At 44.1% G+C, this 570,060-nt stretch overlaps 32 protein-coding genes, 3 long non-coding RNA genes and 1 other non-coding gene across 70 annotated transcripts in view; 11 read left to right on the top strand and 25 right to left on the bottom strand.

Annotated features, from left to right (window-relative positions):
* Positions 1 to 6,798, bottom strand: part of LOC131136690 (CUGBP Elav-like family member 3) — a 33,119-nt gene extending 26,321 nt beyond the window's left edge. The window contains exons 1-5 of one of the 4 annotated variants that reach the window (XM_078798204.1): positions 6,310 to 6,798; positions 6,035 to 6,099; positions 4,913 to 4,963; positions 4,359 to 4,581; positions 3,110 to 3,192 (exon numbers count right to left, since the gene is read on the bottom strand). In XM_078798204.1, coding sequence (XP_078654330.1) covers positions 3,110 to 3,192; positions 4,359 to 4,503 — 228 coding nt within the window. In that variant the 5' untranslated portion in view covers positions 4,504 to 4,581; positions 4,913 to 4,963; positions 6,035 to 6,099; positions 6,310 to 6,798. Of the gene's footprint in view, positions 1 to 3,109; positions 3,193 to 3,726; positions 3,831 to 4,358; positions 4,582 to 4,912; positions 4,964 to 6,034; positions 6,100 to 6,309 lie in introns of those variants that run through there. The other 3 variants (XM_058083841.2, XM_058083843.2, XM_058083842.2) reach the window with 3 other exon arrangements.
* Positions 6,799 to 9,432: 2,634 nt separating this feature from the next.
* On the bottom strand, positions 9,433 to 53,415 carry adamtsl4 (ADAMTS-like 4). Its single transcript, XM_078797978.1, has 20 exons — positions 53,295 to 53,415; positions 51,956 to 52,013; positions 44,301 to 44,407; positions 43,269 to 43,553; positions 40,633 to 40,696; positions 38,057 to 38,574; positions 36,848 to 37,385; positions 26,475 to 26,577; positions 20,046 to 20,185; positions 18,865 to 19,069; positions 18,591 to 18,775; positions 16,782 to 16,923; positions 16,015 to 16,266; positions 15,655 to 15,784; positions 14,722 to 14,926; positions 14,235 to 14,408; positions 13,974 to 14,156; positions 13,691 to 13,870; positions 13,396 to 13,543; positions 9,433 to 11,246 (listed from the first exon to the last, which is right to left on the bottom strand). Exons 4-20 carry the CDS (start codon positions 43,289 to 43,291, stop codon positions 11,116 to 11,118), a joined length of 3,321 nt encoding a protein of 1,106 aa, XP_078654104.1. The 5' UTR covers positions 43,292 to 43,553; positions 44,301 to 44,407; positions 51,956 to 52,013; positions 53,295 to 53,415; the 3' UTR covers positions 9,433 to 11,115.
* Positions 53,416 to 55,393: 1,978 nt separating this feature from the next.
* Positions 55,394 to 65,653, bottom strand: tars2 (threonyl-tRNA synthetase 2, mitochondrial). Of its 2 annotated transcripts, none has more exons than XM_058084686.2 (18): positions 65,505 to 65,653; positions 62,065 to 62,237; positions 61,870 to 61,984; positions 61,488 to 61,609; positions 61,226 to 61,337; positions 61,089 to 61,153; positions 60,478 to 60,556; positions 59,433 to 59,579; positions 59,028 to 59,126; positions 58,671 to 58,840; positions 58,437 to 58,599; positions 57,665 to 57,802; positions 57,354 to 57,431; positions 56,867 to 56,967; positions 56,005 to 56,106; positions 55,874 to 55,946; positions 55,651 to 55,765; positions 55,394 to 55,586 (listed from the first exon to the last, which is right to left on the bottom strand). In XM_058084686.2, exons 1-18 carry the CDS (start codon positions 65,505 to 65,507, stop codon positions 55,444 to 55,446), a joined length of 1,998 nt encoding a protein of 665 aa, XP_057940669.2. In that variant the 5' UTR covers positions 65,508 to 65,653; the 3' UTR covers positions 55,394 to 55,443. The 2 variants fall into 2 exon arrangements, with proteins under 2 accessions (XP_057940669.2, XP_057940668.2); XM_058084685.2 differs by lacking the exon at positions 65,505 to 65,653 and adding an exon at positions 62,956 to 63,155.
* Positions 65,585 to 76,594, bottom strand: rprd2b (regulation of nuclear pre-mRNA domain containing 2b). Of its 2 annotated transcripts, none has more exons than XM_078797674.1 (10): positions 76,374 to 76,594; positions 70,950 to 71,079; positions 70,673 to 70,854; positions 70,516 to 70,568; positions 70,314 to 70,440; positions 70,055 to 70,230; positions 69,409 to 69,688; positions 69,076 to 69,321; positions 67,526 to 67,696; positions 65,585 to 67,455 (listed from the first exon to the last, which is right to left on the bottom strand). In XM_078797674.1, exons 1-10 carry the CDS (start codon positions 76,567 to 76,569, stop codon positions 65,585 to 65,587), a joined length of 3,432 nt encoding a protein of 1,143 aa, XP_078653800.1. In that variant the 5' UTR covers positions 76,570 to 76,594. The 2 variants fall into 2 exon arrangements, with proteins under 2 accessions (XP_078653800.1, XP_078653801.1); XM_078797675.1 differs by having other exon boundaries at positions 67,526 to 67,693.
* Positions 76,595 to 76,775: 181 nt separating this feature from the next.
* On the bottom strand, positions 76,776 to 82,455 carry prpf3 (PRP3 pre-mRNA processing factor 3 homolog (yeast)). Its single transcript, XM_058084448.2, has 17 exons — positions 82,276 to 82,455; positions 81,837 to 81,983; positions 81,156 to 81,289; positions 80,542 to 80,703; positions 80,387 to 80,464; positions 80,060 to 80,310; positions 79,871 to 79,989; positions 79,309 to 79,496; positions 79,048 to 79,214; positions 78,888 to 78,970; positions 78,638 to 78,781; positions 78,473 to 78,572; positions 78,276 to 78,389; positions 77,698 to 77,816; positions 77,462 to 77,539; positions 77,227 to 77,282; positions 76,776 to 77,163 (listed from the first exon to the last, which is right to left on the bottom strand). The coding sequence occupies exons 2-17, from the start codon at positions 81,973 to 81,975 to the stop codon at positions 77,014 to 77,016; spliced, it is 2,082 nt and encodes a 693-aa protein (XP_057940431.2). The 5' UTR covers positions 81,976 to 81,983; positions 82,276 to 82,455; the 3' UTR covers positions 76,776 to 77,013.
* A 5,678-nt stretch (positions 82,456 to 88,133) lies between these two features.
* On the bottom strand, positions 88,134 to 154,965 carry ciarta (circadian associated repressor of transcription a). Of its 5 annotated transcripts, none has more exons than XM_078798112.1 (13): positions 154,872 to 154,965; positions 146,891 to 147,010; positions 145,428 to 145,527; positions 145,039 to 145,187; positions 139,862 to 139,965; positions 139,174 to 139,287; positions 138,072 to 138,214; positions 133,434 to 133,595; positions 91,824 to 92,155; positions 91,673 to 91,748; positions 91,468 to 91,546; positions 91,165 to 91,348; positions 88,134 to 90,303 (listed from the first exon to the last, which is right to left on the bottom strand). In XM_078798112.1, exons 8-13 carry the CDS (start codon positions 133,540 to 133,542, stop codon positions 89,725 to 89,727), a joined length of 1,359 nt encoding a protein of 452 aa, XP_078654238.1. In that variant the 5' UTR covers positions 133,543 to 133,595; positions 138,072 to 138,214; positions 139,174 to 139,287; positions 139,862 to 139,965; positions 145,039 to 145,187; positions 145,428 to 145,527; positions 146,891 to 147,010; positions 154,872 to 154,965; the 3' UTR covers positions 88,134 to 89,724. The 5 variants fall into 5 exon arrangements, with proteins under 5 accessions (XP_078654238.1, XP_078654237.1, XP_078654239.1 ...); XM_078798115.1 differs by lacking the exon at positions 146,891 to 147,010 and adding an exon at positions 93,493 to 93,883 and having other exon boundaries at positions 88,140 to 90,303; XM_078798111.1 differs by lacking the exon at positions 146,891 to 147,010.
* ca14 (carbonic anhydrase XIV) lies at positions 101,175 to 116,579 on the top strand. 5 transcript variants are annotated; one of them, XM_058083483.2, is made up of 13 exons: positions 101,175 to 101,424; positions 101,608 to 101,631; positions 105,515 to 105,694; positions 105,804 to 105,949; positions 106,798 to 106,893; positions 106,969 to 107,035; positions 107,107 to 107,264; positions 107,841 to 107,967; positions 109,256 to 109,279; positions 112,345 to 112,429; positions 112,517 to 112,558; positions 114,222 to 114,275; positions 115,325 to 116,579. In XM_058083483.2, exons 1-13 carry the CDS (start codon positions 101,358 to 101,360, stop codon positions 115,431 to 115,433), a joined length of 1,179 nt encoding a protein of 392 aa, XP_057939466.2. In that variant the 5' UTR covers positions 101,175 to 101,357; the 3' UTR covers positions 115,434 to 116,579. The 5 variants fall into 5 exon arrangements, with proteins under 5 accessions (XP_057939466.2, XP_057939465.2, XP_057939462.2 ...); XM_058083482.2 differs by lacking the exon at positions 115,325 to 116,579 and having other exon boundaries at positions 114,222 to 115,310; XM_058083479.2 differs by lacking the exon at positions 112,517 to 112,558 and having other exon boundaries at positions 101,289 to 101,424.
* On the top strand, positions 129,094 to 137,841 carry crabp2a (cellular retinoic acid binding protein 2, a). Its single transcript, XM_058083486.2, has 4 exons — positions 129,094 to 129,336; positions 135,127 to 135,305; positions 136,626 to 136,742; positions 136,839 to 137,841. Exons 1-4 carry the CDS (start codon positions 129,255 to 129,257, stop codon positions 136,887 to 136,889), a joined length of 429 nt encoding a protein of 142 aa, XP_057939469.2. The 5' UTR covers positions 129,094 to 129,254; the 3' UTR covers positions 136,890 to 137,841.
* Positions 149,680 to 175,846, top strand: itga10 (integrin, alpha 10). Its single transcript, XM_078798116.1, has 30 exons — positions 149,680 to 149,792; positions 155,764 to 155,875; positions 155,943 to 156,052; positions 156,126 to 156,214; positions 158,594 to 158,708; positions 158,804 to 158,931; positions 160,301 to 160,449; positions 165,753 to 165,903; positions 168,376 to 168,541; positions 169,019 to 169,092; positions 169,172 to 169,316; positions 170,274 to 170,422; positions 170,518 to 170,661; positions 170,727 to 170,933; positions 171,008 to 171,138; positions 171,414 to 171,580; positions 171,742 to 171,884; positions 171,953 to 172,063; positions 172,136 to 172,221; positions 172,299 to 172,440; positions 173,546 to 173,638; positions 173,712 to 173,788; positions 173,861 to 173,950; positions 174,015 to 174,099; positions 174,482 to 174,595; positions 174,677 to 174,784; positions 174,849 to 174,962; positions 175,210 to 175,305; positions 175,370 to 175,483; positions 175,558 to 175,846. Exons 1-30 carry the CDS (start codon positions 149,741 to 149,743, stop codon positions 175,606 to 175,608), a joined length of 3,513 nt encoding a protein of 1,170 aa, XP_078654242.1. The 5' UTR covers positions 149,680 to 149,740; the 3' UTR covers positions 175,609 to 175,846.
* On the bottom strand, positions 175,032 to 180,728 carry polr3c (polymerase (RNA) III (DNA directed) polypeptide C). Its single transcript, XM_058083469.2, has 13 exons — positions 180,562 to 180,728; positions 180,310 to 180,456; positions 179,456 to 179,720; positions 179,109 to 179,389; positions 178,774 to 178,878; positions 178,412 to 178,585; positions 178,288 to 178,339; positions 178,151 to 178,211; positions 177,933 to 178,083; positions 177,082 to 177,183; positions 176,966 to 177,015; positions 176,749 to 176,898; positions 175,032 to 176,679 (listed from the first exon to the last, which is right to left on the bottom strand). The coding sequence occupies exons 2-13, from the start codon at positions 180,454 to 180,456 to the stop codon at positions 176,595 to 176,597; spliced, it is 1,623 nt and encodes a 540-aa protein (XP_057939452.2). The 5' UTR covers positions 180,562 to 180,728; the 3' UTR covers positions 175,032 to 176,594.
* On the top strand, positions 180,715 to 186,097 carry rnf115a (ring finger protein 115a). Of its 2 annotated transcripts, none has more exons than XM_058083485.2 (9): positions 180,715 to 180,841; positions 183,302 to 183,360; positions 183,446 to 183,500; positions 183,569 to 183,855; positions 183,951 to 184,019; positions 184,089 to 184,161; positions 184,244 to 184,337; positions 185,212 to 185,327; positions 185,392 to 186,097. In XM_058083485.2, the coding sequence occupies exons 1-9, from the start codon at positions 180,764 to 180,766 to the stop codon at positions 185,509 to 185,511; spliced, it is 951 nt and encodes a 316-aa protein (XP_057939468.2). In that variant the 5' UTR covers positions 180,715 to 180,763; the 3' UTR covers positions 185,512 to 186,097. The 2 variants fall into 2 exon arrangements, with proteins under 2 accessions (XP_057939468.2, XP_057939467.2); XM_058083484.2 differs by having other exon boundaries at positions 183,443 to 183,500; positions 185,392 to 186,096.
* A 140-nt stretch (positions 186,098 to 186,237) lies between these two features.
* Positions 186,238 to 192,192, bottom strand: gba1 (glucosylceramidase beta 1). Of its 2 annotated transcripts, none has more exons than XM_058083470.2 (11): positions 191,613 to 192,192; positions 191,358 to 191,552; positions 191,145 to 191,291; positions 189,819 to 189,952; positions 189,566 to 189,738; positions 189,411 to 189,500; positions 189,158 to 189,305; positions 187,488 to 187,712; positions 187,243 to 187,406; positions 187,061 to 187,177; positions 186,238 to 186,969 (listed from the first exon to the last, which is right to left on the bottom strand). In XM_058083470.2, the coding sequence occupies exons 1-11, from the start codon at positions 191,719 to 191,721 to the stop codon at positions 186,861 to 186,863; spliced, it is 1,611 nt and encodes a 536-aa protein (XP_057939453.2). In that variant the 5' UTR covers positions 191,722 to 192,192; the 3' UTR covers positions 186,238 to 186,860. The 2 variants fall into 2 exon arrangements, with proteins under 2 accessions (XP_057939453.2, XP_078654307.1); XM_078798181.1 differs by having other exon boundaries at positions 189,578 to 189,738.
* Positions 192,193 to 192,281: 89 nt separating this feature from the next.
* On the bottom strand, positions 192,282 to 196,278 carry dap3 (death associated protein 3). Its single transcript, XM_058083476.2, has 13 exons — positions 196,106 to 196,278; positions 195,919 to 195,960; positions 195,702 to 195,815; positions 195,504 to 195,605; positions 194,456 to 194,564; positions 194,296 to 194,388; positions 194,014 to 194,144; positions 193,667 to 193,747; positions 193,101 to 193,265; positions 192,966 to 193,025; positions 192,810 to 192,899; positions 192,549 to 192,666; positions 192,282 to 192,477 (listed from the first exon to the last, which is right to left on the bottom strand). The coding sequence occupies exons 2-13, from the start codon at positions 195,955 to 195,957 to the stop codon at positions 192,392 to 192,394; spliced, it is 1,188 nt and encodes a 395-aa protein (XP_057939459.2). The 5' UTR covers positions 195,958 to 195,960; positions 196,106 to 196,278; the 3' UTR covers positions 192,282 to 192,391.
* Positions 196,279 to 196,938: 660 nt separating this feature from the next.
* LOC131136529 (uncharacterized) lies at positions 196,939 to 218,094 on the top strand. 4 transcript variants are annotated; one of them, XM_078798179.1, is made up of 14 exons: positions 196,939 to 197,481; positions 201,638 to 202,423; positions 204,319 to 208,006; positions 210,194 to 210,476; positions 210,663 to 210,881; positions 213,481 to 213,569; positions 213,657 to 213,730; positions 214,581 to 214,626; positions 214,913 to 214,953; positions 215,019 to 215,089; positions 215,184 to 215,359; positions 216,803 to 216,903; positions 216,991 to 217,172; positions 217,540 to 218,094. In XM_078798179.1, the coding sequence occupies exons 2-13, from the start codon at positions 201,827 to 201,829 to the stop codon at positions 217,150 to 217,152; spliced, it is 5,547 nt and encodes a 1,848-aa protein (XP_078654305.1). In that variant the 5' UTR covers positions 196,939 to 197,481; positions 201,638 to 201,826; the 3' UTR covers positions 217,153 to 217,172; positions 217,540 to 218,094. The 4 variants fall into 4 exon arrangements, 3 of the variants coding, with proteins under 3 accessions (XP_078654305.1, XP_078654306.1, XP_057939448.2); XR_013630202.1 differs by lacking the exon at positions 217,540 to 218,094 and having other exon boundaries at positions 196,940 to 197,481; positions 215,184 to 215,372; positions 216,991 to 217,023; XM_078798180.1 differs by lacking the exons at positions 216,991 to 217,172; positions 217,540 to 218,094 and having other exon boundaries at positions 196,940 to 197,481; positions 215,184 to 215,374; positions 216,803 to 216,894.
* Positions 206,068 to 223,995, bottom strand: LOC144901990 (uncharacterized). Its single transcript, XR_013630203.1, has 3 exons — positions 221,627 to 223,995; positions 220,941 to 220,979; positions 206,068 to 208,015 (listed from the first exon to the last, which is right to left on the bottom strand). It is a non-coding gene; the product is annotated as an uncharacterized LOC144901990 (long non-coding RNA).
* Positions 223,996 to 225,597: 1,602 nt separating this feature from the next.
* Positions 225,598 to 237,989, bottom strand: rusc1 (RUN and SH3 domain containing 1). 2 transcript variants are annotated; one of them, XM_058083467.2, is made up of 12 exons: positions 237,860 to 237,989; positions 233,170 to 236,274; positions 230,592 to 231,290; positions 229,530 to 229,652; positions 229,371 to 229,447; positions 228,248 to 228,422; positions 228,063 to 228,168; positions 227,951 to 227,997; positions 227,389 to 227,834; positions 227,082 to 227,314; positions 226,845 to 227,015; positions 225,598 to 226,178 (listed from the first exon to the last, which is right to left on the bottom strand). In XM_058083467.2, the coding sequence occupies exons 2-12, from the start codon at positions 236,156 to 236,158 to the stop codon at positions 226,013 to 226,015; spliced, it is 5,232 nt and encodes a 1,743-aa protein (XP_057939450.2). In that variant the 5' UTR covers positions 236,159 to 236,274; positions 237,860 to 237,989; the 3' UTR covers positions 225,598 to 226,012. The 2 variants fall into 2 exon arrangements, with proteins under 2 accessions (XP_057939450.2, XP_057939451.2); XM_058083468.2 differs by lacking the exon at positions 230,592 to 231,290.
* Positions 237,990 to 239,008: 1,019 nt separating this feature from the next.
* On the bottom strand, positions 239,009 to 242,324 carry fdps (farnesyl diphosphate synthase (farnesyl pyrophosphate synthetase, dimethylallyltranstransferase, geranyltranstransferase)). Of its 2 annotated transcripts, XM_058084580.2 has the most exons (10): positions 242,160 to 242,324; positions 241,627 to 241,779; positions 241,410 to 241,550; positions 240,948 to 241,028; positions 240,752 to 240,874; positions 240,593 to 240,681; positions 240,443 to 240,515; positions 240,209 to 240,286; positions 239,883 to 240,017; positions 239,009 to 239,410 (listed from the first exon to the last, which is right to left on the bottom strand). In XM_058084580.2, the coding sequence occupies exons 1-10, from the start codon at positions 242,160 to 242,162 to the stop codon at positions 239,210 to 239,212; spliced, it is 1,077 nt and encodes a 358-aa protein (XP_057940563.2). In that variant the 5' UTR covers positions 242,163 to 242,324; the 3' UTR covers positions 239,009 to 239,209. The 2 variants fall into 2 exon arrangements, with proteins under 2 accessions (XP_057940563.2, XP_057940562.2); XM_058084579.2 differs by lacking the exon at positions 242,160 to 242,324 and having other exon boundaries at positions 241,627 to 242,009.
* Positions 241,427 to 243,291, top strand: LOC144901953 (uncharacterized). The gene is made up of 3 exons (XR_013630150.1): positions 241,427 to 241,792; positions 242,423 to 242,517; positions 243,085 to 243,291. It is a non-coding gene; the product is annotated as an uncharacterized LOC144901953 (long non-coding RNA).
* fam189b (family with sequence similarity 189 member B) lies at positions 242,740 to 252,331 on the bottom strand. The gene is made up of 14 exons (XM_058084869.2): positions 250,879 to 252,331; positions 250,734 to 250,790; positions 249,143 to 249,250; positions 248,956 to 249,072; positions 248,772 to 248,879; positions 248,542 to 248,702; positions 247,145 to 247,244; positions 246,994 to 247,066; positions 246,595 to 246,895; positions 245,534 to 245,862; positions 245,418 to 245,459; positions 245,168 to 245,343; positions 244,041 to 244,184; positions 242,740 to 243,968 (listed from the first exon to the last, which is right to left on the bottom strand). Exons 1-14 carry the CDS (start codon positions 251,110 to 251,112, stop codon positions 243,726 to 243,728), a joined length of 2,193 nt encoding a protein of 730 aa, XP_057940852.2. The 5' UTR covers positions 251,113 to 252,331; the 3' UTR covers positions 242,740 to 243,725.
* Positions 252,332 to 253,114: 783 nt separating this feature from the next.
* Positions 253,115 to 256,670, bottom strand: rab13 (RAB13, member RAS oncogene family). Its single transcript, XM_078797798.1, has 8 exons — positions 256,259 to 256,670; positions 255,942 to 256,002; positions 255,616 to 255,676; positions 255,448 to 255,525; positions 254,718 to 254,807; positions 254,471 to 254,536; positions 254,341 to 254,391; positions 253,115 to 253,690 (listed from the first exon to the last, which is right to left on the bottom strand). The coding sequence occupies exons 1-8, from the start codon at positions 256,380 to 256,382 to the stop codon at positions 253,619 to 253,621; spliced, it is 603 nt and encodes a 200-aa protein (XP_078653924.1). The 5' UTR covers positions 256,383 to 256,670; the 3' UTR covers positions 253,115 to 253,618.
* A 293-nt stretch (positions 256,671 to 256,963) lies between these two features.
* On the top strand, positions 256,964 to 258,261 carry rps27.2 (ribosomal protein S27, isoform 2). The gene is made up of 4 exons (XM_058084872.2): positions 256,964 to 257,050; positions 257,482 to 257,590; positions 257,872 to 257,982; positions 258,197 to 258,261. Exons 1-4 carry the CDS (start codon positions 257,045 to 257,047, stop codon positions 258,223 to 258,225), a joined length of 255 nt encoding a protein of 84 aa, XP_057940855.2. The 5' UTR covers positions 256,964 to 257,044; the 3' UTR covers positions 258,226 to 258,261.
* Positions 257,662 to 257,794, top strand: LOC144902015 (small nucleolar RNA SNORA13). Its single transcript, XR_013630243.1, has one exon. It is a non-coding gene; the product is annotated as a small nucleolar RNA SNORA13 (small nucleolar RNA).
* A 5,514-nt stretch (positions 258,262 to 263,775) lies between the features above and the next one.
* kcnn3 (potassium intermediate/small conductance calcium-activated channel, subfamily N, member 3) lies at positions 263,776 to 322,163 on the bottom strand. 2 transcript variants are annotated; one of them, XM_058084838.2, is made up of 10 exons: positions 321,584 to 322,163; positions 320,310 to 321,413; positions 303,416 to 303,511; positions 293,211 to 293,507; positions 291,092 to 291,213; positions 289,335 to 289,476; positions 283,228 to 283,338; positions 271,838 to 271,965; positions 269,402 to 269,471; positions 263,776 to 268,047 (listed from the first exon to the last, which is right to left on the bottom strand). In XM_058084838.2, the coding sequence occupies exons 2-10, from the start codon at positions 321,381 to 321,383 to the stop codon at positions 267,673 to 267,675; spliced, it is 2,415 nt and encodes an 804-aa protein (XP_057940821.2). In that variant the 5' UTR covers positions 321,384 to 321,413; positions 321,584 to 322,163; the 3' UTR covers positions 263,776 to 267,672. The 2 variants fall into 2 exon arrangements, with proteins under 2 accessions (XP_057940821.2, XP_057940819.2); XM_058084836.2 differs by having other exon boundaries at positions 320,310 to 322,163.
* A 6,618-nt stretch (positions 322,164 to 328,781) lies between these two features.
* Positions 328,782 to 338,013, bottom strand: adar (adenosine deaminase RNA specific). The gene is made up of 15 exons (XM_078797949.1): positions 337,145 to 338,013; positions 336,744 to 337,075; positions 336,488 to 336,686; positions 336,005 to 336,207; positions 335,661 to 335,796; positions 335,353 to 335,585; positions 335,118 to 335,274; positions 334,194 to 334,362; positions 333,990 to 334,083; positions 333,804 to 333,920; positions 333,552 to 333,679; positions 333,263 to 333,445; positions 331,489 to 331,601; positions 331,092 to 331,219; positions 328,782 to 330,302 (listed from the first exon to the last, which is right to left on the bottom strand). Exons 1-15 carry the CDS (start codon positions 337,502 to 337,504, stop codon positions 329,987 to 329,989), a joined length of 2,868 nt encoding a protein of 955 aa, XP_078654075.1. The 5' UTR covers positions 337,505 to 338,013; the 3' UTR covers positions 328,782 to 329,986.
* Positions 338,014 to 341,819: 3,806 nt separating this feature from the next.
* Positions 341,820 to 348,736, top strand: LOC131137190 (neuronal acetylcholine receptor subunit alpha-7-like). 6 transcript variants are annotated; one of them, XM_078797684.1, is made up of 11 exons: positions 341,820 to 341,939; positions 342,108 to 342,164; positions 343,491 to 343,630; positions 344,337 to 344,381; positions 344,583 to 344,692; positions 344,774 to 344,853; positions 345,676 to 345,843; positions 345,984 to 346,178; positions 346,282 to 346,530; positions 346,952 to 347,061; positions 347,270 to 348,735. In XM_078797684.1, exons 2-11 carry the CDS (start codon positions 342,113 to 342,115, stop codon positions 348,044 to 348,046), a joined length of 1,926 nt encoding a protein of 641 aa, XP_078653810.1. In that variant the 5' UTR covers positions 341,820 to 341,939; positions 342,108 to 342,112; the 3' UTR covers positions 348,047 to 348,735. The 6 variants fall into 6 exon arrangements, with proteins under 6 accessions (XP_078653810.1, XP_078653813.1, XP_078653812.1 ...); XM_078797687.1 differs by lacking the exon at positions 342,108 to 342,164 and having other exon boundaries at positions 343,206 to 343,630; positions 347,270 to 348,736; XM_078797686.1 differs by lacking the exon at positions 342,108 to 342,164 and having other exon boundaries at positions 341,826 to 341,939; positions 347,270 to 348,736.
* A 649-nt stretch (positions 348,737 to 349,385) lies between these two features.
* Positions 349,386 to 357,935, bottom strand: snx27b (sorting nexin 27b). Of its 2 annotated transcripts, none has more exons than XR_013630095.1 (14): positions 357,342 to 357,935; positions 356,499 to 356,730; positions 356,069 to 356,261; positions 355,942 to 356,006; positions 355,754 to 355,858; positions 355,607 to 355,685; positions 354,430 to 354,593; positions 354,268 to 354,357; positions 353,813 to 353,962; positions 353,294 to 353,422; positions 353,168 to 353,227; positions 352,000 to 352,048; positions 351,626 to 351,757; positions 349,386 to 349,788 (listed from the first exon to the last, which is right to left on the bottom strand). XR_013630095.1 is itself a non-coding variant. In XM_078797689.1 (14 exons), exons 1-13 carry the CDS (start codon positions 357,659 to 357,661, stop codon positions 351,662 to 351,664), a joined length of 1,746 nt encoding a protein of 581 aa, XP_078653815.1. In that variant the 5' UTR covers positions 357,662 to 357,935; the 3' UTR covers positions 349,386 to 349,788; positions 351,626 to 351,661. The 2 variants fall into 2 exon arrangements, 1 of the variants encoding a protein (XP_078653815.1); XM_078797689.1 differs by having other exon boundaries at positions 351,986 to 352,048.
* Positions 357,936 to 361,731: 3,796 nt separating this feature from the next.
* Positions 361,732 to 362,718, bottom strand: LOC131137195 (uncharacterized). Its single transcript, XM_058084857.2, has 3 exons — positions 362,555 to 362,718; positions 362,192 to 362,353; positions 361,732 to 362,102 (listed from the first exon to the last, which is right to left on the bottom strand). Exons 2-3 carry the CDS (start codon positions 362,321 to 362,323, stop codon positions 361,881 to 361,883), a joined length of 354 nt encoding a protein of 117 aa, XP_057940840.2. The 5' UTR covers positions 362,324 to 362,353; positions 362,555 to 362,718; the 3' UTR covers positions 361,732 to 361,880.
* A 4,668-nt stretch (positions 362,719 to 367,386) lies between these two features.
* On the bottom strand, positions 367,387 to 370,490 carry LOC131137196 (protein S100-A1). Its single transcript, XM_058084858.2, has 3 exons — positions 370,332 to 370,490; positions 368,522 to 368,678; positions 367,387 to 367,600 (listed from the first exon to the last, which is right to left on the bottom strand). The coding sequence occupies exons 2-3, from the start codon at positions 368,657 to 368,659 to the stop codon at positions 367,442 to 367,444; spliced, it is 297 nt and encodes a 98-aa protein (XP_057940841.1). The 5' UTR covers positions 368,660 to 368,678; positions 370,332 to 370,490; the 3' UTR covers positions 367,387 to 367,441.
* A 1,418-nt stretch (positions 370,491 to 371,908) lies between these two features.
* Positions 371,909 to 373,505, bottom strand: krtcap2 (keratinocyte associated protein 2). Its single transcript, XM_058084855.2, has 5 exons — positions 373,382 to 373,505; positions 372,747 to 372,901; positions 372,587 to 372,650; positions 372,290 to 372,356; positions 371,909 to 372,201 (listed from the first exon to the last, which is right to left on the bottom strand). Exons 1-5 carry the CDS (start codon positions 373,383 to 373,385, stop codon positions 372,081 to 372,083), a joined length of 411 nt encoding a protein of 136 aa, XP_057940838.2. The 5' UTR covers positions 373,386 to 373,505; the 3' UTR covers positions 371,909 to 372,080.
* Positions 373,506 to 373,661: 156 nt separating this feature from the next.
* tmem107l (transmembrane protein 107 like) lies at positions 373,662 to 376,489 on the bottom strand. Of its 2 annotated transcripts, XM_078797830.1 has the most exons (6): positions 375,243 to 376,489; positions 374,946 to 375,044; positions 374,793 to 374,860; positions 374,619 to 374,719; positions 374,264 to 374,360; positions 373,662 to 373,894 (listed from the first exon to the last, which is right to left on the bottom strand). In XM_078797830.1, exons 2-6 carry the CDS (start codon positions 375,030 to 375,032, stop codon positions 373,825 to 373,827), a joined length of 423 nt encoding a protein of 140 aa, XP_078653956.1. In that variant the 5' UTR covers positions 375,033 to 375,044; positions 375,243 to 376,489; the 3' UTR covers positions 373,662 to 373,824. The 2 variants fall into 2 exon arrangements, with proteins under 2 accessions (XP_078653956.1, XP_057940835.1); XM_058084852.2 differs by lacking the exon at positions 374,264 to 374,360 and adding an exon at positions 374,097 to 374,193 and having other exon boundaries at positions 374,946 to 376,489.
* On the top strand, positions 375,602 to 380,515 carry trim46a (tripartite motif containing 46a). The gene is made up of 12 exons (XM_058084840.2): positions 375,602 to 375,777; positions 376,069 to 376,327; positions 376,661 to 376,811; positions 376,909 to 377,107; positions 377,173 to 377,319; positions 377,393 to 377,488; positions 377,595 to 377,848; positions 377,919 to 378,040; positions 378,107 to 378,436; positions 378,655 to 378,884; positions 379,147 to 379,214; positions 379,299 to 380,515. The coding sequence occupies exons 1-12, from the start codon at positions 375,622 to 375,624 to the stop codon at positions 379,732 to 379,734; spliced, it is 2,448 nt and encodes an 815-aa protein (XP_057940823.2). The 5' UTR covers positions 375,602 to 375,621; the 3' UTR covers positions 379,735 to 380,515.
* On the bottom strand, positions 376,514 to 391,046 carry slc50a1 (solute carrier family 50 member 1). 3 transcript variants are annotated; one of them, XR_013630117.1, is made up of 7 exons: positions 390,822 to 391,046; positions 390,491 to 390,568; positions 390,185 to 390,308; positions 389,946 to 390,107; positions 388,260 to 388,379; positions 378,540 to 378,875; positions 376,514 to 378,333 (listed from the first exon to the last, which is right to left on the bottom strand). XR_013630117.1 is itself a non-coding variant. In XM_058085625.2 (6 exons), the coding sequence occupies exons 1-6, from the start codon at positions 390,887 to 390,889 to the stop codon at positions 387,801 to 387,803; spliced, it is 657 nt and encodes a 218-aa protein (XP_057941608.2). In that variant the 5' UTR covers positions 390,890 to 391,046; the 3' UTR covers positions 387,584 to 387,800. The 3 variants fall into 3 exon arrangements, 1 of the variants encoding a protein (XP_057941608.2); XR_013630116.1 differs by having other exon boundaries at positions 376,515 to 378,433; XM_058085625.2 differs by lacking the exons at positions 376,514 to 378,333; positions 378,540 to 378,875 and adding an exon at positions 387,584 to 387,905.
* A 2,002-nt stretch (positions 391,047 to 393,048) lies between these two features.
* On the bottom strand, positions 393,049 to 405,458 carry efna1b (ephrin-A1b). The gene is made up of 4 exons (XM_078797747.1): positions 405,261 to 405,458; positions 395,915 to 396,210; positions 393,760 to 393,945; positions 393,049 to 393,656 (listed from the first exon to the last, which is right to left on the bottom strand). Exons 1-4 carry the CDS (start codon positions 405,350 to 405,352, stop codon positions 393,532 to 393,534), a joined length of 699 nt encoding a protein of 232 aa, XP_078653873.1. The 5' UTR covers positions 405,353 to 405,458; the 3' UTR covers positions 393,049 to 393,531.
* Positions 405,459 to 425,895: 20,437 nt separating this feature from the next.
* LOC144901927 (uncharacterized) lies at positions 425,896 to 427,376 on the bottom strand. Its single transcript, XR_013630103.1, has 3 exons — positions 426,346 to 427,376; positions 426,076 to 426,153; positions 425,896 to 425,975 (listed from the first exon to the last, which is right to left on the bottom strand). It is a non-coding gene; the product is annotated as an uncharacterized LOC144901927 (long non-coding RNA).
* A 14,453-nt stretch (positions 427,377 to 441,829) lies between these two features.
* Positions 441,830 to 505,432, bottom strand: efna3b (ephrin-A3b). 3 transcript variants are annotated; one of them, XM_058084031.2, is made up of 6 exons: positions 505,135 to 505,432; positions 504,715 to 504,924; positions 454,643 to 454,935; positions 453,776 to 453,841; positions 452,160 to 452,240; positions 441,830 to 442,140 (listed from the first exon to the last, which is right to left on the bottom strand). In XM_058084031.2, the coding sequence occupies exons 2-6, from the start codon at positions 504,822 to 504,824 to the stop codon at positions 442,022 to 442,024; spliced, it is 669 nt and encodes a 222-aa protein (XP_057940014.1). In that variant the 5' UTR covers positions 504,825 to 504,924; positions 505,135 to 505,432; the 3' UTR covers positions 441,830 to 442,021. The 3 variants fall into 3 exon arrangements, with proteins under 3 accessions (XP_057940014.1, XP_057940015.1, XP_057940017.1); XM_058084032.2 differs by having other exon boundaries at positions 452,160 to 452,237; XM_058084034.2 differs by lacking the exons at positions 504,715 to 504,924; positions 505,135 to 505,432 and adding an exon at positions 455,272 to 455,543.
* Positions 505,433 to 532,259: 26,827 nt separating this feature from the next.
* Positions 532,260 to 565,644, top strand: efna4 (ephrin A4). 3 transcript variants are annotated; one of them, XM_058084393.2, is made up of 5 exons: positions 532,260 to 532,650; positions 554,226 to 554,524; positions 557,148 to 557,216; positions 563,679 to 563,705; positions 565,110 to 565,644. In XM_058084393.2, exons 1-5 carry the CDS (start codon positions 532,526 to 532,528, stop codon positions 565,190 to 565,192), a joined length of 603 nt encoding a protein of 200 aa, XP_057940376.2. In that variant the 5' UTR covers positions 532,260 to 532,525; the 3' UTR covers positions 565,193 to 565,644. The 3 variants fall into 3 exon arrangements, with proteins under 3 accessions (XP_057940376.2, XP_057940377.2, XP_078653715.1); XM_058084394.2 differs by lacking the exon at positions 563,679 to 563,705; XM_078797589.1 differs by lacking the exons at positions 563,679 to 563,705; positions 565,110 to 565,644 and having other exon boundaries at positions 557,148 to 557,745.
* Positions 565,645 to 570,060: the final 4,416 nt, after the last annotated feature.

Below are 570,060 nucleotides of genomic sequence, written 5' to 3'. Positions count from 1 at the left end.
TCACGTCTTCAGCGAAGGTAAAAGTAACCTTAAATGTAATTTCTCCCGTTCAGTCATCATGTCTATGCATTTGGAATGGTTTTATATGTGGGTGGAATAAATCAAACACAGACCGGGATCCACCCAATCCAAAGAAATCTATCTGAATAGGCGCAGATTCTGGAAGGACTACAAAGCTTTGTATGCTGGTTATTGTGCGTAGCTGCTCTATAGGAGTCCACAAAAAAGAGCATCATGTGTCCCATTTAATGAAGCAGCATCTTGAAACCGATTGTGTTTGACTTTGGAGGTTCCGCTGCATGCGTGAGCGGACTGTAAGCGTTTGCGTATGTAAAATATAAATAAGAACTCTCTGGGGCTGCGGCACACCAGTTGTGCATGTCATGAGAGAGAAAGGTCAGAGGATGAGTCAAAGGACACATAGGGCAGCATGGGGGGGTGGGGGGGGCAGACAGTTAGGAAATGATTTTTACATAAAGGTCATCGCCCTCAGAGGGCTCTAATTGGATTAACGCCACAGTTAACTTGCTGTGCTAGCACACGGGGGTGATGGCGTGTAGTACTGTATATAGTATATACTGCATATAGAAATGCAGGGATTACATTCTGCTGTGTGTGTGTGTGTGTGTCGACACCCCCCCCCCCCCCACAGCGTTTTTATTCAGGCTCCAACCATTTTCACAGAGAGATCTTATCAGCATCCTTGCCTGCGGAGAAGTTGCGGGAACTGAAACTCTGATCAGCGGCGAGGCGACACGGCCGGAATGATATTGAGAGCGGGCTCGGGGTGTGTGTTGGGGGGGTTTGGGGGGGGGTTCTCTTCTAACGGTCACAAATAGGTGTGGATAAGGAAGGTAAATGTCATTCCCACATGGCTCCCACGGAGTCTCCCGGCAGGAAAAAACGGGGTTAAAATAATGCTAAGTATTTCAAAGAGTTAGTGTAAAATCCGTTTTTGACTGCGCTGGAAATCAGGTCAGCGGGAAGCGGGCGAGCGAGCGAGCGAGCGAGAAAACAGAGAGGGAGTGACAGGGAAGTACAGCGTATGAGACAGACACGGAGCCCATCCATAATGAAGAGTGTCCTAGCCCTGCACACAATCCCTCACCAGAGACCGAGGGAGACCGGGATGAGACAAAGGGGAATGGCCACATTAATTACACACAGTCTCCAGGCGGCAGCTATCACCGGAGGCTAACGTGGGGGGGGGGCACGGAGATGGACAGACTGAGAGGGATGGTGAAATGGAGATGATGATGATGCTCACCAAGTCCCCTTTGTGTCCCCTGGGAAAAGCCAGTGTTTGTCCTTAGCAGCGAGACGCCTGCTGGCTGCCCGGCGATGTCACGTTGTTATTAATGGCAGCGCAACTTCCAATAACACACACGCCATGTTGTTTTGGTGCATGTGGGTAGACATTTTACCATACTGCACATCCCCGCTATTCGGGGGGGGGTTGCCTTCACTAACCACCAATTAGCCAATGTCAAAATGTCAATTTGACACCATTAACACAAACAACAGGTCATCAAAACAAACCCCCTCCCTCACTCACTCACGGGGCAACACGTGGAACACATAAGGTCACTGCACCGCACCGGAAATAATAATACTATTTTAGCCAAATGCTTCACCCGCAATGCATGCTGGGTAACTTCCAGTTTTTATTTCCTATGCCGGAGCCTATCCCAAGGCGGGGTCCACCTCAGACTGGTGGCCAGCCAATCCCAGGGCACATATAGAATTTTATATACATATTTGAAGTGGCCAATTTACCTAACTAAAATTCTCCTCCCGTTTTGTGTGGAAGTGGTTTGGTTTCTTACTTTGTCCTTGTCCCCCACTCAGTTTTAAATCTATTCTTAAGTTGAGAATAAATAATAATTTGGAGCTAACTAGTTAGCGGGCTAGATTGCTACGTATGCTGCCTCTTGTGTCGCCTCAGAGATGCCGTAGCCTGCGCATAAGAGGTGTGCAATGGGGTGTAAACAAGCCAGCAGTGTCCATCTTTGTATCTGTGCTGTCAAGTGACATAGTGAGGAAGGATGATGGGATGATGGACCCACATTACGTTCGATATACTACAACAACATCAAGGAACTTTCCCAATGCTAACGCATTTTATTTTCATCTATCACGGCAATTAAATTTGGAACTATGCGTGTAAAAGTGACTATAGGGGTGTTATTTCATGCCTATAGGGCTCTAATCATGTTAAAATTCACCTATCACGTCCATTATATTCAGAACTACGCGTGTAAAAGTGACTATAGGGGTGTTATTTCATGCCTACAGGGCTCTAATCATGTTAAAATTCACCTATCACGTCCATTATATTCAGAACTACGCGTGTAAAAGTGACTATAGGGGTGTTATTTCATGCCTACAGGGCTCTAATCATGTTAAAATTCACCTATCACGTTGATTATATTCAGAACTACGCGTGTAAAAGCGACTATAAGGGTGTTATTTAATGCCTACAGGGCTCTAATCATGTTAAAATTCACCTATCACGTTGATTATATTCAGAACTACGCGTGTAAAAGCGACTATAGGGGTGTTATTTCATGTCTACAGGGCTCTAATCGTGTTAAACTTCACCTATCACGGCAATTATATTCGGAACTATGCGTGTAAAAGCGACTATAGGGGTGTTATTTCATGTCTACAGGGCTCTAATCATGTTAAAATTCACCTATCACTGCAATTATATTCGGAACTATGCGTGTAAAAGCGACTATAGGGGTGTTATTTCATGTCTACAGGGCTCTAATCATGTTAAAAACCTTTCTATGCTCATGAGTATCGAATCCTACTGTGAAAATTCCCTCATGGTTGGACTGGGTTGGGAACAATTATCCGTGACAGAGGCTCCACCGTATTCATTTTCTGCTGCTACTGATATGCAATATCAACATGGGACGGGGGACCCCCCCTTAAAACATTGCCAACAAGGTTTTATAGGGCACCACGGATCCCATTCAGGGGTGAGCCGGAGCCTATCCCAAATGATTCCAATGATGCTGTGTGTACGTGCGGCGCCTATATGCATGTGGGTTGCATGTCGTCATGAAGGGTGCCCCGTCTGGAGCGTGTGATGCGCACTTACCCCCGGTAGCGTTTTCTGCTCGTGTAGGGCGCTCTGGGCTTTGAGTGCAGACTCTCTGGCACAGTACGTCAGAAACGCACATCCTGTCACACAGAGAAAAAGCGAGGGGAGAGAAGGGATGGGAGTTAAGGTATAGCGGGCCAGGAGGGGCTCAAATATTCATCACTCTCCACTTAAGTCTCGGCACCCCACCACCTACAGTACAACTAGACACAGAGTATATAATACCACAGCATCTAAATCATTGAATGCAGGATTTGCCCTCCCTGATTACTTGTCAGCTGCCATGAATTATTGCAGGGCTCATAGCGCCAGGGGTTACAAATATAAATATTCATGCAACTGCAACTAGAGCCTAACAACACCATGATGATGCACTTTAAGAGCAGAGGACACTCCACGGCACACGTCACATCTCAGAAAACGGCACGGCACGAGTCAGCACACATGACAGCACCACAGACGTGTGCGCAGGGGCTAACAAGGCCTCACGGGCTCGGCACGCTTTTAAATATAGAAATATAGAAATATAGAAAGTAGCAACCACTAGGCATGCCTCACGATCACTCCAAATACACCCCCCCCAACCCCGCCCACTGCTCTCCTATGGGCTGTACCTGTGTCTGTGTGTGTGAGGGAGGGCCGCAGCCGTTTACTACACCTGTCACCAGCACTAAGACAACAAGATTAGCAGCAGGTTAGCATCCCGTTGACAGACAGGCTGATGGAGTTAAGAAGACAAGAGGCGACGATTAGGACGTTCACAAAGAGCGGGGAAGGGAAGGGAAGGGACGGGGGGGGGGGGGGGGGGGTACATGACAAATATGTTAATAAGAACAAGACACACACACAGAGACACACACACAAGCATCTTATGGTCCATCTCGTTGCTTTTAAGAGGAGCTTAATGTGGCCGAGAGGATTCGAGAAACAGCAGATTCTTTCTCTTGTATCACGCTGGCTTACAGGCCCATTAAACTGATTGGAGCATGCGGCCTAATCTGCTTCATGACACACACACACACACACACACACACTGTGTGTGCTTCTCTACAAGTCCAGCGTGTTGGGAAACGACACATCTTGTGTATCTGCAGACGCTCCTGCTGCAGGAGATGGAGACCAGAGGAGGTGTGACTGTTGCCATGGTGATATGTGACAATCAAGGCTGTGAAAATTCACCCCCCCCTCGTCTCTCTCGCTCTCTTTCTCGCTCTGTCGCTCTACTAGTCGTAGGGCCGAGACCCACCTTTGTGCATGCCGGTGTATTTGTCCTTAATCACAGTGAGCTCGTAGATCTTGCCAAACTGCTCAAAGATGGGCTTGAGGTCCTTCTCCTCCAGATTCCGGGGAATCTGCCCCACGAAAAGCTTGATGGCGTCGGCCTCCTTCATCGGGACGGAGCAGAGGGGCGGCGGGGGGGCCGGGAACAATTCAGAGGCAGGTACCCCCCTGAAGAGGAGCAGGTGGACCTGAAATGTCAACAGAAGATACTGGTTATCCTCGATGATCTTGGATCGGATGAGTCTGGTTCTTCCTCCGGGACTGAATCAGCCCGAGTCATCCACAAACGCCATCAAACATTCTCATTGGAAAAGGGGACAAAAGCACAGGAAGTGAACGGACTGACAGGTGGGGAAGGGGTGGGACTAAGATGTTGATGCCCTGTAATGGAGCCTTAGGAAGCATTAGCCGTGGAAACTGGTGACAACATAAATACTGTATTGGGGGGGGGGGCTGCTTTATGACAAAAATGTTCAATAATAGCTAGTCTCGTAAGATGCTAGCCGGCTTGAGACGTACTTATTTCCTCTTCCTTTGTTGTGTTTCATTCATCAGCATCCTTGATGTCTTCTGCCAGGGGTGTCCAAAGTGCGGCCCAGGGGTTATTTGCAGCCCACAAAAATATAAGTCAACAAAAAAATGAATAAAAGCCGCACAAAAAAAATAAAAAAATTATAATATGCTAAAAAGTAAGTTGGTTGTGAGGAGAATAGAGTCCAAATATTATGGGATGGAAAAACAATGTCCAGAAGACAGTCCATGTAAACTTGAAACACAACAGCAGAAAAGAAAAATGTAATAAGCTACTTTGTCACCCAGGAAGCAAATAAATAACTTTTTCTGTACATATTTATAATTTTTGGGAACTTTTTGGGATCATTTTTATATCATCATAATTTTATAATATTTTTTTCTGTTAGCATGTCAACATGGGTTGTCATTTTAATGAAAAAAAATTATCTTCCATCAAATTTTACCTTTATTCATTCTCCAAAAATGTGTATATTTTTGATAATAAGTCAAAAAAAAATTTTTTTTTTGAGAAAAAAAGCACCATTTCAAGTGAAAAAGTGTATAACCGGTGTCATCGACGCCAATGTACTTGTGGTACTTTGAGCTTACTCTGCGTACTCCAAATACTCACGAGCATGTTTGTGTTATTGTTTGTTTTTGTTTCGGATGAAACCATCATTTTTAAAAAGCAAAGTAGGTCTTTGGTATTTTGCGTGATTGAGAACCAAAAGCATCATCTCATCTTATGTGGCCCCCATTGCACCCCCATTGCACCCCCATAGCACCCCCATAGCACCCCCATAGCATAGCAACATAGCTGCTAGCCGCTTTCTCTTTAAAAGCTGTTAGCATATCTGCATGGGTTGGTGTTCAAAATGTCAAACGCATCCTTTGCTGTGATCGTCTGTGGGAAAGTTTGGACCCCCCCGTGTTCTTTACTTCATATCTCCAAAATGAGGATATCTTGCGGATGGAGAGCAAAGCATTGTGGTCTAGATGGCGTGTTTACAGACGTGCCTGCTGATGACAAAGAGCTTGTGCTCCAAGAGTGATGCAAATCGCAACCAGCCAATCAGAAGACAATGTTCCTGAACAAATTCCTATTCATGGCAAATAGTGTGAAATTACCTGTGAAGGTAAGGAGGAAGCAGCAGCAGCAGCGGCGGCGGCGGCGGCGGCGGCCCCGTGGATCCCTACAGAGGAACAGAGGGCATACACAACATGATGGGGGGGCTGAATCATGGCATCGGAGGGGCTTCTTTGTTTAGGCAGCTGTAGGTTACAACACGGATGTCATGTGGGGGGGTGGGTGGGAAGGAGGGGGCTCCCTTTGCTCTTTGTCCCAGACCCCCTCCTGCCTTTCCTACACACACACACACACACACACACATTTGTAGTCTTACCTCTTGTTGCAGGTGAATGGTGAAGATTGTCCCAAATGCAAAAGAAGGATGCGAGTACGAGTCCTCCTCTTCTTCCTCTGTGGATGCTCTCCTCTCTTTGTGCCTCCCTCTACTCCTCCTCCTCCTCTTTCTTCTTCTCCACCTCCTTCTAAGATACTACAGGTTGTCTTCGCAAAGCAAGGAAGGAATAAGTGGCTCTAGGAGTTGAGAGAGCTTTCTTCAGCTTTCTTTTTACCGGAAAACCAACAAGCAAAAATGCTAAAGTGTCTCGCGCAGCGCTAGCTTGATTTGACGGCTAATTGATGACAAACGACTGACGACGGGCGGAATTGGTGTAAATAGTGTGGCTCTCTCTGGCGGTCTCGTCGTTGTTGTTGGGACTTTTTAAACGAGCTTGATTTCTTCTGCCTTTTTGCTTTCGTCTCGGCCGTCCTACGTTCAATGTGTGTTTCCTTTCACGTCGCCAGCCCGCCGGTAGAATACACTCTCTCTCTCTCTCTCTCTCTCTCTCTCCCCCTCTCGCTCTCCCTCTCTCGCGCTCTCTCTCTCCGCCCCTCCCCCTACGTAAACCTGACAGCCGAGTGACGTCCTCCAGGGACCGTCATCAAATATGTCCCATTTACACGCAAACTAAACTTGTTATGGATTCCATTTTGAATGATCTAGCTGTAAAAAATCAAAACTGATGTCGGCATTTTATATGTTAAAAAAAGTTTCCATTTTAAACAAGTCAGTCTTTTAAAACCCCTTCTGCCTAAATATACATATCAAATCCAGATTAACAATATCTTTTCTTTCAAACCGATTCAACAACAATTTAAGTACCTGTGTAAAACTATTAAACGTATAGAATTTTGCTGCATGCTTTGAAAGGGAAAACGATTGTTAAAAAAATTATAAAATACTCTTGTTTGTTTTCAGAAGAAAAACTATTTTTCTTTGGGGGGGACAAAGTCTTCAAAAATACTCAGGAGTGTGACGCTGCACATGATCATAGATTGTCTACGTATGTAAGGGAGGGTCTTAGCTTTGTGTTATTAGTGCTAAAGCAAATTAGCGTCTTATCTGATAACATGCCTTATTAATATTATAAAATATAAATATTGTAAAACTATAATATAACATAAGGGGCAAAATAAGACAAAAATGACCCCCATGGCCCACTGTGGACATCCCTGCATTAAGCAATAAATAAGGTTAGTCAAAAATATAAGACAATGCTTTCCCTGCAAAGATTGACATGTCAATCGTAGATACTGTTTGACAAACAAAGTATTTATTGCTTATGCTAATTGTCACAATCATTGAACATGAAAACACGAGGAGCTCTATGTTATTTTGCGGGTGAAAATTGGCAGACGCTGCCTTAGGCGCGGAGGTTCGCCTATTGTTCCAGCCTGGAGCCCTGGCCTTGGTGCTGAAACTATACGCTTCCTGACTTCCAGCCCAGGCGCGCCCCCGACGACGACGACGCGCGTGTACGCGCTCACGACGACTCCAGCTGCTCACGCCAGAGAGAGGAAATCACGCTCACACCCACTCTGAGTAATACATGACGAAAAAGAAAAGAGGAGGGGGGGGGGGGGCGTGCTGGCCTACTTTTGCACTCAGTTGTGGTGTTTGACTCAATGGGGTGGGGGTGGGGGGGGGGTGGAGAAAAGGAGGACACCTAAATCCACAACAAACCTGACGTACACGCGTGTGCACGTATGCATGCGTGAGTCTTGGTGTGAAAAAAAAAGAGTGAGAGGGTTGATGGTAATTTACCCCCAAAAGGTCGCCATCTGCCCGCCTCGCCCGCCTCGCCTCCTGCCCTCGGCCAGCGTCAGCATCAGCATCAGCATCAGCATCAGCCCGGCATACATCCACGCTGGCCGCCTCGCATGTACATCACTACACCAGAGGCGTCCCTCGGCACCCGGCACAGGCACGCCAAGCTTGGCACGCCAAGCCCCGAGGAGGTGGCCTGCGCTCAGGCGGAGAGGGCCGCACGCCATCCGATAAGTTAAGCCACCAATCAACACTTCCAAGTTTGCATGCACGGGCCACTCGGGGCACACCCACTCTTGCCACGTTTGCTTTTTCTTCATTTTATTTCAGCCATCGTCCACAGATGGCCCCTGCGCCACACTATGGACACCACTGCTTTGTTTCCCCAGGAAGGCCAGGGGTTGCTGGGTGAAGGATTGTGTAGCTGCCTTAGGGTCGGCTTGGATTACAGCTTGCAGACCTGCGCTGCACAGAGGTTTTCTCGACTTTTTTGGGGGCACAAAAAAAATTCTTATTTTTCCAAGAAACAAAAAAAAATTTTTCGAAGTAAAAAGTGATATTTTTGGAGAAAAACAGCTCTGCATTTTCAAAGAAAAAAGTATATATTCAAGAAAATGTTGTATAATTGAGAAAGTTACAATTTTTTAAAGTCATAATCCCAGGAAGATTAAAAATGACATACCCTTTTGAGGAAAAAAAGTACAAAATCAACAATAAAAAAGATTTTTATGATTACAAAGAGAAGAAAAATAGGTATTTTTTGTCTTAATTTTAGTGAATTTACAAAATACATTTTGCCTAAAATAATATATATATATAATAATTATTAAATAAATAATAAATAATTATATAATAATAATATAATATTATATATATAATAATTATATAATAATTAAATATAATTTTTTATAGATATAATATTTATATATTTTTTTAGAAACAAAACCAATTTATGACTGACATTGTACATTTACGAGGAAACAAAGGTAGTATGCTGAAGAAATAGGTAAAATGGTATTATCATGAAAACAAAATAAAGTTATTTATCTTTAGTAAGATATTTATCTTTGTTTTATATGCAGGGGGTCGTACACCAAATATGATAAACACGAGTACAAGTAAAGAAGTAAATTGAAGTAAATTTCCTGAATCCAGTATTAGCCAGCAGTGCTTTTGAGATGACTACCCAAGTCCAATAAAACAGTAAAAACATGTCACCAAGACCATCTTAGGCAGTCATTAACTCCCAGAAGATGCTCGTCACGTGTCCAAGCACATTATGACTCGATGGCGCCGCCCAGTGGCCCCAATGGTAATAACACCCTCTTGTATCGGACACAATCAACTCATTCATGTGTTGTTTGACTTTTATTGAGTTAATTTTGTATTTCTGCTGCTACTAAGATGTGGAAAAAATGAGTGGATTTCTAAGAGTAATAAACTCCGGTGGTGAGAAGGACAAAAATAAATTACAGCTTATTTTGATACTGATAAATTACTTTTTTTTTTTTCAAATATAACGCCACCATGAGGGTTAGAGACAAAGAGCGACTGAGTCACAGATATAAAAGTCAATAGAGGATTCTCTTCTTAAAGTCATATAGGCGGGAACAAATTCAGTCTTTCAAAAATATAAGCGCCTGCTACGTTCACATCTTATTATACACATTCGGATAATATTTGACAAATATACAGATCCCTCACAGTGTGTGTGTGTGTGTGTGTGGGGGGGGGGTGCTGATTTTGTGTGAAAAGTACAAAAAGACAAAGATGCGCATACTCACACACACGTACAGTATACAGTATATATACACACAGGTTTTGTCATGCTGAGTATTTCATCCAAAGTACACATTCATCGTCTCCTCTCAGGCCGGGGGGGATCAGCGCTTTAGCATGCTAGCACAAAATGCTAGCATGCTACCGGGTGTTTGTAGACCATTGTTGTTTTAGGACAGTAGTTAGTCTTGCTGGAATAAGACGTTCCGAAAGGTACGTTTCCAAAAGTGATTTAAAGGTTACCTGACATGATTTCTTAATGGTACTTTAAAATGTTTGATATGGTTTCATTTTTGAAAGCAAACGGTGAATTTATGAAAATGAGCCAAATGCTTCTTGTAGAGGCGTTCCTTCAAAGCAGTCATCATCATTCTCTACATTTTCTTCGTCCATTCATACAAGAAAACAAACTTTCATTAATGCTGGGATACTATGAACATCCAGCAGCAACGCATCATTTTGGCACGGCTACTATTTTGATGGAAAATATACTGAACCGAGTCGACGATGCGTTTGTTGACTTTGTTTTAGTGAGCGGTGTGTGATGCCGATGACGTCACTAGGAAATGATGCTGAGCGGCGAGCTGGTTTGTCGTGGCTAACGCCATCAACTATAAATGCCATTTTGGGAATGTACCATTGGCTTTCAAAAGCGGAACAATGTAGAGTAGAATTCCAAAGAATACAATCAAAATGGTGAATCATGTCAGGATTTTAAGTGGGAATGATTTTGGAATATTCTTAAAATGAAAGCCCCTCACGCTTTCAGCTGTGTTTAGCAGCGGCTTCCTTATGCCCATATTTGGTCAGCCCATTCCTTTGGTTTATCGTTTTTGTTGTTTAAACTACAGTGGCACTTCAAGGGAGTATTTTTGGCGAGCAAACAAGACATGAACATTGAATCCTTGGAGTGTAATGGAGCGTATAGCGGCTATATTGGAGCCAATATGGCTGAAAGGGAGGTATAGAAATACATACGCTGCTGGAGGTCCTGTCCTACAGCGAGTGGCACGGCTCGCTGGGGCAGATCCTGGAAGTTAAGGGGGAATCTTTCGCAAGCGATGAGCACCATCCCTTAAACGGGTCCTGCCTGACACGCTAAAGTGGCTCTAAACGGGACTGCTTCCACAGTGTTGTTACCTGAAGGAGAAGGACTAAATGCTAGATAGGTGCTCTACTCCGCCCACGTCTAGGGGGCGGTGACTCCAGGCTACGTTCTTCACGGCAAACCGCCAGGGGCTGCCGGCGACCGGCCCGTCAGTGTCTCTTGGCACGCTGGGCGCTGTGCGTGCAGGAGGCGCAGCACGCCGTCTTATAGTAGGAGTAGACGCATAGTCGGGCCTGGACCACCATCACGCAGTTGTGTCGGCGGTCCTTGCAGTTCTCATCTGGCAGAAGAACAACAAGACAAGCGGCGTTTCTACCATGCGTACAGGAATGGTAGTAGGAAACGTAGTGCTAACCAGCCTGTGTGGTAGCATGCCGAGTGCTATGCTAACCAACCTGTGTGGTAGCATGCCGAGTGCTATGCTAACCAACCTGTGTGGTAGCATGCCGAGTGCTATGCTAACCAGCCTGTGTGGTAGCATGCCGAGTGCTATGCTAACCAACCTGTGTGGTATCATGCCGAGTGCTATGCTAACCAACCTGTGTGGTAGCATGCCGAGTGCTATGCTAACCAACCTGTGTGGTAGCATGCCGAGTGCTATGCTAACCAACCTGTGTGGTAGCATGCCGAGTGCTATGCTAACCTACATGTGTGGTATCATGCCAAGTGCTATGCTAACCAACCTGTGTGGTAGCATGCTGAGTGCTATGCTAACCAACTTGTGTGGTAGCATACTGAGTGCTATGCTAACCGACCCATTGTAGTAGGAAACTGAGTGCTAACCAACCTGTGTGGTAGCATGCCAAGTGCTATGCTAACCTACTGGTGTGGTAGCATAATGAGTGCTATGCTAACCAACCTGTGTGGTAGCATGCTGAGTGCTAACCAATCTGTTTGATAGCATGCTGAGTGCTATGCTAACCAACCTGTGTGGTAGCATACCGAGTGCTATGCTAACCAACCTGTGTGGTAACTAGCATACCGAGTGCTATGCTAACCAACCTGTGTGGTAACTAGCATACCGAGTGCTATGCTAACCAACCTGTGTGGTAACTAGCATACCGAGTGCTATGCTAACCGACCTGTGTGGTAACTAGCATACCGAGTGCTATGCTAACCAACCTGTGTGGTAACTAGCATACCGAGTGCTATGCTAACCGACCTGTGTGGTAACTAGCATACCGAGTGCTATGCTAACCAACCTGTGTGGTAACTAGCATACCGAGTGCTATGCTAACCGACCTGTGTGGTAACTAGCATACCGAGTGCTATGCTAACCGACCTGTGTGGTAACTAGCATACCGAGTGCTATGCTAACCGACCTGTGTGGTAACTAGCATACCGAGTGCTATGCTAACCAGCCTGTGTGGTAGCATGCCGAGTGCTATGCTAACCTACATGTGTGGTAGCATGCTGAGTGCTAACCAACTTGTATGGTAGCATATTGAATGCTAACCTACCTGTGTGATAGCATGCTGAGTGCCATGCTAACCTACGTGTGTGGTAGCATGCTGAGTGCCAACCAACTTGTATGGTAGCATATTGAATGCTAACCTACCTGTGTGGTAGCATGCTGAGTGCTAACCAATCTGTGTGGTAGCATACCGAGTGCTATGCTAACCAACCTGCGTGGCAGCATGCCGAGTGCTATGCTAACCAACCTGCGTGGCAGCATGCCGAGTGCTATGCTAACCAACCTGCGTGGTAGCATGCTGAGTGCTATGCTAACCAACCTGTGTGGTAGCATGCTGAGTGCTATGCTAACCAACTTGTGTGGTAGCATACTGAGTGCTATGCTAACCGACCCATTGTAGTAGGAAACTGAGTGCTAACCAACCTGTGTGGTAGCATACCAAGTGCTATTCTAACCTACTGGTGTGGTAGCATGCTGAGTGCTAACCAACTTGTATGGTAGCATATTGAATGCTAACCTAACTGTGTCTTAGCATGCTGAGTGCTAACCAATCTGTTTGATAGCATACCAAGTGCTATGCTAACCAACCTGTGTGGTAGCATACCGAGTGCTATGCTAACCAACCTGTGTGGTAACTAGCATACCGAGTGCTATGCTAACCAACCTGTGTGGTAACTAGCATACCGAGTGCTATGCTAACCGACCTGTGTGGTAACTAGCATACCGAGTGCTATGCTAACCAACCTGTGTGGTAACTAGCATACCGAGTGCTATGCTAACCGACCTGTGTGGTAACTAGCATACCGAGTGCTATGCTAACCGACCTGTGTGGTAACTAGCATACCGAGTGCTATGCTAACCGACCTGTGTGGTAACTAGCATACCGAGTGCTATGCTAACCAACCTGTGTGGTAACTAGCATACCGAGTGCTATGCTAACCAACCTGTGTGGTAACTAGCATACCGAGTGCTATGCTAACCGACCCGTATAGTAGGAAACGGAGTGCTAACCAACCTGTAACCTGTGGACTGCAGGGTATGGTGTTACACATTTGTTCTTGTTCAGGTTTGATGCTGGCGTCACACTTCTGGCTGTGCTTCCTGTCTGGGTTCAGACAGCGGACCTCCCTCATCTGTAGACCCTTTCCACACGAGCGTGAGCACTAAGAGCACAAAGGGATTGTTAATTAGAGCTGCACAAAAACATGGAATAAAACCAACTGAAGGACACGTCGAGGCAAGAAAAGCAGGATTTCCATCTTTTCCAGAATCATTCCATTGGAATATTGTGAGCATCCGTAAGGTCTTACCGCGCTCCACTCCGTAGTGAACCACTGGGCCTGGCACTCTCCCATCTCACACTCCTGCACGGCGGAGGGTTTGTCCATTTGCACACATTCATCTGATGGCACCACCGTAAAGTCGTTCCCGTTCTTTTGGACGCAAATGACGTCTCGTCGCTGGGTTCCGTTCCCACAGGCAACGTTGCACTGGAACAACAACATCAACGTGGGGGACATGTCCCTGGTCTTCTGGAGGAGGTCCACTCAGACGGCTTGTGGCCACAACGGAAGAAGGACGGCGGACTCTTACCTGTGTCCACGGGCTGCTGTACCACATGACGACGGACTCACAGGGACCCCCGTTGCAAGCTTTCATCTCAGCCGGTTTGTCCCCGATACAGTCGTCCCCGCCTCCCTCCCCCTCTCGGAGGCCTCCCCGCGTCAGACACACCACCTCCCGCTTCTGCACGCCTGGCCCGCATTGCGCCGAGCACTGTGGCAAAGTGGAGTACCGCGTCGAAAGCGAGCGTGACGTGCAATTTCCCTTGACTCACCGTGGGGGGCCACTCACCGCGCCGGACCAGGCAGACGAGTACCAGTTGGTCACGCAGGGACCCATGTTGCACTCCTCGCTCCCCATCGGCCGAATCCTGGAGTTGCATTCTTTATCGTTCACCACGTTGCCTTGATCGCTGACGCAACGCACGCTCCTCGTCCTCCTGCCCACCCCGCAGTCCACGGAGCACTGAAGAACAGGACAAATCCATCATTTGCACATGTAGATCCGGGGTCGTCCGCCCAGTCCCAGTCCCAGGGCAGGAACCAGCGGCTGATGCTTTTCCCTATTCTACATCCCATAATGCCTTATCTTATCTCAGGTGCCTAAGGTCCAATTTAAACAGCATCTCAACTTAGCAAATATGCTTTGGTTTCCTGATAAAACCCGTGTTCAAGTCCTGAAACAGCTTTCCTTTGAAAAGGCCTTCTTGAAAGCGAAACGGAGAGAACACAAACATTATTTTAAACCCGAGCAGCACGGAGCGCCGATGTTGACTCACCGTGCTCCAGTCGGAGCCGACCTCCCAGTGGGAGCACAGCTGGAGCTGGCAGGCTTGTGTGGACTCGGGCGGGGTGAGGTCGGCGCACCGCTGGGGGTGAACCATGGTGGAGCGGTTCCCGAAACTCTGCCTGCATTGGAGCTGACGCTGCTGCATGCCGGGCCCGCAGGAGACGCTGCACTCTGACCAAGCGCTGGCCTCCCAGCTAAACGTTAGCACACAACGAAAACAGACGAAAACAGATTGGCTTGGACGCACACGATACGGGCCAAGTGCAGGATAGCGTTCCTCATTTAGAAATGGAAGATTTCTGTAGTTAAGCTATTTACAACCTTCTAAATACACCTTTTAACATCATTAGAGCTCACTAGACATAAAATAACACCCCTATGGTCACCTTGACACTGCCACTATCCAATACAGTAAAGAGATTAAGACAAAATAAGACATTTAAGACATAAATAAGACTCATATGTGTTGCTGTAAATGTGTTCCGGTGCAGTGGGGGGGTTGGGGGGGGCAGCCTGGAAGTGATGTCAGGAATTAAGAATTGAGTTTCAGCAGTAGCTCGTATTCGTATCAGGGATTTTTATTGTGTCTTATGAGACAATTCAGCCATGTTGTTTTGGTGATCAGGTCTGGTGCTTGTGTGTCTCACCCAAATGACAGTAACATTACTGCCCCCTTGTAACTAGTGTGCGGTATTACATATTCACAGCATCTTGGAATGATATATTATAATATAATATAATAATATATAATATTATATATATAATATAATATTATATTTGTGTCAAAGTGAAAGTGAAAGTTCCATGATTAGATCAGTCCAAATGGTCTAAAATGGCCGCCACTAAAGAGGCTGTCTTTTGAAAAACAGCTGGAATTAATTTGAGTTGGACTAATAATAGGTACAATGAAGTATTTGCTCACAATGGTGGACAGGCGTGCGTGTTGCAAGGCTCCTCCTCTGGGAGGGGCTTGGCGGCGGAGTCACACTTCCTGTCTGGGACTTCCTCGTCCGTATGGCGGTTGATGCATAAAATGTCCCGATATTGATAACCTGTGAAGGAGAAAGATGCACAATATCAGACATGATGGGTGTACTTGCACAATGCAGCCACATGAGGGAGACATCCAACCATGAGTGCAACAGCCTCTGCCGGGCCAAAAGCCGCCATGTTTGCGTTGCGGTATTGTTCGCCGTAAATAATCAAAGCTTTAAAGTTGTTGCCATGGCGTCCAGAGACTTTTGCACGGTTTGTGTATGTCAACAAAACAGATCAACCTGACCTTTGCCGCAGGAAACCGAACACTCGGAGAGAGCGCCTCTCCTCCACACGAACGGCGGCTGAGTGTCCAGCGGCAGGTCCGTGCGAGGCGGGATCCGAGCGTTCCTGTTGGGTGCAGAGGCCCGGGGTCGCGACCTCTCAGGGGTCCATTGTTCAGCCAAGGGAGGTGAAAATACGGAGGAGGAGGGGAAAGAAGGGCTGGAAACCGGAGGAGGAGCAGGAGGAGGGTCTTCTATTGACACGGTGAGGGGACCTGGGGGGGGGGTAGAAGGCACATGAAGCATCTGCAGACGTACGTGGTGTGGAGGCCAATGACTGACTTCATGGTCTCATGACAACCGCCCTTCTTTCCCTGTAGGTCACACATGCGTGATAACCCCGCCCACTTGACCTAAAACCACACCCATCAGCATGACCAAAGATGTGGACTTGAGGAATGTTGTGAGTCATTTGAATTCAATATGTGTTCTGCTATGAATGATGGATGAATGATACCGTATGACAACATATACTTCAACAATCATCTGGAGTGCATGATAAATTGGAAAGGAAAATGTAGCAGGAGGGTCGCGGGTATGCTGGAACCTATCCAAGCTGTCTCCAGACGAGAGGCGGGGTACACCCTGGACTGGTTGTTCAGTTCAGTTCAGTTCAGCTAAGTGAACCACCATAATGGGTGGTGCCACTGCTTGATGACCAATCATTACCAATTATGAGATGTCTATTTTTTTGTGGACCAAAAATCATTGAAGGTGCAGGGATACTTACTGCGAAGGGGTGCCCTCGCCGGCGCCCTCTCCCATTGCATCTCCCTGGGTGTCTCCCGGTCCGGCGGCCTCTCTGGCTCCTTCCTCTCCACAGGGATGTAGAACTCATAGTCGATGCCGGGGTTCTGCTGGTGGAAAATGATCTGCGGGCCAAAACAGGACATAAAGGGTGGAGGAAGTGAATGATGATGGCGTTTCCACTGGATCTTTCCATCATCATGTGGGGGCCACACCCACACGCTGGACTCTGTGGAGGCTTCAATCAAAGCTTTATTTGGATGTTTTACTGTTTTCTGTTGTAGCACGTCCATCGTAAACAAGACAACTTTCGATACGGAGAAGTGTGGTTGACCATTGAGGACCTCCATGTGGGTTTAAGTGTCAAATGCTCATTCAATCATAGAGAGGCACAAAATTGAGATTCCAAATGTCTTTTGCAGGAGTGTCCTGGCCAAGGGAAGCACTCGTGCACACACACGTGACCTTCACTTTTCCACAGCATCAGGCTGCCGTGTACCAAGATCTAAATGGCCAAGGTCTTCTAAACATACCCAGGCAGCAAACCCTCTTTCGATGTGCTATTTCGGCTGTGACATTTGTGTGTGCAAAAATAAGAGACGGTGCAGGCAAACACGGGATTTGAAATTGGAAGGCGTGGAGGCCGTGACGTTCTCCAAGCGGCGACACCCACGGGCCCGACTTGGCCTGGGTTGACTTTCTTTTTCATGCTTCATACTTCTTTTTTAGCATGGTATCTCAGTGCAGCCTGATGGTGTCTCACCGTGAAAAAGGCCTCATATCCCAGATATATTAAATATGGGAAAGGAATAGTACATGGTTGACGGTTAATAAGAGGATGTAAGTCAATAATATAGTACATAGTGGTGATTAATCATGGTTAATTCATTTGAAATCTACTCCGGATGCCTCCCTGGTGGGGTGTTCTGGGCATGCCCGGCTGGGAGAAGGCCCCGGGGGCAGATCGAGGACAGGCTGGAGGGATTAGAGATTAGGCATTAGGTCTCACATCTGGCCTGGGAACGCCTTGTGTCCTCCCGGGGAAGTCTGAAACTGCTCCCCCGGCAACTTGGACCCCGTTAAGCGGAAGAATATGGAAATGAATTTTATAAATTTGGAGATGTTTCCATGAAGACTGCTTTTTTATTTCAATATTCTTTCAAATTTCTTTCAAGTATTCTGTTAAATATGTGACTTTTTGGTCATAATAAGGACACTATAATTGAGTTGAAATATATTTTAAATATATATTTTTAAAAAATAATAAAAAATATATATGTAAAATATATCCAAAATTTTTAATTGATAAATATTTTATAAATATATTTTATATATAAAAAATATAGAAAAATATTTATTTTTTAATATAATTTTTTTTTTTTTAAAGAAAATAGATTTTTCTCTGAAAAGTCCACCTTTTGAGTTTCCTTTCTGTGTTGCCCCAATATGTCTTTGGAATGGGGCGCTACTAAAGCAGCTGATTTAAGTGGAGATCCACGTCCTCAGGACTTTGGGGGTGTTTTTTTTTTTACTAATTTCACGGCCTCCCGCCCCGAAGTGACTGGATGGAAATGGGCGGATGACTCCTGTTTCTTGAATAAATTCTTGGCCTGAGGTTGGGGTTGTTATTAGCCGGTCTGTATCAGTAATGTGAAATAATCCCAGTAAAAGCTAACACAATGTTGTCTATGGCAGAGATCTTGACACACAGAAGGGAAGCCTAGCCCGGGGCCGTGCATGATGATGCCAAACAGCTTCTGTCTTCCCATGGAGTTCCACTGGGTGTACTCACGTAGAGCTGGAGCTGAGTGCTGGTGGGGCCGGGGGCCCTCAGGGACTCTCCTTTCTCTTCCTCCCCCTCTGTCTGCGCTCTGGGCCGGGCGTAGGTGAAGGTAGTCCCCCCGGCTTGGTATTCCCCCGGAGGGTCCACAGCCCAACGCCCGTTCACCACGGAAGCCCCGGTCCCGCTCCTCATGGCTGGGGGGGGGGGGGTAAGTGCGTGGAAAAGTCGTGTCAGCAAACACAGGAAGTGAAGAGAAAACAATCCGTCCGTCATGGCGGCTCACCCAGGTAGTTGGGGCTGGCTCGTCTCTCTGTGATGTTAATGAAGGTGGCCCCGGCCGGGATGTCCAGGATCTTGTGGTAACCAAGGGGAACCGTGACATTTTGGAAGCTGCCCGTCACCTTTTGACAGGAGGAGTCCCGCCCACCGCAAACTCCACATTTGTCAATCACCGAGCCGGAGCCCAGAGTGCCGTCGCAGCCCTCCGTCTGGCAAAGAGGAGGGAGGAGAATAGATGGGATGGGATGGGGGGGGCGGTTGTAAAAGAACAAAACATCCATTGTCAGTGTTTAGGTCACGGCTCTGCACGTAAATCTCAAAGTTACGAGCCAGCCCAATGCCAGAAACGCAAAGGTTGAACGAGGGCACTTTTTAGGACCTGAACATCCAGGATTTCAGAATCATTACATCATACTTTCTTTCAGCCCGCCTTCCTGCACAGTCATTGGCTTTTCGGCCATTGTTCAGACAGTCATTGGTCAGTCTAAATGTCCATTATACTGTAGCAGCACCAGTGATTGCTTGCGACCTCACCCATTGTTTTTCAAGTTGTAACTCTTCAGTTACTGTTGAAACAGTCATTGGTCAGTCAAAATGCCAATTACAATGTACTGTCCATGCCGTCATTGGACGGTCTACATGTCCATTATAATGTAGCAGCACCAATGATTGCTTGCAATCTCACCCAGTGTTTTTCAAGTTGAGGCTCTTCGGTTACTGTTGAAACAGTCATTGGTCGGTCTACATGTCAATTACACTGTAGCAGCACCAGTGATTGCTTGCAACCTCACCCATTGTTTTTCAAGTTGAGGCTCTTCGGTTACTGTTGAAACAGTCATTGGTCGGTCTACATGTAAATTACACTGTAGCAGCACCAGTGATTGCATGCGATCTCACCCATTGTTTTTCAAGTTGAGGCTCTTCGATTACTGTTGTAACAGTCATTGGTCAGTCCAAATGCCAATTACAATGTGCTGTCCATGCAGTCATTGGTCGGTCGACATGTCAATTATACTGTAGCAGCACCAGAGATTGGTCGTGAGTTTGTGTCACTCAATGTTTTCCAAATTGAGGCTTTTCAGTCACTGTCCATGCAGTCATTGGTCGGTCTGTATGACGATGATGCTAACATTACCACTGGATGACTCGGTGTACAGGCCAATCAGAATGCAGCAGCGTGCTCACCAGACATTGGCCTTCCACGCAGACGTCGTTGGAGGTGACGTTGAAGCAAGGCGTCCCGTCTCGCACCCTCTCGGCCTGGCGTACGTAGAAGCGATAGCCTGCTGGTCTGCAGGTCAGCTCGCACTGCTTGTCTGGACCCACTGAAAGACATCATGGAAACATCAGAAGAGGTCAATACATAGTCAGATATAAAAGCTCAGGGGCGTACGTCAATCAAAGGTCAACTCTGTAGGGACACCATATGGACAAAAGTATTGGGACACCTGGCCACTGCACCTTACAGATCCATGTTTCTGGATGTGACCAAGGTGGAAAACGTCGGTGCGTGGAGGTCCATCCTGACCCCCAATTGGCGATATCTTTTGTGACGCGGGGCTGTCCCAATACTTTTGTCCAAGCAGCATTCAACATCGCCTCTGTTAGATGTATTTTTCCTGGCACAGAGAGCAAGGATCCAGTTTAGAATGACGCTTGATCAAAGATGATCTGCACATGGTTCTCGTCAGCACTCGAGCAGCTGCTCCAAGCGGCATCATCTGCCTCGGCATCCTCGTGTCTTAACCCTTAGATGCATAAGTGGGGCAAAAATGACCCGGTCAGGTTGTTTACCGGAAATATCTTCAATACGAAAAACAATTATCATTTCATATTCCAGGTATTCCTCAAAAAACATGTTTTTGATATCATATCATTTTAACTTAACTTTTATACATTTTAAGAAATTTTTGTTTTTGTGTTACTACCCCAACCCAAAATTGTTATCATTTCATATTCCAGGTATAACTCAAAAAAATATTTTTGATATCATGCCGTTCACATTTTTAACATTTTTATGCCACACACAATGGATCCTCACATTTTCTATTATTGTACGGGGTCATTTTTTTTTCAAGGATGTAAAAAATGAAGATGTTTCTAACATGACATCATTCTTGTGTGGTCCTAAATATAATACTAAATATCATACAAGTGATTATTCCTAACCAAAATGGCAAAATTGGCATAAAAAGGCATTGATTGTAGTATGTAGGGTCCAGTCACTCGTGGTTAAGAGAGGTGAACACCTTGTTTCCATGTGGCCAGGAAATGATGCCCCTGACGGCACCAAAGCCACCATACAACACCCCCCCCCCCAATCCACCCAACACATGCCCGCCTGTGCAAGCGAGAGGAACAGTGAGATTTATGATGTGACGAGCTCATGCTTCATGGTGAAATATCCGTGCCATGACAGCACAGACGAGGAGGGAGGAACCATGCGGTTTGGACGGCGGCTAGAAAGCTAACGAAAGGTCTGTCTTTCAGCAGGCAAGCAGGGGAGAGAACACGGATATCTCACAGGGGGGAGTACTCGTGGTCCAGCTTGACAAATGTCTTTAAAAAATCCCATACCCGACATTGCAGGAGTAGATCACATTTAAACACTTGTGTCTGAAACTTTGCCGTAGTTTATTTAGCACGATAGCACAACATTCTAACAGCATTTGGAGGTCAGAAAAATGAAAAAAGCCCCTTTAAGAAACCCCAAAATTCACCGATTCAGCAATTTCACCTCCAATCATACCAACACAGCCAAATATAACAACATCATGATCACACCAAATATCTTCTAAGGGTGAAGAAGAAGGTATCAGGCATCAGATCCGATCTTAAGACTTTCAAAGGTGAACTTATTCTTGGAAAGAAAGCGTCCAGGAGATTGGAATTCTCTTGGCAGTAATAGACTGGAAGTGCGATGGGGGTTCAAGTCCACCAAAAAAGTGTGTATGAGATGATGCTACAGACATGAGGTCATGGTGGCAGAAGGGCTTGCAGATTGAGTTGCAGATGGGGGGGGGGGGGGGGGGGGGGGGCAAAACTTTGCACCTGAAATTGCCATTTTCAACGGTGTATCATATTCCCCGGTTAAATGAACGCAAAGCTACCCACAATTCCCTGCACATACCCAGCATGTTTACATTCTCTATACCATAAACAAAGCATGACAAAAAGGGGGGGGTCCTTTTTAATCTCCACGAGGATGGAAAAAGGTGGAGTGAGATATGTCGGAGAGCATGGAGAGCATGGAGCTGTCAGGGTCAAGAGGTTCACCCATGGCTGAGACGAAAGGGCAAAGTTCAAATACCAAAGTAGTAGTCAGCACACACACCTGCTCAGGTACGGTGGACGTGTGTGTGTGTGTGTGAGGTGAAATCTGTCAAGTGCTCCAGAATACACACACCCAATTCCAGTCAGGCATCTGGTCGACGGCCATCCCAAATACAGGAGGAACACGAGGCCGCGTGTGCGTGTTTGCTCAGGAAGTGGTATTTGGCGAGGGACTGGATAATGACAGCGTTTATGGTTTGTCAGGATATTAGCCTGCCCCGCGTTGCTATCCTTTGTCAGGTGTCGAGGGAGCAGCTGCTAGAACACGAAGATAATCAATAGAGACACCAAAGCGACATGGCCCTGCGTGATGAGGTGATGCCCCCCCTCCATTAAAACATAAATGGAGATGAACAGACATCTATCAGTGTGGAAAAGTGTATAAATCCAAGTTTTGGGACTCCAGCAAACCACAGTGAGAGCCATTATCCTCAAACAGTGTTGAACCGGCCAACCAAAATGACCCCCAGAGCGCAGCCACGACTCATCTGAGAGGTCACAAAAGACCCCACAACAACAGTTCAGGTCAGGGTTCATTACTCCATCATACGGAAGAAGACGGCCTGCATGGCAGAGTTCAAAGAACAAAGAACAGTAGGCCTGGTCTCAGTTTTTGCCAGAAACATCTTGATGATCCCCAAGACCAACCAACCATCCATCCATCCATCTTCTACCGCTTATCCGGTTTGGGTCGCGGGTCATCTGGCTCCTCTCGATGCGGAGGAGTAGCGGTTTGACCCCCAAGACCTTTGGGAAAACACTCAGTGGTCTGACGGGACAAAAGTTGATCTTTTGGGAAGGTCTGTGTCCTAAAAGTAACACCGCATTTCCGGAAAAAACACCAGGAAAATATTACTTGTCTTCGATAGCTGAGTTTCTCTGATTATATCTACTATATTGCATAACAGGAGTGTAAAGGTGACTATAGGGGTGTTATTTGACGTCTGCAAGGCTCTAGTGTATTTAAACAGGTTTCCAATGCTCTAACTACAAAATATTCCACTTTATATCCTACTTTGGTGAAATTCACTTATCACGGTGGGGTCCAGAACTAGTTAACTGTGATAAAAGAGGGATTACCGTATATGTGTATTTCTTATGTACAGTACAGTACATGTATGGTACGAGGACAGACCGAGAGGGAGAGGACCAGTTCCCACCCTGCCCGTCTTTGGGCGGGCTGTCATAGTTATCTTTGAGAGATTAGACCGCAGACAGTGACAGGAAAGGAGAGGGGGATCTAAAAGCGGACGCCATGAAGTCACGCGTCATGTCTCCTTATCGCCCTGATTGCTCTTCATCCTCACCTTCCTCTTGAGAGGGGACTATCTCCGCCACGTGTCTCTCTCGTCCCCTCGGTGTGTCTTTCCCAGCGTGTCTGTCCATCAGCGCCTAAGCTCAGTGTTCAGACAGTGGAATACATGTTGTCTAAATATACTTCCCCCCGCTATCGCTCCATCTAAACAAACGGCAACAGAGAAAGCCAACGCCACAGGCAGTGGGACAGGAAGTGGAGAGGGGAGGACATGAGGCCCGGGGGGGGGGGGGGGGCAGATTGACGTAAAACAACACCTGCACGTGTAGCGTGTGGAGGACCTCTTAGCTTAGCATGACACGTTGTTTACATCCAAACCTTCTTCCCGTTAGCTTAGCATGACACATCGTTTACATCCAAACCTTCTTCCCGTTAGCTTAGCATGACACATCGTTTACATCGAACTCTTCTTCCTGTTAGCTTAGCATGACACATCCTTCACATCCAAACCTTCTTCCTGTTAGCTTAGCATAACACATGGTCTACATCCAAACCTTCTTCCTGTTAGCTTAGCATGACATTGTTTACATCCAAATCCTGTTAGCTTAGCATGACACATCCTTTACATCCCAACCTTCTTCCTGTTAGCTTAGCATGACACATCCTTTACATCCAAACCTTCTTCCTGTTAGCTTAGCATGACACATCCTTCACATCCAAACCTTCTTCCTGTTAGCTTAGCTTGACACATCCTTTACATCCAAACCTTCTTCCTGTTAGCTTAGCACGACACATCCTTTACATCCAAACCTTCTTCCTGTTAGCTTAGCATGACACATCCTTTACATCAAACTCTTCTTCCTGTTAGCTTAGCATGACACATCCTTCACATCCAAACCTTCTTCCTGTTAGCTTAGCATGACACATTGTTTACATCCAAACCTTCTTCCTGTTAGCTTAGCATGACACATCCTTTACATCCAAACCTTCTTCCTGTTAGCTTAGCATGACACATCCTTTACATCCAAACCTTCTTCCTGTAGGCTTAGCATGACACATCGTTTACAGCCAAACCTTCTTAATGTTAGCTTAGCATGACACATCGTTTACATCGAACTCTTTTTCCTGTTAGCTTAGCATGACACATCCTTCACATCCAAACCTTCTTCCTGTTAGCTTAGCATCACACATCATTTACATCCAAACCTCCTTCCTGTTAGCTTAGCATGACACATCTAGGAAGACAATCCTGCCGGAGCACCAACCAAAGGTCACTTGCCCCATAAGAGGGGAGGTTTAGACTGTTAAAATGAGCTGTAGCGCTTCCATTGCAACATGAGAGTAAATAAGATGATGTCATCTGTGAAAGTAGTGGCCAGACAAGACTGAATAAACAACGTCTTCTAGCGCCACTAATCTAATACATATGATCCATACACCTTCCCACGAGACCTCTCTTTCCACCGACCTCCTCCGCCTCCCCGCCCCCCCACGCCCCAGTAAATCTGAAAGGACATTGTGAAATAAAGCAGAGTGGCTCCGAGCTCGAGGACGAGGGAAGAGGGAGGAAGAGGGAGGGAGAGGGAAGTGGTAAAGCAAAGTAAAGCCACTGTTTGGGTTTGTAGGATAGATACGTCATCTGGACCTGACTTGGACCAAAGTCCTCACAGAGAAGTCACAGCTAGGACTTAGCTCTTAGCTACCTTTTGAGCCTTAAGTTGCTGTGTGGTGAGTTTAGCGTTCTTTGTAAAATGACACTGTGATATTATACCTTAGAAATATACCATCATGTACCACTATGGCTTTAAAATGGGGGAAAAAAACAACAATTTAAATTTTTCTTATAAGGCATTGATCTGAGCAAGACATTCATAGCTGCAATGACGTCAGCCTCACTCTGGATTCGGGTCCTGTGGCTCCCTCTTGTGGACTGAGGAAGCACTGCAGTGCCATCCACTATTTTCTATGCTCCTCCAATGAAATGAACTTTTTTTTTAAAAACTCATATCGGTACATATTTGTAAATGTCTGATGTACAATGTTTGAGCGTTAGTTGCTGCGTGACGAATTTAATGTTGTTTGTGAGATGAAACCGTGAGTCCGACTGCTACATCGAGTAATGACCTCCTGTGATGAAGTTGATGAGGTTGATGAGGTCAACATGAGTTTTTTCATAGCTGATGATTGGCTACTTTCAGATAAGTTATGATGAGTTATTAGTTCCAAAATGGGCCGCGGCCAAATCTGTTGTCCCCTCTAAACTTAGTGGGTCCAGAAATGACAGTAACTAAATTTTGATGATTTTTTATGAGAAAACTTGATTTGGTTAACATCCGTTTTGGTTAGAGTCGGACCTCCTGGAAGGAATGAATGATGCTAACCGAGGTTCTGCTGTGTAGACTTGTGTATATACTATCTACCTGAGTGCAGGATTAGTTTTTCTTTTAGGGAGTTCTTGAGGGTTCCTCATGTTAACGGTGCTTCTTGATCCATTAAGCCTGTCGTTTATGGTCTGTGCTCGTTTATTATGGTCTGTGCACACTTGCCAGCAAAGCCCAAACACAAAAAAGCAGCGTGGTGATTTAGAGAAGGCGTGTGCCGATATCATGCATGCATGGAAGTTTCTCATACTCCAATCCATGTTTCTCCCCAATTCCCGACATGACTTCAGATCTGCATGCTAAGAAACCTTCCGGGAGGCGTCGCCTCCATGCGACGTCTCGTCTTGACCTCACTCTGCAGGAATCTGCAAGCTGAGTCGAATCAGGGAAGAGAGACTTGGCAGCAGGGGCAGGCATAAAGGGCGTCTTGGACAAATGAGGGGGAAGAATAGGAGGAGGAGAATGGGAAAGCGTCTGAGCCCCAGTGGCTCTCTTGTCATTCCGCCTCTGGACGCTTACCACCCGCGACGCCTCGAGGAGCTCCGGGAAACCTCCCGCATACCAATAAAGATCTACATTCTACTCGCTTCAACTCTCTTTACACGCCGTTAATGAATTCGCCTCACATTTTGACTTGCTACTCACCCTCAGTGAAAGGTTCCCAGTCGTAGAGGCGATCCATGAACTCCTTGGTGTTGAAGGCGGCGCACTGCTCCGCCCTGGAGTCCGTCGTAGCTCCGGGACACACCTGAAGGACGAGAAATCACTTCATCACCATCTTGTTGGACGTGCCCCCCTTTTCTCCATCCCCAGAGAGGCAATTTTGCAGCTAATAAAAGGCAGGAGAAGGCAGCTAATAACAACGAGGGGAATTACCTAGAGAGCACCCACACACTCCCAGGATCCTGGCTGCATTTGGCAGTCTAGGAATGCCCCGCCATATGGAACAAATAGCTCCGTTGGAAGCTGCGCTGCACATAAATCCATCTTGGCTTGCAGTGCAGCACCACATAATAAGCGCCACTGCGGGAACGTGTGTGTGTGTGTGTGTGTGCGCCACATGGCCGCTTTGCTTTCATTCAAGCGTTTCAACCTGCAGTTCAACAGCAGACAACACTTCAGCTTCTAACTCATTCATTCAAAGTGCAGTTCATAAATACCCAAGTCCATCTGTACATTTGACTCAGAAAATGCTAACGTCCCCCCAACCGGCTCCAGAAATGTTGGTAAAAGAGCTTTTATTTGGGGTACTTGGTGTGCATCCCAACGTGGGTTCTATTCGCCTTCTACAATGGTGATGCCATTTTCTGTCTTACCTAAACGGTAGTTACCTGGGACCACCAAGAAATGGCAACATTTTTAACACACGGCTCCTTCCATCCGCTCCAAACCCTCCTGCTAGCTTGATGGTGACGCTTCACCTCCGAGTTTGCATCAACATTTGCCATAAATATGCCTCACGTCCTTGGTGTAAAGTGTATAGCGACACCCCTAATCAATGATAATGTAAGGTGATGGATGGACAAATTAGCCTTTAGGCTAGTCGGCAGGCTAGTTCTGGAAAAGACGTGTCAAAACTCAATCAGGGCCCGTGCTGCAATTTCGTTTTTTCAATTTCAATTTTGAACTGCTGGGAGCTGTGACGCAAGAGGCAAAACGAGGTGACGACACGACTGGACACGAATGGATGTCAGTTTTAGTTGCTTAGTTGTTTATGTTGCTAAAGTTGGTTTTATTGTTGTTTTTGTTATATTATATTATTGTTTTTATTTCAGCTGTCACAAAAACTAAAAAAAAAAACTGTCAAAGTGAAGGTTATGCCTGGAATGTATCTTGTTTAGTTGGCAACTGACATTTTCCTGAAACTGACCTATGTTCTCGTGCTGATTACTGAAGAACAGAAAAAGCTAGAAACAAAAAAAAACATTTCTGATGAAAGACGGGAATCTAATCTTTGTTTACGTAGCTAAAAAAAACACAACACTTTTCATTCCAAATGGTGCAAAATGGCCGCTACTGAAGGGCGAGTAGGGATAGAATGAGTTAATGACGCTAATCAAGGTTCCACTTCAATAATCGGTCACAGTATAATTGTACTACCGAGGGAGGAAAACCCACATTTTCTGCAACTCATGTGTAACACATGGCCCCCTGGTCCCCCCCGCCGCCCCCGCACACACCCCCGAGTAAAGCTCTCAGATTTACAGTAATGACACATCTCCACAATCTTCCTGTCCTTCACCCTGGCTTTTGTTCATAATTGGCTCACGCCACAAACAGCTGGAACCACCAAGCTGTCTGGAGAACAGTTAGCATGTGGAGCTAGCGCCATGTTCGCCAGTCCGCACAGAGGGAGGTTTACGCAATCACGGCGAGTGGCGCCATTTCTCACGTTGAACGCTACAGAGCCTCATTGACGGCGCATCAAAGAGTGGACTAATGGACGCCGGTCTTGATGAATTTCACACCTTAAGCCTCTCACACATGTGAGAGTGTGTGTGTGTGTGTGTGTGTGTGTGTGGGGTGGTTTTAGACAAGGGTGGGTCCCGCATCCAGCAATGTGACAAAGACCAGGAGATGTGTCCACACGCACGGTATGTTGGTGCATGTTTGGTTTTCACATTGCATAACCCAACGACAGCACAGATGTACAGTATATGTGTGTGTCTTATTACGTATATATATATGTGTGTGTGTGTGTGTGTGTGTGTGTGTGTGCATAAGCGGTAGTCAAGTGGACCTTGCAATGTGTCAATGTGACATGAAGTTATGCAAGTGAAATTCCACCCATGGATGGTGTATGTGTATGTGTGTGTAAGTGCATGTGTGTGTGTGTGTGTAAGTGTGTGTATACACAGGTGGTCCTCGGCTTTACAACATTTCGGAGGCCGCAAACACGCCCATAAATTACTTTTTGAAAAAACATTGAACGTTTGTGGGGATGAGACTCCGCATGTTCCGAGTGGGAAATTGCGGTTGGGAGTGAGATCAAGGATCTCGGGGGCTCGTTCACGAGCGTGAGGTCGTCTGTAGTGATGCGTTTGCCGATACCGGACCGTCGTGGTGGAGAGTGAGCTCTCGATTTAGCGGTCGTTGCACGTTCCCACGCTCACGGAGCTCTGTCAAAGACGCCTGAAGGTCAGCATGCAAGAAACATGGCCAGATGATTTTAAGGCCGGCGTGGAAATGGGCCTGCATGCGGGCGTGTGTGAAACACGCTTGTAAATATTTCTGCCATGTAGTATAAACATGTTCAGCTCTGTTTGTGACGGGGGGGGGGGGGGGGGGTCCCTGTGGGGTGCCGCATGTGTGTACGATGACTGGAAGCATGCACCCATAGTAGGAGTACAATTACCAGGAGCAGGTGCTTCCCGGAGTACCACACAGTACTAGGCATATCTAGATGTACAAGTACATATATACTTCATGTAGCGGGTAAAAACACAGGAAGCTGATGGGCTGAATGGGGGGGGGGGGTTAAGTAGAGCCAAAACAGAGCTGGGGAGTAAAAGTATTTCAGGGATCTGGAGAGTATTTATGTGTTATTATTGGAAGGATGTTCACTGGTGGGTGGGCGTGGGAGGGGACGGGGGCGGGGGCGGGGGCCTCCCCCAAGCAGGTACGGTCTACGCAGAGAGAAAAGGGAGTTTGGTGACAGATGGAGAAACACCAGGATCAGTCCGGACCTGTCCACCGAGTCACAACACACACACTAATGTAACCAGCCAGTAGCATGTTAGCATGAAGGGGCAAGTAGACCCCCCCCCCCACCCACTCATGTTAAAATGGTGATAAACGGCAATCACCAAAGCATGAATGGAAGCTAGCAGGGTTAGCTTGTGATGGGAATATCTTCCATATGCAGTTGGAATGGCATGGGTGACTACATCTTCCTTCATGACAGCTGCTGGAAGATTTAGTAGCAATTAGCAAGGTTAGCCATAAATAATGTTATAATGTATGCTGATATATGCTAAGATCCGTATGGCCCAACTCTAGTACCTACTCTATGTTCTACTGATGATTACTAAAGAACTTTTGGTAGGTTCCATCCTCATATAGACATAGAAGCCTAAATCCTGGGTCACATGGTCTAAGGGGGGGGGGGCTGTCTGGGCTTGAATGGGTTAATGCAAAAGAAAGGATGAGTCTTGCATGCCGGTGACAGGATCGAGATGACGTCTGTTTAGGTTGTGGTGGTCTACTTTCAAGTCGGCGTCCACGAGCCAGCAAACCATGACAACGGCTTTTCTAAGCAGAGCGGATTCCGTGGGCGTTGCTGAAAACATTCCGATCTGTATTAGTGAGAAGATTTGGGATTGGAGCCGTTTTTCATTTTTGCTCATTTTGGTTACATAATCTTTCATGGCCCGGATTCAAAAGGTGGAAAAAAAGCGTCTCGCGGACAGATAACGTTGTCAGGGCGTCACTGGCCGCCATCAGGCTTCCTGGCGGTTTCAGGGCGCCCAGACCGTCGTCTCCTCCAGGGATCTAATCTTGTCCCTGCAGGTCAGAGGTAAAGCCCCCCCCCCCCGCACCCATGCAAAGTCCAACAGGTTAACATTCTTAAGTCTCCGGCCGGCACGCGCACGCTTAGCTGCTACAATGGCTCATTGTTAGCTCATGGAACCAATCCACCTAGCATGGACCCGAGCCAGCCTTTTAGGAGACCCTAGCCAGCCTTTTAGGAGACCCTAGCCAGCCTTTTAGGAGACCCTAGCCAGCCTTTTAGGAGACCCTAGCCAGCCTTTTAGGAGACCCTAGCCAGCCTTTTGGGAGACCCTAGCCAGCCTTTTAGGAGACTTGGCCCAGTGGAACAAACACTCCAGTATTGGGGAGACGTAAAAACATCAGTCATTTACATAAGCATTTTTACATCACGCCCCCCCCCCCCCCCACCACAGGGACTTTTGGTCTTCCCTGGAAGGATCCAAGAGGAAATAGACGGCATATTAACTAACACTCCGCAGATGATCTTCAGCAGATACAGGAAATTAAGGACGGCTGGCGCACATTTAGATCCCTTCTTACTAGGGTAGGTTCCAGCCGCTTCATATTTAAACCCAGATGCATCCTACATAAACCAAGGGAGTCCAGATCTTTACCATCTAAAATAAACCAGGAGAGTCCAGACCTTTACCATCTAAAATAAACCAGGAGAGTCCAGATCTTTACCATCTAAAATAAACCAGGAGAGTCCAGACCTTTGCCATCTAAAATAAACCAGGAGAGTCCAGATCTTTACCATCTAAAATAAACCAGGAGAGTCCAGACCTTTACCATCCTACATAAACCAAGGGAGTCCAGACCTTTACCATCCTACATAAACCAGGAGAGTCCAGACCTTTACCATCTAAAATAAACCAGGGGAGTCCAGACCTTTACCATCCTACATAAACCAGGAGAGTCCAGACCTTTACCATCCTACATAAACCAGGAGAGTCCAGACCTTTACCATCCTACATAAACCAGGAGAGTCCAGATCTTTACCATCTAAAATAAACCAGGAGAGTCCAGATCTTTACCATCTAAAATAAACCAGGAGAGTCCAGATCTTTACCATCTAAAATAAACCAGGAGAGTCCAGATCTTTACCATCTAAAATAAACCAGGAGAGTCCAGATCTTTACCATCTAAAATAAACCAGGAGAGTCCAGATCTTTACCATCTAAAATAAACCAGGAGAGTCCAGATCTTTACCATCTAAAATAAACCAGGAGAGTCCAGATCTTTACCATCTAAAATAAACCAGGAGAGTCCAGATCTTTACCATCTAAAATAAACCAGGAGAGTCCAGACCTTTACCATCTAAAATAAACCAGGAGAGTCCAGACCTTTACCATCCTACATAAACCAGGAGAGTCCAGACCTTTACCATCTAAAATAAACCAGGAGAGTCCAGATCTTTACCATCCTACATAAACCAGGAGAGTCCAGATCTTTACCATCTAAAATAAACCAGGAGAGTCCAGACCTTTACCATCCTACATAAACCAGGAGAGTCCAGACCTTTACCATCCTACATAAACCAGGAGAGTCCAGATCTTTACCATCTAAAATAAACCAGGAGAGTCCAGACCTTTACCATCTAATATAAACCAGGAGAGTCCAGACCTTTACCATCCTACATAAACCAGGAGAGTCCAGATCTTTACCATCTAAAATAAACCAGGAGAGTCCAGATCTTTACCATCTAAAATAAACTAGGAGAGTCCAGATCTTTACCATCTAAAATAAACCAGGAGAGTCCAGACCTTTACCATCCTACATAAACCAGGGGAGTCCAGACCTTTACCATATTTCAAGTCTATGTTGCAAAAATGAATATTATATAATATTCTATCTAATGTATATGTATTATTTCCTTGAATAAGTACAATTGGTGGTGGAAGAGGGCAAGGAAAGGGGCGTTGCAAGCCAAGGAGAGCGTCCGGTAAAGAAAGACGAGGTTGAAGCGCCAGAAGGAGAGAGAGAAGGAAGAGTAGAGCAGCTGAAAGGAAAGTGAAAGCAGCTGTCCAAAGTGTGCTTAGGATGGTGTGGTGTCAACGCTCTTATGCACACGCACACAAACACACACAATGACACAAACACACACGGTCCTCATCTCACTTTGGTGGGAAAAACTCATCCACAGCCAGGATGCCACTAATGACTTTTGTGCTAGGGTGTGTGTGTGTGTGTGTGTGTGTGTGTAGTTGTGTCAGTAGGGAAGGTCTCTGTGACGTCCATCCGCTTTGACGCCTGCACAGCTGGCCTTGGGACCTCAATGCACCAAGTCTGATCGCTCATTCCTCAAGTATTACTGCCATGTGACACGCACACACACACAGGCGCGCGCGCACACACACACACGCACACACGCACACACGCACGCACGCACACCAAGTGACCAGTGATTGCAACATAATTGACATATGTGAAATCCATCCACCATCTGTTAGTCCATCTGGTCATGTGTTCACCTTTGGATTTGGACCATGGGATCATTGGATCATACACCGATCATCTATAGTACTGTACATCCAATCAGTAGTACTGTACATCCAATCAGTAGTACTGCACATCCAATCAGTAGTACTGCTGCAGAGCCAATCTATAGTACTGCACGTCCAATCTATAGTACTGCACGTCCAATCTATAGTACTGCACGTCCAATCAATAGTACTGCACGTCCAATCAATAGTACTGCACGTCCAATCAATAGTACTGCACGTCCAATCAATAGTACTGCACGTCCAATCAATAGTACTGCACGTCCAATCAATAGTACTGCACGTCCAATCAATAGTACTGCACGTCCAATCAATAGTACTGCACATCCAATCAATAGTACTGCACGTCCAATCAATAGTACTGCACATCCAATCAATAGTACGGTATATTGACTAAAGGCATTTTTGTCTCGTACTTTCGTGCCAACTCTCCCTGTCCTTTCTCTGCTGTGTGGTGCAGAGGAGAAGACGTTGGCAACAAGTGGCCACACATACACACAAACACACACAAACACACACTCCCGTATACAAACACACACAGATACACAACATACCCCCCCCATCCACAGGTGAGCCAATGAGGAAACAGAGTGAAGATGTGAGCTTTGGTGATGAATGCCTTTCTGTTGGACGAGTCAATGTATTGTTTGTCCTCAGAGGGAAACAAGACAACCCGGCCGTGACCCCCCACCCCCCACCCCCCCCAAAGACCGGAACAGGAAGCCAGGAGCAGCAGTGAAGGATGCTGGCCTTTGCCTCTGGAAGCCAGACCCCGATAGCGGTCCCCACTCGGGGACCCCAGAAGGCCCACAACAAGCGGACGGCACAAGGACGTGTTTGCTAAAAACAAGATAAGCCTGAGAAGGGCTCCCGATGTTCCGGATTGTGGAGCATAACAAGCCACCATTGTTTCCTACACAGCAAAGTCATTCCATGCTCTTCATCCACGGAAGCACATAGACGCCTTTCATGGACGCTTCCTTCTGGCATCGCTCTCTAGTTTGTACTTGTGTTTTTCATTCTGGTCCCTGGTGTTGAGCCGCCCGGGGGGGGTCGGGGTTGGAGTCAGCTTGGTAGTCACGAGGTGGTCACGCCCTCCAGCATGTCCTGCGTTGCATTATTTACAAATAAAGAACTTCCTGTTGGGATACACGGGACCTTCTACCAGCAGCTCAGACCACAAACACATGGCTCGGGTTCCGCCTTCCGTGAGTTAGCTTTACTGACACGGGTCTTACTTCGGTGCGACCCGTTTAAGGGAACCCGATTCACGCCAGCAGCCGTCAACTAGCAAACTAGATGACTTCCTGTTGCCATTTTGTTAGCATTTAGTTAGAAGATCAGGACCTTTTGTGATTAAAAACATTTTCAACATGAATTGAAAAACAGGCTAACATGCTAACTTGAAGCTATAATGCTAGTTATGTTTCCAGGTCCAGTCTTTATCCGTCTTTCAGTTATATTTCCAACGTCAATGGCTGATTGATTGTAAATCAATATGGCAGCAAGGTGGACTACTTGCAGTACTTGGCTGTGACCAGCAGAGGCACTGTTGGGTCAGTACCAATCGTTTGCTGTCTAAACGAAACATGTTTTATTCTTTTCTGACATCTACTTGGGTGAAAAATATGACCAAAAACATCAATAAATCAACTTATTGAATGAAAATATTACCAAGATATATTAGCAAAATATTTACCCCCCCCCCAAGGGGTACCATTCAGGTGTGCTACATAAAAGGGTGGGCGTCCTTTAATAGAATAGCAGAGCCAACATGAGAGCTTGTCATGGGTGTTGCATGCGTGCTGCAACCCATCGGAGACGGTGTTGCCCCCCCCCCCACGTATTAATAAGCAGCTGGTAATAATATGTTCCCTGCCCCGATTATGACATCATGGTTGGACGGGAGGCAGGTGAGCGTGCCTGCTAGCGTCTGTAGCGTGTTATGTCTGCACCGGCGCGTGTTGACATGCATCTTCCACTTAGGTGGGCTTGGTGATGGCGTGTAAATATTTACTGTGAAGGGGGGGGGGGGGGCTACAGCAGGAACCGCATCCTTTATCCTTTTTTTTAACGGGTGTTGAAATGACACGTCTGCTTCTTCTGGCTGTTTCTTCTCACATTCCACCTTAGCTTTCTCGTCCTGCACACACTTTTCCACAAATCCCTTTCCTCTTCTGGCACGTACTTGCATACCGCTGCAACTGACCCGCTCTCCCGTTGTTTGATTCCCCACAAAGCAACACGTCTAGAGGCCATATATGTACTTAGACATACGAACTACGCAGTGTGACATGAAAATCATGTCTTTACAAATATAACATTTTCACATTTCAAACTGAACCTGTGCGCCAATGCGTTAAAATTAGCCTTCAATGCTAACCTCCTGCCTGCTACACTCCTCCACGCTTTTCCACTTCCCGCTCTTTTCCAAGTGCAACCCAATCTATATCCCATCCAAGGTAGTGACCTGCAGGACTGGGACAGGAGGACACCAACGTTAGCGACACTAGCACGGCTTACAGGAGAAATGTCAGACTTGGAGACCCCACCCCCGCCCCCGCATGGATGGACGATGAGATCGACACCCCTTCCTCTGTGTGAGGAAGCCAACTGCTCCCCAACCTGAACCCCCTTTCACTGCTACTTGACTGCGTCACCTACTTATGCTCACACACACTTCCTATTTCGTCCGTCCCCGTCTTCCTTCCAGCCCAAATGTACGCTACACCACCTGACTTGTGTTGAGGCCTCAGGCGACGTGCCGTGTTATGACACACGCACACCTAGGAGATAAGAACAAGTGCCACTCTCACTTTGGCTCAATCCTTTAATCACACAAACACACGCCCGGGAGAAATAATTGGCCGTGGCGCCCGAGTATGTCACCGCCATGGACGCCGTGGGAGACAACATTGGAGTAAAAACAACAAAAGGATAACCCATATGGCTCTTAGATGTGCTGCGTGCCATAGATTGGACACCCCTGCTGTGAAAGTGTGTTTGGCCTACGGAAGAGACAATGGAAGGGTCTCTTTTACTGCAAATGTTGATCCGAAATCGGAGAAGAAGGTCAACAACAAGCTAGCAGGAGAGTTTGGAGAGTTTTCCCCATTTGCTGTTGGTCCCAGAAGGTAACCTTCACTGGTTCCATTTCCACTCAGCTTCTCTCCTTGAGTCCACATTCTCAAAGCTCTGAGTGGACATCGTCCTCTCTGAATGTGACTTTTGATGGCGGGACATCAAGCGTGGCGTTCCCGTCTCGGGAGTTACGTGGAGGTCATCTCAGCGTTGTGACCTCCGTGTGGAGTCGGACCACCGAGCCTCTTTCAGGCCGCCAGCCCACAAAGTACATGATAATATGCACCACACACACACACACACACACACGAGTGGTGGAGGTTCCATTCCGATGCTCATGGACAACCGGCCAGTGTTGCAGCCAGGCTATGATCAACCTTCCAAAAATGCTCTGTGACCTTCATGTTCCCTTTATTGCCTTCAACTTTCAACACGCTGCCTTCATTAAAGGTTGACAGAGGGATACACACACACATGCGCACACACACACACACACAGTTGAAGATTTTTCTAATGTGGACCAGCAAAGTCCTCCCAGAGAGAAATGTCCTTACAAGGAAGGTGGCACCACATGAGCTGTGCTGCACAAAACCGCACACACACACACACACACACACACACACACACACACATTAATGAGCTCATTGTATTTGTCTTATATGTCCAAATGTCCACCAACACCCCCGTACACAGTCTAAAGACCTGATCTGGGTCCACTGTGGTATTGTTGGCTAGGAAGGTACCACACGCCTAGGAAGGTACCACACACCAAGGAATGTACCGCACCCCAAGGAGGGTACCACACGCCAAGGAGGGTACCACACGTCTCGGAAGGTACCACACGCCTAGGAAGGTACCGCACACCAAGGAGGGTACCACACGCCAAGGAAGGTACCACCCAAAGCCATAAGTACACACACACTATTCCCCCACCTTCCCCCTTACCTGTGAGAAGCACCTGCGATGTTCCTTGTCTGGCCCTCCGCATCTAAAGACGGTTGGTGGTGTCCTCGCTCCTCCTCCCGTGCCCCCCCCATGATGTCCTCCGTGGGGGTTCTGCAGTGGGTACACACTAGCGGGTTGCAGGGGCTGGGGACCAAAGCCAGGCTGTGAGAGCTGGTAGCGAGAGGAGGAGTAGGGCAAAGCACCGGCGGCGGCGGCGGCGGAGCGCCAATCAAACGGGCGGCGAACACTGGTTGAGGAGGAGAGAGGCGGCGAGTTCGGCGAAAACGGGAATCTGGGCCTCCTGTGCGAGTGTGGCGTTGCCGTGGCGGCGGCTGGGGTGGTCGGGGTTGCAGGCCCGTTTTCATCCTCCTCCGCCTTTAAGCTCCTGTCGTCGACGTCTTCTATTTCAGGCGCGGCCGAAGCCGAAATGGCGTCGGTGGCGTTGGCAGTGTGGCGAGCCTGTCGACTGGGCCGGTGCAGCGGCAGAGAGAAGGGCACCTTACCGTAGCCAAACTGGCCTGGGTGGATGGCAGATGACCTGCAAGAGAAGATAAACTGACCGTTAGCATGTGGTTAGCACAATCTCACCGGAGCTCAGTTGGGTAATTATTAACTTATTCAATACCAAAAACGGCTCTTTTTCAAACTGAATTCATGAATGAATGAATGATGGCTGTTTCATGGTTGACTCATTCCGTGTGGAAGTGGTACTTTTTTTTTTTTACCTATTTATTACATCCTTCCCCACTCACTTTCCAAGTCATTCTTAGCTTTAGGATAAATGAATTGGAGGCTGGCTAGTTAGCCGGGTACACTGCTGTGCCACTTCAAAGATCCTGTAAATAAAGCTAGCAGTATTATTGGCGTGTACGTCTATTTATGGCAGACTCATGTCAGACCGGCTGCCCCCGTACAAGCACTAGATAGGACAGCTCCAATCTATTTATCCTGGAGATTCTTCCTCTATATAAACAGATTGGCTCTTGCACCGAGCTCTCGGTCTACAGCTGTCCTATCTAGTCTTTAAGCATGACTGATGAAGCCTGCTTGGACTAGAGGTGAAACAGCTTCTATAAGAACCACGTGGTTGCTTTAAGAGGTTTTTTTTACCCACCACAGTGGTCGCCCCCGTCCCCCTTATGGGGTGTCGTCAGGGGTCCACACTTAAGCTAGTTATTGTTGTTGACATAAGACATTACGACAACTCACCTCCTCACAGGCAGGCCCTCCCGGCTGGCGGACCTTCTGCTGCCTCCGCCCCCTCCCCTCACGGGCGCTGCATTGCCGGGCCTCCTGACGGTGCGTGTCTGGGGGTTGTAGCCACGTGAGGGGGCGCGGTAGGGGGCTCGGTACACGGACACGCGGTTTTGATTGGATGCGGGGTGGAAAGGCGAGGGCGGATTGCTCTGTCCCGCAGCGTCTCCGGTTGTCGGGGTGTTCCGATACAGCGACACCCCCTGGTTGTGATGACTAGGCGAGGGGGGGTGAGGCATGTGTTGGTGGTGGGCAGGCTGGTAGCTGTGCAAGGAGGACCCCCCGCCGCCTCCGGGTACATACCCGGCCCAGCTGGGCTGCGGGAAAGTTTGTGGAGGTGGAAGACACTTCCTGGTTCTTTGGGAGACGCCCACGCCACATGTCTGGGTGCACGCTGACCACTCCCCCCAGACTGACCACACCCCCTCCACAGGATCTGCCTCAAACACCTGTCTTGCCCTCCGAGCCGCCACCTGAAAGAAAAACACAAACGGAACATTTTATCTGGACCCGTTTGTGGTCCACATGTGTTAGTTTTGGTTGCACCGTGAGCGAGGGAGGCATTTGGCTCGGCATTTGGGACTACTTCTACCCCCCCCAAAGGGTTTCCTGTGTAAAGCTTCCTGTTTGTTTGCTGCGTCACGCCGTTTACGCCGCCATCATCTCACCTACGCACGCTAGCTCCTGATTTAGCACCATGACCCCAACCCGGCTGAAGCGCCTCCTGGAAACCTGACTTTGTGAGTCATTAATCCCCCCCTCCACGGGGGGGCCGTGGCTGTCAAGGAGCTACAGTGACGCCTTTGTGATCATGTGTCCAGAAACGTTAAGGAGCCGTCGTTGTTAGCGGCCCGGCGGTACAGTCCTGAAGGGCCGCAAGCGGGCGTCGCTGCAAGGGGTCACGGCGGCTCCTTCGGGGTCAGTGCGTGCTGCTCATTAACGGTGCGCCGATGTGGCAGCTGCGTGTTTGATGCCACTCATTGCGACAGACTTCGCCTCCCCTCTGTGCACGCACACACACACACACACACACACACGGTCATTAGGCCCGTCCGCTTTGAACCATGGCCCCCCCTCCCGTCTTACTGCTTTGGCGTTCCTTGTTCTCCCGCCATTTTACCTCCAACTGGGAATGTTCTCCTGAGCAGGTCTTCCATGCCGTACACTTTTGCCTTATTTATATGAGAAACAAAAAGGGAAAAAAACAACTAAAGAAATGAAAGTGAAAATACCCTGGGAATAAAGTCAGAATTCTACATGAAAAAATGACAAGAAGGTTGATAAATAGAAAGTGAAATGGAAGCACTGCTGTGATTGTACAATTAGAAAGTCAAAATATAAAGAAAAAAATGTGATTTTTACAACAAACGGACAATAAATCCAGAATATTACGAGAAAAAAATGTCATTTTAGTCATATAAAGTTGAAATATTACAGAAGTTATGTTTTCCAAGTTGGAACATGAAAACCAAAAGAAAATAAAGTTAAATAAAGTGAAAATCTAATGGGAATAAAGTCATAATAAAGAACAACATATATATATTTAACAACAAAATGAAAACATTTGGAAAATGACGTGCCGAGAATGGCCCCCCAGCCAGACTTTGAAGACCCCTGCACCAACGCACGGAGGCGTCAAGGCCACGCCCGTGTGGTGGAATGTTTCCACCCACTTGGCGAGAGCGGGGTAGGGAAATGGAGCGGCCATGATTCCAGGTTTCTTTCTCAATGGAAACTTTTGTTGCGCTTTTTCATATTGGCCCCCGTGCCAGGGGGGGGAAGGGGGGGCGGCTTGTTATGAAATGACTTTTATCTCAGCCAAGGCCGGCCCGGTTCGAGCGCTCCCCACGTCATCGGACTACTGGCAGGTGACTCAATCCCCCCTAAAGCCCCCCGAGTATTACCCAGGCTTAGGATTGACACTCTGGCCTGGGGAGGAAGGAAACTTGTGAGACGGAGGATCCTCCGTGCTCGCTATTTTCTCCGGATCAAAACCTCCACATTGGGAAGACCAGTGAGACCAGCACAGGAGAGCTAAGCTTTCTTCAGGCTCAGAGTCAGCATCTCCCAAACCCAGACCATCACACTACCTCCACCATATTTTACTCAACCCTTTCAACACTAACGCTCGCATGGGTCGCAGGGGTGCTGGAGCCTATCCCAGCTGTCTTTGGGCTGGGCTGGTGGCCAGCCAATCACAGGGCACATATAGACAAACAACCATTCACACTCACATTCATACCTATGGACAATTAACCTAGCATGTTTTTGGAATGTGGGAGGAAACCGGAGTACCCGGGGGAAAAAACCCACGCATGCACAAGGAGAACATGCAAACTCCACACAGAGATGGCCGAGCTACGTATATTTCAAGACAGGAACTAGCCAGATTGTTTCCTCAAAGCCTCGGACTACTTAGAGGCGGTGACATCGGGAATGGACTGTGACGCTTCTCCTTTTGATGGCTTCCCCTTTTCACCCCAAAAAGAGTGGAGTCAGTGCATCCAGTGTGTGAGGAGCTAATGACTCACCTTCCTCTTGGCGGGCTTGGTCACAGAGGTCGCGACCCCCACAGAGGCCCACAGCACATAGAGCCTGGAGGGAGGGGGAGCAGAGGTGAGAAGAAGAGGAGGACGGAAGCACAGGAAGGCATAAAGGTTTGAAAACATGGACGTCGCATGACCTCCATGACACGCATTTATTTTTCATTCATTTGCAAAGGTTTTATTAGAAACTATGAGATGTTGGGTCGCCATTTTGGGACATAAAAAGTGCAAAAAGAGAAGCTTTTATGTTTGGATTCTTGATGTTTTCTGGTCTTACCTAACCGGGCGGCACTAATTTAGTTATCTATGTCTTGACTGCTACAACAAAACATGCTTTGTACATCTTACAGCTTACTTTGCACTGAACAGGAAGTCACCGTGTACATGTTTTAATGCCGTTTAGTAGACGGTCCTTATGTTGATGTTTAGCCATAAAGACCAGATAGCAATACTACAACACGTCCACATTAACGCAACGTTGACTAAAGCAACCCAAAGTCAACCTAAAGGGCTCATAAGAAGAGGCTGGACCAGGACTGAAGAAGAAGAGGCTGGACCAGGACTGAATGAGTCGGTGGACATGGACAGGTTGTCAACATAAACTAATAACGGCTTTAAAGAGTGAGCATGTTTTCCCTCTGCATGCCTCTCTCTGGGAGCGTACACACACACACACACACACACACACACACACACACACACACACACACGGTAGCAGCAATCAGTCAAATGGCTGGAATCCATCCTGTGCTGTAAAGCAGCTTTTATTTGAGGTTTGGTGTTGAAAGATTGTGGTCTGTGCTTCAGGATGTTCTCCTCTTTCTTATATTTGTGAAGCACCACGGATGGACGGATGGAAGGACAGATAGATGGATGGACGGATGAGTGGATGGCTCGCCACACTTTTATTCAATTGGAATTTCTTGCTTATTATTGCTCAAGCATTTCCACTTGACTGCAATGATGCTTCCAAGGGTTTTATTTTGCTTCCTCTTTTTGTTTTATTTAGTTTAGCTTGCTAGCTGTTGGAAGAAAGAGCTTTCCGGGTCTAAAAAGGTCTGAAAAATAGGAATTTCTGAAGCATTTTGACCTGACTTTAATGATTCTTGAGAGAATGAAACACCGTATTTCACCTCCTTAAGTATGCACTTTAGTTTTATTTAGTTTACTTTGCTAGCTGTTGCAAGAATGTGCTTTCAGGGTCTAAAAAGGTCTAAAAAATTGGAATTTCTGAAGCATTTTAACCTGATTTTAATGATGCTTGAGAGACTGAAACACCGTATTTCACCTCCTTAAGTACATACTTTAGTTTTATTTAGTTTAGTTTGCTAGCTGTTGCAAGAAAGAGCTTTCCGGGTTTAAAAAGGTCTGAAAAATACGAATTTCTGAAGCATTTTGACCTGACTTTGATGATGCTTGGGAGACTAAAACACCATATTTCACCTCCTTAAGTACGTACTTTAGTTTTATTTAGTTTAGCCTGCTAGCTGTGGCAAGAAGGTGCTTTCAAGGTCTAAAAGGTCTGTAAAAATATGAATTTCTGAAGCATTTTAACCTGACTTTGATGATGCTTGGGGGGCTGAAGCCTTGCACGTTGCCTCCTACGTGCTACTTGGATTAGAAATGTACTTGAAGTGACATGAATGGAGATTAAAATGTAGTTTCATGTTTAAAATGAGGTTAAAAAGTTGTGTCTAAGTTGTGTGCAACGGTTGTATTTTGGCCTCATGAACTTTCTTTTAGATGAGCTTTGCTGTGGGGACAACGGAGGTTAAGAAGTCAAAGATCTTTGTTTTGCTAACTTGCCAAGTGCACATCAGTCATGCAAATGTTGTCTTTTGGCCTCCTTAACTTACTTTATTTACTTTTAGTGGGGACAGGATGGGGTCTAGGGGGTGAAAATGAGTTATGTACTAGAAGTAGCATCCATGAGGATTTGGTATTGCATGAATGTGGTTTCATGTATAAAAAGTCAAAGTCCAATACACGGACAGACTTACTCTTTGTTTACTTTTAGCAAGGATTTGCGGTTGGAAGAGTGTTAGCGTCATTTCTCTCAGCTTTGCGTCATTTCTGCGGCAGGCTGACCTGATCTGGGTGCAAACCCAAAGTGTTTTCGTGTCATTTTGCCCGCTAAAGATGCCTTTAGGACATTCCCTTGCAGCTGAGCGGGGAGTCGGAGTCCGAGTCCATCGTCCGGCAGCCACTAAGCAACACAGACAAGTGTGGTGGAAACAAGTGCAACGCCGCGTTGGAGTGCTGACATGATCCTAAACGCCTCACTGGCAGACTTCAGGACTAGATGGACCTCTTTAGAACCCAAACCACCACCGCAGCGTGCAGCCCGCAAGCCACAGTCCGGGTAATTGCTCCCGTCTTGGCAGCGTGGTGCACCGCCATGCCGCGGTCTCTGGAAGCGGACCGCACACCGAAGGGGGACTTCAAACAGACCCACCGAGGCAGAAGTAAAGACCCCCCCGTGCGAGTCCGGACGCCTCGAAACAGGAAAAGGTGCACGATCGATCCCAAATGGAAGGAAAACGTGTCTCCGTTTTTCACACGCGTGCGTAAAAGGAGCCAAAGCTGCGGAAGAGTCGTGCACGAGCTGTGGGCGGGCTTACCTGAAGATAGACGCGCCAAGCATGCTCCGACTGGGCGATCGGTCCACTTTGATCGATCCCTGATCCCGAACTAATCAATGGAGTCCAACTTTGGGTGTCCTCCTGTCACTGCTCTCTCTCTCTCCCCTTCTCTCTCTCTCTCCCCGCCGTTTGTGGAAAAGTGGGAAGGGTTCCGTTTTTCTCTCTCTCTCTCTCACTCGACCAGTCCACCTCCTTCCTTTTTTTCCTCCTCCTTGCGTCTTTACTTTGAAAACAGCAACCGTGACGCATGTTTGTCATGCTTTCCTGTTTCAGATCATCAAACAAATGGAAATATTAGTCAATGACAACACAAAAAAGGATAGCATGTCATTTCTAAAGCATTGGGACTCCAGCAAACCACAGTGAGAGCCTTTATCCACAAATGGACAGCGGTGAAACTTCCCAGGAGTGGCCGCCCCCAAACAATACAACCCCTAGAGGTCACAAAAGACCCCACAACAATATACAAAGAAGTTCAGACACTGGGCAGAAACGGGTTCCAACACCAAAACCACTCCATTTGGCCAGAAAACATCTTGATGATCCCCAAGAAGAGTAAAGCGAGTCCCTTTCGGAGGCTCTAGATGCCACATTTGTGCAGAAGTGCGGATAAAAATGGCCTCCGTCTAAACAAACCTTGTTCAAGTCCCGGGAACCAGTTGGGAAATGACTACTAATGTTTTTACAAGTGCAGGGAAGATTGGGAGTTGAGCAATGCCATTGGGGTGAAAGGTCAAAGGTATTGGTGGCGGGGTGGTGATGCTGGGGAAACCGGTGCGTTTACGTCGACGTGTTCGAAGCCATCCCATTGAAATAAGAGTTAATTAGGGGCGGGAGAGCGAGAGAGCAGATACTTTAGTGACATCGATGTGCCGCCTGAGTCATAACGACGTCACCATGAGTCACATGGTCGCTCTGTTGGAAACAATTAGAAGGAATGAAAAAAAACAAAACATTTGCACACTTTTTGCTACCAGTCAGGTTCTACCACAGCCTCTTATTGGGACTTACCTGCTCATGATCTTCAACAGCAGTGCTTGGCGAGCTAAAGCTAAAGCTAAAGCTGTCTTCTGCTGCCACCTGTTGCTAGGCAGAATTTGATGATTGTGCCCCAAAGCCTGAAATAACATTAAAAAAACATTTTTATCATAACAATACAACTTGTTTTTCTTGTAATACTGTGACTTTTTCTACACAACATTGTGGCTTTTTCCTCATAAAATTGCAATTTTTTTCCTCCTTCCTTTACGAATCATTTCACATAACATTAGAACTTCTTAAATCATAACATTACAACCTTTTTCTCGTCACATTGCAACCGTTTCTCGAAACATTGCAGCTTTTTTGCTTAACATTGCAACGCTTTTCTTATAACATTCCAACTTTTTGTCGTAACTATGTTTTTTTCATTTCGCATAACTTTTTTTTCTCGTAACATTGTGACTTTTTCCATATAACGCTGCAACTTCTTTTGACATAACATTAAAACTTCTTTAATCATAACATTGCAACCTTTTTCTCGTCACATTGCGACCGTTTTCTCGAAACATTGCTGCGTTTTTTGCTTAACATTGCAACGCTTTTCTTATAACATTCCGACTTCTGGTCGTAACTACATTTTTTTTTTGAATTTTTATTTTCACATAACTTTTCTCGGAACATTGTGACTTTTTCCCACATAACGCTGCAACTTTTTTGACATAACATTAGGACTTCTCATAACGATGCAACATTTTATATAATATAATAAATATTATAAAATAATATTGCAAAGTTTTCCATATAACATTTTTCTTCATAACAGTACAATCTTTTCCTGTAACATTGCGACTTTTTTTGCGCATAATACTGCAACTTTTCTCTTGTAACATTGCAATTTTTTCCACATAACATTGTGACTTTTCTACATACGTAACATTTTTACAGCTTTTCTGTCTTAACATTATGACATTTTTCTCATAAGATGAAAACTTTTTTCTCTTAACATACCAACTTCTTTCACCTAACATACCAACTTCTTTCACCTAACATACCAACTTCTTTCACCTAACATACCAACTTCTTTCACGTAACATACCAACTTCTTTCACGTAACATACCAACTTCTTTCACCTAACATACCAACTTCTTTCACGTAACATACCAACTTCTTTCACCTAACATACCAACTTCTTTCACCTAACATACCAACTTCTTTCACCTAACATACCAACTTCTTTCACCTAACATACCAACTTCTTTCACCTAACATACCAACTTCTTTCACCTAACATACCAACTTCTTTCACGTAACATACCAACTTCTTTCACCTAACATACCAACTTCTTTCACCTAACATACCAACTTCTTTCACCTAACATACCAACTTCTTTCACCTAACATACCAACTTCTTTCACCTAACATACCAACTTCTTTCACCTAACATACCAACTTCTTTCACCTAACATACCAACTTCTTTCACCTAACATACCAACTTCTTTCACCTAACATACCAACTTCTTTCACGTAACATACCAACTTCTTTCACGTAACATACCAACTTCTTTCACGTAACATACCAACTTCTTTCACGTAACATACCAACTTCTTTCACGTAACATACCAACTTCTTTCACGTAACATACCAACTTCGTTCACGTAACATACCAACTTCGTTCACGTAACATACCAACTTCTTTCACGTAACATACCAACTTCTTTCACGTAACATACCAACTTCTTTCACGTAACATACCAACTTCGTTCACGTAACATACCAACTTCTTTCACGTAACATACCAACTTCTTTCACGTAACATACCAACTTCTTTCACGTAACATACCAACTTCTTTCACGTAACATACCAACTTCTTTCACGTAACATACCAACTTCTTTCACGTAACATACCCACTTCTTTCACGTAACATACCAACTTCTTTCACGTAACATACCAACTTCTTTCACGTAACATACCAACTTCTTTCACGTAACATACCAACTTCTTTCACGTAACATACCAACTTCTTTCACGTAACACACCAACTTCTTTCACGTAACATACCAACTTCTTTCACGTAACATACCAACTTCTTTCACGTAACGTTGCCTTTTCCACATAACCATGAACCACTTAGCCATGATGGTCCGCTATCTGCTTCACTCGCCTTTTGTATAAAGTCCTCAGTACAATTTTTGTGCAAACGAGGATCGAACGACACGAGCAGCATCGTTAGGAAGGGAGGACGTGTACAGAGGAGGTAGAAGGCGACACGGGCGGTAGAGGAAACGTTGGGGCGTCTTTCAGCATCCCGAGCACGGTGGCATCAAGGGGCCGGTAAGTGGACTAATAAGCCAGTCCTCTGGTCTCTTACGGGCCATAATCCCCACCCATCGGCGGTTGCTTTTCCTGGACAGGCATCCAGGAGCGTGGAGGACATGGCGATGGTGACGCGGATTAGCCGACATGAAAGCGTGCTGTCAGCCACCCGGTGAAGAGCGAGCACATTAAAGAGGCGGCTTAAGATTTGATCTGTGCAAATAGAAAAAGTCGCCAAGAGGAATGAGGGTGGATTCCAGAAGCATCCACACACACACACACACACACGTGATGTATCGAAGGGTGTGTGTTATGTTAGGAGTGAAAGCGGATCCCTTTGTACTTGAGAGCAGCGTGTCTATCAGTGACTGCAATTAGCCAGAGGCCACGGCCTTGGCTACCAGCGCTCCGTGACCACTTATAGCCCCCAGCGCCAGTAAGCTAGCATTCTGCACAGTCAGGGGACAAAAAAAAAACGAGTTACCACAGGACGCAGACGCGCGTGTTTACGTGTGTTAGGAGGCCCCGCGTGTAGCAACAGATCTCTTATTTGTCCCGGATGGCTGATCTGACTAATAGCGCCCCACAGCCCTCTGGGAGTCATAAATCACTCCCAAACTGACACTAGCACCTCCCCGAGGCCCCCGGGTCCGAGCGCCTGACGTTAACTGGGGCGATCTAAAAGGATCCGACCGAGGCAGACAAGCGAGGGGACCGGTGCGGCGGTGGAGCGAAGCCATTTTCATTCCGCAAAGCCCACGACCAGCTCGTCTTCACTTCATCACCAGGATGAAGGAAGCTGCTTCGTGCTATTAAAATAACGGCTAAGTCATATTTCAAATGTTCTCGGAGACTGATAGCTTGCCATCAGGGCGAAGTGGAAGTTGGGTTTCAACTGTTTTTTGCCTGGTCTGACACTTGAGAAGCAGGTTTCAAAATTTCATCATGTTTGACTAATCAATCAAAAATGCTGACTTGGCAAAAACTAAAAAGGCCTGAGTCGCCTTCTTCGGCATAAAGAGCCTTAATCCGATGTGATCCTTAGCTTTGATACACGGTAAGGCGGACACCTTGGTCCTAAATCAGGTCCTCCAAGTGAATGACCAACACGGACTACTACGTCTCGGTCAGTCCAAGCCCTGCAGTCCACCAGAGGCTGTGACCCGTCTCTCCAACTGGCAGCCTTACAGAAGCACTGGAGCGCCGACAAAACCAGAACTGAGAGAGAAAGTCCAAAGACTTGAAAATTTATGACCAAAGTCTGGTTTCGTAAACATGGCAGACGGCCGCAGAGCATATAAATATCACATGAAAGTATGTTGGCGCCTCGCCCCCCCACCCCCCCAAAGGAGATTCATACTCCGTCTGTACGCGCTGACGCTCATGCATGCATCAATGTAACACCTGGCTACTACAGTTAAGTAGTCACTGTACGCCATACTTTTACTGCAAACTCGACTGGATCAAGTTCAGTTTGGTTCCAAATGTGAAAATAGTAAATATTTGGTGGTGTTACATTTATAAATTATTTATTTATTTATTGTGATATGTCGGTATAGTTGTTTAGATAGTTCAGCTGTCACAAAAGCAAAATATATTTGTGTCAAAGTTAGGCTTGAAATGTTTTTTTTTTCACAAAAAAATGCCTTTCTCCTTGTTTTAGTGAGGAACTACTGTTTTCCTGAAACTTACCTGTTCTAATTCTGATTACTAAAGAACGGAAAAAGTTGGAGAAAAACTTTTTTTTCCTGCTGAAAGACGGGAGGCTTATTGTTCTTTTGTTGGGTTCCATGTTTATATAGCCATAGAAGACAATAATCTGTGGGCCTTGAAAGATCACTCCAAAAAGTCACAAGTTTACAAGAAAATTTACATACTATTATGAGGAAAGCTTCGGAGCATTAATTTAGAAATAATAAAAATAAAAAAATTTAAGTCATAATATTATGAGGAACAAAAAACAATTTATGTATGCTTTAAGTTGAAATATTAAAGAAAAAGGGATGATGCAATACTTGCAAAATGAGGTGAAGGAAAAAGCTCTAGTTTACGAGAATGGGATCCAAATATTATGGAAATAAAGTCAATTATGTGAAGAAAATGTACAAAAATAAAAAAAGCTGTAATTTGTGAGAAAATGTCACCTTTTTCTGGGAATAAATTGGTAATGAGGACAATATAGAGTTGAAATATTAAAGACAAAAGTGACTTTGTAATAAGAGAGCAATACAAGAAACTAAAGAAAATAAAGTTGTCGTTTTTAGTATGTATAATATGGGAATGAAGACAAAGCAAGATCACTTCAAAAGGAAGTTGGAATATTTGGGAAAAAGAGTGTAATCAGCGTTTCGACTCATGTCTCAGAGCTGAGATGCACGTTTTTCTTGAAACGTCTTGATCCTTTTAGCATCCAAAGTATCAAAGTGGCCCTTACATCCTTTGGATTTTCACAATGTGGCCCCCGGCTGGATAAGGTCCGGACAGCCCTGCCGTAGACGGACAGGGACACAAAGGCGGTGGTGGAGGAAAAGAGGATGAAAGAGAACGTTCCGAGAAAGCAGTAATGGCGGCTTAGTGAACAACGGGGCGGCTGAAAGAAGCCAGGAGAGAAAAAAACAAAAAAAAGAGGAAGGGTGGGGGCTGGAACGATTATTCCGACTCAAACGGAGTCAATATTTGCTGTGCCGGGGAGCATGCACGGAGAAGTCTGAGGAGAAAAGCAGCTAACGCTTAGCACACAGTGGCCGCTTTGAAGTGCAGTCCAACGCCAACGTCCACCTGGATGACTGGTATGAAAGTGGACGTACAGTGTGACTAATGAGGACGTATATAATGGACACTGGCGAGACCGAGAGGGGGCCCTAATTGGCTGACGACATAACTTTGGTCCAATTACCGCCACAAAGAGCCATTGTTGCTCCCTGAGAGGAGCGGCTGGGACACGGACGACAACAAACAAGGCCATGTAGCAGCGTGTGAACGCGTATGTCCGCCATGGCCTGGCATGAATGCAGCCGAGTGCTTCCATACGTCAGAACGTGATTAGACTGGATGAGAGATGCCAGCACATCTCCAGGCCGGGGGGGGGGGGGGGGGGGGGGGGGGGGGGGGGAACTCCTGTGCTTTACAATGTCAGAAAGTGGGTGCTAACTGTCACGCTGTCAAGACCTCCCAAAGTCAATAGTAGTAGTAATAGTAGTAGTAATAGTAATAATAGTCAAATTTCACAAGTTATACGTGAGGTTGGATGAAACACACAAAAGGGGGGTTGGGGGTGGGGTCTGGGGGCATGGCTTCAATCAATACTGTGTCCAAGCGACGCATATTCCCACATAAATTAGCATGTCATCACAATAGCATCACAATTCCACTTATACACGCCGATTCAAGTCAAAGCACGGCCCCTGCATGCTGGGGATCCCAGTGTGGGCCTGAATCCAAATCATAGTCCTGGAGAAAAGACCTAAAGACACAATCGGGACTGGGACTCTGGTCGACCTCGGATTACAAAACATGAATGGATAAATGGATAAGATAAACTTATCAATGTGTACAATTATAAAATCATATGAATATATATGAGTTATATTATTCAGCCCCAAGCGACCCCAAGCTGGTGTCCATAGGTAAGGGTCAGTAACATGCAAATCCTTGTCAACTCACGAGTCAGTGCCCCTCGAGTCGTCATTAACTCACGAGTCAGTGCCCCTCGAGTCGTCATTAACTCACAAGTCGGTGCACCTCGAGTCGTCATTAACTCACAAGTCGGTGCACCTCGAGTCGTCATCAACTCACGAGTCGGTGCACCTCGAGTCGTCATCAACTCACGAGTCGGTGCACCTCGAGTCGTCATCAACTCACGAGTCGGTGCACCTCGAGTCGTCATTAACTCACGAGTTAGAGAACCTCGAGTCGTCATTAACTCACAAGTCGGTGCACCTCGAGTCGTCATCAACTCACAAGTCAGTGCACCTGGAGTCGTCATCAACTCACGAGTCGGTGCACCTCGAGTCGTCATCAACTCACGAGTCAGTGCCCCTCGAGTCGTCATTAACTCACGAGTTAGAGAACCTCGAGTCGTCATCAACTCACGAGTCGGTGCACCTCGAGTCATCATTAACTCACGAGTCGGTGCACCTCGAGTCGTCATTAACTCACAAGTTAGAGAACCTCGAGTCGTCATTAACTCACGAGTCAGTGCACCTCGAGTCGTCATTAACTCACGAGTCAGGGAACCTCGAGTCGTCATTAACTCACGAGTCAGGGAACCTTGAGTCATCATTAACTCACGAGTCAGGGAACCTAGAGTCGTCATTAACTCACGAGTCAGGGAACCTCGAGTCATCATTAACTCACGAGTCAGTGCACCTCGAGTCGTCATTAACTCACAAGTTAGAGAACCTCGAGTTGTCATTAACTCACGAGTTAGAGAACCTCGAGTCGTCATCAACTCACAAGTCGGTGCACCTCGAGTCGTCATCAACTCACGAGTCAGTGCACCTCGAGTCGTCATTAACTCACGAGTCGGTGCACCTCGAGTAGTCATTAACTCACGAGTCGGTGCACCTCAAGTCGTCATCAACTAATGAGTCGGTAAATCTGGAGTCGTCACAAAGTCACAAGTCAGTGCACCTCGAGTCGTCATTAACTCACAAGTCAGTGCACCTCGAGTCGTCATTAACTCACAAGTCAGTGCACCTTGAGTCGTCATTAACTCACAAGTCAGTGCACCTCGAGTCGTCATTAAGTCACGAGTCAATGCACCCTGAGTCGTCATTAACTTACGAGTCAGTGCACCTTGAGTCGTCATTAACTCACAAGTCAGTGTACCTTGAGTCGTCATTAAGTCACAAGTCAGTGCACCTGGAGTCGTCATTAACTCACGAGTCAATGCACCCTGAGTCGTCATTAACTTACGAGTCAGTGCACCTTGAGTCGTCATTAACTCACGAGTCAATGCACCCTGAGTCGTCATTAACTTACGAGTCAGTGCACCTCGAGTCGTCATTAACTCACAAGTCAGTGCACCCTGAGTCATCATCAACTAATGAGTCAGTGCACCTCTCTATCATTCTGTGAGTAGGTGAAACTCCAGTCTTCATCAGGCACCCGTGACTCAGTGAAACTCAGGTCTTGGTTCAATGAAAATGGCGGACTGATGGAATGAACTGCTCGGGCAGGAAGGGGAGAGGGGAGTTGTTTTGAGGCAAGGAGCATATGTATGCCTTGCTACTACATCTTACAAATGCAGTTTTACTTTACTTGTGAAAAACTTGCAAAGTCACTCATGATGAGCAGCGACTACCTCATCCGTTCTTCCAAATGACTTTGGGATGAAACGTATGAATGTCACATAAAAGACTCACATGCGGTCTTGGCTGTCCCTCTTCAGTGGCATCAGGTTACCCTCCAAAGGCAGGAATCCTGGAAAGACACACGAGGTCAAAGCACGAGGTCGGCATCTCCTCCTTTTCTTCCCACAAAGCTCCTGTAGAACTACGTGATGTAGAGGAAGGGTAGGAAAGGTTAAATGAACATGGCATCGTACTGGTGCAGTACTGGTACTGCTTGGTGTGTTGTGATGGATCCCTGTGACACAACACCAGTTCCAGTGCAAACATTTACCAATTGGTTTATTGGTCTAAATCGGCTTGAGGGTCGACATGACCTCCGACCTTCCCCTGAACCCCTAACCCCAGAGAACGATTCAACAGGCTGGCTGCAACAATAAACTGAAAGGCTCTTTTCACACAGGAAGAAGAGCTGGCTTTGGTCTGCAGTGTGAGGTGTCGCCAGGGGAAAAGCGGGTCAGGCATAGCGAGCATATTTGACAGCAGATCCAGGCCAGGCTGATACTGTACTCTTTTGTGCGCCGTCTTATGAGTGCACTCGGCGAGCGGGGGCGGACCATCCAGGAGTCGGTCCACATCAAATAAGGAACAACATGTGCAGGAACTTGCTCTGGTTTCATCTATCTGAGCCCGGGCCTGATCTCCTTCGGAGTGAGGAGAACTTTTCAAAAGGGGAGGGAGAAAGTTACTGGGTGGGCCAAGAATCTGCAGAATCCAGTCCAAGTAGATTATAGCAACACGAGCACATGGACGCTATGAGCTGTGTATTTGCATGAAAAACATACGCGCTTAATTTATACATTCATTTCTACACCAGCTACAGAAGCCATTTGTATTACAGTACACCTTATAAAATGCAATACCGGAGAAATAAAACATGCATGTGTACAGTAGAACCTCATTTAGCGTGTTTTTCGGTTACATGGCCTGCATCATGGCATGTTATCAATACACTGTGAGAGTTAAAAGTCATATTTAATAAGTCATAAACAGGTTTTCTATGCTCTACGAAAATATTCTCTTGCTGGAAATTCACTCATCACTGTCTGGTCTGGAGTAAAGTACCTGTGATAAGCGAGGGATCAACATCTAAAGTGTCATCAGTTTGGTGGGCAAGGTGGGTCCCCCATCTACTGGGCCTTGGAACCTTAACCATTCTGATGGAACAGCAACCAAGGAGTGGATGTCCCAGCACAACTGAAACATCCTCAAGTTGGAAGAAGATGCAAAAGCGAAAAGACCAATCCAACCAACTGTGCTGCGATGGCACTTCATTGGTGGGAAAATGATTGCAACGCAAACATCAGCACTTGGCAACACGAGCCCCAAAGCTGTGCATGGGAGGGGGGGTCACCTGAGGGTCACACGAGGGTCTTTAGTGTTGGTCACTGTCACTGATCATCACAACCTTCTGTTCCTGTTTGCAGTCTCTCTGCTGCCAATCTGTGTCCTTCTTTGGCCCCCCGTTCTGAAAGACATGGGGGGGGTGTGTTTGTAAGAAGGGTATAAGAGGAAGAAGTCAGGCTGGTCTATTTTGGGAGGTCTCGCCTTCAATCAGTCAGACTGACAAGGCGGCAGTGATACCAGGAGAACAATAGCACACAGCCTGTTTACCTTCCTCCGGGCACGGCCTTTTGCAGGGTTCTGCCTCCTGGCCCGGGTCGCCGGCAGCGCCCTGCCTCCCTCGTGCAGGAAAAGAGTCAGACAGTTCTCCCACAGTCTCCCACTTGACAAAGCTGTGGATTTTTGCGGTGGCTTGTGTATTTTTCCCATGTCATGTCCCCCTGCTTCCACATGCATATCCAACAGTCAAGTCGTTAGCTAGATCTTTTCCCAGTGGTACATGAAACGTGTTAGTGGGAGAAGAGACGCCGATACGGTTATCCATCATTTCAGGGGTGTTTACTGGCGTTAATGGCGTATGTGCGTATCATCACTCTGCAAGAACTTTTAAGTTTATCTTCTCAGCGTACACTCCCACTGGAACATCCCCCAACACCCCCAGAACATGCAAGCATGGTGGATAAAAATAAAAAAAAAACAGCACACAGTACCAGTCAAACGTTTGCACGCACTTCCCTGTTTAGTAGCATGGTAAACGTATCAAATTATTATCAAGTTTTACAGTTGTAAAATCACAGGAATATTATAAATATTTAGAGTTTTGTCTTAGACATCAATGACAATACAGTAAATAACACAAATCTTCCATACTGTATTATCAAGTCAGGAACATCTGTTAGAACCCGGTCCTTGAGTTGCATAGAGCCCAGTCGTACAAAGTAATTACAGTACAATCCAGTGCGACTAAATAAGTCCTGAATTAAAGATAGAGTGTACTTACGTAATGACGGGTTGCAGTTGTTCCCGGATGCTTGACTTTGTCTTTACAGGTTAAAACTCGTAAAGCACGGCACAGGATTGGAGATGAACCCACTCCGGGTCACCTTTCACTGTTGGGGTGTCCAAACATTTTCTACGGAAAAGTCAAGGCTGTGGGGGAAATTTTGATATTGAATTTCTTTTAATGTCAAAGTGCAACAAAGAAGGCCCGGAAGTGCAAATGTGTACATTATAAAAAAGGATGAAGATAGAATGGCCATAAATGCTAGACGGGTCATGGATTCTGTGCGCTATTACAAGGAGATCTGGGAGAAGGCTTTTTTACGTCTTCATTCAGGTATTTTTTTACTGTACTTTGTGTCAGTGTTGTTTGTGCTCTAGAATTTAATTATTTTTATCGTTATTTTAGGGTTTTTTCATTTTATATATGTATTTTTATTGTATATTTATAATTAATATTAAATTTATATTTTATATTATATTTAAAAAATAATTAAAAAAATAAATTAGAAAATAAAAAAAACTCACTAAAAACCAGACCTACATGGCCATCTAGGAACGGAAGTGTCTCATAACCAGGTCTAAGTCATGTGTTTTTATTGTACGTAAAGTACGTGTCTTGGCCCCATTAAGGAAGGGGAACACTGCTCCAGTCAACACAGACAAAAGTAATCCCGGAAAGTCACAAATGGGTCTGAGTTTTGTCTGCTGGCGGCGTGACAAATGAAGGTGAACCAGTTCAGGTGGAGGAACGCAACATTCACCCACTCAGTGCTGATTTTTCCACAGAGGGCTTTGTCGAGAGTCGCAGTCTGCCACCTTTGTCACTGTTGTGACTCATGTCTTTTCCGTCCTGTTGCCCCCCCCCCCCCCCCCAATTAAACAACAGTCCAATGTTTTTGACCTTTACCTTGACTTGGCTGTTTCCACCACAACACAACCAAAATACACCGCCACCGCCGCCGCTGCTCCAACTCCTATTTTAGTCAAATCCTCCTCTGCATCCTCCCTTTCTTCCACTCTTTTAAAGGTAAGCCACTTCTTTATTCTGAGCAAAAGGAGGGGGGGGGGCAGTTAGTGATCTGACACATATGTATGGACAGAAATGAATCAAGTTGTCGTGTGGTTTTATTGGAAATGTGAGCAGCACAAGTGTCATCTTAAAAGTCATCTCGGTTGCTCCTGGAGTCGCGCAGCCGCTCGAGGCTCATCAGAACCTCTTCCACGGGCCTCCTGCCCAGTTGTTTGCCGCTTCGACTTCGCACACTCACTGTGCCGCTCCGGGACTCCTGATCGCCCACCACTGGAAGCAAAGCGTGGAAATGTAAAGGATGGTAAAGCGGACGCCGTGACGGCAGTGCTTTTACCTAACATGTAGTTGTACTGCGCCAGCTGAGCGCAGCGGACCTTCCTACTCAAGGAGGCGCCGGTGTCGTCATTCAGGTCGGCCATGAAGCCTGCTTCACGAAACTGGTGGAGGACCTTATTGATGACAAGACATTATGTTTGTGCTCAGGGATGCTCCATTCGATCGCCCACCGAAAAGTATGTGATGGGCCTTCACAAAGCACGCCTCTTCAGTGGACCCACCTGCTTGGCAGCCGACTCACAGCTGCCCCCTACAGGAATGACCATGATCTGCGCTGGGGACAACCACAGGGGCCTTGAAAGCGGAAGAACATAATGAGAACATAAAACAGGCAATTAAAAAAATGTCTCACCATTTTCCTCCAAAGTTTTCGGCCAATATGGCGATCATCCTCTCCAGCGATCCCAGCACCGCTCGGTGGATCATCACTGGTCGATGCACATGACCGTCCTGCCTGGGAGGGAGTAAAGCACAATAATAACCATCATCTTCATAACACACAGGAGCAGGAGTCTTAAATGGCTTATGTTCTCCAACTACCTTGGGTAATATGAGGGTAAAGGTGACTATAGGGGTGTTATTTCATGCCTTTAGGGCTCTAATAATATAAAAACAGTATGTAGAAAGTGGTAACAGGTCTTCTATGCTCCAACTATAAAAACATTTGCTTGACTGCAATGCAATGCTCTGTCGGGTCTGGAACCAATTACCCGAGATAAACAAGACATTACAGTACTCGGTTTTCGCTGATACTGAACCAACATCAATATGGGATCGGGGCACTCCTTGTTTAGAGGTAGAGTTTTCCGGAAGACTTTGGTGAAATTCCAGAATTGCACGTCTGTATGGGTGTTTGGCTTCTGAAGCTCTAGTGCAATTGCAACTTGAACTCCATCCATGTGGATGTTGGCCTACACCCATCTCCGTTCCCACTTCCAAAATCTTTAATTGACTTGTAATTCATTTGAATCTACAGTTAGCTTGTGGACTTGATTTATGGAGCATCCACAATGTGATTTTCCAAAGATGGGGTACAATCCGGGGAGATTGTCCTTTTTAATATAAAAAGCTAGCAAATGGTCAATACGATGAAACAAATGAATACAGATACATCACATCCTGTTTTTTTGCTTCTTGCGTGGACGTTGAATCCTGGATCTTCTGGTGTCTTCTGGTGATACATGATATGCGAATTGGACAAAATCAGTACTCACCCAACATACTGGAGGTCAAATCTGATAGGCAGCTGAAAGTCCAACTGGATGGTGGCACACTGGTGCTGTCGGCCAATCGCGTCCTTGATCTGGATGTCAATCTGCAATGTCAAATGAGCGCGTGAGAGCCGAGTTTGCAGCCTAGCCTTTGCATTTGTTTGCAGCCTAGCAGAATATATCTTTCAAATGGAATGCATTATGGGTAAACTTTAAAACGTTTCTATTTTAAACCCGTATTGGTACACGTTTATATTTCTGGGGTATATCTTTGGAGTGTTAAGTTGCTGTACGATGAATTTACTGTTGGTGAGGTTCAATTTCTAATGGGTTGACAAACCTGTGAGTGCACTGATGTGCTTTAAATAAATGTGCTTTACAATTAGATTTTTTTTTATAGTCATATATATGCTATAATGCTAAGGTGCATATCGCCAAAACAAAACCACATAAAAGCTGCAGTGAATCCAACCTTGACGGCCCCACTGACCTTTGGCCCATAGAAGGCTCCGTCCCCTGGGTTCAACTCCCAGCGCTCACCAAAGTGCTGCAGGCTCCGCTCCAGTTGCTACACACCAACAAAAACAGTGGAGACCGCAAGTGTGGTAAGTGTGTAATGGTTCTCAATCTTAATTGGCACTTTGAGATGATCATCTCCACAGCATTGCGATAAGGACCAAAATCCCCTTCCAAGCGACGGGGATTCCAAGTTTAAGTGGTGATCATGATTGCGTGCATGTTCTGACCCCAGTAAACACACTCAAACATGAAGCGACTGATTGATTTGGAGTGCGTGCATACCTGCTCGGCGTGGTCCCACTGCTCAGGCTCCCCGAGGCACGGAGTTGGACGTGTCGACAGGAGGCAGTGGAAGAAAAACCCAAACACTCGATAAACGCTCCTCACAAAGTCCAAACAAGCCACAATCTCTTCTTCCAGCTGCGAGGGCAACAAGAGGACACGTTCATGTCAATACGATCGGAGGGGTGCATTCCTAACGAGTGTGACGCCCACGGGCCGGAGACATTAAAATGGTATTTGAGAGGTTAACGCGGCGATGAGACCCGTCATGAGATCTCTGTGGCACGACAGGATACCACTGAGGGGTGAGGTTCTGGATTCGCAACACCATGGGAACCTTTGCAGGGACGAGAGGGGGGCGGGGGCGGGGGGATCAGGATTACACACATTGTGCAGCACATGAAGGTGTAAGGTTTGACCGGGACAAAGAGCCTCTTTCACGGAGACTGCAGCCATCCTGGAATGTCTGAGTGTGGTCCCATGTGGGGCCTATTTACAACCCCTGCCGGAAGAAGACAATGGCTAAAATAATATCTACAGTGCAGGACAGTCAATCCTCGAGTCCAAATATTACCAAGTAAGTCCAAATATTATGGGAATAAAGACAATTCCAAAAATAACAAACATGAATATGGAACATATGGATTTGGATGTGTGTATCTTATGTCATCTATAATCTTGTTAGAGAGCAGTTCATGGTGAGCCAAGGCATGCATGCTAGCTAGCTAGCTACTGTAGTTGCTGCCCCCATATGCCGTATGAAAATGTCTACCTGCTCGGGTGTGCAGAAGATGTGAGCGTCGTCTTGGCAGAACCTGCGGACGCGGGTGAGGCCTCCCAGAGCGCCTGAGAGCTCGTTACGATGCAGCGCCCCGAAGTCGGCCCAGCGCAGAGGAAGCTCCCGCCATGATCGCACGCGCTGCTCAAACATGAGGCTGAGGATGGACACGGGAGCGTTAGGCACGTGTGGATCTCCAAGTGTGTGTGTGTACCAGTGTGTGCGCACCAGTGTGCAGGGCAGTTCATGGGTTTGAGCGCGTACGTCTGAGTGCCTTCGGAGGTGACGGTGAACATGTTGTCGCTGTAGTGCTCCCAGTGGCCCGAGCGCTCCCACAATGCGGTGCTGAACAGCGTCGGGGTGATGACCTCGCTGAAGCCTCGCCGCCGGTACTCGCTCTGAGGGAGGAAGGATGTGTGGAAGCGACAACACGGCAATAACTGCAGACTAACGAGCGCAATATCCTGACAGCTGACGGATACAAGAAGGCCCCCGGGGGCTCGTGTCATGTTTCTTACAGACGTGCGTGGATCTTCTAGACTTTAGGAACCCTGGGCTGCAGCCATGTTGGAGCAGAGCGCTCACCTTGATGAAGTCTGTGAGGGTGTTGTACACGTGTGCTCCTTTGGGCAGGAAGAAGCAGCTTCCTGGACTGACGTCATTGAAGAAGAACAGCTCCTGGTCCTGAGGAACAGAGGGTTCTGTTTGAGATATGACCGAGATCAACATTTACTAGAATGGAACGAGTATAAGAACATAGCTAAGTTTCGGGAAAATAGCGGTTCCCAACTAAAAAAATTAACAGCATTATGTGAAATGTTTTTTGCTTTTAAACTACTACAATACATTTGCTTCTAAACACAAAAACATGGATGCGGAGTGTGGATGTTCCGCTGTTTCTTAGAATTGCTATGATATGTTGCAATGCATGGCCCAGCCTTTTAGACCATTTCACGTCACCGCCACCTCCACCGAAGTAAACTGAATTACCGTCCCGATGTGTCTGTGGTCCCTCCTGCGGGCCTCCTCCTGCTCCCTCTCCCATTCCACCTTATCCTTCTCTCGAGGAAAAGCCACGCCGGAGAGACGCATCAAACCCGCACGCTCATCCTGGTCGGCCAGGGTCAGAGTTGACAGCTGGTTTGGGACAAGAGCAGACGTGTGGTCTGGAGTCGTTACTCGGGTCAAAGTCGTGAGTGAATTAAGAGCTGGTGAAAAGAGAGCGGATGTGCACGGTTCAGCCAAGAGAGGAAGTGCGAAGCGATGCGAGTCAAGTGTGCCTGATGGATGGCACTGTGTGTGTGTGTGTGTGTGTGTGTGTGTGTGCTTGGAAGGGCCAAGAACAGGAAGCTGGCCTCTGACAAACACAACATCCTGCTGCACAGTGACAGGCCAGTATGGAAATCTCGCTCCCTCATGGATCAATAACCATGAAGAACATTCCATTCACACACACACACACACACACACATTAAGCCTGCTCCTCATATGCGGACCAAAGCTAGCATGTAAACTATTTTACATTTAGAGTTAGTCTGATGATGAAATGCGACATTTCTACCATTTATTGATGAAATACATCATTGGTCAACGTTGCCCAGTGTTTCAGAATGTATTTAGGCTAACCTTTCTTATGGGATGTCAGCCACATCGCTACACAACCCTCACCAAACTGATGCCGTGCTTAAGGATTAGACGAGATGTGGCGAAAAGCGCTCTTATTTTGAAGAACGAAGGTGTGTTGAGAATGGCTCTTGATGGTTAAGACGAGCTGGGTTCTGGTCTAACATCACGACCAGATGCGTTAGAATGTGCCTGAGTCGCCGTGTGCATAGGAGATCCAATGTTCTACTGGACCACAGACAGTCCCATTCTAACACCGATCCAGGGAGAACAGGTAGAGCCAAACCGGTCTGTGGCGGTCCAAATGTATTAGTAGCGGGCCGTCACTAATGTGTGGGAAATGCTTCCAAGTAGAACATTCTACTTAATGATATCAAATGGCATGAAATCGAAGAAGAGTAAACGCACCCACCTGGAGCATCTTGAACACCCTGAGGAGTCCAGTGTGCGGAAGCAGGGGGCCGTTGGAAACCGCCAGGATGTCCCCGCACCTGCGTCGCATAGAAATAGTGTTTATAGAGTTTATACAAAATGTTTACGGGACACTACTGTGTGTGCTCAGGATGCTCCCATCTCGCTCCGTTTCCGTGAAACCTGACGTGATGAGCATCTGCTGAGAAATGCCTTTCAACGCCATCACCTGCAGCCGTAACCGCGTGCAATGGGGCATCTCGGGCAGCGTCCTCCTGCCACGTTCCTTCGCAAAGTGCAGGTGCGCCAAAACAAAAACAAACACGTCTGTCGTGTGGAACGCACGAGACGGTACATGCCATGGAAAGTATCTTAGTATCTCCTTTCATACAGCACTTGAAGAACAAACAGGTGACTGACTATGGGGAGCGTCACGTGTGATCATCAGTCATACAGCAGCTAATGTGGCCAAAATGGTGCTCTCTTTGTCCCTCCATACGGGACCACTGTCCAGGAGGAAACATGGCTGATCTGACTCATGCATGATCAGCATCGGCATCATAAAACCCTGATGGGAGCATCCCTAGCACGTTCTCTACTGTGCGTACGTGCCTGTATACTGTAGCACGGGGGCCGGTCATCTGCTCCTGGACTAGCTGTAACCTGAGCACGTCATCCTGAAACAAAAACACATCACGGGTAAATCACCTCATTCTGACACCGTCGAGGGAACGCTTGCTTTGTCCGACCTGGAAGAGCTCCTGGATCTCGTGTGCGCTGAGCTCCAGCCTGCTCAGAGGCAGCGTGAGGGCAGCGGCCTCCTTGCATCTCTCCTCCACCTCACCCAGAGGCGGTGTGTCGCTGTGGGCGAGGGATGGATTCAGGTGGAACATCAAAAGACGTATCATATACAAGATAAACTCTTACACTCACTCTTTGGAGAGAAAAGATTACTAAAAGAAACACCCCTCAGAGAACAAATGTCGTACTCCACATGGAATACTACCTCACCTGTTCTCCATCACGTGATCGCAGTAAAGTCCCAGCGCAGACGCCCCTTCGCGACACACCCTGGCACCGAACGCCGTCTGCAGCACCCCACTGAGCACACAGGCTCCTGTCCGCCACGCGGCCTTTAGGAGACAGAACATAGAACATAGCTTTCAATGGCATAAAACCACCTTGGATGACACCTTTTAATTATCTAAATGCTGGTAAGATGTTACATTACAGTGTCATCTTAATGTTAGCCTGCATAGCAGCGACCTCTGGTGGCAGTACTGGTAATAACAGGATGCTTGACAACTTGTATGTACATCCATCCATCCATTTTCTAGACTCGAATTTTTGCAGATAAAGTGTCATAATAGCAAGGACCAAAATCAAGCTCTACCTCTCGTCCCTCAAGTGTGTCAAAGCCAAGAAGTTGCAGTTCACAGTCCGCCTCCAGGGGGCGCCCGAGGTCCCAAAGCTCCCCATTCACCTTACCCACCAAGACTCCTTTCTCCCTGCAAGAAAATGTCACAGCACGATTATGACCACCACAACAAAGCCGTACGGCACATTCTAGTCCAGCTTGTGGATTTACCGAATACTCTGAGCGACGGAGAGCGGCGTGGTGACCCCGGCTGTTCCCTTCACCACCTGGCTGTCGCCTACACGGATGCTGAGGGGCTTTTCCGAAACTTCGGTTCCCCTCTTGTTCTTTTTCTCCCTGAGAGACTCAAAGCGTTGGAGAAGCTCTGGTAAGGCCGGGCACACCTGTTGACAATAGAAGAGGACTGTTTGCATAGTCAGGGAAGAAACAATGTTTAATACAATTAACATTACACTCTACTTCTAGACATGCTACTTCAAATGCTCAGATCTGACCTATTGGTGACCTTTTATTTTTATGATGGAAACATGGAAGAGTAGGGAGTAGGAAGTAGTAGGGGGGTGCCCATAGAAAGAGGAAATTTTAACAATTTTTTTAACAATTTGGAAGAAAGTTGCTACACAACAGCACCAAACACCACATTTGGTTAAATACTGTATGCAGCATTAAGGACATTGCATCTGAATTACAGGGTTTAAAATATGAAGTATTCCTTCTAAGCTAAAGGGTAAAATGACCCAGTATAATCACCATATAGTGATTGTGTTCCATTGATACAAATACTGCTGAATTTCAATATGATAGTCTGGAAAGTACGTGTAAATAATACAACACTTAGAGCATAAAATAAACTACTGTATACATACTAGGGCTTGGTACTTGTGTTTTATCTCGTAGTAGTTCGTCGCAATGTTGGTTTTAGAGTATCTAGAAAGCGAATAAAGCAAGTGAAAACATAACCCAAGTTTAAAAAAAAAAAAAAAAAAAAGTCAACAAGGTAAACAAGCACCGAAGCGCAGCTTGCCCACATTGAATGACATCACAAGTTGACCCGTATGCTAACGTTACCCGGCCATGCTAGCAAAAACACCACTTCCGCACCTTGCTGTACCTCCTGAGTTCCGCCGACCCGCGGATAACCAACCGGAACAGCTGCGTCACCGCCATGTCAAACACACCAGTCCGGGCGTACATTTGCTCATTACGCCCCCCACTAACAGCTACCGCTATCCAAACATGTCACTGAGCCCGCCGCCTTCGTTTTTGTCAGCGCGCGGCCATATTGCCGGAAGCTGAAGAGGGGGCGCGAATGTGACGTCACGACGTGCGCACTCCCGAGGTGATACGCAAGCACGTGCACAGATCGCAACTGCGATCGGGCATCAAAACAGGCGGGTTCAATTACGACACTTCCATGCTAGGTATTTTAATAATTGAAAAATTGCAAAATTATTACACAAAATTTACATGTTGTTATAGACCGGATTTTGAAGAAACACTAACAACATGCCGTTATTTGTGTAATCTTGACTGCTTCCAGTGTTGCTAAACTAATCGCACATTATAGTCTAAATAGACAAAGGTTTTTAAGTAATATATTTTTTAAAAACATTCCTGATTTTAAAAAAAAAACAGTAAACTGTTGTGCATTAAAAACTAACAGTACCTAACTTTGACCACTGGAGGCCGCTACGGCCCACGGTCAGAGCGGACCGTGTAGCCAGCAGCATCGAGTGACATCACCAACCACACAAGTCTCCATTCTTTCACTACGGCAGAACGTATGACGCTGGATTTCACTCTGCGCTTAAACATTGTCCCATGATAAAACTCCAAAAGCCACAAATAGGGAATAGGGAAAGTTTAAGATGTTTAAGATGTTTGGCGTGTAGGTATAAACAAGGGAACTCTTATTAGGTTGTATATGCACTCAGTTCACGTTATAATGTAATACGCTGCTGCAAAATGCATCAATAAATAAGGTTTTTCGTGTCATGTATCCACTTTTGGCAATGCAAGGAATGTGGCTCAATACTATTTCCTTAGAAATTCTAACTTATGTAATATGATAACAGAGTGTTCCCCGATGTGCAGAGCCTATGTTAATAGTCAGGTTATATAGAATGTCTTGTAACGTTTAGGTGGTTTCTAAGAGCAAAATATTTGTGTCGCTCATGTCTGGCCTCTTCCGGAAAACGATGGACACATTTGTGCGCGTGTTGGTGTCACGTGAAAGGATTGGACACGCCCACACTGGTGATATATTAGCATCGTTGATGACAATTTTTCAAAACAAGCAAAAAAAACCCAAAAACGTAAAGCATCCTCCTTTGTCAAACCCAATAAGATGATGAGACGTGACTATTCCCCAATTTGGAAGTAGAAGACTTCCTGTATGCCAGGGTGACAACACAGACAAACATGTTTTAAACATTGAGTGACCTCCAGTGTGAACATAATGAAGACATATACTATTATATAGGATAAATGACCTATAGATCATCAGGTGCTGCAGGACTACCTGTCGTAATGCAGCACCTACAAACACAGGATGCAAGTGATGCGACTTTCACGGACCTCGTCTACGCTAGGAAATGTGGGCGCCACAATAGGGCGTGAATCCTGCAGAGGGAGGAAAACTGTGGGCGAGCGCACGGGCTCAAGAGTGAAGCATTGAAAAGGGAGAAACGTCAATCAATCCATATGACACTGGTGGTGGTGGTGCTGCTGCAGATGCAACTCTATCTGCTAGAACTCTATGCAAGAAAAGAAGCGCACATTAACCACACAGCGCTTATTTATTCAGGACCAAATAAAAAAATAGCCCCTCGCCCCTCCCCCCAGTTCAGTCGAATAGAATGTCTGGATTTTATTCATGTCAGTACATGCAGATGCAGGAGCTTCCCAAAGCGCTCTCCATCCGCTACGCTAACTGGAAGCGCGGCCATGACAAACTTAGTCAAATCAGGGATGGGCATGTGACGTTCCATTCATAGATTACGGGGAAATGCAACTTTAAATCTATTCTTAATAGGGTGTTAGAATCCCTCTCGGTGCGTTCTGCGCTCCTGTTTCCCCAGTCGAGACGGAACCAAGCGGTGCACTCCAATTCTAATGACCAATTGACCCATTTGATGCCCATCCCTAATTAAAACAGTGTTTTCCCCCATGTGCTGTGTTTGAATGAAACAACAAAAAGGGAAACTGTGGTGCCAATTGAGTGTTTGCAGGGTCTGGATCACATAACGACAGGAGCGGCAGTAGTGAGGAGCATCATTTACATAAAGTTTTGAAGAAGAAAATGGGGGTGGGGGGGGGGGCAGCACCAGTCACTCTCCTTTTATATTTACAAGCTAAGCATTACAAAGTGGGGAGGGACAGAGAGGAAGAGATGAATTCATATGCTAGGAATAGAAGAGGAGGATTATTTACATCAGGAAACACTTTTAGAAGACACTCAAACATTCAGGGAGGGTGGGTGGAGAGAACTTTGAAATGGTCAGAAATGGGTGATTCTCTCGGGAATTAAAATGCGTAGCTTCTATGCTGATGCGGCTTCTCTCCGCTAGCGACTCTCCTAATGTGCAATGAATATTGTTCTATGACTGCTAAGTACACACGACAAGTAAATAATATGTCTAAACTCATACCATCAAGGCAAACACACACTGCGTTGGGGGTTAGGCTAGCGGTGCGGCTCCCCTCTCTCAGCACATGACCGACGACCACGTCAGTAGCGTGGCGGCACGAAGGGTCTCTTCTGCCCGTGGAAAGGCCCGCCTGCGAACGGGGGGCCGGGTCGCTTGTTGCCGTGAAACCTCCTGCCACCACCGTGGTGATCTTGATTAAAGTGGCGAGAGTGCTGGCCTCGCTGGGGTCTGTTGGAGCCAGGCGCCATGGGGGGTCGTTGCGTAGGCAAGGCCAGGAGGGGGACGGGGCTAAGGGGTTGGTTGCGGCTTTGACCCGGAGGACTGGCGGGGGGGTTCGGCCCGGTGGGGGCGGGCACGCAATCGACGGCAGGGGGGTTGGGTGTGGAAGGAGACGTGGGAGACGGAAGGTGCAGATTTGAGGGCTCCTTCACTCGGCCCAGGAGAGGGGGCGGCACACCGGGGGCCCCCGGGCGGTGGATCGGGGGTGTATGGTGGGGGACGAATGGTTCCTTAACTGTGCCAGGACGGGGCAGCTTCGGAGGCTCACCTAGTAAAGACATGAGCGGACGAGGAGCCCCGTTGTTCCCCCTGGGGCCCCCTCGCTCTGCACCGTCATGTCTCATTGCGGGAGGAGCCGGTAAGGGGCGGTCAACGGGGACCAAAATACCCCCTACCATGACTGCTGAGGGCAAAGTCGGGAGGTGGGTGGGTGATACAGGAGGCGGGGGAGGCAGAGGGATGGAGGGCGGGGCGCTGAAGAAATGAGGTGAAGGAGGAATCTGGTGGAGGTGTGGGGGGGGAGGAGTCTGCAGACTGTCAGCAAGGAACGGCATTTGGAACTGAGTTTGGGGCGGCGGGGGAGGAGGGAGTGGGTGGGGGAGCGGGGGAGGAGGTGGGAGGTGAGTGAGGAGATGGTGCGGGGGCGGCATGGTGGGCAGCATGTCGGCGCCGCCTGCTTGGCCCATACCAAGAGGAGGGGGGGCAGCATGGGGCAAGGGGGACTGAGCTTCCATGTATTTCTCCTCTTCGTACCACATGGACGCCCCGGGCCGAGCGCCGGACCCGCCCCCTCGCCGAGAGCCCCGGCCAATCACGCGAATGCTCTCGACGGTCTTGATGCGCTCTCCTGCGAGCGGCTGGTTGGAGTAGCCCACAGTCTGGATGGGTGCGCCCTCGGTGCAGGGGGAAACAAGGGTCTCGATACGGTGGTACCCCCCGCTGTCCTTCCCGTCCCCACTCGGGGACTTTTGACCTTTGACTTTGTCTTCTCGTTTCCCGTCCTCTGAGCTCGTGCTTGCTTTTCGGGAGCTGGCGGAGAAGCGACGCTCCCCCTTGGGTGCCGTCTTACCCTGACTGTGCTGGCCGTCTTTCTTCCCCTTCGGGACATCGTTACTCGCGGAGGCCGAGACCGGCTTCCGTGCCTCCTCACTCCTTTTCCCACTTCCGTAGCAGTCGTCGTGATTATTACTTCCCGACGGAGTGATTACAGCATCCCAAGGATCGCTGCGGTACGCGGTGGGAGAAAGGTTGTTGTCGCCAGAAGACCCTAAAGACTCCGGCACGCTGCCCACCGCATCCATCATCTCATCTTGGGTGGGGGTGCCGGCCGCTTCGTCTCTCACGGGGGTCCCGCCCGCGCCGTCCGGACTGCTATCGCCGAGGGCCAGACTAAAACCGGGATTGCCCTGCAAGAAACTGTTGATTTTGGACTCAAGGCTGGGAAGGGCGACAGCAGCGGCGACGCGGGGAGGCAGAGGCGGCGGCGGCGGGGGAGGCGGCGAGAGCTGGAGGTCCTTCTCCCAGACTCTGCTCCTGCCGGGCGTCTCCTTTTTGAGGGTGTTCCCCGCGGTGGATTTAGCTTTCGGGGTGCCCGGGGTCTTTGCCTCTGGCGACGTTCGAGTTGACGTGGCGGAGGCGGAGTTTGTGACGCTGTGCAGGAGATTGGACAACGCTACAAGGAGACGAGGAACATAAAAAGAATGAGTATTTCAGACTTCCGAGAGTGGGCATGTCGGCTTTACCTGGTGTGGTGCTTTTAGACAGAGCGTTCAGTATGCCTTCGGGTGTGATGTCACCCACGCGTGACAAGATGCTGGCCAGGGCGGGGCTTGCAGGGGTCACTTTGGAGGCTGCGGACTGGCCGGACGGGGTGGTGGGTGTTCCTGGAGACGGCCGAGGCGAGGGGCTAGCTGCTTGGACAGGCAAAAGCAGGTCAAATTAGAGTCGGATCAATTGATGGTAGTTTTTGCTGAACTTTCAAACCTCATAGAACATTGAGTTTTAAGACTACGTAAACATTGAACGCATGTACAGAAGATTTAGTGGATTCTAGCCTTTTCGGGTCTTTATAAATGGGCTGTAGAACATGGGTGGTTTCAGCGAAACACCTGACTTTGAACCCAAGACCAGAGACTAGGAGTTTTTCTCTGCAGAGAAGCAAATTCAAGCAGGATGGTGACTGACGTCCACATTGACAGATCCACAGCCAGACAAACTCTGCGCCAGCGTAAGCTGCCTGTACTTAAGTCATCACCATTTCCATCTGTCAGCTTCCTTTTCGGCAACTTCTGCCTCCTTCATATCCAAGCTGTTGCTGCCCATCGGAGGGAAAGAGAACCGTTGCCCTCTGCTGGGAGAGAAATACATTGCCTACGAGTCTGAAATTCACACACAAGTAATAAGACTTGGATCTGTAGCTCCTGCGAACAAAGCAAAAGACATCCATGGTCTTTGGCAGTGAATGACTTCATTGCAATCAATGAACAATAGTCACATTTTTTTAAAACCCTGTTAATCTCATTTTTAAACTAGCATTACAGTTTCTGGATGCAGAAATGGAAATTGATTGGCTGTCATTGGGTCGAGTGGTTAGTGCCCAGACCTCAAATTGTCCATAGGTATGAATGTGAGTGTGAATGGTTGTTTGTCTATATGTGCGCTGCGATTGGCTGGCCACCAGTCCAGGGTGTACCCCTGCCTCTCGCCCGAAGACAGCTGGGATAGGCTCCAGCACCCCCCACGACCCTCGTGAGGAAAAAGCGGTAGAAAATGAATGAATGAATGAATGGGCCTATTTAGCATCAACTGCTAGGCTCCCATTATCGTTGGGTTCGGGCAAGGCGAGGAGCGGGGAGTAGCAGTAGTAGATATTAAAATGGAGGGGCATGTCAAGAGTTGTCGGTCCAATGATCGGAAAAGTAGAGTGATCTGCCTTCCTTGGAAAAACGACTTTGCTTACCAACAAGTTTAGCATTCCACGTCAACGCAACACAGCCAGTCCTGAGTGCAGCCTCAGCTAATGATAGCAGCCAAGACATTTTAGCAATTTAGCCAGCCATAGCAAAGCTCTTTGACAAACTAAACTCCAAGAGAACACCCATGTGAATAGCGATGGCCTGCAGGCCCATAAACATCATGGAAGGCGAGGGATTACCAGAGGCGATGCAAACTGCGCCCAATGACTCAACATACAAGCCACCGTACGGGACTGCAGTGACGACCAAAATCCCCAACATGTACGATGAAAGGAAAAATACAGTAGAGGATTCGCTAAACAAAAAAATAAACCTACTTGTGTTCTTCATGGCGGCCGTGAGGGAACTGAGAATGGAGCTGATCTTTCCCAGGTCCACCTTGGCCATGTTGACTCCCAGAGTCGTGGGCGTGGTCGGAGAGGTGGAGGTAGGCGTGGCTGGGGTTGCCATAGCAGCGGATGCAGCGTTAGATTTCGAGGTCTTGGTAGGTGTGGCAGGAGGCTTGGCGTCTGCGTCCAACTTGGTCTTGGTAGGAGCGGGAGACATCTCGCCCTTTTTGTCCCCTGCTCGTGGGCGTCATGGAGAGTGAGATGGTGCTTTTTTTTTTAAGAAGCGCCCAGAGGACGCCGTTGCAATGCGCACTAACTGACCTGCTGTCGATGAAGGCTGCTCGTCTTCATCCGACACGTCCATGTCCTCCCTGTCGTCACTTGCCACATCCCCGTCGTCCATGGCCTTTCCATCCAGCTCAGGATCAACCTGGGCTCTGACAGAACCCAGTGCAAGGAACGGGGACTCGGACCCGGTGGGGGAGGGGGCGTCTTCGGAGGGTGAAGGGATGGGGGAGTCCTCGGGTCCGGGTAGAGTGGACTTGAGGGAGTCCAGTTTCTTTTTAAGACTGGTCACACGGTTAGCAAAAGCACTGTAAGCCTGGAACGACAAATGGAAATATAAGCTGTTGTCATGGCTACGCAGAAAACAGGGGAAATGGCATGAATTAAACCGTTCTACTGTATTAGTTTCTCTGACTTTGTGGACTATTTTCAGTCTTACTGAGAGTTGCTTTCATTATACGTATATTTGACACAAGGTTGCCACTGTCATGGACAATACCGTAATTACATGACACCTTCCATTCTGCTGCATTCCTGCAATTTATGTGACTATGTAGATTATTGGCAGTTTTCTAATGATTTCCTGTGGTCGTTTAAAGAAAATGTCAAGTGTGCTTTGTCCTACAGTGTTTAAGACCTTGAACTGGTGGGTGCATCAGGGTGGGCCAGAGTAAACACTCACATTAGCCACAATCTTGACCTCCTTGTATTGCATCTCGTAGAAGATGTCCGCATTTTCCAACGCTTCCAGCAGGGGGGGCCCCGTCTTCAACTCCTTCTCCAGGAAGCCAACAAACTCCTGCAGCTTCAGGCTGCCGTCCTCGAAGTCCTTGGCAAACTTGTTCCCTCCCGCTTTGTCTGAGTGGAGCGTAAGAGTTGAAGCGCCATTATAGAGACCACGTCGGAGTGAACGCGACGTGCGTTGTTGGACGACCTCTGACCTTTGAGCCTCTTGTGGGCCTCTGTGCTGCAGATGTCCAGCCGGAGAGCTGCGAGCTGCTTCTCCCGGTGTTCCTCTTCCGCCACCGCTTGCTTGTATCCCGACAGCTGCTCGATCAGGGAGCTGGGCTGCAAGGCACAAAGACGACCGTTGTGAGGAGCCGTCAGCGCCATCAGAGGAAGGATCAGGACCGGGACACTTACTGTAAACTCGGCAACAATCTTGGACTTGATTGCAGCTTTCGTCTTGGCTGGAGCTACGCATTGACAATGAAATATGTTAACATTCATGGGAGCGTGTTTACGTTTATATCCTTTATAAGCAATTGTACGCCATGTTCTTATCATTGGAAGACTGTACCATTGGTAGGGGGGCTCTCTTTTCCTTTTTCCTTCACTTTCACTTTTTCCTTCTGCTTCTCCCGCTCCTTTTCCTTCTTGTTCAGGTTGCTTTTCAACTGAGTGATGAGCTCCTCGGGATACACGCTGCGTTCCTCCCAGATTGAAAAGATCCTTTCCACCGACTTACGGACCTTGGGGTCTCTGACAGCAAACAAATGAAAACCATTAGCAGCTCATCGGGATGCAGATGGAGCAGAACGACACAAGAATAACACTTTTATTTAAGTGTCACTCACTTGATAAGCAGAACGGCGTTTGGAAGGACCTCGGCGAAGGCAGAGCGGAACACGATGGCATTCTTCCTTTTGCAGTTCTGGATGACGTCGTTGGCAAGGTAGAAGAGATTCAAACGGTGACTGTTGTCGGCTAAAAGATATTGAGAGAGAGTCAAATACTGTAAATTACAGTGTGCTATAGGCCATTCCCTATAGCAGTATTACAATACAACAGTCGGACTCGCAGTGTCATCTTACTGACAACACTAAATTCATCACACACCAACTTAACACAATAAAAGTACACCTCACAAAAACATGTACCAATAGCAAGTTGAAAATAAGGCCATATGGAATTGTGTCTGGTTGTTGGTCTACATGTGCCCTGTGATTGGCTGGCCATCAGTCCAGGGTGTACTCAAAGACAGCTGGGATAGGCTCCAACATACCCATGACCCTCGTGGGGATAAGCGGTATACAAAATGGATGGATGGATGGACATTGCGTCTGAGCATTCATTGGGGTGCTGCAATGATATCAGCTTCCCTCTTGGCTCTGACCTCCAGCCTCCTCAATCAGACTTCCAATCCAATTTTTTTATAGTCTTGTCAATCCGAAACATCTTTTTTTATAAATAAGCTTTTCTTACAAACACGAATTTGTGGAATGGAGTCTGGTTATGAAAATAGCTCTTCAAAGCATTCAAATAATGCAAGCAGAATGTACTTTCTATTACACAGCATGACTAACAGTGTTGTTTGTTTAACAAGGCTCATCTCCATAATTCAATAAAAGTCCATATAATAAAAGATTACATTGGGAAAGAATGAGCGTACCAAAAAAACATTTTTTCTCTAAATATTATGACTTTTTATTTCAAAATTACAGCTGCTGTTTTCCCCCCAACTTTTTCAACTTCTGTCTTATATTATAACCAGTCTAATTTTAAAAAAATACTGTTCATTTTTTGTTTATCATAACATTATGAATTTTTAAATAATGAAGATAAAACTGATGTTTTACCAAAGTTTAATCACTGCAATCTTCTCTTCTGCAGTCAACACCATGATGACAACTATGATTATGTAATTATATTCATTTCACAGCACAAATAGAATGAAACCAAAATGACATGCCATGTGCCCCTTTTGACCATAAATGTAGTATTTGCAGCTATTACATTTGTCGTTATGTGTTTTTTTATGTGCTGCAGTCGCTTCTTGAATCACTTGCATCAATCTTAATCATGTGACGAGGACCTGCAAGTGTCCTACCCCATCTTGTGACACAGGACGGCTCGCAATACTACGTTTGAACAGCAGAGGGTGCTACTGAATAAGCTGTCAAACAAACATGGTCCCTGTCACAGATACAATCTATCCACTTGGCAAGAACATGTGTCAGTGAAGACATTACAAATTATATTAATGTGCCACTATAATTACTCACTTTTGATTCAACAACCCTAATTACAATTAGCCAAATGGAAAGAATAACATATGTGGATATTTGTAAGTGTTCTCTTCCTCATTTCTGCATGTTTGTAACGCTTGTCCAGAACTGTGTCAAAACTAATTTTAATATTACTCAACTGCACACAAAATGCAGTTTTTATATGAAACTTATTTTTTAGTGAGACAAAAATCCAAGCTGACATGGCCCTGTGTGAAACAACTCAACTGAGATGAATGGAGATGTGTCAGTGTGGAAGGGCGAGCCATGAACAACTGATGGCCAAAACACGGAAAGGTGGTGAACGTTCCCAGGAGTGGCCGGCAAAGCAAAATGACCCCGAGAGTGGAGCGACCAACTCATCCAAGAGGTCACAAAAGGCCCCACAACATGAGAAGGGCAGGCCTCACTTGCCTCAGTTAAGGTCAGTGTTAAGGTCGGAGTTCATGACCCCACCATAAGGCAGACACTGGGCAAAACCAGCAGAGATCCAAGACCAAAAGCACTGCCGGGCTATGTTCAAACTGCAGGTCAATCCCCATTTCTTAAGTGTCAGTGCGAACAGCACAATTCAGATTTTTTCCAAATGCGACTCCCACAAATTATTGCAGATAAACGATATTGTCAACATCGTTTCATCCTCAGTGAATGAAAGTATGAGCTAGTCAAGCTCATCCATATAGTTACATGCTATTAAAAAATACTTTGGTCTGAGAACACACATAAAATGATTACTGGTATTATGACAACAGATATTCATGCATACATTTTATATTGTTTAGCAATCACTACATACTAAATAAACACAGCTTACATTCCAACCACAATGACATCAGATCATCAATAAAACATCACACACATCAATCATCAGGCAAGAAGCAGAGTGTGTATACACACACACACACACACACACACACCGGGAGATGGAAGTGATACCTTCAAAGTACAGCTTTCGTTAGACCAGTATGCTGGTGATTTTATCCAGTATGAATGCAAAATAACCTGACTTGGGGCCAAAGACTGACAAGCAGATGATACATGACAGACGGTGAGCCAAGCCTGTGTGTAATGAGCCGTGTTGCCCCGTGAAATGAGCATCCAGCTCTATCAAAACAACAGCCAAAAAAATATTTTCAGCTATATCCTGTTTCCCCCGTGTTGGCAAAATAAGGGTTCCATTCATAAACAGCTGAGGCATTTCAAAAGTCAACATGTTTTCTGAACGGGTACCCCTGTATAATATTTATATTCAAGTTGAAAGCTTTGATATTTATAGTCAAGCTGCTAAAAAGTTCATATCCTGAAGTTGAGACACATCATCCAAAAATAGCTCCGGTGAGCGCCCTCATTTAAACCATGCTAGCCCCTGCGCCTAAAAAGCATCAGAATCGAGAAACGATGCCCAATGCCCAAATTCAAACGATGCCCAATCCTGGTCAGTAATACAGTATTAATGTGATGTTGGCTGAGATACACAAGCACCAGACTTGCAGTCATCCCTCGTTTATCAGAGTTCTGGCGAAGTAGGATTCAATTATTAATAAATGAAATATTTAGCAATTGGAGGACAGAAAACCTGTTTGACTTTCATGTTTGACTGCAGTTTGTAACATTACTAGAGATTTGCAAACATTAAATAACACCCCTATAGTCACCATGACACTCTTTGTTTACATTGCGCAACACTTATGCGCAGGGACGTAAGCAAGAGTCGTTGTTTCTTTTTGCAATATTATAATATGATACATCAATGCCAACTATGGCGTTGCACTGCAAAAAGCAGTGCTTTTAGGCATTCCATGTTGTCGTGTTCATTGTGTGCTTCAGGCACCAGCCATTCAAATTAACAGGGGATTGAGCAAACAGGGCTGCTAATACCTGAGGGAGTCGAACTGGGATGAATGAAGCAGGCAAACAAAGATCAAGTTGAAATGAAATGCTACATTGGAAATGTTTAAACAGCCAGTAAAAAAAAACAACAACAGTGATTTAACAAACCGAAACCACAGCTTTTACTTTAGTTGCCAGGTAGAAGGAAATAGAAAATACTTTGATATAGGTTGAGGGTTCCTTCATTAGTTAGGATTAGCAACCATTGAAGATACTATTATAATAACAACAACAATAACAGCTGAAATGAAGGTAACGCAACAAAAACGTAAGCCAACGACACCACTCGTCACTCTCGCAATCATCAACGAAACAAGCAAATGCGACAAATAGGCAATGGCGTTCATGGCACCGACGGCGCCATCAAACGCGCCACTTTGCACACAACCGACACAACACAGCGGCTTCAAACACGACAAGTGGCAATTGTGAAAGGTGTGTCTTATCCGTCGGCCGCACCAGCAGCCGCACAGCGGCGACGGCCGGCGAGGTGCGGCGTTACGCATGTAACAGTATGTCATCACTGCAGCCTAGTGACCACAACGCTACATATCACTTGTACTTCGATTTGTTTTGATTAATAATTGACCATAATCTACCACAAATTGCAGTTCACTTATTGCTCCCTCGGTAAAGCGCGGTTTTCCAGCTCGCTAGCTAGCCAACAGCCTTCTCCGGTCACTGAGGCGTAAGAGTTGCGTAACATGTTGTAAACCACGAATAGGAGTGTAAAAGTGACTGACTATAGGGCTGTTATTTCATGTCTGGAGGGCTCTAATGTTAAAAAATTATATTTAGAAAGTCATTCATATATTTTCAGTGCTCCAACTATGACAGTATTCCACATTGAATTTGAATTCTATGTACTGAAAATGAATGTAACAATGTCTGGAACAATTAACCCCGATAAACGAGGGACACGTGCATAACAAGGGAGCGATAATCAAACTAAGTACTCACTTAGTGCAAATGCATCAAATGTGCAGATTGCGTGATACAATTATGTCATTTCTCCCACACCTTCAAAGTCACAGAGGTGTTCAGTAAGGGTATGCAAGGCCTTCACTGCTGGCCTATTAACACCATCACAAGCACTTAAAACTCTCATTTGTTCCATGTAGCTAGCATCTTCATTATGTAGCATGTCTCCTGTCTGCACCGCTTCCAGTATGTGTAAGATCTATTTAACCAATGAGATTTCGGCATTTATGTGTTGCGGTGTTCATCGAATGGTCCCAGGGCCTTCAAAAACAGGAGTGCTGGCCCGTTTCATTTCAACACTATTACCGTTTCTTTAACCAATTACATTTCAGATTCACCTTACAAAAGGCTCGTCCTCTGATTGGTTGATATCTGTGAGCTGATTCCAAACACTCATTTACGTGCGCGCCTGAATGCATCATCACAACAGCACAGCGGATACTTGATGACAGGCAAAGTGTTGCTCATTATTCTATGTGCATTATAAGAGTTCTAATATAAATGTTATGAAATATAATAATATGAGGTGACGGTGGTGGTATCAAGAGGTGGATTGGGTCCCCACTCAAGGCCACCAACAGTTTGCAGTACTGTGGGGAAAATCTGCAAAATGTCGCCCGCTACTACATTTCCTAGTACTGAAGTAATGTAACATCAAGCGTGGATTTAATCCAGCAGGTGGACGGAGAATGACCCTAACCCTGACCAGGTGCAACAACAACAAGCATCCATGTTGACGATTGTCAAGCCAAAACTTGTTAACTAGCTAGCCATAGCGACGCAACACAACACAATTGCCGAACGCCGAATTAAACTTCAAGAATTAAAGCACGTTGTTGTATCGCTAAACAACTTCATGGGAAATGAGCGCAATGGCACCAGGAGGCCACACAACTTGCAGCGAACATTAGCATTAGCTGCCATTAGCGGCTACTTTAGTTAAACGGTTAAGCACGTTTATATTAAAAACAATATTCAATACTGAAATTGTAAACTTGGGATAATAAACGCGTGTCCAACTTAAAGACCAAAATAGTGTACCTAGCACCACACAGAAAGCCCTTTATGATTGTGGCTAACTGGACACATTGGGAATTAGCTTAGCTTTAGCGAGCTACTCACATTTCTTCAGCCACTTCATCCAGTAGCGAACGATGAGGCCGCTGTGCTTTTTGTTCTCTATGCACCAGCCGGAGAGGCTCTGGATGGAGTCCATGGTGTTGGATATTCCTTGAAAGCGGCGGTCCAAAGAGGCTTCCAAGGCAGCGTTAGAGCTGCGGGCTCCATGGCCGCTCGCAGCTTCAGAATCGGCCGCCATCTTGGCTGCTGGCTTGTTGACGAGGCGCGCTTGTGGCTAATGCTAAAAAGGTTTGACGTTCAATGGATGGCCACGCCTACCACCGGTTTGCACTTCTAGTAATGGCTTCATTACAAAATGTGTGCTCTTGAATGAAGATGTGTCACATCTGCTGTATATTTGTAATAATATTTGCTGTATTGCAGAATAGAAACCCAGTCACTGGCTGATGGCGGAGGTTTTATTGATAACTTGACAGAGTACATTTCAGTCATCCTATCATAAAGTAAACCTGTGAATAAGCGGAATCTGACTCAATCTAAAAATGCAGACATACACACGCGCATTCATACACATACATGATCTGTCACATGTTCCTGCGGGCTTTATTGATCCTGTTAGTTCACGTTCAAATGCGACGCCAATCAGTTCCAGGGTCCGTGATGTGGTGTTCAGGGTCCGGATTCAATCATCTGCGCTATCCAACACGCTCTTACTGAGGGCCAGATCCCAGTAGTGTTCCGTGCCGTGCTTCTTGAAGTGTTCTCTGGCCATGCTCTCCGTGGGACACTGCTTGAACTTCATGTCCCCGTAGCTGCGCTCTTTGGCCGTGCCCTGGAACCGTTACGTCATTCACGGTTAGCGTGTACTTCAGTGCGTCGCATTCAAATGACTCACCTCCCAGATTAAGTAGCACTTGTTGTTCCTCCTCGTGTCGTCGTCGCCGTCCGGATCTATATGGAAGTCACACGTGCCGGCATTAGATATCTCCACCGACACCGAGACATATGGAGGCTGCGTTCACGCGGGGGTGACCCGGGTCTGATTTTTTTCAGTGTCAATGTCAGTGTTGAAATGCGACTCAGGGCCTCACACTCCACAGTGTGAACGTAACCTAAGACGTAGCGCTTACCGTCTCTTTTGGTGTTGTGCTCCTCCCATTTGATTCTGTGCATCATGAGCCTCTTGAACTTTTTCTGAGATTTGGGGCCTGAAACAAAAAAAAAAGGGTCAGACATGCAAGAGTTGTGTGCAGGTGGTCCTCGGTTTACGGTGTTCCAGCTTCCGTTTCGTAGTACCAAGGTTGCTCCCGTAAACTAAAAACGTCAGGCGTTACAGGAATGCCTGACGTGTATCTCCTCTCCTCACCTCCTTCCACCACAACCAGGTTGACGTCTCGATGGAGAACTACAGTTCCAGTCAGGTAGAGCTGGTTGGCGTTGGCTTCCACTTTGAACTTCTTTGCGGGGTTTTGGAGGTTGCGGATTCTGTGTGGTCAAAGAAGCACGGCACATTTGTGTAAGGCTATGTCGCACAAACAGATATATTATATATATATATACACATTTATTGACAAGCATTTTTGTCTATTTTGGCCTTTCATACACATGCAAATATTGTTTTTGGCACTTTGTCCGGTGGGTTCCTGAATGCACCATAGTTGCTGTGCATGGGACCTGTTTATATAAAGCCTACACTTATATTCATGCCAAAACAATTTTAACTCACACCCAACAATTCACAAAAACTCTTGTTTGCAAAGTCAAGCTAGCAGGAGTGTTTGGAGGAGGACGACGAGAACATTGGTTGCAATGTGCAACCAAGTCCGCTGTGGCCACGTCTTCAGGCTTCTGCTTGGCCCCACCCAGTGAATGTCGTGTTTTATATGTTAAATAGGCAAGGGTAAAACGTGCGTTTCTGAAAATCTCCCCGTCTGCAACACAAACCTGTAGACAGCAATGTGAACGCCATTGCTGAGGTCTTCCTTCAACTTCTTCACCTTCTTTTCTTTCCTTTGCTCGGCCGTGAGCTTTCGCGCTGCGTTGGCTTCCTCGTGAGCCCTGCAAGAAGCAGCGTGGGAAACGTTGAGAGGGGCGTGTCGTGTGACAACATAGGAGTGGCGGGGGACGAGCGGCTGACTGACTTCTGCCTCTTGGCCATCTGTGCTCTGACATGGGCTTCCACCTTTGTGGGGTCCTGCACGGCCTCCGTCCCCAACACCCTCATCAGGTTGGAGATGCGAACTGAGAAGGCGACAGCTCGTTAGATCTTGCACAGCTCCTAACGAGTCACACGTGTGTGTGGCTACCCTTGGGCTCTGGTGGAGGCATCAGTCCCAGGCGGACCTTTTCTTGCACTTCCTTTTGGCCTTCCCTGCGCGTCTGCCTCCTCAGCTTCTTCTGTTCCTTCTTGGTCAGGTACAAGCCCAGCGTGACGGGCTTGTCCGTGTCAACTGAGGGGACAGAAACACAAACCCTGTAACCGGTTTAGTGTATTACGCTCAAGGCTGCGATGCAGTAATTGCAGTGTGGTGTAGGAGTTAGACGTCACACACTTACTTGGCGGGCTGATTTGTGCAGGGTGTTCCACTAGGTTGGTCACACCGAAAAGCACCACCTCATCCAATTTGGTTTCTGGGGTTCTTGGTGGGAAAAGAGCATATTAGAGAAGAATAACCAAGAAGCGATAAGAGCATTCGTATGTGTGGTACTCCCTTACATCTCCATGTTGGTGGGCAAGATGAAGGAGTCCCACCACTCGATGTTGGGTACTTCGCTGTCTCCAATGTCCTTCCTGGGGGCGATCAGAGCCAGCTTGGTGGACGCGTGGATCCCAGTCTTCTTTGCCGCCTGGGAGATCTCATTCTGTAGCCTCTCCAGCTGAGCCTGTCACAAGAAAACAAAACAAAATCTTTTTTTCCCCAAACACTTAGTCAGAAAGCACCAAAAGCAAAGTGGACCATGCGCCGTTAAATCCGACCTTAGTTCGGATTCGTTGAGCGATCTTCTCAAATCGCCCCTGCTCGTGGAATTTGAAGGTCTTGCGAGCCCGCTGTGGCGCGATGATGGTGACGCGGTTGTCAAAGTAGGACGTGGACTCCAGCTCTTCCCCGGGCTTTTCCTTCAGCTGCTGACGGAACTGCTCCCTCTTTACGGCTCGAATGTTGGCTGGACAGGGAGAGGAATGCGTGAGGGACAGAAATTAGGGGTCAAAATAAAGACATCTTTAGGTGGGGACGGGGGTGCTGACGTTATGTTGTTGGCTAAATATAATAAATATAATTGTTGGCTACATTTATGTCAAAGTGAAGCTTGTGCATGAAATGTATCGTTTTTTTTTTTTTTTGCTGAAACTTAGATGTTCTACTGCTGATTACTAAAGAACAGGAAAAGGCAGAAACAAACTTTTTGTGATGAAAAATGAGTCTTTCTTTTGGTAGGTACCATGTTTATATGTTGTATTATAACCCGGGTATGGTAATATGATCTATTGAAGATGTTTACATGCATGTTTCAGTGCAGCCTAGCTATACATACTGTACCTTTTAGCGTGGGCATGCGGTGTGTGAGCTCGATCTCTTTACCGGTGGCGTCCACGGTCCTACCCTTGTCATCCAGAATGAGCGGTGTCGGCTTATTCACTTCCTTTATTTCCACTTTTCTACAATAGTGCACGGGTGGAATATTAGCGTTTTTTGTTGCATGTTTAGGTACTTTGTGGTATTACTCACGGCGGAGCGATCCCCATGGCGTGAAGGTTAGCCAGCGCAACAAAGTTGTGAGGGATGGTGTTTCCCAGCCCTCCGAGGACGTTGGGTTGAATGGCTAACTGGGACTGGAGACGCGCCTTCTGCTCGGCGGCCTTGCGAGCCTTCTCGATGGCGTCGTTCATGAAGCTGGCCGCCTGCGAGGGCACGATGGAACCGCCGCCAGCACCAGCGTTCCCAAGAAGCCGGGACATTGCGGATGGCTCCATGTGCGCCTGTAAAAGGAAGTAGTTCCATTTTTTTCCCGGCGTTAGCAACCCTGTAGTGTGCAGGGATAAGAATGGTAATTACTGCTGTGGGAGATGGGATGTTGAGTTGTTTCCTTCGTTGTTCTATCTGTTTGGTGGCTTCCTCCATCATCTGTTTGATCTATCGGTACACACAAAGTACTTCAGAAAAATCAGGAAGAACTGCGTGCCCTGCAGATGTTTGCGGTGATACTATACCTGCATTTTGGTGAGCATTACAGGGCTTTCGGATGGCGCTCCCGGGGTCACCTCAGGTTCCTCCACCTCCTGAAAACGGGGCACCCGCTTACGTTTGGGAACGGTAGCATCTGCGGACTCCACTGCAGGTTGCTTGACTCCTGCGTCGCTCTCAAACACATCCTGGCGTCACAGGACAGACGGGTACCAGTAAGAATGGCAGCTCACGTGTCCATTAAAGGGGACCTATGGTGCTCATTTTGGGCCCTTTGTATCCAGTTGGGGTCTCCTACGGAGCAGCTACACACAAAGACGTCTAGATCTTCCAGGAACTGCACCTATTGCAGTTGTATTTCCTTGGGTTTCCAAAAGGGTGTGTCGATTTATTCCACCCATGGCCCTCCTCCAGGCACACACACTCCGCTGTGATTGGTCCCACTCAGCTTGTATCCAGGCACGCCCATATAAGGGCTCAATTCCAAATGCATAACCTCTTTATCTGAAATTCTGCCATCATTTAACTCGAGAATACAACATTCTAACAACATTTATAGGTCACAAAAGTGGGAAAAGCATAATAGGTCCACAAACGAACAGTAAGAGTCGATATCTGCATGAGGATGATACTGGTCTACCTTCAGCAATTCTCTCTTGCGGTTCTTCTCTCCGGTTCCTTTGCTGCTTCGGGTGCCGCGGCTCTCCTCCAACGCCTCAAAAAGACGCTCCACAAAGCTTCCGGCTGACTCGTTGAGGAAAGGATGAAGTTGGTCTGGAAGAAATGAGAGCGCGTGGATTGGCACCGACACGGCCAGCATCTCTTCTCGCAATCTACGCCGTGTAATGAACGGATTAGATTTGATGGAGCCGATATTTGCGTTTTTTTTACTTGAATCGGTATCAGCTGATACGCGCGTGGGTTCGCAGATATATTTTTCCACCCCTTGATTTAAAACTTGATATTTGTTATCATTGTCATTTTTTCATATAAATTGAGGGAGCAAAAGCAGTATCGGCCACAAAAATCGGCCATCGGTTGAGGGTAATGGAAAAAATCTGTATCGGCATTGGCCGGAAAAAAAACATATCGGTCGATCCCTAATTAAAACCAACATTTTCATGGATGAAAGGTAACCGAGACATGAAAAGCAAATGTGATGGTAACTTATTGTTTTCAGTTTACTGATTTAATACATGGGTCAAAACCGACCTGGTAACATAAGAGACGATACCAGAAAGCTAACACAAGAGGAGGTTAAGGTGAAGGCCAGTATTTGAGGTTCCACGGTGGCCACATGACCCAACGATGCTGATGTTACCTGTTGTTTTCCTTTTGTCCAGCCCCTTCCCCACACACTGCAGGGCCACGGTGACTACGGTGGGCTCCGAGAAACCAAGCACTTTCTTCACGGTCCGCTCCACCCATGGCCTCAACTCCTCCACGTCCCATTTAGACATTCTCTCGTCTAGAGAGAAAAACAAAACAGGCAGAGCATATTCGAGTATATTGTAGTAAAGTTCAACAGCCACCCAAGCGGGAATTAGCACTTAGCTACACTGAGCAAACAGTAATTAACACACAAACACAGCAAATAGCGGTAATGCTTTTAATCGACGCATGCGTGATTGCAATGAATACATAAACGTAATAACGTGACTCGTTCTAGAATGCTGTCAAAACGTGTAAAAGGTACATGGTAACATGCTAATGCTAGCACCAGTAGCACCCAGCGGTATGGCGGACATAAAATAACTTACAGTTTCTAGTTTTGGCCTCCAGTCGCTTTAAAAGCACCCGAGTCGTCCAAGCCGCACAAATTGGATCCGCTTAGAGAGGATTACCAGACTATACACACCAAGTTCTGACGGAAACTTAGACTTCAGTCGCGCGGGTTCGTTCACACGACGTTGTTATGCGATGACCCGGAAGTGGAAGTTATTTCCTCTTCTTCTTCCTCGTCTGGAGGTGACGTTTCTGTTGGTCGCCCCCTAGCGTTCGTTGGTCCATACTGTGCTGTGTATAGTACAGTATAGCTGCAATAATAATAATAGTCATAATGATAATATCAAATAATTATTACAACAATAATTACGATAATAATTACAATTACTATTATATTATATATCTTATTCAATATATAATAATTATAAGTATCATACTTTATTTTGTAATAATTTAATTTTAGACTCATAAGAGTGCAAACAAATAACATGTTAATTAATAATAATATTATAATATATTGATAATAAATAATGTAAATAAAGTAAGTACGTTTTGTGCATTGTGACATGTTTTGATTTGTTTTTTCAAATCATATAATGAATATTTCCTGCCATTTATTGATTGTTGTCTTTGTCAGTGTAGAAAACATAGTTTATCTGCTATCGACTTGCCCCCCACTGACCGGCCACCAGACCATGTGATGATCAAGTGACAGCCATTCCTTCCACCCACCCCCCCCCCCCATTTCACTATTTTTGCAGGATGTGGGTCAACTGAGTGGTGTTGCAGTCGCGTGAAACACCAAAGCAGTGGTGAGCCTGGGGGCGACAATTGGTCTGCCGGATCCCCCCCACCCCCATCCCTCCCACCCCCGCCCCTGACGCTTATCACCAACATTGCAACACCCAAATTTCTGCATCACTACCCGGTGTGGGACTCTGCCACTTTTGGCATAGCAACAACTACTCTTTATGTATGCAATGAGGCTAAGCGGAATAGAAAATGAATGAATGAGTCAAGCTCGGCTTTTTTGTCCATCACAGTTCTGTATGAAAGGCACCGACACATGATCTAATGATCTCATTTTCTTATCTAATTATGACTTATCTCAAAATGTTTTGTTTTTATCACATAATTCTACATTTTTATCTCATAGTTTAAACCTTTTATTCCATAATTGTAACTTTTTCATCTCATAATTTTGACTTTTTATCACCTAAATCTGACTTTTTATCTCATAATTGAAACTTTTTCTTATAATTTACATTTTTACTATCATCATTTTGACTTTTATTGCATAGTCTTGACTTTTGAGGTCGTAATTTTGACTTTTTATTGTCTAATTCTGATTTTTATCTCATGGTTTCAACATGTTATCTCATAATTTCAACTTTTTCCTCAAATGAAAAATTTCGTGTCATCATTTGGACTTTTTATGTCATAACTTTTGACTTCTTATCTAATTATGACTTGTTATCTCAAAATTTTGTTGTTTTTATCACATGATTCTAAATTTTGATCTCATAGTTTAAACCTTTTATCCCATAATTTCAACTTTTTCATCTCATAATTTTGACTTTTTATCACCTAATTCTGACTTTTTATCTCATAACTGAAACTTTTTCTTATAATTGACATTTTTACTATCACAATTTGGACTTTTTATTGCATAGTCTTGACTTTTGATGTAATAATTTTGACTTTTTATTGTTTAATTCTGTTTAATGTTATCTCATAATTTCAACTTTTTCCTCCAATGAAACATCATTTGGACTTTTTATGTCAGAATTTTTTTTCTTCTTTTGGTGGTGGAAACGGCCTTCGGTTATGAATTATCAGACGTTGGCCAGGAGAGGAAAGGCTGCATGTACTTCACATACAAATCAAAGGATTATTTTTAGGTTCATATAAAAACGAAATATAGATTATGTATCAGAAATATAGTATCTTTTTTCAGCACAGCTCCATCTGCTGGATGTGACCAGCATAGCTATGTCACTTCCTGTGAAACAAAACGAAGAAACGGGCCTGGGACGCCCCTCCCCCTTCCTCCTCTATCGCGTGGGCTGGCACCTCGCATGTGCCGTCTGTACCCCTGGCACCCACTTCCACTTCCACCCCCACCCCCACTCGGCTCCATTACGTAATAGCACACAATATAAGAATACGCCAGTGATTGGCATCCACGTACTGTCCGTACCCGGGCCGCACATGCACGCGCACATGCGCACATACCTCGCCGTTCTTCCCGATTGCGTGGGTTTCATTCTTTCATTATCCACGCACACTCAGGTGATGTAAGCGTTGTATCCCATTATTGTTACATAAGCGCGTGGCTTTTTGGCTCATTAAGAGCGTCTGATGGCGACTTTCATCACGCTGACCCACTTTCATATCAATGTATGTGACAGAGGCAATAAATCACCCCTCCACCCCCACCCCCACCCCCACGGGGGACCTCTCTGTCTTGAAATTCACCAGAGAACCGCAAACTCTGCGGATGCGGGCACGTGAGCGTGCCGTCTCCTTTACGGCCAACGCCGTTTTTACGACACCACGTGAATAATTGATCAGCTGTGGAAGGATGGCGTCATCCGCACCAGAAACGGATGAAGATGCTGTCGCCCCCCCCCCCCCCCACTTTGCCCCAGTTATCACTCTTTCTCAATGTCACCACGCGCACGTGTCGTCCTTGAACGTGGCGTCTTTACGCGGCAGGCCCGTGACCCCTGCCGGAGCCCCCCCACCACGCTGCTTTATTAATCAGCATGCAGCCACACCGCTTTTGGGACTGGTCGGGACATAAAACAGCCCCCCCCCCCAGGACTTGGTTGTGACTAAGACTTGTGTGCGCCCGTCATGTCGCTGTGCTATGCAAATGAGAGTACACCACACCTACAACAAAACCACACTACTTCATACACATGTATAACCCGCAAGGCATGCTGGGAAGCCAACTTATATTAGAGTGGCGCGGTTCCATTGTGCTGTTTTTCTTTTTAAGTGTTAAATTTAATGACCTTGAGCTGGTTTGTGTTAGGCCCCGCCCACACGGGAACGCTCCAAGGATTGTCCACACTGTTCCGGATCAGTAAATGGTCCAATAATCCAGACGGGGAGGGGTCCCGTTGACTCAGACGCCGTTAGCGTGGAGTCAGCCATGGCATGTCCCACATGATGGAGTGAAAATAAGTTCTCCTCCTGTTCCGTGTGGAAGTGGTACATGTTTGGCTCCCCCACTCCATCACAACCTCACTGGGGTTGTGTGGGTATGCTGGAGCCCATCCCAGCTGACATTGCTGGGGTAGGCCTAGTCACCAGCCAGTTGCACAAATAGACAACAACAATCATCCAAACCCGTGAAACTGATCTAACAGTTTTTGGACTGTGGAGGAAAGTTCCATGAGGATGCCCAAACAGAGATTCAAACCCTGATCTTCCCAATTTGATTCCCGATATGCTAACCACTAGGCCACTGGGCAGCCCATCTTCTGACTACAGTATCGTTGGAGGCTAACTTGTTAGCATGCTAATGTTGAAAGCCATGGCAGTGATCCCGTAGCCGCCGCAGTACAGTTCAACAATATCATGTCAACAAAGAATAATAGTGGCGTAAAGTTGACTATAGGGGTGTTATGTAATGTCTACAGGGCTCTAATAAACGTAAGGATTGTATTTAGGAAGTCATCAAAAGGTAAAGAAGTAGAGATCACTGACACTGAGCAAACAAAGACGCTTGAGGTTCGACTCTGTGGGGTTTTAGTATTGGTCGTCCATATTGTACTGAGCAGCCAGGACAGGGAGGTTGCTTTGGTTTTTTAAACCACTTTCCTCAATTTCCTCAATTTAGCCGTGGATCTGCGTTCCTACTCTCGCCTCATGAGCTTTGGGTCGTGACCCAAGGGGCAAGATGGCGGGTCCAAGCGACGGGAACGGGTGTCTGGCCTCCCCCCTTTAAAGAGAAGCTGAGAAACTCTGAGAAGAAGCGCTGCTCTTCTGCATTGACAGGAACCCGGTGAGGTGGCTCTGGTGAGGACGTCTCCCGGCCCCCTGGGGAGGCGTTCAGGGCACGTGGGACCGGGAGGACGCCTCGGGAAGACCCACCTCTCCACTGGCCTGGGAACGCCTCAGGGGGAGCGAGATGAGGTTTGTGGGTTGGGAGGTCCATATTTTGGACTTTTGATGTTTGTCTTTCCGATTTGGGGGGTTGTGGCACACCGGGGGAGGGGCTCTGGCCTGCGGGACGCCGTCCCTTGAATCATGAACTTGCTAATTCCAATAAAGGGATGCGGGATGACAATTCCAAGCTACACAGGCCGGGATGAGAGCGCCACTAAGTTGATTATCCTAAATCCCAAATCCAAGGTGTGCCTGTCGGCATGGCGGGATTTCAGCATGAAGGTGAAGGCCAGCCGCTCTGAAGCATCCGTGTTCTCCATCGTGCCCCCCCCCCCCCCAAAAAAAAGTCAAGTGCAACCTCCCCCTCCTCTACTTCAGCCTCCAGACAAGAAAGGGAGGGGGGCAGCATCATCCAGAGAGGGAGGGAGGGAGGGAGGTGGAGGGCAAGGGCTTCTCTGCTAAAAACTGCATGGATACAAGGGGGGGTCGAGGGGCGGGTCTCTCTGCGCTAGCAAAACACACACTCGGTGTGTCTGTCAGCGAGTGGCCCATCACGTCAGCCATTTAGGACTTTCTGTGTCTTTATATAAGTGTGTGGGGGCAAGGGGCGGGGGGCATCATGACCTCATCCAGTCTGAGCCAGGAGAAGGCAAACCACACCCTCCTAAAATCGTGCCCCCCCCCCTTGACGCCCATTGGCAACGTCAACATGCCATGCCAGAGGGGAGAGAAAATGGTGGCTGTTATTTCATCATCCTCAACACCCCCAACTGCCCCCATCTCTTCGCCCCCCGTCTTTTTTTTTGTCCTGTAAAATTACAATTTTCTCAAAATCTCAGATTATTTTACAATTTTAAATATTTTTCCAACTTTATTCTCATTTCAATTTATTTTTTCATAATCTGAGGCTGTGAGATTAGTCATAAATATTTTGTCGGAAAAGATGTTCCGAATTTATTGTCGACATTTCAGATTATTGTTTTAATAATCTGAGATTTCGGAATTAGTCGTAATTGTTGGCGAAAATGACTTTCCGACTTTATTCCTGATTTCTCAGATTATTTTCAAAATAATATGAGATTCCAAGATTATTGTCCAACAGCATCATAAATCTAGTCATAAAATCATAAAGTAAATTTATTCTCAATATCTAAAGTTATTGATAAAGTTGAAAATTTACAAGAATAAAATAGTAAATTTTCAACTTTTTTTTCCTGTAGTTGTAAAATTACGTTTTTCTTGAAATCTAAGATTATGATTGTACGATTAAAAATCTTATTCCAACTTTATTGGAATAAGGGGCTACTTGTGACTTTTGGCCTCGAGCAAAGTTAAAATGATGACCTGTCCAATTTATTTGAAATAAAGTCCAATAGGGAATTTGGGAATAACGGAAATGTCAAACTTTCTTCTGGTAAATTGACGACTTTATTCTGGAAATCTGGGATTGGGTGCTAAGAGAACGTCGTCGTGTTTGTCCTCCGTTTCAGCAGCTGGTAGGAGGATCAAACACCGCACCCCCCCACTTCAGATTAGCGAGGCTGAAGTCTCGCACCCTGTCAACCACACCCCCCCCCCACCTACACTCACGCACACTTCAAAATGTGCATCCTCTAAATCTGCACCCCCGTGGAGCCACACATCTGTTTCCTATGAGCTGCTGCTTTACAATCCGCACAAAAATAAAACAAAACATATTTTTTTAAATGCACAAAAAAATCCAATGAAACAATTCACATTTAAAAAATGTCATTTATTTTTTTTAAGAAAATCCTTTTTTTGGATGATTATTGAAAAAAGTCTCCAGAAGAGTTAACAAGTGAAGAGTGTAGTGTAAGAAAACAAAGATACTTAGTAAGACTGAAGGAGATGAAGGAGCGGGGAGGGGGGGGGGGGTCAAGCAAGGGCAAAGGCAAGGGTGGTTGGGGGAGGGGGTAGAGTTTTAACAGTAGTAGAAGAAGAAGAAGGCAGGCTACGACAAAAAGCCCAAATCCTTCCAAGAAGGTAGAAAGTAGAAAAGAAGGAATATGTGCAGTTGGTGAGACCATGGCTGTAGAAAAGAAGGGGGGGGGGCGGAGTGGGGGTGGACCCCCACCACACGCCCACCCTCACACACACACACACACACACACACACACACTCTGGTGCGCCCATTCACCTCAGTCCAGTACAATCAAAGAAAAGTCAAATGAAATGAAAGAAAGAGGAAAATTCAATAAAACTAAAAAGAAAACAATGACTTTTTAATCAACACTGTCGTTTCCAAGGACAACAAATATACGTTGCATAATAAACGAAAAACCTCATGGAAAATAAAATGTTGAAAAACGTGTAATAAAAGTGGTCGCATGGCTCTGTGGTGCTTTTCCTGCCCCCCGCCCCCCTCCCGAAAAGTACGTAGCGTATGACCCACCCCCACCCTTTGAAAAATAGTCTGGTATAAATATGTACAAGAGCTTTTGCATGAAGTTGTCATCATTATTCCGTGCCCCCCCCCCCATGTTGAACGGAGGCGGGCGTTACAAATGCAGAATAGCAGCAGCGAGAGGATGGCGGTGCAAACATCTCCTCCCCAATGTTTCCTTTCAAGTTTTTTTTTTGTCAGCGCACCAGCCTCGAGTGCAGCTCCGCACGGTCCCCGGATTGGGGGCGGGACCGAGTGGAGAAAGAGCGGGCTAGCGGATGTTGGGTGAGAGCTGGAAATGATGCTTATTAATATGAATGATTAATGACTACTGATGATTGGTCAATGCCAGCAAACAATCAAAACGCAGCAAAAATGCTCAGAAAGCACCAAACATAAAACATCCTATTTGGTAAAAGGCACAGTAGTCCAACATTTCCTTGACATTTTTACCCTCCAAATGATAAAAAACACAATGTCACTAATAATCCTAATCAGATTCATCATCATAATAATAATAATAATAATAATAATAATAATGTATCAAAAAGAAGGTTGATGGCCTCACTGGGTGTGTGACGATATTCAGCTGCCCAATAAATAAATACAAAGAATAAATAAATGCAGTGTCAGATCAACGTACGAATAAATTAACTGCGGGGGTCTTCACAAGCGGCGCGGCGTCGCCCCCCCCCCCTCCCCCGCCAGCCGAGCTCTTCTCGGCTTACATTCGTGAGTTGATGACATCGTTTTTCTTTTTTTTCTTTCTCTAAAACGCACCAGTCCTGTACTGTACACCCCGCCCCCCCATCATCATCATTATCATGGTCAGTCAGTTACTTCCTGTCATGACAGGAAGTGGTCCGTGATTGCTTCCACGTGACAAATGAGCTACAAGAGTTTCTTGTTTTCTCGCTCCTTTTTTGTTTTTTTAAAGATTTTTCTCGTCTTCTCGCCCGTCTTAACTCTCGCCGCACGAAGCAGCGGGGGCGGGGCGGCCCGCCCGGGTCAAAGGCTTCACGTCGGTGTGGCTGGACTGGCTTTGAGCTTGACAGGAAGTTGTCTCGCCCTGCTGCTCGGCGGCAGGCTGGCTTTGGCACCGGGTGGCTTTCTTGAGATTCTTGGTGTGCTTGGAGGGCGTGGTGGAGGAGACGGAGCTGTCCTGGGTGGCCGGGCTGCCTCGGCGGCAGGCCGGGCCCAGCTGGTCTTCGCTGCAAGCCGCCGGCGTTGTTGTCGTCGTCCCGTCACGTGACGGACAGGTCTTGCGAGGGGACAGGATGGGGGCGACGTGCATCCACGTGAGGCTGGGCTCGGACCCGTGACCCGCCTTCAAGTCGCCGTCGCCCTTTCCCTTTGCGTCTCCGCTCACGTCGGGCGAAGCCAGTGATGGAGGAGGAGGGCGGCTGCCTTCTTCCTCTTCCTCATCAGCACCCCCCCGCTGCTTTGTGGTCTTGTTCTCTTCTGGACTGAGGCGAGGACACTTGGGGAGCCCCGGAGACGGCGTTGGGGAGTCGGTCCCCGTCCAGCTGAGTCTGCGTTTCTGCAATGCCAATAGCTAGGAGTCAAGGGCTAGCAAAAGCATCTGATGGCTTTGCTTTGCTGAATCCAAACATCCACCTTCACGGCCCTTTTCTTGACATTTTTCACATCAACATTTGCAATAAAAGATGTCAAAACTGGATTGGACCCTGGCCTTCTCTTCGATATGCCTCACACGCTTACGAAGCACGGTTCAGCCACAGAACCCTCGATTAGAACCTGCGTGCATTCTCTCACCTTCCTTGTTAGCATCCATTAATTAGCCAGCTAAAGAACGTCGCCCGTCGATGATGTCATCAGTGGTTGACACAAAACACGTTTTTATAGTTTGCCATGCATGCTACAATTCATAGACATGATGAACGGAAGGAATACACCAACATTGAAGGCTACTTTTACCTTCACTAAAGACTCCATGTGGCAGCGAGATCAACCACTTCCTGCTTTCAGTCCCGTTAAAAGTCTTCAGTGAAGGTAAAAGTTAGCTTAAAAGTTCATGTATCCCTTTCATCGTTATGCCACTTGTTTTCTCAAAATAGAATAGTAAAACTATAGGAAGGAGTTTATTAATTAGCATTATTTCTTATGGGAAAAATGGATTTGGTTAGCAGCCGTATTGGTTAGAGTCGGACCGTCTGGAAGGAATGGATGACACTAACCAAGGTTTTTAGATTTTACCTGCATTATCACAAATTTAAAAATGCTTACCGACTTCTACGGTACTGCCAGCATTTATTCTCGTCTTTATGATTATTATTATTATGATTATTGTACGACAAGAAGTCTCCATCTGCGCCGCGACCCGAGGATGCTGATGCAAAGACAACGGAGCCGTGACGTCGATGAGCGAGCGCGTCCTCACCTTGACGGGAATGTGCAACTGATCCCGGTGCTTGTGCGGCGGCATTGTGCCCGGCGCGTCTTGGAGGGAGCGGGCGGGGGATGAGGCCACGCTGGAGGCGGCCGACACCGGCTGACCGGCGATGTGAGGAAACCAAAGCTTCAGCATCATCTCCACTTGGAGGAGAGTGTTGAGGTACTTCTCCCTGTGAGAAGACGGGAGGAAGAATTCCGTGAGGACGAGGAAACATCCGGCATCCTTCATGAGGCATCCTTCATTTAACAAGCGCTCTAAGCGGGTTGGGGGGCGGTGGGGACATCTTACCCGCAGTTTGGTCTCTGTAAAACACCCACGATCCTCTGGATCCGATCCATGGCGACGCTCTGCTGGAAACTACTCAGGCCTGCCAATCATAATCCTGCAGTTAGCGCTACGGCACACAAGACTTGAAGTTTCTCACACAGAAGAGCCGCTGCAGCCACCACCACCCACAGGGGGCGCCACATAGCAATGATGTAAGGAGGCTTACCACGGTCAAATCGGCCCTTCTTTAGTCCATTCAGCAGCTCCATGAGAGGTCTGACGAAACCCTGCAACTCAGCACACTGTGACAGGAAGTGAGAGGAAGACAGATTACGACAAGGTCTGGCTTGGAAGGAGGAAGTTCTCCGTTACCTCACCTTCTGAGCAAACAGGATATCGCCCTGCGATTTGGGAACCTGACCCGCGGGACGAGCATCGCGGGGCGCCTTGCTCCCCCGCATCCCGTACGGCGCCGCCTCGTCTTCTTCCTCCTTGTCGGTGAAACCGTCGCACGCCCACTGGGACCCGGGGCTCTCCGACGCCCGGCCGGCGTGTGCGGACGAGCCGCCCACTCCGTCCAGGATGGCTGAGGAGGAGCTGTCCGTCAGGAAGACGTCGGCGTCCTCGGAGTCGCTCAACAGGAGGCTGTCGCTGGAGCTCAGGGAGTCGAAGGAGGGTTGGGAGGAAGTGCTGCCCTGGGACTGCATCTCTGTTTGGGGAAGGAAGCGGCACACAGGCAGAATGGTGAAAACCACACAGCACAAAACGGCGGCTGCACGAGTGTCCTACTTTAACGTGGTAGCCAGTCGGCGCACAACGGTTAGCGCGTGTCTGGCTCCCATTGAGGAGAAGGAAGAGTGTAAAAACGAGGGGGATGGGAGCTCGTGGTGGAGTAGTAGTGTAGTGGAATCAGAATAGGCCGTCTCTTTCACTGCCTCCAGTGCTCTGCTAGAGCCCCGCCCCTCTCGGTCGCTGGCTGCCTGGCGCTCCATCCTACCCCCCCACCCAACACCACTACCACCGCCTGCCGACGACCCCCCCCCTCTCACAGACACAGCTCTCTTTCCTCTCTGTATGCCTCTCATCCCCCTTCAGCTCATCCTCGGAGCCTTCCTGTCCTCCCCCTTCGCATTTTAAATTCTAGTACTTTCTCCCCCCACCTCTCGGTTTAAACCCTACGCCCTGGGGGAGGTCACAGGAATACCGACTTGTACTCACTCCCCCTGATTAAGCTCGGAAGAAAGTCAAAGAGCAGGCAGGAAGAAACGGCAGTTAGTAACGGTTAGCGTGTCAGACTCGGACTCCATGGATATCGGGGTTGGGGTTTGCGTCCAAAACACGCAGTCCCAAAACATGCGTGACTGATCTGGACTTCCAAACCGCCCATAGGTTGGTGCCTTGTGATGAACTGGTGACCAGACCCCACCTCTCTTTCCGTATAGTCAGCTCCCCCATGACCCGAATCAGGACAAGCCCGATAGTGGATGGAGGGAGGGATGGATTGATAGATGGACGGACGGACTTCCCTAATTGCAGGGCTGTTCAAACTTTTTCCATCACACAGAAAAAAATAGTGGATGCAGGATTTGCATCTTGATATATTTAATATTGTGCATTTAATTTGTACATGACAAAAACATACAACCACACATCTAATGATGTGTGATTTAATTGTATATTTAGGACACACACAAGGGCCAAAAAACCCAGCTGTGTGCCGAAAATGCTCCCGGGGCCACACCTTGGACACCCTGCCTTATGTTTGTTAATGCATCATTAAAGCTTACTCGACAATTTGTCATCCGTGTACAAGGCAGGTGATGGAGTCAGTCAACACCGCACGTCACTATCATACCCCAAAATAATATACTTTGTACCATAATTTACCCCCACTGGGACGTCAAAGAAAGAAACCTATGAAAAAGTACAAGCGAGAGAATATACGGTATAAATACACAGTCAAGCTAACACAAAAAATGTTAGCATAAACAGGATGTGGCTAGCTTACCAACTTCCACAAGATACCATAAAAACAACGTGACTCACCCGCTATTTGTGATGAAAAACAGCACCGGCCAGAAAAGTGTGCTTCTATCTCCAAACTCAGTGAGGACCCCGCCTTGTAAGCTTCGACACGCACTTACTCCATGGAGTACGTACACCCAATTCGCCGTGGCCGTGGGTCGCCGTGTGTCTTTGCTAGCTCTTTCTCTCTCGCCACTATACGAGCGTCAACATGTGCCGGGATCCACGTGCCCACGTCATCCCCGCAGCCCGTTGGTCGGCAGTGGGCGGGCGGCGCGCGCCCATTGGTCGGGACGGGCAGCCAGTGATTGGCTTACTGGGCGCTGATTGGACGGCGGCGATAGAGCTTCAAGCCCCGCCTACTCATGTGTTGCCAGTGTGCTGTGCAGGCTTGTGGGCTGCTCGCTGGTTACTACAGAGAGAGAGAGAGAGAGAGAGAGGGAGAGAGAGAGAGAGGGCGGGTGTAAACACACGCATGCAGCGTGAGTGGATGCTGTGTGTGTGCGTGCGTGTGTACGTGTTGTGTGTGTGTGTGTGTGTGTGTATATGTGTGCAACCCCCCTCTCCAAAGACACCTCACCAATCTACATCACACACTAAGATGCAATAAGAGAGCCTTATGCAACATGACTGAATAGATTGAAAATAACCCAACATTATTAAGTATTTGTTTTTTCATACCCCATACATGCAACCCATATTTTTCAGGAACCGTTTTTCAAAAAATATTGGAAGACAAATATATATATATATATATATATATATAGACAGTTACTATGGTAACCATTATGTCATTGTATGGTCATATCACCTCGTACTTCGGTACGGTGTACATTATTTAAAAAACAAAACAAAAACAAACCTTAAACTGTATTATGGAAAGCAGGAAGTGAACAAATGTAACAGTTAGTGATTGTAAAAGTACCAGATGGAGGGGTAGGATTTAATAAGCTTTGCTTCTTCCTACTCCTTTTGGACATGAAGTGTTATATACGTTATATCTCTATATCGATGTTTACTATGGTACCCATTATGTCATTGTAAGGTCATACCACCTCGTACTTCGGCACGTGACAAAAAATGTAAAAAATATTTTTTAAATTAAATTTTTTTTAATGAAAAAAAATAATAAAATAAAATGTTTTTTTTAAATAAAAAAACAACTTAAAGGATATTAGGAAAGCAGGAAGTGAACAAATGTATCAGCTAGTGATTGTAAAAGTACCAGCTGCAGGGGTAGGATTATCAGAAAATAACGCCTTCTCTGATGGCGATTCGGTTTCCGATGCCCATTTTTGGTTGAATTTAGCCTGGCTTTATCTACGCCGTCCAGGCTACAATATTGCGTGGAACAAAGCTTCCTACACGTATACGTACAGCTGACTCGCTGTCTGTGCATTTTGTTACTGAGTGCGACTGCAATAAAACCCGCCATGGGGCCAAAGAAAGTTGCAATTTCTTAAAAGGTGAGACTTTGTGTCATGGGACAACTTGGTATGGCTAACGTAAGGACATGATTGGGCTGCTGACTCAAGTCAAAATGTTGTCCGGTCGATGAAAAGTCATTCAGATGAAAAATCCAACCATTTATGTCAGGACGCTTTGCAGGAGTGTTAAACAAAGGAAGAACTGTGGGAGGGGGCATCAGGAAAGGAACTGCTACTGACCTTCAGAGCTTTTGCATCGGACCAAAGGTCCTTTCTTCTTTCACCCCCCCCCCCCTTTCTGCAACTCACAAAATACACCCATATGGAGAAATGGAAGAAATTGGTGTCATTCTCCTTATGTTAACAACCGCTCATGTCGACGGGACTCAGCCTATTTGACGGATGTCGATTTAAATGCGTTTATTTACTCGGGTTTCCCAAAAAAAAGACAAAATATTCTTGCCAAGAGCTCTGTTGCCTGTTGCCGACCGGTCTTTTTCAGGTTTAAATTTGTATGAACAAGGTTCTTTTTTCACAAATTTGACCCTGACCCATATTTTTACTTGACATAAATTACAAATAAAATCTAAATACAGCAACATTAACTCCAAAAAACCCATTGCAACAATCCTTTTCAACCAGTTTTGCTCAAATTTCCCGGCCACGTGCTTGTCAGTCGCCTAAAGGTGTGTACCAAATTCCACAGTCACTTGGCTAAACACACTAAAGTTACAGTGGGGCTTTTGCAGATTTTTGGTTTAAAAAAAAACTGTCCTCAGGGACTAAAAATGGAAATTAGCTGGCTAAAATCCTGCATATTTACATTTTAAAAAATGCATTTATAAATGTTAAATATGTTAATAGAAATGTTTTAAAACTATGACTTGTATGTATATTTTTATAAATATAATACTTCATAATAAAATAATATTTCATCATTTTGTAAGGGCCGCTTCATGAGTATAGTATTGTATTAATAAGCCTAATTTCCATTGAAAATGAAAGTATTTACTGAAGATTAAGGCCAAGTCACTGCTGTATATGACTTCCAATGAGACTAACGCTAAGCCTAGCATAATTATTTCCTTCCTCACACCAACAATTGCGCATGTGCATAAATCACGGTGTAATTTCCCGGCCAGTCATGTTGACCAGTAACGTCGATAACCGTGAGTGACATTGATTGCGGTATAATGTATAATAAGTCATGATTCATGGTGGTGTTGCAGTCCTCCAGGATACTACGGTGTGAACTCAATGACCCCCTCCCCCTCCGCTTGCAACATGCATGTCAGACCACACACGCTCACTTCGCAACCTGTCACGCACTTGTCGTACGTATCGACACTTCCTCCCCTGGCAGGATGGGCTCTAATTGTACATCTGCCATTGTGGGGCTTAACGTGTAGCTTTTTCGAGAAGGCAGGGCTGGAGAATGTGGAGCGGTGAAACGGGGTTGCCCATCCCCCTACTCACAACATATATATATCTACACACACACACATGCACACATGCACACAACATACACATGAACTCACTGACCCTTCTTAAAGCACACATACATGTCCTTGTGTGATTGGCAATAGCCGCCTTTACGCACGGTGAGCGCGGTCACGCACAGATGACAACCAGGTGAGCAAACAACCTGTTCAATTATCAACACGCAATCCCTGGTCAACCTTTGGTAATAGTAAACCTTGTTTGTGTATGTTACACAGAGCAGGTCACGGGAAAGAAAGCTTCCCATCCCCCTATGGCATTCCTCTGCAGCACATGAACCCAATGAACCTGCGTAGAGTTCATGGATTCTGAAGACCACCCCCCAGCATTTCCATCTCTCCGGCTCCCTTCCCCCTCGCCATCCCATCCCCCACCTGGTTCCTGCACGCGTGGGTGTTTGTCCTCCATCGATATTGTGGTTTGTGCTCGCATGGGCTTGGCCTGTTAAGCCAAAGCCCGTGGTTCTGGCTTTTCTACATCACGTATCGTGACTTAACATGGGCTCCTTCATGATGAGCCGCTGTAGTCCACTTCAGGGTGTCGACACCCTGAAGTGGACCCGCTGACGTCCTCAGCCAAAACACTTTGGAGATGGGAGAATAGGATATTCATGATGGCACTAACAGTTACGCTAACTGGTGATCATGTTTATGCCAAAGATGACATGCTACTGACACATATGAACATGCGACCTTGGTTAGCGTCATTCATTTGTTCCGGAGGGGCTGACTCAAACCGCAACAGACCCAAACAGAATCAATTTTCCCATAAGAAATGATGTAAATCCAATCAATATGTTCCGGAAAGTCAAGAATGCTTTTTATACTTTATAATAATTTGACTGATGCATATAAATGATTAATGACAGGGATAAATAAACATTAAAGTTTTAATGTGGCACTCACCACCTTCCTGTTTTGCCATGAGTTATTCAAAAGTGAGAAACATGATTGAATTCAAGAAATAACTCATGACAAAACAGGAAGGTGGTGTCCGGGCCGTGTTTCACTGCCACGCCGTGTCTTTGACTCGAAATATTCCAAGTGAATTAACACATTTGAGGCTCTTGTTCTGCAATATTAATAATTACAATAATTACATGGTGGACGTTTGGGCACGTTCAGGGGGGCGTGACTATCAGGCCTGTAGATGGCGCCCATATGTCACGTAATGACTCCATGAGGATTTGGTGAGCGCCGAGCGTTAGTAAATACAGTGGATTATTTTTCTGTCCCGCTCGGTGGCGCCCCCTGGGAAGCCGCCCTGGGCAGTTGCACATACGTCCCATCGCTAGAAGCGCTACTGTCTTCAATGAAGGTGCAAATATAAGAGATGTCACATTTCGAGCCGTTTCAAGCCATTAAAAAAGGCGGCAAGTTGGCAGACGTGAGGTGTTAGCATTGCTAGCATGCTAACTTTAATATAGTAGAATTTTCTTTTGGTAGGTTCGCCATAAAATGTGTAAAATGGCCGCTGCTTTTGGATTTTGCGTTCATTAGTGGTGACTGACTATACATTTTATACTTACACTGCATTTCATAAGCGTGTGAGACATATTTACAGCTTCGACTTGGGTTGCGTCACGTGTGAACAATGACAATCGAAGAGAGAAAGAGTTGTGTCGTAAATAGGCATTTCTCCGAGTGTATCAGTTACACATTTTTTTGTGATTTGCCGGCAGTCGTGGAATGTCATCCATTGTGTTGTGTTCAACTTTGCGGCTTCCACAGCAGTTGACATGGCGCCAAAGCCAGCCGGCCATGAGGCATTCAGGTACAGTGAAAGCATGCAGAAACCCGATCGGGGCCAATTGGAAAGGACAGAAGGCCTGAAGACGGACTAAACTGTTTGAGCGACTCTGGTTGCACGGTATCGGATCACGTTGCACCTGCAAACCGCGACAGGACAGGGGAACAATAGCACTGCATCACACTTCCTGTTTGTCTTCAGAAACACCCAATCGGCTGATTGCTTACACACAAGTTATTAACATTGTAGTACAAATGAAGACACATGTATTTGCTTTCATTTTTTTAAACCACAAAACGTGAAGAATTCCCAAATGGGAAGCTGCAAATATTGATTTAAGTGACGGGTGTTTGGATATTCGGAAAGCAGCCGTTAGATAACAGACTGATTCGAAGCGCTGCGTGACTTTGATGGGTGTGTGAGCGCCGCTGCCGTAACCACCGTCAGCCAAACATTGCAATACGGCATCCTAAATATCATTATTATGCTTTTTATTATACTTCTGTATTGCCTTATTGTAATAAAAAAAATATTCGGGGTGGAAACGAGTGTTGAGCAATGTAAACACAAAGAGCTTCACATGTTGGTGGGACGCTGCCTGGCTGGATTTTATGAATGAAACCCAAGAACACGCCTCCAGAAAAGAGCTGGCCAATCGGGTGTCGATGTGCTCTGTCCACGCCCATTGACTGTGAGCCGAGCGACCAATGAGAGGCCTGCAGGAGTTATCGCTGTTGCATAATTTGGCTGAGGAGCAGCACGTTTCAGCGAGCAGACAGTCACCACACACACACACACACACACTCACACACACACACACAGCGCAGGAGGCGTGACGAAAAGACACGTGATCACAACCTTTTTATATCAACAGTATGAAATTGCCTGTTATATAAAAATACGTTAGCCAAGCAGTACTGCCACCGAGTCACAGCGCCGTAAAAAGGCCGGATTGATCAGTTTAAAACGTGCCTTCGGGGGTATGTTGTGTTTTTTTATTCCCGGTGCGGACCAGCTCGCAGGCCGGTGTCACGTGCAGAGGGCTCCCCCTTGTGGTGCACATCCGCAAGGCCAGTCGGTGGCCTTGCATGCGTGCTTGCATCACTTTATATAACTGTTTACAAAGTGTTCGACACACGGCACAACCATGCACAACGTCTTCAAAGGAGCACATGCACATATATAATATATTCGTATATTTATATAATTTAGCTTCTATAAGGCCCAGAGGTGTTTGGATAATCAAACAAGTGTGATTCAGCATGTGACTCAAGTGTGGACTTTCAGCTTTTTAATTGAAGAGATTTGACAAAAATATGGCATTTAGCATTTAGGAATTAGCATTGAGTGTCCATACTGTCTTGTAAATAAAACCATCATTTAAATACAGGAATAAAATATGTATATCATATATTCTTTAAAAATATAAAAAAAAATATTGCATGCTAACTTTATTTCTTCTATACTTCTTCGGGACATTTAGCTTTCCCAGCACATCTTGCTAGGTGTTAGCATGTTAATTTTTGCTATTTTCATGGGTAGACTCGTATATGAACACTTATTACTATCATGCTAACATGCTAATGTTTTTATCTTAGCAATGGTTACATTGTATGCCAACTTTAACATACTAGCATTTTAATGGGTAGACACATACTGTATATAAACACTTACCACTATGATGCTAGTTGCTAGCATGCTAACATTAACATCTTAGCAATGCTAGCATGCCAACTTTAACGTTCTAGCATTTTTTTTGCTATTTTAATGGGTAGACACATACTATATATAAACACTTACCACTATGATGCTAGTTGTTAGCATGCTAATGTTAACATCTTAGCAATGCTAGCATGCCAACTTTAACATTCTAGCATTTTTTGCTATTTTCATGGATAGACACATATATAAACACTTGCCACTATCATGCTAGGTGTTAGCATGCTAATGTTCACAGCGATGCTAGCATGCCAATTTTAACATACTATGGCCCATAGTTCCCACATTGATATCCTTTTACATCAAATTTGATATGATTATTGTTGGCGTTGCACATCCAATCCTTTACCACAAATAGATTTCCCCTACTTATTATAGATAAACATATTTCTATCTGTGATTAAATGTGATTAATTCCGACACATAAAATATATAACACTTACCACTATCATGCTGGGTGTCATGCTAACATTAGAATGTTAACATTGTTAGCATGCTAATATTAGCTTAGCAGCCTTTTTTGCTATTTTCATGGGTAAACAAGGAAACTTTAAAAAAAATTCTATCCTCACTAGGGTCACATGGGTATGCTAGAGCCTATCCCAGGTGACGAGAGGCGGGGTACACCCTGGACTGGAAGGTACGCAAAAATGAAATGTACTATTTTCTTTTCGTAAGTTGTCAACTTTATTCTTGTAAAGTTATAACCATGTTAGCTAAGCTAAGTGGGGTTATATTTTTCTTTATTTTTTAGAGCTGCTGCACTTTTGATGTCATATACGTTGTAATATAAAGTAATATCGGTATACCTGATATACCTGATTGACTTTGTAGAAGGCCGCACGGTGACCGAGTGGTTAACATGTTAGCATGGAGAAGACCTGGGTTCGATTCTCCACTTGCATGGAGTTTACATGTTGTCCGGTACTCCGCTTTCCTCTCACATTCCAAAAACATGTTAGCTCCATCGTCCACGCCAAATTTGTCTATATGTGCCCTGTGATTGGCTGGCCACCAGTCCAGGATGAACCCCGCCTCTCCCCAGAAGACAGCTGGGATAGGCTCCAGCATACCCGCAACATAGAAAATGGATGGATGGACTTTGTAGTAAGACCCACTTCTGGTAGGAACTAGAATCGGTTTGAAAAAAAGTTTTTCTTTATTTTTCTGAAGCTGCTGCTCCTCCTCTGAAGTCACCTGACCTGCCTCGCCGTTTGAAAAGATCACATGTGATGTCTCAACTGTCCTTCACTGCCGTGTCCTCCATCTGTCCTCCATCCATCCCATGCTTGGCACCTGCTCCAACTGCACGGTGCGGAGGAAAGTACCAGCGTCCGCCCCTTGGTCACTGGACCTGGCTGGCCCCCCGTCTCGCTCTCTCTCGCTCTCTCTCTCTCTGTGTCCCTTTCGGTCCCCCTCTCAGCTCTCCCTTCACTCCCCATCCCTCCGTCTGCTGTTATTCATCGGTGCGTGTGGGCAAGGAGGGCAAACATGGATTCAGTCGTGGTTCTTGTGATCCTTCTTTTGCGTCCGGGCCTGAAGTGGACAGCGGCTGCCGGTGAGAACTTCATCAGCATCATCATGGGCGTACGAGTAGAGTTTGGATGTGATATTTGTCAGGTGCTCCCCTACGCTAACGCTACGTCTGTATGTTTGGCTGCCATGTGGAAGTAGCGTCAACTGTTGGATGCAGGTTGAATTCCAGGTTTAAGGAGTTTTCCCCTCTTGTGTTGTCTTCCAGAGGACGTGAGCTGGACCTACACCGGTAAGTTTGTCTTGGGAAGTAAATAGTGAAGTAAGCTACTTGCTTGTGACTGATAATGTTACATTTTGTATTTGTTTCATTTTTTAAAGTGAATTTTTAATTGAAATGGAATTGAATATAAAAACAATAAAATGATATGATTACTTATATTATTTTTATTTTCATTTAAAAGTAGCTTTGCAATCTAATGTTTCCTTATTGCTCCACTCTGATGTCAGGAAAAAATAATTACATATAGCAATAATGATAAATATCAACAAATTATTAGTGTTTGACACTGAATAGAATAACAATAATTTCGGATTATTATTATTTTAGATGATTATTTTTACATTTAATTGATACAATAGCTTTTGTGCTACTTTGTACATTGTCATTACAATGATAATAAAAAATAAAAATGCTAAATAGTAAATTCTTCCATTTGAAATGTAATGGAATAAATACTCACTTATGATTAGTTTTCAATTTCAATGTAATCCAATTTTAAAAAGTAGCTTTTTGGGCCATTTTGATGTCACTAAAAATTATAATAATACATTGAATGTGAATTGAATAGAAAAATAATGATTTATTAATGGAACGTGGAAGCTTTCCAATCAGTGGTTCCCTTTTTGCAATATTTTGATGTCTTCGCCATAAAAAAACAAAACAGGTGGGATGTCTGAATCAAGCGGCTATAAAAAGATGAGGTTTGTTTTGTCCGAATGAAGGCGATCACCTTGACGGACGTGCACGTTAAGGAAGAACCAAGGAACAATGAATGAATGAAACATCCCCAGGCTAACCGCGAGCTAATGCGAGCTGTGATTTGTCCTACCTTTATGGCTGTCATTGAACGCAGCATCCACCTTCTCCGATGCAAAGAGGGCTGTATGGATGTATTTGGATATATTTTACCTTTTTTCCTTTCACCTCACGTTTGCTTCCAAATGCTAATACTATGTGGGAATGCATAAAGGTAAGATTTGATGACTTTGAGTGCTAAAGTGCATCATTGTGGTAGTTCGATGCTAAATGGCTAACGCTAGCAAAACACCGGACTTCAGCCACGATCATCACATTGACAGCAGGAACTACAATTTAGCTGATAATTGATGCCAAAATCATCAGAGAGATGTAAAAACGTGAAAAGTACTGCTTAGTTGGGCCACTTTTATGCCAAGGTAGCACCGTAGATGACAATAAAAACAATACCTGTACTGCTCCAGTCTCTGGCAGGCCGTGGAATCCGTGATAAGTCAAACACAATAGATACAAATAACTTTGGTCTTGCTACAAGAGCCATCTACCAGGGCTAACTTTAAGCTAACTTTACCAATCTAAATACTCTTTTCTCAATTTCCCATCAATATGTTTCAACTTGTGGCTACAGCGTTACCGTGCTTCAGCCAAACTACGGTGGGGGCCGAGGGTCAAAAGGGAGGAGAGCACGTTAATCGCGTGTCAAAAAATTACAGCCTTTGAAGTTAACGCGTTAACTTCGACAGCCCTAATATATACATATAAATATATATACATGTATATTGTAAGACTCTGCGCTCAGACAAACACCACACCAGATAGGCGGAACAACAGGCGTTTTTTTTTTTTTTACAAAGGTCCAACAAAACAACAATTCCCACAAGGCCACTGTCCCGACCGTAACCCACGCCACAACTACCTGCTCCGTAGAGACGTAGAGATACTTTTAAGCACAGAGCAGAAGGAAAAGCAGCATCCTTTACTGTACACGTGAGGACTATCAAAACAAGACTCTGCAAATTGAGTAGCTTTTTTTTCCCACCCCCAGTGTGTCATTATCCCGGCCTTTTCTCCCTCTGCTCCCCTCTCCGTGTGTATTAGTTACAGTCCAGCAAGCTGGCGTGAGCAGAGTGGTCACACAGAGATGATGGAGGGAAGGAAGGGAAGGAAGGGGAGGAAGAAGAGGAAGGGGAGGAAGCTAGCAAGCGGGGCAAAAAGGCGAGCGGGAGGACATGACAGTGACAGGCCCGAGAGAGAGAGAGAGAGAGAGAGAGAGAGAGGCTGCAGGAAAGGAGAAAGCGAGCGAGAGGGAGACGGGACGGGCTGAAGCATGCCAAATTGTGTCCTGTATTGTTTGTGCAGCACAATAACCTGTGTGTTTATTGTGCTGCGGACCCACACTGACCGTGTCTATGCTGCGGACAATGACGATGTGGGTGTGAACGGGGCGCAACACCCGGCGTGTACGCAGGGGGGGGGGAAGCACGGATGCACAGTGCATACAGTACCAGACGCTAACTGGTGTCTATTCTACTGCTTTAGGGCCTTATCATTGACTTGGGATGTCTTTGTGTGTGTCTGTGAGGCGTGATGTGGGATAGTACTGTGTAGCAGGCAATTCAACTCAACACTGGTCAAAGATCCTCTATTAACAGGGGAGCTCTGCTATTTTTAAGGACCTACTGCAAAAACACTACACAAAGATCCTCTATTTAGCATTAAGTACGCTGCTGTTTTAAAGTCCCACTGCAAAAATGCCAATCAAAGATCCTCTATATGACAGGAGCGCTCTGCTGTTTTGAGGACCTACTGCAAAAACGGCAATCAAAGATCCTCTAAATGACAGGAGCGCTCTGCTGTTTTGAGGACCTACTGCAAAAACGGCAATCAAAGATCCTCTATATGACAGGAGCGCTCTGCTGTTTTGAGCACCCACTGCAAAAACGCCAATCAAAGATCCTCTATATGACAGGAGCACTGCTGTTTTAAGGACCTACTGCAAAAATGCCAATCAAAGATCCTCTATATGGCAGGAGCGCTCTGCTGTTTTAAGGACCCACTGCAAAAACTCTAGTCAAAGATCCTCTATTTAACAGAAGCGCTGTGCTGTTTTAAGGACCCACTGCAAAAACGCCAATCAAAGATCCTCTATATTAAAGGAGCGCTCTGCTGTTTTAAGGACCTACTGTAAAAACACTAGTCAAAGATCCTCTATATAACAGGATCACTGTGCTGTTTTAAGGACCTACTGCAAAAACACTAGTCAAAGATCCTCTATATGACAGGAGAGCTCTGCTGTTTTAAGGACCTACTGCAAAAACGCCAATCAAAGATCCTCTATTCAGGATTGAGCGCTCTGCTGTACTACAAAAACATTATGTCATAGATCATCTATTTAACAGGGCCGATCTGCTGTTTTTAGGACCTACTGTAAAAACACTAGTCAAAGATCCTCTACTTAACAGGAGTGCTCTGTTGTTTTGGGGGACTTGGTGTAAAAACACAAGTCAGAGATCCTCTATATGACGGGACCTGCGTGCTGGTCTGTTGTTTGAAGTTGAGTAGCGCCGGGTGTGTTGGCCTGTTAGCTGAAGTGGAACGAGAAGAGGAGCAGAGTGACACCTCATAGAAAAGAGGTGGGAAATATGTCAGGTATTTGAGTGTGTCTTTGTTCCTGGCTGCTTTGAGGTGGACACAGGAGGGGGATCAGGGGTTGGGGGGGTCAGAATTTTCGTCCTGCGGTTGCCATAGAGACCTCCATGACAACCCCCAGTCATCATGCTGGGGGGGTGAGAGAAATAATAACGGCAGGCTGGTTAGAAGTCAAGGTGTGTTTGCATACTAAAATGGATGATGATGATTGGATGAGTGTTTTCTTTTAAAATATATAAAGCTCACATGCATGCTCCCCCAATAGGAAGTTACCCAGCATGCATTGCGGGTTATACGTATATTAGTACAAGATAGCATTATTTGCATGCACATTAGTTTGTGTTTATTCTGAAAATAGTCTGTGTACATGTGGTACTAGTTGTCGGTTGCACCGTGAGTGAGCGGGGCATTTGGTTTGACGAGCGGCGTGGTAGAATAATTCACCGCTTGACACATGACTGTGACATGCGTCTTTTCCCTTCGGAAGGTCTGGTGGGTCAGTCCCAGTGGTCGGAACACTTCCCGGAGTGCGGCGGCAGCTCCCAGTCTCCAGTGGACGTGGTGACCACTCAAACAAAATATGACCCCGGCTTGCCCCCCTTGACCCCGCTGGGCTACAGTCAGCACGGCAACAGACCCTTCACACTGTACAACAACGGACACACAGGTAACCATGGCAGCAAGGCCGATCCCCCTCTCGGGTATCTGGGCAGCACGGCGCTGGTCTTCATCCCGGCCTTGGTAACGGACCCTTAAAAACCAAGTCGTGCTTTCAGCTGTGATCGAGTTGCCGGACTGGATGAGCCTGGACGGGCTGCCCTGGCTCTTTTCCGCCGTACAAATGCACCTTCACTGGGGCAGCGGCGGCCCGAGTTACGGCGGCAGTGAACACACCGTCGACGGCCAGAGCGCTGAGGCGGAGGTAGGTGATGGACGATTGGATTCAAACCACCAACCACTCAAAACGTTTATATTTTATTCAAAATATAACATCTAGTCAGAAATCCCACAGTTTTGCACATATTTATTGCGAGTGGCGACCCGTGCCACTTTCTTCAACTGTCCTTGAACGCACCATTTAACACTATCCCAAGCTGTGCAGACTACTATAATGTATTTTTCCTCTTTTTCTTTCACTTCATACTTACATAAATACATAAAGGTAGGATTTGATGACCTTATTGAGCACTAATGTGAATATTTGTTTGTTGGATTTGAGCACAACGTCAAGTTAATTCATGCTAGCAAACAGCAACATATACTGTAACTGTACTATAGCCTAAACAACATAACATACTGTAATTACTGTAGTGTAATCTGCAGAATATGGTTCTTTAAATGGATGTTTACATTGTGTATAATCAGTATTGGTACGGGAGTGATAGCGGTACCAGATACTGGTACACAGTGTCAGTTTAAAAAGAAACGCATATATAAGTCACTCCGGAGTACAAGTAGCAGGACCAACCAAACCATGAAAAAAGGTAAAAATGGGAAATCTTTTCCCTGCAAGACAAATTTCAGGCTGGTACTGGTGGATGGTGGATGCTGGTTCTCATTGATGAAGACAGAATTCCCATCCATCTGTCACTGGCAACACAACAACAATTACCCCAGCGGTGCGCAGGTGCGCTGCCACAACCCAAATTGATGTCATGGAAATACTTCAAATCCAATAAAAGAACACAAATGGCGCCGTCGTGAAATCTATTTCCGAGCCTCGGCTATCAGGCGCAAACGTGCAAGCTACTAATGTCTACGTCTGTGCAGCTGCATGTGGTGCACTACAACTCCGAACTCTACCCCAACGTGTCCGCCGCCATGACGCAGAGAGACGGCCTCGCTGTCCTGGGAATCCTCATCGTGGTAAAATCCAAGCAAGACCCCCAGCGTCCACGCACAGATTGTGTTTTAGGCATTGATCAGGTTTTGCTTCTTCAGACAGGCGAGGAGACCAACCCGGCGTTTAACAACATCATCAACTACCTGAGCCGCATCAGACACGCCAGTACGTCCTTTCAGGGAATGAGGGAATGAGAGTTTTCCATGACTACATTCTTCTTGGTTTTCCGCCGACAGACCAGAGAGTTTTCATTCCGGCCTTCGACGTGCAGACGCTGCTCCCCAAGGACCTGGAGCGCTACTATCGCTATAACGGCTCCCTGACCACGCCACCCTGCTTCCAGAGCGTGATCTGGACACTCTTCCACGAGAGGGTTCACATTTCCAAAGCTCAGGTGAGACGCCAGCATGGGAAACACGAAAATGTGGAGTAGTTGAAAAATGGCAGGGATTTACATTTTCAGGAACAGGAAGTTCTCAATGCAAAACAGGAAATCAGTGAAATCAGCCAGTTCAAAGTGTAAGACCGTAGTTCAAAACGCCCCGTTTGACGCCCCTGCACAATCTGAAGCTGCACTGTCACGTTGGAAGCCAACAGGACCGTCAAGGGAGAATAAAACCTTCATCCACCTTTCAATGTCCCATGTTTTCCACTTGATATGCTTAGGATTGTTTCTTTTGGGAATAAGGTTTTGGTTAGAGTCTGACCTTCTGGCATGGATTAATGACACTAACCAAGGGTCAATGTAAGTTGGAACTCTAGGTCAATGCATCTGGCAATGTTTAGGCCAGCAGAGAAGGCCTTGCTGGCCCAATCTAGTTTGAGACCGTTTTAGGTACAAATATCAATAAAAAGCCACAAAAAACAATCCAAAACAAAAACATCACGCCTGCCCCCCCCGTGAGATGTCAGGATGCTACAGGACGTTCCAACCATCCATCTCTATGTCCTTCACCTGTCCTCCCCACAGCTGCTGAAGATGGAGACCATCCTTTACTCCAGCAAAGCTGACGAAGCAGACAGGATGCTGCTGCAGGACAACTACCGTGCCACCCAGCCGCTCAACCACAGGGCCGTCTTCACCTCCTTCGCCGCAGGTGAGGGAGACGCCATCAATGTCGCTTGTTCAACCATCAAAACACGTGAATGACAGGAAGACATTTTGTGGGCCCCAGCTGGTTTGTGATGTATTCGAGAGACGGCCTGCATTTGAACACGATGCAGAAAACAGAAAAATGTTGACATGAATATAATATAATAATACGACATAATGTCATCACTGAAATATGAAATAGACAATATTTTTATATTTAAGTCAAAACAAACAAAACCAATAATTATGAATATAATGATAAAATGACATAATAATATGAATATAATTTTTGGAATATCAGATTGCCAAAAAAGCTACCAGAATATCGTTGAAAAATTATGGCAGAAAATTCGTAACTAGGAGAAGAAATGTCAAATAGTATAAAAAACAAGAGAAACAGCTTTTATGTATTTTATGAGAATAAAGTCAAAATATTAAGATAAAAGGTGATTTCTAATGACAAAGAACCTTGCAATTTTATGAGAATAATATTGTAATATTTTGAAGAAAAATAACATCATTTAGTAGCTTACAATTGAAATATAAAAAAAATAAAAGTGGTAATATTATGATGAACAAAAAAATCTAATAATATGAGAATAAAATCATAATATTACAAAAGTTTACAAAAATACAGCAGCATGCATTTCCACCTACAGTGTATGACAAAGATAGAATAGAATAGAATAGAATAGAATAGAATAGAATAGAATAGAATAGAATGGGTGTTAATGATGTGATGATGTGGTGATGGCTTTTGGGAAGAAACTCTGAGATGCAGTTTTATCTGAAATGTTTCTAACGTCTTAGCCATATGCACCAAAGTGTGAAAGTTTCCCAATGTGTCCCTCGCCGGTAAGAGTTCGGACCCCCCCCGTTGCGGAGCAAAGCTCCCAATTAGCACGATCCAGCGGGGAGTGAAAAAGTGTAGTGTGGGAACACCCAGGATTTAGCCACGGCCTTCCGAGGAAAAAGGAGTCAGAAATAAAGAGGAGGGCTTGCAAAAGCCATCAAGAAGAGCAGTGTTTGTTTGCGAGCCGATTAGGGGAAAAAAAAAAAAACCCCAAAAGCCAAACAGTGACCTCATTGTTTTCTGGTCTGCCAAAACGGGCGAGGGAAAAGGGGCGAAGCGGACGAGGGAGCGGGAGACAAAAGGGGAAAGAATTTGTGTTGTGTGCTGATTGTAGCGAGCGATTGAAGTGGAAGCTCTGATACATCAGCAATGCTGTCACGCTGATTAGATGAAGCCGCGTGGCATCGTCTCACGTCTAATCATTCATACTTTGTTGCAGACTCAGGGAAGGAGCTCTCGTCTGGTGAGTCACATGACTGCTTTATTCATCACGCTTATTTTTATCTACTTCTTAAACTCAATTTGTTACACATTTCATAACCCCTTTAGCAATATTCCCAACATCTAAATGTTCATCTCATTCAGGACATGACATCTTTCTACCGCTACGATCCGAGAACCGCCCACAATTTTCCATGACAAAATTCCCATTAAAATGAATAAACAATCACAATCTTTACAAGGTCCACATTTCGCAACCAATTCAAACCAGTCCAACATCCAAACATTCAGATCATTCAGGACGCTTAACCTACCGGTAGTCCCCATCCCCAAAATGACCAGTTTTCCTAAAAATTCCACATTTCCGTGCAGATTTTCAGTTCAATTTCCACACAATTTTCCATCCCATCTTAAGATGGATTTATTTGTCAACCGATTCAAAGCATTCCAACATCAAAATGTTCAACTCATTCAGAAGATGAAAGCTACAGTCAAAGAAATTCCCACATTTGATGTAATTCCATGTTTTCCCTGACAGAATTCCCATTGAAAATTAATGGACAGTCTTTACACATTTCTCAACTAATTCAAATCATCATCATTCAGGACACTTGATCTACTGGGAGCCCCCATCCCCAAAATGACCAGTTTTCCTAAAAATTCCACATTTCTGTACAGATTTTCAGTTCAATTTCCGCACAATTTTCCATCCATCTTAAGATGGATTTACTGCGTCTGAATTTGTCAACCGATTCAACGCTTTCCAACATCAAAATGTTCAACTCATTCAGAAGGTGAAAGCTACAGTCAAAGAAATTCCCACATTTGATGTAATTCCATGTTTTCCCTGACAGAATTCCCATTGAAAATGAATGGACAATCTTTACACGTTTCAAATTTCTCAACTAATTCAAATCATCATCATTCAGGACACTTGATCTACCGGGAGCCCCCATCCCCAAAAGTTTTCCTGAAAATTCCACATTTCCGTACAGATTTTCAGATCAATTTCCTCACAATTTTCCATCCATCTTAAGATTTATTTACTGCGTCTGAATTTGTCAACCGATTCAACTCATTCAGAAGGTGAAAGCTACAGTCAAAGGAATTCCCACATTTGATGTAATTCCATGTTTTCCCTGACAAAATTCCCATTGAAAATGAACGGACAATCTTTACATGTTTCAAATTTCTCAACTAATTCAAATCATCATCATTCAGGACACTTGATCGATTGGGAGCCCCCATTGCCCAAAAGTTTTCCTAAAAATTCCACATTTTCCGTACCAACATTTTCAATTTCTGCATAAATTTCCATCTTAAAGTGGACATACAGTGAAGAAAATAAGTATTTGAACACCCTGCTATTTTGCTATTTCTCCCACTTAGAAATCATGGAGGGGTCTGAAATTTTCATCGTAGGTGCATGTCCACTGTGAGAGAGATAAACTAAAAAGAAAAATCCAGAAATCACAATGCATGATTTTTTAACAATTTATTTGTGTGATACAGCTGCAAATAAGTATTTGAACACCTGTGTATCATCTAGAATTCTGACCCTGAAAGACCTGTTAGTCTGCCCATTAGAAGTCCACCTGCACTCCATGTATCATCCTGAATCAGATGCACCTGTTTGAGGTCGTTAGCTGCATAAAGACACCTGTCCACCCCATACAATCAGTAAGACTTTAACTTGTAACATGGCGAAGACCAAAGAGCTGTCCAAAGACACCAGAGACAAAATTGTACACCTCCACAAGGCTGGAAAGGGCTACGGAGCAATTACCAAGCAGCTTGGTGAAAAAAGGTCCACTGTTGGAGCTATCATTAGAAAATGGAAGAAGCTAAACATGACGGTCAATCTCAATCGGAGTGGAGCCCCATGCAAGATATCACCTCGTGGGGTCTCAATGATTCTAAGAAAGGTGAGGAATCAGCCCAGAACTACACGACAGGACTTGGTCAATGACCTGAAAAGAGCTGGGACCACCGTTTCCAAGGTTACTGTAGGTAATACACTAAGACGTCATGATGTGAAATCATGCATGGCACGAAAGGTTCCCCTGCTTAAACCAGCACATGTCAAGGCCCGTCTTAAGTTTGCATATGACCATTTGGATGATACAGAGGAGTCATGGGAGAAAGTTTTATGGTCAGATGAGACCAAAATAGAACTTTTTGGTCATAATTCCAATAAGCGTGTTTGGAGGAAGAAGAATGAAGAGTACAATCCGAAGAACACCATCCCTACTGTGAAGCATGGGGGTGGTAGCATCATGCTTTGGGGGTGTTTTTCTGCACATGGGACAGGACGAGTGCACTGCATTAAAGAGAGGATGACTGGGGCCGTGTATTGTGAGATTTTGGGGAACAACCTCCTTCCCTCTGTCAGAGCATTGAAGATGGGTCGTGGCTGGGTCTTCCAACACGACAACGACCCGAAGCACACAGCCAGGAAAACCAAGGAGTGGCTCCGTAAGAAGCATATCAAGGTTCTAGCATGGCCCAGCCAGTCTCCAGACCTGAACCCAATCGAAAATCTTTGGAGGGAGCTCAAACTCCGTGTTTCTCAGCGACAGCCCAGAAACCTGACTGATCTAGAGAAGATCTGTGTGGAGGAGTGGGCCAAGATCCCTCCTGCAGTGTGTGCAAACCTGGTGAAAAACTACAGGAAACGTTTGACCTCTGTAATAGCAAACAAAGGCTACTGTACCAAATATTAACATTCATTTTCTCAGGTGTTCAAATACTTATTTGCAGCTGTATCACACAAATAAATTGTTAAAAAATCATGCATTGTGATTTCTGGATTTTTCTTTTTAGTTTATCTCTCTCACAGTGGACATGCACCTACGATGAAAATTTCAGACCCCTCCATGATTTCTAAGTGGGAGAAATAGCAAAATAGCAGGGTGTTCAAATACTTATTTTCTTCACTGTATTATTATTATCATTATGCTCATTTTTCAGCCATTTGTATTGAGTTGTGGACTCCTATAGAGCAGCTGTTTGGCAACCGCACTTCCCGCACTTCCACTCTCGCAGACAACATTCCCTCCCCAGATAGTGATGGGTTTTGTCCCACAGGCGAAGTGACCGCCATTGTGATAGGAGTGATGTGTGGCTGCGTGGGTCTGGCGGTCATTGTTCGCTTCATCGTCAAGACCATACGGTAAGAGACCCGGACCGACCTTCCTTGCTTCTGTTCTGAAAATGAAAATGGCCGCCACTGGCTTAACTCTCCTGTGTCTGTTGGCAGATTTTTTACTTTCCTTCGCCATGAAACCGCTGCAGTAAACAGGTGGCGCTATAAACCCCGCCCAGGCACTAATTGACTGATTTCTAATTGGATGGACGGATGTCTTTCAGCGCTGTTCTAGGATCAGTAACTTTTGGCGGCAACTTCCAAAGGCGGCCATTAAAACAGCTTAGCGGTCAACAGGAAGTGCAGGATCGATAGCGGTGGTGTTATTTGCTCATGCGGTGTATTCAATGGCGGTAGGACAGTGCTCGCCAAAACACACGTTTGAGCTGTCCAAGCTGGAGCACGAGGAATCTCACGCTCACGACGGCCGCATTCCATTTAGCTAAGCTACTTTGCGTGCACTTTACTCACGTGTTGTTTGCACCGTAGCACACAAGCCCACCAAGGTGATGATATCACCTCACCTTCATCTTAATGCTAATACGCAGTCGCTAGCTCAATCCTCAGTCGGTGAGGATCGAATAGAGTAAATAAAAGTCCTCCATGTTGGGAAGCAGCTTTGTGGGATTTAGCCATGAAAGTGAAAAAAGAAGAGAAAGTGACCCTAAGATTAGCGCTGGGGATAATCGGATCGGTTTTGCTCTGTTGCAATAACACCATTCTTGCCAACACTTACAACTTGCTCTGCTTACTTCATTACTACCACTTCCACACTTGGGAAAGTTCTCCACTCACCGACTTTCCTCTGTTGTGCCTCCCAAAGTTAGCTTGCTGTCATAAACGCTATTAAACACAAACCATGGAACGACTTTTCTGACAGCGACATGCTTGCTTTGGGAACAAGCGCCGTCGTGCCAGGGGTGGGCGATACCGCACCGTTCGGTATCGGTCCGTGTAAATATCAGTATAGCAAATATCTACACAGATACTGTATTGATCCTAATGATACAGTCATCCTTCACTAGTATTATTAATACATGTCAAAAATTCTGCAAATTTCAAGTATTTTGTTGCACAAATGAAGCATTTAAGCGTAAACATGGCTCAATGAGATCAAATACAAATAGAAGCCGTTAAGACCACCATTCAACTTGACAATGTAGTATTCACTAAAATAAAAAAATACATTTTTACATTTTCCCATAAGGCATTGCATCTGAGCAACGGATTAATTGGGATGCTGCAATGACGTCAGCTTCCCTCAGGGCTCTGGGTCCTTTGTCTCTCTCTGGTGGACAGACACAAACTGTTTTCTCAAACCAAATGCCTTATGGGATTTTCAGATTCACAGTACATGTTTGTATATTTCTGAGGTATTAGGTTTAAGTGTTAAGTTGCTGTGTGAGGATTTTTTTCATACCTCATGTTTGGGTCCCGTGCCACATTACGCCACTTTATGATGTGGACATCAGTACGACTTATGCAAGAACAAATCTGGTTTTTCCTCTGGTGGTCCCACTACGATAAAGATCATTCACATCCTTTGGACTTGAACATACTTAGTCTGAGAGTTTGCAAACTATATAACACTAGTTAAATGTAACAATACCAATAAAATAGATATTTGGGAAAAAATATCCATCTCATCCACGCTAGTATTGCTTTGGATCAATACTACTGATATTTGGACGGCTCCGCCCACCCCCCCACGATACCCGCTACCCTTCTAATCCAACAGTAATGATGTCTTGTTCTTTCATCAAATCCATGTTTTTGTTGACGGTGTTTGCTGTGATTGTGTCTTGTGATCTTGTGACAGCTCTACCTCTAGCTGGGACGTCCTTACCAATAACCGGGCAGCACCGATGCAAAGGTTACAGCAATCAGTCCGAATCATTGATCTTCTCCCAAACGCTCACACTTTCACTTTCCTAGAAGCGCCCATTAACATCGACTTCCCTAGAAGAAGAAAAACTAACAAATAATGATGATATGCATGGACCGCAAACTGTTATAGAGCAGGGGTGACCAAAGTGCGGCCCGCGGGCGCATTCTTAAAATATAATTTAACAAGACAACTAAAAATAAAAACACAAACAACAGCAAAAATAAGCAAAAGAAGTCACAACCAAAGGAGAAAAAGTCAATCAAGAGAAAAAGTAATTCCGTTTTAGTAGCTTAAAGTAAAAATATTAAAGCAAGAGTTTTTTTTTAAAGTTGTAATACCATTAGAAAGAAACAAAACAACAAATAAAGTTGTCATTTTTGGAAAATCTGTTATGTTTTGATGATAAAGTAAAAATATAGGGGATCAAATCATAATTAGAAGAAGAAAACGTATACAATATTTTAAAAATTAAAAACAAATGTAATAATATAATAATAATATTGTGAGAAACAACAAAAACAATGAAGAGACTTATCATTTTTGGAAAATGTGGTAGCACAAAAAGAGTAAAATATCATATATTACGTGAATAAATTGTTCTGCGACGACCCCTGTGGCGAGAAAAACCCAAAGTGACAAAGAACTAGATGGCTAGTGTCAGAATCCATTCTAACACATCTTTCCTCTCTGTCTAGTTGGCCTGATTGAACTAATCATCTCTGATTTTCTCCATCAAAGAATGCTGTAATATTAAGTGTAATATCCATGCTTCAAGTATGAATGCATTTATTGAGAAATAGGGACCTCTGCTGGTCAAATGTGTAAAGTACACTCACACAGCAGTAAAAATCTTGAGTCTTTTTTGTTCATTAAAAATACTTTTTATTTTAATTTAATGTAATTTAAAAAAATAAATAATATTTAACATGTTTGTATTTTTATTAATTTTATTATTTATTAATATTTAAATGCATGTTATTGTTATTTTTGTTGTGATTATGTTTGAAATGTGACTCTTCCTTTTGCTGCAATAGGATGAAGGAGCCCGAGAAGGCGAAAGAGAAGCAGCAGGAAATGGCTCTCAATTGCACTTCCCACGCAGAAAGGACGGAGGAGAGATCATCCCCGCCAAGCGAGCCCTAGCTTGGACACCATCGTCCCCGTGAAGATGATGTCTCTTGAAGATGAGGACCGAAAGGCAAACAAGTGACGAGTAAGAAAAGGCAGCCGTTTGGTCTGAAAGTGCAGACGAGGAAGGAAGTCATCTGGACCAAGTCCCTTGAAAGCGGCCTTTGCACGCCACGCACTTGAATTTGTCACTTAGCTGTACGACCGGTCCCGCCACGTCCGAGAGACGCGTGAATTGTTGGTGTAAATACTTTGTACGGCTTTCTTTTCCTTTCTAATTCAGACGTTTTTCATCGTATCCATCCTGCCTTCCGGCACAAAAGCACGCCGCACTGAATGAAACGTTAGAAATGCGTCATTGTTTGATTTCGCTCAGGGATTTGATCACTGGAGCAGACACAGGCCAGCTCAGTTCAGCCTCCATGAGCAATGGGGGGGTGGGCGAGCCGAGGAAATATCCCTTTTATGGACTTATATTAAACACACAGATACTATTTGTGAGAGTATCCATCCATGTATCCATCTGATACCGACACTGATACCACCCTTGGTATCGATACGATGCGGTATTTGGATCTATCCGCCCAGCCCTGTGAGCACCGGGAATGTACAGTAAAAAGTCCAATCAGCACATTATGGTAGAAATACAGTATCTGTACATTATTCAAGGTACAGTGGAACCTTGGTTAGCATCAACTGTTTCATGTTGCCTCGGTTTGAGTGCATTCTCTGGTTAGAGTACAATACGGCATTTTGTCGTACTGTTAGTCCATCTATATTATTAAAATATTGTTTTTTGTTAGCATCCTTTTAGCTAGCTATAAATGATGAATGAAAGGGAGAAATTAACATAAGTTAGGTTTGACCTCATCGTTTATCATTTTTATTTATATGGATAGTTTTCTGCATGTCAGACTATCAAAATGTGTTTTGTGTTCATATTTTCCCGTTCTCGGACAAATAATTGGATTTGGACATTATTTCTTATATTAAAAAAATGGATTGGGTTAGCGTCCGTTTCAGTTAAAGTCGGACGTTTTGGGGACAAATGAACTCTAAAACCAAAGTTCCACTGTACTTCTGATATGTTACAACTTCTGTCTGGTCTGAATGTTGATGTCTTTTCAATATGAGCAACACAATAAAACCCATAAAAACGATTTGGACCTCATTTGAAAGATAAAGTGTACACCAGCTTATTTGTTTGGTCTGCTTTTAGCTGTTAGCATTAGCTTCATTGCCTAGCATTAGCGCCTCACTGGCGAATATATCAAATATATATTATTATCTACTATGTTGACCAAGCAGTGCCCACCCATATCAAGTGTTGTTTACTTTTCTGCATTTTAATTGATTAAGTCTCCCAAACACAACCCTGATAACACTGAGGATCGCTATGGTGCTAGCTAGGCAAACACAGGAAAAGAGCTAATGCAGAACCGGCACTACAAATGTCTCATTTATTTGACTTTGCGTTTCCCCCCCAATAGGGCTGTTTAAACCACCTTTAACACCCCCACGCTGAAGGGCAGCAAGGTACCATGGCTACGGCAAATATGCTATTGCCATCAACGTGAATTTAAAGTCATTATTTTAAGCTGAAATGTAGATCTTATTGCTGGAGGTGAACGTGCACAATCTGATCCAATCCTGTAGAAGATCTGTATCAAAACGCTCAGCATCAACACCGATCGGACATTTCTGGGAAGGCTGTAGTGACCAAACTATGTCAATAAAAATTAATAGGCGAAAGGTAAGAACACAACACTACGCAAAAATAAGAAAATAGGAAAATAAGCAAACGAATAAGACATATGAAAGCGCAAGATTGAACTGTTGATGCCAGTGTTTGGAGCCCTCTAGTGGCGAGCTTCGTGTATTTGTTTGCTTAGGTTTGTTGGTGTTTTTGCTAGATTTTAAACTGACAAATTGTAATTAATCCCTCGTTTCATTCTTTGCTTCCAATTCACTCAGACTTGGGAATATCCACAAGTAGGATTTCATATTAATAATATAGATGTTAGAGCATAGAAAACCTGTTTATGACTTTCTAAATACAGGTTTTTAAATCATTAGAGCTCTATAGACAAAAAATAACACCCCTATAGTCACTTTTACACTCCTGTTATTCTTTGTTTACATCACATTGCTCAGGCTACAGGATCTCTGCAGGCACGTAACAGATGTCTGCTGCTAGCTTAGCAAGCTAGCGAGCTCACTAGTCTCCAATTTACTTTATTCTAGATTTAAGAAAGCGTTTCAGGAGTGTGAATGCAGGACAAAGAAAGCAACAATGTACCACTTCCACACCAAATGAGAGGAGGTACTTTTTCATCACTAAATCAGTCCTGCTTTTTGTACTTTTAACGGTGCGACTCATTTCTCATGCGAAGCTGGGAAGTTCAAATTGGGACCCAGAAACTGAAAGTGGATCAGGATCGGTTTTACACGTTTAAGTCGACGACACCGGGACTAGCTGACTGGTGTTGACATAAGCGGTTGTCGACATAATCGACAGTTCAGCTTTACTGTCATTGTGTTGAAGACCGGTAACAAAATTGGCTCAGCGGCTCTGTTAGATAAGAGCTTGGGTGTCCAAGGTGTGGCCTGGGGGCCATTTTTTGGCCCGCAGCATATTCTAAAAATAGAATTGAACAAAAGTAAAAAAACAACAGTAGCAGCAATTAAGAGAAAACCTGAAGTATTCTTGATTTTCCAAAAATGATGATGATGGATGATGTCGGATGATGATGGATGACCCTCGGGGTCGCCGAGAAGACGACGTGAGCCAAGGAGGTCAAACGTGCGAAGGAAAAGCTGAGAAGAAACCCGAGCCCCCGTTCCCATACTCAATTTATGTTTTCTGAAAGTTGAAGAAGTTAAAAAGTGCGTGTCTGCTCCGTGGCCCCTCCCTATGGCCCCACCCCCCCGCCAGCCTTCTCACTCTACACTCATTCTTTTATTCTCCAGTAGCGTTTCCTCCGCCATTGTTGCCCACTTTTACTCCTTCCTCAGCCATTGCTTATTAGTGCGTGTGACAATACATCGATGATGCATTTATGTGTCCAAGTGTCACATCGCCGTATCCCGATGATGTCAGGGGTTAGCTAAGGCTAAGCCAGAGGTCAAGGTCAGGTCGCTGTTACCTCCATGATGTCACAAGATGAAGGTACAAAGCCCGAGTCATGAAGTCCTCGTACGACGTGTTCTTATTATCAGTCCCAGTGATGGCTGTCAACGATAACGAGGTAACTAATTTATTTCATGAATTACGTTAACATTTTTAGAGTCATGAACGCACGTGCAACATGTCTGGCCACACCTCTAAGTTATGACGGCAGATGGAAGCATAGTGTAGCTCCCCACTCCAGCACAGTGCTATATTGCTACACCATATAGCTCTGTCTCCTACTCCATACAAACACCTCTAGTACATTCCTAATGGTCACTAGGCACCCTAAAAACACAACAATGGCGCAATTATACTGTCTGTGTGGTCTAAATAAACAGAAAGAGGCCACACGGCTTCGATTCCACCCTTATGAGAGTGAAAGTTTGCTGTGGTTTTATACAGGAGAGTTCCAACCATGACTTTCCTGCCATCTAGTGGCGGATGAAGGGAACGACGGCTTGCTGGTTTCACACTAACTGCGGGCATGCGCATTTGTACTTGTGTGCGCGTGCTGACGACGACAAGGGAAGTGTTGGTAGATTTTTTTTGTTGTTGTTTTCTTATTTTTTTAGTTGAGTTTGTTTAGTTTTTGTTGTGTTCATATTTTTTATACATTGTGTACAAGACCCAAAGTATTTGTTGCTTGAGTTTGCTGATGTTTTTGTTTAATTTCTTTTGTCACGTGTTTTATTGTGATGAACAAATTGATGATTAACCAGGGGCGTCACTAGGTTCTGAGGACGGGGGGGGGGGGGGGGGGGGGGGGGTTAGCCCAAATGCATAATGCATATGCAAATAAATATGCAAAGGCTAGGAATGAGTATAGTAGACATTAAAAAAAATCCAAATTAGGAACAGGAACTGGGATATAACTTTCCCACTTTTGGACAGATTTAGTAGAGATACTAATATTATATTGAGATATTGTTATAGGCCACCATTAAATGTACACAAGTACACACAATCTACACAAGCTCTTTGCAACCATTTTGTCCAGTGGACAGTGATCAATGATATAATAATCATTACTATATTATTCATTAGCCTATTATTATTATTATTCAGATTATTACTACTACTAGTAGGCTAGTATCGGCCTGCTTATTGGCTTGCTTATTAGCCTGCTTTTGCCCTATAAAATAAAATAAAATGTACTCCGCCTCACGCCTGTTAAAATGTGTATTGAACATACTACATATTTATTTCAATACAACAAGGGTGCCCAAAGTGTGGCCCTGGGCCATTCCCGGTCCAAAGCTCATTTATATTGGCCCTTGGCTTATTATTGTCCAAATAAAAACAAATTATATTATGAAATATTGCTCTAATTAGCATACATTGGATGCATACACTGGATTGCCGTTAGCATCAGAGTAGCCTAGCATGTAAAAAGCCGCCACACGCACGTGACACCAAGTCAGAGGGTCCGAGGTTTGACACAAAAGATCCTCTAATAAGCATAGATGGCGGCCATCATGCCTGCCGACAGGAAGCCCAGCCACGTGCTTTCCAAGCCGTGAGCGCCGGCGTCCAGCTCAGGGTCCGAGCACCCTTTGGCGTTGTTACCGGGCCGGGCGGCTTGGGGGTTTCCCTCAAAGTGGACCGGCAGGCACCGGTTGTCCAGCCTCTCGCAGGCCAGGATCAGATGTTTGTTCTCTTGGATGACGGTCCTGATCCCGCAGCTTCCCGGCTCGCTCCTCACCGTGACGAAGGAGAAGGGCTCGCGGCTGATGCACAGGTTCTCCTTGAAGGTCTTCCCGCCCAGGTTGGAGCACACATCCCTCACCTTGTCCAGGTCTCCGGGGAGCAGGAAGGACTGTGTGGGTCTATCGCAGCCCCCGTTGTTCTTGATGTAGTTCCTCCATTCGTCCTTATCCAGGGAGTCCGGGAGCCCCGAGCGGATGTGACGCTTGACAAAAGTGTCGTAGCCGTTGTTCCACTTGGACGGCTGGCAGGGGGCGGAGTTCTTCGCCCACGTGGGGCAACCTAATAGGACGCAGGCGGCCAGCACCAAGGAAACCCTGAGAGCGGCCATGACCCGGCAGGCGTGGAGCGGGACGACAACGGAGCAGTCAAAAGGGCAGCGCCTGTCTGGGCTTGCTCGCGTTGGGGTGTGAAAGCTGCAGCTGCTGAAAGCAGAAGAGGACGTTGCAAAACCGCAAAAAAGCTCCCTACCCGCTTTCAGTGTTGGAGGAACTTCTGTTTCGGCCGCAGATTTAGCAGAAAGGCACCCATGGGAGATGTCTCTTCAGATGTCTGGGTGAAAGCAGCACGTTTCCCGTGTGGCAGCCTGAGGGGGAGGAGCTTGCTGGCTGCGGGCTTATGTAACGTTGTAGGTCATGCCACCGTCATCCAGTTACAAATACCAGAGCCATGTTTGGGCGTTTCCTGCTCATGACTTTCCACTGGACGAGGTTAGGTCACTTCAGTCCAAAGAATAAGCCAGAAATTAAAGTATAAAGTCAAAAAAAAGTCATAAAAAGTGTGATTATTATTAATATTTTTTTTTAATTTAATAAATAAATAAATAAATAAATAAATTAATTAATAATAGTAATAGCTGTAGTCATAGCTGGCTTAAAACAAAAAATAAAGTCATAAACTTATGAGAAAAAAAATCATATTACAAGAATAAACTCAGGTTTTTATTTCTCCTATATTTACCACTTTAGTCTGATCATGTTACAACTTTTTTTTCGTGAATTTACGACTTTTTTCTCATCAATTTTACTGATTTTTTTCCTCCTAAATTGACAACTTTATTCTCAAAATTCTCATATTTCTTTAATACGCCGTCATAATAACCTCTTACATATGTTCCCAAATAATACAATATAATATAATATAATCTAGCAGTATCAATATCCGTATCAGTATCAGATCAATACAAAGTATTTTCAGTTCTCTCCCATCTTTACTTTCACAAATATCAGTTTTGTCGTGTTGTTGATCCTGTTCCCTATAAGGCTTGTTCATACTTAATCGCGATTAATCGCATTTTGTCTATCGTCTCATTGAGGGCTAATGTGCATATATGTGAAAAAGAGTGGTTGAGCTCATGGCAGAATTAATTGATAAAAATATGAAGTAAGAAAACGTTTCTTGAGGTTGTGACATGCAGTTCTCCACCAGAACGCTGGAGGGCAGTGTTTTGCTGAGCAACCACAACTCCGGTCTGACTGACTGGAATCAAAGGCAACTGAAGCCATATGAAAATTATCGATATAGATATCGGTGTATGATAATATCACACCATACTTCATGGTAACGTTGTATTATATATCAAATACCACCCATAACTGCAAAACAATAACAATTTAACAAAATAAACAACACAAAATCACAGATATGTATATCTGTAATGTATCAGATTTTGACAATATCCTTGTTATTGATACTGGCAGTACCCCCCCCCCCGCCCAGTGCCCCCCCGAGTAAATCACAAGAGAAAGATGGGGTCATTCTCTGGTGCTGGTGTTGTCCACCAGGAAATCCAGTCCCAGTGGTTCCTACCAGGCTAAAAGGTCGCCGATAATGACTTCCAGGAGGTGGCAGTGAAATGGGGGGTCGGGGGGGGGGGGGGGGGGCTTGGGTCAAGTCCACACCCGAGGTTATTGGGGTGAAGGGATTTTTATCAGTGAAGAATTCCACTCCAGCAGCAGCTCATTCATTCACTCCCACGGAGGAACCGACGGCTGAAGATGCTGAAGGGTCAAGTTGGGTGTCATTGGAACGAGGAGAGGAAACAGGAAATGATATGCTGTAGAACAGGAAGTATGGGGTGGTGGTGGTGGTGTGGGGGGGGGGGGGCATGGGACATTTCATCGCTGGAGGTGTTGATGTACGGCCCCCACAAGCTGACCTTCCCACTGTCACTCGGCAGCATGACTTCATGGGAACGTGCTAGGTCGTCGTAAAGGTCGACCGCCATGTTGTTTGAACTTCAGTACTTTCCAGTAAAAAAAGGAAAAAGTACCACTTTCTATATAAATATATATATATATATATAAAAGTCGGTCTTCCTAAAAGCACTTCCTGCATCACGACTGGTTTTTGGACCACAATGCACCATTGGGCCCTTTAATGATTATACCAAGGTAACTGGATGCACTAAGCTAGCTAGCAATGAACCGATATACATTTACATCTTCTAATACTCATTTCATCATGACCCACTTATTTTAGTCTATGAAAATGAGCCCATTGGAACATTGGAACTGACTCATGGTTTCAAACAAACATGCACCAATACGAGTACAAACATGTTAAGTTTTCCCTAAAGGCATTGCATTTGAGAAAACCATTTCATTGGATGAGCACAGAAAGCACGGAAAATGGTGGACGGCACGGCAATGTTGCCTCTGTCCACCTGAGAGGTAGCCAGCGAACCCAGAGCCCAAAGCCCAGAGGGAGGCTGACGTCATTGCAGCGCTGCAATGAATGAAAGAAAAAGCCAAAGTGTAATTTTACAATAAAAAAGTCGGAATGTTACGAGAAAACGTCATAATGCTACGAAGAAAAAGTTGCAATCTTACGGGAATAAAAGTTGTAATCATACTGGAACATAAAAAAGCCAGAGAACCCAGAGCCCAAAACCCAGAGGGAGGCTGACGTCATTGCAGCGCTGCAATGAATTTTTGACTCGATGTTTGCGACCCACCCGGAATGGATCTGCGACCCACCAGTTGAGAACCACTACTAGGACACTTACGCGTGCGACTGCTAATTGAAAAATACGCCCCCGTCCCCCCCCAAGGTTGTTTCTTGGTGTGTGTATTTACTCTTGTTGATAGGTGGAAATGTGGCAAACAGCCGCCGTTTTTCCGCCATCAAGTTCCTCCAATGGCGTTTCCATGCCAACAGGTTGCATCAAGTCCTGCTAATGCTTCTGTCATGGTCATGTGACCTTTCCCTTCCCATGCCGAGGTTACCTGACGCGGGACTTTGGGCTTCATGATTGATGAACCCGAGCTAACCATTAGCTAGGAGGGAAAGTGAAGGAAGTGAGGACTTTCTTTCTTCCCTTCAGCTTCTCCATCTCCGTCAGCGTCTGTTTGATCTGCTCTCACATCCTTTTACTCCACCACTTTGGATTCTTCTTCTGCTTTGGATGCTTCGCCCCCCCCCCCCCTTCTGAAACGTGCTTGAGGAATGTGTCAGAGAGGCACAAAAGAACAAAAGCTTGACAAGGTGGGGGTGGGGGGGCATGAGGTAAAGGAGAAGCATGGAGAGAAAGGTTGCGGGGTGCATCGTACGGTCCAATGCCCCTGAATGGCGAGCGGCCCTTTGTCATCACGTGCCGACGCGCAGCATCACACGCATTTCAGAGCTCTTCATCGAGATCATCCCCATCCGCTTCTTTTGCTAATCGTCAGCGGGCGGGGGCCCGCGGGAACATGAATCTTCCCCGCCGTGGACGTCGGCGTATTGTAACCTTTGTGATCAATCCCCAATCGGAGCGCGGGAGCCATGTGCGGCGGACCACCGTGGCGGCGGAGGCCAGACCGATGCTGGGCTGCTTTAAAAGGAAGCGTCCAAGCGTTAAATGCAAGCATACTTTCGCTCGGGCTCATCATTCCAATAAAGTCATCTGCAAGGTACAAGCAGGGAGCCATTTCAAGAGGGAAGACAAGGGGAAAGGGCTATGGCTAAATCCTGGACAACAAGTCGGAATAAAGACATTATGTTACGAGAACAACGGTGAAATGTTACAATGTTACAAGAAAAAGATGCTACACGACAAAAGGCACAATCTTACGAGAAAAAGTTGTCATGATGCTGGAACACAGTCGCAATGTTACAAGAAAGTGTCGTAATGTTACGATAAAAACGTCACAATCTTACGAGAAAACGCCATAATGCTACCGAGAAAAAGTTGCAAACTTACGGGAAAAAGTTGTAATGATCCTAGAACAGTCGTAACTTTACAAGAAAAGGTCAAAGTGTTACGAGAAAAATGTCGCAATCTTACAAAAAAAAATTCGTAATGTTACAAGAAAATGTCATAATGCTACGGAGAAAAAGTTGCAATCTTACGGGAAAATAGTTGTAATGATTCTAGAACAGTCGTAACTTTACAAGAAAAAGCCAAAGTGTCATGAGAAAAATGTCGCAATGTTACAAGAAAGTGTCGTAATGTTACGATAAAAACGTCACAATCTTACGAGAAAACGCCATAATGCTACCGAGAAAAAGTTGCAAACTTACGGGAAAATAGTTGTAATGATTCTAGAACAGTCGTAACTTTACAAGAAAAAGCCAAAGTGTCATGAGAAAAATGTCGCAATCTTACAAGAAAAAATTCGTAATGTTACAAGAAAATGTCATAATGCTACGGAGAAAAAGTTGCAATCTTACGGGAAAATAGTTGTAATGATTCTAGAACAGTCGTAACTTTACAAGAAAAAGCCAAAGTGTCATGAGAAAAATGTCGCAATGTTACAAGAAAGTGTCGTAATGTTACGATAAAAACGTCACAATCTTACGAGAAAACGCCATAATGCTACTGAGAAAAAGTTGCAAACTTACGGGAAAAAGTTGTAATGATCCTAGAACAGTCGTAACTTTACAAGAAAAAGCCAAAGTGTCATGAGAAAAATGTCGCAATCTTACAAGAAAAAATTCGTAATGTTACAAGAAAATGTCATAATGCTACGGAGAAAAAGTTGCAATCTTATGGGAAAATAGTTGTAATGATTCTAGAACAGTCGTAACTTTACAAGAAAAAGCCAAAGTGTCATGAGAAAAATGTCGCAATGTTACAAGAAAGTGTCGTAATGTTACGATAAAAACGTCACAATCTTACGAGAAAACGCCATAATGCTACTGAGAAAAAGTTGCAAACTTACGGGAAAAAGTTGTAATGATCCTAGAACAGTCGTAACTTTACAAGAAAAAGCCAAAGTGTCATGAGAAAAATGTCGCAATCTTACAAGAAAAAATTCGTAATGTTACAAGAAAATGTCATAATGCTACGGAGAAAAAGTTGCAATCTTACGGGAAAATAGTTGTAATGATTCTAGAACAGTCGTAACTTTACAAGAAAAAGCCAAAGTGTCATGAGAAAAATGTCGCAATGTTACAAGAAAGTGTCGTAATGTTACGATAAAAACGTCACAATCTTACGAGAAAACGCCATAATGCTACCGAGAAAAAGTTGCAAACTTACGGGAAAAAGTTGGAATGATCCTAGAACAGTCGTAACTTTACAAGAAAAGGTCAAAGTGTTACGAGAAAAATGTCGCAATCTTACAAGAAAAAATTCGTAATGTTACAAGGAAAAGTCATAATGCTACGGAGAAAAAGTTGCAATCTTACGGGAAAATAGTTGTAATGATTCTAGAACAGTCGTAACTTTACAAGAAAAAGCCAAAGTGTCATGAGAAAAATGTTGCAATGTTACAAGAAAGTGTCGTAATGTTACGATAAAAACGTCACAATCTTACGAGAAAACGCCATAATGCTACCGAGAAAAAGTTGCAAACTTACGGGAAAAAAAGTTGTAATGATCCTAGAACAGTCGTAACTTTACAAGAAAAGGTCAAAGTGTTGCGAGAAAAATGTTGCAATCTTACAAGAAAAAAAATCGTAATGTTACAAGGAAAAGTCATAATGCTACGGAGAAAAACTTGCAATCTTACGGGAATAAAAGTTGTAATCATACTAGAACTTAGAAAAAGTCAAAGTAGCACTGAGTTACGAGACATACATGTCGCAATATTATGAGAAAAAAAAAGTCGTAATGTTACGATAAAAATATCACAATTTTATGAGAAACGTCATCATGCTACAGAGAGAAAAGTTGCAAACTTATGGGAAAAAGTTGTAATGATACTGCAAGACAATCGTAACTTTACAAGAAAAAGCCAAAATGTTACGAGAAAAATGTCGCAATCTTACAAGAAAAAAGGCGTAATCTTATGAGAAAACGTCATAAAGCTACGGAAAAAAAGTTGCAAACTTACAGGAAAAAATTTAGTAATCATACTGGACCATAGAAAAAGTCAAAGTAGCATTGTGTTACGAGACAGAAAAAAAATTGCAACCTTTCACGAAAAAAGTTGTAATCACAACATCAAACATCACAATCTTACGAGAAAACGTCATCATGCCACAGACAAAAAGTTGCAAACTTACGGGAAAAAAAGTTGTAATGATCCTAGAACAGTCGTAACTTTACAAGAAAAAGCCAAAGTGTTTTGAGATAAATGTCGCAATCTTCCAAGAAAAAAAGTCGGAATGTTACGAGAAAAAGTCATAATGCTACAGAGAAAAAGTTGCAATCTTACGGGAAAAAGACTTGTAATCATACTGGAACACAGTCGCAATATTCCAAGAAAAAGTTGTAAAGTTATGAGAAAAACATCCCAATGTTACGAGAAAAAGTGAAAAAAAAAATTCCTCTTTTGGAAAAGAAAGTTACAGTAGGACCAGGTAATGTGAACATCCAGCAGCAACACGACTATTTGGCACGAGTACTATTATTATGAAAAATGTACTGAACAAAGTCGACAAACAAACAATTTGGAGACACACGTGTTGGCTTTTTGCTAACGTAATGCTAGCTATCAACAAAGCAATCAATGTAGAACATAATTACAAACCAGATGCTAATTTATCGAAGCAAAGTGGATCAATGGTATTAATAATCATAACATTAGGACTTTTTGCTCTTCTAGTTCAACTTTTAAAATGTAATGTGGCGTTCATCTTGTAAAATAATGACTGGCATATGCGTGCGCACGTGCACGTGCGCGTGCGCGTAGTCCTGATCCACTTGAACTCAAGCTGCAGGAAGTTGGAGCCAGTCTGTGCGTAAAAGCGCATGTCGCGTCTCCAATTATCCAATTATCGATCTGTAACTCTTCTTCCCTCCTCCTTGCGTGACTGTAGCGTGGATCCGCAGCAGAGACCATGGAGCCCCCCCCTCCCAAATCCCCCCCCCCCCCCACGCCGCCTCCCCTTCCTCTTTAAAGTCGCCAGGGTTACGCGGCGCTAATCCGCCGTGCAGCGCAGCGGATGGGATCATCCATCAAGAGTCAATAGTTAACGTCGGCTTTGTCCCCGCTGCCATCCATCATCGTGGGCGTGCGTGTGTGTGCGCATGCTCGGTGTATGCGTGCCTACCGATTGGGCTCTCCCTCCCATACCGCGGGGCCCTGCCCCACCCAGAGGTCCGTCTGAATCCCCCTGCCCCCCCCCTCTAACTCGACCCCCTCTCTTCCGCTCTATCAGCAGGGGGGTCATTGGGTAAAGCCATTGTCGACCTGTGCCAACACCCCCCCCCAGCCCCCCCAATGCAGTAAATTGTGACGCATGTTGTGTTGAATGGATATTCCAGCGTGCAGGCCAGAAGCTGTATCCCATTACCACTGCTTTTATTTTTATGACACAGCAGCACTGAGATGGGGGGGGGGGGGGGTGATGTGGGGGGGGGGGTGAACTTGGCCTCAATGCACCGCTGCCTGCTCCTTCTATCCAACACACATTTCCCACCCAGGGCACCGCACTGCAAAGTCACGGGATGTGAGGATGCTTCACAATTTTCTTTTTGGGAAAACCAAAAAAAAAAACATTCCATGAACTGACAGAAATATTCCGTTAGCGTTAGCGTTCCAGGTTGACGTATAGCTCTGGCATCGCTCTTCGGGAAGGAAGAGCCAGCTTTTATTGACAACGTGGCAGCAAAACAGAGCAGCTAGCATCTAGATTAGCATGTCTATGTAGCCCCTTTCCATATGGCCGAGGCCAGAGGTCACGTCAGTACCCCCCTTTTTCATAACCGTCAAGTTTTTTTAATTGTAAATGTAGGAATTTATTCTCGGAATATGAGTTTTTGTCATACATTTACGACTTTATCCTCAGAAATGTTTTTAAGGCTCCATCGTAACAGGCATTGCCTGGGACGGCTATGAAGAGAGGGGGGGGGGGTACTTGTGTGACCTCAGGAGTCGGGAAAAGGTAATATTACTTACTTTCTTGTAAATTTACAACTTTATTGTCAAAATCTCAGATTCTGTGGTCCCGATACTCTATCATGGAAAAAGAAAAGACCCCAAAGCCGCACTTTGGGCACCCCCCTGGTCCAGCAGGGTCCGCCTTGCTTGGCCCCCTGGCCTGCAGACCCAGGCTTGACACCATGCACCATTTTGTGTTATTAATATCCCAGACGTGTCAAAATGGGTTCAATATGATATTTATACTCAGCAAGAGGCGTCAACACTGAGGGAGGGGGGGGGGGGTTGAAGTTCTCTTGTGTTTTTTATTATATATAATATTGTTATATTATTTAATATATTAGTATATTTAATATATACTGTGTATTATTATCTGCAGTACCGCCCACCACTAGTCTCCACATGCTGCCTGCAGGGGGCGTGGTTAGATTAACGCACCACGGAGCCATGCGCCCAGTCGGGGCGTGGCCACATTAAGAAGGGGCGTGGCCACCCCTTCAACAAGAATCCGCCACTTTTGCAATTGTGCTTCATTCGCGGCTCGCCAGCCAACATCACTTAGTCCCGAAGGAAGGAGGTTCAATTCCAGGAGGAGGAGCCGAATCCGAGTCCGAATCCCAGCACAGCTTTGGTGCAGCAGAGGTCCACACAAGAAGAAGACCTGACAGTTCCCATCCGAGCCCCCTTACACCGAACCACAAGTCGAACATGGAGCGCAAAATCCCGGACTTCTCCGGCACCTGGGAGATGAAGAGCTCGGAGAACTTCGAGGAGCTTTTAAAAGTGTTGGGTGAGTTTTTTTTTTGGGTCACATCTTCCCGTGCGTTTGGATCAGCGTCTTTACGCACGGACGGCGCAGGGGGTCTCTTTGTCATTCTGCAGACGACCAAAACTCAAAGTGCATTAATAGCGTCCCCCCCCCCCCCCCATCCTTGCTCCCCTCCTTCCTATTGGCTGGCTAAAAGACAATAGGGACAAACGGCGGCCACATCTGTCTGCTGATTGTGTGCGTCAGGTCAGCGCCATGATGGCGTAGACAGGACTTGGTACAGTGCGGGGGAAAAAAAGGGGGGGGGGTAAGAAACACCTGCTGCTTGCAAGGTTTTGTGTGGTGCAGCGTGGGGGGGGGGGGGGGCTCTATGTGTGCAATGCGGACATAATTCATAGAGAGATGGTGCATGCCCAGTCCTTCATAGAAAGGGGGCCGGGGGGGGGCAGACTTCAGAGATCTGTCACAACACTAAATTCACCATGTCAATCAACAATAATCGCATATATGAGGGGTCGTAAAAGGAAAAACGTATATAAAGCCCTTATGCTATCCATGTAGCAGCGCACTGAATCCATGACCCCCCCTCCAGCCGTATTCTCATCCTTATTCAGGAGCTATTTTTTCACCCTAACTAGTTTTCTAGGTCGTCTCGTGTAAAAACATATATAAAAACATGGACCACAAGTGGCTACCGAGCCGCACGTTGGACACCCCTGATGTACGCCAACACAGCTGGATGGGAGCTGTCAGCGCTCCAACCGGCCGTCATCCTGCTTCTCTCCATCCCTCACTCACTCCCTCTCTCTCTCTCCTCCTCTGACCCCAATGCTTCCTCTGCCCTCTGCTCCCTGACCTTTGACCCTGGCCCCCTCAGATCTGTGTGCGTTCAAGCATTTCGGGGGGGCCGCGTCACAAAAAAAGTCAGCTCAAATACGAGATGCAAAAAATCTGCAGCCGTTACTTGAGAAGTCTCTGTTGGTAGCCTCGGTGGCTCCCGAATGGAACCAGCGAGTTGGGGTGGGGGGGTGTCGGGGGGGTCAGTCCATGTCTACAGCTCAGCTTGCTGCTGGAAATAAACACACATTTTCCGGAAAGGAACATCACGCTTGGGAGCAACAAATATATTTTTTACGGCTCTGGACGATTTCCGATTATCCTAAATCGTCTTTTCAATGTGACGCCATGAAGGGATAACCTCAAGACCGACATGACGCCGCTAACTTTGTGCACACCTGAAGATAAGAAGGTCCAAAATGTGACCAAAAGTAGCTGTTGATTTATTCTCATCCAATATCACACCATCACTCCCACCACATCACCACTGGCTGGAGAAACAGAGTGGCCCAGCAAGGTGCGCTGTATTCGGACACACGCCCCGAGCAGCCGGTGTGACGCCAAAGACATCTCAAACGCCGGATTGTTTCAGGCGGATTGTTGTGAGCTCTGTGGCTTTGTTTACGAGTGGGCTCAGGGGAAGGTACGACAAGCCGACCCTACTTAGCATCCTTCCTGTTATGTTGTTGTACATCATATCCTGCGGAGCTACAGCATACATGTCAAAAGGCGGAGACAAAAACGCAGCTCATTAGCATTAAAGCTACAGTCACACCCACACAACAGCGTGTTCCCAGTCGGTCTTCCTAAAAGCACTTCAAGGCTGGTTTTTGGACCACAATGCACCATTGGGCCCTTTATAACAAGGTACATTAATTATAACAAGGTGACTGGATGCACTAAGCTAGCTAGCAATGAACCGACATACATTTATGATGGTTCTCAACCTGGGACCCACATCTTCTAATACTCATTTCGTCGTGACCCACTTATTTTAGTCTATGAAAATGAGCCCATTGGAAACATTGAACAGTCTAACTCATGGTTTCAAACAAACATGTACCAATACGAGTACAAACATTAGAAGGATTGCGTTTGAGAAAACCATTTCATTGGATGAGCACAGAAAATGGTGGACGGCACAGCAATGTTGCCTCCTCTGTCCACCAGAGAGGTAGCCAGAGAACCCAGAGCCCAAATCCCAGAGGGAGGCTGACGTCATTTCAGCAATGCAATAAATTTTTTACTCGCTGTTTGCGACCCACCTGGGAATGGATCCGTGACCCACTTTTGGGTCCCGACCCACCAGTTGAGAACCACTACTACAAGGACACTTATGCAGGGATGTCTGCGTGGGACTGCTAATTGAAAGATACATCCAAAGTGAAGTGAGCCCCCCCCCAAGTTGTTTCTTGGTGTGTGTATATTTATTCCTGTTGACAGGTGGGAATGTGGGAAACCCGACTGGAACACACACAGGGCCACGTGCACACACTTGGAGGTTTTCAACCACGCAACCCCTCCATGCTGGCAGACGTCATCATTTCTCTCATTAGGTCCACGTTTAACTCCCTTTTATGTACTTGGAGATAAAGAAAAATACCTATGAAGGGAATAATACGGGTGGGACCGCACTAGTGTGTGTGTGTGTGTGTGTGTGTGTGTGTGTGTAAATATGATGAAGTCTCCGGAGCAGATGTGCTGGCCACACTTGGTCATATGACCTCATTGTTTCCTGTATTATCATTAATGGCCGTGGTCATGCCAGAAGGTTCCATGCATGGTTTTGTTTATCTCGCTCAACATGACTAAAATCCTTCTTGCCGATCCACGGAAGTCAGCGCTAGTTTAGAAGAACGGGAATATTCCTTCCCACGTGTACAAGCAAGTTGTGCTTACTTTGTGACTATCGGCCTTTGTTTGAACTGGAATTTCCACATCGAGATGACTCCAGGGAAGGACGGGAAAAAAAGAGATCATCACGCTGAACGTCCGCATACCCGCTGGCGATGGTACTGTAGTAATACTACAAAAGATTTGTTGGTTGTACGTCTCGGTCCAGGTTAATACTGCCATGCTTTTATTTTTAAGCTTACTTTGCACTGAACAGGAAGTCACTGCATACACATTTTAGTGTATGGAGTAACAATGTTAGTAACGGCGCCCGTCACTATCCAGTTTTCCGGTAAATAATCATAATTAACGTACAGTCCTTTCTAACAATATCATTCCCATTCATCACATTAAAAAATTAATTAATTAATTAATCAATTAACAAATGATCAAATATTGCAAGACAAAGGTATAGTGTATCGAGTATTCCGGCCACTAGATGTCAGTAATGTTCCACTCCTGAGACATGACACCAGCATGGAGTCAGCCATGGCGTGAAAATAACTTGTACTCCCATGCACTGTGGAAGTGGTAATCTTAAACCCTTCAAGTAGGCTAACTGGTTATCTCCTGTCTCTGTCAGTGATCCTGTAGCCTCACGCATTACAGTTGAGCCATAATAAGAGTGTAAAGGTGACTATAGGGGTGTTATTTCATGTCGACAGGACTCTAATAATGGTAAAGATTGTATTCAGAAAGTTATAACACAGGTTTCCTATGCTCCAACTATGAAAATATTACATTTATTAACATTGAATGCTAGTTTGCTAACAAATTAACAGTGATAAATGAGGGATGACTATGTGAGATTTCAGGAGGCACATGCTGGATAAACCTAATGGACCTGGTCTTGGTGATACTGGATCAGGGGTGGATGCTGGCTTCAAGATGTTCCAACAGAAACACAAAAAGGGCTTTTACATTTACATCAAAATAATTTCTTTACAAATATATTTTACATTTTCATATTTGGAACTGCATCTGCATGCTACACTCCTCCACGCTCTAACTTCCTCCTTCCTGTCATGGTTTTTTTTTCATCCACATGATCTCAGAGTTGGAATACCATGGAAAGATTCCAGTCAGGAATCATGTCATCATCTTTATTCTCCAGGCTATTTTAACAATAAGCGTTTGTCCAAACAATAGCAACACGTGCAATCAATCCCAAGCAATGCAAAGTAAAGCATGGTACAAATAAATACACACAGTACACAACGCCATCAACACGCTAGCCGCTGAGCCCAGTTAGCAAACAATTCCAAGCACATGGCTGAGAAGCGAACATCCAACACATCCGACAAACTAGCTTCCATTCCGCTCTCATCCCAGATTAAATCAGCAACAGCAAAAAGACAGTCGCTCCACGGAATAATCACCAATCCTACCTTGCCGAGTCACCGAGGCTGGACACTTCCTGGTCCACGTGGGAAGCAGGCCCCAAACTAGCAAAGAGTGCCAGCGGTGCTGAACTAGCTCTTTGTAGAAATGGTGCATTCAGGGACATCACGTATCTCCTCGGGCACAAGGTGCTGCTGCGTTCATGGACACTATGAAATCACAGGAAGTGATTGTGGTTAGTTGATCATAACAATAAAACAACGTCATGAACATTCTTATGACACAAAAATGCCCATATTGCCCATATGCCCATATTGTTATTCCTTGTGATGTTTAGCTATTATTATATCTTAATCTTCCCATTTTTGTGCGCGTAATGCGGCCAAAACCGCAAGAAGGACCCCCACACACGTTACTCCGCCGGAATCCTGACGCTCAGGACTACAGCGGTATTTATTTTTTTGGAACGTTTTGTGTAACCATGGCGACGCTATCACCAAAACGTTCAAAAATGGGCCACTAGATTAGATACACTTGTTCTATTTTTAGAACAGCCACATTCCAGGGAAAACGAGAATTTGCAGACTTTTCACAGCCTTGTAGCTCAGCCATACGGCCACGTAGAAACGTGATTAACGGCTCATTTTTGAGATAAACTTCTCAACTCTAAGCTAAATGCTAATTGCTAGCATGTTAGCATTTTAGCTCATTTACTCATTTCTAAAAGGCAAATAGACACATGGCATGATGTAGGAAGGTTAAGGACAACCTTGGCACTTTCTAAACTTGAGGCCCTCTTGCTAGGTGCTAGCATGATGACTGTTAGCATGTTAGCATTTTAGCTAATTTACTCATGTCTAAAGGCAAATACACACATGGCATGATGTAGGAAGGTTAAGGACAACCTTGGCACTTTCTAAACTTGAGGCCCTCTTGCTAGGTGCTAGCATGATGACTGTTAGCATGTTAGCTAATTTACTCATGTCTAAAGGCAAATAGACACGTGGCAAGATGTAGGAAGGTTATAGGACAACCTTGGCACTTTCTAAACTTGAGGCCCTCTTGCTAGGTGCTAGCATGATGACTGTTAGCATGTTAGCATTTTAGCTAATTTACTCATGTCTAAAGGCAAATACACACATGGCATGATGTAGGAAGGTTAAGGACAACCTTGGCACATTCTAAACTTGAGGCCCTCTTGCTAGGTGCTAGCATGATGACTGTTAGCATGTTAGCTAATTTACTCATGTCTAAAGGCAAATACACACGTGGCATGATGTAGGAAAGTTAAGGACAACCTTGGCACTTTCTAAACTTGAGGCCCTCTTGCTAGGTGCTAGCATGATGACTGTTAGCATGTTAGCATTTTAGCTAATTTACTCATGTCTAAAGGCAAATACACACATGGCATGATGTAGGAAGGTTAAGGACAACATTGGCACTTTCTAAACTTGAGGCCCTCTTGCTAGGTGCTAGCATGATGACTGTTAGCATGTTCGCATTTTAGCTAATTTACTTATTTCTAAAGGCAAATAGACACATGGCATGATGTGGGGACACTATGGGACTGCATCAACCTTTTCGGTACTTGAGGCTGTCTTGCTAGGTGCTAGCACGGTAGCCGTTGGCGCACCGGGCCCGAGGTTCACAGCACAGGTGGCAAGCCCATCAAAATTTCTGCGGGAATTTTCTAGTTATTATTATTATTATTATATGTTGTTGGTATGCTGTGTTTTTCAGGCGTCAACGTGATGCTACGTAAGATAGCAGTGAAGGCGGCCTCCAAACCGCTGGTGGAGATCACACAGGACGGAGAGACGCTGTCCATTAAGACGTCCACCACCGTCCGGACCACCCACATCACTTTCACCGTGGGACAGGAATTCAACGAATCCACAGTGGATGGACGTCCCTGCACGGTAAGACAACTCTCCGACATGAGAACATTGGACGACGGGCGTGTCGGACACGGAGCTGTCCGTTACGTCAACCTGTTTGACTTGGCCGTTGGTCCTATTTGGACTGATAGCACACCGCCGCCCCTCCCTCGGTCTCCGAAGGCCTAGCACGCCTTCATGGACTCTTTACGAACCCTTTCAACTTGCCAGTTCCCCCATTCTTTCCCTCCGTCCCGCAACAATTCCCCCCTTTGCGTTTCCAACTTTCCCATCGGCTGTTTGTTTGTCTCCAAGGAACAATGAGCGCATCCCGACTTATCAGCTAACAGCACCCTCCTTGTTCGGCCTCTCCGACTGACTCATACTCAAGACGGCTCCTTCATGTCCCCCACCTCGTCAGACCCTGGTCCACCATCTTGAAGGATGGAGTCCAGTGTCATCTCTATTTATTATGATTATATTTATTAATTATTATCACCCATTCTTCTTATTTCTTTGGCCAAAGTTGCACGTACACGATAAAGGAGCCACACTGAAAAAAAAAAATCAGATTTTCAGAATAAAGTTGAAAATGTAAAATAAAAGTTACAATATTAACTTTTGTCCAAAGTCAAAGGTTTTTCATAGCTGCCTGAGGCAATGCCTGTCAGGATGGAGTATTTATGAGGAAAAACTTGTATCATTTGCCTGAAACAGCTATGAAAAGGAGCTACTAGACAAGGCTAACATGCTAATTTAAATGCTAACTGCTCTGTTTGGCTGCCACGTTATCAATAAAAGCTTAAGTGAAGCGAGAGGAACGTTTCCTTCCTTCCTGAGGAGCTACGCTCTATTTTTGCTTGGATACAATATTTAATACTTTATAATACTTTCATAATAATTCACTTTATACTTTATGAATAGGAAAACTTTCATTTTCAGAGTTTTTTTACTTGTCATCTCAGATGTTATTCTTGTAAATTTACAACTTTAACTTTATTTGCAAGATCCGACCCCCCCCCCCCATGTGGCCCTCATACTCCATCGTAGAATTACATTTTAGTCATGCTTGGGTGTCCTAAGTTTTTCACATGTACCGATTCCTTGAAAGTACTAAGTTTCTGACTCCTGAACGCGGTGAAAACGTGGACTAAAATTGGACTAAAATCCCCCCCCCCAATAAAAAACACCTACTGAAACTTTAGGGCGTGGCACCAAATCTCCACAAAGACAAGTGTGTCATATTTCAAGAAAACATGGCCGCCACAAAGCAAAACGAGTCTTCCATAGGGGGCGCCACTAATGTGATTTCTGATCAACGAGTGGCCAAGCGCCTTATCAATACATTTTATGTTTTTCCAGAGTTTTCCACGTTGGGAGACAGACAGCAAAATCAGCTGCGAGCAGACCCTGCAGAAAGGGGAGGGGCCTAAAACCTCCTGGACCCGGGAGATAACCAATGACGGCAAGCTGATCCTGGTAGGAAGAAAAACGGAAAAAAAAACACTTTTTCTATTTCGTGTTTTTTTTGTTTCAGCGTCCACATCAAACTTTCCTTCTCGTTTCTTCTTTCAGACCATGGGAGCAGACGCCGTGGTCTGCACCAGAGTCTACGAGCGCCAATGAACTCCAGCACTTCTCACTTTGGCTTCCAGTTTGACGTCCAAGACAACACCAGGAGATATCCGCCTGTAGTCCGCTTTTATTCCCACGCTCCGTGTCATTATTATGATCGTATCCCAAGTGCTTTTTTTTATCTTAGCCTTTTATCCGTGCGCTCTTTCAATATTTTTCTGGATCAAATTTAAAGGAAAAACTGCACTTTTGGGGGGGATGTTGCCCATGAGCCACAACCTGTGTGCGTTCTAAAGATATTAAAACAGCTAAAAACAGGCAGCTAAGAATACACTCATGGGAATTCCACCTACTAAAACTTGATTGATACTAAAACTCCACAAAGTGCCAGCAATGCTACATTTAAATATCATGTAAATGTATGATGTGCATATTAAAGCCTTTAATATTAGCGTTTTATTATTATTATTATTATTATTATTATTATGATGATGACTCAATCAATCAGCTATTTGTCAGAAGACAACTCCTTCAATAGCGGCCATTCTAGACCATCTATGGAGCCTGGAGCCTATCCCAGCTGACTTTGGGGGAGAGGCGGGGCGCACCCTGGACATTCAAGTTGAACAATATGGACGATTGGGAGTGGTCAATGAAGCTTACATGTTTTTGGAATGGGGGTGGGGTGGGGGGGTGTGAGTACATGCAAACGCCACACAAGCGGAGAATCGAACAAATGATGGAATGGACGGTGAGCAACATTCCCCCAAAAAAGTGCAGTTTTCCTTGAACTATGTACCGGGCCTTGTATGACCTGATTGGCTGTGTGTGTGTGTATGTATGTGTGTGTATGTGTGTGTGACTTTTTTCATTTGATATTTATTACGACACTGGAGGACCGGCACGGTGTGGAAGTGGTGTCTCCTCATCTGACGTGATGATGCCAAGCAACCTTTTCTATGGAAAACAATAAACTAAAGCAACTTTGACTTTGAAGTCGGCTTCGTCATTAAAGACGTTTGGGTGTTGAGAGTAGAATAAGCGTCCGTATATTAGCCCACTCCATCTTTATTTTGGGCTGTGGTCAGCTGTCTGCAACTAGAATAACTTGGCCGTGCCCTCCTTTTGCACTCTGTCAATCATCTCTTTGCCACATTCCCTCAAAGTCATTCCAAGAAGGCAAATATTTCCACAACACCTTTTTCACTTTCTCCTCACACATTTCGTACCGACCTGCTCATCCGGCGCTTCTCTGTGGGAAACAGGAATGAAGGCTGTGCCAGGGAGTTACATCACACGCAACATTTGCTGGGATTCATTTGGAGCACCGCAAGGCTGGAAGAGGAAGAATACGTCCTGTTTTCCCAGGGCATCACCTGTTTTTTTAGAAAATGGAAAATATCCTGATTTTAATTGTTTCTATTGAATTGAGCAGCATTAGACTACACTGGTCCACGTGGCGTACAATCACGGTCAAAACATCCGCACCTATGCTGGTGTTTTTCATGACTGTACACTCGTCCCTCCCAATATAAATCATAATAAATTATCATATAAATTCATAAAAATAATACAAGATTTTTTCAGTTTTTTTCAACTTGCTGCTAATGCACTTTACTGGTAAAAAAAACACAGGAAACCTCACACACACATGCATTAGGGGCCTGAGAAGCACCCAAAAATGGCATAAAATGCCAAAATTTTAGGGCGTCAATTTTTGACAAAAAACGTAAGGGTTAGTATGTCGTTTTTTTTCTTTTTTTTTCAACTTGCTTCTAATGCACTTTCTGGTCAAAAAAACATGGGAAACCTCACACACACTCAACAGGGGCCCCACAAGCACCCAAAAATGGCATAAAATGCCAAAATTTTAGGGCGTCAATTTTTGACAAAAAATGTAAGGGTTAGTATGTCGTTTTTTTCTTTTTTTTCTTTTTTTTTCAACTTGCTTCTAATGCACTTTCTGGTCAAAAAAACATGGGAAACCTCACACACACACTCAACAGGGGCCCCACAAGCACCCCAAAAATGGCATAAAACGGCGTATTCAAAAGTGTTTGAATTTGGTGATTTTTGACAAAAAACGTATGTCGTTTTTTTCTGTTTTTTTTTCCCAACTTGCTGCTAATGCACTTTTCTGGTCAGAAAACACACAAAAAAACTCACACACACACATCAGGGGCCTGAGAAGCACCCAAAAATGTGTTTGAATTTGGTTTGTAACTGTTGGTCTATTATTAATAAAAACACATTGAAATAAAGAGTATAGACTATTCTGCTCACTAGGGAGCAGCAATGACACAAAACATTGAGACTTTAGCTTACATGGCATTACCTTAACACTGTGTGAAGTCAGCCATGCCAGGTCCGGCATGATAAGAGTGAAAACAATGTTCTCCTCCTATCTCGTGTGGAAGTGGTATGCTTTTTTTTCCCACCATGGCATCTCCTACGAGTGGAAACAGAAAATGTATGTAGATTCTCTGTAATCCAGGTCATGGTAATCATAATAATGGTAATCATGGAGGCAACCGGACTCACATCTCCCCCAAAGATTGTCTCATTCCAGGTGAAGAGGAGCCACTAATGAGCTATTTTGCTACCAGGAATGCAAACAAGCCTCCAGCATAACAAGAGGTAGTTACCCACTCCCACCCAAAACAACCACCCTTCTGGGCCCCCACCTACTGGAGACACATAAATAGGATTCTACATTCAACATCTTAAACTGAAGAAGCATTTTCAAGAAACAAAAATTGCCTTCATTGAAGGTCTGCAGAGTGGAAATAGCAGTTTAGTAGTCTAACAATGTGTGACACGTCCCTCCCCCCTTAAGTCCCCCACCAAGCATGCCCAGATGGTCTAGTCGTACTTAGCGGGAACTCCAAAGCCAATTAGCTAACAAGATCCTGCCCATTGACGAGGAGCCTGTAATAAAAACACAGCAAATGTGTGCCAACAAGCTAACAAGCACTTGGCAACTTCCTGGAGTCTTGATTGGCAGGTTGCTTAGCAACGCTTACTTTTCATCCCACTGGCGTACGACATCAGACGGGTATGCTGGAGTCTATCCCAGCTGACTTCGGCAAGAGGAGCGGTACACAATATTCCGTTGTGCAGCAAATTCCTAAAAACAGCAGGAAAGTCCCGTCATATAGATGATCTTTGGTTGGCATTGTTTCAGTCACAGAGAGGATCTTTGACAAGCCTTTTTGCAGCAGATTCGTTAAAGTGGAGGGGGGCGCCATCATGATCCTTTAATCCTACAATGGAGCTTCAGGTTGTGCAGGGGCGTCAAACGGCAGCCGGCGAAGTGGAGATGTTTTACTAAATGATAGTCAGAATGTGCAAATAGAAGCTTTGGGAGCCTTTAGTTGGTCAAGTGGTCAGTGAGTCAAGGTCGGCGAGGGGGGGTGGGTGAGTGGGGGGGTGTCTCCAAGGGCAGGAAATACCAGTTGGATTACAAAGTACAGCTGATTGACAGCAGATGTGCTTAACAAGGAGAAGGTCGTTAAGGGACCTGGAAGAGGGAAAACGGGCTGGGAAGAATAATGGATGCCTCTCAGATCTTTTGCCGGCCTTCATGTAGGTAGACGGGGGATGGAGGAGGTGTTTTGGGAATTTAGTGATGCTTCCTCCTCCAAGGCATCTCCCTGATTCCTCCTTGTTGCCTCCAGCTGTGTGTAGTTACAGTGTGACCCCAATAAAGCCCCCTCCTCTGCCTCCTGCCCTAATAAAAGGGATAAATAACTACCCCTCCCTCTCTGTTTATTACCCCCTGGGGCAGTAAAAGGCAGCTGTCCCCCACCCACCCCCTCTCCCCCCTAAAAAAAAACACCCGTCTGGACTGTGCTGGACCCCCGTAAAACCAAGCAAAACCAAGAAAACACACAATGGCAACCCTAGCATATGATGCATACAACATCACATACTGGCAACGTATATACACGCTAGGGACCCTATTGGCCTTATCCAAGACCAGGACATGGCCTCCTTGGGGACGTGTTCTGGGCATGCCCAGCTGGGGGGACTCAACTGGAGGGATGCTGGCCTGGGAACGCTTTGTTTGCTGCCCCCGCAACCCAGACCCCAATAACTGGATGGATGGATGGATGGATGATAGATGGATGTATGAATGGATGATGGATGTATGGATGGATGTATGGATGTATGGATGGATGATGGATGAATGATGGGTGGATGATGGATGGATGAATGGATGGATGATGATGAATGGATGGATGAAGGTTGGATGGATGAATGGATGAAAGGATGGATGAATGATGGATGTATGGATGGATGAATGACTGGTTGGATGGATGTATGGATGGATGAATGACTGGTTGGATGGATGTATGGATAGATGGATGAAAGGATGGATGGATAGATTGATGAATGTATGGATGAATGATGGATGGATGAAGATGAATGGATGAATGATGGATGTATGGATAGATGGATGAAAGGATGGATGGATGTATGGATAGATTGATGAATGGATGAATGATGGATGTATGGATAGATGGATGAATGGATGAATGATGGTTGGATGGATGAATGGATTATTGGATGATGGATGGATGAATGAAGGTTGGATGGATGAATGGATGAAAGGATGGATGAATGATGGATGTATGGATGGATGAATGACTGGTTGGATGGATGTATGGATAGATGGATGAAAGGATGGATGGATGGATGGATGGATGGATAGATTGATGAATGGATGAATGATGGATGGATGGATAGATGGATGAATGTATGGATGAATGATGGATGGATGAAGATGAATGGATGGATGAATGATGGATGTATGGATGGATGAATGAATGGTTGGATGGATGTATGGATAGATGGATGAAAGGATGGATGGATGTATGGATAGATTGATGAATGGATGAATGATGGATGTATGGATAGATGGATGAATGGATGAATGATGGTTGGATGGATGAATGGATTATTGGATGATGGATGGATGAATGGATTATGGATGATGGATGAAAGGATGGATGGATGAATGGGTGGGTGTATGGATGAATGGATAGATGGATGGATGAATGATGGATGTACGGATGGATAGATGGATGGATGAATGGATGAATGGATGAATGGACGGATGTCCATTGATGGTGATGGTGACCATCAACCCAGAAATAAAACCGCATGTACGTACATTTGTGTTACTATCAAGGGAGGCTGATACTGCAACTTTTGGTATCGACCCGATACGAAGAACATCGAGGGCCGGTGATGCCAGTGTTGGATTCATTGATTTGACGTGATTTGGTTAGAGTAGGTTTTGGTTAGAGCGGGTTCATGACACTAACCAAGGTTCCACCATAGAATCAAAGAATAAAGGAGGATATTGTCGGATAGCAACAATGCTAGTGTGTGACTAACTGAGGAGAAAGGTTAGTTGGGTGCCTGGGGGGGGGGGGCATAGCCAAGAGGGTGCAAATGGATGAATGACTTACGTTCAAGGGGGGGTGGAGTGCGTCTCCTTGTCTGCATACTTGAGCGCATGTGACGGAAGGCGAGGTGGGTGATTTGTGGTCTGGCTGAAGCAATAATTGGCGCACAGGTCAAGTGCATTCTGCGCTAGCTAGTAAAGAAGTGGGAGGGCTGGTGAAATAAGGCCCTCCGGGGGCCGATGTTATGGGAGAAGGGGGGACGTTTTCCTTCTCAATGCCTTCACAGACGGCAGTGGTGTGCACACTGGTGATGACAAGTCAATGTCATTTAGCACCTTCACTTGGGGAACAGCATCCATGTTTGGGACAAGCCTACATGGCAGCCATATGCATAGCTCATGTTTGCACGCTATGCAGCCAGCACCTGTGAAACCTGCATCAGCCGGGAGAACAAACCTGCATCAGTTAGGAGAACAAACCTGCATCGTCAGGAAAACACACCTGCATCGTCAGGAGAACAAACCTGCATCAGTCAGAAGAACAAACCTGAATGATTCAGGAGAACAAACCTGCATCAGTCAGCAGAACGGACCAGCATCAGTCGGGAGAACTGACCAGCATCAGTCAGGAGAACTGACCAGCATCAGTCAGGAGAACAAATCTGCATCAGTCAGGAGAACAAACCTGCATCAGTCAGGTGAAATGACCAGCATCAGTCAGGAGAACAAACCTGCATCAGTTAGGAGAACACACCTGCATCGTCAGGAGAACAAACCTGCATCAGCCAAGAGAACAAACCTGCATGATTCAGCAGAACAAACCTGCATCAGTCAGGAGAACTGACCAGCATCAGTCAGGAGAACAAACCCGCATCAGCCAGGAGAACAAACCTGCATCAGTCAGAAGAACAAACCTGCATCAGTCAGGAGAACAAACCTGCATCAGTCGGGAGAACTGACCAGCATCAGTCAGGAGAACAAATCTGCATCAGTCAGGAGAACAAATCTGCATCAGTCAGGAGAACAAACCTGCATCAGTCAGGAGAACAAACCTGCATCAGTCAGGAGAACAAACCTGCATCAGTCAGGAGAACAAACCTGCATCAGTCAGGAGAAATGACCAGCATCAGTCAGGAGAACAAACCTGCATCAGTTAGGAGAACACACCTGCATCGTCAGGAGAACAAACCTGCATCAGCCAAGAGAACAAACCTGCATCAGTCAGAAGAACAAACCTGCATCAGTCAGGAGAACAAACCTGCATCAGTCAGGAGAACAAACCTGCATCAGTCAGGAGAACAAACCTGCATCAATCAGCAGAACTGACCAGCATCAGTCAGGAGAACTGACCAGCATCAGTCAGGAGAACTGACCAGCATCAGTCAGGAGAACAAACCTGCATCAGTCAGGAGAACAAACCTGCATCAGTCAGGAGAACAAACCTGCATCAGCCAGGAGAACAAACCTGCATCAGTCAGGAGAACAAACCTGCATCAGCCAGGAGAACAAACCTGCATCAGTCAGGAGAACAAACCTGCATCAGTCAGGAGAACAAACCTGCATCAGCCAGGAGAACAAACCTGCATCAGTCAGGAGAACAAACCTGCATCAGTCAGGAGAACAAACCTGGATCTTTTGACTTTTTATCTATGAATTATGACTTTTTATCTCATAAGTTTGACTTTTTATGCCATAATTATGACTTTTATGTAATAACTTTGACTTTAATTTGGTGATTATGATTATTATCAGAATGAAAGACAGGCCAAAGATTTGAGACAACAAAAAAAGTTCATGTTGATCCCGGACGTCCGAAGCGACATGGTTGAAATATTCCATGTGTGGAAGGAAAAGCTTGAAAGAAGAAATGAGAGAGGAAGACATGGAGGATTTGAGTCAGCGACCGAAGGAGACATGAGATTTTTTTCGAGTTTTTTTCGACTTCCTTAGACGGTGAATCATCGACTCGCACACGTCATCAAATAAAAGTGCAACTGAAAGGACAGCAAGCGGTATCAGCACCCCGCTATCACCCTCCTGATCGTCCTGGTCCTGGTGGAAGACAATGGTCTAACAGTGTCCCCGTCTTCAAGTAGGTCTTTGTAGCCGGGGAAAGAATGTAAGGATGGTAAATCTAATTACAGACTCCGACACGGACTGTGGAGAGACAAGGGCCTCGGGGGCGGGAGATAGTATTACAGGCGCAGCTTGGGAGTTTACATATCGGGATTTTGGACGCTGACATCATGACAACATAACGACAACACAATGGAGAAGCCAGTAGACATTTAGCTTGTTAGCTAGTGCACAATAAAGCAGGAAAAACTCAGCAGGGAGAACAAGATACCCGAGGGCGGAATTGAACTTGGGTCTCCTTTCTGTGTGGTCTGCATGCTAACCACTCGGCCACCCAATTATTGCTGGGGTTTTTTTAACTTTTATTTTAGAACTTTATTCTTCAAGAAATCTTTGGAAATTTGGTTTTCGTAATATTATGAATTTATTCTAAGGATTATTATTGGCTCAAAATCAGCATAAAAAATGTTATATTTATATACATTTTTTTAGTTATATTTTTATTTTATTATTATATTATATATTTATAATATTATATTATTTTTATTATAGTTATATTTTTTATTTTTTTATATTTTATTGGTTGATATCGGTATTGGATATTTTCCCGATTATGAAAAGCAAAAACATGTGTTCACTACGCCACAGGAGATATGTCATGTGACACATATCGGTATCGGCTGATATCGGAAATCGAGAGTCGGACAATACCGGCATCATCGTGGGAAGTATAGCAGCAGCCTCTCCTTTGGAGCCTGTGTTTGATTCCCACATCTGACTCATTCCAGATGATGTCCGGGCCAAAGCACAGCTGAGGTGCGATGTGTGGTGTTGTTGGATTGGTTGCAGAGGACTTGGATCTGGGGGGGTAGGGGGGGGCACAGGTGGAGGAACACGCTCGTAAAATAAAAGCATGAACAGAAAAGCCGAGGATGGTAAATACGGGAAGAGAATGAAGGGCTTGTGCTGTCCACCGGCATGCTAGCGATGTGTGCTTTATTTTCCTTGGCGTCGGCACCAGCGGGAACGCCATCCCGCACGAAGGCAACACGGTGAAACCCGGCAGGAGCCACGTCTGCTAACACTCGTCTGTCACCCACCTGACGGCCGTGTTACGGGTCCACACGGCGAGTATCTGACACGCAGGTGTGATATGCTCGCCTGCTGCTTTAGCGAGGGCCAGGGGAAGCTTCCTGCTGGCTGCAAAACAGACAAGACACAAAATAAGTTGTTGAGAGCAAGGAGAGGTTCAATTCCATCAAAGCTTCTGGACAAAATGTCTGCTCTGTGGCACAGGAAATAGTCAGATGCAATCTGTAGCTCGGCCAACACGACACGTCAACACACCATGTAAGCAAACTACTCCAGCGTACAAATATACGTAGACACATAACACCCATATATTCCTACCGCAAGGCATGCTGGGTACCGTATGCTACAGTACGTTAGCTTTCTGTCGATGTGTTGTGTATGTTGCAAGTATGTCCATACAAAAAACACATACAATACATAAAACTGCTGCATACAACACATATTGTATTTGGTCATTCCCCCCACAGACATGTCATGTTGCACGTATCGGTATCGATATCGAGATATATTGATATCGGAAATTGAGAGTTAGTTTGATTAATTAGTAGTATATCATAAAGTATGATGTGTATGACATTAGCAATGCCAGCTAGCATGCCTGTTAGCATGCCAATAAGCAATGCCTGTTAGCATGCCTGTTAGCATGCCAAGTAGCATGCCTGTTAGCATGCCAATAAGCAATGCCTGTTAGCATGTCAGTTAGCATGCCAGTAAGCAATGCCTGTTAGCATGCCAGTAAGCAATGCCTGTTAGCATACCAGTACGCAATGCCTGTTAGCATGCCAGTAAGCAATGCCTGTTAGCGTACCTATCAGCATGCCAGTTAGCATGCCAGGTAGCTTGCCAGTTAGCATGCCTGTTAGCATGCCAGTAAGCCATGCCTGTTAGCATGCCAGTTAACATGCCAGGTAGCATGCCTGTTAGCATGCCAATAAGCAATGCCTGTTAGCATGTCAGTTAGCATGCCAGTAAGCAATGCCTGTTAGCATACCAGTACGCAATGCCTGTTAGCATGCCAAGTAGCATGCCTGTTAACATGCCAGTAAGCAATGCCTGTTAGCGTACCTATCAGCATGCCAGTTAGCATGCCAGGTAGCTTGCCAGTTAGCATGCCTGTTAGCATGCCAGTAAGCCATGCCTGTTAGCATGCCAGTTAACATGCCAGGTAGCTTGCCAGTTAGCATGCTTGTTAGCATGCCAGTAAGCCATGCCTGTTAGCATGCCAGTTAACATGCCAGGTAGCTTGCCAGTTAGCATGCCTGTTAGCATGCCAGTAAGCAATGCCTGTTAGCATGCCAGTAAGCAATGCCTGTTAGCATGCCAGGTAGCTTGCCAATTAGCATGCCAGTTAGCATGCCTGTGCAGTGACAGTCATCTGAAGGAAACTATAAAACAGAATAACGTAGGTGACTGGAAAGCGCGATGAAAAGCGGGAAAGCTCCAGCAGGCAGAAGATGGACGGCAATAATACCAAGGACAGTTAATGTCAATGAAGCAATAAAGGCTGGGGTCACGTGGGCAATAATCATCCTTCTCCTTCCATTATCGCCTTCCAAACCCATTTCACATGATGAAGCCTGCACTGGCAAACCTGGACGGGGAAAGGACCTTCAAAACACTTTGCTAAACCAAAAAAAAAAAAAAGAAAAAAAAACCTCAGCGGCAGCACTTGCAGCGTCACCCGGCTTCAATGACAATGGCGCCATCTTGTGGTCAAAATGACAACTGCACCAAAGTCCCCCACATGAACTCCGGATTGTGTGCAGTAGAAACCACAGCGATGTCAGTTTAGCAACCATGACTCACTATTTTATAAGAGTTTCATGACTTTCTTTTAAAATACGGTGGAAGAGTGGTTAGCGTCCTAAATGTCTTCCAGAAGGTTTCTAACCCAAGCGGACGTGAACCAAATGAAATGATGGAAGTCCAATCATCAAGCGTCATTCAGCCACATTGGAGGCTTTTTAAGGCCATGCCGCAGCGTCTCGATAGGAGTCAGGTCAGGACTTGGACCAGGCCGCTACAAAGTCTTCATGTGGTTTGGTGGACCTGCTGGTGTGTTTTGGATTATGGTCCTGCTGCAGAAGCCAAGTTTGCTTTCAGCCTGAGGTCACCAACTTTCTCCTTCAGCACAATTCATGCTATCATTCATCACAGCTAGGTGATTCCAGGTCCAGGCTCCAGACCATTACACTACCACCACCGTATTTTACTATTCTTTTACAAAAAGTCCAACCAGTTTCAAAGCTCTTTGGGTCATTTTGGTTGGCAACTCCTGAGATGGTTCGCCACTGTTACATGTTTTTGCTCTTTGTAGATAATGGCTCTTACTGTGTTTGGCTGGAGTCCCAAAGCTTTAGAAATGGCTATTTCAGTTGTGTTGTCATTGACTAATATTTACATTCATTGGATGATCTGAAACATTTGAGTGTAACAATCTGGCACACCACTATTTTTGTCACCACCCATTCAGATAATGTCATAGGTCATAGGTCAAACGAATGCCATATCAGTCCAAAGTGCACCAGGAAGTAAGAGCCAGTGTATCCCACCAGAAGAGTTACGTCATCCTGACACCTCCGCACCATCAATAAAGTTTTTTCCAGATGTGTTATAACTCTCATTGGCCTAAAGAGCAGATAGCGACGTATTGTGTTCCTCTTTGGGTTCCGTTCCCGCCCCCGTGTTGCCAGCAGAACTGGTGAGTTCAGCGGCAACCCTGGGCGGTTACCACAGCAAACAAGACCATTCCGTGGTCCAAGACCGTGATGAGTTATTGATTTGGAGGTCAAGCCACGTAATGACTAACTCTCATTGACTTAAACACGTCCATTTAGCATCAATCATTGTCATACATTTTAGCCTGCAAAACATCAAACATGGATTCTGGACAAAAGAACCTTGAGAACATCCATGGACTTTCTGGAGAAACTCTGATTGTGGAGAAGAGGTCAGATTAGACTCAGCTGAAGAACATGTGTCCATCATGGAAGCAGTATTATAAACACATAACACGTAAGCTAAACTCATATTTGCAAGTGACGCAAGGCATGCTGGGTAGTCCAACTTGAGCTATGAACAATAAAACAATAAAACATTAGCTTAGACGACTATGTCAACATCACTCTTGTTTACTTCCCTGATGACATCCTCAACATATTTTGCAATCAAGCACCAAAGAGAGTACCAAAAACTACCCAGCATGCCTTGCGGCAGGATACATGGGTGTCATTTTGGCATGGGTATTGTACATAGATATGTATTTGTACGCCCACATGGTGCAGTAAATATTACGTAACGCGTCACACGGGTTTAGATTGCCTTTTTGTACAAGCCACAAATTCCATCGGACTACTTCCTGTATGAGTCAAGCGTGCTACAATAGCACTAACAAGTCATAAAGCTGAATACAGCTTTGATGGTAAACAATTGTGGGCCAGATTAAGATGCTCGGCGGGCCTGAGATGGCCTGCGGGCCGCAGCTTGCCTAGCCCTGCTACACCGAATCTCCAGACATTCATTAAAAATATATTCGTGGCAGAAAGTCAACACTTGAATATCATTTCCATCCAATTGAATCAACTGTGCTGGTATACAGTATACACGACAATACCATTTATGTCCAGCAGAGGTCACTGTTGTCCCATTAAAAAATAATCCTAGATAGCCCGCTTGCTAGCTACTGTAGATCGATAGATATATAAATATAGATACCGTTAAATAAAATGAATACGTGTGTTTGACTAGTACTGGACTTTGTAGACGATTCAGGATTGACATTTAAAAAAAAATCCTTATTCTGTGCATTTCCAGTCATTCGCCATGGTACTTTTGCACACATATACTTAAGAAAGCCGCAAGTGACGAAAGCAATGCAAATAAGAGGAGGAGGAGAGAGAGAGATGTTGCACTGCCAGCATGGACCAGCCAGGACAAATGCTCTCATTCATCCCCAAGGTGAGGGTCTCCTAACGGCAGGGCGCACCTACAGGCTCCTGTGATGCATTTGAGAAGACAATGAGCTGGGGGGAGCACGGCCAGGAGAACCTTCTCAGAGGATCGCACTTGCGGCTTGATGGGACGCACACTGGGGGGGTGTTACTCCTCCGCAGACATGATCTGACCACCTTCACCTGCTGCCTCGTTCTCGGAGGTTAATATGGGCCACGGAGGTCCACTGAACTTTCTTCTCTCCTCATGATGCCACCACTGCGCATTTTCACTGGAATTTCCGCATTTTTGCACTGAAGAAAGTTTTTTTTTTCTTGTCGGAGGTACACGAACTTTTCAAAACATCAAAACAACTTTGGTTGTCCCCCAAATGGAGCTGAGAACATACCTGCTGTGCCTGGAGAGCATCCTCCTTCTTAAAGGTAATGTGTTCAACTGCTGAACTTTAACGCAACACTGACTGCTGGTGTCAGGGTGCTTCTCCAGGACTTCCAACCTGACCGTATTCCTTGCACTATATTCCAATATATGAGCTGACTGAGAACATCAAAGCACAGGAAGTGGAACCTGGACACCATTAATAAGGAGCTGAGCTTCAAAGGATACTTTAGAACTTGTTTTTTTTAGAGGGAATTGGACTCCATTCACTATAGTATGAACGTCTAAACCGTTTTAGACTTGACATGCTAACAGTTCTTTAGCAGGACCAGATGCCCGTGTCAAGGCTGCACTACTTGGCTGCCACCAGCAGAGGCGCTGTTGCTTCTGTACTTTTTTGTAAAGTACTTTTTTGACAACCATCCCCAATCCTTGTGTAAAACATGAACACGTTCTAAAGATATACAATCAGATAAAAATAGAGTGGGTGGTGAAACTAGCCGTTAGCTTTAGCGACCCATCTTTGGGTCCCCGGCCCACCAGTTGAGAAGGAGGAGGAGGAGCGTAACATCCACCAGCTCCACCGGTGATGTCATCATGCCATGCCATGCCCAAGAGCATTACGGCAGCAATGGTGCCAACACTATATTCACACCATAGTGGAGTGTACTCACTCGTGTTGCCAGTCCGTGTCATGACAAATGACTATACAAGCTGTACACGGACTACTCTAAAGTATATGCAAGTACTTTATACAGTACTGTCCAAGTGATTAAACACAATTTCTAATGGATAATGGCTCTCACTGTGGTTGGCTGGAGTCCTAAAGCTTTAGACAACATATATATGGCTATATATATTAATTTCCAGGATGATAGATTTCAATTCATCGTGGTTATGTTTTAACAAGGGGGTGGGGGGGGTGGTAGTGGGGGGGGGCAAACACCGATTTTTCTCTCCCTTACTAATAACAAATTTCATTTTGCATCAAGTGACTAAAAACACACAAAAATGACTGAAATGTAAGAGCTTGATTATGATTATGGCCATTCCTTAAATTGCATATGTCAACATCATGAAACGCAACCCCCCCCAAAGTGACCCACCCCAAGCAGCAAAGAAACAGACCATTGTTGTCTCTAACATGAACGATGCAGCCGATAAGGCATCGGGGCAGCAAACGTACATCAGAAGCCGGTAAAATTATGCTGTGCAAGGCGTGCTACCTGCCTGCACCCACCCACACGCACCCACCCACACGCACCCACCCATACAGTTCAAGTGGGACATTGACATGTAGAGCATGAACAAGGTAGAATATATAATTTAAAAAGGAAAAAAGTAGCTTCTGTTTCTACACTTAAGGCATCTAATTAACCCTTTAGGGTATTGTTTTCATAACCTGGCTTTTAATTTAAGTCTTCCTACGTGTGTGTGTATGTGCATGCGTGTGTGTGTGTGTGTGTGTGTGTCATACAGGAGCACGTCGGTGAGCAAGTATTCCTGTTATGTTAATGTTTTCAGCAGCAGAGCTCCTGATGTCCTAAGCAGACCAACTCTGTTTTCCTTTACGGAGATGTCCTACATGTGTGTGTGTCTCATTCATGAATTCCGCTTGTTTTAATCTACCCGACTTTCATTCCCATGCCCCCTCCCTCGCCGTCTTCCTTCTAATTCCACCCCCATTCCCCACGAGAGGGTGACAGATGAGAATAAAAGGATGGAGATAATGGAGAGAAAATGTGTGATGGAACGGGGAAAACTTTGGTGTATTTGAATAAAGAAATGGAATCCAGGTAAATGTGCCGCTGGGGTCGGAATTAAAAAGACATCAGGAGGGAAAGACGAGACTCTGACCTTTAGAAGACCCTCAATGTGATGACAACATGCGCTGGAACCTACAAAGTCCGTTGTTCACTCCGTCACTTCCAATTCATGGAGTTTTTTCCATAATAATATGGATCGAGTGGTTAGCGCGAAGACCTCATAGCTAGGAGACCAGGGTTCAATTCCACCCTCGGGCATCTCTGTGTGGAGTTTGCATGTTCTCCCTCCGGGTACTCCGGTTTTCTCCCACATTCCAAAAACATGCTAGGTTAATTGGCCACTCCAAATTGTCCATAGGTATGAATGTGAGTGTGAATGGTTGTTTGTCTATATGTGCCCTGTGATTGGCTGGCCACCAGTCCAGGGTGGACCCCGCCTCTCGCCCGAAGACAGCTGGGATAGGCTCCAACACCCCCCGCGACCCTTGTGAAGATAAGCGGTAGAAAATGAATGAATGAATGAGTTCTCCTCCTATTTTGTGTGGAAGTGGTAACTTCTTGGCTTCTTATTTTGTCTTTCCCCACCCTCGGCCATCTCTGTGTGGAGTTTGCATGTTCTCCCCGTGCATGCGTGGGTTTTCTCCGGGTACTCCGGAGATTCCACCTTCTGTGCTTATATTTGTCCAAACACAACAATGTCTCAATCACACACACACACACACACACACACACACACACAGAATTCCAACCATACACCCTCGGCAGCATCGCCCGGAGCCCAACGTGTGGTTAAAGAATCTTGACTTGATAAATGTTTGCAGCCAGTCGTCATGGTGACGGGCGGTGAGACAGGCTGTGGTACAGTGTCATATATACTCAATGAAAGCGGCGGGGGTGTAGGCGAGGGGGGGTCTGGTGGCGTAGGGGGGTAGTGGGGTGTGCGGCGTACAGAAAGAGGCCATTTATGGCTTGTGAGAGTTTGAACGTCTGAGGCGGACGAAGGAGGCAACACAAAGCTGGGTGTGGATGTGACCACAAGAAAAGGCGAGGGGGGGTGTGGATGTGACCACAAGAAAAGGGGGTGGGGGGGTAGCAGGGAAGAACCTGTTCTAAAACAGGCGCTCAAAGAGAAGCTTCAGTGCAGCGTTCCCCTCGGAGAAGAAGCCTTCGGAACATCTGTGTGGAATCACAAGGATGGCTCCGACCCATTCCGAGCCGCTTGAGGTTTGGACGCGTACACGGAGCGGAGCGGAGCGCTACTTGGAAGCCAACGCGGCTAACCGAAGAGAAGAGAAGAAGACGTGCGTTGGAGTGGAGATGTGTAGCGTGGAACTAGCAAACGTATCCGGTTTCACTCCTGATTGGAATGCGTGTTTGTGGCTGAGTGGATATGCGGCGTGACGTGCTGCGTAATCACCACGGCCCGGTTCCGCTCGCGTTCAAGGCCTACTTGGCTCCACTGGCATGGCCGTTACATACACCTCCCCTGACTGTACGCCATGCACGGACCCGCATGTTGAAAACCACAAGAGAAACACAATCAGCCCACATTCAATACAAGATGACTTCCACCTCATGTACTCCTTTCTTGTACTTCTAGAACAATGTATTACTTTGACTTCCGTGGAATCCACATTCTCAAAAGGAAAAGTACACTTTTGGGGAATTTTGCCCGTCACATATCAAAAAAAGGGGGATCATTGACGTACTTCATTAGAACAGCCCATTAAAAGACCTCCAGCTGAGCATGTAGTACAGCTGTAGTACAGCAAGTAGTAGCAGGTACATGCATGATGTACATGTACATGTCATACTGCAGTATTTAGCACACTGAAAAGATGAACATAATTGTATTATTGGAAATTATTGGAAGTGCTTGCACAAAATAATTTAATGTGAAAGTAGATATTTTGATTATGTTGACTTAACTAATCATTTTTAAGTAATTAACTCAACTATTTCGACATTTTTTTTTAGTAAAGCCAATTTTAAATCTACTTAATCCCAGTTGACTCCAGGCTGAAATCCAAAGTATTCCTGGATTTCTCGATAACATATATACATATGGAAATATTTCGAATGAAATATTATCATTATCAGCTATCGTACTAAGTACAAAATGTGTGTAGCCAATCCCCAAGCCTGTTTACACCACTGAAAAAAAAATTATCCCAATGGTAAATTATGAGATAGAAAGTCGAAATTACGAGACAAAAAGTCGAAATTTTGAGATAAGAAAGTCATAATAATGAGATAAAAAGTCGAAATTATGGGATAGAAAGTCGAAATTACGAGACAAAAAGTCAAAATTTTGAGATAAGTCGAAATTTTTAGATAAGAAAGTCATAATAATGAGATAAAAAGTCGAAATTATGAGATAAGTCGAAATTTTGAGATAAGAAAGTCAAAATTACGAGATAAAAAGTCAAAATTACGGGATAGAAAGTTGAAATTATGGGATAGAAAGTCGAAATTATGGCATAGAAAGTCAAAATTACGGGATAGAAAGTCGATAGGTCATCTATTTCGACTTTTCATCTCATTATGACTTTTTCGCAAAATTTCGACTTCTCATAATTTCGACTTTTTATCTCATTATTATGACTTTCTTATCTCAAAATTTCAACTTCTCATAATTTCGACTTTTTATCTCATTATTATGACTTTCTTATCTCAAAATTTCGACTTCTCATAATTTCGACTTTATCTCATTATTACGACTTTCTTATCTCAAAATTTCGACTTCTCATAATTTCGACTTTTTATCTCATTATTATGACTTTATCTGAAAATTTCGACTTTTGTTATAATTTTGACTTTTTATCTCATTATGACTATCTCAAAATTTCGACTTCTCATAATTTTGACTTTTTATCTCAAAATTTCGACTTCTCATAATTTTGACTTTTTATCTCAAAATTTCGACTTCTCATAATTTTGACGTTTTATCTCAAAATTTTGACTTTTTATCTCGTAATTTCGACTTTCTATCTCATAATTTCGACTTTCTATCTCATTATTTCGACTTTCTATCTCATTATTTTGACTTACCATTGGAATATAATTTTTTTCCCAGTGGCGGAAACGGGCTTCCAGAACCTTAGAATGAACACATGACATGTAGACAGCAGGTGTACCTAATGTAGTGGCCTTTCCCCATGCACGTTGAGCACATTCAAGCGGCTGAAATGTTGTCATGAGCCAATGGGTTTCCTTCACCCAGATGGTCGTCTGACAGCCATCTTGCCGCTCTTCACCGCCACTCCTGCCCAATGAAGGGACGTCTTGTGTGTCTCAACAGGGGGCCCACTATGCTCCCCCGACACGCCCTTGCCTCCTCTTTCCTTCCTTCCTTACCTTCAGACTGAACTCCCTTCTTCCCCTCAGAAATGCTCTGTTTATCCACGCTTTCACCCTCCTCCTCCTCCTCCTCCTCCTCCTCCTCCTCCTCCTCCTCCTCCTCTTTGCCAGCCTGCCCAACCAAAGCGTAGACAGAAAGTCATAAATCAACACGATGCTCTCGTTGTGCATTCACGGTTTGCACTGCCATATTTTGCCCAGGAACTTTCATTTGCTTACCATTTGTTTCCCGGTAAGCAGCTTACATAAGCGTATTGTACTGTATGAAGTATTTGGATGGTGATAGGAGAGGAAAAGTACTTTCTCTTACCGTCTCAGGTGTTCCTTTTCTCTGGTTTCCTTTCCAAATGGCAAAAATGTTGGCACCATTTTGGCACCAAAATGAATCTGTCATCATCTCTGGATGGCAAAGGCAAAAAGGCTTTCTCTCTTTGACCGCGGTGGCGTTGTTGCGCCGCATAAGCGAGGCCTCTCGTAGTGCAGTAAGTCGCTTGGACATAGGAAGTCGTTTTAAACCTCCCATGGAACAAAAGAGTCAAGCCCGGAGGATCTCATTGGCTGTCTGTCAAGGGACCATGGTCGGCCCAAAGGAAGGTTGGTCCTGGTACCGAGTGCAGTCCAACAACATTGGACTCCATCTGCAGGTTTTTAAGAAGAGAAAATCATAATAATCATAAATCATAATAATTACAATGGAATAAAAGGATAATATATGAACAAAACCATCCATTGAATGAATGAATGTTATGAACAACTTTGAGTGGTCACTTGTTGCTAGGCAGAATTCACTGTGGTAAAAAAAAGAGCTGAGTGGGCTATCTCTCAGCCAGCTTTGTACTTACTTACATATTGACAACCTGATGTCGGTCCGGTTTTCCCGGTTTTCCAGGCCTGTGCCAGTGCTTCAACATCGACGTGAAGCATCCTCGCATCTTCAGCGGCTCAGACCACGCCCTCTTCGGCTTCTCCGTGTTGCAGCATGACACAGAAGGACAGAAATCGTAAGTCAAAATCGAAACGTGTGGCTTTTTGTACATGACAAGAAATGCCCGCTAACCGCCGTTGCAGAATGCTGGTGGGTGCTCCTTGGGACGGCCCCCCCAATAACAGGAAGGGGGATGTGTACCGGTGCACCGTGGGCGTGGACAGCGACTCAAACTGCAGCAAAATGAATTTAGGTGAACGTCCGAACCAATGAGAAGAACATCTTGGCGTCTCCTCAGCTCACCTCAGCTTCCACGTCTCCCTCAGGTGACACCGCCTTCCAGAACATATCCAAGAACCTGAAGAACTCTCACCTGGGGATGACCCTGACTCCGGACTCACCCGATGGCCTCCTGGTACGTGTGGGCCTTCATCGTGTATTAGCTTGTCACTCAACGGCAAAACAATCAATATCCTGTTGCGCAATCTACAAATTTCCCTTCCCTTTCACTTTCTATCTTATTTCAACTTTATCTCAACATTTTGACTTTTTATCACATTAGTTCGACTTTCTATCTCGTTATTTTGACTTTATAGCTCATAATTTCGACTTTTTAATCTCAGAATTTCGATTTTTTATCCCGTAATCTCGTAATTTCACAACCAATTTCCCTTCCCTTCGACTTTCTATCTTATTTCAACTTTATCTCAAAATTTTGACTTTTTATCTCGTAATTTTGACTTTTTATCACATTAGTTCGACTTTCTATCTCGTTATTTTGACTTTCTCTTGTTATTTTAACTTTCTAGCTCATAATTTCTACTTTATTATCTCAAAATGTCGACTTAACCTCGTAATTTCGATTTTTTTTATCCTGTAATCTCACGACAAATTTCCCTTACCTTTGACCTTCTATCTTATTTCAACTTTCTCAAAATTTTTACTTTTTATCTCGTAATTTCGACTTTCTATCTCGTTATTTTCCCTTTCTAGCTCATAATTTTGACTTTATCTCAAAATGTCGACTTTTTAATCTCATAATTTCGATTTTTTATCCCGTAATCTCGTAATTTCAAAACATATTTCCCTGCCCTTGGACTTTCTATCTTGTTATTTCAACTATATCTCAAAATTTTGACTTTTTATCTCGTTATTTTGACTTTCTAGCTCATAATTTTGACTCTTATCTCAAAATTTCAAATTTTTAATCTCGTAATTTAGATTTTTTTATTCCGTAATCTCACGACAAATTTCCCTTCAGTGAGTTTCCACTTCCTGCTTGTTGTGGAGCGCTATTACATGTAACGATGCGGGCCGAGCTCTTAGAAAATACATTTTAATACAACTTTTCCGAACATGAGCACTTCTATTGTGTAGTTGTGTCAGCTCCTCTTTTTGATGAACGCGCAAAAAAATGTAAACAATGTATAAATATATCTTTGGTAGTGAATAAATTCAATACCCTACCGCCCCGAATATAAGACAACAGACCTTTTCTGTATTTTATCCAGTAAATACGCTATGGAACCGCTTTGTCTTTGCCCACGAATAACGTTCCCAATTCCCAATTCCTCCCGTTGTGAGACCACCTTCTCACAGCGAGACCGCTGCAAAGCGTGCGGGCGTGTAATGTTGCGTGTCAATGACCCTCGCCGGGTTTTGTATCACGGAGCAGGGGGCCTGTTTCTCCAGACGCTCGCCAACTTCTCTGTGCTGCCGCAGCTCGGCGGTTTATAGTCCATGAAAAGCCGGCCAGCTAACCAGCTAATGTCCATGTGGGTGTTTTTCTTGAGGCCGGTACTCGGGTCTATAACAGGCTCGGAATGTGTCTCCGGCCTTTTGTTAATGACAGACCTGCAAAAAGCCATCGCACCTCTGTTGATGTTCTTTCTTTTGCCCCCCCCCCCCTCCATCCCATCATCAACTTATCGACTTTCTCTAATGATAGGGCCAAAAAAGACAGGATGTTTCTCTTTCTCTTCTGCAAGTTATCCTTCTGTTCTTTGCTGGTCTTTCCTCGGCTCAATTAGATCCAAACTACCCGACCGGTCTGCCAATATGACAACAATAGTCCCCCACTTGCTTCAACTTCCCCCAAACCGCATTATTGTGTTTTTTCCATGACTTGCTCCCTTCTTGGGGCTGCTTTCACTCCTCGTCTGTCCTGATTTAGTCACTTTTTACTTTCAGTCACCAACCCTTTTCATTGGAACCATTACACCTTAGAAATCAAACCTTCAAAGTATCAATACACTTTTACACCGAGCAATTTCATTTTAGACATTTTCCCAACACCCCTACAGTCATCTTTTATACTTGCATTACTTCATTTAGTGGATATAAGAAGCAATAATAACTCACGTTAGCATTGGCAAAGTACCTTGTAGTATCTAAAAACATAATGTGGGTTGATCGCGTGTCATTCAAAAAGACGATAGACAGCCTGTCATCCAGCCTCACAGTGACGTTTGTGTAAAATCAGACGCACCGACAACGCAACAAGCTACCGAGCTAGCTAGTTAGCCTCCAATTTAGTTACTCTAAACTTAAGAATAGGTTTGAAACCGACTGAGTGAGGAAGAATGACAAAGTAACATGCAAAAAAATTACCACTTCCACACTGAATGGGAGGATAACTTTTTTCCACTAGAATTTGTTACATTTATTTCAAAATGAAGAAGTTTTAAAGAGTTTGTTGTTTCGAAAAAAATACGTTTTTTTTGGGATGCTGATGGGATACTTGAAGGATGTTTTAAGGGTCGCTACGTGTCCTGCTCATACATGTCTTTGGCAGGCCTGCGCACCACTCTGGTCTCAAGAGTGCGGCACGTCCATGTTCAGCACTGGCATCTGTGCGTCTGTCGGTGATGACCTCCAGCCAAGAGAGATCATAGCTCCTACAGCACAACGTAATCGCACACACACACACACACACACACACACACACACACACACACACACAGAGAACTACGTGGCCTCAACCACAGCAAATATGGCCCCGCAGGTTGCACAACATACATGGACATTGTGATCGTGCTGGATGGATCCAACAGCATCTACCCCTGGTTTGAGGTCCAGAACTTCCTCAGCAACATCCTAAGCAAGTTCCACATCAGCCCAGACCAGATGCAGGTAAAAGCCAAGGTTTTTTTTTTCAGGACAAAAAGACAAAGTCCTCTACAGTATGTGACAGAGGCACTGTTTAGGAAAGTCTGCCACCAAAACCCAAAACCACCAGTCACAGATCTTCAATGTGATATGCTGGTCCTCTTCTACATTGTCCTCATCAGGATGTACTACAAAAAACACTAGTCAAAGATCCTCTATATGACAGGAATGCTTTCGTGTTCTTTTAAGAACCTACTGCAAAAATGCTACTCAAAGATCCTCACCAAGGCACGGGCACTCTGATGTATTTTTAGGGCCTACTGCAACGTGAATCAAAGATCCTCTATATGGCAGGAGTGCCCAATGAACGTACTGCAAAAATGCTTACCAAAGATTGACTATATGACAACAGCACACTGCTGTTTTAAAGACCCTACTACATGCATTGATGTATGCATGTGGACATCATGCATGTGGACATTGGACATCATGCATGTGGACATCATGCATGTGGACAATGGACATCATGCATATGGACATCATGCATGTGGACAATGGACATCATGCATGTGGACATTGGACATCATGCATGTGGACATCATGCATGTGGACATCATGCATGTGGACATCATGCATGTGGACATCATGCATGTGAACATTGGACATCATGCATGTGGACATTGGACATCATGCATGTGGACATTGGACATCATGCATGTGGACATCATGCATGTGGACATTGGACATCATGCATGTGGACATTGGACATCATGCATGTGGACATTGGACATCATGCATGTGGACATTGGACATCATGCATGTGGACATCATGCATGTGGACATCATGCATGTGGACATCATGCATGTGGACATCATGCATGTGGACATCATGCATGTGGACATTGGACATTTTCCAGGCATATTCGCTGCCTTGAAGACCAAAATGTCCAACCTGAGGCTCCTTGTAGGTTCCAGCGTCTAAGACAAATTGGCCGAGCCAAAGCATACGCACGTACAAACAAGCGTAATTTGGCAAATTGGAGAACGCGGATCGCTGCCGTGACGTAAAAAGGGGCACGAGGAGGCCAACTTGAGGTGGGGAAGGAATGAAGGGGGGGTGGTGAAAGAGAAACAGGCAACGTGGGGTGAGGAGGAAATACCTCTGGTTTCCAAATGGAGTCCAAAATTCCACCAATTGACTCTTTGCCTTTAAGGGAGGCTGTTGTGGTTTCCTTTCTTACTGGCGTATATATATATATATATATACATACTATATACTATATACTATATACTATATACATATACATATATATATATTCTATGCATTCATCAACTCCACGTTTAAGACGGCCAAGCCAAGATAAGGAAAGCGACTATGTGTGTGTTCACCGAGGTGGGGATCCTGCAGTACGGCGAGGTGGCGGTCCACGAGTGGTCCCTGAAAGACTACCAGACCACACAGGAGGTGGTGGAGGCCGCCAAGAACATCAGCCGCCAGGAGGGGCGAGAGACGCGCACGGCGTACGCCATCAACATGGCCTGGTAAGGCGTCGTCAACGACCTGCAACTTTTGGCTTGGACTGACCTGTCCCGGTGTTTCCTCTTCCAACATGGCGGCGTCTTTCAGCCCTGCCGGGACGCCACGGCGCTCATACATCGTGCGCTTTGATCTGCAATACATATTTCATATGAAACAATGAATAATGACATAGTGACATGAGAAAACAATCTATTGCCGGGCTTTTCCGCCAAGATGAATGTGGTCAAAAACAGACTTTATTGTTATTAAGCAGGGAACCATATTTGGTACCCTGAACGCCTCGTTATTACAAACATTACATTACGAACATGCAAACTCCAGACGGAGATTTGAACCCTCTATCTCTTGACGACTGTTACATAACTACAGGAGAGTGAGCCAGGTTTCGGCCCAGGTCATCGTGCCCACGACCCGTCCATAAAATTCCTATTGTGACACCCTCACTCACGGTGCAACCAAAATGAACACGTGGGACAAACAATGCAACTGCCGCTATCAAAATAAACGCCTACACACTAAAGTACATAAAAAACAGTACTATTCTAAACGAGTGTGTAACCCGCAAGGTATGCTGGGCAATGTCAGGTCAGGAAAGGGTCCGTGTGAGCTTTCTGGGGATAAATGTCCTAACAATGGAAAGGCACAAATTGTCGGCTTTTTTTTCCTCACAAGTAAAAAAAAAATCTGTTTTGATGAAATTAAAATGAAATGCAACAAAAATAGTGAATTTTTAGCAAATATATACATCCAAGGACAGCTGGGATAGGCTCCAGCACCCCCACTACCCTCATGAGGAAGTGGTAGAAAATGAATGAATGAATGAATATATCATGATGATATTTTTTTAGGCTGCACGGTGTTTAAGTGGTTCACATGTTGGCCACGCAGTCAGCAGATAAGGAGGATCTGGGTTTGAATCTCCGCTGTGTGGAGTTTGCATGTTCTCCCCGTGCATGCGTGGCTTTTCTAAATGGACTCCGCCCCCCCCTCAGCTGATCCCATGAATGTGGGATCATCTGGGATAGGCTCCAGCGATCGTAATGAGGATAAGTGGTATAGAAAATAATATCTTTTAAAGGTTTAAATCCTCCAGGAGATCCTAAAAATAAGACATAGGGCACGGCGGCCATGAAATAAGATATATGCTGACGATGTATTTGCAGCATGCGCCTTTAATTTGCTCCAGATTTATCATCACGCTCATGAAGTACAGAAATATGTCGAAGGGGGCGGGGCTTGATGATCCAACTAAAGCCAAGTCTAAAGAAGCGTCTCCATATAGGCTGAAACCGCAGTCTTCTTTTTTTTTTTTCTCTTTTCAAAAATAAAATTCCTCCTTTATTAAAGTCATACCCCACTTCTAGGAGACCCCACTCTGGGACTGGTGTGGGGCCCCCACTCACACACACACACAGATAATTGGGGACTTCCTGTTTTGGGTTCACTTTAAAAGGTAAAAGTTGAAAAGGTTTAAAGGTAGTCAGTGGGAGGAAGTGGGGGATCGTTTGGGGGGGTTTGGCCCCTTATTTAAGCCATGCAAAGTATAGGCAAGTATAGGTATATAGGTCCGCCCCTTTCTGAAAAAAAGGCTTCACTACACATCTTAAAATATACCAATGTGTGCTACAAAGCTTCCTACTCACTTCTTGTGTTGGAATCAAACAAACGTGGTTGGCACAGGGCGAGCACGAGTCGTCTCTGGTTGCTGGCTCAGCACGGCTGCGGGTGTGGCAGCGCCTGGTCAGCGAAGCCGCCCCCGCCGCCCCCCCCCCAGCTGTAAAAACACACACATATGCAGCACTTCCACGAGTATTTCTACACTCTCGTTTTCACCGACTGCGTTCATTCACCTCACATCCCGTACGGCCAGACACTGTTGAACTTTAACCTTTGCCCCCATCCTTGTCCAGATGATGAACTCCACCAAGCGAAGCCCCCAAAAGAAGATTCAAATCCCCAGGATTCCATTGTGACACCTGTGGAAGATAGATATGCAGTCGTGTGAAAAAGTGTGATTATACATGACAGCGGTGGCGCCCCCTGTGGGATGTGTCTAGGCGTGCAATTGGTATTTGTGACATGTCTTTTCTCATAGACACAATTTGTACTGTCTGTCAAACATTTGCAGCATTTCAACTAGATTTCTTTTGTCATGACTTTCTGTGAACGCAGGTCGTTTTGCGCTATTCCTGTTTGCGTTTACTGTGCCGAAGCCGGCCACCAAGAGGTCTTACTCTGTTGGCCGTTGTTTTATGATGAATTTAGGGGCTGAACCAATGCACAGAGGGAACTTTCTTGTCTGTTTGGAGGCGAGAGAAAAGAAAAATAGACGCATGACACTAAAAGGGGGGCTAAATGATCAAGTCCAAGATAAATATACTTTTTATTAGCATGTAATTTAATTTAGCATATAATTTGTAATGCAATAATAATCATAATACATGTCATAAATTCATGCTTTTACCCAATGAGGGCCAATAAAAAATGAGCTGCCCTCCAAAAATGGCCCCCAGGCCGCAATTCAAGCAAAGATCCGAGGGATGTGAGGGACACACTTTCTGTCATCCCATTCCCGAGTGGATTTGTGCAGTAATCCATGTGACAAGTGATTCGGATATCAGACGCGAGCTAGCTTTAAAACCCTCCACAATAAAAGTCTCTTCTGACGCTCCCTTTTCCACACACAAATAAAAAAATAACAACACAAACGAGGAAAGTGAAGCATCAACATGAGACAGATGAGTCATTTCGCTTAGCTCCACCCGGCTGAGATGCGCCATGTGTCCTTACCACACAAGTGCAACTCCATAAAAGCCTCTTGTATATAACTTGGCGGCCTCCAAATTAGCCCAACTGTAGCCTCCTTTTCCCGCAGCCCGCTTTTTTTTTATATTTTGTCTTTTGTTTCACGTCATATTTTCCTTTCTCCTCGTCCCCCCCCCCCCCTCCTCCTCCTCCACCGTGTTTTATTTTACTTTCATTCAAAGCACGGCAGAGGACCGCTTGAACTTTTCACTCATAAAACGTGGCCACACTTGACTGTTATATTTCTCGACATGCTTTTATTAGACCCAACGTTTATTACAGTGTCACGAAAATATGCTTTATTACTGCACTCATAACACGTCTTGTGCCCGTTATTGCATTTGATGATACAAATATTAGCATACATTAAGTAGTATACAAATAAGTTACATAATACATATTAAGTTCCTTGTTGTTGTTGTAGTATCTAAAAACGTAATCGCATGGCTTTCACAAATAAGATACGACAGCCTGTCATCCATCCTCACTGTTACCCACAACGCACCCGTTTACACAACAATAACAAACTACCAAGCTAACTACTTAGCCTCCAATTTAGTTACTCTAAACTTAAGAATAGGTTTGAAACCGAATGAGTGAGGAAGAAGGACAAAGTAACACGCTAAAAATGTACCACTTCCACATGGAATGTGAGGAGAACTTTTTTTTTCCACTAGAATTACTATTTGCTAGCATTATTTCAGAATGAAGGAGTTTTAAAAGAGTTAGTTGTTTCACGTGGGGGAAAAAAAATGACTCATCGTTTTTTTTTTGGGACGCTGACACTTGATGTCGTGCGGATACTTGAAGGATGTTTTAAGGGTGTCACGAAAATATGCTTTATTACTGCACTCATAAAACGTCTTGTGCCTGTTATTACATTTGATGATACAAATATTAGTACACATTAATGGAACACTGAGATCAATATTCGGAATATTCCAGGCCTGATTCAAACAACCCTGGGTGTCTCGGCATGTGAGTCTGACCGTGACCCCTCTCTATAGTAACATTTTAGCAAGAATAGTCTGACGTTTTCCCGAGAAGACATTGGTTCGTGTCTCTTTTATGAAATCGTACCCCTCGTACGCTCCAAGTCCGCTAACTCATATCACGTATTTTTGAAAAATGTACCCAAACGAGGCAATTCGGAATCAGCCATGCGACCCAGATGGCTGCTGAAAAATGCGGTGGAGCCGTTGAAGACTCGGGTCAGATACATGAAGCTGGAAGGCACCCTGACAAAATCCAAAGGCTACTTCCTTAACCGAGTGGCGACAGGAAGTGGCCCTAAATGACACAATTTCTTTTCCAACTTGCGAGAACCCGCTCATCGCTTTTAGTTTTAGTTCTCCTCCTCCCCCCACTGCTTTTTGTCTCTACCGTTCCAGCCTCTCATCTCGCTTATTCTTCTCCGTCCCTGCGTCTCCTCATCATGTCCGCACCCTGTATAATTTGCAGACTGCGCGGCGGGAGGAGAGAAACGGTTGTTTTTAACTTGGAGTTTTGTGGGGGTGACCACAAGGTTAAATTTAGCCCAGGGTTGGAGCGAGGCCTGAAAATGACGGAGTTCACTTGCAGTCGCTACGTTTCCCGCTCTGCTTGATGCGAGTGTGTGTGTGTGTGTGTGTGTGTGTGTGTGCATGTGTGTGTGTTGTGGGCCCAATGCAGGTCTTACTGAGAGCAGGTTTCATGCAGACAAACAGGGTGGGGCTGTTGGTCAGTCACTGCGTGCTGGTGGTGTAGGCTTCCGCTCCTTCATGGCACCATTTGAAAGGAATGCACAGATGCGGCTGCTGTATGCCGTGACACACACACATAAATACACACACACACCATCATCATCATCATCATCATCCTCATCTCATCGGGTAAAAGGGAGGAGGTCATCTTAGAATTGTCGCACAAACATAGAAAGACTACACACAAACACACACTTTCTTATGTGGACAATTCCTCACAAAAGGCACAGACCAGCAAAAATGTCCCCACGAATACACATCACACACACACACACACACACTAACGGGGTCAAAGAAGCTCATTCCCAAACCTGTGTTCTTCCCCACGAATACACATCCCAACGACAAAGATGGGATGTGGGGATTTGTGTCACTTAAGAGTACAGACACACACTTTTGTGTGCATTCTAAAGATATAAAAACAGATAAAAAGAGACAACTCACTACTGCACGTAACGGGACCCACCTACGCCTCCTAAAACGCCTCCAAAAAAAATCCAACAAGGTTTTATGGTTTTGGTTTTTTATGCTGTGAGCGTGTAGTAATACTTCTAGTATTTTAGTCCTTTAAAGCATTATCGGTACTTCCTTCTTGGGCGTACTGATTTCACATCGCAACATAGAAAGGAACTTTTCCAAACACAGCAGCAAAAAATGTTCTCCAATTCCATGTGGAAGTGGTACAGTTTAGGCTTCCTACTCTGTCCTTCGTCCGCACTTGGTTTCAAACCTTTTCTTTTTCCTCTTTGTGTTTGCAGCACAGAGGCGTTCAGCGCTGAGCGAGGAGCGAGGGAGGGAGCCACCAAGGTGATGATCGTGGTGACGGACGGAGAGTCGCATGACGGCGAGGAGCTGCCCGACGCTTTGCTGGAGTGCGAGAGCAGAAACATCACCAGATACGCCATCGCTGTGAGTTCTCGTATTTGTTTATTTTGTATTGCGGGCATCCCGCGGTCTACTCGTCGACTGACGCAAAAACAGGTACTACGAGATAGTACTGGTTGTACCTGGTCAGCCGGGGTTCCAAACATGCTGAGTCAATACCTCACTACCGCTTCTCTCATTGGTCAAGCCACTGACCAATGACCCAAATATGAATATGACGGCAATTTGCATATAGTCCACAATGTTATTGATGAAAATGAACTCAATCCCAAAAACATTTCCACTGCATTTCAGCCCTGCCACAAAAGAAGCAGCTGACGTCAACATTAGCGATCGGGAATGGCAGGCAGGCAGGCAGGCAGGCAGGCGTGCACACGGCATCTCTGACATTCCTCACACACGACTACACACACCCTCGAGTAATCACACCGCGCCACCACCGCCGACCCCAAAATGAGCCCCTTTGCTTCTACCAAAATAACCAGCGAGGACATGAGCTCCTCCGGTCCAGCTCCGCCCAGACAGAAGCGCTCAGACGCTGGCTTGTCGCCGAGCGCGACACAAACTCCTCCCTTGACCACAGGAAGTCAGCGCAAACTTCAGACTCCGACCACGCCAACGACATGCAGGAGTCATGGCAGAACGCGTCGGTCCACGTGAAGAATTTACTGTCACACCAGCCACAGAGCGGGGCATTTTCTCCTGGTAATGACACGCTTGGTACGCCATCTTTTTCAGGAAGGAGGGGAATCTTTGCTACGCTAAAACTGTACGCTCATGCGGGTTATAGGCAATATGTAGTAGTTACCTTCAAAATAAAGTTGTACATTTACAAGAATAAAGTCATACATTCACGAGAGAAAAGGTCATACATTTATGAGAATAGATTCGTAAATTTACGAGAAAAAAGCCATAAATTTGCGAGAATAAAGTCATAAATTTATGACAAAAAGTCAGAAATTTTCAAGAATAAAGTCATACATTTACGAGAAAAAAGGTCATACATTTGTGAGAATAGAGTTGTAAATTTACGAGAAAAAAAAGCCATAAATTAGTGAGAATAAAGTCATAAATTTATGACAAAAAGTCAGAAATTTTCAAGAATAAAGTCATAAATTTACGAGAAAAAAGGTCATACATTTGTGAGAATAGAGTTGTAAATTTACGAGAAAAAAGCCATAAATTTACGAGAAAAAAGCCATAAATTTGCGAGAATAAAGTCATAAATTTATGACAAAAAGTCAGAAATTTTCAAGAATAAAGTCATACATTTACGAGAAAAAAGGTCATACATTTATGAGAATAGTCGTAAATTTACGAGAAAAAAAAGCCATAAATTAGCGGGAATAAAGTCATAAATTTATGACAAAGTCAGAAATTTTCAAGAATAAAGTTGTACATTTACGAGAAAAAAAGGTCATACATTTATGAGAATAGTCGTAAATTTACGAGAAAAAAAGCCATAAATTAGCGAGTATAAAGTCATAAATTTATGACAAAAGTCCGAAATTTTCAAGAATGAAGTCATACATTTATGAGAATAGAGTCATAAATTTACGAGTAAAAAAAGCCATAAATTAGTGAGAATAAAGTCATACATTTATGACAAAAAGTCCGAAATTTTCAAGAATAAAGTCATACATTTACAAGAAAAAAAGTCAGAAATTTTTTAGAATTAAGCAAGGCTGTCCAAAGTGCGGACAGGGGGCCATTTGCTGCCTGTGGTTGTTTTTTAGTGGCCAGCATCACTCTCAAAAATGTACAATCTATCTAATATTGCTTTTTAAAAAAACAGCAGTAATTGTACCAGAATATGGTCAAAATATCAAGATAAAAAAATAGCAAAAATAGAAAATGGGCTGTAATTTTACGAGAATAAGATCTAAATCCATATATACATGTATTGAATATGTCCATCATGTTTCATTATATTAAATGAGAATATACACAAAAGCAATACAAATGGCGCTTTGGCCCCACTTTGGATGCCCCCGCCCCTCAACACTACATCTTGTACCATCCTGGACTTCAGGTTGAAGCACTTAGGTTCAAGTCCCAAGAACAGGATGTCTTGAAGATGTCTCCATGATACACGACACCTTTTATCCTCCCTTTGAAAACACCAGATTCCTTGGATTTGTTTTGCTTGTGGTTTCTCCTATGGAACTTTCATCTTCAAGCCAATGCATATATAGCATATATGTACTGTGTACTGTGGTATTACTGTGGTATACTGTAGTACACGTCATCCTTGGTCTTCTGCTTGTGGCTCCACGTTTAGGCGCCTCTTTTCCGTCTTTTTTTGTGGATATGCTAAGAAGGCGTACATCCTTCAAGAAAAAACTGCATCTCAGCTTTGTGATGAAATATAAAACCTATTAATACTAACCAATACTAACATTTTTACTATTTCAACTTCTTCAATCATTTCCCTACCTTCTTATTTCATGACGATTTTCCCAAAATTCAGACTTTTTATTCTTTCCCCGTCTCCAGGTTCTGGGCCACTACATCCGCAGGCAGCAGGACCCCGAGACCTTCATCAGTGAGATCAAGTACATCGCCAGCGACCCTGATGACAAATACTTTTTTAACGTGACCGACGAGGCGGCGCTCAACGACATTGTGGACGCTCTGGGAGACCGCATCTTCTCTCTTGAAGGTAGCTAAGGATAACGTTTGTTACGCTATGTTTACGTCTACGCTCCTGACCGCATCTCAAGACCAGGATCACTTCCATCCTGAGAATCCAACTGGACTTAAGATAGAGATCAGGGGTGTACCTCTAATTCATGTTTGGTGTCCTTTAGTACGTCAAATATATTTGCAGATGTTTACATTTAACGTGAAGATGTTTGGATGCTACATGCCATGGAGAAATGTTGGGTGGGGGCTTGGTCACTATCACAGCAAGAACACTGAACACAGAGAGGAATGTAAAAGTGGAAGGATGCAGGATACTGTGGGCGTGTACAAAGTACACATAGAGTAAGCGTAATAGTTGAGGTACCAAGAGAGGAAAATGAGTGAAGAGGAAAGGAAACACCCGTGGTGTCTGGCATGGAGAGGAAGGGAGGAAGGACATGGAAGCCAGCATGAGGATGAGAAGAACTGACCTGTGGTCTTCTTGCACCGTCAGGCACCTTGGGGTACAACCAGAGTTCCTTCCACATGGAGATGGCCCAGATCGGCTTCTCCACACACATTCTGGATGTAAGTGGTCCATCGCTCCGTGCATCACATCACGCATTCCATTTGCTTTCTGAGTCTCATCCCGCCGTCTGTCGCTCAGGACGGAATTCTGTTCGGGATCGTGGGAGCTTACGACTGGGACGGCGGCGTGCTGAAGGAGGGGATCAACGGGAGAATCATGCCAGCCAGAGAAGCTTTCGAGAGCGAGTTCCCGCTGGAGCTCAAAAATCACGCCGCTTATCTCGGTAAACTTATAAGAAAAAAAAATGAGAATGAGAAAAAAGTCATACATTTATGAGAAAAAAAGCCATAAATTTGCGAGAATAAAGTCATACTTTTACGAGAAAAAAAGTCAGAAATTTTTGAGAATAAAGTCGTCACACAGAATGGTGCTCCCAAAGCAGTGCTATCCAAAGTGCGGCCAGGGGGCCATTTGCTGCCCATAAATTTATGACAAAAAGTCCGAAATTTTCAAGACTAAAGTCATACATTTATGAGAAAAAAAAGTCATAAACTTATGAGGAAAAAAAAGCCATAAATTAATTAGCCATTAATTTACAAGGAAAAAAAGCCATAAATTTGCGAGAATAAAGTCATACATTTACGAGAAAATTTTTGAGAATAAAGTCGTCACACAGAATGGTGCTCCTAAAGCAGGGCTGTCCAAAGTGCGGCCAGGGTGCCATTTGCTGCCCATAAATTTATGACAAAAAGGTCATAGACTTATGAGAAAAAAGCCATAAATTTATGAGAAAAAAGCCATCAATTAACAAGAAAAGTCAAACATCTGGGAGAAAAAAAGTCATACATTTATGAGAATAGAGTCGTAAATTTACGAGAAAAAAGCCGTCAATTTTCAAGAATAAAGTCATAAATTTACGAGAAAAAAAGCTGTCAATTTGCGAGAATAAAGTCATAAATTTATGACAAAAAGTCAGAAATTTTCAAGAATAAAGTCGTCACACAGAATGGTGCTCCTAAAGCAGGGCTCTCCAAAGTGCGGGCACGGGGCCATTTGCTGCCCGTGGTTGTTTAGTGGCCAACATCACACTCTGAAAATGTACAATCTGTCTAATATCGCTGTAAAAAAACAGCAATAATTGTACCAGAATATGGTCAAAAAAAAGAAATGGGAGAAAAAAAGAGCAAAAATAGAAAATGCACTGTAATTTTTATTTTTGTAATTGTGCGTGTGTGTGCAGGCTACACGGTGTCGTCGGTGCTAGTCGGTGATTGGCGGAGGCTGTACGTGGCCGGCGCACCGCGCTTCAAACACAAAGGCAAAGTCATCCTGTTTGAACTCAGCGATGACGGCGCCGTCAACATAGTCCAGGCCCTCAATGGAGAACAGGTGGACCACCGCATGTTTTTAGGGAATCTGAATATTCCACATTGGAGCTATGTCTCCCCCTGGTGGCATCCAGGTGAAATACCGTGTCCCTGCAGATCGGCTCCTACTACGGCAGTGAGCTGTGTGGCCTGGATATCGACCAGGATGGCATCACTGACGTCCTCCTGGTTGCGGCCCCCATGTACCTGGGCTCAGGGAACAAGGAGGCTGGTCGAGTCTACATTTACACTCTCAGCGGGGTACCAATCCACTTGAACAGAGTCACTTCCCGCATGCTCCATTTTTATTCTTCCGTCTTCCGCAGGAGGAGGTGTTTGTCTCCAACGGGACCCTCAAATCAGACCAAAGGTCCCAGGACGCCAGGTTTGGCTACGCAATGGCCGCCGCTCCGGACCTTAACCACGACGGATTCACCGACCTGCTGGTGGGCGCCCCTTTGGAGGACGAGCACCGGGGGGCGGTTTACGTGTACCACGGCCAAAGCATTTACATCATCCACAACTTCAAGCAGGTGTTGTAGGACAGGACGCTTGGAAGATCACAATCCGGTCCGAGTCTCTTTTAACCGCCTTTCCACCCCCGCAGCGTATCCCAGGGATGTCCGTCTCCCCGTCCCTGCAGTACTTTGGCCGCAGCGTGAGCGCCAGGTTGGACTTGGATGGAGATGGGCTGATTGACTTGGCGGTCGGAGCCCACGGTAGCGCCGTGCTGCTCAGGTGAGACTGTTTGGACCCTTCCATCCTGTTGGAGGGTCTTTCGTAGTCTTAAATAAAACCTGGAGATCTGTCATCCACAGAAGAAGTCCACAAGTGGACCATAATAATAATTTTATATGCTGTATCTACATACTGTCAAAAAGCTGACTTTTACCATTATTAGAGCCCTGTAGCCATGAAATAACACCCCTATAGTCACTTTTGCACTCCTATATTCTTTGTTTGCACCCTAATACTCAGGCCTTTTGTCCCGTGTTGATTCCCTTTGTTTGTAGATCCCGAAGCATCGTCCAGATCAACGTGACTCTGTCCTTCCAGCCACATTCCATCAACGTCATCCAAAAGACGTGCCAACGCGGAGGCCGAGAGTCGGCCTGCCTCAACGCCACTGCCTGTTTCACGGCGGTGTCACGTTCCCCGGGACCAAGCAGCAACGGTTTTGGTACGTAATTTTCCTTTTAGCCCCATGGATCCCATCTGGTCCGCCCCCGGTACCCTGGTACCCCGTCAGAGCGCTAAGCATCGAGCTAAAAGCCCGAGCTGTTAGGTCTACAAACATCCAGCTCCACACGGGACCTTTCTGAACCGCTGCTCTCTCCTTAGATCTCTGGGTGTCGGCCATGTTGGACGACAGGAAGTTGTCAGCTCGGGCGCTCTTTGACGACAGCTCCCACCGGCAGACGCAGCTGGCGGTGGGAGCTCACACGGGACAGACTCTTTGCTACAACCTGCCCTTCCACGTCTACGTGAGCACCCGGAAACGCGCCCGAACCGCCAACAAACGCTTCCTTCCTAACATCTCTGTCGTCGCCAGGACACGGCGGACTACATCCGCCCCATTAGCTTCTCCCTGCGCTTCAAGATCAACAACACCGAGAGCGGCCCCGTGTTGGACGAGGGCTGGCCGACCGCCATCAAGAAATACGTGGGTGAAAAGTGGTGTCGCTTTGCGTTTCCTGTTTTCCCCCTGATGACCTTTCCACGTGTCCTCCGTCAGATACCGTTCTTTAAGGACTGCGGGGAGGACGACGTGTGCACCACCGATTTGGTGCTGCAGGCGCAAATGGACATCTCCGGGACCAGGTAAGAGTCGGGATTGGGCCCCCGTGTACTCTGAACACACTGCTGTTAAGGTTCCCCATCCCCCCCCCCGTTTGCAGACAGAGGCCGTATGTGATCCGTAGTCCTCGTAGGCGTGTGTCAGTGGAGGTCCAACTGGAGAACCGACTGGAAAACGCCTACAACAGCAGCCTGACGCTGCACTACTCACGGAATCTGCACTTCTCCAGCCTCAGTATCCGGGTAACGCCCTTGGGCAAGGACATCCTTCCACACCGAGTCAATGAATGTCACTGCAAGTCATAGTAATGTTACAACGATGACGCAATAGCCACCACAGGAAGTACTGGACAGTACAGGAAGTAAAAATGATTTGATCATCAAACTAATTTAAATAATAGTCAATGCCAACACAACTGAACACAAAACTCACTTTTTAAATGAATATTAAAATATAGTTGAGATAAATTGAGATCTATCAGTGTGGAAAAGCGTATGAAGCCATTTCTAAAGCTTTGGGACTCCAGCCAAGCACAGTGAGAGCCATTATCCACAAATTACCAAAACACGGAACAGTGGTGAACCTTCCCAGGAGTGGCCAGCCAACCCAAAATGACCCCAGGACGCAGTGACGACTCATCCAAGAGGTCACAAAAGGGCCCCACAACCATATCCAAAGAAGCGTAGTAGGCCTCGTTTGCCTCAGTTAAGGTCAGTGTTCATGACTATTATGAGAAAGACACCGGCCCGCGTGGCAGAGTTCCAAAACCAAAACCATTGCTCAACAGCAGTAAAAAGCAGTAAAATATGGTGGAGGTAGTGTGATGGTCTGGGGCTGTTTTGCTGCTTAAGGCCCTGGAAGTCTTGCTGTGATCAATGGAAGCATGAATTAAGTTGTGTTTTAACGTGGGGGGGATCACTTTTCCCCACAGAGTAAATAAATGTAGGTTTGAATATTTTTCCTCCTGTAGTACTTTAAAAAAAAATATTTAAACACTGCATTCGGTGTTCAGTTGTATTGTCATTGACTAATATTTACATTTGTTTGATGAACTGAAAATTTTTTACTTCCTGTACTGTCCAGTACTTCCTGTGGTGGCTATTGCGTCATCAAGGTGACATTACTAGTGACCAGTGTGTAGTACTACATATCCCAAGGGGTCTTTGAATGCATCTTGTGAATTCATTTATGCTTAAAAATGCTTCATTTCGGCTGAAATCTAAGTAAAATTAGCTTAAAAATGAATATTTGCTGTAGTCGTCCACATTTTTGAAAAACCACGATAAAGTGAGTGAGCCAGTCCAGTGATCATCATCATCATTTCTTCTTCTTCTTCTTTAATCGTAGGAGGATGCCAACTTTAAGATCGAGTGTACGGCCGTGGGCTCCAACAGCCACTCCTGTAACGTCAGCTACCCGGTGTTCCGCTCCCAGTCCAAGGTAGGTCGCGCCGTTCAGGCCACCCCCCCCTCGCCGCCATTCCATCCGACTGTTTTATCCTTCTCATTCAAAGGTGAACTTCATGCTGGAGTTTGAGTTCAGCTGTGCCACCTTGCACAGCCGAGTCCAAATGAAGCTCCATGCCTCCAGGTTAGCTTGACCGGCCGGACTTGCTTGCACTTCCAAGATTCCACCAGAACTAAAACGTTTATTCTCCACCAGTGACAGCGTGGAGAGACAAGACACGTTAGCGGACAACAGTGTTCAGCTGCAGAGCTTTGTCCAGTACGAGCCGGATCTGTTCGTCAGCAGGTACGTCAGCGCCCTCTCTTGGTCATGTGATGAGCTCCTCACACGTTTTTTCTACTGCATGCAGCGACTCCAACCTAAACCGATACGAGGTGCATCCCACCCGGACCATGTCGGAAGCTATCGGACCCGAGTTCTACACGCACTTCAAGGTAAACGCTAGCTCGGACCTCCCAACGGTGGTTAGCATGTTGAAGACCCGGGTTCAAGTCTCTGCTTGGGCATCTCTGTGTGGAGTACTCCGGTTTCCTTCCACATTCCAAAAACATGCTAGCTTCATTGGCCGGAGGAGGTTTCACTCTGTGCATTGCTTTCAGCACTTTAGCACGTTTGCTCTATAGAACAAGGACATGAACGGAGTGAGCCCTTCTGATAGTCAAATAGTCCCTTTGACGCAGTGGTTGGAGTTAGCATACACAATGCCCAAGACTGTCACCAAGTGAAACACAATCCAAGATGACAGAGTTCGAGTTCGCCACAATCTGGTGTATCATCTCGTGACGCCTTCTGACTCAGCACTTGATCTTGTTGCAGATCCAGAACCTGGGCTGCTACCCCGTGAGTAACCTGGAGCTCAGGCTGCTTCTGCCATCCGTGGCGGCAGGAGACCGAGTCTTCATGACGGTCACCGACGTCTCCTCGCAAAACGTGAGTCCTTGTCCTCGTTCACGGGTTCGAAACCCCGTTTCCCCATCGCACGTGTAAAACAAGCAAAAACATGTCTCCTAGGCGACGGGCGTGAACTGCAGCGTGACGAGCGAGCTGGCTCAGCTGAAGGGCCGCCAAAGGGACGTGCGCCCCCTCCACCCTGAGGACATGATGCAGAACGACGTCCTGGTGAGCCTGTTTGAGTCCACCGCCCCCCCCCAGAAAGAAGTCTAAGGGTATTTCTGTCTTGTAGAATTGCAGCAGGTCATGGTGCATAGAGGTCGCCTGTCAGGTCCAGCAGCTCCCGAAAGGCCAGACTGCGGTTGTTCGACTTAGCCGGAGAGTCCATGATGACTTTTTCAGAAAGGTGAGATCCTCAATAATGAGACCTTCATGGGGAAGATTATTTATATATATATATATATATATATATATATATATATATATATAATATCGGGTAATGTAAAGGTGACTATAGGGGTGTTATTTCATGTCCAGAGGGCTCTAATAATGTTAACTAGTGGCCTGTCATGCAAATTACACTTTTTTTCTGTGTTTTTGTTTTTTGCAGGTACAAACTATTTTTGTGACCTCTTTTGTGTTTTTGTCTGCAGGCCAAGTATAAGTCGGCAAGGATAATCGGCATGTATCAGATTGCACCCCAAGAGACCAACCTCATCACTCTGGGAACAGAGACGGCCTGGAGAGAGGTAAGATCTACAGTAAATATCTAGTTTGTGTACATCTATGTCAAATATGTTCTTCCGTTTGAAGACCATCCTGGAGGTGCTGAAGGGAAGAGCAATTCCCATCTCACTGTGGATTCTGATCGGCAGCATCATCGGCGGTCTGCTGCTCCTGGCGCTCATTATCTTCATACTATGGAAGGTATTTGGACATCGGCGCTAACGGTTAGGGAAGGTCAAAGTTCAGAGCGTGACCCAGAGTCAATTTCTCCTCAGCTCGGCTTCTTCGCACGCAAGCACAGAGACGACGAGAACCACGAGGACTGAGGTGGGCGTTGAACCAAAGAGTCCAAATACAATCAGGGGTTCCCCCCGAAGGAGCATCTCAGCGGTCCGGCAGGAGGAATGCACTTCCCGCTACTTCCAGGGTTATGGAGCACTTATGTAAATAGTCTTGTTTTCCGTTTGGAATTGTACTCTACCACATTTGGTCTATTTAATAAAGCGACATGATCATGGTTTCACATTTCAAACAATCACCACTTGAACTGAAATAAAGGAAAACTGCGACCAAACGCAATTTGTTGCTTAAGTTACACGGAACCTACACCACCAATTTCCCTGATGTCATGAAATTAAATACCAACATAAGGCCAAATATTAGATATAAATATTTTATATTCAAACTATTGACTCATTTATTTGATTGCTACCACCCAATGTTAGGCCCACATTGAAAACTAAACTGAGACTTTTTTTTCTTGTAAATGTTATTCTTGTGAAGGTAATATCAGGTAATAAGGTAAGGTAATATCATAATGCTGCAACTTTTTTTCTCATAAATTATCAGGGCCACATTGAAAACTAATCTGAGACTTTTTTTTCTTGTAAATGTTATTCTTGTGAAGGTAATATTATCAGGTAATAAGGTAAGGTAATATAGTGCTGCAACTTTTTTTTCTCATAAATGAGTATCAGGGCCACATTAGAAAATAAATCGGAGATTTTGAGAAAAAAAAATCGTAAATTTACAAGAAAAAAGTTAATATAACTTTTTAATATAATTAATATAACTTTATTGTAGTTTTTTCTGAAAAAAAAGTAGTCATAATATGACCTTTTCCCAAGACCAATGGTCACATATGACCCCCCCCCATAATGAGTATTAAAACCAACCAGCAGCCATGGAGCGACATGATGATTTTTCAGTCTGATTAAATTTCATTTTAGGCCTAAAAGTGAAGAACTAAAGTGTAAAAGCGTCAAGTCTGCGGTGACGGATACAGGAAGTGTAAGTGCAGCGGAGCAAAGTCTTAGCTTGAGGATGAGGTGGTGGCGTGGATGTAAGATTCCAGCAGAAAGATGGTTTCATCCACTTGGTTCTCGGCTGAATCCAACCTGGAGGAGCACACAGGAAGCGGAGTCGAAGAGCGCTAGCAAAAACACCCGTTAGCAAACTCATCCTACTTGTTGACGTGAAGCCGCAGAGACTCCAGCTGTTGCTTTTCCGGAGCCGTGATCATCTCCTCCACCTCCGTCAGCTGCTCCGGCTCCGCCCCCCCGGCCTGCAGGGACGCCAGGATGGCCTCGATGCGCTGGGACTTCTCCAGCAGACGCCTGCCAATCAAACAAAACGCCATTAAGTCAATCATGGAAGAAGGACCGCCGCTGACGACACACTCACTTGTTGTTCGTGGACTCAAATAGGCGTCTCTGGATGAGGTTGGCCACCGTCTGGCCGACAAAGCCTCCATTAACAGAAGTCTTCATCCATCATGAAGTTTTTGGTTCGTTTTTTACCTTGTAGCAGTTCTGAAGCAGCATCCTGGCAGTAGACAGTTGGTTGACGGTGTAGAGATAGAAGGTACGAGAAGGTGCATAATCTGGAGTCTTTGGGATTTCCTGCAGACAAAAATGATACCCTCTTATGGTGAGACTTGGCCAAAAGTTTGGAGACGCTTTCTCATTCAATAGCATGAGTGACTGTCTCCAAACTTTTGACTGCAATAACGTAGGCCATGTATTCAACTTTTCACCATCTTTCATATCATCTGTTTCATATCCGCTCGCCTGTTTGGTGTTTAACAGTCAAGGTTCACTATAATGAGCTTTAAAATGTGTGTAGTTTCTGCAAATATAAGTGTATTATTACTATTAGAGACATCTAGACATGACATAACACCCCTATAGTTACCTTCACACTCCTATTACCCAATATAGTAGACATAATAGGAGGTAATAAGCCATTTAAGACATATTAAATGAGACTCTGCAGAAATGTGTGTAGAACAGGAAGTGATGTCGGGGTTTCTGAGGCCACCAGAGTAGCCTAGACATGACATAACACCCCTATAGTTACCCTTACACTCCTATTACCCGATATAGTAGACATAAGAGGCACTAAGCCATTTAAGACATATTAAATGAGACTCTGCAGAAATGTGTGTAGAACAGGAAGTGATGTCAGAGTTTCTGAGGCCACCAGAGTAGCCTATGTTATTGTTATCATGTTATAATCATTGGTCTTGTCGTGAGATGATTCAAGCCTGCAATAACGGCTTGTTGCTGCGGGGTTCAAGTCTCACCATCATCACAGTAAATTACCGAGACCTCGTTTATGGTGGTTTCTACGGCGGTCTTGACATGGCTACCTGCAGCTGGACCAGGTTCTGAGAGAGGAGCGTGTAGAGCATGTCTTTGGCTTCCTTGGCCGGAATCATGGCCAAGTCCTCCACCTGCTTCTGTTCCAGGTGTCGCTTCTTCAGCAACAGACGGAAGATGCGAGCCGATCGGGATCCGAATCTGACATAAAAAAAAAAAAGCGATGTGGTCGTTTCACTGTTGTGGCAGGATGACGGCGCACGCTCACCTCTCTTGCACGACAGATTCCACGGTGGCCCGCGCCAGGCTGGCCAGCGCTCGGTGCAAATCTGATACATCCGTCAGGAAAATAAGACATATTTTGTGTTTCATCGTTAAAGATGATTAAAAAACACAAAAAGATACTGACGACAAACATCCCTCCTCCACTTTCGCCAGCCTTGCCCACAAACTCCATCTAAAAAACATAGAATTAAATAATTCTATGCGGATTATTAAACCACGCAAGTGAAAAAATGAGAGGTCGTACCGGGTCATCCACCAGCAGAGTGAGGTACTGGTCTAGGATGGGTCTGGGGATGTTGTAGGCGGCCGGCAGGGACCGGAAGATCTCGTTAGCGGCGAGCGGCTTGGTGTAGGCGGCCGTGGGCGAGGTCGTCACCTCGCTCATCCTCAGCATGGTCCTCACTATCTCACTGCTGGTCTGAGGTGGAAGACACAGAAACAGACCCTTCAAATATTTACGGTACCGTTTGCAGGTTATCGGTTCCAATCCCGACCCTGATGAGTGAATTTATTCCTCATTTATGAATCAAATGTGGTGTTTGTGGTGTTAATGCATTCCAGAAGAACCGTAACATGGTGATAGATCATATCATTAAGATGGCCGACCTGGTCCAGTTTGTTGGCCACAGCACCGATGATGGCTTGGTCTCTGAAGTGGAGATGGAACCTCTCAAAGTTCACCTGCCAGTAAACGCCCTCATCGCCGTGAGTCTGAACACAAACGCACAAGTAGAACGATGATAAAGTCATTACTGGGATATTTGGGAATATATCGGAATAAATCGGCTTCACAGAATCATTCATGTAAAAAAAAAAAAAAGCTTTTTAGATGAGTGTGCAAAGGAAGAATTAATTTAGAAAAAAACTGTATAAAAGTTTACATAGTGTCTGTTATGAAAAGACTGAATATTATGTATATTTTAAGGTTATGCCACACCCACCACTGTCTCCATCCTGGCCTTCTTGGCAACGCTTTGCTCCTCTGCGTCCTCCAGTTGCCTCTTGCCTCGTCCGACGAGCATGACTTGCGGCACCTTGTAGCAGTCCGGGAAGCTCTCTGGGCCGGTGGCGACGGGGACGACAGGAACGTCGGCTGCTGCAGCGGACTTTGCGCTGCCGGTACTTTGTGCACTCGCCACTGGAGGGCAGCGTTGAAGAAAATGGGTCTCCACCAGTTTGGAGAAGGCAGATGTGACTTCACTGTAGTCCATGCTGTGGCCATCTAAAACAACGACAGATGTTTTTAAACACACAGTATTCCTCGCTCTTCCCATTTGGTGTAACTGACCCTCCATTGTCTGGGTGAGGCGATCAGCCACTATCTTGACAATGCCGCTCATGGTCATGTGACCTCTCTGCAGTAACTCCTCCACGATGAGCTCTCCGGTGTCGCCGTACAGGGTCTTGGCCGTGTAGATGTAGCGCGGGTAGCGGAGGATTTTCAGAATGAGACTGCAGCTGGTCTGGAACTCCGCGGGGCTCCCGGGTCCTTTGCGGCCTGGGCTGAAGGTGCAAGTCCCGTGTTGCATGAGCACACACAGTGACTTTTTCACCTGGGAAGTGAAGACACATTATATATAGAGTTGGGTCCATATTATACAATTAATATAACGTGACTTCTTCAGATATGACTGTTTTCTTGTAAATTATGATTTGTAAAATACAACTTTATTGTGGTAGTACTCCTTTTTCTTCAAAGTAAAATATAAAAACAAATTTGAGGGCCTTTTTCTTTTAAAAAAAAATGCTACTTTTCAACAACTTGTCTTTATTTGTATTGTTATTGGTTTTTCATGTTTTCAAGCTTTATTGTAAATTACAACTTTCTTCTTGCAAAAAAATATTTTTTCATAAATGGCATTTTTAGTAAATTATGAATGTACTTTGTTGTCTTGCAATATGCATTTTCCTTTTTTTTAAAACACACCTCTTGCTGATGCAAGATGTGTAATGTGATGTGTAATATGATTTTTTGTGTCACAAATTGCAACTTAATTCTGGCAATGTTATGTCTGGTTTACGCTTTCTTATTGTTATTATGCAAAGCCAGTGTTTCATTTGACAATTCCTAACTTTGGGATTAGGCAAAATGGCCCGAAGTTAGAGGAAAAAAACAAACAAATATAAAAGTAGTCGTGATACCAAGTCCAGAGAGATGCCGGTCTCATGAAGAATGGATCTTAAATTTTGGGCTCCATTTCTGAGCAGGTGTGTTCCTACTTTCTCCACCACTTCTCCAAAGTGCTCCTGCAGTAGAAGACCACACAAACGGACCTCCTGGGCAGTCATCTGATCAGGGATACATGAAAGGAAGGGAATAAAGATCAGCTAGCTACACGTCATGCACGTTTTAATACAATATACAGTCAACTGTAATAGTTTATCATCACAAACCTTTCCATTCGGCTACGGTCTAAAGCCACAATTTCCTTGTAATCACACGCGGCTGTTGCTTGTCAACACGCAAACCCTTCCACTTCCGGATTTGCCTCACTGTGATTGGCTGATATGTACAGCAGTGCATGTTGGGAAGGAGGCGGGGTCATGTAGTCACTTGGCAGGATCGACGTCACTGTTTGTGCTCGGTGAGGGGAAGATGGCGGAGGCTGCGGCTGTTCCCCCGCATCGCTTTTTCTGTCATTGTTGTAAGGGAGAAGTAAACCCTAAACTCCCGGTAAGCTACATGTTTTTATGCCGGTGTTTATGTCACAATGTGTGCTCGGCCGACAAGGAAGCGTCTTTCTTGTTCATCGTGTGTTCCGTTTGCCTTGCATAGCTAAACCTTAGCTAGTTAGCCTGCTAGCAGTCAGCGGCGTTTGTTGTTTGTTAACTCAATCATTTAACCACTGACACTTGGAAACTTATTCGCCAAATATAGCACACGCAACAGTATATTGTGTTTAGGTTAGCCATGGTTGACTGTTTTGCCAAAAAAGTCAGTTAAAAGCCACATTTCGGCTGCTCGTACTGTTGTCTGTTGTCCAAAACAGACAAAAAGCAAGGACATTTTAGTCCAAAAACCAACGCTCACTGTTGTGTTTTCAATTACGTTAAATCCCTGCTTTCAATTTCAGTTTGTCCCTTATCTGATTGAAACGCCGTGATTGTCCAAGCAGGGGGACTTCACCACCATAACATTGTGAGGCTTAGTTTCGATTTGTATTGCAACTGTGTGAGTAACATGTTGGACATTGGATGCTGATTGGAGACCATTTTGGTCACATTTAGAAGATAGTTATTTTTAAACGCTCACACTCTTGCCTTTTATTTACTATATCTTGCTAAGAAATTGAGTACAGTTTGCATTATTATTATTATTATTCTTGAAGTGTGTTCTCTTAAAAATGTTGAGCTACTCAACACTAGTTTAAATGGTAACAGTTGGAGATGCTCGATATTGCCGATATCCAATATAGTCCAGCAATTCATTACCGATACCAATAATACGAAGCATCTCCTCGCTCCAACTAAATCAGGTGATGCTTTACTGTGCAAAATAAGACAAATACTTCAATGTCCAATACAACTTAGAGGGGAAAAGTGGCAAAAACTTTTTACGTGTTTTTTTTTGTGCTCTTATTTTGGCTTGGCGTTTCCTGTTTGGCACCATGCGTAGCTGCTTTGCAGGTAGAGCCAATTATGCACATGTTAGCCAGGAGATCTGATCGGGCTTCCTCCCACATCCCAAAAACATGGATGTTAGTTTTATTGTGAAAGAGGTGCCCAGGAAGTTTGAGCCAAACCGAACACCATCAGGGTCTCGCAAGACATTGTGAAAATGACACCCATCCCGCAAACACAATGTCAACATGCACTTTCGCCCCCGAGCGTACAGTTGTGTTGTCGCTCTACCAGATACCCCCCCCCCCACACTAGACTTTGCATGACTTCATTTGAATATGAGAGTGCTACTACGGGACTCCACCTCTACCTGCTTAGCATAAAGTAGCTTAAAAGGCAGAGCCAATGTAACACGGATAACAACAGCCAATAACTGCAGCGTTCCCGTGCTCTTGGACCGCCACAGATGCTTATTTGGCGCTACCTGGCCCGCCCTCTCTGACACACACAAGCGCTCGCAGGAAATGCAACAAAAACAACGGAGATCAAACGCCTGCCACCGTGAAGTCGCAGCAAAGCCGAGGAAGCGACGTTGACAACAATGATATTATCACTGATATCGCGTTGTGACGACTATGACATAACACGTATGTATCGGCGTGCAGGCCAACGGAATCTGATCCATCCACCCGATATCCATATCTGATGGGGGCACCCCATCTTTCTCCCGTACTACAACACACCTCCGCGTAAACGGGCGGCCCCTTGAGCGCCACCTATTGATCTCGGCATGTCAACTTAAGCTGGTGGTTTGTTGACGTAAACGGGTGACTGTTTAAAAGGATGACTGTAAAAAATGTCTCCCTAGCAGAGTGGATGCTTTAACAGGACAATTCCAATCTGCCTGCTCACAAGCCGAAAGCAGACCTGTTGTCATCCACGCACCCTCCTGCGAACCACCGGCATTTCCTCCTCGCTAAGCTAACGCGACGTCACGGCCTCTCTGCCTCGTACCCACGAACGACAACGCGGCGGCCTCCTGCTCACACACGATCCTCCATTGTTGAAGACACGGGGTGTGGCTGGCGGGCCGGCTTCCATCCCCGAGGTTACATTCCATCGTTGTAGCAGACGCCTTATTTCCTCTAAACCGCCGTTTAAAACGCTCCAACCCAAATAGGAAGTATTCCCATTGTGGCCGTGTCCCCGTAACGCCAACGCTTGCGTTATTAAAAAAAATGGCTGGACTATTTCACGTGATGTGTTCAACATGCGGCAAGAAAGGCCGGGCACAGACGTCCTCGCCTGCCCCCGCTCGTGACAGGCAGAGGTCACATGATGCACCGCGGCAGCGCCGTCATCCTCATCGCTAACAGCAACAGCGCAGAATGCTTGTCAAGAGGGACTGCAGGCTAGCACCCCCCCCCCCCCCCCCATGCTAGCAAAATAACGTTTTCTTCCCGTCTTATTGGATTTCTAAAAATATATATTGTATAACTTTTTTTTATTATATTGTACTTATGTAAATACGTTTCTACTTTTGGATGTATTTGAAGCTGTGTACTTTGTGTAGGAGTACGTGTGTCCCCGCTGTGACTCAGGCTTCATCGAGGAAGTGACGGAAGATTCCAGGTAAGCGTCATGTGTCCACCCACGTTTTTATCGCCCTTTATCGCCACTCAACGTGGGCGAACGCCTGTTATTGCACCCCCAGCAGTCTCCTGGAGGGCGGCGCCAACGGGCTGGATGACACAACCACCGAGTTTGCAGAGGTACGAACCTCACCTGAGTGACGGCGCCCACGGATGTGGGGGCGGACCTGACCCTTTGTCCCTTGCAGCTTTGGCACCTGCTGTTGATGGAACGGCCGTTTTCCACCGACAACGACAACCCCGACTCGGAGCCCCGGCTCCCCGGCGGGCGCCTGAACGCCCTCGGCGACTTCGCCGGGTTCGGAGGCGGACCCATCAGGGGCTCGGCCCCCGCGGGCCTCGGGGGACCTTTGGCGGCCTCGCTGGGCGGCGGCGGCGACCACTGGGGCCCGGCCCGCCCCCCTCGCCTACACAGCCAGAGAAGATACAGATCCAGAGTCAGCACTCGGCCCGACCGCTCGCCTGCCGTGGAAGGGTCAGCGTTAGTCAAGCTGCGGCAGCGTTAGCAATCCGTTAGCAATCCGCTAGCAAACCGCTAGCAAACACTCATTGTCGTCTCAACTCACTCAGGATTGTGCAACAGTTCCTCGCCGGTCTCTTCGCCAACTCCGGTGTCTCCGGTTCGCCGCCCCTGTCATGGTGAGATCCCCGCCCCCGCATCCACCCTTTTCAATGTGACTCCCACGTTCTGACCGGCGTCTCCTCCAGGACAGGGATGCTGCATTCCAACCCCGGAGACTACGCCTGGGGACACGGGGGCTTGGACGCCGTCATAACGCAGGTACGCGTCACACTGGTGAAACTCGCCCTTTGACCTCGTCCCCGTCCACCTGACATACGTGTACATGTACGTGTGTGTCAAGTTACTAGGTCAGCTGGACAACACGGGACCTCCTCCAGCCGAGAAGGAGAAGATCTCCTCGCTACCCTTCGTCAATATTTCTCAGGAACAAGCAGGTCAGACCGTTTGTCTTCTTCCCGCACGCGCTCCGTTTGTACTTCCGACAGTCCTCATTCGGATCGGCACTGATTCCAAATTCATGTGCACACTTCCTGTACGGTAGAGTACTTCCTGTGGCGGCTACCACGTGACATCTTTAAATGGATCTTCTAAATGCTTCATATCATTTTGGATTTGACTTCTTTTAGACTTTTAAACACAACATTTGCTTAAATATGCTTTCTTAAAATAATTGGCCATATTCAGCCACAGAAATGAATGATTTATGAATATATTTTTGAAAAACCACGATGGAGGGAGCTTGTGAACCTTTTCTGGTAATATGTCATTTCTCCTTTTATTTTATGTTTATTTATTATTAAATATATAAGTCCTGTGCGCCTCATGAATAATATCCCCCCAAAAAATACATTTTAACATTGACATCTGTAAAAAAAAAATGTTTTCTTGTAATACGGTATTTCTTTTGCATTAGTATGTTATGTATATTTTTTTACCGATAGGGCAAAGCATTTTTTCCCGTTTTACTTTAACCTTTTATTGTAAAATTACTGGTAATATGCAATTTCTTGTTAATCAAAATTTTATTTTTCTTGTCATGTTTTTAATTATTTATTCATGTAAATTATAATAAATAAATAAAAATATTTTAACATTTAATGGTAAATTGATTTAAATATTTTTATTAATTTTTAAATATTAATTAATTAATCTTAATTTCAGTACATTGTTTAAAAAACATGTTCCATACTGAAATTTAGTTGAGACGGAATCAACAGCGCCTCTGCTGGCTGCAGCCAAGTAGTGCATCCTATTTTGCCTCCATACATTATTCCATGTGGACTTGACGCGTCCCGTCCGCCTTTGCAGACTGTTGCATGGAATGTCCCGTGTGCAAAGAGGACTTCGAGGTGGGCGAAGCCGTGCGACAGCTCCCCTGCAACCACGTCTTCCATTCGGACTGTATAGTTCCCTGGCTGGAGATGGTGAGTCCACGCCGCACAGGCCGCCATTGTCAACGCAGCGCACTGACACTGTTGTTGTTGTTAGCACGACACGTGTCCAGTGTGTCGGAAAAGTTTGAACGGAGAAGACAGCAGCAGCCAGCCCCCGTCACAGCCGCCCTCCCTCTCCATGGACCCCCGCACACAGGAGAGATGGTCCTTCTGAGACGCTTCTGGCCTACGTTGTTGTCATAATCACGTTTGATCCCGTTTGTCTTTATTTTCTGTCCTCCATAAACACACGCGCTCCCTTCTTAAATCCTCCCTTTTCAGGTCAGCTGCTGTCCTTTTTGACCAATAGAAACATAGCCGGTCCCTGCAGGCGCTTTTTGGGGGGCTGGGAAGGGGGGGTCATGCCATGCCACGTGACTGTTTTGCAGAGATTCCTATTAAATGGGAGTTTCTCACATTAAGTTGCTATTCTAATGTTTCCTAAACGGAAATATCACACGCTTGGAGCGCCTCCTAAAGCCCCGCCCCCACCCACACACCCCCCTGGTGTATATATTCTAATAATCCGAGGTCATCCCCGTGTCATTTAATCCCCGTGTTTGACTGTCTGACTTTCATATTTTTATCATCCTTTTGTTTTTTAAATGTAAATAATTGTAGTCAAAACAAAGAAAAAAAAAACACATTGAGAATGGAGACGCAAATGTGAAATATGTGCTTAATTAACGAGTTGTATATTATATAAATGAAAAAAATGTCTATGATGTATTAATAAAATGACCAAAAAAATGTTTTTGTTCTGGCTTTCAATTATTCAATGAGCGTGTCATGACCTATTTCAGCCACTAGATGGTGCGCCTGTGTGAGGAATACCATATTAGCTATGAACTGCTAGCAGTTAATGATTCTCAAAACTACATCTTTTTTCTTACAAAATTAGTTTTTATTACATTTTTCTTACAAAATCATTGCACCCTCTCTCTAGTAATACTACAGCATTATTCTTACTAGGTTACAGTTTCATTCTTACAACATTCAATTTCCTTAGAAAATAATTTCTTTTTCATACAATATAAAAATGCTATTGTCATAACATTCCATCATTTTTCTTGTCATAGTATCAATTTATCCTTATTTCATGACTTTCTTACTAGACAGAAATTCCATTCTCATAACATTCCATTTTTTCCTTAAAAAAACCTGCAATTTTATGCAGATTATTCTTACAAAATACCAACGTTATTCTCATAACATTCCACTTTTTTCCTAAAAAAAACCAACATTTTTTCATTTTCAGGACTTTTTTTTCATACGATAGAAATGCTATCGTCACAATATTCCATCCTTTTTTCTCTCAAACTTTTCTTCCTAAATCATTTTCCAGAACATTCCATCTTTTTAAAGTATTTTTATCCCGATTATTATCTGTGTCTTTTTTAATAAATTCCAACTTTATAAATTACCCCCCAATGAGAGAAAGAAGGATTTCCACGATTTTGGAAGGAATCCCGGCGAGTGATGCGTTCAGGCTTACCTTGTCTTTCAGTAACAACATGAACGCTTTCATCCCCGAGTGGACCAGACGAGCGTGAGTAGGGAGCGCGGTGGAGCAGTGGACGGGATGAAGCCCACAGTCTGGTCCCACACTTCAAACCGGATGGCGGACGAGGACCTGAGGAGCACAAAGACTTGATGATCCAGGAGCGGCGTCACATGGCGTGCTGTCAAACGTGCTCTACGGCGACACGTGTCGCTACGGCAACCTGTTGAGGATGACGAGCACGACCGAGCCGTCGGGTCGAAGGAAGGCAGAGAAGTTCAGCGGCGTCTCTCCGCTGGGGGACACGCCCACTCTCTGAGACCCCTCCCACAGGAACTTACTACGCGGAGAAGAACGGCAGGAAGTGAAAGTCGGCCTCGCCGCTGCCCGCCGTGCCTCGTGTACCTGAAGTGCGCCACGCTGTAAAAAGTGGGCTGCTTGTAGAAGACGTCCCGCCGGGCGTCCACAATGACGGGGCTGTCCACGAAGTTCTTCACCCAGTTGGGACCGCCCGTCTGGTCTAGCGCCAGGTTCCAGTCGGTCCAGCCGGTCATGTAATGGTTTAGGTCCTGTCACAGACGGGGGGTGTTGGGGGGGTCAACTTGGTACACACAGAAGGTACAGAAGGAAAGGAAAGTCATGCGTCCTACGTCTAAGATGTCGTGAGCGTAGTCTTCCGCCCGTTCCCAGCTCCCCAGCTTCACCCCTCGGTCCAGCGGGTGCCAGCCCGCACACGCCTCCGTGCCAAACAGGTAGTACTCGGGGTACAGGTCATGGGTGGCCGCCAGGGAGGGAGCGGCGGGGACCAGGCTGTCCATGTACCAGTGGACCGCCACGCCGTGGATGTAGCGTCCTGCCTGGATATCGCCCAAGACCTGGGGGGGGGGGGGGGGTCACATGACGGCCGACAGGTGCATTCGGTAAGATGATTCTCCATCACTCCATCTTTGTTTCCTACTGCCTTTGTCTTATTTACAAAAGCCTGAGGAACCTTCCTACTTCCTGTGGTTTATAAACATTTCCTCCTGCCTGTGCTTTTATTTCCTGCTGCCTTGTGGACCTTTTTCTTTCTTTTTTTTTATTTCCTACTGCCCTGTGGACCTTTTTCTTTCTTTTTTTTTTATTTCCTGCTGCCCTGTGGACCTTTTTCTTTCTTTTTTTTTTTTTATTTCCTACTGCCCTGTGGACCTTTTTCTTTCTTTTTTTTTATTTCCTGCTGCCCTGTGGACCTTTTTCTTTCTTTTTTTTTTTATTTCCTACTGCCCTGTGGACCTTTTTCTTTCTTTTTTTTTATTTCCTACTGCCCTGTGGACCTTTTTCTTTCTTTTTTTTTTATTTCCTGCTGCCCTGTGGACCTTTTTCTTTCTTTTTTTTTTATTTCCTGCTGCCCTGTGTACCGTTTTCTTTCTTTTTTTTTTATTTCCTACTGCCCTGTGGACCTTTTTCTTTCTTTTTTTTTATTTCCTACTGCCCTGTGTACCTTTTTCTTTCTTTTGTTTTTATTTCCTACTGCCCTGTGTACCTTTTTCTTGCTTTTTTTAAATTTCCTGTTGCCGTGTGTACCTTTTTCTTTCTTTTTTTTTATTTCCTGCTGCCCTTTGTACTTTTTCTTTTTTATTTCCTGCTGTCCTGTGTACCTTTTTCTTTCTTTTTTTAATTTCCTGCTGCCCTGTGTACCTTTTTCTTTTTTTTTCCTTTTTTTCTTTATTTCCTACTGCCCTGTGTACTTTTTTCTTTCATTTTTTTTTATTTCCTGCTGCCCTTTGTACTTTTTCTTTTTTTTTTCCTGCTGCCCTGTGTACCTTTTTCTTTCTTTTTTTCTTTATTTCCTACTGCCTTCTTTTTTTATTTCCTACTGCCCTGTGTACCTTTTCTTCTGACTGTTTTTTTTTTATTTTCATGTGGCTTTGTTTTTTATTTCCTACTGCCTATGTGTTTTTTTCTGGATTTTTTGGTAATTTCCTACTGCCTGATCCACCTTATTTATTTCCTACTTCCTGTGTGGCTTAATGACTTCTTACTGCCAAAGTAGCCTATTTAGTTTCATACTGCCTGGAACAGTTTAGGTGGCTTATGTTGTTGATTGCCGCCACGTGTGGCCAGTTTCTTCGTGTGACATGTGGATGAGCCAAGTCGATGGTGCGTGCTTCCTATGTTGATGTATACGATATATGTGATATATATATATATATATATATATATATATATATATGATATATATATATATATACACATATGAATCCATAGCCTTCATGCCTCTGCAGCCATCTTTAGCATCCATCAGGTGGGCTAAAAGTTAAAAAGGACCTTCCCGACTCACCACTTTGGCCCAGTAAGGCAGCAGCAGACGGTTGTCATCCAGCAAGAGGACGTGCGTGCGGGAGAACGACGACGCGTGGAGGGCGGGGCCCAGGTCCAAGGCCACCCAGTCCCTCTGCTCCTCGGCAGTGAAGCCCAGAGCCTGGAAACTGCAATGAGGAAGACGCTGCTGTACTGTACGAAGACGCTACTGTACTGTACTGTACTGTACATCTCCGTCCGCCTGAGCGAGCCTCGCGTGTGAGACAGGACACCTGTAGTTGGTCATGGATCCCGCTGTGGGTTCATTCCCGGTGGTCACGGCCCAGAAGGTCAAATTATACTTGGAATATTCCTCAAGGAACCTGACAGGAACAAGAAATAAGAATTCAATGCTTTCATTACAAATAGTTTTTTTTCATCTAATCACCTGATGTAGTACCGAGCCCAGGTTCTATGCTCCTTCCCACCGGGTTCTCCCTTCAAGGAACCCTTTCCTATCAGTGCATCATTTGTTTTTAACCAGGCGGGGGCGCTCCAGGCGCTGGCCAGCAGAGACAAGGGGTGGGGAGACATGGCCTGGGCACGATGCAGGAGGGGGATCTGATGCCAAACAAACCATATATATATAGATATATATATATATATATATATAAAATATATATAAGTGTGTGTGTGTGTACCTTGATGTTGACGTCCTCGGGGGCCAGTGTAAAGTTGTCCAGGTTGTAGTCCCCCCGTGTGTCAGCGTAGGTGTAGAGACGAGTGGAGAAGTCACAGCTGGCCATGGGAACGCGTACAACGCTGTAGCCGATACCTGACCATCACAGCCTCAATATATTACTACAATAATTCTTACTATTTTCCAAGTCATATTTACCTTTTTTATTTTTTGCTGACGTTTCTTTTTACATGGAAAATTATTTTTTTCCCTATGTTTCATTTTTTCTTGCAATATTAAATCATAATTGTCATAATTATAAAAACAAATAATAGATTTATATTTGTCATTTTTATCTCCTCACGTTAAAACCATTATTTTTTAATATTTACCTTTTTTATTGTTCTCTGATGCAAAATTATTTAAACTATTTTTTTTCTTGGAATATTACATAATTGTTTTTTTTCTCCTCGCAAAGTTACAACATTATTCTGAATAATTCTTACAATTTTCATACTAATATTGACATTTTTTTTACATCTTTCTGACATTTTTTTGCAAAAGCGTTTTTTCTTGGACTATTAAATCATTATTGTCATAATTATCAAAGCAAATAAATAGTACATTTATATGTCATTTTTATCTCCTCACATTGAAACCATTATTTTTTTCTCCCCCAAGTAATATTTACCTTTTTTATTTTTCTCTGATGCAAAATGATTTTTTCAACATTAATTTTTTTCTTGGAATATTACATAATTGTTTTTTTTCTCCTCACAAAGTTACAACATTATTCTAATAATTCTTACAATTTTCATACTATTATTGATCTTTTTTTTCTTCTCTTTCTCTGACATTTTTTTGCCAAAGTTTTTTTCAGTACTTTTATGGTACTTCTCACATTACAGCATTATATTAATAATTCTTCCAATTTTCCAAGTAATATTTACCTTTTTTTCTTCTCTTTCTGCAACTTTTTTTTACTTGTAAAATGTTTTTTTTCCCCAACTTTCATGATTTTATTTTTAAATATTACATGATTAGTCATGATAACAAAAATGGTACCTTTATAATATTTGTCAAGGTTACAATATTGTTCTAAGAATTCTTACAAATTTCCAAGTAATATTTCCTTTTTTTCTCCTCCACTTTTTTCTTTCAAAATGCTAACTTTACTGTCCTAATATTATACAGCGCTTTTAGAAATGAAAGGGAAAAAATGTAATTGTAAGGGTGGAGTTTTATGGTCCAGGTCTTCTATGGGACGTCATTAGATGTGTGCAGGTAAACATCACGCCCTGCCAGGTGAGTGCGGTAATAAACAGGATTTCAACCTTGCATCTCATACCTTCTGCAGAGAAGTACTGTCTCAGCAGTTGGTCTTGTGCTCCAGCAGAAAGTGAGAGGATGTTCATGGCTGCTGCATCTGTCAGAGCTCCACCAAATCCTTTTATCTTCTGGTACTTCTTATACGGAAGCAGGGTCAGTCTCAGTCCTGGGGAGACAATCAATATTGATTGGAGACTCTAAACTGGCCAAAGGTGCGATGGCGACGGCTCACCACCGGCTCCAGTGCTGTTGAGCCTGACGGGTCCTTGGCTTGCCTCTAGCCGGCTGCCGTCCCTGCTGCTCAGGTAGGAGATGTAGTGACCCGGCGGTGGCGGCGACACGGAGCCCAGGGTGTCACAGTACGTGGAATTACACTCACACACCACCGAGTCATGGCCGAAGCTTCTGGAAACACACTTTTTGCTTCCTGTTGAGAAAAGACGCATTAGTATCTTATAGTTAACGAGCTTTTAAAAGTTTGTGTTACCTGAGAAGGCGGTCGTTGTGCTGTGGAAAACAGCAGCTAGCAAAACAACACAATGGAATAACGGCAGCATTTTTGAACAGGCAAGCTTTGAACACCCCTTGGCCGTCATGTGAGTCCGGAAATGACTTTACACTGCAAATTCTGCTCAATATAACAATCCAGCTGACACACGTGCTTCCTATTGTGTCATTCTGTGACCTTTAGCCGCGTTTCCGTCCTTTTAAAACGTCTCAAATCTGTCCTACCTGCCATGACAGCAGTTTAGGACCACCGCTGGCTTTTTCGGCGTGTTTTTGGTCGGCCAGGTCACGTGAACAAGTGTGTAATAACGGAGCCAGCCGCTTGGTGGTGCTGTTTCACTCGGGACTTAAGAGATGCATTAAAATAGCATTAAAGTTGCCTCACGCAAAAATACTGCATTAAAGGTAAATTGCGTGTATTCAGAAAATATCTTTAGTTTACTTTAGTCAACTTTTCTTCAGGTAATTATTACTTTATTTCCATAAACCCTCAACCTAATTTTCCAAAAATTACATCTTAAAAAAAACTTTAATATTTTAATTACAATATTATTCTTGTTAAATTGGAACTTGTGTTCACATTTTTGCTGTTAAGTGATATTGTTAGAATGTGGCTGAGCTTGCGTTGAAGCAGCATACTTCAAAACAATAAAGTTACATACTTTATTAGTAAACGTGTTGAATGAATAATTTACAGAATAACGAATACAGACGGTTTATGCAATTCTATCGGGCGGATCTTTGAAGTTGCCTCAGACTTCATAGGAAGGCGCAGATCCTGTCCACAAGCGAAGGGTTCCTGTCGGTCAAAAAGACGACTTCTTTCTTGCCCTCCTCTGTTCGGCCTGAGAAGGAAGGACGATGAAAGAAGCCAGGATGGCGTGTGCGTAGCGGCGGTGTGAGCAGTGATTCTTACTCTTGGGATGTTGCAGCCAGTTGCGGTCTACGTAGTACAGATAGCAGCTCTCAAACTCTTTCTCGTCGTAATAGGGCACCGACACCGGGATGAACGGATCCATGTTGTCAAAGCCTCGCTGAAAAGGAGGAGAAACCAAAAATATTACCACAGAAAAATATATATAATAATAGTATATTATTTATATAACGTGTACTTTTGTAATATGACCTGCGTTTCAAGTTAGAAACAAATCAAGCAACTGTATAAATGACCTCTGACCTCTCCCAGCAGCTCTTGAGGCAGGTAGGCGTTTTTAGGAGGGTAGACGGCGCCCGTGTAGGACAGCGTGGTGATGATGGCGCCTCCCGTCTAAAAAGGAGAGGACAGGAAAGGAAAGGAAGCCCATCTAAAAATGCACACTTCATGTCTTCTCACCCAGTCGTTCCTCATCAGCTTCCTCAGGTTGCAAATCAAAGTCAGCTCCTCGGGATCCACCTGGCGGGAAAACGTAGCGGCACGTCAGGTTGTGAAGCTTCAGTGACGGAGTTCGCAAGCGGACTTTGAGCTCACCGCGCTTTTGTCCTCCTTCTTGATGGTGGATCGCCCCCACAGAGCGTTGACGCCGTCCACGGCGACGGCCAGGCGGAAGACGCTGCCCGGCCGGCCGCTCTGCAGCCTCAGCTCCTTCATCACCGCGCCCACCACGTCGCTGCTGCTCTTCACGCGAGAGATGCCCTGCAGACCCCCACCCCCAAAATAACACATTTGATGCATGCTTAGTACAGTTCTTTCTTAAAGGGGACCCTATTATGCTCATTTTGGGCCCCTAGTATTGAGTAGTCGACTCCTATAGAGCAGCTTTGCACACAAAGCTTTCTAGATCTTCCAGAATCTGCACCTACTCCAGCTGTATTTCCTTGGATTTCTGTTTTAATTTACTCCACTGTGATTGGTCGCACTGTATCCGGGCCCCCCCATATAAGGAAATATAAGGTATATTATAGTACAATTATAAAACATTACAACTTAATTCTAGCAAAATGATTGTCCCCCACTATCTAAAATGTCTCTAATAAATTAATATTGGTACAAATAAGTAATATGTCATTTTTATATGACTTTCTAAAAAGGCGAACCTGATCCACCAGCTCTCCAAGGGGTCTGCCCTCCTCCGTGAATTCTCTCTTGGTCCACACGTAGCGCTGTGTCGTGGTTATCTGAGGGGGGGGGGCGGAAGGATTTGCACATTTTACGTTAAACCAAGAAGATTTATGATGTGGATTTGGGTGATTACATTCCCGTTTACTCAAGTAGACTATAAACGCCGGGGAGGTAATGCCTCTCATTAAAAGGCCATTAAATAATGGAGCCCGCCTTGCCGCTGCAGCTGCCGTGGACGCCCCGCTGCTTTATGTGCATCATCAGCGTGATGATGTGCTACGGTCTCCCGACGCAAACGGCGTCAACAGCCGCACGTGCTCACCTTGGAGAGGAAGGGCTCGTTGGTGATTCTGAAGTTGGTCAACCACTGGGTGGCTTGCAAAGGCTGGTCGAAGCGAGAGGCGCTGAAGGACGACGGCAGCAGCTCCTTGCAGTTCTTCACCCAGCTGTGGGCTGCGGGGACAGAAAACATGCAGGAGAAGCTCAAGAAGATGGACCGAACCTAAAAAACTGCAATTATGCTAATGAGACAATGACATGCGGTCCTGTGAGAAACAGACTTCAAATGCAACCAGAGAACAAAGACGTCGTCGAATGATCTCACCATCGGGCACGTGCAGCACCAGCCATCCCTGCGTGTAGCAAAAGTGCAGGACGTGACAAAGGGACATGGTCTTCCCGCCGCCCTTTAATCCATCTGAACAAGTCGCTAAGCTTCATCCCAATATGACAACCATTCATGTGACGTTATACCATAAGGATACAGAACATATATCGCCGCACAGGTTTGCTGTCGTCCGTTTCCTTCAGGTAGGCGATGACCTCCAGAGCGGGCCGCCTCACCATCACACAAGCTTCGTTGAACGTCTTCACCTACAAAAAGCGGAACGAGCTCTCTGTTAGAAACCTCGGAGAAGATTATTGGATACAATTTCATGGTGAATGGTCTTCCTCTCGGATGGAGCTTTTCCACCACCAAGGCCCCCAAAGCCCAAGGATACTTCGACATGATCACAATGGATGGAGGATCGAACCCACGACCTTCAGGTTGGGAGACGATCACTCTTCCACCTGAGTCATGCTGCCCTGATAGCTCAGTTGTCCATAATGCCAGAAAATGTCAACTTCACAAAACCTGGTAGAAAAGTATCATATTTCCCCTCCTTTGAAACAAGATTGGTCTGTGATTGTTAGCATTAGCATGATTTTCATCACTTCTTTTTCAACAGAGTCAAGAAAAAAATTGAGCTCCTAAGCACAAAATGCCAGAAATCTTTTAATAAAGTCATCACTTTAAACAAGTTGGTCTTTTTGAAATATCATGCATATCAAATACAAATGATACATTGGGGTTTTAAACCATTTAAAGGCCAATGTGTTAACATAGCTCCAGTGTTTACGTAATGACACGTGCGTGCAGAAATAGGTCGATTTTGATCGGTGGTCGATCACGCAGAGCATCAGGAGTTTATAGTAGCAAAAATAGGCATTAATTGGACATTTATGGCTTTTTCAGCATCTGCTGGGGGTCTTGGAACATAACCCCATAACAGTCATCGGACATTAATAATTACACTTAAACTGTAAAAGGTCTGGCATGTACTGCATGCACTGAATGGGGAAATGTGGCGCCATCTGGTGGACAAATGAAAGCCAGTATAATGTTCATTTTCAGCAGGTTTTTTATTATAATCATATTAAATGTGTATGTTATTGTTGAGTGGTGACAAACTAAAAGGAACACAAATGAAAAAACAAACATTTGTTAAATATTTACTCACCGCAGCCACAAAGATGGCGTACCAAACTAACCTGTTGCTGAAAGCGGCAGGGGAGGCCGTGAGGGAAGACGCTCCGGGTGTGTGCAGGTGATATGGTGTAAAACTGTCCAATATGTTTCTCAGACTGGCAAGCCTAACCAAGACACAAGGAGTGAGAATAAAATCAAACATAACCAACACAATTATTGATGTTCCACTTCCCCTACACCCGAGGAGCATCTTTACATACTGGATCGTTCTCATTTGTCCTGAAGACCGAGAAGGGTTCAGATTCTGGTTCTGCCGCCAAAGCCTCCTGCTGCTGGCCTGATCCACTTGTATGAAGCCACCGGACTCTGGCACCCTGCAAGAGAATGACTTGAATAAACACACAGTGGACGAGACCAGTCTAAATGTCCCCGTTTTAGCATCAAGTCCTAGCTGCCAACTATCAAGTCCTAGCTTACCGTGGGTCGAAGCCTGGCGGACAGTCGGTGAAGAGCCATAGTCTGAAATGTTGAAACATTAGCAAACGCGCCCAAAAAGCATTTTCGCACAACCGTCACGTAACCTTCCGCTAACACTTAGCACTACAAGCTAGCCATGTACACAACTATGCCTGTAATACAAATAAAACCACACTCGTACACTTACCTGCTGGTTCGGTTGCCAATTGTTGTTTCTGGTACACGAACGCCCTCTAATTATTTACATTCTAGGACAAGACGTGGAGGAGAAACAAGCATACTCCCGATAGAAGTCAATGTGCTAAACCTGTCATGGGCGCCGCCATGACGCAGTCTGTCTGACCGGAAGTGACGTAACACGCCAGCCAATAAGCTCGCAGTAGGGACAAAATAGTAATACAATAAATACTAGACACGTTTATAATAGTTATTTCTTTACTTATTCATCTTTATGTCTGGTAAATGTTTACTAGGTCAAAAGGGGACAAAAAACCTTTAGCCTGCAGAATGTTGTTGCCCATTTACCACCATATTCTAAAAATAAAATGTAGTAATTTTAAATAAGATTCACGATTAGATATTACCCTCTGCATTCTTCATTTATTCTTTTTTGTTGTTGACATAAAAGACCTAAACATTTCCCATAAAGTCATGGGCAAGAGTAGCTGAGGCTAGACTAAGGGCTATATATATATAATATATAGCCATATATATATATATTGCAATGTAGATTGTAAAGGTAATCAACAATACAAGAATATGAAAAACACAATAAAAACTCTAATATTTGTGAAACACTGTAAATAATTATCGATCTAATCACGGTTGCATCGATCCAAAACCGATACTACCCCTGGTATTGCTATGGTTGACATTCGGATCGACCCGCCCACCCCCCGACCAGACGCACAACTTTTGTTTCCTCAGGACTTGAGCCAAATCGTCGCCATTTTATTAATCCAACGTATCCTCCAAATAACGCCCCTCCCTCCTTGTCGTTTCTTGCGCTGTTGCGTTCACTGTTTACCTCCTTGAGCGCACACCCACTCGCACACGCGCGTATACAGTGCATTACTGTATGCTGCTGCGGCGTTCAGGGCCCGTGGGACACCCGGACACGCAGCGCGAGTCTGTATTATTACTGGCGGGAAACGACGCAACTTTTCATGCCGGGAAGTGAGAGCGAGAGGGGGGGAAAGAGCCAGGACTGGATGGAAGAGCAGCCAGCGCGCCACCTGGCGGCGGACATGCAGCAACGCACCAGAGCTGCCCACTGTACGGTTATGAAAACACCAGCGCCAATGTTGTTGCTCCGCGGAGGAAGCTCCGAGGACGAGTCGCGTAACCTTTAACGCGTCTAATCCACGCCACGTCGTCGCTTTGCTCGGCGCCGTGGAGATTTTCGCGGGGGCCACACACACACACACACACGGGTGGCGGTGGAGCTGGTGGACGGAGGAGGAGAGTTCGGGGGGTGGGGGGGTGGGGGGGTCCGGACAGCAACATCTTCACCTTCTCCAGCGTCTTCTAACGCAGTTTGCTCCGGGACCGCTTTTAAAGGAGGTAAGTGGCTTGCGTGGCTTTTTTTTGCGGACATCTACGCGATGTTTGTGGGGGTGTGTGCGCAGGCCCGTTCGCGCCACGCAGGATCGCGATCATGCACTTTGCGCTAATTTTATCCCTTGTTGCCGAGTGTGTCCGCCGTGCACGTTGCAATGTTTTTTCCCGCCAGCAGCAGCAGCGAAAGGAGGGAAAAACAACAAGGTGGCGCGCCACAAGCCCTCACTTCCGTGTGTGTGTGTGCGTGTGTGCGTGTGTGTACGGTTGTTTGACGTGCATGAGATTAGGGATTTTTTTCAGGTGCGCAAAGTCGTAATGTGTGTGTGTGTGTGTGTGTGCGTGTTTGAGAGAGTGCGGCAACACCCCCTCTGCCCCGACTGTGAGTACCTCCAGTGGAAATATCAGTAAGCCTACGCAGCTGTCATCCGGGTACACAATGTACGCCCAATGTACGCCCAATGTACGCCCAATGTACGCCCAATGTACGCCCAACACGCTTTACAAGGAGCTCAACGTGCATGTGTCATTCAGTAAAAAAGTACAGGAGCTGGTCACGTGTGTGTTACCTTAAAAGGTGCTTACGTTGTTCCCTTGAAATTTGGTACCCACGCAGGGTGACTGACTGTGGACTGCGTATAGTAGTCCACTAAGAAATGGTCTGGGAATTGTCCAGTATTGTGATAGTACCGTGGTGGTCCCGTCCATGCTCTGATGGTCTTGGCTCTGGGAGGTTTCCAACTTGGGAACTTGTCTCTGGGGAGGTACCGTCAGTGCACAGTTTGTGGCAAACGTTAAGGTTCGATGTCGCAGTGGCAGAACCTAGGGTGGTCTTAGTTCCTCAGTAACTACTCTACTCAATAGGCCCTCGTTAGTTCTTCTTTCATTCCTCAGGAATTACTTTAAGTTTATGTATTAGTTCCTCAGTCACTACTCATTAGTTGTTCATTCGTATTTGTGTATCTTAGTCATTAGTTCCTCATTAGTTCTTCATTAGTTCCTCAGTAACTACTCTAAATGTGTGTATTTTAGTCATTAGTTCGTTATTAATACTGCATTAGTTAATCAGTAACTACTCTAAATGTATGTGCCTTAGTTTCTCAGTAACTACTCTTCTCATCAGTTCCCCATTAGTTCCTCGGTAACTACTCCAAACCTATGGGCCTGGCATTAGTTCCTCATTAACTACTCTAAACATATGTGTCTGTCATTAGTTCCCTCAGTAACTACTCTAAATGTATGTGTCTGTCATTAGTTCCCTCAGTAACTACTCTAAAGGTATGTGCCTTAGTTTCTCAGTAACTACTCTTCTCATCAGTTCCCCATTAGTTCCTCGGTAACTACTCCAAACCTATGGGCCTGGCATTAGTTCCTCAGTAACTACTCTAAACGTATGTGTCTGTCATTAGTTCCCTCAGTCAGTACTCTAAATGTATGTGTCTGTCATTAGTTCCCTCGGTAACTACTCTAAATGTATGTGCCTTAGTTTCGCAGTAACTACTCTCCTCATCAGTTCCCCATTAGTTCCTCGGTAACTACTCCAAACCTATGGGCCTGGCATTAGTTCCTCAGTAACTACTCTAAACGTATGTGTCTGTCATTAGTTCCCTCAGTAACTACTCTAAATGTATGTGCCTTAGTTTCTCAGTAACTACTCTACTCATCAGTCCCCCATTAGTTCTTAATTAGTTCCTCAGCAACTACTCAAAACCTACGGGCCTGACATTAGTTACCCAGTAACTACTCTAAATGTATGAGTCTGTCATTAGTTCCTCAGTAACTACTCTAAATGTATGTGCCTTAGTTTCTCAGTAACTACTCTACTCATCAGTTCATTAGTTCTTAATTAGTTCCTGAGTAACTACTCTAAACGTATGTGCCTGTCATTAGTTCTTCAGTAACTACTGTAAATGTATGTGCTTGTCATGAGTTCTTCAGTAACTACTCTAAATGTATGTGCCTTAGTCATTCTAGTTCTTCATGAGTTCCTCAGTACCGTAACGACCCCGGGCCGCACTATGGACACCCCTGTCTTTGAAGATGTTTGACCTCTCATCTGAGTTCCAATCTTCCAATCCAATCTCAGTAACTACTCTAAATGTATGTGTCTTAGTTCCTCAGTAACTACTTTACTCAAGAGTTCCTTGTCAGTTCTTCATTCGTATTTGTGCGTCTTAGTCATTAGTTCTTTATTAGTTCCTAGTAACTACTCTAAATGTATGTGCTTTAGTCGTTAGTACTTATTGTAAAGTGAGCCCATATCTATAAGTTACATTGCATATTGCAGTATTTGTGTGAAATCACAGTAAAAGAAGCATAATGTGTTCACTCGTTACTTAAGCTGTGACTGCCTACGTACGTACGTATATCGCTATGGGAAATGATATCGCTACATCGTTAAGGAAGCCAATATGGAGCATCTTTAGTAGAAACGGTCCCTATTTCTTTTGCTGACAGGATAAACTTTGCGTGTGTGTGTGTGTGTGTGTGTGTGTGTGTGTGCGTGCGAAGCGCTGGGGGCATCAACACAGCATCCTGACACCCAGCTGAGCTCCCGTGCTGGTGCTGTTGTCAGGCAGATGCCGGTTATTGATGATGATGATAACGCCTTCATTGAATGCTGATGGCGGCCGGAAAGATGGCGGGCCATTATCATGATTTAATCGTCGCCTCGGCACTGCCGAGTAGCCCGCGCTCACTCCGGTGTCAGGTCCACCCATCATCCTGTCACGGGAAATAGCTGCTGGTCCAATGTTAGAATAATTTAGAGTTATGTTTGAGCGCTACGGTCCGGAGAGTATAAAGTACTATTAAGTATGCACTTGGATTGACGCGGGATGGGCTCCCTTTAAGTTGGAGACTACAAAGCACGACGTTCCCTCCTGCTTAGGAGGCGTGCGAGAAGGTCGGCTATTAGGATGTTTAACCGCTCCTTTCATTTGATTTCATGGCAGGGCTTGGAGGTGGGAATACGCGCTTACGTAACGCTCTTACTGGAACAGATGTTGATTTGCGTTCCGTCTGATTCCAGGGGTGGTTTTTAGGGTGTGTGTGTGTGCGTGGGGGGGGGCGGGGGGGCTCCTAAATGAAAACATTATCTGGGATGCTCTTGTCTGTTTAAGGAGGCGCTTGAGTGGATGTCCCAAGAGGCTCCCGGGGGGGGCGTATATTATAAAATTCAGGTCTCCCATGATGTAAGAAGCAATGTCATGAAGGATGGGGAGAGGGTGAGCGGGGTGGCGTTTATTTTGGTGGGGTACAATATTATTTTAGGGCGTGTTGCTTCACTGTAATGTCACATTAAAAGTCCATTTACAATGGGGTCAATGAAAAGCTTACTTGACTCAGAGGAAGCAATGGGAGGAGAAGGAATTTGCGCTCCCTTCCAAAAATAAGTTTCCCCCCCTTTGCTACGTGGTGTTACCATGACTGAGTGGCGAGGGGGGGGGTTGTTGGGACTGTGGCTGGAGGGATTTGGAACGGAATGAAGTGCAGGAGGAAATATGGTTGTGATTAACGAGAATATAGTGTATGACTTTGACCGTTTAGCCGTGTGGTCTACTCAGACACACTCAGAATGAGAGCGAGAGAGCGGGGGGGGGGGGGGGGGGGGCTAATAGAGAATGCATGCGAAAGCTTTCTGCCAGAAATGAAAAGGGGAGTTTTTTCGGAGAGAAAAGAAAGTACAGCGGATTGGAGGGAAGGGTGAGCGGAGAAGTGCTGGTGGGAGTAGCTGAGAACAGAAGGCGCAAAGATGGCGGCGAGAGTAGGGAAGAGGGGGGTGCGGGGGCGGGGGCTGGAATCAGCGAGGTGCCGATTGAATGATAATCGACCCAGAGGTCAAAAGTTTTTTTTTTGCAGTCTTACTCGCACATTGTTTTGGAAGAACGTGACTCAGGCTCGCTTCCAGTAAGTGCAGGCATTCGGGGAATCGGCGGCGTTGATTAGCCCCCGGGGTCCTCTGCGTGATGAGATCATCTCTGTGGACACACACTCGTGCCTCCTTGCAGCTGCCCGACTGGAAGGGGACTTTCCTTCCAGTTTCTGTGCTGCTGCTACTCAGCATCTGTGCTCACTGAAGTGACTAATCACTGGATTCTATCTTTCTGTCCGCCCCCCTCCCTCTCTTTCCATCTCTCTCTCGCTCTCTCTATCTTAACAGGCGTTTTGTGAGCTCAAGCCCGACGGACAAGATTGTTCGTTGCCAGATGAAGAAGCTCAACTGTCCTTAGTCGGACTCTTTTTCTTCAATCTGTCACTCTACCTGCAAGCAACCCCCCCCCCCGCGGACTCGGGTCGGTGATATACTGGGAAGTGCACAGCCCTCAGCTCCTCCCCCCTGACTTCTCTGATGGACCAGAGAATGAAGGGGGGTACCCCTCCGATGACGGACTCCACTCTGGATGCCTCCCCTGCACCTGAGGACTTGGAGCAGGACCAGGACAAACGAAAGCGGATGGTCGAGGGGGAGGATTCGGACTGTAGTAGGAAAGAGGAGCGACGAGGGAAAAAGAGAGAAGGGGACAAGGGGGCAGTACTGGAGTTGCTCATCGAGGGGCGCTGCGGAGGCGCAGGGCAGCAGCAGCTTCAGATATGTGGCAAAGACAGCGGCTGCCCCGACGGGAATGTGCGACTCCGCATCGGAGTCCAGGCCAAGCGCACCAAGAAGCCGCCCAAGATCTTGGAGAGCTACGTCTGCAAGCCCACCATCAGAACCTACCAGAGGCAGGTCCGAGGAGGGGTGCTCCCCAGCAGGGGCGGCTCTAATCCGGACCACGGCAACAGGGAGACCCTCTCAGGCTCGGACGGTGTGCAGACCGCATCCAAACAAACCGCATCTGCTGCCCTGCCTCCGCAGTTATCATCGTCTTCATCGCTGGCGTCATGTCCTACTGCTTCCGCCTCAGCGTCAGCCATTGCCAGCTCAGGGACCAAGTCTGCCAAACAGGTGGGTTGAACCTTCAATGGCGGCTTAGCACGGTGTAAACAAGCTGTGAACAAAACAATCGTTACCGTTGACAATATGTTGACCTTTGTTGTAAACTGTTGCTTACATTCAGCATTTGTGGAACACATTCACTCAAGTCCTCCGGTTCTCCGGTCCTCCGGTCCCGCCGGGACTGGGCTGTAAACACAGACACGAGAGCAGGGAGACGAGTCCAAAACAATAAAGCTGTTGTCGACGGAGCAAAAACAATGAGCTGTAGCTCGCTATTAAAGCCCGGCAAGGCTGATGGGAGCCACAGAGACGGCCAATCATTTTCCTTTGGTTCGGCGTTTCTGGGGCTGCTGATATTACAGCTATTTAATAGCTAGCTAAGTAACGTTGCTGTGCACCCTAAACCATCTTCTGATTCATTTCTCAACAAATTACAAATCAAAAGCATGCAAAGAATAAAATGTGCAGCTGCTTTGGACGAGTTAAACACTTACCTGAGTCAAAATGTTGCAGATTTTACCCAATACCATCCGTCGACCATAGTTGATTGTGTGGAATTGATTGTTTCTTACTCGTATCTTACAACCAGCAGAGGCTCAGTTGATATTCCGTTGCAACGAGTTTGCTGTCTAAAGAAGTACAATATGTGTCAGATGTCAGCTGGAGAAATTGAACTATATCTCGCCTCGTGGTTAGCATGTTGGCCCCACAGCCAGGAGATGGGGGAAATATGAGTCCAAATGGCGCTTGTATGTTCTCCATGTGTGTGGTTTTCTCCGTGTACTCGGGTTTGCTTCCGCATTCCAAAAATATTAATATATCAATATGTCGATCGATACAGAACCTTTAGTCAATAACTCCAATACCACCCGCTAGGTGTATACGGTACGGAACATTCAGTGGAGTACAAAGGTGCGCCACGCATTAAAAATGAGTGTTTCTCGCGTCACGCATCCAAACAAACACGCTTCGGCTGGTGGGAGTCATGACTAGCGATGGTGCCAAGGAGAAGCCGGAGCCTGGAGACCCTTTTCCAGTTCCAGGCCTGCTACTGCTACCCACACATACAGCATGTCTAATACAGCACGCTATCCAGATTGCAAGGATATGCTGTGATGTATTCCTGATGTATTATTGTCGGGTTGAGGTAGTAAAAAGTATTCAGACAGTATTAACGGAACATATGTGCTGTCGCCGTGCTTTGGTTTTGGTTCCGAACCACATGGAGTAAAATCGCTCAGCCTTGTGGTGCGCCGTCCCGTCCTAAGGTCATACGAGCAATTGTCTCGATCTTTAAAAGCAAGCAGCACATTTAAATAAAGCGGCCTATAAATAGGACGGGCGGCACAGCAACCGCTCGGCCATTACAGGCATTGGTCCATCAGTCCTTCTGACAATCGCCCAAGGGGAAGCTTATTGCTCGAGCTGCACAAACGCCACTCAAGCCGCCGCGTACCAAAATTACAGGACAAGTACAAAATGTCAGGCCTTCTCATCTATATTAGCGGCAATTTATAGTAACCAATAGCACGAGCGTTTTCTCTTCGCCTGACACTCTATATCTGTCCCTCTCGTCTATTTTTACATCCTCTCCTTTCTCTACCTGCTCTCATTTATCTTTCACTCCCCTTCTGTCCCCGTCCCGCTCTCTTCCTCTGCTCTGTGCCTTTCCTTTCTGTGTCACCCCCTCCGTTTCCCGTTTCCGTCACCTCGCTCTGTCTCCTCCTCGATGTGCCCTCCTTTCTCTGCCTGATTGAGTCACTTTGTCCTCAGTCTCGACTTTAATGGCTGGACAAAAACAAAAGCATTTCTGTTATTGTCGTCCTCCCACCGTTGTCAATAGCAGCCGTCGCAATGATGTCACAATAATCAGAGATCGCTTTTTTCCCCCCCGCACTTCCCAGGTTCCACCGAAACTGGCAACGAACGCAGAAGCAACTTCAACTGGTCCGCCTGAGAGCGTAAAGAAAGAGAAGACTCCAAGCATCCGTGACCAGCCGGTTCCTGCAGGACCTAAACTTTCCTCGCCTTCAACTTCCACGCCATGCGTAGACACGCCTCCTGAAGCGGGAATCAACAAGAACCACAATGGTGTGGTGCAGACCCAGAAGCAGAAAGGGCTTTCAAATGGGAAATGCTCTGAAGATAACATCGGAGATAGCCCAAAAATCAAATCTGGGAAACACAGCGGTTCTCCAGTTCCTTGTGCGGAACCATCCACAACACCTCCAAGCTCCTCTCAAACACAGCTCTGTTTGCCCGAAAGGGATATGTCTTCTCAGTCACCGGATGCGGATCCTTCACGATATCTCTCCAAAGACAAAAAGAAAGAGCGGAAGATAAGGAAAGAGAAACGGAAGGAGAAAAAATCGAAGGGAGATGGACTGGACCTAGCAAGAGTGAAGGCTGACAGTCGAAAGGAAGGAATAAAAAAGAAGAAAAAAGACAAAGGAAAAGATGGCAAATGGAGACATGGGAAGGAGCGACCGGTGTCTGACCATAAAGGTGGTGAGGAACCAAAGACTGGAGAAAAAGCTGAGAAAAACAAGGACAAGATCAGGAAAGATGATACCAAATGGAGCGGCAACGGTAAAGGAGATCAAACATCTAAAGGCAGACCAGACGATGGGGATGTCAGAGATAATATTTGCACGCCGGTCAAAGAAGCTGAGCACCAAGCCCCAGCAGGCGATGACAATAAGTCAAAAGAAAAGGAGGTCTTCAACCGGTCAACGGTGCCACCAAAACACCCTGTGTCTTCGTCTGCTCCGCCTCCTCTTTCTCCCCATTCCTTGCAAGAGCAAGACAGCAGACCGCTGAAGAAACGTAAAGCTCGACGGCCCAGCTGGACAAAGTTGGTGCATCGGGCTCAGAGGGCGGAAAATCAGAAAGATGATTCTCAAGCTAGTTTGTCCCAGGCACCTAATCGGCAGACCGATGAGCTGACTCATTCGTCTCCTTCTCCGTCCCCGACCAACAGCGTTCCGGTGTCTGTGTCTTCTCCGGTCAAACCATCATCCCCGAAACGGAATCATTCCACATTAGACCCCAGCCCGCCTTCCGCCCCCAAAAGCCCTGCGACCCCAACCAGAAGAAGAGGCCGCCCCAAATCCCACTGCATGTTCTACGATGAACCTCTTAGGCTTTCACCCGAGGAAATCGCCTTTTTGGGGTGTGACAATGTTCAACCGTTCCCGGTCTTGGAGTCCAGCCCCAAAAAACGCGGTCGTCCTCGCAAACAAGCTATGAATCCCACAGAAGTCACAGATCCTCACCCTTCTCCCGAAAAGGGAAACAGGCAGCTAAAGATCAGGAAGCTCATCAACGAGAGGAAGAAAAGGAAGAAGAGGCGGCTTCACAAGGTAATAAATCCCGGCTATCCCGGGAATGACGGCAGGAGAACTAAAGCTACACAGAACAATCCAAGCGCATGCAAGTCGACCGAGTCTCCGATAGTGCCCACGCTCTCCGCCCTGTCCTCCTCCTTCGGGGCCAAGCTGGGGCCTCTGATCAACGTGAGCAAGAGAGGAACCATCTACATGGGGAAGAGACGAGGACGCAAGCCCAAATCCCAAACGGCTCATCTGAAACCCAACAGCTTCACTCAGTCGTCTTTGTTCAGCCATCCCACAGAAACATCTTTCTTCATGTCTCAGCCCGCCCACCCCTTCCCCTCCCCGTCCCTTACCCACTCCAGTGGGGCCCAGAGTCCGTATAGCGAAGGAAGTGTCACCGAGCCAACATCCGCTCTGGTTTTTCCTCCCCCGTTCTCGCTCCCGTCGCCATCTTCCTCCTGCACGTCACCCCGCCCCCTGTCCTGCTCCTCCGTCTCCCCCTTTGTGAAGAAGAGTTGCCCATGCCAGGGCAGGCACCACTTCCCTTTTCACCAGTCGTCATGTAAGCTCTCTTCGCCCCCGCCTCCGCTGCATCCGACTCCCGGGTCCCCGGGCCACCTAAAAGACCCGACCCCCTCCCCCAGGAGTGAATCTCACAGCGAGGAGACATTGCCCAGCGATAGTGGGATCGGAACCGATAACAACAGTGTCTGCGAGCGAGCAGACATGAGGGGGGCAAGAGGTGTCCTCAGGTTGGGGCAAAGGTCCGGGGGAATTCTAGGCGGTCTGAAAAATCCTTCTCTTATCGAGAGCGCCTCTCATTTTCTGATGTCCAGACACAAGAGTCCGGTCAGCAACTCAACAGCCATGGAGCGACACCGGCATCGGCACAAGCGGAGGGATTACAGCTGCCCCTCTTCCTGCGCCTGCTTGTGCCCCTGTCCCGGGCACAACAGCAAGTGCCCCCATTCCGATTTCCTCCCTTGCCTTGGTCACAACACACTGAAGAAACAGAAAAATAAACACAAAAAGAAACACCAGCAGCTACTCATGCAGGACCCGGAGTTTCTGTCGGAACTGGAAGAGCTCATCGGTCAATTCAGCGAAGTCCACATCGGTCGGAGAGCCTGGGCTCGAGCGGAGCTGGCGCAGGGTTTGGAGGGGAGCGGGAACGCGCTCGGGGGCAGGCGGCATCACTCCTCGCATTCTCACCGCTCCAACGTTTTCAGGATCAATCTGAACGGCTTCTATTCGCCTCACCCTCCCACCTTTGCCGCCAATCCCGCCTTCCCCCCCCAGCCGTTCTACCCCTGCCAGCCCGTGCATTGTAACAGGAAGCCGGAGCGCCGGCAGTGCGGCTGCCCGTCAAAGTTCCAGGACGGCATCGACAACATGGGCTTCTACAGCAGCTACCCGCCAGCCACGACGCTGTACCACCACCTTCCCGGCTCGTACCCAATTCCCTCTCCTCACCAGTACGCCCCGCAACAGCCGCACCACGCCCACTTCCTCCTCAACCCTGCCAGGTTCCACAGGCGGAGGAGCAGGCTGCTGAGGGAGGGAGCTTTCGGGGGGGAGGTGGAAGGAAGCGGAGGGTACACGTCGAGCCTCCCGTGTGACTGCGGGCGGAGCGAACACAAGCATAAACACAGGGAGAGGCCTACTGAGCCAAACGTGGACGACGAGGTGGCGTTACGTGATCGTGAGGGCGGCGAAGCGGTGGCGAGAGAGAGTTTCTCCAGTGCAAAGTCTCGGTTGATGCTGGGACAAGGAGGCGTGAAGAAGGGGACAAGAGGAATGGGCGGCGTTCTGTCCAAAGAGTCACCTTGGCTACGTGAGAACGGAAACAATTCCTTCTCCGCCGCATCATCGGCATCATCTTTGTCAGAGAGATCCAGACCCGCGTCTCTTTTCTCCGTGGGACTGGGCTCATCTCACTTGTCTTCATTCGGGGGAGGGTGGGGCGGCCTGAGCCACGGTTGGACAAAGCCTGGGGGTGCAGAGTTCCCAAACTCCAACTGGGGGTCCTTCAGTGGACACGCAGGCCGAACGGTCCCCTCGGACCACGAGGACTATGACGAGGAAGATATTCACCTGAACAGGAAGTCCCCATCCCCAACGCACACCAACCTGTTCACATCTTCGGCCGCGGCGAAAGGAGGGCGTGGCTTGAGGAGCGGGGTAGCCACCAGGAACCTGGGGGGAGGTAGGTTATGGAGGACGGACCAGCCGGCTTGGACCGAGAGGAGAGAATCAGGTGAGAAACCTGGAAGGACAAGGTGATGGAGCATGTTATGAACTTATGTTTCTTTGCATATTAGCATGGCAGTCGGGTGTTTTTGTTCGGTTTGACTCCCATTTCACTGCTCGGTGATACGATGATTTATTTACACAATGTCAAGATGAAATTTACCTGGGGGGAAAAGTGACATTGTTTTTACTTTAGATGTTTTTTGGGCGCACATCAAAGCCCGGAGATCAAACCGGTGTCTTTTTATAGCCTTGTTCAAACTCCTTCTGCTGAGCAGCGGATGTGTTTAACACACTCATAACCACTCAGCAACCGCGCAGTTGGAATTCGAAAGAAAAAAAAAAGTCTTCTAGCTATAGGAGCAATTCCTTGATGGGAACCAGCCAAAAACTCTCACCCCGAGCCGGAGCCCACCGCACAATGTTTGGTAGCTCAAGGCTACCCGGAGAGCGCAATCATTAGTTAACCGCCGCATCGGCTATTTAAAGCCGCCCCGCTTCCCCCTCGCCGCTGGCCGACGGGGGCTATTTGACTTGGAGAGATTCAATAAGCAAAGAGTGGTCGGCCTTGTCGGAGACGGTGGAAAAATGGAAAGAAAAAAAAAACAAGATGAGCTCAGTAGTGATTGATGAAGGATTAGCGGGTCAGTGGGGGGTTTAGAAAGAGCGTAGGGTGGGGGGGGGGGGGGTGTTTGGGGAAAAAACATGATGCCGTCTAAAACCAAACACACGACCGCATGGGAATACGTTCCACATGGCAACACAAAAAACTACATGGCACGTCTGTAAAAACTACAGTAGAACTACTGTACTCTTTCTTCTTTTGTAATACCAACACATACTAAAGTACAGAGACAGCAAATACAAACAAAGGGACTGTTTGCAACACCATCGGTTAGCATAGTGGTTTCAGGGCCGATTATAGGAAAAATGTTTTCATAATTATCGTCTTTTATTGCCAGGAAAATGGGGTTTGTTATTGCACTTATAAAATGTTTCGTGTCTGTTTTTCCACTTGAGTTTACTAATAGTTATAATTATGGACTAACAACATTAGTATGTATTTCTGCTATGTATGTAGCGTTGCTTTTGGGAGTGACCTGAGAGACTGTGAACGCAGCGCTGATGCACTTGGAGAAAGTGTGTGGTGAGGCTAGTGGCTAGCCGGCTAGTAGGTGTGGCAAGGTGTCACTACAAATAAATTAGTTCTTTGGCGTAACAATGGTAATAATAATAATAATAATAAAAAGAAGAATGTCACTGTAGTTTGGTTTTTGGAGGTTTTTTCAGAAGCTGGAATAGGTGCGTCCCATTATGTGCATTCTTAGCTGCCTCTTTTTATCTGTTTGATCAGTTTTTTTTATCATTTTTCACATAAGGACTGTGGATGATGGGCAAAATTCCAAAAATAGAGTACAGGACGGGCGGCACGGCGGTCGAGTGGTTAGCGCGCAGACCTCACAGCAAGGAGACCAGGGTTGAATTCCACCCTCGGCCATCTCTGTGTGGAGTTTACATGTTCTCTTCGTGCATGCATGGGTTTTCTCCGGGTACTCCGGTTTCCTCCCACATTCCAAAAAACATGCTAGGTTAATTAGCGACTCCAAATTGTCCATAGGTATGAATGTGAGTGTGAATGGTTGTTTGTCAGGGTGTACAACGCCTCTTGCCCGAAGACAGCTGGGATAGGCTTCAGCATCCCCGCGACCCTTGTGAGGAAAAGCGGTAGAAAATGAATTAATGAACGAATAATAAAAAGAAGAATGTTGCTGTAGCTTGGTTTTTGGAGGTTTTTTCAGAATCTGGAATAGGTGCGTCCCATTATGTGCATTCTTAGCTGCCTCTTTTTATCTGTTTTATCTGTTTTTTTATCTTGAGAACGTGCAGAAAAGAGGAAGACGTGCGTTCATGTTTCACATAAGGACTGTGGATGATTGGCAAAATTCCAAAAATAGAGTACAGGACTAGTGGTGCTTTTTCCACAACAGTGCCATCTGCAGGCCGCGGCGCCGACCGTGTGCATCAATCACTTGGCTTTCCCAGAAGTAATCCGGTTGTGACTCATCTAATCGGTGGCCCATCTGCATGACTCAGCCGAGAGCGGCCTCACCTCACACCTCCTGCGGGCCTCATCGCTGAGCCACATCTGTCTCATTTCCTCACTGCCCTCTCTTCTCCGTTCCACCCACTGCAGGCTTACAAGGTGACTCGAGAAGCCGCGGGCAGCCCGAAGCCGTGCCAGCAGCACACAGAGCGGATGGCAAAAACAAAAGGCGACCGGGACGACCCAGGAAACGCCCTCTGACCTCCGCTTTGTCCCCGCCTGTGCCGCCACCCGACCTCTCGCCTAATAATAATAATAATAAAAGCGATGGAGTGGACGTCAGCTCGGTGCAGCAGGTGACGGATGCCGAGCTTCAGGCCAAGAGGAAACGAGGACGGAAGAGAAAACATGACGCGTCTCCCTGTCACCAGAGGTAAACACCCCCCCCCCCCCCCCGCGCCCCCGACGCTCGCGCTCACAAAGCAGCCTTTGATGGCCTGTTGGACGTCCCCGTATTAACCAGCCACATTTCAGCACTGTGTGCTAAACCAGTGCCTCTTCTTTCTCTTTTTGTTTCCTGCCTGTCGCTCTATCTCTCGCTTCATGCTTTCCTTTTTAGCGGCGCAGACCAGGAGTGTTGCGACACTCTCGCCGAAACTTTCAACTATTCGGCCGCATCGCAGCCCGCATCGCAGACCGCATCGCAGCCCGCATCGCAGCCCGCATCGCAGCCCGCATCGCAGCCGGTCAGCATCCAAAGAGACGAGCGGGACGACGCCCCTCCAAGGAAGACCTTTTTGAGGGCGGGGCTTTACTCGGACGATTACAAAACTACAGAGTGAGCATTTTACTCATGCCTGTCGCCATATTTATACAGTGGAACCTCTAAGGTCAAACAGAATCTGTTCCAGGATGCTAGTTGACCCCCAAAAGGAATACGGTGGAAGTCGCTTAACCCGTCATCAAGTCCGCCACTGCTAATAAGGATGGTCCACATAAAAGTGGAGACCCAAAGGGGTCCTTACTAGGAAAATTCACCATGTTTATGTCGCCATGTGTTGGTGACCGGAACTCAGCAAAAACTACAAAAATACTACAGTGGAAGTATTGTTAACTTCCTTATTGTCTCTAAACAGCGAGATACATGTTTAGAAGAAACACGGGAAGAGCATGCATGAAAACTGTACCGTCTTATATGCAGTAATCCCTCGTTTATCACTGTTAATTGGTTCCAGACGTCCGTGAAGTGGAATAATTTTGCAGTTTGACCATCAAATTCGTATTACCTAATTTAGTAGACATAATAAGAGAACATAAGACATATGTACATAAGACATAAACACTCCTTTTGGACTGTTGCATCTAAAGGAGATGCTTAGTAGAGCTTCAAAATGCAAAAAGAAGAAATGTGAGTAAGCCACTGAGTGTAAACAAGCGTTAAAGTGAAATTGTCTGTTAGTCAGTTTATCCAAAGGTTAAGAAAACTAAAACAGAAATAAAATCTTCAAAAGAGTCAGTAAAAAGTAGCTCTGCCGTTCTTATTACTCACCTGAAAAATGGCTTGGCGGCGTGCTTGATGCCAGTCTTTCCAGGAGGCTCCAGGTGGTGAAGATGGCTTCCCGGAAGGCACCCATGGTCTGGAACTGACGTCCAAATCTTGACCCAATTGGATTTAGAAGAGGGGAAGCAGGAAGCAGGACGGTCCAAAAGCATCAAAAAGTGTTGGAAAAGCCAGTCAAGCCTGCGACATCTCGTTTGACGCCCCTGCGCAACATGAAGCGCCACTGTTCCATTGAAGGATCATGATGTGCCGTGTGGAAAACATCTCAGGGATCTCCTTGTCATGCCAGTCACCGCCAAGACCGTGAGGGAGAATAAAACTTTCCTCCACCTTTCAATGTCCCATGTTTTGGCGTCTGATGGTTATTGGACTGCACTCGGCATCAGTACAACCTTCATTTGGGCCGAGGATGGGCGGCCAATGGGATCCTCCGGCTCATGTCGACCACCTTTTGGGTCGACACTTGACTTTTTTGTTTTTTGTAACCCTCAGGATATTTTCCAGAAGTTTTCCAGAAAGACTCTTATCCAACCTCAGCATCTGAGGTTGCTGCGACGTTCAAAGAGAGAAAGCTTTTTTTGCCTTTGCCATCAAGAGATCCTGACAAAATGAATACCTGACTGAAAATGACACCAATCCACATTTTTGCCAGGATTTTGTCTTTGAAAGGCTGCGCTCTGTGATGAGCAGCCTATTTCACTTTCATGCTTTGCAATAAATTATTTACTCAAAAACATTTTTTGTCTTTTTTTTTTTTGCATTTTGAAGCTCTACTTAGAACCTCCTCAAAATCCAACAGTACAAAATGACGGTACATTTTTGCAATTTTTCAACTGCTCTTCTGATCAGGAGTGTATTAACTGACCCGTTCTTGTTCTTTATTTACTTCCTGTGCTCGCTATTATTGCCAATACTGACCACTAGTGGTCAGTAGAGAACAGTACACATCATCAAAATGTCTGAATGCATCTTCTCGTTGCCATATATTTGTATTTTACTTCATTTAGCCCTTTTTATACTTGAACAAATATTTAAAATGTGCATATTTTTGGACAAATATTAGGCCATTATCAACCATGAAACAGCAATGAGTTATTAAGTAACATATTTTTGAAAAACTGCAGAATTCAAAGCCAACTGGCGAGGTATTACTATATGAAGATGAAAGAATTTAAATATAAATATCCACAACCATAGATAAACAATATAGGGCCAATTTGCTCCAAAGCTGAGGGTATGCTGGAGCCTATCCCAACTGACTTCGGGCGAGAGGCGGGGTACACCCTGGACTGTTTGGCAGCCAATCGCAGGCCATAATACATAATGTGATTAATTAATCATAGAGTATATAAATCTGGCCCCGTCCACCCGACCCAGTTTTCCCATCTGGGAGAAAAAACTCCACATCGAGAAGCAGAGCCTTAGCCCCGAGAGTCATTAGTCACCGAGACGTTTGCTCTTGGTCGGCAAAGTAAATACAAATGGAATGTTGCAAAATTGTTTGCGTTCACAATAAACATAATGAATACTGTTGAAAAGGAAATGCTGCCAATGTTAGACAGCATGAATTGTCTGTGAGAAACTCCGTTTTTAAATTTGGAAATTGTTAGCCAATTTACAGAATTTGTACAGAATTTGTACAGAATTTTACAATTTACAGAATCATGCAGCGTGGCAATTCCCTTATCACAGTCGGGTTTGGAATCACTTAACCGCCATAAACGAGGGATTACTGTATTAGACCTAAAGACAATAAAAACAAACCCCCAAGGTGTCACTTTAGCAGGATAATCTCTTGAAGTTTTGGATTCGATTCAGACATGTACGACCTTAGGGGAATTCCACTCTATCTTCACTGACTTCACTTCCTCTTTAGCCCCCCCTCCCAGTTGTTTTCCAGACGGAGTACGGAATACAAACCGGGGGAGCGCGACTACAGCCTTTTACCTGCGCCCATCCATGTTGGTGAGCGGACGCCTGACGAAAAAGAAACCGTGTCACGGTCGGACGTTAGCATGACCATTCATCCAAACTCCTGTTGTGTCCTTGCAGGGAAGTACTTGAGGCTGAAGAGGATCCATTTCCAGTTACCCTATGATGTCATGTGGCTTTGGCAGCACAGCCAGGTAAACGCAGCTGCAAGCGACGTCACATTAGGACATTGAAGTCGTGAGCTGAGGAACGTGGAGGAAGAAGCCGGCTACTCGTGGGCGTTCCTGGTCTGCATGCTGAGAATCAATCACTCTAATGCTGCTGAAAGCCCGGCCTAATTTATTTATCGTTTGTTCTTCCCTGGGTTATTTGCTGACACGGCATTTCAGCGCACCGACGGCATCTCTCAGCAGTCACGCACTTCCTGAGAAGATGTTGTTTGCCGTTTTATGTTATTTTAATGCAGCGTCTTAGCATCGGCCTTTCTCAATGGATTGAAGGGAGTGTGTTATTACTTTTCTTATTCTTGGCATTGATCCTGAACAAAATATTGGGATTTTTCTAGGATTTTCTAGATCTCAGCATTCACAACCGATTGGCGAGATCGGGGTTTCTCATCATTTAACTCTGTTTGTGTTCACAATAGCTTGAAAAGCTCTGAATGGATTCGGATGAAATCTTCAGGAATTGTCAAAAATGGGATATGGAAGAACCGATTAAGTTTTGGGGATGATTCGGAAATTTTGAGGCATTGAAGGGAGCATAGGATAGGAGCATTTTAACCATATGTGCATACGATAACGCCACAATAAATGGTCAGAGCACATACAGGAAGTTTCCAAAATGGTCTACAAAATATCAAAGACTGATCCAGATCATCATTCCGGATACTCTGAGCCAGAATATGAAAGAAATTGTCATCATAGTAAGACAGGAAATGAAGCTATAAACATACAAACGCCATTCTACGTCGCCGACTGGACTGGACGACGAGAGGACGAAGGAATTGCAGGTTTTCATCATGTTCCTGTCATTTCTCCGCAGCTCCAAAGGCAACCGGCCTTCCCGCTGAAGAGGAAGCGGCGATACTGTAAGTCATTCAGTTCTGCTGCGGAACCCGCTTTTGTTGACGATATCGACCAACTCATCACGTCCTGGTCCTTCTTACTAAAAAACAAACTTCCATAATTTGAATTTAATGTTTACCCGATCTCCTCATGTCTCCGGCCAAAGTCACAAGCACAAGCGACGGCTAGTTTCGCTTTCAGTGATGTCGACAAGCGCTTAGGTCGCATCGACTTAAACGGGTTCCGCTGTACAGTTTTCCAAATGGATGTCCTGGTGTCGGATATAACGGCTTGTCTCTTTGTTGACAGGTCGCATGAAGGAAAGGCCGTTAGCGTCTCAGCACGCAGCGGTAAGACTGACTAGCATTTATGCTTTTAGTGGAAAAGGTGAAGCTAATGGCTCCTCCGTCCACAGGAGGAGACCTCCAGCGACCTGGCCAGCCTCTTTCCTCACCTCGACATGGAGCCTCTGAGCGGCACTGAGCGGTACGGGACTCAAACAGCGGCACTAATCCAAGCCTGATCTGCTACTCGTACTCAATGGCTGCTATCTTTGCTTTCCCATCCCGATGTGGGTCAGGAGCTTTGTGGTGACACATCGCGTGTTCCTGGTGAGGAACTGGGAGCTGGTGAGAGAGCGACAGATCCGGCTGAGGATGGAGCGGAGGCCGGAGGGGAGCGGCGAGGCGGAGGAGAGCGACTGGCGACTTGGTTGCGGGGACGGAGTCGGCGGAGACGATAGCCACATCAAGTCAGGTCCATGAAGCAAGTGTGTGTGTTAGTTTTTGTTTCTGTAGGTGTCACACGCTCCATACGTGCTCCTGTCTAAATACGGAATGGAACCTCCAACGTCGAACACGGTCTGTTCCCTTAGGAAGTACTGATAAAAGAAATCAACCGTTCCTCCACATCCAACATTTTTATAGGCGGGTTGGCAATGCAAAACAATCTAGGAGAAGGCTAGGCTAGCTACTAGCCAGCTAGCGGCTAGCATCAACACACATTTTCTCACAATGCATCCAGCTAGCGCCGAAAGCTAATGCTACATATCAGAGCCGCTGCTGTGTTTTGGTTTTTCGGTCTGGAAAACAACGTTGTCATGAACGTAGCTGTTACTTTGTGGCTCCAACGTGGATAGAAAACCATGTTGGAGGTATTTTAAAATATGGAATAGGTGTGTCCTATTATGTGCATTAAAGAGCCATCTCTTTTTATCTGTTTTTATATCTTTAGAATGCACAGAAAGTGGAATTTTGACTCGGTTCAGGTTCTTGACATGCTTAGTTTGGTTAATTTTCAGTCCAAAAAAGGCAGAAAAAATGACTTCAAATGCTTTAATTTAAAAAAAACAAAACTATTTACCTTTTTAAATATGAATAAAAGCGAGCCATTTGGGTACTATTTGAAATAAATTAGTTTTTTAAATAGAAAAATAGCACTAAAAATGAAAGAATTCCAACCATTTGTCCGAAGTGAAATAGCGGGCATATGTGACAGCGCTGCGATGGTATTTCATCGTCAGGTTCAAGAACAATAAACATTCCGTTAATGCAGAAATCATATGCTCCATCTTTGGGTTTTCCTCATCAACCTCCTATGTTGACATGGAAACGCAAAAGGCTCAAAAAAGAAGCACAAAAGTATTGGCCAGGTTCCAAATATATGGTATTTCGGGTGTTCGAGTTTGGAGGTTCCGCTGTACTTATATATATTTACTTTACTTATACTATATATAAACCCGCCAAAGTAAAGTTTGTAGGCAGCTAGTGATTGGGTAGGCCGTAGGATCGTAGTGACCATCCCAGTAGACGTGGGTGTCCTGTGTCTTCCCCTTGAGGAGCATGCCTGTGCATGTTCCCTCGCTCGCGGGCCACCATCCATGGCTGCCTCTCTGCGCCGCCCTCGGCTCAGCACAAACTTAAGTGCTTTTCCAACCACATCATCTCCGCTTGCACAAACGGTTCCCCGTCTCCGTCATCCCACTCGTTGCTGTCTGAACGCCAAGCAAGCATCAGCTTTCTCCATTTCCCTGACTGATTGCAATCAGGGGGGATAAGGACTCTATGGACACAACATTAGGTACAGGCGGCATTCAAGGTGTACCTATTATTGTGACCAGTGAGCCTTCTGTCATGATTTCCTTCCCTTGTGGACGGCCCCCACTAAAGTACCGTACCTTAACTTCTCCGCTCCTATCAGACGTAGCGGTGGGGGTGGTGGAGGTGACCGTTTCCACCAGCGGTGACCCCCGGCACCACGAGAGCCCCGACACCCCCAGCTCGCTCGCTGCCTGCCCCCGTGTGAGTACACAGACGCATGCAAAGTAGATGATTCATTTCATTTCCTTTTTCACACTTCTTTAACTTGGTCACCTTGCTCATGGGCAGGCCACCGGGAGCCAGAACGCAAAAGACGACGACGGAGAAGAAGAAGAAGAAGAGGAGGAGGAGGAGGAGGATGGCGGCGTGGAAGATAAACTGGGAGATGGCAGCAGAGAGCAGAGGAGAAAACGGCTCAACGATTTACTTTTGACCCTTCCGCATTCATAAGCTAACACACACACACACAGGCAAGTACACACAAGAGCACACAACTGCATGTAAAGTACCCCCCCCCCAAAAAAAAGCACTGTCTGCATTTGTTTACATTGATAGTGAAACACATATGACATGTAATATGACAGACTCTTTGTTACTCCCATGTTCGATGCCCGTTCTAAATGTTTCAGATTGCACCCCCCCTTCCGGAATGGTCTCACAACAGGCATTATAATCCCGAAAAAAAATCACAGGCTACTGTTGCGTAACTGCAACTTCCTGTCTGCCCCTCATGGGTTTGACATTTACAATAATAAGCTAGCATGAGCGCTATTCATGTCCCCAATGTTGACCAGTTCAAAGTGAGCGTGTTGCCAGTACGTCCCCTTTCTGCTTCAGGTGTTCAGGTGTGAGCACCGACAAGGGAAAAAAAAGAGGACCAGGCCCGCCGCCGGGACACACGGGACAGGTGCTGTTTGGACACCGGGGGTACAAGACGACGACAAGACGACGACAAGAAGGCAGAAAAATGCAAGAAAGACATCATGGCGGCACGCTGTGACCGATGTTGAACCGCGCTTTGAAGGGCATCACACCAAGGATGCAACCATGGCAACACCTCTTTTGTCCAGGCGGCCGGGCATGAAAGAGAGAGCGGATCAAGGAAAAAACAGACCAGCTGAAAATGAATTTGCACTAGTGCCGGAGCACGCTAAAGACACTAAAGAGGACACTATGGAGGACACTAAAGAGGACACTATAGAGGACACTATGGAGGACACTAAAGAGGACACTAAAGACTCGTGTGTGCTCAGAAGAAAAGACTGACCTGAAAGTGGAACATGGCTAACTGGGTCAGAAAGGAAGCTTCCAAAGTCACATTGCACCTTGAGGAAAAAGGGAGGAAGGGCGCCAGCTGAAAAGCTCTCATTTGGGTTTTCTTCACTTTAAGACGGGGGGGTGGGTCGGGGTGGGGGGGGGGGGGGTTAGGCATCGCTGCAAAAGAATTTCTAATGAGGTTTTAAAGAAAGACGTTATTTTTCTGTGCTGCCTGCTAAAGAACTCTATGAAGACGAGGAATGTTTATTGTTAACGCTTCGGTCTTGCTTCCTGAGGGTGAATTGCCGTCACGTGCGCTGAGGTTCCCGGCTGGTGAGGCACAGAGAACCGAGACAAGGGGAGAAGAATCCACTTTGGTTTTTCCGATACTACCGAGACCCCATGTTTTATTTTTATAAGCTGAAAAATATTTGTGTTACACAGTGATGTGTAACAGCCTGACGCTTTGTTGTAAAAGTTTAGCGCCTCCTGGTGAGCACAACCCCCCCCGTACGACATGTCTACGTACTAAAATAGCTATATAAATAACTCTTAGTACTTTTAGTAGGGTTACCGAATGCCTACAAATGTAATCAAATTAATCACAGTTTTCAATTAATTAATCATGACTAATCACTGGTGGTGAAAAATATATTTTTAATGTATTTTATGAACAAAAAGATAAATGACGGGACATATTTACAATATATTTATATGTTGACAGCTCACATGAACTGAAATTTAACACGAGTGTTTTTAATAGTAGCACCGTGAAGAGTTGCGTTCAAAGACGCAAGTTGAACTGAGTGCAGTTGCACGTCCGAGCACAGTGTACTTCTGTAGTAAGAGTAGCGTAAGTAAGTACTAACAAATGGCCCGGACATCCCTTCAGTAGCGGCCATTTTACATCATTTCGACTGATCTTTCAAGGCACACACATTATTGTGTTCTATGGCTATATAAACATGGAACCTACCAAAAGAAAAATTTGACTCCCGTCTTTCATAGGAACAAAAAAATTTAGTAATCAGAAGTAGACCATTGGTAAGTACAGGGAAATATCAGCTCCCAACTAAAAACAGGTGAAAAGCAGCTTTTTGTGGAAAGAAACATTTCGATCATAATGTTCACTTTGACATAATAGTTTTTGCTTTTGTGACAGCTCAAATATGTAAACAACTATACCAACATAAACAACACAATAATAAATAATTTACAATTTGGAACTGAACTATATGAGCGTTAAAATTTCCCAACAACGTTTAACCTGCACACTGTGTCACTTCCTCCTTCCTGTCAGAGGGCATTTTTCCATTCACATGAATGCACTTCTGCCACCTGGTGGCCGTTTTTATAGCTTCAAATTGCTCTGAGGTGAAATCCATAAGCGGAGGGTTGTCAACAATTATTTTTGCCGTGGTTGGGTCAGAGCGTTTGGGCTTTGTAAAAACCCGTCTCGGGTATTGAATGAGCTAATATTTTTTGTTCTAGTTTTTTGTGCCTCACCTGCCCCCCTCCCCAGTGGTGAAATGTGTCTTCAGTTCCATCAGATTGCCTTTGAGAATGTTTTATTGACAATCAGAATGTCCCGGGGGCGGTCCAGCAAAGACAGGAAGCAGTTTTGACGTAGAAGTGCCATGCTGTCTTGTGTCGATCGAAGCAAAGCAATACGTCCTGCGATAAGGACTGTTCTATTATGATACATATAGTATATCTTTGTCATGTTCCATCAAGGTTGTGTACAGCTGCATAGATCGCGGAGGCATTTAGGTCATACGCTATTTAGTTTCATGTGAATGTACATAGAAGATAAAGCTCTATACGTAAGATTTCATCTTCCTCTTGTTGTTTTTTACAACTGACCAATACATTAGATGTCATTAGACTATGATTGTATACTTTCTGCTTTGTAGACAAGCATGTTTTTTATTGGTCAGACAATCAGTGATTATTATTTTTGGTCTTTTTTTCTTTGTTTTTAAAGTAGCGTGGCTTTTTTAATTTTATGAACAACAAGCCAAGAAAGTGCAATTTCTTTCACTGTTTACATATCCTGCATATATTTTTCTTCCCCTTTACTTTTTTTAATGCAAGTGATGATTAACTTTCTAGCAAAGGTACAACTAAAAGAAAGAAGAGTTATTTATCTAGATCGCATGACGTGTAACCTTTGCCTGCTGCCTCTCAGTGCGTCTGGAAAAAGTCAATTGCCATAGAAAAGTGAGCTTTTTTTTTTGCTTCTATATCCGATAATGATAATAAAAACCTTTTATGTCTGAGAACTAAACCACGCTTGGCTGAAGGGTGCTGTCTGGTGGTGTCCGCTTGCATATTGCGCAACGTGTTGTCCTCCATAACGACCCACAATGGAGGACGTGCTATCATAGCTATCAGCTGGGGGGGGGGGGCTGAGGGTGACTCGGGGGAATTTTTATCCTTTGGTTGTCCTAAAGAAAGCACACGGCGGCTATTAATGGAGCTTCTTGAACAGGGGCGATCAAAGTGCGGCCCATGGGCCATTTGTGGGCCATGGCTGTTTATTATTCATATTTATTCTAACAATATAATTTTACAGCAAAACATGAAATTATGGTCTAGTTGTAATTTGATACATAAAGTCAGTAATAATAAAGGCAAAATATGAAGAGCTTTTTCCAGAAACATATTTAGCTTCTTAGCATACCTACTAGCATAGCTACATGAGTTGCTTTACTAAATATCAAGACAAGCGAATTTCCGCAAAAGTAGGATTCCTTATTTATAAACGTAATATTTTTATGTTGTGTTTACCACCTTACAAATGCACTTTTTAACACGATTAGAGCCCTAGTACACATGAAATAGCATCCCTATATTCACCTTTACACTTCTATTACCCAATATAGTGGACATAACAAGATAAAATAAGACATGACATTAGCACACACGTTAGCAGTGGGAAAAATCTATAAATTTGCAAATGATGTGATGATGTCACCTACCATGCAACCGCAACCCGACGCCACAGATAGATCGCAGCCCTGTGGGAAAGACTAGTCATTAAATTGCTTCAATGTTAAAAAGACCAATGCATGAAATGTTTCAATATCCTTGAATAAATTTACCTTTTATTTGTTGTTTATGATAATCAGCAAAGCAAAAAGGTATATATTTTTATCAGTAAACTTATTTGTGGACAATTTGACAGCTTGTAAATACATCAGTATAAGTTCATGTGACATTATCAACCAATAAAATGATCTTACTCCCTTTTTGATATACAATTATTTGATCACAAAGTAAATGTTAAACGATTCAACTACAGCAAAAACTACCATTGGCTCTGATGCAAAACACGTGACTTTTAGCCTACCCACAATGCACCCATGTGTCCAAGAACAACATTTATAACTTTAACATCAATAATATATAAATATGAACATAAAAGACAACTTAAAAATATATCTACCCGTCCCTTAAGGATCAATCCGACATTGATATTACCCTTGGTCTCGATATTTGAATCGGCCGGTCAACACCCCCCCACCTCCAATGCGCGAGGACGTCACAGTGCCAACAAACATGGCGGAGAACGGCGCCCTAACAACGTTTGTGCTTTACAGAGCTTCTTCAGCAACCTGAACTTTTATTAAATCTCTCGTGTATTAAATGGAGTAATAGTACTTACCAAAATCGTCGTTCAAATGTCACGAAAACGCCGCTGAAAGGGATTTCGAATTCGCTACCGGAAGACGAACCAGCAGCTGCGCATGCGCCTCGGAGAGTTTTACGACAAGAAAGCAGACATCGCCACCTACTGGCCTGGAATGCATATTACATTATTTTATGTCAGGGTGGTAAACTTCCGTTTTACTCACGCATCTGAAGCTAGGCTTTTCAAAATAAAATATTTTTTGTTGCACTTTATATACAACTTTTTTTCTTCGTAAGTCTCGTAATATTACAACATTTTTTGTGTTAATTTATGATTTTATTCTTGTAAAATTATGCCTTTTGTAAATGTACAGGTTTTTTCTCCCAGAAAAAGTCCCCGCTTTTCACAGCTGTCTCAGACGATGCCTGTAACACACAATTCTGTCCACTTTATCCTGTAAATCTCAGATTAATATTTATTTAATGTTAATGCCATCTATCATAATAATTGAAGGCAGTCATAAAAGATGAGAGGACTAACAGCTTTGGTTCATACTGATGCTTTTATTTGGTGTATTTACAAACAAGCACATGCAGGAAGTGGACGGTGGCTCAATGCTATTATGCAACTATCCTAACAGGACACGGGGCATGTCTACGGGCTACATGACACCAGAGAGAGGAGGAGGAGGGAAGGAGGAAGCTATACTGACTACTACACTCCCACTGTCACACACACACACACACACACACACACACACACACAGTGAAAGTCCAGGATGTGCTTCCCCTGACACATGAACACACCCCCAGAGTAAAAGCAAATAAATAGTACATCCAATCAATGAAGAAGCGTGCATGGATTGTTTCCTCGATGGCAACCACGTGAGTCGTCAGTGGCGAGCACCGGTCTTAAGTCGTGTATGCTACTGTTGCCATAGTGACAGTAATGCTACACCACACACAAACATCCCTGATAGCTGATTTGATCAGTAAAAAAAAAAAAGAAGAAGAAGAAGAAACATTCATCTCCAGCTCGGCAGCCGTGGTGTCGGACGGACGCGGAGGGAAAAGCCAGCAAGAGGACGGCGTATGGACGTAGGGTAGCACTGCCACAACCATCGGCGTTAAGTACAGCCATGAAGAGGGCGGGGTTAAGAGGTCAAAGGGTGGATGCAAACGGTGCAAGTGTATTATTATTCTTTTCATGATTTTTATTATGATGATGATCGTCATGGCGTACTTTGCTGCATTCAAAGACCGGCTGTGTCAGCCCGGGTGTTTTACCAGTCGGAAGCCGGCAGTTATCCTTCAAATAGTGTGGCGGAGTTTGTTGATTAGCGGGAACGAGTCTGAACACGCGACTGCCTCAAATTAAATTTACCAGAAAAAAACTTGTAGTATTAAGAAAATAAAGCCGTACATTTACGAGAACAAAGTCGGAAATTTACGAGAAAAATCCCATAACGATGTTGCAGGCTTTACCTGAGACAGCTATGTGAAAGAAAAGCTGCACATTTCCAAGAATAAAGTCGTAAATTTATGACTTTACTCTTGTCATTTTCCGAAAAAAAAACAAAAGTCATAATATTATGAGAATGATAGAACATGGCTGACTAAGTTTTTATTTATAACGTGGCAGCAAAACAGAGAAGTCGAGATTAGCATGTCTCGCCCTACTGACTTGGGCCTGTGTAGGAGGGAGGAGACGACGCTACGCGCTCAAGATACTCGAGATCAGGGGTGGGTAAACTTTGCCAGCTTGTATGTTAAAAGAATAATACTGGCGGGCCGGATTCAAACGCTTGGTGGCGGGCCGCATGTGGCCCCCGGGCCGCAGTTTGCCCACCCCTGCGCTATTTGAGGATAAACGCCAACGTGTTCGGACGCTATTTCAAGACAATGGCAACACGGCACAAGAAGCACGCGGGGAGGAAGATATCGGATATCGCAAACACGTACACCTTTACTCGTACGACCGCCACTCAAAACGTCGACCATCGAATATCGCCGCCGTGGTGTTCCGCGACCAGCCTCTTAATGTAATATCAATCTCATTTTTTTATATATATTATATATATATATTTCTATGTATGTATATATATGTATGTATAGTATTTATACAGTCAAATACATGAGTCAAATGTCAAAGGGCGAAGGCGATGAGAGAGGTGAGAGGTCAATATCGCACACGGATGCACACACGGCTACAGTCCACTAAATGATCACGTATGTAACAGGAGCTCAGGGGACAGTACTCGCAATGCGCTCCCTGCTTGGACACCCTGGAGACCGGGTGGGGGAGGGGGGCATCCATCCAAATATCCATACGGTATCACTCGGTATCGGATCGATACGAGTGAAGATTTTTCAGTTTTTCACAAATATCTGCAAATATTATTCCACGTACAGTGAAGAAAATAAGTATTTGAACACCCTGCTATTTTGCTATTTCTCCCACTTAGAAATCATGGAGGGGTCTGAAATTTTCATCGTAGGTGCATGTCCACTGTGAGAGAGATAAACTAAAAAGAAAAATCCAGAAATCACAATGCATGATTTTTTAACAATTTATTTGTGTGATACAGCTGCAAATAAGTATTTGAACACCTGAGAAAATGAATGTTAATATTTGGTACAGTAGCCTTTGTTTGCTATTACAGAGGTCAAACGTTTCCTGTAGTTTTTCACCAGGTTTGCACACACTGCAGGAGGGATCTTGGCCCACTCCTCCACACAGATCTTCTCTAGATCAGTCAGGTTTCTGGGCTGTCGCTGAGAAACACGGAGTTTGAGCTCCCTCCAAAGATTTTCGATTGGGTTCAGGTCTGGAGACTGGCTGGGCCATGCTAGAACCTTGATATGCTTCTTACGGAGCCACTCCTTGGTTTTCCTGGCTGTGTGCTTCGGGTCGTTGTCGTGTTGGAAGACCCAGCCACGACCCATCTTCAATGCTCTGACAGAGGGAAGGAGGTTGTTCCCCAAAATCTCACAATACACGGCCCCAGTCATCCTCTCTTTAATGCAGTGCACTCGTCCTGTCCCATGTGCAGAAAAACACCCCCAAAGCATGATGCTACCACCCCCATGCTTCACAGTAGGGATGGTGTTCTTCGGATTGTACTCTTCATTCTTCTTCCTCCAAACACGCTTATTGGAATTATGACCAAAAAGTTCTATTTTGGTCTCATCTGACCATAAAACTTTCTCCCATGACTCCTCTGTATCATCCAAATGGTCATATGCAAACTTAAGACGGGCCTTGACATGTGCTGGTTTAAGCAGGGGAACCTTTCGTGCCATGCATGATTTCACATCATGACGTCTTAGTGTATTACCTACAGTAACCTTGGAAACGGTGGTCCCAGCTCTTTTCAGGTCATTGACCAAGTCCTGTCGTGTAGTTCTGGGCTGATTCCTCACCTTTCTTAGAATCATTGAGACCCCACGAGGTGATATCTTGCATGGGGCTCCACTCCGATTGAGATTGACCGTCATGTTTAGCTTCTTCCATTTTCTAATGATAGCTCCAACAGTGGACCTTTTTTCACCAAGCTGCTTGGTAATTGCTCCGTAGCCCTTTCCAGCCTTGTGGAGGTGTACAATTTTGTCTCTGGTGTCTTTGGACAGCTCTTTGGTCTTCGCCATGTTACAAGTTAAAGTCTTACTGATTGTATGGGGTGGACAGGTGTCTTTATGCAGCTAACGACCTCAAACAGGTGCATCTGATTCAGGATGATACATGGAGTGCAGGTGGACTTCTAATGGGCAGACTAACAGGTCTTTCAGGGTCAGAATTCTAGATGATACACAGGTGTTCAAATACTTATTTGCAGCTGTATCACACAAATAAATTGTTAAAAAATCATGCATTGTGATTTCTGGATTTTTCTTTTTAGTTTATCTCTCTCACAGTGGACATGCACCTACGATGAAAATTTCAGACCCCTCCATGATTTCTAAGTGGGAGAAATAGCAAAATAGCAGGGTGTTCAAATACTTATTTTCTTCACTGTATGTATCGATGTCGTGTTGTCAAGTTTGGATTAGCCGATTTGTTGACTCATTTTGTTGCTACAAATATGATTTAGCCTGTGTTTTATTCGAATCCCAGTCATGGCCGACCAATGAAAAGGCATAAAAGACAAATAAAGTCTCTGTACGGATTAGCTTGATATGGGATGGATACCAAATGTGCCGCATCGCCCACCCCCCCCCTGCTGCTGAGGAAGGCGAACAACGCAGGAAGTGCACTTAAAGGGAAATTTCACCAGGTTATTTGACCCCAACAGAGGTGAAATGTCCCTTTCGGAGTACTGGAACCTCATCGGAACCTGTCAGTATTTTCCCAGGAGTATTTTCTCCCGCTTGTGTATTTCTGTTTTCATCTTTAATTCATGGCGTTCAGCAGTTTTCGGTGTCACATGATGAGCGACGTGTAGCCAATGGGCACCAGGCCCTCTCTGTCGCCCTGACGACAGCGGATCCAGTCTTGGTCGACGCCCCCCAAGACTACCAGCTCCTCCCCCTTGCAGAAGCTGAGCTCCGAGCCCGTCCCGGCGTGGTCGCACAGCGTTCGCACCGACCTGGGGGCCGACAGCCAAGGAGGAGGCGTGTGCAGTGTGAGCCGAGGAAAGGCGGGCGATGACATGGTTACACATTTTATGGCAGGAAGTGAGGAAGGATATCGAGGAAGGCTTCCGATTTGTTATTTTCAATGTTGTAGAAATAAAATCAGCTAGCATGTGGGCGCTAACGATGCACGTAACGGGCCACACCTATTTCGACTACAACGCCAGCTAAGTCCTCCTAGCATAAGTGACCTGTGTACAAACCAAGCTGCAGCCTCTTGTTATTGTAGCAGCTAACAAGAAGCACTATTTTCCTGGCGTAGTGACACAGCGCCTCCGCCAAGAGGTAACGGGCCTGCTCCAAAACAATGCCGCAGGTCGCCAATCATGTGCTCCACCTGTCACAATCATATCATGGCGACTTGCTCCACGGCCCAGCTGGTCTGGGGCGTCTGGATAAAAAAGTTGGTACCGATGCAGGATTCGTTAGCGCTAGCGATGCTACGTCGGTTGTGATGCAACCTCTCGGAGCAATGTCCGCCTTGGCGAGCTCCACATGGAAATAGGTGTGTCCCATGATGTGCATCGTTAGCTCCCGCATGCTAACTGTTTTCACGTCAGGATTGTGGATTATTCCAAAAATAATCAAAATTCCAAAGAGTGTAGTTTTTGTAAAAGTACCTGTGAGATTTGGGTCTGTCCGCCATCTCCAGCGTGTCAGGCGCTCCTCCGTCTGACGAGGTCTGGCACGCTTCCCGCGACTCCAGCGTCTTCCTCGACATCGGGGCCGGAGTGCTGCTCACCATTCGGGTCAGCGCCGTGACACCGGGGGCCAGCCACTGAGATGGCCGCCTGGATGCAGACACGTGAGGGCCGTCACTTCGGCCCCTGGAATGAGGTCTACGGTGTGGAGCTCACCTGCTCGATGACGCGTGACCCACGGGACTGTTGGGGCTTTTGGGGGCGGCGCCGAAGAGGCGACCCAGACCCCAGGGAACCTGAGTGACAAAGCTGACGGGGGCAAAGTCGCCGCCCGCCTGGTCTCGGTGATCCGGCGGAACGGTCCTCCCGGCCGACGGGTTCAGCTCGGCCAGGTTCTGGCTCAGTCGACCCCCCCAGCGCATCACAGCCCCCCAACCCTGCTGGATCGCCTGTCAATCATATATGAAGGCAATGTGTGTCAGCAAGTACTGGGGGGCGGGGTCCAACAACAGGAAGTCAGTACCTGTCCGGCCTGCTGAGCAAGACTCTCCTCTTCAAGATTCGGAGGCGGGAGTTCACCGATCCTTTTCTCCTGGACCCACATCAGCTGCGGACTGGTGTGGCTCAGAGTGGGGGGAGTTTTGCCATCGCTGGACTCCACGGACCCTCCACTGCTTGGAGTAGCCGCTGAAGCTACCTGATGGTCTACAAAGTCCACCTCCGACAGGCTCTCCGTATACGGGCCGCCTCTTGTCCCAGGCCGCGACGCCTTCGGCCCTGCGTCCTGACCGGTCCGCTTCGGAGCGGGGCCGTGGGGGTCCAGGTGGTGGTGCTGGAAAAGCAGGTCCAGGTTGAAGGTCAGCAGGCTGAGAGGCTGCAGCACGAGGAGCAGTTCGTCGAACAGAGGCTGGCAGGCGGTCAGCGACAGACGCATGAAGGAGGTCGGGCGGTAGGAGGTGTCCAGGACGTCTGGGCGTCAACACGGCACAGTCATGGTACTCACAAGACGGTACTTTGTGAAGCGGTACTGCAGTTCTTCTTTGTCAAAACAACTACTGCGAGTGTTAACGTGAACGTGAACTTACCACGGCAAGACTGAACGTGAGACACCCAGAAGTCGAGCTGCTTTGAACTGCAAAAACACAAAAGTGGATTTATAGATAAACAATTCCGTAAACATGGCTGCCGACGACTTACTTGAGTAATCCGAGCAGGAAAGCATTGAAGCGGTGTTTGTTCTGCTTCAGCTGAGGCAGCTCTCCGACTCGAGCTTGAAGGTTGAACAAGGCTTGGGTTTTAGGTCCTGGATGATGAGTGGTGAAAAAAAACGGGTGAGAAAACATCCGCACAAAGGAAAGAGGAGACACTAGAACTCTCCCTACCAGGCCGGGTCGAAGCCTGCACCAGGCTCCAGGCTGAAGTTGGCCTTCTGCCTGCGATCAGGTCGCTCTGGTGGGGCTTGAGGCCGTCCGTCAGCAGGCTGTGCAGGGCGGGGCAGAGGCACTGCAGCACCAGACGACCCAGCGATGGATTTACGGTGCTGTCTCCCGATAAGGCCTGAAAGACCGAGGAAGACCAGGGTGGATGACGGGGGTCTTATTCGGTTGGTATTTGTAGTCCAGTATTCTATATGTTTGTCACCGGTCCTCCTAGCGCCTCGTGACACCACAAATTCTCTTTTGTTCCCATTTTTTTCCGTTGCCATAGTTACCTATAGTGCCTCTTTATCTTTTCTTACCCTGTTCCGTGTCTGGAATTCTTACCCGGAAAAGTCGTAAGTCTCCTAAAATAAGCTTTTCCGCATCCTAATTTCGCCATCAGTTGATTTCTCATACTATGACTTTTAAAAAAATGTCTTTAATATCAACTTTATGCAATTAAAATTTTATTTTTAGGCATAATATGTTACTTTTGTAAAATTATGACTTTCTCAGTTTTTTTTCTTACATATTGTAAAATTACTGATTTTTTCAACATAACTTTTTCCACATTTTACAAAAATGACAACTTTTGTTTTTCATAGTAGTACTTTAAATTATTTTTCCACAAATTACACTTGTAAAATTATGACTTTTTTTCCTTAGAGTCCCACTTTTTGTCTCAATATTTTGACTTTATTGTAAAAAAAAGTAATCTTATTTTTGCTGCTTTTTTAACATAACTTTTCCTGCAAAATAATTTTCCAAAATTGCTGGCGATTTTTGTTGTTTTCCTGCTAAATCAACTTTTTAGAATGCGCTGCGGGCCGCACTTTGAACACCCCTGATGTAGGAGCATTGATACAGTGGACCCCTGTTATGTAGACGCCCCTCAATGGCTGACTTAAACGGACATTTTCTAATACGTACAAATGAAATAACAAGTCATAAACATAAAAAGTCATAAGAAGTCTTGGTAAGATGCTCGATGTCAATGACTTGTACTCTCAAATATACAATCAAAATACTATCAAAAGATAGATTATACTATCAAAAGATGGAGAGCAAAGCCAAAGCAGGTACTGACCTTCTGAACCACCGTCCGAGAAGAACTAAACTGAGCCAAGATGGCCTCCACTGCCACGCTGACCGCACTGACGAGAGCTGGAGGAGGAACAGCAGTGGGCGGTCAATAAAAAGCCGTACGGGACTACACGCTAACACAGAACCCCCCCCTTCCCCGTACCTCTCTTTTCCAGCAGGTGCAGCGAGGACAGGCCGAGACCTCTCATCGGATGCGGCACATCTTCACCCATCCAGGATGCCTCGCCTCGCTGCGCGGCTCCGCCGAACGACACGCTGCGGACAGCTGGAAGTGGCAGCAGGACAAATTAAAAAAAAAAAAAAAAAATAGGAATGACTTAGAGGAATCCAAACATAAATTCAACAAGCGCAAAAGAAACATTCTAACTAAAAGTGTTAGTACTGGAGAGCCATAAGCGATGACGTGGAGGAAAGGCAGGAGGAAGCAGATGGTACGACGGATGACTAACTGGGACTGAGCACATCCTGTGATTATTAGCTTTATATACCGTCTTCTTCTATTCTTTGGGTCCACATGAAAAGTGTCCACTAGATTCATACTCCATATCAGCGCTGAGCCTGTTTACTTACACAAAGACTGACTGGCTTAGTACACAAGTCATGTCTTTTATTATTCTTTTATTTAACCCTATGCTAAATCGTATAAAATGTTTTGTGTAGCCAAAAAAAAACGGGTCGTAAATGGCCCCCGGGCTGCACTTTGGACACCTCTGCCTTTAAGTAAGCTACACCACAGTAACACTAAGGGTGAGTAGTTTTACTTGACTTTAGTTTTATTTACTTTTACCATTTCTCATCCATTGGTGAACCTATTGTCAATTAAATCTTTTATGAGGCCGACAGTTTGACCCTGGAACGGACCAATTTCATTTCCAGTCCTGTCACGCTCAAAGGAGGAAGACGCTGGGGGGGTTTTAATGGCCCAGATTCTACTTGGCTTGTCTTTTTGTGTGTTTGTTTCAATACACAAGCGTGCGGCAGAGGATGCAGCAACCATGTCTCCTGTCCAACAGTTAGACAAAGACAGACGGACGGAGAAGGGACATAAGGGACTCTATAGGGACACTATTTTGCAGCTTCAAAAAGGACATTAGAGATGAGATGCGTTCGGATTATTCACACAAAGTATGAAATAAATATGAAAACAATCCAGGAACAGAGAAAGACAAAGACAAAGCGAGACGAGAAGAGAAAGAGATCTTACTGGCCACGCGAGGCTGCCGTGACGCCTGGTAGAGTTTTGGGGGCAAAGGGGGGGCATGGGCGGGTATAGGAGGGTAAAGGTTAGGGCAGTAAGGGGGAGCGGCCAGGGCGGGCAGTGTGTACGAGCGGGGGAAAAGCGGCGAGCTGAGGTCGGAGCCCGCCCCTGAACGCTGAGGAGGAGAGAGGGCTCCTACTGGGGAGAGGCGAGGAGGGGAGCCCCCATGCAGCGGGCAGTTCTTGGAGCGGTGCAGGTAGTAGGTGGGCAGGGGGGGAAGCTCTTTGAAGGTCCTGGTCTGGTTCGTGTCGTGGTCTGTTGCTTTCTTTGGATTGCGTGGATAAGTCATCATGACATCTATGTTCTTATACGGCGTGGTGCAGCCTGGTGCAGCAATCGTGACGGCGATGCTGGGCTGATCACCGCGGTGGAGGGAGTCCAGATTAGACTGGGAGTCCCAACCGTCATTTATTCTGTAATCACTGAAAATTTGTTTTGTGGCGTTCCCACCGTTGTCAGGGTCTAAACCATAACGGAACACAGAATCGGCCTCAGCTTGAGCCCACTCAAGGTCTAAAGACTCTCTGCCTAAATGGGCGTGCGGCTGGGAATTTATAAGGACGTGACCAGGGTGACAGGAAACAGGAGCGTTATGCAGGAAGTAGGGCTGGGGGGGCTGGGTAAGGGACAGTGGCGGGGAGGAAACTGCTTATAGGAGGCGGCAGGAGTGCACAAACAATGGAGAATGGGATTGGATACGTGACAAGTAAGAAATGCGGTAAATAAATGGGAAGGAGAGAGAAATGCAGAGAATGTTAGTGTCTGTTGAGGAAAAAAAAATTGAGTTCAGCACAGCAAAGAAACACACACATTAAAACAATACACCGTATACTAGTAAACAGCTACAGCACATTGATATTGTATGGAAGTAAATGATTTATGAAAAGCATTTCATAGACACAGTCCAACTGTCAATCAACAGTGACGTTGCAGATTTTTCTGTCAAGCACAAACAATCTACCTTTGAATCTACCTTTGTACTTTTACGCAGTCACCGTGAATCATCTCATTACCGTCTCCTCCATTTGTTTACATGTATTTTGACTCCTCCTCGACACTAGCACGACACACGCCGAGTCATCTGTCATATGGAGAAGTTTTCTTACGTATTTCGGCAAAATAAAAGTACGCGTTACTACAGGACATAGGCGAACGCCGCCACAATTCTTAACACAATTATTTGTGATGTGAAAAGCAAGAAAATACGCTTCACGTTCAACGATAAATCGTTTCGACTGAGGTGACCAGTTAAAAACAGAAAACTCTTCCTGTTTTTCTGACTTGTTGCTTGTGATTGGAAGCTTTTAAGCCCCGCCCCTACGACTCTTAAAGACGTACACACAAAGCAAGCTTAGCTTGGGGCTTTGATTTATATTCCTTTGAGTCTGACGTTTATTAGACTTTTAGCACGAATTCCGCAGTATTTATGGACGCAAAAGCAATAATTGTTAAGACAAAATTGTTTAACATTGTGGAAAGACATGAAATAGCTGGAAGCTCAACAATACAGTAAAACCTGCGCCTGTTAGACACGTGTTGCTGGTGATTGGACGTCTGTTTTAAGTCCCGCCCCTATTGTTCTTAAAGGTGCACACACACATCAACTCATTGCTTTGTTAAACGTTTGATAAATGCTACTGCAATTAGTAAGCTTGTAATTGTTAAGAATGTATTGTTTAATATGGTAGGAAGACATGTGGATTGAAGCATTGTTTTCTTTTCAGTTGCAACAGCGCCGCATGAGATAAGTAACCTGATCTGAGCTATATGTGAGCCCCCCTGGGGAGAGGAGAGGCTGGGTAGACAGGAGGAGGAAAAATACACAGTCCAGACCTCCCCAAAGTGATGGGTTTTAAAATGGCTAAAGCAATTCAGCTATGACAGATTATACTTTGTGAGTTGGCATAAGGAGACAAGGAGCTCAGAGGACTTTAACGAGCGAGCCAATGAATAATTAAATAAGGCAGTGATGACATCACACTCTGAGACCTGGAAAACTGGCTGATAAAATGTCCAATCTTCTCCTCACATGACTTTTAGTCATCCAGTTATCACTTTAAATTCTGAATATTATCATTTGACAAACACAGCATACCTCTTTGTGACTCATGCTCATCCTCCATCTTGTCACTCTTGTTTTTCTACTGCATTGTGTCCATAAATGACTTTACACCTACATATATGTTGTTTTTTTCCACTTTGAATTGCAAATATACTGCATTTTAGTATTATTAGTGCATCCTAAATTATGATTATTAACGTACAAAAAGAAGTGTTGTTGACTCTTGCAGACAACCTTATGACCACTAATTTTGCTTAGAACTTGTTTTTTAGGTCTAGTCTTGTAAGTTAGTTCATTATAATTATAATGTCATTTGGCTTATTATCATTAAATTAACAAAACACTGACTATGACCGTATTTTCCTTGGAATTTTTAAATTTCCAAACCCCTCAAGCAAGCTTATTGTTGTATATTCCGAGTGCAGGCGGTCCACATAACCTTGAAAAAAAATGTCTTCTCACCAGCCGTTCTCGAGTCAAGGGTCCTCCCTCCGTCGGCTTGTCCTCGCACCTCCGCCTCATCGTCTTCCCGCCGTTCCTTCTCCCGCTTCGCGTCCTCACGCTCCCACTCTCTGCTCATCGTCCAGAGGCTGCTGTCGCTGATGGAGAACCCCATCTTGTCGCTTCTTTTCCCGCTCTCCTGGTCTGCCCGCTGGAGCATCTCCTTCAGCGCCGCCATGGAGGTGAGGGCCGGGGGCGGCTGCATGAACAGGGCCTGAGCTTGGGAGGTGTACTCCCACTGGCTGCCCCCGCTGCCCTCCTTCTCCCGTCTCCACTTCAGGTTGTACAGTATGTCCGGGTCGGGCGTGATGACCGTGGGATCCGGGTCCGGTTCCATGATGACCCTGGTCGCGGGGGCGCCACTCTTGCCGCGGTGGCGGAGCTCTTTGAAGCTGGTGACCTTTGGTGGCGGGGGGGTCTTCTTTGCCGTTTCTTTATGAGGTTTTCTCATTTCGGGGGTCTGAGGCGGGGCGTCCCCGTCGGGGGTGAATGCTATGAGCCAATCAAAGCGTTCGGGCTGGGCAGAGTTAGCCTTTAGGGTGCTGACTTTGAGGGGTGGCACACTCGGGGGTATTGGGGGCAGGGGGCGAGGAGGAGGGGGAGGGGCAGGCGAATGGAGCGCCTTGCCCGCATAGCGGCAGGACTCGACGTTACTGAGCTTGGCGTCATACGTGGTGCTGAAGCTGGTGCTGTAGTACGCGTCTGACGTCAGATTGGCGTTCTTCCTCCTTCTTCTCGCCATCTCAGAGAACGAGGTGGTTCTCTGGGCTTCTGTCTTCACTTCCTCTGGAAAAACCGCCTCTGGGTCCCTCACCGGTTTGCTTTTGCCGCTCCATCCATCCTCCTCTGTTAGTCTGAACTCCACCGGTTCTCCGTCAACGTCCTCCAAAGTCCCGACGCAGTCGCCGAGCTCCGGGCTCAGCTTGAGGAGCTCCGCCTGAGTCAACCCCGCAAGCATTAAAAGCTTCCGGATCTCCACATCCAGAGCATGGAAGGAAGGCGGAGGAGGCAGGGCAGGCGGAGGGACACTCGGTGGAGGCAGAGAAGAAGACATGACCGGCGGAGGCGGCAAAGGAGGGGGCCGTGTAGTCGGAGGCGGTAAGGACAGCGGGGTCTTTTCCTGTTCCACTTGGAGGGCGGCGAGGCGCTGTGCCTCCTTCCTGGCCAGGTGTCGCCTTCGAGGCGGTGGGATGGGCGGAGTCGGGGTGGGGACGGAGGGAGAGGAAGCGGTGTAAAGTGTGAGGTACGGGACGGGTTTCGACATGGGGAGGGGCGGGATGGACGGTGGTGACAGAGGCAAAGGTTTCTCGGCGCGGAAGGTGGAGAACGTGGGCGAGGAGGAGTTGGGAGAGAAGGTGGACAGGGTGGGGGGCGTGGTCAGGGCCATGGAGGTGGTCTCCCGGCTGATATTGATGTAGGTGTGGAGGTCGGAGTTGACGCTGGCGTGGCGTGCCGGGGGTTTGGGCGGTCGAGGCGGTGGCTCAGCAGGGGACGGCGTAAGGGAGTCCGGAGCGAGCGGGTCATCGCAGTCCGACGGAGCGTTGAGGTCGACCCCTGCGTCGGAGAACTCCTGAGAGTCTCCCATGAACCCCCCTCTGGTTTTATACAACTTCCATCCGATGTCGATGTTTCCCATTTCATCCATGACGTCCGAGAGATCCCGTTCTTCCAGATCTCCCAGATCAAAGCCCTTCTCGTGGAGTCTGGCGATGTAGAAGAGTTTTACTTCCCTGTTGACCTTCTCCAAGCGATCCAGGTGATCCAAGCGATCCCTTAAGACATCCCAATTCTGCTCACCCTCCAAATCCCAGCGGGCCACTTGGATCACCTGGCTGAAGCGTTCCATTTTCCCAAACTCGCCGACCGACTCCAGGAAGTCGAGCAAACCCAGCTTTGTTGCTTCAGCATCGCCTCTGACGCCCAAATAGTCTGGAGACGGGGTGTCCAGGGCGGAGGGGTAGCCCTCATCTGGGGATGAAATGGGGGTATGGGACTTGGCGGAGAAGTGGCCCCGGCCGAGCGGCAAGGCGGGGAGCGACCGTGCAGGCGGCTGACTTTCAGGAGAAGAATCCTTGATGGACGGCTTTTGGGATGCGTACGGATCAGCGCAGTCTGATTCCAGATCAGAGCAGGAGCTGATGGAAGTGGAGGAGGACGAGGTAGAAGAGGAGAGCGAGAACTCCAGGAGGGACGGCGGGCAGTCGCAGCACGAGGGAACGAGAGTGTCATCGTCGTCGTCGTCATCGCGATCGCCATCGTCCTCGTCGTCGATATCGATGTCACCACTGCTGCTCTCGTCGTCGTCTTCCTCTGATTTGGCGTCTTTCTTATCATCATCTACTTTGGCGTCATCGCCGGCGGCGAGCTGCGGCACAGGCTCCGGGACGGGGGCCTCCACTTGAGTGGGCGGCTCCTTGGCACCCGTCCCGTCTGGTCTCAGCGGCACGACGGCCGGAGGCGGCGGAGGAAGCTGCAGTTGATGCCTGAGAGAAACGGTGTTGTTGTTGTTGTGGTTATGGTTGAACATGCTGTTGTTGTCCTGCGGCGAGCGCCCGTCGCAGCACAGACACGGGAGGCTGGGCTCGTTGCAGTTGGGGTCCAGAGGGAGAGCGGCGGGAGGCGGCGGGAGAAGAGATGCCATTTGGGTTGCCGCGGAGGCACGGACGCTCTTGGGTTTGGGTTTAGTCGATTTGGAGGCGGCGGCGCTCGCTTTTTGAGGACCAAAGCGACTTTGGCTTAGCGGCGCCCGAGGCTGCACCGCCGGCCTGGTCCTGGGGGGGGCGACGGGACCTCTCGTCACGCGTCGAGGCGAGGCCGAAGTGATGGTGTTCATGTTTTTATCCTCCTTCTGAACACCGCGAGACCTCGGCCCGGCCAAGGTGGCGGGCCGCCTGCTGACATCGAAGCGGCGTGGCTTGGCGGGCTGAGCGGAGCAGCTGGACGACTGCATTGTGGCGATGGGGGGCTTTTTGGAAAAGATCAAACGCTGATATTTTGGTTGCTATAGAAACTGATTCCAATGACGATGCGGTGTGATGATCACATGTTGATGTGGCTGCCGAGAATCTGAAACAACAAAAGAGAAACGTGGTGACTCCTGACGCAAAAATCTGCCTTCACGGTGACAATAACGATATCGACGATATTATCATTTATGATAATGAATTAAATGTTTATTATTGTGCTTCTAATTTGCAAAGGCGCACAACTTCACAGCATCTTACCAATTTTGTCATATACTGTATATATGATTAAACAAGAACATTTAAAAAATGAGAAAAAAGAGCAATAACTTTACAAGCAAAATAGTAAGAGAGTAATATTAACATAATATTCAGAGGAAAATTGCATAAACTTCAAATATTAATGGCAAAAAAGTAGCAAAATGAAAAAAAAGTATACATTTTAGGAACATTTGGCAGGGTATACGTTATAATGATATGAATATTATAAGAATAAAGTCACATTAGTATGAGGAAAAAAAAGTCAAATATTTCAAAAAATATTTCCAAAAAAAAAAAACTGGAAAAAAATATTTTTTTTGCTGTTTTTTGCAGATTTTTTTGTACCGTTTTTTTGGCTATTTCCACTTTTCCCAGTTCTAATTCAGGATGTGTTTACTTCAATTGGACACGCCTTCACCTAAATAATTACAACAGTCTCTTTTATTGCAAATATTGATCCAAAATCTGGGAAGAACGTCTAGCAACTTTTTTTTTTTAATGTTTTTTTTTTTGCCATTTACTCACAATACCATACACCCCTCCCTCCCAACAACAGCAATCTCATTACCAAATTTTTTTGTACCGTTTTTTGGCTATTTCCACTTTTCCCAGTTCTAATTCAGGATGTGTTTACTTCAATTGCCGGAATATGCCGTGGGAATATTCAGTACAAAACGCAAATGGGCCCGTATGTGTCCACACTTTGGACATCCCTGTCTTCAGGAACTCAAGATGGTGTCTTATGAATAAAATCGCATCCGAGTAAGAATGTCAATCATTATCATCTTCATCATCATCTGTTCATGCTTCCCAGTTCCAGCCTGTCTCCCATCCGTGAGCGTCCGTCCTCCTCCCTCCACGGTGTTTGTAACGAAGCACGCCTTGAGGCTCCGAGCTTGAAGTGGAGCATAAAATAATGAGTCAATCGAGGCTGCATGAGAAAACGCTATTGCTCATCCCTGCACCGCCTGCCTGCCCTTCACGTCACCGGAATATCAATCACACGGCGGGGCCTCCTTCTCGGCTCTTGTCCTTTCCTTTCCTTTCCTTTCACCCCGACGACACCGGCAGGCTCCTCGGATTCATGGTGACACGTCATTTGGAGCCGTGTACCGGATTTAGTCTGCACGTATCGATCCAAAATGATGGAGACTGGGAGGAGAAGATGGGAGGAGGACGAGGAGGGCTGCTATCCGCATCGCCCTGGTCTGAAGGCCCAACCGTTTTTATTGCCGTTTTACTCCCAAATGAGGTGAGAATGAAGCATATTGGCAGTAAAAGGTGGGCAGCCATGAGAACGGGAAGACATTTAACGTCATAAGAAAGTCGGTGGGACTGAGACACACGGAATCGATCACCAAGGTATGTGTGAACACAAACACATTAAAAATGATATATTATATGATATAATATGGTAGCAAACTCACGTTTAGGCGCAGGAAGGTTCCGTCCATCTCGTCGTCCCAGTGAGCCTCACGGTGCTTCTCTCCCGGACGGGAACACAATCGTTACCAGCATCTCGCGAGCATCTCCGAACGACGGCCGAGATTTAACGAACCGAAAAAGGAGGAGCCGAACAGGAGGTCACGTGGCCGGCGCTGGGTCTGGCGAGCGTCCGTCACGTGACTCCCGCACGGGCCGTACCACCGCCACACTTTGCCTCGTCATGGCGCCTCAATAACCCCTTTCACATATTTGGGAAAATTATTGGAAAATTATGTGAGGGAACAAGTTATATATGGGAATACATTTCAAAGTACAGGACATGAATTAATGTAGTTATGAAATAAAAACATAACGAACATATATATATATATATATATGAATGATGATAGTAACAATAGGCTAATACATACTATAATAATGATTATATAATATATTATTTTATATATATACATTTTATATAATAATCTGTATGATGATAGTAATAATAGGCTAATTAATAATATGATTATTATATTAATAATATATATATATTATTAATAATATATAGTATATATTAGTCATTCTTCTTCTGATTAATACTACTACTAGTAGATTATAAATTAATGACAGGCAATGTGAATATTTATTTTAACTCCTATTCTTGCCCTATTATATTAAATTTGTCAGAGATTTTTTTGTAAAAAATATATTAAATTATTTAGGGGGGCTTAGGACCTGAACCCCCCTAAAATAGGTTCTTGGTATAATTTGGATGCTTATGTAATAAAGGACTATTCTTTGTGGCGTCAAGAGGTACCAACTCCAGAGGTGTAATACGGGGTGCATGCAGCAGGGGGCAGTAATACTCGTTGAGAGCCAATAATGCGAGTGAAGAAGAGGAGACTCAGGAAGTGTTTCCATGGATTCCACATAGCTTAAATCCCGACATGAATACGGATTAAATGATCATTTTGCTTTGGTTGATGTGCAATTAGGAATAGTGAACATTTACCTTTGATGTTCCTTTGATGTTCTTTGATGTTTGACGGCTCCACACAAGACTGTTCTCCAGAAATTGCCCACATTTAGTCGAGAATAATAATGTTTCTCCACTCAGTCCCTGCTACCATAGAATATGAAGTGGCAGATCGTACTTGTCATGTATTATTTATTAAAACATTCAATCCAAGGCAGGCCAGGATAATAGCAGCAATATAAAAAATAGAGAATTAATAAAGAAGGTCTGCCTGGACGTGTAACTCCATAACTCCCAGGGAATCCAAACGGATCATATGTGAATGAATACCAGGTCATGTGACATTGTCCCCGAAATTTGTGACACCCCCTCCATCTCACTTGTTCCTCTTGTAGATCTTCTTGGCAAAGTTGAGGAACACGGCGTGGGGGAGGTTCTGAGCGTGACGGGCGATGAGCTTCTGTAGCCGGCGGTAGCTCTCGTCTTCGTATTTGCGGTACAGGCTCGGCATCTGCAAGGCGTCGTAGAGCGCTTTGACCTTTTGCACGCTGGCGTCGTCGTGACGACCGTAGCAGGCCTGAGGAGAACGGACGTGCGGATTTTAGATGAAGGGGAGGCGGCCTCTGAAGGGGTTGTCTTTGAAAAAATGGCTGGGATTGAGAGAGTCGATTATCGCTGATTTTCATTTTTGTCCGTTTGGTTGCGTTTCCGGCGGTCGAGTGGTAAGCGCGCAGACCTCAAAGCTAGGAGACCCGAGTTCAATTCCACCCTCGGCCATCTCCGTGTGGAAATGCATGTTTTCTCCGGGTACTCCGGTTTCCTCCCCAATTCCAAAAACATGCTAGGTTAATTAGCGACTCCAAATTGTCCATAGGTATGAATGTGAGTGTGAATGGTTGTTTGTCTATATGTGCCCTGTGATTGGCCAGCCACCAGTCCAGGGTGTACCCCGCCTCTCGCCCCAAGACAGCTGGGATAGGCTCCAGCACCCCCCCAGCGACCCTCGTGAGGCTAAGCGGTAGAAAATGAATGGTTGCATTTGAACTCACCTCCAACTCTGCTCTCTGCTCAGCGGTCAGGACCTCCATCGCCATGACGACCAGCCAACTGCACTTGTTATCCTGGATGTCGGTGCCAATCTTTCCGGTCACCACCGGGTCTCCATAACAGTCCAGGTAATCATCCTGGAACAGGAACAGGGTTGTGAATGATAAACCAATATAATATAATATAATAATAATAAACGTAAATAGTAGCAGACGGGAAAGATTTCCCACAGAAAATCTAAACTTTGAAACGTCTTTGGATTTGACAACGGGACAAACGTATGTCACAAGGAGACGTTTTATCCTGCTTATGGAGTATTGGTGATCACCTGGATTTGGAAGAACTCTCCCATCTCAAGTAAAATGTGTTTGGCATTTTTGTGCTCTTCTTCGTCCTCGATTCCAGCCTGTGAAAACACGGTGAAAGGAATTGAACACACGTGAGGAAAATTGGTAGTAAAACATGGCCGCCATCATTGAAGTTGTCTATGATCTGTTTGTGGACAACTGTATCTCATGTATGTTAGCGTGTGTTCCAAAGCACCAAGCCCCCCAACACTTACCATATACATGGCTGCTGCCACTGGGAGGTAAAAGGAGTAGAAGGCCGTCTTATATTTCACGATAGCTTTGTACCTGGAAGACAGAGCCTCCGAAGTAAAACTACAAACCCACTTTGAGGATCGCGCTTGACTTCGTGTGGCATTTCTTGCCTCTCCATGGTGAATCTGTTCAGGTCAATCTGACCAGGAGGCGCCGTCATGAGGTCCAGGGTTTGACCGAGTTCAGTCTGGAAGGACGTCTGCAAGAAGAAGACGCGCTGCTGCAGTGTGCGCCTTGTCTAGGCGACCTCGTATGAAAGCAAAAGGTACCTCAGTGAAAAGCTCCAGCAGGTGGACATAGTAGGGCTGGGTCCTGCAGTGTCTGCGTAGCAGCCTGTAAATGGAGCCCTCCAGGAGGAAGGCGTCGTTGATGGCATCCAAGCCGATACCGTCCTTTAAGATAACAAACACAACGTTGAGTGACACCTTTGTGAAAGCACCTATTGCCAAATAAATGCCACTTTACCTTCTTGTACCAGCATGGTTGTCCTCGGCGGGTCACCGATGCATCCATGATGTCGTCGGCGACGAGGAAGAAGGCCTGCAGCTACTCGCACGCAGCCGCGGGGTGGAAAAAAGAGGTTAGCAACACTTGAGCAAGGTGTTAAGCGATGTCATCAATCTGTGGTTTGTGACTCGAGACACATTTCACTCTTATCACAGCAAACTTGGACGAAAAGGATCAAATCTATAAGTTAAACACAAACAACCCAAAGTGCCCAAAAGTGCTTTCTGCAATCAGCAGTGTTTGCTCTGAAAAGAATGAAGCAGTAGATGACAACAAAGTCAATAACACAAAATGGCAGGACTCTACTATTTTGTGTTTTTCAAGAATTTTAATTTAAAAAAAAGTACTGATGCTGGTAGTTATCTTAGAGACTGTATAGTGTTTATACATTATAATGTATATAATAGTGATCCAACTTACCAATTCAATACACCAGCCGACCACCAGAGCGCGCTGCACGGTGTCCTGTGTGAGCCGAGTCGGTGGGACGAGCTCCCGCAAGGAGCCAATCACTGACAGGCCCCGGTTCCTCTTGCCTCCAGGAGCATTGTAGAGCAAAACCTACCAAAAGACTTGCAATTTAATTTAATTTAAAATTTAATTTCATTTAAAAGCAGTTCAACTGCCGCAGCCTTGCCTCTTTCAGCCTGTTTAGGGCATCCGCCAGTACGGGATCAGTGACGTCCTGCTCGGTCAGCTCCTGCACCAACTCCTCGAACTGGGATTCAAAGAGTCCTGGATCTGACAGCAGGGGCTTCTTGTTGTGGGATCCGTTCCAAGTGCTGTCTCCCTGGGAAGACGAGGTAAACAGTGGAGAGGCTTGATGTTGGGACTTAAACGGGGACACTGTTGGCCACATAAGGCGGATCATTTTAGGAACTGGCAAGCGGAGGAGGTGTCTCATCCCCGAATAGACGTCCACTTAAGTGACAATCTTTAATGTCAAACTAAAACCTTCGACATTTGATCGCCTGGACGCGAATCTCGAGTTAGTTAGCTTTAATGCTAAAGCGGACAAACGTAATCTAGCTAGCAAGTACCCTCCTTGTCCTGAAGCAGCGTTGAATGACGTTAGCCTACATTGTTTCCCTTTAAACTGCCTGTCAGCAAAGCGAGACAGAAATGATCATATTCACTTGTTTTTAAACTCAGTCAGACACCTTTACGTACCATAATCCCTTTGTCCTCGTCCTCAAATTGTGAAGTGAACCACAGCGAAGTTGCTTCTTCTCGGATTTTTTCAATTTGTAATCAAACCGAGGACCGCGAACGTCTCTCAAAACCAGGATGTGAGGATTGTAGTTCGCAAAGAGGATGGCAGACGTTTTATTAGGAAAGAGCAGGACTGCGCTTCCCGTGAATCCTTGCGTGCAATGAATAATGGGCGAGGATTAAGAAGGCTCGATTTGACACTCTGTCTTCTCATTGGTCAGTTGTATCGAACCAGGATGGGTTTCCAAGCAGTTTGACCAATAGGATTCCGAAATGGGAGGGACTCTAGTGGCCCGGCGAGACTGTGAACCAATGGGTGAGCCTTTATTATTTTTACTGATATAACAGGAAAACTTGAGATAAAAAAGTAGTAAAACTACAACTACAAAAATGACATTTTAAAAATAAATAAATAAATAAATGTAACTCTTTTTAAATAAAAAAATAAATAAAATGGATGAAATAAAAATCTTACTGTTAATTTTGAATGGTGAAATAGTCACTGCAATTTCCAAACACTGGACCCCATTAATAGGTGTCATATTTACATACAATTTATTCAGGTTTTAAGGCCGTATCCTGCAAAGCCTGCCATACAGATAAACATTTCTTAAATAAATAAATATCGCAAGACATAATGCAATAATTGCAAGACATGAAGAGGTAGAAAGACAACCTGCTGTGTAAGAGTGTCTGTACCTGGACGTACATGAATCAACATCAGTTTCATATGTGTATGCGTGTCCCTAATGCTCCACATTTTCCAGAAGAAAAAAAAAACAGTCTGAAGGGACTCTGGTGTGACGTTACAACTATGTACATTTATTGCAAGAGACTCATGTCATCTGAGCCGCAGTGCAATTTCCACATCTTTATCTTACAGGATCAGACGGCAGATACGCTTTGTGCGCAGGGACATGTCGCAAACCAAACCGGCGTGCCGCAATACGCACCTTTTCTTTTCATATCTGATTTCCACTGCCTGCTCGCGGATGTTTTTGTGTGCACAAGAAAAAGTTAAGAAGCATTTTGTCAAAACCATGCAAATAAAGACATTTCAAGGACATGATACTTGCAACGTTGGGCCAACGGTGGGGGTTGGGGTGGGGGCAAGATCAGGTCTGATGAACAAGCTTTTTTTGCCGTGTTTGTGGGGTCGTAAAACATGCACGCACACACCAAACCAAGTGTCCGGGGACCACCTATAAATAAAGAATACAAGAAGACGTGCAGTCATATTATGTGTGCTGTGCGCCTCTCTTTAAAGGGCTAACGTGGAGCTGAAAAAGGAAAGGAACGTGTACCCAATTTGCTTATATTACATTATAGATATCGAACTATGCAGTCTTTTTTCTTTTTAAATGGAAGACAAAATAATATTTTTTGTGGTTATCATTCAACCCAATATACAAAAGGGCCGGTAGCACATTGCGATGCATTATTATGTGGCTTGGATACCAGAAGTCCACCCGGTCTCCAAGATCAGCCCGTGCTGACGGTCCTCCAGTGTCCGACCGACCTTCCTCACAGCGCAGACTCCGAGTACAGCGCTCCCGACGAGCCGCGCAGGAGGCGAGGTGACACCAGCCGACGCAAGGATAGCGAGGAGGAGGAGCTTAAATCCCCACAGCTACGCAGGTGGATCCCTTCAGGAGCCCGGCCGCCATGTCGGTTGTGTCGGCTGTCGCTGTGGGAGTGATGGTGACCACGGTGGTGAAGGTGGCTGTTGGGTTGTCCTCGGCTGACACTCCAAGGGGTCCGCCAGACCTTAACAACGTAATAATTCTTGTCATAATTCTTATGACAATGTGGACGGCCGCGTGAATGGCGTGCACTCACCTCCATGGGCAGATGGGTAGTGGCAGCGCCCTCGGACGCCCCCCTCCTTTTAGGCACCTGCCCTGCGGTCCCAGTGTGCTCAGAAGAGGGCGCCAGGTTGCGTTTGGAGCGCTGCAGGAAGCGAGCCACCAGAACTCGAGTCACCTTGAAGACAGAGGAACAACATCAGTGTGGAAATATGAAGAAAACATCTCAAACCAGGAGGGAGTCCAGTAATCCTTGGACTGGTGGCCAGCCAATCACAGGGCACATATAGGCAAACAACCATTCACACTCACATTCATACCTATGGACAATTTGGAGTGGCCAATGAAGCTAGCATGTTTTTGGAATGGGGGAGAATATGCAAACTCCACACAGAGATGCCCGAGGGTGGAATCGAACTCGGGTCTCCTAGCTGCGAGTCCTTCACTCGTGCAAACTTTGTGTAACATATCACAGTAATTAATAATCCATAGTGGTTGAATATGACCTATTATTAGTCAAAACTACACATTTGAGCAAATTTTGCTTATGTACCTAAATGTAGCATTTCAAGCACAAACATGGCTAAATAATCTAAAATACAAATATTGACAAAACGCATTCAAAGATGTTGCGTTGGAATATTGTTCAGTGAGACACACAAGCACCAGACCTGCCTGAATAACCCCCAAATAAAATTCCCTAATAAAAACACAAGTTACTGCTGCGGCCGTAACGCACGCCAAGCTAAAACTCAACTCTGAACCCCCAACGTCACTTCCTGTCAGCCCCTACGGAACACATTTACAGCGTCACACACAAGCACAAGACTTATTTATGTCTGAAATTGCTTATTTACTCTGATTACGTCTACTATTTTGGTGATAGGAGTGTAAAGGTGACTATAGGGGTGTTAGTTCATGTCCAGAGGACTCTAATAATGTTAAAAAAAATATTTCGAGGGTTGCTATCAGGTATTATTCGTGAGTGGTTCAATTGATGGTGCCATAGCATATTTATCTGTCCAAAATGGCCTCCGTCCACGTACCGTATCTATCTCAGCATGCGCTTTAAAGGGTTAACAACCCTGCCACCTTTGCGGTTTGGGTGACTAAATCGAAGCCTAATTTAGGGCAGATATTAGAGAATATGACGAAACAGACCTTGAGGTCTCCAAGAGAACGGTGGTATTCTTTGGGTAAACGCCGCGGGGACACGGGTGGCACTTTAGCAGGAACGTGCACCCCCGTCGCCGTCGCTTTCATGTTCTCTTTCCGTGGCAAAGCGGCAGCAGGAGGCAAAGAAGCGCGAGGCAGCAGAGACGCCTCTGAGGATGGACCTTTGGGGGGGGGGGGGCAAATAAAAGATGACTTTGGAATGGTTGTAACGTGTGGCAAGGCATCATGGTCTTACCCGTATCTGGGGAGGCCTTAGTGCAGCCCAAGACCACGTCAGCTGCAGGACGGAAGGGAAACAAGACCTTCTTTACCCTTGTATGAAAACTAGGACAACATCGGAGAAATAATGACCTGTATCAAAAGAGGAGCTGAGGCCCGGCTCGCTGTGGGACCTCACGAGGCGGAGGTGCCCTTCGCCGTCGCTTCTGCCATAATTCCTCACAGCTCGTCGCCGCAGGTACAGAGGCAAACGTTGCGACGACAGCCCGCTATTCTGAGCTGCACAGTTCTCGCTGGTGAAGGGAGCTGAGGAGTCACGGGCAGCAACTTGGCATAAAGGAGTGGAGGGTCGAACCCGAATGTCTGGTATGGAGCATCGCTGCTGAGGGGCGGCCCCCCCGATTGCTTCCAGCTGGGAACAACTCCGAGCCAGCACCGCCTGGCGCCGTAACACCGGAGACCTGGAAGAGCCAACGTGGAAATATATATATTTATATAATAGCGCTACCTTTAAAACAGGGGTGCCCAAAGTGTGGTTTGGGGGCCATTTACTGGCCTGCAGCACGTTCTACAAATATAATTTAACAAACAAAACTACAAAAAAATGCTAAAATGGAAATATCACCTTTTCAAAGCGCATTAGTACCAGGGGAGTCACTAGGTTCTGAGGACAGGGGGCGGCTTAGCCCCCTTGGAGATGCACCGGATATGAATGAATGTAGTAGACATTCAAAAAAATACCCCAAAAATCAAAAAAAAGCCCCCCCCCCCAAAAAAAAAATCCCAAAAAACAAATAACGAACAAGAACCGGGATATAACTTTCCCACTTTAATTAGCCTATTATTGTCATCATTATTGTTCTGATTATTACTACTACTTGTAGGCTAGTATTAGCCTGCTTATTAGCCTACTTTTGCCCTATTATAGGAATTTTTTGTAAAAAAAAAAAAAAATATATATATATTTTAATAATTAATTTTTTTTAATAATATTTTTTTTAAATAATAATAATATTTTTTTATTAATAAAAAATATCAAATTGTTAAGGAGGGCTTAAGAAGTACTTGTAGTACCACCTACAAGACAGGAGTACCAATCATGTCTTCAAATCAAACCATCCAGACTGACAATGGACTGCCTCTGGTGCCTCTCACTAGATGGTGTACCTAATGAAATGACCCCGCCCACCCACCTGTACGTGGTGGTTGCAGTGCTGGGTGAAGAGCAAGAGTTGGACCTCTCGCCTCGAACGAAGCGCCGGGCTCTGGGTCCCCCGGCCAAGGGACTCTCCGGCGTCTGAGAGCGGGGTCCGCGGAGACTGCGGCGGTCCCCTCCTCCATCTCCCCCGTCGCTCACGTCGCTGGCCGCCCTGCTGGCCCTGCCCCTGTGGCTTCTCAGCCCCGCCTCCAACAGACAGGAGTCCTCGGATGGCGACGAATCGTCGGGGATGTCCACGATCTCGGACATTAGCAAAGATCCGCTATCCATGGAGACTGAATAGAAAAACGCTTACATTGAACGGTGTCAAAGTCTTATTAAATATTATTGAACAGTGGACAGTATGCTTCCATATTAATCGATGACTTCTCACCTTCTCCACTGAATGCTGTAGACGTCCCCCTTTCTCCAGACAGCTCGGCACCGTGCTGGTCAAACATGGTGGCCTTGATGGAAACAAAATGAGGAAGAAAAGTCACGGGAAGCGTTCAAGGTGGAACGATGCTGCTAAAACAAAGACGGACCTGGCTGGCAGCTCTTTGCCCCATCACAGCCTCGTAGGGGGGGGGGCAGTCAGTCGGGTACAGAGGAATGGGGCTCTCCATGGAGCCGTTGTAGGTGATGCTACACATGACACAGAGATATCAAACCGTCATCTCCTCATCCAGGATGACGACTTGACTTGCGAGTCAACAGCTGGATGAACGATGGCATGAATTATACGACGTCCTGGTGGCGGTTATCACTAATAAGTGGCAGGCCATCACTTTCAGGTTGCAGGTTGCAATGCTTGTGTGTGACTTTGTGCATTATTTCTACTTTTTCTGATTCACTCTATTGCACAAGGTGGTACTTATTCATAACTGGTGGGAGGAGCGATTGCATCATGACACGTCTAAGTTGCACGTGCATGCGTTCGTATGCGAGTGACTCTGCCATCAACTTTAACTTTACGCTTTCTTCAGTTATGTATACATATGATGCAAGTTGGCGGCTGTCATCGATAACTGGTGGGAGGAGCGATCGCACTCTTTATAGGACACGACTTGGTTGCACGTGCACTTGTGTGTGACTTTGTGCATGAATTCTATTTTTATTCTAATTTATTTTATTGTGGTAGTATTATTGATAACCGGTGAGAGGAGCAATGACATTAATCATACGGTGTGACATGTTCATGTTGCACATGCGTGCGATTGTGTGTGAGTGCACCATCAACTTTATTTCATGTCTGTTTATTTGTACGGGGCAAGTTGGTGGCTATCATAAATAACTGGTGGGAGGAGGAATTGCATTAAATATAGGACATGTGTAGGTTGCATGTGCCTGTGTTTGAGGGTGCCATAGGCTTTGATTTGTATTATTTAGTTTTTTAAGTTTAATTTCTGTTATGCAAGGTAGTGGTTATCATCAATAACCGGTGGGAGAAGCAATCGCATTAATCATACAGTGTGACATGTTCACGTTGCACATGCGTGCGATTGTGTGTGAGTGCAACATCAACTTTATTTCATGTCTGTTTGTATGAGGCAAGTTGGTGGCTATCATAAATAACTGGTGGGAGGAGGAATTGCATTAAATATAGGACACATTGTTGGTTGCATGTGCCTGTGTTTGAGGGTGCCGTAGGCTTTGATTTGCATTATTTTGTTTTTTTTAATCTTATTTCTGTTATGCGAGGTAGTGGTTATCATCAATAACCGGTGGGAGAAGCAACCACATTATTTTGTAGGACCTGTCGAGGTTGCATGTGCTTGAGGATGTCATAGACTCATGATTAAATCTTATTTCTACGATACAAGATGGTGGCTATTTTTAATAACTGGCGGGTGGAGCAGCGCAGTTCTACCACCACAATAAACACAATAAAGCAAATATTGATAAATAAGTACCTCTCCATCCAAAGTGAGCATAGCGTTACCTCTGAGCGTCGGTCTCTGAGCTGCAGGTGTACTCGGGGGGATAGTAAGGAGGCGGAGGAATGGGCGGGACAAACTCCTCAAAGTCCATGATGTTGGTCAGGAAGGCGTCCTGAGGCGTGGTGCATTCCGGGTTGACGGAGCGAGAGCGATGTGGCGCCAACTGCAGTGTGATACAATACAGGCGGGTAGGATTGTCTTTAAGGTGCTAAATAAGAACGCGTGTGCTCACCAGGTGCACAAGGTCCAAGGAGAATATGTGGATGCTGCAGGTGACCGTGGACAGAGTACAGATGATGGTGGAAAGGATGCTGAGACCGCACGCGCTGAACAACAAGTCCTACACGCAAAACAATGGAGGACATCAGGACATCAGGACGCGAAGAACCAAACTCCACCGGCGTGGAGATCCCTACCTTCAGCTGATGTCTAACCGAGTGGCAGTCGGAATTCAGGTTGAGTACCAGGGTTCCATCTTCTTTGCTGGAGCAGGACTCGGTCGGCGCGCAGCAAACGCAGCGGCCATTCTCCACCTGCACACACCGAGACAATCAAAGCGGATATATTCCTGTCCAAGAGCGTTCCAGCATCAGGTGTGGGTACCTGGCAGGTGAGCATGGACTTGACCATCTGGGCATTCTGACAGGAGAGCATGGAGCCCGCCAGACTGAGGATCACGCACACGGCGGACAGCAGCATGAACAGAGACACCTGCGGGGGGGGGGGGACACAACTTTTATGTTCCAGTCATCTCGGAATATGTTGATGTGGGATTATGATTATGTAACTCCACACATGATATTTTTAGCCAAACTAAAAGAGGTTTTATTTATAAAAACGCATTGTGTATGCATTTTTCCCAGCCGCTGTGCCTTCACATATAAGCCATATTTTACATGGAATATTGCACAGGAGTGTATCAATAATTCACAGCTACACAAGGATCCATCTGCAAGGGGGATGGGAGGGGGGGCACTTGCGAGATCGATTAATAATACAAGACCCCTTCGTGTGGTCTGTCACGTTCAATCGCTGTTTACAATGTCGGGGGAAAAAAAAATAAAGAGCGGTTGTAGAACAAAAACCTTTGCAAAATCACCACGTAAAAAGTACTGCTGTGTGAGTGCCGGGAAGAAAAGCTCTGGTTCGACACCCCCAGTCGGTTTGCATGCATACATCTCTAGACTCTTTTTAGTCCTAGAGTATTGACCCTCTTTATGAGCTGCTTGGACGTCTAAGCTTGCTGCTTGTATACTGCAAAAAAAAAAAAAAACGACAACATAACAGCATCATGGGATTTATATATAACTATACTACATAAAATATATATTATACTTCTTTAATATGTCATATTTTTGGTGTTTGTGGCATATATTTTCCCGCAGGCAATTCCTACTGTCTGTGAAATGTTTGCAGCATTTCTTGAAATGCTGGTATTTCAATAGGGGTGCCAGCATTTAAAGATATATCTTTGTGTTTTTATTAGTTATTAGCGTAAACATTTGATTTTAATTCTGTAATGAGCCCCATTCCACAGATGGGCCCCCGGGCGGAGGTGCTGCCACAGCCGATGGAGCGTCCCAAACTCTGGATTCTTGGCTCTGTGGCTGGTCAGGGGTTGGCTTGCATTGTGGGGGGGTTTATGCAGCTTCCAGAATCTGGCTTACTGACTCACTGGAATGAATCGGGTACTCGAGTCATTCGTCACAAAGTCAGTGAAACTCCAGTTTTTGACCCGGATGAGAGTGAGGTTTATGGGCTGAATGTAACGGATGCCAGCTGGTGCTGCCGTGCGAAGGTCTGTATTACACCGGGGGCTCGAACCCACGGTCCACTGAATGAGAGTCAGGAGCCATCGAGCCAAAAGCCTGAGCTGCTGACTCAATGTTTACCCTGAAGGCATCAGGGAGGTTTACCAGTGTACTTTCCCATAGCTGGTAATTTGTTACCCCTAGTGCTCTCCACTCTAATTCTGTGGACCCTGGTCGGACCCCCCCCCCCATGTGCAGGAGCAGACCAGTTGGGTTCCATAAGTAAACAGCCATGATAAAGGTTTCAAACATCTTATTGAGCGTTCATCTTGTTGTTGCAACATTGTTAGCCATTAGCATGGTTATCACTAGATTAGCATCTCATGTGGCCATGATGGGTGGGATCATCCGTCTGGTGACGCATACGTAGGAAATACACATACCACCAATGTCAAAGGTCTCCTCCATGAGATGATTCCCACAATCCCTGATGCCACCACCTACAGAGACAAGAAAAACATTAGCTATGATGTCATACACGCGTACAGTAAGTACAGTATTATCGTACAGTATTATCAGTTGACTTACAAAAAAGCCGGCCCAGAACGGACAGGACTGCCTGACTCGAGCAGACGAGGTGAAGGCCATGCTGGTGAAGGAGAAGGCCAGGACCATGGCCCCGAGGCCCAGGTGGCACAGACCCAGGTAGAGAAGCAACCGGGCGCCACCGGGGCCTCGACCCGAGATGCCCCGCCGGCTGTCTGACCAGCCGCGGGACCCCGAGGCGGACGCCACGCTGCTGGAGTCGGACGGCGACGGCATGTTGGCGATGACGTTCCCGCTTTTCAGTTAAAGTTCAGGTGGGCGTCCACTTTTGTTGGAGCGGAAGGTTGACAACGGAGCACGGAAACAGTCCACCTCATTTGGCGGCCATGACACTCAGATCTCAACCCGAGGGTCCCCAAAGTCTTCAGCACCTCGTCAGAAGGACTCCTCGGCGATGATGCACATGTCTCCTCATTTTGCTACCTTAATGCAGCCATGCCTCCTCGCCCCCCCCCCCTCACCCTCCTCTCACCACTGGCATTGCGGCAAGACAAGCAGCAGGCCGCACATTCTCAAGCGTCCCGAAGCAGGACAGAAGAAGGAAGACGCGCCCACTCCCGCGTCCTCGTCATCTGCCACGACGAACACGCTCGTTAGCCGTCCATCGATTGTTCGACTGCAGCAAAGGCGGCGATGGACGCTCCACGCGGCGACCCAGTCCACCTTCGCCTTTCGCCTCGCTTCCTTCGCCCGCAGTCACGCGGGCATCACGTCCACTTCCGCTAACGCGACAATCAAATCACGGCCTGAATTAGTCCTTATCGTAAAAGCCTCTGCGTGTTTTTCCTCCCACGGCTGCTAAGCAAGCCCAAACCTGCCCCGTGCGTAATGACAAGGCACGTAAAGTGTGCGTGAGATGCGGCAGAGGATGCTGATGCTGAGGAGGAAGGATGGATGGGGGGAAGAGAGGAAGGCAGGAGGGAGGGCCCAGCTAATGGCATTCGGCTCAATGTTTGCATTTGGATATTTTTAATCATTCTGGATTAAAATATAGCTTTAAAATTGAAAAACATAAAATCGCCCCCTCCCCAAGGGTGGGAAGACCCGACTACTGTGCTGCAATCACGTGGTTTTACTGGCGTGCTTTTAATTTGAAGACCTGACAGGATGTGTTAGAACCTTTTTCAGTGAAAAATGAAAGGAAAATTTCATCGCTCTTTTTTTTTTACATCCACACATTTTTCTATGCCGCCTATCCTCACTAGGGTGGGGGTATGCTGGAGCCTATCCCAGCTGTCTTGGGGCAGACTGGTGGCCAGCCAATCCCAGGGCACATACAGACAACCATTCACACTCACATTCATACCTATGGACAATTTGGAGTCAACATTTTTTTTTGTACTTTTTTTTGTTTAATATTCCAAATATTTCAACTTTATTGTGACATATTTTTTTTGTAATATTATGAATTTATTACCATAATATTAGAAATTTAAGGAATTTATTGACTTTATTGTAGTTTTACAATAATTTTCCATAAATTAAAACATTAAAAAAAAGAACTTGTCACTAAAAGTATTATTTTTCCTCATAATATTTCCAGGTTATTGTCATAAAATTACGAATTTTTCTCTTAATATTGTAACTTTATTCTTGTAATATGATTGCTGCTTCTTTACTTTTTTTAAGTTTTCTTGTTAAATTCTATTTTTAGAATGTTCCGGATCTGTGGGCCAATTTAAAAAAAAACAGGCTATAAATGGCCCCCAGGCTACATGTTGGACGCCCCCCCCCCATGTTACACCATAAAGGTCAAACTGGTGATGCACAAACAAATGGACATCAGGTTGTGTTTTACACACAACAGATACAAAGAAAGTATTACAAGTATACTACAAGTACTATGTGAAAGTAAGTGTGTTTGCAGTATAATCTGGTATGGTTGCAGCCACAGATCACTGTAGTCTGTACGACTCTGGACGTGACACCACCCACTCTGGTAGCACTTTTAGGAAAACGACCCATAGACGCCATCCATAACCTAAGAGAGGAGGTGTTCCATGGAAGGTTTGATGTTCCTGTGGTCCCATTAGAAGCAGGAATGATGTCCGCCAGGGAATCGAGCAATGCCAGGCGCAGGGTGATCCTAACCCTTGACCATCTTCTTCTGTTGTGTTGCGCTGGATGCAGTTGTCAGACAGGTGGATTAAATTCAGGATCTTCTGGCCCTCGTTGTGCAGTCGTAGTTTTGGATTAGTACCGTCAAACCTCAACACAGTCAAGTGTTTCTTTTTTATTTAGCAAGTGTGGTCACAAACCAATTGGAAATATTATTCAGGGGTGGGGTGGGGGGGCGAACACAGACGCCACCTAGATGCAGAAAATGATGAGGTGCAACCATCTTAGTATTTCTATTTCACTTGCTTCATCCATCTGTCCTCGTCTCTCCGCACTTCTTCCATCCCACCAACGTCCCCAATCTCAGCCTTTGATGCACCAACGTCTCGTCTCGTAACTCCATTCCTCCCTCCGTTTGCTACTTCCGCTCGGTTCTCAACATGTATCAGGATGAATGAAATGCTCCAGGTCCATCTCGGCAGTAGCGGATGTTGAAGATCACGGTGATAAAGAAACAATTTACCACACAGGCCACAAGTAGAAATGTATGGAATGTTGGCTTGGAAAGCTGGTGTGTTTACCATGCCGGCCACCAGATGGAGACATAGTGTGTGTTGTCAGGGATTCAAGGGACGGCAGGAGAGGGCGTGTGGGGGTGTCTGGGCTAAAGGAGAGCACATTTGGAAGTCTTTTTCTCCGTGCTGCTGGTGATCTTCACTTCTCGACCAGTTGGACCCTTTGGGGACGGAAAGGACAAGAATGAAGAGCATTCATCATAGCAAGTCTTCCGGTTCTAGGCTCCAGACCGTCACACTACCACCACCATATTTGACTCTTCTTTTTTGCCAGAAATGCCAGATGGAATGGGACATGCACCTTCCGAGAGTTCAACTTTTGTCTGCTCGGACCACAGAGTATTTACCCAAAGGTCTTGGGGATCATGAAGATGTTTTGTGGAAAAATTGAGACTAGTGAGGCCTAGCGAGGACTTCTTTGGATTTTGTTATGGGGCCTTTTGTGACCTCTCGGATGAGTCGTCCTTGAGCTCTCGGTGTCATTTCGGTTGGCCTGGGAATGTTCACTTCACCATTCGTGGATAATGGCTCTCACTGTGGTTTGCTGGAGTCCCAAAGCTTTAAAAATGGCTTTATAACATTTACGTAGGTTTTTTTCTCCCTTAATAATAAAAGGTTTCATTTGAAAAGTGCATTTTGTGTTACATTGTGGTGTTATTGACTAATCAGCACCAAATTTAGTACACACCTTAGGAATGCCAAGCAAATGTGTGTAGAAAAACATGGCCGCCATCGAGCGAAATGTCTTTGGAACTTTGCAACAAATCGCCCAGTAGTCGTTAGTCCAAGCATTCAGCTTTCCATCACTTACCGTTTTTTTGCTGGATCTCTGAAGTATGTCCCGTGCCAACGCCAAAAAGGACTACAAAATATGGTACGAGGGTGAAAGTTGGTTAAAAAGAAGCCAGTCATGGATCAAATGTCGTAGCATGGCGCACTACCTCCTCAACGTTGATACTGGATTTGGCACTGGTTTCAAAGAACCTGATGCCGTGATCCTTTGCCAGCTGTAACACACACAGGGCACCAGGATATAGATGATAATCACTTCCTGTTGCTTATCTCCAGTAAACAGAAAGCCGAGCCAGCAGGCTTCCTTATATAAATAACCCCTCCCTGTCATTTCCATGCCGTGTAAAAAATGCTCATTTTTTCTCAGAATGCCAATTTCTGCCGGGGTGGCCTCACCTTTTCCCCCGTCTCCTTGGTAACTTTCCGCTTTGCCTCGATGTCGCACTTATTGCCAAGCAACATTCGACTCACTCCGGCGGATGCGTTCTGCGGAAAAGAAGGGGGGGGGGGGGCGAAAGTGATTGATTAGGTGTGATCGAGCTGCATTCAGGTGTCTGCCAGCAAACGAGATGATGGATGTCTCGGACGCAAATCGAAGCTGCTCTTCTAAAGCAGGAGCGGACAAACTTTTCCTCGCCAGGACCACAGACTGAAAAATGAAAGGATGCAACTTTCATATTGATATGTCAGTTTTGTCATCTCGGTGAAAAATTATTAGAGTTATTATTATATATTATTAGCATCAATGTCGCTATTCTTTTCCATTTTAGCTGTTCAAAATAAAAATGTATTATATTTATACATTTATTATAGTCAAAATTATTATAGTTATTATTAAATATTATTAGCATCAATGTCGCTCTTCTTTTCCATTTTAGCTGTTCAAAATTCAAATTTATTATAGTTATAGTCAAAATTATTATAGTTATTATTATATATTATTAGCATCAATGTCGCTTTTTTCCATTTTCGCTGTTCAAAATTCAAATTTTCTTCAGTCTTTTGAAGAAAATTTAACCCCCCCCCAAAATAGGCCTAATGACGCCACTGAGTGTACGTATGTTCCCATAGCGGTTCCCCCAAATAACAAAAGAAGAGTGTTGATGATGTCAAAAAAAAGCCTCACTTCCTTAATGCTCTTCATCCAGTTCTGGATGTTTTCAAAAGACTTGTCGTCAGTGATGTCGTACACCAGGATGATGCCCTGGTACGGGGAGAGAGAGCGAGAGAGGGAGAGAGAGATGGGTCTATGAGAGGTCGCCAGTACCAAGACGTCACAGCCGGCCGGGCTCACCATGGCTCCTCTGTAGTAGGCTGTGGTGATGGTCTTGAACCTCTCCTGGCCCGCCGTGTCCCTATGCAAGACAACATGGTTGACAACAACATCCGAGGAGCATTATTCAACTGTCCGACACACACCAGGAGTCGGAAAATAATGTTGTTTATATTCTCATGTGTTGGATTCTCTGCTTGAGCGTCATGAATGGTTTCACTCCTAGTAAACATCACGACTGAATGACCCCGTAGGCTACCGTACATTCCGTTGTGCATGAGATCATAACGTCATATCTACTGTACACGTTATGGATGCATGTGTGCAAAGCAACAATCATCACTTACCATACTTGCAGTTTCACTTTTTTGCCATCCACGTCAATTGTTTTTACTTTAAAGTCGATGCCTGGTGGAAACAAACAATGACTTAAATGCCTCACACACACACACACACACACACACACACACACATAGTGCAGAGGAGCATATATAGGTCACAGCTGGGTGGAGACTGGTTGAAAATCACAGAGATGGTCAGAAAGATAGGAATGAATGTGGGTGGAAGAATGGGATGTGTGTGTGTGCGCAATCAGTGAAAGAGCCGAACAAAACAATATGCCAGTTAAACGTGTTGTTGACGTGATGCTAAAAACAAACGTTACCAATAGTCGAGATGTAGGTCGAGTTGAAATTGTCCTCAGCAAAGCGAATAATCAGACATGTTTTTCCTACGCCACTGTCCCCGATCAGCAACAACTTGAAGAGAAAATCATACTTCTTCGCCATGTTTCACAGCTGGTCCTTCCAAATACGGATTCCTTTTGATTTTTTTTGTCCTTCTTCTTCCTTGTCAAACTTGACACCGGTCCACTCGGAACCCCCTCAGAGCTTCTCACTTTTCTGTCCTGTTCGGGTCCAATCGAGAAAGTTGACCAGAACGTCACAGTCGCGTTCATCACCAGATAAAAGCGACCTTAGTTCCAAAAATAAAGATCTTTTTGAATCCACGGGCAGACATGCCAAAGTGGCTACGTGTTTTTTTTCTCAGCCCCCACCCCCCCTTTAAAAAAAACTTGTGTCGCAGTCTGCCCCGGCTCTTACGGACTGGGTGGAACTCCGAGGCCTGCAATGCTCAGATTAACCTCTAGATGTCAATATTTGACTATCATCTTCAGTGATGCCGTTTATCGTCGTAATGTTGATACAGTGCAGACCGACAAAAACACAATTGTAAACATGAAATATTATTAAAAATAAAGTTATGACAGAACATTGTGGAAGAAAAGTGTATTATGAGTATTAAACGCTCAAAACAGAAATTATTAAGCAACTCGTGTTTAAAAAGAGGCATTTCCGGGTCACGTGAGAGAAGGCGTGGTCATCAGTACGTAACTTCCGCTACATCATCGACGCGTCTTTTTCCGGTGAGAAGCCAAACAAGCCCAGACATGCCCGTAAGTACCGTTACGTCCGCATAAGTGCGAATCCGTCGTTTAAAAGTATCCAAACTGGGAAAAAAATGATTTTGGAGTAAAGATGTTTTGTTTTTTCGTGTTGTCATCGAGTTGCTCTGCGCGGCACGTGGGAGTAAATCGCCAAGGAAGGAGGCAATATGGCGTAACACGTGGACAACAAAAGCAGCCCACGTTGCATGAGATCTTTGGAACGGATGGATAACAGAGGCGCAGAGTCTTTTCGCTACAAACGGCAATTGTGGATTGAAACATAGGATATATGAAAACCTCGTTTATGCATATATTTAAGATTTACGGTTGTAAAAACAACAACACTGACAGTCGCCATGTTGACATCGTTGATGTGTATAATTTTCCAGATATTTAGTCAATTTTGCATACATTCAACGGATATGTGCTTTGCTTTTCAGCTTGCAAAGGATCTGTTGCATCCCAGCCCGGAGGAGGAGAAGAGGAGACACAAGAAGAAACGTCTCGTCCAGTGTCCAAATTCATATTTTATGGATGTCAAATGCCCTGGTGATTAACTTTTTATATTAGTAATTCTTAGTGTAGTAGTTTTGATTGTATGTATACTGTCATTTTCACGTTGCCTTTATGTGTTGCCCCCTCATTTATCCCCGTCGTGATGGGGGTGTCAAATAAGGCATACATTAACCTTGTGGCTGCCACCAAAAACGAGTTTATTGTAGCTCCTTTACGAGCGCCGCCGCCAGCACATGAACATTTATTATGACTGCGTACGTATCCAAAAGTAGTGTGTTTAGTTGTTTCACGCCATGTTTGATTTTGTGTCGCAGGTTGCTACAAGATCACCACCGTGTTCAGTCACGCCCAGACTGTGGTGTTGTGTGTGGGCTGCTCCACAGTCCTGTGCCAGCCTACGGGGGGGAAAGCTCGCCTTACAGAAGGTACGGGATGTTGGTCTTTCAGATTTTTCCTGGTTGTTTTTAAAGACAAACTAAAAATTTCCCATCACGGTACTTATGTAGGACATAAAGACACATCTTTGGCTATTATGGGTTTTAAAAATATTAAAAAGACGGGTAATTAATGCACCTGAGGGAGGTGCTTATGCTGTGTGCATCATACAGCGCTCTGACGCCTTTGTCCTTGTCTTCCCAGGATGTTCATTCCGGAGGAAACAGCACTAACTTGGATAAGAGCTACGGAGTTGAAGATGACGCTAACAGGGAAGTGGCGAGCAGGAGAGCACGTGATGCTAGTCCATCCAAGCTTTATGCCGATAAAGGGACCTTTCTGCCACACAAATCAATACACGCTCATGATAAACCCAGTAGGCTTGTTTCCTGCACCAGGTGACTTGAATCAAGGTGCGCTGATCCATCAGGGAAAGATGACGTCATCGCTACACTGCTCCTAATAAGTGTAAAGCATTTCCAGGAAGGGAGACACAGTGTGGCTCAATCTGGTCATTACAGCTCCCGACCACGCCTACAAACAGCACACCTTCACTTGCTCACTAATCTGATACTTTACGCTTTTCAATGTCAAATGTTTTTACTATAAAGTTGCACAAAATCATGAAACGTGAGAGATGTATTTAAAACAGTTTCCGTTAATTGTTGCTATAATGACTTTTTGTGTATGTGTGGACCGTGTTTATTGAGCAAAGTTTACAAATAAAACCTGGATCAAATCTGAGCATTCTTTTTAAATGATGCTTCATGACCTTCGGCGACTACCCTACAATACAAAGAAGGTTCCCTCAACTGGTGGGTCGGGACCCAAATGGGGTAGTTGCAGACGGCAAGTAAAAAATTGCATTAAAATATATGTACAGTACAAGTGAGCAATATCATTTTCCATTTATTCACATTAGGTATTTTTTAATTTTACTTCATTATTTGTCTGCATTCATCTATCCTGTTCTTCCTCGTTGCCATGACAAATTGCCTTCATAAATTCCTCTAATATGCACTTTTGGTATGTAATTCAGGCATATGTATGCATGTTTCAAAAGGTTAGATGATTTTAAAAATGCATTAGTACATTTGCTTGGGTTGAATTAAAAGTATACAAAATATGAATACATTTTCAGTTAGTTTTATCTGTAAAAAATGACAAAGTGTAAAATAAATAAATGCAAAAGTTGATACAAGTCAAGCAGGTTTATCTGGCACACCTCAGGGCATAAAGTTTTTTTTGTTGTTGAATAGTCTGATTTTCCCGTTGAAAATGTTCCATTGGTATTCTATTTTATGTTTATTTGTCCACCAGATGGGGCTAGTTTTTCCCATTCAAAGCATGCAGCAAGACTCTCACCTTGGACTGTTTTCTTCATAATAGCCCAAGATTGCATCACTTTTATCTTTTATTCGCTAAAAGAACATCAAAGCAGGCAATTAACGCTCTGCTGTTCCTAGACTTGTTGATCTAATGGAAGCAACCGTCCAATCAGCTTCTAAGTGACTAACGAGGCGAAGACTGGACTGGAACAAAGCATCTGGGGGGCGTGTACAAGACGGGTAGCTTCAAATTAGCGCCGCACTGGAGATGATGCACTTAGCCTGTGGTTGCTATGACTAGCGGGACATACAGTACTTTGGCTACCGCATCTTCTCCATGGCAACGCTAGCCACACACTAGCCAGCCCCCCCCCCATACATACACTAGAGGTATGCGAGGGAGCAGAGGTTTTTAATTGACCTATTTTTCAGAGGACTTGAAATGACTTGAAGGGAAAAGACGCTGGGTTATTTTTAATGATGCCGCTGGGGAGTTGTGTGCCACTTCCTCCCCTGACAGGGCTTCTGTGGATGCTACTGACAGTACCTGGAAGTCCTCTGCCTCGTTCACACAGGCACATTCCCACTCTCTGCGTCTGATGTTTTTGTCTCATTCCACATCTAAAGCCCTTTGTCATGTCTTATTATGTATGAAACGCCCCCCCCCCCCCCCCCCCCCCCGAGCGTGTGCCCCCCCCGGCCTTCTGTGGGAGGCTGCGGGGGCGAGGAGGAGACAGATGAGCCGAGCACAGCCAGAAGTATGCCAGCACTTACACTTGTAGGGGTTTTCCGTTTCAAGGACTGTCCTGATGCTACGGTAGTCGTGTTTATACAGTGGAACCTTGGTTAGCGGTTTTTGGTTAACACAAAAAATGTACACAATTTTGCCTCGTTAGCGTACAATATGGCGCACATATGTCGTATTGTTGATACACTGAGTCCATCTGGATTTGAATATGTTAAAGTATTAAACAGTATATATTAAAAAATATATAAATAAAAAAAAGCGTCTCCTATTCGCATCTTATTAGTTAATAGCTTAGTTAAATGGCTTCATTAAAAGTCTAGAAAATTAAAGTAAAACTAAATGACAAATTGTACAGATAGTGTACAAAAGTGTACAAAATAATAAAAACTCGAGAAGTACCAAAATAATAATTTGTTGGATCCATCTATTTTGTACAAACTGTTGGAATTTTTACCAATTTTTGTATGTGTTTACCTATGAATACGGCTAGAACTAATGTTAGCTAATGTTAGCATGCTAGCAATGCTAACATGCTAACACCTAACACAATAGTGCTAAGCGTTTGTATGTGTTTACCTATGAAAACGGCTAGAACTGCTGCTATGCTAATGTTAGCATGCTAGCAATGCTAACATGCTAACACCTAACACAATAGTGCTAAGCGTTTGTATGTGTTTACCTATGAAAACGGCTAGAACTGCTGCTATGCTAATGTTAGCATGCTAGCAATGCTAACATGCTAACACCTAACACAATAGTGCTAAGTCCTGACTGTTTTGAAAGAGCTGATGTAGAAATGAGATGAATTGGTTGGGAATGGCAGCTAATACGTTTTAGGGAAAAGGGTACATTTTGGATAATCACAGAATTTATTGACGACTTCCAGTGATCAATTTCTACACGTTGGCAGGTCCGCACTAACCTTTAAAAGCACCCCCTGCCTCTCACGCCCCCCCTGACAATCCACCACTTCCCCCCAGGGGGGCCCGCCCCACTATTTGAGCAGCACCGGGCTAGTGGCCTGCCTTTTTCAGAGCCGACATTAAACATTTATGGATTTTGTGCACTGCAGTGCGGATATGATGTGTGAGATTTTAATGCTCAGTAAGTGGTGCGGCGGAAGTGTTTAGAAAAAGATCAGCCAGTTATTTGATGAGGGACTACACTACCATCATAGCATTCCCTGGAATTCCTAATGGGATGTCTGGATGGCTCCAGTGATTATACAATGACATCTCCTTCTTGTGTATCCCAAACGGGCTGTAATGAAGGGAATCAGCCTGTTCTCTTCAAAGCCTTTTAAATGAGGGCTTCTGGTCCCCTGCGCTCAGGAAATAAAGTGTCCCGAGTCTTCCTCTACTCTACTCCGTACTTCCTTGTTAAGAAGCGGCTACAGAAGACTTAAAGACCCCCCACGGTACTGTGGAACCCGTTTAGGTGGACGTCCTGCAGCACATTCTAAAAGTATTTTTAAAAAGGAAAAAATAAGCAGTTTTTCAAAATTGATAAATAAATATTAAATATTCAATAAATTAAATAAAATATAAAAGTGAAATATTTAGAAAAAACAAGCTGTTTTTTTAATGTTATGGAAGGCAAACAAAAAAATGAATAATGTTGGTCATTCTGGGAAAATTAGAAAGCATAAAAAGTAAAAATGTTAAGAAAATAAATATATAATATATAAAATAAAAATGTTACAAGAATAAAGTCCAAATATTATGATAATAAAGTCATAACAAGACAAAAGTTTCCATAGTTAGAAAATAAGAAAAACAATGAATGCAAAAAAATGTAAAAATAAGAAATGCTCAAATACTATGAGGAAAAAGTCATATTACAACAAGTATTATTTTAACTTGCAAAATTATCGGGAAAATTAATACCATTTTAGAGTTGAAATATTAAATAAACAATATATTATAATGATATGTGAAACAAACGATCACATTGACAGCCTTGCCATCTTAAAACAGCAACAACATTTCAAAAACAACTTTCCTGTTTCAGTGGTGGAGTATTAGTATTAGTATTAGTAATTATTACTAAAAATACAGTACATCGACAGCAAAGTTAAAGTGACATGATTTTCAACAGTGGAATCAATGTTTGTTTATATTCCTGCTAATATGAATGAGCTAGCAGCTAGGCTAATACAGTTAGTGAGGAGCAGAAAGTGTAAAACAACTTGTACCCTTTTAAAATTGGTTCCAAATTCAGAAAGAAGCCAACTGCTTTGGTGTTCTAATGTCACCTGCTGTGCTGGACTATTTGGAAAGCATCGGAAGATCCACTGACCTGATTTGGTTTGTTCTTCCCCGGTGTCCGACCAGGAAGTAGACGGGGGTCGGCGGTAGACTTGTCCGTGTTGGGGTGTCCACTTTTTCTTTCTTTGACGAATAACAGACGTTTTGTCGAGCTTTCCACCGTTCTTTGAGAATCCGTAGTGTTTCCAAACATACCATTAAAACATTTCGGGGGGGTTAAATATAGAAACTTCCTCGTTGCTACTTGCTACGACCGTCCATGCTGTTTTACTGGTAGTTGTTTGTTCCTCACGGCTTCCGTCCGTATTCAATACAAACCGCCAAATCATGATGGTGCATTCATGGCACCTGGGGAACGGCACACACGTGCACATCCACTTACGGATCAGCTTGTTGCTGACTGTGGTTGCCAAGGAAACAGGAAGCACAGCACAGGTCACAGCTGCTCTGCAAAATGACGTTAATGTTTACTGTTTACTTTGTTAGCCCTCACTATGGACTAATAAACAAAATGTCTTCATTATAAATGAGATATGACACTCATTGTGTGGATGCTTTATTCAGATAGCTAATTACCTATCTTCTGCCATCTAGTGGAAGAGCATGGCATTGTCAAAGATATATTATTTGTTGTCAATAAATAATCACTTTTGGACCAATTAGTTCAACCATATTGGTACCCCCGCCACCTGAGTGAGGATAAGCGGCATAGAAAATAGACAACTCGGTCACTATGTGGCAGTGATTAATCATGATTAATTACATTGAAAAGTGATCAATTAGATTTAAATCCAAATCATTTTCCAGCCCGGCTGGCATTTTTTAACTACAAGCTGGAACAATTAATGCTGATAGGCCTATTTGAAAAGGCAACATTTCAAGAAATGCTGCAAATGTTAGACAGACAGAAATACATAGCCAATTCCAGAACTTCACAGATTGAAAGATGCCATATTTAGGGCTGCAACTAACATTTTTTTAATAACCGGTATATTGGTCGATTAATTTTTCGATTAATCAATGCAACATTTTCAATTTCCACCTCTTTTTTCCAGAAATAAAAGATTTGACCAGTGCACAAACACAACAGATTGGCACTTAAATCTGATATAATAATGTTGCATCATAGGAAAATGTATATGTTTGTCAAATAGCTTCAGTAAAACAGTAAACGCACACAAAAACACAATCGTGATTAATTCGTCGATTAATCTGAAGCTTGTTTCAATGAATGACAGACTGACCAAATGAACATGAAGCAACCACCTGCAGTTAATGGTTGGGTGTAATGATGACAAAATATTATTGTCTGGAGATGAGTAGAATATGAAGTATAACACCCTTTTGTGAAGTAAAATCTTGTGTATCCCTCATGTATCAAAAACAATGAATGAAATGTTTCCAAGCACACAAAAACTGCGGTCGGGTGGGCAAAGACTCTAATGTTATAGATATATACTTTATTAATTCTCTCTGATAAAATAAAATTACAAAATAATTTCAAGCCCAAACTTTCCTTCATGGCATGGTTAACATAGATAGAATTATAATTGTCATGACGAATGAGAAGAATACTATCGTAGTATTAGATATCAGCTAATGGTAGAAAAGACTAAGCAATACAAAGCTAACAGCATCACTGTACAGTTCTAGTCAGAGCCTGTGTAATTACGGACTGCGGCCGCAGCGTGTCGCTGTTACACACTCCCTTCCATGTTGTCTCCGTCACGCCGACGACAGGCTGTCTCCTCTTCCTTGGAAAGATTCTCAAATATCTTTTTGTTATGAATTGTTTCCAGAGAACTTCCTTCATGGCCATGTATCCTTTATAAGGTTTATTTGTGTTCGTCAGAGTCCACCTTGAGCTGTGTTTTTTTTTTTTACTTTACAGTGGCAAAGAAGCAGTCCTCACATTCAGCACTTTTCACAAGTCCACATTTTCACAGTTATTCCCTCGGAAATATTGTCAAACTATCCGCACTGCTGGCCTCTTTATTGGAGTCCTTTTAAGAGAGAGCACTTTGGTTGTTGAGGTGTGTGTCTGTCAGTGTGTCGGTGTGTCAGTGTGTTGTTTCTTTTCACGTTTTAACCAAGCCGAGTGTTTACAGGGAATACATTCGTGATAACGGTGACAGATGACAAAAAATGGAGGCTCCCAAGATGGTTAGAGGGGATCAAATAGCAGCTTTTACCATTCAGATAAAACCCAAAAGCATCACCACATTATTATGGCTATTGGGGCCACATTGGAGGAAAGACGAGGGGTATGAGACTTCCACAGTGAAGCCGGGAATGGATGAGAGTTAAGGAAGAATAAAGTTATGAGACAAAAAAGTTGTACATTTAAGAGAACATTTGGGGGAATTTACAAGAAAAAAATGGGGCATTTATTACACAAAAATGGGAAATTGTTTTAGAAAAAAAGGAAATTTCTGAATTTTTTTTTGAAATTTACAATAAAAAGTTGGAAATTTATGAGAAACAGTTTTAAAGCTTATGAGAAAAATAATTGGAAATTTCGGAGAAAAAATGAAAACTTTGAGGAAAAGAAAATCAGAAATTTCTGAGAAAAAAAGTTGGAAATTTATGAGAAAAAGTCAGAAATTTACAACATAAAAAGGCAGAAATTTCTTCAAAAAGGTTGGAAATTTATGAGAAACATTTTTAAAGCCTACAAGAAAAATAATCTGAACTTTCTGAGAAAAAAAGAAAATCTTTGAGGAAAAAAAAGGCAGAAATTTATGAAAAAAAAGTTGGAAATCTTTGAGAAAAAAGTCAGAAATATAAAAAGTTGGAAATTTCTTGAAAAAGTTGGAAATTTATGAGAAACTTTTTCATTTTCTAAGAAAAATACTCAGATATTTATGAGTAAAAAAAGTTGGAAATTTAGGAGAAAAGGTCAGAAATTTACAACGAACAAAGTCGGGGATTTATGATAAAAAAGGTGGAAACTTCTGAGAAACTTTTTTTTAACTTTACAAAAATTATAATCTAAAAATTATGAGGAAAAAAAAGTCGGAAATGAAAATGTCAGAAATTTACCACGGATAAAGTCGGACATTTGCGAGAAACAATTTTGGAAATGTATGCAAAAAGTTGTAATATTTGATAGTTGTAATATCACCCACCACCACCTTCCTGTTTTCAGTCAGGTCTTCAATGAAGGTAAAAGACTTGCCAATATTCGCCATTCGCTGATACAAAAGCATCACTACCAAATTTGGTTTAAAAAACGAATAATTTAGTCCAAATGAGCAAACAAATGGCTTCAGAGCCCAGACCTAAATCCAAGTTAAGACCAACCTAACAGACTAATTCATTTTGAATAAAATTTTACAGGTTTTATTTCATGAAAAAAAAATTGTCTGAGTTTTTTAGTCCTAAAAATCAATTTGAGCAGGGCTGCGTTGACTTCGGTAGCCGCTGTTAAACAAGAGAACATGAATCACTTTGACAGTTCAATCAGCGTTAAGCCCAAAAATGTCAATAAAATTACTGATGAAAACCCAAAAGAACACAGGATGGCAGAATGAAAAGCAAACCAAGTATTCGTTATTCATTATTCATCACGTCAGGCCGAGCGCTCCGAGCGCTCCGAGCGCTCCGAGCGCTCCGACTGCCGACACTTCCGATTGGACCATTCATAATTCATGACTGACACCTTTATGTCTCCTGTGCTTTTCAAAATGGATTGACTTTTATGTTGGCAGATTATTTTGCTTATTGAAGTCGCATTAAGACAAGCAAACCATCGCTTATCCGAGGTGGGGCGGCGGGGGCGGCAGCCGAAGCAGGGAAGCCCAGACTACTTTGACTACTCCGTCCGGTTCCCATGATACTTAGAGTGCCGAAACAGGAAGTAGCAAATATCGGAAATAGACACCAGAAGTAGAAGTAATTTGCTGTTTTGATCTGACAAATCTTAAGTAACTTTGATCAAACGTAGACTTGCTACAGCTTCTGCTTGGGAATGAACACACATAATTGCAAAGTTTATAGCGTGCGTAAAGCACTTAATGCCTGTTGCTCTGGTCATCTAGTCTGGTGCTTGTGTGTCTCACCCGACATTACTGACACCCAGTGACCAGTGTAGGATACCACACATCTGAATGAATGCCTTATGTTTGTATTTTTATTTATGTAGTCATTTTATGGTTAAAAAAATGCGTACGATTTGCTTCAATATGAATATTTTCCGACTTATTCAAGCACAAAATAGCATGATTTATTAATTAGCCGTGGAACTTAAACCACGATGTTAATGGGTGTTTGGATTTATTTCTTCATAGGTTTTTGGATCAAGAAACAAGTAGTTTTGGGCCTTATTCCGGACATTTAACCTTGCTGTCGTCCATCTTTGTAGCGTACGTTGCAGAAGATCATGCAACCATGCTCCTTAACGCGACAGACGATAGCTTGTTTGATATTCTAGTGTTGTTATTATGGTGGGCGGACATGCAAAAATAAATATGGAAATATCCGAAATTGCGCTGCAGTTGCTGAGAAGCGACGTTGGGAGATTTCTTTGACGCGTGAAATGATGTCTGTCATTTGGGCAGAAGATTAAGACAAGTTCTCTTTGGCTTTTCTCCAGTTGTAATCCCCCTCCTAGGTCTTTCATAGGACAACAAATATGGACCGCGATGACATTGGGATCGGGTGTTTCCTGTCATGGTGCGTTTCAGTGCATCATCACATCGGGAATCTGATGTTTTGACATTGATTGGCAGTGCATCGACTATCGGCAGTATAGGCTCTAGTGTTATCTTAAGGGCATTTGTGTGTGTGTGTGTGTGTGTGTGTGTGTGTGCAGTGCATGCCACTATTTTTTTTGTTCAATAAATCCCGGTCATATTGATTTAACCTCCTGTTAAAGGGATGCTCGTTATCATACAATTAGCATTGGGATAGAAAATACATCATAAGGATAAAAAGTCATGGTCGTTAATTCCTGATGAAAGAGGAGAGCAGGAGAGAGAGACGCCGAGAGAGATAAAGGCTTTTCTTTTTTTCACTCAGTCTTCATATAATTAGTCGTCCTCTTCCTCCCGTCATACTCGGAACCGTTATTTCTCACCCTCTTGACGTCCTTCCCTGCCCCCGTACCTTTTAGAGTCGCCGTTTTTCCCAATTTTTCTTGCCGCGATCACTCCTGGAGGGAACGCGCTCCTCCCAAACGTGTCATCACTCATGCCAGCCTTCCCTTTTGCTCCCATTTTTCCCTCCACGTTGTCCCACCTTCATCAATTGGAGTGGATCATCTCTCTCGTTGAGTTTCCAGTGAGAGGAACCCCCCCTCGTGTCCGTTTCTCCCCATTTGTGTCCTCCTGCCGCTCCTCAGCAGGTAGAGGAGGCGGTTCCGTTAGAGCCTGCCTCCGTGTTCCCGTCCGGGCCGGACAAGGGGGCCTCCAGAGGGGCCGGTGGGGGCACCTGGGCGGGACTTGGTACCGGCGTCGCCGCAGCCGGAGTCGAAGCCTGTGACGCCGCCGGGGAAAGCGGCACCACCGCTCCCGCGCCTCCTCCGTCCCGCTCCCGGAGGAGGTGCACCAGGGCGGCGTGCTGGGCGCTGAGGGTGGCCGAGAGGTGCGCGGGCAGGGCGTTGAAGCCGGCGGTGAGCTGCTCCACTCGCTGCTCCAGCGACAACATCTGGCGCTCCAGGTCCTCGCTGCGGTCGTTGAGCTCCGACATGAGCTCGTACATGACGCTCTGCATCTATTGGACGACACGTGACGTCAAACCATCAACACTAAATACACAGGAACGCATTCAGAGATTTTACACTGGACGCTAGGTGTCAGTAAAGTTACTATATAACGTTTGGGAGACACACAAGCACCAGACTTCATCGGCCAAAACAAGGGGCTTGCATTACAAGTTTGATAATCCCGAATAAAAATAAAAAGCCATGGCAAATTAAAACTGAAGTCTGAAACCCTAACATCAATTCCTGTCCTGTCACCACTCGGGTCCCCAAACCCGGTGGTCGAGGGGGGGCACATTTAGACCAACAGACATGATCATGAGTCTTACTTATGTCTTATTTTCTCTTATTATGTCAACAATATTGGGTAACATGAGTGGAAAGGTGAATATAGGGGTGTTATTTCATGTCTGGAGGGCTCTAATAAAGTTGAAAACAGGTTTTATATGCTTTAACTACAAAAATATTCCATTCATGGTCGGGTTATTATGTATCAATAATAATCAATAGATTTGGGCTGCACGGCGGTTGAGTGGTTAGCGCCCGGTTAGACACGAGTTCAATCCCACCCTGGGCCATCTCTGTGTGGAGTTTGCATGTTCTTCCCGTGCATGCGTGGGTTTTCTTCGGGGACTCCGGCTTCCTCCCACATTCCAAAAATTGGCCACTCCAAATTGTCCATAGGTATGAATGTGGGAATGGTTATTTGTCTATATGTGCCCTGTGATTGGCTGGCCAACAGTCTTGCCCAAAGACAGCTGGGGTAGGCTCCAGCACCCCTGCGACCCTCGTAAGGATAAGCGGTCGAGAATGAATGAATATATTTTAGTTTCAGTTATGTAGAAAAACGCTTATGTTGAGGAACGGTGACAGAAAGGGAAATAGCACCATCTGCTGGATCTGGTGGGTCACTGCATCGATTCCACCAGTCTGTGCTTCAGTGTCCTTGAAGGACAAGGAAGGGGTTAAGGAGGAGCAGCAGAAGTAAAAATAGGGCCCAGATTGCCGCCTGAGAGGAGTGAGTAAGACTGAGCAGTCTGGGGGGTGGGGGGAGTGGATGGAGGACTACAGAGGAGGCTGGGGGGGGGGGTCTCTGGAACATCGGGAGGAAGAAGCGAATGAAAGGAAGGAGTACACACACGCACACACACACTTGTGTAAGATCACACTCGGACACCCACACGGCAACAGACACAAAATACACATTCCCACGCCTTTGCTTTGGAACACTTGTCCCGGTTGCTAGGAGAGACAAACAGACCGGTCGCCATGGAAACGGTGCAATTGTGCAACAAGAAATATTTCAGCGGCTAATTAAGCCGACGCTTTAAGCGCGTGTGCATGTGCGTGCGTCTTGGGCCTCACCTTTGACAGGTCCACCAGCGTGTTGGCTTGATCGCTGAGTTTCCTCTGTTCCATCTTCACGCTGCGTAATCTGCACACACACACACGCGCACGCACACACACACACACACACACACACACACACACACACACACACACACATTGAGATGCAGGAAAAGCCAAGTCGCAGCCCAGCGAGTACACAGCGGTCAGCAGCGCAGCATTAATCCCCGCGGGCCGCGTGACAACACCGTGGCACGGTCACCTTGCCCCGGTTCCACTTCCTGTCCTACCTGCGCGTTTGTGTGACCGGACGCCGTTGTGCAAACACGCACGGACAAAATATTTCATGCTCCGGCAGAGGCTGAGCTGCGGCGTCATAAATAAGAGTTTCATTTAAAGAAACCTCAGGGATAATATAATGAGGCCATGGGGGAAATAAGCCAAGGGGAATACAATTAGTTATTCTAAATAATCTGGCCAGGCAATTATAAGTAGGAGCATCAGAACACACACACAATAATGACTCAACTCTGTTCTAATCTCCAGATTAGACACTTTTATCACCTTACACTACATCGGGAAAAACTTCTGTTGATATTCTGGAAGATCTAGAAAACCTTGTGTACGGGTTATTGTGTGTATCTGCTCTATAGGATCATAGCTCGACACAAAGGCCCTAAAAAAGAGGCTAGGACCCACAAAATGGCAGCTGTTTCTCGCCTGATGATTCTGGAAGATCTAGAAAGCTGTGTGTATGGTTATTGTGTGTAGCTGCTCTATAGGATCACAGCTCGACACAAAGGGCCTAAAAAAGAGGAGGCTAGGACCCACAGAATGGCGGCTGTTTCTCGCCTGATGATTCTGGAAGATCTAGAAAGCTGTGTGTATGGTTATTGTGTGTAGCTGCTCTATAGGATCACAGCTTGACACAAAGGGCCTAAAAAGGAGGAGGATAGGACCCACAGAATGGCGGCTGTTTCTCGCCTGATGATTCTGGAAGATCTAGAAAGTTTTGTGTATGGTTATTGTGTGTAGCTGCTCTATAGGATCCCAGCTCAGTACAAAGGGCCTAAAAAGGAGGAGAATAGGACCCACAGAATGGCGGCTGTTTCTCGCCTGATGATTCTGGAAGATCTAGAAAGTTTTGTGTATGGTTATTGTGTGTAGCTGCTCTATAGGATCCCAGCTCAGTACAAAGGGCCTAAAAAGGAGGAGAATAGGACCCACAGAATGGCGGCTGTTTCTCGCCTGATGATTCTGGAAGATCTAGAAAGCTGTGTGTATGGTTATTGCGTGTAGCTGCTCTATAGGATCACAGCTCGACACAAAGGGCCTAAAAAGGAGGAGAATAGGACCCACAGAATGGCAGCTGTTTCTCGCGTGATGATTCTGGAAGATCTAGAAAGCTGTGTGTATGGTTATTGTGTGTAGCTGCTCTATAGGATCACAGCTTGACACAAAGGCCCTAAAAAGGAGGCTAGGACCCACAAAATGGCGGCTGTTTCTCGCCTGATGATTCTGGAAGATCTAGAAAGCTGTGTGTATGGTTATTGTGTGTAGCTGCTCTATAGGATCACAGCTTGACACAAAGGGCCTAAAAAGGAGGAGGATAGGACCCACAGAATGGCGGCTGTTTCTCGCCTGATGATTCTGGAAGATCTAGAAAGCTGTGTGTACAGGTTATTGCGTGTAGCTGCTCTATAGGATCACAGCTCGACACAAAGGGCCTAAAAAGGAGGAGAATAGGACCCACAGAATGGCGGCTGTTTCTCGCCTGATGATTCTGGAAGATTTAGAAAGCTGTGTGTATGGTTATTGTGTGTATCTGCTCTATAGGATCATAGCTCGACACAAAGGGCCTAAAAAAGAGGAGGATAGGACCCACAGAATGGCAGCTGTTTCTCGCGTGATGATTCTGGAAGATCTAGAAAGCTGTGTGTATGGTTATTGCGTGTAGCTGCTCTATAGGATCACAGCTCGACACAAAGGGCCTAAAAAGGAGGAGAATAGGACCCACAGAATGGCATCTGTTTCTCGCGTGATGATTCTGGAAGATCTAGAAAGCTGTGTGTATAAGTTATTGCGTGTAGCTGCTCTAAAGGATCACAGCTCGACACAAAGGCCCTAAAAAGGAGGCTAGGACCCACAAAATGGCGGCTGTTTCTCGCCTGATGTCAGACATGAACGGCTGCATGATTAATTCCTGAAGCGATACGCATGGGACTTCAACATGTGGCCTCGCTGTGCATGTGGTCCAGCTATGGACCATCTTTCCATAACGGAACGATGCCTGATCATTACACACAACTGTATTGACTGATCTTCTCGCTGATGATGATTCACTCAACTGGTGGGTGGATGGAAGTGATTTCAAAGGTAGCATCAGTGTGTGTGTGTGTGTGTGTGTGTGTGTGTGCGTGTGTGTGGGTGTGTGTTAGTAGCGAGTGCTCTCACTGGTGTATAGCCTGCAGGAACTTCCGCTGGTGTTTGCGGACTCTGGAGTGGTCGATCTTCTTCATCAGCTTGGTATGCTTGTAGATGAGCCAGGTCTCCCTCAGCACGTTGGCCGCCGCGTTCTTTATCTGCTCCCAGACGACACAAACACACACACACACACACACACACACACACACATGCATGTAATCATTACAACAGGTCGCCCTTGGCAACAGGTTTGTCCGGCATTGATGCAGAGAGAAAACAACACTTAAGCATGGCGTCTTTTTCTTAAAGGCTGCCCTCGTTCTCAGTGTGTCATCACCACACACACACACACACACACACACACACACTAAACACACACACACACTACACACACCACGTTCCTTGCCAATGCTTTTCAAGTGCACATAAACAGCTCTCTCCTTCGGGACTTTTGGCAATGAAAGTCAAAGCGAGTATCTCCCTCGCTGATACAAAGCAGTACATCTAGCTATAATACCATAAAGTGTACATATGTATCTATCTGTAATGCAGTATATACTAGTCGTGTCACATGACACCCAACTCACAAGACGGGATCACATTTTAGCTTTTTAGTTTTCACATATTTATTGACCCACAAATTGACACTAAATGATATTATTGTTAACATTTGTTGATCCCAAATGAACCACTGTTACCATAATATATAATAATAATATTAATAAATATGATAATAATGCAATATTTCCTTTAATGCTCATATTTCACTCTGTAAAGCTGTGGAATTGCCGTTTGCCAGATGCATTTTTTCCTGGACAATTTATATTTTCTGTCAAACATTTGCAGCATTTCATGAAATTTTTTACCATTTTACGCTATTCGCTTTGTATTTGCTGTGCCGACCAAAGGTCACAGAAACGGGCGGCGGCCGTATGACTTACAAGAGGTCTCGCTCTGTTTGCCATTGTTCTATGAAGTGATTATTTTTCATTTCATTTGACACAGCTAGTAGACGCATATCTGCGATACAATACTGTGTACTCCACCGGATGGCAAGTAGAAGTACACGCTGGTGTTGCCGCTCCAGTCCAACGCGATGCTGAAATCAAGCTAAGTGACAGGATGGTTATTTCTCCTTATTTACTGCTCGGAAATGGGCTTCCGTGGCAATTATGTTTTATATAATTAGGACAGGAGATTGCTGAGATTTAAAAACAAAGCAGAGTCTTCCCTTTTGGAAAAGTAAGACTCAGCAATTAGCAGACTACAGACTACAGTCTTTGTGAAGGGACTTCGTATTCGTAGCAATAAAGGCTATTTAGTTCAGTGCCTGGTCAAAATATTAGGACCAGCTGAAACGTTTCTAGGATGGACCAGTGTTCCCAGTAGCCTCCTGGAAACGCTCCCGTCAAGAACGCTGGAGCTACTCATTACTGGGTAGGTGTTTTTTTACAGGGCTTTGTAGTCGAAATATGTCTATCCAATACAATGACAGCATTGTAGGCTAGCTGCTATTAACGGGCTTTCTCGTGGTATAATGCACAGAAAAAGGAAAGAAATATATGTTCATGTTTCACATAAAGATCGGGAATGATGGGCAGAATTCCCCAAAAAGTGCAGTTCCCCTTTAAAACCTCATTAAGTTGTAATTTCACGAGTAACCCACCCCGTAATTTACAATATATAACAAATTTAAAAGAAAAAAAATATTTGACAAAATCACGCTGTGAGGAAAAAAAGTACTAATTTTAAAAGCATAAAATCGCAATATTTCAAGTTGTAACATTACAAGAAAAAATTAGATATATAATTAAAAAAAGTCCTAATAATTCATCAGTGAAGTCACAGTAGTATCGATTTTTGAAGAGGAAAAGGGTTAAATAACAATAAAGCTGACTAAAAAACAAAAAAATGAAACTGTATTATGGAAAGCAGGAAGTGAACAAATGTAACAGTTACTGATTGTAAAAGTACCATATGGAGGGGTAGGATTTAATAAGCTTTGCTTCTTCCTACTCCTTTTGGACATGTGGAACTGGGAACTGATTATGTGATGCATTCAATTGTAATCATGTTCAAATGAAATAAAACCATTACCATTACCATTACAATGAGAACTGTTGTTGTTGAGTGAGACCAATTTGAAGCAACCGTATCCGACGTGCTCCCTGCTCAACTTCACCTAAAACGAAATCCCGTCGAACACATAAAACGGTGGTTTCTGTGACTCGGGACGACCGTTTTCTCAGCGCTTCCATAAAGGTATGGCTGAGGAACACCAAGCCTAGTAATTAATCAAAGGTTGCCACGCAATTACAAGAACGGCGACCGGCGCGGAGGTTATGTCGGCTATACCGCCGACAATCTGAGAGGATGTAAATTGAATGAGAGACTTCAAAGAGATGGCGAGCACTGAACAAAGAACCGTTACGCCCCGAGTCTGAGGAGCACAAAAGGAGCCCGGCAGCGTGGCTAATCAGCACCCGGCCGCTGCAGTCCAATATGCTGACAATACTGACCCTGGGTCTGCCATGATGGCCCTATAAATGTCCCCTAAACAACACAAGCATAGCCCGTCGTCATTGACAACCGCATCTTGCGTTCCACTTTGAATGATTCCTACCTGTCCATCTGTACACTTCATGTATTTTTAGCCCGTCCTTGTTAGCATCCTACTAGCTTGCTAATACAATGCTGTGAAAAAAGTCTTAAATGATCATCAAACAAACACAACTCAACACAATATGCAGTTTTTAGATGACATTTTAGCAGCAACAACTGCAATCAAGCCTTTGCGGTAACTTGCAATGAGTCTGTTGTCATTCAATTCAATTCAATTGTTGTCATTCAGTCCCTCAGCATCTCAATTGGATCCAGGTCAGGACTTGGACTAAGTCGCTCCCAAGTCTTGGGGAGCTTCAGCATAATTCAGGCTTACATTGATCACAGCTAGTTTTCAAGGTCCAGGTTCCAGACCACCACACTACCACCACCATATTTGACTTTTGGTGGTGAATTTCGTGCTGTATACAATTTGGACTGCATTGGGTCCACGGACCGGATAAAATTGCAGCACGGGCCAGATTTAGCCCCCAGGCCCGAGTTTGACACGCATAATTAGGATATATTAACCGAACTGGTCGTCTTAGAGGTTCAAGTGTTGTTTATTCCCTTTCTTCTGTGACCTGTTTGAATCCAAAGCCTCCACCTGAAGCCTCCACCTGAAGCCTCCACCACGTTTCTGTCCTGGCACATTAACATGCTCACTGGTCATCAATCTGCACGTCGTGTTTGTCACTTCGGTCATTAGAGCGAGATAAACGAGGGGTCGACGAGCTTGGTTTTTCTCACAACACCATCACTTTTCATCAAGACGGCCAGCAAGCGGAGACAAGTGGTGGAGGCCACTGCTAGGTTGTCCTCAACCGCTGGGAGTGGTTGAGGACCGGAGGTACTTGGGCACTCGGGGGTACCTACAACAGGCAGGTTTAAGCCGAAAAAACCACCACAAGTAATTACTAAAATTTATTTTAAAATGTGTTAAAATAAAGTTACATTTTGTCAATTTTTTGTGTCAAACTATTTCAACTTTCAGCGTGTAAAATCTTTATTTGAATTATTTCAATTAATTTAAATAAAATGGTAAAGATTTTACAATTAAATTTACAATTATTTAAAAATGTATTAAAGTAAAAACATTTTCTAATTGATTAATATCATTCTCCTAAAATGACAATTTTTTTCCATTTTTTGTTTCCAACTATTTCAACTTTGTATTTTAATGAGTAAAATTAATAAAAAATAAGTGTGAATTTTAATGTAATTACTAAAATTAATTTTAAAATGTGTTAAAACAAAGTTACATTTCTTCTTCAAATGTATTAATTAATTAAAAAACCACCACAAGGTGGCAGAAGTACACTTTATAAGAACTCGGCCTGTGTCTCTTCCGTTGAAATACCTTCTGTACTCTGACCTGCCCTGTGCCGGATATTGCACAACCCATATTTAATGTATTATTTAAAATTGTATAACTTTGTATTTGTTTTATTGTTCAACAATACATTTTATTTTCTATGCCGTTTCTCCTCATGAGGGTCCCGGGTATGCTGGAGCCTACCCCAGCTGACTACCCCAACCAGTCCAGAGTCTAATGTTCCATTTTCACTTGTTCTGTTTTTCCGTGTTGCTGCTCGTTGTGCCGCTTAAATCGCCCCTGAGGGATGAATCGAGTGTTTGAAATTGAAATTAGTCGCAATTTGAACCGCGACGCTAACACATCACCTGACGGAGGCGGAGTTCAAAGGTCTGACCCCATTGATGGCCGTCACATTATCACGCTATTTTCATCGTTTGTTTGGATCGGCGTCCAAAAGTCATGTTAGAAAGCTTGTAACCACGGAAACCAGACAACATTTGCATACGTACCCATGTGACACCGGTATTGGATGATGGCGAGAATGAGAGTGCATGTTCAAGAACGCCATTGTTTTGGCAGCCCTACTTGGAACTTCTAGCGAGCCCTAATCTGTGACACACACACACACACACACACGCGCGCTGTTGCCTGCAACTGTTTTTTTATTCAATTCCCGAAAGGGACTAAAGCAGCTTAGCGCCATTGATAAAGTTAAACGACTCGAAGATTGTGGCTAAATGAACTCCACAAGAAAGGAAAGAGGAATTGTCACAGCATATGGTTTGTTCCCGGGGAGCCATGTTGCCGCCATATGGTCAGTTTGGGGCAAATACCGGCCCCGCCCGCGTGGCACACGTTGTGGCGGGAACACGAGAGACCTGCTGCGTTGACGCGGCGTTGGGACGCACGTATGTGACGTGTGGATCCCTTCCCGCCTCCGTGACCTCTGCGTGTGTGTAATGAGGCGGTTCTCCGAAGAGAGCGGTCACCTTGCCTGGCTCGGCCGTGACCTTCCCAGGCACCGTGACCCCGGCGGCGTGTGATCATGTGATCATGCTTTTTCAGTCGTGTTTTTTTGTATGCAAATGAGCACATTTAAACGTGCACTTTAGCATATAATACAACATTTTTGACATGTATCACAATACCTTATGTGCAAGCCTAGAACCGGACCTGCTTGGAGAGTTTCGGAGACGTTATAATAATAGACGGCGCTACAACGGAATTCCATCACATCGAATTCTTGGCAGCCTCATGCTAGCAGTTTTTCAATATTTTAAAACAAAGTAAAACAAAGTGTGTTCATGTTTTACTTAAGCATTGTGGATCCATCCATCCATTTTCTACACCGCTTACCCTCACTGGGGTCGCCGTGGTACGCTGGAGCCTATCCCAGCTGTCTTGGGGCGAGAAGCGGGGTACCTCGCCCCGCTTTTACTCATGTTTTAACTGTGTATAAATGAATAAAAGTTGTATTTTAGCATATCTTTTACTCTGTTTACTTGTTTTTATTCAACTCCATTTTTCTGTAAAGTGTCTTTGAAGTGTATTTTGAAAAGCGCTATACAAATAAAATGTAGTATTATTATTATTATTATTATTATTACGCAGCGTTGTGGATGATGGGCAAAATTCCCCAGGAAGTGCAGTATTCCTTTAAGAATACGAGAACACGTCAACATAAACTTTGGCTATCATTTTGCATGGAGACTAAAAGTACTTCTAAAAAAAAAAAAAAGTACTTTATATATTGACATATTTCCAGGAAATGCTTCTAAGTGAGCGTATGAATATTGGACTTTAGAGTCAATCTTTCTATTTGGTTTGTTTATGCTACGGCGTGGACGCTAGCTATTACATCTCCAGGGATTAGACTGCTCCCGTTTGAGTAATGGCGCCAGCAGTGAAAGATGTCGCAGCATGTCGTCGCTTGGCGCTAACCCTCCCTACCGAAGCCGATGAATTAGCCGACGCTGCTGATTGGCGAGAGACATGAAAAAGCATAACGACTCGAGAAAACGGTGCCGTTTTTTTTTTTTTTTACACGGACAGTAGCGTCTTGCTTGAATGATCACGGTGGTTTTAATTGACATTGTGGAGGAGACGCGGCACTAATTTAGCAAGCCTCGATGAAAGGCGCCCTGAGTCCTCCACTGCCAGGAGGACCATGAAAGTGTTCAGGGAGGACTGGCGGCGAAGCCCCGAACGAGGCGCCGGGAGCCATTTAGACAAAGCTTTCATACACTGCGTGGAGACCAGGCCTAACATCACACAAGAGCGATTAAAAGCTGGCAGCATCCACTCAGGGGTTACGCTAACTGTTATCAATTAAGATCTTCAATCCCATTAAAGGAAGATGAACACTTGGCTGAGCTGAAATTAACCCTGTGCACTGAGCGTCATCCTCGCTGATACAACTCTGCATCCTAATGGACGTGAACGTGTTGCTGCTGGATGTTCATATTTCCGAGTAACACTGTAACACTGAATAAATTTGCAAAAATTACTTTTATAGTTCATGGCGCGACTCAAGACAAGCTAGCTGTCGCTGTCGCTAACATTTCCGGCAGTGACGTCATCGAGATGACAGCTCTCAGCTAAAGCAGCGTAAACAAACACTCCTCCAGGTAGATCGTCGACTTGCTTCAGTAAATTTGTCATCAAATTAGTAGTCATGCCAGAACGTGTTGCTGCTGGATGTTCATATTTCCGAGTAACACTGAACAATAAATTAGCAAAATTTACTTCTATAGTTCATGGCGCCACTCAAGACAAGCTAGCTGTCGCTGTCGCTAACATTTCCGGCAGTGATGTCATCGAGATGACAGCTCTCAGCTAAAGCAGCGTAAACAAACACTCCTCCAGGTAGATCGTCGACTTGCTTCAGTAAATTTGTCATCAAATTAGTAGTCATGCCAGAACGTGTTGCTGCTGGATGTTCATATTTCCGAGTAACACTGAACAATAAATTAACAAAATTTACTTCTATAGTTCATGGCGCCACTCATGACAAGCTAGCTGTCCGGCAGTGACGTCATCGAGACGACGGCTCTCAACCAAAGCAGCGTAAACAAACTCCAAGTAGATTGTGGAATTGCTTCAGTCTATTTGTCATCACATTAGTAGTCATGCCAGAACGTGTTGCTGCCGGATGTTCACGTTTCCGAGTAACACTGCAAGTTTGTTTTCTTTTCCAAACAGGAAGGTTTCATTGATGACTGCTTTGAAGGAATTCGCTAGCAGTGATGTAGCTATACATTTCTTTGTTTTGTGCAAGAGGTGATGACGCAACTGCGCACTGGAAGAGATCATGTTTGGTGCCGTTTTAAGCTCTCAAAAATGTCCACAAGGTGACAGAAACGTATTTTATAAGAGCATCTTTCCCATTTAATAAGCGCTCCACAGCAAGCAGGAAGCCAAGCGGAAATGATGCGGGTCGCAAAAGGCCCCCGAGCCACACTTTGGACACCCCAGCTCCAAAGCCACAACCTCGTTTGAGTACAACTAACAACTTTTTGGAGATTTTTTTGTGTTGCTATAAAAGTGTGGAAAACTTGCAATGCACGAAAAAGGAGGCTGTTTGATTGATTGTTATTATTGATTGGAAGTCTTTCCAGTCGAGATAATGAAGTCATGTGACCGGTCCAGTATGTCTGTTCCGGTGACCACCATCTACGGGACCCTGTATCAGACCCCAACAAGGAGACCAAGACTGCCTAAGTCTATTTTCTATTTTTAACAAACGGGGCGGTGTTGCTCACTGCAGTTGGATGACGCCATGGCGTCTCCCTCCAGCGTATTTCCATGTGTGTGTATAAAACGGAGGAACTCCGGGAATCCCCCCCCCCCCGCTCCACTAGGATCTCAATAATGCATAAGGAACCGGGTTGTGTATGTGTGTATTTCCACTAACGGAGACTCGCCACTAAAGGATACTTTCCCTTAAATCTTACACCGCTGCGATCCCTGACGGAGACGTTAGCCTGTAAAACCTGGCCTCCTTATCTGCCCCAGACCTTAGACCTCCTGATAATGGTCCCGTATTGACGGCAAACACAGACCGTATCAGCAGCATGCTCCAATAGCCACGGGCCGCACTAATTGGCAATCTATTCTTGTTAATTCATTAAAAGAGGACACCATTTCACTGACAGCATGTGTGTGTTATTCTGTGTATTCCCGCATGTATGTACAGTGTGTGTGTGTGTGTGTGTGTGTGTGTGCGTGCAGCAGGATGGACAGGATGCCGGGGGAGTCTATTGTTGCATTATTCATCATTAAAGCCTTGAGTGATTGTGTTCTCCCGTTGAGCCGGGATGACGGCGAAAGGCCCCGTCACATGTAAATCAATGTGCATACAACGGCGGCCATCATTAGCCGCTTTGTAATGGAGGGCAGCAGACAATTACCGCCGCATAAGCCCGAGACCCTTTGAAGAAGAAATGTCACCGTGCACGTCGAACACGGGAATACGCCTCCGCGGTCGCAAATTGAGATTACGTTACGAGACCCGTTTAAGTCCGAGCACTTCGGATTGGCTGACTCAACATAAGCGAGGGGTGTCCAAACCTTCTCCACCACGGCCACTTTGATATTAGGATGGATTTTTTTTACACTTTTATTTCAACATTTATAGATATTTAAAGTATGTTATTATTAGTTACTAGTATCAACATTTCTACATCTTTACATTTTTGCTAAATTTTTCCCATTTTGCTGAATTTTTTTGGATTAATTTTCTTTCTACAATGTGCCATGGGCCAAAAAAAAAAACAAAAAAACGCAGGCCGCACGTTGGACACCCTTGGAATAATCAGTCGTGGAAGCCAAAACTAAAAATAGGTACTTTTTGTTGGGTGTTGCGGGCCCCACCTGGGGGTGCACAAGAAGCAGCCAACGTGTACACATTTATAGTACTCAACATGCAGTTTGACTCTTGAATATTCATTTTCATACATATTATCATATTTAGATCCCTTAGGCATTAAAACATACCATGGAACTGTTTGAATGACTTAAAGAATGCTAACATGCTAATGTTAGCATGCTGACATCAAGTGTTTGTATAAATGCCAACCTCTGAAAATGCTAAAAAAATTAGCATGCTAACATAATTATGCTAATTAGCAACACCTAGCATGATGGTGCTAAGTGAAAACAAATAAAAATGTTACTATGCAAATGTTAGCATGCTAGTAATGCTAATATGAGAACATTAGCATGCTAATAGTGTTTCCTGAAATGATGTAACATTCCTGCTCGGCAAAAGAATGAATTTGAGTATTCCAGCCAACATAAATGAGCACCAAACCTGCAGGGATGGATTAGCAGGGGGAGGATGTGGAAGAGGTTCAGCTCATTTGAAACGACAATAATGAGAATAAAAAAAAAAACCGTGTGCCGTACGCCCTCCAAATGGCTGGAAGGTTAACTTTGGTTTATTTAGCCGTGAATCAGCAGCACGGGATGCTGCTGCTGGGAGCTCATTCATGTAAGCAAGCCAAGAACAAGACAAGTTAGTTGATGATAAAACACGCGGCATGGAACACGGATGGCCAAAGGACCCCTCAGGACCCCTCAGGACCCCTCAGGACCCCTCAGGACCCCTCAGGACCCCCCGGTGAGAGTCTCTCTCTTCCTGGCTGGAATGTGTGAAGTCATTGATCATCCCTCCTCGCTCCGCCTGTCACATAGCCCATATATCCATAATGTACGCTACATATTTGATACGCCGGCTATTTTTAAAACCTGGGTCTTTCAATTGGATGAAAAATTGAAAAGGGCCAGAAGAGGGAGTGAGAGGGGGCAGGGGGACGGAAAGAAGTGGCAGAGATGAGGAAGGGAAGGGAAGGGAAGGGAAGGGATGGAAAGGAAAGGAAAGGAAGGGAAAGGAAGGGATGGAAAGGAAAGGAAAGGAAGGGAAAGGAACGGAATGGAAAGGAAGGGAACGGAAAGGAAATGAACGGAACGGAAATGAAAGAAAATGAACGGAAAGGGAAGGAAAAGAACGGAAAGGAAAGGAAATGAACGGAAAGGAAAGGAAATGAACGGAAAGGAACGGAACAGAAAGGAAAAGAATGGAACGGAAAGGAACGGAAAGGAAATGAACAAAAAGGAAAGGAATGGAATGGAACGGAAAGGAAATGAAAGGAAAGGAAATGAACGGAAAGGAAAGGAAAGGAGCGGAAAGGAAAGGAAATGAACGGAAAGGAACGGAACAGAAAGGAATGGAACGGAAAGGAACGGAAAGGAACGGAACGGAAAGGAACGGAAAGGAAATGAACAGAAAGGAAAGGAATGGAATGGAACGGAAAGGAATGGAAAGGAAATGAAAGGAAAGGAAAGGAAATGAAAGGAAAGGAAAGGAAATGAACGGAAAGGAATGGAAAGGAAAGGAAAGGAAAGGAACGGAAAGGAAATAAACAGAAAGGAAAGGAATGGGATGGAATGGAACGGAAAGGAATGGAAAGGAAATGAACAGAAAGGAAAGGAATGGAAAGGAAATGAAAGGAAAGAAAATGAACGAAAAGGAAAGGAAAGGAAAGGAAAGGAACGGAAAGGAAAGGAAATGAACAGAAAGGAAAGGAATGGAATGGAATGGAACGGAAAGGAATGGAAAGGAAATGAAATGAAAGGAAAGGAAAGGAAATGAACGGAAAGGAAAGGAAAGGAACGGAAAGGAAAGGAAATGAACAGAAAGGAAAGGAAAGGAAAGGAAAGGAAAGGAAAGGAAAGGAAAGGAAAGGAATGGAAAGGAAAGGAAATGAACAGAAAGGAAAGGAAAGGAAAGGAAAGGAAATGAACAGAAAGGAAAGGAAAGGAAAGGAAAGGAATGGAAAGGAAATGAATGGGAAGGAATGTAAAAAGAAAGAAAAGAAAAGAGAGAAGGGAAGGGAAGGGAAGGGAAGGGAAGGGAAGGGAAGGGAAAGGAAAGGAAGGGAAAGGCGGTGACAGATTGAATGGAGAGTCATAAAGGGAATTACAGTAAGGGATACTAATGTCACACTTATGGAAAAAAAGGGGAGGGGGGCGGGGGGGGGCAGCGGATAGAAAAAGATCCGTGACGGAAAGCAATAGAGACGTTGGTCCAGTGCAAGATTCCCGGAGATGACCTTTTATTGCCGCCACTCTCTAAAATAACACGGCACTCCGTCACAGGGACGCTGACTGGGATGTTGCCGTGGCGCCCAAAAGGACAAGCTGTCAATCCCCCGTTATCGTGCAAAACACCCCAAGGGATCGAGTGTTCATACGTGAGCTTCCCTCCATCCAAACCCTGTGACGCGTCTAAACGCGTCTAAACACACTCGACGTAAAATGATGCCTTCAGGTGCACGGCTGCTGCAAACACATCTTGTAATATGCTAGATTTGAGACCCCAATATGGCGGAACCTTGGTTAGCATCATTATTCATTCCAGAACATCTGATGGTGACCCAAACAGAACGTAAAAGTCCCCCTCATGCACCCCCGTGGTGACAGCACACCAGGTCTTACGCACCCTCTTGGTGAGCTGCGTGTCCATCATGAAGTTGTGTACGTGCTTCTCGGCCTTGGTCAGCTCCAGCTTCCTGGCTACCACGGCAACCACCAGAGCGGTGCAGCCGGCACCCTGGAAGCGGGGAGGAGGAAACTGAGTCAGCGGCTACGGAGGAGGAATTGGGTAATTTCACTTTGCAAATTCAACAAAATGAGTGAAGGGAAACATGAGGAAGAAGTGGTAGCGGGGGGGATTTGGATTAGGACGGAGAATTGTGTTTGTCGTGTCGCCGAAGCAAGCCAAGTCTATTTTCTCTTCCCATCCATCTGGCGTGAGATCCGTCCTCCTATATCGCTCCAGCGTGCGGCTGACAAACATGGCCGGTCCGGCTGCAAAGAGCATCACGGATTGACACCCCATAATGTCACGCAATGACATTCCGCCAATCCAAACGACTCGGTGCCGGTCTTCCGACGGCCCGCTGGCGCAGACGAAGACGAAGACAGACTTGGTTAACTTTCAGATGAGATGTTTTCCAACAGGGAACGCCGTGAAGGGGAGAGGAACGAGGGAGGGAAAGATAAAGGCAGCGCGGCGCCATGAGCGCATACAAATGGGAAAGTGGGGATGAATCCGGGAGCAACACGGCCAATGTTAATGAGGTCACATGACTCCTGATAAGTCCTGAATGAAGATAACGTGCTAATGAAAACGTATGGAAGTCCATGTGTATCCACTCTATTTGTGTTTATTCCGAAGCGATGAATAAAATATGACATCCATGTTGCCGCTTCGGCGGAACGAGCCCTTGATGAAATGCAGTACAATATGTACGAGTACAGCGTGCGTCTCTATGCTCTCGAACAGCATGGCGCTGATTGTTTGATGCCGTCATGGTGCGTGTGTGTGTGTGAGGGGGCGACGCCCACGTCTGTCGGATTCCGCCGGGGTTCCCTGAGCTATCGCCGTAGACGGACTGCCGCAAGCCGCTGTGATTTGTTTTCCCTGGCTGGCTGCGTTATGCTGATTCTCGGTCAGGAAAGTGGGAGATACCATTTGGGCCAGTGGGTGACATTTACTCACCATAACTCATATCGGTTGTTTTAGCTTCAAGTGGGAACAACAAGTAAAAAACAGAAGTAGTAGGTTCCTTCTGGATCCACCACTGAAGGCTACTGCTTATCCTCACTATAACAGGGGTATGCTGGAGCCTATCCCAGACAAAACTAAGGCTTATCTCATCAACAAAGTTATTTTTCCTGCAAATATCTGGCACTAAAAAGCTAAAAAAATAAAAAGATGTGACCAAAGTGTGAATTTGGAGAAAAATCCGGGAATGTGTTTGGGTACGGACGCAAAAAAACGGAGTTCTAGGATTCCAAACGCCACTGCCTCGGACAAAGTATGACCTGTGTTTACATCAGAAACAACATGGATGCCCTCAGGGCCGTGTTGGTTGTCGCCATTTTTTCTTGCTTGAGGTCGCCCACTTTTTCACTCAAACAACCAAAGCCTCACTATTAGTTTTATTTACATTTTTTTTTACAATATTTTCCCCAAATTATGACCTTATTTTGTTTGTTTTTAATAATATTTACGTGTTTTTGTTTGTTGTTTTGGTCTTGTGTCAGGAAGCAGCTGATTGGCCCCGCCCCTTCCTGGAGCATCCGGTCTAAATGTTCTCGCCGGCTCTCGCCTTCCGCCCTCCACTCTCGGCACTCTGCCTTGGTTTGTGGCAGACTGGGTTCCACGTCGCCACGCCGCAGGGCCCTCAGCTGCTTGGTGGTGCTGACTGCTGGCGTCACGCTGAGCAGCAGGCTGCTTTTTCTCTTCTTCTGCTACTTTAGCGTTCGCGTCGGTCCCGGTGTCACCGGCTGTCTTGTTTTCGCTTCGTTTAGGGAATTGGTTGTGTTTTCTTAGCGTGGCGGTGAGGTGGCAGGACGGCAGGGTTGACGCAGGGTTCGCACCTCAACGTCCTTTTGTTTGTTTTCAACCTACGGATCTTCTAATAGGCTTCTGCTATCGCTAGGTTGTCTGCTGCTATTCAGAACCAAACGCCTTCTACCTACCTACCAACCAATGTCAACTGGCTCCTGGTAACGCCGGCAAAAATTTAGTTTGGCGGCAAGAAAATTTCAGAAATGTTTAAAATTTTTGTTGTACCACTGGCATCAAGCAATTGGCGCGAAGGGACCACCAAGTGGAACCAAATGTCACAAACAATCCGCCTATTGGAATCCATTGGAATGTAATGGCGCGAGCCAAGTTGCCCCAATGATGCCAGGAGTTCACTGGGCCGGCGCCAGTTGGTGCCAGTTGGAGCCAATCACATCATCTTTGGCGCCAACTGGCACCAACTGGCGCCGGGCTAGGAGTCCACTGGTCCGGCACCGGTTGGCGCCAATCACATCATCTTTGGCGCCAACTGGCACCAACTGGCGCCGGCTAGGAGTCCACTGGGCCGGCACCAGTCGGTGCCACTCGGCGCCAATCACATCATCTTTGGCGCCAACTGGCACCAACTGGCGCCGGCTAGGAGTCCACTGGTCCGGCACCGGTTGGTGCCAATCACATCATCTTTGGCGCCAACTGCCACCAACTGGCGCCGGCTAGGAGTCCACTGGGCCGGCACCAGTCGATGCCACTCGGCGCCAATCACATCATCTTTGGCGCCAACTGGCACCAACAGGCGCCGGGCTAGGAGTCCACTGGTCCGGCACCGGTTGGCGCCAATCACATCATCTTTGGCGCCAACTGGCACCAATCACATCATCTTTGGCGCCAACTGGCACCAACTGGCGCCGGCTAGGAGTCCACTGGGCCGGCACCAGTCGATGCCACTCGGCGCCAATCACATCATCTTTGGCGCCAACTGGCACCAACAGGCGCCGGGCTAGGAGTCCACTGGTCCGGCACCAGTTGGCGCCAATCACATCATCTTTGGCGCCAACTGGCACCAATCACATCATCTTTGGCGCCAACTGGCACCAACTGGCGCCGGCTAGGAGTCCACTGGGCCGGCACCAGTCGATGCCACTCGGCGCCAATCACATCATCTTTGGCGCCAACTGGCACCAACAGGCGCCGGGCTAGGAGTCCACTGGGCTGGCGCCAGTCGGTGCCGGTTGGCGCCAATCACATCATCTTTGGCGCCAACTGGCACCAACTGGTACTGGTACATAAAGCATCCATTTTTGCTGCTATTAATGTTTTATGATACGCGATGGTCAGACTCGTACAGTAGAACCGGTTTAAGTTGACAACCCTCGGATTGGCAGACTTGTGTCGCCGTAAGCGGTTGTCGAGGAAAAAGTCGAGAAGAAACCATCTTTGGTACGATGCCAAATGCTTTGTCCGTTTTATTGGTTTTCACGTCATCCCAAATCTGATTTAGCGAAAGCGACGATGACGTAAACGTTAACACTTCAACACATGTTGACATAAACGGACCAATCCGTCATCGAAACGACGCCCGCGAGTCTCCAATTTCATGTCGACGTCAACTCAAGGCGACACATCAGTCAGACTCAGGTCACATTTTTTTTCACTTTGGACTGGGCAGTATCCTTAACGCCTCGCAACTGGACTTGGACTTGGGCATCAGTTACACGGGACTTGACTCGGACTTCAGCGAACGCATCAGCACGACAATACTTGTTATTGTTAATACTTGAATAATGTACTGCACTTTGTCCAAGTTAGCAGTAGCGTGGAAACGGCCTGCACTTGCAGAATGCTTCATCATCCTGCTGCCCGTGCAAACACCTGCACCACCCTCAGGTAGCCTTGGGGCACAGACGGAATCCTTGCGTTGCCATGGTAATGACTGCAGCAATCTTCACTGTATAAACTCATTACAAGAACGCCAAGGAGGCTTTTTATTTTGCCCCCCCCTCAACCTGTCACCCGACGCACGACCTTTTATTTCCTTTGCCTCGTAGACTCAAGCATCACCTTGGTCTCTGGTAGCCACGCCCTCATCACTCCGCTGATGAGCGGTAAAAAAATAAACCACTTTGGAAACGCTGATGAATGTTGGAAGTATCAACGGCGTCCTTGTTTTGGGACCACGTGTTTAGTTTGACGTACCGCTTTATCATCTGGCGACTCGATTACATCGGATTTACCACCGCGATGCAAATATGCTTAGATTCGAAATACATTTTATGGACGAATTGCTTAGCGTTGATTAAAAATGAATAAAGCAAAGCCGTTTTTACACGAGGGCCTTATACATAAATAATAAAGCAATTTGACATTGATTATTAAAGGGGATCTATTATGCTTTTCCCCTTTTCTGACCTAGGAATGTTGTTGTTACAATGTTGGATTCTTGTGTTAAACGATGCCAAAGCGTCCGATAATGAGGCTTGCACATTTCGAAGCTCCGCACGCTTTGACTGACAGCAATCGTATGTATGGCTAAAATATTCATAAAATATAGCTAAAATATTACGCCCCTCTCAAAATGTTGCAGTATGCACCTTACAATCTTGTTTTAAGACAGTGGGCACGATTGTGCATCGGTCACGGACGGTGTTGACCTTACAATCTTGTTTTAAGACAGCGGGCACAATCATGCATCGGTCACAGACGGTGTTCACCTGACAATCTTGTTTTAAGACAGCAGGCACGATCTTGCATCGGTCACAGACGGCGTTCACCTGACAATCTTGTTTTAAGACAGTGGGCACGATCTTACAATCTTGCTTTAAGACAGCGGGCACGATCGTGCATCGGTCGCAGACGGTCTTCACCTTATAATCCTGTTTTAAGACAGCGGGCACGATCGTGCATCGGTCACAGACGGTGTTCACCTTACAATCCTGTTTTAAGACAGCGGGCACGATCGTGCATCCGTCACAGACGCTGTTCACCTTACAATCCTGTTTTAAGACAGCGGGCACGATCGTGCATCAGTCACAGACGGCGTTCACCTTACAATCTTGTTTTAAGACAGCGGGTACGATTGTGCATCGGTCACAAACGGCGTTCACCTGACAATCTTGTTTTAAGACAGCGGGCACGATCGTGCATCGGTCGCAGACGGTGTTCACCTTATAAGCCTGTTTTAAGACAGCGGGCACGATCGTGCATCGGTCACAGACGGTATTCACCTTACAATCCTATTTTAAGACAGCGGGCACGATTGTGCATCAGTCACAGATGTTTTTTTTTTTGTCTGCTCGCTCCCCGCCGACATGATGCCTGTCGCAACCGTGGGCTGCCTCACTTACTTGTTTAACATCCTTTTTTAAAAGATGTCGACACGCTTTCCTCGACAAATGGACTGTTGCCGGGAGCCTGGCGAGGCTCCTACGTGAATAATTGCTCATGCTCAATTATTCCCGTTCAGTACACTCATTAAAAGTACATGTACTTGTAAGAAAATAACACTTTAAAAGCTTCTCCGCTAGGAATTTGCATCCTTTTGTTGTACCCGGGAGAAAGACGGCGCTCGCTTCACTTTGACGCCAAATCGTCGTGTCGTTCGGGAGGCTAATACGATTATGTAACACATTAAAAAAAATGCACGGTTCCCAATCGAGGCGTGCCCCCACTGCGCGGCGTCGCTTTAGCGGCGCACAGCCGCTCATTAGTCGCCGTGTGTTACACGTCCTCCGAGAGCAGCCATGTTTCATTTCAATCCCATTTCCTCCGCGCGACCTCGTTGGAACCGTCGACCGCCACCATTTCTGGCACTTGAAAGGACTTGTTGAAGAAAAAGGAACGGAGAGCAGCAGGATGGGTTGGAGGTGAACGGAAGCAAAGTGATGGGCAGGAGACGAGAAGATTTGGAGGAGGAGGATGGACAGAGAGGAACATGTGATGAAAGACGGAACGGCGGAGTGAAGAGGAGCGAGACCGCCAAGCTGAGAGTGGGAGGATGCGACACCCTGAATCGGTGGCACCTTCATTATGTAACGAGTACATGCACACGCACGCACATTAATGAACGACTCTTGTTGGTGGCACCGAGAAACCGACACGAGGGCAGTCCGATTCCGCACCGGGGTGCCCGTGTGACACAAACCGCACGCAATATAATCTGTCGACCTTTGAAGACGGCGAGGACAAGAGAGAGAGAGAGAGAGGGCGAGAGAGCCGCGGGCGGCGAATGTACTGACCATGATTCCGGTGAGCAGACACACTCCTTTGCCACAGTAGGTATGAGGGACCATGTCTCCGTAGCCGATGGACAGGAAAGTGATGGAGATCAGCCACATGGCTCCCAGGAAGTTGCTGGTCACGTCCTGAGCATCGTGATACCTGCAGGACGTTATGACGTACAGGATTAGATTAGCCGTCGCTTCGGTTCTCAAGCATCGTCTGGGAATGAATCAGTGACCGTTCGGAATGGCCGCCCGGCGGCGCTGGAGCCGCCTCGTTCGGTTGATGGAGAATCGGGAGCCCGAGGCGGAACCAGTCACCGGGGCCCTCTACATCCTTGAAGCAACGTCATCGGTTTTCCTGCATTTTTTGAATACGTAATAAAAATAATAGGGCGGCACGGCGGTCTCACAGCTAGGAGACCAGGGTTCAATTCCACCCTCGGCCATCTCTGTGTGGAGTTTGCATGTTCTCCATGTTCTCATGTTCGTGCATGCGTGGGTTTTCTCCGGGTACTCCGGTTTCCTCCCACATTCCAAAAACATGCTAGGTTAATTGGCCACTCCAAATTGTCCATAGGTATGAATGTGAGTGTGAATGGTTGTTTGTCTATACGTATGTGCCCTGTGATATGTGCCCCGCCTCTCGCCCGAAGACAGCTGGGATGGGCTCCAGCACCCCCCGCGAAACTCGTGAGGAAAAAGTATATAGTTAATAAAAATAATAAGAATTATTTCCTGTATTCTCCATCCGGGAGTGGCTTCCACAACGCTCACTTTGGGGCCCGAATCCGCTTCTCCGACGATAAAAGTAATAGCATATTTGTCCTTGAATTCGTCAATGATAGAAATGATGGAATCATGCCGACGGGAATACTAAAAAGGAATACTATTTTTATGTTTCTCTTAATTCATAAAATAGGATTTTTAACGCAGAGCATCGTCCATCTATCGTTTTTCAGCCGGGAGTATAACACAAAGCTGCAGCTCCATGACTTCCAATGTGTGTGCGCGACACGCAACACTGTTACCATAGCAACCAACCTGCTGCAGATCACACACAATGTTGTCATGTCAAAAAAAATAATAATAATATTCGTACACGTACGCTATACGGCCTTGAATTTCAGTTTGCTGGTTCTGTTCCATGAGAATGTGGCCTTGCTAGTGGGTCCCCCCCCCGTCCCCCGAGTTTGGCTCGGAGAGGCCGGAAGGGGATGTTGAATGCCCCCCCAAACCAAAACAAAGGCTTCCCACCAGCAGGGCACTTATGGAGTTTCATTCATTCATTTTCTACCACTTTTTCCCTTTCCCACGAGGGTCGCCGGGGGGGGGGGGGGTGCTGGAGCCTGTCCCAGCTGTCTTCGGGTGAGAGGGTTTCCACATTTGTAGCCGACTGGCACATACTCTATTTTAGCTTTTATTTTAAGATGTGTAGCGAAGCCTACTTTTATAGGAGCAGTGGAAGGTGACTGATTATTGAGATCTTGTCTAAACGACAGACGGTTGGTGGGAACCAACGACAGCGACACTCGTCTCGGTCAGTCTCATTCTGTTGAAACCATGGCCCATGTTCACTGGAGACGTGTGTGTATTGGGAATTCATTTTCATTTGTTTTTTTCCGTCATGGATCATGGAAATCATGGAAACCCGCGTCCTAAAAAGCGAGGCCCATGAGAGCGTTCCGTCATGTCTGCTGCTCGTACCCAGGTTCTAGCGACGCTTGTTCCCCGGAGAACGTCATTAAAAAGTCACTTGACTGGCGTTCACTGACCTCTCACACACTCGCACGGTCCAGGCGGCGATGATCCACAAAGAGATGCTGAAGACCAGCAGCACCGTCCCAGGGCAGATCGTCATGAGGGTTTTCATTACAAAGCGCGTGTTAAAATGCACCTGCAACACATGTTGTCATTGGTTAGCCATTGGTTAGCCATTGGTTAGCCATTGGTTACCCATTGGTGAGTCATTGGTTAGCTATTGGCTAGTCATTGGTTAGCCATTGGTGAGTCATTGGTTAGCCATTGGCTAGTCATTGGTTAGCCATTGGTTAGCCATTGGTGAGTCATTGGTGAGTCATTGGTTGGCCATTGGTTGGTCATTGATTGGTCATTGGTTGGTTATTGGTTAGCCATTGGTTGGTCATTGGTTGGTTATTGGTTAGCCATTGGTTAGCCATTGGTTAGCCATTGGTTAGCCATTGGTTAGCCATTGGTTGGTTATTGGTTAGCCATTGGTTAGCCAATGGTTGGCCATTGGTTGGCCATTGGTTGGCAATTGGTTGGCCATTGGTTGGCCATTGGTTAGTCATTGGTTAGCCATTGGTTGGCCATTGGTTAGCCATTGGTTAGCCATTGGTTGGTCATTGGTTAGTCATTGGTTGGTCATTGGTTAGTCATTGGTTAGCCATTGGTTGGCCATTGGTTGGTCATTGGTTAGCCATTGATTAGTCATTGGTTGGCCATTGGTTGGCCATTGGTTGGCCATTGGTTAGCCATTGGTTAGCCATTGGTTGGCCATTGGTTGGTCATTGGTTGGTCATTGGTTGGTCATTGGTTGGTCATTGGTTAGTCATTGGTTGGCCATTGGTTAGCCATTGGTTAGTCATTGGTTAGTCATTGGTTGGCCATTGGTTGAGCATTGATTAGCCATTGGTTAGCCATTGTTTGGCCATTGGTTGGCCATTGGTTGGCCATTGGTTGGTCATTGGTTGGTCATTGGTTAGTCATTGGTTGGCCATTGGTTAGCCATTGGTTAGTCATTGGTTAGCCATTGGTTGACCATTGATTAGCCATTGGTTAGCCATTGTTTGGCCATTGGTTGGCCATTGGTTGGCAGTTCTTATGTTCAAATATATGAAGGAATTGAAATTCAGAGAGTCAAACACTTCCTGTCTCGTTGAAGTATGTTTGGACTTAACTCGACAGGCTGCTCCGACTCGCCTTTTAAAACGAGATCCATGAGGTTCAATTCCGTCGCTTTGTATCGTGTTGTGGACTGTAGATCTTCCGGAATCCGCGCCTATTCCTGCTGTTTTTCCTCAAATTTTTCCAAAGCGGTCTGTTTTAAATTATTATATTGACCCAGGCACGCCCATATAAGGACGTCACTGTGACGTCACCTCATCCTGAGTGTGACGTTGAGCCGGAAGGTGCTTGTCACTGCCGTCCTTCCATAGAGGGGAAAAGGCAGCAGTGTTTTTTGTGCTGAAAATGGCCGCCAAAATGGAGGATTATAAGTCCGATAGCTCACCAGGAGGTGAGCAGACTTTTACACCAAAGTACCAGAATGTGGCCTGGAGTATGATAGGGTTCATGTACTTCATGTACAGCGTACCGATACAGGCAAGTACATGTTTTTCAGTTAAGATATCATAAATATATGACGTTTTATACGCAAAGTAAGTTATTCTGGTCTTGTCCCCCCCCCCCCAGGAACATAACATGAGAAAGTCCACCTCAGCGTGCATCACTGCTTGTTTTTAACGCAGCTGCTTCCAAAAGCGCTGACCTTTGGAAGTGACTGACTGACTGGCTAGTTGTCGGATTTGTCTTATTGGATCCGATTCCCCCCCTCGGCCGAGTCCCGGATGACAAGTCGTCAAAACTCCCAGTGTCTTCCCTCCAAAACACACCACGATGACATCGTTAAAAAGCCGTCAATGAGCGCGAGGCTGCAGCCGGGCGACTCGCATGGCTCACTCTTTCCTCTCCACGGCCCATTTGAGCCGTATGGAATACTCCGGCTCCCATTTCAAGTCTCATCTCATTTTGCGGCGCGAAGGATTCGTAGTGGCTTAAGTGGAAATGTGAAGCAAGAACAAAGATCTCATTTGGAGCGGAGAGCTCTTGACCTCATGGTTTCTGGGCAGCAGGAAGCCATCAGCATCTGACCTTATTGAGTGCTCCTATACTCCTGGATGAGGCGTCGGTGAAGAGCTTGCTGTGCAGGAGCATGACTCTGGCGATGAGGTAGAGGCGCAGGAACATGGGCACGCTCAGCACCATGTCCAAGTCCGCCTCGGCCTGCGACGGCGCGTACGAGAAGGCCAACCGCGCCCGCCACTGGAACTTAAAGTCGCCGGGCACCGGGTGCACGGCGGACACCAGCAGCTCCAGAGCGATGAGCAGGACCCTCTCCATCGTCATGGCGATGCGCCAGTCGTCGGCGCCGTTGTCGATGACAAACAGCTGCGGGAAGAAGACGAGTGAGAAGAGACGAGTGAGACGAGGAGTCCACTTATGAGTACACATGATGGATGGGACCGCTTTTGGGGGGGGGGTGATGCTCCTTAATCATCGTCTATTCAGACTGGATGCGGGCTCATTAGCGCCTCTCTCGTGTCGTAGGGTCTCAAAGTCATGGCGGATGTTCGGCGAGCGATCCTAATCTCAGTACTCCCTGAAAGCCCGCGTCATGAGCGCGGAGGCTAATTGTTGTCCTCCTCCCTGGATGTTTTGTGTTGCTAATTGCCGTGTTAATCTTGATGTTGTTATGAGAGCTACAAGGAGAGGTTTCATTACGGGGAGCGCTGATGAGACGGAGGGAGGCGGAGGGAAGTGATGGATGATGGAATGGAACTACAGGAAATTCCGAACTCGACTCTATTCATTCCGGTGCTAGGCCAAGACCCCCCCCAGAATGCCCAAAATGATGGATACGCATGAAAAGTATATTTTTGACACATGATCCACTCCCCACTTTCAACACGATTTAATTAAAAAAATAACTCACGGCAAAACAGGAAGGTGGTATCTGGAATATTTGGGAACAGTAACACCAGGAATCATGAAACGTTCCTTTCCCCCTTTCACTCATCCATTATATATATTTCTATGCATTTGAAATAGTTTTAAACAAAAATGTGTCATTATTTCTTGTGGGGAAAAGTTGATTCGGTTAGTGTCCGTTTTGGTTAGAGTCAGACCTTCTGGAAGGAATTGGCAACGCTAACTGAGGTTACGCTGTAAAAGAAGAAGACGTTTTTGATACAGTGTTGGCTCGGAATAGGACATGTAGCAGAAATGGACTTCAGAAGGCAGATCATTATAAGCAGCTGGTGGCAAACCTCCTGAAGTCCTACAAATATACACTTTTTGCATTCCCATTGAACAGCGACAAGCACGAAAAATGATTCCACCAGGACTTTGGAGAAAAGATATCAAGGAAAGTGGAATCCATCCATACCGGAATGTGGTCAGGGATGACCCCCCCCCCCACTCTATTCATTCCAGTGCTAGGTCAAGACCCCCCCCAGAATGCCCAAAATGGATATGCACATGAAAATGTCTATTTTTGACACACAATCCACTTCCCACTTTCCTTGTGAGAAACATGATTGAATTTAAAATAACTCACGGCAAAACAGGAAGGTGGTATGTGGAAGATTTGGGAACAGTCACATCAGGAATCATGAAACGTTCCTTTCCCCCTTTCACTCATCCATTCTTTTTATATTCCTATGCATTTGAAATTGTTTTTAAAATAAAATGTGTTATTATTTCTTGTGGGGAAAAGTTGATTCGGTTAGTGTCCGTTTTGGTTACAGTCAGACCTTCTGGAAGGAATTAGCGACGCTAACTGAGGTTCCGCTGTAAAAGTCGAAGACGTCTTTGGACTGTGCCAGACAGTAGCCCACGTTAGAAGTCCAATAAAAGCCAACGCCGGCCGACGGTACATTCAGGGCCCGGATATCCCCGTGGAGTAAATAAACGCTTCATAAATCATCAAAAGCGGAAGAAGGCTAAAAAGGAACACCTCAGTATCGGGAATAAAAGCTGTAAATGAGCCAAGAGGCTGTGCCGCTTTGGGAAACAAGCCGCCATTCTCCATCACATGACGCATCTCCAGGGGGTTTGAGCCCACACAAACATCTCTTTAGGAAAACAAATGAACGCGCACGTCGGGAGAAGACGCCGGCGCTCGGCTCTGATGATGAGGGCCAAATCCCGCCACGACCACCCGCGGATGCACACGGTATATCCCGTCATCAATCCATGGCGGGCTCAGCAGGATGCATGTGTTCTCCTACGCCGACACACACGTGCACGTGGCGCTAACATGCGTGCACGTGACGCTAACACACGTACGCGCGCGTTTGGAGCCCTTGGAGGAAGCCATCAAGTGAGCCAGGGGTCAAACGCTGGTCCTTGCTTTCCACGAGCAAACTGTACGTGTGTGTGTGCGTGTGTGCAGACCCGGCCTCGTCATGGTGACTGTTGCCACGGCGACAACATCAAAGAGCAGCCAAGCTTAATTAGGATCCCCAGAGCGAGAGAGCAGCAGGAAGACGGCAGAAGAGAGCGAATCAAGAGAACCACGTTTAGAGAGCAGGCAAGAAGAAAGGGGGACGAGGATGCTGGAAAAGCCGTGGAGGTGGCGCTCATTGTTTACCTGCATGTGCCCCTTTCCGGGGGGGGGCCCGGATCGCGGAAAACGACGCATTGAGAAGTGGGAAATTTGGACATGTTGACATTTCTGTCAGCAGCGGGCACCACTCCAACAAATACGCAATGATTTGTGGGAGAGGACGCAACTCACCGTGGGGGACAAATATGACAATTTAATGGTCATCAGCATAGGTGTCCAACTCAAGGCCTAGGGGCCTAATGTCTACCTATAACGCGGCGTTGACAATCACTACTCTAGATTACACAGCTATTTCCAAAACACAGTATTGGCTTAGAATAGGACATGTAGCAGAAATGGACTTCAGAAGGCAGATCATTATAAGCAGCTGGTGGCAAACCTCCTGAAGTCCTACAAATATACACTTTTTACATTCCCATTGAACAGCGACGAGAACGGAAAACGATTCCAACCAGGACATTGGAGAAAAGATAAAGGAAAGTGGAATCCATCCATACCGGAATGTGGTCAGGGATGACCCCCCCCCCATTCATTCCAATGCTAGACCAAACCCCCCCCAGAAAGCCCAAAATGATGGATACGCACATGAAAATGTATATTTTTGACATACGATCCACTCACCACTTTCCTTGTGAGAAACACGATTGAATTCAAGAAATAACTCACGGCAAAACAGGAAGGTGGTATCTGGAAGATTTGGGAACAGTCACATCAGGAATCATGAAACGTTCCTTTCCCCTTTCACTCATCCATTATATGGATTTCTATGCATTTGAAATTGTTTTAAAAATAAAATTATTTCTTGTGGGGAAAAGTTGATTTGGTTAATGTCCGTTTTGGTTAGAGTCAGACCTTCTGGAAGGAATTAGCGACGCTAACTGAGGTTCCACTGTAAAAGACGAAGACGTTTTTTGATACAGTATTGGCTCGGACTAGGACATGTAGCAGAAATGGACTTCAGAAGGCAGATCATTATAAGCAGTTGGTGGCAAACCTCCTGAAGTCCTACAAATATACACTTTTTGCATTCCCATTGAACAGCGACGAGAACGGAAAACGATTCCAACCAGGACATTGGAGAAAAGATAAAGGAAAGTGGAATCCATCCATACCGGAATGTGGTCAGGGATGACCCCCCCGCCCCCTCCCCCCTTGCTGAGTATAAGCGACAAGCCAGAAAAACATCATTCAGATACTGAATAAAAGGAACGGATTGGATTGAGGTTTTGGAATTTTAAGGGACCCTTAAAATACGACACGTCCCTTCCAGCGAGATAATGCCAAACACGGAGCGTTGGGGGTCTGTTGAAGCCCCCAAATGGGAAGACGGGGATATATTGGTCCTGATCCCAACGTTAAGAATAACGCATGAGCCATGATGATGATGTATGTGGAACCTTAATTGAACGGCTTTTATCCATTTATCTCCCCCCCCCCCACTTGACACCGCCTCGCAGGGAAAAAAAACGAGGTGATCCAGATTTTGCCACAAGGAAATGAGCACCCCCCCCACACCCCCAATCACCTCCCCACCTCCAACCTTCCGGTCCTGTCCTTCCTCCCCTCCCGCTACTGCTGCTGTCGGTCTTTTCCTGGCTAAACCGCCACGAGGAAGGGATAAATAATTAAATTCCATTAGGAAAGTAATCTGTCAATGGCGAGTGACTGAGTGCCACTGTTGGCCTTCCATGACTGAAACGGGAAGGGAGGGTGCTTTTGGACGTACGCATGTCCGAATGCACATACGCCGCATCAGGCAGGACGTCTCGGGCGTCAGCCTCAAAGGGGAAAATGAGCAAAATCTGCATCTTTTGTTGCTGTTTTTACTTTAACACAATGTGGCAGAGCGGCGCAGGGGGCAGGGCGCAGGGGGCAGGGCGCAGGGGGCGGGCCCTACGAGGAAATGAAATGAAGAGCAACCCGGACAGAAGGAGGGCAGCGCAAAAACAAAGCTAAAAAAAAACGTGTAAAAGCGTCACATGGATGATAAGGTCTCTGTTTGCAACGACCGTCCACCTTTTCCGCCAACCTTCATCCGTCTCCGCCTGAACGCCATCCAGGCGGTGTAGCCAGTGGCGCTGGCTAATCAGGTTAAATCCCCCCGTGCACATGTGTCTCATCACGGAACCAGATGCAAAGCTGGACCGTATCTGTCAGGCTGCACGCACGGGGATGCGAACTTTACACAAACACCCAGATGGTCTCGACAAGTCGACAAGAAGATGCACGCAAATTAGCCGCAGGATGGTGTTTCCCAAAGGAGGGGGGGAAAAAACACGATGGAGTAACACTAACACGACGAGCCAACAACTCGTTGATGCACACACAGGGGAATGTCTGCGTCCTGCAGCATGGAATCATGGAATTCCCAATCAGGAGCAAAGAATACCGCTGGAGCGGGACCCACAAAGTACTATAGAAGGACAACATAAGTCGGTTCAGCTTTCCCTGCAACTATTCCAGCCAAATTTCCTTGAATTTCCAAAATGGTCCGTATTCATTGATTCCACCCACACGCCCACTCCGCTGTGATTGGTTCCACTCAACTTGTACGGCTAACAGCTCAATGACTTCCTTATATGGGCGTCTCGCTGTGACATCACAGTGAGCAGGTGTTGGATAAAACTCTGTGAAACTGAGCGTTCCGAGCCGTCCCAAACTTCTTCCAGGGCTAACTTTCTAGCGCGCTAACCTCACGATCTGAAACTTGGTTTAACCCGATAATACGGAATTCTAACATCAGTCACGGGTCATAATATAAAAAATGTATTAACCGTAAACTAATGTGTTAATTGGAATTGTAGAGTGGAACGCATTTAGGTCAACATTCCTTGGATCGGCTGACTTATGTCGACAAAACCGGAACCCCTTATGTTGACTGTCAGTGGTTTTCCTTCATTTGTGCACCATTTTAATTGAAATGGCAGAGAGGGTAACCAGAGAGGCTAGACCCCGGAAGACCTAGGACTGAAACCAAGGGCTATGTGCTAACCAAGGGCTAGTAGGTAGCGTGGTGGCCAGTCTGGACCTGAAGGATTATTTTGTTGGTTTTGAAGTAGTGACTTTTTCAGGCCGTGGTACGCCTTGAAACGGGCCTACGCCAAGATAAGGGTCTAGAATATTTGTTGAAAACAATAGAACGTAGACGTGTTAACTCCGCCTGCTTGACGCCGCCCACATCGGGGTTCAAAAACAGGACCTTGGGAATGGGAGAAGAGAGCACTGACCGTTAGGCCACAAGCATGGACTGTCAACCCAACGTTCAGCGCGACCCTTAAGGCCTGGCATCCGTTACACGATGTCGGTGCAAGCGTTCCCTTTTACGGTAGACAGGGACCGCATGAGATGGTCGACACAAACCGAATGTATCGAAACAGGAATGCAGATCGGGGCCTTCTGAGGAACTGAGGAACACCGCCATTGACCGATGAATGGATTCCGTGTTTTCTCAGGACTTGTGCACAGCTCCCAGAAACACCTCACGGTTGGCGGTTCACAGCCGAGAGAGGTGACAAAAGACTGTTCACAGTTTTGCTACGTGCCGCCACAAAGAAAGGTCTAAAAACAGCAAGCAGGTGTAAAGATGATACCAACAATGGCGTCTTCACACGGGAAATTCCCTTCATTCAATGCAAATACGCGGCGTTCCTTCGCATAATACATACATGCTTCCTCTAAGAAATGCTCATCCAGATATGGAATACCACCAGGATGACCCTGGCTGAAAGACGGATGTATTCTGTCTTTGCCGTCTGCTTTGTCTTTGAGTGCCAGGCTGGTGTCTGCTTGATCAATGGAGCGCTTGTGAAATCCGGCAAAAGTAACTGAATCAACGCAGTTCGCTAATGCTGGAAGCGCACTAATGGACTCGGGAGAGTTTGGACTCTCGCCTCCAAAAGACACGCAGCGGCCAACCTCCTGTTTCGATTTCATTCCAACACAAGTTCTATTTGTTAAGTCCGCATTTCCTGACTTGCCCTTCAAGTGCATCCATCCATTATCTGGACCTTTTGACGCCGACATGCTGAAACTCAGTAGAAATTGTGTGCGAAGTCTGAAATGCTGAATAAATGTTGAAATATCCTAGAAATGTGTTGAAATATGTTCACCAACGGGGGGAGGGGGGGGCAATCAGCAACCATCAGGTTGGACAAGAAAGGAAATGGCAAAAATGGAGAGAAAAAGTAGGAATTTTACAGCAATAATATTGAAATATTATGAGCTCATTTTATGAGGTCAAGGTAATAATATTATGAGGAAAAAGCTAATTTTATTAGTTTGAATATTATGACAAACAAAACAGCAAATAAAGTTCTACATTTTGGAATATTTGGCCATGGAAAAAGTTATAATATTACGAGAATAAAGAAAACTATTATGGGAATAAAGTCAATTATGAGAAGAAAATTTACAAGAAAGAAGCTGAAGAATTTGGGGAAAAAAACTAAAAATAAATAAAAATAAATTCTAAATATTAAAACAAAAACCTTTTATGCTAACCAAAAAAAAAGTTTACATTTTACAAAAATAAACTTGTAATATTATGAGGAAAAATAGTAAAATTTTAGGAGCATAGTGTTAAAATATTAAAGAATAAATATATTTAAAAAATTGCACTATTACAAAAAATAACATGTTTTAAAGATGACTTTAAGAATGGGGGGGGTGATACTCATACAATAAATTCCGAGTATAAATTCTAGCGTATAGAGAAAAAAAAACAGATTTGTCACATCGTATTCAGGTATGTCTTTTGAATGTTAAGTTGCTGTATGATGAGTTAAGTGTTCTTTGTAAAATGACAGTGGAGAGTGGGCATAGTCAGACTGTTGTATTGTTATACATATAGATTAGCATCTAATCCTTCTTTTGGTACATTCCGTGTTTATTTACCGCAAGAATGCGACATTCCGTTTGTCTTAAAAAATGAGTCAAAACGCTCCAAAAGGTCCAGCGATGAAAGGGATGTCATTAGAAAAATGGCTAAGATTGAACGAGTTAAAGTCGAAAAAATGTGGCCCACCTTAAAGTGGCCGAAATAAACAGAACAACTCGGAATAATCCCAATTCGGGAAGGTTGTACTACCGCAGGGTGGCATTATAAAGCGATGACAGAGTCTGCCATTTTCCCCTAATGAATACACTTTTATGCAAATGCAAATGCGCTTTCAGCATTTGTGTTGATGCACCAAACCCAATCTTTCCATCTTCTGCGCTCGCCTGAGTGCCTTTCAAGCCTCCCAAGTGTTTTTTTGTTCCCGGTTTGGATACTTTGACTGGAACTTTGCTGCATTACAAAAGACGAAAACAAACAAACGTGTCACTGAGGCTCGCTAAGCTGCAAAATTCTCCCTCCAAAATGAAACATTTCTCACGTCAGCTCGCCGCCTTCCTTCTCGTCTCTCCACTTTTCACTGTAATGTCAAGCAAGACGCGCACACACTCGTCCGTCCGCCCGCCGCCGCCGCTAGTTCCCGTGTGATTTATTCAAAGAAAAATCCTCCACAGCAAAGCAATCTGTGAAAACTTCAATTCTCTCCCTCGACGAGACTGAGTAGAGATTTGCAGTCTTGGCTGATTACTGATGAATGCCACTGTAGTGAGGAGCGATTGCTTCTGCCTTGTTTCATGCCGAGCACGCCCGGGTCCACAGATTAGGAGAGACGGAGTCCAAAAGACGAGAAGAGACAGATGAGTTTTGGCAGGGAGGGCGTGTGAGCCTGCCTGAAGATGAAAGGCTAAAAGTTGCACCAGGGCTTTTAGGAGGGGGTGTTGGAGGGTGAAGGGTGAATAGGTGAGATGTTCAATGCCGGGATGGAAAGCACCGGAGAGAGCCCAGATTGAATTGTAGGGCCGGAGGAGGAGAAGAGAGACAGATGTAATCTGATAAAGACAGATGGAGGGTGAAAAGAAGGGGAAAAAAGAGGAATGAAGGTGCGAGTGGAATCCTATAACATCATTGGAGTGACGCTGTGTGTGTGTGTGTGCGTGTGTGTGTGTGTGTGTGTGGGAATGCAATATCCTGTTACACCCCGGCTTGAAGTCTTCAGCAGAGTGTGTCATAATGTGAGATGGCCGTCATTATTCAGCATTGCTTTTCATTTTGCACTCTTTTGTATGCCACTGGGAGTGCAAATAATAATAATAATAATAATAAAAGTACTCGCAATGTTGATCAAGTATGCATGCAAACACATTTGATGCCAGCCAACTCGTTACCACATACGGTACATACGTATGCTGAAACACCCATTGTCGGGAAGTACTCAGTGAAATAAATATAGATACTCATTTTAAGTACTGAAAAATATGACAACTTTTTGATTTAAATAATGATTTAAAATTTTAAATAAATATTTAAAATAATATTTTTAAATTTAAAATAATAATTTTAAATTTAAAATAAAAAAAATTAAAATAATATTTTGGGATGTTTTTTGACGCAACAAAATATTATTGTCAACATTTTTTTTTACAATAATATCATTATTTTATAGTTAGCATAAAAAATTTGTACTGTGTTTTTAACATTATTAGAGCTCTCCAGACTATAGCACCCCTATAGTCACCTTGACACTGATATTTCTCCATACAGTGGACATTTAAGACATAAATAAGACGTGTGGGCTGCACGGCGGTCGAGCGGTTAGCGCACAGACCTCACAGCGAGGGGACCCGAGTTCAATTCCCCCCTTGGCTATCTCTATGTAGAGTTTGCATGTTCTCCACGTGCATGCGTGGGTTTTCTCCGGGTACTCCGGCACATTCCAAAAACATGCTAGGTTAATTGCTGATTGGTATGAATGTGAGTGTGAATGGTTGTTTGTCTATACGTGCCCTGTGATTGGCTGGCCACCAAAGACAGCTGGGATAGGCTCCAGCACATCCTTCATATGATATTTTTACACCCTCATGTGTCGCTTAACAATGAAGCTTTCATACCGGTCATGTGACCAGGTCCAACTGCTCCCAATGGCGGCGGCGCGTGGAGCAGCCGCCATGTTAGCATCAAAGGCAAAGACTCGACAGGAGAAAACGCAACGTTATCTCTCAACCTCGCCGCAGCTTCTTCAACGTCTCCTCACACGAGCGTGGGCGGATGCCACGTCTAAGTTCTTTTATTTCATCAATGAATCCTCCACCTGGCACGGAGACTTCTCACCAGGCAGCCAGCCACGCCGCTGCCGGACCGGTGATGATGGACATTGACAGGCGATGATGCAACCGAAGCCAAGTCACAGCATTAAACCGGTATGGTGCGGTTTAGCTGATGGGAGTCAAAAGGCTCCCTTAAATAGTCAACGGTTGCAACGAACTTGGGCCAAATGAGCAAGCCACCATTGTATGTGTCCATCACGACATCAGATATGATGAAGCACGAAGGCACATGCCTTCATGCTTCGATTGATTTGTCTCTGCCGGAGGTGCTGGCGAGTGTGTGACACGTTGTTTTGGGACCACGGCGTACTCGACATGCGATGCGTATGGACTCCGCTAAGACTCCCATTAAGGACATTAATCGATGTAGCCGACTCACACCTGGGTCCCCTTCCAACGGGAGCCGGAGGGATGGAAGTATAATGCGGGGACAGACCTTTAAAGCCCGGAACAGCTGGACCGCCATTACTCTGGAACTACCCCCACGACAGCTAAAAGATGCTAACACGTGTTCACGTTCAGGGCAACTAAATGAAGCAGAAAAGACCAAAACGATAGCTTGACACGTTACCTGCACCTCCCGTGCGTGGTAGGCGATGATGAGGCCCAGCAGGATGACCGTGGACAGGCTGATCAGACACTTCAGGGCCAGAGAGTACATGGAGCTCTGCGGGGGGGGGGGAGAAACACAATTCAAAAGGGAAAAGACACACATATAATACCAGCAGGAAATACAGTCATTCTGCTGTGCTCGAAGGCACAAAGGTGGCCGGCATTTACCAAAGCCACTTTCAAAGTATTCCACCATCAATGTGTGGCTCTGCCGTGGATCTTTACATCCTCCGGCGTTCGCTTTCACAAGGCTTGTGATCAATACGGCGGGGATCTTTCAATCAATACGACTCATAGCACTTTAGGGGCTTCCTTCACCCCACCCGCACACACACACACACACACACACACACACACACACACACACTGGACACAGCTTAGTTCAAGAGGAAAAATGTGATGACAACCATAGAACCAGAAATGGATGCAGCTGTACCTGACTTACCTGGTCCAGCGACTAAAAAGTGGTCGATTAATGTCGCTGAATTAACTTTCTAATTAAATTCAACTATTGTAATTTTAATTTTGTTCGTAATTTTTCATATTATTCCCATATTATTCCCCATAATATTCCCATTCATATTATTCCCATTCCCATTTTCCCAATTACATAATTATTCATATAATTACGTAATTGACATGAAGTACATTATTCATATAATGATGACTTATGAATTGTATTAACATTCATTTATGCACGGTGGTCAAGTGGTTAGCGCAAAGACCTCACAGCTCGGAGACTGGAGTTCAATCCCACCCTCGGCCATCTCTATGTGGAGTTTACATATTAACCCTGTTTTTTTTCCAGGTACTCCGGTTTCCTCCAAAACATTCCAAAAACATGCTAGGCTAATTGGAGACTCCAAATTGTCCATAGGTATGAATGTGAGTGTGAATGGTTGTTTGTCTATATGTGCCCTGTGATTGGCTGGCCACCAGTCCAGTCCGGGATGTTTTTTGACGCGACACAATATTATTGTCAACATTTTAAATAACATTATTATTTTATAGTTTGAGCCTAAAAAAAATCTGTTATGTGTTTTTAACATTATTAGAGCTCTCCAGACTATAGCACCCCTATATTCACCTTGACACTGATATTACTCCATACAGCAGACATTTAAGACATAAATAAGACGCGTGGGCTGCACGGCGGTCGAGTGGTTAGCGCGCAGACCCGAGTTCAATTCCACGCTCGGCTATATCTGTGTGGAGTTTTCATGTTCTCTGCTTTCCTCCCACATTCCAAAAAACATGCTAGGTGGGGGCAAGGAAGGCGTCTCGGCGGCGGCGGCGGAATATCGTAACTCAAACACAACGTGACGTGATGTAATAAAACAGCGTCCGTGTGTTGTAATAGAATTTCCACGCCGTGCAAAGCTAAATCACATAGCATTTAGGTGAGGTTGTCATAGCAACAACATGAACGCCTCACTCTTGTCAGGTAGGAGTAGAGTAGCACTCGATGAAGCGTAAGGAAATAAGTGGACATGAATGATTCAAGGGCAAGCTCTTTTCCCATGTAAAGACCAAAGAGCACCAACACATATTCCTATTCCATACGCACGTATCCGCGTATTCCGCGTATTCCGTGTTGTGTTTTTAATATCTCATGGTGTTCCACATAAAAGTACGTTTTGAGAGCCCACAGCAGATAGATTGGGAACACTCAGGGGTCACATTGGAGCAGGACTGTTATTTCTCTTCATTAGTGTAACTACTGCACGCTACACAACCACTCCGAGGCTCGCATCCGTGTGTGTCTCCAGACAATCTTTACTGCCAGATTGCTCCGACTGCTCGTGGCGAGCGGCCGTGCCGCCCGTGCAATCCGACCGCTAATAACAGAGGAACATCACGGAGGGAAGAAGGCCGGAATTGATAAAAGTCCATCTCCAGACGCACAAAGCATCAAATCGACTGTTTGTGTTGTGTCAGGGAATGGAAGCTGGGAATGGAAGCTGGGAATGGAAGGTGTCGTTCCCAACCCAAAATGTGCACATCAACTTAGCCATGCTAGCCCCCCCGTTTGGTACACTTTCTTAAGTTTAGAAAAAGTCAATTGGAGAGGCTAACTGCTTAACTCTGTAGCTTGTCCCTGCACTGATCCCGTAGCCTGAGCAATGTGATGTCAACAAAGCACAACTATAGGGGTGTTATTTTGCATGTAGAGGGCTCTAATAATGTTAATTTACCTGTATGTAAATGAGGGGCAACTGTAACTTGTGAGTCTATAGCATGTCTCATTTTCTCTTATTAGTAGTGTGAGTGTAAAGTTGACTGTAGGGGTGTTACTTCATGTCTACGGTGCTCTAATAACGTTTCAGAGGTTGTAAACAACAAAAATATTCTATTTATGAAGACGGACTCTGGTAACACTTTATATTAAGGGACACAAAATGACAGTAGTTGATGAGGAATGAACCTACCCAACCTTAACCACTACTTAACTTTTAGTTAATCAGTAACTACTCTAAATGTATGTGCTTTAGTCAATAGTTCCTCATCAGTTCCTCATTAGTTGCTCAGTAACCACTCTAAATGCATGTGCCTTAGACATCAGTACCTCATTAGTCCCTCAGTAACTACTCTAAATGTATGTGCCTTAGTCATCACTTCATCAGTTTCTCAGTAACTACTCTAAATGCACATGCCTTAGTCATCAGTACCTCATTAGTTCCTCAGTAACTACTCTAAATGTATGTGCTTTCGTCAATAGTTCCTCATCAGTTCCTAAGTAACCACTCTAAATGCATGTGCCTTAGTCATCAGTACCTCATCAGTACCTCAGTAACTACTCTAAATGTATGTGCTTTCGTCAATAGTTCCTCATCAGTTCCTCATTAGTTGCTCAGTAACTACTCTAAATGTATGTGCTTTAGTCATTAGTTCCTCATCAGGTCCTCAGTAACTACTCTAAATGTATGTGCCTTAGTCATTAGTTCCTCATCAGTTCCTCATTAACTACTCTAAATGTATGTGCCTTAGTCATTAGTTCCTCATTAGTTCCTCAATAACTACTCTAAATGTATGTGCCTTAGTCATCAGTTCCTCATCAGTTCCTCAATAACTACTCTAAATGTATGTGCCTTAGTCATCAGTTCCTCATCAGTTCCTCAATAACTACTCTAAATGTATGTGCCTTAGTCATCAGTTCCTCAATAACTACTCTAAATGTATGTGCCTTAGTCATTAGTTCCTCATTAGTTCCTCAATAACTACTCTAAATGTATGTGCCTTAGTCATCAGTTCCTCATCAGTTCCTCAATAACTACTCTAAATGTATGTGCCTTAGTCATTAGTTCCTCAATAACTACTCTAAATGTATGTGCCTTAGTCATTAGCTCCTCATCAGTTCCTCAATAACTACTCTAAATGTATGTGCCTTAGTCATTAGTTCCTCATTAGTTCCTCAATAACTACTCTAAATGTATGTGCCTTAGTCATTAGTTCCTCATCAGTTCCTCAATAACTACTCTAAATGTATGTGCCTTAGTCATTAGTTCCTCAATAACTACTCTAAATGTATGTGCCTTAGTCATTAGCTCCTCATCAGTTCCTCAATAACTACTCTAAATGTATGTGCCTTAGTCATTAGCTCCTCATCAGTTCCTCAATAACTACTCTAAATGTATGTGCCTTAGTCATTAGTTCCTCATCAGTAACTACTGTACTTTTGTGTACCCTGTTGTAAAGTGAGAGCAATTAACGGTGCTTAATGAGGGATTACTGTATTACTGTAAAATGAGAGCTATTATGGTTTCCACGACCATAACTTGGTCCTATGCTGCACTTCCTGATTATGTTGTGCCGTCATGATAAAGATTTTATGACGCACTCGGTCTGCTTAACGATGGCGGCACGCTCTAATAAAAGCTAATAAGTTTTTCATGTGCTTAACGACAAGGGCTCTAAGTGATGTCGCTGGATGTGTCGTACAGCATACGGCTTAATTTCATACACGCATTGGACTCAGCTCCTGTTGATTATTTCATAAAACTAATTAAAGTCTGACGTGCGCTCATTTTCTTTTTATTAGCTGCAACAACCATTAGCGTTACCCAACTCTTCCATCCGCGCTGCTTCCGGAGAACCCCGCTGACTGCCTCACGTCGGGTTCATGGTCCGAGTCCCATCTCATGTTGAACGGCTCTTCATTTAGATGCCAAACCCCCGTTTCCCTCATGAGATGATTAAGCACAATCTGCATTGCTTCATGAATATATATTGCCAGGCGGTGTCCCGGAAAATGGAGTGTGTCAGTGTCTTATGGTGTCTGTTTAGACCCCCCTGATCCCATCCCAAAATGTGTGCCGGTGTAAATGGAACCGCATATAAACACACACTCGTCTGTGCTAACGGCCGAGGATAAGCGCAGTAATCAATTAGTTAAGAAATGGAACTGAATTGAATCGCACTACTTGGCTGCAACCAGCGGAGGCGCTGTTGAGTAACCTTACAGGACGCGCTTCGCTGGTTGGGACCGGAAGCCACGCCCTCTGCATTTCCTGTATTTCCTCCTGCTGCCTCTGTGAGTACGTAAGCTACGCTGAATTAACGCATGTGCTGTCAGCTAATGGTAGCAGTTGGGCAAAGTTTAGCTACTAATGTTAGCTATCACTGAATGTAGAATAAATTATGAGAGTAACGTCGAAATATGATGGAAATAAAGTCCAAATATTACAAGAAAAATAAACTATTTTAAAATATCCTTCCGATTTATCAATGGAAAAAGTCAACATGAGCGGTTGTCAACATAACCAAAACTAGCCGTTACTTGCTCGTCGACTGTGTACGTCAACGCTGACTTAAAAGGCCACTTTCAGCAATAAAATCAACGCGTCGGAATCGGTCGACTTAAACGAGCCGTCAACATAAACGGGACGGACGTGGAGCAAATTGATTCCCATGATCGTCCCCAAGATGCCTCGTGCAAGCGCGGAATACAAAACGCACATGGAGCCCGTTCGTGGTCACGGACTCAAAGCTAAGCTAAAGCTAAAGCCGTCGCCTGCCTGGCTTTTATTTCCTCACAAACATCTCATTTGTGCTCAGTGAAGCAAAGTGGCTGCAAAGGAAGCTTCCCTTGTCTTGTTAATGAGAAAACTAGCGAGCTCAGCGGCCTGACTGTAAACACGCAGTCATCAGCAGTCAGCCGCAACCCCGTTTCGCTTTCATTTGCCTCTTTTTCCGGGGAAAACAACTCCAGCTTTTCCTGGAGGTGTCACCAAAACGTCTTCCTTTACAAATGGAGTTGATGCAATGCACATAAAATGGGAACTATTAGCATACGGTGCTGTTGCTGTCAAGTCTCAGCCAGGGAGTGGGATATCTCAGCTTTGTGCAAAGCGTATTATTACTATCGACTTTTTATCCTTACAGTATACTTTTCCTAAAATGACATCTTTGTTTTGTTTGTTCTCATTATATGAGACAGCCCTGCTCTACACCAAACTCCTCGGAGCATGCCAGCACGATGCCGATATTTCTCCCACCAAACCAAGACGAAGCCAAGTCATTCATGAATGGGTAAAGAGATGGAACCACAAAAAAAAATTATATTTTTTTAGCACTTAGCCAAGTGTGTAGAAATGTGTGATTAGGATGCATTGATCGATGCCTCAGTGGATGGCGTCGTGTGGAGATAAGACTTTCTTCTGAGAGCAGGCCCAACACACACACACACACACACACACACACACACACACACACACACACACACACGGACATAAACAAGTATTTGGCTGGTGACACCATTTTTGCTACCTCCGCTTTCAAGTGTAAAAAACTGTTCGACAAAGTGTAAACGACAGCAACATCCAAGAACAGGAAAGGCAGACTTTGCCAGGAATGGGATGGAACCCTCGGACCGGTTGGCAACATAAGGGAACGTGAGACTGAAGCAGTCATTGCCATTGGGATAGTTGATGCTAAGTATGCCGTGTCAGCACTTCATGAAGACGAGCGGCAGGCGGAGACGTGGCAAAGCCTCTCCAGGGAGGAAACTCCCAGCCATCACTAATGGCCTCCAGACTTTCACAATAAAGTACCACATTGTTATGGTTACTACCAAGTCATTATTCCACAATCTGTGGAAATGGATGGCACATAAAACGGCAGTAACTCTCCCAAGATGAACGCCATATTTGGGGAAGGAAAGCTGGAATGTTTTATTTCAACTCCAGTGTGGTGCCACATAACTACTCTAAATGTACGTGTCACAGTCATTAGTTCCTCGTTAACTACTCTAAATGTATGTGCCTCAGTCATTAGTTCCTCATTAACAACTCTAAATGTATGTGCCTCAGTCATTAGTTCCTCATTAGATCATCATTAGTTCCTCATTAACTACTCTAAATGTATGTGCCTCAGTCATTAGTTCCTCATTAGATCATCATTAGTTCCTCATTAACTACTCTAAATGTGTCTTGGTCATCAGTTCCTCAGTAACTACTCTAAATATATGTGCCTCAGTCATAATTTCCTCATTAGTTCCTCATTAACTACTCTAAATATATGTGCCTCAGTCATCAGTTCCTCAGTAACTACTCTAAATGTTCGTGCCTCAGTCATTAGTTCCTCATTAACTACTCTAAATGTGTCTTAGTCATCAGTTCCTCAGTAACTACTCTAAATATATGTGCCTCAGTCATCAGTTCCTCAGTAACTACTCTAAATGTTTGTGCCTCAGTCATTAGTTCCTCATTAACTACTCTAAATGTGTCTTAGTCATCAGTTCCTCAGTAACTACTCTAAATATATGTGCCTCAGTCATAATTTCCTCATTAGTTCCTCATTAACTACTCTAAATATATGTGCCTCAGTCATCAGTTCCTCAGTAACTACTCTAAATGTTTGTGCCTCAGTCATTAGTTCCTCATTAACTACTCTAAATGTGTCTTAGTCATCAGTTCCTCAGTAACTACTCTAAATATACGGGCCTCAGTCATTAGTTCTTCATTAACTACTCTAAATGTGTCTTAGTCATCAGTTCCTCAGTAACTACTCTAAATATATGTGCCTCAGTCATAATTTCCTCATTAGTTCCTCATTAACTACTCTAAATATATGTGCCTCAGTCATCAGTTCCTCAGTAACTACTCTAAATGTTTGTGCCTCAGTCATTAGTTCCTCATTAACTACTCTAAATGTGTCTTAGTCATCAGTTCCTCAGTAACTACTCCAAATATACGGGCCTCAGTCATTAGTTCTTCATTAACTACTCTAAATGTATGTGCCTTATCCAACTATTCTAAATGTGTCTTAGTCATCAGTTCCTCATTACTTCCTCAGAAACTACTCTAAATGTACAGTATGTGCCTTCGTCATTAATTCGTCAGGAACTACTCTAAATATATGTCCCTTTGTCGTTAGTTCCTCAGTAACTACTCAGAATGTATGCGCCTTAGCCATTAGTTCATTGGCAACTACTCTACAGTGGTGTCCCTTAGTAATTATTTCCTCATTAACTACTCTAAATGTAAAAGCCTTAATAATTAGTTCCTCTGTAACTACTAAATGTATGTGCCTTAGTCATTAGCTGATCAGTAACTACTCTAAATGTGCCTTATCCATTAGTTCATCAGCAACTACTGTATATTGACGTGCCTTAGTCATTAGTTCCTCAATAACTACTCCGTGTGTGTATCTCAGCCATTAGTTCTTCAGTAACTACTCTAAATGTATGTGGCTTAGACATTTGTTCCCCAGTAACTACTCTAAATGTAAAAGCTTTAGTCATTAGTTCCTCACTCCTGTATTTTTGTGTGCCTTATAGTAAAGTGATGCATGTTGTAATTACAGCAGCACTCGTGCAGCCACAGGCCACGGCGCTGTCACTCGTATGTAATGGTGTTACTCGCTGTCGCTGTGTGCTGACTGATAGTAAAAGTGTAGGGCCTGCATTGTAAGGGATCCCAGGTTGATTCCTAATGGTCCCATGAGACGGCGTGTAATAAAATGGGCAACAAACCAATTTTGCTTGGCTGGTAAATATGAATGTGTGTGCGTGTGATTGTGTTGGAATGAGTTAGCCTTGGGGGTCTCTTCCTGTCACTGCCATGCTTTCTTCCCATCAGTCTCCAGGGAAACAGGCGGGAAGAGGCACAGGAGACCATTGTCACCTGAGCGGGATAAACACACACGGCCATATTTACCCTACAGAAGTTGAACCTAAACCCGAGAGGAACCACGCCAACACGAGTATGTCCTAGCGACACACACACACACGCACACACGCACACACACACACGCCATTATGAACACTCAATTGAATCCAGACAAAGAGAGTGTGCACACACGGGTGCCCTGATGGGTGCTAGCTAAGGCCATAAAGTAGAAGTACACACACAGGAGATGGGAATGTTTACCATGCAGGCGGGTGATGGGGACTCAAACACGTAAAGATGGAGATGATGAGCAGGTATGGAGACCCGAGGGTTGCTTCCAACTCCCCCAGAAAATAATACAGTGGCAGCTGCCGACTTGAACTCCCCCGTGATTTGGGTGGCGCGCCCAGCGAGATGCTGGAAGAAAGATCCGGAAAGGTCGCCCAGGAAATGCGAGAAATGTCATGGAAGCAGTGTGACGGAAAAATGGAGCAGGGACGTGACTCGGAAGGAGAGGGGGGGGGGCGTGGGGTCGGTGGGAGGCAATTAAAGGAACCTGCTGGGCACGGAGGTTGAGACGTATTTAAGACTCAGGGCAGGAACATAAGCACACTCTTTCTAGGAAAACTGAACTTTTTGGGAATGCTGCCCATCATCCACAGTTTCTCTTTTCTGGGCACTCCGAAATATAAAAACAGATGAAAATGAATGGAATAGGAAACACATACTTGCTTCCTAGTTCCTCAGTAACTACTCTACTCATTAGTTCCTCATTCATTTATCATAACTACTCTAAATTAATGTGCTTTAGTTCCCAGTAACTACTCTCCTCATTAGTGCCTCAGTAACTACTCAAAGTGTATGTGCATTAGTTCCTCAGTAACCACTCTACTCATTAGTTCTTCAGTAACTACTCAAAATTGATGTGCCTTAGTTCCTCAGTAACTACTCTACTCATTAGTATGTCATTAACTACTCTAAATGTATGTGCCTTAGTTCCTTAGTAACTACTCTACCCATTAGTTCCTCAGTAACTACTCTACCCATTAGTTCCTCAGTAACTACTCTACCCATTAGTTCCTCAGTAATTACTCTTCCCATTAGTTCCTCAGTAACTACTCTTCCCATTAGTTCCTCTGTAACTACTCTACCCATTAGTTCCTCAGTAACTACTCTACTCATTAGTTCCTCAGTAACTACTCTAAATGTATGTGCCTTATTTCCCCAGTAACTGCTCTACTCGTTACTTCATCAGCAACTACTCTAAATTTACATGCCTTTGTTAATCAGTAACTACTCTACTCATTAGTTCCTCAATAACTACTCTAAATAGATGTGCATTAGTTCCTCAGTAACTACTCTACTCATTAGTTAGTCACTAACTACTCTAAATATATGTGCCTTAGTTCCTCAGTAACTACTCTACTCATTAGTCCCTCAGCAACTACTCTAAACGTATGTGCCTTAGTTCCGCAGTAACCATTGCATTTTCGTGTACCTTAATGTAAAGTGAGAGTTAATAGAGTGAATATTGAAAGAGTTAATAGCGGCCTCTGTAGGCGGCACAGGCGTGTCCCATTACGTGCAGTAATGAGCTGTCTCTTTTTATCTCTTTGGATATCTTTAGAACGCACAGAAAAGGCAAAGATGTCTCACATAAAAGATGGGCAAAATTCCCCCAAAAGCTTTCCTTGAAGGTGGTGTCGGCACTGGTACAGCTGCTGGCTGGGCATCCTCCTCTTCAAAAATCCCAAGCTTACCCAAACGAGTCCGCAGCAAGTCATGTGACACAGCTCCTTTCCGGGAGTTGTCAGCGGTGGGTGCAATAATGTGAGAAGGAACACAACACGCAGAAAAATAATAGCAGCGTGTTGATGATGTAAACAAGCATGCGGACCATCTAGCCGGGCGCAGCACGCCAGCAAATATTGCGTGTTGACAGGACGTGGAGGGCAATTTGTCCACCTTCACACATTGGAAAGTTTTTGGCCAGGAATTATGTCACGCTCACCCAGGGGTGCCCAAACTTTTTCCACACGGGGACTTAAACTGAAAGGATGCGGTTTGGAGAGTTCAGAGTTCCAGGAATAAGTGACTTTATGTAAAGAAGGATTCCATAATAATAACCAGAACATCTTCATAGTCGGAGCATAGAAAACCTGTTTATGACTTTATGACCATTATTAGAGACCTGTAGACATGAAATAACACCCCTATAATCACCTGTACACTATTATTCTTTGTTTACACCACAATGCACGGGCCATTTCGAAATAAGGAGTAACTAATCACAAAGGGGTTACTGTAAAGACAGCTGTGGGTTATTATTACTTATTAGCATTTTTGCTCTATTTTAATTTTATTTAATTTTGTTTTTTATTTCCATGTACACAGACACAAACATCGATGACCAATCTGTCTAAATCTGTATTCACTTCCCTTTTGCATTTCATTATTGCACATGTGTGCCTTAGACTGGCCACAATAAAAGGCCCCTCACTCCATCTTCACCTCTTTGCATAACCAGGGGGTGCAAAAAAAAGTCAAACATACATGGAAAAATCGGCGGTAATTTTACAAGAATAAAATCAAAATATGACTAGAAAAAAGTTATCAAATTCCTCATTAAAGTACATATTTCTACTTCAAAGAAGACAATACTATTGCAATTACCTTTGCCTTAAAAAATACAAATTGTATTCTTTTTTCAAAATGCCATTTTTTTTCCCCATGATTTTTTCTACCAAAACAAACGGACGTAGCCGAGCGATCGTAACGGGATTCCATGAAAGCGAAAGTGAAAGTGTGAACACAGCCTTAAAGTGACAGGCAGGAAGGAAGGAAGGCAGGAAGGAAGCTGCTGCTAATCACGGATGTTGCTGATGAGAAACCTGCGTTGGTCAGGTGACATCAGCTGTGAGTTCCCCCAGATTAGCAGACCCGGCGTGGTGGCCCGGCGGGCGTGGGGGACGTGGGGGGGGCGTATTGACCTGACAGTCATCAAAGGTGAGGGGATGGGCTCCTGTTTTTGGTAGGCTCCATGTTTATGTCTTGAAAGATCAGCCCAAATGGTCTAAAATGGCCGCTACGACTAAAAAATGGCTGAGGTTGAGTCCATTGTCCATAATCATGGACCCCGCCTTGGCCACATCATTAGGTACTGAACAAATAAAACCTCTGTAAAGTGAGTATAATTATCTTTGCATAAGCCAAATGTATTTGTATCGGATGTCATGATCCAGTGGCTGAGTGGGTGCCCTTTGTGTCCTCAACACACCCTCTTTAATTCCATTCTTATTCTTCATCTCTATTTTTGGACGCCACATGGAGCAGCTGGACCTACTCGACAACAATAAGACATTAATGAATAAAAAAAAAAACACAAGAGCGCGGTGCGGTGTGCCGTGCATTGGCAGTAAACACTAATATTTAGTGTAAAGGGACGCACACGTATCCGATGGCTCCAATCCCACGCCCTCGCTAGCTGTCAATACACAACATAGAATATAGCACCTCCATTTAGTGTGGAGATGCTTTAGAGCGCTGGTGGGGGGGTGGGGGGTGGTGGACAGCGGCGCATATGGGTGAGTGATTATCAATATTCAATAGCTGGAATTATTGCAGTCAACACACCCTCCTCCTCCCAGCCGCCGCCGCCACCGCCGCCACCCGGGTTGCTTGAAGCGCCTCGCATGCTATCTAGTATCCCATTTTACGCTCTCCCACACCGCTGATCTCCGTCCATCTGTCACAACAACCTGCGGCCTTCTTTCCACATCATTTATCCAGGTGAACGCCTGCGGGAGACAAACAAGTCTCCCAAGTATGAGCGGTTTTACATGCCCTCGTTTAAAGCGGGTGCGGGATCAGCTCTTCCTGGAAAATTACCATCAAATTACCAGCTCTGTTAGCTAAGAAATGCAAAACTGGAAATAAAAACATTCACAAATGGATGGAAATCATGTCAGGTCAATACAAAGGGCCGGAAATTAGCATAGTAGCTTGAAGTTAAAATATGAAATGTTACCATGAACGCACCTGCTGTTGCTACGCGGTTACAGTATGGACGTCAACGTTTTAGCGGGTGTTTTAATCGTGTGCTTTCTAAGCAGAATAGGTGAACTGACTCTTTTTAGCTGTTTTTATATCTTTAGAATTCACTTGGTTCACGTTGGATGACGGGATCAATTAAAAAAAATGCGCTGTTCCTTTAAGAAAGGTGCAAAACTCCCAGTGCGAACCACATAATAAAAATCACACCTTTCATTCATTTTCTACCGGGTGCTGGAGCCTATCCCAGCTGTCTTTGGGCGAGAGGCGGGTTACACCCCGGACTGGTGGCCAGCCAATCACAGGGCACATATAGACAAACAACCATTCACACTCACATTCATACCTATGGACAATTTGGAGTCGCTAATTAACCTAGCATGTTTTTGGAATGTGGGAGGAAACCGGAGTACCCGGAGAAAACCCACGCATGCACGGGGAGAACATGCAAACTCCACACAGAGATGGCCGAGAGTGGAATTGAACCCTGGTCTCCAAAAAAAAAAAATCACACCTCAGAACAGGTAATTTCCCACCACAACAACAATAAACTACCATTTTTATGAAACTAACTGTAATTTATAGAGTGCCCGCAAGCCATGCTGGGTAGTCCAGCGTAAATGTTACCGTTCAAATTAGCGCCCAGGAAACATCGAGATGTTTGTTGAATCACCTGTGCAGGTTCTAAGACGCTACCGCTGAACGAAAGATGAACCAACACCGATGATTAACTCCACAACTAATTAACTCCATCAGGCGAAGCAACTGGAGATCGTAACGTAAGCGAGATAAGTCGGATGAAATAAAACCTGCTGCCTGATACAACGTGGAGGAAACGGCTCAGATGTGACAGTTTTGGCGAGCTGCCCGCAGATCGAGGCTAACGTTTGAACATCCATTTGAACATCCTCTAATTCATGCCTGTCAATCACATCGTATTGATAGGCCCGGGCTTCCCGATTTCCGATGTGCACGGCATCGCTCGTAGCTTAAGAGCCTCAATCAGGCTTTTTGATTATCGCCTCCCTGTGCCTTTCATTTCTCTCCTTCCATAGCACCCCCCACTTCTTTGACGCCCACTGGAGGAGCGGAGAGAGAGAGCGAGAAAGCGAGAGAGAGAGAGAGAGAGGGCAGAAGAAAGCAGGCCAAATAAAGAAGACAGTTGGAATAGAAAAGAGACAGAGATGACACAAAGGGCGACCGGGAGAAGGACCGGAGATGTATTGAGACTATTAATGAAAGGGACAGTGGGAGAAAGCGGACAGAAATGTGGAACGCTTGGGGAAATGTTCTTTGGAATAACCAAAATGGATCAAAATGTCCACTCCTCAAAACGCCAGATGGAAGACGACAGACACGCCCCCTCGGCACAATGGACCCGTGCACATCACCAACCGGCCTTAGCAGCGATGCGTACGGCGGCCATGCTTCCCCTTTATTATCTGAGCCTCATCCGACCTTTTGTGCTAAGTGACGCTAAAACAAAGAGCAGGACAAGGACGGAGCGAGAGGAGCCAAAATAAACAGCCAATAGCTGCTAGGGGCCCATTCATCTTATTACACCCACCATCACACACACCCACCATCACACACACCCACCATCACCCACACCCACCATCACACACACCCACCATCACACACACCCACCATCACACACACCCACCATCACACACACCCACCATCACACACACCCACCATCACACACACCCACCATCACACCCACCCACCATCACACCCACCCACCATCACACCCACCCACCATCACACACACCCACCATCACACACACCCACCATCACACACACCCACCATCACACACACCCACCATCACACACACAAACCATCACACACACCCACCATCACACACACCCACCATCACACACACCCACCATCACACACACCCACCATCACACACACCCACCATCACACACACCCACCATCCCCACCATCACACACACCCACCATCACACACACCCACCATCACACACACCCATCATCACACACACCCACCATCACACACACCCACCATCACACACACCCACCATCACACACACCCACCAGACGCTGGCCTCCTGCTGATCATCTACAACGGCCACCCCTCGTCCTCTTTATCACTACGTTACATCACAGTCCACAGACCTCCTGCGGCCTGAACGCCGGAGTCTAGCAAAGCTGTGTAGACCACAGGTGGAACGGAATCCATCGCTTGCACCTTTACTTGTTACTTTGGCCAGGGACTAAGGACCATGGCCCATAAAGGACTGGGATTTTTCTTTGTTGACGTGCTTTTACACCATTGGTGCATATTTGATTTTGGAGGACCTCATGACTAAGGCATACCAATTTAGAGTAGTTACTGAGGAACTGATGAAGAACTCATCAGTAGAGTAGTTACTGAGGAACTAATGAGGAGAGTAGTTACTGAGGAACTAATGACTAGACTAGTTACTGAGGAACTAATGAGTAGAGTAGTTACTGAGGAACTAATGAGTAGAGTAGTTACTGAGGAACTAATGAGTAGAGTAGTTACTGAGGAACTAATGAGTAGAGCAGCTACTGAGGAACTGATGAAGAACTAATGAGGAACTAATGACTAGACTAGTTACTGAGGAACTAATGAGTAGAGTAGTTACTGAGGACCTAATGAAGAACTAATGAGGAACTAATGACTAGACTAGTTACTGAGGAACTAATGAGTAGAGTAGTTACTGAAGCACTAATGAACAACTAATGAGGAACTAATGAGTAGAGTAGTTACTGAGGACCTAATGAAGAACTAATGAGGAACTAATGTGTAGAGTAGTTACTGAGGAACTAATGAGTAGAGTAGTTACTGAGGAACTAATGTGTGGACTAGTGACTGAGGAACTAATGAAGAACTAAGGAGGAACTAATATGTAGAGTAGTGACTGAGGAACTAATGAAGAACTAATGAGTATTGGACCAGCTGGCTGTATGGGCAGCATGCATCTACCATGCATCTACCCAGCATCTACCATGCATCTACCCAGCATCTACCATGCATCTACCCAGCATCTACCATGCATCTACCATGCATCTACCCAGCATCTACCATGCATCTACCAAGCATCTACCATGCATCTACCCAGCATCTACCCAGCATCTACCCAGCATCTACCCAGCATCTACCATGCATCTACCATGCATCAACCCAGCATCTACCCAGCATCTACCATGCATCTACCATGCATCTACCATGCATCTACCCAGCATCTACCCAGCATCTACCCAGCATCTACCCAGCATCTACCCAGCATCTACCATGCATCTACCCAGCATCTACCCAGCATCTACCATGCATCTACCCAGCATCTACCATGCATCTACCATGCATCTACCCAGCATCTACCCAGCATCTACCCAGCATCTACCCAGCATCTACCATGCATCTACCCAGCATCTACCCAGCATCTACCCAGTATCTACCATGCATCTACCCAGCATCTACCCAGCATCTACCCAGCATCTACCCAGCATCTACCCAGGATCTACCCAGCATCTACCCAGCATCTACCCAGCATCTACCCAGCATCTACCCAGCATCTACCCAGCATCTACCATGCATCTACCCAGCATCTACCCAGCATCTACCATGCATCTACCCAGCATCTACCCAGCATCTACCCAGCATCTACCCAGCATCTACCCAGCATCTACCCAGAACGCTGCTACAGAAAGACAATAAAACTCTTTACACAAATCTTCCTTCCAGTGAGTAACAATCGAAAATAAAAAGTGTGCACTTTGACAGTAAATACTGGCTAATACTGCCATGCTTTTATATTGAAGCTCACTTTGCACTGAACAGGAAGTCCGCGTGTTGGGGGGGGGGGGCATTTTAATATTGCATCACTTGACAGAAGTTATGTTGCTGTTGTCCCAGCAACCTCCTTGGATTTGCTCCAATCACATACAGACCTAGCTTTCCCCGTCAATCACATCAGTGCCCTCCCCCTCTCCAAGCGACCAACAGACACGCACTCTGGAAACGGACCGCAGGCACCCTGCCCTGAGCTGAATCCCCAAAGCCAGTCCGGGGGTGCCAAATAGAGCAAAAGGTACAATGAGTAAAACCCAACACCATGACACCAACAACCAAAAATATATTTTGTATCATCGTACTAATTTAGGGGTGGATCCTGTCCAGGTTCACAGCCAAGACTAGGGATCTTGGACTCCAAAGGAATGATGACCACTGATGTACAGTATGTCGCCTTCGACTTCAGGAATTCTGGGCCCCATACCACACCTCTATTTCGGGGGAGTCCCTCTCAGTCACGGGCCCCTGGAATTGTCCAAAGGCCGCCCCTCCAAGCCCCACACAGTCTTTGTGGGACATCTCTGCCACTTCACCTCTCCCTTGCATCCCAAACCCCAAGCCAGGTGACCCAGCTAGCTAGCGTCAATCTAACAATGGAGCCTACGTTTCCCATGATGCAACCCAACTGGGGTATTTCATAGAACATGGTACCCCGAGTAGCTATGAGAGGGACCTAAAATTCCTGAAATGGAAATGGAAAATTCCAAAGTAGGAAGCAGCAGAAGACTTCACAGGAGGTGCAGCAGCTTCAGAAAAATAAAGACAAACACGCCCCCCCAAATTTTCTAAGCTAGCATCAGTTATGTCAAAGACAGGACAAATGGACTAGTTCCATAAACGTGTTAGAACGTCTTACCTTGGTGTACACGCCCCATGACAGCTCCGTCTCGATCACCATGACGACGATGCCAAACATCCCGAATATGAGGGCGTAGTCGCTCAACCGCTTCCTCTTCTCAAACAGCGCCCTCCGATGGCCCAGTTTGTAGCCAATGTTTTGGTTCTTCCGTTTGGGAGCCTTGGAAGTGCTCGCCCGAGCCCCGGTGCCCACCGTCCCGGCCCCCGCCTGGCCGCCGCCGGCGCCCCTCCCCGGCTGCGCCCGTCTGCTCTCCACCAGCGCGTGGTTCTGGTGGTAGATGGACATCTGGTTGGACGCGGTGTCGCTGATGTCATATCCTGCTCTGGGGTACGGCGAGTCTTCTTTGGATGAAATGACGATCTCTGGGGGGCTCTGGAGAGGCGCTTGGTTCGTGGAGGACTGGGTCACCAAGGAGGTAGGAGGGGCTTCTCGCTGCCGGTCGTGACCCCCGCTCGCCGTCGCTCCGGCAACAGCGGAAACGCCGCCCTCTTTGGTCTCGCTGCTGCTGTCCGATTCGATTAGGTTCCTTCGGGAAGCGCTGAGGCGACTCAGCGGTTTCATGACCCCTCCCGTGTACTTACAGGAACTCATGGCGATCTCCGTGAACGGGTTGCTGTCCCGGCGGTGCACAAGGGGGCTGGCCTGTCGGTGCTTGCACGCCCGCTCTCTGTCCCGCTCCCGGTCCCGCTCCATGGAGGGCGAGTGGGAGGAGTAAAAGAGGGCGTTGTAGATGGGCGAGTTGTCCCCGCTGAGGCTGTGCTGCGAGCCCAAGCAGGACGACAACGGGGTGCTGGTCGGGTGCAGGGCGTTGGGAATGGGCGGCGGACCCGCCGAGGCCAGCTTGGGGATGGAAGCCGGAGGCAAGGTGGGCGTGGCGGCGGGAGACGGCGACGGATTGCTGCCGTTGAGGCGGCTCAGGCCGGACGCCGTCATGTGGTTGGAGTGATTGGACCCCGGCTGGGCGCCCGGGGCCACGGGGACGGGAATGCCAGCCAGCGGGAGGAGGAAACGCTGGTCTTCGTCCTCGCTCCCTCCGAGGAGAGCCAGGCTCAGAGAGGGGGGCGGCTCCATGGTCACGGATGTGGCCACGGACGTACCTGTCTGGAGACCAAAGAATTCATTAAAGAGATCACATGACCGTCGTGGTCCAGGAAGACATTTGTCATGAAATGTCATTCCCGTTTAGGCAGCCGGGAGCCGGGATGAAAGCAGGAAGCTACTTTTGGATGACATAACCAGACACCTCTCGTGTATGGATGTTGCCCACCTACCTCTCGTCTCCCGGTCCCCCCAGATCTAACGCGTTGGATCACTTGGCACCAGGATGAAGACTTTTTTTTTTTTCATGTTGTCACAGCCATGCCGTCCTCTTCCTCTCTCTCTCTCTCTTTCTCTCCCCCCTCTCGCCCCCGTTCATGAGGCTTCCTCCACAGGTCCTCCTCGCCAAGCCGCCTCTCGAGCTTTGCGCACGGCGTCCGACGCTCCCAACACCGCCTCCTCTTCCTCCTCCTCCTCGCTCGACGCGCTCACTCTGCGTCCTTCCCCATCCCGGGCGAGCGGTCCACGGGGCCCACTGTGACGCCGCCGCCGCCGGACACGCTCGGTGGCGGATGAGGAGCCATGGCGAGGTGCGGGGCGGGGCGGGATCCGTCAACCTGTGGCTGGCCGCGCGTTCTCCCCCCCCCTCCTCACTCCGCCCGGGATTAAAAAAAAAAGGCAAGGCGCCCCGATAATGTGCGCCGCTGCACGTCAATGTGCGCACAGAGATTGAATATGTGCGCTTGCACTCGATCGCAGCTCCGCTCGGACGTGGATGCGCGTCTCCCGTCTCTCACTCTCTCCTCCAACTTCTCTCCCTCCTCACCCCGCCCCCGCGGTGCCGTCCGCTCCCATTGGATGGAGGCAGAGACGCGCTCCAAACAGGTGGCCTATATCCATCTGTGGATGTGGATGTGGATGTGACGGGGAAATACGTGCTCCAAAAACACCACATCGCCTTTTACTTGACCACAATTCATTTGTGCGCAAATATAAAGCCGTTACCTATTTGCATATGCAGAAATATTGCATTAAAACATCGGAATATTGTAGTTACATTAAATGGCATAAAAAATGTTCATTATGCCGGTATGCTGGAGCCTATCCCAGCTGTCTTTTAACGAGAGGCAGGGTGGATGTTAGTGTTTTGTGTACTCCTATACGACGATGTTTTAGGGCCACATTAAAAAAATTCATCAAACATTTTGAGTTTTAGGTCCGGAATTTACAAAAAAAACGTCATAATATTAGCTTTGCCCAAGGTCAAAGGTCACCTAAGTCGCCCGTTTTCCCAGCTGTCTCAGGCAATGCCTGTTAAAACTTAAATTAAGTCCTACATTAACGACAAAAAAAATCGTAACTTTATGTTATGCACACAGAATGAAATCTCGCGATACTTGCACATTTTTTTTTTTGGGCGGGGCAGATTTTCCAAATTAAATGGCAAGCTAACTGTTAATTGGTTCTAGAACGTTTCCTGGCTAGAAAATGTGTTAACATTTTGGGATGTCTGGAACGGATTAACTGGATTTACATTATTTTCTATGGGAAAAGTTGTTTTGGTTAAAGTCCATTTTGGTTTGAGTCGGATTTACTATGACTTTAACCAAGGCAGCGCTGTATGTGGCATCTACAGTGTTTAAGGAAATGAATAGCGTCCAAAATGGATCCAATTCCACATCTGCCGAGTGTATATGACATAATCCTACCTAATTAGATCGTTCCGCCCTGGCTGTAATGGGCTGAATATGGCGGTGTTCCGTGTGCCTAATGCGCCCTAATCGTCTGAACTCGGACTCAAATGGGTGTGGGAGCGGATGAGCGAACAGATCCCGGGTCAGCCTCTCCTCCGCCATTACGCGAGCTGACAGGCATCAATACGGCAAATCATACCCGCGCTTTTACGGGTGTTAGTCACAATTAAGAAATGAGTCAGTCCAAAATGTCAGGCGTGCATCAATTTGACGCTTGTTTAGGTGGGAGGATTTTCCACGCTGCGCGGGCGGCTTCGTAATGAGCCACTGATGGCGCTCAAAGGTCAAAGGTGAAGGTCGGACCGTGTGAATAAAAGCTCGCATTTGGCTGCGATGCGGACAATGGGGCAGAGGGAGAGAAAAGGGGCATTCAGGTTCCAAAATGAAGTTATGTCCTTTACAGTTTTTCACCAAACAGGAGGAATATGACATTTTACTACTACTGTATGTCAATGTCACGTTTATTTGCATATTCCTGGATTTTTGATGAATGAATACGATTAACATTCCAATGACAATGTTAAGTACTATTGAGAAATTAAAGTGATTGCTTTTGATATGATGTTACTCGCATAATTATGCCGTACAATTGATGAATAAAATGGTCTCAACAATATCCATAATCCGCAATTTGTCAGACAATGTTTCTCCATTAAAATTATTTATGGTGACAGGCCTACTTGCTGTTTTGGTTTTTGTACGTGTGGAATTTCATTCTTTGTTTTCCATGCGGCCCTGCAGCCCCTACCCATCTACGACGGTGTGTTAGGGCCACAATGAAGGGGAAATCAAACTGAGACATTTTTTTTCATATTAATTAATTTTATATTAATAATTTTGCTAGCTGTGGAACAAAAAAGTTTGCTTTTTTTTGCGTCAATTTACAACTTTCAATTAGAAACATTTTTCTTGTAACCGGACAATTTTATTCTCCTAAATTTACAATTTAAATTAAATGTAAAAAATAAAAAAAAAAACAATGTAAATTTACCACTTTTTCCCTAAATTTGAAACTTTTTTCCTGTAAATTTTACTTTTTTTTCTTGTACATGTACAATTTTATTCTCCTAAATTTACAATATAAATTAAATGTAAAAAATAAAAAAAAACAATGTAAATTTACCACTTTTTTCCCTAAATTTGAAACTTTTTTCCTGTAAATTTTACTTTTTTTTTCTTGTACATGTACAATTTTATTCTCCCAAATTTACAACCATATTGTCGTAAATTTACGACTTTATTCTCATAAATTCACAACTTTTTTGTCATACATTTACAACTTAATTCTTGTAATATTACACTTTTTTTTCTCATAAGTTTACGATTTTACTCGTCATTGTACGACTTTATTCACGTAATATTACAATTTTTTTCCATTAAATTTGGCCACAAGAGACTTGCTTGGATCGGGGGTGATTTTTTTTTTTTTTTTACTGGCCCACAGCGCAATGTAGAAATAAAATCAAACAAAAATAGAGCAAAACGGCAGAACCTGAAGTAATAGTAACACAACACAGCATCTGACATTTGTCTTAGCCTTTTTAAATAAAAAAAAAAATCAATTAAAATAAATCAAAGTGGCCCACTGCAACCTTTCAGTTTTCAGTATGCGGCCCCCTGCAGTAAAAGTTTGGCAACCCCGGCTCGGACATAAAATAATGAAATAATGAAATAATGAAAAACAGATGACGCTACTCATGAACAGGGGAAGGCCAGCGTCCCCGTGGGCACCCACCCCCTCCAGCAGGCATCCACTATGTGTGGGAGAAATACGTGAAGAAGAAAAGTGAATAATGGAACACAACGAGCAGACAATCAAGTGGGAACAGCCAGTTGCCATGGCGACTCTGCAGTACACAAATGAGCCTCCACCTGATCTCTTATCGCTCTTCCTTTCGCTCCCTGATATTTCCATCGAAAGTGCGAGCAGACGGAGGAGGAGGATTCGAACAGAGTCAACATCTTAATGGAATCCCAGGACGAAAAGCGCGGCTCATTATGGCCAGGTCAGCCATTTCTTTTCTTATTAGCGTAAATGTTCCATTTAGCGCCTCTATTCACTTACCCATAAAAGCTAAAGATTGCCAGGGTCTCTGATTGCCGCCAGGTTAAAAAAAAACATTACTATTCAATCCTGCGGCTGTAGGCGACCTCCTAAAGTATTGTTTTTTTTTTTGAATGAACGCCACAAGAAGGCAGTAGCTGCATTTGAAAAACGATGAGTCTACCTCTGCGTGCGCTTTAAAATGTTAGCAAGGCGACTCAGCTGTTGGTATCAAACTCACGTGTGCGGACGGTTCTGTTGCTGCCGTGTTGTGCAATATGCTTGTTCATAAAGAGGTATGACTTCTTTTCCACTTTCTCATGCACTTCACATCATTATTAAAGTAAACAATTTTTTTTTGCTTATTAAATAAAATGAAAAATTCATGAAAAATAAAAAAATGCATTAGATGATTAGATCAACATTTCATCTTTTTCTCCATACAGTATCCCCCTTTTGATGGTTTTTGGTTTTATTTTATTCCTCCAATTCCTCCAATAGCTCCAAAAGCTATATTTGAGCAACTACACCCAATCGTTAACATTATTAGAGCCCTCTAGACATGATATAACACCCCTATAGCCACCTTTATGATTTATATTACCAAAAAATCACATAAAATAAGCAATTTAAGACATAAATTAACCTCCTGCTGGTGTGTGCTGCTGGATTTTTATATTTTTAGGCATCTTTCTTTTGCTAGGTTGCATGTTTATTAGCCATAGAACACAATAGTCTGTGTGCCTTGAACGATAGGTTGGTCTAAAATGGCCGCTAAGGACATGAAAAGGAGAGCACCTGCTGCCCACACATGTGAAGCGTACGCCATCATATCGTTTCTGGGTGGCATATTGATGGCATATATACATATGCAATATGTATATATATGAAGAGGTCTAACGTTTTCATCATCAACTGAGAGTTCCGACCTGCTGTCTTTGGGCACGGGACCGCTGCAACCGCATCACGCGTGATTGAAGAGCCATGCGAGTGCAAGCAGGCCAATATTTACAAGCGGCGCACGAGCTAGCTGCACTTCTTCGTAATGTCAACGCGACTGCAAAAAAAAAAAAAAAATGTACGCGGGGCTGGAGATGACGCTCTCTGGCAGTGAATCAGCGGCACCGCCACAAACCCTCGGCCAAGTGACGCTGTCATGAAGCCTCGCTAAAAATAAAATGGTTGGAGATGTTGTGGGTGCTATCGTTGCTAGGTAATCGGTGATGAACGGATCATTGAAAACATGTGACTTTGTTAGCGGTTAGTGTTCGGTAGGTTCACCTTCCTGTTTTGCCGTGAGTTATTTCTTTAATTCAATCGTGTATTTCACCTTCTCTATCAATACGCCGCCACTTGAAACTTTCTTTGGCTCGGTTTTGGGTTACTGAGGTGAGAAACATGACAGAATTCAAGACACAACTCATGTCAAAAATCATTGAAAACATGTGACTTTGTTAGCGGTTGGTGTTCGGTAGGTTCACCTTCCTGTTTTGCCGTGAGTTATTTCTTGAATTCAATCGTGTATTTCACCTTCTCTATCAATACGCTGCCACCTGAATCTTTCTTTGATTCGGTTTTGGGTTACTGAGGTGAGAAATATGACGGAATTCAAGACACAACTCATGTCAAAACAAGAAGGTGGCGTCTCGCTGCCACATCGTGTCTTTGGCGACTGTCTTCAGCTTTTACCCTTCAATACATTATTTATATGTGTTTATATGTATTTCCTATTGTTTAATAAATAAAAACTAGCTTAAAAAATGGTTGGAGATGCCATTGCGAGGTAAAAGGAAATGAACGACTCACTGAAAACTGGTTAACTTGTTGACTTAGTGACCCCCCCCCCCCCCCCGCTACGGTAAGCTAAACTCGGTTCAATTGACTAAACCTGCTCCTGGCGTCCAGTCGACCACCCCCGACTCACGAGGGCAACTCGCTGCACTTGTTGCGCTCTGTGGCGGTTGACTCGTGTGAATCGAGTAGTTGACTCATTTCAGCGAGTGACTGGAGTCAATAAGAGGAATTGAGTTTCCCATCATTGGTAGGCAAGCAACAGTAAAAATGTCAGAGTATATCAATCAAAAGCAGCCGTCCACTTCAAAATACTACGACAGGAAACTATGAATACCATGCCGCATTGAACGCATCGTTATTTTGTGCACTTTATTGTAAAGAACGACTTAGCGGCTGTGAAACACAATCTTCCTATTTTGTCACGAGTTATTTCTTGAATTCGATATCGTTTCTCACCTTCTTTATCGAAACGCCGCCACTTCAAACTTTCTTTGTCTCCATTTTGGGTTACTGATGTGAGAAACACAATGGAATTCAAGACATAACTCATGTCAAAACAGGAAGGTGGTGTTTCGCTGCCACATGGTGTCTTTGGGGACAGTCACAATCAGAATCATGGCTTCAGTCGAGGTTAAAGTTAGCTTAGCGTATATTTATTTCCAGTTGTTGTCTGTATGTAAAACTATAAAAACATGTTTTGTGTTAACATTTAGGCTCGACTTGAATTTATTTTTTTGTCATGGGAAAAATGGATTTGGTTAGCATCCGTTCCAGTTAAGAGTCGGAGCTTCTGGAACCAAGTAATGACCGAATACCCACTGTATTTATGTATACGGTATAGTACTGTATACTCCCTCTTTCCCTCGTCTCATTTATTTCCTTAGGAGAGCATCGATCCTTTTCTCGGTGCTTGATGTCTCACTCTTCATCATTAGTCCCCCCACCCTGAAAAAGACTCTTGGAGGGAGGGGCGAATGGAAATAAGCTATGGTGATTACTTCAGCGTGCATCACGGCAAATGAGTTTGGAGCGATGAGACAAATGTTAACTCCAACTTAGTTAAAGATTAGTGTAGATTAGTTATAGTTATACTACACGGTTTTAGAGCTCTCTATGCCCCCCCCCCCAAACTTTACCTGGTCTTTTGGCTCCCAAAAAATGATGCGGTTCTTTGAACCAATTGAAAAAGAACCGATTCTTTCGGCTCTGCAATTGCTGTTTCGCGACCAAATAGCTCTTGAGATATTTTTTTTGGTTGCTTAAATCATTGAAGTTATTGCAATGAATTAATCATGTCCATAGCACAGATTAGATCAAATGAACTGATAAAGTCGTCCCTCGTTTATCGAGGTTAATTGGTTCAATGGCGCCGCTAATCGCTTCTGTGCCGCTTAATCCTCAATAAATGGAATATTTTCATAAAGCATAAAAAACGTGTTTATGACCTTCTTTGAGTATTTTTTTTTTGCATTAGAGCTCTGTAGACATGAAATAACACCCCTATAGTCACTGAAATAAGACAAAGGCTGCATATATATGACTTATCTGTCAATATTTTCAATAATAGGCCATAGCATCGATAGATCCATAACATGATCTACTTGGACTTTCATACAATCCAAGTTTTCCGACCCCATTTTAAGCTCGCCGTGTTCCGGCAAGGAAGCGATGACACCTGAGCAGAGGGTGGCTGCGACACAAGAAATAAGTGCAAAGCCAATCTACCCTCTATTATTCAGCCAAGCACCCCCCCCCCCCCCCCAGCTCCCCCCCACAAGCTCCCTCCAGGGTTCGGAAGCAGATGATGCATGAATTCTGAATGACCGATGAGAGTAAACATTCCAGTGGAACATGGTTCATTTATTCTTTTTGAACTTCCAATCTTTACTTGTAAAAAAAAAACCTAAACAAAACATTTTTACAACAGTTCTACACACGGACACACGCACACGCACACACACACGACATACATTGTCTAACATATTGCTAACAGGGGCGTTCAAAGATCCTCTGAAATAAAACCGAAGCCCTCGTCAAGAGAAAATGTTAATTAGAAGAAGAAGAAAAAAAAGCATTTGACTGGCGTGAATCAGCAGGTTGCAACCTTTTAAAAAAAAGGATGCAAGCACGCAATAAAAACAAGTTGTGATTCACTGGAACTTAAAATCAATTTGGAATAAATGAAATAAATGTAGGCTGGATTTTTAAGAGCTTTCTGGAGGCCTGAAGTGGCCGCGTGGGAGCTAAAAGCCAGAATAAGCAAAAAAAAAAAAAAAAAAAAAAAGTATTTATTTTATTTATTTCCTGGATGGAATCATGGAATATTTGGGCTGCTTTTCATTCACTTGACTGTTTTTTGGGGATCCCACTTGAACTTGCATATGGCATCATTAAAACAACAAAACGCCGCAAACTGATGACTCGAACCCAAACGCCACATCGGTGGAACGAGCGGAACGATGAGGGAAGCAACGGCGACTTTCCATCCTCCAGCAAAAGAAGTATTGTGCAGGCCGGCGGCCGTGACATCATGGTTCTTGCATGTGTATATAAAACGCATAGGACTGATCAAAGAGGGTGCACGGACCTATGGTGTGCTAATGGTAACCATGGCAACCACACGTGGATGGATGGATGGATGCGGTATGTTTGCCCAGCAGCTGGTTTGGATCAGATAGGAGGTGCACGGCGGACATCGATGCGGGTTTCCTGACGACGTACAAAGTAAAGCGGGGCGGCTGGCGGGTCATGTGATGTTTAGGAAGGGATCCTGCCAGCTCTGCGAAATGAGAAGGGGGGCGGCGGGGACGGGCGTCTGTACAAGCTAACTAACTCTTCTGTGGCTTTGTTGTTGTTATTTCCGAGCCCTCTCGTCCTTCAGGCTTCCCGTCATGCCATCTTCCTGCTCCGTTCGTTCCCATCACTCTCTTCTTAGCCTTTAGCCAATCAGATGGCAGCCATTGGCTAAGGTGTTGTTTGATCGCTCCCCCTCCCCTTCTCAAGCGGCACCCCGTCCCCGTTTCATCGCCGCAACGCGCTACGCGCTACGCCTCCGCCTGGTTGTATTCCATCGCTCCTCCGTTCCGATTGCCGCCAAACGGGACGGCGCCGGCTCCGCCCGTCCACTCCCCCACCTCGAAGCTCTTCTCCTCCAGCGGTTTCCCGATCCACGCTCCGTAGCCGTGGTCGCCGAGCGCTTGGAAGAACTGCTGCTTTGCTAGCTGGAATGACGTGGCCGCCATTTTGGCCTGGGAGTAGGAGGGCATGGAGAGGAGGTCCGTGCGGCCGCACCGCTGGCACAGCGAGCGGAACAGACAGAAGAGGTTGGACTTGGACACGCGGGACACGGCCAGCTTGTTCCTGCAGGGAGGACATTTGGAGCTCTGTTGAAGCCTGTTGAAAAATAACCGGTGCCGGGCGGGGTGGGGGTGGGGGGTGTCATGCCCCCCCCCGATTTGAAATACCGTTGACAAACTGGTATTTATTATCTGTACTGGAACCAAAACGGAGAGCAGTTTTGCATGCAAGCGTATTCCGGTGTCCAATCCCAGGCCGAGTACAACAAATCCATACATGTTGGCAGGTCTGCACTGATATTCAAAGTCTTCACCGACTGTTCAACCCCCCCGTGGGGCCTGCCCCACTATTTGAGAGGCACTCTTCTTTTCTCCTGGAAATCTATTGACTCAAATCTTCACTGTAATCACCGGGTCTGCCTTGTTACCCGGATATTTGACCCTGATGATGTCACAACGAGCTGAACTACGGATGTCATTTGCCATCCCTATCAATGTTTGCTTTCAAAAATCAAACAATGAAGACGACAATTGCAAACAATACAGTATATAACACATAGCAGCGGACATCAATAATATTGTACTGAGCAGCCAGGATAGACCATGAAACTGGTCCATGGTTATCATCACTTTTCCTCTTTTATATATATAAAATATATGTATTAATTATATATATTAATTCTAAAAAATATATATAATTTAATATAAAATATATTAAAATATTATATATATATATTAAAATATAATATATATATAATTGGTAGTCTTAAAAAATTCAAAGAAAAGGTTCCTTAGACGGACTTCTGCCTTTAGAGGTTCCACATTCCGATAAACGTTTTGTTTTGAGACATACCCATCGAGTTTGCCTTTGGTCCCGTCCAGAACCTCCACACACGTCTGGTCCGGAAGGCTCCAGTTCACACTGGACTCCTTAGTTTTTCCCGTGTGGCGCGTGGAGTCGTACACGCTGACTCGGCCCACCTACGGCGCAACCAGGCGAGGTAAAGAATGAAGGGAAGGTGAGTCAGCATGCTAGCATACTAATTCACATGTTTAGTACACGTGTCTGTAGAAATGAGTGCAACTGTGCTGAGATTTCTCCTCATAGTAAAAAAGGGAGTGGCCTGCTTGCTCGGGGGTCACCGATCAATAAGCTTGTTTCAGTGAAGACAACGACGAAGAAGAAAAAAGAACGGCCGGAGGGATTCAAACAGCGAGTAGAACCACAAAGTGATTTACGGTGCTCTTACCTCAGGGTGGTTGAGCTGGAAGGGAGGAGGGAGACTTTGGTTGAACGCTTGGCCGTCTCTCGCCAGCCTGCAGCACACGGCTCGGGTCAGGTGACCGTGGCTGTACAGATACCCTGGGTGGATCACAGACCAAAAGGTTGATGCCGATTACATGTGCATCAATACACAATACTGCAATTTAGAGTTACAATTGTGCAACTTATTCTCAGACAGGAAGTGCACCGCGGTCGAGTACCAGAGCACTCATACTGTACCGCATGGACATGTACATTATGAACTGTGGAACCTGCATTAGTCGGGCCGGCCCGGAACCGTCTATGTTGACCAAGTCATCAGGTCCTGGTCCACCATGTTTTCCTTTTAATTAAAATGTTTTTAAAAAGCTTAAGTTGACTGTGTTGGCATAAAATCTGGAAGCCAAAGAGGTAGTTTCTATGAAAAATGGCGACGTGTGTCGTAGTATTATTCATTTCATCGGAGGAGTGTAGCGTGCAGAAGGCTGCGCATTAATGTATGTACACACATAACACAGTTCATGGTGTTGTATTTGTAAATAAATATTTATGTGTATGTAAAATAACCCATTTTTGGTTGTTGGTTGGTATAGGTCAGATATTTAAGGTGTGGAAAAAGCCTAAAAAAATGAGTCCACATGGTCTAAAATGACCGGTGCTGAAGATGCTTATTCAATTGAATGAGTTAATTTTTAGTTGCACAGCAATAAAATGTGCCCGGATTCTATCTACCACATCAACTGCCTTTTTTTTTTTTTTAAACATGTGAGTGTCGAGGGAACATTTTCTTCTGGCTTGTTTGAGAACAATGACAGGTACAATTGAACAAAAGTTGCATGCAAGGAGACAAATCGATACAATGTGAAAACGTCTGGCTTCTACAGGCCTTTACTTAGCCTTTTTTAAAATATATATATATATATACCTTTTGTTGTGTTGTTTTATTGCTTCATTGTAGGTTTTATGCTTTCTTTGTAGCACTTTGAGATTTCTGTAATGTAAAGTGCAATATAAATAAAATGTATTATTATTAAAATATTGCCAGGGAAGGGGTAATCTAACATGAGAGGCTAAAGCTAGCTTAAAATGCCCAGAACCCCCGAGGCTGTTGAGTCGGAGCATGTGATGAACTTGTTCTGGAGACAAGAGGCCTCTTGCCTCGAGCAGATAGATAATCATAGCCAGTCTGTGTGACATGAATATGCATCATAAGAGATATAGTACATAAGTACAGTAATATTTGTCAAATCTAATGGAATAATGGCCATACAACATTTTATGAATATCATATTTTCCTGCTTATTGTGCTTTATTTGTTAAAATTAGCACTGAGGTATAACGTAGAAACATAAAAAAACAGAAGAATAAAAATAAAAACTGCCCATCATCATCACCCGTCCAGCTTATGTGTCTGTGGTCAAGCCGACATAAGCGGCTTCTACTGTATTATACAAGAGCTGCATCCAAAATTCAAATGCTCAACTGCAAATGAAACTGCCAGCCGGACTGATTGAACAATATGCAGAGTTGGTCTGCATCATGCTTAATATGCATACCAATTTCCAGTTTGATTACCTCGTTAGCCAACCACATGAGGAGCGGCATTTTGCTCTCGGTCTAATCCCGTGTATTTAACACTCCCTGCAAGCTACAACCGCGCAAATAAACATATCCACTAATATGACTGCCATCTAATTATATTTATGCTGCTCTCATATTGTATCTTATTAGATGCGTGTAGATGAAGCAAAATGGTTTACCTAGTGTGATGGACTTCAGGTAGATGGGATGCAGAAAGTGAGTGAGCAGCGCCCCCTGCAGGCCCAACACGTTCCAGCGCAATATCTTATCACTGCAGCTCATGGTGCGGAGCCTCTCCCCGTGCTGGATGCCGTCCCAGGTGGGCACAATGGCGCTGGATTCTACTGGGATGGTGCCCTCGCCTGGTAACCACAACACAGAGTGTGTGAGAGAGAGAGAGATGGTCTCAAGAGTATCGAAGGAAGGCGGATGCATTGACATCTCATATTCATGTGTTTTGCGTCCTACCATTCTCCACCTTGGTGCGCAGCTTGCCCTGCTTGGCATTCTCAAACAGAGGCTGGTGACCCGACGCCTCGTCCCCGGTCTCGCTGCACGACTTGTCAAATAGAGCGCCGTCCCCGCAGGGCGCCGTGCTTCAGACAAGACAAAAAAAATAAAAAGGCCGGTGAGGTTTTGACAGGCGATGGAGGGATCGATCAAGCGAGCATTGGTGCATCCAACAGGATGGAAGCAGTCGAGGGGAAATGTCATTCCCACCTAATGTAGAGGTGAAAGGTGATGTCAGATTTGACCCGCAGTTTGTTGTCTTCCGCCGCCTCGAATATACTGTTGTCGATACCTTCGCGGTGCTTCATCAACTCGCTGTACAGAAACCTAAGAAGAACAGAATAGTGAGAGATGTGTTGCACATGTGGGACTTCAACCAAAATGATCAATTTCTACCTGATAAATCCCCTTCTGGAGATGATTTCAGCATGGCCGTCATTTACAGTCTCCCCTTTAAGGCTCAGCTCCTCCCCTTTCACACAGCGATTGCCTGAAATTGAAGAAATAAACGGGAAAAGGCACACGTTACACGATGGAGCACGCTGTAAAATGTTCATGAAAAACGGAGCGCGCTGTAAAAATGTCCATTAAAAGACACACCGGTTCCCAGGCTAACCACGGTCCCCAGGCCTTCCCCCCTCCTCATGACGATGGTGGCCAGGATCTTGCGTCCCAGGAGGCTGTGCTGGATGCGCGTGGTCAAGGCGTTGAAGCGCTGGTGGCTGAGCATGGCGATCTGGTCGTGCAACGTGCTGCCGCTCACAGGAAGCTGCGGACAGACGCATTTTTTTTTTCCATAAAAATTGTCTCATTCACAGTATTTGGCGATACTTTATAGACATATCATAATAGAGTTCCCTGCAACCTGTGTTGTCATTGTAGTTTTCTTAAAGGGAATGTCATCTCGTTCTTGTGACCCCAATATCATCCAATCTCATGAGTGTATTGTGACTATCCTACTAATACATAATATTACCATGAAGTACACAAGGCCGGAAGCCTTCCGCTTCCAAAACAAACGTCCCCAGTGTGCATTCCCGTGTCTACGGCCTCCGAAAGCACCCGCACATCCCTGCAGCTGTGTTTTTGTCCTGATGAAGCTCGTGTACTACAGCTGTGTATCTGTCTCGTACTCCTGCGGGACACTTGTATCAGACTGCTCTGTGATCTGCCAACTGTCTCCTTCAGAACAGTGAACGGTCTTTATTTCGGTTTGCCGCCGGTCCTGAGAGAAATCCTCCACAACAGGGTCAATTTCAAAGCGTTCGGCGGCTTTGATGAGGCACTTTCAGTTTTTAATTGTACCGCAAAGACCAGCTTTACAGATGCCGCATGTTGCAGTAGTGGTGTCAGTATCATAAAGGTAATTATAGTAACCTAGCCAAAACATCACAGGACTTATTTAGAGCCGAGGCCGGTATTTGATGAAAGTTTTATGTTGTATATACTGCATTATGCATATACTGCATTGTAAATACTGCATTAGCCCCAAATGATAATAGAAGAAGACTAACAGTTTCTTACCTCGGCAGGGATCAGCTCCCCAGTCCGGGCTGCCCTCTCCGCCTCTCCAATCAAAACACGTAGGGCAGCGTCTGCAGCTTCCTGTTTGCCCTGCTTCTTATTGGACGCGCACACCGCAGGGAACCAGCGTCCACCCAGCTTGGCCTGGTAGGTGAACCTGCGCGGGAAATTAGCACTTCCAGTTCCGTATTTGTAGCAATGCCGTTCAGAAAGTGAAACGACCGCTGAGACATACTTAGGCTCATGTGCAGACCCGGACTGGCCCACCAGACGGATCTCTGCAGCAAATCCTCGGGCCCGGGCGTACTCCAGAAGGCCCGACACCGCATTGTTGTTCAGGTGGTTGATAAGATCCCCGACCCCGGCCTCGTGGGCTGCTCGCAGCTCATCGGCAGTCAGGGGTGGCAAAGAGGGGCAAGTGGTCCCGCAGTTATCGCTATCGCTGTTGGAGCCGAGAGGCAACTGAGGCTAGAAGACAGAGAAAGATGGCAAAGGATAAAGGAAGGAAATAAATGTCTCCGAGCCCGACGGAGAACTCGTCACCTTGTTGAGCTGCAGCCTTCCATCAGCCATTAATTCTTTGACGGCCTCCTCTGCCGCCAGCTGGCGCGCTGCCTTTTTGCTCGGGGCCGATGCCTCTGCAAACAACGTCTCTCCTACTTTCACTCTGTACATGAACCTGGCAACGACACAAGCCGACTGTTTTATGCCTGACATACGGATTACGGTCTTGCTAGCACTCGAGCCAAACGGTCCCTTGAAGTACACAACCAGGACCACTAAGACCAAACAGGAGGATCACTGTTGGATCGAATGAGGCAAACATTTGTGTGTGTTCCAGTCAGCTGACTGTGAGGAGGCGCCGTCTCAGACAGGGTGGTCCGTACCTCGGGTCATGCGGCGGGCCCACTTGGCCGGTGATGATGAATTCAATGGGGTTCCCGCTACGTTGGCTGTATTCCATCAGGACCGACACCGGATTCTTCCCGCCAGGCAGAGAGCGGGACAGAGGTTGGCGGGACCCATCGGACATGCCCATCACTTCCACGCTACCGGCCCCAAAAATGCCCCCCGAGCCTTCAATGGGACCCTGGTGTAGACAAATGAATTTGATCCAGTTTATTTATGTTTGTGCAGCTTTAACCAGGACACCATGTTGGTTTTCACCAAGTTTGCAGTTTTTAGATCTTTTTGTCAGATGCTACTATGTTCCCAAGCCAATTAGTGAGGAGGATCTTTGCAATAAATTGCCATTCATCTTATCGCTCTTCATAACCTTCTGGCGTACATGCAAATTGCCATCATAAAAACTAAAAACTGAAGCCATGACTGTAGAATAAAAAAAAAAGACCGCAATTCTGCACACTTACACCAGAGTCCGAAAGCATGTCCATTTTGGTTTGGTCCATCCCGGCAGTACTTCCCTCACCCCCTGTACTTGTACCTCCCTGCATCTCCCCGAAGAGAATCAGCAAGGTGGCGGCAGCTGCGTCTTTCTTCGCTACCTTCTTTGTGGACGCTTCCGCTACAGGAAACAGTCTCCCGTTGAGCATTACCTGCATTCGGAATCTGCAAGAGAAGAAGCACTTTGATTCCAGACTTCCGGATTCAGCTTGGGGGACTCACCTTGGATCGTGGGAGGGTCCGGACTGGTCGAGGAGCAAGAATTCACAAGTGTGGCCCAGATATTGGGCGTACTCCATGAGGCCGCTCACGGGGTTCTTCAGTCGGACCTCTTGTAATTTGGCCCAAAGGTTCTGAGCCGGCGGGGCGGCCAGGGACACGGCGACGGTTCCTATCGGGTTGGCCGCCGCTCTCTCGGCGTCGGTTGACTTGCGAATGGCATTTAAGAATTCTGGGATCTCGTCGGAAGCCCACTGACCTTCGGCGGTCTCCATACCCTGATTTGCGTTTAAGGGGGGTGGCTGAACGGTGGCGGGACCCCCCGCAGATTCATCCTGTGAATATTCAAACAGAAGGTAAGCAGACGACTCTAATTGGTGAAGACGACTCTAATTGGTACCTACCACTTCAATGTGCTTTGGTATCCAACTTTCGTCAAATGGCAGTGGCTCCAGGTCGGCGATGATCGGTTCAGGCAGTAAGAGAGACCCCTCCATCTTCACCTCACCAGCTACCTCCTCCGACTGGCCGCTTTTGGCGGCTTTGAGGCTCCTCGTCATCCTCTCTCTGCGGTGGGCCGAGAGCTCCCAGGTGGGAGGATTGACTGTGCTGTTCTTCACGACGTCGCCTTTTTTCTCCAGGTCGTACAAGGTGGGATTGACCTGCTTGGAGGTCTTCAGGCCCATGTTTTTAGCAAGCACGAGGGAAGTCACCACCCCTAAATCCAGGAGGTGCTGCAGAACCTGCTCCTTCTGATCTGCCATGATGGATGGTTTAAACGGATCAGGGGGCGTGGCGGAGCTCGGGTGTTGTTTCTCCTGCGGCGGGCTTTCTTCCAAGACAGAAGACTCGGAGGAAGAGAAGAGAGAGCTGGTTTCAATGTCAGTGTCTTCTTCTTCTACCTGCTCTTCCTCATCTAAAGTTTTTAACTTCACTTCAGGGCTTCGGGTGTTTTGCTGTTTCTTAGCACTGACAGCTTCTTTGTATGAAGTCCACTTTGGAGGGGAGGTTCCGTGCTTGGAGGCTTTCTGTGAACTTTCCAAAGAGTACAGAGCCTGGTTGATGATCTTTTTGGGAAGATGGAGTTTTCTGCACAGGAACTTTGCAGAGATACTCTCACTTGGTTTCAGAGCAGCCAGAGCCTGGTGCACGTGGTCTTGGATCTCTGCCGTGAGTGTGATGACGCCTCTAGTGAAGTCGCAGCCTGCGCTGTTGGTCCTATTGGGGTTGATTGACAAGCTCTGAAAACGGGCGCGAAGACCGCTATCTGGTACGCTGCGCCATCGACTTTGCACCGGGTTCTGACTCAAGCGGCCAGTCGGCGTGTAGGCATGACTCTGGACCCGGCTGTGACAGCCTCTGCCCCGGTACGGCGTTGGGTGTGCGTTGTAACCCCACGGCAGCCGGCAGTGGGAGGGGTCGGCTGTGAACTGCGGTGCCTCGGGTCTCTGTCCTCTCAGAAACTGGACCTGCACGTTGGGAAAGGAATCTGGTACAGGGTGGGGGTCGTAGCTTGAGGTGAAGTTGTCAGGTTTAGGAAGCCTCTTGGTGGGGCTCGAGAAGTAACTTGGAAATGGCTCCTGGGGCCGGGGGCTGCGATGGAGTGGCGGGTGCCAGTGGGGTTGTTCTTTGTAAGGCCCTCCTCTACCTCTGCTCATAGCGCAGGGGTGGAGAGAGCAGGGGTCTACACAGCTGGCGAGACGGCTTGGATGTGAACACGCGTCCAGCCAAAGCAAAGCCTGATGCCACGTCAGACGAGGATCGAGCACCTGGAATACAAAGAACGACAATCGGAGGGGAACGTTGGAAACAAACAATGCACACATTCCCAGTCATCTATAAACCTTTCCCAGGACAACGGGGAGGAAAAAAAGACGCTGAAAATCAACACCGGGGATGCTTTCTTTAGAATGATAACCTTGTCTGCCCGACAAGGATATTGCAAGGTGACATCCTGTCTCCCGGTCCTAGGCGCACTGAAACCGAATCCCAGGGTAAAAGTATGGCGATGAATAATTTAAGGTCTTCTTGTCACTATTCCGTTTTATTTCCAGCCTTACATTTTTTTTTCCTTTGATGGATGCGACTGTGGCGCTGTAATGTGAGACAGAGTTGCGGGCAAAAAGGGACCCAGCCTATGAAAGGGCTTTTAGAAAACATTTAAAACATGCACACAGTGACTTCCTGTTGGCCGCAAAATGAGCTTCAAATAAAAACACGACATTTTTCACCTTGGTTCTATCACAGCAACGAACAAAATGATTTGCACGTGCACAAAAGCAAATTGTGGACTCCACGGTACTTTATCGCTGTGTGGTAGAAGACCGATTCCACTTCAAGTGTCAATAATGTCTGACAACAACAAAACATCAAATACCGAGTCAGGTTTCCTGCAGTCAGCGTCTCTGGCCTGTCACAAAGATGTCAGCGTGTCTGAATGCTGCCACATTAATGGAGGATACCGTAACGCTAACTGGGGCTGATGGAGCCAGACGCCCCGGGGCCGAACCAGGTTGAGGCTGACTCGTCTTTGACCCCTGATAGCGGAAAAAACGCTGACAGCCACGGGAGAAATGTTCAAGGATTTTGGCAACGGGGGCAGATGTCTGAGTCTGAGTTGAATGATGTACGACATCAGCATAATAGTGACTGATAATCGCTACGACGGTAGCGTGGTTTGACGTGTGTGCGGATGACAGACAAAGTGTGTTTTTACTGGATTGGATGTCTTCAATGCCACGCTGAGCTCAAGCGACGTGATTGGGTGCGCCCAACTTTGACTCCACTTAATCCTTTCCTTTGTTTACTGTTTGTCAAATAAAAGAAATGCCCTTATTTGGGAAATTTATATGCATTTTAAATAACTTATTTAGTTATTACAGTCATTTAGAAAACTAAATTAACTTACCAAGGCATGAATGAGTAAATGTTATAAATTACTTAAATAAAAGTAATAATAAATAATAATAATACATTTTATTTGTATAGCGCTTTTCATAATACTCAAAGACACTTTGAGTTGAATAAAAGCAAGTAAACAGAGTAAAATACAACATTCATTTGTTAATACACAGTTAAAACATGAGTAAAAGTAGAATATATTTAAAATTAATACAAATAAAAAGGTAAACAATTACATAAATGGTGAAAGGTGAATAAGAATGACTTAAAATTGTATAAAATATTACACAAAAATGTAAAAAAATATGTACTGTAAAATGTGTAACGTAATGTAAAAAAAATAAAGACTCAAACAACAGAAAAAATAACAATAAGTGTAAAAAGTCATGAAAAATAAATGCAGTGTATTTGTTTATTAATCATTTTGATTGAAATTAAAACATTGACACCAGTCCTTTGAAGACCTTTTGTACTTTCAAATGTTCAAAATCCACAGCTGCATTTTGTGTTTACTTACAATCAAACCCCCAAAATGTTTCACTTTGCTTCTTTTTTTAGAGCCCAGGAAGTGTCTGTTGTTCGTGGGAACCTCACCTTTTGATGCAAAACGATGCCACGATGAATAAAGATGAGTGTCGGTGAGAGGAAAGATTCAAGATTAAAGATTAAATCCGGGCCTGGACCGATGCTGCCGAGCACTTTGCAGGTCGAATAGAAGCACGGTTTGCACCAGAAAAACAAGCGAGCAACAGAAAAAGTCCAAGAGACAAAGTTTCGATTTTAGTTCTGAGCCGGTTAGGTTTCGAATCTGTGTCACGTGACCGAAAAGCAGGCACTGCCCGTCGGGATGCAAAGGATTTCTGCAAAAACTAAAACCGCGGAAATAAGCATTTTGTTATATGACTAACACTCTTAAAAAGTATTGTTAATAGTATAATTGTCTAATAAAAATATAGTATAGGGCATAGGTTTTACTTTTGCTTTGGAGCTCAATAACCCGTACCCTTTGTGCCTAATGTGGGTATTGAGGTCACATTTCGTTTAAGGTCAGCAAAATGACAACAAAAGCACGCCGTGTCAACTTTAATCACACAATAAAAAAATGCACACACTTGAGTCTTTAAAATGCCAACTATGCAACTCAAGACGGCAGCCAAGCCAGCAAAATGCATGCAATGCGAGCCACATAGACTTTGAATGAGGCAAAGATGCACGGCGTTTCTCCGTCTTAATTCACCAAAAGCTGGTTTCACGTTACTATTCGAAAAACGCACAAACAAACACCGAGTAATGGAACGCAATGTAATTTTAAAGCGAACCAAACGCGCCAAAACGGGCAAAGTTCATTTCGTAGCTAACGTTAGCTAGCATCGCTAGCGCCCTTCTGTGGTGGTCGCATTCTGCATCGACACTGCACCATTTCCAACTCGCGACCACGCCGTTTACTTACTTACTACATAATCGGAACGCATTTCACACAGCCGTTGAAACGATTAAAATCCACCGCAAGTGGTTTAGTCACTCACCTTGGCTCAACGGCGTTTATTCCTTCTCCGTGGACCCTCGGAAAACCGTATTGCGGAGATGGAAACAATCTCCGAATGGTTGTGAATTGTGACACAATCACTTTGCGACCAACACAGTGCATGTCGCATCTTGATGACGTCACACTACAAGGAAGTAAAAACTATGACTCTACGAGGCATAAAAAGCGATTTGACTTTCAAAATCATCAGGTAAAAAATGTATGGTAAGATTTTATAAATATATTCGTAATATGTTTTTGATTATTAATAATGTATTTTTTAATATAATATCGGCTGTATTTTCATTTGTATACATAGGTGGATTACGCCATCTTCAATTTCATATCGGACTCTAACTTTAAGCCTTTTAAACTCACAGAGCTGTAGATATTTGAGATATTAATTGACACATTTTGTAACATTGTGATATCCAGTACAATGTTTCTGTCAGTTTTTACTTTGTATTTCTTTCTTCCAACTGTCCGGTGAGGGGCTTGTTGTAACACTTCACACCGCATCCAGTAGGTGTCAGTATTTCCCTGCCAATGCACCAGAGGAGCCTGCAGAGGCTGATCAGTAATAATAAAATGGACTAGATGGTGCAATTTGACTTGGGTGACATACAGTATTGTGGTAACACACCAAAAAATTCTTTTAGCAAATGGATCAACTTGAACAGATGCCTTTGGAAGGTTAAACCACAAGTCAGTAAGAACAATAACATGCAGTTGTGAAGTCAAAAAGCATGGATGGATGAAGAGTTAAGATGAAGGTAGGGCATCTTTCCACTTGTGTTTATTTCACTGCATCTCACACGCACACACTCTCTCTCTCATCCCTCCTCCTCCTTTTCCTCCCATCTCCCGCTTTCCCTGACTGCTGCTTTTCACTTCACGCTCACCCTCTCCATCATCTCCCGGTACTTCCTTTCTCCGTAAAGACAGCATGTTGCGCTCTGTGGCTCTTTGTCTCGCGACGCTTGCGTCTCTGCTGCCCGGTGAGTGACTTTTGTGATTGATGTTTGAGAGTCAGGCCGGGACCACCAGCGAATGGCAAAAAACTACCAGTAACTGATACCGTCATCAAAATCTATATTTTTAACACCCGGCTCGCTTCCCCTTCCTCCAAACTTCCCTGCTAGCTCGAGGTTGACATTGTCCTCTATTAATAAGGATCGTGTATGATATAATATTAGCTGTATTAGCATCTGCCTATCTGATTATTTCTATCTAGGAAGGTGATGGTAAATCTCTCCCTTTCCAGTAAGTTTGGATTTCCTGTTCTATGGTTATCATCATACCTTTCCTATATACTGTACATGAATTGTGAGGAGGGGTGTCACTGTTGTACGTCATAAATCAGGGGATCTCAAATTCATCTTCATACTTATTAAGTTGCAGTCCACTTTTATTGAAGTTATTTGGAATTTGTATTCATTTTTACTTTTATGCTTTATTTATTATTTATTTTTAATAAATAATTTTTTAAATTAAGTCATTTTATTTGTATTTATTATTTATTATTTTATACCTTTATATTTAAATTTATTCTTTATTTTTTCACTTATGTGTCATTTTTATTTTTAAGTATTTTAAAAAACTATTTTACTTAAATCATTTTTTTATTTTTATTTAATTAATTTGCTTTTGTCATTGTTTTTACATTAAGTCATTATTTTAATTTCATTTGTACTATTATTTTTTACTTGTATTTAATTAATTACTATTTGTTTTCATTTGTATTATTTATGTACACTTTTTTTGAAAAATGTTTATGTATTTATGCCTTCATTTGTATATTAATATTCTGTAACTTTCATTTAAGTCATGCCAGACAAAAATATATATTAGTTGGGTTTTTTTGCAACATTAACATTACAAAAAAATATGATGAAAAAAGTATTATTCCATTAGAAATTCAATGAGTTTTTTGGTAAAGTAACTAGTAACTATCACCCCCCCCCCCATCCATGTCATTGCTCTGTTGGGTTGACATTGTGGTGAATCCTGTGTATGTGTGTGTGTGTGTGTGTGTCCAGGTCGTGCCAATGTTTAATGGCCTCACTTTGACTGCGCGGAACGAAGCAAGTCTTTTTTTTGTTTTACGACAGCAGAAAGTGAGCGTCTGCCCGCCGTGATCTATCAGAGAGGCAGTAATTGATTCCAAGTAGCGAGCTTCTATTACTCTTTGGCCATCATCGGGTCGGCCCTGACACAGCGTTCTCTTGTTCGCAGCTCTTCCCTTTGCACGTCTTTTTCAACCCCCCCCACCCAAAAAACAATCAATACTTTCCCAATTCTCCTTTCCCATCGGCCCCCCGCAGGGACGTTGCAGGGTCCGCACCAACGCTTTCTGCTCCGGGAGCTTCTGAGAGACTACAACCCCATGGAGAGGCCCGTGGCCAACGATTCCCACGCACTCATCGTCCACTTCTCTTTGACGCTGATGCAGGTCATGGATGTGGTAGGGAAATACACAGTGGCGACACCCCCGAGGCAAACATGGATACCCGACATATTTATTCCTGGTCACCAGTCATATATCGTATGATTCACTTTACATAATAATCAATGACTAATTATATTTTGGGGAGTTTAACCCCCGAATAGCCAGTGTGATTAAATAGTTCCATTGCTTGTGTTTAATAAAAAAAAATTCTTTAATTTATTTCCATTAAAAAAAATATATATTTATTTATAATTTTTTTTTATTTATAATTTTTTTTAAATAATTTATTCCCATAGAATACATTTAAAAAAAAAATCCTGAATTTTAATATCACATTTATTTTCATGCACTATTTTTTCTACAGTGTCTTGAGGGAACCCCCCCAAATAAAAATTTGTTAATAAAAGTTTGTAAAAATATGACATATTATCGTTTAAGTTCAGATTTTCCACATGAACATATGTACATATATCCCAAAAATTAGACATGTATGGCTTCAATGTGTTCTGAAATGTTAATGCATTAGTGGAGAGTTGCATCATCACCTCTTTTCACCTAGCTTTGAGGATTATAAATATGTGTAAATAATATATCCCTGGTATTGAAAGAGTGCTTCAGAAATGGTGTGAAAATGTATTTATCTATTTTATTTTTGCTAGCGTACACCACTCTTAGCATCTCAAGTATTTTCAAAGTCCATCTTTCCTTTGTGTTGTCCAAGGATGAGAAGAACCAGATCCTCACCACCAACGCCTGGCTCCAGATGGTGAGATATCACCGTCTTATTGTGTCCGCCTTTGCATACAGTACAGTACAGTACAGTACAGTACGCCTCCCACACGCCGGCAGCACACTTATGCTGGCTGCGATTTACATATTTTATGCTTCTCATGCCGCGCTGAGCACAATCAATAAAATATATGTCCTGCATCTGAACACCCCAATCCCCCCCCCCCCCCTTCCCCAGCAGTGGTACGATCACTACCTCCAGTGGAATCAGTCGGAGTATCCTGGCGTGAAAAACCTTCGCTTCACCGCGGATCAAGTCTGGACACCTGACATATTGCTATATAATAGGTACAGTACACACACACACACACACACACACACACACACACACACACACGATGTCAGCTGACTGCTGTCACTCCACCCCAGTGCTCACAATAAGTTTGATGCCACGTTCAAGACCAATGTGCTGGTGAACTCCAGTGGCTTCTGTGAGTATCTCCCTCCAGGTGAGTTACTTTTGGCTTTTTTTACTATTAGGGCCATATTGGAAAAATAAATCAAGATATTTCGAGAATTAAGCCGTAAGTTTACAAGAAAAAAGTCATATTTTTAAGAATAATGTTGTAAATTTCAGAGAATTTTTTTAACACTTTACTCTCATACATTTACGACTTTTTTCCCATACATTTACGACTTTATTCTCTTCAATTTAGAAAAAAAATTACTTTTAATATTTTGAGAATAAAGAAAAAAATGTTTTTTACTTTATTCTCGTAAATTTACGACTTTATTCTCAAATTTTCAGATCATTTTTGTAATGTGACCCTAATACTTCCTCATAACCTTTGCATTGGTTTCTTTTTGACATTAAGCGATAATTATTCTCATTATTCTTACTTTTTATGTCTTCATTCTCATAAATTTACAAAATTTTTTTGCCAAAATGTAGGATTTTTTTCTTGCAATATTACTTTTTTCTCCTAAGTGTACGACCTTTTCTAAGAGATTTTTCTTTATTTTTTATTCTCGTAAATTTAAAACATTTTTCCACATAAATTTGCAACTTTATTATCATAAAATTACTTTTTTTCTTAAATTTCTGATTTTTTTATTTTCACAAATTTGGGACTTTATTCTTGTGCATTCACAACTTTATTCTCATAATATTACGACTTTTTTGTCTTGTAAATTTACCACTTTATCCTCACAAATCTTTTCCATAAATGACTTTTATCTCTTAAATTGCCAATTTTATTACTTCCAGTGTGACCCTAACGCTCCCCGGTACCAGAGAAATAATCCCGTACCTTCCGTTTTGGTCTTCCAAGGAATATTTATCAGCACCTGTAACGTGGACGTGCGTTGGTTTCCCTTCGACATTCAGCGATGCGAGTTAAAGTTTGGCTCGTGGACGTTTGATGGCTGGCTGCTGGACATCCAGATGAAGGAGGCAGACGTGTCAGGGTACATGCCCAACGGAGAGTGGGACCTGCTGGGTGAGAGCGGCTGTCCTGGGGGGGGGGGTCTGCATTGCACATGGATATATATACAACATTGCATTATTATATTTGTAATACACACAACAGATTATTGTAGTCCATACTAATGAAGGCTCAACCTTTGACCCCCCCTTCAGAGGTCCCCGGAAGTCGCCACGAGATGTTCTACGAGTGTTGCGCGGAGCCTTACCCCGACGTCACCTTCGTGGTGACCCTGCGTCGGCGAACGTTGTACTACGCCCTCAACCTCCTCATCCCCTGCGTGCTCCTCTCGTCCATGACGCTGCTGGTCTTCCTGCTCCCGGCCAACTCTGGCGAGAAGATCAGCTTGGGTGAGGAGACGGGAAGAGAAAGAAGAGAAAGTGAAAGTCAGTCTGCATATTTCTACATTTAACACTCTTGTGGGTTTCACGGTGTCTGGCTCTTGTCATAAAGACTTGGGAACTTTTGTGAGGCGCTGCAGGGACCGACGTGGAGACAAAGGAAAGGCAGGACGGGAGACGAGAGGGAGAAAACGAAGGAGCCTTGTCAGACAGTCAGGAAAGGAGGAGCGAGTACGCCGACTTTTATCTCACAGGCGACTATCCTCTCTTGCAGGCATCACCGTGCTGCTTTCGTTGACGGTCTTCATGCTGATGGTTGCCGAGATTATGCCTGCGACCTCAGACTCCATACCGCTGATAGGTCAGTTCCTTCGACGTTCCGTATGGATAGCATTCATCCGTAGGGTCATTGGGAGAGGAGCCGGATGAGTTGTCTCCCTGGTGAGGCGTTCAGGGCACCTTCTGACCGGTAGGAGGCCTCGGGGAAGACCCAGACTGCGTTGGAGAGACTTTGTCTCTCAACTGGTCTGGGAACGCCTCGGAATCTGGACAAATACGAAGAAGATGAACGGATGGATGGATGATTTAAAGAGAGAAAACAAGTTAGCATGAGGAGGCTAACAATGCACATCATGGGCCTCACATCAAAACAAATCAAATTCCCGCCACCTAATGGCCGTTTTTATCGCCTAAAAGTGGCATCAAATACGTGTTTGGGACGGGGCGTCTCGGGTAGGAATTGAACACGGTTTTCTGACAGTGGGTCAATGTCTGCCCCTCAGGCCAGTACTTCGCCAGCACCATGGTGATTGTAGGCATGTCCGTAGTGGCGACGGTCATCGTCCTTCAGTTCCATCACCACAACCCCAACAACGGGCAAATACCACATTGGGTGAGTACTTTACACTTCCTGTTGCGTACTAATACAAAGGAAGTAGATGGTTTGAGTCCGAGTAGCCACATTCCTGTAGATTTGACTATCCTGTTGGTCCAATCCGGTCGGTCAATCGATTCATAGAAAGTGTAGCGGTTCACTGGTGTACAACAGGTGGAATACGTTGTGGTGGTCTGCAGCCATGCATCCCGTCCTTGTTTGACAGGTCAACCTGGTTCTGCTGCAGTGGGTTCCTTGGTTCCTGCGAATGAAACGTCCCGGCGAGGGAGGGGATGAGCCCCTTCACCACAGCCAGGCGGACACTCAGAGCAAGACCCTGTCCTCGCCCGCCTCCGCCGCTTCCGCCGCCTCCGCCATCCCGACCCCGACCCCGCTCAGCCTGGCCTCGCTCAGAGCCAGCCTGGCCCAGCTCCACCCCTCGCCGCCTCAAGGGTGCGTCTTTCTCCCGCATCCCAATCTGCATCCCCAGTCCAACGGTCACCTGCCCTACATGGGACTCCGGGCCTTTCCCTGCGCCGCGGAAATGGATGCTGCGGGTACCAGTGAGAGGAGGGGGGCGGCGGGGGAGGAAGGAGATGGAGATCCACCAAATCATCAGCACTTTTCACCTGGGAGTCCTTTACAGAAAACAAGTGCATCTTTAAACCAAGAATCCTCCACCGTGTCTCCGGGGCCGGGTGGAGCAGATGCGGGGACGGCGGCGGGGACGGGGGCCACCCCCGCCCCCTCGCACGCTCACGTCATTCGAGGCAAGGCGGCGGACGGCCAGCTCCAGGCTCTTCTCTTGGAGGTGCAGTTTTTGGTGGAACGGGTTCGCGAGCAGGACCGGCAGCTGGGTGTGGCCGAGCAGTGGCAGTTTGCCGCCGCCGTCATCGACCGCCTGTGCCTGGTCGGATTCAGCATCTTCAACATCATCTGCACCATCGCCATCCTCATGGCCGCACCCAACTTTGGGGAGGCTCTGGCCAAAGACTTCCTGTGAGAGACGAGGTCGCGGAAGCCACTTTTGGAAGCTGGAGAAGACGCATGCAGATCCATCGCAGACGCCCTTTCAGTTCATGCACTCCACTAGATAGGACATGCTCACCGCTTGTCCTATCTAGTCCGATGAAGCCTCCTCAGATGAGAGGTCAAACAGCTTCAAAGACAGGGGGTGTCCATAGTGCGGCCCCGGGTCGTTACTGAGGAACTCATGAAGAACCAGTGAGGAACTATAATGACTAAAGCACATACATTTAGAGTAGTTACTGAGGAACTCATGAAGAACCAGTGAGGAACTTTAGTGTCATTTTAGTGTTAGTGGGGCCTCCACTCTGAACCCGACTTCCTGTCTGCCACCCACCCATGTCTTAATAATTATTTTCTCTGACTATATCTTCTAAATAGAGTGTAATGTTGACCATAGGGGTGTTATTTTCTGTCTAGAGGGCTCTAATAATGTAAAAAAAACAAATGTAACATGTCTATGATCTCACTATGAAAATACTAAATAAGGTACCAAAACGACTCACCACGTAATGACACAGGCAGGCAGGAGATCACCGCGTGTTCCTGTCTCTTACCGCCACCAAACCCGCCCACTCGCTTGCCTTTCATGATTTTGGATGGAACATTTGCAATAAATAAGACTGATGAGTGATTATGTTGCCTTTTGTAGTGAGAGCATCGGCTTATCATGGCATTTGAACTTGTCTTCATCCAAGCCAGTTCTTCTGGACACAAACTACTGTGGTGCGTTCAAGTGCGAAATCTCAACATTTGACACAAACATGTTTGTTTTTTTTAAACCGTGGTTATGCTGTACAGTTCGCCCGTGTTCAGACAGCGTTACCCACCTAAAGGCAGAAGGAGGGGATGATTGAAGACAGACGAGGACCAGGAGGACGAGGAGGAGGATGCAAGTCGAGGAAGCACAGGGCCAAAGGAGAGGAAAGATGCTGAGGAAGCAAACACTTTGAAATGATTGGCTATTAAAGTGGGCGGCGGCTTGCTTGGAGTGATAAACATGGCAGCGTGACTCCTAACGGAGCATGCGGCAGCTAAAGACGGGAGATGAAATCGTAAAGCCGAATAACCTCCTACGCTCGTTGGGAGACGTTAAGGTGCGTCATATTTTGGGAAACGAAGAGAGAGGAAGGCGAGCGCCGCCGTGGTCACCCCCGTTAAGTCACGTTACCTGACCCGAATGTAAGACGGTCCCCATTTTGACGCAGACGCATCTCTCCGGGTCACTGCAATGAGAGGTAAAGGCTTTAGATATTATTACTTTTTGATATATTATATTCATGTTGATACTAGGATAATATGAATACAATAGAAACTTATATATTTCCACAATCATCAAAGATCATTTATTAAAGGAAAAGGGCGTTTTCTTCAATAAGGTGACACAATGGCCACCAATCCATCATCACATCGATCCAGAGGCGTCGTCTGGAGGCTTCCACGCCCTCCAGCAGGAAGTCTGTAAGACTGATGGTCTCCCGTTGGGTGACGTGTTCCAAAAGCGGCGTGTCCCGAGATCATCCCGGATGCTTTGCCAGCAATCCAATGTCCTTCGTTACGCAGCTACGGGGAGATGACGCCGGTCGATACGCGATACGGCTGCTCATGAAAGGACGCCGATGGGAAAGGAAAATTGGACAGAGAGTGGGAGAACTGGTGGAAGATCATCCGAACTGGATCGATCCCGTTGGAGGAGCCGGCTAAGCGTTCCCAATCCACCTTTTTACCAAACAAAACACAACAAGAGAACGTAACCGTCGCTTTATTTCAAAGAATACTTTACAATTTGTCCTTCAACAATTCATACGAGCCTTCATGTTGGTCTGAATACTAACTAGCGTTGGCAAAAGAGATCCCTCCTGCTACGTCTTCTTATTCCCATGGCAGACCAGGTACCGTAAGAACGAGGTGGGCTAAGAAAGCACCACGCTACATTCACAGACAGTCCCATTAGCATGTGTTCATGAGCGGCCAGACCAAACAGGTGGCGACCGATCTATTTGTAGCGGTCCAAATGTGTCCATGGCGGGCTGCCACAAATACATTTTCTCTTTGCGTCTCTGGCAAAAGCTAGAGATGTCTACCAAGGGCACTCGTGCCACAGTTTGAGAACCCACGCTTCACAGCATGTGCGGTGAGATCCAAGTCTGGACCTCCAAGAAAAGATGATGACAAGAAGTTCACTTTCCCACGCTAACGTTTCAATCCGTATGACAACAAATCAATAAATATACATTCATACTTCATGAGCCAAATGCTGTTGTTGTGCGTCAGGTTTGAATAATAAGATTAGTTTCATCTTATTACATTTGTCATCCCGAAAGGGACCAGACCAGCAGCAGGCTATCAATGATGACCAATTAGACGCTGTGTTCAGCCCTTATTCGATACGCAACGTAGAAAGCATCACATTTAGCAGGAATTGATGCAGCGCTTAGTAAAAGCTTTGTCCCACGACGCCTGACATCAGAGGGCACGGAAGGTTTTACCCGCAGAGCGAGGAACCGTCCGCAGCCATAAATAAGTGCTACCTTTGAATTAAGGCCGATTATAAATCCTGTGGGAGCTCATGGGAGCCAAAAGTAATCACTGGCAGGAAGGAGGAAGGAGGAGGAGGAGGACCCCTGCTGTACGGTCAGGGTACTGCGTCTGGGTCAGCCTTGACTAAGCAGACTAAGGAAGTAGAGGATTGGCCACGCTAAGTCAAGTGTCAGTCAAACCCATCTTAGAACACTCTAGCAGGTTTGCCCTGCTTAAAAATCAAACTAAAGAATCAGTCAAATCAAGTTCTGGAATGAACCAACTGAAATCATGCGGGGTGACTCCACAATCCAACACATTTGGAGCACTTTTGCAAGTGAGAATAAAGGTCGGAATAGAGGTTAAAGGGCCCCTATTTTGCAAAAGTGGTGATGTAACGGTAACATGTGTCGAGATTTTAACACTAATATGGTAAGAAAATGTTTAAAAAATTAATTGTCCCAAAATAAGTGATGCTAAAAAATATTATTTTTTGTTTTTATATTTTTTGAAACCAAATAAACCGCTGATGTTATGATAATAATATCTCATAATAATGCAATATTTATTTTATAGGTTTACTCCTTTCACTCTGTAAAGTTGTATTTCCTCTCAGTCTGTCAAACATTTGCAGCATTTCTTGAAATGCTGTATATTCCATTTTATTAAAGAACAGCATTTTAGGTTTTGGCCGTTCGGTTTTAATTTATTTTGCCGACCAATCGTTGAGTCTCGGGATGAAGGCTCTGCATCTCCAAGTGTAACCCCCCCCCCCCCAGTGGGCAACCCACTGTCAAATAAATATTATACTCGCTCGTATTGCACCTTTAGAACCGCGTGGTGATCCCTGTGGTCATCCTCCATCGTCTTCGTCCGTGAGGCCGTCTTACCTCGGTTTGTTTACATTCCAGCGAGAGCCGTCCGCTACGTCCTTCCTGATGCACGTTTTATGTTCTCTACGCGTTTTGTTCTTTCGCAGATGCCTGCTGGGTCACATGACGTTCGGGCGTGGAGAGGAGCGAGAATGCTGACTTACTGTGGAGAGTCCCTTCCATTTACACGAGTGGCGGGCTTAGCTGGGCGGGGACGCCGGCGGGTGGTCAGCAGGTAAGGACCCCTCTGGGTGGGTGACTCCATCCCTTCGGTGCCTCAGCAGCTGGAAAATATTCTGCGACAAACGAGGGGAAGAAAGATTCAGGAAGGCGTTAATGCCGTCGCGGAATTGACTTTGGGTAGGTTTTGGCTTCAGGAGGAACAAGGACGCTGTAAAAAACAACAAACACTGTAAATAGCAGCCAGGATGTGCTATTTAATAAGCTAGTTCGCCAACACACTTTAACTAAACAAGAAGATAAAATGGAGCATGTAAAGGTGACGGAGGCAGGCAGAGCTTTACCTTGCCACACATACCGTCGTTGGTGCAATTCTTGTTGTCTTTGTCCGTCGCCTCCTGCTCCACCTGTGGATATATGGGACGCATGGAGATGACTTCATTAGAGTAACTACTCAGTAACTACTCTAAATGTATGTGCCTTAGTCATTAGTTCCTCAGTAACTACTCTAAATGCATGTGCCTTAGTCATTAGTCCCTCATTAGTTCTTCGGTAACTACTCTAAATGTATGTGCCTTAGTCATTAGTTCCTCAGTAACTACTCAAAATGTATGTGCCTTAGTCATTAGTACCTCAGTAACTACTCTATATGTATGTGCCTTAGTCATTAGTTCCGCAGTAACTACTCTAAATGTATGTGCCTTAGTCATTAGTCCCTCATTAGTTCTTCGGTAACTACTCTAAATGTATGTGCCTTAGTCATTAGTTCTTCAGTAACTACTCAAAATGTATGTGCCTTAGTCATTAGTACCTCAGTAACTACTCTATATGTATGTGCCTTAGTCATTAGTTCCGCAGTAACTACTCTAAATGTATGTGCCTTCGTCATTAGTCCCTCATTAGTTATTCGGTAACTACTCTAAATGTATGTGCCTTAGTCATTAGTTCCGCAGTAACTACTCTAAATGTATGTGCCTTAGTCATTAGTTCCGCAGTAACTACTCTAAATGTATGTGCCTTAGTCATTAGTCCCTCATTAGTTCTTCAGTAACTACTCTAAATGTTCCATAGTCATTAGTTCCTCAGTAACTACTCAAAATGTATGTGCCTTAGTCATTAGTTCCTCAGTAACTACTCTATATGTATGTGCCTTAGTCATTAGCTCCGCAGTAACTACTCTAAATGTATGTGCCTTAGTCATTAGTCCCTCATTAGTTCTTCAGTAACTACTCTAAATGTATGTGCCTTAGTCATTACTTCCCCAGTAACTACTTTAAATACATGTGCCTTAGTCATTAGTCCCTCATTAGTTCCTCAGTAACTACTCTAAATACATGTGCCTTAGTCATTAGTCCCTCATTAGTTCTTCAGTAACTACTCTAAATGTATGTGCCTTAGTCATTAGTTCCGCAGTAACTACTCTAAATGTATGTGCCTTAGTCATTAGTTCTATGGTTCCTTAGTAACTACTCTATATTTATGTGCCAAGCTCATTAAAAGCGCATGGCCAAGCGGACTGGTCTTACCTCCTTCCTCCACTTGAGTTCACAGAAAACCCTCTCGAAGCATTCATGCATGTAGTTGAACTGGAAGAGCAGACCAGAGGTTGGTTCCTGATGGGACACGACTCGAAAAAATGGCCGCTGACTCACGTAAGGTGTAAAGATCTTCACCCAGCGGGGTTTCTTCTCCCCTCGTGCGTACTCAAAGCAAAAGGCTAGGCTCTCCTCGTCCGTGTCCCACCGCTGCATGTCCCCCCACTCAAAGGCTATCACCTGGTTCTGAACACACAATGGACTGGCTAAGGGACATTTGGCACTGTTGGATCTTAAGGAGGTTCTGAGTACAGCTTAAAAATACAAATAGAAGAAATGGCAGTGAGACTAAAAATAAGCTACTTATTCCATTAAGCTGAGGACCACTGCCTCCCGTCAAGAGAAATAAAATGGAGTCAGCTGCACCTTTCATGTTAATCGGGGGGGGGGGTAGTAGAGGGGTATGGCATCTATCAATTAGAGAGGAGGAGGGGAGGGCCACTACAGGAGGAGAGCTCTATTTAAGGCTTTGGCCCAACCATCTCATTCCAATGTGCAGCTGCGCCTAATGAAGGGTTAGCGTGTGTGTGTTTATACCTCCAGACCTCCATAAACTCCAGACGAAGCTGGTCTTACCTCAACGGTCCCCTCCTCGGTGCAGGCGTGCAGCTTAAAGTGTTGAATGCTGATGGCCGCCATGACGTGGCCTTTACGTCTGGAGTTGCAGGAGCAGTGAGGGAACAGGATTTCATTGTAGCCTTGGCAGCCCCTCAACAAATTCAGATACTAGGAGACGCGAGAAGAAGTGTTGGATGGTGTCAAACTCACTTCCTTAAACACACCATGTCAAGGTTATGGTGCCTTGTATCATTACTATGTAGTATTACTATGTAGTATATGTATCCCATACTGCTGTTGAACAATTCTGTCTATATCAGGGGGGGTCCTAATTCCACCCTAAAATATCCCAAACCTTTAGTGAGTAGTGTACAGTATATACTATGTGTATGCACCTCTTGCCAAATAGTGAGCTCAGTCCTAAACAGTGAGAGATTTAAGAATGTAAATATGTAGGTATTAATATTTCCTACCCCAGACATCTTCTTCTGCTCTGCCAGCTTCTGCAGCTGGTAGGACTTCTCCTCTACTTTGATGTAACCTTTAATCACATCCTCCACGGCCTGAAAAACATAGAGGATCCATTTAGAGAGCGAGCGAGAAAGAAAGAGAAATAATTACAGACTTGAACACACCTGGTGGAAGAAGAAGCAGACGGCAAGCTGGTTGTCATTGAGCAAGATCTCCTCCTCAGTCGTGAAGAGCCACTTACGCAGGGTGAGGCAGGTTCCCGGGATGGCGGAGGTGTAGTTCTGCACGTAGAGCTTGTGGGGGAACTCGTTGGGGGCAAGCTTGCGTACTGAACAACGAGAGCGACACGTGAAGGTGAGGGTAGAACTTCCAAAGTGCTACAACGAGTCATTTCACAAGAATAATGTCAAATCAATATTATGAGGAATGGCTGTAATTTTATCGATGATATCATTTTAGTGAGAAACAAACAAATAAAGTTGTGATTTTTGGAAACGTTACAATTTTTTTTTTTTGAAGAAAAACACGGGAAACCTCACACACACGCATTAGGGGCCTGAGAAGCACCCAAAAATGGCATAAAATGTTTTTTTCAGTTTTTTCAACTTGCGGCTAATGCACTTTTCTGGTAAAAAAAAACACAAAAAATTTTACAAGTTTGATTCTGATGAAGTTGCAATTTTACAAGAATAAAATATAATGTAATATGTATGAGGAAAATGTCATTTTAGTATCATAGTGTATTAATCAGCTATTTTTTTATTGTCCTTTATACAGTGGTATCTTGGAATACAAGTATTCCAACTAAGTGTTTCTTACGTAGATGAATGAGTTTTTTGCTTTCAACCGCGTTAAAATTTGGGTTACGAGCCACTAGTTACCAGCAGGCATAGCCAAGGACAGCTATTTGGTCAAACGGGGGAGGGGGGGGGGATTTTTCAGGAAGGAGTTTGATGTTGGTCTAAAGCCCCGTCTCTCAAGCCTCTGCAGTGCAGTCACACAAAGTTTGTAATGGGGTTTGTAGAGAGTATCCTAATATATCCAAAGTCTAAATATTACAAGAAGAAAAATTATTTAGGAACAAAGTTGAAATATTTTGAAAAATTAAAAAAAAAACTGCAAAAAAGATCAAAAAGTAGATGCTAATAAAAGTCCTTGACCAATACCATAAAGATGAGATGTAGCGTTTCCTGAAATATATATAACATCTTAACATATCTTTCATTTTTCACTATGTGGCTCTATGTGGAAAAGTTTGGACCCCCCTGGTTGGCGTAAGGCAAGACATACTTCCTGTTGTGTGGGGAAAACCATCGGATTCGGAAAAGGTGTCCAACTCACAGAAAGTGTGGTTGATGACCTCGAACAGGGCAAAGTAGCTGGCCGTGCTGCTGTCCATCCCGAGTTTCATGACCACAGCCTGGAATACGAAGACTGGGGTTGGTAAAGCATGTCGGATGACGGGGTCCTTGAAGGGGGCTTTGGTACCTGGTAGACGTGGTCCGTGGTGGAATTTTTGTGAACACGCACAGTGAGTGTGGTCTTATCGGGCATGGCTATCCTCAACTCCACATCCCACACGCCGTTGTAGTTCTGGGGAAAAGACGTCGTGAGGAAACATCTAAAGACACAAACAGCGTCATCGTTCCTATTTTTTTTTTTTTTTTTTTTTTTACCTCATCCGGCTCGGACAGGAACTCCTGCATGATGTCGCTTTCCCCAATCACCCTCACGGAGCACACTACAGATCCAAGCGTAGTCAGTCAGTATCAGCTCATAGATGGACCCAGGGAACCTTCTCACCTCGTTCTAGATATTCCTCCAAGCCTCGGCGCCGTGCATCCAGCTGCTGCTCCGACAGGGAAAAAGGCCACTTCCCGGGGAGCTTGGGGAACGTGAAGTTGACAAAATCTCTTTTCAGGTTTTGGTGAAGAATGACAAACTCTCTGTAGCGTTTGGCGCACAGCTGCCTTCCCGCCATGTGGACGTTATATACCTGCAGGGATGAAAATGTTTGTATTTGAGTTTATCATTTTTTTAAATCGTACCACTTCCACATGGAATGAGAGGAGACCTTTTCCCCCCTGCATATATATAACTTGTCTTTCAATATTTTTGACTGATAATAAGCCATAGTCAACCACAAACAAACACAAGTTATTTTTTGAAACAAAGGACGACCGCACATATGTATGGCGTTGTCCTCGCGTGGTGAAAAGATGCACACGCCTACCACAAACTTCTCCTGGTGGAGCTCCGTGTGTTTGTAGCTGGGCACTGAGATGGGCACGGCCTGCTTGTCCAAGTAGTCGTAGCAGGACTGGGATGTGCCGTCGTCTCCTGGATCCAGGCAGTCCGCCTCCTGAGGCGGGACTGAGAGCACGGCGAGAACCAGCTCCTTCTGCCCGGCCCGGATCAGGTCCACCACCTGCTTGTGCGTCGCGCCTTCCACATTCACTCCGTTCCTGTTTGAAATTGGACACAGAAGCAGTTGATGGGAGAAAATCTGAATGTGTTTTTCATTTTTTTCCAAGAATTTTGACTTTCTTCTTATAATAATGACTTAATTCCAATAATAGTTTGACTTTACTATATAGGTTTCTACTTGTACAGCTGCACACGCAGAAATAATGGGGTCACCAAACTGCCAGGTTACTGTGGGCCATCCATTGACAAACCGGCCAATGAGACGGCAGCATACCCAGAACCGAGCCAATCAGGAATGGAAGTAAACAGACTTCTTTTTTTCCTGCATACCTTAAATCCACCTTCTCACACACTAAGCACCACCACTTGTGATGCAGATGCTGCACGCCCGTCTCCATGGCAACAGAAGCAAACATAAGCACCGGTATCCATGCATACATATGGGCTTTGTGGCAAATCTAACATGGCGATGCTGATGCAGTGAAGTATGTTATGGTGTGACATGAATGCCGAATGATGCGTTCAGGGCACAAACAAGCCAGCCCTTATCAAGCTCGCACAACCGTTGCCTTTCATCCCGCCATTACAGCTTCATCACGTGACTTTAAAACCACCAACACCCCAAACAAACCAAAGCAAATCCACTTACACTTCTAGGATCCTGTCCCCCTTCGATATACCGGCTCGGTCGGCGGCACCCCCCGGTAGAACGGCGCTGACATGCTGCAGCGGAGCGTACAGTTCCCCGTTAATGCTCCGGAGTTGACCCCCTTCACAGACTTGGCCCCGCACGTTGAAGCCGTAGCCCGAGTCTGACTTCACTATTCGGATTAGCCGCGGGCCCGAAGTCACGGTGGTGCCCGGGAAGCCGCCACCGGCGTCCGGTGTAACGTCGCCGCTCCCGGTGCCGTTACTGGCTGAATGTTGAGGGTGCGACGCGGAAAAGTCTTGCCCCTCGACATCCGCCATTTGTCACACCGTGCGTGCCATCCGCCCGGGTAGCGAAGACATTGAATGAGCGGCGGACTGACGTTAGCTGGACAGGAGCAGCAAGCTAATCGGCTGTGCTGGCTGGTCGGAGACCGGAAAATGCCGACAGAAGCCGATAATTCACGAGGCTAGCTGGGAAGCTAGCTGTCCCTTTGCAAATCCTCTTCGGTTGTGTGACGCTAGAGCGCCTCCACAAAACTGCCTGCATGCTTGAATAATACACAAGTCTGTCGCTAGGTGGCAGCAGTGCCCAACTAATAAACAGACTGTTCAACCCAATAGAAGAAGACATCCAGGAAGAGTTGGCATGTCGTCTTTTTAGCCGTTTTCTTACATACTAGCATGCTGGGTGTTAGCATGATAACAGAGCGACTTTCTCATCTTTGTCATAGTGTTTTATCTTAGGTGTTAACATGCTAACAATTAGCACGTTATTATTGTTAACCATTGTCATAGGTATGAAGTCACATAAACACTTAATGTTTTATGTTAGGTGTTAACATGCTAACAATTATTTTCAAACACTGTCATAAGTATATACTTACATATATACTTCATGTTATCATGCTAGCTGTTAGCATACAAGTGCTGTTAACATGCTAACATCAGCATGTTAACATTTTAGCCATTTTCTCAACTTATATAGATACTTAGTGCTATCATGCTAGGTGTTAGCATGCTAACAGTTACAGTATGCTAGTTACAGCATTTCATAGAGTATGCTAGCTGACACCAGACTCGTCAAGTGGTCAGGGTGACTTGTCCCTAAGGGGTCAGAAATGTTTTCCCGCCCCCCGTTTTGGAATAGTATTAGGAAAGTATTATCTGTACAGTACTGACTGAACTTGAAACTGAAACCAGGAAAATGCAACAAAATAGAGAGTCGTGAAGTGCATGTACTATGAATTTGTAAATTCCGGCAGGTCTGCACTAACACCGAAAATACTCCCTGCCTCTCACGGCCCACCAGACAGTCAACCACTCCCCCCCCCCCGGGGGGGGCCCGCCCCACTATTTGAGATGCACTGAGTTTATGCAAGGCGGTGGCATTTCCTCGTTCACCTCAGCAAATAGTTCATATATATTTCCTCTGTCTAACCTGTTGAAAAAAGTACACAACCAACACCTGTCTACACCTAAAACCAAATGAAAAGAAGCAAAACAAAAGTACAGAAAAAACACCAAACATAAAAGTTATTTTAAAATATGCCATGGGAGCACGGGGACAGAGCAGAGGGGTCACGCCTGATTTTTTTTTTTTTTCACACTGCATTACAAGAGCGCTGTGCTGTTGAAACAAAGTCAAAGATCTTCCATATGCTGCTTTTCCTCTTGCGTTGTGCTTTATTTGTCTGGCCCCATTAGCATCATAAAGGTTGCCATTTGAACACAAAACTCCTGGAAGTCGATGAAGCCGTCCCCGTCGAAGTCTAGCTTCTTGAAGAAGTCCTCCTTCTGCTGACTGTCCTGGAGCTACGCAAAGGAAAATAACAGATCAAATGCCCAAACTTGATTCACCACGGGATTGTTTTTTTTTTCCCTACCTCAACGCAGCATTCTTTGCGGAGCATCTCAGCAAATTCTGCATTGGTCAAGACGGTCCGGTCTCCCCTTTTTTTTGCATGTTCGTAGAAGGCTTGCTGGAGCATCAGCATTCCACATATCACCTTGGGAGGCTCTGCGCTCATGTTGACTGTAAGTAGAAAATATCCCTCACTGCTCTGTTTTCCTTCCGTGTTAAAATAGAACATTAATGATTTCCCCCCCCCAGGAGGAAGCAAACAAACATACCACAAAGCTAGTACTAGCGTGCCAGAAAAAGCTGTACTTATAAATCTCCACTCACCAAAGTAGCGTGACTTTCCGTAGAGTCCAAAATATGACTGAGGCGAACAGAGCAAATCTTCAAAGATGCCAAACTTTTATATGCCGAATGTAGAATAGACACACCCTCGAAATAAGACACCACCCGAGACATGTGGCCTGTGGTTAAGATATCACAAGTTGGAACTTATGCTTGGGTGTTGTCTACCGTGGGTGCAGCCCCACTCGGATCATTTCTTCCCAAACATCAAGCATCAAGCATATTTGTGAAATCTGTATACATTCAATGATCATAACAATGCTACGCACTGGAGGCTATGTTGCATTGATCACAACAATGCTTCCTGGAGGTGTGGCCCCGTAGTGGAGGTCTGCATGAATGGGACCCCGAGCTGACGTCAACAGCCATCGTCATTTGCTTCAAAACACGATGAATCAACAATCAAACCAAACACGAGACGAAATTATACGCAAGACGACAATACGATAAAAAAATAGGACAACATATTGCAATCATTTCTACTGTTACCTTGCATTGCTTCTCGCTAAGTGTGTATGCTACAGCAGCAAAGACACTGACTGACAAAAGGGCTCACTCCCTTCATGCCGTTGTTCTATGGAAGAACCCAATACACATGGCAATATCCTGATACTATCATCATTCCATGTTTCAATCTCGGAAGACCTTGTGGCACGCCTACTACACACGACGAACCGCATTCTTAACCATCAATTCCCATTTTTCACCCCGACACTCCCTGAAGTTCAACACTTTTTTAGCCATGCGGGCAAAGACTTAACCTGCCGCCCCGCCCTTGGTTGGTAAATATGCAGAAAAAAAAAGAAGTTACTCAAGCGTAGAGCCATTAGCACCGCGTACGGGCATGAGCTGGTGTTTGTCATATTTAGTCTCAGACACACCTCGTCTGTTCCTGTCTGTAGCAGGTTATCACATGCAGGACCGGGCCGGGACTTTGGTCCTTTGCTACAATTACAACGAGATTTGCACGCACACCCAGTAATACAACACCACTAGGAAGAGTTGCAATACTGGTCAAATTCGGAATTTGCTCTCATTTGGGTCTTCAGGAGGTTCTAAGTAGAGAAATGGGAGTCAGACATAAAGGCAATTTATTGCAAACAAGCCTTGTAGACATGAAATCTACACAAATATTTACCTTTACTCCAATGAGTCATCGTTTACATCACATTGCACAACACTTGCAAGCTAACCAGTTAGCCTCAAATTTATTCTGAACTTAAGAAGCCAAAAAATGTACCACTTCCACACCAACAGGAGATTTTTTTTCATGCAGTGTTAAGGTAGTAACATGTCAGGTAATGCCTCAATGTTTTTGCTCATCACTGCCACCTAGTGACCGGAATCCTTGCGGAGGAAACCAGAGTACCCGGAGAAAAGCCACCCATGCACGGGGAGAACATGCAAACTCCACACAGAGATTGGAACCCAGGTCTTCACAACCTCCTGACTGTGTAGCCTACATGCTAACCACCATCATGTCATATATCATATCCAAAAAGGATGTTTGTTTGAAAATGAAGGTTTGATTCCTTTACTGCCCTCACTCCTGGTTGCACTTTCATTGCCGGAGGCACAAAAACATGAAAACCAGTCTGGCTGGAGTGTGATGCTTTTTTAGATACCCATGTGTCAATAATTGGATAGACCATCCAGGTGACTTTGGAACAGGAGCTTCTCCTTGCGCTCATCTCAACTCTCACCTCATTTCATTCAAATCATCCCGCTTCATCCCAACAGACGTTTTCAAGTTTCAGTTTTTTACCTCCGCAAGAAGAGCAACCGGGAGAAGTGAGGAGCTCAGAAGGAACCTACCTAACCCTAACCACCACTCATTAGTTCCTCATAAGTTCTTCAATAACTACTCTAGATGTGTACCTTCTTGTACAATGAGACTTTTTTTTTAAATTTGGTGAATATTACGTTCAGGTTTATTTGACTAAAATGATGTTATTTTTCCTCGTAATATTACAATATTATTCTTATAGAGGTACTTTAGTCTTGGAAAATTTACTGCACATTTTTTCTGTTGTCTTGGGCCGCACTTTGGACCCCCCTGGTCCATACCCCGTACCCCACTGTGGTATGAGACGGTACGATAACGACATGAAATGAGGTGACAAGGTGATTGCATGTAATTGTAATTGTAATTGAATGGAGACGAAATAAAAAGACAAGATGACAATAGGATCAATTTTCATGTTCTTTAAACATACAGAACCAATGTTGCATACAGAAGAAACATGGATGCTGGTCATAAATCCCACATAGACGAAGCCAGAGGATTATGTTGATGATATATGATTCAATGTTTCACTCTAATGGATGACATATTCATTCATCATCTTCTTCATCTTCGCTCCCGTTATCCTTTTTCCCCCGGCCACCCTTGCCGCCCCTGCCCCGCTTCCCTCGGCCCAGCCGACCTCGCCTTTTGCGGCGAGCCGCACATATGAGGCTGATGCATCTGAGGAACTCAGCCAAGGTGAGCTGGCCGTCTGAGTTCTTGTCCAGAGAGGCAAAAACCTCGTCCACGTCGCTTATGTCGAGTTTCTCCTGCCAGACACCAACACGTTCAGACGCCATTCCACGGAACAACCTGCCACTGGGATGTGCTTGTGTTGTTTTTTTTTTTTCTCACTTACTTCAAGGTTGTGGTCCTTGAGTCCCTCCTCCACCAGGACCTTGAACTCATCCTTGCTCATTGTGTCGTCATCGCCGCAGTGCTGCTCGAAGAGTTCCTCCAATGTGTCAAAGACTTTCAAAACATTCTTCATGGCTTCTCGAGGAGGGTCGACCGTCTGTTGCTGCAGCAGCGGAAACGCAGACTTTTAAAGACAAAAGTACTTCAAAGCAAAAATGCAGTGTATTGTAAATATGCACAGCCGTTAATCGACCAGGTAGGGTTAGATTCAGGTTTTAGGATTACAATTAGCTTGGTAGGTAGGTAGGTAGGTAGATAGGTAGATAGGTAGATAGGTAGAGGGAGTGATAGCGGAGATACTCACCCTTAAATGCACAAAAGATTTTATCTGGTTCTCCAAGAATGAGACGTCGGACGGAACAACCAGCCTCCTCTTATACGGTCAGTACAGCCGTACTTTACCCGTCCTGAAAAATGAGTTGTCACACTCCACCCAGACAGGTTCCACCGGTCCTGTTGTGTCTCTGTGTGGTTTGGATTTAGCTGATCCACATGGGTGAGAACACTGCTGCATTGTCTGGTTTAGTTCGGTGCGTCTATACGGTGATGCTATACATTGAAGGAGCATGTACACAATAAATAATACACTAGGATCTTTGGAATAAGATCCAAAAGTATATTGTATATATTTCCAATCCTAAATATGATGATGACAGTCATCATATGGGAACAAATTGGTAAAAATTGAATATTTTGAATATCCAAAAAAATAAAAGAATGTCCATGTGTGGACCCCCTTAACGCCTTGAGGGTTTTGTTGTCACAGCAACAAAGAACCCCAGTAAAACCTGTAGTACAGTGGAACAGCTTGTTGGTACGCCTCATAAATACCAGTACCATGTGTCAACTACTGCAAACACGACATACAAAGCTATCACATACGAAGCTGTCACATCGATCTGTCTATATGTCATCAGGTATTGAGCTTCGGGGTCTTTAAGTTCACCTGGTTTTGAAGCATTGTGTAAGAGAAATGATCCGATCTGACTTCATTGGTCCAAAATGCCCAGTTCAACTCTCTCGGCAGGGTCCTTGTGGGTACATGGGAGTCTGCCCATCCAGTCCACATGCAGATCTGTGAATTTGGAGAAGGCATTGGACAGTCCGGTTGGGAGTATGGGGTGCTGGACCATGGTCATGACCAGGGGTCTCAAACGCCACTGGAGCTAGGGTCTGGGCGATAGCCGCTGCCTCACGGATGATCACATGGCGAGCCTCAAACGCACCACACCCTGCCATGTACTCGGCACCAAATGCTGCACCAATCAATTTTTTGAGGCACGTTTTGCAGGGTGCAAAACTTCTATCACTCTCATAAAGACAGGAAGTCCCACACCCACCAGTCATGCAAATGGATCATTCCTGCAGGCATTCCGGGACATATTCAAAAGCTGCAGTCCCGGCATGGAAGTGTGGAATGCAATAAAACGCCACTGTGGACGTCTTACAAGACAATCTGAGAGAGAACATCAACAACAGGCAGAGAGCGAGGCCAAAACAGGGACGTTGTAAGCTGTTATTTATTAGCTGTTGCAATAAATATCACAGTTATTGGGGTGAGGTATGCAATATGACATTGACATAACCTAGAAATGTACGCACCTTACTTTATGATAGTAAATATGTCATCCGCCTATGCAGTGAAGGGTGATGATGTAATAATAATCAAGTGTTATCCTATTTCTTATGGTGAATTCTTCCCTTTGTCCCTAGGTTTTAAGGGGTAGAAGAAGAGGTAACACGAAGGTAAGGGCCTGAATTGGGATTCAGCCAATGACTTCCTAGGAAGTAGCCAAGGAGAGGGAAATCTGGACTTCCCTGCTCACATATCCCTGATATGTGAGCAGAAAATGATAGCTGGATGTTCCGAAAGTATTATTTACTATAAATAATACATGTTATTGGTGGCAGAGAGACTCACCAAGAATGGCGTTATTGATGACCACGGGTTTGGAGGTCTTGTGGGAGCTTTTTAAATACCACAAATAGCAAAGCAGAGCGAGAGAGGAAAAAAAATGGCGCTACAGTAGCAACTTTGTTTGACTCATAATCTCATTTTAGGTGAAATGCTGCCACCTAGTGTTTGGTTTTCTTCTCTGCGACCTGCTAAAGTACAAATAATACTTCCTGTGTGTGTTCATGGGGTTTTTGCTGGAGCTCTTGCAGTGGATTCTTCCACAAGCGTTACAGATGCAGTGTTTGTACAAGGTTGCCACGGCAACCCAGCACATGCTTGGAATTCTTTAAGAGACAAGTACACAGTGCTCCGAGGGCGTGCATCAGATGATAAGAGACATATGTTCTCGTTGACTGCACCGCTGGCTAACATGCTATGTTTGTTCAAGGGACTGATCACAATCAGGAAATGAACTTTGTGAAAATTGGCACAGTTTTTCAAAAATATACTTATTATAATCAGTCAAGAATCTGCATATTTAAGCACATTTTACAGATTTTTTGCATTTTTTAAGCATCTTTAAATAGAAATGGAAATACAAACTAAAATACAAATATAAGGCATTACATCGATCAGACAATAGAAACTTTTGGTTAAAAAGGAGCACAAAAAAAATAACTCTCCCAAAGCCAGGCTATGTGAGTCTACATTATCTTATTTATGTCTAATGTGTCTTATTTACTCTTATTATATCTACTTTATTGGGTAGTATGAGTGTAAATGTGACTATAGGGGTGTTATTTCATGTCTACAGGGCTTTAATCGTATTCCCAAGGTCGTAAACAGGTTTCTATGCTCAAAGTATAAAAAATATATTTAATAATATATTTAATAATAATATTTTTTAAATATTATATTATTTATTTTTTATATATATTTTTAAATATTGTTAAAAAATATATTTAACTTGACCTGAAGGGCGGTAGGATTTCTGTACATCCTGATGGGAGCAGAAGGAAGTCTCTAATGTGCCTGAATAAATTGGGATCTGCCCTTGGTGTACTTCCTCGTGTTTGTGTTCCTGCCAAGCAACCAGTGGCAGGAAAAAAGCGAGTCGTATTCTAGCGCATACTTAGTCAGTGAAATGTACACACAGCAGTACATATATTTAGGGGGAGCTGAGCTTCCTTTGCAGTCTTAGATTAACTGTTGCCAACTCTCCCCGCCCTTTCTCTGCTGCATGAGGCAGGGTGCGTCCAGTCTAGCCAATGTTTTTGCACATATTTGGGACTCATACAAACCCCGCCTGGCAACATGCGGCCACGCGTGTGACGTGAGTAGAAACACGAGATGAGCAAGCGGCTGCCTCCGTGTATATGCCTTTGTTGTGAGGTTTTAAAGTTGCTCTTATGAATTATGTTTATTATCGATGCCTTTGCTCTGCTAGTACAGTTCACATACTCTAGTGTTTGATACTGGATTTTTCCATCTTAATTTGTTCTAAAGGTTCGGTTTTTGCTTCCTACCCTACTAGTCCTGAGTGTGTAATTAAAAATCAGTTGCATTTGAAAATAAGGGGAAAATGAAGGACAATATGGATAATTCTGGTCTTTACACCACCCAATCACCAAGTATTCCAGTCATCGTAGTATGAATTTATCATCCTATCTGAGATCGCTTCAAAGATGGAAGTGAACTATGGTACAGTCCGATTAATTATACATTTCTTAATTAATTTCTGATATGTGATTGGGCAGGGGTGCCATATAGATGGGAAAAGTCAAAGGGCAGTAGGACAAAAAATAGGTAATTACTCATCAAATTAGTCATTAATTAATAAAGTGTGGCAATTATTACCTCTTCATTAAGAAAATTAAGTACAACTTTAGCAATGTTATGTTTTTCATGGGACCCAGAATTCCTGGCTGCACCCCTGTCACTGGTGACATAAATCAATAAAGGGACCATAAACTCACCTTCATTTAGACAAAAACACATTTGACTTACTTTTAGGACTTCCACGGGATGAGACGCCTCCTTGAAGGAGAACCAGGTGTCTTTTACGGCTGAGAAAGGCGATGAATTCAATGAATGTTTTATCAGGTTGTTAGCTTAGTTAGCTTAGCCTTCCGACTGTCTGGGTGAGTGTTAGCCAAATGGCGGTGCGTTAGCTAGCTCCAAAACTGACAATATACTCATCAGATGTTGTTCTTCAAATGCCGTATTACAACTTTTTAACGTGCTACCCACGCTAGCCACTTAGTATTTGTCCTGGCGGTGATTCGGTTCCACGCGGCAGACATGATTGTTTTTGTTTTGAATGAAGTGGGAGGGAGAAACTGCCAAAGATGTTATGTGGGTCAAGACACTACACGCACCGCACGAGAGGGTAGCTGCTGGCTGCAAAGTGTTTTCGCCATTTTTATACGGAAATCGTCCAATACTGTCCTAGAATTGGTGTATATAATGATACTGGATGTTTTTCACTTCTCTTCTATGTTTATTGTTATATTTATATATATTTGTCATTGGACATAAGAGGGCTCTAGGGACAATGAGACAATATTCTAGTATAAGTATAAGTACGTATATTCTTATTTTCCTTCTATTTTATTCTGATTAAAATCATTCAATTGTCAATATTGGACTGTATTTGCTTAATATCGGATCAATACTAAATCGAAGCTGGTAAATATTGAAGAATATAAAAATAACCTCCATATCCAAACCAATATTAGTGTTATATCATGTAGTATGTCACAAAAAATGTGACCTTTTTCTTTCTTTTGGTATTTTTTTTCATAATTATTCCAGAATATTTTGACCTGTCATGTAAACTTTCTTTTGAATATTCCAACTTCACAAAAAGACATTTTCCTCTAATATTGCAAGTTTATGCTACTAAAATGTCATTAGTAGCATATTCTTTTGACTTTATTCTTTAAAAAAACTGCTGTAATTCTTTAATTTTTATAGTTTCTTGTTAAAGGATATTTTTAGACTATGTCACGGACCAATAAAAAACAAATCACAGGCTGCAAATGGCTCGGGCCACACTTTGGACACCGCTGAGATTGAAAGAAGAGATATGAGTAAAAGTTATCTTCTAAGCATTCGAGGATGACTTGTGTTGTGATTTCTCATTCACGCTGAACTACGATGATGTCATGGTGTGTTCAAGAAACATTCCACCTCCAGGAACAAAAACATCTCGTAAATAAAGAGACAGACAGAAGCTGTCACGTTCAATCAAAGCTTTCTTTATGGTGGTGGAGCAGACCGAGAGGTCTTCTTCTACTGTTTGCCCTTCTTCTGGTGCAACACGTAGCACTTCTCGCAGGCCAAAGAGAGACCTGCAACCAGGGGGAGAAACTCCTCAAAGTCCAACTTCTCGTCTTTGTTGTGGTCCAGGTCCTCCAAGATGCAGTCCACCGTTTTGGGGTTCTTCTGAGTCTGCAAAACGAGACATGTCCAGTGATGATTTGCTTGAGCCACAAGATGCAAAAGACATTTTTTTTTAAACAATTCTAAATCATTCTCATAGAAATCATCCGTTCCGGGGTCAAACTCACACCTCAACATTTCCACGATAAAACAACCTGGATTCGACCACAACAACATTCGGTAATCCCTCGTTTATTGCAGTTCATCACTTCCCGTTCATACTTTTTTTTAGTTAGAGCCCTGAAAACTTGTTTACAAACTTCTAAATACATTTTCTAACATTAGAGCCCCGTAGACATGATATAACACCCCTATAGTCACTTTTACACTCCTATTATCCAATATAGTTGACATAGTAAGATAAATATATAAGACTATCAAACACAAGAATGGTGCCTTTTTTTTTTTAGTTATTTCCTTCATGTGTGTCTTCCAACCAATCCTTCCTGTCCTTTCTCTGCCGTGTGTGGCGGTGTGTCTCTAAGATGAGTCAAGTCTTTGTCTCGCCATGAGTTTGTTTTCCTTAAAAAACAGGCTCGTTCAGTTAGCTCTTTTGTTCGGAGAAAATGCTGCAAAAAAAAAAAGCAAAACACGTGCAGTGTTCATAATCAGAAGTATTTTACCTAAATACAGGGGTGTCCAAAGTGTGGTTGGGGGACCATTTGTGGAACATGGCTGTTTTTAAATAGAATTTAACAACTACAAAAAACAGCAAAATTTAAAAAATATTTTTTTTTGTTAAGAAAACTTATAATATGTGATTTTTGGAATATTACAGTGCAGGAAACATTATAATATTATGAGAATAAAGTCAAAATATTATCAAAATAAAGTCACAATTACAAGACAAAATAAGCAAAAAAGAAGTTGAAATTTTGGAAATAATGGGGGGGGGGGTCTGGAGACACGGTGTCGAGAGATGGCGCTGACCTTGAGGAAGGTGGGTAACTCGGTCTCCATCAGCTTTTTCAGTTCTTTTTTGCTGAGCGTCTTGCCTTCGCCGTCGTCTTTGGCGTAGCGGTGGAAGATGGCGATGAGGGATTCCATGCATTTCTCCAAGTCAGTCATGGCTGCAGGTTAGGATGTGCTGAATACAAGAACATCGTTGCATGTTTAGCATTGTTAGCATTGTACGGCTTGCAGTATGCATGTACTGGAACTCAATCAACACACAGCCGTTACTGTGTAAACATCTGGCAACGCAAGAGAGTACTCCTCGCAGTGGCGGTTGATGCTGGAATCCATCACGGGTGGACGTTACACAACTTCCTCCCTTCCTTGGGAAGCCCCACAGGTGCACATTTAGGTTCAGGGGTGGAGGAAACATACTTGATCCCTTCCATGTAGCCTAGTTTCTGCTTCACAATGTCACAGTACATGTTGGATTTCATTTTTCCACTTGATAAACCACAGCTCCCCAGTGCTGGCAGCACTCGTGCAGCCCCATACCGTGACACAACCACCACCAACGTAACATTGTTTTGCTACTCACTCATGTTGTCGGCTATATAGACAACACTAGCCGTGTGTTGACTCATTTATATCCAGTACATGGCTGTTCAAGCTATACAGTGACTACTCTAAAGTATATCCAAAATTACTTGCTACAGAGTTCCCATGATGAGCTATACTGCGAAAAAAAAACCGCTTTGCAATGTCAGAGTACATGTTAGAATTCATGTTACCACTCAGTGAACCGCAGCTCCCCATTGCCGGCAGCACTCGTGCGCCCCGAACTGCGGTGCAACAACCACTGCTTCGCTAGTCACTTGTGCTTCCAGCTATGTTGACAATACTGGCTGTATGTTGACTCTTTGTCAGTAGGTAGTAAATATACGCGACGAGTCAAACTCAAGAATTCATGTTTCCACTCTGTGAACCGCAGCTCACCCATTGCCGGCAGCACTCGTGCGCCCCAAACTATGGTGAAACCACCACTGCTTCGCTAGTCACTCGTGCTTCCATCTATGTTGACTCTTTGTCAGTGGATAGTAAATATACACGACTAGTCAAAGTCAAGAATTCATGTTGCCGCTCAGTGAACCGCAGCTCCCCCATTGCCGGCAGCACTCGTGCGCCCGAGGCTGTGACACTGCTACCACCGAGACAAACTGAGAAGATGCTTTGTAGTAAAAATATTGGGTTGTACCGCATTTGATGGAATATACTACATGAATAATACTACTAATGGGGGTAATGTTTACTATGAAACGTTTACATTGTTTGAGTCCTCTGGAGATTTGCAGCAGGTTATAACATCTGCAGCTAAAACAAACAGACACTCCCGTTGGGAGGATATGGTTTTTGCTTTCACTGGCACTGGAGCAAATTCTTTGAGTGTTAGACAAAGAAGTGTTCTGGCCCAAAGGACATCCTTATCACATGGCCGCTGCCCTTTTGCTCCACATCCGCCTTTTCGCAGCATGTGGGGGGATGTCTTAAAAAAATAATGCAATAACTTGAACAAAAGGATAGGAAGGCAAGCTGGGGCCAGCCGCTACTTGTCGCACCAAAGGGGTGGCATGCGCCAAAGCCGCAGAAGACCACCCGATGACGCACAGTAGCACACGCCCATTGGATCAAACGGCCAAATAAATCCGAATACGCGTACAGTTACCCTAAGAAAATAACGTTTCTGCGGTTCTTCTGTACTTTGAACTACTTGAAACGTGGCAGTAACGCTAATCAGGATTCATAACTCGATGAAAAAACATCGCTAAGTAAAGAAGAAGGAACTCACCAGGATGCGAAGTAGGAAGGATACTTGGCGTGAAGGACGGAGTTGAGTGAAGGAGTCACTGGCAGTTTATTCTACTTTTTATAGTCGGCAGGGCGACGCCCAGAAAGAACAAGAAGATGGAAGGGGGATGAGGAAAGAGGCTTGGTGGGAGGGAGTTTAAGCTAAATAAAAAAAAGCTTAAACATGATCCCTCCCCGTTTAGTGTTCGAGTCCACCCTGCAGACATTTCAACGTACACAACTATGCTCTCATTCCGACATGACGGACTTTTTCCATCCAAGTTTTGGCACACTTTAGTCTCTTTTAGATATTTTACTGCATCATTAGCCACTTCCAGACTTATTATACTAGTACTTCAACGTAATACTCCAAACCAGGGGTGTACAAAATGCGGCACATGGGCCATTTGTTTGCTGAATGTTACATTTAACCTAATTTGGATTACTTAATAAACAAAAAGAGGCTTATTAAGCAAAAGGGGGCTTTAATTATTAGCATCAACTTTTTAAAAAATGGCATCTTTCTTTAATATTTTAACTTTATGCAACTAAAATGACTTTATTTTCCCCATTTCTCATATTACAAGATACTCAATAAATTGCTGTTTTTAAATTTTGTTATGCCCGTAATATTTTGACTTTATTTCCATCATTTAATAACTTTCCCCAACCCAATTTCCCAAAAATTACAACTTTATAGTTTGTATATTTTGTTTGTAATGTTTCTTAAAGGTATACTTTTTAATATTTCATCAATATTTTTCCTCACACTGAGTTTATTCTAGTAATTCACTTTTATTTTCCCAACTGTTGCAATTTTCTGCTCATAATTCTGACATTATTGCCATATTTTTACTCTTTTCTTGGAACATTTTGCGCAACCTAATTTCCCCCAAATTACGCCCCTACTTTATTGTTCATATTTTCGATTTTTTTTTAAAATGACATCTTTCTTTAATATTTTAACTTTATGCAACTAAAATAACATTATTTTCCCTCAGTTTTTACATTACATCATCTCATGAAATTACAACTTTTTGTCTTAATATTTTGACAATTATTATACCTCTTACAGGAAGTCTTTTGACATGAAAATAAAATGTAAAATGTTCCACATTACACTAAAAAATATTTTAGGGTAAATGTAACAAAATATTTTGTGTATGAATTTTTGACCATCAAATTTGTCATAGTTGAAAGAAATCTGAAACTCTTACCAGATGATTGGACAGCAATGATTTCTTAGGTCGGAGGTCACCGATGTTGGACCTGCTTATCACGGTCTCTGCTTCATCCCAATGTTATCTGACGGGGTCCTTCCAAACCAAAACCCTCCAAGCACGCCCACGAGGCCTTCCAAGTGGTCATGTAGTGGTTCGCATAGCTGACAGAGTGCTCAAGATGCGACTGACAGGCCACCTTTCACCCTAAATCAGCCTGGAACCGAACGGCAGAATCAGGAAGAGGAGGATGGGATGAAGATGTGTGTGTCAGTGCTTCCGTCCATGTCAATAGTTTGTTTCCCTGCCAATCAAAGTAAGGCATGTTTTTTTTTTATGATGGCACTTTCACATTCAGTGGTTTTCATGGAGTTTAATTACAAAAGTGTGGATACAAATACCAGGATGGGGTGCAGTAATCTGGACAATGGAATGTGGATTTCTCTTTTGTTTGTTTTATGGCCTGACATAATCCAATGAAAGTCCAAATGTGCATGTGAGAGTAATGTTTTTTCCCCCTCCCCCATCCGTTAGTTCTTCCTCTTGCCCTTGGTGGCCACCTTGGCCGGCGCTACAGCGGGCGCGGCCGCTTGATAGAGGGCGGCCGATAACTTGTTGATGTAGTAGAGGGCGAAGAGGGAGAAGATGAGGCTGCGTGGGGAGAATGAGTAAGCGAGATAATTTTAAAAAGAGAAAGTCAAGAACGTGGGAGTGAAGTGTCCGGCGGAGGTTTACCGACCATGTGGTGACACACACCCGATGAACCAGGCCGGATGCAAACAGGGACAGACACAGGCACAGCAGAACTGAAAGCGAGCCAAATTAGTAACATTATTAAAGCACATTTGAGAATGACTTATACGATTCCTGAGCACCTTTGCTGGAATGTTAGACAGTTTAAAAGTGCTTTTAATACCCCCTGCTGGAAAAGCAGTGCTATTGTGCCCTTTATCCGTGTTTACATACATATGTAACTACAGTGCTCAAACACAATGCAAACCTGGTACTGACAAAGAAAGTCAACAAAGTCACTTACTTTCTGGGAAAATCTTGGCTTGGAATCCCTTCCCAAAAACCACATTTTCCAGATTATTAAACGCCTGAGGAAAAGATGCAAAGTGAGTTGATTAACGTTCAATAACTGCACAGTAAAAGGGTCCAGTGATGGGTGACTGGGGCTGCTGTGACCAGGATACCGTGAGGGAGCAGATGAACAGGACCGAGCCCAGGAAGCCCCCCAGGATGGTGAACCACTCAGCGGAGGCCAGCTGTTTACTGAACATCTGCATGCCGGCAAACACCAACACTGACAGCAGGCTGGAGAGCACCAGGGACGTGCCTGTGTTTACTGCTGCAAAACGCACAACATCCAGCATTAAAACTTCATTTTAAAGTTCCATGACAAACAGTTATCCAGTTCATTGTAAAATCACTTTTGGCGGGGTGTTTAAAGTGAACGCATAAGCTAACACGGTAACGTAATGACACGTCAGTGCTCTGGAGGAAAGCTAAGCTAATGCTAGCTTCAAGCCAATGCCTTTGAGTTGACAGTCCGATGCTAAGCTAGTGCTAGCTTCAAACCGATGCCTGTGAGTTGACAGTCGAGATTTTAATGTGCTGAATCTTACCTCAAAAATAACTTAACTGACCAACAATTCGGTAATAACAATGTAAAAATCAAACACACGTATAAATACATAGCTAGCTAGCTAGCGTTCTCTCCAAGCTAGCTCCTGAGCAATAGGGGTTTGCAGCCATTCTACTGTACTTTGACTTACTAATTAAACCCTTGACATTTGTACACAGTTGTTATAAAGACTGGAATACATACCCATGGTTCCGGTTTCAATTGTTGTTAATTTATATTTTAAAAAGTTCAATTTAGCTTCGCCGAACGAGCCCAATGGGGAACTGTTGGGGCTAGGAACGGAAGGGAAATTCAACCCGGACAAATTAGAAGTGGGACCAGTGGGCGTGGTCACGAATGAACCACGTATCATGCGGAAAATAAAATACAAAAAAAAAAATTACTAAATAATGAATAAAAATAATTACGTATAATTGTAATGAAGAAAAATATTTACATGTATAAAAATGTCAGCAACAAACAACAAAAACAATAAGACAAATGTAAGAAACATTTATTTAGCATTTTACATTATTCACAGTGACACAATGGCATTTTCTTGCCCCTCTATAGTCCACTTGAACGCCATTATCCATACCATAAATGCCTTTTCTCCATTAAAGTCCCGACCCATGCAGTGCAGTCTCTCACAACGGCTTCTTCTTCAGTCCGAAAACGGCGATAAACAGTACTACCTCCACCAAGGCAGGTAGCAGACTAGAAGACACAAGAGATGGAAGATGGAAGTTGCAGGAACATTTTGCTATAACAGAGATAAAATCTTATTTGGTTCAGGAAACTTATTATCTTTAATGTAAAAAATGTATCAAAAGTGGCCACTGTGTCTTTGTATGCAGCCCTTACTGAAAAGGATTAGAAATCCCATATTAATATTTGATTTCAACACACATGCACAAACCTGCACGGGGCAAAAATAACCCAGTAAGTCCAGCATTCCCACTTCTCAAAGACAAAATGAGCCAAGGAGACGGATGCGCTGCAGTGGACAGCCAGTGCTGGGTGACGCGTGTGTCAGGGAAAAAAAAAATGACACCCAAACAACAAAACAACTTTTCAAAAACTAACCTGCAGAAGGCAAGAATCCACCAGTAGATGGCGCACTCCCAACGCTCAAATAGAAAGAATAGCAGAGCCACTGCACCGCTAGCATGGGCTCCTGTTGCTATTGTGGGAGTCATGGAATTATAGCCTCTATTCAGTTCAACAAAGAGTCTATTATAGTTGCCTGGTCTGTGGCTGTAGGCAACTTTCTGATGTTATCTGTATTAACTCCACAAGATGGCAGTATCTGCGTTTGAAGTAGCTCAAGTTATCTGCCTTTGCATGAGGTTTAAAATGTTGTCCGTACTACTCAGTTATTAAACGTGTCATACATTACAACATGGACAGATCTTTGCTGAAAGACCAACATAAAGGATACACAGGAGGCCTTGGCTGCCATTGAACATGGACACTCCTGAGAAGAACCCCGCTAACTCAATGACAAACAGTCCGAGTGTGATCGATAGTGCCACCACCAACCTGAAAGACACAAAAAATACACATATTTACTGCGTGAAGTGACACTTGTGCTAGCATTGCATTTGTCCTTTACTTGAAATCTTCGCTCTCGTATTGCTCTTGTGTGAACTCCAAAGGCAGGCAGGCCTTTACGTTATGCTCCTATGAAACAAACAGGGACACACATGATGGATTGGATCTGGTGTGGTCTCTTGAGTTCATAAGAAGTGACGCATAGTTTACTCACCCTCGTCCAGAAGATAGTGATGACAATAACAAGATGAGCAATGATGGTCAGGAATCGTGCAGGCACCAGGCTGCTAATCGCCGACATGCTAATTTACAGCTATTCGAAAATTAAAATAGAACTAAAAATACCGTTTGCCCCACTGGTGGTGATCAGTAGCGCCGGAACAACTGAAAACACGCGACTGCAAATCATTTATTGAACGTAAGTCGACATTTTCGATTAAATTAACTTTTATAAACAACACACATCACAATTACATACTAAATCGACTCATAAAGAGACAATGAAACTCACTTATCGCCACCGGAAACTGCTACTTCTGCTACAAAGTGTTTGGTTGCTACAACAACAGTGGAGCCGGTGCGCTCTTAATTGACATCCGGGCGAAACTCCTCAAAGTTTAAAAGTTCCAACCGAACAACAATCAAGGGGGGACTAGCTATTATGCGTTTTACTATGCTGCCATCTAGTGGCAAATTGAAAAACTAGGCCAAGGGATATTTGTATTTATTTATATGAATTGTGAAAAAACGAACAAAAAACAACAAAAAATAACACCACGAAGAAGAACATTTTTTTTTCATTTTGATAATAACGATTTTAAAAATCATTACCGCCGCCTTATTTATTTCCCATGTTCCCTTTCTCTCCAGCATACATCCTGTGTGTGTGTATGCTAACAGTAGCACGTCAGTGGGCTTGTGTGCAGGCCTGCATTGATATAAATCGGAGGAAAAGGGCTCGGGTGCCGGTTTTGCTTCATTTAGGCATGGCAGACACGGAATTAAAAACCTTCACATCAATCATGGACGCTTTGCTTCGTATTAGCGTGAGTATAACACTCATATATGCAATTTTTGTGCCAGAAATGCACGTTTATCGTTACATTGTAGCATTCCATAGTATTGTTGTTAGCTAACTAGGTGGTTTTATTGGGTGAAATGTCACTCAAGGCTGTTTAAATGTCAACCAGGCTGGGTGGAAGCGGCTTTTCCGTGCTTTTACCGGCATGCAGAGATGATGGACGTTGTCATAGAAACGGGAAGCTGCGTTAAGACGAAAGAACATCCTTAGATGTCTACAGAAACAATTGGTCATTATAGTGACGTTGTGCTTCCAGGCCAACATGAAGAGCATGGAGCAGGAACTGCGGTGCCCCGTGTGTGACGACACGGTCAAGCAGCCCATCCTGCTGCCGTGCCAGCACAGCGTGTGTCTGCTGTGTGCGGCCGACGTCCTGGTACAAAGAGGCTACCCTCCTCCCGACCTGCCCCCGGAGCCGCAATCGCCCGCCTCCACGCCCAACAGCCGCTCCCCGCGACAGCCGCGGAGACCCGCGCCCAGGACGCCGGACCACTTGGACCGACTGCTTCGAACCGGTAGGAGGGAATAGCATGCGGGCATAGTTTGTGTCTGTATGCCAAGTAAATACATTATAACATATCATACCATGCTAAACCATGCCCCCTAGCGGCTGTGAGCAGCATAGGGAAGATCGCCTACATTGCCCAGTTTGGTAACTACAACATGGAACAGTACAATTTGAAGATGCGATGAAAGTATGTAGTATTCTACATCGGCCACTAGGTGTCAGTAATGCTACGGTGGTGTTCGGTGAGACATACGTACAAGCAAGAAGAATAATCCCAAATAAAAAGCCAGGCTACGACTTGATTTCCTACGTTATTTCCTTTCATCCCGTCCCTCCCCAGCTTGCAGCACTTACCCAGGGCGACGACGTAAAGACGCAGCCCCTCCCCCCATGCTGTTCCCGTGTCCTTCCTGTCAGGAGGACGTGGAGCTGGGCGAGAGGGGCCTGACAGACTGCCCCCGCAACCTCACCCTGGAGCGTATCGTAGAAAGGTAAACATCACGGCGTCCTCCATCCATCCTTGGAAGTCGGTTTGCGTCCGACCTTAACCTCGCCCCCCCCCCCCCCCCCTGCTTCCCCGTCACGCAGGTTCAGGCACACGCTGAGTCTGGGCAGCGTCGCCATCATGTGTGCTTTCTGTAAGCCTCCGCAGTGTCTGGAGGCCACCAAGGGCTGCGCTGACTGCAAGGCCAACTTCTGCAACGAATGTTTCAAACTCTACCACCCCTGGGGGACCCCCCGGGCCCAGCACGAGCACATTCTCCCCACAAACAACTTTCGCCCAAAGGTTGGTCTGTTTCTTTCTCTCTCATCTCTTCTCATTCATTCGTCTTCTGTGCCCCCCCCCCCAAGGTGCTAACGTGCACGGAGCACGAGCAGGAGAGACTGCAGTGGTACTGCTGCAGTTGCCAGAGGTCGCTGTGCTCGCTGTGTAAGCCGCGCCGCGTCCACCAGGGCCACAAAGTGCTGCCAATAACACAAGCCTACCAGGCCCTGAAGGTGCCTCGAACGCCCCACGGTGCAGCCGCACGACGCCATAAACAGAACACCTTCTCTTGTCCTTCTCCTTCAGGATCAGCTGACCAAGGAAGTCAACTACATCCTGGCCAATCAGGAGAACATCCAGAGTCAGATCACGCAGCTGGAGGCTGCTATTAAACAGACGGAGGTTAGGGACCCTAATGAATTGAACGCATCACTTCGGCCACATAACGTCCATATTTCATGTACCTCATATACAATATTTATGTACTTTTGTTTTGTTGTGTGTGCAGGCTAACGGCGCTGTAGCTCTCCACCAGCTGACTCGCTGCATGCAGGAATTGGGCGCGTCCATTGCCGAGCGTCAGGGGTCCCTGACCGTGGCCCTGGAGGCGTCCCGCAACAGGAGGGAGGAGGCCCTGTCTGCTCAGGTGTCGGCCAGGCGGGACATGCTGGAGCAGGCCGGTCTCATGTCCTACACCCACGAGCTCCTCAAGGAGAGCGACCAGCCGTGTTTCGTGCAGGCCGCTCGGGTGACGCACAACAGGTGGCTTCAATGTTCGTACGGGTCGTTTCTGGAATTGCGTTGTCTCTGAATGGGCGTTTCCCCGGAGCAGGTTGGTGAAGGCCGTGGCGAGCCTGCAGGGTTTCTCCTTGTCGGCCGACCCTTCATTCCGACACTTCCACTTGGACGCCACGAAGGAGACGAGGCTCATCAGCGGCTTGGAATTCATCCCCGGTAGGTGACTTGAGGGACACCCGATCGGGTGAGATGATCGTCATGTCCGTCCGTCGTGTCTCGTAGCTCCACTGGCCCCGGTCATCGACACCCAGAAGACGCTGGCCTACGACCAGCTCTTCCTGTGCTGGCGACTCCCTCAGGACTCGGCGCCGGCTTGGCACTTCTCCGTGGAGTTCCAAAGGCGCACGGGAGCGGCCGGAGCCACGTGGGGCGGCGCTCGATCCCCCGATGCTTCCACGGCGTGGAGACGTCTGGACGAAGTGCGGGGGACCAGCGCCGTGGTGGACCAGCTGCAGATAGACAGCGTTTACGTGCTGAGGGTCAGGGGCTGCAATAAGGCCGGATTTGGGGACTACAGCGAGGAGGTCTATCTCCACACACCTCCAGCTCCTGGTGAGATTCCACATATCATCTGTTCTAATCCCACCAGCAGTAAATACAGATAGAATATTTGTTATTAATGGGGTAGAAGTAGTAGTATTTGTTTGAAACTCACATGTACTTTCTCCACATTCCTCCTCCTTGGCCCAGCGTCACAATCTAACCCTGCGTCCTCCGCTCCTTCCCTCTCCCCGTCTTCTTGCCTCCTTGTGTCCTCCTTCCTCCGCCAGTCTTGTCCTTCTCGCTGGACTCTCGCTGGGGTTTGCACTCCGACAGGCTGGCGCTGGGCAAAGGTCAAACGTACGCCCGCAGCGTGCCGGGGCTCTCCCTGCTGAAGGTGGCCGACCGCACACTCACGTCTTGTCACCTGACCTCCGACCTCCTGGTGGCCGACCTGGCCGTCTCGCAGGGCAGACACTACTGGGCGTGCTCGGTGGAGCCCGGCTCATACCTGGTCAAGGTGATGCAAAAACACGAATCAAAGATCCTCTATGTGACAGGAGGCATGGACTTACGTCAAAGATCATCTATATGACAGGAGTTGTTGCTGTTGCAAAAATCCCCCGGAGAACAACAGCTCTGTGTTGTTTCATTATCTACTGCAAAAAGTGTCAAAGATCCTCTATATGACAGGAGCTCTTTGCCTGTTTTGCGGTCTTGCTATAAAAACACGAGTCAAAGATGCTGAAAATGACAGGATGTGTTTTGCTTGGTTCCTGAAGGTCGGAGTAGGCCAGGAGGTGAAGCTCCAAGAGTGGTTCCATCAGCCTCAGGACATGACCAGCCCACGGTACCATCTCAGACCGGTCCAGGTCTACACCGCCTCCTGGGATAGGCTCCAGCGTCAGGCCTGACCAAATGTCGTCTTGTTTAGGTACGACCCCGACAGCGGCCATGACAGCGAGGCGGAGGACGGCCAGGACTCGCCCGCCTTCTGCTTCCTCACCATCGGCATGGGGAAGATCCTCCTCCCCCGAGGACACCCGCACAGTCTGGGGGACAGCAAGAGCGTGGGAAGCCTACGTTCCAACAGCGGCGCCCACACGAAGCCCGCGCACCCGTACACCGCGCCTCTGCCGCCCAGGCTGGGCGTGTGTCTGGACTGCGAGGAGGGCCGCGTGGCCTTCTACGACGCCCACTCCTTACGCGTGCTGTGGGAGGGCCACGTGGACTGCTCGGCTCCCGTGTGTCCCGCTTTCTGCTTCATCGGCGGCGGGGCCCTCCAGCTGCAGGATCTGGTGGCCAGTCGGAGCGTGGAGGAGGAGGAGCCGCCGCGGAGGGTCAAAGCCAGAGCAAAAATAAGTCAGTAAACTACCATGTAGAACACATCTCATCTAGTATTTTGATGCTTGTTTCCATTGCAACGTTAAGAAGGTTGCCTACAGCCGTAGCTGATATTTTTGTGACCCGGCACTAATCACAGACACTGGTGGTTATTTGTATTTGTAGACCAGGCACCCGGCGACTACAAGAGGCGCTAATTGGAGCATTTACGGTCATCTCCATTGGCTTTTAATCGCCTCTGTTAACATTGTGTCTGAATAAAATGTTACTATGCAGCGGCAATGCAAACATCGCATGTAATACGACTGTTGGCATATAAAAGCAGCACACGTGTACCGTTGCTGTGAGTTTACAGCTCATTTTATTCCTAATTTAAACCAGGAAGAGAAGTGACCACATGTAAGAAAAGTGATTGTTTATGTTATGTTTCTCTTTGGAGTCACTGTTTGATTGTAAAACTAAAAAAAAAGGGTTATTGTTATTATTGCACATCCACTTGAATGTTTTTGTGTGCGTGTATGAAATAATGTGTCAGAGGCATTACCATGACAACTACAATAATCATCATTTTATGACTTTTATCCATCGTGCTTGGGTGCCAAATGGGGAGTCTGACAGGAGATTGTCTATATTGTAATACTGAAATGATTGTATTCAAGTATTTTCTAGTGAATGTGTGCAAAGTAGACGTTTTTATTTACATAACAGCAGCGGTGGAATGACGACAACTGTAGCAAATATTGTAGACTTTGCTTTTTTTTAATTTAAGTCACCTCTTGAAAAAAAATAAAACTATTAATGATAATTTGTGACATGTTGTAAGATATGTTTGGCGTGGGTGTGCTTTTCATTGTTACCTGATATGTTTGTGCCCTCAAGCGACGATGAAATGAATGTTTTGCCGAGAAGCAGCCGACGCTTAAATGATCCGAGTTGTCAAATTAACTCAACTTAAACGATACCAAACAGAGAATGTTACATAACACAAAGTTTAGACGCACTTTGTCGTGTTATTGAATGACAAGGTGTCTCTAAACTTTTGACTGGCACGTGCACACAGGCAGCCATATTCGTGAACTCTGAACTCCGGTCCGTCACCTTTTCAAATGTCCGTGTCAAACCCAAACAACAACAACAATTCCTAGTCTTACAATAACGAAGTAGTAATTACATAAAATATATGACTATATGCTTGTAAAATTGAGCAAATTATTGTAAAATTATAATTTTACACTTAGTTTTTATTGATCATTTATCGTAACGTTTATTTATAGATTTTATTCGCAGCATCTTGCTGCGTCACAATATAATGTGTTACTTTTATCCGCACAGGTAAAATATATTTTGAGCCTTATGTGTTGTTGTGCTACAAACACACCACTAGAGGGCGACATTGTGTCACTGTAAAAAAAAAAACCACAAGCACACTTAATAGAATTTATTGTTTTATTGAGTCGAATACATCCAATCAGGTTTTGTGGCATTTGATGTAACTAAAAAAGCAATTAAAAAAATATTAGAATAATTTGCACACCGTGGTATGTGCACTCTGCAAGCACAGACACGTCTGTACTGCTTTTTTTCTGGGCTTTTGCATAACATGGTGGTCGTTGACACCCCCCCCCCCCCCCCCCGCACACACACCCATACACACTTAACTTCACTTGCTTTGTTTGTAAAATACAAATACAAGGCTGTAAAGGGAAAGGTAGACTCCCAATATGTCTACTATATTGTGTAATATGAAACATTATGAGATATCATTATATTGAGACAATAGCAGGAAGTAGACTCTTGGGAAATCACAACAAGGAACTGCTAACGTATGAGTCTGCTGTCTTATTTGTCTTTTTTTTTTCTCGGATTATATCTTGTATATTGACCAATACGAACGTAAAAGTGACTATAGGGGTGTTATTTCATGTCTTTAGGGCTCTATTGATGTTAAAAACCATATTTAGAAGACAGTAAACAGGTTTTCTATGCCGTAACTACCAAAGTATTTCATATATTCATATTGAAAACGACTAGAAATTCACTCATCACATTTGAGTTTGCAACCAACTAACCGTGATAAACGAGGGAGGAAGACCCCTGCTATTTACCGGGGTCACACTCTCAAACCACCTGGCAACTAAGCCAAATGTTCATAAAAAATGTCAAACCCAACAACTCGCTTGCTCACGGTGCAACCAAAAATAACAACAAGTAACACGTGGACCATGCGGGTATCAAAATGCATGCTTGCACACTAAACACCGCCATTTAAACTCATTGATAACCCACAAGGTATGCTGGGTAGCTGAATATATACAGTATACAAAGTCTATTAGACAAAGTCAGACAAACAAAATGCACACACACACACACACACACACACAGCGTGAGAGAGCGTGGCCAAAGGGCTGCAGCGTGTCGAGGCAGGCAGGAGTAGCTAAGCTGTGGAAAAACATGAACTCTCCAGAAAGCACACAAGCATAGGCTGCACTGCAACTGCTTAAAGTGACAGCTACTTTATTGAGTTGTTGTCAAGCGCTGGCGCGGCCTGCCCTCTAACGCCGAGCGGTGCGTGACACCATGATTTCAATTTACAGCAGCCCGTGAGGCCCGTCCTGCTCTGACAGCTTAATGAACGCCTGTCCACCCCGCCACTCCGCCGCCTGCGCTGTGGAAGGCCGGGGTGGGAGTAGTCGGAGGAGAAGAAGAGGAGGTAAAACCTCGTGGAAGCTCTAAAACCCAGAGGAGACGCCAGGAAGGAGGGAGTGAAGCCTGTTTATCTCTTTGCTGGAAGAAGCTGAAGGGTCACATTTTTCTGTAAGGTGAGGTGTGTGTGCTGGTGTGAGTTGGTGTGTGTGTGTGTGTGTGTGTGTTGTGCTCAGCTGTGCAGGGACTTCTGCATGCAGGAAGTAAATAACACCTGCAAAAAAAAAAAAAAACAAGTGCGGGTGCATCTTTAAAAATCACAACGCTGTAAACGTTTTTTTTCTGCCTCATTTTGCCTGAGGGGGGAAAAAAGCTGGCGGATATTTTAGCCCACCTGGATAAACCCACTTAGGCCCCGCCCTCCACCATCACAGCAGATACTGTATGTTTAAATCCACTCAGTACAGTAAACCCTCCTTGTTTTTACAACTGCCTAGATATGCTCTAACATTACTAGAGCCCTCTAGACATGAAATAACACCCCTATATTCACTTTTACACTCCTATTTCCAAACATGAAGTGACATCAAATCACCAATAGAAGCCTGTTGATGAAGTCTGGTGCTTGTGTGTCTCACCGAATGCTACAGCAACATTAGTGACACCTAGTGACCAGTGTAGGTAACTACACATCATCACGACGCCTTTCAATGAGTCTTCTGAATGCCTTAATTCAGTTCATTTAGCCGTTTTGATGCCTGTAAATGATTATTTATTTTATTTCTGCATTTCATTGGAAGAAGGTTGTTACTTCCAAAATATGAAAACTAACCCATAATCGGGAGAGCATGAGAAAGTTTAACCACAACACAGCATCAATAGCAGTATGGAGCGTTAATGGCGCTGATTACAGTACAGCAGGTGTAACGACGACACTTTAAAGCGCGTGCAGAGGTGGATAGAGCTGGTGTTTTAAAGCATTACACGAGTAGGTTGCCTACAGCCACAGCTGCTAATGCTCGTGTTCTGGCTGCTCAGTGCAATATGATCAATGCAATTAACCGAGTAGGTGTTAGCATATGTGACCAGTCAAAGGTCCAAGTCGCAAAATGTTTTACATTTTTTATGCTAATTTAAACGGGAAAGGGTTGACGGCACCAACGAGGCGGCCGCATTTTCCTGCAGGAAGATGCTTTAACAAGTCGTGATGTTGTGGAAGTTGAATAATGTTCAGTGTACTGTCTGGCGTTGATTGGTTCTGTGTACTCCAGCCTGCAGAGGACACGTACGACACCTCCCTGCGGAGACGCTAGCATGGAAAAACCTGCACCAGGACTTGAAAAGTACAAGAGTCAGCTCGTGTGTGTACTTTGAGGAGGCAGGAAACTCAAGGGGATCCTGTTTGGAAGTTCAACTTATTGTTCAGCTGATTGACCCCCCCACACCCCCCCACCAGCACCACCTTTCACCCTGACTCCACGAGCACACGCGCCACCGACTAGCCTTGTGTTTCCTGCGTTATAAAAGCATGGACATCATTGGCTTATTAATGGGGTGAGAACATAAATAATACTACACTTGTACAAATACTACCTGAGCTCATATTTTATGTATTGCTACTAACTATTAGATTTATTTGAACAATCTTACATGGTTTATATATTGCTCCATTTATACATTTATAGTATTATTATAGTATTTATTATTATTATAGTATTATAGTATAGTATATTTAGTTCCATTTAATAATAATAATAATAATAATACCTTTTATTTGTATAGAGCTTTTCAAAATACTTCACAGAAGAATGGAGTTGAATAAAAGCAAGTAAAGAGAGTAAAAGATACATTAAAATACAACAGGGCGGCACGGCGGTCTAGTGGTTAGCGCGCAGACGGTTCAACCACGGTTCAATTCCCACCCTCGGCCATCTCTGTGTGGAGTTTGCATGTTCTCCCCGTGCATGCGTGGGTTTTCTCCGGGTACTCCGGTTTCCTCCCACATTCCAAAAACATGCTAGGTTAATTAGCGACTCCAAATTGTCCATAGGTATGAATGTGAGTGTGAATGGTTGTTTGTCTATATGTGCCCTGTGATTGGCTGGCCACCAGTCCAGGGTGTACCCCGCCTCTTGCCCGAAGACAGCTGGGATAGGCTCCAATACCCCCGCGACCCTCGTGAGGAAAAAGCGGTAGAAAATGAATGAATGAATGAATAAAATACAACATTCATTCACAGTTAAAATATGAGAAAAAGCAATAATACGAAAGAAAAAAAAATACAATATATCCATATATTAAGAGAGAAAATGATGCCATATTCCAAGAATAAAGCTGGAATGTTATTTCACAAGAATAAGGTGATATCAATAAATTATTATGACAAAATAATTATGTAATTTTATGCAAAGTGTCCTAATATTCAGAAAAAATGTGAAAAAAATTTCAGATAAAATACCAAATTTTACAATAATAAAGTGGCAATTTCACAGAAAAGTTATGATTTCGTTCATCCAAATGATGGTATGATATTAACTTCATGTAAACGTGTGATTGGCGTTCAATCTGTGGCTTGTTTTGTTTCATTCATCATGAAATGAAACAAAAACAATAACACCATTTAAATGTCTGCCCATGATTCATTGACCCCCCCCACAAGCGTCCCTCCTCCCCCGTCTTCCGCTCACATGTCGAGTCGACCCTTTTAACCACGTTTGTTTCCCACCTCCACTCGTCGCCTGCTCTACAACACTCACTTAGCAGCACAATGCTGTGTTGTGTCTCCGTGTGTGTGTGTGTGTGTGTGTGTGTGTGTTGTGTCAGGGCTGGTTGGCTGTTTGAGCTCAGGAAAGGACTTGTGTAACACACACACACACACACACACATGGACGGGATGAGAACCTCTGGCGTGGCCTTTCCCACCACTGGCCTCTCTGAATCAACACACTCACGCACACAAACAAGCTCATTCGCACTGCTGCACCGTCAAACAAGCTTTTGTCCGCTGCAGACACACACACACACACACACACACACACACACACACTGTCCCAAAGAAAAGTTACATACAGTCACAATATTAGGTACATCTGCACATCCTTATGAAACAGTCAAGTGCATGATATGCAATACGTAGCATACCAAGACGGCTACAAAGACAGCAAATAGATGGAAGAGTTGCGATAATGCATGATATGCTGCTTGACTTTGTAAAATCAGGATACAGTCCAGAGATGAGTAGCGCAATGCTAACGTCACATGCTCAAAGACATACTGGACAAAAGAGGAAAGAAAGCGTATATATGTCGACATAGCAACGATAGTGCATGGCATGCTGCTTGAAATACAAAAATTAGGATAAATTATCAGGATTAATTTTGATGCAAATTTCCTGTTAATCTGTAGACAAATAAAAGGCACTATTATGGCATTACATGGCTGAGTGAAAGCAGGAGAAAAAAAGTGCATAAAAGTGCATGATATGCTGTTTGAAATAATAAAATCCGGTCAGATTATCCAGATCACAGAAGTGATATGATAGCATAAAAAAATATAAAACCAGTATTTACGCTGGAATAGTCATGATAGTGTATGAAATGCCGTGTAATCCTAAGAGCTCTTTATAATATTTTGGTTGCACATAAGTGCTAATTTAGGTACAGAAAAAAAAACATTGCACTTTTTCATCCGTTTATTGACAAACCATTCATTCCTAGGTCCATTTGCAAAAATAGCATTTAGCGAATGTAAACAGTCTGCATAATAAAAACATGACGTATATCAAAAAGCCCGGATCTTTCCCAAAACAGAGCTAACTCCGCCGATATGCACCGAGGTCCAAGAAGGACAGGCACAAGAGGTATGATATGGTACAAAATTGCCATAGAAAAAAAAAAAGCCATATGGAATATTTCTGTACTGTACACTCCACACTCACACCGGTACCGCTTCAATACCCGAATATTAAAAATAGCAGCCTCGTAACGCCACCTAATCTTTGGATTACAATACAATAACTGGGTCCAATTGAATGGATTAGGATGAGATTAGATCGTGTTGGCGGATCGCAAAATGCCACTTGATGTGCCACATGGTAAAAAAACAACACAAACAAGGAATATTAGTGCCACAGTGAAAATATGTATATACTGTATACATAAGAATATTTTGTTAAGTTGGAATCTTGTCAATAATGTAACAATATTACCATCATGAATGTACAATATTTCATGTCATAACTCAGCATCACAATGTTTCTATTACTATATAATATTACAACTTTTTTCTTGAAAAAAAGACACTATGCTCGTAAAATTCCGACTAATGTTTCACAAACTCCTACAGTAATATTATGACTTTTATCAATTTTTATTCTTATTATATTAATTCTTTTATAGTGCCTAGCCCTCTTCTGTTCTCTTCCCGGTTCATCTAAGATGCCACTTTAAGGTTCTGTTACTGGCCTACAAAATACTACCTGGGTTGACCTAGTTGTACACTAGTTGTATGCAAACCTTAATTCAATTCATTTGGGAGTAACACCAAAACAAAGGAATTGTTCAGTAACATAGATTTGCGTTCAAGGTAACAAAATGACCGGAATGAATAAGGAACTTTGATCCCGATTAGAGCTCTCATCTATTCGTGTTTTCCCATTCAAACATTATGCTGTCTTTATGCTGTACAGTACGTATGTGCTCATTGTCGTCACACAGCATCGAGGCTTAAAGTCCCATCCGGTGATCGGTGATCAAACACGCTGGCATGAATTGGCGTAGCCCGAGTCAAGCTGTCAAAGAGAAACCACTCAGGTTTTACAGACTATTGTCGATTCACGCGGCGACACGGAACCAAGTGCGTCGCTTCTCGGCTCAGTGTGGGTGTTGGCAACCCTACATGACAAAGTACACGTGTAGGGTGTGCCGCCGCACGCCGGTTGCTTTTGTCATGGGCTTTTAAAGGCATATGCAGATCACATGTTTTTTACTAGTTTAATCAAGAAAATACGTGTATACTTACATAGTATCACAATTGTATTCACTGCTACTACAATGCTGTTGTACTGTTGGTACCACGGTGTGTTCCCGACACTGTTCTTATGGCGACAGGAGGTAGAAAGTAACTTGGAACACCAACTTAATCAACCTCCATTGCTGCAGAACAGCTTTACATTGTTTTTGTATCATTCTGACATATACATTATTTTTCGGTTTTGGGTACCCTTACCTTCAACACTTACCTTTTTATCATTTCAAACTATTCAAAACTAATTGAATTTACACAAATAACAGGAAAAATGTTATTTCACTGTGGCCCCAATACTCTTTGTACGCAATATAAGATAAGGCACTTTAAGGCATGTTTTATGAGGTCCCACATAAGAAAAAGTAATTTCATGTACCCTTATGGAACGTAGACACTATTGCCCATTTTTATCACACAGTGGCGATCATATCTGCATGGACTTATAGGAAGCTGACCCAGTGACGGGTGCAAATCTCCAAAACAAATAAAACCTGATGGTGCTGGTGAAGATCCCAGGCAGGTTTGGCACCTGAAATGCACGCCCACACGTTAATAAGAAAAGAAATGCGGATGGATAGCTGTGCTTATGGATACGGATACAGTGGAACCCGTTCATGTTGACGCTGTTTGGACTGACGACGTGTGTGTCATAAGCGACACAACGTTGTGTAGGTTTTTATACTACGCAACTGGATAGCCGTTATGCCGCTGTCGTCCTTTCACACTTTGAGGTGATAACGACGATGCCAACAATTTTGCATAGAAATGTGTCAAAAAAAAGCGGTCGAACACGTGTGTCAATGTTGACTTGGCACGGACGGCTTGTTGACTTTAGCGGGTTCCACCGTACGACTACGTTACAAGGGTAAAAAGTGTGTCATACCAAAATGTAGTAGTCCTCCAACTGCAGGCCGTACAAGAACCAGGAAGTGGAAGTCAAGAACGTGGCCACTGTCAAAGGGAAGGACAGGCACTGGATGTTCCCACTACGCACGATGGCCACCTGAAAAGGACACAAAAACAAACACCAGCGCTTTGAGGGGTGCCAACACATCATTAAGTAACAAGTACAGGCAGCCGTCTCCAAGAGAGGGAGAGAATAACAGGAAGACGCAGAGGAGGAGGAGAAGAATGGCAGGAAAGGCACAGGCTTGCTTCTGAGCTGCAAGACAGATGGAGAGAAGGAGGCAAACAGGATGGCAAAGACAACCGGAAAGACGATATGTCTTTAATGTGGGCCGCGCTGTGACACCTGACTGCTCTCTGCTAAATAAACACACACGTTGGAACACCTACTGCACTTGACAATACCTTTATTGTTGTGCTTTGAGGTGGCGTAGGATCAGCCTGTGTCATACTAAAACTAATATAAAAACATTCACGAGGCGTCCTGTAAGTCCACTGTAAGTATGCACTGGTATAAAAGACATAAAGTCCTTTTACATCAAATCCCTCATTTGTCATGATTAGTGAGTGTTAAGTCAATATTTTCATATTTAGAGCAACAAAAACCTTTATGCGACAATGAAAATTTGTTTAAACACTATTAGAGCCCTCTAGACATGCAGTAACACCCCTATAGTGACCTTTAAACATCATTCCGTCATTCATTTTCTACCGCTTATCCTCACGAGGGTCGCGGGGAGGTGCTGGAGCCTATCCCAGCTGTCTTCAGGCGAGAGGCGGGGTACACCCTGGACTGGTGGCCAGCCAATCACAGGGCACATATAGACAAACAACCATTCACACTCACATTCATACCTATGGACAATTTGGAGAGCTATTTTGTTTTTGGAATGTGGGAGGAAACCGGAAAACCCACGCGCACACGGGGAGAACATGTGGAATCGAACTCTGGTCTCCTCGCAGTGTGGCCTGCGCGCTAACCACTCTTCCGCCGTGCAGCCTTTATCGGAGACATAACAGAAAATAATACATAAATAAGAAACCCACAATAGTATCCATCCTTCCATTTCATTTGCAGTTAAGCCTCACTAAGGTCGCAGGGGCATGCTGGAGCCTATCCCAGCTGACGTCGGGCGAGAGGCGAGGTACACCCTGGACAGCTCGAACATGGAAACTCCACACAGAGATGCCCAAACAGAGATTGGAACCCAGATCTCTGTGTTATTATTATGATTATGTTATTATGATTGTGACTGATGTGAGATTATTCAAACCTGCAATAAAGGTCTGTTGTTCTGGCGATTAACAGACGCTTGGGCGCATCACAGGGTTAGAGTGAAGCCGCATAATTTGAGCAGAGATACGGCGAGGGACGACTGGATATTTTACACTGGAATACCCAGCATGCCCTGTGGGCACTTTCCAAATATTATATATATTTATAAAGTAGTCAAGCTAGTTGTCGGCTATCACTTGTAGCTTAAAAAGCAGCTTCACTCAGCAAGCTGAAGTGCCTCTGGGCACGCAGGCTTTCGATGACATTTACTGTACTGAGTTATAACAAAGCCACACTGACAGTCCTATTATACGTATGTCTGGAGAGCACTAAATGTAAAAATAAATAAATACATAAATACATGAGTCAACATTCAATATTTCTCACCAGGTCAGTTAGCGGCGACAGGTACACGCCGATGGTGGCCACGCTGCAGATCAGGCCGAGCTGGTTGAGCTGTATGTCTCCCGGCGGAAGAATCTTGGAGAAGTAGAACCAAGCGCTGGTGGCCACCGCCGCCCCGCCGACAATTTGGTATGCCACCTGTCTCTAAACCCCGCCCCATTTAATAGTAACCAGACATGTAAACACACCACGTAGCATGTGATAGCATCAGTATTGCTGACCTTCTGTTTTGTGTACATGAAGTACGACAGGATGTAGAGGAGCTGCAGTAACTCTCCGATGAGGTTGACCACAATTAGCGTGCCGTCACTCCTCAGTATCCCGTAGTATAGCCATCCCAGGTTGCTATGGAAACAAAAAGCAGTCAGACCAATGAACAAACATGTCAACTCACATCACCAGCTTCAAGGCGGTTGTTGTTGTTCCTCTTCATTGCGCCCTCATTTAGGACAAAATAAGGTCTGCAATGTATCTGTGGCAGTGGGTTGGGATGCTGCTGGATGTTTGTAAAGTTAAAAAAAACTCACTTTATACATGTGGTGAGGAAAGGCAGAAACTGGACATTGTCAGTGCTCTTGGAGTATTGCATCTTCTTCAGGTCGACCCTTGACAAACACAGAAACAACGTGTGACAACACTTCCGGTGATGACGTCATTACGTCCACTGTCATTAGCCATTGATTCTCTAATATCACTCCAACTGACGAGTACTCAAACTAGCGCAGCGAGTTTACAACATGTTGAATGTGTCAAATAAATTAACTCGCACACTTAAAACATTTCCTTAAAGTTATAAGACAAAACATTGACTTAATGTTTACCACGCCACGAGGCACTTTTAGAGACGATTGCACTTACAATCCAGTCGAGAACATGCCGATTGTAAACACGATGCAGGCCCATGATAGTAGCTGCAGTAGCTCCATAAACGGGATAAAAATATATAAATGTGCTATTTAGCGTCTCAACGTATGCTTATAATGACAACCGAGACTTGTAGTAAAGCTTCTTCTTGGGGTAAAACGTTGACGTGGGTATCCGCCCCACGACAGGCTTCGTCTGCAGCCATACTTCCGTGTTTGCTGGCGGTTGCTCGGAGATCTAAACTCTGATTGGCTGATGGTTAAAACACGTGGTAAGAACTCGGGCCAATGCGGTGCTGAATCGGACGCACGTGACCTTACAATCAGGGAAGCGTTCCTTTGATTTGATGGAGGGAAAACACAGGACACAAATAAGTCAATAGCCTCAAATTTGAACTCTTAATTAACATATTAGAATAAAAACGTTACCTTAAACGCCATTTATGCATTAGGTACACCTTCTTAATAGGATCCAATTGGATTTCAATTGTTGCAAATAATTCAGCATTGTCATTTAACAATTTGTGCTCTTGCAAGTGTGGTTTGAAGTTAATTTTATTCATAAAGGTACTGTTTTCATATAATAAAATAAATATCTCGTGTCTTGAGTGTGCACCAGCTGTCAGGATGGAATATTACATGGTTCAGATGAAACAACCTCGTCTCCTTGACAACACTTTAGGGAAAAGAAGAAATACACCTCTCAAATCTGACATTTAGCAACAGTCTCACCCGTAATTTCCTCGCTTCGGGTTTTAGATTCCTTTTGACATTTTATTTGACATTTAAATCTTGTTTCTTTGTCTTATTTTCCTGCCGGAAAGTTCGCATCCTCTTTGTATGTTCTTTGATTGCTACCTAGTCATGTTTTTCATATGTTGTCATATATATAACACCATCCTATGTTTAAAAAATTAAATGTTATTTTAAATAATTGTATCACAAAAAAAGCTTTTGTCACAAATGATGGCTTTTCATTAGACAGCAATGATATACAGTATTTTCATTTTTTAATTTACACTGATTTGCTGTCATTATAGTAATTATCTATGATGCAAAGCTTTTGTCTTCATTTTCATAAATTGTTTATGAATATAAATATACTTTGGAATCGATCCGATGACTTTCTACATGAATCATTTGTACTGGACGTGTAAACTTACTATGCAAATAATTTGAAGTCAGGTACAGCATTGGACATAACCTTGTAAATCCGGGTTTTAACTCTATTAGAGCCCTCTAGACATAAAATAACACCCCTATAGTCACATTACGCTCACATGACCTAAATAAAACATGGGCTCATGTACATTTTTGTAAATGTGTTCCCTCGGGAAGCTGACAGGAAGTGAGGTCGAGGGTTCAGAGTGGAGGTTTTCCCGTTGTGAGACAATTCAAACCTATGCTTGTGTGTCCAGTGCAAAGCGGCGAGGGATGACGGTACGTTTATATTCCTGTGTTGTGTTTAAGATGATTTTGATGACATCATGGCAGCTTGGGCACCCACGACACGGACATGGGTGCCACATTGCATGAGATCCCAGAGATCGAGCGAGCTGAATGTATGACGTGATCGTGGAAAACCAAACAAGTGGTCCTTATGTTCTGGTTTGGAACGTATACGTCGGTTGGTTTTACAGAGGATAGCCACTTTTGACAGTTTTCAGTCATTTCTGAGGTCTGTGACGGCGTGTTTGCCGTGTCTCCTTTCATTCCAACATGTGGGCAGATTCCCATCTCGGCCTCGGAAAGAGGATGTATAGAGTTAAAAAAAAAAAGAGGAGAAACTCAGGGAGGCAAGAGTGGCACCTTCACACCCGTACGCTAGGGTGCTATTACACTCCTTCATCACCCCCCTATCCTCCAATCCAGATCCTGGTGTTTGCTTTCCAGTGTGTGAAATGCAAGCAAACCGCAAGGGATGAAAGTGGTGGAAAGTTGAGGGCAGAGAAGTCGGGAAAGACCCGTGGGTGGAGAGGAACAGCCCCGGCAAAATCAGTTTTTCAGACCAGAAAATATATAACAACACTTTTCTTTTATTCCACTAAGTTTTTCACATCGTAAAACAATTTCTCATATATTTACCTCTGTACAACATGTACATATGAACAAGTAAAAAAACAACAACAAAAAAAAATACTGTACAGTGTATGGATTTCAAAAAAAGCCCCTTCAAGTAGGCGAGGTCGGACAAGTTGGGGGTCTGCAGACGTGTACCAAAAAAACAAATAAAAAAATTAACGGGTGAGCATGAAGCTGTCAGACGTGTGCAGAGATACAAGAAGGGCTGAGTGCTACATAAACAATAACAATGAAAAAAAAAAGTCCTCCATATTGAATGCTACCATTAAAGTAGCTGAGTATTTTTCCCGTGTCAACGCCATTCATCCTCGCTGTACACACGGAGGAGGAATTGTACCTATGGAGTGGTATGAGAACAGTAAATGTCCAAATGTGAGTGCATTGAAAATCCTTATTTTTGTCAGATATATATATAAAAAAAAAAAAAAAAAAAATTGAGGTCCTCTTCTTTGGAGCGCTCCGCACCCCACATTCACTCCACAACACAATCACACACACACACACACACACACACACACACACTCACAGTTGGTGGTTGTATAAAAAGTCTGTCTCTGTGACTCCAGCGACCAGCACTGTTGTCCTTTTTTAAAAGTTCGTTAGCAACGTCTTTGTCATCCCAATCAGTGAAGCATCACCGCTAACAAAACCGGAAGCAGCGTGATGAAGAATAACGATAAGGACATCGTCCGCGTTCCGGTATTTCCGATACTCCTCTGAACATTGGGTTCCATGGCCGTGGGGTCGTCTAGGAGGAGAAAAAGATAAGTCCTTGTGATTTCATGATTTCATGATTTCATGATTTCATGCGTTGGAAATGTTAAACAAGTCCAGCTGTTTGCGGCCCTCACCTGCTGGGAGACGATTGGAGAGGTTGTGGACCCCCCCCGCAGACACAAACTTGGCTTTGGATGCGTCCGTGCCTTTCTCCACCGCGGTCCTGGGTTTGTCCACGTTGGATTTAGCCGAGCCTTTCTGGCCGGCGACGTCCACTCTGAGACGCAGACAGTCCTGGCCGTGGTGATGCATGGGCTTGGCTGGGAGGAGGAACACGGGAGGAACATATTATTATTAATTATTATTAATTATTTTTATTATTACTGTTTCCAACAATGCAATCATGATGAAAGACATCTCAAGTCAAATGCTGAGGTCACGTGATTTCATCACAGTTTCCGAGAAAAATTAAAAAAAAGACCTCAGCTGGGATTGAGCAACTGGTTTCTTCCAAGCAAAGAAGAATATATTTTACGTTTTACAGCGGTTCATTTCTTTTTACACTTGACACCACAGATGGATTAAAAAAATAAGATGGATAATGAATAATGTATCTCTATGAAAGCTTTTATTTACAACGTGATTAGCATGTTTAGCCCTATTACACTCTTTTTTTTCTTGCAAATTTACAACTTTTTTTCTCGTAATATTACAATTTTTTTCTTGCAAATGTACTTTATTGTCTTTATTGTCTTAATTTTTTTTTTTATATATTTATTTTTTTTATTGTCATAATTTTACAATTTTTTTTCACAAATGTAAAACTTTTTGCTTGGAATTTTATGTCTTTATTCTTGTAATATTACCATATTTCTCTCGGAATTTACAGCTTTATTGTCATAATATTAAAAACATTTTTTGCTTGTAATTTTATGTCTTTATTCTTGTAATATTACCAGATTTTTCTCGGAATTTACAACTTTATTGTCATAATATTATACATTTTTTCTCGTAAATGTACAACTTTTTGCTTGAAATTTTATGTCTTTATTCTTGTAATATTACCAGATTTTTCTCGGAATTTACAACTTTATTGTCATAATATTACAATTTTTTTCTTGCAAATGTACTTTATTGTCTTTATTGTCTTAATTTTTATTTATTTATTTTTTTTTTTATTGTCAGAATTTTACAAAAATTTTTTCACAAATGTAAAACTTTTTGCTTGGAATTTTATGTCTTTATTCTTGTAATATTACCATATTTCTCTCGGAATTTACAGCTTTATTGTCATAATATTAAAAAATTTTTTTGCTTGTAATTTTATGTCTTTATTCTTGTAATATTAGCAGATTTTTCTCGGAATTTACAACTTTATTGTCATAATATTACAAATTTTTTCTTGCAAATGTACAACTTTTTGCGTGAAATTTTATGTCTTTATTCTTGCAATATTACCAGATTTTTCTCGGAATTTACAACTTCATTGTCATAATATTATACATTTTTTCTCGCAAATGTACAACTTTTTGCTTGTAATTTTATGTCTTTATTCTTGTAATATTAGCAGATTTTTCTTGGAATTTACAACTTTATTGTCATAATATTACAATTTTTTTCTTGCAAATGTACAACTTTTTGCTTGGAATTTTACGTCTTTATTCTTGTAATATTACCAGATTTTTCTCGGAATTTACAACTTTATTGTCATAATATTGAAAAAAAAAATTCTTGCAAATGTACAACTTTTTGCTTGAAATTTTATGTCTTTATGCTTGTATTATTACCAGATTTTTCTCGGAATTTACAACTTTATTGTCATAATATTAACATTTTTTTTCCTTGTAAATGTCCAACTTTATTCTCGTAGATTTCCGAGTTTTTTCCTCATAATTTTACGACTTTATTCTCTAAATATTTGTTGTCATAAATGCCTGTTTTTTAATTCAATGACTTTATTCTCTATTTTTTGTCGTGGTTAGCTTACTTTTTACACTCGCCAATAAAGGATAAAGAATGTTAAAGACTGAAAAATACGTTTTTACATTTGAATATTCACAGTGGTTAACTTCTTTTAACACTTTAAACACAATAATTTGTTTTCCCACTTGCACAATAAAGAATTAAATTGCATTAAATTGCTAAATTGCATGAAAGACTAGTTTTAATATTACCTTGTGTTTTCATTCTAACAAGGGTTAACTTCCTTTTGAATGTTCAAACTCAACGTTGAGCAGAATAGATGGTGCAGGTTTGACCCTGGAACTGACCATGTGCTGGGATACTTACAGATGTAATAATAGCTCTCCCCCTGCCTGAACTCCTTGCCCAGGGTGAAGGGGGTGAAGCGCTGGAACTTCTCGGAGAACTTCTCAGGAGCGTGAGGAGCGAAAGGCCGCGAGCATTCCCAGCGGAGCTGGTCGAAGGAGTGCGGCTTGCACACCTCGTAGTCCTCTCTCTCCACCATGTAGAGCACGTAGCGCTCGGCGCTGTGGGGCGGGACCTCGCCGTGGGCGTAGTGGGGGCAGACGATGTCCAGGTAGTCGTTGATGCTGACTTCCACCGTGTAGTCGTCCCACAGGAAGCTGCGGGAGCAAAGACGGGAAAGATGAGTTGACGGTCAAATACCCATCGAATGAAGCAACGCGACTATCCGGGCTTTAATTGGACGTGTTGCAACACGACGCTAATTAGCGCCACCCGTCAGGCCGGACTTGTTGACGCCCACAGAGTCTTGGCGCCATTCCGCTCACACACACCACTTCCTGGTTCGCATCCACCTTCTCCACCTCACCTCACCACTCCGCTGTTTTTTTTTTTTTTACAGTTTCACTACGCTTCCATCAAAGACGTAGACCAAGGGGGCGGAGTCAGGCAGACTGACGCCCTCATGCTCTCTTTTCATCTTTTACGGCTCCTTTTCAAAGCCTCCGTGTCGCCACTTGGCTCACTTCCTGTTGTCCTCACTTGGGTCCCATATGATGTGGCATGGCTTGGACACCCTAAACCCGTGTGGGAAATTGACCTGCGTTTTTGCGTCACGTGTTGCACATGCTAAAGAAAGTGCAATCTTTGTGTTTTGCAGAGTGAAAGTGACAACAGTGTGCTGTTTGTGTCAGCATCAAAGCGCAGGACGTCGTGCCCCTGACCCCCCCTCCACGCTCCACCGCCCCTCAATACCTCCTCCTGTTGTTGTGGCTCCTGCAAGGACCCCCCCCCCCGGCCAAAGCACAGACACAGTGGCTCCAATCATGGGCCTTTAACCCCTCCTTCCTGCCTCCGTATGTGGCGGCTAGCACGACCCCAGCAGTCAAAACACGGCTTTGTTAGCGCAGCCCTGGCGCTAAACTTGTTAGGTGGGGGCTAATTAGCTGATCAGCCCCCCCCCCCCCGTAAATCACATCACGTCTCTATGACGATTAGACGTTTGAATTAACTGTGGTTAACTTCTCTGTACACTTGGCAACCTTCCTCACACTTCAGGACAGTTTTTATGTAGAAAGTGATTAGCATGTTTAGCACTACTTTTTCCTTCAAATTTACAACTTTTTTTCTCATAATATTACTATTTTTTTTACATATTTTTTCTTGCAATTTTTTGTCATTTTATGTGTTTATTCTTGTAATATTACCAGATTTTTCATGGAATTTACAACTTTATAGTGATAATATTAACATTTTTTTTCTTGTAAATGTCCAACTTTACTCTGGTAGATTTCCGAGTTTTCCGAGTTCTCATAAATGCCGGACTTTTTATTTTTTTTTACGACTTTATTCTCTATTTTTACTCTTTTTCTTGCTAATGTACGACTTTGTTGTCGTAGTGTTACATAGTTTTTCTTGCATTTTTTCTCGTCATTTTATGTTTCTATTCTTGTAATATTACCAGATTTTTCTCGGAATAGTCATAATATTAACATTTTTTCCAAATTTACTCTGGTAGATTTCCGATTTTTCCGAGTTCTCATAAATGCCGGACTTTTTTTATGACTTTATTCTCTATTTTTACTATTTACATTTTTTTTTTTTTACTATTTTTTTTGTAACCTAATAGGCTCCAAAATTCACATTTAAGCGTCAGAGAACATAATACCCTAAAATAGATTTTCTTATAGAACTTTTCTTTATTTTGGTCAAGCTGCTGCACCACCCTACACAGTGGAGTTCTAACAAAATCAGATCAAATGGTTACTGTGAAGAAAAAAAAAAAGTCTTGTGCGCCGCCATCGACCAGGCTAATTAAAAGCTGTTAGGGGATGGGGGGGGGGGGGCACTGTTCCCTGGAAGAGAAATGAATCGGGTGTAATTATACCCTTCCCCTCCCCACAGACACGACGCCTGAAGGCTGCAGCGCCCCCTCCAACCTCTGTACCTTACCCCCCCCCCGTGGAGCCTTCACTTTAGCCTGATTGGAGCGGATGTGTGGAACTTATGAGCTCATTGGGTCCATTGGCGTTTCTTTCTCGGAATCGAACCTGACCGCTTTCCATTGGGTGTTGCGTTCGGGTGGTTTTGTTGTTGTGTAGATTCCATCTTTACATCTGGCCCATCAAAGCTCATGCGTCTCTGGCGGCCGCTGACTGACATTTCTCGCCGGGGTGAGAGTCGCGGTCACGTGATACCGAAGCGGCGTCCTCTGTGAGGCCAGGTGTGTGTGTGTGTGTGTGTGTGTGTGTGTGTGTGTGTGTGGTCACGGTTTCTCATGGTTTGTAGTGAACAGTACAACGGTACACTACTAATCCATACACACGTTTGCTACTAGCATGGAAAATGCTATTTTTCAGCAATTCCCTTTCAAGATGACATTTATGCTAATGCTAATGCTAAAGTAACCATACCAAAAAAACTGCGCCCCCTTTGGCTGCTATACTACGGAATAATTACACATGGCACATCAGGTATGGGAACTGGTTTCTTGGTTTCTACACTTCCTCATCATGCACTCGTGCACGTTGGAGTAACGAGCAAATACAGTCCACCGATGGAAATGAACCTAGCATGGCCAAAACGCCAAAAACAACACGACTTTTGATGGAAGTCATCAAGTCATGACGCAAAAGTGACTGGAATTTTGGCGGTTGGATCCTCGCTCGCTGGGCAGGACTTGGTTGATTTTCGCCTTGAGCATTATTTTAGCTGTTTGAAGATGAACTATATCAGCAAGTTGAAGTATTTGTGATTTTAGAAATAAGGAGTTAGTATGTTCTCTGTAGGCGGCATTATGAATTATCCTTACTGACCTTTTTTTTAGTATTTGACCTTATTAGCCCATATTTCCACACAAGATATGGTAGAACCAGTACCAGTACAGTAGTATTTAGTCAACTGTACGGCATTGTAGTAGATCGGAAGACTAGAATCGTCATTTCTGCACAAGGTGGGGGGGGGTAAATTGAGTGGCCTGGTTGAAACCAGGAACTATTGAGGACGACTGCTGCCGTCGGCTCCACAGCACATCTGTTTATTAAGACCGACTGTGTAAATTCTTACTAATGAGCACCACCGTCAGGCATTGTTTGGGTGTCTTGGTGGGAATACTACAACAAATATGGAGGACGTGACCCCGCTGGGTGCGGCAGCCCCCTTCCCCAAAGCCATAGCTCGCCCTTTCCCCTCCTTCAACTTTCACCCCGACCGTCCTGCAGCGCCTCCATTTGTCTCCGGAGTGCTGGCTGGTTGGGGTGGAACAACTGACGCGCTCTTTTTCGCTGGGGAACGTCTCGGGGTCAAGAGGTGAGAGTTCAGGCTTGCTATGCTTCACAACCACGGCTGCCACTACCCCCCCCCCCCCCCCCCCCGAGTCAGCGCCGCACATATCTGTTTCAGTCAGCAGCACCGAAACACTAAACAGATGAACCTACGATGACACCCTCCCGCCAACATTTGCTCCCCAGGTGATCGGGGCCGAGTGTGGACGCGCCGGAATGTTACGACGAGGAGGTTTGCGGTTTGGACAGTTTAGTGCAGAAGACGCGTCAAATTTCCAGTCTTGCGTTCCTTTACTCGGAGGCGCACATTTAATACCCCATTAATGCGCTGCGGCGTGTCGGATTCACGCCTCCTTCAGCAGCGGCCAAGGAGCTGTCAGTGGTTCTAATGGCTCCAACTCTATTAACTCCGACCTTATTGGCTTCCTACGGATGTAGTCGGAACACACGGAATGGCGGATCAGTCTTCTGGCAACTGTGAAGTTCGTTTGGGAGTAATTGATTTATTTGATTTATTCCTTTTGGTGTTCCTACTTTTGTTTGGAGAGGGACAGCATCAGACCTTGATGCAACACTGGAGGAGAAACAGGAGCTCAGAACACTCCCGTCCTTTTGCAAATAATATCTAAAAATAACAGGCCCTTAAAATCAGGTTACACTTTTGACCCTTTGGTCCCTCTCGTACGGTTTTATGATTTTCTAAATATTTTTATGGCCTTTCAACATTTCTCAGGGGATCGAATTTCATCTCTAAAACTAGATAGGACAGCCTCGACCTGTCCAGTTTGTGCTCAAAGACTAGATAGGACCGTCTTAAGCCGTCCAGTTCGTGCTCAAAGACTAGATAGGACAGCCAGATCTGTCCAGTTCATGCTCAAAGACTAGATAGGACAGCCTAGAGCTGTCCAGTTCATGCTCAAAGACTAGATAGGACAGTCATAAGCTGTCCAGTTCATGCTCAAAGACTAGATAGGACAGTCTTAAGCTGTCCACTTCATCCTCAAAGACGAGATAGGACAGTCTTAAGCTGTCCAGTTCATGCTCAAAGACTAGATAGGACAGCCTGGAGCTGTCCATTTCATGCTCAAATACTAGGTAGGACAGTTTTAAGCTTTCCAGTTCATGCTCAAACACTAGATAGGACAGCCTGGAGCTGTCCATTTCATGCTCAAATACTAGGTAGGACAGTTTTAAGCTGTCCAGTTCATGCTCAAAGACTAGATAGGACAGCCTAGATCTGTCCAGTTCACGCTCAAATACTAGATAGGACAGTCTTAAGCTGTCCAGTTCATGCTCAAAGACTAGATAGGACAGTCTTAAGCTGTCCATTTCATCCTCAAAGACTAGATAAGACAGCCTAAATCTGTCCAGTTCATGCTCAAACACTAAGTAGGACAATCTTAAGCTGTTCAGTTCATGCTCAAAGACTAGATAGGACAGTCTTAAGCTGTCCAGTTCATGCGCCAAGACTAGATAGGACAGCTTAAATCTGTTCAGTTCATGCTCCAAGACTAGATAGGACAGTCTTAAGCTGACCAATATACCGTATAATGCGTACAATACAAGGAGGCTGTCCTATCTAGTATAATGCAACTCCTCCAAGGTGTATGGGGCCATTGATAACAAATAGTTAATTTCATCTCCACACTGTTCCGCCCCCCCCAGAGTATTTCCAATTGTATCCACAATTTGCGCTTGAGAGTGCGCCTACGTGCGTGCATGGCAACGTTAACAGTGAATCTCTCGGCCACTTTCATAATGAGAGGCTTTAAAATTGTCGCCACTGCCATTTTTACATTCATTCAACTCCCACAACGTCTCCACTCCCTTCCATCCATCACCGTCCACTCTCTCCTCCCTCCCTCCTCCCTCCCTCCCTCCGTCTGTCTGCCTGCTTTATTCCTCACAAAGTCAACCTCAGCCCCCCCCACCCCGCTCTCAACTCCGGCTTGTCCCGTCTCTTAATGCTGACTTAATAAACCAGGCTGATGTCTCAACACACGGTTCACCCTTCTTTCAACCCTCTGCTCCTCCTGCTCCTCATGCTCCTCCTGCTCCTCCCCTAAATATTATCAGCCACACCCTTTCTATTCATCCTCCCCTTCTGCCAGTGACGAATAGCGAAAGGCCAACCGGTATCATGGCGGATGAATATTTGCTGGACTTTTGTATTAAAGATCATCAACTTGGGACTGAATGAAGGCAGAACAAAACCAAAAGTGTTGCTAAAAGTGTCCTTTAGGGGGCGATGATGGGCTTCGGGGGGGGGGGGGGGGCTGCTATCATTGCACAAGTATGTCTGAAATGCAATGAATGAGCAGCATACACATACGCACATACGCATGCTTGCCCACTCATACTACAATGTCAGGCCTCCACAACACTACCAGAGCCGAGGGGGGGTCATGGCGGGGGGGTTATGAGAGGTGCCCTGTCCACCTCCAGTGGAAAACTACCAGGGCCAAAACAGAGGAGGGTTTGTGAGAAAAGGTGGAGAGGAGAGAAAGTGGGTAGAAGGGGGGATGGAGGAAGTCTGGAACACAGATAAGGAAGCGAGAGGAAGAGCACCAGGGAGGGGGGCGGGGGGCAATCAGGGACCTGAAGCCCATCGACAGACAAGTGTGTTATAGGTGAGGAGTGACGACACACCGAGCGGAGATGCATTGTTATTGATTTTTTTTTAATGTGTACTCTCAGAAGCAAGAGTGACATACGAGTCCATTTCCATCCTTAGCAGCACGCTAATGTACCCCATCGGGCTAATTATTGGACTCTGAGCTAACCGACTGTAGCTTTTATCCCAGGCCAAAAAGGTCATGGATGATGGACATGAAAAATAAAGCCATTCTTCAATGGGGGGGGGGGTATAAAATACGATGGTTGTATCGGTGTAAGCACGCTCGCACATGCTGCTTTAATTATGTTCCATTATGCACCGAGATCCTGATCTAAAACCTAAAAGCAGGGAGAATCATGTGTTTATTTTATCTTATTTGTTGTTATTTTTACAACAAAACTAGGTAAAAGTAATAATAAATAAATTGTGTTAACATTTTGGAGTAAATTAGATTTACATATTTATTATGATTTGGTTAGAGTCCGCTTTGGTTTGAGTCGGACCTTCTGGAAAGGATTAACGTCACTAACCAAGGCACCGCTTCTATTGTGAGGCTGCACCATATATAGTAGATTATTATTGCATAACCGTGATCTATACGCTCATAGATGCTGGAGGACATAACGCAACGGAGCATGTTACATCAGCGGACGGCATAGCAGGATAAAAATAATACTCAGCCAAGCCGGAGAGATGATCGTTTTGCGTATGGGTCATATGGTCAGATTACAAACCGCCTGTAATCTATGTTAGTGTGTGTTCTCATTCTGGTGGGATTATAGGCCTGGCGAGCAGACGGGGCATTTGTTATTGGGGGGGGGTGATGGTTGTTTTCTGACTTGAGCATGCCGAGACAGGCCCTGACGGAGTCCTGGATTGCGCAAATAAGACGGGAAAACGGTAAAAGATGTAGGTTGTGTGAGTGTGGTGGGGGTGGGGGGGTAGGGTGGGGGGTGAGGGGGCATACAATATGCTCATAAACACACAGCTGACGGTGTGGAGCGCAGTAACACAGAGCTGGAATGCCGGCATGGTGCTAATATTAACCTCCCGCTTACCTACCGACCCACCACCGCATGTGTGTGTGTGTGCGTGTGTGTAAGCGTAAGTGTGTGTGTGTGTGTGTGTGTGTGTAAGTGTGAGTCATACATTTATCATGTGTACGTGAGAACCGAAGTGATGGCCGCTCCCCGCTTTACTCTGACGTGCACAATCACATCAGCGCAGGAGAAAGGTTCCTGTTATAGCGTAGCTTGGGAACCAGTGGCGTCATTAGGACTATTTTAGCGGGGCTTCTGCCCCCTAAAATGTTCTTAAGTACCCCTAAATAATTTGATATTTTTTAAAGATTTTTAAAAATTTTTATCGATTTTTTTAACCAAAAAAATCTTTTTTTTTTTTTTTACAAAAAAAACTTTTTTTTCCCCCAAAAAATCTTTTTTTTCCCAAAAAATTCAGATTTTTTTTTACTCTGACAAATTTCATATAATAGGTCAAAAGCAAGCTAATAAGGAAGCCAATAAGCAGGCTAATACTATCCTACTAGTACTAGTAGTAGTAATAATCATTCATTCATTTTCTACCGCTTTTCCTCACGAGGGTCGCGGAGGTTGCTGGAGCCTATCCCAGCTGTCTTCGGGCGAGAACGGCGGGGTACACCCTGGAGTTGTCCCCAGCCAATCACATGGCACATATAGACAAACAACCATTCACACTCACATTCATACCTATGGACAATTTGGAGTGGCTAATTAACCTAGCCCCTACCCCTTTTTGGAATGTGGGAGGAAACCGGAGTACCCGGAGAAAACCCACGCATGCACGGGGAGAACATGCAAACTCCACACAGGGATGGCCGAGGGCGGGAGTGTACCCTAGTCTCCTAGCTGTGAGGTCTGTGTGCTAACCACTCGACCGCCGTGCCGCCTAGTAATAATCAGAAGAAGAATGATGATAGTAATAATAATAGGCTAATGAATAATATGGTTGCAGAGTTTGTGTAGATTTTGTGTACTTGTGTACATTTGAGTATTTCTGCTAAATCTGTCCAAAAGTGGGAAAGCTATATCCCGGTTCTTGTTCCTTATTTGTGTTTTGGATTTTTTTGAACATCCACTACATTCATTCATATCCTTTGCATCTCCAGGGGGCTAAGCCGCCCCAGTTGGGAACCACAACAAATGTTCTATGAAGTCATAAGACATCTTTCACTCCGACTTCATGCAGCACTCGCTCAAGCAGAGGCACGTCGTGTGAAAACAAGACTAGACTAGACTGTGAAAAACATGCCTGGCCACCTGTCACCAAGCACACACACACACACTAAATCATTACGGACACTTCTGGAGATCCATGGAAGACACACTCGCTTCCTCACGCACGCCGCGTCCGTCCGCCATGAATGGGCAGACCGCTGCCATCTGCTCACTGTCCTCATCCTCAAAACAAATGGCTGCCAATCGGACCGGGAATCAATTAGTAGCATCCATTATCCACGGTCACGGTGCCGCTGATGATTTACTCAATTCCTCCAACAGGTGACCCGTTCATGATTCAGCGGTCCAGACGCTGCTGGGTTCTGATCAGGAGGATTAGAACCATAAAAAAGTGTGCTCTATTTTTAGACGGGATTATTATGTGTTATGATTTGGTGGTAAAACTTGCTGTGATTACGCAACTCCAGTTTGATCAACACAAATTACTTCACTTTTTCTCCCAAACTCTGCCTCACCTGAGATGTAGTGACTCAGGTGGGTCAGGTCTATTGACTCACCCCTGACAGGACCACCAGCCCCCCCCCCCAATCAATTATTGTCTCTCTTTGTTATGTTAAAGGTCAATGACAGCCACTAATGTAATCAAGAGGGCCTTAATGGCTTTGGCCTTGTGTTTTTTGGTTTTTTTTTTTAGTCTCCATTAATCGAACAAGGGCAGGGGAGAAGACAGAGCGTTTTACAGTACCCTGGTACTTAAAGCAAATAAAAACAATCTTTCTTGTGGACCGCTTGCAGTGAAAGCTCAATAAATCAGTCAAGCTGCATCGATCCCGCGGATAGAGTTACCGGTGCATTTCTCTTCCACACAGCAGAAGAGTGCAATCAGCATTCCCAAGAAGATGCAACACTTCGCAGGTGCAAAACTAAGTCTATTTATTGCTATTACAGCACGTCTGTGGAGGCGCATTACGGTTAAATATAGATCTCAACCGGGGTCTGCTTCCATTTAAAAGTCCCATGCATAAATAGTTGTTTTAGATGTGTATATATGCTGCTAAAGGACACAAACAAACACATAGTGGACGCGCACTTACTTGGGATTGGAGCTGTTCCAAAACACGCTGTGTCTCTCCGCGGACGCGAACCAGATGCTCAGCACCAAACACAGCACGCACGCCAAATCCATTGCTGGTAGTCTCGCAAAGTACTTTTAAATCACACTAAAAGTCCTGCTACTCTAGAACTCGACTGGCTTCGAACGGGTCTAAGTCTTTCTCCGATTGTAGCCGAAACTCCACTGACTCGCCTGAGCTCCACTTCGCTGTGTTTTGTTCAAGCTTGACTCCGCCTCTTCTGGGAGGCTGACCAATGACGAGGAAGCTGACTGGAACGTCCCGCCCAGAGGAAGCAGCAAGTGTAGACACGCCCTCCAGCTGCTCACACATCGAGAAAAAAACACAAAACACAAAAACAACCATGAGTTGTAGAATGAAAGCCGGGTTAAAAGAGTCAACAAGACGTAAGGTTTAAAAATAGTTAAGGGCATGGCTACACTTTATCGTCTTTAAAGCCCCAATGAAAAGTCAATATAAAGGAACAACAGGAAGCTAAAGCTAACACTCACCTCAACTTCTTTGGATTGTACCATTGAAGCAGGTGATTTTATTCAGGGTGGTAGGTGTTTTTTTGTTGAATTTTATTTCTACAATGTAAATAAAAAACAAACAGGGGGTCGGCAGGACTTTCTACGAGGACTATGTTGTAAAAAAGGGTTTTGGAATTGTAAATATAGCCAAGTCATGACTGTAAATACAGCAAGTACTGTAAATACTCTGTGAATCATCTGCCAGGCTTCAAAGTCAAGAGTGTAAGTGTGGTAGTTTTACACCGCATCAAATATTGCTAAGTTTCTGGTTCCCCTAAAAAAAAAAAAAAAAAATTGGAGAGATTTTTGTTCCGTGTTGCTTTGGATTCAACCACCGATGGCCTGAAACCAAGACCTGAATGTAAATCTGTTAATTTCCACAAATGATTACTGATGGGATTTTTGCTCGGTCATGTGATGTCGCCACATTCGATGGCGTGTACGTTTCTACCATTGTGTCACTGTACAAACTACTCTGTAATCTATAAACAAGACTCAGGCAGTGTGGGAAGTGTTTCTCCCTCCAGACTGCAGCCGTGGAGGCACGCTGGTGGACTGATTCCATTTTGTCAGGTAGTAAAGAATTATTACGCTCTTATCAGCCGGTCCCATCTTGTGGTCTCCGCTCGGCCGCGTCCCCAGACGACTGACTGTGGCAAACGTGGTCACAGATGGAGTGGATAAAGTCCAGACCGCGGCGTGTGGAGTGGGATTGTGGGCCCCAGCAGGAGAAGCCTTCCCTCGGGCAGGGCAGGGATGGCGCCCCGGCCTGGGTCAGCTGGCTGAGAGTTGTAAAGCTGCAGGGGGAAACAGGAGGGGGCATTGTCTGTGCGTGTATTTACATGGAGCGCTGCGTCGGTGTGCATGCTGTATGTGAGAAGGCTGGTCTGACTGTCCTCAGGCTGGGCTGGGCAAGCACGCACACGCTCCGACGCTCGACTATTCTCACACAGGACACGCACACACACTGAGGGAGACGTAGCCGAGGGACATATTTCATTCTAGAGATGGGAAAATGACACAATATGAGAGCAGTGGGAGTTTATCAATATGTTTATCGTTGTGCCGTCATCTCCTTTGCACCACGCTGGGAGGTGTTTACAACACTCCAACATACCGTGGATTTTCAAGAACACAACTGGAACTAGATGGATGCAATTTCTGTAGAAATTCCATGTGAATGTTGGAAATGCTGTAGCTAACATGCTATAAAACCGGATTGAAAAACCGGATTAAAATTAGCATGCTAACAGTTAGCATGTTATGACACTGCATGATAGTGCTAGGTCGGTGTAGTACCTGAAAAAATGGATAAAATACAGACATGCTAATGTTAGCATAGTAGCAATGCTAACTTGAAACCTGGTAGCATGCTAAGCTCTAATATGAACCCAATGTCGATGTAATTGTTACTTACAGGTTGCTCTTCTGACTCGTCAACACAGCAAAGCAACGTCGGAAAGGCGTCGGACTTCAGTTCAGATTTGTATTGGTCCATGTTCATAAAACAGTCCTGGTTGAAGTGCCGATGAGCATATTTTTTTCTTGCTGGCTGGGAATCAGGAACTCCAACCACTTCTGCCTGATGCTTGCATCTTTAGGAAAGAACAAAATTAGCTGTAGCTAGTGAGCAGAGTGGGGGTAGGGCAGGCCTACCGCGTGTACCCGGGTATGCCCATATAAGGAAATCTAGGTTGCGTTGACATCAGTGGAACCAGGCGTTAAAATACTCAGCGTAAAAAAAAAATAAAATAAAAATTTTAAAAAATACTCAGCGTCCAGAGCCATCCAAAACTGCTTTCAGGGCTCATTTTTTTTCTAAAAATACCAAAAAGGGGAAAGAAAAGGAAAGTCTGGTCATTCTACAGATATTCTACAAGTACCCCCCATACTTGCCCATAGAAAATGGTGAAAAACCAGAATTACCTTTATTTTCCCTAATTTTCAAATTCAAATGGTTACAGGTACGCTCAAAAGTGACAAATGTACTCACCATAGCTGGGATGGCGCCCGAAGGACATACGGTGTCGAATGTACGCAGGAAGATTTACTGCGTGCGCCTGGGAGGTAAGCCTCTTCATATTCACACTAAAACGCAGCTGACTTTTCACTTCTATGGTCGTCGTCATCCGACATACCACTCAGTCATTGCCAATCAAAGGTGGGTATTATTAATAATAATTTTAATACAAGTCTCGTGATGAAAATGAGGCGAATCATCTCAGCTAACCGCAAACCAACAAGGCACTGCATATTGATTTCCTCCACAATGTTCTGCATGATATGCAAATGGAGTTCCAACAGCTCCACAACCCAGCCAGTGACTCACAGGGTTCAGACTACTAGCAACAAGATCACCCAGTCCGATACACACACACACACACAACTACAGTGACTGGAAAACCTCCTCCTGATAAATACACATTTCCAACCCACCAATATGCCTCGTCTCCGCTCAGGCCGCCAAGTATCTTACAGTGGGGACTCCCTTCATGCACGCATCAAGATGAGCAATTTGTCTGCGGGTTCAATGCCAAAAGGTTGCTGAGTAACTTCAATGCTAAAAAAAACATGCAACAAAAAGTCTTTAAGATGACAAAAAGTCTGCCAGAGGGAAGAAGACTTTCCGGACAACTGACTTGTTTACTGACTCGGGGATTTGTCGCCAGGCGGCGGAGTCTGTGGCAGGTGTTGTCGAACATGCTATGGGAATTCCGTAATTACATAACACGCAGTTACATAAAATGAAAACAGAGTGTGTGCGCCGTTTTTCCATGTAGCTTCCTGCCTGTGGGTAATTCACGCTACGAGCAGGAATAAGTGTTTTTTTTTATCACAAGGGTAAGTCCCAGCATGGTAATGGTAATGGTAATGGTTTTATTACAATTGAATGCATCCCATAATCAGTTCCCAGTTCCACATGTCCAAAAGGAGTAGGAAGAAGCAAAGCTTATTAAATCCTACCCCTCCATCTGGTACTTTTACAATCAGTAACTGTTACATTTGTTCACTTCCTGCTTTCCATAATACAGTTTAAGGTTGTTTTTTTTTTAATAAGTGTTTCAAATGTAGTTCTTCCCTGAGATCATATTTCTCCTCTCTTGTAGAGAAGTACTGGATGACATTTTTAGCTAATTGGTTATTTTTAGCCTTATGCATTATTTTAGCTGTTTGAAGATGAACTATATCAGCAAGTTGAAGTATTTGTGATTTTAGAAATAAGGAGTTAGTATGTTCTCTGTAGGCGGCATTATGAATTATCCTAACTGACCTTTTTTGCAGTACATTTAGCGAGTGAAGATTTTGTAGTTATTACCCCATATTTCCACACAATAAGTAAGATATGGTAGAACCATCACTCGGCCGTTCTCAAACGTTAGTCATATCGCTGTCATCCTCCAGTAGACTACAAGTCAAATTCCGAGTTAAATGGAATTATGATTTTGCCGTCGAGCCATCTAGGCTGTGACGTCAGACCGCGGACAGTCAACCAAACACCGCCATAAATGGACAACAAGTCACGAAAGGGACGTATTCCCAATAGTAGCAGTCACCGATAATGTGTTGTGATGAGTATGTTTGTCAACAAGAATGATAAAAAATTGTCCACAAGAATGTTGATTGACTGGCATTGATTGGCACTGACAGGTCTATGCTAGCCCTGGTATGAAACATCATACGTTATGACTGCTTACTGGTATTGTATTTTGCAGTGTGCTATTATTGGTAGAATACATTTAGATCATGTTTGGCTAGCAATTCATATTGAGAACCAGTTTATGGTAACCACGCTCAAATATATTCAAGATATTCAATAGAGAATATTCGTAGAAAAAAATGTGGATTGACTAACTGACACTTTGACGTGCTTTTCTGCAGTCGAACACTTTCTGACTTTTAGATTTTTTTTACTTCCATGTACGTCAGTCAGGGAAAGATAATTGGCTGTCCTGTGAGCACTTTAACCCTTTTGTCTACAACGTCAATATTTCTCATTTTTCTCCACACGACCCGTCAAACCTGCACCTCCGGGTTGTGCTGAGCGATGAAGCTGATAGCTGCTGACCCGCACGCCGAATACCTGGTTGTCGATCATGCATGAAGTCTGACGGTGAGTCACATGATTGTGTTGTGTCAGTTCGGCAAAGGCCCCTTTCTCAGCACAGAAGCGTGGCTTCCTGGAACTGGACTTGACCTTATTTGGGACCAGTTGTCCAGATGTAAGATGTACTTACATTCCGTTCCAGCATGATTTTACAGACGATTCGATGTTATCATCACAATCAGTATCAATATCAGATGGTTGATGATTGAACCGAGTCAACAAAAGAACTGATTTCAGTGTGTGTTGCATCTACTTTGTCAGGAACTGTAGTTTATTTTCATAAAATACTCCATAAATCTTAACTCCTCTTGGCTGAGATTCTTGGACTCCGAAGCCTCCTGGTCAACCACGACTACTCTAGTGCTCTTATTTTCTGTCATGCCCCCCCTCAATGGACAACCTATCTCAGCTGACTTGGGACAAGAGGCAGGGTACACCATGGACTGGTTGCCATTTTTATTCTTGTAATGTAAAATCCCATAAAATGATTTTTTCCATCTTGAAGTTCTGTATTCTCCTGTTAAACCATGCCAAAGTTTGGTTTGGGATGGCTCAAAACACTCGATTTCAGAAGGCGTGGTAAAACCGCCCCTTTGTGATGTCACAGAGGGATGGACTTCCTTATATGGTTCATAGTTGGGAAGCACTTTGTGTGTGTGACCAATGCCCGGAGGCGGGCCGTATGTGGGCCGTTTGTGGAATATATTAGAACAGACTGTTTTGGCAGGAAGCACAAATCGAAAGAAATCCAGCTGGAATAGGTGCAGATTCTGGAAAATCTAGAAAGCTTTCTGTGCGGGTTATTGTGTGTAGCTGCTCTATAGGACACCACAACTCAATACAAAGGGTCAAAAAATGAGCATAGTAGGTTCCCTTTAAGTGTATAGAGTGTATGAGCACTTTTTCTTATTTTTTATGGTAATGGTTTTATTTCATTTGAACATGCATCAGATTACAATTGAATGCATCCCATAATCAGTTCCCAGTTCCACATGTCCAAAAGGAGTAGGAAGAAGCAAAGCTTATTAAATCCTACCCCTCCATCTGGTACTTTTACAATCGGTAACTGTTACATGTGTTCACTTCCTGCTTTCCATAATACAGTTTAAGTTTTTTCACAATATAATAGTATCACAATCGTGATATATGTAGCACAACATGACTCTTTATCCTTGTATTTAGCAAACATCAACATTTTTTAGAACTAAACAAGGGTGACTCTCATTATTGTTCTTATGTTGTCTTGATGATACTCCTGGTCTAAAAAGTCCTCACAGGTAAGATGACATTGCCACTTGTTGCTTGGGCAGACAAAATGTATTAAGACTGAGATTTTGTCCAAAACACCAAGAAAAACACCTCACGGGGACGCCGCCCTACCAAGACTTGTTGGCGTGTAAGAGGAAGGAGGTAGCACAGCGATGAGTTATAAAAAGAAAAAAAACCAAGTATGACGCAGGAGGGCATGGCGTCAAAAGAAAGTGAGGTGCCGTGAAAGGTTAAAAACACCAACAGTGGCCGAAGGGTGTCGGTGCTAAAAATACTCGTGGAAACGCTGACTGTCAGCTACGCTGAAGCTTTGGAGACAAAGCAAGCCGAGTAGAGAAACATGTTTTGTAGTCTTTTGGGCGCACGCAAGCTAGTGCTTGCAAGGTTGAGTAAAGGTCACGTGGGAGTGTTCTCCGCTTTTAGAGGAGATGACATGCTAACCTGTTGATGACGTGTCTGCCATTTTGGTGCCTTCCAGCTGCTCATGTCCCCAATAACAACACCTGAGTGGTCAGAGGTGAAAGGTCGTACAGTCGATGAACATGACGACACAAGGGACGCTTCTACTGGCGATCACAGATCGCATGTACGGCGACCTTTTGTCCAGCTAAGCTCCACCATTACGGCGGCTCGGCTTGTAAACACACGCCATTGTTTCATGCGCGCATGGGACAGCTTGTCACCCCGCCGCCCTCTGCCCCCTGCGGGTCCGAGCCCCTCTGGCCTCATAGCGGCACACTCTGACAATCTGCTGCCTTTCTTGCACCACAAAGGCGCAATCCCCCCCCCCCCCCCCAATTCATCTGCATACAGGTGGTCCTCCATTCACGCGCAGGGCGGCACACTTCTGCAATAATAACAGTGTCCCCATTTAGCCTTAGAGGGCGGGGTGGCGGGGGCGGGGGGCAAGATGTTTCTAAATGTTGGAGAATGTTGCGTGCATGTGCCGCCGGGTGGATGAAACAGCCGAGACCCCCCCCACTCCCCCCCTTTCCACACGGGCCAACACTGTCTTACTATTCCAACCAAGGAATCATTAACTTGGATCGTCAACAGACACACTCGGCTCGTTTGCCCCTTCCTGTCCTTTATGTCTCCTGGGGACTCACACACACACACACACACCACACACACACACACACTTCAAGCAGCGCACAAAAGCACAAACACAGTCCCGGTGAAATATTTAACCGCGCCGCTCAGCCCCATCATTTGTTGGACTGTATTTCCTCGTCTGCCCTCCCGCCTCTTCTCTCGGCTCATCTGTTGTCTCTGCTGTCGTTCCTTCCTTCGCTATTCATCTGTTCGCTCGGCGGCGGACCGAACATACCGAGTACATCTCTCACTGGTCACTTTTCTCTTTCTTCTTTGCTACGCCATTGTTTCTTTTCCCTATATTCATTATCTTCGTGCTAATGATACCAGATGGACTGACATGAACTGGACGGGGGCGGAGTGTGCGTGGGTTGTTCATGCGTGTGGATATGGCTGCTGTATGTGTGCATATGTTGCCGGGGACATACCGTCTGTCGGCGAAGCCCCAACGCTGGCATGAACTGCTGTGGATTTGTCAGTCACGTGTTTCGCATTTTATAACAACGTGTGTCAAAATGGCTCCGATAATTAAACGATAATCTCTAATCGATACATTACCTTACATGACATTACCTTAACGCTGCGTGAAGTCAGACATGGCATGTCCCATTTGATAGCGTGGAAAGAGTGCTACTCCCATTCCGTGTGGAAGTGGTAGTGCTTTGGCGTCTTAAAACTTTAGAGTTGTTTGCAGTTTTGACGTTAGGCTGCATGGTTAGACATAAAGGCGAAACGGTAAATTACAGAAATTATAAATATGACCCAAAATCTATTATATCATCATTCATCCATGCTATTGTAGTCTCAGGTGTAATCTATCAATTAGCAGGGCGTTTTTTGGTTGACGAATGTCATAAATACTGGCGGCTATACCGAGATCCTTGCGGTGTTCTTACATTCCCGCTAGCCCCCTCAACATTAGCGGTGTTTTGACAACCCGCCCCATCCCCTCTTGTAACCCTGAACATGCCTAAAAAAAACCCGAACATTTGACGTCGGACTCGCTTATTAATTGCTAATCGCAATTTTGTGCTTAAAGGTCGATATTTACAAGATATATATTTGAGGCTAGCTGGTCAGCTTGCTAGCTTGTTAGCTTCCTAGCTTGGTAACTACTGTCCGTCAATGAATACTCGGCGTGTAATGTTAAAATCCATATTTAGAAAGTCATAAACCGATCTAAGTATATCGCAGAAATTCATTGATTGCGGTCGGACAGTTAACTGCTGTAAACGAGGGCCGACTGTAATTGTAAAACGATAAATATGTGTTTCGTGTTAGCATTACTGACTTTCGGAGTCGGGTATGACGCTAAACATGACGTGTCTAAACATGATAAGGGACAAAAATGTTGCCTCCCAGTTTGGCATGGAAGTATTTGCCCGACCTGTGAGGATCCCTGACCTCCACCTTGCCAGGGATCCTTTGGAATGAGGTGGAACGCAAACTGGAGTCCAAACGTGGTCCTCCAGACCGCCTTCACGGCTAAACCCAATCCCATCAGCGCAAGGTGTGCGTATGCTAGCGTTCCATGTCGTATTGCAAAAATGATTTCTTCAGGGTAACAACCCACAAACATGGAAGCTATGCTAACAGTTTCTATGGATAGACCCAAAGGATCAACACATGGAACGGGCGAGACGTTAAAACCTGGCTGCTATAAAGGCGTTAATAGTGCACGCGGCCACACACACACACACACACACAAACACTTGTAGGGTTACAGGTGCAGGGGGCAAAGTGCATGAATGCGTGTCATGGATACTTTAGCATTCTGGAAATGCATACACACATTGCTTGACCCTTTCTAAGTTTAGTCCAGACCATCCTCACTTGCAGATTGGATCCCAGAGTTCCCAACTAACTTCCCGGCCGTGAAATAATGTCTTTATGTAATCCTTTTCTCTTGTGTGCCATCAGTCTTATTGTCCATCTTTGTTCTCGCTGCCTCCTGTTCCCTCCATCGTTGGCATGGGCACCGCCGCTTGCATAATTGTGCAGTGGCTTCATTCTCAATTTCAGTCTGGCACTTTCCATCTCGGGGGCAGCGCTTGTTCCACTCCACTCTCACGCACCATATGGACGCAAAACAGATCACAGTGCCTTCTCAGATAATTATGATTACCTGATGACTCTCCTCCGCCAGGATGTGCAGACACCAAAGGTGCTACTAGAACAAAACCCGCGTGTGCATTCGCAGACAACGACTAATAGAACAGCCAATTCCAACCCCCTCAACATCTGAAATGCTGATCACCGTCGTACAAGATGCGGCTCAAATAAAATAATCCCCTCTTTTGGACATTTCAGAAGGCGAAAATGGTTATACAAAAGATCTCAACCAACCTTTTAACACTTCTAGAAACCAAAAGTCCATCTTGGGAGCGTGTGTATTGTTAAGGATGGCTCCTACGCCGATTTGAGCGTCTCCTTAATGACACCAGTGGGCGGAAGCAATGTTCACTCAAAGGACAGCGCACTTAATGGATTTTTTTAAGACTTCTACTGACATTTTGTCTTCATCTAATCTTCACACCCTCGCTTCCTGGTAGGCTTTGTTTCCAACTTTATGTTCCTAGACTCACTAAAAAACCAAATATTGGTCAACTGGAGGATCACTGTTGGTCTGTACGATGGTTATTCGTGTTGAGAACCAAATGGATGAATGGCGTTCATGGCTTATATGCACGTACGTACCCGGAGTGCAACCCACAATTTGCAGCCATTGTGTGGTTATGATAGGCCGGGGGAGGGGGGGTTGGAGAAACAATGATAAAATTATAGAAATAAAGTCCAAACAGGGAACAATGTGCCGCATGGTGGGCTAACGGTTAGCATGTCGACCACACAACCAGGAGATCTGGACACGGATCCTTATGTACTTTAGCAATATATGGTCTAGTGGTTAGCGCGCAGACCTCACAGCTAGGAGACCAGGGTTCAATTCCACCCTCGGCCATCTCTGTGTGGAGTGTGCATGCGTGGGGTTTCTCCGGGTACTCCGGTTTCCTCCCACATTCCAAAAACATGCTAGGGTAATTCGCGACTCCAAATTGTCCATAGGTGTGAGTGTGAATGGTTGTTTGTCTATATGTGCCCTGTGATTGGCTGGCCACCAGTCCAGGGTGTACCCCGCCTCTCGCCCAAACACTGTGTCAAGGGTCTTTGAACGGTTTCGGGGGTATTCCAGTTATTTTCCAGATCAGCCGAGGGTCATCCGCTAAGACGCATACTTAGCTGGAGTGATTTACTGCCGTGCGGTCCATGTTTTTCCTAAGTAGGGAGAATCCGAGCATCCACTCGGCTGATGACAGCAGGTGACGGCCTGAGGGAAGGTTGCAGGGAGAGTTCAGATGGTCTCTCATCTCACACTCGGAACTGCTAGCAGATGGACACTTGTGGGATTTGATCTCTGGGATCAAATATATTGATTCGGTGCTTCAAAGGTTCTCCACGTCTTCTGGTTGCAATAATAAGGGGGAGAAACAGAATGTTCTCATGCGGCGTGGGACCTGGTCACTCTGTCAGGACAGAGAACAAGCTCACAAGCACCAGGTCTTGGCATGAATCCACGCGCTACACCCTTAAAATGATCGGGAGGCGTTGTGGAATGAAGAATGGGAGGATGGAAATGACAAATGAAACAAAAATTGGGTGTGTTTGAGATGTTTGGCTTTGATTGCAACCATATGCTGGAGCTTCCTTTTTGTGAAGACTTTCAGACAAACCGGTCGCATCTGCAGCCTTGGACCACTTTTGCTTTCATGTGTTCCGCTGAGAGTAAATTATAGGTATTTATAGGGCACAAGACAACAACATCCATAAAGTGGAGGCATGTACACAACCTCCTGGGAGGTCAGGTTAAGAGTAGATACCCTTGAAGGCCAGGTCAGGGGTTAAACAAAGACCACCACACAGGGGTACTCGGCTTCTCAAAGAAACTCTCGTCCAATTACGGCCAATCACATGACATCTTGGGGGGTTGGGGGCGCCACACGTTTGGTTATAATAAGCCTCTGAGCAGCCGAGCAAGACGGGTCATTTGAATAGCCGATATTCCGTCATCTCGCCTCACCTCGGAAATATGCAAGTGGTTTGAGGAGAAGGAGGAAGAAGTACGGCATAAAACCGTCGGACATTGTTGATGTCATGGCGCTCGTTGAAGAAATCCATCATTGGATATTATAATTAAGTGGGCTGACGTCACATTGTGGCACGCGTGGATGACATGTTGGCTTATAAATGGCGACTGCAAATAACACGCTACGTTGCAGGATCATGTGACACATTGTTTCACGTTCCTTTTATAATGTCTGAATGTATTTCAATAGAAAATAAATATGAATATTTGTCCACATATAGACAAACAGCCATTCCCACCCACATTCATACCCATGGAGTCGCCAATTATTGCTTATTTTTGGAGATGACCCAATCAACCCAATCAATGATTAGCAATGCCCCCCCCCTCCCCAAACACCCCCCCACAAATGTACAACAATATTTCAATGGTGTTTACTGTAATGTCTCCCATCAACTTGTATTGATGTGTTTATTCTGTACTGTACATATATACTGTATACTGTGTCCGTTCCAGCAAGCATCCCCTTCCGTCATCATAGCAAGCTATTAATGTTTATAGCTATTTTTCTGGATGAAAGAGGGATTAAAAAAAAAAAAAAGAAATGACTATGAGCCACAGGTGAGTCTGGCGCCGGCATAATCCGCCACGCAGCGCTGATATGGCTTTTTAGTGTCAACTTTCTGAAATGAATTTCTCCGCTCCGCCACGCTGCAAGCCGGGTGTGGGGAAGAAATGAATAAATAAATAAATAAATAAAATGTAGGAATATTGAAATTTCATGAAAGTAACCTTGGAGGATGGCATGAATGTGAAATGAATCCACAAAGCCTCCGAGTCTGAGAGCGGCGGAGTCAAGGTTGTAATATGGTGTGAGGTGCTTGTGTTTGCCTAAAGGCGAGCCAAAAAGTAAGAGAAGTCGGAGCGACGCACAGTCGACGGTCAGTATGGAAGTCAACTGTTTTCCCCGCTGCTGTATTTTTAATATTCCCGGAAAAGCAAATTGCAGTTTTCCATTGTGGGCGGCCGGCTCGCAGCGGTGTGGACGCCGCACTCTTATTCTTGGGACTTACTCTCCTTTTCTATCACCTCTTTGTAAATAAATGGGCTCGCGGACAAAGTCGCTGGTTGAATTCCCGGTGCAGCTTCCCCCGGAGGAAGACGGAAGAGAAATGACCAAAGAGGAGCGGTGGGTCAGCTCCGACATTTCTAATTACAGAGCAGAAAGAAGCCCGTTAATGCACCGCGGTTCGGACCGCTTGCTATAATTACAACCAGCCTGGCATAGACGGGCCTGTCTGTAGGTGTTAAAGCTCCTGAGGCTCTCATTAGAGGGCATGGCTAATGAATGCGCCCCCCCCCCAACACACACACACACACACAGAGTCCAGGCCCGGCTGTGCTGTTACTGGGTTCTGGCTGCATTCATTTCCCACCAGTGCCTCCAGTGACACAGCGAGATGCATACATTCCCAGAGAGGTGTGACGTTAAACATTATGAATGGGATCCGGGAATGGGCCAATTAAGAGTGTGGGATTCTAATGACCCCATACATTTTACTGCATCCACCGCGCCGACCAGAAAGTCCAGGAAATTTGCTTAAAAGAAAGACATAAAACAGCGGGAATAGGCATGAGGAGGAATGGCGAGGAAAAAAATGGTTGGGGATGATGATGGTCGGGGTAAACTGATCTCTGTCCTGAAATGCTAAATTTATTTCGGAGGGTCCCAGAAACAGCTCCGTGTTACCGAGCAGACTATCCTGATAGAAAGAGAGAGGAAAAACGACACTGTAGGATTAGTGCTGTGTTTGTGGATTAATTACGAGATTAATTAGCAGAGGGGGTCTGAAAGTCTGCTTCCACGTCATATTGGGTAGATTCTGAATAACACACACACGCTGGTGTGGAAGTAGTCGGTCTCTGAGGGTTGGGCGGTGTGCGTGTTTGGGTGGGGTGCATGAGTAAACACTTTGGGGTTGAGCCACGAGCCGTTCTGCCTCTTGCTTATTTAGGCTAGTTGGAACAGATAGCGCTTGACGCGCGGTCCTTTCAGGACAACTGTCTGACCCGCACATCACACCGGATAAATACATAAACGTGTCAAAGTTGCCGCTGTGACCTACATGCCGGCGGTGACCGTCGTGTGGGACTCAGACGAGCAACAGTAGGCTAAGCCGTGCTTACGTAGCGCAGCACAAACAGCTACCGCGGCTTAATGAAGCATCAACGCTTTGGTGCAATTAAAACTGCGCTAATGGAGACGTTTGCTGGTGTGGATTGGGCAGAAACTCCAGAAACTCATCCACTGGATTGGACGTTCCGGTTGACTTCTGGGTCGGCGGTAGGGTCATTTGAATTGGAACAAATCTGGTTCCGATTCCTCGTTTCCAGCCCGGCTCCTAATGATTCTCGATTCTGGTGCTTTTAAGAGGCGGGGTTTTTCTAAAACTGAGTTCTGCTGATGTCAATGCAACTCAGACTTCCTTATATGGGCATGCCCAGATACGCAGTTCACGCGGTTCACAGTGTTAGCAATGGCATGCAGGAAACATTTGTTCCGATTATTTTGTTTAGCTTTCCCTAAAGAGTCAGAAGAGAAAGCTAAGTAAGAATTTAGCAGTGCCCTAATATGTTTATTTTGTGTATCGGACAAAATGAGCTCGGCAGCTGCTCAGAAGTCCTCGGGAGCGCAACCAATCAAAGTGGAGTGGGAGTACCTGGAGGAAATTAAACAGACCGTTTGAGTGGGAAGCAGTGGAGTTCAGAATCTGGAAGATGTAGAAAGTTTCCTGTTTGCGTTATTGTGTGTAGCTGCTCTATAGAACAACAGGTCCCCTTTAATGATATGAACGTTTGCCAAATGAACTCTACTAGCAGCGGAAATCAAACATGTGATTTAGTTGCTTCCTACAAGCCCGAGTAGACGAGGGATGTGAAAGTGAGTCCGAGTTTCCATGGCAACCTCAGACGCAGCCACTGTACCGCTATCACAAGAGGCACAACTGCTGCTTATTCCACCCGCAGAGGCTGCATACATAAAAATGTGCGAATGCATCACCGCGGGGCTTACTGATGGTATTATGTGAAGTACTGTATTACTGCAGTTCATTAGTACAGTTACACGTGAAAGCCAGACCTCTCGGGGAGTAATTACTGTAAGTATGTGTACACAGGTTACTAGAAATCAAAGCGATACAGCGAGAGGGAGTGTATGCATCATTGTACTCGTTATCATAACTCAATAAACATTTCATTATCTGACAAGTGCACGGGGGCAAAGTTCACTCGACTTACTCAAGAGCGGACTTTGGCGGCGATATCGTTCTGGCCTAACAAACAAAAGGACCCTAAAGTACATGTGGATGTTACAAATACAGGCAGCATTCATGCATTTGTGCACGAATACATGCGAGCGCACTTCCTGGTGTGCAGAACAAAAGGTGGAATATTTTCTGAATAACAATCAGAAAGTGAAAAAAATCAAATGGAAAACTACCAGTATACTGTACTGGTAATACACAGCAGAAGTAAGTAAGTGAAAGTGTTTATTGAGCAGTATGACCCCGTGCAACTCTGAATATGTATAGAATGCAATGCAATTTCAACTGTAATGGAAAAAAAAAAAAGTCTACGCCGCCTTAGGGTGCACAAATGCTAAACAGGGTTGTCTGCTACAACCGTCTTTATATTTTCACTGGCATCGCAATCCTGTACTGGAAGGCAAACAAACAAACACAACACAACCTGTAATGCTAATACACCTCCAGTTGGATTTCCACCAACATTGGAATGAACTACATATACTGGGTGATCTGCTGTGCATACAGTATAACTACACTCCAAACTATAAAAAATAACTGCGGTTTAAAGTCCACCGTATTTTTTAATGGCTATCACGATGGAGGACGTTGTTGTTTTGCTCAACACACTTCATTACCAGCAACGGAAAACCACTTTTTGGGGGGAATTTTTCCCATCATGCATGATCTTTATGCACGACATAAAAATCGTTCTCTTTTTTTTCGAGCATTCTAAAGATATCAAAAGAGACAAAAAAAAGGCAGCTTATGAATGCACATAAGGGGACACACCCATGCCGCTTTATGGTTTATGGTTTTATATCCATAACAGGTACATTCATGATAACATGTACTTGCAGTATTTTGGTCATTTTAAGAAATACTCGGTTTTTAAGTCATCAGTTATATGAAGTCACTTTTATTGCAAATGTTGATCCGCAATCAACATAAAGGAGGGATTTGAGTTATATATTGACAGTAACTACGGTACACATAATGTCATTGTATGGTTATATCACTTTGTACTTCGTTACGAGGTATATTATTTTTATTTTTATTTTTATTTTTATTTTTATTTTTATTTTTATTTTTATTTTTATTTTTATTTTTATTTTTATTTTTATTTTTATTTTTATTTTTATTTTTATTTTTATATTAAAAACACACAAAAAAACCTTAAACTGTATTATGGAAAGCAGGAAGTGAACAAATGTAACAGTTACTGATTGTAAAAGTACTAGATGGAGGGGTAGGATTTAATAAGCTTTGCTTCTTCCTACTCCTTTTGGACATGTGGAACTGGGAACTGATTATGGGATGCACTCAATTACCATTACCATTACCATTACCATTACCATTACCATTACCATTACCATTACCATTACCATTACCATTTAGTGTGGTGTCTAAAATGTACATTTTCTTTGCTGATACTGTATTTCTAATAAGACTGTGTACATGTACCTCGTGTATATGGACAGTAACTGTTATTTGTGTTTGAAACACATACGTATTGACAATGCCCCCCCCCCCGACTTATCACTCTTCAAATAAGGTGACATCATGCATGCGGGTAATCCTGATACTACACTTTACTGTACATGCACCCAGAAACACTACCCTTGTTTACCTCACTCGGTGCTCTTTGTACCATCGTCTGACTCATGAGTAAGCATGCTTGGCCCGTATGTGACGGCACGCCGCAGTCAGCGTTATTCCGGGCGCTGAAACGTGAAACCTTTGTGCTGCGGCTCGTGACTCGGGTGCGGTATCGCCGCTCGGATTGACGCTCCTCAATGCCTGCTAATTGCCTGTTGGCTTTTATTGGGGGTTTCTTTTGGTTTTGGTTTCAGGAGACGTGACGTCGAGGCAGTCGGGTTGGAGGCCGAGGAAGCAACGCTCTTACTTCCTGAACTTCCTGAACTAGACATCTTTTATAATGATAAGCTTGCTTTTAATATGCGGTTACTCCAGACAAGACAAGCGTCAGGAGGTTTTTGGGAGATTGTATAATTGCACCGTATGTATCTCAGTCAGTTGCACCCCCCCACCCCCCAACTGTCATCCACCATCTTTTTGTGCTCAATCACCCGATCTCAGTTGGACCTGTTGCCGTATATTCGTACCGGCACAGCGTCTCTGCGTCTGTCACGACAGAAAGGTTTCTGGTTTCTGCTTGTTTGTGGAGCCAAACACAATTGTGTTTGTTTCCAAAGGGAAACAATTAGACCAGTGTGTGTTTGTGAGCGTGGGTTAGGTGTGTGTGTGTGTGTGTGTGTGTGTGTGTATCAGTGTGAGAAGAGCAGCCAGGCTTTCAAGGCTGAAGCTGAACAAACTCATTAACTAGCCATTTGTTCTGATCGAGGCCAGCCAAAGCAAGATTTCACAGAAAAATGTGAGATTTTGGAGAAACAGGATGTTCTGTTTGGGACAAGGTTTGGGACGACTAAGTTTACATAAGCCAAAAAAAAATATAACACACATGCCGCCTTTTAGTTTTATCCAAACGGACCAATGTCCACCTGCAAGCGTACAAAAACCTGTTGCATGACTACTATATGTAGTATTCCCAAGTACACCACTGCCAAAAACTGCTCGCCTCTATAAGCTTACCAACCAACCACAGGTCACAAATCAGGTTTTGCTGCTAGCTAAGCCTGTTTTATGTTCTTGTCAACAACTTGGACCATTGTGCTGACATAAGCGTGACTAAGCTGCACTGCAAGTGAATATGAGTACCGGTAGTCCCACATACGTCTGGTCAAGAAAAAGCCCAAGACCGGGCACCGTCGCTGATTTTGGTTTTCATTTGGTTGGATTTCATCGAAAAATTGTTAGAAAATGTCGTTTGTGTTTCAGAATTAATTATTTTCCTACCATTTTCCAGTGCCTTAACACGCAAGTTTGGCAAAAAATGTGATTTCAGGCGTCCTAATGCACCCCCTTAAAATGTTGAGGAAATTATTACCTGCTACGAATGTCATGAATTGTTACCAAATTTGGTGGAGACACAGGAGAAATGTCCAAAAACAAACAGGAGGTCTTCAATTTTGGTTTCCGGCAACAATTTTGGACAAAACCCAAGGCTGGACTTTGATGAAGTCCTCAGGACTTTGACTAAATGAGCCTGAATAAAAATCGTGAACATGAGCGATGGGTGAACATTTGGGCGATGATCTATTGGGACCCAATTCAGGCTACGCCATAGGATGTGAACGCGGCATGGTGATGAATTTTGATGATTTGTCACCAAACTGATGTAAAAAAAACAAAAAAAATGCAAAAACATACAAAAGACTTTGGGTTGAAAAATATAAGTAGCGAATGAGTTAATAATAATAATAATAATAATAACAGGAGGACCATTTCTTCTCTGCCTCAGCCAATAAATCAAATTGTGCATGAAATGCCTCCTAGCCCTGTCATACTCTACCTGGCAGTCTTCATTGTGGGTGGAATTCCCCCATGCAACACAACGTAAGCTACAGTAGTGTGCTGTTCTCAAACTAAATAGCTTATATTTGCAGTTGTGTCGAACTCGAAGTCCGCACCCCATGGCCTTCCCCTGCTACTGGAGCTTGACGGACATCGGCTCTGCGACCCACCAGTTGACAATCCTTGTCCGACTATTTTGATTTGGATTATGTCAGGAATTGCTGATGTGGCGTAAATCAGTCTGATGGTTTTCAACGTAAGCGTATCCCATCAGGTATCCTCAAGTGTTTACGATATGGCGTAGGGACAGTATTCCAAACATACAAGTTCCGGCCTGTTATTATCCACCATAACCAAGAGCTTCCGACAATAAGACCAACAAGAAGAAAGCATAAATTCTACTAACATTAACCAAGACAGACTGAGTCACCTGCCCAACAGGAGATACGTCATCCATCACATCCTGTCGACCATGACGCACAACAAGCACAGAGGCTAAGAAAGTGTCGCTTATGCCTCTAACAACGTGACTAGCGGTATATTTTTAAATACAACATGTCCACTCATGTTGAGTGAGGGAAGGTTCTTAGGGATTCTGGGAAATGTCCGCCCAGAGTCTGGTGGAACAACTCATTGGAAGCTGCTTCTTCCTGACTGGACAATTTACGTTCCGGGAGTTAGCAAAGCGAGAACCGAAAAGCATAGACAAATCTCCGTTTGGGTCTTGCATACACAAGCAGGACCAGTTTGTGTTTGTGTGGGATTCTACGCGTGTGTCACCGCGGCCCAGATGTTCCCAGATTACCACTTCCCTCAAGTCCATCCCTCCATCCATCATGCTTGACCTGCTGTCCTGCCCCACTGACTTAGTGCTGCTGATGTAATCCCGCCTTTTAACTCCCCTCTTTGTCTTTATTATGTATTATTTGTCCGCTCATCAATCTTCTCGTTTAATCTCGTCGCTGATACTTAACGGTTATTTCTGGACTGGTCACGTATGGAGGACATTGGTGTATTTATAGCCGGTAAAGTGGAATGAATATGGTCTCCATATACTCGCGTGTTACTATGCGGTCGATGCCAAACTGAATCAAGGGCAGCAACGAGGATGCCAGTTAATGAGGGGTTTGGACTCGTTTTCATCAACTCTACTTCTCTATAAACCACCTTTAATTGAAGACTCGTTAAAAGGAGTGAAACTTGGACCCTAGTATGGGAACACGGTGAGATTGACAGGTGATTCTGATTCGGTCTGTTGTTCGATCTACCGTCACCTTTGGGTCGTGACCGAAAGGACAAGATGGCGGGTACAAGCGGTCCGCATTAGTTTTGGCCGCAGGGTGGCTTGGGCTCTCAGGATCTGGTCAAGACGTATCCGACTGGTCGGAGCCTCGAGGAAGACCCAGGACCCGTTGAGGATGACTATGGGAATACCTCGGTATCCGTCGAGTTCAAAGTCATAGACTTTTGGAGTACATGCGAGTCATAAGTCATAAATCCTACTGACACTACTCAACATCTTCTATTTTCAAGTCATCAGAGTCAAGTCCAAGTCAGGTCCCGAATCATCAACTTCCAAATTGAGTATCAAGTCTTTCAAGCCCAAAATCAAGCCCAAATTCAGCAATATTCTGGTTGAAGGACACTTCCAGTCAATGAAGTTAAGAACATGTTTAGTTGTGGGAAAATATACGCATTACAGTTTTGTGACGGTTTGACCCTGGAACAGACGATTTCAATCTGTGTTATTTCCAATGGTAAAAATGTGAGGAAAATGAGCATGTTTTGAGTAAAATGTTAGATATATGGCCGCTGTCAACATACAGGCCACGGGGAGTCAATCTTGGAGCATGATTGCATGTTGTGACAAAATAACACGTTTATCTTGTTTACATAAGCTAAGTACTTATTTTCTTTTTCTGGGACAAAAAAAGGAAAACACAATTTAAGCGTGAACAAAGATCTTGAACAAAGATCTGCAGACGATTGTTTTAGGTATGTGAAAGGAATGGTGTACCTGAACGGGTCGTAACGCGTTGGCGAGATGTCATACCAGAAGACTGAAGACTGACATGATCCAAAACCAAAAACACACACCAACAAACGCAACGGAAAACATGCTACAAATGAAAAGTGCTGCAGTCACATAAACGTTGCAGAATCGAACGCATTCTTTATCTTTATGCTAAACACTTGGCTGTATACATAAATACAGGCCAACTAGTTGCCTCGGTAGCAGCCGTCTCTTGTGACTATAGGGGTGTTATCTCAGGTCTATAGGGCTCTAATCATGGTAAAAGTCAAACAGGTTTCCAATGCTCCAAGTAATTATTACCAATATTGAATCCTGGGCTGCACGGTGGATGTGTGGGTAGCGCGCAGGCCACACAGCTAGGACACCCGAGTTCGATTCCACCCGCAGACATCTCTGTGTGGAGTTTCCATGTTCTCCCCGCCCCAAAAAAATGCTAGGTTAATGCTAGGTTTGTCTATATGTGCCCTGTGATTGGCTGAATATGAATATAACCTCATGATATTACTACAAATGTACCAATGCATTTGCATGCATGATATTATTGTTATCAAATTGGTGGCTAATTAGCTCTAGCTAGGTTTATTTTTGATGGCTATCTTGGAGAATAAATCCATTCAGACGGATACATGTGAAGCACACAATTAGAAACAATAATGTAGCGGACCACATCTGGCCCCCGGGCCTTGAGTTTGACACCGTTAGCAGCACACATAATTGGGAATTGGATTTACAATAAACAGGAAGTGTGTATAATTTCCACTAACCTGAATTTGAGTGAGCCGACCTAGCATCGTAACAGAAGGGAAGCGTTAGCAACTGTAGCATTAGCCGTCCAACAGCAACTATAATTCCAAAACACAAAACATAACAACGGCTAAAGATATTGCTAGTCACAACACTGATATTTACAATAGACAGGAAGTGTGTATAATTTCCACTTACCTGAATTTGAGTGAGCGGACCTAGCATCGTAACAGAAGGGAAGCGTTAGCAACTGTAGCATTAGCCGTCCAACAGCAACTATAATTCAAAAACATAACAACGGCTAAAGATATTGCTAGTCACAACACTAATATTTACAATAGACAGGAAGTGTGTATAATTTCCACTTACTGTAATTACAAAACACAAAACATAACAACGGCTAAAGATATTGCTAGTCACAACACTGATATTTACAATAGACAGGAAGTGTGTATAATTTCCACTTACCTGAATTTGAGTGAGCGGACCTAGCATCGCAACAGAAGGGAAGCGTTAGCAACTGTAGCATTAGCCGTACAACAGCAAGTATAATTCAAAAACACAAAACATAACAACGGCTAAAGATATTGCTAGTCACAACACTGATAGATTTACAATAGACAGGAAGTGTGTATAATTTCCACTTACCTGAATTTGAGTGAGCGGACCTAGCATCGCAACAGAAGGGAAGCGTTAGCAACTGTAGCATTAGCCGTCCAACAGCAACTATAATTCAAAAACATAACAACGGCTAAAGATATTGCTAGTCACAACACCGATAGAGGCAGCCATCTTTTAAAATGGCAGCCTTGTAGGTACTTACATGCTTGAGTGTAATACTGAAAGTCCTGCCATTGTGTTTGTAAGGACCCCGAGCTGTCTAACAAGGTGCCTGATTAAATTACCAATAAAACATAACAAAGAAATGGGAATTTACAACCACAATAATAAACATATTGCTGAATCAATACAATACAATACAATACTGTACTTTTAAAATGTCTTTGACTAAAGCAAGTTGCTTCCATTAAATGATTTATGTGGACTGTGTGTTTGGATGCACAGCTTGCTGTTCCTCACAGGAAACAAATTGCAAATTAGAGGCTGCGTTTGCGTGAGACAAGTAAAAGATCGTTGACAAAGTTCCTTTTTGCAACGAGGGCACCCCAGTTAGCATACAGCGCTGCATATAAACAGATGGCATGCTGGGTATGTGCATTAGCTAACGCATAAGTATGTTATGCAGTTCTTTGCATTTCTATTTTTTGCATCACGTAACGCCTCACATACGTATAGGAGCGGCGCGTGGCTTTAATGAGACGACAAGATGAGCGGTGGCCTGATCTTTATTATGAAATATTTTGACCTGAATGCATGCAGAGGTTATTTCTGCTCTACCGACATGATGAATTGCTACCATGAAAATGTTTGGCTGACACAATGGCTGCCGCGATGCCACACATCTTCTTGGGAATATTGCCGGCATGTCAAAGGTCAGAGGTCAGAGGTCAGAGGTCAGGCCAAAAAAACAACAAGAGCAAAAATGGAAATATCAGCATTAATTGTACAAAATGTAATTTATTTTGAATGAAATCAGAATATTAAAAAAAATGTCATCTAATAAGAAAAAGTAGAAATTTTATGAGAATGTAATTTTAGTAGCATAAAATTTAAATATTAAAGAATTGTAACATAAGAAACAAACTACTAAACATAAGATAACTTAATAGCCTACTTCTATACTTATGTAGCATTATTTGTGTACTATAATTGTAAACTGTAAAAAAAAAACAACAAGAATAAAAATGGAAATGTCAGCATTAATTGTACAAAATATAATTCTTTTTGAATGAAATTAGAATATTTAAAAAAAAATGTCATCTAATAAGAATCAGTCATTTTAGTAGCATAAAATTAATGGTCCATAGCTGTTTTTTATTTTATTTTATTAAAACAGACTAGTTTGGAAAGCCAAGGAAATACAGCTGGAATAGGTGCTGATTCTGGAAGATCTGGAAAACTGTTGTTGCGAGTTATTGTGTGTAGTCCACAATTCAATAGAAAGGGCCCAAAATGAGCATAACGCTTTAACAATTACACAACAAATGCTTTTTGTTGAATGACAAGTAGGCCTATGGAGATCTATTTTTAATGTTCCTTTGGCAAAGTTGTGATGAAAAAAAGCGTTAAAGATGGCTGTCCATTATCTAAGTTTGAAAACGAGCTTTGTGCTTGAATGTGAAACATTATGTAAAGATGATTAGAAAATGTGGCTTTGTAACTCCTGCAGAAGTTGCGAGCTAAAATCCCATTTTGGGAGCGTACAAAGGGCCCAGATGTGACAGACAAGAGTGATACAGATCAGCATAATCCACGTATTCATTTGAATGGGGAGTTTAAGATGATTTTGGGTACGTTTTGAGGCATTCTGGGAGGCGCCAGCTTGGGGATGCATGGAGCCACGGCGGCGCTAAGCCAATGTTGATTTGTAATTACATGAGATAAGAAGATGACTGGAGGTTTAGAGCATGTCTTGTCTAAATGAGAGAGGTTATTTGTGTGCTGGGAGGTGGAGGGGGCACGGACCAGACACTCATTTTACAAGCTTAGGCCACCACGGCTAGATCGGGGTCACGGGCGGATCCTTGCCTTCCACGCGTGTGCTTGCATGTGCCAAAGAGCACACGTGCAGTGGAGCGCTTAAACGCAGACAACGTGCACGCACATAACGCCGAGGTGTTTTGTTCATCAGGTCTTCCTTATTTCAAGCCCGATGAAGGTGCGGGCGTGTGTGTAGACGTGTGTATGGACGTGTGTGTAGACGTGTGTGTGCATGCTCCAGATGGCTCCACTTTGGATTTGATTAGCAATTATCATTACAGTTGAGGCAACCGATGAGGTGTCAAAGCAGATTAAACTTCAAGAAGACGCAGCAGACAGAGCGATTTTTTATCTGAATTAAAAAGAAATAAATGGGCTCTGACTCAGCCACCCCCCCCAAAAGAGTCACGTGGGGTAGTATGAACAATAATAAACAAACAAGTCAAACAACAAACACGCAACAAACTAACCTGTAAACTGAAAAACCAACCAAGCAACCAACCATCTGACAAAGCCAACAACAAACAACCCAACCAACCAACTAACCAAAACAACAAAAGGCAACCAACCAAAAGATCAACCAACCAACCAACCAAAACAACAAATGGCAACCAACCAAAAGGTCAACCAACCAACCAACCAACCAACCAACCAAAAGATCAACCATCCAACCAACCAACCAAAAGATCAACCAACCAACCAACCAAAACAACAAATGGCAACCAACCAAAAGGTCAACCAACCAACCAACCGAAACCACAAGTGGCAACAAACCAAAAGATCATCAAACCAACCAACCAAAACAACAAGTGCCAACAAACCAAAAGATCAACCAACCAACCAAAATACCAACCAACCAACCAACCAAAAGATCAACTAACCAACCAACCAAAACAACAACTGGAAACCTACCAAAAGATCAACCAACCAAACAAAACAACAAATGGCAACCAACCAACCAAAAGAGCAACCAACCAACCAAAAGATCAATCAATCAACCAAAAGATCAATCAATCAACCAACCAACCAAAAGATCAACCAACCAACCAAACAATCAGTCATCGAACAATAACAGCACTCAACTAACCAACCAAGGAATAATCCCCAGGCCACTGGACTGTTCAGGGTTCGATACCAATGACCTGGATAAATAAGAATATTCACTAGCATACGGGTTTATTCCCATGGAATTGGGCACCTTGGAAACCCCCGGACTAAACAAAGTAAAGGACCAAGCAACTCAACCAATGAACGACCAACTAAAGAATAAAACCAGAACAAAACAGACTAGTCAACAAAACGACCAGCCAAGCGACTGATTGTAGCAACCAACCGATGTTTGTCATTCATAATACTTTCTATAGTTTTATTGACTGTTCAATTGAGACAATTCAACGGTAAAGTCATTGTGGGTCAGGTGAGGAGAAAAAGCAAAGTTCATCCCTTAACCCAACACCCGTCTGACTACCAATGTCTTAACCAATGCCTGCTGTGTTATTATTAAACCACTCCGCCCACATCCACATCCACATCCACTCCACGCGACAGGCTGTCATTTCTTTCCTCATTAATTCCTTGATTTGGTTCAAGCAGTACCCGGCGACTTGCGACACGCTCACAGCTTGTGTGTGGCGGCCAGACGGCTCAGCTGTTTGTGTCGGAGTAACCCGGCGCTTTAAGGACTCCAGTGGATGCGAGTGGAAACCACTTTACACAGAAGAAATCTAAAATGCAGACCATCTAAGCGGGACCTAAAAGTAGCGCAAATGAGGCGCTGGAGAGATTAAGAGGAAATCTAGGGACAGTCCGACATGTAGACATAACACCATATGCCATGCAGGCCCATTATCCACCACTTCAGACCAGGTGGCACTTGTGTGCACCCGTGGATTATCAGTGGGCTGCAACTGTTAAGCCTTTTATTTTGCTCCTCGGCCACCAATGAGATGACGGGGCATTTCACTACGCCTCGTATGCCAAGTACATGGGTGCCGAGATGTGGCCTGCTTGGGTCTCTGTGAATATGGCAGTATCCAAAATATGGCAGTATCCAAAATATGTATCCAAACAACCTAACCAACCAACTAACCAAAACAACAAATGGCAACCAACCAAAAGATCAACCAACTAACCAAAAGATCATATGGCAGTATCCAAAATATGGCAGTATCCAAAATATGTATCCAAACAACCTAACCAACCAACTAACCAACCAACCAAAACAACAAATGGCAACCAACCAAAAGATCAACCAACCAACCAACCAAAAGATCATATGGCAGTATCCAAAATATGGCAGTATCCAAAATATGTATCCAAACAACCTAACCAACCAACTAACCAACCAACCAAAACAACAAATGGCAACCAACCAAAAGATCAACCAACCAATCAACCAAAAGATCATATGGCAGTATCCAAATTATGGCAGTATCCAAAATATGTATCCAAACAACCTAACCAACCAACTAACCAACCAACCAAAAGATCAACCAACCAACCAAAAGATCATATGGCAGTATCCAAAATATGGCGGTATCCAAAATATGTATCCAAACAACCTAACCAACCAACTAACCAACCAACCAAAAGATCAACCAACCAACCAAAAGATCATATGGCAGTATCCAAAATATGGCGGTATCCAAAATATGTATCCAAACAACCTAACCAACCAACCAAAACAACAAATGGCAACCAACCAAAAGATCAACCAACCAACCAACCAAAAGATCATATGGCAGTATCCAAATTATGGCAGTATCCAAAATATGTATCCAAACAACCTAACCAACCAACTAACCAACCAACCAAAAGATCAACCAACCAACCAAAAGATCATATGGCAGTATCCAAAATATGGCGGTATCCAAAATATGTATCCAAACAACCTAACCAACCAACTAACCAACCAACCAAAAGATCAACCAACCAACCAAAAGATCATATGGCAGTATCCAAAATATGGCGGTATCCAAAATATGTATCCAAACAACCTAACCAACTACCCAACCAACCAACCAACCAACCAAAACAATGAGATGACGGGGCATTTCACTATGCCTCGTATGCCAAGTACATGGGTGGCAGTATCCAAAATATGGCAGTATCCAAATGTTCTCAGAAGCCCACCAAACAGCTCCCACGCTTGGATTCGTGATTGTGTCAAATAATGGTCCTATAAAAGGATAGCAGGCACATCCGTGGAGGTCAGGGCGTGGATCATCCGCACGTGCGGAAGGCGCCATCACAGTGGGAGGGTGACGCATGACAAAAACAACACCCCAAACCTGTTTGCGGTCGCGTGTGCACTTGGCTTTTTGTTTTTCCTCCAGCGCAGTCGTACGTAACGACAAAACGTGTAGCGCGGCTTGTGACAAAGATGGAGGCCACGGGAAGTTGAGGCTGCGTGGGTTCGATATGCTAAATGGGCACGCATTCACGCCGTCTGCGCTGACTCACGCAAGACTGACGGATTTACACCATGTCACTCATCAGGCCTGTCACATCACTTATACTGGGAATTCTGGGAAGGTTTGCATAACTCATACCACCTCACCTATGTATGAAGTATGAACTTTTCTTCCTTATGTTGATTTTTTTTGCTTGTTTTTTAATTTTTGTCATTTTTAGAAATATTTCTGCTGTTATTCTGTAATGTTATTATTTTTATTTTAATTTTAAATGTTATTATTCTCCTAATATTTTGTGAAATGACCGCTCTTTTGCTCATTTTTGCTGTTGTTTGTTTAGTTTTCTTGTATTTTGACAATGTCAATAAATGTCAATAAAAAACAGTGGCAGGCCGTATACCCCCCCCCCTCGTCGCTAATATACACCACTCCAAAAAGTGCCCCCCTCCCGTGCATTTAACATTCACAGCCCCACAAATTTACAGATTATTAATAAAAAGAAATATTATTTTATTTTTAGAAAGCATGCTAGTTTGTAATAACGGATAAAAATGTGATAACACAGCTAATATGCTAATATGCTAAAATGCTAATATGCTAATATGCTAATATGCTAAAATGCTGCCCCAAACTGCCATACAGAAAATAGGAACAAGTAAAAAAACTAAAATTGTTGTGTTGCCTGATTGTTGCCACCGCCTTTCAACAAATCCAGCATACCGGCTCATCCAGGTTGATGGTTTGAAGCCCAGATATTCCCACACATGGGCTTTTTCCCTCCTAATTTTACCCACGTTACCTTGCAACGCACCTCGTGAGTCGACGCTAGTCTGCTGTGTTTATGCTAGCGGCCGCATCCCCTCACAAGGACAAAGAGACAATACGACTGACAGGAGGGGTCACTCTGTTTAAAAACGAGCGTGAATCTTCTTTGCGTGTGTTTGGATTCGAGAGAAAAGGAAAACAGAATGATTGACTTGAGTGATCAATGAGTTTATTTTTTAGTTTTATTTATTTTGACAAAACTTTTTTCTGGACGTCATGTTTTAATGTCGTAACACGCCCACTTTTTTTTCCGCCATTACTTTAAAAAACTTGTTACCAGCCGATTCACACTATGTAAGTGAGTGACAGGATGAAAAGCTCTGACTCATGTGCACCCGGACTCACCATTTGTTGAGATTTTTCCTGAGAAAAAAAAATCTTATATTTGGGTCAAATCCGCGTTCAGGTTAAAGCCAATCCCGTGTGCTTTAGTCTAAAGTCCTGATTGATTTGTTTCTTGTTCTTTATCTGACACCCAGCGTGCTCTTAAAGGGCCGTAAACGTCAGGGAGAAAAGATAATGGACTCCCCGCGCCACTGATAGAGATCTGTACACCGCCTCTTGCTGTACAGTTGAAACCTCTGAAGAATGTAAGACACAGGAAGCGATGCTGCGTGAATCTAAGATGGCGATTCGGGACTAATATCGGAGGCGAGGGGGTTCGTTTAAAAAAACGGAGCAGATCGGCCACCGGGATTAATCAATTAGATCTAAAAGGTATTATGTTGATCTGATAAGATCTCCTCAAGACCTCCACCGGTTCTCCACAAACCTGTTTCTAGAAGACGGAGCGTGTTTAAACGTGTAGAGCATCGCTTTTCATCCAAAACGAGGATCAGGGTTGACTTTTCATTGGGTTCCAGTTTCTTGGTAAAGTTTGAACGACTACTATATTCATGTTTGAGTTCCATTTCCTGGCTTTCTAAGTGAATCGTTGATCAGCACGCTGTATTAAAATACGACGGCAATGTCAAAGTACACTCTGTCCGAGCGCGTTATGCGGAATAAATATAACCCTCCCATCTGTTGGTACAGTCCAGATGCTGTCTCAGAAATAGGAGGATTAGAGCTAAACTTAGAGCAAGCGGGATGTGTGACGAAGTTGGGGGTTGGGGGGGTTGGGGGCGGTCAGTTACTAGCATAAATCTGAGGGCAACTGACAGCGTCAAAGCAGCCAATGTCAAAAAAAAACAACAACAACTGGAGAGCAACTCAGAGCAACGGCGTGAAGATGAATCCATCCATAAGAGGAACGAGCTGTCACAGGGAAGGGAAAAGGAAAATGTCCAAAGACTGGAAGACGGAGAGCGGACTGGAGGGAAATTTGTCACGGTCGGCACCGCGACTCTATCAGTGGAGATAAAGTAGAAAGGAAACACATCCACTCTCTTGTGGAGTCCACCATAACTCTTCTAGTCCCGACCTCCAAACCCTACAATGATGGATGAAACCGTAGTTCTTTGATTAGCGGGCAAATGTTGGCATTGCATGAGTTAGGATTTGGACCGGCACGGTGTGATACGCCAAGTGGAGCTGTTTCAGTGCACGTAAACCCTGGGTGATTTCCTAATAATACCCAAGGACTCGACAAAGGGCATTCATTCATCTTGTCCGAGGTGATTATGGAGAAATAACAGAACCGCTGCCAAAGCGGAACAATCTGATTGCGGAACGGCGCCAAACTGTTTGCCTTTATAGATTTCGACACTTCCTGCCGGTGTCTGAATTTTGTAAACAGGATTATAGTATTACTCACATGGAGGAAAAACATAAAAAACTCATTACGACTTGTACAAAGTGGAGTATGTCTTTTATAACTGGTGGGAGGAGATATTGTATTTGTTGATACAAAAGAAATTTGCGCTGGTACACGAGTGAATGTACCTTGGACTTTGTGTTTGTGGCTTCTTTTGTATTTCCTTGTACATATGTCTATTGTGTAAGGTGGTGGCTATCGTCAATAACTGGCGGGAGGAGTCCTTGCACCGATTGTATGACACGTCTGCATCGGACGTGCATATTCACATGTACAAGCTAACATATTGGGGACTTTGTGCATTATCTTTCATTATTCTATTACGAAAGGTGGCGGTTATCATCCATAACTGGCGGGAGGAGTCCTTGCACCGATTGTATGACACGTCTGCATCGGACGTGCATGTTCCCATGCGCAGGCAAGCATATTGTGGACTTTGTGCATTATCTTTCATTATTCTATTATGAAAGGTGGTGGTTATCGTCAATAACTGGTGGGAGGAGTCCTTGCACCGATTCTATGACACGTCGGACGTGCATGTTCCCATGCGCAGGCAAGCATATTGTGGACTTTGTGCATTATCTTTCATTATTCTATTATGAAAGGTGTCGGTTATCATGCATAACTGGCAGGGGGATTGCATTGCACCAATTCTATGACACGCCTGCATCGGACGTGCATGTTCCCATGCGCAAGCAAGCATATTGTGGACTTTGCATTATCTTTCATTATTCTATTATGAAAGGTGGTGGTTATTGTCCATAACTGGCAGGAGGATTGCATTGCACCAATTCTATGACACATCTGCATCGGACGTGCATGTTCCCATGCGCAAGCAAGCTTATTGTGGACTTTGTGCATTATCATTCATTTTTCTATTATGAAAGGTGGCGGTTATTGTCAATAACTGGTGGGAGGCTTGCATTGAACCAATTCTATGACATGTCTGCATCGGACGTGCATGTTCCCATGTGCAAGCAAGCCTTTTGGGGACTTTGTGCATTATCTTTCATTATTCTATTATGAAAGGTGGTGGTTATGGTCAATAACTGGTGGGAGGTGTGATTGCAATAATCGAGTAACACAGAATGTATCGTAGACTTTGATTTATGTATTATTTCTTGTTCGGATAACAAAGGGCGGCATCCTTTGCTTTACTTTTATAGTGCAAAGTGGGAGTTATCATTGCTAACCGGTGGGATTATTCCGTGCACCGTGACCGTGTGGATTATTTCCATTCATTTCTATTATTATCCCCTTCCAACCTGATGACAGCCTTTTTTCTGACATTGTTCCATGGTTGCAACGTGATCCGGGGGGCTTCACCTTCTGTTTGGCCATCCTCTTTTTCGCGGGAACAGCAACAACACAAACATACGTGTGTGTGTGTGCCCATGATGACAACATACATGTGCATACACGGTGACGCAGCCCACCTTATGCTGTCGTCGGGTGGGAGGCCTTCTCATAAATCATAAAAACAGATTCGCTCACGTGGGCAGCATCGTTATTCAAGACGGGGCCATGAGGCCGGGCAGGAGGGCTTCCCCGACCCAAAAGTCATGGCTGTCATCACGGCGCTGACAAAGTGTCATATAGATGCTCGGGTGTGTTAGTGTAGATTATTCACACCATATGTGCAAGGATAAAATACATAGCGGACTCCACTGAGTGGAAAGCAGATTAAAATTGAAATGAACCTTTTCTATGCAAGACATTGACTTATATTCACTCAGACTGAATAGCTGTTACATCATGTTTTCGCCGTTCTTTGTGGCAGCATTCTCTGTCCGTGCGGTGAGAAAAAAAACCCTAAAACGGTTATATCATAACCCGATGAAGTCAATATGTCCGTCTAATCCCACTGACTGTAGTTACACAATGCCCATTGTGACTTGAGGTTTGTGTAGTGTTCGGATTACAACACAGAGCTGGACCTCTGCTCGCAGAACAGCGCTACTGGGTGGTCATTTGTGGGTACTGCAGTTCCACATAAAAAACAAAAAAGGTTTTTCTTCTTTTCTTTAAATACTTACAAATTAAAAAAAACACTTTAAAGTAAAGTAATTATTTCTTAAAATTATATTGAGTAAACATAAATATAATTATTATATAAATTAAACAGACATTAAAAAAATAATACCAAAATAATATTACAATGCATTTACTTTAATAAATTAATCAATAAAAATATATTATTTTAAATTATGTATAATAAATAATTATCACATAGTGTAATAAATGTTAAAAAAATAAATTAATTAAAAAGGTACCTTTTGATAATTCAACAATAAAAAGAATGTAATAGGAAATGACAATAAATATATAATTTCACAAGTAATATAATTAGTACATAACATTTAAAGAAATACATTAAGAATCATATAAAATAATAATATATAAATAATATAAAATCATATAAAAATAATATTTCATTATATTCTTCCTGACTGATACTTCAACTAATGAACTCAATACACATAGAAATAGGCCTTATGATATTAATGATTATTGATAAATATTACATTGCATCCCCCACTAAATGACACTTTAACAATGAGAGTCACCTTAAAGTCCTTCTGGCTGAAAATGAATATATAGTTAATTTTTCTAATACATTTTTAAGACTAAAGCTATAATATAAATAATGACATCATGAATATGAAATGACCTTCCCCTAACAATTAATAACTGAGGACATGTTTTCAACGCCTGCTTTCTGGATTCTGCTCACCATAATGGCGGCCACACCCGCTTGCAGTTCATTCTTTTATTGACAGCTCCCCCACAAAATAGGCACCTCTGCACTCCCACGGAAAGTTGTGTGCGGCAGCGAAACGCATCCATGGAGCAACATTTAAACTAAACTAATGAAAAGTCAACATTTGAAGGTGACATTGGTGAGACCAAACCATCTTCATCTTCATCTTCAATAAAAGAGGCGGAGACATGTGTTGTTAAAAGTAGGCTTGGTATTATTTAGCTATCATGGTTAGAACCTCTGTTACCGTTTGTTTTGTTTTTTTTACATTTGAAGTCATTCCAGTCCAAAGGTAAACATGGTTGGAATTGTTGCTTCCAACCCAAGTAAATGCTTTTGTTTTCGCCACACTCCTTGTCACATGCACACGCACACACACACACACACACACACACACACACGGTCTTTCGTGTTCGATTTCTTAAGTGCAACTTCTTAAAGATTTACCCCCCCCCACACCTGTAGCCATACATACACCTGGGCTGGATGACAAACTGCATTGTGCTGTGAGACTATACAATCCATATACTTTACTACTCCATAGAGTTGTGCTTCTGTATATACTGTATGTAGTACTTTTATACAAAGGTGATTGCAAAGGCCACATTCTTTTTTTTTTTTTTTTTTTAACAGCTAAAAGCAGACTATCATGTAAAAAAAAATGCTTAGTCTTCAATCCGGAATCCTTATTTAGAATACCAACAAATGGGAAATACAGTGGAACCTCAGTTTGCAGTACAAAATATGAAAAGTACTCCAAATATAACGATAACGATACATCACAACAACCGCAAGGTCATACAGTCAATGCAATGTGATGATAACCATAGAACCAGATGCTCAGTCACATTATAAAGGCTTATGAAGTTACATGTGTCATATGATGATAACCATAGAACCGGATGCACGGAACATGAGTCTCTGTCCTGGTTGCTAAGCACGACTGGCGGCTAAATCATGACGTCACCGTCGACTTCACCTCAGTGAGCGTCTACAGCATCAACTTCACATTTTGCTTTTTATTTGGCTTTTCTGTGCCACCACAGAATACAAACCAGGGATGACATATAACACATTCCACTTCTCGTGGTTTGCTTTTTATTTGGCTTTTTTAAATGGAGGGTCTTGAAAAAAAGCAACAGTACCCAAAGACCAACATGTTACTGAAAACTGTAGAGTGAATAACGACTTTGTGATGGTCGCAGTTTGACACTGGAACTGATAAAGCTTGTTTGACATTCATTTCCTAAGGGGAAAAATTGTTTCCCATATTTTTACTACTTCCGTGGAAAAAACGACTTATCTGGCAACATTTGGAGGGATACCAGACATTTTCCAGGAAATAAAAGGTAAATGCGAGGAAATTAGGGAGATTTGCTCTTTCCACCAGGATTTCAACTACAGTATATTTCTCGTAGAAGGCCATAATTTTCCGTATTTTCAGAAAAATTGGGAAAAATTCCCCTTATTTTTCCATGAAATCACAATTTGCCGTATTTCTCTCATTTCCGAAAAATGTCCCTTAATTCCTCATTAAGGGTCATTTTTCGGAAAATATGGGAAATTGTGGTTAATTTCAACCATAATTCCTGCTGGAAGAATAATTGTCCTTATTTTCTGTTGAACAGCAATTTCCCATATTTTCCCTCATGTTTCTTAATTTTCCTTATTTTGACCATTAAGGGAAAATAATACCAGAATTATGGTAAAAAAAATTATGGTGGACAATTAAATTATTAAGGGAAAATAATGAGTGGAAAATGGGGAAATTATTTTCCGAAAAATTTCCCATATTTTCTCTGATTTTCTGCAAAATAAAGTCTTATGTTCCAGAGACCAAGACCAGAATTTCCCAGGATAATGATCAGAATTCTGTTGCCAACATCGCCATCATTTTGACCATAATTATGGCGATAGCTGGACATTTTTCAGAATTTAATGGAAAATTTTTTGCACTCATTATTTTCCTTTCATAATTTCATTTCCCATTTTCCATTCAGAAGCATCATTCTGGTAGGTTGGAATTTCCCGTATTTTCAAACGTAATTGTTGCCAGATCAAGTTTTGTCCTGAAACGGATTGCGTTCGGCCTTAGAGGTCCCACTGTAATCCCGCCTACGGAACCCAGTGACTGTACAGGAAGTTGGGAGTCGGATGCAAAAGAAAAGCTCCAAAAGGAAGATGAAATCCGGGTTTGCTAAGCAGTCAGCCCAAGTGGACACATGGCTCCGTGTTTTTCATCACCACTAACAAAGTCACGTCACGGCAAAGGAATAGGAAAAAAACCAAAGCTACACTGAAGGACACTGAGATTCAAGTTTGTATAAAACAAACAAACACTTTCATGACATCGGGAAACACCCAAATGTTCATTCGCCGTCCGGTCTGACAGTCTCTCTGATTTACAGCGGCGCTCGAACGCCTCACGTGCCGCAATCAGAGCATCCCAACTTTTGAGTCCGTGGCGGGCTGGCAGGGGTTGTCGGCCGTTGGGGAAACCACGGTGAAAGAAGGTGCTAGTTGCCATGGAAACGCTACAGGAGTGGCGGCGTGTCCTTTGGCTTGACATGACCTCCAGTTGGGGGTGGTGGTGGTGGGTGGATGCTGGGTGCTGGGTGCTGTTTTATCATTTGAAAGATGTGAAGCAGGGGTGGGGAACCTTTTGGCTACAATACTTTCGCCATGTCAAGTCCTTCCAGACGACCATTAAAAAGTGAAATATTAAATTGGGCGTCCTCGTGTTTGACATGATGGGATGTTTTTCTTTCTTTGGGGGAACTTTGGTACATTTTTCACATGAAAGATGCTAAAAGCGGCAATACGAGTTGTACGTCAATACGTACGTATATCCTGCTCAATCCAATACTAACTTTCCCCATGTGATATTGGCGCAGTACTACTAAGATGACGTTATTTATCCTTATAATATTCTGAGTTTATTTTTGTAAAATTGTGACCTTTTTTTCTCTTCACATTTTGAATTTCTTCTCGTAAAAATACAATTTTTAAAATTTTTGCTATAGTTTTTTTGTTTTAATTTCCAACTATTTCACCTTATTCTTGCATTTATGACTTTATAGCCATAATATGTTGATGTTATTATTGTAAACATTTTATTCTTTTTATATGTAATATAAGGTCCTGTAATATTCTCACTTGATTCTCACACATTTCCTCTTTTTCTTAATATTTTGACTTTATTTTTGTAAAAAAAAAAAAAAAATTCTCATTAGAATACAACTTTTTTCTCTGTATATTTTTACTTTATTCTTGGAAGATAATTCTCGTAAAATTGCAACTTTTTTTCTTGTTAGCATATGATTTTTTGTGTATTTTGTTTCGTATATTTTGACTTTATTCCCAAACAGTATTCAAGTATTTTCCAACTATTTCCACTTCTGTCTTGCAAATTGTCTTCTTGCAATTAATTATGACTTTATTCCCATAATATTTGGACTTAGTTCTCGTTAATTTTTTCATGTAAAATACAAAATATTTCTCGTAATATTTTGACTATATTCTCATAAAATTGCAACATTTTTTTCTTGTTAGAATACGACTTTTATCTCTGTATATTTTGACTTTATTCTGGTAAAAAAATTCTGCTGCTTTTCTTAAATGTTCCCAAGTATTTCTGCTTTAAATTTTCTTCTCATAAATATAACTTTATTCCAATAATATTTTAATTATATTATATATATTTTAATCCCATACCTAAATTTAATCAGATTTATTTTAAAAGCATGCCTTTTTATTTTAATATTTCAACTTTATGCTCCCACTATTCCAACACTATTTTTAATTTGATTCCAATAATATTTTGACTTTATTTTCATAAAAGCCCAACTTTTTCCCCGTTAGAATACAACGTTATTCTCATGAACTGTATGCTAGGATGTCTTTCAAAGATTTTCCACGTAGGGGGCGCTAGAGATAAAATTGACATATTTGTAAGCCGCATATAGGACGACATGATTAAACGTGGTGTGCATGTGAAGCACCGGGCCCCAGGTTGCCCACCCCTGCTATGTTTCCAGGCTGTCGGTACCTTTCTTAACACACACCTAAACACGCTCACGCACACACACACACACACTCACACAAGCGGACACAAGAGAAAAACGGACGATGAGATTGGCGGAGCGCGGCGCCGCCGCCGCCGCGGGCCTCCTTCATCGCCTCCTCGTCCTCCCGCTGGAGTGCGCTCCACGAGGAGGGCGGTATTGCTGAGTGTGCACATGCAAAGGGAAGCCACGGTGCGCGTCGTTAACCTCGCTCGCCGACGGCCGTTTTGCTCATTTAAATGCTTGAAAGGCTTCAAACTTCATCAAGGACGTGCTGCAGACGGACGCTTGAAGTTGAAAGCAGGGTTGTCGTGTCGTATCGTGTCGCATGGCGTCGCGTCAATCAACTTTCTCATCTCCTCGCAAATAAACTCCCAAAGGGAAAAAAAAAATCACTTCTGCAGAAATCCATTCCATTCAGCTGACTTGAGTTCCCGCCGTTTGCTATGGCAACGAGCCCGCAGGAAGTGGAACAGCCAATCAGATTCAGAAGAAAGTCCTCAAAATGCGTGGGGGGGGATCGAATGTGGGGTTTTTCTACAACGTCAGTCTAATGTTGCCACTTTTATAAATGCTTCATGTGGCTTGCATGATTCAATCAGCTCACACACACACACACACACACACACACACACACACACACCGTCCTCACTGTCCCGTCCGCTGATACCATACACGCTCCAAAAGGCTAGTCGGCATGGTGATGCTGATGTGATGGCCGTTGCTAGGAGACGAAGAGCGCGGCCAGCAGCAGCATGGTGACGGTGAGCAGCAGGCGATCCCGACTCGGGCTGCTTCCGCTCACGCTCTTCTCCAGCTTGGGGACAGAAGGGTTAAATTCATCTGGAGGGGGGGCAGAGGAAAGAACAAGGATTACTTCCATGATGAAATATATATTGGCATATTTGGCATGATCCATATGCATCACTGCAAGGAAGTGGCGCTATGTGATTTTTGCTAATCAATAAAAAAAATGTAATTTAATTTAATTTAATTAAAAAAAAATTAATTAAAAATAATTTAATTTAATTTAAATAATTTAATTTAATTATGCATATTAATTTGATTACTGGAATTTAATTCTTATTTAATTCTTATTTTAAGTCTTAATTATTTTAAGTCTTATTTTTTTTTGCATGCTTACGTTGCAGCTTAGGTTTCAGATCATCCAACAAATGTAAATATTAGTCAGCACAATTCATGCTTCCATTCATCACAGCAAGTCGTTCAGGTCCAGGCTCCAGACCACCACACTACCACCACCATATTTTACTGTTGCTAGGATGTTGTTTAAGTTGCTTTCAGCTTAGGGTCACCAACAGATGGTCTCCTCCAGCACAATTCACGCTTTCCACGTCTTCCAGGTCCCGAAGCAGCAAAAAAGCCGCAGACCATCACACTACCACCACCATATTTTACTGTTGTTATGATGTTGTTTAAGTTGCTTTCAGCTGGAGGTCAACAACAGATGGTCGGACTTTCTCCTTCAGCACAATTCATGCTTCCATTCATCACAGCAAGTCGTTCAGGTCCAGGCTCCAGACCATCACACTACCACCACCATATTTTACTGTTGCTAGGATGTTGTTTAAGTTGCTTTCAGCTTGAGGTCACCAACAGATGGTCGGACATCCTCCTTCAGCACAATTCATGCTTCCATTCATCACAGCAAGTCATTCAGGTCCAGGCTCCAGACCATCACACTACCACCACCATATTTTACTGTTGCTAGGATGTTGTTTAAGTTGCTTTCAGCTTGAGGTCACCAACAGATGGTCGGACATCCTCCTTCAGCACAATTCATGCTTCCATTCATCACAGCAAGTCGTTCAGGTCCAGGCTCCAGACCATCACACTACCACCACCATATTTTACTGTTGCTAGGATGTTGTTTAAGTTGCTTTCAGCTTAGGGTCACCAACAGATGGTCTCCTCCAGCACAATTCATGCTTTCATTCATCGCAGCAAAAAAGCTGCAGACCATCACACTACCACCACCATATTTTACTGTTCCTAGGATGTTGTTTAAGTTGCTTTCAGCTTGAGGTCACCAACAGATGGTCGGACATCCACCTTCAGCACAATTCATGCTTCCATTCATGACAGCAAGTCGTTCAGGTCCAGGCTCCAGACCATCACACTACCACCACCATATTTCACTGATGTTATGATATTTTTTCTGAAATGCGTCGTTACTTTGAAGCCAGATGTAAAGGGACACACACCTTCCAAAAAGTTCAGGCCCATAAACTGCGTCCGATGATCCACCGTGCACGCCACCGTACAGGACTACATGACTACCAATGTATATGGAATGGAAGATGTATAACGACAAAAAGACTTTAGGACCGGACACTTTCTGAGTAATAATATTTTTGAGGCTCGAACTCACAGGACTATGATTGTCTCCTGGATTCGTTCTTTCCTTCAAAGTTCAGGGTTCAATACTCGCATTGCTCAGCTACTTTTCTGATGTGGACCTGACCCTAATATGGAGCAGCGGAATGTAAATATCAATAACAATGCATCGGTTCAAGTCCGTTTCAAACCCTAAAGGACTACACACTTTATGTACCAACACCGTGATCTGCCGTGATAATGAATTTTAATAAAAATATCTCATAGTGGGGGCTTTAAGAAGACTAATTGACAGCACTGGTTATTATCTGAAGTCATTAGGAAACTAATCTGACATTTTGGCTGTCATTCCATATCTGCAGGGTATTGGGTATCATTTTTCAAAGGTTTTCACTGCAAAGTTGTGTCAACACTTTCCCTGCACGTCCACCTTGTTGGCATTCTGAAAGAAAGCGAGCGCAATTTGAGGTAAATATGAAGAGTTTGTTGGTAGGAAGGAGATCCAGCGAGCCAATGACGACTTGTTTGCTGTCTAGACAAGATGTTATTAACCTCAACATCTGCTCCATTTTCTCTTTGTCTGCCATGACGCTTGCGTCTAGACGCTTAAGCACCATTAGAAAGCGGTAACATGTCAGGGGCTGCGAGAACGGCAACATTTCTGTCTTTCATTTATCATCTCCGTCGATAAATTCAATACATCAGTTTGGTGGCAAGAAGCAAAAGCTGTAATATAATAAAAATAAGTACTAATATTCCTAGGACTACTCCATATAATAATAATAATAACAAACATAACAATGAATGAAAAATGTTTAGGTGACCTCATTGACCTTTTAAAAGCCCAGGACTCCATGAGTGGAAAACCAAAATCTTGGCATCATTGTCCTTCAATGGAGCTTCACGTTGTGCAGGGGTGTCAAATGGCAAATGTTGCAAAAGGCCCTCAGAAGGTCATCAGGCTTTTTCAACACTTCCCAAAGGACTCCATCCTGCGTCTTATCATCTAAGTCCTCCGTGAAGCCATCTTCATCACCTGAAGCGACATTCCCGCTAGCCTCCCGGGAATGCGAGACGTTCTATACAGGTGTGCCTAATGAAGTGGCCAGTTTAATGAAGGCAGACTGCAAGGGAGTGACACACATCGTCGTCATAAAGCCCCCATTGTTCCCGTACGGTGATGTGTTTCCTGTCAGACACACACACCTGGTGAGGTCCATGAGGTCCTGGTCTAGGCCGCGTCTCCTGTTATCATGACACACACGTGTGGTCGGACACGCCTTCTGACCCCGTAATGAGAGGAGATCAGACGTAAGACGCATAAACATTATTCTTATTATTATTCTCATGGCTGAAAACGAAGGGATGCTGTTGGGATGCTAACCAGGCTAGCGGGATGCTAACCAGACTAGCGCAGTTTAAACGCTTTGACCGCTCCACACGTGGCCAGAGCGCCACCGAGACTGACGTAGGAATGCGGTCTGAAAGACAGCAAACAGCATCGTCTCGCACAACTGGTTGTGGAGCGCACACACACACACACACACACACACACACAGAGAGAGACACACACAGAGACACACACCTCATGCTCTCTAAACACATAATTACTGTCAGACACCAGGTGACATCCTCTGCTGTTCTCCGAGCTAAAATAACAAACAAAAAAAAACCAGGTCGTTTGTGTCAAAGGTTCTCTGACAGCTGAAGGCACTGCTGTCATCTTGAGATCTTCAATGTCTGCAAGAAGATGCTGTCCATGTGGACTTCAGGGCTCCTTGCTTTACCATAGGGTACACAAAAATACTGTCGGGACTGAGGAACTCATGACAGAAACACCAACGTTTAGAGTAGTTACTGAAGAACTCAGGAAAAACTAATGAGGACATGATGAGTAGTTACTGAGGAACTAATGAAGAACTAATGACTAAGGCACAGACATTTAGAGTAGTTACTGAGAAACTAGTGACGGAAGCACATATGTTTAGAGTAGTTACTGAGGACCTAATGACAGAAGCACATATGTTTAGAGTAGTTACTGAGGAACTAGTGACGGAAGCACATATGTTTAGAGTAGTTACTGAGGACCTAATGACAGAAGCACATATGTTTAGAGTAGTTACTGAGAAATTAATAAAGAAGTAATGACTAAGGCACCGACATTTAGAGTAGTTATTGAAGAAATCAGGAAAAACGAATGAGGACCTGATGAGAAGTTACTGAGGAAATAATGAAGAACTACTCTAAATGTCTGTGCCTTAGTCGTTAGTTCTCCGTTAGTTCCGCAGTAACTACTCACCAGGTCCTCATTAGTTTTTCCTGAGTTCTTCAGTAACTACTCTAAACGTATGTGCTTTTGTCATTAGTTCCTCAGTAACTACTCTGAGGAATTAATGAAGAACTAATGACTAGGCACAGACATTTAGAGTAGTTATTGAGGAATTAATGAAGAACTAATGATTAATGCACAGCCATTTAGAGTAGTTACTGAGGAACCAATGAATAATGACTAAGGCACATACAGTTAGAGTAGTTACTGAGGAACTAATGACGGAAGCACATACGTTTAGAGTAGTTACTGAAGAAGTCAGCAAAAACTAATGAGGACCTGATGAGTAGTTACTGAGCAACTAATAAAGAACTAATGACTAAGGCACAGACATTTAGAGTAGTTATTGAGGAATTAATGAAGAACTAATGATTAATGCACAGCCATTTAGAGTAGTTACTGAGGAACCAATGAATAATGACTAAGGCACATACAGTTAGAGTAGTTACTGAGGAACTAATGACGGAAGCACATACGTTTAGAGTAGTTACTGAAGAAGTCAGCAAAAACTAATGAGGACCTGATGAGTAGTTACTGAGCAACTAATGAAGAACTAATGACTAAGGCACAGGCATTTAGAGTAGTTACTGAGGAACCAATGAAGAACTAATGTCTAAGGCACAGGCATTTAGAGTAGTTACTGAGGAACCAATGATGGAAGCACATACGTTTAGAGTAGTTACTGAAGAACTTGTGAAAAACTAATGAGGAACTAATGAAGAACTAATGACTAAGGCACAGACATTTAGAGTAGTTACTGAGGAACTCATGACGGAAGCACATATGTACGTTTAGAGTAGTTACTGAAGAACTAGTGAGGACCTGATGAGTAGTTACTGACAAACATAAGCACCTATGTTTAGAGTAGTTACTGAGGAACTAATGACTAAGGCACATACATTTAGAGTAGTTACTGAGGAACTAGTGACGGAGGCACGTACATTGAGAGAAGTATATTCCAAAACGCGGCGTTGTCACCTGAGGTGAAAAAGCACGACATGATTACATAATGGTGGTTCCGTCCCTGACTGACATGGAACCGTCTGAAGTCGACATGCGTCCATAATGATAACCATGAAGCTGTTGGCGTTGATGACAGGCTGCTGCTTTGTGGTCTGCAGTCAGCACCCAAGGAGTCATGAACCACAGCAGTCATAACACCACCTGTGATGGCTGTTGACATCACATCATGGGGTTTCATTGGAAGACACCAAACGGGCCGTCCCGAGCTGGAAGCTAGACGAGGGAATAGGCAGATTGTTGTGACAAGGACAGTGATAACGAGGTAGTGTAGTGGGCTCGTTGGTTCAGGGAAACCGGAACGCCGTTTCATTATGTGGGTGAAATGTTGGAAAGATAAAATACTTCAAAATGTTCCAGTGTGGACAAACTCCACTTACATCACAGTCTAGGAACACAACTTGAGGATTTACGGTATTTACAGTGGAACCTTGGTTAGTGTACGCCTCGGTTAGAGGCCATCATTTTGCCTCGGATTGCATTATTATTATTGTTATTATTATATTTTTTATTTTTATTTTTTTTTATTTAATTTTAATTTTAATTTTAATTTTAATTTTAATTTTAATTTTAATTTTAATTTTAATTTTAATTTTAATTTTAATTTTAATTTTAATTTTAATTTTAATTTTAATTTTTGTGGCACGTGTCTTGCGGCTATTATTACGGTTCAACCGTGTTCTTCACCAAATACAATTTCATCACTAAATGCTGTTATTTCAACACGACTGAATTCCCAAAATTGATGACCTTTCGTTTGGGAAAACCTGCTTTGGATTATGGTCGGAAGTTGGCAACATGCCTTAGGATGGGGCAAAGGATTGTGCTTCCTACAAAATACCCGGAATATGCAGTACATGCATAAAAATGTCACTATATTGAAAGTCAAGTGTGGTACGTATGTACCCATGCGTTGCGTATGCCAAGTACTGTATGGAGTCCCATTATAATGTGTTTTTGGGTCAAATTGAATAAAAAAAGGCATCTGTTGCGGTCCAAATTTTTTCGAAATGACTGCAATACAAGAGCTACGGAAGTAAAATGGAACATTTGTCATTTTTTGATAGTTTTTCAAATAAAATGTTGACGTTTTCCGGAGTATTTAGTCAAATGTTATCATGACTGGTAATTAAATTGCGCCTGTTAAATGTTATGTAAGGTGAAATAAGTAATAACAAGCATTGGAGTAAATGCTGTTGTGACTGCGCTAATCACCTCGGAGGGGATTCTGAGGGAAAAGTGTCCTCGGGCGTTCTAGCACTTTAGTACGACGCATACCACAGAAGAACCTTAAAGAGAGACTTTGAATTTAGACGGAAGAAAAACAGCCTTGTTGTTACTCAACATCGGAAAACTCGACTTTTCCCGCCACTCCAAATGTCTAACGGTGACTAAGATGTTCCAAGAGCCAACATAGCGCCAGAAGTAGCGTAGCATGGTTTTATACCAGTTCAAGTCCAGACTTGAGACATGTTAGTTCAGGAACATCAGCACATTTCCAGGGGTTACATGGTCTACATATTTGGGTCTTTTAGCTAGTCATGCTCCGAGCAGGGTTTTATGCTGCCGATACCGATACAGTTGATCCATGAGTGAAATCGGACGATACCGAACCATAAAAGTACGTATAAAACATATTACTTTTTCATAATCACTGCTGAAACTTAGAAGATCAGTCGCTTACTTTAAGGAAATTTAAAGTAAGCGAAATCGAACCGCTTTTCGGGATTTCCGTCTTACCTTTCCTCATTTTCGGCCTTCTTTGAACTACTTTGGTATCCCCAAATTCCCTCCCTGTGGGAGACTCATTTCGGTCTGGATGTGGGTGCATCGCCGGTCGTGATTGTTTGTCGTCTGTCGGGTGTGTGGCGCCCATTAGACGTCAGGGTGCCAGGCACAGGAACGTGGGCGCGAGACGGTGGCTATAGGCTGGATACTGGAACGGGGGCAGAGCTGATGGGTGGATGTGATCGCTATTTTAAGCAGTTTTTAAAGTACATATCTGGGGGTTCAGCAGCTTTGCCCAAGGGTACTTTTGGGTACTTTGGCATGATCACGGGAGGACAGACTTATGTATGCTGTACTCCTTGTTGTCGTTGGCCACAAATGGCCCTTGGGCCCCACTTTGGACACACCAAGGCTAGCATATTTCAACTTTCCGTTATACGTACAGGTAAGACAGCTAACATCGTTCAAATGTTTCATGAAAATTCCCTGCACAGATAACATACTTGTGTTTGAAGACGCCATCTTGAAATGGTTTCTCATTGGAAACAATGGGAAGAAGAAGATGTTGCAAGTGTGACAGATGTGATGACCACCCGGCTGTGCTAAAAGCGTCCGAGTGACGAATGCAAAGTTCTCATCACTGACATCCAGCCCGATGTTCCTGGCAAAGGTCGACCCAACACGTCGTCAACGGTAATTGCTACGATAATAAACCCCATTAAAGAAAAAGCTTCTGATTTCTCCCCTAATGGCCGGACCTGCTGGTCAGATGCTGAAACCCGAGACCGCATGACGGGGCCGACCAGCTGCTCACACCACCTCACGTGAGACGGGGGGGGGAATTTAATAGGAGAGCTGTTACATTTAGGGGATGGGCGGATCGATACGCGGATCCATCATGTCGATACCGAGGCTTGTATCGCTACAGTGGAACCTTGGTTAACAACATTCATTCCTTCCACAAGGTGCGACTCAAACCAAAACGAACACTAACCAAATTTTAAACAAATTTTCCTATTTGGAGCAATCTCAATCCAACGTTTACGTTTATAATTATAGTTTTACTAGCAAAAAACAAAAGTCAAAAATATCAATAATGGCAATACTGGCCCTGTATCTGCTTGGTATAGGCTCCATATAAACATTTGCAGTACCCCCCCCTATTATGTAATACAGAGTTGCGCTGAGGATGGCTAATTGTGAACGGGTTGTCCCGAGTGTGAAAAGTGAATAACAGTTATTAAAATAAAACGATGTCGCCACAAGTGTAATTGGCAGTCTAAGAGCGAGGGAGGAAACGAGGACACGCGTCTTTGTTTTTTTTTGTATTCCACACCTCCTTCAGCGCCTTTCAAAGTACGCCCTACCGGGGGGGGGGTCAATGTTCTTCCACCGAGGGCCACATAGTGGAAAATGAAATGCAACGTAGACACTTTGATATTTTATTGATATACTTTTGCATCGCAGATCTGTGATATACAGTAAGTGAAAAGTCTAAAATTATTAGTATCAACTTTTTTTTTTTTACATTTTTGTAAAAAAGAAATATTTTATTTATATTTTATTAAACATAATATTTACTATTTTTACTGCATATTATTCAATTATTAAATTTTCACCCAACCTAATTTTCCAAATATGGAAAAGCACGAAAAACTAAGAAATCCAGCTGAATAGGTGCAGAGTCTGGAAGATCTAGAAAGCTTCCTGTGCCGGGTAACAACTCAATACAAAGGGCCGAAAAATGAATATAATAGGTTTATTAATATTCTTAATTCTTTATTAATAATCTTTAATAGTTCAAACCTATGTGCTTAAATTATTTTATTTTGTTTTATTTTATTTTATTTTATTCTCAGAAAATTGCAACTTTTTTCCCCTGCAGAATAACATTTTTTTTGTAATATTTTGTATTTATATTTCTATTTATTTTTGTGATGTCTGATATTGGCTTTTTTGCCAATAACTGATATTGGTATTGTTACTCTCAATTTCCGATACGATATCAGCCGATGTCCAACATCTGGGAAATACTTGCCATTAGGCTAGGGCCGTCACATTTGTTTTAAAAGTAAAAAAAATAGTTAAAAATGTCCACAGTTGGACATTTTCAACTTTATTTTTGTGAATTTTCTTCCTGTAATTATGACATGATCACATTATCACTACCACGTAGCATGAAGGGGTTAGCAACACTAGCCTAGCTGTGGGAGCTACAGTGCTAACACGACACGAGAAGGGAACGAGAGGGAAAAAGAAGCTGACAGAAGATGAGTTGATTTGACCTGCAGCCATTTGCCACATCAGTGATGACTTTTCTTCTGACAGTTATGAGAAGAAACCGGCTTATTATCGCGCTGGCGGAGATTAACAACGCCATATTTTACAAGCTAGCGTGGAAGAGCGTGAACACTTGACAGGATGAGGATTGATGCCCGCCGGTCCGGTTGCGCAACCGGCCGAGCCGCGCGGCGCGGCGCGCACGTGGCTGCCATGTTGTTGTTGCTGTAAACCCACCTACCGCATGCCGTGCGGAGACATTTAATTGCCGCTCATCCGTTCACGACGCGGCCGCTCCCTTCTAATGGGTGCCAACGTGGAAGCGGCGCTGACAGACTCGGCATCGGCCCCGTGACATCACCATCGTCCTGATGAGCCGCGTCGGGCTGAACGCTCGCCAATATGTTGGAAATCCAACACTCACGGGTCAATACGCCGTCGTGGAAACTGACTCATCGTGTTTGTGATTCTCGTAAAGAGCACTCGGAACCAGACTTCCACATTCCAAAGCTTATGTAATAATTAATACTTCGATATTTTCCTCCTTAGCTTAAGATAAATAAACTACATATTAGTAGTACAGAATACCACAATAGTAGTATAGAACACTACATTCACAATTCTGCCTTGTTTTTGGATTTCTTTGCTCATTTAGACCAAGAATATGTTTAATTTGCTGCAATGATGTCAGCCTCCCTTTGCCCTCTGGGCTCCTCTGGCTCCCTCTAGTGGACATAGGCAGCATTGTGCAGCCATAACCAATGAAATGCTTTGCTGGGAAGATGTTAAAATAGTTTTATTTTAATATATTCAACTCATATCGGTACTTGCTCTGTATATTTCTTACCTACCTTTTAAGTGTGAAGTTGCTGTGTGATGATTTTAGCATTTTCCGGTAATTATGGTAATAATGTATCAAAATCTAAATTAATGTAAAGGTTTGAAAGTGACAAAATATAAAAATGTGACTCAATTCAAAGTTCAAGAGGAAGAAATGACTCAGGAAGTGATCCTGGCGTTTTTATGACATCTGACATGAACATGGATACTCCAGCCGTACGAGCGAGTCTGGCCGCGACCAGATGGGCCTGAGGGATATTTTCCACGCTTCCGCAGGCTCAGGTGTGTAAAAGAAGACGTGACTCACCGTCGTCGTCAATGTTGAGGCCTGGTGTCAGCGTGTAGTCTGCCTCCGTTGGCTCCGCCCCATCGTCCACATCCGACGCTGCTGAGAGAGAGAAGAAACTGAAAATTCTTTTTTTTTTTTACAAGAATAACATAATGAGGAAAAATAACATTTTGGTTGTATAAAGCTGAAATATTAACAACAAATAAAGTTGTATTATTTTGGAAAATTATGTTCTGTAAAAAAGTACAACGACACAAGAATAAAGTCATAATATTAATAGCAAAAAAGTTGGATTTTCATGAGAATAAACTTTCAATTTTACCATAACAGACTTGGTAATAATAGCAATAATGACATTTTTGTAGCATAATGCTGAAATATTAAAGAAAAAAAATATGCATTCATATTTTAAACTGTAATATTACGAGAAACAAACAATTAAATAAAGTTGTCCTTTTTGAAAATGTAGGTTGGCGATAAAGTTATTATAATCCAACAAGAAAGCCAAAAAACCCCAGCAAAAACTGTAAAATCAGCAGTAATAGTATAACAATCAAATTAAGTCCAAATATTGAGAAAAAAAGTTACAATTTAACAAGAAAATTTGATTATTTTACGAGAATAACTTTGTAATATTATAAGAAAAAAAATTGTTGCACAAAGTTGAAATATTCAAGAAAAAAGTCGTAATAAAATGAGAATCAAACAAAACACAAAGATGTCATATTTGGAAAAAATTAGGTTAAAAAAAAAATTATATTATGGGAATAATGTCAAAATATTACGGCAACAAAATCATAAAATTACAAGAAAATAATTTATTAAAAATACTTAAGAAGAAAGTTGAAATATTTGGAAAATTTCCAAAAACAAACCAGCAAAACCCGGAAATAAAGCGCAAAGAAGGAAGTGGGTTCTAATACTAGATACTAATACTAATACTAATACTAACATACTAATACGAGGCTCTTTCCACATATTTATTTGACAAGCTACAACTCCTTAGCATATCCTCATGTGTCGCTTTCCGAAATATCCAAGTTATCCTTCCATTTTTCCCTCAGCGGACCAAGCTTGGACATTCCTGACAGGAGACCGCGTGCGATAAGAGATGAAGGGCGATGCAGAGGTTGGTATTCCAGGGATGGCAGAGACAGGCCAGGGATCAAAGTGGGATAACCGTAGCCCGTGTCGGACCATAGCAACGGATTCTGACAAGGATGGCGGGAATGGGGGGGGGGAGTGGGGGGGTGAGGGAGGACCATCAAAGACAGAAGTGAGGAGGTGAGTGAAGACAGAAGGAGATGCAGGGGAAAAAAACGTGCAGCGTGGAAATTCAGTAGTAGAGTGGAACCCACTGAAGTCGACAACCGCCACTGTACTACAAATACTAAACTGTACTACAAATACTAAACTGTACTCCAAATAAGAGTTTTACCGCTACTTTTAGCCTTTGTGTGTGTACGCCCATAACCAACGCGTACCCTGGTGTCACGCCCGGGGCGAACGCAGCAGGTGTTGCCAACCGAGCGTGGTCGCCTGGTGCCCCGTCAGGACCCGAGCAGCTGTGTGGCTGCCGGTTGCCAGATGGGGCCTGGTTCCGGGTGGAGAACAGGTCCAAGTGAGGGACTCACCTGTGGAGCAGCAGACGTACACGCGTAGTCTCAGGCAGCTGCGGCCGTGGTGATGGGTGGGCGTGGCTGTGGAAAAATATGTTCACGTAAGTACGACGCGTACTGCAGTTTTACAAACATATGGGAATAATTCATGCTGTTTTGTGGTTGAATATGGACTCAAAAATATGCATATTTAATTTTTAGCAATTATTTAATATAATATTAATATTATAATATGTAAATATATATAATATATATAATATTAAATATAAATAATATACTAATAATATATTAACATTATTACATAATATTAATACATATATTAATTATTATATTACAGTATATTATATTATATTTATTATATTATATATTATATTAATATATATATTTTATATCATAATTATTATTATTTTACGTCCTAAGTGTGTGATGTCAAAGTCCAAGTCTTTGACGATACTGTAGGTTTGCATGACCTCACAACAGATCACAACAATCCCTGTACAGGCTACGCTAAGCTAAACCTCACTTCCTGTCGGATCCAAACTCGGCACCCGAACGCAGCAACACACAAGCACGAGTCCTATTTATGTCTTAAATGGCTTATTTTCTTTTATTGTGTCTACTACATTGGCTAAAGGTGACCATAGGGGTGCTATTTTATGTATAGAGGGCTCTAATCTAATGTTGTAATGTTGTAATGGCGGCCATGACACTCAATCATACTTCAAATGCAGCGACATCTAATGGAGTTATTAAAAACAACATCAGGGGGTTGCCTACAGCCACGCCATAGCATTGGTTCTGTAGCTCCAAATTATTCCGGACAAGATATTCCATAAGATATTCCATAAGAGTGGTCAGGCCGCATCCTGGGACGCCACTTACAGATGTAGTAGTACTCCTGTCCAACGTGGAACTCGTAGCCTAGCGAGAAGGCGCTGTAGCGTTGGAACTTCTCTGAGAACTTGATGGGCGCGTGGGGGGCGTGGGGTCGGTTGCACTCCCACCTCTTGAAGCCCATCTGGGGGTCGCAGCTCCTGTAGCCGCGGTAACTGACCATGTAGAGGACGTACTGCTCGCTGGTGCCCACCATGCGCTGGCTGTCGTTGTAGTGCGGGCAGTAGATGTCCAGGTAGTCGTTGACGTTCACCTGCATGGTGTAGCCCTCGCGCCGGAGACTGGACACAACAGAGAAAACAAAATGGCCGAACTGTCAACACAACGGACGGTTGACGACACAGGACGCTATTTTTCATGCGCGAGTGGACTTCCTGTCTCACATTTTAGTCCCAAATGCGACAATTTAGACGCACTTTGGTGTCCTGCATTAGACCTGAGCTATTTTTATAGAGTTATTAATATCATAAAGTAGGTGTGTGTGTGTGTATTAGGTAAAGAAAGTGTCGCTAGCTCCTCAGAACGGACTCAGGACCCAGGAGCCACAGCTTCCTCTTCTTCTGGCATCCCCAAATCCCAAAGCTCGTACATCAACTTGAACGCACCACTCTACTCACGTCAGCCATCAACGTCACAGCACAAAGCTCATATATCGGCATCAAACCTTAAAAAAAAAGACTACTTCTGACAGGAGAATAAGATGGGATTGTGTGTCCGTGTGTCATTTGGGTGACAAAATGAAAAATAAGCTGTTTCCCTTTGGCTCGATACCCGGAAATGAAGTTTCATCACGTGCCATTAAGAAGGCGCTGCACTGTTGAGCCACAAGAGGGCAGCAGAGCGACGTCATCCACTAGTCTCTCCTCGCTGCTTCTAGGTCAGCTCTCCGGGGAGATTATTATTCAGTTATTAAATGAAGATCGAAACACTACTCTCTTGCTCTTGCCTCCATGTCGCTTTTTTTATTTTTTATTTTTTTACAAGAACATGAGGGGATAATGAAATGATGAGCATCCATCCTTGTCCTGCTTCTCTGCTCGCCTCATTCTCCCAAGATAATGTCTGGATTTTTGGTCCTGGCTTTATAATAATGCGCAATGCAGACATACAGTGGCTGTTTAATCAAGCAGCTGCAAAGGGAAGGAAGGAATGAACAAGCAACTCTTCTACCTTTAACCTTCCCCCTGTTTTACATGTTAATGCATAAAAAGAATCACATAATATTTGTTTATTGCATTAAGGCTTTTTGACTTTGTCAGGAAACTATTTCAACAAAATAAAAACAAAAAAATAATTAAAAAATGGTCTGGTTGAAATTATGACCACTGTAATGTTAGGGTGGGTTTGGACCCGGTTCTAATAATATGACTATAAAGCAATATTTTGAGTGTACAATTAGCCAACACAATGACAACCGGCTCATTTTCTCATCATGGAAGCTTCAGGGGATTCTCATTTTGACCGCTTTTCCAGTATACATGTGACGTGAATTCACTCATTTGATTGGCTGATTTCACTTTTACAATTTGGATCATGGAAAGAATGGCAAGTTTAAATTATGACATACATAAGAAAGTCGAAATTATGAGACAAAAAGTTATAATATTTTTCACTCATTTGACTGATGGCTGATTTCACATTTACAATTTGGATCATGGAAAGAATGGCGAGAAGTACAGCGAACCAAGATCTGGACCTGTTCTGCTTTTTGATTGCAGTTGATACTAAAGTTCTGTTGCTGAAAACAATCACTTTTTCTACCTTTTCTTGACATGAATATATATGGGTCAAAATTCACCCCAACACCATAGATGTTTCTGTAGTGATGAATACTAAAATGAGAAAATAATTAAACTAATTGATTTAAGAGCTATGTTCTATAGCTCTCAGTAATAGCCAGGAAACAATAATTATTATTAATATGATTCTTTTTAGGTTCAGTTTGCCATTTTTGGAAATTGAAATGGAGGGGTATAGTGACAAAAAATACACACCAAAAGTATTAAAAGCAACATTTTCATGTATGAGGAAGCCTAAGAAGGTAACCAAGACATGAGAAATTTGATGGTTATTGTTTTTAGTTTTATTTTATAGCTGATTTAATACACGGGTCAAAACCCACCCGGTAACATAAGAGATGATACCAGAAAGCTAACACAAGACGAAGGTTAAGACCATTTTGCTGTTTTTTTTACCTCTTTCCACTTCTTCCTTCTTTTGTTTACAACTGACTTTTACAGTCAGCAAAACAGAGCCAATATGGTCGGGGTTAAAGGTCAAGGTGCTCTCGTCTCCTCTCGCTTACTGCAGAGGCGCTTTCTCACCAAAACGTAAACAAAACAGCGTAAAACGCTTGAAGGGAGTGACATTTATAGAGATTGCAGAAGATGGCGTGTGGATGAGTTGGGTTCCACCGGGGAGGCCCGGAATGCAGATCAACCAAGGGAGCAGTGGGAGCCAAAATACGCCAAATGGAGAGTTTTAGCGCTTTCAAAGAATAGCAGGGGGGAAAACAAAGGCAGGGAAATGAGCTCGGAGCATCTCCAGTAATCTGGAAGCAAATCCCTGCCTTAAGATAAAAGCAGGTTTTACAATCCCTACTGTGTGTGTGTGTGTGTGTGTGTGTGTGTGTACCTGATTTGCCTTTGAACAAGCATTTGTGTATGTAAGCGTGTGTATGTAAGTGTGTGCGTGTGTGTATGTAAGTGCGTGTGTGACAACCAAGCGATGAACTTTAATCTTCTAAACTGGATTGAAGAGCTGTAAAGCAAATATAAAAGGGACGGTCATGCAAAGATGTGATTTAAATTTGACAATCTGGAGCCAATCTGGCACAGCGACTATCATAAACACTGAACAAGAAGATAGAAAATTATACTTTTTTTTCCTTTTTTTCCTTCTTAGTAGACCTTGGCTATCTCATTTTCACAAGTTGAAACCTTTTAACTCAGGGGTGTCCAAAATGCGGCCCAGAGGTCATTTGTTTTTTGTTGGCCCGTAGCATATTCTAAAATATATAATTTACCCCAAAAAATATGAAAATTGGAAAAAAAATGCAGGAATTTTACAAGAATAAAGTCAAAATATTAAGAGAAAAATGTTATCATCTTACAAGAACAAGTCTTGATTTCACAAAAACGATAAAAAAAATAGCATAATTTTAGTAGCGCAACTTTGAAACGTTAAAGAAAAAAATGATATATTTTTAAAGTCGTAGTACTATGTAATCCATACTACCATACCATTCCCAAACAATTACAACCAATCAGATGATTTTCAAAGAAGGATGTACATTTTTCTAAACTAAAATCTCTTACCATGCTGTTAACTACTCCCTTCAGAGCGCAGCAGAAACTGGGTCTAACAAGGACAGAAAAACGCCTCACCTGGCAGCTGCACTAAATAGTAGCCGTCAAACACCAGTGTCAGTATCAACAGTGAAGCGGCGACTTCAGGAATTAAGACCACATGGCAGGACTAGGACGGTCGCGTATACGTACACCCCGCTAGCATGTGTAGTACGTAAACAAGTATACGTTATTTTGTTTACCTTCGCTATTGAGAATAGAGCGATGCCGCTGGATGTCGGTGGAGAGCCCGTTTCCCTACGCAATCTTAATCCTCGGGATCACATTTCTTTAGTGAGCATTTGCATTTCAAAAATAACACATTTTCCATAAACGTGTGTGTTTGCATGTGTGTGTGTGTGTGTGTGTGCATAAGCATCCATTTAGAAATTGATTTTTGCGTTCTTTTCAAAATGCCCTAATGGATTTTTTATTTGCCTCAGTGGAGTTTATCAAATAATAGCACTCCTGGGAAATAAGAGGGAGGAAAAAAGGAAGGAAACAAAGTGGAGTTTGTGTCGGATCACTTCTCATTTCCTCTCCGGCAAAAGTGATGCTTGTGTGTTGATGCTGAGCAAGAACGAGGGGGGTGGGGGGGCGTGGGGGGTCTGTATCAGTGTCTCCACTAAAATGTCATTTCCACTACTCCCTCATTTATCATGGTTAATTGGTTCCAGACACAACCATGATCAGGATTCCATATTTATAAATGGAATATTTTTGTAGTTAGAGCATAGAAAACCTGTTTAGGACCTAAATGCACTTTATCATTAGAGCCCTCTTGACATGAAATAACACCCCTATAGTCACCTTGACGCTCTCATTACCCAATAAAGTGGAAATAATAAGACATAAATATAATATAAATAAATAAATAATATAAATATGAGAAATAAATAAATAAATATAATATATTAATATTTAAATAAATATAAAAATAAATAATATATTAATATTTAAATAAATATAAAATAAATAATAAATATAATAATATAATAAAACTATAATAAATATAAATAAGACTTCTACCCATGTGTGTTGCTGTACATGTGCTCGGGGAGCTGAGTTGGGGGCGGACAGGAAGTGACGTTGGGGGTTCAAAGTTGAGTTTTAGCATAGCGTGGGTTAGCCTAGGCTAGGGATAATTGTGCCCGTTATGTGATAATTCAAAATATGCAATAAAAGCCTGTTGTTCCAGCGATCGGATCTGGTGCTTGTGTGTCTCAGCTAACATTACAGTAGCATTACCGACACCCTACGTCTTTGAATGGGTCCTATATTTCTATTTCAGTTGATGTAGCCGCTTTGATGCTGGACAATGCTTCATTTAGCCCAACAATTGGCGCCCGTTGGCGCCCAGCGGATTTACTCCGTCTCCATTATTTCCTGGCTTAACGAGTCTTTGCTACTTGCTGCATAAAAGCTCACCGGTGCCCTTTTTACAACACTCTCAGGTGAGACGCCATATTACAAGGTACATTTTGTGCAGTGGCTTATTAAAAGCTTCGCGTCAATGAAAGGCAGAGTTCCTTAATTGGAAATATTCAAATAATCTTATCAGCGGCCTTGAAAAATTGGCATGGAGACCATTAGCGAGACAAGAACGAGATAACGAGCTCGACCGTGCATGATTGAATTACACATGTAACCGGCTAATAAAAGCATCATTTGGGAATTTAAGTATTGTATAGGGAGATAATGTCTATCTGCACTAATTGTTTAAGCTCCTACTGTATCATATGTAGCACTTAGCCCCGAGCTAATGCAGGCGGCTAATGAAGTTCCCTTGACAGGAACCGATCATGGCTTATAACCCAGGCCAACTGAAATCGCAGGTCATTAATCAACGTAACAGTCTGGCTTATGTCATACAAGAAAAGGCTAAGATCATCACGCAGCGACTTAACATGAAACAGGTAAATACAAAACAAGCAGTGGAGAATAATAACAACTATGTATTAATTGACTGTGCTAAACGACGGACTACCATATGGGAATTTTTTTCCTGGAAAATAAGAGAAAACAAGGGTCTTCCAACAGAATTTATGTCAAAATATGAAATAAAATATGAAGAAAAAATGTACAGAAAAATAGGGGACTAGCGCAGATTTTAACCCTCAGTTGTGTATTTTTTGCACTACTCGTTTGGCACAGAAATTGCCCAATTAAAGCTTATTTATTCTAATAATACACAATGCCATCCCTGCATGACTAACGGGTGTGATCACACACACACACACACACACACACACACAACAAATGAGACGCCCCGTCAGTTGAGCTGAGCCATTAAGACATACATTGATGTGTTACTAATGAATCCATCTAATTATGTCCACGCTCAATTATACCTTAGCAGTTACAATGGAGGAGACAAGCGGGCATAACGAGCCGACGACCTCCTATAACTAAAACTAACGGGGGAAATTGGATGCGCTAATTGTTCCATTAGCGCGGGGCAATCTCGCTTTGCATTGGTTCTGAACTCCTGTATCCATAATGTGAGCAAATAAGCAAATAGTTAACGGTCAGTTCATTGATTATTATGCCCATCCCAGGGTACATATTAATTATTTGCATAATGAGATGTACGTATTTGTGTAAGCTAAATTTTCCAAAACATGCACACCTGCTGTGTTGCATGTCTTATTATTTTTCCGACAATTATGCCACATGGTGGCGCTGTTATCAAACTCCAAATTTCACACAAAATTATGTGAAATTTCTCAAATAATTTTGTATTGGGGCGGCACGGCGGTCGAGTGGTTAGCGTGCAGACCTCCCAGCTAGGAGACCAGGGTTCTTTTTTATTTGAACTTTTTCATGTTTGGCTGAATCAAACTCCGGAGTTGGTACACACCTTAAGGGGACCGGCGAACACATGCGTGTCAAATTTGAGCAAAATATGTTGAAAGACGGGTGGTACGGCGGTCGAGTGGTTAGCGCGCAGACCTCACAGCTAGGAGACCAGGGTTCTTTTTTATTTGAACTTTTTCATGTTTGGCTGAATCAACTCCGGAGTTGGTACACACCTTAAGGGAACCGGCGAACACATGCGTGTCAAATTTGAGCAAAATATGTTGAAAGACGGGCGGTACGGCAGTCGAGTGGTTAGCGTGCAGACCTCACAGCTAGGAGACCAGGGTTCTTTTTTATTTGAACTTTTTCATGTTTGGCTGAATCAACTCCGGAGTTGGTACACACCTTAAGTGGACCGGCGAACACATGCGTGTCAAATTTGAGCAAAATATGTTGAAAGACGGGCGGTACGGCGGTCGAGTGGTTAGCGTGCAGACCTCACAGCTAGGAGACCAGGGTTCTTTTTTATTTGAACTTTTTCATGTTTGGCTGAATCAACTCCGGAGTTGGTACACACCTTAAGGGGACCGGCGAACACATGCGTGTCAAATTTGAGCAAAATATGTTGAAAGACGGGCGGTACGGCGGTCGAGTGGTTAGCGCGCAGACCTCACAGCTAGGAGACCAGGGTTCTTTTTTATTTGAACTTTTTCATGTTTGGCTGAATCAACTCCGGAGTTGGTACACACCTTAAGGGAACCGGCGAACACATGCGTGTCAAATTTGAGCAAAATATGTTGAAAGACGGGCGGTACGGCAGTCGAGTGGTTAGCGCGCAGACCTCACAGGTAGGAGACCAGGGTTCTTTTTTATTTGAACTTTTTAATGTTTGGCTGAATCAACTCCGGAGTTGGTACACACATTAAGGGGACCGGCGAACACATGCGTGTCAAATTTGAGCAAAATATGTTGAAAGACGGGCAGCACGGCGGTCGAGTGGTTAGCACACAGACCTCACAGCTAGGAGACCAGGGTTCAATTCCACCCTCGGCCATCTCTGTGTGGAGTTTGCATGTTCTCCTCGTGGGTTTTCTCCAGGTACTTCGGTTTCCTCCCACATTCCAAAAACATGCTAGGTTAATTAGCAACTCCAAATTGTCCATAGGTATGAATGTGAGTGTGAATGGTTGTTTGTCTATATGTGCCCTGTGATTGGCTGGCCACCAGTCCAGAGTGTACACCGCCTCTTACCTGAAGACAGCTGGGATAGGCTCCAGCACCCCCCGTGAACCTCGTGAGGAAAAAGCGGTAGAAAATGAATGAATGAATGTTTGGCTGAATCAACTCCGGAGTTGGTACACACCTTAAGGGGACCGGCGAACACATGCGTGTCAAATTTGAGCAAAATATGTTGAAAGACGGGCAGCACGGCGGTCGAGTGGTTAGCACACAGACCTCACAGCTAGGAGACCAGGGTTCAATTCCACCCTCGGCCATCTCTGTGTGGAGTTTGCATGATCTCCTCGTGGGTTTTCTCCGGGTACTTCGGTTTCCTCCCACATTCCAAAAACATGCTAGGTTAATTAGCCACTCCAAATTGTCCATAGGTATGAATGTGAGTGTGAATGGTTGTTTGTCTATATGTGCCCTGTGATTGGCTGGCCACCAGTCCAGAGTGTACACCGCCTCTTACCTGAAGACAGCTGGGATAGGCTCCAGCACCCCCCGTGACCCTCGTGAGGAAAAAGCGGTAGAAAATGAATGAATGAATGTTTGGCTGAATCAACTCCGGAGTTGGTACACACCTTAAGGGGACCGGCGAGCATATGCGTATCAAATTTGAGCAAAATATGTTGAAAGACGGGTGACACGGCGGTCGAGTGGTTAGTGCGCAGACTTCACAGCTAGGAGACCAGGGTTCAATTCCACCCTGTGAGGAGTTTGCATGTTCTCCTCGTAAAAGCGGAAAGAACGCACAATTATTTTCGCACAATTCGTCCACTGACGATAACTTTTTAATGTTTGGCTGAATCAACTCCGGAGTTGGTACACACCTTAAGGGGGCCGGCGAGCACATGAGTGTCAAATTTGAGCAAAATATGTTGTTATAGTTGTTCACAAAACCTGTCCGATGCTACATATATACTAGCATAGCCCACAAGGGGGCGCCACAAACGTCATTCACGGTGGTGTGAAAAGATGAGGGCGCACCACCATACAGTCAAAGTAGTCCAGCCATGTTTCAATTGATGCTATTCAGAATTGAAAAGCCATTAAACCTCCTGAGGCCGGAATTCTCATCTCAGTCTGCAGCACAGATATACCAACATTGTGTGTGTGTGTGTGTGTGTGTGTGTGTGTGTGTGTGTGTGCGGTTCCAATCAGGCAGCAGAATGGAGGATAGAAGTGAACATCTCCCCCGCTGAATGGAGACTCCCAGACATGTGTAGCATGACTGAAGCTAGCATCAAACACAAGAGGAGAATCTTCCTACTCCAAGTCCCTCGGCTCGCAATCCTCTTTTCTCCGCACTTTTGTCTCCTCGCCTCCGTGTTCTCTTTCTACGTGAGCGCACATGAAAGTTAAAAACACATTTAAGTGTTGTTTGATGCGGATGCTATCTTGGGCGCCGTATTGGCCGGCGTGCGTGTTTCAAACCGGGGTTGCACTTTTATGGCTACTTTTTCTCCTACCTTTTGAGACCCGGTTATGCGTCGACATAAGTGGTTGTCGGCGTAACCGAAATCAAAGCTAGTCATTTTCTTGTGAGTTTCACCACAGACACCAGAAAAATGGCCGATTTGTTGAACATGGTGGACTGGATTTGGTTCATTTAGACCCGGGGTGTCGAAACAATGCCGGAAACAAAGCTCATGGTAGAAATAAATTGAAATAAAAGTGGAAATTCACTTATCAAGGTTGGGTCCGGAAGCAATTAACAGTGATAAATGAGGGACACATACAAATACATAGAAATATTGCAGTGATTTGATATTGCTTTGATGGTCATTAAAATGTTTATAAATACATATTTGTCCAAATACCAGCTAATTACAATTTCGTTTGGACGAATTCAGCAAAATGTAAGCTAGCTGAAGTGAGCAACGCACATCCGGTTATTTTCACAAAATAAAACACCCAGTGATAAATCACTGCTTTTACTTTGAAAACAGGAAGTGAACCAACTTGCAATATATCCTGCTTGACATGCTCAGTGGTCAGCCAACGTTTTTTTTTTTTTCACCGTGACGCCACGTCGCATTGCATCCTGGGTAATTTGAGTGCGAGTACTACGCTGATGATACGTACTCAACATTTCTGGCGAATGCAGTATACATCTGGGTACTTCTCGCATACTGCCAGTGTAGACACACTGCATACTAGTATTAGTATTAGTATAAGTATGAGTAGTACGTAAGTATGCGGTTTCGAACACAGCAGTGGTTCATAGTAAGGAAGCAGTTTGGGTGTGGAGTGGGCATGCACGAAGGTGCGCCATTGGAGGAATAAATGAAAACCGACCAAATCAAAAGGAAATAATCTGGAATAGTTGCAGATTCTGAAAAATAAAAAAAAAAATCCGAGCAGGTTATTGTGTGTAGCTGCTCTATAGAAAGGGTTAAAATGAGCATAATAGGTCCCTTTTAACAAATATAACACCAGGAACTATTTACGTTTACGTGTGTGTGCATGCATTCAAATTTCCGTTCAATGCTAAACCTCGTAGATGCTACGCGGCTACATGCCTTTGTACTTCCTGGTTGTTGCGGATTGATTGTTCATTGATGATTCATGTAAAAGATGTATCAATACGCCCATTCAAAATGACGTAAAAATGTGTCTTTTCGGGTTTGCTAGCATATGAGTTAATTATCACCGGTATGCGACCAAATGTGTCACAGCGTAACAGTCTGACTTCTTGTCATACAAGAAAAGGATAACATCATCACACAGCAACTTAACATGAAACAGGTAAACAAGACAAGCAGTGGAGAATAATAACTATGTTGCAGGCCGCGCGGTGGGCAAGTGGTTAGGTCTGGTGTTAATTAACTGTGCTAAACAACGGACTACTGTATGGGAATTTTTTTCTGGAAAATAAGAAAAAACAAGGATCTTCCAACAGAATTTCCGTCAAAATGTAAAATAAAATATGAAAAAAAAATTTACAGAAAAATGGGGGACTAGTGCGGATTTTAACCCTCAGTCGTGGGTTTTTTTTGGCACTTTTGGTGCTTAATTTGCTTCTTTATTGACTTAGTAGTTTTATCAAGCACGTTCCAAGCATTTGTGGCGGGGGTGTTTGTGTTCCCACAGCCGTGACACGAGCGATGGCGAAGCAGACGGCGGTGGCGGTGGCGGGCCAGCGAAGGCACTAAGCGAGATGGGGGGGGGGGGGGTGGCGTTGTTGGCAAAGCTCTGCTATGATTGATGCTGATCCAGTCGGACGGCCGCGTATAGACTCAGCACTCGGCGGGACATTACCCTCTGACCCGCCTATTGATTCCGAGGGCCGCCCTGACCCCGCTCGCGCCACAAAAAGTGAATCCACTGGTCGAGATTGATAGTTCGGAGGCATCCTGATCAATGTCCCGCATAACAATGGCGCTCCGTCCTCCTGCTGCTTCCCTGCGATGGCACTCTGTCCTCCTGACTGATATGTTTGGGTCGGCCGCTAAAGGCTCCATATCAGCGCTACGGGAAAAAAAAAAAAAAAAAAGAGCTCAAGCGCCGTTTCCAACCATAACAACATTACTCAAGCCCGTCTCCCGAGCCACGTTTAAGTAAAGATCCGCAGGAAAAAATATTGTTTGCCAGACAGAAGGATGATGGGAGTTAGGAGGAAAAGATTCTTGGCTTAGATAATATTTACTTCAACCGCAAAGGCCAATGGGAACTACCTTGTGAAAGACATCACAAAGGAAGACAACCGCTTTTGCTTCGAAACGCTCCAATATCAGCGCTCCGAAACAGTTTGCGGACTTTTCGTCGGAATTCCACTCACATCTTTAACCTTCGTCTTGTGTTAGCTTTCTGCTATCATCTCTTATTATTACTGAGGGCTATAGAACATATCTCTTAAATCAATTAGTTTGATTTATTTTTTCATTTTAGTACATCTATTTATCTCATTATTATGACTTTCTATCTCATAATTTCGACTTTCTTATCTCAAAATTTCAACTTTTTATCTCGGAATTTGGACTTTTTATGTCATTATTTCAACTTTTTTATCTCATTATTATGACTTTCTATCTCATAATTTCGACTTTCTTATGTATCTCATAATTTCAACTTTTTATCTCGTAATTTTGACTTTCTATCTCATAATTTCAACTTTCTTATCTCAAAATTTCACCTTTTTATCTCGTAATTTTGACTTTTTATCTCATTATTTCAACTTTTTATCTCATTATTATGACTTTCTAGCTCATAATTTCGACTTTCTTATGTATCTCAAATTTTCACCTTTTTATCTCGTAATTTTGACTTTCTATCTCATAATTTCAACTTTTTAATCTCAAAATTTCAACATTCTATCTCGTCTTTTTATCTCATTATTATGACTTTCTATCTCATAATTTCGACTTTCTTATGTATCTCATAATTTCAACTTTTTTATCTCGTCTTCTTATCTCACATTATGACTTTCTATCTCATAATTTCAACTTTCTTATGTCAAAATTTCAACTTTTTATCTCGTAATTTCGACTTTTTATCTCATAATTTTGACTTTCTTATGTATGTCATAATTTCAACTTGCCATTCTTTCCATGATCCAAATTGTAAAAGTGAAATCAGCCAATCAAATGAGTGAATTCACGTCACATGTATACTGGAAAAGCGGTTAAAATGAGAATCCCCTGAAGCTTCCATGATGAGAAAATGAGCTGGTTGTCATTGTGTTGGCTAATTGTACACTTATGATTTCAAAATATTGCTTTATAGTCATATTCTTAGAACCGTGTGGAAACCCACCCTAACAATACAGTGGTCATAATTTCAACCAGACCATTTTAAAATATTTTTTTTGGTTTTATTTTGTAGAAATAGAGTTTCCTGACAAAGTCAAAAAGCCTTGATGCAATAAACAAATGTTATGTGATTCTTTTTATGCATTCAAATGTAAAAGGGGTCGGTTTAGAGAAGGGTAAAGCTCCCATGGGGACAACGCTACTGTACTCCACGGTACTACAAATGTAAAAAAAATAAATTAATAAAAGATCAGAAGAAGCGCTTGGAATAATTTGCCGCAGTAATTCGGCCCAAGTCTGATATCTAAGACAAGTTGGACACAGGTCGCGGATTTTCATGACTGGAGGTCTGGGGAGACTAAAGCTGGAAAAAGCCTAATGGGCTTCCAAGACAAAACCACAGCTGGCTTTCAACATTAGTCTCCATGGCAACAGATGAAGCCCTCGCTTTTGTAGACAAAAAAAAAAAAAAAAAAAAAAAGGTTGTGGGGTGTTCGGGGGTGGGGGGGACCGGAGTTCATTGCTTGGTGTTGGTGCTCATCCATTGCCTTTTTATCCACATCCCTCCTCGGCCTCCCTAATGGCTAATTAAGTAGCACTTACTGCCGCTGCACATTATCACAAATCATCAGCTATTACTGTGCTAAATTGCGTTCCGGCCTGATTTTTTCCAGAGGAGACTGTTTTTTTTTTTTTTTTCTGTCTCAATTTGGCTGCAAAATGAACAAAGAGCGAGGCTAAGAGTAGCGTGCCAAGCCGAGTGGATGGCGGGGGGGGGGCGGTGATACTGACAAAAACATCAGTAGGATAGTTACTCCAAAACTTAACATTTGGACTCTTTTCCTGCCGTTACTTCCTGTTTTGCGTTTTATTTTGTTATGTCTGCTTCCTGTTTGGACTGAATGCATTAACTGCAGTATGACTGGAGGAAGCTTGGGAGCACACCTGTTTTTCATTTGGAATTCGGGTTCTATTTAGTTCTATTTAGTCACAACATCGGTCCCTAACCACCGTTCCGGTCATGAGAATTTTTTTTTTTTATGTATTTTTAAAAGAAAACGGCCATCATGTTATTCAAAAAGTAATATACAGTCAAAAATCACACAGTTTACGTTGACGACTATACTATTTTTTAGTTATTCTTGGTCACAAATGCTAATACTATTGCATTTTAACTTCCTCGTTCTTGTCAGAGGGCACACTGCTGATTGCAGAAACTGCCCCAACTCCATATTTTTTTAATGCTTTGCAGGCATTCTAGTTCAAGAAAAGTTCAACCTTGCTGGAGGTCCGTGCTGATTACTAGTTTTCTTTTTTTTATACAAGAGTCAAAACCTCAGACAAAAAGCATCTTATTTTTGTGGTTAAAAACAATTAATCAAGCCGACAAGACAGATGGTTTTCTTCATAAAAGTATTTTCTTCCATGAATCCATACGGAGAAGAGCCAAAATAAACTGATTGGAAAGAGGCACGCACTTTTAAAACCTCAAGTCGACCACCGACGATAATGAATTCCATGTCTGTAGAAGAAAAAAAAAAAAACGCAACTATTGCAAATAAATAGGAAGCATATGCTCCATCCATGCGGACACTAGACAGGAAGCACTTTCACAACATCAACAACTTGATATGTTTGTGAATGCAACACGATCGGATCAGCGTTCCATCCCATCCGTCGTATCATGAACAACCAATCAGAATAGTCGTAATTTCCATACAGTAGCACTACAACAAAAGTCATATATTTAAACCACAACTGTCTTGGAAGTCACATTGACTTCACCTCTTCTTCTCATTTGAAGCATCTTTTGATGCACTGCAAGCGTCGACTTAATTACATGTTGCGAAAAGAAAGTGAGAACAGATGGTTCATTTAAGAGTTTGCCACTCAATTTTCCATGAAGAAAAATAATTATGCGGCAAGAAAGCAATGGAGCGAAACATTGTAATGGAGAAACAATGATCAGAGTCATTTCATCTCAGGCATCGTATGTGCCATTTCTTTATCCTCTTTCCCGCCCCCCCCTTTTATGAAAACATATTGGTATGCTTAGGATTAGATAAAAGTGGACCAAGGAGAGAGTTATCAGCTAGCTAGATGCCGACAGAGGGACAGTGGAGCCAGGTAAAATGTGTAAACAAAGACGGTAGAATCGTCGAAGAATAGACGTCCCTTGTCAATGCTTCTATCTGCTTGACTCATATTTTATATAGTAATGTAATTATGGTTATGTTATAGTTATGGTTTTATTTCATTTGAACATGCTTCAGATTACAATTGAGTGCATCCCATAATCAGTTCCACATGTCCAAAAGGAGTAGGAAGAAGCAAAGCTTATTAAATCCTACCCTTCCATATGGTACTTTTACAATCAGTAACTGTTAAATTTAAAAAAAAAGAAAGCAGGAAGTGAACAAATGTACATTTTTTAAAGTCTTTCTTTACTTAATTAAAATTAATTTTAAAATCCATTAGTCGAGGTCAGGGGTTGTTGTAATCGTATTTTAATTTTAATAATTTTAATTTTAATAATTTTAATTTTAATAATTTTAATTTTAATTTTAATTTTAATTTTAATTTTAATTTTAATAATTTTAATTTTAATTTTAATTTTAATTTTAATTTTAATTTTAATTTTAATTTTAATTTTAATTTTAATTTTAATTTTATTAAAAAGACGGGTGAGGTTCCCCGTGTTGAGTCAAATTAAGCCACAGGCTCCACTCAATTAAAATTAAAATTAAAATTAAAATTAAAATTAAAATTAAAATTAAAATTAAAATTAAAATTAAAATTAAAATTAAAATTAAAATTAAAATTAAAATTAAAATTAAAATTAAAATATTTTTTTTTGTCACAAAGTCAGACCATTTAGTCAAAGTCTGGAGCCCTGAACTAACTGACCAACTAGCAAAGGTCCGTTAGTCGAGGTCAGGGGTTGTTGTAATCGTATTTTGGTCAAACATTCCTCACATCCTACAAAGTCAAAAGCCAAAACGAAACCACGCTTTCGATTTCAACCATCTTCCCGTTGAACTCCATTTGGAAGTGAACCGGTGTCATGAAGTGGTTCCAATAGGATTGCATTAAAAGGGCAATAAAAGGCATGGAATTGTGTAACCCATCTGGTGTGTTTTGGGGCTTTTCTTGTCAGTATTTCCTGCTGTGGTTGATTCTCTCCAGTGAGCATGCTCCTGTCAGACTCGACAGTCAATCAGTGAACATCCTTCTTCACCCCCCCCCCACGTCCGTCCTTATCTCGGCTTCCATTTCATATTTCAGCTTCCATCTTTTTGACGTGCTTCTACCGCCACACCTCAGCCTCCTTGTCTTCCCTCCACTGGCCCGTCAACGCGTCTTCCATGCCCCCCCCCTCCCCGCTGGCTCGCTCCTGATGTCAATATGTCTTTCCGTGCGGTGGCCAGCTGTCAATCATCACATGACAGTCAGCAAAATGTGCATTGGTGCAGACCTGTGTGAGTGTGTATTCAATAAAACATCACACGGAGACCACTTGCTTCATCCTTGCGGCGTCGTGCCTCTCATGAGACACGTCTTATGAGGTCTCATCACTGTTGGGGGGGCTTCGTTTGGAACCGTTGAGGAACTGGAGAATTAAACTATACAACTACTGCCTGAACTTTGTACACAAAGGTTGCTTGCAACATCAACTAATCCAGAGTAAAAATATCAACCCTTTCTAGCTAGCAAGATAATAAGCTACGTGCTAAGCTAGTTAGCCTGTGAACAAATAAATGATCTAATTCAATCTCTCAATCTCAAACTAACAGCAATTAATCCAGAGTAAAAATATCGACACTTACTAGCTAGCAAGATAAAAAGCTACATGCTAAGCTAGTTAGCCTGTGAACAAAGAAATGATCGAATTCAATCTCTCAATCTCAAACTAACAGCAATTAATCCAGAGTAAAAATATCGACCTTACTAGCTAGCAAGATAATAAGCTACGTGCTAAGCTAGTTAGCCTGTGAACAATGAAATGATCGAATTCAATCTCTCAAAATCAAACAGCAAATAATCCAGAGTAAAAATATCAACCCTTTCTAGCTAGCAAGATAAAAAGCTACATGCTAAGCTAGTTAGCCTGTGAACAATGCAATTATCTAATTCAATCTCTCAAAATCAAACTAACAGCAATTAATCCAGAATAAAAATATCGACACTTACTAGCTAGCAAGATAATAAGCTACGCGCTAAGCTAGTTAGCCTGTGAACAATGAAATGATCGAATTCAATCTCTCAAAATCAAACTAACAGTAATTAATCCAGAGTAAAAATATTGACCCTTTCTCGCTAGCAAGATAAAAAGCTACGTGCTAAGCTAGTTAGCCTGTGAACAATGAAATGATCGAATTCAATCTCTCAAAATCAAACTAACAGCAAATAATCCAGAGTAAAAATATCGACCCTTACTAGCTAGCAAGATAATAAGCTACGTGCTAAACTAGTTAGCCTGTGAACAATGAAATGGTCTAATTCAATCTCTCAAAATCAAACTAACAGCAATTAATCCAGAGTAAAAATATCGACCCTTTCTCGCTAGCAAGATAAAAAGCTACATGCTAAGCTAGTTAGCCTGTGAACAAAGAAATGATCTAATTCAATCTCTCAATCTCAAACTAACAGCAAATAATCCAGAGTAAAAATATCGAGACTTACTAGCTAGCAAGATAAAAAGCTACATGCTAAGCTTGTTAGCCTGTGAACAATGAAATGGTTTAATTATATCTCTCAAAATCAAACTAACAGCAATTAATCCAGAGTAAAAATATTGACACTTACTAGCTAGCAAGATAAAAAGCTACATGCTAAGCTAGTTAGCCTGTGAACAAAGAAATGATCGAATTAAATCTCTCAAAATCAAACTAACAGCAATTAATCCAGAATAAAAATATCGACCCTTTCTATTTAACAAGCTAACAAACCACGAAGCCATCGAACTAGCTACTAGCCAAGCAAACTACGAACTAACAGCAATGAATCCTGGGAAAAAAAAGTGTTTTTTGAAGAAGACAAAGTACTAAATAAGTATTAGTTAAGCACACCATGACTGCAGTCCATAAACGCACATGAAATTCGCAACGTTGGCATTTATTGCCCGAGAAGAGTGCAGGTTATTACTTCTTTGACGCAAGCCGCCGTGAATCAAACAGCGGGGCGAGTCCGTTCAGGAGATGCTGATATTCCGGAGGTGGCATGAAGGATCACCAATATGCGTCCGTCTTTCCTAAAGCGTTATGAAATATGCGGTATTTATTCACGCTCGGCCGTTTATTCAAAGAGGACGTTGGAGAGGTGTGAGCGCTCATAAAGTGCAACACCCGGGCCGTGGAAGCTCCGCCTGCGCCGCCCCGACTGGCGTAATATGAAATATGCATGGGGCATAAAGAGCATACGGATCATCCATCTCAATATCCGCTACAGCGCATCGTCAGAAAGGAACACTAAGGCGCTCACACACATGCATAAACACACACATCGAGTTTAAAGCTTCATCGGTACGGCCAACTTTGTGCTGACCGAGCATTTGCAATAACTCGCCAGGACGCGGACACGCGCATTCGGGAATAACGGCTGCGTACTTTGAATGGGAATCATATTCTCACTGTGATCCAAGAACAGCAAACTTTCATGTATGATGAAAAACACGATGTTTGTTTTGTTTCGTTGCCTCCTGTGGTGTTCTGTGACGACCGCATGTTGACCTCCTGATGCAGGGAATCAAACATTAAAACATGGAAGACCAAAATCAAGCGTGAGTCAATTTGGAAAAAATTAAGTATCAAAAGAAAAGAACGGACGTGATGCATGAGATTGAACGGTACGGCACGGAGGTCAAGTGGTTATCACGCAGACCTCACAGCTAGGAGACCAGGGTTCAATTCCACCCTCGGCCATCTCTGTGTGGAGTTTGCATGTTCTCCCCCATGCATGCGTGGGTTTTCTCCGGGTACTCCGGTTTCCTCCCACATTCCAAAAACATGCTAGGTTAATTAGCCACTCCAAATTGTCCATAGGTATGAATGTGAGTGTGAATGGTTGTTTGTCTATATGTGCCCTGTGATTGGCTGGCCACCAGTCCATAGTGTACCCCGCCTCTCGTATACTGGGATAGGCTCCAGCACCCCCACGACAGTATCACTGGGATACTGTGAACATCCAGCAGCAACACAACATTTTGGCATGACTACAATTTTGATGAAAGGGCTGCACAGTGGACGGGTGGTTAGCATACAGGCTTCACAGCTAGGAGACCCAAGTTCAATTCCATTCTCGGCCATCTCTGTGTGGAGTTTGCATGTTCTCCCCGTGCATGCGTGGGTTTTCTCCGGGTACTCCGGTTTCCTCCCACATTCCAAAAACATGCTAGGTTAATTAGCGACTCCAAATTGTCCATAGGTATGAATGTGAGTGTGAATGGTTGTTTGTCTATATTTTTTGCCCTGTGATTGGCTGGCCACCAGTCCAGGGTGTACCAAGAGTGTCCAATGAATACCAAATGAAGGTTAAAGTACTTAAACAATACGGAAAGCTAACATAACAGGAGAATTCCAGGAAAGAAGACTCGACAAGCATGGACAGTACCAACTCGGTCATAGAGGGAATCAGTAACAAATCTGTAAAAAAAAGTGTCGGTCCCGCTTAAGTCAACAAGCCATGTATGCCGACTAAGTCATCAAGTCCTGGTCCGCTTTGTTCTTATGACTTAAACCCGATTGCATTGCGGTGCATGGTTGACCACTTTTGTCGACCCAAAAGGGAGGTCGTTTTTATGATTATTGGTACGTTCGTGTTGACAAGTGTGGAAAAACGATATTTACCCGTTTTTCCATGGGTGTTACGTTTCGAAAACGGCCATAACTACTGTAAATGGCTTCGATCCCGGTGCGTGGTGGTACGACCAGTAACCATCTTACTCACTATGGAGTTTGAACCATCGACAGCCGGCTGACCGCGTACCCGGCGACCAAGCTCAAGGTGCCGCAGGTGGTCACCCTAGTGGGTCTTAACTACTTTAGTTCTATTTTCCTTCATTTTGATGAAGAACTTATTTTCCAAATGTAAGAATTCCCAAAAAAATGAGCGCATTCATCAACTGGGAGGCGCGAGTGTACTTGTAACTGTGGAAGATGCTTTCATAAAACCCACCGATGGGTTCAAAATTGATTTCCTGGTCTGAAGATGTAAACTGATGAATGTTTAATGAGGTTGCGCTGAAAGATAATCGTTAGCTGTTGGCTGTTTTTCAACGAGGGGGGGTTTGGGGGAGGGGGGGGTAGGAAAAGTTGTACTTTCTCTTTTAATTGCAGAGGACAAAGCAGCTTGTTTCCTTCCAACCGACTTCACCTTGGCGAGTTTCCTCCGGCGGTCCGCGGATGTTGTCACAAGCGCCGGGAAGGCCCGCCGGCACTCGGCTACTTTCCGTTTTGAAATTCCAAATCCGCGCTTTGAAAAGCGGGCGCACCACCTGCTCACCTCCGCTCCTCTGGACCTCATTTGACGGCCAATTTTAGCTGGATACATTTATATAAATATATATTTTTATAAAAAGATGCTGTTATGTTTTCTGAGGACGACTTAAGATTGATGGCAAAGCAAGCAAACTTTTTCCCGTTTTCCCTCTGGCAAGGACTTCTCGTTATCCGCCACGTCTCCCCATCAAACGGACTTTCTTTCTGATGGCGCCAATCTCTCCACTCTTGTGTGAACTTGTAATCCCTTCACCTCCTGTCGTTTACCTGCCATCGTATCTTAGTCATTATCTCTCCGCCCCGTCCCCTTCGTGTCACATCCGTCTGTTTCCGGGTAAAACATCTCCATCTGGTCGCTCCCCTCATAGCTTGCGGCCCCCCCCCCCCGCTTATCTCCATCGGACTCAGCCCCTTCATTAGAACCTTCCTCTTGCCTGTCTGAGCTCTGATTGGCTTATCTTCATGTAAAGCACATTTCAGCTTTTGGGCGTCCGTCCGTTGGAGTTAGTTATGACGTTTATCATAAGGATCACGGAGCAAAAAAAACAGCAGAAGGCCGCCCCCGCCAGCGCTAACTCGTCTCTCCGCTGATGTTCCAATCACCGATCAAACTCACTTTAAATCATTTCGTTGCAAATGTATCTCATACATACAAGACTCCATGAAAAAAATCGATGTATGCACTTATTTTTGGGCAAAACTGTGTTATTTTAATCTTACCGAGTCACTCACTAAACGGTTCACTTGAGTCAGTTGAAGCCCGCAATGATTCCAGTGAGGCCACTGACTTGAGTCAATAAACAATTCAAACGAATCATTTGAATCTTTCCATGTTTCCAGTGAGTCCACTCCCAAATTCAGATGAACCGTGTGTTTGAGTCAGTCTACTGACCCGGGTCAGTAAACTGACTCAAATGAATCACTTGACTCTGAGTTGTTTCTACCGTGTCCGCTTATTGGAGTCATTGAATCAATTCACATGACTCATCTGAGTCTTGTCCGTTTATGGCGATTCCACTGATACGAGTCAGTGAAACAATTGAGAAGACTGATTTGACTCATATGTGTTTTGGTAGGTCTACTGATTTGAGTCAGTGAATCAATTGAAAAGACTCCCTATGCATTTTTGGCGAGTGTTTATGGCGAGTATGTTGACCTGAGTCAGTGATTCAAATGAAATGACTCATGGGAGTCCATTGAGTTCATGGTGAGATAGCTGATTCGAGTCAGTGAGTTAATTCAGTCTAATGATCTGAGTCTTTCTGATGAGTCTGCTGACTCGAGTCAGCGAAACAATTCATAATACTCATTTGAGTCAAATGTGTTATTGGGAGTCTGCTGTTTTGAGTCAGTGAATCAATTCAAACGACTCCTATGTGTTGATGGTGTGTCTGCTGACTTGAGTTTTAGTGAATCAACTTGAAACGACTCATCTGAGTCCATTGAGTTTAGGATGAGCGTGTTCACTTGAATCAGTGAATCACTTGAAATGATTCAAATGAATCCAATGAGTTTAAGTTGAGTTTGGAAACGAGTCAAATGATTCATCTGATTCCTACGCTTTTTCCTGTGGGTCCACTGACTTGAGTCACTGAACCAGTTCATATAAACGCTGACTCTGCAGTGAGATCGCTCACCGGAGTCATCGAACAAAGTCAGATGTACCATGCGAGTCTGCTGACCTGAGTCACTGAACTGATTCAAATGAATCATCTGAGTGTGCGTTTCTTTTGAGTCCATGACTCAAGTCACTGAACAAGAAAATGCGAGCCATCCGACTCTGCACCGAATCCGCTCGCTCAAGTCACTGAACAAATTCAAATGAAGCATATTTGCAACGACTCCGCCGGCACGAGTCAGTGAACTGATTCAAATGAATCGTCTGATCTGTTCTGCGAGCCACCAGGACTCAGACTCATGATTCCTGATTCATTCATGCGGACTTAATACGCAATGATAAAAAGTATTCCTGGAAAAGTGGAAGCTGTGATGCGGGTCTCACTCACTCTTACTTTGTGACACTTTGGCATCGGGGGGCGGGGGGGGGGGGGGGGGGGGGGTACCTGGCAGCTTTAATAAGTCAAAAAAGCAGTAAAAGGAGCAAAAACATAAGGTTAGAAATAAGAAATGATGCGTTTGTGTTTACAGCGGGAATTGGGCAATGCATCAATACGATAGTACATTGTGCTAAGATGCTAAATGATCTCCCATTTGGCTGACGAGGACATTAAAAGCCGCATCACATTTGTTCCCACTCTCGCTGTTGCTATGTGATGGAGGCAGAAAACCCACAGCCAAATTGGGCGATTAAATTAACTCCTCATTTATGACTTTTGTATAGTCGCATCTTTTCATGTAACTCGCCTACGTCCATCACGGCGATTAATAAACGAGAGAGCGACGGAGAGAGAGACGGAGAGAGAGTGAGACTATCGTGGAGAAGACAGCTGTTGGGAAACATTGTGAGCTTTTGTTCGAAAACAAAATGCTTCCACACAGGCGAGACCTGCCAAGCGGAACGTAAGTCAGCCATTGCTTGGCTTCCTTCACACACACACACACACACACACACTTGTCTTGCGTTACTTTGTTTAGTGGGGACCTGATTCCTGTCCCAACATTATGTCCTAATTTTTCATATGTCATCTGTGGTAAAACTGCTTTGGAAGACATGCTAGCATACATGGAATACACACACACACACTTGTCTTGCGTTACTTTGTTTAGTGGGGACCTGATTCCTGTCCCGATATTATGTCCTAATTTTTCATATGTCATCTGTGGTAAAAAAACATGCTAGCATACATGGAATACGGATATCCTTAGACAAATGCTAAATGGCTTATGCTTATTGGCTCAAACAAAGTTGTTTTGTTTGATGGCGGCCATGTTTTTCAACCAATCTCACTCAAATTCTACACACGTGTACTTGCCGGTGTCCTAAAGCTGTGTACCAAATTTTGTGCTGATTTATCAAAACACCCTGAAGTTACAATGGGTGTTTTACATGTTTCAGCTGTGTGAGAAATTCCACTTACGGAGTCAATCTTTGGGGTTTAATAACGGCACAACCTTGTGGTGCATTTGTGGGAAAAATAATCGCACAATTTGTACAATTCGTACAATTCAAAATTTCAACGTAAATATTTGCCCACATTCTAGTTAATTTGCCTGTGTATGATTCCCAAATTTTTCCCGTTGGTTGTTTTTTTTTTTTTTAACTGACGGCGACTGCTAAATAAAACAAAGTGTTGCGATTGCCAACAATTTGATAAGGAAGGTGAAAAATACGAGTGTAATCCAGAAAAAAAACATATACATACATATTGTCTGGAATGGATTAATTAAGCCTCGGTTAGCATCCGCCTCAGTTAGCTAGTTTTTCAGTTAGTGTTGAAAAAGTATGCCAAAATACATAGCATACAATACGCAATACAGTCGTGTTATTTGTACACTGCGTGAGTCCGACTGTGGTCGTGATGTACTTTTAATCACAAAACATCCTTAGTTTCGAACAAAAAAGCTAGCTTGCTAACAAAATGGCAACCAGAACCCAAAGTTGATATGCTAACACAAAACATGTTTTTAGAGTTTTACATTGCAAATTCATATAAATTAGCAATGAAAAGGCTAAAATAACATTTAAGTTTACTTTTACCTTCATTAAGACGTGATTCTTGATGTAAGTGTTCCCCATTGAAAAACACAATGTAGCAACCAGACACCACCTTCCTGTTTTGTCATGAGTTATTCTTTGAATTCAATTCAATCATGTTTTTCATCTTTCTTATGAAAATGCTTTCAATTTAAACTTTCGTGGGCTCCATTTTGCGCTACTGAGGTGAGAAAGATTATGGAATTCAAGAAGTAACTCATAGCAAAACAGGAAGGTGGCGTCCTTGTGGTGTTTTGCTGCTATATTGTGTCTTTGGGAACACTCACATCAAGAATCACGTCTTCAGTAAAGGTAAACATAACCTCAAATGTCCAAATATAATTCAATATACCTATGTATTAGTATGCATTTGGAATTGTTTACTATTGTTTATGTTTTGGTTAGAGTCGGATGACTGACACAAACCAAGGTACGTGTTTTCCAATGGGAATCATTTGGTTTCTGTCCGCCTTTTCGGAACAGATTGCTAGCAAAAAGCGAGGTTTGATGGTACATACGTCGCCATGTTTGGTGTGAGCATATAAAAATCCTGGTGCCCGGATCTGATCCACGTCCCCGCATAGTAATAGCGACACACACACACACCCACACACGCAGAATGAGCGAGGGCGAGAGACCTGTGGGTGAAAGTTCCACCAGGTCTGTTTCTGTCTCTGGTGCAATGTGATGAATGTGGCAGTCGGCCAATCAGAGCGGACTATTAGCCAACCAGGGAGTCACCCACGGGTCAGCAGCAACAAACAACACACAAGCAGACCAAATCATCCTGGTGTTCTGACTTCAGTTGCAGTTCTGTTGTGTTCAGCCGGGTTTGAACAGAACTGATTTTTTTTTTCTTCCAGGCTATCAAGTGTTGCATGTAGACGGTAATTGGACCGCTTGTAATTGGTCGTGGTCGACCGCTCGCGATAGCAAAGGCTGTCTTTTTGCATAATACGCACGTCCTTGTCCGGGTTGAGCGTGCTCACGTGCCTTTTGCTGTGATTATCCGCACGCCGCATGGAGGAGAAAGCAGGGAAACGGAGGAGGGAGGAGTGATAAATGAGACGGAGGGAGGACAGAAGGGTGAGAAAGAGGCCGTAAAAGTCAGGAAGACAATAAATGGTGGGCGAGAGCTGCGTGGCGCTACAATGTGTGTGTGTTTGTGTGTAATAGTGCTCGTCATCGGAATTGAATCTGACAGCAAACGATATGCCAACCAACATTTTTTTGGGGCTGGAAAAAAAATTCCGACTGTATTTCACATCCACTTCCTGTTTAAGTGTATTTGTGTGACACGTACACACAAACGTACACACACACACACAGCAACACACCCGCCCATCATCACGTTATGAGCTGAGACAAAGACCTCCCACTGACTGCCAAAGTGCAGCGTCAGCCTCCCTCGTCTCCTTTATTACTCCCTCGTCTCACACGCTTTAGTCTCCTCCTCCTCCTCCTCTCATCCCGTCGTCCCTCCCACTCGCTCCATCCCAGTCGCATCCTTCCCTTTCGACGTAATCGTGCACATGTGATATCGCTCAGAGGGAGGAAGCCATCATTCCCGCATTTTCTTCATTTAACAATATCGTAGTTTCTTAGCCTGATGTTGACGTTCTACCATTTTTTTTCTAATTAGATTAGATTCCTTCTCTCGACAATTGCCATTGTTCACTCATGACACAACCCAGGCTAAATATGCCTCACATGCTAATTAAGCAACATGTGTACATGCTAATATATATAACATATGCTAAGGAGTTTGATAATTTATACTTTATACTAAATTTATTCTCCCATTTATTTTTGTTTTCATTGTTTTTATTCCTAATTTTTCATATGTCATTTGTGGTAAAACTGCTTTGGAAGACATGCTAGCATACATGCAATACACACACACACTTGTCTTGCGTTACTTTGTTTAGTGGGGACCCGATTCATGTCCCGATATTATGTCCTAATTTTTCATATGTCATCTGTGGTATGTCTGATGTTGACGTTCTACCATTTTTTTTTGGTAATTAGATTTGATTCTTTCTCTCGACAATTGCCATTGTTCACTCGCGACACAATTCAGGCTAAATGTGCCTCACATGCTAATTAAGAAACACATGTACATATGCTAACATATCAAATATGCTAAGGAGTTTTCATAATTTATACTTTAAAAATTAATTCTCCCTTTTTTTGTTTTCATTGTTTTTACTCATAATATTACGATTTTATTCTCGGAGTGTTTTTTCTGCTGTTTTTTTTTTAGTTGTCCAACTATTTCCACTTTTTTTCTTGTAAATGTTCTTCTTGTAATGCGACTGCATTCCCGTAATGTTTTGATCTTATTCACATATTACAACTCATCCCCCGACTAAAGTATTCAAAAACAACTTTTTTTTTGCTTGTTCCTCGTAATATAAGAATTGTTAAAAAAAAACATATTTTTTTAACTTTATGATAATTTTTCCTCACAGTATTACAACATTACTCTTGGAAAAAATACCTTTTCTCGTTAGATTCCTACATTTCTCTCTTAATATTTAAAATTTATTCTTGCAGGTTTTTTTTTAATAAAATTATGTAAAATTATGGTTTTACTTTGGCATCTCACAGCAACTACGGTGCATTCAAGGACCGCCAAACAAACCTCAACTCAGTTCCCGACTTTCTAACAGTAGTTAGGGTCCGCATTGGGGTCACGGGGGGGCATGCTGGAGCCTATCCCAGCCAAAAATGTTTCTTAGGACCAAAAATAAATTTGCGAGAATCCCCATCTTTTGATCCATAACTCATGTCTGCTTTGAGGTTGGAAAATAATCTCCAAAATATGAAGTCTACAAAGATGTACGACAAAGATGTTCCTGTTAGACAGGACTCAGGGACTTTTCGTCCAAGTTGTATCTCAATGATAAATAACCTTTCTAACGTGTACCACTGATGAAGACAAATAGCGGGATCAAATGGATTTATTAGAATTCCATGAATTTCTTCATGAAACCAAACTATGCTGAGATGGAGTGTAACTACAGGAAGACGGTGCGGAAGTCCAACACGGAAAAAAAAGGCATTTTTTTGCTGAAAAAGTCCAAGTTCATCCCAAGACTCCTTCCTTTTTTATTCCACACAAACAAGCTCCCTGCCTGGCCTGCTATCTTTAACAAATTCCCTCATTTCTTCCCCAATCATCTAATCTCTCCACTTATCACTCCTCCATCGCACCACTGTGACCCCCGCCAGAGAAAAGAGGGGGGGCTAGCGAGAGGTGGGGACAGTCGGAGATAGGGGAAGGTAGAGGGCGGCGGAGGGCGAGGTTTTCGATTTCACAGCAGACAAATAGACCGAGTGTGCGCCGGTAACCTCCGCAAATGGGTTTTCGATCTCTAATTCTCAACAGATCTCTACAGAATGATTACATAAAGACACGCGGGCGGACGGGCGGGCGGACGGCCGGCGGGGCGGGCGGGAGGACGAAGCTGGAGAAAGGAGGAGGACATCAGAGGAGAACCTCGCAGACAAACACCTACACTTTTCCGTCGCTGCGTCCGCTCGGTGACGCTGAGTCAGAGGATGAGCACAAGAACAAAAGCAGCATATTCACAAACACTCTATATATCTATATCTATATCTATATCTATATCTATACACATATGGCTGCCACCCACATCAAATATGGTGGCATGTCTGGCCGCCATCTCCTGGTGTAAAACATGAAATACAGAATATTTGCATAAATTCAACATTACTCCAACTTCAGTTTGGACTACTTGGACCGCCAAAGGGTTCGGAAAACTGGACCACTGAGCTTTAGCTTTAGCTTTAGCTTTAGCTCAAGATGAGAGACTGACAAAGTGTGTGATGAAGGAGTTCTGAGGCCGTTCGATTGTGATCCAGAAGAAGACGGTTTTAGTTCCCATGACGAGAATTAATGGCGAAATGTTGCCGGTGTTTCCGCGTTTAACAGTAGATTCCGTTTTTTATCGGCCATTTCTGGAAGAGAATGACGTCTCCAATGAAGTCAAAAGTTACCTTAAATGTTCTTTATCGCTTTCATTCTTTATTTGAACATGAATTATTGGAGTGGATTCATCTGATTTACATGATTTCTTATGGGAAGAATATATTTGGTTAGCATCCTTTTCAGTTTCAGAACAACTTAATGACGCTAACCAAGGCTTCCAGGGTTACGTAATCCAAATGTAAAGGTGACTGTATGGGAGTTATTACATGTCTAGAGGGCTTTAATAATGTTAAAAAACATATTTAGAAGGTCCTAAACAGGTTTGTCTGATCTTGGCTTCCTGGAGTCGATTCATCGGATTTACATGATTTCTTATGGGAAAATATATTTGGTTAGCATCCTATGGGAGTTATTGCATGTCTAGAGGGCTTTAATAATGTTAAAAAAAACATATTTAAAAGGTCCTAAACAGGTTTTCTATTCCCTAACTAGAAAAATAATCTTACATTGCGGAAATTCACTTATCACTGTCTAATCTTGGCTTCCTGGAGTCGATTCATCGGATTTACATGATTTCTTATGGGAAGAATATATTTGGTTAGCATCCTATGGGAGTTATTGCATGTCTAGAAAGCTTTAATAATGTTAAAAAAACATATTTAGAAGGTCCTAAACAGGTTTTCTATTCCCTAACTAGAAAAATAATCTTACATTGCGGAAATTCACTTATCACTGTCTGATCTTGGCTTCCTGGAGTCGATTCATCGGATTTACATTATTTCTTATGGGAAGAATATATTTGGTTAGCATCCTCTGGGAGTTATTGCATGTCTAGAAAGCTTTAATAATGTTAAAAAAAAACATATTTAGAAGGTCCTAAACAGGTTTTCTAATCCCGAACGAGAAAAATAAATCTTACATTGCGGAAATTCACTTATCACTGTCTGATCTTGGCTTCCTGGAGTCGATTCATCGGATTTACATTGTTTCTTATAGGAAGAATATATTTGGTTAGCATCCTTTTCAGTTTCAGAACGACTTAATGACGCTAACCAAGGCTTCCCGGGTTGCGTAATCCAAATGTAAAGGTGACTGTATGGGAGCTATTGCATATCTAGAGGGCTTTAATAATGTTAAAAAAAACATATTTAGAAGGTCCTGAACAGGTTTTCTATTCCTTAACTAGAAAAATAATCTTACATTGCGGAAATTCATTTATCACTGTCTGAGTCGATTCATTTGGTTAGCATTTGGTTAGCATACATATCAGAATCACGTCTTCAGTAAAGGTAAACATAACCTGAAATGTCCATATACCTCATAAATATAATTCAATATACCTGTGTATTAGTATGCATTTGGAATTGTTTACTATTGTTTATGTTTTGGTTAGAGTCGGATGAATGACACAAACCAAGGTTGCAGGTTAAAAAAACATATTTAGAAGGTCCTAAACAGGTTTTCTATTCCCTAACTAGAAAAATAATAAAACATTGCGGAAATTCACTTATCACTGTCTGGTCTGTAACTAATTAAGAGTGATAAATGAGGGATTACTGTATTCAAATACGAGAAAAGGTTGTTTTTTCTTTGGTTGTGTAGGGAAAAAGTATTTTATGGGGCACCATTGAGCTCCCTCACTGGTTTAAATAAAAAGTAGGCTTTGGTTTCTTCGGGTTTCATTCCCATGGAAGTACCTGCTGGTTTTATTAGCAAGAAGACGCTTTAACAAGCTTGAGCAGTGATGGAGATCATCACCAATTTGCCTAAGCCTTACCTCCTTGATAATTTACCTCTTTGTCGCCCTAAAGACAATTCCATACCATGCTTATGCTACATGGATGCACATGGAAAAACACCCCCCCGTCCACGTCCCCCGTCCCCTAATAAAGCTCCCGCTCCACCTTGTGTTCCCAGATTGCCAGTGGCTGTTTGAAAAGTCATTCCACCATATTCAATTGTTTTATGGTGTCATTAGGGCACATTCCAGCAGGCCTATTAGACTGGAACGGCTCCGCCAAGCCACCCAAGTCCTAATCAGACACGCACGCTCTCACGCACCAGCTAACGTACACACAGGCTATTAAACGCCAAAGTCGCCGGCCGGGCGTTGATATGAGTCAATATCACCATTAAGTGCGTAGACACGCTCCGTGTTCTCGCAGGATCGCCATGGCTTTCCCATCGGCGGCTCGTAATCAGAATTAGAGCGAAAAGACACGCTGACAAAAAAACAAAAAAAACACGCTTTTTTGCTGTGTTTCTCCAGAGCGGGAACGTGTGCATACGTATGCGACGGAGGGGAACGTCGGGAGGAAGTAATGAGGTGAGAGTCTGCTAAGAGAAGGATGATGGATTGCGGAGGGGAGGCAGGTGAACCTGAACATCTCCCTGCAGCAGGAGGCCTGCCTCCTCTGCGACAGCACAATGAGATCAAATAACCTCCACACACACACACACACACACACTAACACACACTCAGAGGTGAGAGCGACAACACCCTGCCGGGTATATCCAACGTTGGGTACGCTTCCACAGGATAATAATGTGCATCCAAAGATAACAGTCATCAGCATCAGGGAGGCGTTAATACAACAATATGTTTATTATTAGGCTTTTATTATTATTATGGCTGGAGTTGGCAGAACACCAATCCATTCTACCGTGGAACCCGTTTAAGTCCACGTCTCTTTGATTGGTTCGCTCACGTCCACATCGACAACCAGTTTTCATGCCCCCCCCCGCCCCCCCAATTGGGTCATATCTAATTATTGATCTGTACTGTACTGATTGTTACTGTAATTGCATACAATGACATTTGAATGCAACTCTACGGTGCATTTAGGCGAAAGGAAAAATAAAAATTAATAATATTCATTCATTCATTTTCTACCGCTTATCCTCTCAAGGGTCGTGGGGGGATGCTGGAGCCTATCCCAGCTGTCTTCGGGCGAGAGGCGGGGTACACCTTGGACTGGTGGCCAGCCAATCACAGGGCACATATATAAATAATAATAATGTAATAATAATAAATAAAGAATAAAATAAGAATATAAATATAAAAGTGGTAAATATATAAATATAATATAATCTATATATATAATATACATATATAAATTTTTAAAACACATATATATAAATATATATACTAGAAAATAATCTTACATTGCGGAAATTCACTTATCACTGTCTGATCTGTAACCAATTAACGGTGATAAACGAGGGATTACTGTATTCAAATACAAGAAAAGGTTGGTTTTTATTTGGTTGTGTAGGGAAAAAGTATTTTTTGGGGCACCATTGATCTCCATATATATAAATATATATAATATTATTATATATACCAGATGTACGTACATGTTGGCAGGTCTGTAGTAACATTGAAAGTACTCCCTGCCACTCACGCCCCCCCCCCACACACACGCACTATTTGACAGTACTGACAAGCAGTTGTCGACATCACCAAAACGCAAACTCGCCATCGCTTGCACCTCTTTTGATGAAGGCGAAATGAGCGATAATGTCGACATCTGTCAGTCATTGAAATGAAAATAAATGACATTTTCCGGGAAAAAGCAAACCTTTCCACCAGTTTGTGGAAATTCTGGTGGAAAGACGGCAATTTAGTCACTAAGCCAAAAAGACACCCAACTCCATGCTGGTGAAAAATGGGCGTAAAATCGGAATTCTGGAATAAATAAAATGGAATTTGGGAAAAAACTGAATGAACCCCAGTTAGCGAGGTTTTCATTTCAGATAAATATTGTGGTGTTGAATCCAAACTTGGGTCAGCGTTAGGAGGTTCTGACTAGCGATTAACGCTCAGTACGTTTGGTTTGTAAGAACGAAGGAAAGAAAGGAAGGGCATCAATCTTGCTGGATTTTTTTCATAACAATAAACCTGCGAACGGGGCTGGGCGGCCGGCATCTGTCATGACGCCGTGACACCACCACAGTGGTGCTCCCTTTCAGGCCCCGGCAGTCATTAACCGGCCTCTCCGACTTCCCGCCTTGCCGCGTTATTGAGTGTGTGTGCGTTTTCTACACGCATGTGCGACTCCCCGCTGCCTGACAATGCGTGTGGAATTTCACGTCCTTAATCGCTTTGGGGACCGGAACACATGACAAACAAAGATGGGAACATTGGACCAGGGAACTGGGGGGCACACATGCCAAGCATTCTTCACGCAGGCATCTGGACTTTCGGGCGGCGGGGTACAAAGTGCTAAAAATAGAATTTTACGGATTTTACAAGAATAAAGTCAAAATATTGAGGAAAAAGTCATAATATCATGAAGAAAAACATTATTTTGGTAGCAGACAGTTGAAATATTAAATAAAAAAGGTATTTTTTTAAGGTCATATATAATATTATGAGAGACAAACAAAACAACAAATAAAGTTGTTATTTTTAGAAAATTAATTTGCAAAGAAGGTTATGTTATGAGTTTAAAGTCAGAATATTATGGGAATAAAGTATTTTTTATAAAAATATATATAATATTAATTATATAACATTAATTAAAATAAATTATAATATTTAATATTAATTAAAATAAATTATATAATATATAATAATATAAGACAAACATTTTTATTTTTAAAAAGCTGATCGTATGACAAAAAATGTTGTCATTTTAGTAGCGCAGACTGACAGTTAGCCTCACTTGTTAAGCTTTCGCCCAAATATAAGACGGTCAATGACGGGGTGTCTTATATTCGGTACATGCTAACTAAAACACCGCTGCCCTTGTCTTCAGAAAAGGTACAAAATCATATTTTTGTTCAAAAATTAGCCCCATTTCTTACATTATGATGGCTTTATGGATGGATTTAGAACTCAAGACGCCCTTGACTTGACACTGGCGTTTTACATTTGTACCCTTGACTAGCATTTACTAGCAACTACCAATAAATGACACCAAATCAAGACCCAAGAGGGTCTGGGGGCTCTGACACATGTCATGTATGTGAGGACAAAGTAAAGTAAGAAAGTAACCCGTCTCTGTAACCAAGCTTGCACCCAAATATAAGCCAGTGAATATATCGTCTTATATTCCGTATCTGGAGATATACACACACAGCACTCAAAGTTACAGACAGTAAGCAGGGTGACGAGTATTTTCCCTCGGAAACAGCCTGAAAAGGACAAGTCGTCTTATATTTGACTTCTATAGAGATGGAGTGGGAGTCAACTTGGAGATTCTGCACTGTGGCTTCTCTGATTATCTGCCATGACGCTGCAAAGTAAAGTAAGAAAGTAACCCATCTATGTAACCAAGCTTGCACCCAAATATAAGACGGTGAAGATCGTCTTATATTCCGTGTCTGGAGATATACACACACAGCACTCAAAGTCACGTACAGTAAGCAGTATTTTCTCTCGGATACAGCCTGAAAAAGACAAGTCGTCTTATATTTGAGTGGGAAGTGGACTTGGAGATTCTGCACTGTGTTTTAATGCAAATCCACATAAAGGAAGAAATGCATAAGAAAGCTTTGCCAGGGTTCTGGGAGCATCAAAGACCATGCGCTCCCAGACCGTGGTCCGGCGGGCCCTGCGAGCCACGCTTAGCATTAGAATGCATCAATGGCGTAAGGATGGGGACGGGGACGGGGACGCGCCCCCCCATTCCAGACCTTCACCCCCACCCCACACAGTTAACCCCTTACGGCTATTATCTTAACCTCCTCCCTCCCGCCGTTTTCAGACTCCACGCTGGCGTCGCCTCTTTAACCGTGACCACAACTCAGAGCTGCAAAGACCGTGACCACATAGACACCCAAGACCAGATCGGGACTATACGTATGTGTGTGTGTGTGTGTGTGTGTGATTAGTTATGAGTGTCTGCTTCAGATGCCATTTGGCTCCGAGGGGCCATCAACATTCATCCCAGCGCCTCGCTGACTAACTGGGCTTAATGGAATCAAACTTGGACCATCAAACATGTGTCAGCGCACGTGTGTGTGTGTGTGTGTGTGTGTGTGTGTGCGTGTTTGTCAATACCCAGAGAGCCATCACGAGTATTGGATGGAAAGGTGAGAGAAGAACGACAAAACTCCGCCTTTTCTTTCTAATTACAAATGACAAATCTGCTGCTGAGTCGGTCTGGCACCCGACCATGCATGATAACTGAGCAGCACTCTGTGTGTGTGTGTGTGTGCGTGTGTGTATATGTGTGTGTGTGTGTGTGCGTGTGCGTGTTGACTGACAGATTAAAACAAGAGCAGGACATCAAACAGCATCTCCACCACCGCCTCTGATTCCCAGTGACAAAGCATGACGTCCGCTGCCAATATCTCCGCCCATCTTCACTGCAAACTTTGGACTTTTTCTTCTTTTCACTTTTTTTTTTTTTTTTGTGCCTCATTGATTTTCTCCAGTTTCCTCCAATCCTGCTCACTCAATCTCATCCTACGGCTTTGGATATTAAAACAAAGCAGGCTGATAAATAAAAACAGAGTTGTAAAGGTGGAGATCTTCCATAGGAATGAAAGGGATTTATTTATATGGAATCATTTGCAGCAGTTGGAGTTTCGGCTGGAACGTCGGGTCAATGTGGGCTTCTTGTGGCGTTATTTTGGGTAAGATTTGATGAAATTCTGATGGATTTCTATTCGGCACAATATAACGTAGATAAAGTTAAAAGTTTAAAATTAAAGTCAGGTTTTTACATATTTTCTTTCCCCATAAATTAAAATAGTATGACAGAATTTGAGTAAAGATTTTGGAAAGGTACAAAAATTAAATAATTTGACTCAAGTGATCACAAAAAAATTAGAATATACAATAAATATTATATAATATATGATAATATAATAAAATTCTACATTATATGAAATTAAATGTTTTTTAAATATAAAACCTCTTTTCCCCAAAATATCATTTATAATTATTGATTAAAGTGGTCACAAAAACATTTTTTAAATAAAACAAATATTTTTAAAACAAAAAAAACAAGTAAAAAGGATCAAAATAATAATACATTAAATGTTTTAAAATAAATATTTTAAATCAAATAAAAAGATTATTTTTCAAAGATTTATTTTAAAAATTCAAATATTTTGTGTGACAAAATTTGAGTAAAGATTTTAGAAAAAAATGAAATAACTTGATTAAAGTGATCACAAAGCAATATTATTTTATATTTATTTATTATTTTTTATTCAATGTACATATAAGAATAAATGTCTTTAAAATTTAAATAAAATAGTAGGAAATAGTGACATTTCTTTAAAAATATTTTTTTATTAAAAAAAAGATTTAAAAGCGGAATAAATAAATATTTTGATAAATGTAATTTCAATTATTTATGTATTATTTCAAAGATTTTATAAAGGAAAAAATATGAAATAACTTGATTAAAGTGATCACAAAGCAATGTTTTTTAATTCAATATAGTACATATAAATAAAAAGAAATGTCTTTAAAATTTAAATAAAATAGTAGGAAATATTAACATTTCTTAAAAAATATTTTTTTAATGAAAAAATCTTGATAAAAGTAGTCAAAAATAGAAACAAATTATATAACAATACAATAAATATTTTGATAAATAATATAATTTGTCGCCCAGACTTCCCGTGGAAAGTGCTGACATAGGAATATTTGCCATCTCCAAGTCCCAGGAAATGCATGCGGTACGCCCCCCCCTCCCCCTCCTCCCTGCAAACTGACTCTTGGTAAGGATGCTGAAAACCACGCTGGTGTCTGCGTACGACGCACACATGCATAACGATGTAGTCAGCAAGCAGAGATGTGCAAGTAAGTTATTTCTGCCTCGCTAATGCTGGGGGGCCCCCGGAGCGGAGCGATGGTGGGGGGGGGGGGGGGGTCCCTTTGCTCCACTCACAGCTGCTGCGATGCCTGCAAATGCAACCCGACTAAGCAACTAACGCTTCTCAGGAGTCATTACACGCCATCACGCGCGTTGCTCGTTAAGTATTCACGCAAATCATCTGCCGGCGCCGACTGTTAATTGGGAGCAACGGATGGCGTCGGTGAAGGTTTGAGTCCTGGCTGCCAGAAGTCGACACAAAAACGTATCACAGCGACGTTGTTGCGCCACTCCAAGTGTATGAACGTATTGCTAAATACGTGGTGCGGAATTGTGTAATCGCGTGGCCTTAAGCGTAAAGTCAAGTTAAAAGTTAAATGTAGTCAAGCAGCCGCGCAGGAAAGCAGAACTCCGCCAAGGCAGCAGGGTAAATTTTTGTCCTGAACATTTTGTTTTAATGACTCCAGGTCCGCGGGCCTCCATAAGGGAGTTCCGTCGGGGGAGCGGCTGTCACCAAAAATTAATAGGCCCGTGCTGCACCTCTGCTCGCCGAGTTCAGGGAAAATTGGACTTTTTTTTTTTTTTTTTTGAGAAGAAGAACTTAAATCAGGTCACCACGTGGAACGCATGGATGAGATGCATTTGGTGTCAAATGTTTGGGTTGGATACAAAAGCGCAGAGTTCATCCCATTCGTACTCGACATCGAGTTCGCATTGACTCCCCGATGAATAGCGGCGTAAAAACCAGGAGGCGCTATCGCACGCCACACTGCTCCCCGGCTGGAACCAGGCAGCCTGGCATTGATATGGTAATACCAGGGACGTTCCGGGGGCCAACGCTTTCGGGGACTGTGGGCGCTCTGTGATCCAGCCTGTCCAAAAAGGACACATCTCCAGGGTATTGTGATTTTTTTTTTTTTTTTTTTTTTTTTTTTGCGCCACCCTTCCCCACCGCCATCAACACAGCCGAGGCCCTGAGTGATCGGGATAAGCCCGGTCCGTGCCGCTTTAGTCCTGTCACTCACACGCCATTGTGGTCATGTGAACGGCCATTTTCATCACAATTGACCTCGGCTTTGGCAGTACTGTTCCGCGGGGCACCGCCTCTCGCTATTCTATCCCTCGTCTCCCCTCCTTCCACTTTGCCCTCCGTCAGTGAGCTTTTTTGTCCTTCTTGTTCTCTTCTTCTATTTTCGCCCCCTCCAGGAACAACAGCGGCCGATAGATGTGTCTGACGCTGAAGCCAACGTGCCGGTCGCCTACTCGCCTGTCACGGAGCCTTTGATTATCTCAGCTGATAACTGTGGAAAATTCCAACATGTGATGCAAGTACACACACACACAAAAAAGAACGTTTTAACGCGCGTGGAGTGGGCGAATTGGCCGGCGGTGGCGTCATTCTGCCTTTTTATTCAATTGTGTTGCCGAAAAATACGAGCCTGTTTGATGTTTGAGTCCTCCTGTAAAGTGGAAGTCCGACTCGTTCACATTTGCTCCAGTTTTCATCATTTCTCTCAATTCCACAGGTCACACGGTTCAGGTCGCATTTTAAGTGGAAAAAGAAGCTAACCGTGTTGAGGTCATACAGTTTGATGACACGTTATTACAGTAAATGCACAACTATTTAATTATTTTTTAAAAAATACCTTAAACTGTATTATGGAAAGCAGGAAGTGAACAAATGTAACAGTTACTGATTGTAAAAGTACCAGATGGAGGGGTAGGATTATTATTACCATTACCATAAAATGCAAATAACCGCCGGGGTCAACACGCAAAACACTGTTGCTGTGGCTGTAGGCAACCTACCTTTTTTTTTTTCCAAGTAGCCGCACAAGAAGCAGTATATCTAAAATGGCAAACCACTGGTTGATTTTCTGTTTTGTGACATACTTCATAAAAGACCATGCGGTCAAAAAAAGATTTGTTTTCCTTTCCGATGCTAATCAAGCGCAAAGCTCAAAACAAAGCTCAAAAGTTTGGGATCACTTGCAAATTCTTTAGTTTTCCAAAAATTTTCATGCATTTCACAAACAATTAAAATGAATCAGATGATTTTCAAAGACATTTTTGCTACTATCAACAACTGTCAGTCATCTGCATCAATCTCCTGGTATGGCTGCTAATCCAAGTCCATAGCATTAGCATATAAGGCTAATAGATGATTTGAAAAGCCATCTAAATCTAAACAAACTCAAATCTCTTACCATGCTGTTAACTACTCCCTTCATAGAGCAGCACAAACTGGGTCTAACAAGGACAGAAAAACTCCTCACCTGGCAGCTGCACTAAATAGTAGCATTCCAAAAACATGCTAGCTTAATTGACGACTCCAAATCTATCATAGGTATGAATGTGAGTGTGAATGGTTGTTTGTCTATATGTGCCCTGTGATTGGCTGGCCACCGGTCTCGCCCAAAGATAGCTGGGATAGGCTCCAGCATCGGTAGAAAATGAATGAATGAATCTAAACGACACAAAAAATTGTAGTTTTATATAAAATAACTTATTTTCAGATGTAGCACCATGCATTACAATTCCCTTTGTTGCTTCAACTTCCTGTTTGCTGTGGAGTGCTTTAATAGTGGATGCTGAGCTCTTATAAAACGCACTTCTGTTTCCACGGCTCCATCTTGGAGTGACTAAATACTCTTCGGTAGGGAACGTCTTAATAGTAGCAATGCCGTAGTAGTTCCAGATTTTGTGATATGGAGTATTTTCCGTGGAAATGGAGGTTTTTGAGGTCGGGTTGTATTTTTGTGTGTTGTGTCTTTGTTCTAGATTGTAAGCTCGGTGCAGTGGGGGAAATAACAATACGGTCTCTAGTGGGAGGTAATGACAGCATTTGTCCCTGTGGGTGTGTGGGTGTGTGTGGAGGTAGAGGAGGAGGCCGCTATGCATATTTATGGGTGGAATACATGTGGGTAAAGTACGTGGGTGGATATGTTTACGGCTGTGGGGTATTCACGCACACATGGAGGATGGAGGAGCGTTTCCAGTCTGCAAAAACTGGGCTTCTTCCACACAACACATTCTAATTCACAACGTCTCCCATCTTTATTTCCCTTTCTCCCGGGAAGTGACACGCTATTCTTTTGAACCGGGGTGCATTCACTTGGACCCCCCCCCCTCCCCTCCTCGACACACACACCTCCCAAGCACCTTCTCCACTTCCCCCATCAGGCATAAGACAGAGCTCACCTCCCGCCTCCAGCCATGATTGGACTTTAATTACAAAGACAGGAAAAGCAAGATGGTCAATTCTCATTCACGTGTCGTCTCGCTACGCCGACGACTCGCACGGGATTCAGCGTGGGGGCGTTTTGCACTTGGGCCTTCTCCTTCCGCATCACCTCCATTGCCACATTCGCAGCCGCTGACATTTACGGAGGAATGAAATGATAGCCCACACATATGCGTACAAACGGGGGAGGGCGCGGGGGGGGGGGACTTGATTTATATTTATATGATATACGTCCGCAGCCATGTGATTAGCATGCAGGGCAACGCCGCACATCAAGCGCTCCACGCCGCTAATGCTATTCCGGGCCACACTCGGAGGTCATGAATTCACACGTCAACTTTGGCGACATGTATTATTACAATCCATACAACTGCTAGCTCGGCGCGTGCTATGCTAAGCTACGTGCTCTTCACTCCGGCCGGAACGTTTCATTGATGATTCTTGGAAGTCGAGTCAGGCGTCAGCAATAAAACATCCAAAACATTCACACCAAGTTGGAGTCACCAATGCTAATGCTAATGCTAATGTTTTTGGAATGTGACTCCGGACACAGACATGCCCTATATTGGCTTATAGAGTCAAGGTAAAGATGATGATAGGCGTGTTAAGGCATGTTTTTGATATGTAGTACTCACACTAGTCACTAGTAATATTACATTGAAGATACTATGACTCCCAGTACTAACATACTGTATGCGAGTATCGTTTATGTCTTATTTACAGTCTTTGATGTCTTCTATATCGAGTAATAGGATTGTAAAGGTGACTATAGGGGTGCTAGTTCATGTCTAGAGGGCTCTAATTATGTAAATTTTAAACTGTTTTTCTATGCTTTAGCTACAAAAATAGTTGTTTTACTACCAATTCACCGTCATAAACGAAGAATAACTGTACTTCATGAAATACTTTATCCTAGATGACTGAAACATGAGCAAATATGAGCAAAAACAGAAGTTTTCTAATTTTGTCGACACAAGTACGTACAGTATATGCAAGATAGCTTGTTAGCATGTTAGCATATTAACATGGGTTGGCTTATAAAATGTCGAATAACAAGATGGCCCCCGTATCCTATCCTGGCCGGGACCAGTTTGGACCCCCCTGACCTAAGCGGTGGACCATGTATGATGTCGGGTTCCACTGTTTGCATCAAAACGTTTGACCCCAAGAATTTCCAACGAGAGGAATTGATGGAGACCATGAAGCATGATCCCTCATAAACAAGCAAGAAGACCAGAAAGTCCAACAAACGCTGAATGCATCTATTCTGGCGGAACGAGAGACGGGAGAGTCGTGCGAGGATGCAGGAGGAGGGAAACGATGCAGAGAAGTCGAGTCGTAAAGGGAGGGAAAGAGGAAGTGTGTGTGTGTGTTTGTGGGACGTCAGTGAACTCAACACTAACCCAAGCGGACAGCCAGAGAAGATGCAAGCGGAGACGCCATGATGAGGCCGAGGCCCACGGAAATATGATGAAAAATGTTGAGTCCAAGTCCAGCTGGAGTCGTCGCGTCTTGGTGTAATTCCACTCAACATAACAGACTGGTGGTTAGCCACGGGGGCACTGGTGTGGCGGCAGTTCACACTGGTCTACCCAAACAAGGTCATAATTCACTTAGCCGTACCCCCCCCCCCTTTCCCTCGCATAATTACCCGGCCCAAAAAAAAAAGGCGCACGGCACAGCGCTCTAACACGCGGACACATTAACTGGACTGTGATGTGCGTCATTACTGGGGGGGGGGGCGGTTAAAAGCTTTCAGGCCGGGTCTCTTTGTGACAGCTTAAATGGATAAAACCTCGGTTAAAGACATGGGCTTTCTCTCAGGGTGGAATCAGCGCGCTAGCGACTGGAGGACTTTCATTTCCTCGTTCGTGGCTCCCCGATATCGTTTTGGAGCGCTAGGCGCATAAAAATATTCACCTTTTATGGAAAACTAGCATAAGTGTGGGTGATCATCAAAATAATAAGGATATGGACGCCGGTTACGTACATTTTGTTTATTTAAAGAAGTGTGATGATAACCATAGAACCAGAAATGACTGATCTCAAATTGATAAGTAATATTCTAAACTGGTCACTAGGTGTCAGTAACGGTACAACGATAAGACAACAGTCACCACCGGGAGTACTGCTTACACCTTATATGTCTTATTTTCTTTTATTATGTCTACTATATCAGCTCATAGGAGTCATGTTGTGATATGTAGTATTCTACATTGGCCAATAGGTGTCAGTAATCATTACATTATAATGCTAACATACTGTATGCCAGTCTAGACTATACTAACAGGAGTGTAAATGTTACTATAGGGGTGTTAACTCATGCCTAGAGGGCTCTAATGCCAGGAGTCCGAATTCATGTTCGCTCGGCATGTTGCTGTTATTCGGCTCCAAAGCGAACCACTACCACTGGCGCGAACTGGCACCGGCCCAGTGGACTCCTAGCATTAGAGCCCTCTAGACATGAGTTAACACCCCTATAGTAATATTTACACTCCTATTACCCAGTAAAGTTATGTTATGATACGTATCTACTCTATTGGCTCATAGGAGTCATACACGGCGTGTTTTTGATATGTAGTATTCTATATTGGCCATTAGGTGTCAGTAATTATTACATTATATTACGACTCCCAATGCTAACATACTGTATGCCAGTCTAGACTATACTGGGTAATAGGAGTGTAAATTTTACTATAGGGGTGTTAACTCATGTTTAGAGAGCTCTAATGCCAGGAGTCCGAATTAATATTCGCTCGGCATGTTGCCAGGTTGCTGTTATTCGGCGCCAAAGCGAACCACTGCCACTGGCGCGATCTGGCACCAACTGGCGCCGGCGCAGTAGACTCCTAGCATTAGAGCCCTCTAGACATGAATTAGCACCCCTATAGTAATATTTACACTCCTATTACCCAGTAAAGTTATGTTATGATACGTATCTACTCTATTAGCTCATAGGAGTCATACACGGCGTGTTTTTGATATGTAGTATTCTACATTGGCCATTAGGTGTCAGTAATATTACATTGAAGATGTTATGACTCCCAATGCTAACTGATACTGTATGCGAGTATAGACTTTTATGTCTTCTATATTGGTTAATAGGCGTGTAAGGGTGACTATAGGGGTGTTAGCTTAGGCCTGGAGGGCTCTAATAATCATCATCATTTTAAGCTGGTTTTCTATGCTAACTCCAAAAGTACTCGTGATGTGGACGATGCGGGTCATTACAAAGTGTCATCAAGTTGCAGCTCTCGCCTAATTGTCACGTCACTTTATTCATGCTAGCTCTGTTGTGACCGGACTCGGCATATGGTTTCCCCGAGTCGAGCGAAGCTGCCGTCATTAGCCGGCACGCCGCGACCACGTCATGTGCACATCTGGTGTGTGCATATGCTTGGCGGCGTGTGCAAAACATGCACACGTCCACTTAATAAATATACACAAAAAAGTACTGTGAAACAGCTTGTAAACATCACAGTCTTATTATTAGCACCTGATTACGCCGCTGGAGCTTAGCATATCCACTCACAACAAGCGTGTGTGCGTGTGTGTGTGTGTGTGTGCGTTGCCTCCAGCCCCTTTGCTGTGGGATTTGTTCTCTGTGGACAATTTGTTCAAATTTAACACATGGGTGGGAAAGATAAATTCCAGTTTCGGCTAAATCGCGGCGGATAACAGACGGGAGGGAGGCGGTCAGTCGTTCATTTGGCTGTCAGGGAAAATGTGTGGATTTTATTTGCTTCTAGCTGTGCACTTTTTATATCAAAGTAAGCAAAGATGACTTTTTTTCCTTCGGCCGTAACTTTATTGCTGAGATGCGTTTGCGTGGACGGATCTAGTTAGCATGACTGCTGGCAGCCTCTAATAAAAGACTTGATCGCCACAACAACAACTTTTATTGCACTCTGAACTCCTGATGTTACTTCCTGTCCAACCCCCACTCAGCTTCCCTACACATTTCTGTCTTATCTCTCTTATTATGTCTAATTTTGGGTAGTAAGAGTTGTGCACAGGTGACTATAGGGTTGTTATTTCATGTCAACAGGGCTCTAATCATACTGAAAACCCTATTTAGGAAGTCGCGAAAAGGTTTTCAAAAATATTCATTTTATAAATAAGGAATTCTACTTCGTACTTAACAGTGATAAATGAGGGATTGCATATATGGTGGACAACACAGTAATAGTGAACCACTACCACTGGCGCGAACTGGCACCAACCCAGTGGACTCCTAGCATTAGAGCCCTCTAGACATGAGTTAGCACCCCTATAGTAATATTTACACTCCTATTACCCGGTAAAGTTATGTTATGATACGTATCTACTCTATTAGCTCATAGGAGTCATACACGGCGTGTTTTTGATATGTAGTATTCTATATTGGCCATTAGGTGTCAGTAATTATTACATTATATTATGACTCCCAATGCTAACATACTGAATGCCAGTCTCGACTATACTGGGTAATAGGAGTGTAAATGTTACTATAGGGGTGTTAACTCATGCCTAGAGGGCTCTAATGCCAGGAGTTTGAATTAATGTTCGCTCGGCATGTTGCCCTTATTCGGCGCCAAAGCGAACCACTACCACTGGTGCAAACTGGCACCGGCCCAGTGGACTCCTAGCATTAGAGCCCTCTAGACATGAGTTAGCACCCCTATAGTAATATGTACATTATATTATGACTCCCAATGATAACATACCGCATGCCAGTCTCGACTATACTGGGTAATAGCAGTGTAAATGTTACTATAGGGGTGTTAACTCATGCTTAGAGGGCTCTAATGCCATTGTAAACAAGTAGCACAAGCAGCATTTTAAAGCGCATGCAGACAGCGCCACCTGTTGTGTTGGCATATATATATATATAAATATATATTTATGTGTGTGGGTTTTATTTTACTGCAGGGTGTGGGAAAATGTGGTTTGGGTGCAGACATAGCCTTCAATCCTTTCATTTTCTAAACCGCTAATCCTGTTGGGGGTCACGGGGGGGGGACTGGATCCCAGCTGACTTGTGGCAAAAGGCGGGACTGATCAGCCGTCAATCACTTCGGCTTAAAGTAGCAAATATGCACAACAAAACATCCAAAAAGACAACCAGACCAGCTTCTCGTTAAGTTATGGAGAAATTCGGAATTCCTGCACTTCGGATGAAAACATCTGTTTTTTTCCCGTGTCCCCTTTTGCTCAACGAGCATCCAAATTTGTACAAGCTACGGGGGAAAAGAGCGAGTGAGAAGACCACGGCGTCTTATTACCCAAACCGCCAACATCCATCACGGAGGTGTTCCCTATTGTCTCTAATTAACGCCGCCTCGGTGCAAGTGTCTGCAAGTACAACACTTCCGTGCCGACACTTTGCTCCCAAAAACCAAACGCCTCGGCGACGCCGCACGCTACGAGGCCTTATTATTTGTGACTAATGACCGCCGACATGGTTGGGTCTATATAACTGCGATGATGATGGCGGAATCTGTGTGGGGGCTGGCGTACCGATCTGACATCTAGCAACAGTGCAGTAAAGTCCATGATGGATGATTTGTACGTACTAATGCGCCCGGAAAAAAAAAAAAAAAAAAACGCCACGAGATAGCGGCTGAGTAATAGTCGCCTTTGTTGGCGTGTTACTAAATGGAAATGTTGCTGTCCGGATTTAAGCTAGTAGAACGCAATGGACGGGCGACAGCTAGCAGCGATACGACAGGAGATACAAGTAACGCAAAGCGATTGTGAGGTCAAATTTTTTTCAAGGAGGTATTTTTGTGATTACACTTTTGAACGCATATTGTTTTGAGAAGCCAAACTGGTGCCCCCCCCCCAGTATCCACCCAAAATAACCAACTAACTCACATCACGGGACAAAGTAGAGGATAAGTCGCCGTTGATGCACTGCAATGCTAACGGGGATGTCATAAAAAAAAAAAAATCCAAACTGTCCCTTTAAGAGAAAGTCAATTGTGTTGTGTGCCAACAGAACTCCATTACAAAAATTGGTTTTTCTACACTTGCTTCTTGTTGTTGCTATTATTTTATAAAAATTGAAAAAAATCTTCTTATGGCTTAGGATTTGGATGTGTTGACTTGAATTCGGCTGTAGTGTCATGTCGATAATTGCGATGTTTAACAGCAAACCGGACGTTTCGATAAAATGCAAGTTAACAGGGCATGGAAATGTATTTTTTGTGAAGAAAAAAATATTGTACTGTGACACTTATTTTGAAGTATCAAATTGAACCATCATCTTCATGGTTGCATTTTATGGAATGTAGAAGCATAATGCATACAATAAATATCATAATTACACTAAAGAAGACCACAAAGTCACATACTTTTGATTATAACTACGCAATGGTGGCCAAATTACACACACATATGTGTCCCAAAAGACAGTGGACCTTCAGTATGAAGCATTAAGCCGTGTGAGAAATTTCAAGTCCATCAAATTTTGTGGTTTAAGGCCAGTATATTTGTCCAAATAAAATAGCAACACAGGCCGCACTGTGACAACACATGCTGTGACAAATGTCGACCCCGTTTGAAGAGTTGAACCGTTGGACCGTACGACTTTGTGTGTTGGCGGTACGTTGCCTTAAACGGACTCATGCATTCCTTCCTGAATCTGTAACAAAGCTAAATGAAGAGATATCACCAGTTAGCCTGTATGCAAATCAGTAAGCTGTTTCATTAGATTAGCTACACACACACACACACACACACACACACACACACACACACACAGTGGTGGCTAATTGCCAGGTGGTGGAAGATAATGTGCGATTTAATGGACTGATGGATTTGTTTTTGTTTCGGTCACCCACCGGTGAGCAGCAACATCTGTAACAGGAAGCAACGTGCACACACACATGCTAGCTACACTGCCAACACACACACACACATATATACACACACATAATGCTCCTGGGGACAGCAATGATGCCATGAGACCGATAGCACACAGGCTTTGCACGACGCTAGCAAATGATCCATATTTGTGGACGTAAATGGGAGCATCGCGTCCACCAGATAGCGCTAATCCTCAGTAACAGCCCGCCCCGGCGAGGTTGGCGGGTTTCGAACGTGTACACGAAGAGACCGCAGCTTATCCGGTGTGTTTACCAGTCCCGCTGACAGCTACACCGCAGCTTATTATTGGCCTCGGAAAACCTCGGCACTGAAACTCCGGAGAGTCGGCACTGCCGGCGGCGAGACACAAGCACGCTTGACAACAAGTGGGTGTGGTGGCGTCGAGTGCGGCATTACAGCAAATACAGGAAATGGGAGCTACGCAGTGGAAAAGGGGTCGTAGATTAGGGAGGCTATCCTATGGTTTAGCTACCTTTTGAAAGACCCTGGTTCTTCTACGTCAGGGATGTCCAAACTTGGCCCCCCTGGGGGGGGGCGCATACGGAGAAATGAAAGCTATATATTTCATAACAGACACTTAAACCAATCATAGGTATTTAACCGTATGGAGCATAGAGGCCAATGCATTCATTCCTCGACAATGAAACATTACTTTTCATATATGTTTTATACGATATATAAATATATATATGTTCATTTATGTTTTAAAATAAGTTGGCAGAAATTCTACCAGTTTTTGTAAATACCAAAATAATTATTTTTAATTGAAATTTTTTAATTTAATATTTTTTTTAATAATTTATTCAACAGTAAACTAAAGGTGAGTATATTTTTACATTTTTAAAATCAGATGGACTAATAATAAATATATTTTTAAAAATGACTAAAGACAGAAATTCATAATTTAAAATATTAAAAAATAAAAAATAATTTCTGGACAACTATAATTATATTTTTACATTTTTTTATTGCAGATGAGTGACGACAATTTTTTTCAATTTTCTATTGAAATATTTTTTTTTTTCACAACGATATGGACACCAGTGCGTCAAATGACTACAGGTAAATAGGTCATTCATAATTTGAAATATTTAAAAAATACAAAATAATTTCTGGATAATTGTAATTATATTTTTTTAAATTTTAATTGCAGATGAGTGATGACAATTTTTTTGTATTTTCTATTGAAATAATTTTTTTTCTTTCACAACAATATGAACACCAGTGCGTCAAATGACTAAATACAGGTAAATATGTAATTCATAATTTCAAATATTAAAAAAATATGAAATAATTTCTGGATAATTGTAATTGTATTTTTTAAATATTTTATTGCAGATGAGTGACGACAATTTCTTTCAATTTTCTATTTAAATTTATTTTTTCTTTTTTTCCTTTACAACAATACGGACACACACAGGAAGGAGGAAGTAGGAAGAAGATCAGGATGAGGCATGTCCACTGAGATGTAGCGTTCCTTAATCAAGCCCAGTCGGAAGACGGCTGTGTCACTGGGGTGGGGTGGGGGGGGGGGGGTAGGGGGGAGGGGGGTCAGGTTACAGATTAAGCTACTCTCTCATCGCCTTTTGTCCGCATATGCGACTGATCCACGCGGCAACAAAGACACTTCATCACATGTAAGGTTTAATAAGCCGTATAAAAGCCGTCTTTTGGTCTTTGCTCCTTCCATCCATCATCCATCATCCAGCATCCAGCATCCAGCATCCATCCCTCCACTAAAGGTCCAGTGATTCTTGCAAAGAAAGGTGAAATACATCAAAGGAAACTCCTTTTTCCATAACTAATACGCCGGCGTCACACGTTCACACACTCACCTAGCACAACCAGAGTTGCGTAACACGGAAGATGCTTCCTTCTCACTCACACAAGCTTAACTTTCAACACAATCTGTACATCCATACCGATACTTTCATACCCACTATTTCGGGGGCCGTTCATGTTCAAGGGGGGGCGAGGGGCCACGCGTGTCGGGCATATCTAAAGTTCCTGTCGTAAAAAAAAAGTCAAACCCGCTGACTCATAAGACTGTCTGCTAAACACTTAGTTGATTCCCCTCCAAGTAACTCCTCATATTGTTTACATCTTTAATAAGCGCGCTTGTAAAAACGCAGGAGTGGCACTTCGTCTCTTTTATCTTTAGGGCGCAATAAAAGCACAGAGGACGGGAAAACAAAGGTAGAACATCATGTGTGGATGTCTCTGGACAGGAAACCAGACTGGATTCCTTGTCTGCTTATAAAGTATGATATATAATAATAATAATAATAATATATAATATAATAATGTTTCATGTGGTTGGCCATCTCCAAGGTGGGATTTGAGTCAGGGGCTTTCAAGGTTTATACCTTGAAAGAGGCAATAGGTTTCAGTCAGTGTAGCCCAGGGCAGCTGTGACTACTGATATAGTTTACCACCAGCAGTATGTGACCTAGAAATGAACGGTTCATGGTTTCACCTCAACTGTTTTGGCGACCTTTGGGTTTCAGGTCAAATCCATTATTCATTGATCGGTCTTTAAAAACAACAAGCGCTTCTGTCATATTAAGGATCTTTGACTCGTGTTTTTGTGGTAGGTTTTTAAAAACAACAGATTATTCCTGTTTGATTGAGGATCTTTGGCTAACATTTTATTTTTTGCACAAGAGCAGGTCCTTAAAAAGTGACAGAGCACTCCTGTCTTATAGAAGATCTTTGACTCGTGTTTTTGCAGTCGGCCTTTAAATACAGCGGAGCGCTTCTGTCACATTAAGGATCTTTGACTAGCATTTTTGCAGTAGGTCGTTGAAAACAACAAGCGCTTCTGTCATATTAAGGATCTTTGAGTGCTTTTGCAGTAACTAAAAAAAAAAACAGCAGATTGCTCCTGCTTGATTGAGGATCTTTGACTAGCGTTTTTATTTTATATCTAAAACGTGACAGAGCACTCCTGTCTTATAGAAGATCTTTGACTAGTGTTTTTGCAATCGGTCTTTAAAAACAGCAGATTGCTCCTGTAATGTAGAGGATCTTTGTTTCGTGTTTTTAAGCTTCTTAAAAAAAAAAGCAGAGCACTCTTGTCACAGAGAGGATCTTTGGCTCTTGCTTTTGCATTAAAAACAGCAGAGTCCTTCCGTCACATTCAAAATGTTTGACTAGGATTTCTTTTTTCCCCCCAATCGCAGTAGGTCCTTAAAAAGCACTCCTGTCATATAAAGGATCTTTGGCGAGTGATTTTCAAATAGGTCCTTAAAAAAACACTTTTCCTGTCTGATAAAGGATCTTTAGTTAATGTTTTGGACATGTTTTGCTGAAGGTCCTTAAAAAGAGCAGAGCTGTCAAATAGAGGATCTTTGACTAGTATTAACATAGTGGATGTTATCATTTATGATTTCCTGACTTTATACGTGGAGTTTGGAATTAAATAAAGTGAAACCAACCAAAATCTATGAAGACAAGAAGACAAGAAATGAAGCTCGGAGCCGAAAGGAGAGATTGAACGGTGACACGGCTCCAACACAATGAGGTCAGCGTGAAGAAGTGCTCCTAATTGAAGCAGATAGAGAAGACACAGAGACGTTTCTCTCGTCTTCCTGCTCCTGCAAGGCCAAGCGTGGCTCATGTTGAAGGAAAGAATATGGAGACCAGTAAATGCTTGTGCAGAGCAAGGAAATGGGCCAGAACAGGACGTGGAAAGTCTGTTCCTTCTATGAAAATATGCTTGTTGGAGGTCGTGTAGATAACCACCATGTATCCCGTGGAGTTCCTCATGCATTGGAATGGCATTAAAACACCAGATGCAGGAATAAAATATCAAATCAATCAAACTATTAACACTGCCTAACTTCTTTTTACACTTGCGTGAGTTAAGAATGGCGTGTGTGGGTTTCCTCCCACATTCCAAAAACATGCTAGGTTAATTAGCGACTCCAAATTGTCCATAGGTATGAATGTGAGTGTGAATGGTTGTTTGTCTATATGTGCCCTGTGATTGGCTGGCCATCGGACTAGGCTGGACTCCGCCTCTCGCCCAGCTGGGATAGGCTCCAGCATACCCAGACATAGAAAATGAATGAATGGAGTTAGGAATGTTCTAAACGGGTCTTTGGTCTGTAAAACCAGCGGTAGGAATGTTAGACCAAACGTTTGGTCACTTCCTGTTAACTAAATTTGATGCGTGAATCCACTCTGTCGTTAGATTAGCACTGGTTCACTTCTTTTTACACTTGAGAATGTGAAATCAGTCGCACAAGGCGGTAAAATAACGGGAAATAACCGTATTGGTCCGTTTTCTGGATTTTTATGTTAACACGGCTTAACTTCTTTTTACACTTTGATGTTCTAATGTTACTTGAAATTTGTCATTAGACAAAATATCTACACCAAGGTGGCGTACTGTTTATGTTTTAACTTTATAGTGGTTAACTTCTTTTTATACTTGTATTAGTATTAATTTTTGGTATTATTATACTACTAATAATAATAATAGCGAATAATGTTTGGGAGTTTTGCACTTTTAAATATCCTAAAAGACAGTTAATGTAGTTAAAATGCCTTACAACTATTATAATAATATTTATTAACATTATCATCATCATCATGCTTTGGACAGCAAAATATATATATATATATTTTTTTTTTAAGTACGGCCATTTTTGTTCCTAATCAAAACAAATTGCGTTCAACCTTTGAGGTTGTACCATTTTGGGCCCACGCTGAGATCCCACAATGTGAACGTATTCCAAAAAAACGCAACTAAACTAAATCTGCACAGCAAAAAAAGAAATAGAAATATCTGCAGCGGACGCAGCGGATGAATGACCATAAATCCAAAGAGTCCCAACGGGACGTAATAAAAGCAGAATGAACTGGCAGCGAACGAGCACAGCGATGAATAACACTCCCCTTCCACGCGGAAAGAAAAGAAAGAAAGAAATGTCTTACTGGATGTTGGAGCTGTTCCAGTATATGGAGTGCCGGTTGGCGGACACCTGGAGCAGGTTGGCCCAGGTGAGAGTAGTTAGCACCCAGAGAGACAGCGGTACCAGAGCCATGCTCTCGGCTCCCCCCCACCCCTCGATTCGGTGTCTCGGGGCCGCTCTCTCGGTGCCTTCAGCCCACCAAAGAGCGCCACTCACACATCCCAGCTAACGCCTGTCAGACAAGAAAGAGGGCGAATTTGATGGACTCAATGGAAAGACTGCAGCTTGCTAGGTTATCGATAAGTGGTGTAAAACTCAAAAGATTAAAAATTATTGATGTAAATTAGCACACTCATAAATAGTCCACTTTTTAATGCCTATGGTTGGACGATTATTAAAAAAAAAAAAAAAAAAAAAAAAGATGGTCCTGGTTCTTTCTCACCGGGTGAAGCTGCCGATGAGTCCGTCAGAAGAGTGCGGGTAGCGGGGACGGTCAACGAGGGAGGTCGGTGTTCTTCCACCGTGCATGCGACGTTCCAGTAAAAGGCTACAGAGTTGCCGATGTGCAAAATAGGCACCGGTGACAAAAAATAAAGCAAGTCCAACTTGTATTTACTTGAAGCGGCTTTTTAAAAAACATATATTCATATTTCATCCAAGACTCAAGCCCACGACAAGAACCATCGCTCCCTCCGATGAGCCGCCTGCCTTCCTGCCTTCCTGCCTGCCTGCCTCCAGCTCCTCTCCTCCGTCTCCCTCCTTTTGGCAGGCAGCGCTCGTTCACTTTCCTGGCCCCGCCCACTCCTTCTGACGTCACAGGCGCAGTCCTCCAACGTGGTGGCGCGGCACATCGGGTATCGCTGCCACTTCCAAGTTTTCGTCAAGCACTCCGCCTATCATCTGCCAGATAGGACTGCCTGCCAGGCGGCAGCCACATCTGGAGCGCATTTGCATCTTGGACACGCCCCCTACTACTACTACTACTACTACTACTACTACTACTACACACACAGTGGAAAAACACCTTCAATTCTTACTGTATACATCACTTCCTGTCCACTTAACAGCCGCCAGCGTACCAAAACAACAGAACCTATATTAGCATTTCAGCCAATCAGAAGCCAGAAGAAAGTTCCACCAGGAAAAAGACAGCAAAGAAACAAAACAAATGATTCATGAAAAGAACGATCGGTCGTCATTTCAACCGACAACTTGACCTCAAACGACTCACGGATTTGAGTACCGATCCGCGCATCACTCGCATGTTGAGTTGCGTGTCTCAGTTTGCATCCTTTTTTCGGTTAGCGTTTGAAATTTCAGCTTGTTTTGACGAGATACTGTTCCCAAAGACACCATGTGGCCGCGAGACAACAAACTGACACCACCATCCTGTTTTGCTACGACTTATTTCATGAATTCAGGACCGTTTCTCACATTCCTGATAAAACATTCCGGTGCTTGGAACTTTGGGTCGCAGCAAAAACAGGAAGGTGACAGTGGTTGATCTCGCTGACACATTGTAACCACTCATCCACCGTGCAGCAGCCCTGTTGTCATCATTATATTAGTAAAAACAGACAATTGAGTACCAAGATACTAATGTCTCGGTGGTAGTAGCGCTGCATGAGTGCTGCCAGCAGTAGGGAGCTGCGGTTCACATGCACCCAAACACACGGTGTGACATATGGCCGTTTTTCCAACATGATCGGGCATCCTTAAGCTGAAGGAAGGAAGTAGAAGGAGTGCAAAGTGTGGAAGATCCACCAAAGATGGAGGAGTCATCATGGAAGACGATTCCAGGAACTATCCAGCTCTGTCCTCAAAGGGTTACGGAGCAAAACGGATTCACCAGCTAATACACGGCGTCTCGGAACCCCTGCCCCCCCCTCCCCCCTCCCCGTAAGGTCAGGATGAACTAGCTGAAGCCATTCTCTCATTTGCCGTCTCCGACCGCCATGACTCCCAAAGGCGCTCGGGTGTCGTGACAAGCGAAGGCAACAGCGTGATTCCAATCATTTCCAGCGGGTGACCCCAGGTGCCCCCCCCAGTCAGGAGGACATTGTCAATTCTCCACTCATTCATTCATTAGACTTTGTCGCCCCCGGTTAGACGTTACTGTGGAGACCCGGATATAAAAGGTTCAGGAATTAGCCTGGCCCCATCTTCTCTCACCTCTCTCACGTGAGGGAAGCCACACATGGATGGAGCGGACAGGAATACGTTTTTTTGGACGTCTGCTGGGAATGAGGTAAAGGGAAAAAAGAATGAAGGAAATAAGGAGAAGGAGGGATGAGGGGGGGTCCTTCTTCTTCTTCTTCTTCTTCTCCCACAATGCAAACTTGCTGCAAGCACCGCTGTTGCCTCCTTCTGCTTTGTCCCTGGTGGTCTACCTCCCTCCTCCTTTAATGAGGACTCCTGCCCCCCCCCCCCCCCTCCCCCCTCCATCATCGCACGTCGACATGGCGTCTCATCCACCGAGCACCAAAAAAATGTCATCACCCAACGCTGGTGGCATCGCAACTTGAATCTTCTCTGGGATTCTGTTGCCTTCAGCCCAACATGAATAGACAGATGAATAAAACAGTCCAGGGGTGGGGGATTTGGGGGGGGTTCTTTTTTTTCAGAAACTTTAACCTCTATTTCTTACAGTGTAAGAGACCAAGAAAATCAATGTCAACATCCTCTGGCTGTGTTTTCGTATTCAGGAAAACTAACGCCTCAGATATCATGAAGCTCTCAGATGATATATGTAAGTACTTCTGAACCCCCCCCCCCCCATTTACAATTCATAATTTGTTCCAAATGTGCCTCTAAAGTCGCACTAAAATGTCATTATAATGTAAAAGCTATTCTCTTTAGCTATTTGTTTACTGCTTCTTGGGGCTGCATTGGTATCGGTACAGATCGGTAACAAATTTGGTGACAATGATAGACGGGATCATCGATGACGAAGATGGAAAGGATGAAAGTCTACTGAGTTGCTGGCCACCCGCTACAAAGTGAAAGTAACATGAGTGACAACAAAGCATCTATTATGTTTCTCATAACTCTGATTGTGCTATGTGAGTGTGTCAAGTAGGCCTTCTATGGGAATCTATGGGAATGAAAGTACATGGGTAAATGGAAAAAGTGGTATTGTGGATACACTAAAACCTTGTTTATCAGAGCTAATTGCTAACAGAACCAACGTGATGAGTGGATTTCCATAAAATAGAATCATTTCAAAAGCCAAAAAACCCAAAAATGAAGTCATTTGTGTTGCCCGCACAGAAACGGCGTTCCGGGTACAACATTTTTTTTAATCTCCAAAGTGGGAAAATCTTGTTGTTAGCAACCCACCGCCACCCTGGTCGCCATCACGTGACCAGAAGTGATCTTTGACGACAAGCCAACATAATATCAACAGACAGGAGTTGACATTCTCCTGATATTCCAGAATGACTCACAGAAATAATTCCGCTTCCAGATGAGCCTTGAAAGATGATAGACTTATGGTCACGCCTTCTTTCTTCTTCTATGGTTTGGTGTGTCAGTGGTTTTCTCCACTGCGCCACACCAGTAGGTGTATAACATCGTCTTGACTCCCTGATCTTTCCGGTTTTATCGAACTTGCCCAAAACCATCTCCGTAGCGTTCCCGTGTGGACGTTCCGTCAGATATCAAGGTTTGTGTAAATGGATAGACAAGTACGCTAAGCTTGTTTTGACAGTCTGTTGACAAGCTCCGTTATGAAAGTGAAATTTGGCCAGTAGTTTTGCCTGGGGGGGTGGATTATTTCCTTTTCCGATATTTCCTACTGGAAATCAAGTCAGACAACTTGACAAAAAGTGGAAAAAAAAACTATGTGGTCGTGACGGAAAAGTTCCATTCCATGGCTTCAAGTGGAAAGTTTGACCCCGGAAGTCATTATGTTTAGGAATTTTTTGGAAAGCCAAACAAATCATGGTGTGTAAATGGATAGACCGGACAGTCTGTTGACAAGCTCCGTTATAAAAGTGAAATTTTGCCAAAAGTTTTCCATCAGGGACGGATTATTTCCATTTCCAGTATTTTCTACTGGAAAAAAAATCTTTGCAAAGTCCAAACAAATCAGAAGTCAAATCAGACAAGTTGTGCAAAGTGACAAACGGACATGATGGAAAAGTTCATCCCAAAGATCCCTTATAAAAGTGCAGAGTTTTGACCCTGGAAGTCATTATATTTAGGAATTTTTCCAAAACTTAAACAAATCCTGGTGTGTAAATGGATAGACCGGTCTGTGATGTAAAAAGTATGATATGCTTTTTTTTTTTGACAGTCTGTTGACAAGCTCCGTTATAAAAGTGAAATTTTGCCAAAAGTTTTCCCTCAGGGACGGATTATTTCCATTTCCAGTATTTCCAACTGGAAAAAATCTTTGCAGAGTCCAAACAAATCAGAAGTTAAGTCAGACAAGTTGTGCAAAATGACAAACGGACATGATGGTGGTTATGGAAAAGTTCATCCCAAAGCTCCCTGATAAAAGTGCAGACTTTGACCCCGGAACTGATTATGTTTACTTCCATGATTTGCAGAGGGAATCTTTTTGAAAAGCAAACAAATCACATGTCAAAGTGGATTACGTTCATCTTCTGGGCTCTGCTGTATTCCCCAAAAAGCATTCGGGAAAGACAGCATTCCCAGACTTGATAATCTGGTTTAGGTTCATCCGTGAATGCTTGTCATGTGGGATTTTCCAAATAGTCCCACTTGTTGAATAAGACCTGGAAAAGGTTTTGTAGAGAAATACTTCACTTGTCATGGTTCATTCCCCGCTAACAAAAATCCATCCGGGGTCCAAAAACCATAAACCCAAAAACGCATGACTGGGTTCTCCCAAAGAAAGTTAAGAAAAAAAAAATATTCCCCACCTGGAGATCACGGCTGGCCGACTGGGAAGGGGGGGTGTTGGGGGCTGCCCCGGTTTGGCTTGTAAATATTCTGCATGGTTACATTTTTGACAGAGATTGTAAATCAGGTGCAGAGGACTGGGCTGGAGGCTGATATCTGGTACCGTCCCCCCCCCCTTTCCAATAACACCTCTTGCTTTTCCATTTGGTTTTGTTTAAGCGGGACATGTTCTCTTTCAGCAAGTGGCCCCTGTCAATTGTAATGGCGGGGCTGGCGGCGCGATTGGATTACGTTGGTGTTGGCGGCTGATGATGAGCAACGATCTGGCGCCGAGTGCAAGCGGCGTGACGCTGAGGTTCTTATGACATTTGCACCTCCGTGGCTGGGCAGCACATCTGTCAAACGCTTCTCGGTGCGGCGACCTCGGAATCTAATCTTTGGTCACACGTTGGGGGGGTCGGGAGGGGTCATATGCTTCTCGGGGGCCTGTGGAAATAAAGCATCCACGTAGGAATTGGACGTAGGAAGGCGTGCATGGGAATGCGGGCTGGCATCCTTGAACTTGCGAGTCTTTTTCTTTTCTCCGTGTCTTGGCCCCCCCGCCGCCGCGCTGTTCACTGTTGTGTTAGTAAATTGTACTGACATCCCCACCGCCGCCCCCCGGCCGCCCCCCCCTTCCTGCCTCCACACCTCCCTCCATCTCGGTCCCTCTCTCCGACTGACTGACACGAATCTTCAATCTCTCTGTTTACCTTCCACCGCTGTGCCTGAAACAACACTGAGGAGGAGAAGGGGCGAGATGGAGCAGTGCAGGACAGTGATGATGGGGGGGTCGGGGGGGTGCAAAAATAAGAGAACAAGGCCTTTCTCTGTGTTTTGGTTGGAGAGGAATCCAAGGGGGAGAGAAGGAGTGAAAGGAGGAGGAGCTGATACTTTTGAACAGTCACGCAAACTGAGCCAACGGGAGGGGGGGGCCAGAACATTAAGAGTGCAATGAGATGTACAGAGTGAGGAGGGGAGGGGGGGGCAGCAAGAGTGATGTGTGACAACGTGGAGTTGCCGGTTGAGCGCTAGAAAAGAGAGCTCAGAATAGATCAGCTCTCAGCGCCATGAAATATTGAACGCAAAAGAGAGAACACAAGTAAGGCGGGGGAGGGGGGCGAGGGGGGGGTGAAAATGGAGCGTCTGATAAAGACAAATACAAGTGGGTGTTGTTTGGGAGGATGATGACAGGAATATGGAAGAACAGACGTGGGTGGACACACGCCCTTATAGTATACATACCCAACATGGCCGCCCTTCACTCGCCAATATGGACGCCCTAGCAGCAGGCAATATCGTAAGAACCTTGATTCTCCTTCCAACTTCAAGGTCATGATTCGTCCATTTTGCTTAAATATGTTAGATATTTATTTGTAATTTTCTGGACTATAAGTCGCACTTTTTTTCCCATAGGTTGGCTGATCCTGCGACTTATACTCCAGAGCGACTTATAAATGGAAAAACTGTTTATGTTACATAAACACTGGACAATTGTGTTTTTTATTGTTACAACGTGCCTTCTGTTTTTTTATTTTTATTTATTTTTTTTATTTTTTTATTTTTTTATTTATTTTTATTTTTTATTTGAACGTGCATCAGATTCCAATTGAGTGCATCCCATAATCAGTTCCCAGTTCCACATGTCCAAAAGGAGTAGGAAGAAGCAAAGCTTATTAAATCCTACCCCTCCATCTGGTACTTTTACAATCAGTAACTGTTATATTAGGAAAGCAGGAAGTGAACAAATGTAATTTAAGTTGGGTTTTTTTTAAACAATCATTTTTAACCAAGGTGCCAGATTCAGACCAAAGTCCAAATAAAGAAGTGTAGACTCGTATAAAAAGCAATACTAATATTATTACTATTATTACACCCTGACTGTACAAAACAACACCTAGGATCACTTTCACGACAGCAAAGCATGCTGGGAAATGTGTAATCTGCCTATTCCGCAGATGAAAATTAGATTTATGGATTTTAGCCAATATTGAGAGATGGTTGTGTTTCAGGTGACATAATTCCTCATCATTGTAATTTCCTTAAATGTGTAACATTTTTCCAGAAATTCCGCCCCAAAAGTACAGTTTTCCTTTAATAGATCTTATTTACCTGACACGGAAAATAACATAACGGGAATGTGGATTCTCTCTCTCTCTCCTGAAATGAGCGTTAATTGGAAGAACTGGTTAGGAAATTGTATTTTTTTTTGTATTTATGTCCAAGTTTTCAACAACTTACACAATCCCAACACACACACACACACACGTGCACACACACAAACACACACCCCCTTTGTTTTCCCGACTTGCTGATCTGCTCTTCCTCCATGTCAAATATTTGGACCAAAATGACCAGGAAGAAACCATTTTATTTATTTAACCTGCACGCCAGAACTTGGCCGTGCCGACACATCCGAGGGGCTGGACGAGAAGATCCCAAAGTGCTGAGTTTTCCATTTTGTCTTTAAGGACGCCCTAAGGAATGTCTGTTGATGTAAAGCTTTTAACCACCAACTACTCAGTGGACGCAAGTATAAGATTTAAAAAAAGCTGTTATATGCCTGCCTATAATATTTCCTTAATCATTTCCTTCTTTTGTGACCCTGCTGGGAATGTTCATATCCAGCTCAGCCGGAGAAGAAATCTCTTTAACAAGAGCATTGAGAGGAATATCGGAATCACACACACACACACATACACAGCGGTGATTTCTTATTTTTGGCAGGTATATCACAATTACATTTTTCACTTGAAATTAATTTGAATATTAGACAACACAACCAAACACAAAAGTATTAGCTTTTGGACTCCAGCAAACCACAGTGAGAGCTACAAAGCTAGCAGTATTGCAACGCATGGCAAATTCATGTTCTCTCGGCCGTCCTGCATATCAATCACGTGACAAAATTCAAAGTGAGGATGATTGATTAGCCGATGTCTCCTTTTAACGCCATGCACCCAACCCACGTTCCCAATGCTAACAGTGAGTTAGCATGTCTTATTGTTGCTTCTCATGTCCGTAAAGGCGACTAACAGGCTCTTATTTTTGACCAACGTTAAAAATGTTTTTAGACGGTGATAAATTTGATATGCTCCAACCACAAAATGACTCAATTTATGAATATTGAATTTAAATTTATTTTATATATATATAAATATATAATAAAATAAATAAATACATTGAAAAATAAATAAACAAATAAAAAATAAATAATAATAAATAAATAATAAAAAAAATATTGAAACTACATTGCAAAATTTCCATCAAGGTTGGAAGCAATTAACCGCTTAAGTTTATTATTATTATTATTATTATTATTATTATTATTATTATTATTATTATTATTAAGCCAATTTCATGCTTGAAAATGGTTAATTCAAGCAGATCATTTGCTTATCATTTGCATATGTTGACTAATAATAGAGCGTATTCAATCAGCATATGACTTATTCATTCATAAAGTGGTGAGCCACAACTGCGCTACCTCGTTGCCAGGTGTTTTGTCATCCATTCGACGGCAGGAATATCCCGTATTTCCCAATGTTTACATAATGCCTTGCTATCTAACGAAACAAGCTAGACAGCAACAATTCCATCTTTCCGGCCCAGCGGGACGTCGAATTGGATGCACGGCGGGGGGGGGCTTGAACCCGCAACTGTTGCCTAAGGTCAGATTTGCATTTTTTTCTTTGATTGTTAAAGGTTACATATTCCAGGGACTTAAACAGAAAGCCCCTTCAAGGGCGCTCCATGGAGGGCCTGATGATGGCATCGCAACAGGGAAGGGCATCGGGATTTGTTACTGCTGTTTATCCACTTTATCACCACTTCCTCTTTGGGAACCTTTCAACCCCCCCCCCCCCCACACTCCCCAGCAGGATGTCGTGCAAGGCGACAGCAATACGGTTATGTCTTGTCCATGCTGATGGCATCAAACACACGCAAACATGTAAACATACGCAATGAAACACAAGTTCTGCTTCTTTGAGTTTATGTGCGGAATATTTATGACCGTGTGTGTGTGGAAAGATGGGGTGCTGGGAAACGGAGGCTCCGACTTGAAGCGCGCACACACACTTTGTCACCCTGACTGACTGACTGTTGAAAGGCTGGAAAGCCATTAGAGACGGCCGAGGCTAAATGATGGCAGGTGCTGCTATCCGTCTGCAGCTTGCTCCGATCACGTCATACACGGCGGCCATCATCGTCGGATAGCGTACACTCGTGGCCTAGTGTGGCGGGCTACCCGGGATAGGAAAACCGATATGCAACACCGGACTCCGTGGAATAGTAATGAGTTAGAACAAGCTTGAGATATTCCATATTGGCTTTCTTTCCAGCACTTCATTAGCCGTAACGATATCAACTCATACAATAAAGGCAGCCGGTATTCCCAAATAGGAATGTTTCATGTTTTTACTGGGATACCATTACATGCATTTCACAAATAAACCATCCATTCATCTTCTTCCGCTTATCTGAGGTCGGGTCAGGGGGCAGTGGAGCCCAGACTCTCCCCAGTTCCTCCTGGTGGATCCCGAGTCATCTAGACACAGTCTCTCCAAGGTGTCCTGAAGGCATCCAGACCAGATTCCCAAACCACCTCAACAACGGTTCTACGCTTGCACTCGCCATCTTGTCCTAAGCTCATAAGGGCACCTATCCGTCTAGCCACTAACTCGAGGTACTTCAACTCCTCCACGGACTCGGACTTGGAGATGAGAGTGAAGGTCCCGACCGGATGAAGCCGATGGGACCACATCATCTGCAAAAGGCAAAGACGCAATCCTGCAACCACCAAAGCGGAACCAGTTCATAAAAGTAATGAACAGAATATTAGACGACTAGTAGGCACTTCAACCCTCATTGTTTTCCAAAAATATCGTTATAAATCATACTGTTTCATGGCCGAATATTAGAAATATATACAGTATATTCAAGGCCAATTCAAGTATAAATGGCTTAAAGAAGCAAAGCTGATTAAATCCTACCCCTCCATCTGGTACTTTTACAATCAGTAACTGTTACATTTGTTCACTTCCTGCTTTCCTAATATAGTTTAAGGTTGTTTTTTTAATTGATTTTATTACATTTGTTCACTTCCTGCTTTCCTAATATAGTTTAAGGTTGTTTTTTATTTATTTTATTAAATTTGTTCACTTCCTGCTTTCCCAACATCATTTAAGGTTGTTTTTTAAAATAGATTTTATTAAATTTGTTCACTTCCTGCTTTCCTAATATCATTTAAGGTTGTTTTTTTAAAATTGATTTTATTACATTTGTTCACTTCCTGCTTTCCTAATATAGTTTAAGGTTGTTTTTTTTATTTTATTAAATTTGTTCACTTCCTGCTTTCCTAATATCATTTAAGGTTGTTTTTTTTTAATAGATTTTATTAAATTTGTTCACTTCCTGCTTTCCTAATATCATTTAAGGTTGTTTTTTTAAAAATTGATTTTATTAAATTTGTTCACTTCCTGCTTTCCTAATATCATTTAAGGTTGTTTTTTAAAATTGATTTCATTAAATTTGTTCACTTCCTGCTTTCCTAATATAGTTTAAGGTTGTTTTTTATTTATTTTATTAAATTTGTTCACTTCCTGCTTTCCTAATATCATTTAAGGTTGTTTTTTTAATAGATTTTATTAAATTTGTTCACTTCCTGCTTTCCTAATATCATTTAATGTTGTTTTTTTTAAAATTGATTTTATTAAATTTGTTCACTTCCTGCTTTCCATAATACAGTTTAAGTTTTTTTTGTTTGTTTTTTTATTTTTTTTGTTAATAATGTACCTTGTACCTCGTACGAGGTGATATCACCAATACTAAATACTAAAAAAGTGAAAGCTATGGCTAGTTTTAATTATGTCAGCAGGTCCGAGAGGCATCAAATTAAATTAAAAATGTTATTTTCCTTGTGCTCCAACAATTACCTGCCCCCCCCCATCCTGACTCGCTGTCATATCACAAAGGCAGAACAAGCAGGAAGACACTTCCCGTGTCTCCTTTTCCCTTGTTTCCTTGTTTAGTTTGTCTCGTGTCGTCCTCAATTTCTTTTAGCATCACCTCTGTTGAGTTGGGGGGGGGGGGCAGAGTGGCGTGTTGACTCGCATACTTAGCAAGGTGCGGCCTTGTATTCCTGCTAATTCTTGAGCCTTCCGCTGAAATTAATGATGAGGATGACTAAATGGGCTGTCACAATACACCACTCGGGAGACTCGCCGGGGTGGGCTGCTGGCACAACGCTTCCACGGTCCGCAGCAACACACACACACACACACACACACACACAGCAAAGGTAGAAGGGCTATTTCTCAAGGTGAAGGGATGTAAGAATGCTTACAGAAGAGGAGAGAGTAAGTAAAAGCAGGTCTGGTCCAGGTGGGCTTCCATCAGTGTTATTTTGGGCGGGAGGGCGCGGAGAAAGCGATGGATGGAGGGAGGCGAAGATGAATGTAGTTAATTAAGACGAGCAGGCGGAGGAGACAGTGTGGAATTACACAAACACTAATTAGAGGCTTCGTTAGGGGGCACAAAATGAGAGCAGCACATCCATCATCGCCGGCCGCCATCCTTCTTCTTCTCCAGACGTTCTTTGCCCAATTTGCCTCCACCGGGTCCTCCTCCTGCCGCCGCCATCGCCGTCGACGCCGCCACTTGTCATTCCTCTCTCCCTGCTTCCGCCCTCAATCGATCCCCAAAGCTGTTAACTAAAGAGGTGCGATTATCCGTTGGGAATCAAAGCACACGTTCACCTCCCATCTAATTCCCAATCTTTATTTTTCTACCTCTTCTTGTTGTTGGAATTGCTGGTTTCACTTCCTGCCACGCCAACAACGCCGCGTCAGCAGTCTTTTTATCGTCTCGCTAAGCCATTCGATCTCTCATCTCTTCCTACATTCAATACAACGCTTACAGTACACGGGAGAGCGCCGCGTTCTTCCGCGTCGGCAGCACTTCACACGGGAAGTTTGTGAACGGCGTCCAACACGAATGCTGGACTATCCCGAAAACTGTTGCTGACGTTATTCAATTTCAATGCCCTAATGCTATTTTCAGGTTTATTTTGTGGAAGTAATGAGACAAAAAGGGTTTCGGCAGCTGTCTGAAAGTCCTCGGGAGCGCGACCAATCACGGTGGAGTGGGCTCGGCGGGAGGCTTACCATCGGTTGAGTGCGTCTCTGGGGTTATTTGGGGCAATGGGCTGGCGTGATGCGTGATGATTGGATGATTTGAGGCGGGATCTTTTTTGATTGACAGCGAAATGAGCGAATCAGCGATAAAGCCTCTATAAACCTCCTATGAACGTTGCTTTTAAACGTATGTTTTGCGGCTCCGGGCTATTTTTGGGGGGCAGAATGGCTCTTAGTAAAGGTTGCCGACCCCTGCCTCAGTGGTAGAGGGGGGGTATATTTCCATCACCTATTGGCAAGGCAGTAATAACGAGTTCAGTGGCCTTGCGTCCATAATAAAAGCTACCAAAAGGAAGTATATATTATTTTTTTTGGTGTATTCCTGTTGTGTTCATGCACCTTTCCACAGACCAATGGGGTGAAGGGGTGGAGCTTCTCTACAAGTCATTAAAAGTCTCGTTAATGCCTAAAAGTACAAGGACACAGAGTAGAACGCATACCTCTGCCAAGGCCAAAGTCATAAAAAGGACATTTGAAATGAATCGGCGGCTAAATGTAATTGATTCCTTGGCACGTGCGACACCGCCTTCCTCCGCCTTCCACCGCGTAGATTTACTGTGGCCTTTTTACACCCGTTTCGCTCTGCGTAAAATGTCTCAACGAGGGGGAAAATGGTGTTCCGTCACAGAATTGACTCAATGCGTCGACGGAGAAGCCGACGAAGCCGCGGTGCGTTTAATGCAAGCCAGCTGCAACACGCTAATATGCAACACATGTATGGCGGCTGTCCTCCAGGGTACAATGTGTTCTGAGCTAGCGCCGCAAATGATGGGTGGGGGGGTGGCCTATTAGTGGGAGGTTGCGAGGCCTCGTGTAAGACAGGAATGACATACTAACGAATCACGAGCAGAGATGAGAACGTCGATGGAAGTGTCGCTTTTACACATCTAAGATTTACTCTTCATCACAAGCGCCTGTGAGGATGACTTTGCTGCAGGGCGAGCAAGCTGCTGTTCCCTTTTCCCGACGAGCAGCTCCTATTAAATTAATTATCACGCATAAAACGACAAAATGCATCGTTTTTTTCCTTCTCCATTTCACCGCCGTTCATATAATAGAACATTAAAAACCCATCATTAAGTGTCCAGGCACTGTTTTAAGTGTAAAAAGAAGCTAACCATTGTATGACAGAATAAAATCTAAAGTTCTCATGTGGATTTATTAAATAAATTATCACGCATAAAATGACAAAATGCATGTTTTTTTTCCTTCTCCATTTCGCCAGCGTTCATATAATAGAACATTAAAACCCATCATGAAGTGTTCAGGCAGCGTTTTAAGTGTAAAAAGAAGCTAACCACTGTATGACTGAATAAAATCTGGTACTGCTTCCCCAAACGTGGATTTATTAAATAAATTATCACGCCTAAAATGACAAAATGCATCGTTTTTTTTCCTTCTCCATCTTACTTGCGTTCATATAATAGAACATTAAAACCCATCATTAACTGTCCAGGCAGCGTTTTAAGTGTAAAAAGAAGCTAACCACTGTATGACGGAATACAATCTGGTACTCCTTCCCTAAACGTTCTCATGTGGATTTATTAAATTATCATGCATAAAACGACAAAATGCATCGTTTTTTCCTTCTCCATTTCGCTGCCGTTCATACAATAGAACATTAAAACCCATCATTAAGTGTTCAGGCAGCGTTTTAAGTGTAAAAAGAAGCTAACCACTGTATGACGGAATAAAATCTGGTACTGCTTCCCTAAACGTTCTCATGTGGATTTAGATGAGAAGAGCCAGCTTATTTCTCAGGTGTGCCGAGGGTCTTCAGCTATGATGGATGCCTTTTGACGCCCCTGCACAATCTGAAGATCCAGAATCATGATGGAAAACCGGCGGTTTTGCGGCGCTGACGGACTTTTAAGACGGTTTATTTGTTAAAACGCTTCCCTCGTCGATGCTGGTTTTTTACTAGACCGCGTTCAACGTCAGTAGATTTGGCCTTGAGGACGGTCCCGTTTTTTTTGTTCCATGTTCTCCCCGTGCATGCGTGGGTTTTCTCCGGGTACTCCGGTTTCCTCCCACATTCCAAAAACATGCTAGGTTAATTAGCGACTCCAAATTGTCCATAGGTATGAATGTGAGTGTGAATGGTTGTTTGTGTATATGTGCCCTGTGATTGGCTGGCCACCAGTCTCGCCTGAAGAGAGCTGGGATAGGCTCCAGCACCCCGTGACCCTCGTGAGGAAAAGCGGTAGAAAATGAATGAATGAATGATCAGGAGTATATTATTAACAAAAACATTGTGCATATGAAACACTACACAAGTACAAATAAATATGAAGGTGTGTGTTTTGGATTTACCGGCAGGAGGATTGAGTCCCCTCCGGATGGAACCTTGACTAATGTTTTCCATATTATTCCCCTCCGGCATCAATCTCACTCAACTCTCGGGAACAAAGCAAATATTTCCCAAAGTATCAAGCAGTTTCTTTAAAGATTTTTCAGACATCTTTAGATTCCATGAACCGCCACCGCATCACCGGGCTCCTACCTATTCACACCGGGACAGGGAGCAACACCTCTTGATCCGGATTCCTTTTGCAGAATTCCCGGTGGCCGTTGCACGGTCCTGTAATCCCTGCGGGTGAGAGAGAAATGTATTCCTAAGTATCTGATTGAGTAGCACACGAGATGAATAATTGATAGGAGGGTTCTCGGTGCCGGTGAGTACACAGAACGCTACACACAACACGCGCACGTGAGAGTCTCTCAGTTCGGACTAATCCTTCAGGAAGCGTACGGCGCGATGCAATTAGTGTCGGAATAGCTAACGGTCTCATCCTATTGTGAGAAAGCACTTTGAGGGCGGTGATCAATGAAGTTCATTCATAAATGTAAGACGCTGAGCTCCACCCAAGATTTTACTCGGCAATCATGGTGACGCAAAGTAGCAGGGCAAGGGTGTCTAAAGTACGGCCCCGGAGCCATTTTTTTGCCCGCAGTACATTCAAAATTAGCATTTCACAAGAAAAGTCCAACTGTCCGTTACTCTTATCATGTTGTTTGTTTACCTTGAAATGAAACACATTGAGGTCTGTCGTCATGCAGGATACAGACAACCAATAATCTGAATAACCAATAATGGACGGAGCAAAATGGCTCCGCGCAAACACAAACAGCAGTCCCGAACAGTAGCAACACATAATGAGCGCCATCGCTGTGATGATGCCGGGCTTATCAACCACACTAATTACAATCGCCAACAGCTGCACACAATTCCACTGGGGTGAAGAGGCTGCATCTTACCCCCCGGCAGGAAGTGCAGGATTCCAAAATAACAGCGCAGAACAAAAAAAGTTGTCATTTAATGAGAAAATGTCTACATTTTATGAGAATAACGTTGTGATATTTTGAAGCAAAATCACATCATTTTAGTGACATAATTTGCTGTAATATTATGAAAAACAATGAATAATTTCTGGATAATTGGGTTGTGGAAAAAACAAAAAATATTATAAATACAGAATGTATATACAAATATAATATTACATACAAATATAATATATCAAAATATTATGAAAATAAAGCCATAATTATAAGAATAAATTTTAAATAGTTGGAAAATAAAAAATATATAATTTTACAAAAATAAAGTCAAACTACTAAGAGAAGAAAATAGTATTCTCATAATTTTGCCAGAATAAATTGGTAATATTATGAGGACAAATAATGACTTTTTAGCAGCATAAAGTTGAGATCATAAAGAAAACTTAAACAAATGAAGTTGTAATTTTAGGGGAAATTAGTTTGCAGAAAAAGATTATAATGTCACAAAAATGAAGTCAAAATATTAAAAGGCAAAAGTCATATTCACACAAGAAAAAGTTGTAATTTTACGACAGTAAAATGGTAATATTATGAGGAAAAATTGGAAAAATATTATGAAGAAAAAGTGATATTTGCTTTAACTCACAATATTATGAAAAATACACAGGAAGCTAAAGAGCTAGTCAACAAGCGTTGTGGTTGCTCACGCTCAGGAAAACACTGCCCCCTAGTGTTTTGATAGAGAATTCCCACTTATTTGATCTACTTGACCTTATTTCTTATTTTCGTAACTTTAACTAATTTGTCCAACACTACCACTTTCTCATGCACTCCACAGCATTATGAAAGTTAACCAGTTAAGTTGCCGTGTTTAATAAGTTGTGACATTTGGAAATAACCGCCTCTCTCCAAAAGCTGCCTGCTTCCAATTAACACCCTTCCTCTTTCCATTTGGGTAAATAAATGCCCCGCCTGTAATGAGAGCAATTAGGCTAAGCATAAACCGCTTTGAAATGATGGCAAAACATAGACTTTAATGTGCTACCATTAGCTTGGTTGTTTTAGCTGTTGTGATAGTAAACAACCAGAACGGTGTAAAGGCGATGATATTTACATGAAATAAAACATGAAACATTTTGATTGACATGTGGAGGGTTTATAAAGTGAGTGTTTTATTTGCTTTCTTCTTCTTGTTAGCAGAAAATGTGTTTTTTTTTCCTTTGGGTCTGAGCAACTGGTTCATCATCATCATCATCCGCTGATGTTGATTGTTTGGTTTTCAGGATCACAAGTGCACGAGTTGAGCAAAAAGAAGAAGGCGTTGGAGGCCAGCCTGGTTGGAGGCCGGCCTGCTTCCCATCCTCCCCGGCTTCATGTGGTCAACAGACGGCCACATTTCCACACGCGGCTGTGATTCCTTGCCAGCTGCAGTAAATGGGCTTTACATAAAAGCATTCCATGGCAGAGGAACACGGCTGTACTGTATCGTTACGTACAACCGAGCCGTGACAGCAAGTTCCAAGGGGGAAGACATTCATATCAAATAAATGCTTGTTAGCTCGCTAGCTTACTAGCTAGAGCTAACAATGAATAAACAATGAATTCTAGGAGTGTAAAGGTGACAATATGGGTGTTATTTGACATCCACACGGCTGTAATAATGTTAAAAACAATATTTAGAGAGTCATCAACTGATCTTATATGCTCTAACTATGAAAATATTACATTTATTAACATTGAATCCTTTATAGCCAATTCAACCAATTAAACGCTATAAACAAAGGATGAATTTTTTTTATTTTTTGTCAAATATTACAGTGTTTTTTGTTCAATTATATTTTCAGAATGTGTACAGGCCAATAAAAAACAGCCACAGCTCGCAAAAGGCCCCCGGCTCACAGTTTGGACACCCCTGGACCAAAGAAGAACGACATTAGCGTGGCCAATAACTGATTTGTATTCCATCCAAAAAGGCCCACGGCCCACAGTTTGGACACCCCTGGACCAAACAAGAAGGACATTAGCGTGACCAATGACTGATTTACATTGTATCCAAAAGGGCCCCCGGCCCACAGTTTGGAGACCCCTGGACCAAGCAAGAATGACATAAGCGTGACCGATGACTGATTAAAATGTCATCCAAAAGACCCCCTGGCCCACAGTTTGGACACCCCTGGACTAAAGAAGAATGCCATTAGCGTGACCAATGACTGATTTGTATTCCATCCAAAATGGCCCCCGGCCCACAGTTTGGACACCCCTGGACCAAACAAGAAGGACATTAGCGGGACCAATGACTGATTTACATTGTATCCAAAAGACCCCCTGGCCCACAGTTTGGAGACCACTGGACCAAAGAAGAATGCCATTAGCGTGACCAATGACTGATTAACATTTCATCCAAATTGCCCCCGGCCCACAGTTTGGACACCCCTGGACCAAACAAGAAGGACATAAGAGTGACCAATGACTGATTAAAATGTCATCCAAAAGACCCCCTGGCCCACAGTTTGGAGACCCCTTGACCAAAGAAAAAGGCCATTAGCGTGACCAATGACTGATTTGTATTCCATCCAAAATGGCCCCGGCCCACAGTTTGGACACCCCTGGACCAAAGAAGAATGCCATTAGCGTGACCAATGACTGATTTGTATTCCATCCAAAATGGCCCCGGCCCACAGTTTGGACACCCCTGGACCAAAGAAGAATGCCATTAGCGTGACCAATGACTGATTTGTATTCCATCCAAAAGGCCTGCCTGTCCTTTTGTCATCAAGCGTGATGAAACTCTCATCCGTTTGTTCTTCCTCCCCCCCAGCCTTGTGTTCATCAAATCCCATCGTGGACTTCCTCATTCCCAATTTGTCATGTCTTGCTTTGCCCCCCTCCCTCTCTGTCTTGACTTCCCCTGGATAGTTAGTTTACTTTGATTTACTGCCTCTTGTTGGAAATGTCGGCGTTTAATAACTCCTCCTGTGCTGAGTGGAGAAGGAGGGAATGTGCAGGAAAGAAAAAGGCCAGTAAGCAAAAACAAATAGAAAGATCAAATAAATATTCACGTTCTCCCTACTGCTGTTCTTTTTTTCTTTTGGAAGGAACTCAGCGACTCTTTCATGTCTGCTGGGTTCTCGTCTCTCCGTCGTCTTTGGCGTCTTTGGCGGAGGATATAAAAGCTAAACATGGAGCCCAAATAGATGGGAGGCGGCTGAGGACATTTAGTGGGAAATCGCAGCAAGTAGAAGATGATTATTAAGTCGTTATTGGTGGACGAGGGGGTCACTTCGATATGCCTTGGGTTTGGGGACAGGGTCCTGACTGTGGTTAGTACGGACGCACCAAATGGAAGCTAAGAGTACCCAGCCGTCTTGGAGTCTATCACTGGGGGTCTCTGTCGTTCTACTGGGGGACGTCAACGCCAAATGTGGGCAAAGACAGTGATGGGGTGGGATCGGGAGGAATGGCCTTACCGATCTGGACCCATGCAGGGTGATGTTATTGGAACCACAGTTAGTCCATAACAACCACCAAGTTCCAACATCAGGATCTGAACACATCCCATACCACAGCACTAAGGACATACAATCACTCAAGTACCAAGAACAGCAACAGTACACAAACAGGTCGGGCGGACAGATCAATGGGGCCTACTACCCAGGGCGGCTATGGCTGCAAGGATCCGGTTCTTAATTGTTCTGTATCGCCGCCTTGAAGGTAGTGGGAAGACCAGTCACCAGGCGACCATGCATGTTGTGATCAGTTGGCTTAGACAGATCTGGGAAACCCAAATGTGTAGCGAGGGTGTGCTGGGAACAATCTGGCACAGTCTCCCGTTGGCGGAGTCGTCAAATCTTTGCCTGCATCCCAGGGGAGAACGAGGATATCGAGCCCGAATTGGCTGTTCGGACTCGGAGTCCGAATTTGCTGGGGAAGCTGATCAGATCTGCGGACGCAAGGTGGTCGGTGCCGTTCATGGTGACAAGTCCCGAACCCAATGGTGGACACCAGAGTTCAGGGTCCTATCGGGCATGGATGGTTTGCTGGGCTCTTGAAGCAGCGGAAGGCGTGGCTCGAGGCAAAAACCCGGGCCCAGGTCCACGCTGATTACAGTGGGGACCTTGACCGAGGATATAGTCGAATCATGGAAGGAATACTTTGAGACCTTCCATAGACAAAGTAGAGTCTGAGGACACGAACACGTATGAGTTCTATGGAAACACCAAAAAGGTTCCTGGGGTTCCTTAGTCTCACAGACTATGTCTCACAGCTGGCCTGGGAATGCCTTGTTGTTTTCCTGTTGGAGCTGGAGGAGGTGGCCCAGGACCGGGAACTGAGACTGCTGCCCCCATGACCCGGACCCGGACAAGCGGAAGAAAATGGATGGATGGGTTCCTTAGTTTTAGATAGAACTGTTCTTGCACAGATTATGACTGATCTTTGGGGCGTTTTTTTGCTAACCACTTCCTGCTTTCGTATTTGGTGACATCATATCTCAGGCGGTCGGCCTGTTTGATCCGGCCCTGGGTCGGGTGGTCTGCGTGTGATATTATTTAAACATTCAAACGACCTCCTTTGTGATACCCGGGCCGTGTTGAATGACATTTTTATAATCAAAGAACAGCGAGCCAGAGATTGAACACCCCTTCTCTGTGATAGAAGTAACTGTCTATGAAAATATGTACTAAAGAAGAAATGCTGAGGTGGAGTACAACAAAGATGGCGGCAAACAAAGCCTTTATTTAGAACGGCAATTATTCACGCGCGGTCATTAGAGAGCCGTATCGTTTTCGCTCATTTACTGAAAGACGGCGAGGGCAGAGCGGCAAGACAATCATTAGACGATATCACTTTCTGCCCGTCCTCCGATGAGGGGAAGGCGAGGCAGTCTGGGAGTCCACATCCTCCAGCGATGAGAAAATAACCGGCAATTAATAATTCAAATCACAATACCAGCGGCCGCCATGTCAACATGTGGGAGTTTATTCTGTTGCGTCTCAGCGGAGGGAGGGGAGCGGGGGTAATCTTAAAAAAAACGTTTGTCGCTGTTGTCGTGTTTGGTGGCTTAATCAAGCTAGCATGTCTGAAGTTAATTAGAGCCAATGAAGCTGGATTATTGGAAGAAAGTGGTGCATTTGCTCTGTAATTGAATGTTTGCGTGTTGCGTTTGTGAACCCGTCTGAGGCTGTGATGCGGGAACAACAGCGAGGAGGCGTTTAAATAACAGCCATTAATTCACTACGGGAACAAAAAAAACAAAAAAACGTAGCATTGGTGACGAGGAGAAAATAAGAAAAACATCTGCTTTTTTTTTTTTTTCCTGGATCCCTCCTGCTGTAATTTGAAGTGGTGCGCCATGTTTTTCCTGGGGGAACAATTATCTTGTTTTGAGTCTGCCAAATGTCCATCTGATTGCTGCGATTGCACACACACACACACACACACACAGATGTAAAACATTCCAAAGCATGCAGTAAATTATGAATACTGCAAGGATGGAAGCGTTGGAAGATATAAAATGCTACTTTCTCCTGACCGCATTGATTGCCCTTCAATGAACTTTGAATTACAAATATTCTTCTTTAAGGACCTAAATAAAACTAAAATACATCAAATAATGGACGTCATTGTTGATGAATTGCATCATGAGGCAAATGGCGTGCAGTACTTGGTTGCAACCAGAAGAGGCGCTGTTGATAGAAAACTGCACTTTTCTGTCATTTACATGTAATGTACATACATGTAATGCGACGTGCATGTTAACAAGGCTTCAGTGACAAGTTGGGGTTATACCTATAAGGACCAAATACTGTGAGTAGTACATGTTATCATGGATGTATACCTGTCAGGGTATGGATATGAATCCACAAAATTTTGTTGTTTTTGGAGGTGTTTGAAAAACCGTTGTTATTACATGCAGTAATGAGCTGTCTATTTTTATATGTTTGTATATCTTTATAACGCACAGAAAAGAGAAAAATGTATAGATAAAGGGCAAAAATTCCAACAAAAAACGCATTTTTGCATGAAGTAGTTTCCTGTCTGGCTGCACGGCGGTCGAGTGGTTAGCGCGCAGACCTCACAGCTAGGAGAACCCGAGTTCAATCCCACCCTCTGTGTGTGGAGAAAACATGCTAGGTTAATTAGCGACTCCAAATTGTCCATAGGTATGAATGTGAGTGTGAATGGTTGTTTGTCTATATGTGCTCTGCGATAGGCTGGCCACCAGTCCAGGGTGGACCCCGCCTCTCGCCTGAAGACATGCTGGGATAGGCTCCAGCACCACTGAGGATGAATGAATGAAAATGAGTTTCCTGTCTAAAGTAAACATAAACAGTATTATTGGCGATACCATTATTTCCAAATTGTGAAAACTTTATTTTTTTTGTAAACAAATTTCTTTTTTTCACTCTAATAATGATTTGGAGGGCATGAGAAATTTTTACCACATGGTCATTTATACAGTTCCCTAATTTATTGTGGTTGGTAGGTCCCATAGGATTCCAGTAGGATTCCATAGAGCATAGAAAACCTGTTTACAACCTCCTAAACACTCATTTTTATTATTATTAGAGCCCCTAAAGTCAACATTATACTCCTATTTTCTTTGGTGCTTTCACTGACTTTTAGCGCTTGACTACTCTCATACTCTCACGTCTCCTTGGTTGCTTTAAAAGCATCTCTCCTTCCAATTAGCATGCCATGTAAAAGATAGCATCCCATAGAGGAGATGGAAGTGTTGCTGTGGTAAATGGAGATCCAGTCGCAACCTTCAGTGACTTCAACGCTGGCTGGATTCCACATTCCCGAGCCTCGTTCATCTCAAAGTGTCCATCCGGGACGGAGCGGGGACAGGAGGGAGGATGAGAGGATAAATTGTTGAGGTGTTCAGGGCGGGGTGTTTATAGGATGACTTTGCAGAGAGAGAGAGAGAGAGAGAGTGATGCTGAGAAAACGTTGGGAAAGAAGGATGGATGAATCTCCACAACCTATTTTCCACTTCTTCTTCTTCTTCTTCTTCTTTTTTCTCGTAGTGACTCACCTTTAAATCACGTAAGGACATTATGAGAGTAGTGAAGGGGGGGGTTACGCTCAAATATAGCCTCTATTTTCTATGACGCTTCTTCTCACGAGGGTCTCGGAGGGTGTGCTGGAGCCTATCCCAGTTGACTACAATAGAGAGGCAAGGTAACGGCTTGCACACGAATGTATCACATGTAAATAAACAATGTTCTTTTCGACATTTCCACAATAAAAATGGACGTCAACAGAAATGATGACATCAATACACACGTGTGCAAATGTAACAAAAAAAAACAGTAACCGGGGGCTTCAGGGGGGGATTGGCGAGGTAAGAAATTGTGCCAAAAAAGCATTCAATAAACACGTCTCCATGGCAACCCAGATGTAATTTGGTTGGTGAGGAAAAGAGGAGCTATGAAAATTGAGGGAGAGTGATGGAGAGAAGGGAATAGAAAAGCATTTACCATCACTGCTTGAGTCCAGAGGTGTAATTACGGAAGAGCGCCTGCGAGTGGGCACAATGTATTTTTTTTTTTTTAACAAAAAGAGTCATTAGAACAGCCCTCCCACCATCAAAGTGCGAGTTTTTTTTTTTTTTTTTTAAAGCAGGCGAAAATTACTCAAACCCATGTGAGGCACAAATAAAGGATTTTTCAAAGAAATGAATAAAAGTGGAATGAAGATGTGCTGTGATCATGTCCTTTCAACATGCAAGCACGTGGTCCATTAAGGGTGGGAAGGGGCCAGGAATAGCCGGATTATCGGAAAATGGACAGGCAGGATACACTTAACACTCCCTCATTGTTTTCAAACATATATTAATTCATAAACAATGCTGAATTTTGTGGTTGAATATCGCCCATTATCAGCTGGTTGGCATGTAGGCCACAATCAGGAGATCGGGAAGACCGAAGACCGAAGAAAAAAAATTCTATGTCATAATGCCATAACTACCAAAATAGACAATTTGTACCGTTTATCCTCACAAGGGTCACGGGGGTGCTGGAGCCTATCCCAGCTCTTTTTGGGCGAGAGGTGGACTGGACTGGTGGCCAGCCAATCACAGGGCACATATAGACAAACAACCATTCACACTCGCATTCATACCTACGGACAATTTGGAGTCGCCAATTAGCATGTTAGCATGTTAGCATGCTAGCATGTTTTTGGAATGGAGGAGGAAACTGGAGTACCCGGGGAGAACATGCAAACTCCACATGCAAACTCCACACATTCAAACAACCAGCTGTGGAATTGAACTATGGTCTCCTAGCTGTGAGGTCTGTGCGCTAACCACTCAACCGCCATACAGCCCGAGAAGGAACCTACTTTATGGAAATTCACTCATCATCATTGTTTCTGGAACCAATTAATCGAGATAAACGAGGGATTATTGTACAACCCAAAGTTGTTTTTGGCAGCCATTTTTTTTTTATTCGTAGTTTTTTGGACGGACATGCTTCTTGTCTTCGTTACATTTTTATCATTTCTATATGTGATTTTGTCCAAAGAAACCTCTGCGATTCATTTGAGTATAAAACCAAAAAATATTAGTCGAATGTCAACTGGGCTTCTCTACCTGTAGACATGCCCATATAAGGAAGTCAGCTCTCAGTGACATCACAAAGAGGCAGTTCTATCACGCCTTCTGAAACCGAGCTTTTTGATCCATCCCAAACTTTTTTCAGGGCTCACTTCCAAATGCGTGAATATCATTATCTGAAACTTTGGCATGTTTTAACACCAGAATCGAACATTCTAACTACATTTATTGGTCAGAAAAGTGGAAAAAGCATCATAAGTTGATTTATTGTCATTTATGAGATGAATTGGATTTCGATTATTTCTTTTGAGAACATTTGACTGGGTTGCTGTACATTACAGTGAGAATCCGACCTTCTGCGAGGAATTACTGACGCTGACCAAGGTTATCAGAAAGTAGTGGTCAGCTTGTCCCGTGTCATCACATCAGTGGGTTTTCCAAAATACCCTTTTCCAGGCATCCGGGACGCCGTTGCCTTGTGGATGACGAGCTAAAACGCTAAAATACGTTAGCGTTTCCCGTGCGGACAGCCCCCTCTGGAGACTTTTTCAACACATTCATAACCCAGGAATGCAAATGTGGAGCCGAGAATGAATCCTAAAAGTTCCCTTCCTAATGAGTCACCATCAGACTGCTGGTCCAATCCAACAGAACAGAACATGTGTGCTGAATGACACCGTGCCAGAATGTGATGAAAAACATATTTGACCGGCAATGAGAAGATCAATGGAAGCCCGAATGAGGACACATGATGGATGGAAGGAGAGGAGGATGAAAAGAGATGATTTTGGAAGGACTACAGAGAGAAGAGTTGAGGCAAATGTCAAAGAAAGACAGACATTGAATGCCTCACCGGAATGGGACAATTAGCAAAGCCATCAAGCTTTGCCATCACGTCGCTGCTAATTTACTGCATCGTAGCTTCACACTTCAATCAGCGTTCCGAGAAGCCAATTGACAGCCCTTTTCACAACGAGGACTGGGCATCGGGTCTCAAGCATCAGTTAGAACCGGGACTAACATTCCGAGTCTCCCGGGATTGCAGCTGCAAACACCAACAGATGGCCAGCACAAATGAAGAAGAGGCGGCGACAATGTTTGGCTTCAATTCTTAAAAAAGAGCATCTGTCTATTATAAACATACTTGCTCACGGTGCAACAAAACAAAAATACAACACATACACAGCAAGTTTAAAAAATTAAAAATTAAAAATTAAAAATTAAAAATTAAAAATTAAAAATTAAAAATTAAAAATTAAAATTAAAAATTAAAAATTAAAAATTAAAAATTAAAAATTAAAAATTAAAAATTAAAAATTAAAAATTAAACTACTTTGATAAACAACTAAGCATGAAATATAACTTCAAACAGAACTTCAAACTGATATATCTGAATACCCGCAAGGCATGCTGGGTAGTCCAGCTGCAACAACAATGTGAACGATGAACAATAACGCCTCATTGTTTACGTCTCTGACCACCAACTTTGCAAACAAACAACAAGGCAACAAACATGGCAAAATGTTGGGAGAAAGACGACCACAAGCTACCCAGCATGCCTTGCGGGAGGAATATATAGGTGTTGTTTTTTGCCATGGATATTTGTTTAGGTTGCTTTGCTACGCTTCGGCCACCCCACTGGCCGTCTCTGCAATTCAGGTATCATATTGCCACCCCTATGTTAGCAATGGTCTCACCTTGCCCCCCCCCCCAATTAAACATTTCTGTCTCGCCAGAAAGCTATTTACCATTTTACCATAAAAAAGTAACTCAAGCAGGAGGCTTTTGAAATTAGCAATAAAATCAAGTACATCCTGGTGTAAAATAAAAACAGCCAGTAAGATTAGCTCTTAAAGCTCCAGATCATTACCCAGTTAGAGTCTGAATATTTAAATAGCCATTTTGACAAATTGGTACAGAGCTCTGGAACACTGCATAAAAACATGCCTCTTCACCAAAGACTTTAATATTTAATATTTCATTTTTTTTTCCCACAGACAAGAGGATTATGACACACATAAATATCAGTATCACAGTACCGCACTTTTATGCTCCAACAGATCAATCACCGTGAATAAGACCCCTTATGGTGCCGCTTCCTCCACTGTGGTCCTTTTCTGTATTTGCTGAGGGGGCGCTTGCGATGCCAGCGGGGACAAATTAGCCACACCGGAGCACTGAGGCATCATGGGAAATTAATGATCTCCAGGAAGTGAGCTAATGAGTCTGCACACATGAATAGAATATACACATAAAGCAACAGGAGGAGGGGAGGGGTGGGGGTGGCTACAAGCTAAATGCTATCAGTGTAACTTGGATGAGTGATAATGGTACAACAACAGCACACACACACACACACACACACAGAGGGACTATCCAATAATTACTGAGGACCTCCAGTGGGTTTTCACCCACGGAGGCGCAGTGATTAGTGTCACTACGACCTCCCTAGGGGTGTGTGACATGCTTGGAATTAACGCTGATCACACACGTAGGTCATCATAGCGTTTTTTACGTGGATGTCCCGGCTATAAATGCGGGATGTCAAAGTTTATGCCGCACAACGCTAAAAAAACAACAGTATACACAAACGCACCACACTGCATATTTGGCGGAGAAGCTGTTTACTGTTTGAAATGCCTGCTTTAAAGTTCTGTACTAGGCTACATATTTAATTTAAGAAAAAAAAGACCACCTGATGGTAAATTCGGCAGGGAGATCATGATTTATTTTATTTTTACACTTTAATTAAAAATTTTGCTTCATTAAAAAACACCTCCTTTGAGAATTGTACCACCTTGTCATTGTTTGCAGTACACAAGGCCCCTCTTAAAAAGTCAGTTGGAGTATATTTTAAATCAGGTGTATATTTGCTCGAGTATACAGTGTCCAAAGGCCCATGGTACATTGTAAAAATATTATTTTATACAAAAAACTATGTAAAAAGGACAAAACAGCAGTATGTTTTGGTAAAATTATGACAAATAAAAGAAAGCACTAATAAATTAGTGCAATTTCAGCAAGTGTGGCTTTTACTTTTTCCATTAGCACTAATTCTACAGGAAGTTATTGATTTTTTGGATAGTCCTGGATTTGGATATCACTGGATAGTCCCCTTAAACTAGAAACAAAGATGCATATTAAATTGTTACTTTATTAGTTTTGCTTTCATGCATGTACTTTTACTTGTAGTTGAGTAAAAGGTCAGCAACTGTACTTTTATTTGAGTACAATATTTTAGTACCGAGTCCACCTGAACGCATCCTTTGCTAGTCTGTTTTGCTCCTGGGATGCTAAAGTAGAGTTACATCCGGGGTACAAGACGGTGTTTACTTTTGTCAGAAAATGTGTTGTTCTCACTCTCCCAATACTACTACCACTACTTATCAAACGATGGTGCTAAAGTGATGATTAAATGATTTAATTAATTGAATTACAATTGGCAGACGATCTCAAGAAACCGGTCAGCATTGTTGTTGCCTTGTCAACACCAGTCGGCGCACCTCCCTAGCATTATGCGTTGCCCGCTCAACCACACCCTTGTCTCGTGATTGGTCCAAAGTTTTCTTGGTTCCGCCCTCTAAACCTTGACGGCTCCACCTTCCAAACACAGTGCAGCCTGCAGGCACACTTCAACCAAACCTGCACGGCCGTCAGCCACTACGTCCCATCATCTTGACCTTTTACCTTTACCATTTTAGGAAGGGGGGGGCGCCATTCAAAGCCAAAATGAAGATTATGGACAAACTATCAACAAGTCCTCCAAGCCTTTGTAGAATTTTGTGACCCCTGAAGTCACGAGATGACGCACACTTTTCATTTTTAGACACCGACATTGTTGACGAGTTAGCTCACCTGTTTTGTTTGTTTTCTGCTCCCCTCGAGCGGCGATGGGCTCCTTCGTTAGGACCCCGGCCACTCTGCCTGCTTGGAAAACCACCTTTTTACTTTTAAACATTATCTCGGCTGCCTGGAGCAAAAGACACGCGGTGTTTTGGAACTCCACCAACAACAGGTAAACACTCAACTAAATGTTAGCGTTTTTTTTTTTTTGTGTTATTTATTGATTATTGATATTGCTTGTCACAGGCGTTATGTAGAGCATACTATCTGTTGTGCACAAGGCTGGTCTGAGCTTGCATTGTTGCTCAACCACTTGAATAATACCTGCTAAATGAGTCAGGAGATGGAATCCAAGCCATGCAGCACACCCCAACCTGTGTACTACCTGGCTGCGAGTACTACTAAGTAGTATAAAATGCATTTGGTAGCACTACAATGAAAGTGCGTATGCAGAAAAGTGGAAGTTGTCATTGCTTGTGTGTTTCAGTGGGTGGGTGGGTTGGCGTATGGGGGCCATTAACAAGCTCACCTGATCCAGGTGTTCCTCTCAAAGTTAATTGAAGGGTTCCAATGGGCGTGCTGCAGGGGAAGTAGTGTCAATCACACAGTATAGGTGTGTAGTACGTGTGCACGACACCGTCCTTATTTTGGTCGAGTATGCACAATGGTCGCTGGTCACCCTCCTATTTGTTTGAATGCAAACATTTCCCTGGAGGAAATCATAAGAACAGGAATTTGCGGTTGGTTAATTGAGCGTCTTTGCATGCTACAACCACCCAACACTACAATTCAATATGACACTGGGGTGGAACCAGGAGTTGAGAACATTCAGTTTTGAGATTTTAAGTGTTATGCAAATGTACAAGTATTTTTAAATCAAAAAGTTCAATTTCCTGTTCTATGGCCATCGTTACATTTTGCCTCTACGCCATCAGAGGCAACAGAAAAAGCAAAACACAGTTCGATTCACTTTGGTACAGCCTAATTTCAAAATAGAAAAAAATATTTTTTCTCCTCATAATTTTACAAAAAACACAGCATAAAGACAACATGCGAGATATATTTTTAAAAAATGTCTGCAAATTTATTAAAAATAAAAAACTGCACTATTTCCTGGCAATTTGGCATCCAAGCCTTGTGGGGGTTTGGTGACCTTGTGAGGATTAGGAAGGACCTCCTTATACCCCTGTGATTCTGGCACGAGTGGCCTGGGTTTTTGGCAGAGACCACACTATCGGAGCGCCATCATGGCCGCCACCGGTCCCCTCACGCCAGCATCCCCGGCGTTGAAGCTGGCTTCACCGTCTCCTCACTCTTCATTAGCTTTCTATTTGGACCCGCTCGCCTGCCTCCTCCATACCATCTTCATCCTTCATGGCTCCCCCCGGCCAGTGATGGATATATGAGCTGTGATTAGTTGAGCTTCAATCATTTCCCCTCCCCGTATCATATTTTCAATAAAAGGCCAGCCGGCACAGGGAACTTTAGGTGACTAATTCTATTGGAGCTTATCATTTCTCATTTTGTTTTCTGCTAAATCTAATTAAAAAAATATATCAGCGTGTCCATCTAATAATGTACAACTGCAATGTACAAAAAGTTTTAGTTACTTTTATTTAGCAACGTTTCCGCTCACGTTCATGCCTATGGAAAAATTGGAGTCTCCATTAGCATGCATACTTTTGGAATGTGGGAGAAAACCGGAGTACCTGAGAAAGGAAGATTCCATGCAGAGATGCCAAAAGTTGCCAATAGTTTCAAACTTATATATATTATAAAATTAGGATTTGCAAAAAAAAATTTTTTTTATATATTTCTGTTTTATGCAAAAATTAGGATTTAGTTTAGCGCTTTTTTCTCTTAATATTTTGACTTTATGCTTGTAAAATCATTCAAGATTTTTATTTATTTATTTTTTTATATTCCAAATGTTTAAACTTTCTTCTTAATCTTCGTAAATGTTCTTCCCGTAATAGCAGGACTTTACTACAGTACTATATTGATCTTATTCCCATAATATTCCACCTTTTTCCGCAACCTCATTTTCATAAATTGACACTTTTTATTTTGTTTTTATGTTAATATTGCTACTTCGTTTTTCAACTCTATGCTACTAAAATGCCATGATTTTTGTCATAATAAATGTTATTTTAATTAAATTACAGTTAGATTACAACTTTTGTCTTTGAATATTTTGACTTTATTTGAGTAAAATTGCTCCAGATATTTCCCTAGTTGCTGTTTCCAAATTTTCAACTTTCTTTTTAAATAATATTTGTATATTGTCTGGATATTATGACTTTCTTCTCATAATATTTTGACATTATTCCCATATTTTCACTACTTTTGCAATGTTATTTAGTTTTTTTCTTATAATAATATTTTTTTTGTTTTTGGGCTTAATATTACAATGTAATTTTCATAAAATTATAATTAGATTGGAACTTTTTCTCTTAATGTTTTGACTTTATTCTTGAAAAATTGTTCCAGATTATTCTTTTTTTTTCAAATTTTTTCAAAACTTTCTTTTTAAATAGAAAAAAATATATAATGGCTTTATTCTCATAACTTTTTCCTTAATTTTTTCAACTCGGGCCGATAAAAAAAACAGAGATGGGCTGCAAACGGCCCCCGGGCCACACTTTGGACGCATTCTGCTCCAGCCTGTGCAGGTGTACCTAATGTTGTGTCTGCGAAGTACAGGGAAACGTGAAGTCTTTCCCAAGTGGATCTAGAAGGCAAGACGTGCAGCATGAGGGTCTCTTAAAAGGAATGATGAAAGACTTGGGCCGTCACCTCGGATCGGCTGTCTTGGATTTATGCTTTTAATGAAGCAAGAGCAGTCGAGCGGAGACTGTGACGCACCATCCAGCCCCCCGCCCCCTTCTCCTCCTGCTGATGGGGAGGAAAAAAAACATAATGATTTTAATGAACGAGGTTTACGAGCATTGCCCGTTTTTATCGCCGCCCTCTTCCTCTTGTGGCGATTCTTCCTTATGAGAAGAGAGATTATCTTCAGACTTCCTGGTGCAGTTAAAGCTCAGTCAAATATTCGAAGCTCAGCCGTATCGGTCGCAACCACGTGACCGGATCCCCTTCTTTCATCCATCCTCATCATTCCGATCCTGTCCTTTTTCCAAATACGTCTCCCCTGTCTCGTCGTCAAAGCCGACCCTCGCCGGGCCGTCCTGGCAGAGCTTGGAATCAGCAGCTTCCTAATTGGAGAGCTCTGTATTATCCGAGGAGGAGGCGGATGCCCCTTTTTCTCTGGGGAATCGTACCCACCACTCACCGGCCACACCGTACCCCAATAAAGATCATGAAAAGATAACGACCTTGTCTGATTCAGAGAGGTATTGATCAGGCCACGCCATCTTGAAAAGAAGCATACAGGAAGCATTTCTTAGCATCTAAGCTAGCCAAAATACAACAATACTTCAAATGATGTACTTGGAGAGTATTTTTAGTAGGAATATTCCATTTTTACCATTTACCATATCCTGTTACTTCATGCAATACTGTACAGCATGTTCTTTACTTTTCACTTTCTTCACTGTGTGCATATGCAATTACATGTATGTATATGTTTTACTCGATGCATGTCATTAACATTAGGCATGCTGTATTTACTTCCGGCACATGTTATTTACTTTTCACTTTCCTTACTTTGCGCATATATCATTGAAATTCTGCACGTTCTTTACTTTTTCCACTTTCCAATTTTAATTTATGCATACGTTCTTTAGTTTGTGTATGTTTACTTTTGGCCATATTTACTTTTCACTTTCTTTTCTTTTTTTCCCCACTGGTTTCATATCTGATATGCATATGTTCTTCACTTTATGCACTTTTTTACTTTTCACTTTCTATATGTTGTGCATGTTATTTACTTTTCACTTTCATGATGTCGTTGAAATTCTGCACGTTCTTTACCTTTTCACTTTTTTTGCTGTGTGGATAAATAATTTGTTCTTTAGTTTGTGTATGTTTACTTTTCACTTTCTTTTCTTTGAACATATTTCTTTTTTTTCCCACTGGTTTCATATCGTAAAAGCATATGTTCTTTACTTTATGCACTTTTTTTTTACTTTTCACTTTCTTTATGTTGTGCATGTTATTTACTTTTCACTTTCATGATATCGTTGAAATTCTGCACGTTCTTTACCTTTTCACTTTTTTTGCTGTGTGCATACATTATTTAATTTATGCATATGTTCTTTAGTTTGTGTATGTTTACTTTTCACTTTCTTTTCTTTGAACATATTTCTTTTTTTCCCACTGGTTTCATATCGTAAAAGCATATGTTCTTTACTTTATGCACTTTTTTTTACTTTTTACTTTCTTTATGTTGTGCATGTGTTATTTACTTTTCACTGTCATGACTTGATGCATATGTTGTCTACTTGATGCATATGTTTACTGTTTTTTTTCTGTTAAAAATTGTATCCATGCAAATGAGTGTGTGTGTGTGTGTGTGTGTGTGTGTGTGTTCCCCCACTTAATGATTAACACGGGTAACCCGCCTGACCTATTATGAAGAGCACAGTGAGCTAATTAGCAAGTTGCTGTGTCGCTAACAGCCCCTCCCCTCCCCATATAAATCCACACACACACACCTGTGTCCTCCTGGGCGTCTCGCGTGCGTCCACGCCTCATTGTCTCCAGGAGATGCCAGCGGATTGTGGCGCTTATCTCGTCTTTGTAAACTCACCCCGTGTGTTTGTTGTCGCTGCACTGAGTGTGTTATGGGAGGGAGTCTTTTGTTGGAGCCAACTGTAAGGATTGGGTGCATTGTCTTTTTCATCATGTGACCTGCCGGACCAGAGATGTGATGGCGATTACTGCTTGGAATGAAGACGCACGCACGCTCGTTGTTGTTGTTGTTGTTGTTTTGGATTTTTTTCATGGCTGACCTCTGCCAAGAGACTTTGCTCGTTACTTTTAGTTTTAGTGAGTTAGTTAGTTAATTAAGTCATTAGCTGCTAACTTCATAGGGGGGTGCTGCCTGAGCTGTTTTGGTGCAGATCCAGATAAAGGTGCAGTACCAGAAGTTGGTTCTTCCTGGTCTACATTTGATTAGTTAGTTATTATGATTATTCACTTTAACTCCATTATTTTTGGATGAGTTTATTATTATTATTTATTATATTATTATTATTATTTTTATTATTATTTTATTAGCTTGTTTAAGCATATCAAAATACCAAGAATTTTTAAATGTATAAAATTATTTTTATTAATTTATTAATTTAAAAAAATAGCATTGTTTAAAAATGTGAAGTTGATAGTTGAATAATGGCGTGCACTACTCGGCTTCTACCAGCAGAGGCGCTGTTTGATACTAGTTTGCTATAGTACATTAATACTGCCGCATACTGTAAGTCTGGCATGGAAACAGGAGTTTAGAACATTCAGAAAGATAGATTCAATTAAAAAAATGATTAGTTTCTTTCTGGTTAATTAAGGAAATGTGGTCACATGACCATCAAACTATTGAGTATTGGCGGAATAAGCTACCTAGCTACGAGCGTATTCTGATGGCGTTGTCTAAGTGGTGACGTGCGTGTGCGTGGTTTGACTCGGTGGAAGTCATCCCAAGGAAAAAAAAAGTCCAATTCTGGCAGAAAGTTGAAGACCTGCGGTGGAAATCCATCCTTCCTTGGCACCACGCTGCGTCTTTGGCTCAAAATGGCTGCGCTGTTCTTTGTGTGCGAGGAGGAGGCGGCGGCGGCGAGTGAGGGGCGGAGTCGTGATTGAGGTCTTGTTTGCCAGCATTCATTCGTTCACAATGAACGAGCGGCCATTGTTGAACGTGTCGGACCCGCCGCCTCTTGCAGTCCGACAAACACTGCGGCAATTAAGATTTGGCGGCGGAATACTCCACGGCAATCAAAAGGAGCTCAAACGCCACACAACACTCCTTGTTGAGACGCCGTGTGCGTTTCCACTCCGACGTCACGCCGGGCCTCCTCCCCGGTCCTGCCGAGAGGCGACCTGGGACTTCCTGGGACAGAAATGAAATTAGTATCGATCCAGGCGGGATGGAACCGGAATAATTGCGGCGTGCAGCGCTTGTTTGCCATAATGCCCGTTTTTGGTGACTGTTTCTTGGCATCAAACATCTCAGTTGCAGATCTATTTTTAGGTGCAGGAAATGATAGAATGGAATTTTAAATATAAAAAATAACTATATTACGATGATATAATACTCCATTCAAAGGAAATTGAAACTATACAAATACTTAAAAAATGATCAAATACACATGAAATATATTTATTATATGTTTGTAAAATCAAATGCTTCAAAAATCTAATACTTCATACATTACATTATGATGGAAAATTATGAAGACGCAGCAGTTTAAATGTAAAAAACACGTACTTTAATAAATAAATTACAGTATATTCATCAGTCAAACAATGTTGTAAAAGTTGACCAACGCATCAATTAATAGAAAATAGTCAATTTTTTAAAATAAAAAATAAACTATTTTATAATAACCTCCAAAAGGAAAGTAAAAATAAAACAAATACTTGGAAAAAGTACTTCTAAATTTGTGAAATAATCAGTTGTGTGTGTTGCTAGGGTACTTTTATAAGCAGATTCATGAGGCAGTGTTTTTATTAAATTAGGTTCAAAAAATACATAAAAAAATTAAAAAAATAAATCATAAAATTAAAACAAAAAATACCAAAAAAATTATACATGATTTTATTTATTTAATATTTATTTATAAATATAAAATTTCTGTATATAGTTTTGTTTTGTTTTTTACATTGAATTTGTGTTTTTTTCTGCTAGTTTTAACTAGCATAGCCATTGCAAAGGTCATAGTCCTAATAATATGTAATTGGTTGTACTTGCCCTCATCCTATATACAGTATGTACACAGTGTATTACAATACTGTGTATTTATGATGCTCCTCTTGTACCCTGTCATGTTCTGTTTCTTTAACAATGGTGTTGATCATTTTAACGCCGCCATTTAAAAATGCCTGAACTTGGAGAAGCCATTCCCGTTTCCTTATCGCCACCTGGATCACATGACCGTAATGTTGCGTATCGCAATTGTCATGTGTTCTTATCGGGGAAACAAACGCTATGTTTTCTTATCAAGTTAGAACAGACACACACACGTGTAGACACACACATACACACACACACACACATACACACACACTGAGGAGAGGCATGGCGAATGTGTAAAGGAGAGGATGGTAAGTCAACAGATTTCACGTCCCCAAACCGCTGGAGAGGGACCCCGGGGGGACGGATAGGATGCGGTGAGAGCGAAAGAGGCAAGAAAGGATGTCAGCCGCCATTATTGTCACTGTCAGCAGCGAGCGCAAGGACCCCCACACCCACCACCCCACCCCCACCCCCACACCTCGCCACCTCAAACACACAGTGCTTGTGTAGAAGTGTAGCACTGGGCTAGCGAGGGCGTAGGTGACGCTACTTCCTGTTTGTATTGATTGTGTTTGTACGTTTATGCTGTAAAAGTTTAACTACATTTAATTCAAATACAAATGTTATTATTTGTTTGGAATGTTCTGAACTCCTGTTTCCATGTCAGTGGCATTGAGCAGAATCAGGCTGCCTGGATGTAACACAACTAGAACTTCTCTAGACCATTAGGGCGTCTAGATGGTGACTGAGTTAATAAATGTGGGACAGGATCTCGTCACCGACCCGGAGATGACTGAGAACCGTGGACTGGGACTCGAACCTGGGGTATTTAGCTGGTTTTATTTAAATGTGATGTTATTGGTTGGTATCTTGGTACTTTGATGGTGAAGTTTCTCTTGTCCCAAGTCTGAACAGGACAATTTCCAGGACGCTTCCCAAAAATCCAGAAGCAGTTCCCTACATTATTGAGTGTTTTTAATAGCCCCCCTGAAGGGGTCCCACCCCTGAATAGTTTTTCTTTCATTTACATTCTGTGTGTTTGATTAGAATTAGCTGCCGTGAGGTACCAGGCCAACCTCCTGGGGGTTCATCTTGTAGTTTTGGGTCATCGTGGTTCATTACCTAAAGAAGCATCCAGTCAGTCGTCTTTTAATCCCAAAATAATCACATAATCCCGCCGCAGCGTCGTTTAGCACCACGTGTCTTCTTGACCCTCGCCGCTTCCTTCCTTCCTTCCGACAGCCCACTACCCCCCTACCGGCACCCCTCCAGACCCCCCCAGATGTAGTGTCTGAGTTTCAAATAAGAGCCTCATCATTATTTTTGGCTAACTTGAAGGGAGACCAGCCTTTCTCTGGTTGCCATGGTGACCTCTTATTACCGCTTTAGTGGGGGACCAAATTTGTCCTGCTAAAAAAATGATCGAGGTTGTCAAGAATTGTGCTTTTACAGTTTCCATTCTTGGGGTCATGTCTGAACCCTTCTAATTTCCCTTTTATTATAATAATAATCATGATCAGGAGTGCATGAGAAAGTGGGAAGGAACACATTGCTCGGTAACACAGCAGCAACAGAACCACAAAGTTTCATGTTATATATTATGAGTACTTGCAGGTGAATTGTTTCAGGTTTTATCAGTTTTTAGACTAGCATGGCTAACCAGCCTTTCTCTGGTCGCCATGGTGACCTCTTATTACTGCTTTAGTGGGGGGCCAAATTTGTCCTGCTAAAAAAATGATCGAGGTTGTCAAGAATTGTGCTTTTACAGTTTCCATTCTTGGGGTCGTGTCTGAACCCTTCTAATTTCCCTTTTATTTTAATAATAATCATGATCTGGAGTGCATGAGAAAGTGGGAAGGAACACATTGCTCGGTAACACAGTAGCAACAGAACCACAAAGTTTCTTGTTATATATTATGAGTACTTGCAGGTGAATTGTTTCAGGTTTTATGAGTTTTTCGACTAGCATGGCTAACCAGTCGGACTGCTTTGGTCTCGGGTTCCTAACCAGACGTGATGGGAATCAAACCGGAGTAATTATCCCTGATTGTTGCTTTGAAAGTAGCCAGCAAACTTTGATTGGCTGGAATCTGGTTTATCAGAGTCAGCAGTGCTACTGTAGGTGTGTTGGTTAGCGAGTGGAGGGGGGGTGGGCGGGGGAGTCGGGGGTGGGTGGGGGGGGCAGCTGTGCGTGACTGGAAATGACATAGCTTGAGTGCCGAATCAGGCCGTCCTTCCTCACCCTGGGATGTGCGGGCCGATATGACGCCTTAAGAGTTGTGACGGAGAAAGATGGAGATGGGGGGGGGGGCAGGGAATGGCTGCAATGGATTCATAGTTAGAGTGGGGGTGGGGGTGGGGTGGAGGGCCAGTTTGGTCTCTTGGGATTCCAAAGCAGTGACCGTGAAAGTGCTTAGATAAACAGAGAGACAGAGGAGGGGGGTGGGGGGAGGGGGGGTGAATGGTGGCGGTGGGCGGCGAGGCAATGGAGGGAAGCGAGACGCTGCAGCAGGAACGTTGTTGGGAGTTAGGACTGACGGAATGACGGCGGATGGCAAGTTTTTGGTTGACCAAAAGTGTCTGTGTGACTTTATTGAACGTTTCAATAAAGTTTTATTGAACAGATTCGTCGCTTTGGCTGATCTTTCGAGACCTACAGAATATTGTCTATGGCTATTTAAACACGGAACCCGTTTGCTTTGACATTTTTCCGTTCTTAATCAGCAGTAGAACATAAGGAAGTTTCAGGAAAATATCAGTTCCCAACTAAAAAAAAAAAAAGATACATTTCAAGCATAACGTTCATTCATTTGCGGGGGTGCTGGAGCCTATCCCAGCTGTCTTGGTGGCGAGAGGCGGGGTACACCCTGGACTGGTGGCCAGCCAATCACAGGGCACATATAGACAAACAACAATATGGAGTCGCCAATTAACCTAGCATGTTTTTGGAATGTGAGAGGAAGCCGGAGTACCCGGCGAAAACTGGGTGACAAGTTTTTGGTTGACCAAAAGTGTCCGTGTGACTTTATTGAATGTTTCAATAAAGTTTTATTGAACAGATTCAGCCCTTCAGTCCCGACTTTGGCTGATCTTTCAAAACCCACAGAATATTGTCTATGGCTACTTAAACACGGAACCCGTTTGCTTTGACATTTTTCCGTTCTTAATCAGCAGTAGAACATAAGGAAGTTTCAGGAAAATATCAGTTCCCAACTAAAAAAAAAAAAAAACAAAAAACATTTCAAGCATAACGTTCATTCATTTGCGGGGATGCTGGAGCCTATCCCAGCTGTCTTGGTGGCGAGAGGCGGGGTACACCCTGCACTGGTGGCCAGCCAATCACAGGGCACATATAGACAAACAATATGGAGTCGCCAATTAACCTAGCATGTTTTCGGAATATGGGAGGAAAACCGCATGATGTTCAATTTGACACAAATATTATCTTGAATAGCTAAACAACTATACCAACATAAACAACACAAAAAAGAGGTTGTTCATCAAAATAAAACTTTATTTACAAATATATAATAACACCATCAAGTGTTTACAATTAGCACATTTGGAACGGAATTGTGTGCACGTACGTTAAAATGTCCCTACAATGCAAACCTTCTGCTACACTACACTCCTCCACTCACTTCCTGTCATGTGCACTTCTATGCTTTTTGCTTTTTTTGTGCAGAAAAACATAAAATATATGTTGTTGATGGGATGTTCAGGATTATAAAAACCTAGCAATACATCATTGGTATTGATATGCCTAAATAATCAATAATAATAACGTAAAAGTAAAAAGGAGCACACCTGCTGATCTCTCATCGTGCCGCAGCACAGTGGTTGTAAATCACTACTCTCTCAATGCCCCCCCCGACCCCCCCGCCCCGTCCTCCTAAATAATTCACAGCGCTCGCCTCTATTAAGGTACACTTTCCTTGACGTGTCTCGCACCGGAATAAAAGGATGATTTTGTGTTTTTTTTTTTTTTTGCCGGCTTTGGGTTTGAGAAAAGCAAAACTCCGACACGCGTCTGACACATTTTGGCTCGGGAGAACGGAGTGTGTGGCAGCTCAGCTGGGGAGCAGCGACGCTTTAGCGCATGGAATTCTTGGAATTTGCATGGAAACATGTTTCAACGTATTGCTGCTGCTTCAACGCTCGTTGTGCACATCAAACATCCTCCTTCACGCCAATGATTCCATCCTGTTTGGATTTATTATTAGTTATTATTTATTATACATATATTTTTCATCTATGTACAACACCTTTTTAAAGTACTATTCTACTCCTATTGAATGATTTTACCATAAAGCATGTTTTTGGTAATATTGGTATACAACACCTCCACTAGATGATGTTGGGGGTGGGGGCGCATCTCCCATCTGCTTTTGACCTTGAAGTCCTGGTGAGGAAAAACAAGTTGCAAGGATGCTAAAGACACAGTGACCTACTTTTACATTTTGGCAGCTTTTTTTTATTTTTTACTTCTACTACTTCAACAGGGGTGGGGGCGGGGCTTCCTGAAAGACTGAAGTCTTCATATTTTGTTTTTGATGGGATGGGAAAATCCCTCTATGAATGTTCTGAACTCCTATTTCTTTCATTCATCCTATCCCAGCTGTCTTCGGGCGAGCGGCGGGGTGGGGCGGGGTACACCCTGGACTGGCAGCCTGCCAATCAGGTCACGGCACCGTTCAGCTGTAGCGTTTTTGTATCCTTGTTAAAACGTATTGCTCCTGTTGTGGTATTTTGTGTATATGACAACTGAAAGTATTTTATCTTCACTTCTCATTTAGTTTTATGGAATTTTGTTTAATTTTAAAAGTGATCTCACACGTCTTTTCTGTAAAGCACTTTGAAGTACCTTGTGTATAAACTTGCCTTGCCTATTTTATTCCTCCTCTTCGTCCCCCATAAACAGAAGGTTCGGTTACGGTATTCCATAATGGCACCCTAGCGATCATACAACTATGATCGCGAGCAAACAGGAAGCACAGTAGTGGTGCACAGAGGTGATTGGTTGATTGATTGATTGATTGATTGATTGATTGATTGATTGACCACAATGGATGGGTTTTCCTTCAGCCAATCGGGACTGTTGTGGCTCTATATTTAGCCGGGTGACGAGGTGGAGGGACGACATCTTTACTCCGGCGGCACAGATCTTGAACTCTCACATGATACAACACCCAGTAGTTGCAGTAGTAAATACAATAACAGACTCATACAATGCATCACTCTAATACACCACGAGGATGCAGATCACAACGCTCTAGTGAAATTGCCAGCCGGGTGACGAGGGTGACGAGGGTGACTCCGGCGGCACAGGTCTTGAACTCTCACATGATACAACACCCTCTACTGGTTGCAGTAGAAAATACAACAACAAGAGAGCACCGATCGCTGTAATACACCACAAGGATGCAGATCACAACGCTCTAGTGAAATTGCTATTGATGACATCTTTTACAAGGGAATGTCGTGAGTTTCCATGAGCAGAATAAAGCTCATCTGTGGAATATTGCTTGGCTGTTTACTAGCTTTAGCGTGTCTAAAAAAAAAATTGCATGCTTTTGTTCTTGTACCTCTACCTTTAAATCAGTTTTATTAGAGAGCGGCAACAAGGAGCGCTGTCATTATTACTTTGAGGTTTGGGCTTTCAAATGGAGGATTGCAGGAGGGGAAAAAAAAATGGAGGATGCGTGGGGCGGATGGACGGGACCTTCATTTAGGTTCCCATCCCAGCTCTGGATTGGTTGTCGTCCCGGTAACGACACGTCTGACCTTATTCAACCCTACGCTTCACCCTGTTCTTGTTTGTTTGTGTATTTCCTGCACTTTTGCACAAGTGAGGCAAATAAAGGAGCAATCGCCGCTGCTGCGGTTGGCGTGCCGCGGCTGGCGTGCTGCCTGAGGTCACCGGGCGACACATTTCACATTGTTATGGTCAAACTGTGAAAATAAGAAACAATTGCAACAAAAGAGATACTGCCAGACTAGCCTATTTACATCACAGAGGGTAAACTGGTACCTTCCGACCCGCAGCCGTGTCCAAACGGTCCTGATGGGAAGGTTATGATGGCGGCGGCTTGCCTGAATCAGGACATTTTCCTCACTTCTGGCGCCTGAGAGTTTTGTGCTGCTGAATGGACAACAGGCAGAAAATAAGCTCTTCTTTGGGGGGTTGAAAATGGCAGCTATGTGCAGATTTTGTCATATGTGGACTCCCGTTTCTTTCTGGTGTCCGTGCAGTACGACGAGTAAGCTAATAGCTTTGGTGTTTACATTTACACAACGTTTACGTTAGCATTATGTTAGCATTACGTTAGCATTACAGCTAATGGTGACCCAAACAGGCTGCAATACACCCGGATAGTGTTGGTAATCAATACTTCTGTCAGCGATAACATTATGATATCCAGTAATCCATCATCCATTTTACCAAGGTGATGTGAATGATACCAATTTGATACATTGTGATATCAGTGTATAATGGTGACTAGGTAATGCTAATGAACCAATGCTACATGGAGAGCAATAACGCTGTAATAAAAATTTAACGACTTTGCTTCATGTCATGAACTCCATTATAAAAATGCCTGTTTTCTACACTTCCGTTTCTTAAAGTATTATTTCATAATGAATTGGAAAATATTCCCATTGCTGAAATCTTTTCAATGCGTTGCCTCGACTTCGGCTGCATTGTCTTTAGCATTATCGTTTCCAGTTCTTGTATATCGACGATGTTTGATAGCAAATGCTGTACACAACTATTGAGGAATTATCTTTATTGCCATATGGTTATGGTTTTATTTCATTTGAACATGCATCAGATTACAATTGAGTGCATCCCATAATCAGTTCCCAGTTCCACATGTCCAAAAGGAGTAGGAAGAAGCAAAGCTTATTAAATCCTACCCCTACATTTTGTACTTTTACAATCAGTAACTGTTACATTTGTTCACTTCCTGCTTTCCATAATACAGTTTAAGATTTTTTTTTATTTGTTTGTTTGTTTTTAGTTTTTTTTTGAGGTGACATGACCATACAATGACATAATGGTTACCATAGTAACTGTCAATATAGTGATATGTATTGAATGTTATTATGATATCACCTACTTTGATGAGGTGTAAACTTAATTTAGATTAGTATTTCAAAGTTTACTGGTTACATTTGATATAAATGTGATGTTTTATAGAAAGAGGTATCACTTTGACATAAATACTCACCTTTATAAATATAGTAAATATATATATTTTTGATGTTTATAGTAGAATGTAGATGTTTGGGTCATTTGAGGCTGACAAAGTGTGAGCGCTCTTGCTATCATATCCAATTTTTGTGTTGCTTTGTGTTTTCGTTTTTTTAATAGCAATTGTATTTTCACGCAAAAGAGCCGCTCGTCTTAGGAGAAGAAACTCCACCTTTTAAGTGTCATTCTATTTGCCTTTTCACAGTCCACGTTGAAGAATTTCCAGCTTCCTACCAAGTACACTTTGCGCCAACCTTGATGGAAACTGGCACACAAATGTGGAGGAAACAAGATGACATTTTGTTTTTTCCTTCTCATCATCGTCGCCATCACGTTTCGGCCCCAAGTGGGTAAAAGCCTAAGAACGAGAGTATTACAAAGGGTTGTGTCGGAGGTTTTTTGGTCTGACAGTGTAGGCGGTTGATCAGCGGGGGGTCCCCAGATGGTCAGAAGTGGGGGGTGAGGTGCTTGTTTGTGCGCGTTGAGGGGAGTAAGCACCAGTTTAGACACAACATTGGTATTTAGTCTCTGGACTGGTTTAGTGTGTGTTTAAGGGGGGGTGACCTGATTCTATGGCATGTACACCCCCCCTTGTGCAGAAGCATTCCAAAGTACGGATGTAAATACAGTGGGATCCTTTTAAATCAGTCCTGTTGATGTTGTTTATGTCCACCATGGAGTCATCAAGTCCTGGTCCACCGTGATCTTCTGTGCAAGTGGACGGTGACGCAGCTAATGTGGACGTGAGTCAGCCAGTCCGAGGGCTTCCACTGCAGTAGAAAATGATGCAGGACTTGGCTGGGAGTTGTTAAGGAAATCCTGGCCGACATTGAAAGAATAGGGTCAAGTAAAGAATGCGGTGGACAGGATTCCCCCATTCGCCGCTCATCCCTGCAATAGTTTTAATGGTTTTAGTCTTGATTGCGGAAAACTGAGATGTTGGGTTTTCAGACCAAAGGAAATGCACTAAAATTACTGTAAAACTGGCATTCTTGGGGGGGACTTAAAAAAAAACCTAAACCACTTTGGAAATATGGAAAATGCAGGAACTTTGTGGTTTAGTATTTAGGGAGTGTGGTGCAGCATTGTTTGTGTTTTGCTACGGGGTGCATTTGGTTTTTACCATAAGAACGAACGCATCACAGCCAGTTTTGTGAGGATTTAGACAAATTGTATGTAAAAGTATCGGGGGTTTAGCCTGCTCGTGTTATCATGCTAATCCCTTTCCCCCTCATTTGTTTGTGTTGTAAACCTCCTCCGTACAAATGGAAAACCACTTGCTGAAATACCCATGAAGTATCTGGTCATTTGCTGTGACAACAATGTCAGCCCGTCCTTAGGGAATGATGTTATTTGACTCTTAGCACTCAGAATATTGTGTTCTATGGCTAAAAGAACATGGATTAGACTCCTCTCTTTCATCAGAAAAAATCTGTTTCTACCTATTTCTGTTTAGTAATCAGCATTAGAACATTGGTAAGTTTCAGGAAAATATCAGCTCCCAACTAAAAAAAAAACTTTTTGTGAAAATGTCCCAAAAGATAAGATAATTTGGACAAGGGCTGGACATAATAAACAACTAGTGGGATTTTCATCGTTTATTGACCCAAATGCAACGATGGGTGTTTTTTTTCCAGGGGGGGCAGGGGGCGTCTGACAATGTGGTCATCTTATAATCGGGGTCTAGATATTTGTACCACCAAATGAGTCCAAATTATGATACCATAATTGGTGCTTAATAAATTATATCTTAAGCAATTGAGAAAAAAACAGAGTGCAATACTCGGTTGCATCCAGCAGAGGCGCTGTTGAGTCAGTCTGTTATTTTGCTGTCCAAAAAAGTCGGCGTGACATCCGCACTATGGCGTAACGCTTTCGGGAAGCATTATCCAATTGGTCAGTACAATACTAAGGAAACAGGAGTTCAGAACATTCATTCAAAATCTAATTTAAAGCAACAGAAGCGGAAGAAATTGCTGTCATTTTTCAGGAATAAAGCCAAAAAGTGTGATCCAACAAGGAAAAATAGGAGATGCGATAATAATATTTATGAGAAAAAATATTTTATTACTATAAAGTTGAAATATTGAAGAAAAAAAAGGTTATATTCATATAAAGGTTATATATATTTAATGTCCTACATTGACAAACCCCTGCCGTCGCACCTCGAGTCCACCATAGCATCGCTACCCTAGCCACACAAGTCGAGCATCGCCCAGCCAAGACACAGCGGCCACAGTCTAACTCCGCTTAGAAGCCCCGCCCACTCCTCACTGCGTTTGACCACGACACAAACTGCGGCGCCAGCGAGTCTTCCCTGCCCCGCCTCCCTCCGTCTTTGGCACGTACACGTGAAGAAAAAAACGGCCTTTTACTTGGGGACTGACGGTGCTCAGCGTGGCATATTTTTAGTCTCGGTGGGTCGGTGTTGCGTTTGAGTCCGCGTGATAGGCAGGACGCGTTGGGAGGATCTGCTCTGTATTCCTCAGGCCGTGTTGTGGGATTGTTGCTCCTTTAATTATTCTCTCATATTAAAAGGATCAAAGGTCTGCGCCAATGTGGAACCCCTGCACATCATTAGGATGGTGCACACACGGCGGCGTGGTACGTGCTAGCGCTGACACGCATTGGGAGCGTATCTAGCATGCACAGATGTTAGTCTTATTATTCTTAGCAAATGGCTGTCGGGTATAAATATTGATGATGATTTCTCCGCTTGCACAATGTGTTGATAGGCTGGCACAGGCGCCCGATGCCGAGTTCCCGCGCTGCCCCTGCGCTGTCACCGCTGTGCGGCATGGCGGCTGTTGTAATTAGGGCGTACCCCAACCTGTACCGGGCCCCGCGGAGGGCGGGGGAGAGAAAGATGGCTGACAGGTTGACATCGCTGGAGAACGTTGTGCTGTAATTGCTGGCATGCATATGGCATGGGACAGACTGGAGTTTGAGGCTTGTGGGAGAACGGGGGGGGGAGGGGGAGGGAGGCAGGGAGGCGTATTTTGGGAGGATGGCGCGTCTGAAGACACGGATGGGGGATGAGCACGTGTCACCCAAAAAGGATCTGTTTGGGGGAAGAAAGGGGGGGCATTTTTACGTACAGATCACAGGAAATATGCTCTCCGGTCTCAGAACCACATCCAATTCCCTGATGTTGTTGGTTCCGTTATATTGTTCTCTTTATTTCTATTGGTGGTGATAGTCATCAATGATAACTGGTAGGAGGAGTCGATGCATGCATACCACGAGCTTTGACTTTGTGGTTTATTTCTAGTCTTCCTGTTTGTTTCTCTGGTATGCCAGGTGGTGATGATCATTAATACCTGGCAGGAGGAGCAATAACCCGAATTGACACCACTAGTTGTGCATGTATTCGGGCATAAGTGAGTATTTTGTAGGCTTTGGTTTGTTTCTAGTCATTAATTTTCTCTAATATGCAAGGTGGTGGTTGTGATGATAACATGGAGAAATCACAATAATTATGTTCCGTATTTTCTGGACTATAAGTCACTCCGGAGTACAAGTCGCAGGAACAGCCAACCTATGAAAAAAAGTACTACTTATAGTCCGGAAAATATGGTAATATGTCTGTATTGTGTATAAGTTCTTATATGAGCAAGGATGCGTTTGTTTCTTGTCTTCCCGTCTGTCTCTCCGATGCAAGGTGGTTATCAGTAATAACCGGCGGGAGGAGCAATTACCTGAAAACTCACTTCTAGGTTGTACATGTACAAGCATATCATAGGCTTTGATGTTTATTTCTAGTCTTCCTGTTTGTATAGTTCAAGGTGGTTATCATTAATAACTGGCGGGAGGATGGAGTACCTGAATATTATGACGCAACAAAGTTGTGCATGAAACGGGATATCATTGGCTTTGACTTTATGGTTAATTTCTAGTCTTCCGATTTGTTTCAACAATGCCAAGTGGTTATCATTAATAACTGGCTGGGGGTGCGCATACCTGAATTATAACACACGTCTAGGTTGAACATGCGCTCAGGCATCAATGACAGTATCGTGGACTTTGGCTTTGTGGTTTATTTCTAATGTTCCTGTTTGTTTCTATGTGGTGTAATTGGTTTCTAGGTGGTGGTTATAATTCATAACTGGTGGGAGGAGCCAGTACCCAAATTATTAGATGCGTCTAAGTGTGAGCAAGCATACTGTAGGCTTTGTGGTTTATTTCTAGTGTTCCTGTTTGTTTCTATGTGGTGTAATTGGTTTCTAGGTGGTTATTATCATTAATAACTGGTGGGAGGAGCCAGTACCCAAATTATATGACGCGTCTAAGTGTGAGTAAACATACTGTAGGCTTTGTTTTGTAGTTTTTCTGTTTGTTCTTGTGTATTGTGTATAAGTGCTGATTATCATTAATAACTGGAGTAAATAAAATTTTTGGGAAACTTTCACCTCCATCCAAAAGCATATTTCTTGTCAATTTTCCATATCAATCCTCGATACCGTCTCCATCTGAAATTTACCATTTATTTATCACCACGCTCCCCCCTCCCACGTGTTCTTTTGCCCCCCCCCTTTCTGACTCCTCGGCTTGTGTACCTCCAACTTCTTCCATTCCAACTCTTGTTCCCCCTGGCTGACTCCCAGCGCCCCTTCTCCTCCGCTCTGTCACCCCTCGATAAAGACTCCCACTGACAGACCTGACCCTTCCTGAGCCGCATCCGGCCCCCTCGGTTTTGGTTTCTTTTTCATCCTGGTGGTATCCAAAGGCAGGAGAAGACTAATTAAAGTCTTCCACTTGGTTGTGCTGCTTTCTGTCTGATGGTCTTCACTCGGGGACTCTCAGGGGTCACTCATTAAAACACTTAACTTTCTTTTGCTCTGCTTTTTGTTTTTCACCTGCTCGGTCACGCTTGCTTCTATTTTGCCTTCCTAATTAGGGATGGATACTCATTTAGCATTTCTGATGCTGCCTCACAGAGAGAAGGTAGATGGGTGGATAAACATGTTTGTTGGGCCCATTGAAGAATCTTAATGTGATTGACAGTTCATCAGTCCAAGGTCTCGGCTTCCCTGTGATCCTGATAGAATAAGCTCTGGAAAAAATGTTTTTTTTGTATTGTTTTTGGATGGACGACAGTGTGTGCCTGTGCCGCCACGTTGTTATGTGCGCCAAAGAAAAGGAAAGCCATCACCATGGAGGCGAAAATGATCATTCATTCTTTCAATTTACTACCGCTTTTCCTCCCAGCTGTCTTTGTGCGAGAGGCGGGGTACACCCTGGCCAGCCAATCACAGGGCACATATAGACAAACAACCATTCACACTCACATTCATACCTATGGACAATTTGGAGTGGCTAATTAACCTAGCATGTTTTTGGAATGTGGGAGGAAAACGGAGTACCCGGAGAAAACCCACGCATGCACGAGGAGAACATGCAAACTCCACACAGGAATGGCCGAGGGTGGAATTGAACCCTGGTCTCTGAGCTGTGAGGTCTGCGCGCTAACCACTCAACCGCCGTGCCGCCGTGAAAGTTATTATAAAAAAGCCAATATTGGTTCCAACCACTCGACTGTCGTGGCCATCATTAACTCATTAATCATCATTTTTCAAAAGAGTATCGGCCATTTTAGACCATTTTGACTAAGGCTATGTAAGCATGGAACCTACCAGAACATACCTACTAGAACATCGGTAATTTTTAGCAAAAAAAAAAAAAGTTTTACTTTAAATACTTTTTGACAGCTGAAATATCCAAACAATGATATTTACAAACGTTGAGAACCGTTAACAATTTTCCCACAATGCATCACCTTCTGCAGGCTACACTCCTCCACGCGCCCTCACTTCCTCCTTCCTGTCATGTGTGATTTTTTTCGTTCACACGACTTTCGCCAGGAAGGATCTGTTTTAGGTCTAAGCTCCGACGTACACTAAAAGGGAACTCTGACTCAGACCTCCTGCACCGCTGCTGTTCCTCACACTCCGCCTTATTATCCGTGGTCTTCAACATCTGCCAACCGCCCTTCCTTCAACGCCACCTGCGTCGGGGTCCGCATGAGATGATACACCAGCGTCTCTATGATGCAGCCGACAGGAAGCTACAGGCGGCAACAAGCGTCGTCACGCAGCACAGCTCTTTCTCTTCTAACGATGCTGTCTTGTCTGAGACTTGTTGTTGTGCCTGAAGCCAGTCAACCTCGACCCAAGGTGCGTTTGTGCATGCCGGTTCCTGTCTGCGTACACGCTCCTGTCTGGGCTCATCTGCGGAAGCAGGGAAAACAAGCCGCGGTTATTGTACTTCAACTCCTCTCAGTGGTCTTAATTAGCATCGATGCTCTCTTAGTACTTGTACAACTACATTACCTTCCGACCGAGTATTCCTGCCACTGTGCCGGATCGGTGCAAAATCCATCCAAGAGCCGGAGGTAGCGACATTCCAGGAGGTATTTAGAATCGCGGAATACTCCGTTATCTCCCTAATTGCTTTCTCCCGCCATTCAGTCTCTCCGTAAAGCCTCGGTCCATTGTGTCGCTTCTTCAACCGTCTCCTCCTGACTTTGGCTGATTATTTCTCCATGTCAAAGCCAGAACCCCATCGATTGGAAGTGATGTGTGACACAAGAGTGAAGAGGGAGCCCGGGCCCTGATTGAAATTACTACATGTTCCTCTCCCGGGGCGCCAGCAGTCACAATTCTCCACTCATCACCCGTTAAAACTCCCGTGGACAACTGGGCCAAACTGAAGATGGGATGCCATAGATGTTCTTCTTTAGACATAAATATATACATAAAATATGTGCATATACTACATAAAATATGGCACTTAGTTTCAGCGGCAGATTACTATCACTGTCCTGGCCCACTGAAAGACTCAGCAGATCATTCCTGCTGCTGGAAAAGTGGAGATGAATCATGTATCTACTGTATCTATAAGACCAGGGAGTTCTTGCATTGGATAATGTAGCATGACTGCCACCTACTTTCAGCGGCAGATTACTATCACTGTCCTGCTCCAATGAGAGACAGAGCAGATCATTCCTGCTGCTGGAAAAGTGAATATCTCTTGGAGATTAATCAAGTTTCTACTGTATCTATAAGACCAGGAAGTTCTTGCATTGGCTAATGTAGCATGACTGCCACCTAGTTTAAGCGGCAGATTACAATCACTGTCCGGCCCCACTGAAAGACTCAGCAGATCATTCCTGCTGCTGGAAAAGTGGAGATTAATCATGTATCTACTGTATCTATAAGACCAGGAAGTCCTTGCATTGGCTAATGTAGCATGACTGCCACCTAGTTTAAGCGGCAGATTACTATCATCACTGTCTTGCCCCACTGAAAGACTCCGCAGATCATTCCTGCTGCTGGAAAAGTGGAGATGAATCATGTATCTACTGTATCTATAAGACCAGGAAGTTCTTGTATTGGCTAATGTAGCATGACTGCCACCGAGTTTAAGCGGCAGATTACTATCACTGTCCTGCCCCACTGAAGGACTCAGCAGATCATTCCTGCTGCTGGAAAAGTGACTATCTCTTGGAGATGAATCATGTATCTACTGTATCTATAAGACCAGGAAGTTCTCACGTTGGCTAATGTAGCATTCCCCGTTGCAGGCTAACATCAGGGGAACTCTCCATCCAGGTCAGCCTGAACGACTACCTGGACTTCTACTGCCCCCACTACCCCAACAAGCAGTCTGTGGGAGCCAAGGAACCCGAGACGCTGGCCCTCTACCTGACGGAGGAGCCGTCTTTCCGGGGCTGCGTGGACAACGGGGCGGCCATCAAACGGTGGGAATGCAACACCCCCGATGCGCCGTTTGGACCGGTGCGCTTCTCGGAGAAGATCCAAAGATTCACCCCCTTCTCTCTGGGATTTGAGTTCCTGCCAGGACGACACTACTATTATAGCTGTGAGTACAGTGTGTGTGGGGGGGGGGCACACGGCCAACAGACATGAAGGCCTGCCATTGTTTGGAATCACTTTGAGTCTTGCTGATCCATTCAGGAAAATTTGCCAAGCTTGACTAAACTCTAACAGCCTTTTGTTAACTTTCTCTGTTTTATTGTTTCCTTTTTAGACTCGCTAATAAAAACGCTATTTCAGGCTCTTATACACTCTATTTCAGGGGTGTCCAAAGTGTGGCCCGGGCGCCATTTGTGGCCTGTGGCTGTTTTTTATTGGCTATAGGCACATTACAAAAAAGTAAAAAAAAAAAAATTAAACAAAAACTGCAAAAATTAAATATTAAGAGATCATAAAGTTGAAATATTATCGGAAAAAAGTTGCAAAGTATAAAGTTGAACAATTTAGTTTGGTAAATATTATAATATTGCGATAATAAAATCAAAATATGAGTTTAAAGAAAAAAAAATTAAAAATAGCAAAAAAAAGTGTAATTTAAGGAGGAAATGTTCATACTACTACTAATGATGATGATAATAATAATAATAAGTTTTTTCACGAGGAAAACAAAGCTGACATGCATGCTGGGTTTTTTTTTCTTTAAATATGAAAAAAAAATCCTTTCCTCTGTGGAAAAAGTTTGGACACCCTTGCTGTATATTCACAATATAAATGATATAATATATATACCAATTAGTTGTTTATTTTTGTCTTTCATACTATAGCGTAAGACATAAGCGGGTTGCGTCTTATATTCATGCCAGTTCAGCACATCCCTCGCTAGCAGAGGAGGAGCGGCAGCAGCCCTGAGATGTTTTAGCGTCTGTCAAAGCGTTCTTCCTTGTTGAAGCGAGAGGTGGGAGGAGGCGAGACGAGGCAGCCAATGAAGGGAGGAATAAAGCGAAGACACGGAAGCGGGGCAGTCACAACGTCTTGCGGGGGCAGAACTTTGGGCATCGATGCAGTCGGACGGAGAAGACGGACAGAAAGAGAAGAAAGTGACGGAGGGAAGGGAAGAAGGCTGGACAATGGAGCGTTGTCAGGGAATGAGAGCGAGTGTACATGTACACATACACACAATCTGTACGCTATTGTGGCTGCTGGGCCACTTCAGAGAAAAGCAACAATAGAAGGACCCCCCCCCCCCACACACAGACACACAACCCCTTGGCCCGGTCGGACCACTTTGGGCTCGGCGTTTGTGTTTGTGCCACATTAGCGCTAAAGTCGGTCCAAATATTTGTGTGCTGAATGGAAGCGCGGCTCTGGAGGCCGAATGAAGGCATTAGACAACAATAGCGTTAGCGCCGCTAATTCCATGAGTTGCTTCAGTCTGAGCCCGGCTCAGCTCGTCTGCTCCCACAGGCCGCGGACGCTCTTTGTCCTCACGTTCCCACAATTGGGCCTTTAAAGCAGAAATATGGAAAAATGGCACCGGAAACTACCAGCTTGGAAGTCTTTCCAATAGCTCGTGTCGGGAGGACAGCTCGTCTGGGTTCTTCAGCCTTGGACCAGCCTGGACCACCTGACCTGTCATGTCATGTTAGCACGAGCCATCATGCTAATATTCAGTGTGATACATTATGTTCACGATGACATTGAATATGATTATTTGGTCATATTTCTGTCACAATCAAGTATAGAAATTTGAAATGTAAGCGTTTTATAGGACATTTATTAATATTCCTGGAAGTGGACAAACATTATTATATTATTAATATAATAATTGAATTAAGAATGATCAATATATCCATATTAAATTATATACTATCATTTACCTGAGTAAACCACAAAAGAAAAAACATTATGGAAATTACCTAAGTAATGAAATTAACCAATACATACACGTAATATATATATATTTGTATACTACATTATCTATAATGACCTCAAATATATAATAGAATGTATAAAACATTGATATTTCTTTGTTTAAAAACTGAAATAATTTCATACATATATTCTATTACTGATTTTTTTCACATTTTGAAATGAATTAAATTGTTATATTAATATACATAAATAATACACAAAAATATATAACAGATTTGTTAAACATTGTGATTTTCTTTCATTTAAAAATGAAATTAATTAGTTATATACATAAATATGATAAAATACAACATAGAATATGTAGAAATAAAATAAATAATTGATTTGTATTAATCTAGATAATTAAGGCAATAGAATAACAAACACTGATTTTTGTCATGTGAAAATTAACATTAATAATTAAATGTTAATATACATAAATGTATTAATACACATTGAGATTTTTTTTTCCATTTGGAAGTGAAATGAATAATTCAATAGTTCTATGAATATATGTGATGCACTCAAATATATCATTGAATATATAAAGCACAGTGATTATATTCATTTCACAATAAAAATGATGAAATCCTTTTAATACACGATGTAAATAATACGCTACACATGATTATTCCATTATATATAATCATTTCCATCAATCATTTATGCTTGTGTTGGGATATTTATTGGCATTTATTGAAGTTAAATGGGTTAATTTGTCACTAAATAATCCAGAAAATAAGTCAATGATGGAAGCATATGTGATGCATTTAAGTGCAGTGGGGAATTTCCATAACGGCGTTCTTTCTCTGGCTCAGCTCTACCCACAGATGAAGGGCCTCGGCTGCCGTGTATGAAGTTGCGCGTCACCGTGTGCTGCGAGAGCGGTGAGTGCGCTCCTCCCTTTCATCGTCAACCCTACGCCGCCCCCCCCCCCCCCAACCGCCACCAGCACCCCCCCACCTTTCATATTCCTACTATCACAGCTCCTTTTCATGTCACTCCTGACCCCGTTTCCGCCATTCCTGGTCCTATTGGTTCACCTCCAGCATTCCGATGCAGCACTTCCACTTTTTAATCCATGAACTTTGGCTTTTAATGGCATGGATGTTTTTTTTTTTTTTTCCTCGCCATCATCCCGCCCCCACCCACCCTCGCTCATCCCAGTGTGAGATTCCCAGACCTGATCTAATCCAGAGCCCGCCTGGAGTCATGTTAGTCTTCCACTCCACTGAGCTGCCCCTTCGGATTGGGAATGTCGCCCGCTTCGCTGTGGGAATCCCTGCGTGTTTGTTCCTGTGTCTGTGTGTGTGTGTGTGTGTGTCTGTGTGTGTGTGTGTGTGCTTTGCGTGCCGTTTGCCGATCTCATTTGGATGTGTGCTCGCCTTCATATGCGTGTCCGAGACGTCTGTCCCAGTTCCCATCCAAGTGCGATCTGCAGGGGGGCCGGAACGCGGGACACGGGGGGCAAAGTTGGGATCACTATGATGTCTGAAATCATCACGTTGTGTCCACTTTTGTAGTTTGAGCATAAAAAACATGTTGACGACCTTTGAAATACATTGGGGTCACATGATTAGAGCCCTCTAGACATGCAATAACACCCCTATAGTCCCGTTGACACTCCAGTTACCTGTTACAAGGCTTTTTCAAGTATTTGAAATAAGTCTTAAGAGGTCCGGCGTAGTGGATTGGGAATGCCTTGTTCAAAAATCCTGCCTTGACAGGTTCGATTCCCAAGATCCCCAAGATTACGGTCATCCATTTAAGACGTAAATAAGACTCCTTTTCGTGTGCGTCAATAAACGTGTTCCGGGACAAGTGGACAGGAAGTGACATCGAGGTTTCAGAGTTGAATTTTATCTGGACTACGGCCATATTGGTTGAGACACACAAGCACCAGACCTGATTGCTGCAACAACAGGCTTTTATTGCAGGTTTGAGTGTGTCTTAAATGTCTTATTTTCTCCTATTATATCTTCTATATTGGGTACTAGGATTGTAGCGGTGACCATAGGGGTGCTATTGCATATCTAGAGGGCTCTAGTAATGTTAAAAATGTGCCAAATTTGGTGGTGATTTGGTTCAACTGAAACGAAAGGACAGGAAGTGACATCGAGGTTTCAGAGTTGAGTTTTATCTGGAGTACGGCCGCATCGGTAGGCCGTATTGGATGAGATACACAAGCACCAGACTTGACTGCTGGAACAACAGCAGGTTTGGTCAGGTTATTGCGGGTTTGAGTGATGTCATTGAACGGGCCCCGTAAACCCCAATAAAAACGACGAAAGATGAAACTCAACTCTGAATCTCGACGTCACTTCCTGTCCGCCACTCACTCTGCTCCCTGAAGGAACATATTTATAGTAGCGCACAGAAGTACGAGTCTTATTTATGTCTTATTTTCTCCTATTATGTCTCCTATATTGGGTACTAGGATTGTATAGGTGACCATAGGGGTGCTATTGTGTATCTAGAGGGCTCTAATAATGTAAAAAATGTATTCAGAAGGTCATGAAGAGGTTTTTTATACATTTATAAATGAGGAATCGTACTCTGTGACATTGACTCGTTGCGGTCGTGTCTGGAACCAATTAACGGCGATGAACGAGGGATGGGTGTATATTGGTGTGTGTTCCGTGTTGTGATTGGTTCCTGTGCCTTGCCCTGACCCCCGTGGTTCCTCCAATGGTCCGCCTCCTCTCTGGTTGCGTATTTACTTCCCAGTTTGGGCCTTTGGACGTCTCCTCTGCTTTTGATGTTCTCTTGTTCCTAATGAAATGTCCTCCTTAAGCATTCTCTCCTCCGTTCGGATCCTCCTGCTCCTTGAGCAAAACTAATCCCGGCTACATTGGCTCTTTGAGTCTTGCGATCTTCCCTTTCTTTCTTTGTGGACGCGTCCGTCGTTGGCGAGGTGGGACTAATCCCCCCCTTCTCCGTGTCTGGTACGCTCCTTTAAACCTCCGATCCTCACGCTGACTTTTTTATGATCTTTCACCAGCGGAGCAAAACTAATCTAGGATGTAGTCTCTTACACTTCCTCCTGGCTCCGCCCTCCTCTTTGTCCTACACACTTGCCGAGGGATGGAGGAGGGATGGAAGGATGGAGGAGAGCGTGGAGAGGAGACGGGGATGAAGGCTTAGAGAGTATACTAGTATACTAGTATACCAGTATACCAGTATACCAGTATACCAGTATACCAGTATACCAGTATAGTCTATGTGTACAACGCTTCATAGCCCAGCTAGCATGCTGGATGGTGCACACACAGGAAATACACCACTGGTAGATGCACACAAGATGAAAAAGACTAGCATGAGCTCCTTATACGCTAACTCTTGACACCCCAACCTTACTGTGAGGACATTTTGGATGGGTCCCTTGGTACCCCATTTAGGGGTGTGCATCTCATTTTATGTTTCTTATCTTGGTCACCTCTGGAACGATGGGCATGCCTGCATGAGTCCGAGGAACACGTTCTTGTGTTTGAAGTGTGATGAGAAGACCATTCCATGCAGAGATGCTCTTTTGTGGCCAATTTAACATCATCACACACAAGGGCAGCCATAGTGACATTGCCCCAAGGTCATTGAGCGGTCACGGGTCCCTCCTTGTGGTTTCAAGCCAAAAGGACAAAGGACAAAGTCCCGCCCATTTTGCTTGATGGCAATCATGTTTTGCAACCAAACTTGCTGAAATTTGACTGGTCGGTCCCCGAAAGGCGTGTGTCCAAATTTGGTGGTGATTTGGTTCAACGGAACGGAAAGGAAAGGACAGGAAGTGACATCGAGGTTTCAGAGTTGAGTTTTATCTGGAGTACGGCCATATTGGATGAGACACACAAGCACCAGACTTGACCGCTGGAACAACAAGCAGGTTTGGTCAGGTTATTGCAGGTTTGAGTGATGTCATTGAACAGGACCCCCAAAAAACAACGAATGATGAAACTCAACTCTGAATCTCCATGTCACTTCCTGTCCGCCACTCACTCTGCACCCCAAGGGAACATATTTATATCAGCGCACACAAGCCCAAGTCTTATTTACGTCTTTAAATGTCTTATTTTCTCCTATTATGTCTCCTATATTGGGTACTAGGATTGTAGAGGTGACCATAGGGGTGCTATTGCGTATCTAGAGGGCTCTAATAATGTTAAAAATGTGCCAAATTTGGTGGTGATTTGGTTCAACGGAAAGGAAAGGACAGGAAGTGACATTGAGGTTTCAGAGTTGAGTTTTATCTGGAATACGGCCATATTGGATGAGACACACAAGCACCAGACTTGACCGCTGGAACAACAAGCAGGTTTGGTCAGGTTATTGCAGGTTTGAGTGATGTCATTGAACAGCCCCCCCCCCAAAAAACGATGAATGATGAAACTCAACTCTGAATCTCCATGTCACTTCCTGTCCGCCACTCACTCTGCTCCCTGAGGGAACATAAGCACAGAAGCACAAGTCTTATTTACATCTTATTTTCTCCTACTATGTCTCCTATATTGGGTACTAGGATTGTAGAGGTGACCATAGGGGTGCTATTGCGTATCTAGAGGGCTCTAATAATGTTAAAAATGTGCCAAATTTCCTTTTGTGTGTTTCTTCTTTGGCTTCCCAAGGCCTGATTCAAACGGGACCAAAAAAGCGTGTGAGATGAGCCACGTGGTGTAAATTCGGCTTTTCCGTTGGTCGTTTTTCCGCGGCACCGCTGATGGAGCTGGTGTTGCATCATACACACACACACACACACACACACTCCATCACTCACCTTTTTTTGTGTAACCCCTAAAACTCCTCTTGTCGTGTTTGCGTGGTCCTACTGTGAGAAGACATTAACGGGCGACTTCCTTTCCCTCTAATTGATTCCTTCTCTCCTTCCCTTCTTTTTCCTGTCCTTCTCCCGCTGGGAGCTGTCCGTTGTGTTCTTTTTCACTTCATGCGTTACTTTTTTTTGGGGGGGGGGGCAGAAACGTCTTACGTCTGCCTTTCTTCAAGCCACCCCCACGCCCCCTTCAAGCAAACGCCTCCGAACTGGACCAACACGCGCACTTCAATTTGCCGATTTATTCCCATCACCTTCCCGAGTTTTCCCTAACATGAATGTTTGTTAACGAAGCGCTATTTGTCGGTTAGCATTAGCTGCCGCCCCGTCTAAAATGGCGGCATCGTGAGAGGGCGGAATGGTGGAACGATGCCTGTCAATGCGGCACAGCGCTTCACACACACACACACACGAACACACACACGCTCACGTTTATCCACGGTGGTGCAGCACGTTTCCGACTGCAGTGCGGAAGAAAGGTGGGGGGTGGGGAGGCAGCCTTCTTCCAGACGCTCCACCGCCATCGCCGTCGCCATTTTTTTTCCGGCAAAGCTCGCCACGCGTTCGTTTGGTTCGGAAACGTTGACGTCGGTAAATAACAGGCTTTTTTTCTGCGAGGCGCAACTTTGCACGCTACGGAAAGTTTGCCATTTTATACGTGAGGTGTTTCTTCTCGTGTCAATAAATAAGAAGAATTTTTAAAAATGAACTGTATATGGTATTATGTCAACAATAAAACTCAACACTTTATGGAATTTTTTAAAAAAAGTGAAACGATTGTAAATTAGGACTATTTCCCATGTTTCATGCTACATGATAATTCTATTCTACATATGATTTTATTCATTTTATTATATTTGAGTTAACATACTGTTTTTTTAAGATATTAACACTCATTACTGTCAGCTTACAAAATACATTATAATTTGATACCTTTCTAAAAAAATAATAATATTTTTTAAAATGTCATTTTAAAAACAACTGCAGCGTTTTATTTTTCCAAATATTCCTTCATTATTATGGCATGGATGTATGAAATACACGGCACCGCACACACACACACACACACACACACACACACCCAGATGTTGCAAATTAGCATGCTAGGCCAAGTCCCAGCGTGCTATTTAATGGCTGCTTAAGCCCAAGATGGCGTTTAGTTGTTGACGAGGAGGTGTCACACTGACATATTTATTTACATCATTTCCTCCCCTTCATGCTACTAAAACTAAAGTCATATTATTTTGGCTTTTTTCTCATGAAAATGACTTTTCTCCTTTTCATATTTTGACTTTATTCTTCTAATGTTATCTTTTCCTATAGCTAATTTTCCAAGAATGGCAACTTGATTATTTATTATTTTAGTTTAGTTTAAAATTATTTTTTTAAATGTATTTCAGTTTAGTTTAAAATTATTTTTTAAAATGTCATCTTTATGCTACTAAAATGACATTTTAATTTTTCATATTTATATTTTTTCTCATATTTATTCTCCTAAAATTGTGACTTTTTTTCCTAAAAATTAGCAGTTGATTATTTTGCTTTTTTGTTTTTCTCATATTATGTATTTTTTACTAGAATATTTCAGCTTTATGCTTCTAAAATTACATTATTTTCCAAACATTACAAAATGAGTAAAACTAAAAAACTAAAATGGAGTTTTTTTTTCTCATTTTCTTTATTCTTATAATGCTAAGCCCCTCCCACCCCCCGCCTAATTTTCCCAAAATGACAATTTCATTATTCACCTCTTTTGACTTTCTCATAATATTTCATTTTTTTTCCTTTAATATTTAATCTTTGTGCTACTAAAGTGATTATTATTTTTTCTAATAATATTACAAATTTATTCTTGTAAAATTGCATTTTTTTTCTCTTGGAATTTTTTCCTCTAAATATTTGGACTTTGGAATTTTCCATAATATTTGGTCTTACTGTGTTGACTTTATTCTTGTCCGATGCTGTTATTTGGAATATGGAGCGTTTTGGACAGGCCTCCTCACCCCCCCCACCCCACCCGTCCATTATGTCCTTTTAGTCCAACCACCTGCTGAGACGCCCAGACTCTTACGCCCCCCCCCCCTCCTTTTTGTCCATGTGTCTGACCTTGTTTTCCATCTTTCCTAAACTTCCTTTCTTCCTCCCGTCCACTACTTGGTCTCGCTCTGTCATTTGGAATTTTCATTTCCTGTATGCGTGTGCGTGTCCGTGTGCGTGTGTGTGTGTGTATAATCCCATCATTCTTACGCTTCCTCATTTCCATAACACTTCCTGTTTTCCTATTGTTTGTTCTGTATTGCTTTTTTTTCTCCACCTTTTAAGAGAATATGCAGAATTTGGGCTTCATTTTTCATGGCTTAAGGTTTCTTAATAAAAGATAAATGTCTCCCTTGGATGCTTTTTCTTCTTCTTATTTTTGCATGCAAACTTGATGAGTCAGCCACTTTTTTTTGTGCCTCAACTTCCTGATAAAGTTTCTCTCTCTCTCTCTCTCTCTCTCGCTCACTCGCTCGCTCGCTCCCCCCGCCAGCATCCAGCGGCTCCAAGCAAAAACAAGGTGAGATTTTTCCACAAGTGACTTGAACATGAAGTCGTGAACGACTCCAAAATTGGCCCTGGACACGTTGTAAAATTAGCATGCACATATTATGAAATATTATTATTATATTACACATGATTTGCGTGGTTGTAATGTTCTAAAGACTCTTTTGGAGCCAGTGGAAGATGATTGTTACTAACTGTCAATCATTTTACCAGCCAAAATAGCCACTTGGATATTTGGTCAAGACGTTCTAAATATGTACTACGTATTTAGGTATTATTTCAGGGGAAGAACCAACATGGCCGCTTTGTGGCGTACCGCAGGATGACATTATTATTCCTGGTTACCACCTTTATCTCATTCCTTACAAATTTATTTGCATTTATGGTCATTTTTCATTCATTTAATTCATTTGTTTTAATTATGAACATTATTTCCACATTTATTAAAATAAAATGTATTTAATAATATTATTATTATGACAGCTATTTTGTCCATTTTTTTGTCACTCCAACTATGTCAACTTTCAGCATGTAAAATCTTTATTTTAATTATTTTAATTGATTTAAATAAAATTATAAAGATTTCATTTTAATTACAATTATTTAAAAATGTATTTAAACATTTTCTAATTGATTAATATTATTCTCCTAAAGTGACAATGTTTTTTCCCTTTTTTGTTTCCAACTATTTCAACTTTCAGTTTGTAAAATTTGTATTTTAATGATTAAAATTAATTTTAAAAAAGTGTGAATTTTACTGTAATATTACATTTTATTTTAAAATGTGTTAAAATAGTTATTTGAATTTTTTCTTCAAATGTATTAATATTATTCTCCTAAAATGACAGCTATTTTGTCAATTTTTTGTGTCAAACTATTTCAACTTTCAGCGTGTAAAATCTGTAATTATTTAAATGAATTAAAATAAAATTCTAAAGATTTTACAATTAAATTTACAATTATTTAAAAATGTATTAAAGTAAAAACATTTTCTAATTGATTAATATCATTCTCCTAAAATGTTTTTTCCATTTTTTGTTTCCAACTATTTCAACTTTCAGTTTGTAAAATTTGTATTTTAATGATTAAAATTAATTTAAATACAATTATAAAGATTTTATTTTAATTACAATTATTTAAAAATGTATTTAAGTAAAAAAACATTTTCAATTGATTATCATTCTCCTAAAATGACCAAATGACAAATGATTCAGTTTGTCAAATTTGTATTTTAATTATTAAAATTAATAAAAAATAAGTGTGAATTTTATTGTAATTACTAAAATTAATTTTAAAATGTGTTAAAATAAAGTTAAATTTCTTCTTCATAATTGAACTTTAAAATGTTTATCTGGGCTCAGTTAGCATGCTAACCGCTAGCGGAGAGCGCTGACTCACCTTCACGTTGTCCTTTCAGCGACCGCGCCGCTAAACGCCGTTTGCCCATCGAGGACTCCTTCGCTTCCTCTCCTCCTCCTCCTCCTCCTGCTGACCACCTGACCTCCTGGCACCCGTTCCCCGGCGAGACCACGCTCAGGAAAAAGACGGCGAGGGGTGATCCACGCGGTCCCGGTCTGTGCGGAGACGGGGCGGACGACGCGTTGTCGCAGGTGGATGCACGTCTTCACTCAGGGACAAGAACGTCTTTTGGGTTGGCTTCCTGGATCGCCTCCTTGATATCACGGACAGTTTTCACACACAAATGAGGTCCCACAGTATCGCCGCACCGATGATATCATTCCACAGTCCACACTGCGGCCTTCACCAAGGGGGGGGGGGGGGCACACCGTCCCATACTAAGTCCCGACAAGGCCAGTAGCCTTTTTTCTACATCACAGAATCATTTTATAGAATTGACTTGCTATGGATAAATACAACAATATCAGCAAAATCAATCAATTATTCCCATCAGCGATACGGCTCATCCAGTCATGACAAGGCCGGGATTGCTGATACCGGCATCTTTTCATTTATTTTTTACCCACAAATTTATTTGCGAGTAATTTATTTGTAAACAAAAAAAATAAACAATATCAGCAAAATGATACCAGGGCCGATACTGCTAATATCGACACTTTTTTCCATGACATTTGCTCAATGATTGAATGAAGTGCTGATTGAACAATATCAGCAAAATACAATTATATCAAATAATATCAGCAAAATCATCCAATTATTCCCATCAGCGATACGGGTCATCCAGTCATGACAAGGCCGGCATTGCTGATATCGATACTTCATTTATTTTTTACCAACAAATTTACTTAAAAAAAAAAAGAAAAAAAGACATGATACCAGGTCCAATACTGCTGATATCAACACTTTTTTCTCAATGATTGAATGAGGTGCTGATTGAACGATATCAGCAAAATATAATCATAATATCAGCAAAATCCTCCAATTATTCCCGTCATCATTCTAATGTTTCCACAAGTTTCAAACAGGACTCGGGGTGTCTGATACTGCTGATCTTAGTATCAATCCGATACCAAGGCCAATATTCCTGATGCCGATACTGGTTTTACTTGATGTTGTGATTTTTGCCAAAAAGCGATATGCCGATATTGTCCACCTGTCAATTTCCGATAACGATATCAGCCCATACCGATACGTGCAACATGACATCCTGTATCTCCTGTGTTGGAATGAACACGTATGTGTCAGATACGGCATCTTGTTTCCAATCTGATACCGAGTAATCACAGGACCAAAATTGCTGATACGGATATTTTTCTACATGACATTTTTCCAAATCACGGAATGATGATCAAAGCCCCTCCCATGTCCAGTAATTCCCAGTCTTCCCAAAGGATATCATGACATGAAAAGCCCCCCCCCCCCCCGCTTTACTACTTTACTGCTGGTATGGATATTTATCTCCAAGCATTAGATCGTGAGAGCGGTGCAAACAAGACTAATGGGAGAACTGGGCAAGGCTGCTGCGCCCCCTACTGGGATCTAACTGGTTGTACTGGAATGGGACCGGGTAGTGATGATGATGATGATGATAAGTGGACCCGGGGGTGCTCTGCCCCCCCCCCCTGCTGTGCGGCCTGCCAGAGGGGATTGTGGGTAAAAAGAACATCCCGGCCGGTCTCGCTCCACTGAAGCGTTCCGCCGACGCTCGTGTAGAGCAAGAAGACGATTCGCACGCCAGATGCTTTTTTACTCTCTTCCTTTCCAGGCAGGATGCCCAAATACTTCTTATACAGTACTACATAGTATACCATGTGGAAATACATACATAGTACTTATTAGACATAATACTAATTTCATCAGTTCAACCATATTCCATGTTACTGTTTTTATTGCTTGGTCATTTGGGGAAAATTAGATGGGAGAATAAAGTCCAAATATTAATGGAAAACATTGCAGTTTTATGGGAATAAAGTGAAAATATTCCGAGAAATAATTCCTAGTCTAACCAGGAAAAAAAAAGTCACACTTTTACATGAATAAGCTTGCAATATTCTGAGTAAAAATAATCTCACTTTAGTAGCATAAAGTTGAAATATTAAAAGGAAAGACATTTTGGGGAAATTAGGTTGGGGGGGAAAAAGTTGAAATATTATAAAAATGAAGTCATTATTACCAGAAGAATATTTACATGATGAAAAAAAACATTATGACAAAGCCAAGATATTAAGAAAAAAAGTCACAATTTCATAGGAATAAACTTTTAATTTAATTAATATTATAAGAAACAAAAATATTGCATAAATTTAAAATATCAAAAAGATTTTTTTTAATGCATACAATGAGGAAAAATAAAATAGCATAAAGTTGAAATATTGAAGGGGGAGAAATGTTATGTTAAGACAGTTTATGAGTTTTTGGAAAATTATGTTTGGCATTTGAATATTATGACAATAAATATATCAAAAAATGACCACAAGAGAATGTACATATGAAAATCTGAAATAGTTGGATTAAAAAAAATTTATGAGAGAACATTTATGAGAATAAAGTCTAAATTTAGAGGGGGAAAAAAATCACAATTTTATAAGAATAAGCTTGTAATATTATGAGGAAAATTTGTAATTTTATTAGCATGAAGTTGAAATATTAAAAAATATATTTTTATACAAGGGATACAAGAATAAAGTCAAAATATTAAGGGAAAATGTAGCAAAAAAATTTTTTGCGCGAATAATAAGACGCTTTTTTTAAATATGAGAAACAAAACAAAGTTGTCATTTTGGGGAAATTAATTTGGGAAAAAACATGAAGAATATTTATGAGAAGGAGATGAAGTTAGGACACCCCCGATCGCCGCAATCTAAGACATTTATTAAGCTGCGCATTTTTGCACAGTTTTCTTCCAAATTCATTATTTCTGTCTCTGATCCAATCTAGTTTTAAAAGGCATGTATGTTTTATTATAATATATATCCAGTATATAAGAATTCCTGTGCATAGAATAAAATAATGACGTAAAATGTAGATATTTTTAAAAAACCTGCTGATTTACCTGCAATGTTTCTTTGTGTTGGGCGGCCATTGTTTTTGTCCAACATGGCTGCCAGCCGTGGGTGTGAAAAGCCAGTATAAAAGCCCAATCAAGCCGCTTTTGTTTTGTTTTTGTCCTGCTAATTTGGGTGCTAGCGCTTGATTGGTTGTGTGAAATCATTTCCATGCTCCAGTAACGTGTAGTTTTATGTGTCATGTTCCTTCAACGTTCACATTTTAGTGAAGAATGGAGCTTCTTCTGTGAAGAGACCGCTGCAATCTGAGCCTTTTTCTGTTTTGTTTTGTTTGGTTTTTTTTAATATTGTATGAAAAATGAGAAATAAAATGTGATTCCGTGTGACTTGCATTGTAACTTTGGTACCACACACACACATGGTAAGACCTTGATACGACCTTGTGGTGTGATAAGGTCCCGGTGACGGTCGTAACCCGAGTCGGGGGTCCCGTTTATTCATGGACCTCGCAGGCTTTATTGGCCGTAAACAAACGGGTGTATTTCTGTATTTCTCTATTTATGTATTTCTGTATTTATGTATTTATCACAGGACTGCTGTGTAGAAAATTCCCAAGTGAGCCTCCAAATGATCTGTAAAAGCATTTCCATTTATATAGGCTGGAATGTCCGAGCTCGGGAAGGCAATTTCCTGGCTAACGTGGCTAATGCTGCTATTTCATGCTTGATGATCTCTGTGTTGATGACACCTTGTTGTCGCCGCTTGTCTTCCACGGTTTTGGATGGATGACCTTGATGTCCAAAGCGCATGTTTCGGCTTTATTTAGCATTCCGAAGGCCGGGAGTGCTTGGAATATTTCAATGTGAAAGCAGTCTGGAGTACGGAAGCCACTGAGAGAAGCCGTCATGCTTTCGAGGAGTCGTCGGAGGAGTGCATCGAAATCACACGGGGATGTTGTTGTTATTATTCCGGGCGGGGCGGGGGGGGGGGGGGGGGGGGGGGCGTTCCAGCCAATGGCCAAAAAGCATAAGTAATTGATATGCACATAAAAATGTCTCTTCCCGACACTTCTGGCTCCTCGGCATGACTGCTGGATGATTGGATTAGGACTTGGGATCATCGGGATCAGATATTGACTTGTTCACCTCGTTCTGAATTTTTGGGCCAGATTGTCGCCAAACAAACAAACATTTACATCTCAGCAAGTGACTATGGTGCATTCAAGGACAGTGGGAAATCTCAACGCTTGGTGAAAAAACATTATTCCAAAAAAGCATATTAAGCAAATATCCCATATTTTGGGCCCAAATGAAGAATTTAAGCATAAAAATGTTCTAATTCCCGACAGTCAACACATTGCTCTTGAATGCAATTGAAAAGCCAGCATTTCAAGAAACGCTGCTCATGTTTGAGAGACAATACAAATTGGCTTTGAGGGAAATACAAAAAATTTTGTACAGACATACATTTTTTTATAACCTATCCCGGCTGTCTTGGGGGTTGGGGGGTACACCCTGGACCGGTCGCCAGCCAATCACAGGGCAGACACGGTTGCTGTGCTATTTCAATGGGAGAAATGCAGGCAGAGTTCTTATAAAATGCATTTTTTTCATCTTAAAACGCCATCAAACATGCGCTCCTCTAAGGTGGAGTTGCATCATCACCCCTTTGTGCCACTCGTGGTAAAAAAAAAAACGTAAAAGACATCTTTGGTAGTGAATGCCTTTTGGGTTAAAATCTCATCTCCGGTGTTGCCAACCTGGCAATTTTGTGTCTTGACGCCATATTTGATCAAATGTAACCACTTTTTCTAGCGTAGACTGAGATTTTTTTTTTAATATTTGGGGGCTTAAAACTTGTTCCAAAGGGAGTCACAAACTGGTAGTGTAGAGTCGGCTTCCGAGGCACGCTGCCTGGATTTAAAAATAAAGTATTATCTTCCAA

Source organism: Doryrhamphus excisus, linkage group LG17 (genome assembly GCF_037039965.1).
Source record: "Doryrhamphus excisus strain RoL-2023G ecotype Guam linkage group LG17, RoL_Dexc_Guam_v1.1, whole genome shotgun sequence".
Lineage (NCBI taxonomy): Eukaryota > Metazoa > Chordata > Actinopteri > Syngnathiformes > Syngnathidae > Doryrhamphus > Doryrhamphus excisus.
Note: the sequence above shows the minus strand (reverse complement) of the source record. Positions and strands in the feature narration are given on the sequence as shown.

Coding starts and splice junctions, on each gene's coding strand:
- adamtsl4 (XM_078797978.1), bottom strand. CDS start 43,291: ATGCTTGGCGCGTCTATCTTCAG. Junction 16,924..18,590: donor GCACTCAGCTCCAGCTCTAC/GTGAGTACACCC, acceptor TTTGGCCCGCAG/ATCATTTTCCACCAGCAGAA. Junction 16,267..16,781: donor GGCGAGGGCACCCCTTCGCA/GTAAGTATCCCT, acceptor CCCCCCCCCCAG/GTCCCCTCACCGTGTCAATA.
- tars2 (XM_058084685.2), bottom strand. CDS start 63,048: ATGTACGCCCGGACTGGTGTGTTTGACATGGCGGTGACGCAGCTGTTC. Junction 61,985..62,064: donor TCCGTCGCTCAGAGTATTCG/GTAAATCCACAA, acceptor ATTTTCTTGCAG/GGAGAAAGGAGTCTTGGTGG. Junction 60,557..61,088: donor CCCCGTGCTACAGTATACAG/GCACGTACGCAC, acceptor TATGCGACGCAG/GTGCGGGGACATCCTGGCGG.
- rprd2b (XM_078797674.1), bottom strand. CDS start 76,569: ATGGCGGCCGATTCTGAAGCTGCGAGCGGCCATGGAGCCCGCAGCTCT. Junction 69,322..69,408: donor GCAGCCTTCATCGACAGCAG/GTCAGTTAGTGC, acceptor GCCCACGAGCAG/GGGACAAAAAGGGCGAGATG. Junction 67,456..67,525: donor GTCTAAAAGCACCACACCAG/GTAAAGCCGACA, acceptor GTCTCCTTGTAG/CGTTGTCCAATCTCCTGCAC.
- prpf3 (XM_058084448.2), bottom strand. CDS start 81,975: ATGTCTAAATGGGACGTGGAGGAGTTGAGGCCATGGGTGGAGCGGACC. Junction 80,465..80,541: donor TAATGCTCACCAAAATGCAG/GTATAGTATCAC, acceptor GTGTACCGATAG/ATCAAACAGATGATGGAGGA. Junction 77,164..77,226: donor AGTGCTACTTAATCTGGGAG/GTGAGTCATTTG, acceptor TAACGGTTCCAG/GGCACGGCCAAAGAGCGCAG.
- ca14 (XM_058083482.2), top strand. CDS start 101,358: ATGGATTCAGTCGTGGTTCTTGTGATCCTTCTTTTGCGTCCGGGCCTG. Junction 101,425..101,607: donor GAAGTGGACAGCGGCTGCCG/GTGAGAACTTCA, acceptor GTTGTCTTCCAG/AGGACGTGAGCTGGACCTAC. Junction 112,559..114,221: donor GAAACCGCTGCAGTAAACAG/GTGGCGCTATAA, acceptor ATCTTGTGACAG/CTCTACCTCTAGCTGGGACG.
- crabp2a (XM_058083486.2), top strand. CDS start 129,255: ATGGAGCGCAAAATCCCGGACTTCTCCGGCACCTGGGAGATGAAGAGC. Junction 135,306..136,625: donor TGGATGGACGTCCCTGCACG/GTAAGACAACTC, acceptor ATGTTTTTCCAG/AGTTTTCCACGTTGGGAGAC. Junction 136,743..136,838: donor ATGACGGCAAGCTGATCCTG/GTAGGAAGAAAA, acceptor TTCTTCTTTCAG/ACCATGGGAGCAGACGCCGT.
- ciarta (XM_078798112.1), bottom strand. CDS start 133,542: ATGCACCATTTCTACAAAGAGCTAGTTCAGCACCGCTGGCACTCTTTG. Junction 91,547..91,672: donor GAAGGGCCGATTTGACCGTG/GTAAGCCTCCTT, acceptor TATGATTGGCAG/GCCTGAGTAGTTTCCAGCAG. Junction 90,304..91,164: donor AGTTGCACATTCCCGTCAAG/GTGAGGACGCGC, acceptor TTGGCATTGCAG/AAACGCAGACTCAGCTGGAC.
- itga10 (XM_078798116.1), top strand. CDS start 149,741: ATGGAGCTGAGAACATACCTGCTGTGCCTGGAGAGCATCCTCCTTCTT. Junction 158,932..160,300: donor TCAGCCCAGACCAGATGCAG/GTAAAAGCCAAG, acceptor GTGTTCACCGAG/GTGGGGATCCTGCAGTACGG. Junction 174,100..174,481: donor AGTTCTACACGCACTTCAAG/GTAAACGCTAGC, acceptor ATCTTGTTGCAG/ATCCAGAACCTGGGCTGCTA.
- polr3c (XM_058083469.2), bottom strand. CDS start 180,456: ATGACTGCCCAGGAGGTCCGTTTGTGTGGTCTTCTACTGCAGGAGCAC. Junction 179,390..179,455: donor CCTCACCCAGACAATGGAGG/GTCAGTTACACC, acceptor TCGTTGTTTTAG/ATGGCCACAGCATGGACTAC. Junction 178,586..178,773: donor TGGCCAACAAACTGGACCAG/GTCGGCCATCTT, acceptor CTTCCACCTCAG/ACCAGCAGTGAGATAGTGAG.
- rnf115a (XM_058083484.2), top strand. CDS start 180,764: ATGGCGGAGGCTGCGGCTGTTCCCCCGCATCGCTTTTTCTGTCATTGT. Junction 180,842..183,301: donor AAGTAAACCCTAAACTCCCG/GTAAGCTACATG, acceptor TACTTTGTGTAG/GAGTACGTGTGTCCCCGCTG. Junction 183,856..183,950: donor CGCTCGCCTGCCGTGGAAGG/GTCAGCGTTAGT, acceptor CAACTCACTCAG/GATTGTGCAACAGTTCCTCG.
- gba1 (XM_058083470.2), bottom strand. CDS start 191,721: ATGACGGCCAAGGGGTGTTCAAAGCTTGCCTGTTCAAAAATGCTGCCG. Junction 189,953..191,144: donor ACAGTACTTCTCTGCAGAAG/GTATGAGATGCA, acceptor TGTGATGGTCAG/GTATCGGCTACAGCGTTGTA. Junction 186,970..187,060: donor GTGCTCGTCATCCTCAACAG/GTTGCCGTAGCG, acceptor TGTGCTCCTCAG/GTCCTCGTCCGCCATCCGGT.
- dap3 (XM_058083476.2), bottom strand. CDS start 195,957: ATGGCTCTTCACCGACTGTCCGCCAGGCTTCGACCCACG. Junction 195,816..195,918: donor CCGCCAGGCTTCGACCCACG/GTAAGCTAGGAC, acceptor ATTCTCTTGCAG/GGTGCCAGAGTCCGGTGGCT. Junction 193,266..193,666: donor TTGGAGAGCTGGTGGATCAG/GTTCGCCTTTTT, acceptor GGGGGTCTGCAG/GGCATCTCTCGCGTGAAGAG.
- LOC131136529 (XM_078798179.1), top strand. CDS start 201,827: ATGGACCAGAGAATGAAGGGGGGTACCCCTCCGATGACGGACTCCACT. Junction 213,570..213,656: donor ACCTGCGCCCATCCATGTTG/GTGAGCGGACGC, acceptor GTGTCCTTGCAG/GGAAGTACTTGAGGCTGAAG. Junction 214,954..215,018: donor TAGCGTCTCAGCACGCAGCG/GTAAGACTGACT, acceptor CTCCGTCCACAG/GAGGAGACCTCCAGCGACCT.
- rusc1 (XM_058083467.2), bottom strand. CDS start 236,158: ATGCAGTCGTCCAGCTGCTCCGCTCAGCCCGCCAAGCCACGCCGCTTC. Junction 229,448..229,529: donor GCACCTGCTGGAAAAGAGAG/GTACGGGGAAGG, acceptor TTCCTCCTCCAG/CTCTCGTCAGTGCGGTCAGC. Junction 227,315..227,388: donor TTGCTCAGCAGGCCGGACAG/GTACTGACTTCC, acceptor TATGATTGACAG/GCGATCCAGCAGGGTTGGGG.
- fdps (XM_058084579.2), bottom strand. CDS start 241,893: ATGAGACACCTCCTCCGCTTGCCAGTTCCTAAAATGATCCGCCTTATG. Junction 241,551..241,626: donor CCCTAAACAGGCTGAAAGAG/GCAAGGCTGCGG, acceptor GTCTTTTGGTAG/GTTTTGCTCTACAATGCTCC. Junction 240,287..240,442: donor TGGCAGCAGCCATGTATATG/GTAAGTGTTGGG, acceptor GTGTTTTCACAG/GCTGGAATCGAGGACGAAGA.
- fam189b (XM_058084869.2), bottom strand. CDS start 251,112: ATGCCGTCGCCGTCCGACTCCAGCAGCGTGGCGTCCGCCTCGGGGTCC. Junction 249,073..249,142: donor AGTCCATGCTCACCTGCCAG/GTACCCACACCT, acceptor CGGTGTGTGCAG/GTGGAGAATGGCCGCTGCGT. Junction 243,969..244,040: donor CTACCCATCTGCCCATGGAG/GTGAGTGCACGC, acceptor TACGTTGTTAAG/GTCTGGCGGACCCCTTGGAG.
- rab13 (XM_078797798.1), bottom strand. CDS start 256,382: ATGGCGAAGAAGTATGATTTTCTCTTCAAGTTGTTGCTGATCGGGGAC. Junction 255,677..255,941: donor AAAGTGAAACTGCAAGTATG/GTAAGTGATGAT, acceptor TGTCTTGCATAG/GGACACGGCGGGCCAGGAGA. Junction 255,526..255,615: donor CCTACTACAGAGGAGCCATG/GTGAGCCCGGCC, acceptor TCCCCGTACCAG/GGCATCATCCTGGTGTACGA.
- rps27.2 (XM_058084872.2), top strand. Junction 257,591..257,871: donor TATGGATGTCAAATGCCCTG/GTGATTAACTTT, acceptor TTTGTGTCGCAG/GTTGCTACAAGATCACCACC. Junction 257,983..258,196: donor GAAAGCTCGCCTTACAGAAG/GTACGGGATGTT, acceptor TTGTCTTCCCAG/GATGTTCATTCCGGAGGAAA.
- kcnn3 (XM_058084836.2), bottom strand. CDS start 321,488: ATGACATTTCATGACAAATGTCTTCCTGGACCACGACGGTCATGTGAT. Junction 289,477..291,091: donor ACCGTGCGAGTGTGTGAGAG/GTCAGTGAACGC, acceptor AACGTCCTGCAG/GTATCACGATGCTCAGGACG. Junction 271,966..283,227: donor ACACGCAGCTCACCAAGAGG/GTGCGTAAGACC, acceptor GTCTGGGAGCAG/ATAAAGAACGCGGCGGCCAA.
- adar (XM_078797949.1), bottom strand. CDS start 337,504: ATGGCAGATCAGAAGGAGCAGGTTCTGCAGCACCTCCTGGATTTAGGG. Junction 337,076..337,144: donor TACCAAAGCACATTGAAGTG/GTAGGTACCAAT, acceptor GAATATTCACAG/GATGAATCTGCGGGGGGTCC. Junction 336,687..336,743: donor GGACCCTCCCACGATCCAAG/GTGAGTCCCCCA, acceptor CTTCTCTTGCAG/ATTCCGAATGCAGGTAATGC.
- LOC131137190 (XM_078797684.1), top strand. CDS start 342,113: ATGTTGCGCTCTGTGGCTCTTTGTCTCGCGACGCTTGCGTCTCTGCTG. Junction 342,165..343,490: donor GCTTGCGTCTCTGCTGCCCG/GTGAGTGACTTT, acceptor GGCCCCCCGCAG/GGACGTTGCAGGGTCCGCAC. Junction 344,693..344,773: donor GACATATTGCTATATAATAG/GTACAGTACACA, acceptor ACTCCACCCCAG/TGCTCACAATAAGTTTGATG.
- snx27b (XM_078797689.1), bottom strand. CDS start 357,661: ATGGCGGATGTCGAGGGGCAAGACTTTTCCGCGTCGCACCCTCAACAT. Junction 355,686..355,753: donor CCACGGACCACGTCTACCAG/GTACCAAAGCCC, acceptor TTCGTATTCCAG/GCTGTGGTCATGAAACTCGG. Junction 354,594..355,606: donor GGTCATCAACCACACTTTCT/GTGAGTTGGACA, acceptor CTCGTTGTTCAG/TACGCAAGCTTGCCCCCAAC.
- LOC131137195 (XM_058084857.2), bottom strand. CDS start 362,323: ATGAAGAATGTTTTGAAAGTCTTTGACACATTGGAGGAACTCTTCGAG. Junction 362,103..362,191: donor TCAAGGACCACAACCTTGAA/GTAAGTGAGAAA, acceptor GGTGTCTGGCAG/GAGAAACTCGACATAAGCGA.
- LOC131137196 (XM_058084858.2), bottom strand. CDS start 368,659: ATGACTGACTTGGAGAAATGCATGGAATCCCTCATCGCCATCTTCCAC. Junction 367,601..368,521: donor AGTTACCCACCTTCCTCAAG/GTCAGCGCCATC, acceptor CTCGTTTTGCAG/ACTCAGAAGAACCCCAAAAC.
- krtcap2 (XM_058084855.2), bottom strand. Junction 372,651..372,746: donor TGTTCATCTGCTCCCTCACG/GTATCCTGGTCA, acceptor TCTTTTCCTCAG/GCGTTTAATAATCTGGAAAA. Junction 372,357..372,586: donor AGCCAAGATTTTCCCAGAAA/GTAAGTGACTTT, acceptor GCTCGCTTTCAG/TTCTGCTGTGCCTGTGTCTG.
- tmem107l (XM_058084852.2), bottom strand. CDS start 375,032: ATGTCGGCGATTAGCAGCCTGGTGCCTGCACGATTCCTGACCATCATT. Junction 374,861..374,945: donor TCACTATCTTCTGGACGAGG/GTGAGTAAACTA, acceptor TTTGTTTCATAG/GAGCATAACGTAAAGGCCTG. Junction 374,194..374,618: donor TGGCAGCCAAGGCCTCCTGT/GTATCCTTTATG, acceptor CGCGTCACCCAG/CACTGGCTGTCCACTGCAGC.
- trim46a (XM_058084840.2), top strand. CDS start 375,622: ATGCTAACAGTAGCACGTCAGTGGGCTTGTGTGCAGGCCTGCATTGAT. Junction 378,041..378,106: donor CGGCTTGGAATTCATCCCCG/GTAGGTGACTTG, acceptor CGTGTCTCGTAG/CTCCACTGGCCCCGGTCATC. Junction 379,215..379,298: donor CAGGACATGACCAGCCCACG/GTACCATCTCAG, acceptor CGTCTTGTTTAG/GTACGACCCCGACAGCGGCC.
- slc50a1 (XM_058085625.2), bottom strand. CDS start 390,889: ATGGAGCTACTGCAGCTACTATCATGGGCCTGCATCGTGTTTACAATC. Junction 390,569..390,821: donor GGCATGTTCTCGACTGGATT/GTAAGTGCAATC, acceptor GTGTTTGTCAAG/GGTCGACCTGAAGAAGATGC. Junction 390,108..390,184: donor TCATGTACACAAAACAGAAG/GTCAGCAATACT, acceptor GGCGGGGTTTAG/AGACAGGTGGCATACCAAAT.
- efna1b (XM_078797747.1), bottom strand. CDS start 405,352: ATGGATTTGGCGTGCGTGCTGTGTTTGGTGCTGAGCATCTGGTTCGCG. Junction 396,211..405,260: donor TGGAACAGCTCCAATCCCAA/GTAAGTGCGCGT, acceptor TTGCTCCCGCAG/CTTCCTGTGGGACGACTACA. Junction 393,657..393,759: donor CTCCAATCGTCTCCCAGCAG/GTGAGGGCCGCA, acceptor TTCTCCTCCTAG/ACGACCCCACGGCCATGGAA.
- efna3b (XM_058084031.2), bottom strand. CDS start 504,824: ATGGCTCTGGTACCGCTGTCTCTCTGGGTGCTAACTACTCTCACCTGG. Junction 453,842..454,642: donor ACAGGAGTACTACTACATCT/GTAAGTGGCGTC, acceptor ATTTTTCCACAG/CCACGCCCACCCATCACCAC. Junction 442,141..452,159: donor CCTCAACATTGACGACGACG/GTGAGTCACGTC, acceptor CCCCCCCTCCAG/ATGAATTTAACCCTTCTGTC.
- efna4 (XM_078797589.1), top strand. CDS start 532,526: ATGGGCTCCTTCGTTAGGACCCCGGCCACTCTGCCTGCTTGGAAAACC. Junction 532,651..554,225: donor TGGAACTCCACCAACAACAG/GTAAACACTCAA, acceptor TCCCCGTTGCAG/GCTAACATCAGGGGAACTCT. Junction 554,525..557,147: donor ACGACACTACTATTATAGCT/GTGAGTACAGTG, acceptor TCTCTGGCTCAG/CTCTACCCACAGATGAAGGG.